This window comes from Schistocerca cancellata, chromosome 9 (assembly GCF_023864275.1).
Source record: "Schistocerca cancellata isolate TAMUIC-IGC-003103 chromosome 9, iqSchCanc2.1, whole genome shotgun sequence".
NCBI classification, from domain to species: domain Eukaryota; kingdom Metazoa; phylum Arthropoda; class Insecta; order Orthoptera; family Acrididae; genus Schistocerca; species Schistocerca cancellata.
In genome coordinates, this window is record NC_064634.1 from 378822650 (window position 1) to 379399365 (window position 576716).

Consider the following 576716-nt stretch of genomic DNA (forward strand, 5'->3'; position numbering starts at 1 on the left):
GTCAATTTTGGGAATTAATGTAGCCAGATAGGTGAACAGGCCTCAACAGTGAAAAAGGCTTGATGTAAAACACCAGCTCCTTAGTGGTTAACAAATTGCTGAAACTATTCACAATACACTATTTGTTTTGCATTGTCAATACAATGTAATTGTTGCACAGCTGTAATTTTATACAGATACAACCCCAGTTCTTTGATTATGACCTTATGTGCCGTCATATGAGAAACTTTAGCCTCTTGCAATAATCTCCTCACTGGTTTTGTTTGACTCTGCAACATGATGTCCAAAATGTTGTCAAGCTTCTGTTGTGTTAAAATTGTGGTGCATAATGAACTAAACCCTCTGTCTGGAATTTGCGAATTAAATCATGTACAGTGTAAAGAGGTGAACATCTTGAAGCAGGAAAAAGCAATCTAAATTGCCATCTCATGTGCTGAGTAAAGTTTCCTCCAGCACGGAAAACCTCTTCCACTAAAAATGCTCCCCTTGCAATAGTAAGCATTCTTATTGCATTCAGTTGACACAAGAACTAGACAATGACACAACTAACAGCTGCAAAACACATGCAACGCTACTATTCCTACCCCACCACTGCAGGTCCATGGCACATGTGCAAGGAACTTGGCAACCTTATGTACCCCATAGGGTGACACACGCAAGGCTTGCTGCTGTGGAGAGACATTGTAGATTCTTGGTATTTGCCCTGAAGCTCTACAATGAATACTTCACCTTACCATGTAGCTAACAGAAATGTTCTCTCCCTGAATCTAGATAATCGGATGAGTTGCAGGATGAGTGGTCCATGAAATATGTTTTTATTTTTTGTAGAGATTCTCATTTTCTTGCTTTATATTAGATGGAAATTTGTTGTGTACCTTTGCATCACCCTAGATAAGGAGGCAAAGTAGACACGAACACTGTTTTTGTATTCAGCTGAAGCTGATTTTTACTGTATGTTGTTTTGTATGTCACATTTCAACTGAAATTATTTTTAATCCTGGTCATACTTTATCAGGAGTAAAGGTATAGGGAAGTGAGAGCAAGAATTCAAAGCCCTCTGAAGGGATCCATGCAGAAATATGGAATTATCTACTTTACACAATATTCTTGCCCCCCTCTCCCTTCGTGAATAAATAATTCATTTGCTGCATTGCTCCAGAAGGTAATTCCATAACACTACAAGGAGCAAAAGTATCTACAATAGGATACATCCCTGGTCTCACACGTCAACAAAGCTAAGTACAAAACATGCTGACCTTTACTTCAAAATGCAAAATTCTTTGTGACATTAAAATTTATAATTCTCATTTTTTAAATACTTTGTATTATTTATTTAATCAGTCATTAATCATTGGTTGAAGTATGCAGAAGTTAGTTATCTGTATCAGAAATGGAATAGAAAAACACCAGCAACCTTCTACGCACTTTCATTTCCAGTAGTATTCTTCAAAATTTGAGAAAAACCATTTGCTTATCAATAACATATTGTCAATATGACACTATGAATATCTGAAGGAGTTTGATTTTGAAAATAATATTTACACATACAGTGACAATGTGCTTAATTCATAATACGATAAATTGTGGGCTACCTGTGTATGCTGTGATGGCAAAAGATTTTGAGTGAATCACCTTTTAAGTAATGTAGGATATTTAGCTACTATAGGAAATTCTGGGAAACTGTTCATATAATATCTGTGCAATATAAGAAGAAAAAGCATTCTCAATTAAGCTATTAGTCTTCATTCAACTGGCAACAACTTACAGTGGTGTCCAACTAGGGCTCATCTCAAGACCCTTACTTCTTCCTGTGAATGCAAATAACCTTCCATCAGTTACATTACCAGATGCTCAGCTTGTTTCATTTATAGACTGTGTGAACATTGGAGTAAATCTCGAAGCACTTATAGTTTTAGAAGGAGCTATTAACATAATTTTTGTAGACACTACTAAGCTGTTTCTAAGCAATATGTTGTCTTCAACCTTTGAAAAAACTGAGATTATGCAGTTTAAAACATGCATAAAACCTGACGACATGTTGATTCAAGAAGTTGACAGCACTAACTTTTGCAATTACAAGAATAAAATCGGTTGAGAGGAGCACGCCACAGAACTAGACAGATTATGTAATAATTGAGAAGTTTATATACATATTGTTTATTTTCACTCCATGAAGTCCTACTTGAGATAACTCATCAACCAAACTCAAAAGCTGCAAGGTAAGTAATGTGAATTATTTGTGTGTTGAACTCACTAAAATACTACTGAAACCTATTCAGTGAAAAGGGTATACTAACTATTTCTTACTGAAACTTATCATAAAGAACAGATAACTTTTTCAAACCAACAGCACAGTTAACATTAAGAATAAGAAAAATCTACATTAAGACTTGTAATTACTTACTTTGATCCTGCCCAATTCAGGAACAGCCGTTTTCAGTAACTTGCAGGGAGCAGTTTACGAGAAACACAAAGAATTTGTCAGTGGCCAAAGATTAGTGTTAAGTTAGTAAGAGGAGCATGCACAATTTATAAACTGAAACCACTTACAAAGCTCTGAACTCTGTACTTGATGCCATTTGCTCTTCCTCAGCTGTAATTTGTATCCTCTTAGAAAGTCTTTGTGATCGTACATGTTCCTTCACATCCAAATAGAAAATCACATCAGGGATGGGTTTGAGATCTTGTGGCCACTGATATACTGGATCTCCATGTGGAGGTAGCCCATCCTTACCTAATCCAGCTTCGTACATGTCTGTTGCAATTGTAAAAACTGCTGTACTATGATAGAACCTGGCAAACAAGAGTAAAATAGGTTTTTTATGTCTTAGATGATTTATTTATAGCAGCATCCCAGTATTTTTTTTTTTTTTTTAAATCAACATAAACTGTTTCAAATCTCTGCCTCAAATGCTGTTATTCTCAGAGTTATATCATATCCTATTACAACTTTGCTGGAAACAATTTATATTAAACCCCAATATCCAAGCAGTATAAACCAAAATAGGGGAGAGTGGGGCACTCTGAACCACGGGGCACAATGAATCAGGTAGCATAATTTCAGTATAAGGTGGTAAATTATTTTTTCCCTTGTGCATATGTTGTCAGTATTGCTCTATTGACTGTCATTTGTTTTCTGCCGGATCTAGTTCCCGCCATTAGTGTTGTACTGGCGATATGTTAGTTTCGTGACAGTGAAGTAATTTTTGGAGACGTAGATAGATTGAATTTTGTTCAATCTTTTGTCACCAAATTTTAGAGAAAGTAGGTCATTTTAACAATATCAATACTGTATTTTAATGATATAGATCTTAAAATATTAACAATGTTCATACATAACCTCACATGAGCTTTGTTTGAAATACACTCCTGGAAATGGAAAAAAGAACACATTGACACCGGTGTGTCAGACCCACCATACTTGCTCCGGACACTGTGAGAGGGCTGTACAAGCAATGATCACACGCACGGCACAGCGGACACACCAGGAACCGCGGTGTTGGCCGTCGAATGGCGCTAGCTGCGCAGCATTTATGCACCGCCGCCGTCAGTGTCAGCCAGTTTGCCGTGGCATACGGAGCTCCATCGCAGTCTTTAACACTGGTAGCATGCCGCGACAGCGTGGATGTGAACCGTATGTGCAGTTGACGGACTTCGAGCGAGGGCGTATAGTGGGCATGCGGGAGGCCGGGTGGATGTACCGCCGAATTGCTCAACACGTGGGGCGTGAGGTCTCCACAGTACATCGATGTTGTCGCCAGTGGTCGGCGGAAGGTGCACGTGCCCGTCGACCTGGGACTGGACCGCAGCGACGCACGGATGCACTCCAAGACCGTAGGATCCTACGCAGTGCCGTAGGGGACCGCACCGCCACTTCCCAGCAAATTAGGGACACTGTTGCTCCTGGGGTATCGGCGAGGACCATTCGCAACCGTCTCCATGAAGCTGGGCTACGGTCCCGCACACCGTTAGGCCGTCTTCCGCTCACGCCCCAACATCGTGCAGCCCGCCTCCAGTGGTGTCGCGACAGGCGTGAATGGAGGGACGAATGGAGACGTGTCGTCTTCAGCAATGAGAGTCGCTTCTGCCTTGGTGCCAATGATGGTCGTATGCGTGTTTGGCGCCGTGCCGGTGAGCGCCACAATCTGGACTGCATACGACCGAGGCACACAGGGCCAACACCCGGCATCATGGTGTGGGGAGCGATCTCCTACACTGGCCGTACACCACTGGTGATCGTCGAGGGGACACTGAATAGTGCACGGTACATCCAAACCGTCATCGAACCCATCGTTCTACCATTCCTAGACCGGCAAGGGAACTTGCTGTTCCAACAGGACAATGCACGTCCGCATGTATCCCGTGCCACCCAACGTGCTCTAGAAGGCGTAAGTCAACTACCCTGGCCAGCAAGATCTCCGGATCTGTCCCCCATTAAGAATGTTTGGTACTGGATGAAGCATCGTCTCACGCGGTCTGCACGTCCAGCACGAACGCTGGTCCAACTGAGGCGCCAGGTGGAAATGGCATGGCAAGCCGTTCCACAGGACTACATCCAGCATCTCTACGATCGTCTCCATGGGAGAATAGCAGCCTGCATTGCTGTGAAAGGTGGATATACACTGTACTAGTGCCGACATTGTGCATGCTCTGTTGCCTGTGTCTATGTGCCTGTGGTTCTGTCAGTGTGATCATGTGATGTATCTACCCCAGGAATGTGTCAATAAAGTTTCCCCTTCCTGGGACAATGAATTCACGGTGTTCTTATTTCAATTTCCAGGAGTGTATGTACTGTTGGGGCACACTCCCGGGGCACAATGAGCCATGGTTCGTTGTACCCCAGGGTGGTCCATTGTGCCCCAGGAATATTATAATTGTCCAATACAAGCACTCTGTACTTTGTTTGCTTAGCATGGGTAAATACAGAAATTACAGATGTCCAGCAGTCCTGTTTTATATTATCACGTTTGAAGATGGTTCATTTGTACTGCAGGAAGACGGACAGAGGTAAAACTGACCATGATGTTATGCAAGAAGCTGTACAGGATGTTCTTAATAAGGGTATGGCAGTTCGCCAAGCAGCTAAATCTCATTCAATACCTTACCTTACTCTTCAACGATATGTTCAAAACATTAAATGTGGTTCCAGTGAAAGATTGACACCAAACTATGAAAATCGAAAGGTATTTTCTGTGGAGCAGGAGAAAGAATTAGTGGAGTATTTGTTGCATTCTTCTAAGATATGCTTTGGTGTTGAAACTAAAACGTGCAGGTGCTTAGCAAGTGAGCTGGCTGTGAAAAATGGTCTGAAATATCCTGAGAACTGGACAGAGGGAATGGCTGGTGTAGACTGGTTCTATGGGTTCATGAAACGACATCCCCTTTTAAGTATCTGAACTCCAGAGGGCTGCAGCATATCCACATCAACATCCACTAATCGGTATACTGTTTCGAATTTCTTCAATAACTTGAAAGACCTTTACCAGAGATACCCTACTTTCACTGATGGTACAAGGGTTTTCAATCTGGATGAAGCAAGTACCTCAACTGTACCAGATAGGCTTCCAAAGGTAGTGGCACAAAAGGGAAGTAAACAGATTTCTCAAGCTACTAGTGGAGAATGTGGTGTCTTAGTGACTACCTGTTGCATAATCAGTGCAGGTGGTACTTTCCCCTGCCCCCAGCAATGATATTTCCTCGAGTACATTTTAAACAACATATGATAAGTAATACACCAACAGGCACCCTGTGTTTAGCAATAAAGAGTGGCTGGCTGAATAGCGAACTTTTTGTGGATGTCGTGAAACATTTCATCCACAAATTCAGTAGTAGCAAAGACAATCCTTCACTTCTAATTTTAGACAATCATGGAACCCATCTGTCAATTGAGGTAATAGATGTAGCAAAAGCCAATGGGGTGGTTATGCTAACTCAGGTTCAAGTCCATGGATGTTCAATAATTCCAAAATAAGTTACACGACTGTGTGCCTACAGATTTAATTATATGATTCACACATTGAATATATGTAAACATTATGTTTAAAGTACATTTACACTTACTTTGTATGCTAAATAGGTTCTTTCAATGAATGTGTTTAAAGTGGTTCATTATACACCACATGTGGGGCACAATGAACCATTTACCAAATTTTCTTCAAAGGTGTGCAGCTAAAAAACAATTAATGACAATGCAGTCATATAAGGCCATTTGATACTTGAATGATTAAACTGTAACATCTGTAGATCACAACTCTGTAATAACATTATTGCATGAGTAACACGAGGAAATATTTTTTTATGGTTCAATGTGCCCCACTCTCCCCTACTTATTTAGTAACTTGATTAGTGTATCTGCCAATTTCTCTCATTGAAACATGTTTCTATCCAGCTGCTACTGTCTAAAAGCATTCTCGAACTACTTTCAAAGTACTCGTAATTTCAATCCACAGTTCTTAAATGTGATATTACAGCCATATCAGTAATGTTCTCATCAACTCGAAGGTTAATTTGAACACCAGTGTGCTTCACTAGGCATTGTCATATTGGAGGTGGTTTTTGAACACCAGTATTTTATTAGGCACAGTCCTACGGGAGGTGGTGTGCTGTTGTCTGTCTCTGACTTCTGAACTCATTTACTCATCCAGTACAGTCTAATGTGGGCCATGAACCAAGGTGGAACTTGGCATTTTGCACATTAACAAACACTGACATATGTGAAAGAAGTTGTACATAAAAATCCTAGGACTAATCAGATATCAAGCCTCTGGACTAAGTCTGGCACTCTACAAATGAGCCACAATGGGCTATCTCACGCATAAGTATATTGCAGTAAAAATGCTCTTAATGCATGGACTGATCTACAGGTACACAATATGAAACAACCAATAATAAATAGTCCACCTACAACAGTTTACTAAGCAAATGTGCAGATAAATGGAACATACCTGTCTAGAATCACTGAACTGTATTTTAGTGTCTCTTCAATCTCTTTTGCTGCTACATAGTTTCCAAGGGAATAATACGCTCTTCGGAGAATGGGTGGATGTGTATCAAATTTGGCCCTCAGTGTCTGCAATACTGTTGGTGGTGTTTTACACCTTACTCCGTTAAGGGCTGTCGCAAGTTTCTTCGCTATCGTTGTTTTACCTACAAAATTCACTTCATTATATATCATCGACCTCTTAGTGTGTTAAAATCTACAATTTCAGTTTGGCAATGTCGTACGTACCTGATCCATCCAGACCTTCGAGTACGATAAATGTCTTGTTTTGATACGAATCTGTCTTTTTGCTTCTCTGATAACAGGTATCGAACGTTGACAACAAATCTTTCACTTCTTGGAGAGTAGCAAACTGTAAGAATATCTTTCACCTGTTAGATGTGAAACACCAATAAAAATAAGTGGAAAAAAGTTAGAACTAACCTCCTCCTTTCGCAGAACAGATAGAGTCGAATCAAGCGAACGATAAAGGTGCTTGATTTTCTTCGCATCAATTTCAGCGTTTGCCATTCTGGACTGATTAAATCCACACAACTACAAATTAATGCCTCCGATGAGGAAGAACCTAGCACACCGTCTAATTCAATCACCTGAGAACGAATTCACGTCAATGACTTTGCAACTAAGCTCTGCGTGATGAAGTAACCTAGTACTTACCCGATCAAGCCTGACAACTGACAGTCAGTTAATCGTCACAGGCTATTCAACTTCTGCCACACAAAACACGCTGTCATTGTTCTTTCGTTCCACAGCCTGCCAAATCCTTCACGTTACCTCATACTTTATTAACTAAATCGTGCTATTACTAACCTGCTTCTTAGTTACAGTTTCTGTAGAACTGTGTTTCACAATAGGGAAATAGTCGGTCCACCAGTGAAATTGAGTCATTTTTAAATGTACATAATTTTCATGGTTCCGTTCAATACATTCTCTCCTATTGTTATATTCTATAAATGTTACAAAATTTATAAACACGTATTGTTCCCTCTCGCAGCGTGTCATCTGTAATATGAGACCCTGTTGATACTGAAATTTAACCTTGACTTTAAATAAAACCTTCACTGAAGTTTTCATAATCTCATGTACGTTGTCACAGTCTTCACTCCACTACGAGTCGAAGTGTCTAGGCTGTTTACAGGACCTACAGTTTACGGTAATGGAGGACTACACAAAAAATATTCTCAATAATATACCTCGCAACTAATTCATAGGAACGTTCTCTACAACCTACGGGCAGTTTTCATGAGTCAAGTGTTCGATTTCTTGTTATGTTAACTGATCAACACTGTAAGTTTCAGACTACAGAGGACTACGCAGATAGATTGATCCCAATCGCAAGTTTATAGCCGATGGCTGCATAAACGTCATGGACACGTGTTTCCTTCATTAACCTTGAGCCGTCTTTGACCTTTAAGTAACTTCTCTCGAGAGGTTCTTATCAAGAGACACCAGTTTACGAACAGCTTTGTATATTTATGTAACATTCGTTTCAGCAGATTGAATGTGCCACTAACACGAAGGCTTCTAATTATATTTCACAATCCTGATGGTGTACAAGTATTTATTAATGTATTACACTGGAGTGGAGAATCAGAAACAGATGTTAGGCGTTGTGATGTAAGCTAGTTAGCTGGACTCTGTTACTAGAGGACGATCTATGCAATAACATTGTTTATGTAGCATTTGTCAGACCATGAAACATTTTGAAAATCGAGCGAACTGTTTCATGATGCCCTCAATTTTCATTTGCTGCTATGAAGTTTTACTTTCCTGTTTAGTTATATTTCATTTTCTCTATGTTCTATGTGTTTTTGTGCACTGCATAAATATTTTCTTTTATTTGTAATATAAATTTTGTATATGGTGTTATATAAATGTTAGTTGATAAACATTGTATTTGTGACGCAGTCTGTCCAGCCATGGCTGGTAAACGACGAAGATATAGTAATAAAGTAATAATAGTATTGAACTTTTAAATTTTCTTGCTATAGACGTTTTGGATGAAGAAATTACTAGTGAAGTGCTAATTGTGTTGCAGAAATTCATGATTATTGCTTATGAAGACTAATTTGGTACTGTACAGCAGTGTGAGTTTTTGAATAGAAACTGCCTGTGCTGTCTGATTGCCATTAATGTTTTTGTTGATAAATAATAAACAAAGGAAACGGTCCCTGCTAGTGACAATGAGTTAAAAAAGTAAAGCAAACTGTGAAAGCACATTTTTTTTATGGTGAGAACCATAACAAAGTAAGTGACAGTATGTTTCTTTGGTACAATTTGTAAACTTATAAATGTCTCAGAAGTGAGATTTTAAACTGTACATACAGCAATTGGACATTCTATATCACACTGTTCCAATAAATATACAGTATTTTTATTTAACCAGTTCGAATTTGATGAAATTTCACACAAATGAGAAGTCTAATATTTAGTATGAGAGTAGAAGATCGTTGCAGCAACATCGTTCTTTCCATAATTTTCTGGGTTGGCAAGATTAATATTCATTACGAAAATTTTGATTCTCATCCCTGTATCTTGGACAATTTACCGATATTAGCTTTCATTACTACCTTATGCCATATTCTACAGTGCACAGACTGCAACTATATTTTTCCATTTTGAAAATTAGAGCTGAAATGCAGATTAAAAAAAAAAAAAAAGAAACGGTACGGGCTGCAGACCCGTAAGACCTGTAAAACACGCACTCAGCCGAGCGCAACGGCTCACCCGACTGTTTTAAAGATTTAAGCCTAGTTTACACGGCGACAGTGGGTTGCGCCACTTGTTGCGTGGAATGAGTTGCACGCAAATGGTTTCACATTTGACTGTCGACACGGCGAAACCAGTATACACTTCAGTTTCGTCGTTTTGTGGGTTCCTGAGTCGTGTCTGAAATGAAAGTTTTGGCAGGTGCACGTCGCACGAGTTGTGATGGAGTTAAAACTGCATAAGAAAAGTGTTTCGATTAGTGACTGGATGAAGAAAAGATGGTTCAAATGGTTCCAATGACTATGGGACTTAACATCTGAGGTCATCAGTCCCCTAGGCTTAGAACTAGTTAAACCTAACTAATCTAAGGACATCACACACATCCATGCCCGAGGCAGGATTCGAAACTGCGACCGTAGCAGCAGCGCGGTTCCAGACTGAAGCGCCTAGAACCGCTCGGCCACATCGGCCGGCTGAAAAAAAGACGTCAGCTCGGTTGCTCAGCATTCTTGCTGAAATAATTTGTAATGGAAGACTCAAGAAGTTCTTTTAATTATCTTAGAATGTCACCAGAACTGTTCGTATTTCTTCTAAATAAGAGTTAATTTTGCGATAAGGAATAAAGATACTGTAATGCATGAAGCACTTCCCCAGAACTGAAATAACATATCACATTGCGTGCATTACAATCGAGAACACTCGACATGCCATAAGATACGGATTTAGTTGGCGATGACACTTTTTCATTAACACTGATAATTATTGACATTAACAGCAATAATTATTAACATTGACAGCAGTAATTATTCGAACAGGCTGCATTAAGAAGAGAATGGTTTGCAAACTACTGTCTTGAAGGTTGATTTGCACAGTGGCAATATTTCAAACTTCAAACATATGTGAATGGGGAGCACTGTTGCGACGTTTTAAATAGGTGAACATTGAATAAAGACACAGTATCTTGATTGTGTAGCCTTCCCTCCTGTCAACAATATTTCTTTAAAAAAAAAAAAAGAACAGTCGGCCAACTCGAATGATGGGTTTTTAGTCTTGTAGACGAGGGCATTTCCACAGCTAGAATTACATTTGCTTGTATTTTTCTTAATTTATTTGTATATGTGCTTCTAATTCAATAAATTTTGCCTTGCAGTTCAGATATGTTCAAACTTTCTGTGTTCATATTGCACGTGAAGGTCTCATGAGCAGCAATATATTACTTCATTTTGTAATAAACATCACTGAAATCCCACAAACACCTATGCAAAGCATAGATATCCAAAAAGCGAGCATTATTCTCCGTCCCTCACTGCATATTTCAATTTGTCTACGCTCTACGAACACACATAACCTCAAATCTCATACAGCTATATAGTGTCGCCAAAGTTCGAACACGCTGAAAGTGTTTAGTTCCACCGACGAGTTGCGCAAATGCGCGGCACGCATGCGCAGTAGCCGGTAGCGCAGCTGACTGCAACCTAGTGTCGTCGGGGATGCTTTACTGTCGCTAGAGGCAAACTGCCAACTACAGAGAACCTAGGTCGAGTAATGCCCTATGAGCAGATGGGTTGGAAGATGTGACGTCATGTGTTCCAACTCTGTAACGTTTGTCGATGTGGCCGTTCTCGACGGCCGTGGTTTCTTGAGTTCTGACGTTACGTCTTTCACTCAATCAGCTCGTAGAAAATGTTCCTGTCCGAGTTTCAAAAAATACGTTCGTTCGACTAATGATGAGAACCAGTCGTGATCATGCAAATGCGTTTGGGCAAGAGGTTATATCAGTTCCAGTCGTTCCTGACTGGACGGAAGCTATTGGAGCAATGACCAAATATAGGGGCCCACGTAAATGCGATGGGTTGGAAGATGTGACGTCATCTGTTCCAACTCTGTAACGTTTGTCGATGCGGCCGTTCTCGGCGGCCGTGAGTTCTTGAGTTCTGACGTCACGTCTTTCACTCAGTCAGCTCGTAGAAAATGTTCCTGTCCGAGTTTCAAAAAATACGTTCGTTCGACTAACGATGAGAACCAGTCGTGATCATGCGAATGCGTTCGGGCAAGAGGTTATATCAGTTCCAGTCGTTCCTGACTGGACGGAAGCTATTCGAGCAATGACCAAATATAAAGACCCACGTAAATGATCAAACATTTTGTCACACTTTACAATGCTTACCAAATATTTGACTATGTACACTGCAGTTTGGCGTGATTTTAGGCATAGCGCGCGTTTGTGAGAAATTTTGAAGAAAAGTTTGACAGGATTGCGGACGTTGTTAGTGTTGATGATTCGTTGCATATGTTTGGTGAAAAATTGTTTTATTACAATTTATCTCACTGCATAGCGAGTTTCTTCCACAACTATGAAAACTATGACCAGGGATAAAAATAAAATAGCACTTATGATTACCAAAACATTAGAGGGTTCTTATCATTCCCGTCACGCAAGAAGAGGTTATGAACAAAATCACTATTTCAAGCAGGAGTGCAATGAAATAAAACAAATAAAATTCTCTCATTCTTCCACGGTCGATGTGGTGCTACACTATGTAATCAAAAGTGTCCGGACACCCCCAAAAACATACGTTTTTCATATTAGGTGCATTGTGCTGCCACATACTGCCAGATACTCCATATCTGGGACCTCAGTAGTCACTAGACATAGTGAAAGAGCAGAATGGGACGCTCCACGGAATTCACTCACTTTGAACGTGGTCAGGTGATTGGGTGTCACTTGTCTCATACATCCGTATGCGAGAGTTCCACACTCCTAAACATCCCTAGGTTCACTGCTTCCGATATGATAGTGAAGTGGAAACGTGATGGGAAACACAGCACATAAATATACGGGCTGACCTTGTTTGTTGACTGACAGAGGCAACCAGTAGTTGAAGAGGGTCATAATGTGTAGTAGGCAGACGTCTATCCAGACCATCACGCAAGAATTCCAAACTGCATCAGGATCCACTGCAAGTACTATGACAGTTAGGCGGGAGTTGAGAAACCTTGGATTTCATGGTCGAGCAGCTGCTTATAAGCCACACATCAAGCTGGTAAATGCCAAACGACGCCTCGCTTGGTGTAAGGAATGTCAATATTAGACGATTAAACAGTGGAAAAACGTTGTATGGAATGACCAATCACGGTAAACAATGTAGCGATCCGATGGCAGTGTGTGGGTATGGTGTGGTCGTGTTTTTCATGGAGCGGCTTGCACACCTTGTTGCACTATCATAACACAGGCCTACATTGATGTTTTAAGCACCTTCTTGCTTCCCACTGTTGAAGAGCAATTCGGGGATGGCGACTGCATCTTTCAACAGGATCGAGCACCCCTTCATAATGCACGGTCTGTGGCGGAGTGGTTACAACACAATAACATCCCTGTAATGGATTGGCTTGCCTAAAGTCGTCACCTGAATCCTATTTAACACCTTTGGGATGTTTTGGAACGCCGATTTCGTGCCAGCCCTCAACGACCGACATCGATGCCGCTCCTCAGTGTAGCAGTCCGTGAAGAATGGCTGCCATTCCCCAACAAACCTTCGTGCACCTGACTGAACGTATGCCTGTGGGAGTGGAAGCTGTCATCAAGACTAAGGGTGGGCCAACACCATATTGAATTCCATCATTATAGATGGAGGGCGCCACGAACCTGTAAGTCATTTTCAGCCAGGTGTCCGGATACTTTTGATCACATGGTGTATATGTGCCTGCATTGTGGTATTTAAATAAAATGTCATTACAGGACCAAGTAGAAGAGAATAAATTTTCCCATGCATGTGTCTTCTTTCTCAATGTGAGGCGAAGTATCGTTTCACTGTCCATCTGCAGAAAGTTGATTTTATCAATAGGTTCTGAGTGTAATATTTCCATTAAAAGGTTTCCATGTCAATATTTCCCTCTCATTTTAAACAATTTCCTGGGCCAGCATCTTGTTTTCTTCTTCTTTAAACACAGTTGTTAGAAATGATTTATCTGCATCTGTAGCCATTCCCACTAGTGCCAAGAAAACAGCACTGTATTATAGTAATGCTCGTTCCATAGCTCATGAATACGATCTTTCGTAATGATGTAGGACGAGTCAGTGGTGTTATGCCATTTGCTGTACAGTAATGAATGTACATCAAAAACGTTTGCTTCAAATCTTAGAGTAAATTGACATTATTTTCTTGATACGTATACGGGCTTGTTTAACACATCTGTGGCTAGATAAGAGCAAATTTGACAGAGAGGTTTCCTTTTTTACGAGGGTCTTAATAACTTTTAAAAACTTTATTGTTCATTCGAATAAAGTTGATGTGTGTTCTGAAGCCGCATCCAAACTGAGCTTGAAACAAGTTTTCGAAACACGTCTCCGGCTACTTCATGCGGACACCGTCTGGAAATCTTTTTCGAAACACGTTCCTTAGTAGTATCGATAGACATCAAAGGAAACATTGTTTCAGGCCAGCTGCCTCATGTCGCCGCTGCAGGAATGCACTGTGTCGTATTCTGTATGGGGTCATTCCACACCAAGTGGTCTAAAACTGAAAAAAGTTCCCACCATCATGGTCTCCAATTTTCGTCAAATTTTAACTGTAGCTTTAGTCAAGTGTTGAAGTAAGTTTCCCAAGATTTCAGGCCTCTAGCTGCAATAGCTGCTGATCTAGACCCCCTTGTCTGAAGTGTACTTAGTCCGTGTGCATGCAACATAAAAAAAATGTCATATTTGGAGTCTAATAAAATCGAAACTAATTCATAAGAATGGTTAGTAAGATGCGACCCTGTACAGTTTTTTTTGCTGATTCCAACGAAATTATGTATAACATTACTCATGCAAACCCCGGTCAAATAACTCGACTCAAAGTATACTTCAAAATTTGTCGTGACACAACGCGACAAATTTTGACCAATATTAAGACTGCAATGATTTCCTTGCAGTTGAAGATATGGACTTGAACTTTTGGCCAAGCTTCATGCTTGTGCTAGACATAATGCAGCCGGATTTGCAATGATCCAGGCCATATGGTCGCCTTGCAGTATCTCTTCAAATTAGGCAGTGTCAGCACAAACGGTAAAATTTACCAAAGTTTCAAGCCAATTACTAAAAAATAGTTGGCCTGAATCTGCTTGTGAATAGTATCACCTAAAAGAGAAACTCTTGCTCTACAAGACTGACATTTGTTTTTTTTGCAACGCGACCATTAAGTACTCATTAACTCACATCAAAGTTGTTATATTTTGTATGCGCGATGCACTAATTTTTCTTCATTTCTAGGAATTTGAATCTTAATAGTCGCTTAGAATTACTGATATAATTGGATATTTCATTCGTGTTTTATTCAGTGATTGGCCAGTGAGAGATGTCAGAAGTTAATGAAGAAGAAGAATCGTTGGCCCCCTGTTCAATTGGAAAAGATGCTGCTGCATCAAAGTGCCATGTTATCTTCTATGCTAAGAAGACTGGATTCAAAGCGTTTAGTGATTTCACAGAATGTGACCAGAAATTGCTTGTTTCGCGTTCAGAAGCCAAACTTGACGAAAATTCCATCATTTGCTTCCACCATGAAGCCCTCTTCCTACATGAATATCAAGCGATGCAAAAGAAATGTTGCAATCCATTCAAGAAGAGGAATCACAATGTAAAAGCTGGACTTAGACTGCTTGATAATGAAACAGCTGCCAAACTTTGCCTGTTAAAGAAAAAAGAAGTGATTGATATAAAACCTGGTCAGAAGCTTTGCCCTCGCTGCATGTCGGCACTGAACCAAAAGCTAGAAGATTCATCATCACTATCAACCCAATCTGAACAAGATTTCACAACGGATGAAACTGAACCAGCCATCAACAAAAGTTTATCATTTATTGGTGCTTCACCATTGAAAAGAAGACAACTAAGTAAAAGAGATAAGCAAAGCTATGCAAAAAGAAAGATCTTGGATGCACAAAGTTTAATTGGGAATCAAATTGCTGCTGCTGTAGGAATCAATTACGATGAACAGCCAAGTTCAAGTAAAAGTCGCCCATGCAATAATTGTGCAGATCTTGATAATCTTATAGAAGAGTTGAAAGAAAAATGTAAAGTGTCAAATCGTAGGACAAAAGTTCAAATATTGACCTTGGTTCCAAGAAGCTGGACAATTAAAGATACGACAACAGCATTTAATGTATCAGAAAGAATGGTAAAGCAAGCGAGAAAACTGAAGAATGAGCAAGGTGTTCTAGCTTTTCCAGCAAATCGGCAAGGAAGGAAGCTTTCAGATGAAGTTGTCCAGAAAGTACATGACTTTTTTCAAGATGACGAATTCAGCAGACTTTGTCCAGGGAAGAAAGACTGTGTGCCTGTGAGAATTTCAGGAACAAAGGTGTACAAGCAAAAGCGGTTGTTGCTTTGCAATTTGAAGGAAATGTACGTGTCTTATCAGAAGCAAAATGGACCAGAAATTGGCTTCTCAAAGTTTTGCGAGCTTAGACCAAAATGGTGTGTTACAGTTGGCTCTGCTGGAATGCACTCAGTTTGTGTCTGTACAATACACCAAAATGTCAAGCTTATGCTCACTGGTGCATCAATCAATGAAGACTACAAGGAAATTCTTAGCAAAGCTGTTTGCAGCTTGGAAAACAAGGATTGTATGCTTCATCGTTGTGAAAACTGCCCTGGTCCAGAAGGTGTAGAAGCAGTTATTGCAACATATTTTGAAGATAATGACCCTGAAGAACTGATTGAGTACAAACAATGGATTCATACCGACAGGGATACTTTAGAAACAAAGCAGCTTTCAACAGAAGAGTATGTTGAAGATATTGCAGCAAAAATTTGGAACCTGTCTTGTCATCACTACATTGCCAAGCATCAAAGCCAGCACCTGAAAGCTCTCAAAACTGATTTGAAAGAAGGCGAATTCATAATACTAATGGATTTTGCTGAAAACTATTCATTTATTGTTCAAGATGCAGTGCAAGGCTTTCACTGGGAAAACAGTCAAGCAACAGTTCATCCATTTGTAGTCTACTACTGTGAAAACGAAGAGGTGCAATGTGTGAATCTTTGTGTTATTAGTGACTGCCTTCGACACGATACGATTACTGTCCATGTTTACATTGGAAAAGTAATCAATTACCTGAAGATGCAATTTTCCAAAATAAGCCACATCCACTACTTCAGTGATGGTTCAGCTGCACAATATAAGAATTTCAAGAATTTTCTCAACTTATGCTATCACAAAGAAGATTTTGAAATAACAGCAGAATGGAATTTCTTTGGAACAAGCCATGGAAAGTCGCCTTGTGATGGCATTGGAGGCACAACAAAACGGTTGGCAGCAAGAGCAAGTTTGCAACGTCCATATGAAAACCAGATTCTAACACCCAAAGATCTTTTCAACTTCTGCAATGATAATATCAATGGAATCAAATTCTTTTTCATCAGCAAAGAGGAAGTTGAAGAAGAAAAAGCTTCTCAAGAAGAAAGATTCCTGCAAGGGCACACTCTAGCTGGCACAAGAGAAAACCACCATTTTTTGCCCATTGATATGACGACAATTAAGGTCAGTAGAGTTTCTAATGATGCGACATCTTTTTTGGCCAAAATTAGTGCTGCTGAAGTAGTAGTTCAAGTCATGGATCTTCAGCCTGGGCAGTATGTTGCTTGCATTTATGAAAAGAAATGGTGGATTGGAAACATCGTTGAAATCTCAGTCGAACAGAAAGATGCTTTCATAAGCTTTATGCATCCTCATGGTCCTGCAAGTTCATTTTATTGGCCCTTAAGACGTGATACTTGCTGGATTCCAGAACAACTTATCATTGGTGTTATTCCAGCTCCATCAGTGACATCATCTGGTCGGCAATACAGTTTTCCTGAAAGCATTCTCTTGCAAATCAACGATGCTTCCAGAATGATGAAGTAACTGAGGAAGACAGGCTTGGGAACCTGCATAAAGAAACCCACAATCAGGCTTGGGATCCTGTGGTAAAGACACCCTGTAATCAGGCTTGGGAACCTGCAGTAAAGATACCCACCCGTGGCTGTTACTGCATGGCTATCGGGCGTGGCCCCTATGGCGATGGGGATGCTGGTTTTATTGTGATAACCAGTAATGGCTCAGCCATCATGGACCAACGCAGGGCACTGCGCACACAAAATATAAGATACTTTGACCTGAGTAAATAAGCACTTAATGGAAGCGTTGCAAAAGAAAAATATATCCATCTTGTAGAGCAAGAGTTTCTCTTTCAGATGATACTATTCACAATTAAATCCAGGCTGACTATTTTGTAGTAATGGGCTTTGAACTTTGGTAAATAAAGCCATTTGCGCTGACACTGCCAAATTTGAAGAGATTTTGCAAGGCGACTATAAAGCCTGGGTAGTTGGAAATCCAGCTGTATTATGTCCAGCACAAAGATAAGACTTGGTAAAAAGTTCAAGTCCATATCTTTATCTGCAAGGAAATTATTGCAGTCTGAATATTGGTCAAAATTTGTCGCATTAAGTCACGACAGAATTAGGGGTACACTTTGAGTCGACTTGTTTGACCGGATTTTGCATCAGTAATCTTATAATTAATTTCGTTTGAATCAGCACAAAAAACTGTACAGGGTCTCATCTTACTAACCATTCTTATGAATTGGTTTCAATTTTATGAGACCCCAAAAATGGCATTTTGTCTGATGTCGCGCGCATGCGAACTTACTACCCTTCAGACAAGGGGGTGTAGATCAGCAAGTATTGCAGCTAGAGGCTTGAAATCTTGAGAAACTTAATTTAGCACTTGACTAGTGCTACAGATAAAATTTGAAGAAAATTGGAGACATGATGGTGGGAAGGTTTAGACCACTTGGCATGGAATGACCCTATGGTGTAGTTAGGATTTTTGTTTTCCCTTGGTGTATGTAGTTTTTCTGGAAAAAAATGCAGTGGAAGTGGAAGTAGACTGTCGGATTGTTATTTTTGTAACAAGCTGAGGGCCACTTGTGGAATGTATGAAGCAAGCAGTAAAAGAATAGCAATAAAACAAAAGATCTTCTGCAGAGAACTGCTGCTACATTTGGTACAATACTGACCAAGACAGCGCAGAAAATAAATTAAAGTCTGTTGGATACCTGAGTAAAATGACGAAAACTAGAGCTGTCTTCCATATTCAGTTTCCCTATAAAGCAAGATTTTCCCACCAGTTCTTTTATAGTATGTTTTCGCTCACAAATGACGACGACAGAATGCAAACAAGCAAATCTATTTCATACAGCTAATCCGATATTGTCAAACAATACTAGCTAAATCAACGTAATGTCGTAGCTTTTAAAACCAATTACGAATTCCTTGAAAACGCAACTTTCTTCTGTAAAATTCCGATACACTGACAGATGGCTGTATGGTCTTTCGGCCAAAAGCCACGATAAATAAATAAAAAAGAAGAACAAACGGCGACGACGCCTTCCATCTTGTTTGCGTGAACCTTCCAGCAGCACATGTTACAGTTTCCCCGTCTCTAGACATGAAGACGGACCAGAGGCGCCAGGCGCCGACTAAAACCAAAAAATTAAGTGTCACTGAAACAAAATTCCTCGCCTCCAGTTCACCACCGGCAATGGAGGGTGAAGCTTTGACAATGCCAGCCACTCGTGCTGGCGAAACGTCAGAAAAATCATTAGATGAACGTCGGCCGAAGAACCCGAGACAGAAGCCAATAGGCAGTTTGTCAAAATTGCTTTGTTTACTTACAAGTCAATCTGAAATGGAATTCCCACATCACATTCTTAAATTCTATTACAATTATATGGAGCAACACAAGTGCTGAAGGAGAGAGGTGTATTGTGCACGCATACTTTCCCTTTTCAGTTATGACATCATATTCTTGGGCAATTCCCCTCACAGAATAACAACTTTCAAGAAACAAAAAAAGATTGTGAGGATAATGAAAAATGCAAACAGCTGAAAATCATGCAAACTACGATTGGCTGGCGACTGTCCCCTACCCCTCGAATCGCTGAAACGTCAATCACAATGTCATTTCAGTCGAAGTATAGGTCAGTAGTGGTACAAAACAAATACATAAATAAATTTGAAGAAACATACCTTAACTTTTGATGGAGAATGTACTCCTCATCAGATCTTTCCTGCATTTGAGCTTGTCACATATGGCATCAAGGTCGAGTTTCATCGATTCGTCTCTATGGGCGTTGAGAAGGGCGATGGCATTAAGACGATCCTGCCTCATTATAGAACGAAGAAACGTTTTCACCCTCTGCAGAAAACGGTCGCTCAGCGGTGCAGGACGTTACCGGAATCGTCAGCACTACACATTTCAATTTCTCTAGTGCAGGCAGTAGGTCAAACAGGTGAATTTCCCGTTTTAGGTATTTCACTATGTCATCCAATGAACTAATATTCGCAGAATCACTACTTTGGATAATCTCATAAACATGCTTTGGTGGAGAAGCAAGCGTTCTTTGTCTATATCTCATTCGTAGAAAGATAAAATATCGAATGAATGTTTGTTATCACCAAGAATTGTTCAATTTGATTTACAAACATGAATGATTGAGTTTTGAACCGTTATTCCAAGAAGCTGATGGATGTATCCATTGTTTCATAATACAATCTTCTATATTTGTCACATACTTCAGTGAATGTTTCTACAGATGTATTGATGGAGCCATCGTATTCCTTAGGGACTTTTCTTCTACGGGGTAATTTTGGCGAATCAACTTCCATATCACGACATTTTGAATTTACTTCACCCCAGAATGATTCAAAATTGTTTCTCATAAATTTAATATAAGTTTCAAGAGTGGAAATTATTGGCCTCCTCTAAGTGTAGGGATTTCCTCTGTAGTGCTATGTTTACGGTATCAATTTGACCAAACAGTTTTACCAAAAGTGATGACATGAAAAAGAATTCATATGTCGGCATATTAATCAAAACGCCATTTGCTTTGGCCCCAGTGTCTGAATTGTCGTTTCTTGAAACATTTAGAAAATATTCCTGAAGTTTTGTATAGTTGGACAAAACTGAAGACATTGCCAAGTATCTTACAGCCCAGCTTGTAGGACAGAGTGGTTTCAAATTTGTAGAGGCATCTGCCTTCAGGTGAGCAAAAAGATCTAATCGGTTAGGCAAATCTCTCACTAAATGTATTAAGTCCTTCATGACATTCAATGCATTTCGACATTCTGGAACTGTTTTCACAGTGTCTTTTAGTGTTAGATTTAAACAGTGTGCAACGCAGTGCACAAACATAGTTCTCTTCTCCATTTTCATAAACTTTGCCTGGACACCATTATATAATCCGGCCATGTTAGCTGAACTGTCAAAGCATTGGCCCATACAATTAGGTGTAGGAAAATCAATTCGTCTTAAAATGTCAATAATAATATCCAAAAGAGCCTTAGCTATGGTACTTTGTATTGAGTATAGCCCTAAAAAATATTCTTCTATCTCTAGCGAAGCATCAACAAATCTTATACAGATACTAAATTGCTCTTTGGTGGCTATGTTTGTTGTTTCGTCTGCTATTATTGCATAATACTCTGCACTCTTGATATCCTCCAATAATTTTTAAGAAGTGTATGACTTAAAATGGGCAAAATTTAGTTTTGCACATCATGGGATCTGCATTTGTAAGTTTCCCGCTGTAGCTATATTAAAAGTAGCTGGTAATCTTCACATCGAAGGCGTAATAACACAGTTCTAATATATAGAGTCGAGACACTCTCGCTGATTTTTGTTTTACACCGCGATAACAGCGCCCCAAGCGGTGCAGAAGCTATGTTGCTGAATACGGTATTTAGTAAATGTAAACAGTATCGTATATATTCATTTTTAATATGGTTTTTACGAGAGGCAGCGTATATAGCGTAATCAATTGCAGTAATAATAAGAAGAAGACACCACATTTGTCATTCTTCAGGTTCCCTAAGGACCCTGAGAGGTATGAAACATCACATTAGAGCGCTCTTTATTTACGATGTTTTTCTAAACTGTATTGAATTATTGAATTTGTTTTTCTTTTTTAGGAGCAAGAAATTGTTAATAAATAGTAGAAGACAGGACCTGCTGCAAAAAGATGTCCTTTATTGCACAATAATGTGAAGTTTTGTGCGTTACATTTCGAGTTAAACCAGTTCATGAGCGCGGAAAAGAAGGCATTGGTATGGAATGCAGCTCCTACGTTATTTGACGTGCCGAATAAGCCACAACTAAAGTGCGCATCATTAACAACGGCGGCCGAGTTAGGTTCGTTCTGCACATCTGACGTCACAAAACACAGTCAGCCAATGAACAGAGAACGACGTTGCCAGAGCTCGACTGCAGTGCAGAGCACGGACGAGTGTCTTCAGTTTTAGAAACGTTCAGTCATAAATAAAGTAATAGAACAAAAGCAATGTCTTGATAGCAGACTTTCTTTTGTAGAAAGTTTGGAAAAAGCATTCTTTATACCAATTGCTTCATATTCTATTAATTAATTAAACCAAACAAGCAATAAGCCTCCTAATTCAAGCAATAGCAAGGAAAGGTGTTTGTATCATTCTCACAAACCGCTTTTTCGCAATAAAGAACAGCGGTAATTGTTTATTTCCTATTGTACTTCGATGAAAGGTGAGCAATTCATAGTCATACCAACAGTGTCTATGGGTATTTTGCGTGATATGTCCTCCAGGAGTTCAGTTGAACGATGAGCTGAGTTAGCGTGATGGTTATGGTGTTTGACTGCCTAGCGAAAGGTTCAGTGTTCAGGCATTGTTCGGTGCTTAATATTTTCTTTATCTAAAAACAATATCAAAGTGTCTTACTTCATGAATTTTATTCATTTGAAATATCTAGTGCTTTGTCTCTTTATTATAACCATAATAAGTTTTCGGTTTTTCTAATTTTGTCCTCCAATATTTTTTTTTCACTGCAATTAAAAACAATGAAAAGGCACACATACAATATTCATGTTATCTGGTTTGTTTGTATATCTTCTCTTTCGCAGTCGCTGTTTTACTATTCGTATTGAGATATATTCTTTTGCGACGGTATTAAAAGTATTATTTAGAGCAGAATTTGAGGGTCAACAGAAGCGTCCGATCTTACCCGTCGGCTTTGACCCGTGACGTAAGCGTGTTGTGGTGTGTGACGTCATTACGGCGCGGAGTTTGATTTGCGATTGTGGCGTGTTTGTAGATGTCTTGTTTTTGTTTGTCGTGCTCTCTGGTGGTGTGTTCATGGTTTTCGTTTGTTTCGTTTGTTTCGTGTGGTGGGGTCAGTTTTCTGTTGCTCAGGTGTTGGATTTGAAGCGGAATTTCTATTAGTGAGTTAATGGTTAATTTAATGCTCATTGCTGTACGTACATGTACATGTACATGTATACGTAATATGAAGCAATTTGATGAACATATTGATCTGTAGCGTAGCCCACTTGAGGTTAGGTTGGGAGTTTTTTTTTTGGAATGCGGCCGCGGCAGCGGCCGCCTATGATTCGAAAATATTGATTTGACACTAATGAACATGTATACGTAATATGAAGCAATTTGATGAACATATTGATCTGTAGCGTAGCCCACTTGAGGTTAGGTTGGGAGTTTTCTTTTGGAATGCGGCCGCGGCAGCGGCCGCCTATGATTCGAAAATATTGATTTGACACTAATGAAGCCCGTGGGGGGATGGGGGGGCACTGCAGACTCCCCCCACCGCATAACGACACATGATGATCAAATTTTGAAAAAAAATGAAAAATTTTTTCCGTGCCTGCTAAACTGCATAAGTGCCGATGTATGTAGGTGTAAGGGAAGCTTTCGTTTGTTAGTTTTCTATTGGGGGATGTGATCGGTAGGTTCTGTTGAGCTATATAGGTTAAGGGAAGTGTCCGATTATGGATAGGAATGTGTTTTTTGGTATTTGGTCAGTTTTGTGATGTTGATTTATTTCGTTGTTTTGCGTGGTTTTGAATGGCGGTCGGTGGCTACATTTCTGTATATTTAGTTTCTCCGCACCCAAAAACCCCTAATTTCCCACGCTTGTCCCGTTGCAGTCATTAGGCTTTTTGTGAAACTTGTGTATTTCAGTGTTTACAATACGTATGCGATGTTTTTATATCCGCCATATTGGAATTGTTTATAGTCGTTTCCGCGGTATTTGTGACGTCATGGGTCAAAGCCGACGGGTAAGATCGGACGCTTCTGTATTTCCGAATTTGAAATATATTCCTCTTCTGTAACTGTAATAAGCGTCTTATTTAGACCAGACGCCTTTTTCTCTTTTGAAGCATCTTCAGTGCACAGTATTTGTCTTCTCCATTGCCAAGTCACCTTACGTAGTTTTGTGCTGCGGTAACACAGTATTCAACGTTTGTGTTGGCAGATCAGTGTTTTAGCAAATAAATGCTGTTTGTGTGTGCCACACACAAAAGTTATATTTGACCTAGCTCAGAGCACTTAACTGATACACGGTATATTCAAGTTCTAATGTTTTTGTAAGTCCACAGTTTTGTTTAATGAATTTTGTCTACTTCCTTTTGATTGATTGAAGTGCTTTAAAATAAAGCCAAACGCGCCCAGTCTAAACAAAACTTTTATTCCAGTCGCAAAAGACGGAATATTTCTCAATATTACATACGACACCTATCTGGTACTTAAATTAAATGAGATATTGTTATACAGTAAATTTTATATGAAATTTAGGTATCTTGTCCACATTTCATTCTCAACATGGTGGCAACTAAAATCGACCATACGGAAAGTATGCACTATGGACTTTTACCGCTGCAAACTCTTCAGAATTTCGTGCAATGGTTTACTACATTCAGTGCTGCCCAATAACTGCATTGAACATGGAAACAAAATTAAGTCATTTATCGGGGGAAGGTATCAGTCAAGAAGATGTGTAAAAATCAAATTTTTGGGCCAAATAGTTTTTGTGAATTCGAATGATAAGTGTGTCAAAGCAGTCGGAACACCATGTGTCTGTACAGGCGAGCAGTGCAGTGATGATAAAACCGCGCACATCGCGGAATGCGGGGCGCACTTCTCTGTAGCAGCGAAAGGGTTAATGCGGCCGTGGTGGCTTTACTTCATAAACTGCATGCTCCCCCTAAAAGTAAGTTTGCGAACTATACTATACTCTTGCGCTGCTTCTCTTGGCGCTTGCGTCGTTTGCAACTGGCAACGCAGCAATCTCCCGCGTCTGTGCGGGCATGCGCGAGCCGCCAAGATAAAAGAATTGGAACTATAGTGACGCTGAAGAGAAAATTGCCATACAAACGTGGAAGTGTTACTGCAAAAACAATAAAACTGTCTCCTGACACAGAAGAAACAGTTACCACAAGTGTTCCTAGACGAGAGACATACTACATAAAATCACTAACAACGGAATCTGCAACACAGACATGTTTTGAAGATGAAATGCTTAGATTAAGTGAAATTATTCACGTGTTGGAAAATTGTGTGAAATGTAAAAACGTGCAAATCATTAGACTTCGTACAAAATTACTACGTGACAAGGAAAGTGCCCCTCATATACAATTAAATCGTGGGATAAATAATAACATATTTCATCTTTTAATGCAGAAAGTGCAGCAGTTACCAGAAACTGATATAATTGTTAATTTGACTGTGGATGAGATTTCACTAATGGAAAATTTTATATATGATGGCTCTAGGGATCGTGTTATTGGATATGAAGGCATGGGTTTCATACATCCATCTGTGGTTGCCAATGCTGCATTAGTTATAATGATTAACGGCATCTTCTCAAATTTTAAACAGCCTTTAGTATATTATTTCTCCAAAGGAGACACGCATATTTTTTGAATTTGTCAAAAAACTCAAAGAGATTGGTTTGGTTGTAAAAACATGTGTGACTGACCAAGGCTCGAATTTTGTGAGGTGGGGGCACAGACTGGGTATCACACCAGTTAATCCATGCTTAGTACACGAAGGGTGAAAAAGATCTAACTTTTTTATGACACCCCACACTTGATAAAAAGCATACGTAATAATTTATTCAGGTATAACATTATCCACACAACAGATGAAGGATGTATTGGCACTGCTTCATGGAAGGACATTTGTCAGTTGTACTCAAGTGATTGTGAAAGGAAGTACAAGTTGGCCCCCAAGCTCACTAAAAGAGCTGTCCAACAGCCAGCATTTTCAAAAATGAAGGTAAGCACTGCAGTTCGTGTGTTGAGTCATACAGTAGCAGCAGGCATTAAGACACTTGTGGCACCATATCATCATCTGCTACTGCTACTGCAGATTTTGTAGAGTGGAGGCACAGACTGGGTATCACACCAGTTAATCCATGCTTAGTACATGAAGGGTGAAAAAATCTACTTTTTTTATGACACCCCACACTTGATAAAAAGCATACGTAATAATTTATTCAGGTATAACATTATCCACACAACAGATGAAGGATGTATTGGCACTGCTTCATGGAAGGACATTTGTCAGTTGTACTCAAGTGATTGTGAAAGGAAGTACAAGTTGGCCCCCAAGCTCACTAAAAGAGCTGTCCAACAGCCAGCATTTTCAAAAATGAAGGTAAACACTGCAGTTCGAGTGTTGAGTCATGCAGTAGCAGCAGGCATTGAGACACTTGTGGCACCATATCATCATCTGCTACTGCTACTGCAGATTTTTGCCAAAAAGTAAACGATATTTTTGACATATTTAATGCATATAGTGTTAAAGGGCCTGTGTCCTTACGGAGCTGCATTACAAGTGCCTCAAGACATTTGGAAATATTAAAGACACGAAGCCATGGATACAGTCATGGAAATTTGAAGATGTTGACGGGAAAGATTTTGCATCTAGGATTAAGTGTGTTAAAGGACTTCTGGGTAACATAAGCGCTTTGAACATGTTTGTTGATGATGTTTTGGATGGAACCAAGTTATATTTATTAACACGCAAAATTAATCAAGCTCCACTGGAAAACATTTTCTCAGTGATAAGGCCTAAGGGTGGTTTTTGTAGCAACCCATCACCACGACAGATTTGTGCTGCATTCAGTAATTGTGTTTTAAGCAAATTAATGAACACACACAGTGTAGCTACCTCCAATTGTGAGGGGATCAGTTGGGGTCAGACAATAGTGGATATGAAAGCAGCACCCAAATTACTTGTTTCACCACTGTTGGCCATCAGTGACAGGAGTTCAGTGATCAGACTACCAAATATGCAAGTCTTAACAGACCTCGGAGAGGCCAACAGCATGAGATACGTGTTTGGTTATGTACTAAAGAAATTGCTTATAATTCATGACTGTTATAAATGTAGGACAGTACTTGTAGATGGCAGCCAAGACTTAGATGCAAATAACAAAGTTTATTGTCATTTTAAAAGTTATGAAGGCAACTTTGGAAGCCTGTTTATTTGTACAGAAGATGTCAAAGAATTTTTAACTCATTGTGAGACTAAGATGACTTATACATTTGATGAATATGCTCACATATGTAATTGTGGTGCTTTTTTTGTGAACTTGTTGATGGGTATCCCCAATTTTCCACCTGGGTGCTGTGCTGAAACCAAGCTGCTTTAATAGGACTGTTTGTGAAAGTGAGACTCTTTTACATTATTAAATTCAGGAATCAAGACTTAGTCTGTACGAGGAAGAGAAGAAATAAAAAAGTGATGAAACTGGCTCATTTGGGTTTCTAAAGTGTTAGGACTGACTCATTCATTTAATTTTCGTTATATGTATCAATGGGATATAATAAAGTTTTAAAACAGTCGTGCTTTTTGTTGATATAACGTGATACTACAAAGAATAAGACGGAAATCATATTTTTGGAAGCAGGCTTCCTGCAAAGCAGAACGTAATGAAAAGTGATGTGTCGCTTCGTTTTTACACAAGCAATAGCATCTATATACTCCGCATGTGGGATATACAGTGTGTATTATCTTACTTTCAGTGGAATAAGTGCGATTGTACGCTACTTCTTAATTATTTCTTCAAGAATAGGCTATGTTGCAGCTTATGTCACTTCATTTAGTAGTTCGTGCTCTGTTTACTTATATTTCACGATCATTTATGTCTCTCGCTGTTCTCCTAACACTTGTGACGCAAAAATATAGTAACTACTTTGTAAATTACGTACAAAACGAATTAAAAACAAACATTATTTTTACGTCGCATCTGCTGTCGGAGGGAGGCGAGCTTTCTGGCCGCTAGGGGCGCTAGTGTCACTTGAACTGTCAAATGGTAGCAACTTTCATAGCAGAGAGTGTCGCGACTGTATATATTAGACTGTGGTAATAGATTGTCAAAGTTATTTGTTTCATCAGTATTCCCAACGTATTGCAAGCCCCTGCACTGCTAAATAACGGAAGCAAGACATGACTGGTCCCGGCGGAGGTTCGAGTCCTCCCTAGGAAATGGGTGTGTGTGTTTGTCCTTAGGATAATTTAGGATAAGTAGTGTGTAAGCTTAGGGACTGATGACCTTAGCACTTAAGTCCCATAAGATTTCACACACATTTGAACATTTTGAAGATATGATTTTTAGTAAACAATCTCGGTTTTCTTTCATTTGTGTCAGTTTTTCCTTGGAAATCTGGCTATATACATTGACATTAAGGATTTGAATTTCATTACAGCTTCTCTTTGGCAGCCTGATTCTTCATGAGCTTTCAACTTTTCTACTCCTTTCTTCCAGTTCGAAAAACCAGTTTCCATGAAAGTTTTTTCCATTTTGTGAGAAAACTGAAAACGATTTTCTTCAAACATTTTTCTGCAAATTTTGCAAAAAATAACATCTTTAAGGTTGTAATCGATCCATGCAAATTGCTGTTTCCATAGGGCTGATAGCACCGTTGTTTTTTTCCGGGAACAGTGTTCTTAGTCACCCCCACAGTTCCGTCAAAATCTGTCTTTGTTGTCCCTCACAGCACCACTAACACTGGGTCTAGCTTCACCATCGCTAACATTTGCCACATTGTCTCATTTCTTCCTAATTATAAACAGTCACAGTAAGACGAACTGACCACTGGCGATGCCCAGCTTCGAAATATTTACGTTCGCTGCCAACATTAGCTGCGGCCTGCGTAACAGTACTGTGCGCCTAACAAGAAGTAGGCATGTAACAATAGTGTTGATAGAGCGGCAGATTTTTGGGGGCGGCAAATCCATCGTGTAAATTAAGGAATGTGAGAATAAATTGGAAATACAAATTATTCATAAAATGAAGGGTCTTATTGAAAATTATCTATGGTACAGAAACAGTGTGCTCCGATTTACGAAAGAAACGCCAACAAAAATGGCTTAAAATGTATTGCACTGTAAACGTATCACTGACTGCTGCTTTGATCTTGAAGACATATCCACAACAAAGAGACAAATGAGTGTGATAATAAGGCGTCATTTATGAAATATATTGTGCAAACGTTGACTATGTCGAAAAAGGGGGGGGGGGGCTTGACATGTTCGCGCGGGGCGGCAAAATCCCTGGAGCTGGTACTGATTTGTGTGGTGTTGTACCTAGTGATTGTCGATAGAATTTACAAAAATGAATGAAGAGTCTTTAACGTTACCCCGTCCTAGCAGCCAAACCGCTGCGAGCTCAGGGTGAGCTTTCGTTCCCCGCATATCGTCGTACCGTAAAAGCACAGTCTAGTGTGCGAATAGTACAGATGCATGGGAAAAACCCTGTCACGACAGTTCGTCATATGCAGCGGTTGGAGTAGCAGAAAGGAATACGCAATAGCTCGTAAAATCGGTATTTTTTTCCTACATAATCATTACATACAATTATGCAAAAATGTACGTGCATGTTTTAACAAATTTCCCAGTAAAGGATGAGGAAGGGGGAGAGAGCGGTGAGAAATACATGTTTGAATATTGGGGGTGGGGGTGAGGGGGCAGGCCCCTACGTTTAACTATTGGGAAGGGGGGGGGCACAAAGAACTTTGCCCCCCCTAAGTCGGCGCCACTGAGATATACAATACAACAAATAGCGTTGCAGACGACGTGAATACTCTGAGAAATGTTTGATGCCAGTGTGGAGAAATTGAGAAAAGAAACTAAGTTGGAAAAAGATGCGAAACACTGCAGGGAACTATATTCCGACTGAACGCGGCTTGTGACTACTGTAATATTTTCTTTAGTATGTTTTCAAGGGCACAATTCCGTGGACCAGTGTCTCGTTTTCTTCACACAATACCGAAGTCACTGCCAGGACTGCCTCGTCTGCGTTTGTGATTATTCTCACTACGGTCAAAGCAGTCACGAAGACGAATAGCGTCTGCCTCAGAATGAGATTAAACTGACACACTTTGCACGTGTAAGGCTTGTTAGACAAATCCGCGGCTATAAATTTGTCAAACGGGTTTGCTCGTTTACGGGGTCCTTAAATTGGCCTTGCACTTCTGATATTTTGGAGTTCTGCGGTTACGAATGGCTTCGTTATAAATTTATGTAGCGCGAAAACAGAGAACGGCTAGGGTCTAGAGCGAGACAATAAAAATGTTTGCAAGAATATAAGAGAAATTCCGTATCGAAATGAAAATTACAAAAGTAACGAAAGATGTCTCATATGACTCATAAACATGCTCGGAATTATAATACACTAGGCAAGTCAGAGGAAAGCTCGCATCTAAAAGAATACAAAGAAGCCAAAAAAGTTCAGCGCTGAGCGAATGCGAGAGCTACGACAGCCTCGAAAAGGAAGTGGAAAACGGCTCAAAGTGATTACGTAGCCCAAATGGACACAGTGGACATTTTTTATGTTTCGTGCTTTATCCTAAAAACATTTGAGGCAAATTTTTTAAATTCGGTATCTTTGGATTCATCAGTTTTCACACTACCAGAATCATTAAAAGCAATTCTTTGTATCTTCAACATTTTGACCACCAGAAAAAAAAAGATATCTGCGATCTGTCCACATTTTCCCATGGTGGCGCAAATGTGGTCATTGACTGAAACGACATGGAGTAAAAATATGTTTCTGATATAAACAAAAAACAAAATCAAGTTTCAGAAACAAAGTTTTATTTATCCTTTGATAAATGTGAAACATTAATATTAACCTAAAGAACTTTTTTTTGCTTTTTTAAACAAATATTGTACTTTTCAAAATTGACATTAAACTGCAGCATCCTCCCGTGCCTTTGTGACCTGGTTGTTTTTTGCAGAAGGCAGGAGACAAATAACATCAGGCCTCCCCACTACTGATTCATCTGGAACAAAAGAGAATACAAATCCAGATCCTTTTTTCCGCAAATAGGAAACATACATTTCTTCTTTTCCTATGGTATTCACAACTTGTCCAACATAATATATAAAAGTCTTCTTGCTGGCAAAACAAACCAAAACAAAATCACCAGGCCTCACTTCTTTATCATCTGTCAGCATTTGTAAGGTTTGGGCTTCATCGTTGTCTCTTTACAATATCCCCCATCATCAGATTCCAGCATAGTGAGTGAAAGGGTTTCTATGGGACTTAACACCTCAAGTCATCAGTCGCCTAGAACTTAGAACTACTTAAACCTAACTAACCTAAGGACATCACACACATCCATGCCCGAGGCAGGATTCGAACCTGCGACCGCAGTAGCAGCGCGGTTCTGGACTGAAGTGCCTAGAACCGTTCGATCACAACGGCCGGCGTATGTAATTCATGTTTGTATGAGACATCATAGCATCTACCATAAATGTGATGTATGGTAAATACAACTTACTAATTACAGCAGAGACTCACTTGTCTGTTGTTCAACTCTTTGGCTAGCTTTTGAATGTGCATGTCTTCCCTTCATTCAAATTTGTGTGTGCTATCCTGTCTAGAAATAATTTTTCTGTCTAATGTATTCTTTGAGCATTGCATTATATACACTGATAATGTATCTTTTAATTTAATATATCAAAACATGAGCTGCTTGTTGCAGGTTCCACAATGAACTATGAACGGAAGACCCCAAGTATTGGGACACCATCTGTCTATTCTCATATGACAAATAGGTCCTCTGCAGGTTTAAAATCTTCTCGGTCACTTCGATCATTAAAAACACCATGGTATCAGAAACCAATATTACAAGATGCCGTTATCCTTGATTTACAAAGAGGAGCTCTTGTGGTCACTGTTTATTCACTGGTAAGCGTGTACTTTAATTGTTGGGCTCACACTTAGAATTTATGTTACTACACACGTGTTTTTCAATAATGTTGATGTGAAACTATAGTCTTTGTCACAACTTGTGAAGTACTGCATAAGGTTTACTAGTATAAGACAAATTTATTATTATTGACATCTGATTAATTTTAATTCCACAGGTTCTCAGTCTGTTTACAATCAGCACGGCTGTATTTGATATTTACTGCCTTGCAATGGCAACTCCTGGCTCGACCCATTATGGATATTACATTATCAGCTTTGAATTTGTTTATGTTGGGAGTTTGCATGGTAAGATTCAACTAGTCACACGGTAACTTCCAAAATCTTATTATTCTGCAGCTGTGATGCGTGTAAAGCTATAGGCTTCCGTAAATGAGGCAAATATTAGTAACAAAATAAGAAGACAAATAGAGAAGCTATACTCACCAATTGGAGACACTGCAATAAGACAAAACTCTAATGAAGGATGTGGTATCGTTTACATAAATTTAACTGGACCACTAGGTCCAACTTCCTTTGAAATTGATTTGGCCTCATGTTCAAATGAGTTAAACCATCTGCACTGTTGCAGTAGGTGATACTGATTGTGAGTATGTCTCACTCATGGGTGGGAACGGACTGCCAACAGTGAAATTTGTATGGTGTGTTTGTTACACAAAAAACTGACAGGAGATCATAATATTTCATTCTAGTGTGAGAAATTATGACCATAAAAAATTATGATCATTCGTTATTGAATGACGCTCTTCTGTTGCATGTATCAGTATACTTTAGGATGCTGTCGGACATGAAACATAAACAATATATGTCAGCTTGTTGCACAACAGTTAAAATTAATAATGATAAACACTATTCTGTGATATAAAAAATAATAGTTAAACTATTATTTGAACCAGTTTTGTGTATGTCTAATGCCACAATATTTCCATACTCTGATTACAGTTACTTGTTAGTTGAAACTTCATACCTCAAATCTGAGTTCCTCTGTTCAGAACTCTCAGTGTGCGCACAGTTGTCTGTGTGCCACAACAAAACATCATTTAGTTTGCTGTGTTTGAATAGTGTCGTGTACATGTTAAGTCTGCTGTTGCAGTTCCAGACTGAAGCACCTAGAACTGCTCGGTCACTGCGGCTGGTGGAGTACAAGTGTAAACTGCGGATTTCTTTTGCTTCGATTTTCATTCTCGCCTTGTGGCTTTTGGGAAAGGTCGACAATCTTCAAGAGCTGGAGTTTCAGTTAGTGCTGCTCTCGAATTGGGAGATGAAGCATCACACAAACTTGCAGGTTCCACAAGAGAACGTGTGTCACAAATTGACATAGGGGCTGCTGGCTAGTCAGTTATTTACAATGGCCTAAAATCATCTTCAGTGAATGCCAACCTATTAAGTGGCCACAATCCAGTCGCCTTGAAATGCATTATTTTTTCTGGGTTAATGAAAGTGGGAATGCTCTCCCACAAAACATAGCGATCTCTGAAGTCAGCCATTGCTATTCTTAGACATCCCTTAAATGGCCCAAACCCGATATCTAGTGGCTGCATCTTGTGGGAACAATGTGGAGGGAACGTCAGCAGAGTGATTCCAGCATCCCTTTTCAAGTTTCATATCAGAGCACACTCCGCTGTAAAGCAAAAATCTCATTCTGGAAACATCCCCCAGGCTGAGGCTAAGCCATATCATATCATTTCATTTCATTTCATTGTCTTCCTGTAAATCATTTACATGATATGGGAATTGCCACAACAAAGTTATCATACAAATACTACAAACATAATAATGGAATATCACTTTCAAGTCATTTTTAAAAGTACAAGTTTAGTTATATAAATTAAAATATTTGGCAATAACTTTACACATAATCAAAGTACTCATCTATATCATAGAAAATTTTGCTTAAAAGGTAATTTTTAAGTTCAGTCTTAAATTTTACTTCATCTATTATTTCCTTCATGTACACTGGCAGAGCATTGTAAAGTTTTATTCCAAAATAACTTACATGCTTTTGGGTTTGCATGGTCCTTACCCTTTCTACATACAAATTCTTACGACTTCTAGTATTATAATTGTGGCAGTTCTCATTTGTACGTAGATTTTTCATATGTGTTCTTGTAAACAGAATGCTTTTAAATGTATACAGTGATGGTATTGTGAATATTTGTAGTTCATGATTAGTTAGTTAGTTAATGTAGTTAATGATGAAGCCTACGTTCTTATATCAAATATTTGTAGTTGTTTGAAAAGGGGCCTACAATGAGTTCTTGGATAATTCTGTGTTATGCTTCGTATAGCTCTTTTCTGCTATTTGAAGATATCTTTTACCCCAGAACACTATGCCGCAAGACACATTGGACTGAAAGTAAGCAAAATACACTAGTCTAGTACAGTCTGTGCTGCATACACTAGATAATATCCTCAATGGAAAACATGCCGAATTGAGTCTGTGGGATAAATATTCCAGATAGTTTTTCCAGTTTAAGTTTTGATCAATGTGCATGCCCAAAAACTTTGTGGATTGCACACTCTTTATCTCCTTATCAATTAATTTTAACTGGAGGTTCATATCTTGGGTTGCTTTGCCATACTGTATATAATTTGTTTTACTTAGATTAAGTGTTAACTCATTAGCATTAAACCATTGTTGTATACATATCAGGACTATGTCAGTTGTGGTGTTTAATGACTTTTTATACCATCACTTATAATTATTTTCATGCCATCTGCAAACAACATTATTTTGGTAGAAATATTTGGATTTTTTTATGTCATTTATATAAATCAAGACTAATAAGGAACCAAGAACACTGCCCTGTGGGACACTTATTTCCAATTTCTTTGCATCTGAAACCCACTTAATTTTCTGATTTTTATGTTCTGCGATGCTTTCTACCACCTGAGTTCTATCTTGAAGGTAACATTCAAACAATGGCCTCACAACTTCCCTTACACCTATTGCCTCCATCTTGTTCAACAGAATTTGGTAATTTACTGTATCGAAAGCTTTAGAAAGATCTAAGTTAATTCACACTACACATTTTTTAGTGTCGAGATTCCTGACAATCTCTTCAGTATATGCGTGGATAGCTGATTCTGTGATGTGGCCTGAGTGAAAGCCATGTTGATTTCAGTTCAAAAGTTTGTAAGCATCTAAGTAATTTATGAGTCTGGTTTTCATTAATTTCTCTAGTATTTCGGAAAATGATTGGAGAAGGGGTATTGGTCTATAATTTTCTATCTTTTGTGGGTCACCTTTTTTAAACAGAGAACTAACCTTAGAGATTTTGAACCTGTGAGGAAACACACCTTCGCTGAAAGACAAATTGGCAGTATGTACCAGGGGCTTTATAATTTGTTAGGTAACTTTTTTTCATTATTGACACAGGCACTTCATCCACACCTGCAGACATTTTTGATTTTAGACTGTTTATCACATTTAATATTTCATTATAATTTGTGGGAGTTAACAACATGCTACTGTGTACTTTTGAGGCTGTTAATTTCTCATGTTTAGTAAAGTTTTTACTTAATGGCACATGTGCACTTAAAAAGTAATTATTTATGTAATTTTCTAGAGTTTCATCTTTTAATTCAATATTTTCACTATTTTTGAGTACTATTTCCTGATCCTTGAGGCCCTTACCTATTTCCCTTTTCACAATTTCCCAAGTAATTCTTGATTTACTACCCAATTTTCTTATTACTTTATCATTACTTAATAATTTTGCTTTTGTAATTACTCTTCTATATATATATATTTGTCGTTTGTTACATGTTCTTTAAATTTGGTTTCAGTACAACTTTTCAGTTTATAGTTAAGCATTTTCATGGTCCTGGAGGAATTTCTAATACCTGTTGTGATCCAGGAGTTGGTATGTAAATACCCGTATGAGTTTGTTTTGACAAGTTTTTTAGGAAAACACATTTCAAAATTCAACATAAACGGGGAAGAAAAAACATTATATGCAGCATTTGTGCTAGTTTGCAACAGTACTTCTGCCCATAATTGGTTAATCAGCGTATTTATGAAGTGACTGCAACTATTTGTGGAGAAGGTTCTTTTGTACATTTGATATGAACTATTTTTAGCCACAGGGGCTGTGGGAAATTTAAGGATGAGTGCATTGTGATCAGATATTCCTGGGTCAAAATTTATTACATCTGTATTTATGGCATCTATATTTGTGAAAATATTATCTATGAGACTTTTTGAAGAATTTGTTACTCTTTTAGGGTTAGTTATATGCGGATGCAAGTGGAAGCTCTGTAAAACATTCAGGAACGGATCTATGGATGCACCTTCAGTCAATAAGATGACATTAAAATCTCCACTTATAATTATTGTTGATTTTTTATCATGTAGTATATTGAGCAATGTCTCTAACTCATTTCTAAAAATTTCAGGATCGCCACATTGTGATCTGTACACTGGCATTATTAATTTACTCTTTTGCATATTCAATTGTATTGCTGCAGCCTCAAAATGTTTTTCTTCGCTCAAGGATTCAGTTACAGTCATATTTTTAACCTTTACTCCAGGTCATGCATAAATGTCTTCTTTCCTTCCTGCAGTAATGCATAACTAATTTGTATGGGGAAATGCAAATATTTTCTAGTTCATAACTCCTGCATCAATGTTCTTGAATACAAATACAATCTACACTGGCTGCAATATCAAGTTAGCTCATTATTTTTAAATTATTAAAATTAGCTTGAGAGGAGTTCATATTTATGCTTCCCAATGTTACTGACTGTTTCTTGTTGAGGCTGGATACCAAAAATCCTTAAGAATTGCCCGTTCCCTGCTCTTTGTATTTCTTACCCCTGGAGGTGCCACCATACTTGTTGTATCTGTTGTTGTAGCTGCAGTTTCAGTGGATGCTGGAGGTGTTTCTGAAGCTGATGTTTCTGTGGATGTTGGAGATGCTGCCAGTTTTGATGATGAATCTGTTTTTGTAACTGATGTTCCAAATGATACTGTAACTTTTGCTGAGATTGTAGTTTCATTTAAAACTGGAACTACGGCTGGCACGGACATTACTGTGGATGTTGAAGCTGCGTATGGAGTTGATAAATGATGCTTTGATGGTGTGGATTTTTCTTCTGTTGATGATGTCTGAGTGGCATTTTGTACCACTGGTCTTGCTACTGTTCTTCTGATTGCTTGACTAGTCACAGATGCTGTGCTTGATTTTGAACCTGCTGGAGAAGGTGGTACATCTGCTGCTGTACTGGACGACAATTCAGATTGTTTTACTTCTTCTAACGTCAAAGAATTTTCTGTTGTTACCAATGATTGTGGGGCATCAGCTCTACCTATTTCCACTAATGTTGACACTGTAATAAGGTCGTTTTCAGACAGTGTGATAGTGTTTCGTACTCCTTTGGACTCTTTACTAGTGTTCGATATTTCTGCACTCATGGCAACTTCCCTTTCATGGATCTGTGAAGTCCATGCTCTGTAAAATGCTCTCTGCAATCACTATTTATCCAAACATATGCAAACATATGCAGCATTAGGGTAACCTCGACATATCTTGGCGAAAAGTCTGTTGGTGGTAATAATCTCAGTATTCACGCAAGAGCTTTCCATGAGATCATATCTATGAGGGATACTGACAATAAAAAATCTCACTTCAGGCATTTTACAAATTACTTGCTTTAAAACTGTTGTATCACATTTAGTTTCATTGTGGTATATATCACTGGCACCTCCAATTATTACACATGTGCTTCCATTTGTCATAGACTCTTTGCAGCTATTTAAAACTTCACACAGTGGCACTCCTGGTTTGACTATCCCTGTTACCTTGAATTTTTGTTTTTGTTTTATTAGAACTCATAATTTTGGCTACACCTCTTCCATGGCTCTCTGCTAGAATAAGGATTTCATGTCTATTTTCTAATATTTTTTTTTTGTTTTGTTTACAAATAGTAGGGCTATTTGTTTTGCTTTGTAGGTGCAATTTAGCATTGATCATTGAACTGTCCACGTGGATCATAGTATTACAATTTGATTGTTCTTTCTCCTCTGTGTTATTTTCAACCACACTAAACCTATTACTTAGTTTTAAAGTAAGTTCCGCTGTTTTTGTTTTTGGTCATTTATTTATTTATTCGTGTTCTGTAGATCCGGTATACAAAAAAATTGCATGGGTATGGAACGAGTCACAATATAAATTAACACAGTAGCCTACTTGTATGTGCTAACAAATGTAAATTGCAATTGGTGTATAAGAAACAAAGTATGTTAATAGTTACGGGCTTAAGCATTTTCTATGACAAAACAGAGGTATAAAATAATAAATTACAATTTTCCATATTACAAACTATACATTAGCAGGAATCTGATAGTGCCAATTGCCTGAACACGAATTCCCATACTGGTGTGAGATGTATTAAGTTACAAAGTGGCAATAGCAAATATTACAAGTAAAGGATTACAAAAGAATTGCATGGGTATGGAACGAGTGACAATATAAATTAACACAGTAGCCTACTTGTATATGCTAACAAATGTAAACTGCAATTGGTGTTACATTAAAGAATTGATTAAGAGAGTAAAATGCTTTTTCCAGAAGATATTCCTTCAATTTATTCTTAAATTTTGGCATTTCACTGGTAAGATTTTTTATGTCAGACTGGAGTGTATTAAACACCTTTATGCTTGAGTAGTATACTCCCTTTTGTATCAGACTCATGTGCTGCTTATTTGACTCCTATTTGAGAACTCTTGAAGGCTAGATTTTGAGGAATTTCTGACACTTCTTACCAAGTTTTCAAGTGTTTTAGTGTATTTTATAATATAATCAAGTTCGTTCCTAAGTTCATTCTGTACATTGACTTGCAAACCTGCACTGTGCTTTTCACTGGTGTTGTTCCGCCCGTTGCATTCCATACCACAGTCGCACTTATTTAGAACTTCCGATAATGAGAAACAATGTGCGTTACACCACATATGATTGAATGAACAAATTCTTAATCCATTTAACACAATTTTATGGCATATAGTACACTTCACTGATGAAATATGATCACAAATTACAGACTGATTTGAGACTACATGTATACTCGCTGCCATCTTTACTTACTACTTTACCTACTTTATATCTCCGCAAGTGCTAGTTCTGCAAGATTCACAGAAGAGCTTCTGTGAAGTTTGGAAGGCAGGAGACAAGGTACTAGCAGAATTGAATCTGTGAGAACGGGTCGTGAGTCGTACTTGGGTAGCTCAGATGGTAGAGCACTTGCCTGTGAAAGACAAAGGTCCCGAGTTTGAGTCTCACCCAGTACACAGTTTTAATCTTCCAGGAAGTTTCATATCAGTGCACACTCTGCTGCAGAGTGATAACTGATTCTGGAAACATGCCCCAGGCTGAGGCTAAGCTGTATCTCCGCAATATCCTTTCTTCCAGGAGTGCTAGTTCTGCAAGGTTCGCAGAAGAGCTTCTGTGAAGTTTGGAAGGTAGGAGACAAGTTACTGCAGAATTGAATCTGTGAGGACAGGTCATGAGTCGTGCTTGGGTAGCTCAGATGGTAGAGCTCTTGCCCGCGTTAGGCAAAGGTCCCGAGTTTGAGTCTCAGTCCGGCACACAGTTTTAATCTGCCAGGAAGTTTCATCTCTGGCCATATTGATAACATCAGTGCTGATGTGTCTTGCATGATTATCCAGAAGTTGAGTAAGTAATTGTCTTTCGAATAGCTATATGCTTCAAAACTTTGAGGAACAATTCGGTTGTCATGTATCCAGATTTGTTGGTGAATCCAGTATTACTATTTGGTGCACCATCCAGAAATTTGTCTCTCATATGGACTTGTGGAAAAAGAAACACTGGTGGTATGGCCATACCTGAGACTGAACAGGAAGCACACATGGGGACGTTTCCCCTCTTTATTGTGATGCTGCCATTTCCACTTGCTTCTTACCACATTCTGCAATAACTTTAGGAAGCTGCATTATGGCAGGAATGCCACATTCATCCAAGTTCATTATCCTGTCTGGAGTGAACTTAAATTTGTCCAATACACTCAAAAAATTGTCAAAGAAAAGGTTAACATTTACTTTGTTAAATGCTGCATTCGTTGCGAAGCTCATATTTTCAGGTGTACGTTTCAGGTGTACGAAGCGATAGCTTCTGTTGCCTATGCAAAAATCCATACAATCAGAGCTTTCCTGCCACACACCTTACATCGCAGCTCCTAGGGTAATTTCTTTTTTGCAGTTTTTTAGCATACATATAACCCAATTCACGTGTTTGGTTGTATGTCAGTCCCTAATGTAAATTCGATGCCTTCATGAAGTAATGAGCTAGTAATTTATCTTCAGGATCTGTAAAGACCTTGCAAACTCTGTATTTGTATTCTGTCATATTAAGTGTTTGGATTACTTCATTTGAATTTCCAGTCACTTCACATGGATATGAAAAAAGCAGTAGTCAGCCACAATGTAGGAATAGAAAAGGATTTTTGCAGTTACACAACTGTATCTGTTATTTGTCTAAGACAGTTGATTTACAAAGAACAATAGACTTATTATATGGTGGCATAGTCGTTTGGAAACTCACCTGGATGGATCAGAATGCTTTCTTATTTCTTATCAGTGCTGATGCATTTCTGTAGCATAGACGTCTTTAATCCGAATTTCTCTGCAGTTCATCGAATACTCCCTGTTTTGAACAAAACTTCTATTACTGCTTTCTAAACTTCTCTGCGTCAATTTTAGTGCTGTCAGTTTTCCAGATATATGCCCTCACAATCTATAATATAGATAATTTACTAAAATCATTTATAAACATAAAATTATGAAACTAAAAGTTGGCATCTGTTCTAAATCAGGACTGGGGTAACAGTGGACGCTGTCCACACATGCCCCTCTTCAAGTGTCCACACTTGCCCCAAGGGGCCATTTTTGGATATGAAATCGAAGTGTAGCAAATGTGTTGTATTTAGATGAAACATTACACAAGCAAAAGTTGGGGAAATCTTTATAAATTTATAAACGAGAAATGATAATATGTTCAGTACTAACCTTTTGGAGTAATCTTGAAATTTGTTTATGACAAAAACCAAATAGAAAGGACAGAAATTGAATTTTCACTTCTCTTGCTTGCAACAATAACCAGACTGGCACCAAATTTTGTTTGATTGTTTACTACATGCTACAGAACTACCAACGTGGCATACAAAAGTTCCAAAGATTATTTCACTGAAATAATTGTGTGTCCACTCTGGCCCTCGTACACACTAGCCCCACTCTCTCCTACTTACAGGAGCCAGCAACAGTCCAAATTTGTGATTTATCTATTCTGTAACCAATATACTACTCTGTGTAACCATTGTATTAAAGACACTGATAATTAAATTACTCAATACTACGAAACATTTTTTATGATTTTATCCGGGCGTTTTCATGAAAAATCTATGGGATGGACCCGAACTGTGCACACAGTTTATTTTTTTAATAATTTGAGACAGTGATCATGCCATGTGTGTTTTCAGTTTCTTAATGCATTTATTTTATTATTTTTTTGAAGTATGGACTTCTCATTTGAGACATGGTAGCGGCTGTTCATAAGTATAAAATTGTGAACTTCACAAAACGAGAAAATATATTCTATGACTATAATATACAAACAGATACATGGGTGTAGCACTTCATTGGGACATGAAATAAAATGACCACATAGGCTCAGTCTTTGGTACAGTAGGTGGCAGATTTGGTTTATTGGCAGAATACTCGAGAAATGCAACCAGTCTACAATGCAGTTTGCTTACAACTCACTTGTGCAACCCATTCTAGAAGATTGCTCAACTGTGTGGAATCCGTATCAAATAGGACTAACACGGGATGCTGAATGTACCAGGTGATCAGAATTTGAAAACTTAATAAACCACAGAATAATGTAGATAGAGAGGTAAAAATTAACACACATGCTTGGAATGACATGGGGTTTTATTAGAACCAAACAAAAAACAAAGTTCATAAAATGTCCGACAGATGGCACTGGACAGCAAAACGTCAGTGGCTGCGCATGACAATCATGTATAAAAGGAGCTGTAATGAGAGAGAGAAAACAGATGCGCCAGCCATCGCAGCATGTTGACGTCTGAAAAGGTGCTTTTAGTGAAGCTGTATTATCAGAATGGGGAATGTGCTAGTTCAGCATTATGATCCTATCGCCATAGGAAGGAGATTCGAACGGGTAAAGGTCCGTTGACAAATGCAGCTGTGGCGAGAATGATTTCGAAGTTCGAAGCCACGAATTGTTTAGATGATAGACCCGATAGTGGGCGTCGAGCACAAGGCGTAATGCTGCTGAGACAGTTCAGGAAGAAATGGAGACTGTATCAGGTTAGTCTATGCACAGGGAAGTCAGCACTCGTGCAGTCGCACGTTACACTGGCATTCCATACACTACTGTTTGATTGGCACTTAGGCGCACCCTCCGATGTTATCCGTACAAAATCCATTGGCATCATGAACTGTTACCTGGCGATTTAGTGAAGCGGAGGGCATTTGCGGTGTGGGCGTTTCAAAAGATGGCGGAGGATGATGATTGGTTGAGTAACGTATTGTGGACTGACAAAGCTCATTTCACGCTCCAAGGGTCTGTCAATGCCCACAACTGCAGAATTTGGGCTACCGAAAATCCTAGAACTGTCATGGAAACTCCATAACACAAAGAGAAAGTCACGGTATGGGTTGGATTTACCACGTCCACCGTTATCAGGCCGTTTTTCTTCGAGTAAATGCGTGATTTTCGTTTTGTAACTGCTACCATGACGGGTGAGAGGTACGCCGATATGTTACAGAATCACATCATCTCCAGCCTGGCTGATAAACACCTGCTGGAACGTACAATGTTTATGCAGGATGGCGCTCCGCCCCATATTGCTAGACGTGTGAAAGATCTCTTGCGCGCGTCGTTTGGTTTGGTGATGATCGTATGCTCAGCCGCCACTTTCGTCATGCTTGGCCTCCCAGGTCCCCAGACCTCAATCCGTGCGATTATTGGCTTTGGGTTTACCCGAAGTCGCAAGTGTATTGTGATCGACCGACATCTCTAGGGATGCTGAAAGACAATGTCTGACACTAATGCCTCACCATAACTCCGGACATGCTTTACAGTGCTGTTCACAACATTATTCCTCGACTACAGCTATTATTGAGGAATGATGGTGGACATATTGAGCATTTCCTGTAAAGAACATCATCTTTGCTTTGTCTTACTTTGTTATGCTAATTATTGCTATCCTGATCAGATGAAGCGCCATCTGTCGGACATTTTGTGAACTTTGTTTTTTGTTTGGTTCTAATAAAACCTCATGTCATTCCAAGCATGTGTGTCAATTTGTACCTCTCTACCTACATTATTCCGTGATTTATTCAGTTTTCAAATTTATACTGACTTTTTGATCACCCGGTTTGCTGAGAAGGGCAGCATTAGTGGGCACAGGTTTGTTTGATCCGTGAGAGAATGTCACAGAGATACTAAAGGAACTGAACTGGAACATTCTTGAATATGGATGTAAACTACCCCATGAAAGTCTATTAACAAGGTTTCAAGAGCCAGCTGTAAATGATGACTCCAGGGATGTACTGCAACCCAGAATGTATTACTCACATAGGGACTGTGAGGACAAGATCAGAATAACTACAGCATGCACAAAGGCATTCAGACACTCATTCTTTTCGCACTCGATATGTAAACAGAACGGGAAGAAATCTTAATAACTGGTACAATGGGATGTACCCTCTGCTATGTGCTTCACAGTGATTTTTGGGGTAAAGACATAAATGTAGATGTAGACCCGTACTAACAAGTCTGTCGAAATTATCAATTGCCCTTAACAATGCCCTTCTGTTCCTGTTCAGAATGTTACTGTGCGGGTCAAACCGTAGCTGGCTGTCAGTTACCCTTGATCACAACTATCCAACACAACATTAACTAGTTATTGCAACCAAATCTTATTACTACCCTCTTTGATTGAGAAATGAAGTTTAAAACATTTTCTGTGGGAGTCATATACACTGTCAGAACTCCTGGCTTGCATGTTCAGCAAGGTTAGTCATTACACACAGTCCTCAGAGTTTTTCAATGCAGAATTCACGGAAGAGTGAGATCGGGAACTTTACTCCAGTTTTTGTGTATATAGCCACTGCTCTTTTCCTCATATCACACCTACTGTAATGTGATACTACCTCATATCCATCTAGGTGCGTCTGTTAAATTTCTATGACTTTCAAGTGATGCTTTGTTATATACAGTGCATCTGTAGGAATGCTTTTAAATTTTTCAGTTTCCTGTCGTGATACGGAAGGCCTATTTTTCTTACTAACATGCTTAATATGTTTTGACAGAAACATCAAACTGTAATATGATTGTAGCCTGTGTGCTGCTCAAGAATTCATGTTCGTTTCTGCAATAGTTGTTGCAACTGTGTCTATAGTTACTTGACAGAACATTTGCCCTAAAAAAGTCTTAGTGTAAATACTGTAAAACAAAGGAATTGGACTGAGAGTGCCCAGGAAGACACTGTATGCTTCTGGCAATTTGATGCGCAAGTAGCCTCTGAATGGCAACATTCTGATTTAGAAGGCTTCAATGTTAACTAATTTTGTGGTCGAGCCCATATATTATTGCTGTATACTGCAATTTGAAATTGTGCTAACTATTATTGTGTTACTGTCAAATCATCTTCAGATTTCTATAATATTTCCTCTTCTTCCAGTACTATGTAGTGGTAGCAAAAATCACTGCATCTTCATAAATGCCCAACACCTTCCCCCTGATGATTCCGAGAGGAGTGGCTTCATGCATAAAAGTTGCAGACAAGTACCACATACTTTAGGTTAACGAATATTGTGTTGGACAGGTCTTTGTTTGCTGTACCACAATAGTGGCTTCCGAAACATGTAAGAATGTAGTCCTGACAATTTACAGACAATAGTTTTAATTAGACTATGCATGCTCAGCTGGAGAATCTTTGTTTGAATTTCTGTCAGATGGTACTGACCGAAGGCACTTATTTATATGACGAGGATGGTCAAATGCTAACAACAGAAGATACTAATCAGTGATGCATAGTAGAAGTTCCTGGATAACACATGAGATATTTAATAATGATAATAATAATAATATGTCAAATGCTTTGTGACATTATTTGTCTAAAAGCAAAAGATAAAACGCATTAGACAAACATAAGCTATTTTATTTCTTATTTTAGACAGACCATTTCACAAAACATTCGACTGTTTTTTTAATATTATTTTAAAGTTTTGCTCAGAAAGCATGAAATATGATATTTTTAAATATCAATTGGTACTGTGTTATTATTGAGAGTATATGCATCAAAAGAAAGGAGATAAACTTCAATTTAGGCTGTAATTTGATATATATATATATACATATATTTTTCAACAATTCCTATATCAATGTTACTTTTTCACACTTCATTTACATTGGCTAATAGATTATCTTCAAGCCATTAATATATATATATATTTTTAAACAACACCACACACTGGTGAAATTAATACCTCATTGTCCATTTCCCACTCATTGTTTGTCTGTAAAAATTCGAACAAAAATTCATTTGTAATTTCTAGGGAGTCTTGTTTTCGCTCTGCTCAGATGTGTGACCAAAAAAATTAGATTCACAGAAAGTGCAATATGGCTTAGCAGAAATGACGAGAGGAGAAATGCAACACTGTACAAACATGCATAATTAAGGGAAAGATAGATGCTGCCTACAGGAAAATTAGAGAAACTTTTGGAGGAAATAGAAGCAACTTCAGATATAAAGAGCTCATATGGCAGGCCACTACTAAGCAAAGAAGGGAAAGCTGAATGGTGGAAGGATCATTTACAGAGTGTCTATATAACGGAGGCAAACTTGAGTACAGTATTATAGACAGAGAAGAGAAAGTAGGTGAAGATGAGATGGGAGATACGATACTGGAGAAGAATTTGACAGAACATTGAAATAAGTAAGGGAAAACAAGGCCCCTAGAGCAGACAAAATTCCTTCCGAATTATTGAGATCCTTGGAAGGTGCATCAGTGTAATAAGTCTTGGCTGAAAAATATTGACACAAATTATCTACAGAAGACTGGAAAAACTGGTAGAGGCTGAACACTGGAAGATCACTTTGGACCTGAAGGTGTTTAGGAACACACAAGGTAATACTGACTCTACAACCTGTCTGAGAAGATACATCAAATAAAGTTTAACCTATGTTTATAACATTTGTAGATTTATAAAACAACTTTTGACAATGTTGTCAAATTTTGAAGGGCTATATCTACATGGATACTCTGCAAATCACACTTAAGTGCCTGGCAGAGGGTTCATCAAACTACCTTCACAATAATTCTCTATTATTTCAATCTCGAAAAGCATGCGGAAAAAACCAATACCTATATTTTTCTGTGCGAGCTCTGATTTCCCTTATTTTATCATGATGATCATTTCTCCCTATGTAGATTGGCATCAACAAAATATTTTTGCATTCAGAGGACAAAGTTGGCAATTGAAATTTAGTGAGAAGATTCTGCTGCAACAAAAAACACCTTTGTCTTAATGATGTTCACCCCAAAGCCTTTACTATGTCAGTGACACTCTTTCCCCTATTTCGCGATAATACAAAACATGCTGCTCTCATTTGAACTTTCTTGATGAACTCCATTAATCCTTGCTGGTAAGGATCCCACACCATGTAGCGGTACTCCAAATGAGGACGGACAAGCAAAGTGTAAGCAGTCTCTGTTACATTTGCTAAGTGTTCTGCCAATAAAATGCAATCTTTTTTTTTGCCTTACCCACAGCATTTTCTATGTGTTCTTTCCAATTTAAGTTGTTTGTAATTGTGATTTATAGGTATTTAGTTTAATTTATGATCTTTAGATTTGACTGATCTATCTTGTAACCAAAGTTTAACCGATTCCTTTAAGCACTTGTGGATGATGTCGCACGTCTCATTATTTAGGATCACTTGCCAATTTTCACATCATACAGATCTCGTTTCTAAACCATTTTGCAATTTGGTTTGATCTTCTGATGACTTTACTAGATGATAAATGACAGCATCATCTGCAAACAACTTAAAACAGCTGCTCAGAATTTCTTCTAAATCGTTTATATAGACAAGGAACAGGTGAGAGCCTATAACACTACCTTGGGTAACACCAGAAATCATTTCTGTTTTAATCGATAATTTTCCATCAATTACTACAAACTGTCACACCTCTAACAGGAACTCACAAATTCAGTCACATAACTGAGACAATATTCCATATGCACGCAATTTCACTATAAGCTGCGTGTGTGGTACAATGTCGAAAGCCTTCTGGAAATCTAGAAATACAGAGTCAATTTGAAATCACTTGTCAATAGCAGTAAACACTTTGCGTGTGTAAAGAGTTGGTTGTGTTTCACAAGAACAATGTTTTCCAAACCCGTGTTGATTGTGTATCAACAGACCGTTCTCTTCAAGGTTTTTCATAATGTTTGAACACGATATATGTTCCCAGATCCTGCTACGTATCAACATTAATGATATGGTCCTGTAATTTAGTGGATTATTCCTATTACCTTTCATGAATATTGGTGTTAACTGAGCAAGTTTCCAGTCGTTGGGTACAGATCTTTTGTTGAGTGTTGGTTGTCTATGACTGTTAAGTATGGAGCTATTGCATCAGCATACTCTGAAATAAACCTAACTGGTATACAGCCCTGGCCAGAAGAGTTGCTTTTATTAAATGATTTAGGTTTCTTCATTATTCTGAGAATATCTACTTGTAAGTTACAGGTTGGTTGGTTTGGGGTTTAAAGGGACCAAACTACAGTGTCATCAGTCCCTTTATCCGCATTCAAACAAGACTCAAGTTAAAACAATTCCCAAAAGGAGTAGGGGAAAGGAAAAGGGCGAAAAACTGACAGGGAGCCACATGGAAAGAAAAACTGAAAGAAGCTAACCAAAAGGGGAAAATGAACACTAAAAGGAAAAGTAGTGGAATGTATTAAAATAATATAGCAGGTGGCCGAGGCTGGCTGTTCACAAGAATAAAAAGAAATGAGCCAGTCACTCTGTGATACACTAAAATCTCCAGCTTAAAAGAGAAGGCAAGATGAACACGCATAGGGACAAGAAGAATAACAAGGCAAACAAACAGCAAGTAATGACATAGAACAAAAATGGCTGACTATAAAAAGAGCTACAGACATTTCAGCTAAGGAAACATTAGGTATGGAGAAAAAATCGATAAGACCCACATGGTTTGATGAAGAGTGTAAGAGTGTGACTGAAGAAAAGAACACTGCATACCAAAAGGCATTACAGGAAAACTGCACAAGAAGCTTGTTGGAGGATTATCGAGAGAAGAGGAGGATCGAAAAGATGACACATCACCAAAAGAAAAGGGAATAGACTAAGGCTGAAATAGAATGTATGGAATTGTCCAAGAAGAAGAATGAAACAAGGAAGTTCTTTATAAAAGTAAACAATGCTAGAAGACAATTTGCTCCAAAAACCAGCTTGATTAGGGATGAAGAAGGAAACATAGTAAGTGAGAGTAAACAGACTCTGGAAAGATGGAAAAGATACTTTAATGACCTGCTGAATCAAGAGATAGAGCAAGCAGAGGATATCTACGAGGGCAGTTCAATAAGTAATGCAACACATTTTTTTTCTGAAACAGGGGTTCGTCGTACTGCATCAATAACTTCTTCATCATCCGCGTAGTGCCTCCCACGGATTGCGTCCTTCATTGGGCCAAACATATGGAAATCCGACGGTGAGAGATCGGGGCTGTAGGGTGCATGAGGAAGAACAGTCCACTGAAGTTTTGTGAGCTCCTCTCAGGTGCGAAAACTTGTGTGAGGTCTTGCGTTGTCATGAAGAAGGAGAAGTTCGTTCAGATTTTTGTGCCTACGAATAAGCTGAAGTCGTTTCTTCAATTTCTGAAGAGTAGCACAATACACTTCAGAGTTGATCGTTTGACCGTGGGGAACGACATCGAACAGAATAACCCCTTCAGCGTCCCAGAAGACTGTAACCGTGACTTTACCGGCTGAGGGTATGGCTTTAAACTTTTTCTTGGTAGCGGAGTGGGTGTAGCGCCACTCCATTGATTGCCGTTTTGTTTCAGGTTCGAAGTGATGAACCCATGTTTCATCGCCTGTAACAATCTTTGACAAGAAATTGTCACCCTCAGCCACATGACGAGCAAGCAATTCCGCACAGATGGTTCTCCTTTGCTCTTTACGGTGTTCGGTTAGACAACGAGGGACCCAGCGGGAACAAACCTTTGAATATCCCAACTGGTGAACAATTGTGACAGCACTACCAACAGAGATGTCAAGTTGAGCACTGAGTTGTTTGATGGTGATCCGTCGATCATCTCGAACGAGTGTGTCCGCACGCTCCGCCATTGCAGGAGTCACAGCTGTGCACGGCCGGCCCGCACGCAGGAGATCAGACAGTCTTGCTTGACCTTGCGGCGATGATGACACACGCTTTGCCCAACGACTCACCGTGCTTTTGTCCACTGCCCGATCACCATAGACATTCTGCAGGCACCTATGAATATCTAAGATGCCCTGGTTTTCCGCCAAAAGAAACTCGATCACTGCCCGTTGTTTGCAACGCACATCCGTTACAGACGCCATTTTAACACCTCCGTACAGCGCTGCCACCTGTCGGAAGTCAATGAAACTATACGAGACAAAGCGGGAATGTTTGAAAATATTCCACAAGAAATTTCCAGTTTTTTCAACCAAAATTGGCCGAGAAAAAAAATGTGTTGCATTACTTATTGAACTGCCCTCGTATAATGACTGTGAGCAAGAATTGGATGATGAACAGCCACTGGATGGCCCAGGGTTAGAGGACGTTAAAAAAACTTTAAGTAAACAGAAGAATAACAAGGCTCCAGCACTGATAGCATTCCTGCAGAACTGCTAAAAATGTGGAGGAGCAACATTAGATAAGTCTCTGTTTGAACTTATCACTCTCATATGGGAACAGGAAAGGATACCAGATGAACGGAATGAAGGAATATTATGTCCCATACATATAAAGGGTAACCAAATGGAGTGTAGAAACCACCGTGGAATCACCCTCCTGAACCTGGGGTACAAGGTTTTATCTAATATTATTTTTGATCGGCTGCTCCCACAGGTAGATAAAGAAATTGGAATATACCAAAGTGCATTTCAACGAGGAAGGTCAACAATAGACCAGATTTTCAATGTGTGCCATATTTTGGAGAAAACCGTTGAATATAGAACTGGAACACGTCACCTCTTTATTGACTTTAAGGCTGCATATGACAGCATCAATAGAAACTAGTTGTTTCATGCCTTACAGGAGACGGGGATACATGGGAAACTCCTGAGAATGGTTAAAATGATGATGCCTTATGTAAGAAGCTGCATTCGAGTTTGAGAAAATTACTCAGACCTGTTGGAAATAAAAAATGGGCTACATCAAGGATATGTATTAGCATGTTTATTATTTAATGTAGCACTCAAGGAGGTGATTAGGGAAGCAGGCCAACAGACCAGGGGCACTATCTTTTACAAGTTAGATTTTAGCATATGCAGATGACGTAGACACCATAGCACGGATAGTACCAGCACTGAAAGAAGCTTTTACAGCTTTAAGCCAAGCAAGTAAGAATATGGGACTTATGATAAATGAAGATAAAACTAAATACATGGCCTGTGGGAAGGAATATCAACCCAATATACTGTCAACTTTGAGAGGGAATGGATACACATTTGAAAGAGTTGATAGCTTCAAGTATCTTGGTTCCACAGTCACTTACTTTAATGACATCTTAACTGAAATTAAGAGCAGGCTAATATCAGCAAATAAGGCATGTTTCACCATAAGCAATTTATTCCGGCCAAGACTCCTCAGCTACCCAACAAAATTCATTATTTATAAAACCCTTGTTAGACCAGTTCTCACTTATGCTTCGGAAACATGGCCCTTGACGGATTTGAAAGGAAAGTTTTGGGGAGAATATTTGGCCCTGTTATGAGAGAGAACAATGGAGAAAAAGGTACAATGCAGAATTTTACACTATATATGCCGATGCTCCTGTAATAGAAATCATACAATCAGGAAGGATAAGATGAGCAGGTCATGTGTCAAGAATGGAGGAGTCTGTGGTGATAAAGAAGGTTTCTCTTTGGCAATCCAGGAGGACAAAGATGGCTGGATGGAGTGGAAGAAGACCTACGGAAGCTCAGATGCAGAAACTGTAGGAGGGAATCATGTGATCGTGATGGATGGCGGAAGCTCGTTGGGAAGGCCAAGGTTCATCCTGGACTGTAGTGCCACAGAAGAAGAAGAACAAGAACAAGAACAAGAAGGTTTTCCAAACCTGTGTTGACTATGTGTCAACAGTCTGTTCGCTTTGAGGTTTCTCATAATATTTGAACACAATATATGTTCCCAGATCCTGCTACGTATCAACATTAATGATATGGTCCTGTAATTTAGTGGATTATTCCTATTACCTTTCATGAATATTGGTGTTAACTGAGCAAGTTTCCAGTCGTTGGGTACAGATCTTTTGTTGAGTGTTGGTTGTCTATGACTGTTAAGTATGGAGCTATTGCATCAGCATACTCTGAAATAAACCTAACTGGTATACAGCCCTGGCCAGAAGAGTTGCTTTTATTAAATGATTTAGGTTTCTTCATTATTCTGAGAATATCTACTTGTAAGTTACAGGTTGGTTGGTTTGGGGTTTAAAGGGACCAAACTACAGTGTCATCAGTCCCTTTATCCGCATTCAAACAAGACTCAAGTTAAAACAATTCCCAAAAGGAGTAGGGGAAAGGAAAAGGGCGAAAAACTAACAGGGAACCACATGGAAAGATGAAGCTAACCAAAAGGGGAAAACGTACATTAAAAGGAAAAGTAGTGGAAGGTATTAAAATAATATAGCAGGTGGCTGAGGATGGCTCATCACAAGAATAAAAAATGGATGAGCCAGCCACTCTGCAATGCCCTAAAATATCCAGCCTAAAAGGGAAGGCGAGATGAGCACAAATAGGGACAAGAAGAATAACAAGGCAAAGAAAGAGTAAGGAAGTGATAAAATCAAGGGAGAGTGGAGTCCTGGGAGAGAAGGCCAGGCTCCCACCCTTAGATTGAGTGATAAAAGCTCCCCTTATGAATAAAACATAAAACAACACTAAGCAATGAGGCATTGTTGTCCAACACCAGAGGCAGGATGCTGGGAAGGTCAAAAGTCCACTGCGGAGCGCTTAAAATAGGACAATTCAACAAGATGTGGACAAAAATCATATGGGAGCTACAGCGACACCGAAGTGGGTCCTCGTGATGGAGGTGACCATGTGTTAGCGAAATATGGCTGATGCGGAGCCGGCAAAGGATGAGTCCCTGCGGGTGGCTTGCTTGGATGACCACCACTCGTTCGTTGTCTCCTTGATATCACATAGTTTATTTGGTGTACTGAGGGTGTGCTATTCAGTACCCCAGATTGCGAAAACTTTGCAGTAGAAGACTGATCTTTGATCAGTCTCCAGCAGGCCAATCTCCAGATTGGTTTACTTGTAGCCTATTTGGCCAGGCGGCCAGCAAGTTCATTGCCCAGGATCCCAACATGTCCTGGGGTCCAAATGATGGTCACTGAACGTCCACTGTTGCCGAGGGCTTAGAGAGACTCCTGGATAGTCAGTACCAAAGGATGGCGAGGGAAGCACTGGTAGAGAGATGTCGAAGGACTCGCCAGTGCAGGAGCAGATATGCTCAAGAGCATGATAAATGGCTACCAACTGTGCACTGAAAACACTGCAGCCAGCCAGCAAGGAGCACTGTTTAGTATGTCCAACATGACCTGAAGCGAAACCAACAAGATTGTTGACCACTGATCCATCAGTCTAGACTATTTCTGAGCCCTGGAACTTGCCGAGAATAGAGAAAAATTGCTGGCAGAGAGCCTCAGGTGGAACTGAGCCTTTTGGGTGTTGCGATACATCCAAACAAAGTTGTGACCGAAGCATGGGCCATCGAGGTGTATGTAAGTGGACCCGCAGGTGAGGTGGTAGTGGTGTAATGTAATTAACTGTCATGAATATTTTCTTTTATGACAAATAATGGATTTGTTTGAGATTTAAATGTTGTATATTTATGTGTATTTATTTATATGTGTCTTTGGAGTCAGGAGACCAAAGAATCTGGAATGCAGGAATGTCTGCAACTTCCGGGCACATGTTGGCTTGCCCGCCACTTCTTTGTCAGTATTGGAGGGAGATGGACGTGTTTACGTGATTGTAGTGACTAAACAAAAAGTACGAATAAATATTATTTTTAGCCGAAAGTAATTCGAATCCGGTAGTGTTTATTTCAAACAAGAAGAAAACCCAGACCATGCTTGTTAGAGTAATGATTTTGCAGACAAAACTTCGAAAACCCCTAGACAAACGAGATCTGCAGTGTGTAATCTTTCAGCAGCTACTAATAAATAAGCCTTGCTGAAATTGTGCTGGAACTACTCGTATTATTCTTTATTACAAACACGTGGTGCGAATGTGGTGCTACCACAATATACCGCGTAAGATTCCACATCATTCAGTTATCAAGAAACGAGATAGGTAACAACCAGTACAATATGGTGGCGTCGTCCGGGATTATTGAAAATGTTACCGAAATAAACTACCACCGAGATTGCGAAGAAAACGACAGAATTCGTACATCCTGGCTGAAAATGTTAACGGAAGTCGTATGCTGATACCTTCAAGACAAAGGAAGTCGAATGCTGATACCTTCAAGACAACGGGATGCAGTTACTGGAGCAAGAATAACGGCGCAATAAGTCACGAAAGAAGAAAAAAGTGTAAAGTGTTGTGCAACCAAAAAAGCAATATTCATATAAGTGTAGTGTTTCAGTGTTGTGAATTACATCACGCACCAATCAACAAAGAAGACCTTATAAGAAAATAAGCAAACTGTGAGTAAAATAGTTTAGTATCCTTTAGAAAAGATAAATTTGTTGTGTTTTGTTTATTCCTGTGTAAAAAGATGACTATTGTAAAAGAGGAAGGTGTTGACGACGGTGTCGCCAACGCTAGTACAGATGTAAATTTATCATACGAAACTGAATGCAACAGTAATAGTCCGAATCCTGTAGACAAAGTTGAAACTCACACGGAAAGACAGAATGAAGTTAAAGACATGCTATCAAAAATAATGAATTATATGGAGGGAAAATTTAAGGCAATTGATGACACTAACAGACAAAACGGACAGTGGTTAGGAAATATTAAAGACAGACTCGATGCTAATGAGATTCGTTTGGATCAAATGGAGCAAAACAACGCTGCTCAGTTAGACCAGACTCTTAAGCTCATGAGTGATAAATTTGAAAAACAGTTCAAAGAATATGAAAAGAAAAATGACGATCACTTTCAAAAAGTAGAAGCAAAAATTTCTAGTTTGAGTCGTAATATGGTTAAGATCACGGGTAAGGTCAATTATGTCGGGAGAAAAGTTAAAAATGTAGATGCAAAAGTAAAAAATCTGAAAACTGAAGTTAGTACAGGTAGAGAGAAAATCCATAATGCGTTTAAAGTTGTGCATTCAGATATCAAACAAGTAGAAGAAACAGTATCAGATCGTATTTCCCTTGTAGACGATAAAATTGTTAAAGTAGAAAGCAAATTTGAACAAAAGATAGGAATTATTACTGAAAAAATAGATGTAAATAATCAGATAAACAAAAATGAAGTCAAGAGTTTAGAAAGTAGTATTAATGACATCACTAAGAAACTTGAAAGTGTTAGTAGCAATATGGTCACCAATAGTTTGCCGAACAATATTGGCACTTTGTGGTACAATATTCCAGTAAAAAACTTTTCAGATGAGAGCAGTATGCATCCGGTAGATTTCCTGCAGCATTGCAAGGATAACTTTTTTCCAAATATGAATGATAATTTGAAAATTAAATTTGTGAAAAGATTTCTAGAAGGTGAAGCATTGTCATGGACTAATCATTATTGTACTGAGGGAATGTCTTTTGCAGAGTTCGAGGAGAGGTTCTTAAGTAAATTCTGGTCAGAGACAGAACAAGCAAGAATAAAAAGCGAATTCTTGAATGGACCTGTTTATAAACATGAATTTGGTAGCATGAAGCAATTTTGCAGAATTCAGTTAAGGAAACTCACTCACCTAAGCAAACCTTTTGACGAACTCACTCAAATTGATGCACTTAAAAGGAGGCTACCGTGTGAACTACAGTGGGAGTTAGCTTATGGCCCAGATGACACAATTGATCAGTTTTTGAAATATGTTGACAAACTAGACAGAATTATTGAGAAAACAGGTAAACCACCACACCATAGTCAAAACCATTTTCAAAAGACAGGGCATACAAATTGGGGAAACACACAACATGATAAAAAGGAATCACACAGTTTTGGAAGTAGTGATTCTCATCAGAGAAATCACCAGTACAACTTCAAGGGATCACAAGGACACAATTACCATTACAAGGGTCAATATGGAAATAGTCATAATCAATTTGGTAACAGGCACTTTGGAAATAAACCAAAGGAGTGGAATAATCATAATGGTATGGGGAGAACTGAACAAGAGTTAAAAAACTGAATAGGGCTCCATTGGCGGTCCGCAAGGTAGGAGCTACTTATACACAAATAGAAAGGGCCAACCCAAACTGTCTAACTAAACAGAAAGATACCTGTGACGTAATGAGTAATTATTTTAAAGAGAAGTGTTATCCCATTAATGTAGTATCTGTTACAAATAATATGTGTCATACAAATAAACCAGAAACAAAAGGTAAGTTATTTAAAGACACTGATTGCTTAGAAAACTGTGAAGACTTAAACTTAGATTCATTCTATGAGTGGGCTGAGAGGAGCACCTTGCTGGAAAATAGTTGTTCAAATGATCAAAGTGTATTAGGAATTAGAGAACTTATGGAAGAGTCTGGTGGGCTAGGAATGAAAAGAGCACCTAGTAAGGATGATTTAAATGTGTATCTGCATACTGAAGGTAAGGGTGCAGAGGATCAAGAGAATAATTTTTGTGATGTTGATTGGGAAGAAAAGGAGATTGAGGATAGTAGTGAAGATAGATGTTTTATTGGTGTAAGTGAGGAGTTGGAAGCTTTAGGGATTACTAATATAAAAGAGGATAGTAATGAAATTAGCGAGGTACACATGAATACAGTTGACAATTTGAATGATAAGGATGCCAGAATTTCAGCCAATGAGTTATTTGATCTTGATACATGGAAGAAAAATGAGAAGGAATTGACAGCAGGTAATCTTAACAGCATTAGGGGAGTAGATGATGAAATGTCAGATAGTGAGCAATTTTTGTTTAACTTATGGGTTAACAGTAGTGCCATTAAGGATGATGAAAATTTCAGAAAGGTAACACTTGATATATGTGAAACTTTGTATCCAGACTGGTGGCATAGAATTAAGTATCACATTGCACAAATGTTAAGAGAGAAATATAAAGGAGAGACACACAATAGCACAAACGAATGTAGTTGGATTAATGAAATATTCATAAATAGTAATCAGGCCAAAGAAAATGCAATTAGGGTAATAACAGCATATAACTCTGGTAGTAATGATACAGGTAAGGATACTGGAAAGGGATATGGGTTCAGTGAAATTGAAGATGACTTATTACATGAGAATATTAACAAAAAATTTGACTTTGATGTAAGCAGTCCGTTTATTGATGTGCAGATAGGATCATGGAAAGGAAAGTGTTTAGTAGACACAGGAAGTCAAGTATCTGGGATATCAGAATCATTAAGTAAAAAACTGAAAACTAATAAGGATTATGTCGAGTTACCCGTGGTAGGAATTAAAATAAGAGGTGCTACTGGGAAGCACAGTAAATCAATAAGGAGTCAGGCTTTTATTACTTTTGAAATTGAAGGAGTATCATGGTCACATGGGTGTCTCGTCATTCCTGATCTCACAGAGGATTTTATCCTAGCCATGTCTTGGATAACAAAAGTAAGTGCAGCATTTGATTGGGCAGGGCAGAAATTAATGATGACTCTACCAAGTGGTGAAGTCATCACTACGAAACTTCTTCAATCAAATGTGTTTTGTATGAATAAGACTGTGAACAGTATTGAATTTACAAAAGAAGGTAAGTACATTGAAAGCCATGTCACAGATTTCGATACAGATGAGATAGAGTTTGAAAAGTTAGTAAATGAAAAAGTAGTCGAGGCTAGAGAACTAACTGAGAACCAAAAACAAGATTTGAAATTATTTTTGTGGGAATATAGTGATGTATTTAGCAATATACCAGGTAAAGTAATTGGATACCAATGTACTTTACAGTTGAAGCCACATGAACCTTTCTTTACAAAACTATACAGTATTCCAATCTCGAAAAGGGTAGCAGTGGAGAAAGAATTGCAAAAGATGGAAGTGTGTGAAATCATTGAGAGGAGTATAAGCCCTTATAATAATCCCTTAGTCACTGTAAATAAACCTAATGGACAAGTCAGATTAGTACTAGATTCCAGACAGTTAAACAAATGTTTATACAGAGAAACTGACCACCCAGAGAACATCGATGAGTTGTTATATAAATTTAAAAATATCCAAATTATGTCAAGCCTTGACCTAACTTCAGGTTTTCATCAAGTACCTCTTGCAATTAGTTCTAGAAAGTACACTGCTTTCTTATACAATGGGAGATGTTACCAGTATTGTGTAGTGCCTTTCGGATTAAACTCATCAGTCGCCGAATTTATAAGGGCACTAGACTATGTACTTGGCCAAGAAGTTGTGTCAGAATTAACAATTTATGTAGACGATATATTAGTTTCAAATCAAAGTTGGGAGGATCATTTGAAGTTACTGAAAAAGGTGTGTGAGAAACTCAGAAGAGGTGGTATGACATTAAAACTGGAAAAATGTAAATTTGGTGTGTCAGAACTCAAATTTTTAGGTCATGTCATTACTAAGGAAGGGATAAGTGCAGATCCTGAGAAAATAAAATCTATCGTAAACTTTCCATCTCCTAGAAACCGGAAACAATTAAAGTCTTTCTACGGACTCTGTGGATTCTATCGAAAATATATAAATGGACAATGCCTTAATGTAACATGTTTAAGCAACTTACTTAGAAAAAATACTCCATGGAATTGGTCTGAAGAGTGCCAGAAAGCATTTGATAAAATTAAGAATGAACTTTGTAAGAACAGTCTTTTACACAGACCAGATTTTAGTTTGCCATTTTGTCTTCACACTGACAGTAGTGATTATGGACTAGGAGCAGAACTATTTCAGGAGAAAATTGTGAATGAAAAAAATCTTCATTGTACAATTGCATTTGCCAGCAGAATGTTACTTAAACATGAGAGAACATACACTGTCACAGAAAAAGAATTACTCGCAGTACACTGGGCGTTTACAAAATTTAAAACATACCTGTTAGGACACAAGATAAAAGTCTATTCAGACCACAAAGCTTTAAGTTACTTGCAGGAGTGTAGACTATATCACAGTAGATTAACCAGGTGGGCAATGTTCATGCAACAGTTTGATTACGAAATTGTGTATATTAAGGGATCAGAAAATGTAGTAGCTGATGCTTTATCCAGGTTACCAGTAGGAGGAGATCAAGAAATGTTTGATCAAGAGGAAGAAAAGGAATTTAAAATAAGATACATGAAGGGAATCCAAGATGAAAAGCTCATAAAGACACTTTGCAATAACATCAGGAGGGGACAGAATAACGATCCTAATTGGAAATTGGTTAAGGACTGTTTAGGCAAAAGAGGGTATGATAAACTTGACAAGTACTATAAGGTCTTTAAGGGAACACTCTTTAGAAGAACAGATGTGGACTCTGACAATTGGAAGCTATGTTGGCCAGAGTGTGAGGCAGACAAATTAATAAGGTACACCCATGAGAGTTATGGTCACTGTGGAATACAGAAATGTGTAAAAAAGTTACAAGAAAATATCTACTTTTATAACATGGTAAAGAAGGTGAGGAACGAAATATCAACATGTGACAAATGTCAAAGAGTAAAAGTAAGCAACAGAACATGTCAGGGAGAAATGCAGAACATCATTCCAGATAAACCATTAGATTTAGTAGCTGTAGACTTTTATAGACCTTTACCTAAAAGCAAAGGTGGCCATTGTTTTATATTCGTCATGGTTGATATATTTTCCAAACTAATTAAACTTTATTCTGTGCGAAAAGCTACAAGTAAAGAGATCATTGCAAAAATTGAGAGAGATTACTTCAAGAGTGTAGGGAAACCTAAAGCTATACTATCTGATAATGGTTCACAATTTGTTTCAAAAAACCGGAAAGCATTCATGGAAAAAACTAACACAAAACATATCTTGATATCCGTGTACAACCCATCTTCAAACCCAGCAGAAAGGTACATGAGAGAAATAGGGAGACTTTGTAGGACGTATTGTAGTCACAAACATCCTAGTTGGTCCGACCATGTAAACAACTTCGAGGATATCATGAACAGCTTGCAACATAGCTCTACTGGGTTTTCACCATATGAAATTATGTTTCATCTCAGACCAGCAAATCTTATTTCTGAATTAATAGACTTTCCACAATGTAGCTTAATATCAATGAAAGAACGTGAAGAGATTGTAAAGAAAACCATGAAGAAACTAGGTGAAGCTAGGAAAAACAGACATAATAGGAAAATAAAGGCTACCACATTCAGAGTAGGTGACCATGTCTTAGTGAAATCCCACGAACGATCAAAGTTACTAACAGCAGAACTCAAGAAGTTCTTTGACATTTACATTGGGCCATTTGAGATTATTGAGAACCCCCATCCAAATGCGTACCGATTAGTATATCCCAAGTCGAGAAAGCTGTTTGGTCTTAGGAATGTTGTTTCTTTGAAGCCGTATATTGAGAAAAGAGCTAACTAAGCTTACAAACATGCCTTTATCTGGAAAGAATTTTGCTGGAAGAAAAAAGGAAAAAAAAAATGCAGTCACCACACTATGCCATGTAAAGACAAAATGATGATGTATCTAGACTGATTGTCACATAATTCTATTATAAGATTAGATTTCATGATTCCTATGTGCTTGTTTAAGTAATTGTACAGTATTTAATGAATTGCAAAATATGTAAACTTGATAAATAAGGGATTTTATTTTACTGATGATGCTAGGAGACAAGACATGTCACCCACCCTAACAGTTTGAGAATAGCAAATCTCATAAATTTTGAAATCTTGTTCATTCACTTAAATAAACCATAATGCTTTAAAAAATTGCATAGTTAATAGACTATATATTCTTGTATAAGCAAGTGTGCTTTTGTTTTACATCATGCTCACCATAACTGTTTTTATTCAGCTCTGTTTATAACACAACACAGATACTTTCTTGGCTTATTTTGTTTCTTAATTTTGATATCACATAATTTACAAGTCTCATGAGAGAATAGTGTTGTTGAATTGAAATACTTTTGCAACCTCACTGATAATATAGGTACTATGTTTGTTCTACTATGAGAAAATGTTTTAACTTTAGTATTATTTTATAGTAAATTTCTGGGCAACAAATCGACATATGTATTTATGTAATCTATGTTGTGAGACAAAGGAGGAAGTCAATGGTTGATAAAAGAATAAACAGTTTACTACAATTGTGATAAAAAGTGGTATACAAGACAATGATGCAATTTCTGTATCGGACTGACAAGTGGACCAGGGTACACTTGTAAGTCCTGGTGGGCTATTGTAATGTAATTAACTGTCATGAATATTTTCTTTTATGACAAATAATGGATTTGTTTGAGATTTAAATGTTGTATATTTATGTGTATTTATTTATATGTGTCTTTGGAGTCAGGAGACCAAAGAATCTGGAATGCAGGAATGTCTGCAACTTCCGGGCACATGTTGGCTTGCCCGCCACTTCTTTGTCAGTATTGGAGGGAGATGGACGTGTTTACGTGATTGTAGTGACTAAACAAAAAGTACGAATAAATATTATTTTTAGCCGAAAGTAATTCGAATCCGGTAGTGTTTATTTCAAACAAGAAGAAAACCCAGACCATGCTTGTTAGAGTAATGATTTTGCAGACAAAACTTCGAAAACCCCTAGACAAACGAGATCTGCAGTGTGTAATCTTTCAGCAGCTACTAATAAATAAGCCTTGCTGAAATTGTGCTGGAACTACTCGTATTATTCTTTATTACAAACACGTGGTGCGAATGTGGTGCTACCACAATATACCGCGTAAGATTCCACATCATTCAGTTATCAAGAAACGAGATAGGTAACAACCAGTACAGTGGGAAAGTGTCAAGTTCAGTGAGAAGTGGCCGGACACGAACTGCAAGGGTATGTCCTGTTCTGGGCCGCCACTGCGGGGGATGGATTGCCGTTTTAGGAAAGAGGAGATGAATTGGGGTGGTGAGCCGAACTATGAATGTGGGTGGTATAATTTGCAAGCAGTAGTTTCTGCCAGAGTGCTGCAATGGAGGAACACCGGCTTCCACGAGGAGGCTAATCACTGGGCTCGTTCGAAAAGCTCCCAAAGCAAGCCAAACTCCACAGTGGTGGATAGGGTCTAGCAGCTGCAGCACGGAGGACGATGCTGAACCATACAGTAGGCTCCCATAGTCAATATGGGACTGCACGAGAGCCTTGTACAGCTGCAGCAGTGTTGGGCAATCAGCACCCCAGGTGGTGTGGCTCAGACATCAAATACTATTAAGATGCCGCCAGCACTTTTCCTTAAGCTGACGAAGATGAGGAAAACCAAATTAACTGGGCATCGAAGACCAGTCCCAAAATGTGGTAAGTCTCCACTACAAGTAGTTGGTCATCAAAGTTCTGGATGGGGGTTGACATTACGACGATAAGAGTGCGTGACACAAGTCTTGGCAGCTGAAAACTAAAAGCCATGAGTGAAGGCTACGACTGTGCCTTTCCTATGGCTCCCTGCAACAGGCCTTCAGCCACACCAATAGAAGAGGAGCAGAAGGAAATATAAAAATAATCAGCATGTAGGAGGGAAGATACTGAGGACCCTACTGCTAGTGTAAGACCGTTAACAGCAATTAAAAAGAGTGGGTCACTCAAGACAGAGTCCTGTGGGACCCCGTTCTCTTGGATAAGGAGCAAATTGTAGGAAGCACTGAAGCAAACTCGGAAAGTGTGGAGCAACAAGAAATTCCGTATAAAAATTGAGAGCAGACCCCAGAGACCCCACTCATGCCGATTAGCGAGGATGTGGTGTCACCAAGTGGTATCATAGGCATTTGCCAGATCAGAAAGGATGACAATGCGGTGTAGTCACGGAAAAGACTGATTGAATGGCAGACTCCAGGAGGGCCAAGTTGTCAGTGATGGAGCGTCCTTGGCAAAAACTCGGACGGAGCCAGAAGGCCCCAAGACTCTAGGAGCCAACGCAACCAATGGCTCACTATACATTCAAGCAGCTTGCACAGAATGTTGGCGAGGTTGATAGGACGATAGCTATCCACATCTAGCGGGTTAGCACTGCAATGATGATTCTTTTCCACCATTGCAATGGGAATTTGCCATCACTCCAGATGAGATTGAAGACAGCAAGGGGATGGCACTGCTAATCCGCTGACAGATGCTTAATCATTTGGAATGGACATGGTCTGAGCCAGGGGATGTGTCAGGACAGTCAGCAAGAGCACTGAGAAATTCTCACTCACTGAAGGGAACATTACATGGCTCAGGCTGACATGGAGCAAATGATAAGTGTTGTCGTTCTACCTGTTGTTGAGGAGATGAAAGGGATGCCCTTTCTCAGACGCTGAGGTGCAAGCATATTGCTTGGCAAGCTCTGCGATTACGTCTGGATCAGAGGACACAGTTCCATGCGTGGAAATTCCGGGTACACATGCAGAGGTCTGATAGCGGTAAAGTCATCGGAGCTTAATCCAAACCTGGGATGGAATGGTTCATGTTCCAATGGTGGAGACATATCGTTCCCAACACTCCTGTTACCGTTGGGTGACAAGTAGGTGGACCTAGGCATGGAGCTGTTTGAAGGCAATTAAGTTCTCCAGGGACAGGTGGTGCTTGTGAAGTTGGAGGGCCCACCTATGGTCTCGAATGGCCGCAGCGATTTCCCATGACCACCAAGACACTGACATGAGGAACGAGGGATTGCTGATTCAGCTGCGGCAACAATGATAGTAGTGACGCTGTGGATCACTTTGTCAATGTTGCCATGCAACGGAGAGTCAATGGTGGTAGCAGTGGTGAAAGGAGGCCATCAGCCTTCGTAAGAGCCCATCTGCCATCTGTGCAAGCGTCCAGATGAGTGACACTGGGGGAAGGGCAGGAACAGCAGAAAGTGGTCACTACCACACAAGTCGTCGTGAGCTCTCCAGTGGATATACGGGAAAAGACCAGGACTGCAGATCAAGAGATCAATGGCCGAGTATGTGTCATGTGCCACACTGAAATGTGTGGGGCTCTTGTATAGAGGAGGCAAAGGTCAAGCTGAGATAGTAGGTCCTGGACATCTTCAGCACAGTCAGTAATGTTTGTTCCACCCCACAGTGTTACGGGCAAAAATCATCCAGAAGTAGAAAACGTAGGGGGAGTTGGGAAAGTAGTGCAGCCAATGCATGGTGCGGCGCTTCACCATCTGGAGGGAGGCAGATGTTATAGATGGTAATTTACTATGTTGTCCTCACCCCAACACCCATAGCTTCTAAAAGTGTTTGGAGGGTCACAGGTTCACTAGACAGATAAAGGACATAGATAAAAACGCCACATGAAAGTCTGTCACAGTCCGTACGGTTTTTGCAGTACCCCCGATAGCCACGAAACGCAGGGGTCCGCATTGCGGGAAACCAGGTTTCCTGAAGGGCAATGCAAAAAGCAGATGTAACACATAAAGAGTTGTGGTAACTCAGTCAGGTGGGAGAAAAAACTGCCATAATTCCATTGGAGAAAGACGCTTCCTATCGCCTGGGAAGACACGAAGTAACCAAGAAGGAATATTATGCCTCAGGGTCACTTGCCACCATCGGTTGAGTGTTCGCAGCCAGTACCATTGCATCCATGGTGTCGGCTAGATCTAGACCCTCATGGGATGCCAGAATCTCTACTTCATCCTCAGATGCAGAACTATTAGGAAGTGGTGGTGTGGGCGCCACCAGTCTCCCATTTCCTAATGGACTTCTTCTTTGCTTGTTTGCCCTCTCGCCGTTCCTTCGGGGCTTGCTGGGATGGCTTCTTGGAAGTAGCTTCAGGGACAGAGGAAGACCGTGAAGCCCTTCGAAAAGCAGCTAGTGGCTCTTTCAACCATTGGCTGGTGTCCACTTGACCACAGGAGGGGGGGGACTGTGGAAGGTAGACTCCTTCCACATGAGAGGAGCCGGAGGAGGCTCAATTCTTGATTTGAATTCTGGAATATTTACTTCAGTTTCTTTGGTGAAGGAATTTTGGAGGGTTTGGTTTAGTAACTGCTTTGGCAGCACTGTCGTCAATAGTATTTCCATTGCTATCACACAGAGAAGGCTTTGATTGTGTCTTGCCGCTAACATACTTCACATATGACCAGAATGTGTGTGGATTTTTTGCCAGGTTTCGACACAAAGTTTTGCCTTGGAAACTATTATAAGTATCTCACACTGAAATCTGTGCTAAATTTCAAGCTTCTGTGAAAGATAGCACATCTTGGAGATTTTGGTTCGTTTAAATTTGGCATACTTTTTTCGTTGTTTCTGCAACTGTGTTCTGACCCACTTTGCGTACCAAAGGAGATTAGCTCCATCGTCTGTTAATTTATTTGTTATAAATCTCTCAATTGCTGTTGATACTATTTCTTTGAATTCAAGCCACATCTGGTCTACACTTACATTACTAATTTTAAGGGAGTGAAGATTGTCTCTCAGGAACGTGTCAAGTGAATTTTTATCTAATTTTTTGTGTAGGTATATTTTTCGTGTGTCTTTGGAAGATTTGGGAGTTACAGTATTCAATCTCACTACGACTACTGTGTGTTCACTAATCCCAGTATCTGTTTTGATGCTCATTATTAGCTCAGGATTACTTGTTGCTAAGACATAGTGTGCTTTCACAACTGTTAACTATTCACATGGGCTCATGAATTAGATGCTTGAAATAATTTTCAGATAATGCATTAGCACAATTTGGAATGACGTTTTAGGAATAGCTCTGGATTTAAACCTGTAGCAGGTATAAAATAAACGGAGTGAAAGGTTATTTACAACTTGTACAGAAACCAGACCGCAGTTATGAGTATCGACAGATATACAATGGAAGCAGTAGCTGAGGAGGCAATGAGATAGTGTTGCCACTTATCCCCTATGTAATTCAATGTGTACTTTGAGCAAGCTGTAAAGGAAATGAAAGAGAAATTTGAAAAAGAGAGAAATAAAAGCTTTAAGGTCATCTGATGATACTGTAATTCTGTCAAAGATGGCAGCATGGAAGGGTAGTGGAATGGAATGGGCAGTGCCTTGAAAAGAGATTTTAAGATGAATAGCATAAAAAGTAAAATATGGGTATTGGAATACGATCATATTAAATCAGGTGATGCTGAGGGAATTGGTTTAGGGAGTGAGATACTAAAAGTAAACAATGAGTTTTGCTATTGGGGCTGAAAACTAACTGACAATGGTACATAAGAGTCGATATAAAACACAGCCTGGCAATAATAAGTCATTATTTAAAAAAAGAGGAATTTGATAAATCTAATATCAATTTAAGTGTTAGGAAGTCTTTTCTGGAGGTATTTGCTGGAGTGTAACCTTATACGGTAGAGAAACATACACAGAAAGCAGTTCAAACAAGAGGAGAATAGAAGCTTTTGAAATGTGGTACTACAGACAAACGCAGAAGATTATATTGTTAGGTTGAGATGGTGCTGTATCAAATTGGGGCAAATTGAAAATTATAGCACAACTTGACTAAAAGAAGGCATCAGTTGATAAGACATATCTTTAACAATTACTGTTATCGATCATATTCTCGCCAACACAACACAACACTGTGTCAGGCAATTCCAATGTCACAGCTTTGTGATCTCTGAAGTTGGCAGCAATCTGAAACAGAGAACAGCCAACAAAAAGTTTTCAGGATGAGTCCAACATATCGCACCTTAACTATTGCTAGTCTATTGTGGGCTCATAACATGCTAATCTGTGAAGGTTACCAAATAATAAGTTCAGTAGACAAATGGTCTGAGGTGTTGCCCCACAATGTCAGTATTGGTTTCTGAGCAAAAAAGTTTTGATGATCACTGGCATACGTACACCAAGATTTCTTTTGGTTCTACAAACCTCCAGATAGTTTTCTTAACAAATTTGGGCATTTTTTAAACATTTCTCACATGGTAGTCTGTGAGTGCACATAAGTGTTGACAGTCTGATAAAGAATGAAACTGTATGTTAAAATACCAGCCCGCTTCCCAAGTTCCAAGCATACGTGAATGTTCCAAAATATCTTCTGACCCTAATTTCTCAAAAAATTTGAACTCATTGTATCCAGTACCTCAAACTGTTCTACTAATCAGCAAGTGGTGGGAAAACTAGATTAACTGGTCAACAGCACACTGATGAAATTACTGCATTGATCAGAGGTAGATAACAGTTTTGCATGACATATGGAGTGTGGGTAGATAATCTTTGAGACTAGATATATCTGGGAGTCCCAAGTGGACAACTTGTCTTCCCAATGTGCAATGTGAAAGTGTGACCACCCATCATACTATGAATCTAAAAGAGTACAAACAGGTGATCAAACTAAACTTTTATCTATTACTGAAGGCATACAGAAATAGTTGAGCGTGTCATCCTGCCATGGTGGCACAGAGCAATGAGTGGCCAGAATACAATATTCCATCTCAATTGTTCAGGAAAAATGACTGAGAAACCATTTTCAGTTGTCAAGCATCCAAATTCAAGTTTCCCATGACTGCTGACTGTAAATATTCTTACAGTTTGATTATATAAGAACATTACTAGTAGAATTTGTACACTAATGTCAGTAATCTTAAGTTTGTCTGGAAAATGAATGTTTAAAATTTTAAACTGGTTGTTTCGTAAATTCTACTGTGCAAGTACGATGGTTTACTGCATACTGCGTGGCTTATGTGTCAGCTGGAAGAGAGAATGTCGCATCACCACATATTCCCCTGTTTGAATGCAACAGTTAATTTTCATCCTCAAGTTTACACTGCAGCTGATTTATTGCTACAGAGCACATTGTTCAGAAAACACACCACAGTAAAAAAGAAAACTTGAAATCTACTGAAACTACTTCTCTTGAAATCTCATGCTGTGTTGCATCATTCAGCTGCCATGACTACAGTTGTCTCTTGGTTATCTTAAATGCCAGTACACTCAAAACCCCAGTGAGATGATAATCAAGTCAGCTGTATTAGGGGTCGACAAACAATGAGACAGAAACTTCCTGGCTGATTAAAACTGTGTGCCGACTGAAACTCGAACTCGGGATCTTTGCCTTTTGTGGGTAAGTGCTCTATCATCTGTGCTACCCAAGCACGACCCACGTTCCATCCTCACAGCTTTACTTCCGCCAGTACCTTACCTCATTCACTTTTCATTGATTCCTAAGATTCTTTGATTAGTTCTTTAGTCTCAGATATTTCAAGTATTGAAAGGAAAACAGTTGGCATAATCACATTATACAAAACTCAAATTCATTAAAATATTTATTGTAATCTGTATAATCAAAAAATATTTAAGAAATATAATAAAAAGTTGGACGGATTTGCAAGCTCATGATATACACAAATGTGATATAACACATCAATATTTTACTGGACATGTAAACCTGTCATTGAGATACACTCTGACCAGTCATAATAATGAACTAGTTAAAAATAAGGACATAGTGGCACATAAAACACAATAAAAAGTGCAGATTCTCCAGTTAAAAAAAACATACAGATTCAAACAATGCTATACAGTTATTGTGCCAGCTACATGACTGACATGACAATTACTTTAAATGCTGCACAGCAAATAACTCCACATGACCTTTTACACACAACAATATTATTTGTTACATGTTCCATCCCCAATTATTATGAAATAACCAAGAATACTGATGATAACTAAATAGACTGTACTAAAAAACTCTGTTTTAATACTGAAATGAATCTTTTGGTACCTCACAATATAATATTTATTAAAATAGAAGGAGCACCTCATAGCAGGAAGTAAAGATTAATACTCTTCCACAACAAAAATATTTTTTTTCTTTCTTTAATACTGCCAAAGTGGATGTATTCTGTTTCACACAGCTACCTTTCCAAGTTTCTGGGCTTGCTGCCAGATTAGTTGTCACTTTTCTTCTATGATACTTCCTGACAGATGAACATTGTGTGCCAGATTCAAACTCTAATACAGAACAGTGCCTTTAGCAGGCAATGCTCTTACTGACAGCCATCCAGGTGCAACTCACAACATTACTTCTGCCAGTAAGTTGTGAGGGTGAATCACAAGTTGTGTCCGGACAGCTGTTCTGGGTTCGGGACCCAGGCTGGCACACAGTTTTCATTCAGTGGGATGTGTCAAAACAAACTGAAAGGTTTGTCCTTCCATAATATTCTGACAACCTCTCTAGTTGTTTCCATGAGGTGTCATGTGCAGAGTTCGATGCTTGCCATCTAGACTCCAACCAAACAGTGGACAGGACACATTGCACACCGCTCTAGTGATATTTACAAGCACTGCCAAAGAATAAAAATCTTACAGAATTTAATGCCAACTCAAAGGCTGCAATCGACACCTGACAAAGACATTTAGGGAGGTTGTCAAAATCTTGTTGAAGGAGAATGATAACATTAACTCTGTTGCAAAGCCAGGAACTTGGAAATCATTAATTATAGTGCAAAAGTTTAAATTCCGTAATATACCACATTTTTACTGATTGGACTGAAATTAGTATAAATGCACAAAGTCTCTGTATCAACAAATCAGTATACAAGTAGATGGCATTGCTGACCAGTATTTGACATCGTGAGGCAGTATTATATGTGCAACAAAAATGCAAATTTAAAAATAGAAACAATAATGTCTAGTTTTCAGAACTGATAGTACTTCCTCAAGAAGAAAAGAGGAGTACCTTGGATGCTGATGAGAAAGATGTGCAGGTTACACAGCCCCCAAACTGGGACATCTGTCAAAGTTACATGCTCCTCCTTCCAACCTTCCCCAAGCTACCCGTCTTTTCTCCCATAGAAAAGGACAAACAGTTCTGGCAACTAAATGTTATTTTTACTTCCTACAATCAAATTTATGTATCAGCAGTATTTGAACTTTCCCATCGTAAGTGTAAGTATTGGTCAGTCATTCTGTCTGCCTGCAATTTAACAGTTTTTTTCAAGCGACCTTTCCTTTTGGTCCAATTAATCTCAATTTTACAGTATCTATCAAAAATATACACTGTACAGCTACAGTGAAACTATAAGTGACTTATAGACAAGTCAACTCTCACTTTTAAAATCACCATTTGTATGTGAAATATATGAATAATCTGTGAACACAGTTTTTCTTATGACAATGAACTGTTTGACAGCAATAGAGAAGACAATAACATTTCTAGTATTATACTGTCAAGTGAAGACTCGCAATCATGATACATTCTTCCAAAACACGAATGAGATTCAAGAACAGGGTCTTTTTCTTTGCGAGTATATATACATTACAATGCTGTCAAATTAAGTACTTCACACAGAGGAAAAGAATTTCATGACAACTGGTGAAATACAAATAATATTCTCATGATTCTTCAACACTTAATCAGTTGAGATTTGAATTAATCCACTTGAATAAACAGAAAGAAACATTAAAGCCTGCCTTTTTTTTTAAACTGAATTCATAGACAAAATCTTTAAAGTGCATTTGTGGTTTACAGCTGCACATATTTTATGACAAGTAGTGCAAAATGCTGGCATGACACCAAAAACTGCACTTATTCTTCAAAACTGATGGGTAAATATGACCAAGTTATGTTCTAAATGCAAAAATCTTAATCTACTGACAAATGGTATCACGCAAAAAATAATATTTGTAAAAATAATATTTGTTTATTAGCAGCACTCATCATGTGTAGATTATTTTGTAGAAAAGTGGGACCATCCACACTGCTAATTTCAATGCTTTGTCATTTTATGTCAAGTCCTGTCTACATATTTCAATATCCTGTTGCAGGAGCTGTTGAGACTGTGCTATGGGGTGTTGTTGGTCGAGATCCTGCTATGGAGTGGGTAGTAGACGCATTCAAAGATGTCATTGTGCCCATCTAGAAAAAGAAAATGAAACATTTTTCAGCCATAGTACAATTACATTTGCATTTACAACAAATACCACAATAAAATTGAGGTATTATTTTTCACATTTGCACACAAAACAGTGCATAAAAACATCCATGCAGAATAGTGCAAAATTGAAGAAGAGATTAAATGCAGCTGGTTATTATTACATGCACCAACCCTTGAATTTTCAGCATACACAAAAAGCAGCATTACAGACTAAAAATGTGTACAGAATATTAAAAACAAATTTATTTTTTAGTATGACACCAGTAGGAAGTGAAACATCTGTCACAAAAATCTGCCTCAGTCCTCGGCTTAAATACCAAATACTAGATGTCACCATCAAAGCAAAACGAAGGTGTGAAAGGCCAGATAATATAATAATTTCTTAAACATTTGGAATATTCTACACTTCTGATTATACGTTATAACATCTCTGGAAATGCATCATAACAACTAGCATTTGCTTGATTGTTGTGCTGATCAACAATTATACCAAACCTTACACATTTCAAACAGACAGACTAATATTGACTTACCATTACTACTGGAGTGTAATAACTTTAAATGCATACCAAGTTAATTGCCAAAACACCAGTGGAGAACATACTGACCTAACTTGTGAACTATTTCTGATCAAATATCATGAAACTTGTGGCATACTTTAGCTACCAGATACTTCCTGCACAATGGGAAAATTTCTATATCTAAAAACAACTAATCGCACAGCTACAGAAATGTGTTTAGCTAACAGACTTACTTTTCAAGTGCCCTACAAGATAGTACCCAAAACTGTTTGAAAGCATAATAATTCCATCCATTTGTGTTCTTCTAGCTGAAAAAGCTGTAGGTAGTAGCTGTACAAAACGCATTGACAGATCATAAGGAAATACTGCACTATAAATGGACAATGAAAATTGTAGCAGAACCACATTGAAATAATCTCTATGCAACCCATCGAGAGAGCATTGCAAGTTTCATATTACTGTCTGAATAGTATTTGCACAAGATAATGTCTGTAGAAACCTGTTGTAATTTTTGTTTTGGCAGCATATATTTACAGATATTGTGAACATATTGTCACATCACACTGTGATATTGCATGAGACATTGACATATACAAGTGCATTTCAAATTGAAATTTTGATATTTTGAAAATGGTTCTCCTTCTTCGCTTTCCTTGGCTGCTCCTGTTTCTATGGAGTCAGCATTGTTATATGAGGTTTGACTAATGTTAATGACAGTTTGAAACCAGATGCCAATTCTGATGCCACCACTCCTTTGGGATGGAATTTGTGTACCGTACCTCATCTGTCTGCATTTAGGATAGATGTCATGCTGAAGTGTCAGAACATTTTCTGAATGTTTGTGTAGGGTGTATCTGAGTTGGGACACGAGTACCAGCCCGATATTTACCTAGCTGGATGCGGGAAACTACCTAAAAATCATATACAGGCTGGTCAGCTCATCAGCCCTCATTATTAATATATGAGGTTGATTCAATTGGATGCAGGTTCGCCTACCTGAATCCCAGAAGTGGTGCAATAATATGTTCGACTATGATGAGAATTTGTGTATTACGAGAATGGTTGTATTACAAAAGAAAAAAGAAAGTTGTACATGAAGTATCTATTATATCACATGTAAGGTCTCTATTTTCCTGATTTTGCAGCTGCGGCCAAAAAAAAAGGAGCAAATTAAGCGTTAACTTGGCACTTGTGATGGTATGTTTAGGAGCATAACTTCTGCTTAACCATGCAATCAAACTTGAAATTATTAGTCACTGAGCCCATAATAAAGTGCTATCGGTAATGGTACACTTTTTTGTTTTGTGGAAATAGGCTGTCTTATTGGAGATTAATTTGCCATGTGTTACCTAAAGTCAGTTTAGCAGTGATCTTTTATTTCTTTGTGTATGGTCACCCCTTGACGGTGAGAGAGTGGCCATACACTGTTCAACTGACCTGTCAAAATGCCAGGAAACTGATTTTATTGCATGCTGTAATAATTTATACCACAGGTTGGCACATCACAATAGTACAAACAGTAATTCAATTCTCAAACTTCTCTCATAATAATCATAAAATAATGAACTGGAATTTTTTAAGCACTGTTCATAAAACACACATATTAATATGGAAAAGAGAACAGACAATTGAAAATTTCTCTGTTGGTTTCTCTGGATAAACAGAACATGCATTGCAGATTTCACGTAGCCACTTAAGAATAACAAGTGCTCCCACAGTTTATGCAGTTCATTGATGAACTCTACGACACATGCCAAGCTGTATGTCTTGGTGCTGTAACTATGAAGCAGCCATGAAAAGCAGATGTGCAAAGATGGTGGCATTTTTTGATGTGAAATCAAGATATGTAGGACTTCTAAGTGACTGTCAAACAACCATAACAATATAAATAAAAAAGATTCATCCCAAGTAGAGCACATCTCCTCACTCCAAAATACACTAATCACACTTTTCTCACCAAAGGATGTAGCACTGCAAGGCCATTGGTAGACTGGTGATGAGATGTATCAGCGACATCACTCAATGGTTCAAATTATTTTGCTACAATGTGAATGCTTTCATTAATTCAACGAATACATCTTCCGTCCCGTCTTTCACAGAATTCCATTTTGTAAGTATAATGTTGACTTTGAATTTTGAAATGGCAACAGAGAGAATACAAGAAGAATAACAAATGATTAACATTTAATATCCATTGTAGCAAGCAGCAGAAATTTTGCTTGAAATGGACCACAGCTGAAATCCCAAAATATTCATTTTGAAATAAACAATCAGATGCAACTAACTGGAATGTTAGTCAAGAAGCTAAATTGTGTGGCTGTCACTAGAAGCATTCATTCACGTAAATCTTTTTTAAGTGTGGAAAGAGACAACTAGTAATATCTTTCACTACATTATCTGCATGCTGTAATAATTTATACCACAGGTTGGCACATCACAATAGTACAAACAGTAATTCAATTCTCAAACTTCTCTCATAATAATCATAAAATAATGAACTGGAATTTTTTAAGCACTGTTCATAAAACACACATATTAATATGGAAAAGAGAACAGACAATTGAAAATTTCTCTGTTGGTTTCTCTGGATAAACAGAACATGCATTGCAGATTTCACGTAGCCACTTAAGAATAACAAGTGCTCCCACAGTTTATGCAGTTCATTGATGAACTCTACGACACATGCCAAGCTGTATGTCTTGGTGCTGTAACTATGAAGCAGCCATGAAAAGCAGATGTGCAAAGATGGTGGCATTTTTTGATGTGAAATCAAGATATGTAGGACTTCTAAGTGACTGTCAAACAACCATAACAATATAAATAAAAAAGATTCATCCCAAGTAGAGCACATCTCCTCACTCCAAAATACACTAATCACACTTTTCTCACCAAAGGATGTAGCACTGCAAGGCCATTGGTAGACTGGTGATGAGATGTATCAGCGACATCACTCAATGGTTCAAATTATTTTGCTACAATGTGAATGCTTTCATTAATTCAACGAATACATCTTCCGTCCCGTCTTTCACAGAATTCCATTTTGTAAGTATAATGTTGACTTTGAATTTTGAAATGGCAACAGAGAGAATACAAGAAGAATAACAAATGATTAACATTTAATATCCATTGTAGCAAGCAGCAGAAATTTTGCTTGAAATGGACCACAGCTGAAATCCCAAAATATTCATTTTGAAATAAACAATCAGATGCAACTAACTGGAATGTTAGTCAAGAAGCTAAATTGTGTGGCTGTCACTAGAAGCATTCATTCACGTAAATCTTTTTTAAGTGTGGAAAGAGACAACTAGTAATATCTTTCACTACATTATCTGACACCACACCAACCTCATTATACTTCTGCAGTGTAATCTGGAGGCTAACACAGTGCATTGACTTTACACGAGAACAACCATTTCAGTAATTCCTCGGAACTCTAATTTGAGCAACATTCTATCTGTTACCATCTAAGAGCTGCTTTGTTAATCAGTATTTCATTTGTTGTCAGTTTTTGGTCTACCGATCTGTACTTATTCCCCCCCTTCCCAATTCTGAGCTAGCTGATCACATTTTCAGAGCTGATTATAGGTTTTCAGGTTTCTTTGATATACATGTTGCATCTCAGTGTCAACATCAACAAGTCATCCACAATACACTTTTCCACATCTATGTGGGACACTCATGGTGTCACGAGTAATTGCATATCATGTTGTAGGAAAGTCATCACCTCATTCTGTTACTCTCAGCATCCGCTTCAACCCATCAGATATCAACATTTATTGAGATTATAGGTGAATTATGCTATTTTATTGATTTGTTATTTTCCTTCCTACTCAAGTGCCATCCAATATAGATTGACTTGCAAATTGGTATTCTTTTACACATACGAAGCATCTAGTGATCTGTACCCTGTATTGTAGGGATTCTATTAACGCAAAACTGTCATCACTTTAGCTGTGGATTTGGGGATTCCAAATACATGTGGTGGCGTAAAATTTTATTGAAAAGTTAATTTTTGTGGAGATAATCATGCCCACTGTTGAACAAATAGAGGTCATTACTGAAATGTGGTTGATGCCATTCCAATTTCACAGGTGACATCGTACTCAGTTCCTCTACAGAAAGCGACAAATTGATACAGCATGTGCTTCCAATCTCCAGGAACTTGAACTTTTCAGCACTTACACATAATACACATAAATCAACTTTCCGGACCTTTCTATCCAAGTTTGCAGCCATTTTCTGGAGATATGCTTCCATTTCTCATGTTATGATATTTTCACCTGTAAAATCTATGTCTGTTAAGTGATATGTTTCATCTGGAATGCTAAAGTTAAATTTGGTCACTGTTCTTGGCATAATAATCTCCGTAGCAACAAAAACCAAGAAGCACGATAAAGAACTATAACTTTTTCCTAATAGTAAAGAAGTTACAGTTGACATATCCAGTCTTTATACAAGTACTGGAGTTGAAGTATACACATCTGATGACATCAATAATGATAACACATCTGATGACATCAATAATGATAAAGATATTTGTTATATGCTCTGGTACCGCGTGCCGTGGAATTTGAATCCCCACCAGACATCATGGACGTCAAAGACTCCTAGAGGTCTCTGCACCATCGCCCCATAAGCTGTGGTGGCGTGTGCCTCCTGGCCCGCATGTAGTGTGAGGGCGCCACAGTGGAACACGTGGTTCCGGCGGCCAATAGCGGCGCTCCTGATAAGAGTACTTAAGTGCCTGCCTCTCGTTCAGCCAGCCAGCCTAACCTTGCGTACGTCTCTGGACACATCGCCTCACCTTAGACAGCTTATTTACTTTCTTGTTGTGTGTTACAGGTGGACGTGGTTGTTAGGTTTTCTTGTAACTCCGTTGTTTTGATCTTGTTGTTTGTTCTGTCTTTCGTTGGTCGTGTCCGTCCTCTTCCATTGTGTTGTTGTTCGTGGGCCGCTCCGCGGGTCCTGCCGCATTTTCCGTCACTTCAAGCCCCCCGACCATTCTAGTCGGCGTTACAACATTTTGGCGACGAGGTAAACAGTGGTCGTTGTTGGTATGGAGGCGAAGTTGGTCTGTCTGCTGGAGCAACAGCAGCAGCTCATGCAGAAGCAGCAGCTCCAGTTAGACATCTTACAAAAGTTGCTGCAGTTGCTAACGGACAAAGTCGATGCTCGTGACACGTTACCACAACAGCTTCAGAGTCCTCGGGTGTCCGATGCTTTCCTGTGTCCGCCATCATTTCTACCCTTTAATGACGCTAAAGAGGACTGGGAAACCTACTTACATTGGCTGAAAGAACATTTCACGGCTTTTCAGGTCATGGACAACTCCTTGCAGTGGTCGTTGTTTTGTCTTGGGCCTCCCAGACACGTTCTTTGTTCTCCACAAGTTGGCACCATTGTTCAATCCTGTGGCTCTCTCTTTCCAGGAGATCTGCCTTTTGTTGACAAACTATTATTCCCAATGCTACCATGTTGTCACCTCTCGGCTGGAGTTCCAACAATACCATAAACAGCCCGGTCAATCGTATCGTTCCTGGGTCACGGACTTGCAGGGTCTCAGCCGTCGATGCAATTTTACGTGCACCAATCAGCAGTGTAAGGCTTTATATGCGGACTCCCTGATCCGGGATGTGGTGGTTCAGCTGGCTCCCGATCCTGAGGTCTGTACTGCGGCACTGAAACTCGGCAACCCCTCCTTGGAAGATATTCTTCGCATTGCCCACTCCTTTGAAATTGCTCAAGCAGCTAATGAGCTTCTTATGGCGTGAGCACACGTGGCGGCGATCGCGGCGGGTTCCACCCTCGCAGCGGCGACATGGCCCAGCCAACAGAGGCCAACGCCATCGGGACTCCTCGTTGTTCGACATCTCTATGGCATCGGCGGCTTCGGTCGCCCCTTGTCGCCGGTCCACTTCCATCTTGCCCACAGTGCTTTACTGCCCATTCGCGGGCTGACTGTCCCCACCGCTGGAAAACGTGGACTCTGGGTAACAAGGAGGGCCACATCCGATCAGTTTGTCGTAGTCTCTCTACTCGCTCTTTCCAGCCCCTCCTGGGCCTCAAGATACAGTCCATGCTCCGCAATCGGTTGTCCCACAGGATGACAGTGCGGAAGCTTTTCCTCACGCTCCGCATTTTCACTGAGGATGTCAGTTTTCAGGACAACGCAGGGGCCACCGTCTTCCTTATTAATATGGCGACATATACCCAGCCGGGCTCTCCTGCGTTTCGCCTCCCTCTTGCCGTCTGGTCACCTATGGAGATGGTTCCATTCCCCTTCGTGGGCAGTTCATCGCCCAGGCGACATACAAGCGTGTTCCCCAGCTCCTTACCCTCTTTGTCATCAACCATCCATCGGCTTCGAATATTTTTGGCCTGGATGCGTTTCAGCTGTTTGGCTTTTTCAATTTCCGATGAAGTTAAGGTCGTTTCAATGGCTGTTTCCTTTCAGGACTTGGAATACCTGTGCTCCTCTTTTGCGTCGTTGTTTGCATCGGATCTCGGATATGCTTCCAGCTTTCAGGCACACATCAGCCTACGGCCGGACGCACAGCCTCGCTTTTTCCGGGCCCGGCCCCTTCCAGTGGCCTTACGGCCAGGGGTCAAGCAGGAACCTGATCGGATCCAGGCCGCTGGCATGCTGGAGCCTGTAACTTACAGTGCGTGGGCAACACCGCTGGTGGTCATACGGAAACCCAATGGGTCCCTTTTGCTGTGTGGGGACTTGGCACTACAGTCAATGCTCAGTCCCTCGTTGACACTTACCCGAAGACCTTCTTGTGAAGCTTGCCAGGGGAGAGTATTTTTCCAAGATCGACCTGGCCGAGGCATACCACATCGCCCTTGGATGCCGAATCTCAGAACATCTTGGTTCTCAACACGTCATTCGGATTTTATAAGTAGAAGCGCCTTCCCTTTGGTGTCTCTTCGGCGCTGGCCATTTTCCAGTGATTCCTGGAGCAGCTTACACAGCCTATCCCTGCCTGTGTGAATTATCTGGATGACATCTTGGTCACCGGACGTTCCCGCCAGGAACATTTACAAAAACTCAGCGCCTTATTTCACGCTCTGCAGTCTGCTGGTTCACGCTGTTGGCTGGGCAAGTGTTGTTTTTTTCAACTGGAAGTGGAATACTTAGGCCACTGGCTTAGCAAAGATGGCATTCGCCCTTCGGGTCATAATGTCACGGTCATTGAGGCCCTTCCTCGTCCCAAGGACTTATCTGAACTCCAGGTGTTTTGGGGCAAGGTGACTTATTACTTAAAGTTCTTGCCCCAAGCTGCCTCCGTTGCTCAATCCCTCAATCACTTGCATCTCAAAGGGGTACCTTTTGATTGGACTCCTGCCTGTGACCACGCTTTTCTCTGTTTAAAGGCAATGCTGAAGTCCGCCCCTTGCCTTACTCCCTTTTCCCCAGACCGCCCCTTGGTTATGGCAGCTGATGTGTCGGCATACGGCATTGGGGCCGTCCTTGCCACCAGGACGCCGATGGCTCTGAACAGCCTATTGCTTATTCTCTTAAGACGTTGACCCCAGCACAACGGAACTATTCCCAGACTGAAAAGGAGGCTCTGGCGATCATGTTCGCTACCCAAAAATTTCACACCTATCTCTTTGGGGCAAAGTTCAGCCTTAACCCTTGGTCACACTTTTCGGACCCCACTCTCACCTTCCAGAGCGGACGGCTCAATGTCTCCAGCGCTGGGCATTGTTTCTACGTAATTATGCTTACACCATCCAGTATAAGCCCACCACCCACCATGCTAATGCGGACACTTTGTCATGTCTCCCATCAGGCCCCAATCCTGCCTTTGACCAAGAGGAGGTCCTCTTCTTTCACACTGATTCCGCCCGCCGAGATGCATTGGATGGTCTGCCTCTTATGGCTGCTCACATTGCTGCGGCTACCCGCCGCAACCCTATCTGTCGGCAAATTCTCAACTACGTGATCCACGGGTGGCCATCCTATGTTACTCATTGGATGCAGGCCGATTTCAGCCCCTGGCGCCACCTGTCCCACAGGCTCTCTGTGGTCAATGATGTCCTCCTGTTGGCCACAGAGTCAGATGCCCATTGGGTGGTTGGTTTGTTACACCGCAGGCACTGGGGTATGTCCCGTATGAAAGTTTTGGCTCGCCGGCATGTGTATTGGCCTGGCACCGATGGTGATATTGAGCGCCTGGTCCGTGGGTGCACTGTCGGTGCGCGTCACCAGGCGAGCCCCCCCTCAGTCATTTGCACCCTGGCCTTTGCCTCGCCGGCCCTGGGATCACATCCATATCGATTTTGCGGGCCCGTTTTTGGGGTCCGTGTGGTTACTCATTGTTGATGCCTCCTCCAAACACCCATATGTTGTCTGCATGGCATCCACCACCATGGAGGCTACACTCACATCCCTGGCCCAGGACCTTGCCACTGAGGGCCTGCCACACAAGTTGGTCTCCGATAATGGTCCCCAATTCACGGCCTCCTCCTTCCACGACTTCTGTCAGGCCAATAGTATCAAACATATCCGTAGCCCCCATTTTCCACCATTCATCCAATGGCGCGGTGGAGAGCACTTTTAAACACCAGCTGACTAAGGCGGTCGACACATCTCCTATCACGTCGGCCCTCACCCTGTTTTTGAGCACCTATCGCACTACACTAATTCACGGACGAAGTCCGGCAGAGCTCCTTCATGGGCAACAGCCGCGGACCCTGCTCCATTTGCTGATGCCATCCTCCTCCCACCCTCTCGCAGCAGTATGCCCCTGCCACGGCCATGTGGGCCTGCGAGTACGGGCGCAAGTTGGGTTGGACACCCGCCACGGTCGTCGTGGTCCATGTGCAGCGTGTGATGTCGATGCAGACGTCAAAAGGGTTAGAGCGCCGCCATCATAATCAGTTCCGCCCGCATGCCGCCACGGGACTCGCGCTACTGCCTCTTTCCCTACCTCCATCAGGTACGGACGTGGTCCTCGAGTCATTGTCCCTGCCCCTGATTGCCGTCTCCGCGCGGGCCTGCCGCTGGCCCTCTCCGCCTCCGGGTGGATCGGCGGCTCCTTCCCCCGCCCTGGACTCTGGATCGGTTGTCATATATACCTCAGGCATCCCTTCCTCCCCACCAATAGCGGTTGATGAGCATGGCTCCTCTTCCCACTGCCGCCCATCTCGGCACAGTCCAGGGATCTGGTACCGCGCGCCGCGGAATTTGAATCCCCGCCAGACGTCATGGACGTCAAAGACCCCTAGAGGTCTCTGAACCATCGCGCCTTTAGCTGTGGTGGCGTGTGCCTCCTGGTCCGCATTTAGTGTGAGGGCGCCACAGTGGAACACGTGGTTCCGGCGGCCAATAGCGGTACCCCCAACAGAGTACTTAAGCACCTGCCTCTCGCTCAGCCAGCCAGTCTAACCTTGCGTAAGTCTCTGGACACATCGCCTCGCCTTAGACACCTTATTTACTTTCATGTTCTGTATTAGGAGTGGACGTGTTTGTTAGGTTTTCTTGTGACTCCGTTGTTTCGATCTTGTTGTTGTTCGTTCTGCCCTTCGTTGGTCGTGTGCGTCCTCTTCCATTGTGTTGTTATTCGCGAGCTGCTCCGCGGATCCCGCCACGTTTTCCGTCACTTCAACCCCGCGACCATTCTGGTCGCTGTTACAACATATGCCATAACGTGTAACAATTGGATGCAACCCATAAACACATATTCTGCCTGTGATTCCAAGTCAAGAAAACATTAAGCCAATAATGTAAAACAATGAGTGTCATTTTCAGATGAAATATATGATTTTAGAACAGACTTCAAGTAATGGAAAAAAGAAACACAACAAATAAGGAAAAATGCAAAAGGTTGGCTGGACTTCAGTCTGCATAATAATGACAGTAAACATCAAGTATAACAAATTGAGGTTTTCATTTTCATAAATGGTGTTGTCAAATATATTGTAAATGTTCAACAACATTATGAAATAGCCGTTATTTGCAACCCATTACCAATACCCTCATTTTGTAAGCAAAATGAATGCGAAGGACAAATACTAGCAACGTATATTAAGCTAGGGGAGTGTCAACTTGCCAATTACCGAAACAGAAATGATAGTGAGCAAAGTTGTCAAATGTACATCTTTAAAAATATTCAGGGTGAACCAGAACTTCATTGGCAAAATTTCAGAATTCATTCAGGGACACATTCAGGGTATTTTGGCATAAGGGACCCACTCTCTCCAGTGTCTCGTTACAGAGAAATAATGTAATTATGATTTATTTGATTTTTTACTGTAGTCAACTTTGTTCCCATGAAAAGATATCACAACAGTGATAAAACCTGGAATACACTACATTTAGAAGGTACCAAACAAAACATAGAGTAGTGCAACATCCCCAGTAAAAATTTAATCCTATGATACATTGGCAGCAGGAATGGCTTAGTGTTGTATCATTGTTCCATTGCATTCAGTGAAGTCACATATGAAGTGCAAATCACCCAACTCAGTAAACTTATCCATACTGCTGTGTATCACTGTCAGTGCATAACTAACTGCCAGAAACAACAAACACAAAATACAACTGAGCAGTACTGAATGCAAGATTAAGGACGAAATCTAAAGTGGGCATTACTACTGTCAACAGCAAGTACAATGAATGAAACAAGTTCACTTCCAAACCAAACATACAGCGATTTACATTCTTATATGCACAGTTCTGCACTATTTGCAATACAATACAGATACAAAGCTAACTGGGGCAAGAAACCAAACAAAACACAATAACTCTGTAACAGGCCCCTCATACCACACTACTCAGAAAACGTGCCTCAACGAGTTTGTCGGTTCTGTTCTGATTCATCCTGCTCACGAATTTTCTAAATATTTTTTCATCGATTTGAAGACTGGGAATAAGAAAAAAAAAGACACGCATACATTCTTACAGAGAAGTAATTGCTGAAAGATATCTTGTGCTGTGTGTGTGTTCTCCTGCATAGTTTATATTGACTTCCCTTCCCTCAAGCATTTGAGCACATGCCCTTTCCAGCTCCTGTTTTAATCTTGAAGAAAGAATTTAAGTAAAATTTGAAAGTTTGAGACTTAACAATGCTTTTGAAATTGTGTTTCTCTCCTACTCCATTAGTACCTATTTGGGCAAATATTTTCTCACAAGTATTTATTCTTATTTGAAAGAAAAGGTACTAAATCAAATAACTTTTGTACCTTAAATAATTTCAATGGTCACTGAAAGAAAAGTAAGCCAAAATCTTGAAACACTTTCATATATCGTACTACATAAAAAGCAATTACCAAAAAATATGATCTAAATAATTTATAAATGATAAACCACAAAAACAACTGTCACTGCTAACTGCATTAACTGAGTGCAGCCAAAAGAAGTAATCAATGATATGTAATACTTGTTTATAAACTAAATGCCAAAAAATAATATATATACATACACTCACTCTGCAACAATGAATAGCACAATTGCAGAAAGCACTATTTTACTATTTACATCGTGCAAACAAGTGTAACTAGACTATGCTAACTATGGGTATAAAAGTTGCCACACATGATTTTCACACTTACTCTTAAATGTGCCAGATCTTCTAGCTTCGTCAAATCACAAAGTTCCAGGTACAGGGAATATACCAAGAGAAAGCCATACACATTAGCAGCCGAAAACATAATCCACAAAAAGCACATGGCAATATTGTACGAAAATATCATGTCATTCACAATAGATGCAAATACGAAGGCAAATAATCGGAACAGTGTAAATGCTGCAAAGCAATAAATCCATGGTACCATCTTCTTCTCATATTCCTGCAACAAACAACAGAATGACTTGTGAAACAACAGAATGATAGCCCACAATGAATGGTGTCATATCACAGATAACATTCTTCAACATGGATGTTAAAATGTGCAAACAGTTCAAAAACTGCATGTTATGTAACAAGCAATAGAAAGGTACATGTTAGATAGAAAAATAAACAGATGGATAAAAGGCAGGAGTTGAGGATGTGATAGTGACTACTACAAAACCAAAGTTGAGACAAAGTGATCATATAGCGATGATGGAAAATGGACTGACAGCAAAGAAACAAGCAGGACAAAACTGCGTGCAAAAAGCAAAAGATTATCATACATTACAAAAGTTACCAATAATTACTTTTCTTTCCAAACGATAGCATTAGCACTGACACAATGTGGTGGGGGCTACAGTTTGTGAAACAGATGTAAGAGCAACATCTTCCTCATACAGTTCACCCCCTACAAACATAATTTCTACTTTGCACCATGCATTTAACACAGTAAAAACGAGACATACACATAACATGTGCTTTAATATCTCATGAAGGTGCCTTCTCCAAGATGTACATAGTTCCCACAATAGACCAGAAATTGCATCATTATTCACTTCACACCAATAAACTAATGGACATTAGAGTTAGTAAAACATCTACAACAAATTAATATCATTTATCTTTTGTCATGTTAAACATGAAAGTGTTCAAAGAAAAATTAGTTTCATTTTAGTTAGATGCTGGCGATGATGATGGGGGTTGGGAGGAGTACTAGCGAACATTTGATTACACCAGTGGCACGTGGTCTCAGAAAGGTTCGAACCACTGTTCCAAACAGAGTTCATTATCACAGACTGTATTAACCTGCATCATTTATCCCAATATGTAAGCTTCAGGCTAGTTAAAAGTTCAAAACGCCATCCAAATAATCACATTAAATCTGTCAACAAAGGAAAATATAATAATAATTAGTCTTAGAGAACTATTAGGTGTTAGTTTTCCTTCATATAACCTAAAAAGCCACAAAACCTGAAAGACAAATTTTACAGCACTTTTGTTCATATTCCACCACATAGTATCAGCAATATACTGTTATACTGCTGAGGAATGGATTATTAATGATAAATAACCATGCCATTTTAAAAAAAATCATGTTTTCCCCTGCTGTTGTTCCTAACTTAATACCGGTACTGGCTTGTACTGTGTCAATCTTCTTGACAACAACAGAACATCTGGGATATTTTTTAGTTTTTAGAAGCTCCACAACAGCACAACCTTCGAGAACCATTCTTTTAATTCGACTATCTACTTCATATTGGTATAAACACACAATGTCACATTTCAAGGCCTAATACAACCCCAGCAAGGAAGCAAAGCAATGACAAGAAATAAATGTTGAGAAGATAAATGTTCAGTCCTACATGCAACAAGCTAAAATACCAACTCAATATATTCACTATAATTTCCTATGACTTGAATATGTATGAGTGTGCCCTATCTTTCCTTTCTATTTTAAGGTATTAAATGTCCTTTTCTCTCACTATTTATGATGTTGAGCACTTTAGCACATTTTTTTATGATCATGTTTACATTATAAAAGCATAAAATTCTCCCTTTCCATTTTCCATCATTCAACATAGCCTTATTTTTCATACCTTTCATCTAAATTACACACTGTAAATTATACTGCATATAGAAGAGTTATGATTATTAATTGTAGGGAATGAAATGAATGCAATATTGTGTAAATATGAAATAATCCAATATAATATACAATCCCCCTCATCGAGCAAAGAACAGAAATACTTCTTAAACTATTTAAACAAATAATAGCTTTTCAAGACAAGATAACAACAGAATGACAACCATATATTGCTGCTTAACATTTGAAACTTCATAATTACAAATAATAAGTTCAAGTCACCTTTCGAAGAGCAATAATAAGCATGATGCTTGTCACGAATAAAGCCATTCCTCCAATTAGTGAAAACAATGCAAACACAACAAGTGCGTTTCGAACTGGAAAAAAATCAAACAGTGATTAGAAAAATTTGGTCTCTGAAATTTTTATTCATATAAAAACATAGTATTTGCTTAAAATAAAATAAAAAAAAGAAAACCATGTGAATGAACTTAACAATTCTCAAAATGAATTAAACATTTCAAGACAACATAGTAATTAAGGAGCACAATACCATTCTAACTCCACATGTTTTACGACTGTGAGTCTTAACAAATAGTATTACTAGAAACATCATTAATTACTCTACTGAAAGTAACAATACCACGGCCTAATTACAATTACTTGGTAACTGATTTGTGCCACATGCTGTTACAATGCTGACAACAACTGTCAGCTGCACCTAGGTTAAGATATGAGAAAAGAAAGTGGGCTGCCAAAACGGGCATATCAAGTCATACCCACTATGTCACAATAGTAACTCGTACTGCTAGCAGACTTAACATGTACACAACACTATTCAAACACAGCAAACTAACTGATGCTTTGTTGTGGCACACAGACAACTGTGCACAATTTGCTCAGGACTCAGAGTTCTGAACAGAGGAACTCAGATTTGAGGTATGAAGTTTCAACTAACAAGTAACTATTATTTTTTATATCACAGAATAGTGTTTATCATTATTAATTTCAACTGTTGTGCAACAAGCTGACATATATTGTTTATGTTTCATGTTCGACAGCATCCTAAAGTATACTGATACATGCAACAGAAGAACATCATTCAATAAAGAATGATCATAATTTTTTATGGTCATAATTTCTCACACTAGAATGAAATATGATCTCCTGTCAGCTTTTTGTGTCACAAACACACCATACAAATTTCACTGTTGGCAGTCCGTTCCCACCTGTGAGAGGAGGAGGAGGAGGATATTAGTGTGTAACGTCCCGTCGACAACGAGGTCATTAGAGACGGAGCGCAAGCTCGGGTGAGGGAAAAATGAGGAAGGAAATCGGCCGTGCCCTTTCAAAGGAACCATCCCGGCATTTGCCTGAAGTGATTTAGGGAAATCACGGAACCCACCTGTGAGTGAGACATACTCACAATCAGTATCACCTACTGCAACAGTGCAGATGGTTTAACTCATTTGAACATGGGAACAAATCAATTTCAAAGGAAGTTGGACCTAGTGGTCCAGTTAAGTTTATGTAAACGATACCACATCCTTCATTAGAGTTTTGTCTTATTGCAGTGTCTCCAATTGGTGAGTATAGCTTCTCTATTTGTCTTCTTATTTTGTTACCAATATTTACCTCATTTATGGAAGCCTATAGCTTTACACGCATCACAGCTGCAGAATAATAAGATTTTGGAAGTTACCATGTGACTAGTTGAATCTTACCATGCAAACTGCCAACATAAACAAATTCAAAGCTGATGATGTAATATCCATAATGAGTCGAGCCAGGAGTTGCCATTGCAAGGCAGTAAATATCAAATACAGCCGTGCTGATTGTGAACAGACTGAGAACCTGTGGAATTAAAATTAATCAGATGTCAATAATAATAAATTTGTCTTATACTAGTAAACCTTATGCAGTACTTCACATTATTGAAAAACACGTGCATAGTAACACAAATTCTAAGTGTGAGCCCAACAATTAAAGTACATGCTTACCAGTGAATAAACAGCTACCACAAGAGCTCCTCTTTGTAAATCGAGGATAATGGCATCTTGTAATATTGGTTTCTGATACCATGGTGTTTTTAATGATCGGAGTGACCGAGAAGATTTTAAACCTGCAGAGGACCTGTTTGTCATATGAGAATAGACAGATGGTGTCCCCATACTTGGGGTCTTCCGTCCATAGTTCATTGTGGAAACTGCAACAGGCAGCTCATGTTTTGATATATTGAATTAAAAGATACATTATCAGTGTATGTAATGCAATGCTCAAAGAATATATTAGACAGAAAAATTATTTCTAGACAGGATAGCACACACAAATTTGAATGAAGGGAAGACATGCACATTCAAAAACTAGCCAAAGAGTTGAACAACAGACAAGTGAGTCTCTGCTGTAATTAGTACGTTATATGTACTATACATCACATTTATGGTAGATGCTATGATGTCTTATACAAACATGAATTACACACGCCGGCCATTGTGGTCGAGCGGTTCTAGGCACTTCAGTCCAGAACCGTGCTGCTGCTGCGGTCGCAGGTTCGAATCCTGCCTCGGGCATGGATGTATGTGATGTCTTTAGGTTAGTTAGGATTAAGTAGTTCCTAAGTCTAGGGGACTGAGAGGCAGCAGGTGAATGGACTAGGAGATAAGGATGATAGACTGAAGGAGGTAGAATTAAAAACTCTGGGAGGGAGGCAAGGGGGGGAGGACTGTCATGGAAAGAAATGGAAATGGCACTGGACAAGATTGAAAGGAGGAAAGGCACAGGTATGGGCAAAGTAAATGTCAAAATGATGAAGACAGCAGGGGAAGTTGGGAAAGAGCGGCCATATCGAGTGATGATGATGGTGTGAAGTTAGACGAAGGCACCAGAAGATTGGAAAAGGGCACAAATTGCCCCTATATTCAAACAGGGAGTAGGAAAGACTGCAGAAACTGCAGGCGAGTCACACTGGTACTGCAATGTGCCAAGATACACTGTTGTTGTTGTTGTGGTCTTCAGTCCTGAGACTGGTTTGATGCAGCTCTCCATGCTACTCTATCCTGTGCAAGCTTCTTCATCTCCCAGTATCTACTGCAACCTACATCCTTCTGAATCTGCTTAGTGTATTCATCTCTTGGTCTCCCTGTACGATTTTTACCCTCCACACTGCCCTCCAATGCTAAATTTGTGATCCCTTGATGCCTCAAAACATGTCCTACCAACCTATCCCTTCTTCTAGTCAAGTTGTGCCACAAACTTCTCTTCTCCCCAATCCTATTCAATACCTCACGACATCCAAGGAAACCGACTCCGGTCTAGGCATCCTCCACTAAAGACCGCACAGGCTCTGCACCAAACCAACTTCAAAATAAATGACCGATGGAAAGAGGAATGGGAGAGCAGAACAGTAGTAAACTGCCACAGTATGCCATGCATCTTTAGTAAACCAAAAGGATTTGATTGCCCTCGCAAAGTTTGGTCAACTCTTAATCGCATCAGAACCAACTGTGGGAGATGTGCCGACTCCTTACACAGATGGGGTAAACTTCCTTCGGCCGCTTGCGACTGTGGCGCTGAGAGACAGACGGTCAAACACATCGTGCAGGAATGCCCACTAAGGGCATACGAGGGTGACCCACAAGATTTCCTAATGGCGACCCAAGAGGCAATCGACTATTTACTATCTAAGCTGGACGTCTGCTTGTGACTGGTCTTCTGTGAGTGTAACGTTACAATTGGCGGTGTCCTTATATACAAACTGTTATTTATTGCTCTGTTTATACATATGTGATTTTTTTAATCGTGTTGTTTCTGTAATTTTTACTGTGATGTTATGAGCCATACGCTAAATAAATAAATAAATAAGTTACGTGATCTACCCACCTTATCTTCAGCATTCTTCTGTAGCACCACATTTCGAAAGCTTCTATTCTCTTCTTGTCCAAACTAGTTATCATCCATGTTTCACTTCCATACATGGCTACACTCCATACAAATACTTTCAGAAACGACTTCCTGACACTTAAATCTATACTCGATGTTAACAAATTCCTCTTCTTGAGAAACACTTTCCTTGCCATTGCCAGTCTACATTTTATATCCTCTCTACTTCGACCATCATCGGTTATTTTACTACCCAAATAGCAAAACTCCTTTACTACTTTAAGTGTCTCATTTCCTAGTCTAATTCCCTCAGCATCACCCGACTTAATTTGACTACATTCCATTATCCTCATTTTGCTTTTGTTGATGTTCATCTTATATCCTCCTTTCAAGACACTGTCCATTCCGTTCAACTGCTCTTCCAAGTCCTTTGCTGTCTCTGACAGAATTACAATGTCATCGGCGAACCTCAAAGTTTTTACTTCTTCTCCATGAATTTTAATACCTACTCCGAATTTTTCTTTTGTTTCCTTTACTGCTTGCTCAATATACACTATGTGATAAAAAGTATCCAGACACCTGGCTGAAAATGACTTACAAGTTTGTGACGCCCTCCATCGGTAATGCTGTAATTCAATATGGTGTTGGCCCTCCCTTAGCCTTGGTGACAGCTTCCACTCTTGCAGGCATACGTTCAATCAGGTGCTGGAGGGTTTCTTGGGGAATGGTAGCCCATTCTTCATGGAGTGCTGCACGGTGAAGCCTGGCACTAAGTTGGTGTTCCAAAACATCCCAAAGGTGTTCTATAGGATTCAGGTCAGGACTCCGTGCAGGCCAGTCCATTACAGGGATGTTATTGTCATGTAACCATTACGCCACAGAACAGGTGCTCGATCATGTTGAAAGATGCAATCGCCATCCCCGAATTGCTCTTCAACAGTGGGAAGCAAGAAGGCCTTAAAACATCCATGTAGGCCTGTCCTGTGATAGTGCCATGCAAAACAACATAGGGTGCAAGCCCCCTCCATGAAAAATGCAACCACACCATAACATCACCGACTCCGAACTTAACTATTGGCACTACACAAGCTGGCAGGTGATGTTCACCGGGCATTCGCCATACCCACGCCCTGTCATCGGATCACTGCGTTGTGTACCTAGATTCGTCACGCCACACAACATTTTTCCACTGTTCAACCGTCATGACATTTACGCTCCTTACACCGAGGTGTCGTTTGGCATTTACCGGCATGATGTGTGGCTTACAAGCAGCCGCTCAACCATGAAATCCAAGTTTTCTCACCTCCCACCTAACTGTCATAGTACTTGCAGTGGATCCTGATGCAGTTTGGAATTCCTGTGTGCTGGTCTGGATGGCTTATTGCACATTACGACCCCTTCAATTGTTGGCGGTCTCTGTCAGTCAACAGATGAGGTTGGCCCATACGCTTTTGTGCTGTACATGTCCCTTCATGTTTCCACTTCACAATCACATTGGAAAAAATGGACCTAGGAATGTTTGGGAGGGTGGAAATCTCGCATACAGACGAATGACACAAGTGACACCTAATCACCTGATTAAGTTCTAAGTCCGTGAGTTCCATGAAGTGTCCCATTCTGCTCTCTCACGATGTCTAATGACTACTGAGGTCACTAATATGGAGTACCTGCAGTAGGTGGCAGCACAATGCACCTAATATGAAAAACGTATGTTTTTGGGTCTGTCCAGATACTTTTGATTACATAGCATGTATGAAAAGACCCTGGAGAGCAGAAGCCAAACAAGAGCCAAGCACAACTTGAGAGAGGAACAGACCTGCAAGGTCAAATTTTGACCCCTTATTTGCAGTGAGGCAGCTCCACGAGCACCACAATGAATTGGGGAAAGAGCTTGTGATGGGCTTCCTCAATCTAGAAAAGGCTTAGGAAATGCTAGAAAAAAAGGGAGTAGAAAAAGAGACAACAAGCAAAGTGGAAGAACTGTAGTGTGGAAGGCTGAGTGTGTGAAAGTGGAAAATTGAAGGACGAATTAGTTCCAGAAACTAGCAGTGTGAAGCAGGGCATTGCAGTGTCACTCTCCTCTTCATCATGGTCGTGGTTGAGATAATGACTAAAGAGGCAGAAAAAAATGGAGAAGACAAGGTGAAAGCAATAGCGTTCGGGGACGACTTGACAATATGGGGAAACATGGAGGAGGAGATTCAGGAACAGCTGGGTGCTTGGGAAGAAACTGGGAGTAAGGAATGAAATTTAATGTAAACAAATGTGAGATCATAGTTACAACTACAAAGGAAGATAAGGACTGGAGATGAACAACTGAAAGAGGTGGAAAGTGTCAAGTGCTTGAGAAGAGTAATAAGAGGAAAATGGAAGATATCAAATTTGTTTCTTCAAATGGAACTGTGTGATTTTTTTTTCCCATAACAGTAGTTTTGATTATTTCTGCTACTCTTTTATACATTTGATGGTGACATTCTCCATACATTAGTACAATGTTAGACAATTTTTCATTTTCAAAAATCATTTTAGAGACAAAAAATCTTTTACACACATGACTACACACAAAAAACTACTTTACAATTAAACTGACTTTGACATATATCACAATTCACTTCAGCTAGTTAACTTTCATTCACTGTCCTCTTTCTCAACCACAGAGGGCCAATACACAATTAATCATGCATCTCTATCTTGGCGAAACATTTTATTGTTAAGATAGGCATAAAATAACAGGTGGTGTGTCATTCAACCCACCACAAGAAGATCATGAAAACTTAATACATTTTCATCCCCGTAATTTCTTTCAAGACCTCAAGAAGGAAAATTAAGGTTTAATGTCTTCTCAACAATGGGCCCATTACAGATGGAGCACAAGATAAGGTTTGGGGAAGTATGAGTAAGGATAGTGGCTGTGTCTTTTTCAAAGGAAACATACCAGAATTTGTGTTATGCAATTTACAGAAACAATGGAACCCCTCAATTTATATGGCTGAGCGCTGACTATTAACCGCCACGCTCATAAATGCGAGGTCCAATGTACTAAACACCTCGCCCCTTCAGTTGGTCCCAGGGCTTCAGACCTATGAAGTACTTATATTGCCTGAAGTTTAAAGAGCAGTCTTCCTATGAAAATTGAGCTGATCTAACACAGCATACTTCACTTGAAGGAATCTTTCCCTCTGCACCAGAGTCTGCACCGATTTGAAACTTTCTGCGAGATCAAACTGTACGCTGGACTGGGATTTGAACCCAGAACCTTGCCTTTCGCAGGCAATGGTGTTATCAATTGAGTTATCCAGGAACAACACATGAGTTGCCTTATAAGGTCTCCTGCATACCTTGCTGGAATAGCACCCTTGGAACAAAGAGACTGTGAAGAAATGCCTCAGCCAAAGCCAAGATGATTGTTCCCAAATTGAATACTTCATTCTGTGGTGCTCCGACATACATTTAGTCTGATAGATTTGCACATAGATGTGAACTAACACTTTACAGAAAACCTCAGCTTGCTAAAATGTGTGTTTCGGAATCATATAGTCAGCACTGGAAAAGACTCAAATTGTCTAAGTGACTGTGTTAATTACAATTTTGTAAATGGTGAGCATGCCAAGAAATCACGTGGAACAATACTAAATGCTTCATCTGAGGACAAGTTAGAACTGATACACAAAGAAAGCAGACCTTCATGGCAGATACTTCTGTTTTTGGTGATGTTTGTTTTACTGGCATTAGGCCATGATCCAAGGCATATTTCTCTGGATAATGTTTCACCTTCTTATGTTGGGGCCATAACAAGCCACAAAGCAGTTAAAATTTCAAATAAGCTCAGCAAGTTGAACTGCTCAAATGTATCCATGCAATGCTTAGCTCATGACGTCCTCAGACTGCTCCCCAAGATTGTGGAATAGCACTGACGTGTTATGGAGCTTTATTTAGTAGTAACACTCACAACTTGTCTAATTTCAATACTTCTACTTTTCTGCTAAGGTTGTTCCTGTGTTTTTGACTTTCTATCATCTCTCTGTACACCCTGGCATAGAAAAATACTCTGGCAACGAGACAAATAGGGCACTACACCCTACAATATATGTAGCTTCTAATGAAAAAGAACCAACTAAGGGGAAAGTTTTCCTCCCATCCATAAAAATGGTCACAGATTGCATCAGCAGAATACTCAGAACACATGTACTGACAAGACGTTTAACCAACAACAAAGGTATGTGAATACTTGAACAATGTAAAGGACTACACCTGTTGCTTGCCACAGCAGGATTATATAAAATCCCTTGCAGATGCAGTCAAGTGTACAGAGGAACTACAAAAATAAGCATTAACATCCATCTTGAAGAACACAATAGTAACTGTCATCTGGGCAACACATATACTGGCAGTAGCAAATCCTGCACTGGAACCAGGAAACCACTAAATTCTTTTTCTGATAACAAGGTTTTATCAAGATCTAATCAGTATCATGCTAGAATGCACAAAGAGGCCACACATTTAAAAACACAAAAACAGCTTTAACAGAAAAGTAGAAGGATTGAAATTGGGTAAGTTGTGGGCTTTAGTACTTAATAAAGCTTCATAACACATACTGTCTGCGATTTTAGGCATTGGTCTGATATCATCAGTTGTAGCAGCAATTATTGCTGACTAAAAATGTTCAACAACATCTAAATAGATACAGTGCATGGTGAGGGGTACCTTGTACCATTACTTATCATTTCGTTTCCTGTTGCACTTGCAAATAGAGCGGGGGTAAAATGACTGTCTATAAATCTCCATATTAGGAGGAGGAGATTAGTGTTGAACGTCCCGTCGACGAGGTCATTAGAGACGGAGCGCAAGCTCGGGTGACGGAAGGATGGGGAAGGAAATCGGCCGTGCCCTTTCAAAGGAGCCATCCCGGCATTTGCCTGAGAAATCTCCATATGAGCCCTAACTTTTCTTTTATTATCTCCAAGGTCCTAATGGAAATTGTACACTGGCAGCAACAGAATCTTACTGTAGACAGCTTCACATGTCCAAGCAAACTAAACTAAAGCAAGTAGAAAGACTTAAATCTTCAGTGAATCATATATAGGGGCAGGAGTGTCGCACAAGAAGAACGAGCCGAAAATGTTTTAACGCTATGCAGGAGCATGAAGAGAACAGCTATGCAAGTTGACGAAACTCTGGATACTTATGTACTTGTTAAAACAGATTAGCATTCAACATCCAGGTCATTAGAGATGGAGCACAAGATCAGAACATTTCAAGGATGAGGATGGAAATCAGTTGTACCCTTTCAAAGGAATTATTCTGACATTTGCCTGGACCAACTACGAGAAACCACTGAAAACCTAAATCTCAATGCCATTGAACTGATGCCTTCCCGAATGCAAGCCTAGTGTGCTAACCACTGTGCCATTTTCCTCCTCAGTATATCAGAACAATTCATGGAGGAAGGAACTCTAAATGGTATACAGCCACTGCAAAGAAACAGCAACTACTACACACTAGGTGTAAAATAAAGCATGTGGGTACACACAGAAAGGTACTGAATGAAACGCATTTGGTGGTTCAAAGAACAAAGCCTGGAACCTCTAACTATTACTGTGGCTGGATCGTATAAAAAAAACCCTTGCAAAATCAAAAGAAACTGAAGTCTTACGTGAACACTATCACTGACATCAAAGTGAAAGTCCAGACATTCAAATATGACAAGAGGAACCAAAATGAGGGATAACAAAGCAAATGGAGAGGAGGCAAAAGGAGGAGGAGGAGGAGGAGATTAGTGTTTAACGACCCATCAACAATGAGGTCATTAGGGATGGAGCACAAGCTCGGATTAGGGAAGGTTGGGGAAGGAAATAGGCTGTGCCCTTTAAAAGAACTGTACTGGCATTTGCCTGAAGTGATATAAGGAAATCACAGAAAACCTAAAACTGGATGGCTGGTTGTGGTTTTGAACAGTCATTCTCCCAAACGCAAATGCAGAAATGCTGAACTCAATTTTCTAATGTTCCTTTACAAAGGCTGTTGCACTATCTACATCTACATAGCTGCCATTCATCACACCAACTGGAAATTTTGTTTAAGTCATCTCATATCTTCCTACAATCACTCAACTTTGACACCTTACGGTACACCATGGCATGACCAGCAAACAACCGCAGTCTGCTGCCCTTCCTGTTCGCCAAATCATTTATGTACATAGAGAGCAACAGAGGTCCTATCACACTTTCCTGGTGCACTCCTGACAATACCCTTGTCTCTGATGAACACTCACCATCGCGGACAACATACTGGGTTCTATTATTTAAGAAGTCTTCGAGCCACCCACATATCTGTGAACTTATTGCATATGCTTGTACCTTCGTTAAAAACCTGCATGGGGCAGCGTATTCAATGCTTTCTGGAAATCTAGAAATATGGAATATGCCTTCATCCAAAGTTCTCATTATTTCAATGCTTTCTGGAAATCTAGAAATATGGAATATGCCTTCATCCAAAGTTCTCATTATATCATGTGAAAAAAGAGTAAGCCGAGTTTTGCATGAACGACGCTTTCTAAAACCATGCTGATTCGTGGACACAGGTTGCTTAGCCTCAGGAAAGTTTATTATACCAGAATGAAATTCTCACTCTGCAGCGGAGCGTGCACTGATATGAAACTTCCTGGTAGATTAAAACTGTGTGCCGGATCAAGACACGAATTCAGGACCTTTGCCTTTCAAGGGCAACAGCTCTACTGACTTGAGTTACGCAGGCACGACTCATGACCTGTCCTAACAGCTTCATTCTGCCAGTATCTCATCTCCTACCTTCCAAACTTCACAGAAGCTCTCCTGCAAACCTCGTAGAATTACTAGAAGCAAGAATATTCTGGCAGAATTGAAGCTGTGAGGATGAGTCATGAATTGTGCTCGCATAGCTCAGTCGGCAGAGGACTTGCCTGCCAAAGGCAAACGTCCCAAGCTCAAGTTACGGTCTGGCACACAGTTTTAATCTGCCACAAAGTTTCATATCAGTGCACACTCCGCTGCAGAGTGAAAATTTCATTCTGGAAACATCCCCAGGCTGTGGCTGAGCCATGTCTCCACAATATACTTTCTTCCAGGGGTGCTAGTTCCGTAAATCGCAGGAGAGCTTCTGTGAAGTTTGGAAGGAAGGAGATGAGGTATTGGCAGAATTGAAGGTGTGAGGACAGGTTTTGAGTCATGCTTGGGTAGCTCAGCCAGTAGAGCACTTGCCCGGGAAAGCCGAAGGTCCCAAGTTCGAGACTCAGTCTGGCACACAGTTTTAATCTGCCAGGAAGTTTCAAGTTTATTATATGCAAACTGAGAATGTGATCAAGGATTCTGTAGTAAAGAGAAGTTAGGGATATTGGTCTGTAATTTTGTGATTCCATTCTTTTGCCTGCACTGTTTTCCTTGGGACTTTGTGCTGGGTGAGAGATTAACAATAATTACAAGCTAGATAAGGGGCTAATGTTGTAGAGCATTCTTTGTAAAATTGAGCAGGGATTCCATCCAGACCTGGTGATTTATTTGTTTTCAAATCCTCAAGTTGCTTCTCCATGCCAGGTATGCTTACTTCTATGGTATCCACATGGGAGTCTGTCCGATGGTCAAAAAATGGTATGTTTGTATGATTCTCCAGTGTGAACAATATCTTGAATGTGAAATTTAAAACTTTGGCTTTTGTTTTGCTACCTTCAACCGGCACACCAGACTGGCCAACAAGGGACTGAAGGAAGCCTTAGATCCACTTAAGAGATTTTACATACAACCAGAATTTTCTAGGGTTCTCTGCTAGATATTTTGCTAAGGTGTGATGGTGGCAGTTTTTGTATGCTTCGTGCATAGATCTTTTCACAAATGCACGAATCTCTACTAACATTCACTTGTCATTGTTTGTGTGTCCCTTTTTGAACCTAGAGTGCAATAGCCTCTGCTTCCTCAGCATCTTACGAATTTCGTTATTAAACCATGGCGGGTCTTTTCGGTCCTTTATTCACTTACTAGGCACATAACTATCAAAACTACTATTTACAATCTGCTTAAACTTTGCCAATAATTCCTCTACATCCAACTCACTGGCACCAAGTGATGCCAATTTACTGTATAAGTAAGATGTTAACAACTGCTTATCTGCTCTACCTAGCAGAAACACTCTACTAGCCTTCTTGACTGATTTATTAATTTTTGCAATCATAGTTGCTATAATGACATCAGAGTAGTTGGTGGGGAGGCTTGCGTGCCTCAGCGATACAGATGGCCGTACCGTAGGTGCAACCACAGCGGAGGGGTATCTGTTGAGAGGCCAGACAAACGTGTGGTTCCTGAAGAGGGGCAGCAGCCTTTTCAGTAGTTGCAGGGGCAACAGTCTGGATGATTGACTGATCTGGCCTTGTAATAATAACCGAAACAGCCCTGCTGTGCTGGTACTGCGAACGGCTGAAAGCAAGGGGAAACTACAGCCGTAATTTTTCCCGAGGGCATGCAGCTTTACTGTATGGTTAAATGATGATGGCTGCCTCTTGGGTAAAATATTCCGGAGGTAAAATAGTCCCCCATTCGGATCTCCAGGCGAGGACTACTCAAGAGGATGTCGTTATCAGGAGAAATAAAACTGGCATTCTACAGATCGGAGCATGGAATGTCAGATCCCTTAATTGAGCAGGTAGGTTAGAAAATTTAAAAAGGGGAAATGGATAGGTTAAAGTTAGATATAGTGGGAATTAGTGAAGTTCGGTGGCAGGAGGAACAAGACTTTTGGTCAGGTGAATACAGGGTTATAAATACAAAATCAAATAGAGGTAATGCAGGAGTAGGTTTAATAATGAATAAAAAAATAGGCGTGCGGGTAAGCAATTAGAAACAGCTTAGTGAACGCATTATTGTGGCCAAGATAGACACGAAGCCCACGCCTACTACAGTAGTACAAGTTTATATGCCAACTAGCTCTGCAGATGATGAAGAAATTGATGAAATGTATGATGAGATAAAAGAAAGTATTCAGATAGTGAAGGGAGACGAAAATTTAATAGTCATGGGTGACTGGAATTCGAGTGTAGGAAAAGGGAGAGAAGGAAACAAGAGTAGGTGAATATGGATTGTGGGTAAGAAATGAAAGAGGAAGCCGTCTGGTAGAATTTTGCACAGAGCATAACTTAATCATAACTAACACTTGGTTCAAGAATCATAAAAGAAGGTTGTATACACGGAAGAATTCCGGAGATACTAAAAGGTACCAGATAGATTACATAATGGTAAGACAGAGATTTAGGAACCAGGTTTTAAATTGTAAGACATTTCCAGGGGCAGATGTGGACTCTGACCACAATCTATTGGTTATGAACTGCAGATTAAAATTGAAGAAACTGCAAAAAGGTGGGAATTTAAGGAGATGGGACCTGGATAAACTGAAAGAACCAGAGGTTGTAAAGAGTTTCACGGAGAGCATAAGGGAACAACTGACAGCAGTGGGGGAAAGAAGTACAGTAGAAGAAGAATGGGTAGCTTTGAGGGTTGAAGTAGTGAAGGCAGCAGAGGATCAAATAGGTAAAAAGACTAGGGCTAGTAGCAATCCTTGGGTAACAGAAGAAATATTGAATTTAATTGATGAAAGGAGAAAATATAAAAATGCAGTAAATGAAGCAGGCAAAAGGAATACAAACGTCTCAAAAATTAGATCGACAGGAAGTGCAAAATGGCTAAGCAGGGATGGCTAGAGGACAAATGTAAGGATGTAGAGGCTTATCTCACTAGGTGTAAGATAGATACTGCCTACAGGAAAATTAAAGAGACCTTTGGAGAAAAGAGAACCACTTGCATGAATATCAAGAGCTCAAATGGAAACCCAGTTCTAACCAAAGAAGGGAAAGCAGAAAGACCTTGGGAGAGCCAGTCCTGACAAAACTCTACCGTCTGGTGAGGAAGATGTATGCGACACGCAAAGTACCCTCAGACTTCAAGAAGAATATAATAATTCCAGTCCCAAAGAAAGCAGGTGTTGACAGATGTGAAAATTACCGAACTATCAGTTTAATAAGTCACAGCTGCAAAATATTAACACGAATTCTTTACAGACGAATGGAAAAACTGGTAGAAGCCGACATCGGGGAAGATCAGTTTGGATTCCGTAGAAATATTGGAACACATGAGGCAATACTGGCCTTACGACTTATCTTAGAAGAAAGATTAAGGAAAGGCAAACCTACATTTCTAGCATTTGTAGACTTAGAGAAAGCTTTTGACAATGTTGACTGGAAGACTCTCTTTCAAATTCTAAAGGTGGCAGGGGTAAATTACAGGGAGCGAAAGGCTATTTACAATTTGTACAGAAAGCAGATGGCAGTCGTAAGAGTCGAGGGACATGAAAGGGAAGCAGTGGTTGGGAAGGGAGTGAGACAGGGTTGTAGCCTCTCCCCAATGTTATTCAATCTGTATACTGAGCAAGCAGTAAAGAAAACAAAAGAAAAATTCAGAGTAGGTATTAAAATCCATGGAAAAGAAATAAAAACTTTGAGGTTCGCCGATGACATTGTAATTCTGTCTGAGACAGCAAAGGACTTGGAAGAGCAGTTGAACGGAATGGACATTGTCTTGAAAGGAGGATATAAGATGAACATCAACAAAAGCAAAACGAGGATAATGGAATGCAGTCGAATTAAGTCGGGTGATGCTGAGGGAATTAGATTAGGAAATGAGACACTTAAAGTAGTAAAGGAGTTTTGCTATTTGGGGAGCAAAATAACATGACGGTCGAAGTAGAGAGGATATAAAATGTACACTGGCAATGGGAAGGAAAGCGTTTCTGAAGAAGAGAATCGAGTATAGAGTTAAGTGTCAGGAAGTCGTTTCTGAAAATATTTGTTTGGAGTGTAGCCATGTATGGAAGTGAAACATGGACGATAAAGAGTTTGGACAGGAAGAGAATAGAAGCTTTCAAAATGTGGTGCTACAGAAGAATGCTGAAGATTAGATGGGTGGATCACATAACTAATGAGGAGGTATTGAATAGGATTGGGGAGAAGAGGAGTTTGTGGCACAACTTGACGAGAAGAAGGGACCGGTTGGTAGGACATGTTCTGAGGCATCAAGGGATCACAAATTTAGCATTGGAGGGCAGCGTGGAGAGTAAAAATCGTAGAGGGAGACCAAGAGATGAATACACTAAGCAGATTCAGAAGGATGTAGGTTGCAGTAGCTACTGGGAGATGAAGAAACTTGCACAGGATAGGGTAGCATGGAGAGCTGCATCAAACCAGTCTCAGGACTGAAGACCACAACAACAACATAATGACATCACGATCACTAAGCCCAGATTCTATACTGACATTGTAGATATGGTCGGGCCTATTTCTAGCTACAAGGTCTAAGATATTTCCATAGTGTGTGGGCTGCCGACCTAGCTGTCAAGACAATTTTCAGTAAACGTATTCAGAAATATTTTGCATGACTGTCTGTCTGTAACCCCCGCAATGAACCCATAAACATCCCAGTCTATACTCAGCAGGTTAAAGTTGCCTCCAACTAGTATTGCATGATCTGTATTTGTGCGATATTGACCACAAACTTTCTTTGAATGACTCGAACTGCCACAGCAGAATCAGGTTGTCGGTAAAAACATCCAACAATTAACTCAGCTTCATCTACATCTGTTATTCGCTACAGACAACTTCACTGTCACACTGAACAACCTCAATAGAGACAATATTTTTGTCAACTGCAATAAAAACTCCCCCTACTATGACCTCTAATCCGTCTTTCCAATATACATTCCATGACTTGCTAAATATCTTGGAGCTTTCCACTTCGGGTTTCAGCCAGTTCTCAGTCCCGTGAATAATTTGAGCACAAAGACTTTCCTGGTGGGCAATAAATTAGGGAACTTTATTACGAATACTATGATAGTTTAGTGATGAAACTGGGACAGCCATAGTGTCTTTATTCTGAATGCTGTTTGACTTCTCTTGCTGTGAATCGAGTGGCGAGTGTTCATCAGAGCATCTCTTATTACCGCATAGCCTAAAAAAACCCTCATTTGCACTCCATAAATACTCTGTTACCCAAGTGGCTGCTTCCTTTATGCAGAGCACTCCTGACCTATCAAGGGGAGTCCTACAAATCCCCACATGATAATACAGGTCAGGAAACCTGCAGCCCAGATCTCCCCAGAGTCAACAAAGCTTTTGATTGGACCCTCCACTTGACTCCAAACCAAAGCACGCTGATCAACTCTGGGAACGGTGTTAAAAATTGCGAGCTCTGCTTGCACCCCTCGAGCGAGGCCAGCATGTTTGATAGCCCCCTAGCTCCGGCAGACATACCGAGCAATCCAGCCCCAAATGCTATCTGGCTAAGGTGCTGCATAGCGCGCTTAACATTGGAACTCTCAATAACTAGTGAACTCCTCTCCCCATGTGTCTGCTTGGACCCTGCTGAAGGAGCGGCCACCTGTCTACTCACAGGATGAATGGGCAAGGCCAGGAGGCCAGTCTCCACATTGGGCCTCTGCCTCGAGTGACGCGAACGCATTACTACCCACCACTCATCCTGCTGCGGGGGCAGATCCACTGTGTCATGTACAATATGTGGTGCCTTGGAGGCAGAGCCCATAGATAAAACAAGTGACATCTGAAGTGTCCCAATCGATGTGTCAGATTCTCCACCACCGTTACACCCCGAGACAGCAGCTTGTAGGTGACTTACCACAGCCAATAGCATGTTCAGCTGTTTGCAAACTGCAGCCAGCTGCTCTTGTGTGTGCACATAGCATGCACACATCCTATCCATTTGAGCAAAACTAACTGAAGAAGTGGACTATAGAAGCAGACAATCCTCGATATGCGACTTGCTAACCTCCTGATGTGTCACCAATGGACATGATGTATTAAAGAACTATGTACTGAGCTGTTCAGTGAGTAACTGTTTCACTAAAGATTAAATGAATTTACACTTACAAAAACAAGATTAATCCTCTTAAATAGAGAAATGTGCACGAAATTTAATAAATGGACTACATGGAAAACAAAGGAAAGGATGAACACTTAACCTGTCGCTCTGTACATGCACTCGTATCACTGTCAAGAGCTGGAGCCTGACTGGCTGGCTTACTAAATGAATGGACAGTTGCTTTCAAAACGTAACAAATGAGCAACTAATGCGCTACAGACTGAATGAATTTACATTTACAAAAATGCAAGATTAACCCTCTTAGAGAAACACCAACAAAATTTAATAACTATAGTACGTGCAAAACACAGAAATGGATAAACATTTAACTTGCCACTCTGAAGACGCACTTGTATCACAGCAGAGAGTTGGAATCAGACTGGACTATGTCCAGATGTCCACGTAAAGTATTCTGCTATGAAAAATAACCAAAAGCTGGGCATTGTCAACTCTAGGAGCCTTCTATCAATACCATCTGACAACAAAATAAAGATGAAGTCTCCACAAACAATGAATGTCCACTTACATCTTGGTAAGAAAGTGCGTTTACGTAGCTTAGGATTTTCATGCTAATGAACTGTAAACTGTCAATATTATAAGCTTGGGTGTTTCCAGATCCACTATTGTGGCACAGCATTCAAACAGCTGCTTAACATAGTGTTCATTAACCTGAAGGTTCAGGAGGCTAGTATGTGACGGGACTACTCCCACCCCCTCAAATTAAAAACACTGTTGGGGGGCGACAGAGCAATTTGTAGCATAGCCAAAGGTCTGTGTTAGGTTGGAAGGTGCCAATCTGGTTGACAGTTGGAGAAGTTAGTGAATCTGAAATAAGGTTGTGGTAAGATATTAATCTGTAGTGTAGCACGATATCTACATTCATGCCATATTTACCACATTTTTCTCATTTATAAAAACTAAAACTACAAGGTAGATTTAGAAAACCTTTGTTAGATAATGGACAAGCCTCTACGTATTTTGCTGTATATTATGTACATATATCACACATAAACTACAAGAAACAGAAGATTGGGAGGGTACCATGTAACACTGTCTTTCCTTAGCATACAAAGCCAATCCACTTCTTTCCTAGTTGGTTATTAGTTGTTCTTAAATGGGCTATAACTGAGGGCACACATACGAGTGAAAATTGTCAGTTAATAGTATCAGCGGCAGTAAATGACAACAGGGATACGGCACAAAAATATGAATAATGCACAAAATTTGGATTGTAGATTAATCAACTTAATGACAACAAATAAATTATTCGAAACAAGTTTCACTCATTGCTCAGTGTTTAAACTACAACTTGTCCCATAAATACTTACGTTTATTGTTTGCAAATGAGCCTGCACTCAAACAAACGTCAATACAATGCCTAATTCAGAAAACCAAATAAACAATCCAATCCAGTAAATAATTAGCCACTGAAGAACATTTAGCCACTTTAAATCATAAAGTGAATTATCTGGTGAATGTTGCCACTGGACAAGTAAAGCGACTAAAAAAGAAAATTGCACTGCGCACTGTGTTTATTAATGACTGCGAAAATAATTGCGGTTACGAACAACAACACGCCCATAAGTCCAAAGATATGCGTTCCACAATTAAAGACATTAGCGTCTCGCTATCTCTGGAATAAAAAATAGATTCCTTCATGTTCATAGACCATAGATGTTATTTACGTTCTATGTCCATGTTCCTCCCGCAGTCTAATCTCTACAGAACGGGTAATCACTGAGCTTTACATGTGTCATATCTTCCGAAACACGAAAACTGTGTTTCGGAAACCGTTCTGTCGTGTCTATACGTGAAGGTCTGCATCAGATTTGCTAGCCCAGTTAAATATGGTGCCTGGAAACAGCTGATACAGTTTATGATTTCGTCACCACAATCGCTATTTATCTGAAATTAGACGAGGTGTAAACAGCTCCAGTGTATTATTCCTTCTTCTTATCTTTCACTGTACATAAAGGCACTCCATGTTTATTAGGTGGAAATTTTGAAAAAAAAAAAAAGAAAAACAGCAAGACAAACCTGACAGCCCAAGCACTTTTTAAAACCGGTTGTGTTTACATGGTATCGAAAATCGATAGCGGAAATGGAAAACCGACAACCAGAAGCGGGTTTCCAGAATCGATTTCAAAATGTTTTTCATGACCACCCAGAAGCGGTTTTGGGAAATCGGTTTACGAAATCCGATTTTTTTGGAGCCCTACATAAATGGGGGGTGACAGACTGTTCACGACAGACTGGGTGCGTGTCTGATTGGATAAAATTGCGTTTGATGGCGTCTCTTTCTTCTGCCAATCACGATCGCAGCGGAGTCTTCGCGTGAAGCAGCGAAGATATGTGGGTGGATTGTTGTTGAGATATGATGGCAGATTCAAATTTGTGTATACTGTGTGGCAGAAAATTTACAGCTAGAAAGAATTTGTTTGCACACTATAGAGGGGTACATAAATTACAGCCACATACGAGGGCTACGATTCGATGTCCCAAGGAAGGCTGCAGGTTTTCCTGTAACTTTTTGGCTAATTTGAGAATACATGTAGAGGAAGAGCACAATACTCTGATGGTGAAAGAAGTACTTCTGTTCGAATCACCGGAAGGTAAGTTTTCTCATGCATACACAACTTTGAATTGTAATTAGTTTGCAACCCAGTGTAGTGAAATTGTTGTGCGGAGTATTTGCAAGTTGATAGTCGTAGTCAGCTTTTTAATTTTGTTCATATTTGCCATGCTGTTGGCTGAAAGCGTTAGTAAACTTTTATAAAGTGTGTCAATGTTGAGAAAATTATGTATTGGCTTTACTGGTTTTGACAGTCTAGCCATTACCGGTAGTCTGTAAAAATCGCATGACAGATAGTTGCGTTGAAACATGCTAGGAGTCTTCATTTGATTGCGGCTCCTAATGTGTTGACGTTATGTTATTGACTGAATCATTCCCGTTCAGAGTTGTATATGTTGACGTGTGAATGGTGAACGCTTTTAGGGTAGTTGTTATCCTTCAGAACCATTTACAGTTTGATTTGCAGTAAATCTGTTATTTAGCATGCCCTTTGGTATTGATAAGGAGATATGTTAATAAGCAACCAAGTGTCATTAACTGACATGGAAACTGATCTTACTCCAACCAAAGGTAGTTACACTAACATTTGCTTTCAGAAACATTTCAGCAGACACTGGTAGAGCTGTGGGAGTTCAGTAACAGTTTGGTATCAGTAATTTGGCTATCAGATTGTACAATCCGTCTATGAATGTTGATTTCCGTGTATGAAATATGATTTACAGTGATCAAAACCATACTTACAGAGCTTAAAATAACATTAACTCTAGTCTCTTTCGAGTAAACTATAGCCTTTAATACCACCTATTGACTTTGACTAATGACATTATAAGGTATGAGAGACTCCTGTTAACCTCTTTGTGTAATGGTTGTTTCAGAGTTTCAGGAGTGGAAGGCCAAAGAAGAGAAGGAAACCAAAAGCAGCTTTGTACAACACTGTGGTGCTAAGCGTACAAAAGGTGGCACTGAAAGGATCACTTTTGTTTGTCACAGAAGTGGGAAGTTTCAGTCTTCATCCACAGGCAAAAGGTTGCTGAAATCACAAGGCAGTATCAAGTTAGGAAGCCACTGTACTGCTGCTATTGAGCTCCACAGAGAAGAAAGTGGCGATTGTACTGTTGTTTATTTCAAAACGCACTTTGGCCATGAGCAGCATATAGGCTTACTGCAGCTTAGTAGATCTGATAGGGAAGCCATTGCACGTAAGTTTTGAATTAACTTTATAAAATAGTCTGCATATAAGTGGGAAGATTGGAGTGCTCATGTGGCTGTAGACAATTTTTGTTGTTTTCGGTGTTTTTGTCGTATCGATAGTTGCAGTCTAATTATTGGGTGTTTGTTTTTATTTTGTGGTATCAACAGTTGCGGTTTACTTATGTACGTGAAGGGAAGTGACTGATTCCCTTGGATATTGTGGATGTATGTGGGAATTTTGTGTTGTTTTTATGTCATCGTTTTGTGTGGTTTGGGGTTGTGGTGTGTGTCTTTACATGTTTATATTTATTTTGTCCCCACCCAAAACCCCCCAGTTTCCCATGCTGAACCTGTTAGTTTGATTATATCTTTGGAGGGAGATCTGTTTGTTGTTTTTATATTATTTTTGTGTTTGTTGTCATGTTTATGTAATTACGTCAGAGATGCCATATTGGAGACATTGAGAATGGTCGTTTCCGCCATATTGGAGATGTCACGGGTGGAATTAGACGCTTCTGTAATCCCATGGGCCCAAGTGCATGTGCGAAAGTAATGTTTTATAAATGTTAAAATCAAAATAGTGCACAGAAATCTAGAGGTAGTTTGAAAGTTACATGTGTGCCGATCATTCACTTTTTGTTAAATCATTATTCATGTGTGCAGGCTGATGATATTTATTTCTCACTCAAAGGTAAATATGAATGGTACTGCCCCAAACTGGACTTCTGGGTGGTTGAAAAGTTAATTGGGCATAAAATACAGGGTTTTTATAAATGAATGTCGGTTTTAACACTTTATAATATTTATTATATTAAACTTACAGTTATAGATTATATGTCAAATGAAAGAGCAACTCAATTTTAACTTATAAATGTTTAATGTGAGCACCATTTGCTACGCAGCACACATAGTCTCTGTAGTTGAGTTCTTCCCAAAGGTTGATAAGTGTGTCTTCAGTGATTGTAGCAACAGCAGCTTCAATCCGGTTTCTTAATTCAGGGAGGTCTGCTTGTAGAGGAGGCATGTACACACGATCCTTGATGAAGCCCCTAAAGGAAAAAATCACATGGCGTTAGGTTGGGTGATCGTGGAGGCCATGCAAAGCAAGCCCTGTCATTGGGCCCCTTGCGGCCTATCCAGCGCTTGGGTACAGTGAAGTTCGATCACATACTTCACTATGCCAGTAAGGTGTCGCACCATCTTGCTGGAAAATGAAGTTCTCGGGCTCATCTTCTTCCAACTGAGGGAAGAGCCATTGCTCTAGTGTATCAAGGTAAGAAGTGCCAGTTACAGTAGGTTCACCAAAAAAAGAAAGGCTCATAAACTTTCAGCTGGGAATCTAGCGGATTGCGGCGGATACATTGCATGCTGCGCATGGGCACTGGTGCCAAACACAACTGTTTGAGTTTCTCATTCTTTTGACATATCATTTATAATTGTAAGTTTAATGTAATAAATATTATAAAGCATTAAAACCCCAATATTCATTTATAAACACCTGTAGTTAGACATAGATTTGATCCATGTGGGATGATTCTTGGAAACAGAGAAAAAAAAGGCACATTCCTGAACTATACTTTTCATGGCTAATATGAATTATTCCCATATAACGGACACAAATACGGCAGCAGAAGCCGTTACACCCTTGGAAAAAAGGCTTTCGAATACTCAGGACTCACATAGTGGCCTTACTTAGATCATTAATCACAAATAAATTAGATAAATGCAGGTCGGTAGACAACTACTGCGATCAAATAATAATAACAACAACTGCATTTAAGTTAAATGAAATGAAATCTCTGGTAAGTGAAGAGTAGATAGGAACTTTGCTCCTGGCTGGATTAACTGATCATTGTGAGCCTATGATCATGGCACTTGAAAACAGTGGCACACATTTCACGGGAGATTCTATGATGTTAAACTGTCGCATGGAAAGTATATGTGGTATTTTCCTAATATCACTGAAAGTTGAGTGAATTAAAAAGAATTAAGCATTAAATGTTGACCTTGATTTTTCATGTGAATTGACGGTGGAAAAATGATCGTCATGAATTACATGTTAATGTAAGGGGCCCCCAAAAGGAGGTAAATATGTAAATAGCAAAAACATTGACTTAAACTAGTTGTAATAAGAAAGAAGGTGTTGTGTAATCAAACCTATCATAGCAGAAGGAAGAACCGATGCAGTGTCAGGCAAATATTTACAACCATTAAACTGTAAGAGGTTGATCTGCAGGACCCTTGCTGACCATAAACACCAAAGTGGTGCAGCAAGGTTACAGACTGGGGACTGAGGGCCAATCAGGTGATAGAACTGGAGCAGCAGGAATATAAATGCCTTTTTCTGTGATGATGGCATCATGTTCTCTGAATTTCTTACTTACAGATACTGCTGTCCTATGACATGCAGGAGAATGGGGAAAAGGGGGAGGTTAAATATATGGGGAACTATGAAAGGATAGGAAAGTGGGGGCGGGGGGGGGGGGGGGGCTAAAGAGGAAATGGTGTGATGTGAAGTTCATGTAAGACAGGGGGTAATGTTATAACAAAGGAAAGGGAAACTTGTGCTGTTGCAGGAAAATTTTGAACTTGGTGCTGTAAGTGTTGAAAGGGAGGGGGGAATTGATTTTAATAAGGAAATAGGGTAAGAAGGAAGAGAGGGGGGATAGGCGATAATGGGGATTTCATTTTAGGAAGAAGGTAGATAACATAGTATCATAAAAAGTTTGATTTTTAGTAATCATGTGCACTCTTTGAGGTGCTTGATCTCAAAATTTAACAGAATTTTGGCACATTTAAGAAATGCTTTAGGAGAGGGAGCATTTTTTGTATCTCAAAGAAATTCTGAAATTGATCGCATGTACTCCCATAAAGAAAAGTTTAATCTTGTCGTGTATGATGCACATTTTTCTCTTGTTTATGAGCTTGACCACTCTGAACTAGACAAATTTATGAAAGCTATTACCACCCTCACACAGGAAATCATCATACCTGTTAAAGATTGGCAATTTTAAAAGATCTTCCAGCCAAAGAAAACACACTGTGCATCAGATTATGATCTAAGTTAGAGCCATAAATACCAAGGGTTTTCTCATTTGCATAAAGAATGGTCAACCTCAGCTCTATTCAGTTTGGTACTACAGTGCGATCTGCTTAACAAAGGTCTAAAACTGTTTCCAGTGATCATAGCACAGTAGTATCTGTAAGTAAGAAACTCGGAGAACATGATGCCATCATCACATAAAAAGACAACACAGCTGTTGCCGTGTATAGGGCTTGATCATATTAGCAATAGTTAACTTTTTTTATGAGAATGCCACCCACTCCATTGATCATGATCAAACACAGATTTATGTTACAGAGATACAAGCTTGCATTTGTGACTATATTAATATAATTTCCCTTGATAACCACTACAAACAAAAAGTTGTGAATCCACGAATCCCAAACTTTTGCTCCCAGATTACAACCCACAAGGAACATTTTCTAAATTATTCCATTGTTAACTGTAGAGACAGCCCTCCTGAATCTGTTGCTAATTCATATTAAAAATGTTTAAATAATTTTATATCTTTGAAACCCCCTCCTATATCCTTAACTGGAAAGTATTAGATGAGCAACTACAAGGGGATTTTTTCCCATCCTCTTCTTATTTGGCTTTCCTCGACATAATAAAATCTATTCCATTCAAGCAATGAACATCTATTTTTGACAACATGTCCAAAAATGGCAAAGTAAATCCAGATGATATTGATGAGCATATCTCTCTCTCCTCTGCCTCATTACCTCATATAGTTATTTTTCTTTCAATAGCGGCATGTGTAAACAAGTAGACAGCATTGTAATGGGCAACTGCCTCGTGAGTTGTTTAGCAGACATATTTCTTAACGCCATTGAAAACTGTTATTTTGTGCAAGTCTCCGCCTTTTGCAAGAAAAACCTTTTTTGTTGCAGATATATGGGTGACATTTTATTATAATGAATGCATCCATGGATGATGTACACCTCATAGACATCTGGGCTAACACTTGCTTTCTCCAATAGTTATGTAATGTTTGGGATTTATAGAAACCCCACAGCCATTGTCATCATCATCCACTCGACATCCTGCCTTTTTTTTTTTTTTTTTTTTTATTTTTTTCAAAATAAGCTTCTTTTCTTGTATTGTTGACTGTTTATGCACATCCCCTTAGATTCAGAAACTGTTGAACAGAGCATGCTAACCTGACACATTGCTAGAACCAGTGGATACCATTCTAGTCTGTAGACCAAACATACAATAACAAAATTTCTCCTCAGTCCGTCTATGTCTCCTTACCATCACATGAAGGTAGCTATCACAGCAAACAATTGGTGAAAGACACACATTCCAGCTCCAGGATCTACAAAATCATGTGCTACAGGGCTCAATATTGCGCATTGGCCAAACTGGAAGAGACTGACTAGAGTTCAACAACACCTTTTAACTAGGAAGAATGCCATCAAAACAGTTCAGCCACTTCCAGTCATCTCAGGAGGACCAGCCTCCTCTAGATAAGCTGCAAATTTTCCACTATACTCCCAAAGGAAGGGATAAAAAAAAAACTTTCACTTTTGGAAGAATTCGAAATTTCCAAGTTTGTAAGATAGTATGCAGAGTACTGTCTCAATCAACAAAGTACTATAGTATTTCTTTCCAAAGTGAAATCTTTCTGCCCCTGTTCCACTACCATCCCTTTCCCTCTTATCCTATTTCCTTATTAAACAAATTTCTTCCCTCTGTGTCTTTCCTTTCAACATTTATGGCACCTTTTTTCCCACTCTTTCCAGGTCAAGATATTCCTCTACCAGCACGCCAAGTTTCTCTTTATCATAACATTACCCTCTGTCTTACATGAATACCTTGTCCTATTCTTTCATATTAATGCATAAGATTCCCCATTTATTTGACCCCCCTTTTTCCTCCTCCTTCTCTGATCACCTCCTCTGCACTCCCACTGCTCCAGTGCCGCCGGCTAGCTGGCCGGCAACTCACGCAGTCCGTAACTTCGCTGCACCTGTTCTATTGTTTACAGTTGGCGAGCGCACTGCAGTTCCAGCTCTTTCATTTTAATGGTTGTAAATGCGTACCTACTACTGCACTGGCTCTTCCTTCTGCTGTGGTTCGTTTAATTATGTGACAGCTCTTTCTTATTACGTTTATATAACACCCCCCTCCCCCCACCCCCTCCCCCATACACACAACTCATTATACTTAGTGTTTTTGCTAGTTATCTTTTTAACTGTACTTAGGGTTTTCCAGTATTAACTCATAGTTAAAGACAGGTGTTTCCACCACTATTTTATATGACAGCCAGGTCCCATACTTAACTCTTTCCACTTTCAACCAAGTAAGTTTTTAAAGTTTTATTAAATTCACTTACGTTTTAGCGATATTAGATCAGCTGCTGGCTAGTTCCATGTGTTTGAGCTGTAATTGTTTCTATATTGTTACAGTATGGGGCTGCACTAACCACGTGAACTGTGTAATTTGAATTAATAAGACAATTACATAATTGCAGCAGAGACTGTGCATTCATTTAAATGATTTATCTACTGTTGCTGTATCTGTGATAATGGAATGGGATAAGTTATTTTCACTTTATCGGAAGAGTACTTATTTACAGTCATTAAGTGAGCTTTTATGTAAAATACATTCTTGTAAACAATGATTGAGAAGTGCTTAATTTATAAGGGATTGGACTGGTAAATGTGCCATGAAACCTTGTTGTAGGCACTTGATGATGAATTAATGAATGACCAGAAAGTTACTGAACTTATGATCATTAACTGCCTTCCTTGTAGGCTGCATAAATCTCTTCCATTAAGGAATTACTGGTAGTTGCAGAGTGGGCTGCGTTAGGTGGAGCTGCTTATCACACGTACACAGCATCTTGTGAGACGGGTGTCAGTAGGTCCAGTGAAATAGGATTGATCATATTTAAATCTAGAATAGTAATCTGCTATAATGCATTGTTTGTCTTAACATTGAAATACCTGAAGTTCTGTAACATTTAGGTGACCTACTTGTTTTGCAGTGGGAGCCAATTTCAGCCTCTAAGCATCTTCAGATGTTGGGAAAGCTTAGGCCGGGATGATGCATAATTTAATATCCTCAAGCTGTGAAAAGTATTCCACCCATTGATAGTGGAGACAGTAAAATAGACATTGTTGAATACATATTGACCACATGTTACACTTGACGGGCTCCTCAGTATGGTAGACAGTTGACAGCTCCAGCTGTTAAGCTTTTTTACCTAATAGCTCATCAAAAACTGCAAATAAATACTCAATTAACCAAAAATAACTCCACTCTATGAACACGAGCTCAGTGAAGTTATTTTATATATTCACATGAGAGAAGTGGACAGGATATGCTGGGGATGTACAATCTGTATGTAAACTGAAAAGCAAGCAGTACTCATGGTGGAGGAAGTTGCCTTTCCTAGAAGAATACTAAAACGGTCGTGCAATGTGACTAAATTTCCCTCTAGCCTTGTAGAATAGTGTGCAGAGATGTCATTAACTTGTATTATTAGTAACTCATATCTGTATCAGATAGATTATATAATGGTAGGACAGAGATTCAGGAACCAGGTTTTAAATTGTAAGACATTTCCAGGGGCAAATGTGGACTCTGACGACAATTTATTGGTTATGAACTGTAGATTAAAACTGAAGAAACTGCAAAAATGTGGGAATTTGAGGAGATGGGACCTGAATAAACTGAAAGAACCAGAGGTTGTAGAGAGCTTCAGGGAGAGCATTAGGGAATGATTGACAAGAATGGGGGAAGGAAATGCAGTAGGAAAAAGAATGGTCAGCTTTGATAGATGAAATAGTGAAAGTAGCAGAGGATCGAGTAGGTAAAAAGACGAGGGCTAATAGAAATCCTTGGGTAACAGAAGAGATATTGAATTTAATTTATGAAAGGAGAAAATATAAAAATGCAGTAAGTGAACCAGGCAAAAAGGAATACAAATGTATCAAAAATGAGATCGACAGGAACTGCAAAATGGCTAAACAGGGATGGCTAGAGGACAAATGTAAGGATGTAGAGGCACATATCACTAGGGGTAAGATATACTGCCTACAGGAAAAGTAAAGAGACCTTTGGAGAAAAGAGAACCACTTGCATAAATATCAAAAGTTCAGATGGAAATCCAGTTTAAGCAATGAAGGGAGAGCAGAAAGGTGGAAGGAGTGTTTTGAGGGTCTATACAAGGGCAATGTACTTGGACAATATCATGGAAAAGGAAGAGAATGTATATGAAGATGAAATGGGAGATATGATACTGCGTGAAGAGTTTGACAGAGCACTGAAAGACCTGAGTCAAAACAAGGCCCTGGGAGTAGGCAACATTCCATTAGAACTACTAATAGCCTTGGGAGAGCCAGCCCTGACAAAACTCTACCATCTGGTGAGCAAGATGTATGAAACAGGCGAAATACCCTCAGACTTCAAAAAGAATATAATAATTCCAAACCCAAAGAAAGCAGGTGTTGACAGATGTGAAAATTACCAAACTATTAGTTTAATAAGCCACGGCTGCAAAATACTCACATGAATTCTTTACAGACGAATGGAAAAACTAGTAGAAGCCGTGCTCGGGGAAGATCAGTTTGGTTTCCGTAGAAATGTTGGAACACATGAGGCAATACTGATCCTATGACTTATCTTAGAAAATAGATTAAAGAAAGGCAAACCTACATTCCTACCATTTGTAGACTTAGAGAAAGCTTTTGACAATGTTGACTGGAATACTCTCTTTCAAATTCTGAAGGTGCCCGAGTTAAAATACAGGGAGCGAAAGGCTATTCACAATTTGTACAGAAACCAGATGGCAGTTATAAGAGTTAAGGGACATGAAAGGGAGGCAGTGGTTGGGAAGGGAGTGAGAAAGGGTTGTAGCATATCCCCTATGTTATTCAATCTGTATATTGAGCAAGCAGTAAAGGAAACAAAAGAAAAATTCGGAGTAGGTATTAAAATCCATGGAGAAGAAATAAAAACTTTGAGGTTCGCCTATGACATTGTAATTCTGTCGGAGACAGCAAAGGACTTGGAAGAGCAGTTGAATGGAATGGACTGTGTCTTGAAAGGAGGAGACAAGATGAACATCAACAAAAGCAAAACGAGGATAATGGAATGTAGTCGAATTAAGTCAGGTGATGCTGAGGGAGTTAGATTAGGAAATAAGACACTTAAAGTAGTAAAGGAGTTTTGCTATAGAAGAGAAATTTGTTAACATCGAGTATAGATTGAAGTGTCAGGAGGTCGTTTCTGCGAGTATTTGTATGGAGTGTAGCCATGTATGGAAGTAAAACATGGACGATAAATAGTTTGGACAAGAAGAGAAAAGAAGCTTTCAAAATGTGGTGCTACAGAACAATGCTGAAGATTAGATGGGTAGATCACATAACTAATGAGGAAGTATTGAATAGGATTGGGGAGAAGAGAAGTTTGTGGCACAACTTGACCAGAAGAAGGGATCGGTTGGTAGGGCATATTCTGAGGCGTCAAGGGATCACCAATTTAGTATTGGAGGGCAGCGTGGAGGGTAAAAATCGTAGAGGGAGACCAAGAGTTGAATACACTAAACAGATTCAGAAGGATGTAAGTTGCAGTAGGTACCAGGAGATGAAGCAGCTTGCACAGGATAGAGTGGCATGGAGAGCTGCATCAAACCAGTCTCTGGACTGAAGACCACAACAACATCACCTGTATTCAGTGTAGTATTCATACGCTTTGTGGAAACTAAAAATTTTCACTCCCCTCCATCATGTCACAGAAGTGTCTGCACACTGCATCACCAGTGATTCATGAAACAAGCTGCTGAAGGGTAGGTATAACTTTATGAAATACCTTATAGTTGCTTTTTGTGATGTAGTGCAGAAGAGACAATGGGAACTGCTTTCTCGCTCTCAATTTTGCAGATATATAAAGGAGAGAAGTGCATGACCACTATCCAGTGATCTACCTCCCATCACACTTGTAACGTTCATCTCCAGCTTTCCTCTGTGTTCCATCCCTAGAACACAGTTTATCCCTTAACAATATTTTGAGAAGGAAGGTTGCTACTCACCATATAGTGGAGATACTGAGTCACAGATAGGCACAACAAAAAGACTTCCACAATTAACACTTTTGACCATTGCCCTTTGTCAACAATAGACACACATGTCGACAAAGGCCATTGACCGAAAGCTTTAATTGTGAAAGTCTTTTTGTTATGCCTATCTGCCACTTGGCATCTCCACTATAAGGTGAATAGCAACTTTCCTTCCCATAATATTGTTGCATTCCATCTTGGATTTTCCGTTGTTTAATTTATCCCTTAACACGGTTCTACTGCACATAGGTGTGCTAAACACGTTTGATGTTAGTTATTCTTTTGGCAATAAATATCAATTTTGTGCCATTAAGACTGTTTTACTAATCTGTGATTTTCCATCATACAGATCTAGAGAAAATATGAATAGGACCTTTTTTGTTGGACGTTTACCATAGTTTTGTTTTTACGAGGAAACATTTTCAGTAGAAGCCATGGGTTCCAAGATAGTAAAGAAAAAAGTAAAAAGTGACAGTTAAATGTCCACCAGGCAGGGTTTTTGGTATATAATTCACTACATTCCCCACTACCACCGTACACAAATTTGCTACTACACATTTTTTTTTTCCCAATTTTCCTTTGTTGAACAGTTGTTTACCTTGGAGAGAACATAAGAAAACAGCTTAAGTGCACTTAAGAGGTCAGTGGCTCGTACATTGTATGCTGGCGTTGGCAACTTGTTGAAATTGATCATATCCAGTTGTTTATAGTGTATGATAGTGGAATTTCTTTTGGCAGAAGAAATGAATTGATAACATTTATTTTTGATATAGAGTGTGCCAGAATAACTTTTACTTATCTGTTTATTATGAATTTTAAGGTTGCTTGCTGACTGTCATATTTCTTTGGTGACTGAAAAGTTAAGTATGCTGATGGACTGATCTGTGGCAAATCCTGAGGCCTGCATGCTGCACTGGCATGCAACTTCAAATTCAGCACTGCAGTTGTAAAATCACCCAGTGTTATGGTAGCATTCCCATCTCTTCCTCTAGCTGTGCAACAAGCCACCAAACTTTCGCCTCATGGCACGCAGTCACCTGCTACCCCCCCCCTGCGGGTCCGGGGATTAGAATAGGCCCGAGGTATTCCTGCCTGTCGTAAGAGGCGACTAAAAGGAGTCCATCCCCCTCACGGGGGTAGTTAGCGCCTGCGTCCGGAGACGGACGGTTCCACGACCTATAATTGTGATCTTTTTGGTTTTTCACTTCTCGTTTCTTTCTTCCTTCCTTTGGTTGGTTCCTTTCTTTGTTCTTCTCCACCTCACTGTCTTCCTTACTCTTTCCCTTGACTTCTTCTCCTTGCCTTCTCATTGCCTTCTTCTCCTTTCCTTCTTCTCCTTGCCTTCTCATTGCCTTCTCCTCCTTGCCTTCTCTGTCCTCTTTCTCACTCTCTCTCTTCTTTTTCCTCTTCTTCCTTCCTCCCTGTGCGTGCCTGAAGGCCGACCCACGCGTTCGCACGCGTAGCCGGTGACGGGGTAACGCATAATTCCCCGCCCTGGGTAGACATGTAAGGCACGCGCGTACCCCCTGGTAAAGGCCAGGCCCGGGGAGGGGTGATTGCCTGAGCTGATACCTTCTGACCATGCCGATTGGTCCCTCCGTCTGTTTCTCGGGAGGTGTGACCTGAGGTGTAAACATTCACCTAAGGCGGGAGTGCCCTCTGAGAGGGTCCCCACAAGGAAGGAGCGCGCCATCGGAGACGCTGGCAATCATGGGGGATTCCTCCACAATGGATTTCACTCCATCTCTCTCGACTTCTGCCCAAAAACGGAAATGTGACCAGCCACCAGTGACAAAAGTACTACCGCCTGCCCCACAGTTCCTCGTCGTTTCTCGATCGGAGGACGGAAAGGATTTTTCCTCTGTTAACCCTTTCGTTATCCAGAAGGGCGTAGATGCCATAGCCGGATCTGTCAAATCTTGTACCAGGTTGCGTAACGGTACCTTATTACTAGAAACTGAGGGCGCCTTTCAGGCACAAAAACTGCTTCGGGCCACACTCCTGTACACGTTCCCTGTCCGGGTGGAGGCCCACCGAACTTTGAATTCGTCTCGTGGTGTAGTCTATACTAGCTCCCTCGACGGATTGACTGACGAGGAGATTCAATCTTTCCTCGCTGAGCAGGGCGTGACGGCTGTCCATAGGGTCATGAAAAAGGTCAACAATGACCTTGTACCGACCCGGACACTTTTCTTGACCTTCGATAGTGTTAAGCTGCCATCGCGCATCAAGGCGGGCTACGAGGTTATTTCTGTTCGTCCCTATGTCCCAACACCTACGCGCTGCTACCAGTGTCAGCGTTTCAATCACACTCGACAGTCTTGTTCCAATGCGGCTAAATGTGTCACTTGTGGCAGGGATGCCCATGAGGGTGACTGTCCACCTCCGTCTCCTCGTTGTGTGAACTGTCAGGGTGACCATGCCGCATCCTCCCGCGACTGTCCTGTCTATAAGGAAGAACGCTGTATCCAAGAAATTCGGGTCAAAGAGAAAGTGTCCACCTCGGCTGCTCGCAAGCTATTGGCTAGTAGGAAGCCCACGCTGCTCCCAGCGGGGAAATACAGTACTGTCCTCGCCTCTCCTCGGACTACCCGGGAGGTGGCAACCCAGACATGCGATCTGACCTTCAGCACCACGGTCGTCCGTTCGGCCAGTGCTAAGATCGCGCGGTCGACGTCTCCTCTTCCTCCCATCACCCCACAGACACCAGCACCTTCATCAGCTTCTGCTAAGACGAAGACCCAGAAGTCCGATGCACGGGCCTTCAAGAAGGAACCATCCCGTGCAGACTTCCTACGTACCTCAACTTCCCAGCCTTCGACCGGTACTTCCACCAAACGTCCTTCCAAGAAGGCTCATAGGAAGCACAGTTCTCCTTCTCCGCCACGGCGCATTTCTTCTCCTGCGCCACCCAGCGGTTGCCGCCCCAGGCCGTCATGCGTTTCGCCTGGCCGCACCGCTGGTAGCCGAACATCTGGCCGTTCACCGGCGGAGGAAGCTCCCCCTCCCGGCCATCCTCCCAAGATGGCCGATGAACCTATAGACCCAATGGACGATGACTGTCTGCCTACTGATAGCGGCGGCAGTGCTCGCTCGAAGCCAGGCCCTCAGCGGCCTTCGAGGAGACCCCTCCTTTCATCTTCCTTTTCTTACGATGGCACTTATTCACTGGAATATTCGCAGCATTCGCTCCAACCAAGAGGACTTGAAGTTGCTGCTCCGCTTGCACCGTCCGCTCGTCGTAGCCCTCCAGGAAACGAAGCTACGCCCATGCGATCAAATTGCCTTGGCACGCTACACCTCTGTGCGTTTTGACCTACCCTCTGTGGTAGGTATCCCAGCTCATGGAGGTGTTATGTTGCTGGTCCGGGATGATATTTACTACGATCCCATCACGTTGCACACCGGCCTGCCGGCAGTTGCCATCCGCATTACTCTCCCCACTTTTACATTTTCCATTTGTACCGTTTACACTCCATCGTCATCTGCCGTTACCAGGGCAGACATGATGCAACTTATTGCTCAGCTACCTGCACCATTTTTGTTAACTGGAGACTTCAATGCCCACCATCCCCTTTGGGGCTCTCCAGCATCCTGCCCGAGGGGCTCCCTGTTAGCAGACCTTTTCAACCAGCTCAATCTTGTCTGCCTCAATACTGGCGCCCCTACTTTTCTTTCGGACACATCTCACACCTATTCCCATTTAGACCTCTCTATATGTACTCCCCAACTTGCACGCCGGTTTGAGTGGTATGCCCTTTCTGATAGATATTCGAGCGACCACTTCCCGTGTGTTATCCATCTCCTGCAGCATACCCCCTCTCCGTGCTCCTCTAGTTGGACCATCTCCAAGGCAGACTGGGGGCTCTTCTCTTCCAGGGCGACCTTTCAGGCGATCGTCAGGTCGCACACCTCACGGAAGTCATTCTCGCTGCTGCTGAATATTCCACCCCTCACCTTACTTCTTCTCCACGTCGCGTACCGGTCCCCTGGTGGACCGCAGCATGTAGAGACGCTTTACGTGCTCGTCGACGTGCTTTACGCACCTTTAAACGCCACCCTACAGTGGAGAATTGTATCAATTATAAACGATTACGTGCTCAGTGTCGTCGTATTATTAAAGAAAGCAAGAAAGCCAGCTGGGCTGCTTTCACAAGCACCTTCAACAGTCTTACTCCTTCTTCTGTTGTCTGGGGTAGCCTGCCCCGGCTATCTGGCACTAAGGTCCACTCACCAGTTTCTGGCTTGACGGTCGCGAATGACGTCCTTGTGGCCCCTGAGGATGTCTCCAATGTCTTCGGCCGCTTTTTCGCAGAGGTTTCGAGCTCCGCTCATTACCACCCTGCCTTCCTCCCACGCAAACAGGCAGAGGAGGCTAGGGCACCTAACTTCCGCTCCTCGAATCGTGAAAGTTATAATGCCCCATTCACCATGCGGGAACTCGAAAACGCACTTGGCCGATCACGGTCCTCCGCTCCAGGGCCTGATTCTATTCATATTCAGATGCTGAAGAATCTTTCTCCTGCGGGTAAAGGTTTTCTTCTTTGTACATACAATCGCATCTGGATTGAGGGACATGTTCCCGCATGCTGGCGCGAGTCTATTGTTGTCTCGATTCCTAAGCCGGGGAAGGACAAGCACTTGCCTTCCAGTTATCGACCTATCTCGCTTACCAGCTGTGTCTTTAAAGTGATGGAGCGAATGGTTAACTCTCGATTGGTTTGGCTGCTCGAGTCTCGACGCCTACTTACCAATGTACAATGTGGATTTCGTAGGCGCCGCTCTGCTGTTGACCATCTGGTTACCTTGTCGACCTTCATTATGAATAACTTCTTGCGGAAGCGCCCGACCGCGGCTGTGTTCTTTGATTTGGAAAAGGCTTACGACACCTGTTGGAGGGCGGGCATTCTCCGCACCATGTATACATGGGGCCTTCGCGGTCGCCTCCCTCTTTTTATTCGTTCCTTTTTAATGGATCGACAGTTCAGGGTACGTGTGGGTTCTGTCCTGTCAGACACCTTTCGCCAGGAGAATGGGGTGCCACAGGGCTCAGTTTTGAGCGTCGCTCTCTTCGCCATCGCGATCAATCCAATAATGGATTGCCTCCCAGCTGATGTATCAGGCTCCCTTTTCGTGGACGATTTTACCATCTATTGCAGCGCGCAGTGTACACGTGTCCTGGAGCGCTGTCTTCAGCGTTCTCTTGACCGTCTTTACTCCTGGAGTGTCGCCAATGGCTTCCGTTTTTCTGCCGAGAAGACGGTCTGTATTAACTTCTGGCGCTACAAAGAGTTTCTCCCACCGTCCTTACGACTCGGTCCCGTTGCTCTCCCAATCATGGAGACAACCAAATTTTTAGGCCTTACATTTGACAGGAAACTTAGCTGGTCTCCACATGTGTCATATTTGGCCGCCCGTTGTACCCGTTCTTTAAATGTCCTCCGTGTTCTCAGTGGTATGTCGTGGGAAGCGGATCGAACCGTCCTACTTCGTCTATATCGGTCGATCGTCCGCTCCAAGCTGGATTATGGGAGCTTCGTATACTCCTCTGCACGGCCATCCATCTTACGCCGCCTCAACTCCATACAACATCGGGGTTTACGACTTGCGATCGGAGCATTTTATACTAGTCCCGTAGAGAGTCTTCATGCTGACGCTGGCGAATTGCCACTCACCTACCGGCGTGATATACTGCTTTGTGGGTATGCCTGTTGGCTACTGTCAATGCCCGACCATCCGTCTTATCGTTCCTTTTTTGACGACTCTCTCGACCGTCAATACGGGTTGTATGTCTCTGCCCTGCTACCCCCTGGAGTTCGCTTTCGTCGCCTCCTTCAACACCTTAATTTTTCACTCCCTGCAACCTTTCGAGTGGGCGAGAGCCACACGCCACCTTGGCTCCAGGCTCAGGTCCGCGTTCACCTTGACCTCAGCTCGCTCCCAAAAGTGGTTACCCCCGGTTCGGTCTACCACTCCCGTTTTGTGGAACTTCGAAGTTCATCAATATGACTTTCATTTATACAGATGGCTCTAAGACCAATGACGGGGTCGGGTGTTCTTTTATTGTCGGGGCACAAAGTTTCAAATACCGGCTCCATGGCCATTGTTCGGTCTTCACAGCTGAGCTCTTTGCCCTCTACCAGGCTGTTCTTTACATATGCCACCACCGACATTCTGCTTATGTCATCTGCTCCGATTCCCTGAGCGCCATCCAGAGCCTCAGTGATCCGTATCCGGTTCACCCTTTCGTGCACCGGATCCAACGCTCTCTTCGGCAGCTGGTGGACGTCGGTTCTCCGGTTAGCTTTATGTGGGTCCCTGGCCATGTCGGTACCCCTGGGAACGAAGCTGCAGATGCCGCGGCCAAGGCTGCGGTCCTCCAGCCTCGGACAGCTTCTTGTTGTGTCCCTTCGTCAGATTTTAGCAGGGTTATTTGTCGGCGCATTTTATCGCTGTGGCATGCCGATTGGGCTGCCCTTACAGCCAACAAGTTTCGGGCCTTGAAACCTCTTTCCGTGGCTTGGACGTCCTCCTCACGCCCTTCTCGGCGGGAGGAGGTAGTTTTGGCCCGGTTAAGAATTGGACACTGCCGGTTCAGCCATCGCCATCTGCTGACGGCTGCGCCGGCGCCGTTCTGCCCGTGTGGGCAATTGCTGACGGTCCGCCACATTTTAATGTTCTGTCCGGATTTTAACGCAATGCGTCTCGATCTTAACCTGCCATGTACTTTAGATGCCGTTTTAGCGGATGACCCACGAGCAGCTGCTCATGATCTTCGTTTTATCAATTTGACAAACCTCACTAAGGACATTTGATGATGCTGTTTTTTAATCCTATGCCTGTTAGTCTGTCTTTTATCGTGTTTTCCCTTTTAGTTGTTGTTTTAAACTTGTGCCTCGCGGTGCATTCTTAACGTCGTCAGGGCGCTAATGACCATTGAAGTTGTGCGCCCTAAAACCACAAAAAAAAAAAAAAAAAAAAAAAAAAAAAGTCACCTGCTACACAACCGGCAGGTGGGAAAGGATAGAATGAATACTCCTTTGAAGACCGAAATCCCTCCAGCCAAACAAACATCTGAGTCTTCCTCTGCCAATTGGAAAGGCTCCAAGAAATTGAACTAAGGCAAACTGTCTTCTCCTTCACTGACTCGGAGAGCCTCTTTAACAGTCTCCATATGATACCCTCAACCGGCCAACCTCCGTGTCGTCAGCACGCACCCCGACTGTTTTTCTGCTCTGGACTCCGCAGACCAACAGATTGAGGCTGCTGATGCCTCTGTAGATCTTGTGGAGCAGGATCCTCCAGCTTCTGCACCTGGTGGCAGTGAGTCTTTGAAGGCTTGCACTTGGCAACTGCTGAGGTGACACCCGTTCATTTTTTCCTTCCTCCCCTTTCCTCGCCAAGCTCCTCTCCAATGGAACATCCGTAGCCTCCGATCCAACAAAGAGGACTTATGGCTGCTCTTGGGTTCACAGCATCCGCTTGTTCTCTATCTCCAGGAAACAAAACTGTGTTTTCACAACTGCTTTGACCTCTCTCATTTCTCTCTAGTCCGCTTTGACCTTCCCCCCCGAGGACTGCATTCCATCATGGAGGTGTCGTGGTGCTTGTTCGGGATGACACTTATAATCAAACCATATCCCTCACTACCCGGTTTCAAACTGTTGCAGTCGATATTTTCCTTCCTCACTTCATCTTTACCCTGTGTGCCGTTTACATTCCTCCATCACTCGGTGACACCAAGCCAACTCCCTCTACCCTTTTTGCTGCTCGGCGACTTTAATGCACATCAACCCCTCTGGTGCTCTCCCAGAAGCCCTCTTGGCTGACCGTCTCAATCAACTTAACCTCATTTGCCTTAATGCGGGAGCACTCACATTCCTTTTAGACTCCATGCACTCCTATTCCCATTTAGACCTCACCTTCTGCACTGCCCAGCTTGCCCATCGTCTCAAGTGGTCCATTCTCTCTGACACATACTCAGGCAACCGTTTCCCATGTGCTATCCGTTTGCTGACACCTACCTCAAGTACGTGCACACTCAAACAGCAGCTTTACTTCGACCTGGCGACCTTTGACGAACAACTTTTACACAGTTGTGATGACCAGGTACAATATCTTACAAACATTATTCTTCCTGCCACAGAACATTCCATGCCTCACCCTTGCTCTTTACTGCACAGTGTCCCGGTCCCTTGGTGGAATGAAGCGTGCCGTGACGAAATTCGCCTGCGGACACATGTTCGCTGCGTTGTTAACAATCAGCCTACGATGGCAAACTGCATTTGTTATTAACAGTTGCGTGCACAGTGTTGTCGCGTTCATAGGGATAGCAGAAAAGCTAGCTGGATTTCATTTACTATTTCTTTCAACAGTTCCATTCCCTCTTCTGTCGTGTGGGCCAACCTCTGACAGCTCTCTGGGGCTAAGGTCCATCCTCCAATTTCCAGCCTGACCATAGCAGATGATGTCATAGTGAACCCTACTGCTATCTCGCCACTATTTTGCAGAGATTTCGAGCTCCACCCATTATCACACAGCCTTCCTCCATTGCAAATGGGTGTAGGAGGCTCAGACGATACCCTTATCTTCTCAGAATCGCGAGTGCTACAATGCTGCCTTTACTATGAGGGAGCTAGATCATACTTTCACTTCATTCCGATCCTCCACCCCAGAGCTGGACAGTGCTCACATTCAGGTGTTGCAGCACCTTTCTCTTATGGGTAAGCACTTTTCCCTTCATATGTACATTCACATATGGGCAGAGGGCACGTTTCCCAGATGCTGGCGTGAAGCCCTTGTCGTACCCCTACCTAAGCCCAGTAAGAATAAAAACCATCCTTCTAGTTATCACCCCATTTCTCTCACAAGCTGTGTTTGCAAGGTGATGGAACACATGATTTGTGCCTGGCTGGTCTGTGGCTTGAGTTTCGCAATTTACTAACCTATGCACAATGTGATTTTGAGTGCGCCATTCTGCAGTTGACCATGTCACTTTGTCAACCTGTGTCATGAACGGTTTTATGCAGAAATACCAGGCTGCGGTCGTGTTTTTTGGGGGAGTGGTATCGTCCATACTCTCTACAAGTGAGGCTTTCATGGCCGCATGCCCCATTTCCGACAGGAATTTTTTAAACAGTTTTGAAGGGATGTGTGGGTTTTGCCTGTCTGACACCTTTATCCATGAAAATGGTATGCCTGAGGGTTTCATCCTGAGCATCATCCTCTTTGCTATTGCCATTAACCCTATTATGATCTGTCACCCGCCGGGTATCTCTGGCTCCTTTTTCGTTCACAATTTTGCTATCTATTGCAGTTCTCCAGCGACTTGGCTCCTTGAATGGCGTCTTCAGTGTTATCTTGATCATCTTTACTCATGGAGCATTGACAGTGGCTTTTGCTTTTCCTCTGATGAAACAGCTTGTTTGAATTTCTGGCAGTGCAGTTGGTTTCTTCCACAGCGCTTACATCTTGGCCTTTTTCTCTTCTGTTCATTGAAACTACGAAATTTCTGGGGCTCATGCTCGATAGGAAACTTTCTTGGTGCTCCCATGTGTCTTATCTGGCCGTCCACTGTACACAATTCCTCAATGTCCCAAGTATCCTCAGCAGTACTTCCTGGGAAGCAGATCAAACCACCTTCCTTCGTTTGTACCAGTCCTTGTCTGTTCAAAACTAGATTATGGGTGTTTGGTTTATGCAACTACACATCCATCCTTCTTACACTGTCTCAGTACTATCCACATCGTGGCATCCATTTGGCCACTGGTGCCTTTTCCACTAGCCCGGTTGAGAGTCTGCATGTAGAAGCTGCTGAAATACCGCTGTCATACCGCCGCGATTTTCTCGTGAGCAGAAATGCATGCCGTTTGTCTGCCATGCCTGGCCACTACTGCTTCTCCCCTTCCTAGCGCTCCCTTCAGCTTGAAGTCAGTGCTGCCACCGCTTCTTGCCCCTAGCCTAGCAACTGCTGATCAGAGGGAGAAAGGTGTGGGGAGTGGTTTGTTTGAATCTGATTCTCAGAGACTGTAAATTCAGCAACTGGAGACAGTGGTCATATGTGCATCAGTTGTCTGAGTGATTGAGTGAGTGTTTGTGTGCTCTTGTTTTCTGACAAAGAGTGGCCAAAAATTTAGATGAGAGTGTGTGATTGTCTTTTGTACTTGCCCATCTGTGGCTCAGTGACCATCATTACAGTAAGTTGCTACCTATCCTCATTATTATTGATTCTCAGAGTATTCGTACAGGCTATCTGTTGCATGGATTTATCACCGCGGTCTCATTTTATCAACATGTTGTCTGTGATTTGTGACTAGCTGGCCACATGAGTGGACTTCTGTGACGGGCCAAAACCACAGGCCATTGCTGTGGGTATCTTTTACAGATTGGGCTTGCCAATCTGAAGCCCACTGTTTCCCACTAATGTGCAGGCCCTGCTCACCGAATCTACTCTCACCAATCTGCCTGCAGGCCGAGTCTGTTTGTGTGTGGTGTAATGTGCAGATTTTCGTGATTTATCTATGGACCCAGGAATGCGGGCGATGTATTTCAGGAATTGTGACCATCTCACCACAAGTACATTGTGCAGTGCAGTGTTTTATAGACATTTGATTTGTTCTGGTAGATTTTGGCATTTTGAAGGTAGTTTATATATTAGAAAGTATGGGCAATAATAAGAAGAAATTGTGGCAGTCATTGGCAGTTTGTGCACTTTGTACTCTTATATTTCTCAAAAGAAAAACCAGAGCATATCTGTAAAATGATAGACATAACACAGTGGGTAGTAACCGACAACAACGAACATAGTAGAAACAACATTTTATTGGGGTCACCCATAATACTAGTTTATGCAACTCCTCTCTGCCTTATACACTTCTTTCAAGAGGCCTCTGGTTTTCTTAGGGCGTTGCTGAAATCAGTGAAGGCACTTTAAATCTGTCTCGCAACGCCAACGAAATGTGTGTTTTTGCCACCAGATGTTTTGTTTTATTGAAATAAAATAAAATCACTCGCAATGAAATACATATACCATTTGGCTTTCTTTCTGCATCTAAAAACAGTTCATTACAAAAGATGTTGATGTTAGTACTTAAGATTGTTGCTCACATCAGGAAGGGTCATCTGCTTGCAAGTTTGTTTATATATTACCTTGCTTGGCACTATTTCTGTAGTGTAGCTTTGAAGATGGATTTAAAATACATTCAGTTACTACAAAGCAGCTACAAGCAATATGGTCTGAAACTTCATGTCAGATTTTGTAGCTTCATTTTTATGGCAACACTGTGGCCCACAGTCAGAGTACTGTCTACAAATTTTTGAACCATCCCTTTGTAGACCCTATTTTTTACTTTCTTGTGTATGTAATGTTCATGTGTCAGTTTTCACAAACAATGTATTTCATGGTACAATTGTATGTTTTTTGTTGTGGTTGTTGGTCCAGACCCTTCATTATATTTGTTGCAATTAAAACTTGCTGTCTCTTGAAAACCACTCACTCAGAAGTGGTGAATTTTGAACAACAGTTAAATTTCTCTTGTTTCCTGTTTTTAAATTTACTTTGTTTGGCAAAACAGAATGGAATTTGCACAATGTCACCATACCAACATCCTAATGCACCTGCAGTTACAGAATCCTGAAACAGTGGTTAACAAGGAAATGTGGTCAATTCAGGTCAAAAGTTTTGAAAAATCACATTTTTTGTATAAAAAGAAACGCGTAATTTCTTATCTTGTTGCGAAGCCACGCTAATTCTCATTTCAGTGGCTATCGAATACTCTAAAAAATTACAGCATTCCATTACATAAGCCTAGATACTCGTACAATGTGGTAGGTAAGAAAATTCCACATGCTTATCATGCAGAAAAATACTAAAATATTTCTGTGCTATCATTTGCCAAAATCTCATTTCGATAACTCAGATCATTTCTGAGGCATGAGGGATGCTGTGAATACAATATTCCCGCATTCTGCAGGTATAGCCTCGAGGTCAGGCGAGCACAAACACACAGGCAGGGGCTGCAGGTATCAAGGAATCCGCTGGAAATAACCGTAGCTCGTTGGGAAAATACATTTTTTCTGTGGCAGCTTGCCTTCGAAGGTGCACTAGCTTTCCATTGTTGCAGGAGTGTTGTCAACAAACAGCTTTCTGTTCTCAGTCATGTGGCATCTCTCACCAAGTTCTGTTAGTATATCATGATGAAACCAAGCAGTGTGAAATGGTGTTAAATGGCTAAATGACATGCAGTTTGAGGGCAACAAGACCCACAAGACATCAGAATTGCAAGTGTTTTGCACAATATGCAGCAAGTCTTTTGCTCTCAGCAACATTGGAAAAATGGCTGTAATCAACCATGTAGAAGGAGCTATGCATTCAAAGGCAGTTGAAGCAGTTAAGAAGATAGTGGACATTCATCTTTTTCTTCAGTTCTCGGTAAGTGAAGTGCTGTGACTGTTAAGTGATGCATAGACATCATCTCACTGACCTTAATGGGATTTTATTTTCAGGGACTGCATTGTTTTTTTTTATCCTGCTGTTTTAGTGATGTATTAGGCGATTAAAAGTTTATACCCGTAATGTTTTAAAATGTAAGTGAGGAGAATGAGAACATCAGGCGAGCTGGAAAACTTTGCCAACAGAGTGGCGCTCAAAAGTGACTGATAGACTTTGGCCTTTTTGGCATACCCTCGTGCAGCTCAATGCAACCTATCTTTGGTGTTCATGTTTTTTCAGTTGGGGGGGGGGGGGAGGGGGGGGGCTCGGCAAGGTAAGGTGCACTTCACCACCTGGCTTTCTCAATGTTTGTTCTTCTCGCTTCCTCTTTGGACAAGCGAGTTGATTTCATTAACCCCTTCTTCAGTGTGCGTGTATTCTAAAACCAGACAATTGCTGTTCTTCTGCTGATAGTACGTACCTGAGTACCTGACTTAGGCGGAAGACTCCAGATTTTCTGCTTTTTCTCCCACCTCCCAGTTATTCCATTATTTCTCCCAATTTTTAGCTAATGATCGTAAAGCCAAAAATGGTTGTTTTGAAAACTCATCATTTTGATATTTGGCCAATTGTGAATACTTTTTTGCTTATTAGTCTTTTTAATCAATGTCCTTCTGAATTTGAAGAAATCAGGAAGTCGCATGCAACATGTTATGTACTTTTCTCTTTCCTGCGCATTTTGTAGAATATGTGCTCATATTGCTCAGTTTTGTGCTCTGTTTAGACTTGCGTTTGTGTGTTGTCACTGTGCCAGTGCTGGTAGTGGTTTTCCCACTAAACCTGATGGTTTTAAGAACCTTCTAGTGGTGAGTGAGTGGGTATTATGGTAGATTTTAAACATATGAGAGTGCTTTTATGGTAAAATAATGTGTAAAAATCACTTGATCCATTCAACGTACAGAAAATAGCACTGTTTAATTTATTTACACCTACTAGCTCTTGAATTTATACAGCCTAAACATTTATAATACAGTGTTCTGTCTTTGTTCCTGTGTTGTTATGCAGTCTAGTATTAATGAATCTGCAACTGTAATCCTTGTGCATAGCTATAGTGCCAGTGTTAGTGTGATGTTTTTTTACATCACTGGATATTGTTGTTGTGCTAAACATGGGTAAAGTAAAGGCACAATATGCCCAGAAATGTCACACTGAATAGTGAAAAATTGAAAGTACTACGAATACCTGATAAGTCTAATATCAACAGCGAAGCAATGCATTAAGCAGATTATTGTTCTATATTGTAAATGTGATCAGCCTTATTTCATCAGATATATTTACACGTACCTTTAAAAATAAACTGTTCGTGTGTGCATAGTAAGTAGAAGAGAAAGTGTGCCGACTGCCAGCGCATTAACACAGGTAACTTACGACAGGTGGTATGCCCACAATCTACGAGCAGCACTGCCACCTGAGACTTAAGTTGACGTGATTTTGCCTTATCAGGAGGTGTGTGCTGGTTGTGTCTTGTGTTTATTTTGTGAATTTGTTTAAAGTGTTGTGAGTGAACGTTGCAGAGTTGAAGGCTGCTTATTTATTAATCTATATATTTTCATCATTGGTCTCATTATTTAATTTATATGACACCTGAGGGGTAATATAATGAAAAGTACATGTGTATTTGAATCAAGTTTCAATTTATATTTTCCATGTCTGTACGGCAAATAACATCCTACAATGTGTGATGTCGGGAGCACATCCAACAAGTAATTCTACATTACTCTGGCACACAGTGACTTATATTACTGATTGCAAATAACATCATTCGCATCATTATTTCTTGAGGTTTCACTTGGGCTTTCCAAGCCTGTCCCTCATCATTGAAAATTTAATTACAAATAGTAAATAGTCAAATAACATAAGAAATTCACTAAAGTTTCATGAAAATGCATGTGAGTGTTTTTCATTATATTACCTCTGAAATGACATATAAATTAAATAATGAGACCAGTGATAAAGAAATAAAGATTAAATAGTAAGTACAAGCTGGATTCGAACTGTCGCCTCATCCATGACGACATTCCACGCGGAACACTAACCACAATTAATTCATCTGTCCAGCAACGTTGTACAGGTAACATGATATACGTAAAAGATGCATAAAATTTCTCTTGCAATTTTCTCAAATTTTTAAAGTAGTGCACCTTACTACTTTCAAATTATGATGCTTTAATGGCCTACTAAGGGTGTACAATGTCTGAAGTAAATCCGAGATGCCAACATTGTGCCCTCCCATTTTAAGTAAGAAACAGAAAATTGTAGTAGACACTAAGATAAACAAAAGATAGTTGGGTAACAATAAGGGAATATGGTACGATAATGAGTTTCTTCTGGACAGTGTGCTCTTAAAAATTAACTCACCCAAAGAACGCAGACATTACTGACTGTTGCCACTTCCTTCGGAAATACATTTACAAAATTTAGTAAAGGGTCTCAAATGCTCATATAGAATCCATACACATGCTGTGGAATCAATTCAGAATTATTTTTGTGAAGGATGAGATGAAAACGAATGCTTAGGTGTGCCGATTTTTGATGTAGTTAAGCTCCATGAAGAACTGCATTTCAATAGCACTTTGTTCAAAGTTGATGGGTCGGTCAATTTAGGGGCATATACTCCAGAACACTGTAAGAATAAACTTGTAAATCATGCTCTGGTGTTTATATTTGTACCTCTACTGCATTACTGGATCCATCCTGTTGCTGTGTATGCTACACCCAATGCAACTCTTCGTGACGTCATCTCACAGATATTAGATTCAAGTAATTATCCAGTAAGAGCAAACCGAAACAATAATTATTGGATTCACTGCTGATGATGATCAACCGAATAAAAAGGTGTGCCAGTCGTAGGAATTAAAGCATAAGAAATAAAGTTACCTGCTCTTTATAAAATCTAGCAGATTAAACAAGAAGAATTTAGGCATTTTCAGATGCTATTCGTGTAATAAAATGCGCAAGGAATAATTTTTTTGATAAATCCAAGGTACTTTTCAATGATCAGATAATCAACTACAATTTTTGTGGAAATGTTTGTAACAAGATAATACCCCAGAATTCGCAGGACAAAGTTTGCCACAAGTTAACTTTCACACACTTTGATCCGTTGCCATTTCAATGAATGAAATTATTATTAGTTCCACAGTTATTCAGTAACTCAACAGCCAATGGAATAAAATTCTTCAAGGAAATTGAAGGGGCAGGATTCAAAGGCAGTGAATCAACGGAATCATTCACTACATGTATGAACAACTTAGTGGACACACTTAACTCTGTTTCCTAAGGATGCTTTGTACAACAGCTTGGAGGCTCACAAAACATTAATGAAACTGAAAAGCATTCTCATCAATAGAATTAACAGCTTTGCTTCCAAAAGAACTCTCCAGTCTCCAAGAGCAACAATTGAAAAAATCTTACAAATATCTGAATTCTTGTGGAAAAGAGGTTTCAGCTGTGTCCTGACAGCAAAATTTAATCAGGATCCACTTGAACGTCATTTCGGTATCGTAAGATCTCCAAGTTGTAATGATCATCTGTCAGTAAAAGACTTCCTGGGCTTGCACATGTTACAGCATGTATACATTCCTGCTAAACTTTCATATCTTTTGGTGGAAACTGAACATAAATGCGAATTTTCCCTGACATCATATATAAGCCAGATGTGGACTTTAGCTAGAGAATTGCGGCAGAACAACAATTAAAAACACGCCGTGTGTTCAACATAACTTGACACAGGCTTAACGTAATCTACAACACATGCAGGAGATTCCTGGAAGCTCCTCGGCCAAAGATTGTTTAGTTTATCATTAAACATGTTATGTGGTGCATCAAGCAAGAAGATTCACAAAATGCCTGAGGTGTTTGCCTTCTAAATAAGAATATGTTTAACATGCCACTCTCTTTACTGATGTCTATTAGAGATTATGGCTCTTCTACAGGAGAGATACCCATCGAGAGGCGTCTTCAGTGTTCTTATCCAAGTGGAAAAAATCATCGCAGTAAAACTCAAAGACGACAGTTTATTTCTGTCTTAAAAATCATCCAGTGTATCAGCAACAGTGGTACGGCCTAAAAATGCAGGTGAAAAATAGTGCATTTCAACTTTTTTGTTAACTTTGTGGCAATATCCATTTGTTGCAACTCAGACATCCTGTTAAGGCTTTCATCAAATAAGATTACAAAAGGAACGTCCTCTTCAAGATATTCGAGAGTATTTTTCCTAAAGTACGGAACTAACCCATCAACATTACTGTACATTGTCTTGGCCCACCAAAGCTACATCTTACTAGCTACGCTATCGTTACGAAATGACTGGAAACAAAGCAGCCTGCAAAGTCTGTAATATTTCCACTCTTGTATCATCAGCCTGACTCAGGTACTTTGAAATACAACTGTTAGTTGATGCAGCATTAGTGGCAGTGGTGGAGGTGAGGTTGGGCTGCAATAGCTGGGATGTTGACAAACCGACCATCAACTGCAAGCTTCTGAGTTCACCAGTTACCATGGTCTTATCAAGCGTCAACAGAGCATCTCCATTATGCCCAGTTGTCTTGCCATATGACGGAGTGTGATCTGGAAGTACTAGTACCCTGAAAACAATCAAATACCTAAATAAGATGATGACATGACTGTTGTGATACTATGTACCTGTCAACTTGTAAAATCCAAACATCAGGAGATGCAGTTTTTAAAAAATCGGGAGGTACGAATGATCAAAACTCACAGCTCACAGTTCTGAAACAAATGATGTGAGCCTTTCCTTGTGATGTTAAAAAGCTACGGTATATGATGGCTATAAAAATACTGGAACTAACCAAAGCATCAATTCCATACCTGTTATTTGTAGCATATTTCAACTGTGGTACGAGGTCAGTGTAGTTAATCGGCAAATTGTAAATCAGGTAAATAATGATGTAAATAATTCTAGCACCAACATTCTAACACTTAACATTTTCTCGGTAATTCGAAAAATCTGTTTTTACACCGTGTAATACACAGATGTCACATCAGCAAAGGCAAGATATCTTTCTCGTGCGAAAAGTGGCAATTTACCCTAAATAAAGGAAAATATGAAGTCATCCACACGAGTACTAAAAGAAAGCCATCAAATTTTGGTTAGAAGATAAATTGCACGAATCTCAAGGCTGTAAATTCAGCTAAATATCTAGAATTACAATTACGAACTACTTTAATTGAAAAGACCATATAAATAATGTGTGATTGGGGGGGGGGGGGGGGGGGGAGGCAAATAAAAGACAGCACTTTGTTGGCAGAACACTTAGGAGATGCAGCAAATCCACTAGAGACTGCCTGCTGCTGCATGGTATGGGACTCTTACCAGATAGGATTGATGGAGGACATTGAAAAAGTCCAAAGAAGGCAGCTGGTTTTGTATAGATTTAGTGTTCATTTTTCCTGTGCACTATTCAAGGCCGAACGGTAAAAAAATAATCTGAAAATGGTGTCATGAATCCTCTGCCAGGCATCTAAGTGTGAATTGCATGCTAGTCATATAGATAAAAATTACAAAATGTAAACAATGGATCTTTCCTTGACATAGTAATGCACGGAAATAGTTGCAATATTGCTCCAGGGAAACAGAATGAAAATGAAACTTCCTGACAGATTAAAACTGTGTGCCGGACTGAGACTCAAACTCGGGACCTTTGCCTTTCGCGGGCAAGTGCTCTACCAACTGAGCTAGCCAAGCACAACTCATGCCCCGTCCTCACAGCTTTACTTCTGCCAGTATCTCGTCTCCTACCTTCCAAACTTTACAGAAGCTCTCCTGCGAACCTTGCAGAACTAGCACTCCTGAAAGAAAGTATATTGCGGAGATGTTTGAGATCAGCTGATTTCAAAAATCAGATTATTGCACTGGTTGAAGCACTGTAATATATTATTGTTATTTCTAAAAATTTGATCACGTTAATGGCTGTTGATATCTTGCCGCAAATTTTCTGCAAAATAGGGCCTTAGTACATGTTTTATAATTCCACTACACTTTGTTCTATGTATCTAAACTTTTCTAGCAACATCATTGTCTGAATTTACTTACATACAACTCATTTAAGTGGTCACATATGATTGCTCAATGGCAAAAAATGCAAGGGAACCTTTGGTTTGATTCACGTCTAAAGATTCTTTCATGGCTCTGAATGGTATTTTCGTTTAGGGTGCTGCAGCTATCTTGGGTTTTTCGTCCCACTATGGCTTGTAAGTTGGCATAAGATGCTTACAAAGCACTACAACAAAATCCGCAAGATGCTCTTGTGTCATTGCCAAAAATTCTTTCTAACCAGTGTGCAATTTTACTATCATGTAACACCTAGATGAGCTGCTTCTGTTGTAGAGAGAGACAGTTTAAGCATCTGGGCTTCTACAGATGTTCAGAGCGCTGAGGATAGGGTGATGCTTCTTCTTTAAAAATGAGTAACTCACATTGTGAAAAGTATTCCAGCTAATGTTGGTGGAGACAATGAAATCAACATTGTTGAATATGTATTGACAGCATGTTACACTTGTGACAGGCTCTCCATTGTGGTAGATGGTTGACAGCTCCAGCTGTTGAACTTTTTTTTATACATTAGCTCTCTTAACAACTGCAAATAAACACTCAGTTAACTGAAAATAACTCCACTATATAAACAAGAGCTCCTTGAGGTTAGTTTGTTTATTCACAGGAGAGAACTGGACAGGAAATGAAAGGAGGTATACTTGTGTGCAAAATTAAAGATGATCAGCACTTGTGGTGGGGGGAACTTCCCATTCATGGATGAACGCTACATCTGCCATAAAGGGCGACTAAAAATCAATTTCTCCTCCAGCAGTCTAGAACAGAGTGCAGAGACTTACGTAGATTTTGTTCATATGCATTTCTTGTGTTAGTATTACTAGTAACTCATGTATGCTCCATTTATTGTTAACATGCTGTTGGAATATACAGGGTGAAGAGTATTTAAACAGACAAACTCTGGGAGGTTGTAGGGGACATCAAAACTAATATTTTTCGCTAATGTCATTTTTTCCTATGAGGATTACTTAAATCAGTGGAGACTATTATGCTCTTCAGTTGTTAGAGGCCATATTACGATCTTCAGTTGTTAGATGGCGTATTACGCTCTTCAGTTGTAGGCAACTGCTGTCCACCAGTGTAGTAGTGCATTGTCTCTGTTTAGTAACACAGGGTGTTTACAACCCGGGACAACCGGGAGATCCGGGAAAAACCCGGGAATTTTTTCATCCGGGAGAAAACCGGGAAAAACCCGGAAATTCTTTTGGAATTCCAGGAATTTTTTATTGTTTTAGTTTTCAGTTAAACTTTTGGGATTTTGACTGGTAAGAACCAATACTCTAACAAAGGATAGTACTGTATTCCGCTTAGATTAGATTAGATTAGAATTCTGCAGAATAATACTGCAGGAACAAAAAATGAATGAGAGGAGAAAAAAAGAAAAAAACTTAAGTAGCAAAGGAAATGCGCTGTATACAACAAAACACAGTGATCATACAAGCCTCTGCGAACAGTAAAGTTTGTCAAAGTGTTTAGGAAGACTATGCAATGCTTCTTAACAAAAAAATTGCCTCCGATGAGCGTGACGTGACAGATGTTTACATTAGATTCGTTTTAATGCAAGATCTTTCAATGTTTCACACATACAAACATACGGCCTTCCTGCGTCATTGTAGCTGTGCAAGTGCAGTGACACCTGTTATCTGGCGCTCTCTGGCAACTGCTGAACCGATCCTATTTCTAACAGGTCACAGGAAAATATTGCGAATGGTGGTTTGAAAAGCGTTACTTCGAAAGTTAATTTCCTTTTATGCAAGATAAACTATGTGCAACAATGTACGACGAATTTCTTAAATCACAGAGCGTTCGACTCTCATTTAAAAATCAACTCTTTGGGGACGACCATCTAGAAGAATTTCTATCCCAGAAGATCAGACATTTACGTCGTTATTAAAAATTTTACTGGCACATTTATGTGATGTATCTTAAAGTGTAACACGCGGAAAAGAGATCAACATTATATGTGGAAGCTTAGCTTCTCTTGCAGCTTATTAATCTCCGAGATCAGTATTATATGTGAAAGCTTTGCTTTTCTTGTAGCAACAATATTTATATTAATTTAAACCATTAACTTTCCTTATTTGTGTGTTCGCGCTACTTAAGTGATGTTGCTATTGACTGACTACATCATGTGTCCTATGCTGTCATCAGCTGGCAAGATCACATGACGTGATCTGTGACTGGCTTACGAAAGCGCGTCGCAATCTCGATTTCAATGCTTCGGAAAGTAACATGCGGTGTTTGGTGGAATTCGAATTTATACTTTCGTAACACGAAAATATGCAGCATACATGTTGCTGCACATCAAAGATCTTTCCGAAACGTGTTTTTTCCCCCGAGTTTCATCTTCTGAAGTGCCGGATAATTCTACGTCAGTGTATAAAACCATAAACAATCAAAATATTGATAAGTTTTACAGTGCCAAGGAAAAGTATACTGTCACTTAACACTGAAAAAAGTATACTGTCACTTAACACGGAAAAAGTGTATTTTCATCCGGGAGAAAGTGTATTTTCAACTGGGAAATCTGGGAATTTTTTTCCTTGCCCATCTATACACCCTGTGATAGAGCGATACACCTGGAGTGAGTACACTGATATAGTTGGTGTGTACTACATAGTGCACCACAACGGACAAGGTGCACAGCGGGTTTATCAACAACAATATCCTAATCGCCGTATCCCGCATCATACGACCTTTGCTGCTGTGTACCAATGTCTGCGTGAGACTGGGTCATTTAGCAGATTACCTGGACAGGGATGCCGTCGCACGGTAAGAACGCTGCAATTTGAGGAAGTTGTCTTGCAGCATGTGGAGCAGGATACTTCAGTCAGCACTCGTGCAATTGCACATAACATGGGGACGAATGAGACGAATGTAAGAACAGTCCTTTGAGAGCAATTGTTATGTCCATTTCACTTATAGCATGTCCACAGATGGCCGTAACGTAGGTACAACCACAACGGAGGGGTATCTGTTGAGAGGCCAGACAAACGTGTGGTTCCTGAAGAGGGGCAGCAGCCTTTTCAGTAGTTGCAAGGGCAACAGTCTGGATGATTGACTGATCTGGCCTTGTAACAATAACCAAAACGGAATTGCTGTGCTGGTACTGCGAACGGCTGAAAGCAAGGGAAACTACGGCCGTAATTTTTCCCGAGGGCATGCAGCTTTACTGTATGATTAAATGATGATGGCGTCCTCTTGGGTAAAATGTTCCGGAGGTAAAATAGTCCCCCATTCGGATCTCCGGGCGGGGACTACTCAAGAGGATGTCATCAGAAGAAAGAAAACTGGCGTCCTACGGGATCGGAGCGTGGAATGTCAGATCCCTTAATCGGGCAGGTAGGTTAGAAAATTTAAAAAGGGAAATGGATAGGTTAAAGTGAGATATAGTGGGAATTAGTGAAGTTCGGTGGCAGGAGGAACAAGACTTCTGGTCAGGTGACTACAGGGTTATAAACACAAAGTCAAATAGGGCTAATGCAGGAATAGGTTTAATAATGAATAGGAAAATAGGAATGCTGGTAAGCTACTACAAACAGCATAGTGAACGCATTATTGTGGCCAAGATAGACACGAAGTCCACGCCTACTACAGTAGTACAAGTTTATATGCCAACTAGCTCTGCAGATGACGAAGAAATTGAAGAAATGTATGATGATATAAAAGAAATTATTCAGATAGTGAAGGGAGACGAAAATTTAATAGTCATGGGTGACTGGAATTCGAGTGTAGGAAAAGGGAGAGAAGGAAACGTAGTAGGTGAATATGGATTGGGGCTAAGAAATGAAAGAGGAAGCCGCCTGGTAGAATTTTGCACAGAGCACAACTTAATTATAGCTAACACTTGGTTTAAGAATCGTGATAGATGGTTGTATACATGGAAGAACCCTGGAGATACTAAACGGTATCAGATAGATTATATAATGGTAAGACAGAGATTTAGGAACCAGGTTTTAAATTGTAAGACATTTCCAGGGGCAGATGTGGACTCTGACCGCAATCTATTGGTTATGACCTGTAGATTAAAACTGAAGAAACTGCAAAAACGTGGGAATTTAAGGAGATGGGACCTGTATAAACTGAAAGAACCAGAGGTTGTACAGAGTTTCAGGGAGAGCATAAGGAAACAATTGACAGGAATGGGGGAAAGAAATACAGTAGAAGAAGAGTGGGTAGCTTTGAGGGATGAAGTAGTGAAGGCAGCAGAGGATCTAGTAGGTAAAAAGACGAGGGCTAGTAGAAATCCTTGGGTAACAGAAGAAATATTGAATTTAATTGATGAAAGGAGAAAATATAAAATTGCAGTTAATGAAGCAGGCAAAAAGGAATACAAACGTCTCAAAAATGAGATCGACAGGAAGTGCAAAATGGCTAAGCAGGGATGGCTAGAGGACAAATGTAAGGATGTAGAGGCTTATCTCACTAGGAGTAAGATAGATACTGCCTACAGGAAAATTAAAGAGACCTTTGGAGATAAGAGAACCACTTGTATGAACATCAAGAGCTCAGATGGAAACCCAGTTCTAAGCAAAGAAGGGAAAGCAGAAAGATGGAAGGAGTATATAGAGGGTCTATACAAGGGCGATGTATTTGTGGACAATATTATGGAAATGGAAGAGGATGTAGATGAAGATGAAATGGGAGATACGATACTGCGTGAAGAGTTTGACAGAGCACTGAAAGACCTGAGCCGAAACAAGGCCCCCGGAGTAGACAACATTCCATTGGAACTACTGACGGCCTTGGGAGAGCCAGTCCTGACAAAACTCTACCATCTGGTGAGCAAGATGTATGAAACAGGCGAAATACCCTCAGACTTCAAGAAGAATATAATAATTCCAATCCCAAAGAAAGCAGGTGTTGACAGATGTGAAAATTACCGAACAATCAGTTTAATAAGCCACAGCTGCAAAATACTAACACGAATTCTTTACAGACGAATGGAAAAACTAGTAGAAGCCGACCTCGGAGAAGATCAGTTTGGATTCCGTAGAAATACTGGAACACATGAGGCAATACTGACCTTACGACTTATCTTAGAAGAAAGATTAAGGAAAGGCAAACCTACGTTTCTAGCATTTGTAGACTTAGAGAAAGCTTTTGACAATGTTGACTGGAATACTCTCTTTCAAATTCTAAAGGTGGCAGGGGTAAAATACAGGGAGCGAAAGGCTATTTACAATTTGTACAGAAAGCAGATGGCAGTCATAAGAGTCGAGGGACATGAAAGGGAAGCAGTGGTTGGAAAGGGAGTGAGACAGGGTTGTAGCCTCTCCCCAATGTTATTCAATCTGTATACTGAGCAAGCAGTAAAGGAAACAAAAGAAAAATTCAGAGTAGGTATTAAAATCCATGGAAAAGAAATAAAAACTTTGAGGTTTGCCGATGACATTGTAATTCTGTCAGAGACAGCAAAGGACTTGGAAGAGCAGTTGAACGGAATGGACAGTGTCTTGAAAGGAGGATATAAGATGAACATCAACAAAAGCAAAACGAGGATAATGGAATGTAGTCGAATTAAGTCGGGTGATGCTGAGGGTATTAGATTAGTGATGCTGAGGGTATTAGATTAGGAAATGAGACACTTAAAGTAGTAAAGGAGTTTTGCTATTTGGGGAGCAAAATAACTGATGATGGTCGAAGTAGAGAGGATATAAAATGCAGACTGGCAATGGTAAGGAAAGCGTTTCTGAAGAAGAGAAATTTGTTAACATCGAGTATAGATTTAAGTGTCAGGAAGTCATTTCTGAAAGTATTTGTATGGAGTGTAGCCATGTATGGAAGTGAAACATGGACGGTAAATAGTTTGGACAAGAAGAGAATAGAAGCTTTCGAAATGTGGTGCTACAGAAGAATGCTGAAGATTAGATGGGTAGATCACATAACTAATGAGGAAGTATTGAATAGGATTGGGGAGAAGAGAAGTTTGTGGCACAACTTGACCAGAAGAAGGGATCGGTTGGTAGGACATGTTCTGAGGCATCAAGGGATCACCAATTTAATATTGGAGGGCAGCGTGGAGGGTAAAAATCGTAGGGGGAGACAAAGAGATGAATACACTAAGCAGATTCAGAAGGATGTAGGTTGCAGTAGGTACTGGGAGATGAAGAGGCTTGCACAGGATAGAGTAGCATGGAGAGCTGCATCAAACCAGTCTCAGGACTGAAGACCACAACAACAACAACATGTCCACAACCTGGAACCAGTTGATTATCCACCCAGAGCACAGTTTTAGCAGTGGTACCTGGAACAGTGTGAAATGCATCCTAAATTTCCATCCTCTGTGTTGTTTACCGATGAAGCAACGTTAGGACATGATGGAGTCTTCAACATGCACAATTCACATGTTTGGAGTGAGGATAACCCACATGCCACAGTTACTAGTGCTCATCAAGTGCAGTTCTTCGTTAATGTGTGGGTCGGTGGTGTTGGGGACTGTTTAATTGGGCTGTATCTGCTACCTAGGCCATTAAATGGCAGGCACTATTACAATTTTCTCACCAGAGCTTTGCCAGAATTGCTAGAAGACTTCCCTCTCCCTACAAGACAACGCATGTGGTTCCAACATGACAAGGTGCCGGCACATTTCAGTCATCGTGTTCATCGATTCCTGGACTCCCAGAAATGTGGATTGGCAGAGTTGGTCCTGTACCACGGCCTGCTTGATCCCCAGATATGTCCCCTCTGGACTTGACGTTTTTGTGTGGGGGTGAGATGCGCAACCTTGTTCACTCAACCCCTGTTGCATCAGAAGAGGATTTGGTTGCCCGGATAGTAGCAGCAGCAGCAGCAGGAACAATTCAGGATACTCCTGGGGTTTTTTCCCGTGTCAGACAGAACATGATCCGACAATGTAACCTTTGTTTATGTGTCAATGGAGGCATTTTTGAAAATCTACTGTAATTGAAATTGGGGTGTGTTAATGTGTTGTCTCTTGGTCATAAAAAATGGAAAAGTGTTTGTTGGTTTAATTAATTTGCTGCCAGAGAAATCTTCCTCTACCAGTTTAAATACTCCTACTAGGAAAAACTGACATTAGGAAAAAATATTTGTTTTGACGTCCCCTACAACCTCCCAGAGTTTGTCATTTTAAATACTTTTCACCCTGTAGACAGCTCCTTGCGTGTGTGCACGCTGCATTGCCAGTGATTCATAAGGCGTATTGGGGAGGATCTGTATAATGTATAACTTTGTGGAACATCTTGTAGTTGATTCTTGTGATGATATGGGATAGCAGGGGTGATCATCTGCTCGTCTTTCAGGTTGCAGTCCTACGAAGAAGGTGACCTAACTTTGCTAATGCTTCTACCCTCCATCCCCACCCCTCCATGCTGTTGCACCCCCAGAACACAGTAAACAATAGTTTTATACCACTGAAACATTAATTTTAATAATATGCAATTTTTCCATCCCCTGCAAAGCAGAAACTATTGGCCCTAGAGAAAAAATGAATACCGTATTTACTCGAATCTAAGCCGCACCTGTAAAATGAGACTCGAAATCAAGGAAAAAAAAAATTCCCGAATCTAAGCCGCACCTGAAATTTGAGATTCGAAATTCAAGGAGAGAGAAAAGTTTTAGGCCGCACCTCCAAATCGAAACAAAGTTGGTCCATTGTAATATGAGACACAATTTAGGTCGAATGAATGACGATACAGCTACAGTAATCTGGTTAGAGTCATACGCTTAGCAGTGCTTTACCAGGTAGCCATTGCTATGTGTCAGGCGCTCCGTCCGTATTTATACGGGTACCCTTCCTTTTTCACGTGCTTCGTCTGGGTTGAATTGATTGCTTATTTTTCTTGATCTGATAAGTGCCGTTACTTTGTTATAGGTGTTTACGTCACTCTAAGCTGAAAATGCATTATTGTACTGTGTCACGCATTGTTTGTCGCATTCTGATAATGAGTGTTTACGACATGTCGCCGCTCGCGGCATGGCTTGCTTTTGTACGCGCTACCGCTGCTTCCAATTGAAATAAATAAATAAAAATAAATCAATCAATCAATCAAATGGTCTCAGCGAAACAATGGCAAGAGACTGCAATTTGTTGTTACGTACACTGCTGCTTTCTTTGATAATGATCAACAAGAACCAAATAATAGACTGCGTGTGATAGATGATGTTGTGAAGGAGAGTTTAGCGAAAATTTTTCTCCGTTTGAGTATCTTTGCAGATGCCTCTTTAGTACATTACCTTCTGCACAGAAATTAGTCATCTTAGATTTAAAAATCTAGTCAGTTGTCGTGCTTCATTTCTGATTGTATCTCGAATCGGCGTAAGAATAATACTAATATAAACATGGCATATATGTATATTCTTCCGCGATTGCTGTTGTCTCGCTCTAGTTTCGTAGTTTATTAGGCAGACAGGGTTTAAATGAAGTAGCAGCAAACACAAAAAATACATGGCAAAATGTTTATATTCGTATTATTCTTATTATGAAGAGAATACTGCATGTGATTCACAATTCATAAAAGTTCCTATTAGCAACCATCTCTTGTCACAGGTAGGAAAAAATTCAGAACGTAGAGTTGGCCATATAGACAAACATCCCGAACAGTCTTGCAAAGGCTGCTACATTCGAAGATGAACAATACGGAATTTGTATTTACTTCGTTGGATAGTGTATGAAAATGCAGTGGTCGAAACTCGGGGCGGAGAAAAAAAGCTCGTCTTCCACCTCTTTTTCTTTTTTTTCTTTTTTTTTTTTTTTCTTTTTTTTTTTTTTTTTTTTTTTTTTTTTTTTTTACTGACGCAGAGGTTTTTGCGCCAGTATTTATCTTTGTGCCTGCAAAGCATGCCTGTGTAGCGCAACATATATTCAACGGCAAAAGTTACTTGTGGCGGCACCTACCAACATTTTACAGAACTTACGCGTACTTTGCACTCGATTCTAAGCCACAGGCGGTTTTTTGGATTTCAAAAACCGGAAAAAAAGCACGGAGGAAAGTTAATGTAGTTTAATTCTGCATTGGGAAATATTTTGCTACATGCTGTGGTTTGAGTTATTCAAGAGAAACATTGAAATAAGTGACCTTTGACCCCCCCACAAAAACACACAAAAACACACACACACACACACACACACACACACACACACACACACACACACACACTCCCACCTCCTACTCTGTAGAAAAATTTGCAACTACAGGTATTTTTTCGCCTATTCGATCTTTTTTGTCTTCAGTGACTGGACTAAACATTGCCAAACCCAAAACAAGTAGCAAATGGTGGAGAAATCCAAGAACTGAGTCAGATTGAAACTGAGACACTCTGGACAGTACTCCAGAATGCAACCACTGTGCCACCAAAATGATTTTCTGCTGTTGAACTTGGTATATTTAACATTCTGTGCAAAAATTTTGAATTTCCCTTTCTAACTATGCTGCTATAAACTAATCACATTAATTAAAAGTTGTCTCCACAAATTGTTATGAGATACACTATCTGCATTCATTTCCTATGAAGCCGAACTTCCCATAACTTACCCTTACAATCTGAAAAAATATTTTGAGCATCAGCAATGGTGAATGGCATATTCACATATTTACTTAATATCTTCATCACTTAACAACTTCTTTATTATTTACTTTTTTTAACTCATATTTTTGCAAAGCAGAAACACAGTTTTGTAATGTCGGTAGGTTGTTATCTGTATCTGACTAGATTTGTGAAATTTCGGCAGTCAAAATGACCCTAGTTCTCAACAATGTAATCAGAGATTAACATTTATACAACAGGTTTGAAAGTTTATTTTCTGTGTTAAACTAAGGTGCACTGCATAATACAATCGTTCCTAAGTATATTGCTCCAGTCTAATGTCATTTTGATATACTCCATCCAGTACAACACAGCATTATGTTTTGGCCCTGTATACCATCCCAAGCCATATGGAACTTTTCATATATTCACAGACTACCGATGTCCTGTCCTCTTCTGTTACACAAATTTAAAGTAAAAATTCAATGCAAGTAACCTAACACCCCATTCATATAGGTCAGTTCTTCAGTTGTTAGTCACTTTTAACTGTTGTTTAAAGATGTCATTCATTGTGTTTAAATTAAGCCAAATGTGTCTGTTTTCATTGTCTTTGCTTCACTGAAATTTAAGAGTCCTTACATTTAGTACCTGTGATATGCTATATTAACAGTTCAGGCCATTTCTGTCACTCAGAATAAACAGTGAAATATCACAGTAGTTTGTAATATTTCAGAGTAGAGAATATGACACACAAATTATTAAGATTTGTGATCTATTTAATTTAAAGAACAGTCAGTAAACAGAGGCCTGTGACAAGTGTTAAGTGCCACTGGTAATTCATGTGTTCAACCATTAAAAGGATAATTGAGAATCTTAAGTTTGAAAATCCTTATTTACTCCTTTCTTATTTTTGACTGTGCCTAATGGCATAAAGGTTTTAAGAACTTGATAATGGGCTTGTGTTTTTTTAAATTAATCAGATGTCTGAGCAACTAATGTCATATTCTCCATCATTATATTGTGATACAGTTGTACTAAGGCTTCACAACACATTAGTGTTTGTTTTGCATGATAGGTTTGTATTTGGATTAATAGTTAAAATTTGTTGCAGGTCAAATTGCTAAGGGCGTGCATTTCGAAAAAATTTTGGATGATGTGAAGAGCTCCATCCATTCCGGAGAACCGGAGAGGCTGCACCTTATTACTCGCCGCGACCTCCACAACATAAAGAGAGATTTTGGCATTGGTGGCACTCGGCAACAGGACATTGATGAAGTGAGTGGACAAAATGAAAAACTGGACACAAATTCTTCTCAGTTGAGGAGACTGGAGTATAAATTACAGCTTTTGAGACGCCGTATCAGCTCAGGTATGATGTCCAGAGAAACAAAGTGTAAAGTGGAGAAAGAAGTCGATCGTTTGCTTTCACTTACTCAATCAGACTTCAGCAGGGAAGTTCCGCATTCCCACAATAGTAAAAAATTGAAAGTGCTACGAATACCTGATAAGTCTAATATCAACAGCGAAGTTCCATATTCCCCCAGAAATGAAAAGTTGAAAGTGTTGCAGACACCAGATAAGCCCAACATCCATAGGAAAGTTCCACACTGCCGCAACAAAGAAAAGCTGGAAGTCCTACCAATACCTATCAAACCTAAGATCTTTCCAAGGAGCATTTTTGTGTTTCCGGCCCATAATGAGAAGCCAAATAGTGTAATTGTGAAGGGGCAACCAAATAGTGAAGTTAATGAAGGGGCAACCAAATAGTGAAGTTAAGACTGTGCATGTTGGTTTTGATCACACATACTGTCAGAGCTAGTTTGTGTGTGTGTGTGTGTGTGTGTGTGTGTGTGTGTGTGTGTTTCGTATAGTTTATTGCCTACTGGAAACATGCCATTTAAAAAAAATAGCGATGTATCTGGCTTGGTACATCTGTGGTGATATGGAAACCCAAGTGGTGTTAACCCTCTATTGCATGACTTTTTTTTTAGGGATCCAGTTTCAATGAAAACCATATCTGGGGGTAGGGTATGACACACAAAATACTGTGTAACAGGTGAAACATAGAAATTTTGATTTATTCAATATTTCATGATAGTTGCCATATGGTAACACCATGCTTATGTCAACACACTTCCCCGAAGACTCTCAACACTGTTATTTACATATATGTGTAAAATTACTTAGGAAAGATACACAAATGTGCTTCTATGTACATTCATGAATATTTTTTGGTGAAAAACTTTTACTTTTCTGTTTTCAAAAAAAATATTTTGTTATATTATTCAACAGTTTGATAACTCATTTCATCACTCAGTGTGAAATTTTAAAAAACAGTTCTTATTTGCAGTGAAATATAAATGCACCTTGCGTTTCAAACACTTCACTTTAACAATTCCATTGCAAGATGGAACTTTGTATCTTCCTTTGATATCTATAATAAGCAAAAGTCCTATGCCACCTAGTCCCATATCTATTTCAGGCAGTGCAGCTGTTGGTCCTTTCGTCATCTTCTTTGACGTGTAGGCTCTCTCAATGGAATTACTTACAGGTCTTCCTTGCTTTTTTGCCTCACTTTTTCCAGAAAACAACAAACCTCTATCTATGGCCTTCTTGAACTCTGCTAAAGTGAGTGTGCTTTTTCAATGCATTCCACTTGATAGTTCACTTCTTCTGTAAAGAAACCAAGCATTCACTACCATCAGGTCTAGAATATGAAAAAATATTCTGTGGTACCATTTTTTTGGAATGTATCTGGATCCTATACAATGCTAGAAGTGAATCCACATGATCTGATTACACTCTACTACTGCCCTGGGGCAAGGCACCTCGAGTGACTTCAACTTCTTGTCAAATCTTTCTACTTCAGTCATTGGATTTGCTCCCACAAAATTGCTGAGTGATGTCACAAATCTGTTGTCATGCCACTTCTTTGCAGCAGAATACTGCATATTTCCTATGGAACACTGCCTTCATCCGTTGCATTTCTTCCCAGTCTCTTCATTTTCTTGTCAGAGTTGAACACACATCCTTTTAGACGATTGGAACAAACAGTGCCTAGGCTGTAGATTCCTCTTTCTGCCAGTTTCACTTGCACATCTACAGATGTCAAAAAAATTTACTATTTTTGTGTTCAGGTATTACACTAGCTGGCCTTAGCACAACATTTCAGCTGGCTCCTGTATCAGGAAGATGTTCATTTTGGTTAGTTCTGCCAGTATACAGTTCAAAGTTGTATACTAAACCATTCACATCAGGTAGTACAAACATTTCGTAGCCCCATTTCTTTGGTTTTTTTTTGGATTGTACTGTTTCATTGAATGATGCCCTTTGAATAACATAATCTGCTCGTCAAGGCTGAATTTTTCCAGTTTCAGTAGCACTTTATGCCAAGAAAGAGTATGGTCAATAAGGCTCTCCTTTAGGTATTGTTCTCAAATTATTAGAAACATGTATGTCACTTTTTATTTGCTCAAAGTGAGTTATACGCATTCTGTCAGCAACAATGGGAACTCTAGTCTCAGGATTCCAGTAATCTCTAGTAGAAGGGAGTCTAATCACAGACATAGAGAACACCATTCCTATCCAAATTTCTAATTTTCGTGTGTCATGTTTCAGCCCTTTTGCAGGTTGTGTTTTTTTGGATAGTCTGTTTGACTCCTCAACAATAATGTCCAACATTTTGCTTCCAAGAAACATGAAAATATTCTTTTGTACTGCATACATGAAAGGGGATGTCAAGTGTACCAGTCCATTCTAGCATGACTAGTACTTTCCGGCATTTCTTCCAACTACACACATGTTTAGGCCTTTGTTTTTGGAGCACTATTTTCTTCTGCTGCTACAATGTCGTTTTGATGTAGCACATTGTTTTTGTCATGTTCTTCCTCTTCTTGTTCCTTTTCCTCTTACTCTTGTTCTCCTTCACTGTCATAGTCTCAGAAATGGCTATAGCCGAAGTTCCATGAGGAATATTACATCCAGCACTTTCACCCTCTGAATCATCTGCAAATACTTCTTCACTGTTGGTGTTACCCAATTTTGAATAGTCACTTTGTTCAGGAATATTCCTAATTGCCGCTGAATGTCTGCCACTGTAGAAGCATGAAGCTGGAATTGATGCCATGTCTACAAAATAAAAGTAATTAACAGCATTGTACTGAATCCGCCCATGTTGAAAAAGGTTATGTTTACATTGGCAAGATAATAGTGCTCACATATTGCAACAAACCGAAAATATTGAGTAATTATTTATCATTCAGTTAAAGAGGCATTGAAACATTATCTGTGCTACCATTAAGCATCATTTTACATACCTTAAAAATATAATTTTTTTAGGTGTGATCTAAATGGCAGAAATAACTTTCTTTTTCTGCTGTTGTAGCATGTGTTTACGTATAGTGGACCTCCAGCAACGACTATAGACCATCAGCATTTTCTGCCAATATAACACCACTAAACACAGTCTACCTTGACTCAGTCAGACTGTGTGTTGCCATAAGGCAATATACGTAAATTTATAGCTCGTTGCCATATGACAACACCGTGCAGTAGAGGGTTAATAAAGGAAACAAATTATTCCTGTTATTTTTACATATGGTGTAAGAGCTTTAATTTGATTATTTTTATATATGAATTGGAGAGTGTCCCTTGCAGCAAATGATGGAAAGTTTGTTTGGTCATAATTCCTTTAATAGAGGGAAGACCAGTATAGTTTAGTATGGGATCAGTCTTCCTAGTTTTTTATTTTTGTTTATTTTTTATTATAAAAAAACTATGTATCGTGGTTTGCCCAGGTAGTGACCAGGGGCATTTTTGTAAGGTCAGTAAAAATTTATTTGTAGCTCATTGTTTATCCTAACAATGCCAAATGGGTGTGATAAGTTCTGGTCAGCCTGTGTATAAATGTACAAAAAACTGAGTGCAAAAAGTTTTATTTCATGTATAACTGAGTTGTAAATAGGAAGAGCAGATTGTAAAACTGAATGTCAAAGTGACTGAAGTGATTAATAGTCTGTTAATGTACCCTGAGAGAAAGAAAACATGTCATAAAAATAACATGTAATTTGTAATAAAATGAATAATTTAAAAAATAAAAATGTGAAACTTTCCAGAAATATTTCACCTTTTCCTTTATCAACCTTATTTTTGCTTTACCAGGGAATAAGTAAAACCATGGTTGCTTAAATTAACATTTATTTATTGATTGTTTTCATTTGTTAATTTTTTATGTGAGATGTGAAAATGTACATTTTTGAACATTCAGTGAATAAAAAGGTATGCAGTATATCTTCATCATGCCTGCATGGAGTGCTTAGGTAACTATTGGCTTTAATTGTTATTCCATTTAACAATTTTACATTTTCCAAGATATGTAGAACTATGGACACTCTTCTTGTGAAAGCATTAAAATACACTGATCTGCCAGAACATTATGACCACCTTCATAACAGTTGGTATGTTCACTTTTGTCTCGGCTAACAGTGGTAACGCATTGTAGTATGGAAGCAGAAGCCACCCCACATCTGCACATGCAAGTCAGCTAATTCCTGTAAATTCAGGAGGGGAGGGCGGGGGGAAGGCGATGAGCTCCTGACACCATGCTCAATCCCGTCCCAGATGTGTTCGATTGGGCAAGTTGGGTGGTTGGGGGGGGGGGGGGGGAGGGCAAGCACATCGATTGGAACTCACCACTGTGTTCCTCAAACCACTCAATCACTCTCGTGGCCTTGTGACATGGTGCATTATCTTGCTGAAAATGCCACTGCCTTTAGGAAACATGATCATCATGAAGAGGTGTGTGTAGTCTGCTACCAGTGTACAATAGTCCTTGGACATCCTGGTACCTTGCACAACCTCCTCTGGATCCAGGAATGCCCATGTGAATGTTCCCCTGAGCGTAATGAAGCTACTGCCAGCTTGCATCCGTCCCACAGTACAGTTGTCAAGGAGCTGTTCCCCTGGAAGACGGATTCGTCTTACCCATCAACGTGATAAAGAAGGTATTGGGATTCATCAGACCATGCAGTGCTCAACCACTGTGCCAATGTCAACTGCTGATGGTCATGTGCCCATTTCAGTCATAGTTGCCAATGTAGTGGTGTTAACATTGGCAAATGCATGGTTCTGGCAAATGCATGGTTTGTTGGCTGTGGGGGGCCATCATTAGGAATGTTTAGTGCAGTGTTTGTTCACACATACTTTTACTCTTCCCAGCATTAAACTGGTGTTAGCCACCACAGTTTGCTGCCTGACGTGTTTTACCAGTATGCCCAGCCTAGGATGTCTGACATCTGTAATAATGGCTGACCACCCAATCCAACATCATCATCTGGACATGATTTCACCATGTGTTGAAGACACTCACTACAGCACTCCTCGAACACCTGATAAGTCATGCAGCTTCCGAAAAGCTCATGCCGAGCCTCCAGGTCATCACAGTTTGCTCTCGATCAAATTCAGATACCCACACACCTTCCCCATTCTACACATGGGCAGCATGTACACTGACAGTATATGTGCCATGTACTTATTTGACTAGCAGTCATTCCTCATCAGTTGACACTGCTGTGCCTGGACTGGTTTATATTGATACAATATCAATGGTATTAATGTTCTGGCTGATCTGTGTATGTTACTTATTTCATTCTTGTTACATTAGTTGTTGTTATTGTGAAAACTTGGATTTGAAGCTACAGAAAAATGAAATGAAATTTTAAAAAATTTAGGAGTAAAGGAGATAATTCACTAAAGTGTAGAAGCATTGAGTCTTAAACTTTGAGAACTGCTCAATTATTATAGTTATTTAATCATTAGGATGCAGAACTTGGCACTTGCATTGTGCTGTGTGCTGATACTGCAATGAAATAATGTTGCTATAGCTGTCAGTAATTATGCTTTTGGACATTTTTAAACAATCATTGGTGCCACAAATTTTCCTTTCACAGTATAAAGCGGTAGAAGTTTACTCATGTAGCACCTGCTATGGTCCGGGCCCTGTCCTGCCAAGCAGATTCACTGCCCAGTTTGTAATCTTTTTTGTGTGTTAACTGTCAGCAATTTTAATAAAAATAATAATTATGTTTAAGATTATATTGGCATGGTAGAGTACGATTTTTAAAGTACTGGCAATAAAAGATCATTGACATAAAACTGCAGGAACTTTGGAACACAGTGTAGTAGTAGCATCGCGACTGAATTCTTAAAGTCTCTTTTGGTGTTAAAAATTATGAATTTGTTACTCCACCCACTCCCTTGCACTGCTGCCCATGATCTGATTTTATGTGCATAACTAAAAATTAGTGCCACCATATTGTCAACAGAGATTTATTTGCTTTGCAGGGCGTGGTTGTGAAGTTCCACTTTTTGTTAACAAAACCTGTTGAAAATATTGTACTTTCATACCAAATGATGTAGATTACTTACATGTTTAACCGGGACACAGTAAACCAGTACTAGTTGCAGATTATGTATGTACTGCTTTCCAGGGGCAACAATAATTTGATTTTAAATAATTCGTGTAATTAAGTAAATCAAACAAATTAAAATGCCCTTATAATCTACTCATTAAGAGCTATTATCTTCAGTTAAAGGTTTGACACAGTATGGCAAGTATCACAGTCAGAAACCTTGTATTTCTTGTGGCACCTTAGCTCAAGAAACTCAAATCATCCACACTATATTAAAAAATGGAAAATCCAGGATGAAATGTAACGATATTATGAAAACGAAAATGAGAGTTGCTACTCACCATATAGCAGAGATGCCGAGTCGCAGATACACAACAAAAAGACTATCACAAATAATGCTTTTGGCCAGTAAGGCCTTTGTTATTTCCTCTTGCTTTCAACTGTTCACAGTACCAGCACAACAAGGCCATGTTTGGCTGATGTTACAAGGCCACACGGGTCAATTATCTGGATTATTGCCCCCATATAGAGTCTTGCTCTACCAAAACTATGGTTTGGTGGTTTTGGTACAGTACATAAATGATGTAGTGAGTGGTAAGATTACTGGTAGTGCTGGTGAGTTATCAGCTCCTAGTTTCTCTTTTACACGTACATTTATGTTTCTTTCCTCGCCAATCTTCTTCTTCTTCTTCTTCTCTCTCTCTCTCTCTCTCTCTCTCTCTCTCTCTCTCTCTCTCCTTTTTTTTTTTTTTTTAAGAAAACCTGAACTAAACAACAGCAGTTTCAATTTTGCTCCAAACACTGTTTATTTTTATATAGCAGACTGGAGGATAACTAACAATACGAGAGAAGGAAAGTTGCTACTCACCATATAGCAGAGATGCTGAGCCGCAATAGGCACAATAAAAAGATTCACACAATCATAGCTTTCGGCCATTAAGGCCTTTGTCAGCAGTAGACAGACACACACACACACACACACACACACACACACACACACACACACACACACACACAAAGCTCTCTGAGACTGCAGATGTGTGTGAAAGTTGCACTTTGTGTGTGTGTGTGTGTGTGTACTGCTGACAAAGGCCGTAATGGCCAAAAGCTATCATTGTGTGAATCTTTTTATTGTGCCTATCGCTGCTTAGCATCTCTGCTCTATGGTGAGTAGCAACTTTCTTTCTCTCGTATTGTTACATTCCATCCCGGATTTTCCATTGTTGGAGGACAACTGAGTTACACAGCCCTTTATATGTCCTCACTCAGTTTCTAAATTGTTCATCACTTATGGTTTCTAGGGGCTTTAGTAAGCTATTGATCGCATACATAAAGTAAGTGATCATTATGAGGTAATGCCCGATTAGTATGAAACACATCTAATGTACAGGCAATGCGAGTAGCACATGAAGTGACCAAAGCTACTAGAAAAACTACTGTAGTCTACGCTTACTTATGATAGTCTATTGTAGTTTTACAACCCTACCATTACAACTACTGAAAAGATAGCTGACTCTCTTCAGGAATCTTAGGTTAGTCTGACTTCTCCACAGATACCCCTCTAGCGTGGCCATACCTGTGTTGTGGCTATATGTAACATTGGGGCATACAAGCCATACCACTTTGTCAAGGTTCCCTGGTTTGCATAGGGTGGATCTTGCCATTATATTGGCTTAAAATGCTTGCTGCTTAATTTATGTGTAGTCTTGTGTTAGCAGTGATAGATGGTGAACATCCCACAAGTCATTTCTATGCCACTTGAGCCTAATTACACCGCACATCCCACAGCTCTAATCCAGTCTCCACTGATTTTCCTACAGGAGTACAGTCAAACATATTAAAGCATTCAGCACATCTAAAATATAACTATTTTGGTAGAGTTTTATGTTATTTCCCTCGTAGTTTGTATAAGGGGGGTTAAAAAAGAAACGAGCCGGAGGCATAATTACAGAAACCAGTACCCATATGTAAGAAGTATTGACCCTTGTCCCACTGTGACACAAGGCAGTGAATGGCTGTCTCATCAAATTCACAGGGCTGCAATGTTAACTAGTGTAGTTAAGCACGTACAGCTGGATGTCGTCGTCAGAGGTAAATCGTTTGTCCCTCGTAGCCTTTTTAAGGGGACCAAAAGTGGTGTAATCACAAGGAGAGAGGTCCGTACTGTATGGAGGGTGGTCAAGACACTCCCATTTGAATTTTTCCAGGAGTGCCATGACTGTGTTGGCCATATGAGGCTTTGTATTGTCATGGAGCAGAATAACCCCATGAGTTTGACTGCCTGGTCATTTTGAATTGATTGCTAGGTGATGGGTGGTCAAGGTTTGCGAGTAATGTTGGGCATTCACTGTTGTCCCGTGCTGCAGGAAGTGAATCACAAGGGGCCCATCTTGGTCAAAGAAGGATGTCAGCATGACATTCCCTGCACTCGTGTGGATGGCCTTGGCTATTTTTGGTGCTGGTGACCCTGGATGCTTCCACTGGAGACTCTGTTGTTTCGATTCCTAGGAACGCATTCCCTTCCTGAGCATAGTGCCGCAGATGAGCAAGACAGTGGGCCATTCGACATGCTTCCTGGTGCTGGTGTAGTTGAAGACAGTGAGGCACCCATTGGGCACACACACTTCGCGCATGTGCAGTCGTTCCTTCATGATGGTGTGAACGCTTCAGACACTCAATCAGACCACAGCGGCTGTGGCTTTCACTGTCACTCAGCGGTCCTGGGTAATGAATGCATCTACCAGCTGAACAATGTCATCGGTAATTCTTTGGTGCTCCAGACTATGCATCATCGGCTAACGACACCCGCCGTTCCCTGAAGTGCTTGTGCCACACCTTGACCCTTGGCTGTCAGAAAACGAACACCACCCATTTGCTCTTTGACGCCTACATGTCACTGTTTGCAATGTGACTGGCAGCATGCTGCTGCTAGCTGTGTATAGTCACGTGACATGCACGTATGCCCTCTAGCGACGGGCTGTGAACTTGAACGTTCTGGTTGGAACCACACATCATTACACGCACCGCGATATTACTCTCCTGTCACAGGTTTGCACATTCCAGACTCCGTCTCATTTCTTTTTGAACGCCCCTTATAGTTATACACATGCCTAGACATGACTTTGTTTCTCCTGGATATTTAACTTAAAGATGCTCAGATAGTACCTCACTGTCTACATTCATCTGTGAAACATTTTAAACACTACATTTGAAAAACCATAAATTCATTTGCATTTGCAGATTTGAGGGAACATAGAGCAAAGCTAGAAATGAGCAACAAGTTATATTATTATTACCATTCACATTAATTTTAAGAAACATTTTGTCCATTACTAAATTAAACATGTAAATTATGAAAATGAGATGTAAATCTATGTTAACATTTAGTATCCAAGATGTGCTCAAATTTATTTTACTTATTGTTAGTATTACAATTTATATTACTTTGAATGTGACAGTGTTGCTAAATTGTAATATATAAGCCTGACACGTAAGTTACATAATTTTTGTTGAGCTTTGCTATATAATTTTATTATTATTACCCTACCATATTTCGTGTCACAGTTTTGAATGTCTATGTATATTACTTGTCCTACATCTCTTGTACATAGAACAACATAAAATTCTTGGGACCAAAATAAATAAAAAATAGATATAACGTGTCCTTCATTACACTGTAATTATGAAAGACATAAAAGAGAATACCATAGCAATAAGTCTAACATGATAGGGTGCTGCACCATCCTTTTAAATACTCATTTTGTAAACTATGATGCTTTTGTTCTCTGGCGAGTCCACAAGTTCCCATACACCATTCTTCTGGAAAGACTTTATTTCATCTTTAGTTGCCATTATCCAGCCTTCTCTGTCACTATTCATCATGGCATCCTCCAGGTTCATATTATCTTCTCCAAAACAAAACAAAAAATCACTGACCAAATAGATGACATAATGCAGGTACTTCTTGGGTTTGGGTACACAGGCTGACCTCCTTACTGACTGGTTATCTTCTAGAGCACAGTGTCCATCAGAAGCTTTTCATGTTTACCACCGACTCAGCATACAGGATGCAGTCTGTGTCTTGATCTATGCCTGCACCGTCACTCATAGCACTGTTGACAACCACTACTTCCGCTGCCTTGTCCTGCATGCACTCATCCTCCAGAAATAAGATTCCTGCCTTTCAAAATTTTCTTGAGTTTTGTGAATCAATTAGTCAACAACCTTTTGTCATTTTATTGTAACCTACAAATAAGTTCCTTATCCTTGGGACCTCACTTTGTTCTATTTTGATCTGGTATATGGACAAAGCCTTAACAACCAAACACTTTAAAATGGTTTGAAAACGATACTTTAGCCTCCTGTAGCCCTTGTGGAGTCAGTGTCAGGAACATGATTATTTATATAAATGGCTGTACTGCATGCCTCTGCTCAGTACTGCTCAGGTAGACCAAATGTGCACTGTACCATCTCACAAACTGATACATTAGTCCTTTCCACTGTCATTCTGTTCTGGGCTATAGGAGACACAAATCTAATGCTCAGTGCCAGTATCTGGTCTAATAGCTTAATGTACACAGCAACTCTATTTGCTGCCCATGTTTTAAATTCCCAGAAAAAATCTAATTGTCTTTACCATTGTAACATATCCTGTTCTTAAACATGTTGTGATAATAAATTATTTAAATCCGAAATTTTCAATTTTTTGTACACTGTGTTTGCTTCGGCTTCTCTAAGAAGTACGTTGCAATTGATGTTACTATTATTGGAATTAGTAATGTCGCATTCTTAGTTTATACTTAACTGGTGTATCTGTCAAAACTTAATGTTGTCGACTTCTGATCATTGCAAGTAGCCTGAGTTGTTGTTGTTGTTGTTGTTGTTGGAATATGCCAGTATCTAACTTTCAGTTTGGGGATGGTAACTTTTTCAAAATCCAGATCACATTTTACTGCCTCCACTGCACATCAAACTGGGATTGTTGAAGCAGTGTGTGAAAGCACAGTACAATACAGGAAACTGTTTCCAGTATCTGCATAGCTGACTCCCAAAGCTGCCCCCTCCAAAATTGAAAGAAGGGATATTTGTTGGACCAGATATATGTAAGTTGATGTCTGATGAGCACTTTGCAAATACATTGACAGAAATAGAACAGCAACTTTGGAGAAGATTAAAAAATGTTGTTAATAATTCCCTTGGCCAGAATAAGCAGCCTAATTACAAGGAAATAGTGGAAGATTTGCTACAGCTATTTAAACAGTTAGGATGCAAGGTCTCTCTAAAACTACATATTTGAATGTCACACTTAAACAGTTTTCAAGAAAATTTGGCTGACACATCAGAGGAACATGGTGAATGGTTCCATCAGGAACTTAAAACTCTGAAGCATTCTTATCAAGGTCAGCAGGGAATAAACATGATGTCTGACTACTGCCACTAGTAACAAAGGAGAAGTGACACACAAAGGGACAGATATCAAGTGTTCATTCATGGGCAAATGTCAATGGAAGTAATACCTGGAAAGTGTCCACCATAATATTTGCTTCTTGTAATTCATATGACAATTTTACTGTTTTATTTTGCCTCCACTGTCCTGTAAGTGCTTTCGAGTTTCACTGGGTACATTTTTTTAACAATGAAAGTTACAGTAGTGGCGGCGAGGGGGGGGGGGGGCAAAAAACTGATGTGATGTAGAGAAGCAGGCTTCAGATTCGTGATCAACGGAGTCTATTTAGTTAGAACTTCATATTTTCATGCAAATCCTAGACAAAAAGCCAAAATTTGTCAACCTGTATTGGATTTGGCAATGTTAGTATCCACTGGATGATGGCTTCCAGACCCCAATTTCTTTCCCTCCTTTGTGGAATCGTATCCCGTAACTAAGAGGGGATTTGAGTAGCAACCCAGTATTCGCCTAATCGTAACCAAGCGAGGTGGCGCAGTGGTTATCAGACTGGACTTGCATTCGGGAGGACGATTGTTCAAACCTGTCTCTGGCCATCCTGATTTATGTTTTCCATGATTTCCTTAAATCACATCAGGCAAATTCCGGAATGGGTCTTTTAAAAAGGCATGGCAGATTTCCTTCCCAATCCTTCCCTAATTTAAGCTTGTGCTCTGTCTCTAATGACCTTGTTGTCAACGAGATGTTAAACACTAATCCCCTCCTCCTCCTCCTCCTCCTCCTACTACTACTACTACTACTACTACTACTACTACTACTACTACTATACCACCACCACCACCACTACTAGAGTCATGTGTGGAGAACTGCCTAAAACCCACATCTAGTCTCATTGTTGGACAAACAGTAAAACTCGCTTACTATATTTACTGTCATATTTCCTAATCAAATTTACTCAGCATTGCCAGATTTGACTACATTCCAATATCCTTGTTTTAATCTTATTGTTATTCATCTTATAAACTCTTTTAAGAACAGTGCATTTCATTCATCTGCATTTCCGAGTCCTTTCCATCGCTGACAGAATTACAATGACATGAGCAAACCTCAGTTTTTACTACTTATCCCTAAAATTTAGTATCTTTTCCAATATAGACTGGATAACATTGCGGATAGGCTACAAGCCTGACCCACTCCTTTCTCAGTTAGTGCTTCGTTTTCATGTACATCGGCTCCTATAATTGCAGTTTGGTTTCTGCGCAAGGTGTAGATAACCTTTCGATCTCGTTATTTTACCCGTTATACATTCAGAATTTTATATATATTATTCCAGTAAGCTTCATCAAAAGCTTTCTCTAAATCTACAAATGCTATAGATGTAAGTTTGCCTTTCTTCAGTCTAACATGTAAGGTCATTATTGCTTTGAGATTTCAGACATTTCTCCAAAACTTAAACTTATCTTCGATGTGGTCTACATGTACACCTACTTTAGGCAAACAACATTCCACACTTTTTATTTAGTACAACAAAAGATGACCATGACAGAATAATATTAACTAGGGAGTAAGATGCAGAACATATGCTGTGCACAGGTGTTTTTTTTTTATGTGTGGACATTAAACAGAAGGTGTGGAGTACTAGGGAAAGACAAGGTGTGATAACAAATAAATAGCTTCACTTGCTGTGGGTGAGGTCTTTTGTGTTTTGGTGGTGGCTCGGCCATCAAAGAGCAACCACACTCTTCAAGAATGAAAACAAAAGACAAGATGGTTTTGTGATAGATAAAATATATTGTAATCTGGAATATCATGTTGAGCCTTCGGGGTGTGTGTAGTATGAGAAGTTGTGTTCTGTTCTAATTCATGAGTCACTCTAATGGTCTCTACACCCATTCAAGGAAATATGTGTGTGTAAAAGGAAAGTGGTGGATGCGTTTTTTTTTTTTTTTTTGTGATATAAGAGAAGTTATCTTCTTTTGCTCTGATAACAGCTGCAGAATGTGAAGACGTCAATCCTTTTCCTTGGCTACATACTGGATTTCAGAGGCACTGATTAGCAGGACCTTTACTTCAAGAGAATCAACTTAGGTGACCGGATTAAAAGAAAAAGATAAATATGTCAGATATTATGTCAGGTGACACATCTCAAGAAGTGTTCTGACTCAGCTTCAACTACAAGGAGCGAGCCAGCAGCTACATAAAACCCTAAACCAAGAAGAAAAACACTTCATTTGGCGACAGCGGCAGGATGTGGAGCATTGGAGCAAAATGAAGAAAATAAAGAGCTATAAATTTACAAAATCCTGAAATTAAATGAAGAGGAACAAGGATTACAGAAAAGGAGAAACCATAAGAGTACAGACATAACTATATTGTCTGAACTCAATACCAATACGTTAAGAAGAAAGCAAAAGGAAGTATCAGAAAAAGTCACGAAATTTGAAGAAAAACGATACACATACAGTTGTGGTATAAGTATTACGGCAACTTCAATTAAGTTTATGTATGTAGACATAAAAATAAAAGATTATTTTAAATATGACAGTTTTTTCTCAGCGGGTCTGGAGAAGATTTCGAATCCTGACATCGGCTGGGATGCAGTAGTAGCTGAGCAACGCTGCAGGGTTGCTGCTGTACGACACAGTGCAGTCCACCTATTGTTATGTTCGAGAAATCAGCTGTGCCTAGCAGGGCAGATCATCGTGGTACATCACCATGTACACACAGTTGCGTTGGCTATATGACAAGAGTGTGCAGTTCATTGGAAAGGATGAGCTGTTCAGAAAATACAGAAATCCATTTTGGAAACTTTTTTGCCTAGACAGTGACACAGCATGTCAGTGTTATCACATTTTAAGAAAACTGCAGTAAACATTTATTATTGTAATACAGGTCACAAATAGAGAATATTTGTGCCCTATGGCAGTCATTAGTAGAAAAATGGTCACAGAGGCTCCAGAATTGTTTAATGGTTTATTACAACAGATGTCTGATGAAATGAATTCTAATTTTAAGAAATTATCTGACAAAGTGGATTCAACAAATAAGAAACTGTGTGATACTAGGTATGAGTTATCTGGCACTAGGAAGGAACTACCTGACAAAGTTGAGTCTAAAAGTAATGAGCTGTCTGTCACGGTAGAAAATACAAAAGAACAACTAAAATTAGAGATAACAGAAAATGTCAAACAGGAAATAGAAGTGAAATTAACTAATAGTGCAAATACTTTGACACAGTTGTTTCAGGACTTGAAGGATGAGATCAATAACCAATGCAATTTAGTTCATGAGGAAGTAAAAGAGAAATTCTAAGAATTACATGGTAATTGTAACAAAGTAGTTCAATTTACCATTAGAGAGTTGAAACAAGTTAAAGAACAAATCTGAGAGATGAAAGAGCATGTTAACTGTATTAGAATAGTGTAAAATACTTAGAGAAATAGTTAACACACATGAAATGCTATCTAATTTGGAGGAATGGTTACATGAATTTGTAAATTCTACAGTACAAAAGAAAGTGCACTCACTTAATACTAACTCTATTTCTGAAGAAACCGAAAAAGAATTAACGAGACATTTTCAAGATGTGGGTAAATCACATCATCTATTAATTGATAATCACCCATTAATTTATTAGCTACAATTTTAAGAAGTTCTTGGCTTAGAAAGTGGTGGGACATGTCAGTTTGTCCAAAAATAGTCCACAAACTAATATTTGTGAACATTTTATAAAGAAATTAGGACAATTGTGTAAAATGTGCTGTTCTAGGAGGCACACTACCTTGGCACAATTGCATATGTCAACAGGACTGGCTCCTATAGAAATTGTGAATAAAACCTGTATAGGAGAGCCCTTGTTAAAATTGCTTACGTGGCCAAATTCCCCAGAGATTGACTTGGAAAAGTTGCAAGAGAAGGTACAAGTGAATCTGATTACATAGCCACAAAAAAGTCAGAACTTTAAATGATGTGGCTGTTGTACCACTCAGCCAATCAACACACCCGTCAACTCCTATCCTTAATAAAAGTCCTCAATCTTTCCTCTCCCACATCCACACCGGTTGTTCAGAGCATCCTCCTACAGGCCAACCGCAAATTAGAACAGCATGCCACCCTCCACCTTAAAAAACTATCCAATCTCCTGGTTTCCCACCTCCGGAAAGGCAACTCACTCACCCTTCACAACCATTCCAGCAAACCTCAACCTCCTCTCATTGCACACAAACCTAGTCTCTCCCATCTACTCAATCTCCCACTTCCAGCTCCACTCCCTCCAAAACCTCAAAATTCCAATCAACACAATCTGGAACCACAACACCCCAATTCAGTAGTTAACCTCTCCTCCAAACCTCTCTCCCAATCCGAAACCTCTGTCCTATCCAAAGGCCTCACCTTCAGCCCCACTCCCAGATTTAACCAAACAGCCCTTGTCAAAGATTTACTGTCCTACACCCGTACTCTCTGCTGGAAATATCACTTTGCCACAAAGAAAAATGATCCTAATCCTACTCCTAATGATCCAACTCCCCAAGATACTATCCAAATTGAACCATGCCTGGAACAGTTCCGTCCTCCGTCACAGCGGGACCCACCTCCTCTTCCTCAAAATCACCCTCTCCTAACCTTCCAGGAATTTCTGACTTCCAGCCTTGCCTCTCAATCCTTCTTAAAAAACCTTAATCCTACTCCCAACATCACCACTGCTGAAGCCCAGGCTATCCGTGATCTGAAGGCTGACCAATCCATCGTCATTCTTCCGGCGGACAAGGGTTCCACGACTGTGGTACTTGATCGTCGGGAGTACGTGGCTGAGGGACTGCGTCAGCTTTCAGACAACACTACTTACAAAGTTTGCCATGGTAATCCCATTCCTGATGTCCAGGCGGAGCTTCAAGGAATCCTCAGGACCTTAGGCCCCCTACAAAACCTTTCACCTGACTCCATCAACCTCCTGACCCCACCAACACCCCGCACCCCTACCTTCTACCTTCTTCCCAAAATTCACAAACCCAATCATCCCGGCCGTCCCATTGTAGCTGGTTACCAAGCCCCCACAGAACGCATCTCTGCCTACGTAGATCAACACCTTCAACCCATTACATGCAGTCTCCCATCCTTCATCAAAGACACCAACCACTTTCTCGAACGCCTGGAATCCCTACCCAGTCTGTTACCCCCGGAAACCATCCTTGTAACCATTGATGCCACTTCCTTATACACAAATATTCCGCATGTCCAGGGCCTCGCTGCGATGGAGCACTTCCTTTCACGCCGATCACCTGCCGCCCTACCTAAAACCTCTTTCCTCATTACCTTAGCCAGCTTCATCCTGACCCACAACTTCTTCACTTTTGAAGGTCAGACATACCAACAATTAAAGGGAACAGCCATGGGTACCAGGATGGCCCCCTCGTACGCCCACCTATTCATGGGTCGCTTAGAGGAAGCCTTCTTGGTTACCCAGGCCTGCCAACCCAAAGTTTGGTACAGATTTATTGATGACATTTTCATGATCTGGACTCACAGTGAAGAAGAACTCCAGAATTTCCTCTCCAACCTCAACTCCTTTGGTTCCATCAGATTCACCTGCTCCTACTCTAAATCCCATGCCACTTTCCTTGACGTTGACCTCCACCTGTCCAATGGCCATCTTCACACGTCCGTCCACATCAAACCCACCAACAAGCAACAGTACCTCCATTATGACAGCTGCCACCCATTCCACATCAAACGGTCCCTTCCCTACAGCCTAGGTCTTCGTGGCAAACGAATCTGCTCCAGTCCGGAATCCTTGAATCATTACACCAACAACCTGAAAACAGCTTTTGCATCCCGTAACTACCCTCCCGACCTGGTACAGAAGCAAATAACCAGAGCCACTTCCTCATCTCCTCAAACCCGGAACCTTCCACAGAAGAACCCCAAAAGTGCCCCACTTGTGACAGGATACTTTCCGGGACTGGATCAGATTCTGAATGTGACTCTCCAGCAGGGATACGACTTCCTCAAATCCTGCCCTGAAATGAGATCCATCCTTCATGAAATCCTCCCCACTCCACCAAGAGTGTCTTTCCGCCGTCCACCTAACCTTCGTAACCTCTTAGTTCATCCCCATGAAATCCCCAAACCACCTTCCCTACCCTCTGGCTCCTACCCCTGTAACCGCCCTCGGTGTAAAACCTGTCCCATGCACCCTCCCACCACCACCTATTCCAGTCCTGTAACCCGGAAGGTGTACACGATCAAAGGCAGAGCCACGTGTGAAAGCACCCACGTGATTTACCAACTGACCTGCCTACACTGTGAAGCGTTCTATGTGGGAATGACCAGCAACAAACTGTCCATTCGCATCAATGGACACAGGCAGACAGTGTTTGTTGGTAATGAGGATCACCCTGTGGCTAAACATGCCTTGGTGCATGGCCAGCACATCTTGGCACAGTGTTACACCGTCCGGGTTATCTGGATACTTCCCACTAACACCAACCTGTCCGAACTCCGAAGATGGGAACTTGCCCTTCAGCATATCCTCTCTTCTCGCTATCCGCCAGGCCTCAATCTCCGCTAATTTCTACTTTCAATTTGCCGCCGCTCATACCTCACCTGTCTTTCAACAACATCTTTGCCTCTGTACTTCCGCCTCGACTGACATCTCTGCCCAAACTCTTTGCCTTTACAAATGTCTGCTTGTGTCTGTGTTTATGCGGATGGATATGTGTGTGTGTGCGAGTGTATACCTGTCCTTTTTTCCCCCTAAGGTAAGTCTTTCCGCTCCCGGGATTGGAATGACTCCTTACCCTCTCCCTTAAAACCCACATCCTTTTGTCTTTCCCTCTCCTTCCCTCTTTCCTGATGAAGCAACCGTTTGTTGCGAAAGCTTGAATTTTGTGTGTATGTTTGTGTTTGTTTGTGTGTCAATCGACCTGCCAGCGCTTTTGTTTGGTAAGTCTCATCATCTTTGTTTTTAGGTATATTTTCACACGGAATTTTGTAAACACCTGGTTTACATCACATAGTAACTTCTTATTCTAAATTCCAGAATTCCTTTTGTCTTTAAATATGTCTGCTTGTGTCTGTATATGTGTGGATGGATATGTGTGTGTGCGCGAGTGTATACCCGTCCTTTTTTCCCCCTAAGGTAATCTTTCCGCTCCCGGGACTGGAATGACTCCTTACCCTCTCCCTTAAAACCCACATCCTTTCGTCTTTCCCTCTCCTTCCCTCTTTCCTGATGAGGCAACAGTTTGTTGCGAAAGCTTGAATTTTGTGTGTATGTTTGTGTTCGTTTGTGTGACATTCCACGTGGGAAAAATATATCTAAAAACAAAGATGATGAGACTTACCAAACAAAAGCGCTGGCAGGTCGATAGACACACAAACATACACACAAAATTCCAGCTTTCGCAACAAACCGTTGCTTCGTCAGGAAAGAGGGAAGGAGAGGGAAAGACGAAAGGATGTGGGTTTTAAGGGAGAGGGTAAGGAGTCATTCCAATCCCGGGAGCGGAAAGTCTTACCTTAGGGGGAAAAAAGGACAGGTATACACTCGCTCGCGCGCGTGCGCGCACACACACACACACACACACACACAAGCAGACATTTTCAAAAAAATTATATATATATATATATATATATATATATATAAAACCCCAACACCTGTACGCATAGTGTCTAGTGTTTATTCAATAATAATTGCATTGGTATGTTTATGAAGACAGCCATGAGCTTAGTTAATAAACTTAACTATAAATAAATATTTTAAGGAAAATTCTGAAGATAAGAATAAGAAAAATTTTAGCTTTATTATATGGGAACGTTATAGAACTATGACACTTGTGGAGAAATCTTTAACTGACTAGGTCTTTGCATAGGCTACAAATACAGTAAGTTAAATATTCTGGAATTTAGAATAAGAAGTTACTATGTGATGTAAACCAGGTGTTTACAAAATTCCGTGTGAATGCGGCAAATCATATATAGGGCAAACAACACGAACTGTGCAGGAACGCATTGTGGAACACCAACGGCATACTCGCCTTCTCCAACCCACCAAGTCCGCAATCGCCGAACATTGTATTTCCACAGACCATTCCATGAATTACGACGACACAAAAATTTTGGCCCATACATCAAACTTTTGGAGCTCGATTATCAATGAATCTGTGGAAATAAGATTGTCTGACAACGAGACTCTCATCAATCGAGATAGCGGTTATCAGCTGAACTCTGCTTGGAATCCTGTTATAGAGAAACTTCGTAGTCGACGTAGTTATCTGCATAAAGATGGAAATCGACCTGACACCGATACGCCAGGCTTTCGCAGTGGAGGGCGCGAGGCGCAGCGCACGGAGCCGTTATGAATGCGCACGCTGAGCAGCGCATGCGCAATGTCACCTCAGAAGGCTTTAAATAGCGGAGCTCAGCGCGTACTCGCCAGTACTACTACAGTGGCATTCACCTGAAGATGGCCAGAAGACGCTGCGCCGAAATATCGTGGCAGGAAGTTACTGATTCCAGCAGTTCTCCCGTGTTTTTATGGAACAAGAAGTTACTAGTTTTGTACATTTTCAAACTTAAAAGATAGAAGAATAGACTGGTTGGAGTTACATTTGAATTTTTTCTTTAAGGGAGGTTAATCATTGGTAGTGATAGCACCACATTTATTGACAAATGGAACAACCACAGAAATTATACTGATCATAGACAATGACTTACGTGAATATGCTTACCCATTCCATTGCATTTTATACAGGTTTGTTATGATTAGCTTTCAGAGTCTCTACAATGGAGAAGCCATGACAAGCCAGTTCTGTAGGAAATGCTGAACAACAGTGCCACGGAGAAGTACCTCAGCAAATGGGGTCTCTGGGGTATGGGGTGGTAAGGAAAACCGTCTATGGGGTTCTTTTCTTCTTCGATCCTAACACACCTATCTCTCTCTTTCCTTTCTTACTTCTCCGTTGGGTGTACCAAATCTGTCTTTCCTTTGGCCACATGCTAAGTTTGTATCACAGGATCTCTTCTTTTTATATTGTATACAGTAGACTTTACAACCTACAATGGTGGGATTGCAGTGGTGAGTATTTTTTGAATGACAATGGCAATAGATAAACAGAATTTTTGTTAGGTTGGGTAAGTGAAACATATTAATCGTGCCACACACTGTAGGGGAGAAGAGTCCAGGTCGGAGATGGAAGGCAAGACAAATTGATGGCATGCTAACATGTGTAGCCAAATAAGAGGCAAGATCTTAAGAGTTAACAAGCGAATGAGAGGGTTTGCTAATTAGAATTCAACAAGGAGTAGGTCCATAAGGAATAAATTTTAATAACAAGATACAAAGAGCTAACAAGAAATACTAGGAATAAGATATTTTGTATTGTCTAAACCTAGTAATTACACACATAAAAAAAAAAGTTGTGCATCACCCCGGCTCTCAGAATTCCTGAAGATAGACACTGGCTGTGGATACTGTATCAAAGACACAGTCCCTTTGACTGTTCAGAGATTTCATTGAACCCACCCAAAGATGTAAACAACCATGCATGAGCTGTGCCTATTAGATGGAAGGAGTCTAAAAGCCAATCAGTTCCAGTCATTCCACCAGGAAGAAGGTACACGGCTTGTATTGTCTGTAGTTCAACCATGCCTAGTCGGTCAATACCGCAGTTTGATCGTGTCCGCATTGTTCCTTTGTGGCAGGAAGGACTCTCAACAAGAGAAGTGACAGGGCATCTTAGAGTGCACCAAAGCGATGTTGTTCGAACATTGGAGGAGATACAGAGAGACAGAAACTGTCAATGACATGCCTTGCTCTGGCTGCGCGAGGGCTACTACTGCAGTGGATGACTGCTACCTACGGATTATGGCTCGGAGGAACCCTGACAGCAATGCCACCATGTTGAATGCTTTTCGTGCAGCCACAGGACGTCGTGTTACGACTCAAACTGTGCACAATAGGCTGAGTGATGCACAACTTCACTCCCGACATCCACAGTGAGGTCCATCTTTGCAACCACGACACCATGCAGCGTGGTACAGGTGGGCCCAACGACATGCCGAATGAACAGCTCAGGACTGGCATCACGTTCTCTTCACCAATGAGTGTCGCATATGCTTTCAATCAGACAATCTTTGGAGACATGTTTGGAAGCAACCCGGTGAGGCTGAATGCCTTAGACACACTGTCCAGTGAGTGCAGCAAAGTGGACGTTCCCTGCTGTTTTGGGGTGGCATTATGTGGGGTCATACGTATGCCGCTGGTGGTTATGAAATGCGCTGTAATGTCTGTACGATACATGAATGCCATCCTCTGACTTATAGTGCAACCATAATGGCAGCATATTGGCAAGGCATTTGTCTTCATGGATGACAATTTGTGCACATTTTGTGACTGACTTCCTTCAGGATAATGACATTGCTGGACTAGAGTGGCCAGCATGTTCTTCAGACAGGAACCCTATTGAACATGCCTGGAATAGATTGGAAAGGGCTGTTTATGGACGACGTGACCCACCAACCACTCTGAGAGATCTACACCGAATTGCCGTTGAGGAGTTGGACAATCAGGACCAACAGTGTCTTGATAAACTTGTGGTATTTAGATAGAGAGCAATCAGGCAATGACAGCAAAAAATAATTATGGGAGAAACTTATCTTTCAGAGTGATAAAAGACGGTAAGAGGGGACTAGTAGCTGCATTTGCTGATGAAGTTAAGATGATGCATATCCAAATAGCGGATGATGTGTAGGAGATTAGACAGACCCCCAGAAGTTGTAATCTATATCATGGTCAGGTGAATCTATTGAGGGAGTGACCTGTACCATATTTTTTTTAGGGAAATAAAGGTACACCCCACATCTATCATGGTATAAAGGTTTGACACAGTGACTGCCCTTACGAGGAGTGTAATTGCAGGAATACATAAGTATGGAGCTGTATAATGACTGGTGGTCATGATATGAAAGTTTTCTCCAAACTAGTTCTATAATAGAATAGACTTATCTGATAGTAGAGACAACAATGGTTGGAGCAGAAATGTTCCACACTTATTGACTGGAGGCTGTACTAAGATTTGACTCTAGAGACTGAATAGTAGGCATATACCTGCCAAGCAATTCCTCAGATAGTAATAATGTGGGAAAGAGTAAATAGTAACTAACTATGTACATATACGAGAAGTAAACAAGAAACTTTTGAGTCTGTAGGCTTGAAAGCAATGCATCATTAAATAAATATAAAAACCACAAGTAAGTTGAAGTTTATTTAAATTGGATCACAGTGAACATATATAATAAAGTGATATCTTGCTATATAGAAATACTGCTCATTACAGGACGATGTCTTGCATCACACAGGATGTGAAGTAATAAGATGAAGATACAGAAAGTAAGACTAACACTGTTTAGCACAATTTACCTGAAATGAGACAACAAAACTGTAAAGCCTCCTTATTAAAATTAAAGTTTTATTCCTTTTTAAAGAAGGGAATCATATCAAGTGTTTTTAAGTATTTAGGTTGTTTATAATCATATTTTAATGTTTTGGGAAATTGTGAAAGGTCCCGACATTTTTCCAGCCACGCGGGGTAGCCGTGTGGTCTAGGGCACCTTGCCACAGTTCGCGCGGCTACCCCCGATGGAGGTTTGAGTCCTCCCTTGGGTGTGGGTGTGTGTGTGTTGGCTCTAACCTAAGTTAGTTTAAGTTAGATTAAGTGTTGTGTCAGCCTAGGGACTCATAACCCTAGCAGTTTGGTACCATAGTATATATGTATATACTATGTATAGCTAGTATGTATTTTCGATGTTTTTGTACACATAAATGAACTAAACAGAAAAATGCAAGACAGAAATGAAGATATTCTGAGTAATATTGATAATATTCAAGGATTTATTAATACGTTAATTTTGTGGATACAGACAATTGAAAATGGATCTTGCAAGATGTTCCCAACTGTATGGCCACTTACTGATAGTAATAAGGTGTTAATGGACTTAATTAAAGAACAATTAGTGCTCTTGCAGTAGACTTTCTAAATATGTTCTGGGAAGTGTGTTGAAGATTTTGATGTGTTCATGATCCATTCATGGATTTGAAACATCTTCCAAATAATTTAGGTTTAGTCTTACAAGAGGAACTGGTGTATTTGAAATCAGAAAAAAAACATTGAAATCTTTGGATACATTTTGGTTGTCAATAAGCAGCAAATACCCATCTATCTCAGAGATGGTAATGTGTTATTACCATTTTCAGCTACATAATTGTGTGACTGGGCTTCTTGACATTTCCTGAAATTAAAGCATCAAAGAGAGAGAGAGAGAGAGAGAGAGAGAGAGAGAGAGAGAGAGAGAGAGAGAGAGACTCTCAAATCCATCGTTGAAGAAATGAGGCTTGTTTTGTCAATGATTCTGCCACAAATCAACCGTTTGCAGCTAAACAGGCTCAGTTATCACATTAAAGGTGCAAGAGGAGTTGTTTACCTCAAAATTCATATCGGATATGTCTATTTTCTACAGTGAATTAAAATTAATAAGCTGTTAATAAAAGCATGTGTCTTACATAATGATGTAGGTAATAATTTTTAAATATATTAAGATTCACAAGATTTTTAGGGGGCAGACATTTTGGTGTGTGGTGTTGAGTCTAGGCCCATCTGGGTGTACTGAGTAATAAAAGGTTATAGAACACTGTACTGGAGCGTAAAATATAATAGTGCTATGCAGAGTGGTGGCTTAATGTAGGGGTTAAGAGACATTCCTGGCATGCAGAAGGCTGTAAAGATACATTGCCATCCTTTATATCTGGCACATTAGATAGAATAGTATTGTCATGGCTGGCTCTTTGAAAAATCTCACAATTCTGAGGGAATGTTGGCTACAGTGACTTTGTTTCATCTCAGGTGTTTGTGGTCTGTTAAATCTTCTTGCAGTATCGTGTATCCCATCTCATCAATTTCCTCTTCACTTTCTATAGTATATTTTTCAATCATATTCCCCTTCTATATATTCCTCAAACCTCTCCTATCTTTGTTTATTTCTGGCTTGCCACCACAACTCTTTACATTCATACAGCTAATTTCCTTTTCTCATAAGGTATCTTTAATTTTCCTGTAGGTGGCCTCTACCTGTCCCCCTAGTCACGCGTGCTTCAACAACCTTGTTTGCACTTTGTCAGTTTCATATTTTAGACATGTTTATTTCCTATTGCCTGCTTCATTTCACACATTTCCTCCTTTTGTCAATTCATTATCTCCCATATTATCCAAGGATCTCTACAGTGCCTTTTTTCGCCTCTTTCGTCCTCTGTTGCCTTCAATATTTCATCACCCGTAGCCATCCTTTCATCTTCTATTGTCTTCTTTCCCATTTCACAAATTGTTGCCTAATGCTTTCTGTTTGTCCAGAGTCCATTGTCATAATTTCTTATCTTTATGCAATTTCTTCAGTTTTAATCTCAGTTCATGTTGTTGTTGTGGTCTTCAGTCCTGAGACTGGTTTGACGCAGCTCTCCATGCTACTCTATCCTGTGCAAGCTTCTTCATCTCCCAGTATCTACTGCAACCTACATCCTTCTGAATCTGCTTAGTGTATTCATCTCTTGGTCTCCCTCTACGATTTTTACCCTCCACACTGCCCTCCAATGCTAAATTTGTGATCCCTTGATGCCTCAAAACATGTCCTACCAACCGATCCCTTCTTCTAGTCAAGTTGTGCCACAAACTTCTCTTCTCCCCAATCCTATTCAATACCTCCTCATTAGTTACGTGATCTACCCACCTTATCTTCAGCATTCTCAGTTCATAACCAATAAATTATGGCCAGAGTCAACATCTGCATCTGGAAACATTTTACACTTTAAAATTATGGTTTTTGAAGTCTCAGTCTCAACATAATATGATGTCTGAAATCTTGTGTCTTCAGATGTCTTCTATGTTTGCAACTGTCTTTCATGATCAAATAGCACTATCTGCAAAATTCTACGGGCAACTTCCATAGTTCTTGTGGACCTAGGTCAGCTATAGCTATGCAACTGGCATAGCATTTCTTATGTATACTGCTCCACTGACCTATTCAGCAATACAGTTTTCTACTCAATAGCAAACATGGAGAAACCTCTTTCTGAAAAATAACTCAGAATTACTTGAACGTCCATTTTAAACTCTCATCTGACACCATACCTGAGCACAATCACTGGCTTTAGGATGGAATGTGCTTCAGACCTGTGCACCATATACAGGGGAAAGGCAAAATAATATGAACACCTGTACTTACTTGGGAATGGTTTATTAATAAGGCATTGGACCCCATTTGCACAATATACAGCTGCAATTCTTCGTGGAATACTGGTATATAATGACTGTATAGTCTCCAGTGGAATGTTTTGCTATTCTTCGACCAGAACCTCTTCTAACTCCTGCAGTGACAAGGGGGGTAGAAATCTGCTCCAGGTTCTGCACTCCAATACCACCCACAATGGTCCGATAATTTTCAAGTCCTGGGACAGTGCTGGCCAGAGAAGACGCAGCAGTTCAGTTGCATGCTCCTCATACCACGATTGTACAGTCCTGGCTGTATGAATGGGTGCTTTATTGTCCTGAAATATGGCATCATTGTTGGGGAACAAAATTTGAATCATGGGGTGCACTTGATCACCTAAAATGTTCACACAATCATTGGCTGTAACACGGCCTTTGAAAGTAATGATTGGACCAGCAGAATACCATGATATGGCTGCCCACACTATCACACTTCCACCTCCATGCTTAATCATTGGACCCAAGCAATCAGGATTGTAGGCTTATTTTGGGTTTCTCCAGATGTAAATACAGCCCAATGTTGGAAATAACGAAAATGTTGACTCGTTGGACCATATGGCGCATTTCCACTGACCAGCAGTACCGGATTTGTGCTCCTGACACTATGATTTACACTTCTTTGCGTTGGTTGTCGTCACTGATGGTTTCAGTAGAGTAGCTCGTCCATGAATATTCCCTTTGTGGAGTCCTTGGTGAACAGTGCCGCCACAATCTGCCCTTTTTTGAACTCTGTTACGTCTTTCATTGAACGTTGACCTCGGCCTCTGAATGCAAATACGAAGTGTGCACTACTCGTAAACAACCTGCACTGATGCCTAGTTGCACTGAACACACACAGTCCAGTGCAACATGTGCCTTATGTACGTTGTTGACTGTCAAACACATCTATCCAAATACTACCACTTTTCACATTATTTTGCCTATCCCGTGTATGTATAAGATTAGCTACAGTAACCAACTCCACTGGCTGAAAAAGATGTGAAGCACCCAGAAGGGGAGGGGCGGGAGGTGGGGGGGGGAGGAGGAGAGAAACTATTTTGCAAGTTCAGAGGAGGTGTGATGTTATTTCAGCGATTACAAAACTGAGTCAAATTTACAAAGAACTTGGAAGTACGAGTGCGCTTATTAATATGATGTTGCACTCCTTCTTACCTCGATGTATGCACTGACTTGGTGGGGGAAGGATGTAATAGAGATGTTGCATCCTCTCCTGATCCACAAATGTTGTAACTGTCCCTTGTTACCCTGGATATTCACACTATCCCATAGCTGTATCCATCCCTCCCCCACCCCCTCTCCGTCTGACCACCTCTTCCTCTCCCATTCTCTAGGCATGTTATTATCCCCATCCCAATATGAGGTTGTTGGTTATTACCCTTACAGTATTTCTTTCCAGATAGTAAGTAATAATGTACCATGTTCGACTGAACTCAATCGATGGGTTTAGAAGCACCTTTTTACCCACAGTTTTGCCCACAAATGAACATGTTTCATGTATTTCACCTTCAGCCAGTGGCAGATACAGAAAAACCTCAAGGAGGGGGCACTAAAGATATCTTGAGCTACCTTTTATTTTACAGTAATAAAAAACAATCAAGTCACATACAAAGTTTAAGAAAGTTTTATTTAAACTGATTATACACATATACAAGGCATTACCATCTTATGATATAAAAAATTTACAATTGTGGTTCTCTTCCTTAAATGATGAATTCTACGTGCCTATACTTTCTGAAAAATTGATTAATTACATCGTTGGGTCTCACTCTTGACTAATCTTCACACTTGCACTTGCTACAACTAGGACTTTTTACTTATTCATTCTTCAGTCTTAACCCTTCTGCTTCTGAATGTAAACTAGCTTCCTGTTCATCGAATAGTCCATATATATCATGCCATGTATCGAAAGTTCTCTGTACAATAAAACAGTAGAGTATTCGAAACTTTTCTCGAACAAATGTCAGACAGAATAACATATCGAGATCACTAGAATGGTTGCGACTTTTCTAATAGGTATGTGTTAGCTAGCGATGTGTCAGACAGAAACATATAAAATACGTGTGCTACATAGGGTAGTACTACTACTTGATAACTCGATTCAGTTGAGTTGATTGACGAAAGAAACAAGCGAATCGTGTGCAGGCTGACTGGTGGGGGGCACCCCCCATATGTATCCACCAGTCCCTAGCTACTTTCACCCAGTAGTTTTGCTTGCAAGCAGCTCAATGTTTATGACATATTTCCTGAACTGTGTATCACACAATCATATATTATTGTAGGTACATACAGCAGATACATGAGCATTGTCTGCGAAATGTGCTGCAAATAGAGTTTATAGCAAAGAAGTAATAAATTTAAACATCATGCAGTTTTTCTCGCATCTCAGTGTTTATGAAGTCAATCTCCTGAACAACATGCCATACAATGATATAATTTTACTGGTACATTCAGTGATATATATGAATGCAATTTGTAATAAAGAAGTAATAAATTAAAATGTCAGGCTTCATGTAGCACTTTTACTGCATGAACATAAAAAATGGGACACACTTTCTTCCTTTCATCAATTTGTGACTGTTGTCACCAAGAAAAAATTTCATGTAGGTTTGAAATTACGTGTAAAGTTTGTTGCAAATTACTAAGTGCTCTCATTCTCAAATACTGGATGAATAAAATAATGGTATTCACGTGTCATGGGCTACATTGCTTTTTCACCCTCACCCCTCTGATAGGGTTTAGGAGGTGTGGAGCTAAAATACTTCCATTTCTATAATATGTATGGATTAATGATTGTTACCAGGGTAACCAAATTCCCATACACTATTTGTCTCATGTAATACTCAAAATACTTTCAGATCTTTAGTTGTCATGTTTTTCATGTACTAGTTTTATAGCATACTACTTGCTTCTCGGACTTTTCATTGTTAACCATGTACTCTATTTGTCTCTCACCTCCTAGTCTGCCATATAGAATGCTGTTGGAAAAAAATCTCCTTTTCCAAACTCCTATTTAATGAACTCTTAATGCTTTTATCTGACAAAACTTTCTATCCTATTCAAACGGGAGTAAAGTATATTTAATGATTCAAATGACATGTCTTTACCAGTTACAGTCTGGTCAGAACTACCTAGTGCTCTCGCTCTCTCTGACACGTACTTAAAAATAGAAACAATATAATATCATCAAGGATAACAGCCCATAGTCGGGCTTCAAGTGCACAGACAAGTTGTCAGATAACTTCAGTAAGCCTCTACATCTCTACCAGGTAATCAAATCAAATCTACATCCATACAGGCAGATATAAAATATATTCAATGTGGCACATCAAACACAAACTGCCATTTTTGCTCATCAATAGTACTGCAAATTTATGTTAATGGAATATGATTTTTACAAAGTTTGACATTTCAGTTTCCACTGAATTGGAAGAACCTTTCATCTTGAGGGACCAGCACAGTCATTAGTTTACTATGCACTCAAAATCACTTGCAAAGAACATTGGTAAGGCGGATCAGTCAGTAGCTATCCACTCCCTGGGAGATTTTTTCCAGATTTCAAAAGTGAGATAATTGCACTTTCCCTTTTTGGGGGAAAGGGGGACTCTTCCTTGCACTTGCATTTTACAGACAGATAGTGTAACACTTGATTATGTCTTCAATCAAGGCCAGGCAACACATTGTCAGTGTGCCGAGAAGTTCCTGCTCAGAAAAAAGGTGTGTTATAGACTTTCAAACATTGGGTGAAGGAACAGGTAGAAGTTGTTATGATGGATAAAAATTTCTTATTTTTCGGTCTTTCTATAAGGAAGCAGGCTCTGACTCTGACACATTCAAAGATGACAACAACATCCTTTCATGACTGACACATGTCGTTTGCCATCCTGTGGCATTTAATGATCAGTGGCATCATTTGTTCTCGTGAGTGTAAGATTTTGGTGGTTGTGTATCTGAAAGTCTTTTCAGTAGTGCCAGGGGAGCTGTACCAAGTGTTGGAGAAGTGCTCAAAATGCACCAGTCAGCTCTCTTAAGAATAGTACACAGAGGGTGGGGGTGGGGGGACGACGACGACGACGACGACCGATGTCTATATGAGTACTGGCATGGGAAGGATAAAACAACCAGGTAGTGAACCTTCCATTGAATAAAAGGGTAATAACTAGGGCTACAAATCATTAGGTTGATATCTGAAAAGGATACCTGTGCTGTAATAATGTGAGTATGGGAGACATTACTCACTATACAGAATCGAGATTAAGAACGCCTGATTCAAGAAGTTACCATGTTAAGTGGCCTTAGACTGCCCCATAAAGGGTTCTGAGCATTAGTCTCCCAGTAAAAGGAAGGGTGGAGGTTACTGGGAGGTCCACCTGATGATATCTCAAAATGTCATCTCTTCCTCAACAAGGGGAGAGATGCTGCAAAGGGCCGAATTCTCTATTTGTTTGGATGCATGCCACCATAATTTCCAATCTGGTATTTCATCACTAGACGTGGTCCTGATGACTGATGTTCACACCTCCAGACTCTTTTTGAGGTCAATTTGGTTCTTCTAATTAGCTTAATAACCAAGGAAAATGGATTAATATCGGTATGTTGTAGGGAATCAGGTTTCCTGAGGAGCTACACAAGGCAAGCCAATGAGTAAAGTGGGAGCACATACTGACCAGCAAGGTAATGAAAATACAGATTACATTTAGTCCAGTGTCAGTGCGAAAGGGAAGGAACTGAAGGGAGCAGCAGAAGGAAGGGCTAACTTACAAGAGTGTATTTAGAATTACACTGGTGTCCAAAATTAAAGCAACAAACTGCTATTTTCTCATCCTGTGTCTAAGTACCGATATAATCATACAAACTGTCAACAGATGTCCACACGATCGTGTTCCACACAGAAGATGGCATTCTGGTTAAAGGATAACCACGCCAGTGATTACGTCACGGCACCCATCAAAAGAGGTAATATTTGTCGGGTAGTCCCACATCCACACTTGCTGTGTACACAGTCACAGATGCGATATGGTACACAGAAGACACCTATCAGACACTGTGCAATGAAGAGCCAAAGGAAAAACAGATGCAGGACAGTCGCAAACTGATGTGACACGATGGCTTAGAGTGAATAATTGTTTCTTGGTTGTGACGATAGTTCATACAGACCAAAACTGTATCCCAAATTCCGGGGCAGCGCTGACCATGTGTGACATCAGGAGACCATTATTTGGCTGTAAGGGCACAACAGAACCGCCTTAGTCCTGCACAACAACTGGCATCTGACCTCACAGTATCCACTGGACATGTTGCATTGAGGCAAACGGTTTACAGACAGCTTCAGCAGAGTGGCATTTGCCGTCGGAGACTTGTTATACGTATACATACCTCTGATGCGTCTTCACACAAGGGAATGTCTAGAGTGGAGTCAACATGCCACCTACACCATGAACAGTGGGCCAGTATTCTTCTCACACAAGAGCCACAAATTGGTCTGGGGAGCTAGTCTCAACAGATTCACACGACTTCAGGACGCAAACATTGCGGAGAGAGACTGATCTCGAGGAACATCCCTAATGGTGTGGGGAGGGATTGTGCTGACCACTCGAACAGCTCTTCATGAAAATTGGCAACGTTTAATGCAGTCATGTATATTGACAGTATCTCAACACTTCATGCGCAGTTGTTGTGAGGTGCCGTCGGCCCAGACTTCATATTGAAGGACAATAATACTCACCCTCAGAATACGCATGGTTGATATTTTCTCAGAAACAGAAGATATTGCACGCATGATGAGGCTTGCTTGCTCTTCTGATTTGAATCCCACATAGCATGTCTGGGATCACTACAGAGGATGGGTTGCATTACATTAGCATCCACCAACCTCTCCTCAAGACTATCAGAACTGAAATATCAATTCCCCAAGGGGCATTCATGCAACTAAAAAACAATTTCTGAGAAAATAGAGTTTGAAGTTTTCTGCAAGTCTTTAATACATGAAAGTAAGATCCATTTTTTGACTGGCTGTGTTGCTTTGTGGTACAGTATTCGCCTTCCATGTGAGCCGCCTGATTTCAATTCCCCAGTGCAAGTATTTTGGGGGAAAGTAAGAAAAAAAGTCCATGGTAGTGGTCCAGACTGATTGCTGGTTCGAGTCTCATTTCAGTCATTTTTTCCATTTATTTCCCAGTAAGTTCGATTACCTACATCATTTAAAAATAAATTTCATCAAGCATGTGCTAATTACCTTATTATTATGAAAAATGCCTGTTGTCTTATTTGTAATTACATATCGCACAAAAAATAATTTTCATTGTGCATATAAATTCTTAGTTACCCATCTTTTATAAATGATAAGATTGTTTGAATTTTTTTAAACAAAAAATTGCAAATTAATTTTATGTATTTTACCTGTCTTGGAAATTCTGCTAGAACATGCATCTTTGTTAAAAAAATTTGCACCAATTGGGAATCTAACATTGCCCACGACAGGCGAATACCCTACCACAGAGCTGCACTGCCTGTTGAAGAAACGTCCTTACTTTAATTATTAAAGATGCTTGGAAAACTTCAAAATCAATTTTCTAGAGAATTTTTTAAAGTTGTATCAAACTGCTTTGGTTATTTGAGTTCTGAACTTCACGTAGCATAAGTATCAGAATATATAAAAATCAGATTGCTATATGGTCTCCTTGTATGCCAATTCTTTCCTTTTCTTCTGACTTCCAACAGTCTTCTTCCAGCACCTCTTAATTAGTCACACACTATAACAAAATAATCCTTTCCATCCTCTCTTCTCGGTACCCGTGTTTCAGTTCCAAAGACAAGAATATAAATACAATATGACAAAACAATTTATATAGAAGACACCGAGCGAGGTGGCGCAGTGATTAGCACACTGGACTCACATTCAGGACGACGACGGTTCAATCCCGTCTCCGGCCATCCTGATTTAGGTTTTCCGTGATTTCCCTAAAATCGCTTCAGGCAAATGCCGGGATGGTTCCTTTGCAAGGGCACGGCCAATTTCCTTCCCCATCCTTCCCTCACCCGAGCTTGCACTCCATCTCTAATGACCTCGTTGTCGACGGGACGTTAAACAGTAATATCCTCCTTCTCCTATATAGAAGACGTAACTTTCTAACAGCCCATATAGAAATTTTTGTTCTCAGCATGTGATACATTCAACAACACATCAGATAACATAATCAGACTATGCCTTACTATATTGAGGGCACATCAGATAACATAATCAGGCTATGCCTTACTATATTGAGGGTTGGCACTATCTTCTGCCGAACTCTTCACAATTTGGTTTGGGTGATTTGTCACCTACCTGAACAACTAACATAGTGGTGAAAGGGGGACAGATTCAGGGCCTTCAGATCAGCCTTCATTTTTGGTTTCTCCTTCTGAGATTTGGATTCAGTAGTATCCAGAAACACGTCTGGTGCAGATAAGGAGCGCACTGTTTTGTGACTCTTGCAGCTGCTTACTGCCATAAGGGCACAGGGATGTGGTAGTTACCGGTAACAGGATCAGGAAGAAAGACCTATTCACTTGGAGGTGGCCTTATTACGAGGGTCGTCCACAAAGTAAGTTCCATTTCTATTTCTATTCGTGGCAGCATTACGATCGCAGTTCCGAGCATGTGCGGCAGTTCCTCTGACTAGGGGAGAAGAAATATACGCCATTTTCAGATTTCTGCTGCCGACATGTGCTTTGTAGTGCTTCTTTATAATGTCTGTCGTAATTGAAAATGCCATCATGTGTGAAATCAGATCTGTGATTCATTTTCTAAATGCAAAGAAAGTTAAACCAAAGGCAATTCATTGGCAAATCTGCGAGGTTTACAGACAAAATGCTATGAGTGATTCAATGGTTAGGAGGTGGGTCACACTGTTCAATGAAGGATGAAAAGGATGACCATCTGTGGTTACTGAGGAACTGGTTCACACAACTGAAGAGAAGATTAAGCGCAACTGAACAACACAAAAAACAACAGATGGGCAGAGCACTTCAGTTTTTGACACGCTACAATGAAGAAGGTGATGGTTGTCTTTCTCGGATAGTCACGGGGGATGAAACTTGGGTATCGTACGACACCCCTGAAACAAAATGGCAATCAGTGGAATGGAGGCAAACTTCACCCACCAACGAAGGTTAAGCCTAAGCAAATCTTGACACCTCGAGAAGTCATGTGCACCCTTTTTTGGAACACAAAAGGCATTTTGCCAATTGATTTCTTAGCATGAGGTCAAACAATCAATGCACATGGTTACTGCGAGACCATTAAGAAAATGCGTCATACAGAACTAGCACCAAGGATTCCTGTCAAAAGGTTGTTTTTTCCATGATAATGCCTGACCTCACACGATGAATGTGACCAAACAACTCTTACGGTAATTTCACTAGGATGCGTTTTGATCATCCATCGCACCTTGCTCCTAGCGACTTTCATCTGTTATTACACCTAAAATCTGTCCTTGGTGGTCAACACTTCAATGATGATGACGAGCTGAAAGGACGTGTTACCAGCCACACAGGCTATGAAGAAGGCAAACAAAAACTTGTGCCATGCTATGACAAGTGTCTACAAAATTTCGGAAGCTATGTAGAAAAGTAGTTTAACAGTTGTAGATTTTTGTACAATAAATATTTTTTCTGTATCTGTACAAGTTTGTTTTATATAACCAAGCGAAACTTACTTTGTGGACATACCTCGTATATGACTGGAGGGGGCAGAGGTCATAATTGCAGATATAGTTACGGGAGGGGCGGTGAGGTGTCCTTCCATCATATGAACAGATTATGTGAGGTAGGGACCTGTGACAAGGAAGGAAAGGGAATATCCATCCTTGCCTTGTAAATGATAGAAGACTTTCTTTTTGGGAACAGCTTACCCTCTTCTGGACAGGGTAAACACTGTCATATTTGTTCCTGGGTGGCTGGCTGAACTAAGATCTTTAACTCTTGGATCTCACATTCTCTTCCTCCAATGTGGCAAGTTGGCAATTGGGGTGCAGTTGGTAGGTGGGGGTGCAAGCCTCCCTGAAATTGGTGCAGTGAGGGAGTTATACATAAAGGGTGGGCACCTTCATGTAGGAGCCCTTCCATATACTCTACAGAGATACTCATTTCTAGAAGTAGATTGTGTGTGAACAAATCTTATACATTCTATGGTGAGTGGTACAACGGACTTTATATTACACCAGTAAACCATTATTTTAACTTTTTCCAACAATAAGTCACCATGGAAATTCAAGACAAATGCTCTGGTGCCTGCTTCATCTTTAGGCCCCCGTAGAATGTAATGGATTAAAAAGGACACTACATAGTTCCAAATTTGCACATAATTTCTAGTCCATTTGAAGTACAAGGTCTACTGGAAGACTATATAACCTCAATACTATTGAAGTTCTTTGGTGATTGGGGGCAATTGTGACAGGGATGTCAAACTTTTTAACATTGAAACAATGCTTGTGACTGAGTGAGAGAAACTTTTAATACGTTGACTCCAATGTGACTGCTGGCACCCACAGCAGACCCTTATACCTGATGCCATGTGCTCGCTGGTCACCACCTATCCGCATATGTGCGGAAGGCAACATCAGTATGTTTACTGAACTGACCTAGTTATACTAGCCTTCAGTTTCCTCCACAAGAAATAACTACTTGGTATTTGAGGATTCACTGCCAGTCCTAGTAACAGATCCCAACCTGAGGCACATATTTGGGTCATATCCTTCAGCATGAAGATAAGTCACTCATACTGATGAGACGGCTGTGGCCCTACAGCTACCAGCATGGTTTTGCTTGATTCCCTGTATGACTGGTCTGCCATGTCACCACTCAGACTTGTGGCTCCCCCACAGGTGCCAACATGACTCAGAGAGAGAAAGAGAGAGAGAGAGAGAGAGAGAGAGAGAGAGAGAGAGAGTGTGTGTGTGTGTGTGTGTGTGTGTGTGTGTGTGTGTGTGTGTGTGTGTGTGTGTGCGCGCGCGCACGAGGGAGGGGGAGGGGTTGTGATATTAAAGATGAATACCGTATTTACTCGAATCTAAGCCGCACTCGAATCTAAGCCGCACCTGAAAAATGAGACTTGAAAAAAAGGAAAAAAAAAAAAAAAATCCCAAATCTAAGCCGCACCTGAAATTTGAGACTAAATTCAAGGGGAGAGAAAAGTTTTAGGCCGTACCTCCAAATCGAAACAAAGTTGATCCATTGTAATATGAGACACAATTTAGGTCGAACGAATGACGATACAGCTACAGTAGTTTGGTTCGAGTCGTAAGCTTAGCAGTTAAGCTTTACCATGTAGCCATTGCTATGCGTCAGGCGCTCCGTCCGTATTTATACGGATACCCTTCCTTTTTCACGTGCTTCGTCTGGTTTGAACCGATTGCTTATTTTGCTTTGATCTGATAAGTGCCGTTTTCTATGTTATAGGTGTTTACGTCAGTCACTCTAAGATGAAAATGCATTACTATACTGTGTCATGCATTGTTTGTCGCATTCTGATAGTGCGTGTTTACGGCCTGTCGCTGCTCGCGGCATGGCTTGCTTTTGTGCGCGCTACCGCTGCCTACAATTAAAAAAAGAGAGGAATCATCTCATTAGCGAAACAATGGCAAGAGACTGCTATTTGTTGTTACTTACACTGCTGCTTTCTTTGATAATGATCAACAAGAACCAAATAATAGACTGCGTATGATAGAACATGTTTTGAACGAGAGTTTGGCGAAAATTTTTCTCTGTTTGAAAATCTTTGCGGTCGCTTCTTTAGTACATCAAATTCTGCACAGAAATTAGTCAGATTTAAAAATCTAGTCAGTAGCTGTGCTTCATTTCTGACTATATCACTATTAGACATAAGAGTAATACGAATATAAACATGACACGATACGTATATTCTTCCGCGTTTGCTGTTGTCTCACTATAGTTTCGTACTTTATTAGGCAGACAGGATTTAAATGAGATAGAAGCAAACACGAAAGAATACATGGCAAAATGTTTATATTCGTATTATTCTTATGGTGAAGAGAATACTGCATGTGATTCACATTTCATCAGGTTCCTATTAGCAACCGTCTCTTCTCACAGGTAGGAAAAAATTCAGAACGTAGAGTTGGCCATATTGACAAAAATCCCAGTCTTGCCAGTCGGATTTTCGTAGTACATTGAAATTCTACTACATTCGAAGATGAACAATACGGAATTTGTATTTACTTCGTTGGATGATGTATGAAAATGCAGTGGTCGAAACTCGGGCGGAGAAAAATGCTCGTCTTCCAATTTTTTTTAATTTTATTTACTGACGCAGAGGTTTTGGCGCCAGTATTTATCTTTGTGACTACAAAGGATGCCCGTGTAGCGCTACATATATTCGACGGCAGAAGTTAGTTGTGGCGGCACCTACCAACATTTTTCAGAACTTCCGCTCGCTTTGCACTCAATTCTAAGCCGCAGGCGGTTTTTTGGCTTACAAAAACCGGAAAAAAAAGTGCGGCTTAGATTCGAGTAAATACGATAGGCTATGCTTTGGGACTAAATTTCACCTCCCCACTCCTCTATCAGCGTGACGACAAACCTAAAACATCTCTCTCTCTCTCTCTCTCTCTCTCTCTCTCTCTCTCTCTCTCTCTCTCAACACACACACACACACACACACACACACACACACACACACACACACACACACACACCTCCAAAAGTTTAACGAATCATCAGATTCTGCTTTTGCTAATTGACCTTTTCCTAGTCCTGTTATCTTCTGTGTGTGTAGAATTAAAAAAAAGAAAGAAAGAAGATTCAGGTATTTACCATCGAGATAGGTGATGTAAAAGTGGACTGGTTTACTTACAAGAGATCTACTTTATTATTCAAGTAGTAATACAAGACTAGAAAAGCTGTACACATTAAATGCAAGTTATTTAATGGAGGGTTTCGCAATTCAGTTAATATATTTTATATCAAAAATTAACAAATGGAAGTTTCTCTTCAATATGGGTAAAAATAAATGACACACAGGAAATGACCCTTGCTTATGCTTCAAAAGAGAATGCAAGGGTCACTCCCTACAGATTTAAAAAAATAATAAATAAAGTATTGACGACTATTTGTGTATGTGAGTTCAATATTAAATTTACAGGCAGCAATGAAGTATGAATTGAGCTATGAGCTGCACTATAATATCACTTTTGTTACACACTAATACACATTTTTTTTTTTTTTTTTTTTTTTTTTGCAAAAAAGCTTCACATGACAGCTGTGTGTACCATTTTACTTCCACAAAACATAAAAAGGGTTCTTTCTCACACAAATAATTGGTCAAAAAGTTTACAAACATGCACAAAATAAATGTTACACATGCGTGTGCACACGCGCACACACTCAGTGAATTAATAGACACTAATCACAGACGAACAACACAATAGTGCCCTATGATAGGTAAAAATAATACAAGTCTGTTTCTTCCAAAACTGGTAACAGAGCACAAAACACTAATGTGAACTATGTTACCATAACATTTGAACATTTTACTTTCTTTGATACAGTATGGACTTCCTTCAGTACAGTATGGCTTTTATGTACAAATAATATACACATAGTTGAGTGCATCACATTTAAGCTTTTTATTTAATAATGCTTAAATGTAATGCACATATTCATTAATTTTCAATTATTCTGATGAAGCTCCCCAAGTCAAGTAGTCAGGGCGTGTTGCCGCCTTGTATTCTTCAACTAGATCCTGTACAGTTTGCCGAGACAGATCTAACTCTTCCAGTGAGTCCTGGAACATTGGTTCCTTGCGAAATTGCTCCAAGAACGCTTCACGCTTGCGAAGTTTGTCATATTGCTGCAGGGCTCGTTCAAATAGCTAAAAGAATGGAACATTATTAATTCACAAATAGGTCAGACACAAGTAAAATCCAAATTATCTTTATGAATATATAATGTTAAATTCATGACGGAAAAAGATATTTGATTTTCTTTTTACAAATAGAAAGACAAAACCATCCATGTACCGCATGCAGAAATAAGAAGATCCTAAGCATACCCATCAGATGTACAAACAAGGAATAAATTAATGAAAGGGGAAATAGGCAACAATGCCAAAAACATTCACAAGTCACTGAAAATAGCAGATATGGAATTGATTCCCTCATCATCTGCTGTCCTGGATTCAAGCTCAAAAGATGATGGAATGTTCTATCCACTGAAAAAACTTCATAAATTACAGAAAAGAAATTACTTCAAACTCTGCATTCATCAGGAAATCTGCCATCTGTCAAACAAATGTTAATGTTTTTCTTTTGCACTCTATAAGTATGTAAATTAACAGTACATGGAAGTGCCACGTTACCTATGGGGGCAAAAGTGTGAATTCTGACACAGGACATGAAAAATTTCATATTGCAGATTTCAGAGTACTTGATGGCTCAACACAAAAGTTTTGTCTCAAGTGCAGATAGTGTTGAGGATCAGTGGACAAAGTTCAGCACCATCGTACAATATGCATTAGATGAGTATGTGCCAAGCAAGATCGTAAGATGCAAAAGAGCCCCCGTGGTACAACAACCGAGTTAGAAAACTGCTGCGGAAGCAAAGGGAACTTCACAGCAAACAAACATAGTCAAAGCCCTGCAGACAAACAAAAATTACGTAACGCAAAATGTAATGTGAGGAGGGCTATGCGAAAGGCGTTCAATGAATTCGAAAGTAAAGTTCTATGTACTGACTTGGCAGAAAATTCTAAGAAATTTTGGTCTTATGTCAAAGCGATAGGTGGATCAAAACAAAATATCCAGACAAAACGGTAGATATAGAAATAGATGACAGAGGGATAGGGAAACAATTAAAATCACGCAAAAGAGGAAAGGCCGCTGGACCTGATGGAATACCAGTTCGATTTTACACAGAATACGCGAAGGAACTTGCCCCCCTTCTTGTAGCGGTGTACCGTAGGTCTCTAGAAGAGTGTAGCGTTCCAAAGGATTGGAAAAGGACACAGGTTATCCCTGATTTCAAGAAGGGACGTCGAACAGATGTGCAGAACTATAGACCTATATCTTTAACGTCGATCAGGTGTAGAATTTTGGAACATGTATTACGTTCGAGTATAATGACTTTTTCTGGACACTAGAAATCAACTCTGTAGGAATCAACATGGGTTTCAAAAAAGACGATCGTGTGAAACCCAGCTCGCACTATTCGTCCACGAGACCCAGAAGGCCAGAGACACGGGTTCCCAAGTAGATGCCGTGTTTCTTGACTTCTGCAAGACATTCGATACAGTCCCCCCCAGTCGTCTAATGAACAAAGTAAGAGCATATCGACTACCAGACCAATTGTGTGATTGGATTGAAGAGTTCCTAGATAACAGAACGCAGCATGTCATTCTCAATGGAGAGAAGATTTCCGAAGTGAGAGCGATGTCAGGTGTGCCGCAGGGGAGTGTCATAGGACCGTTGCTATTCACAATATACATAAATGACCTTGTGGATAACATCGTAAGTTCACAGAGGCTTTTTGCGCATGATGCTATGGTATATCGAGAAGTTGTAACAATGGAAAATTGTACTGAAATGCAGGAGGATCTGCAACGAATTGACACATGGTGCAGGGAATGGCAATTGAATCTCAATGTAGACAAGTGTAATGTGCTGCGAATAGATAGAAAGAAAGATCCTTTATCATTTAGCTACAATATAGTAGGTCAGCAACTGGAAGCAGTTAATTCCATAAATTATCTGGGAGTAGGCATTAGGAATGATTTAAAATGGAATGATCATATAATGTTGATCATCAGTAAAGCAGATGTCACACAAATTCATTGGAAGAGTCCTAAGGAAATGCAATCTGAAAACAAAGGAAGTAGATTACAGTACACTTGTTCGCCAACTGCTTGAATATTGCTCATCAGTGTGGGATCCGTACCAGATAGGGTTGATAGAGAAGATCCAACGGAGAGCAACACACTTCGTTACAGGATTATTTGGTAATCGCGAAAGCGTTACAGAGATAATAGATAAACTCCAGTGGACGACTTTGCATGAGAGATGCTTAGTAGCTCGGTATGGGATTTTGATGAAGTTTCGAGAACATACCTTCACTGAGGAGTCAAGCAGTATATTGCTCCCTCCTACGTATATCTCGCGAAGAGACCATGAGGATAAAATCAGAGAGATTAGAGCCCACACAAAGGCATACCGACAATCTTTCTTTCCATGAACAATACGAGACTGGAATAGATGGGAGAACCGATAGAGGTACTCAAAATACCCTCCGCCACACACTGGCAGGTGGCTTGCGGAGTATGGATGTAGATGTAGATATCAAAATAAGAAACTTTGTACCTACAACGAGGGCAACTACAAAAATATGATAGCCTGTTGGAGGGCTATTTTTTTTAAAATGAACAAGTCACCTCCAGACACTAATGCCTGACTGCAGCTGTATCTGGGATGAGCAACAATCTTTGCTGGAGTGAGGGATGGGGCAGTGGAGAGATAGCAAGGGGTGGGGAGGGAATATTCATGTGCTGCCTGCGGGAAAATGCAGGGGGAGGGGTGGGGGCCTAGGGTAAAGGTAAGAGGAGAGAAGCAGAGAAGAGGATAAGACTGTGCTGATGCACTGGCAGGATTGAAGACATTTATTTGTAGGGCTCGAGTGGAAGCATGGTAAAGCAGTAGTTGAAGTTGAGCTCGTCATGTTAGGCGGTATGCTCAGCAATTGGGTGGTTGAGTTGTTTCTTGGTCACATTTTGGCAGTGGCCATTCATGCAGACAGCCAGCTTGTTAGTGGTCATGCCCATGTAGAATGCAGCACAGTAGTTGCGGACCAGCTGACAGATCACATGGCTGTGTTGACAGGTGGACCTACCTGTGACAGGAGTGTAGTAGGTGGTAGTGGTGGTGATGAGAGGATGAATAGGACAGATGTTGCATCCAGTTCTGTCGCAGGGATATGAACCATGGGGCAAGGGATTGGGAGCATGGATGGAAGAGGGACAGCGAAGGACTTGCAGAGGTTGGGTGGGGAATGGAATCTTATTGTGAGAGGGGTGGAAAATGTATTTCTCATTTCAGGGCACAAAAAGTAGTCCAAAACCTGGCAGAAAATTCAATTGCTCCACTCCTGTTGTGGACTGTACCAAAGCACAGTGGGGTTCCTTGGATGGTAGATGACTGGGAAGACAAGGCACCGGAGAAATGTTTCTGGATGTAGTGAGAAAGGTACTTTCTGTCTGTGAAATCCTCAGAAAGAACCATGGAATATCTGGAGAGAAACTGCTCATCACTATGGATGTCACAGCCACAGGTGTCTGGGCTGTGTGAAAGGGACTTCTTGGTGTGAAAAGGGTGGCAACTGTCCATGTGGAGGTATTGATGTAGCTACCTTTGTGGTGGAGGTCAACATTGAGGAAGGTTGCCTGTTGGGTTGAGTAGGACCCAAGTGAATGGAGGAGAAGCTGTTGAGGTTCTGGAGGAATGTGGATGGAATGTCCTCACTTTCAGTCCAGATCATGAAAATGACATCACTGAATATGAATGAGGTAAGAGGTTTGGGAATCTGGGTAATTAGGTGAGGCTGGCAAAAATGGTGTGATTCAGGTACCCACTGTGTGCTATGGATTCGTTTGTAGGTGATGTCTTCAAAGGAGAAATCATTGTGGGCTAGGATACAGTCAGTCAGTCAGTCAGTTATTGGGAAAGGTAGAGTTCAATGGCAGTAAGGCCATGGACATTGGGAAGTTAGTGCAAAGAGATGAGGCATCAACAGTGACGATCAGCGTGGTAAGGGAACAACAACTGTGGAGAGTCCGTAGAGAAAATGGTTAGTGTCTTTTACGAGGGTTGCTTTTTAAGTAAGGGCCGTTTCCATTTTTAAAAAAAGATACAAATACTTCTGTAAAAAAACTTATTTTCTGATTCTACACACTTTTACCCATTTTTCTACATAGTTGCCTTGTTTATTTAAGCACTTGTCATACCGTACAACTAAGTTTTTAATTCCCTCTTCAAAGAATTCGGCCGCCTGCTCCGACAACCAAGAGTTCACCGCTGCTTTCACTTCATCGTCGTCATTGAAGCGCTGCCCGCAAAGATGGTGTTACAGGTACCGGAAAAGGTGAAAATCGCTAGGAGCAAGGTTGGGGCTGTATGGTGCATGGTCCAAAACTTCCCAGCCAAAAGAATCAATCAAATCCCGAGTCTTTTGAGAGGTGTGAGGCCTAGCGTTATCGTGCAGGAGCAAAACTCCTTTTGTCAGCATGCCACGCCTTTTGTTTTGAATTGCTCTGCGGAGCTTCTTCGGAGTTGCACAGTAGGCATCTGAGTTGATTGTCGTTCCTTGTGGCATGAAGTCCACTAGCAAAACACTGCGCCAGTCCCAGAACACAGCTGCCATAATCTTGTGCTTTGACAGTGTCTGTTTAGCTTTGACCTTGAGGGGTGAGGGTGTGTCGCCATTCCATTGATTGTCGCTTGCTTTCAGGAGGGATATGGGATACCCATGTTTCATCTCCAGTGACAATTGACTCAACATGTCATCCCCTTCTTCCTCGTAACGAATCATAAAGTCCAATGAAGTGGCAAAACTCTTCCCTTTGTGGTCCTCTGTGAGGAGTCTGGGTACCCACAGAGAACACAGTTTCTTAAAGTTTAGGTTTTCAGACACAATTTTGTACAAAACCGATCTTTAAACTTGTGGAAATTCCAAAGAAAGAGTGGAAATTGTGAATCTTCTGTCCTCACGAATCTTTGTTTTGACTGCAGCCACCAAATCATCAGTGATCACAGAGGGCCGGCCTGAGCATTCTTCGTCATGGGCGTTCTGACGGCCATTTTTAAACTCTCTAACCATTGACGCACTTTACCTTCACTCATTGCATTCAAGCCATAAACTTCTGTTAACTGACAATGAATTTCTGCAGCTGATAGGCTTCTCGCGGTCAAAAAACGTATCACTGACCGTATCTCACACGCGGCGGGCGATTCAATAATCATAAACATTATAAAGTAGCACAGCGATGTGTACACGTCAGCTACAGAGCTGCAACTTGCATCAGTGTGAACAGGAAGGATGCCAGCAAGTGGCGCGGTGGCTTGTTGTGGCGTCTGCGCGAACTACAGGACTATACGCGCGAACGGCCCTTACTTAGAAAACAACCCTCGTATATCTGAGAGTACATTTTGGGTAATAGGCTGAAGTAGTTGATACATAAGGGCAGAGATTCATTCCGTGAGGCAGCAACCGGACTTGATAGGGTGTCCAGTATGGTTGTGTTAATGTAGTTTAGAAAGCATCTATAATGTAGGAGTGTAGTAAGTGGTGGGGTGAAGAGGGACATAAATTCGGGTGAGAGGTTCTACTATGGGCCTAGAGATTTGAGAAGGGACTGGCAGTCCTGCTGCATTTGTGGTATGGGCTCATTGGCAGATCTTTTAGGTGGATGCATCTGACAGATGTAGAGTTCTCTGCCAGGCAATCCTATGGTTTATAACCAGTGGTGGAACCTTTGCTTCCACCTATGCTAATCTGTGTCCTTTAACTGCCTTTCAGCTTCCTTGCTTCAACTTCAGACCAACACATGCCTTCGATCCCACCAGTGCACCTGCACAATTCCCATACTACTACTACTACCACCCTCATACTTTTGCCCTCTCCTGTCCTCCAAATACAGCCTCCTGACGTAGCAATTAGCAGCCCACTATTGAGACCCCACCCATCCCTGCACACTCCCACAGGCAGCACTGGAACCTTCCCCACTCTTACCTTCTCCTCCTCATCCTATACCTCTCCTGTACCCCCCACAACACACCCCAGCAAAGAGCATGATTCACCTCAGATGCAGGCATACCTGGGTATTAGTGCCTGGAGATAACAATAGCCGTGTGTGTGTGTGTGTGTGTGTGTGTGTGTGTGTGTTGCTGACACAGGCCTTAATGGCCGAATGCTATAATTGTGTGAATCTTCTTGTTGTGGCTATCACGACTCAGCATCTCCGCTATATAGTGATTAGCAACTTTCTTTCTCTAATGTTGTTACATTCCATCCTGGATTTTCTAATGTTTGATTTTTACATAAAAATGTATTTGAAAATAAGGGAAAAGAGAAAACCACTTCCCATTCTTACTCTTGAAAGCATCAGATATATGAAATCATCCTGTTAAGCATTTTTGGGGGAAAGACAAGATGTAGACACACATATCCAATTATTTACATCTACACCTGTTCTCTGTACACAACTGTGAAGTGCATGGCAGAGAGTATGTCTCACTGTACCAGTTATTAGGTTTTCGTCCTGTGCCATTCACAAATTGAACATGGGAAGAATGATTGAATGCCTCTGTGCATGCAGTAATTAATCTTATCCTCATGATACCTATGTGAGCAATAGGCAGATGGTTGTAGTACATTCCTAGTCATCATCTAAAGCTAGTTTTTGGAACTTTGTTAATAGATAAGACTTTCTCAGGATAGATGTAAACTATCCCCAAAAGTCTTCCAGTTGAGTTCCTTCAGTATCTCTGTGACATTCTCCCACCGATCAAACAAACCTGTGATAGTTTGTGCTGCCCTTTTCTGTATATGTTCTCTATCCCCTGTTAGTCCTATTTAGTACAGATCCGACATACTTGAGGAATATTCTAGAACTTGTTGCACAAGTGATTTGTATGCAATCTCCTTTAGACTAATTGCACACACCCCAAAATCTAGCAACTGCTTTATCCATGACTGAGCCTATGTGATAAATCCATTTCTTATCTCTACAGAGTGTTACACCCAGGTATTTAAAACTACGTATTTTTATGAAGAGCACAGTTTCACAATTCTGAACATTTAAAGCAAGTTGCCAATGTTTGCACCATTTTGAAATCTTATCAAGGTCTGACAATATTTATGCTGCTGCTTTCACACAGTACTTCATTACAGATAACTGCATTGTCTGAAAGAAGTCTTGAGGTTACTATCAATATTGTCTGTGAGTTCATTAATATACAACATGAACACTGAGAGTCCCAAAAATCTTCCCTGGGGCGCGCACCTGAACTTACTTCTACACCTGACGACGACTCTCCATCCAAGATAACATGCTGCAACCTCCGTACCAAAAGGTTCTCTACCTAGTTACAAATTTTACTTCATAGGCCCATATGATTGTACTTTTGACAAACATAGGTGTGGTACCGAGTCAGAAATCAAGAAATACTCTTGCTGTGGCGTGCACAGCCACACAAATGCAATGGTCGGCTACCGTGGCAGAGTTAAGTGGTGCCTCCAACTTAGTACCAGCACGTTCTGCCAGCTGGCGCTAGAGGCGTTCCCGCCAAACATTCAATCAGCCGCGAACTACGCACACGCACGAGCCTTTTTTCTGGCACGGATGGTCACACCATGATATTACCATCCGCCAATCAGGGATTGCCAACGACCGCCACTCATCACTCTGGAATCAGCGGAGGAAGACTGGAGCCGTCGTGTTAAATAGCCGGAAGAGAGGAAAGCAGATGTCTTTCGACCCGCCGCGGACTGCCACCCAGAAGAGACTTCAACACAGCCGGAATGTCCAGGTGCCACGTCTTCGCTATGCCGGCCAACAACCCCGCACTCTGCACCCGTCTGCATCCTCGGCATCCGCCAGAAAGCATCAAGAGAAAACCCGACAAAGGAACGTAAATTCAGTTCAGTTGCCAACATTTCAATTCAATAAGGTGTCATAATTCTTTGGCTTGTTATAAAATTTTGGCAGAAGAAGCTTTTTGTTTTTGAAGGAAGTTCATCTTTTTGTAAAATTAAGCGGTGGCCTTGCTCCACCTAATAAAAATTATTTTATTCGCAAATGTGTGTTAATCCGTGGATATAACCCACTCCATCTACCTGACTGCCATGATCCAATGCTGTGAGAAAAGTGTGAGTTCAGTTTGACACGATCAATATTTTCGCAGTCCATGCTGGTTGGGATTTAGGTGGTCATTCTGTTCAAGATACCTCATTATGTTTGAGCTCAGTATATGTTCCAAGATTTTACAACAAATTGATGTCATGGATAATAGTTCACTTCTACTATCCTTTTTGTAGATAGATGTGAGTTACGCTGTTTTCCAAGAACTGGACATGGGTTTTTGTTTGAGGGGTCTACGGTACATTATAGTCAGAGGGGGGGCTAATTCAGTTAGTATAGAAATTGACAGGAATTCCATCAGGCCCTGAAGCTTTGTTCAGTTTTAACTATTTCAGCTATTTCTCAACACCACTGACACTAACACTCATTTCATTCATCTTTTCACTGGTACACAGATTAAATTATGACAATTCTCATGGGTGGCCCTTTGTAAAGGACTTCAGCATTTCCGCTTTTGCTTTGCTATCCTCAATTTCAGTACCTGTCTCATTCACTAGGGACTGGACCCTAACTAGGTGCGAATAACAGTCTTTATATATGACCACAAGTTCTATGGGTTTTGTGAAACATCACTTGACAATTTTCTGTTACAGAAGTCACTGAATGCATCACACATTGTTCTCTTGACAGCCCAATGCGTTGCATTCAGTATCTTTCTATCTATAGCCATACACTTCATTTTACACCTATTATGCAGTAATCTTTTTCTTTACAGTGACTGTATACCATGGAGGTTTCTCTCCCATTATGAACTGTTCTACTGTGTACATGGTCAACTATTCTTTTAAACATGATATTGGTGAAAATCTGGTGTAAGAAAGTACATAAATAGAAAGTGACAAAATAATTTTTTCAGATTTTTTAGATCAAAACTATAGTCAGGGGGCCATTTTGAAATGTCTATCATTTTCTCCATCTGACGTCAGTACGAAAGGTAGGTTGAAAGTTTTTAACTACCGTAACTCCCTTATTTATAAATCAATTTTATTCAATTTGGTGTCATTAGAAAGATAAAAGGACCAACTATATCACTAAACTATAAATATGCTGCAACTGTACATATAGATATGTGCAAATCTATAATTAGTCATTTAAAAAAAAAACTTCACCATTTTAAATTTTGTCTCCAAGAATTCCTATTGTCATACATTTCAACATAAAAAAGAAGAAATCAGAAGGGAGGGTGTTCTGTTTAATCATTTAAAACACAAAGAATATAAATAATAATATACACGTTTCACTTTGTGACTCTTACCTAGTGGTCACAAATGATGATCAGTTCTCATAAAGCACATTCATAAAATTCTAAAAAGCATTCATTCTTTCAAACAAGTTTTCAATGGACAATATTATGTCTGATTCAAAAGTATATAAACTACCAGTACTTGTGCTTGCACTTGGAGCAGGCAAAGTAACTAAAATGTTTTTATAAGGTATCCAGCAAACATCAGTGTGAAGTGGCCATGAATAACTTGAGGAAGGGCCACTTGGACTCATGAACTTGACTTTTGCATCTCTGTGTTCTTCACTAACCTCTAGAATTTTTTCAGATGATGAAACACACTTTATCAGCAACTTGTTTTCGTTCAGTGGTTTGAAAAAATGATTCTCTCATCCCAGGAAGTGTAAAAAGTCTCATATCGTTTTTGTAACAAGTTTGTGATCTTTGTTATCTCCTCTGTTGCAACATAAAAGTTTCTATTCCTGGAACATGAGTTTTGGCAAATGTAAGCAGAGTTTTTGGACTTAAAACGTGACTGTCATATGGATGCTGTAAACTTGCTCTTGTTGCTAAACGTTTAATAGTACCACCAACTCCATCACATGCATTTTTGCCACGACAAAGCCAAAAAAATTCCATTCTGCAGTTGCTCCATGATCTTGCTTGTGATAGCACAAATTTAAAAAGTTCTCAAAGTTTTATATTGTGCAAACTGTCATCACTGAAATACATAACATGCTAGATGTGTGGTAATTGTTCCAGTATATGAGAGCAGTTTTCTGGAAAACATAGAATGTGTTTGTATCATGCTGCAAACAGTCACTTACACAACACAATGACATTGACTTAATGCACTGATCTGTTTTAAAGTACACCACAAAAGGATGAAGGGTGACTTTAATGTTCTGCCAGTGAATTCCTTGTGCAGCATCCTGAAGCAAACAGGTATAGTTCTCTGCAAAATCCACTATAACGACGCATGTAGTATCGGGGAGGGTTTCTTTGCTTGATCTGAAGTGGTGACTGAGATTTTGATATATAATGATGTGTTAAGTTTTGAAGTTTGTGCATGAGATACTCAACAAATTCATCGGTCGTCTTCATTAATGTCTACAGTGTAGGTCGATCAGTTTGCATCCATTGTCTGAATACAACATTTTCACAATCTTGTAGGGACTCCAGCTCCATTAAAAAACTGCGCAGTTCATATTCGTCAGGACACCAAGAATAGCGAAGCAGCATGCACTCCTTGTTTTCCAGATTGCACACAAGTTTCTGTAGAAATTCAGTGTACGGTTCTTTCACATATGTAGCATGCATTAACAGTTTTACGTTTTGGTGATACATGTATACACATACGTTACGCATTCCACGACTGTTTACAGTAACACACGCTTTTGGCCTAAGTTCACAAAATTTAGTAAAACCAATTTTATCTTCAGGGAACTTTTCTCTGAAAGCTAAGTATACATCTTTCAGATTATGTAAAATTAGTCTTTGTCTTATACACTCTTTTGCCATTTTCTGAAGGGACAGACAGTCTTTTTTTATTAGCAGAAATGAGACATATATCATCTTCACAGTAACAATTCTGGACAAGTTTTTCCACATCCTTACCTATTCTGTTTCCCACTTTATTACTCCCTTTTGACAAAATACCATCTTCTTTTAGCAATACCCTCAATTTCTTTACCATGTATTCGGTAGTGTTAAAAAACATTTGGATTTTCCTGTACTCCATGAAGCTGGTGCTAAGGTAAGTATTTGTAGCTTCTCTTTAACAGAACTTCTGCCGAATTCCTCGTTAATTTTTTGCATAAAAATATTTCAGTCTGCACATTCAGCACTGCCAATTTCTTCAGACACATTTTTCACTGGAACATGCAGTACATCTGATGCTGTTTGCTGGAATTTTAAAGCTAAGCAACGAGACTTGGATCGAATGTATTCTGGACACCTGTCTTGTGCTCTCTTGGTAACCTTAAATGGTGAAATTTCAAGTAATTCACAACTTCCATTAACTTTTTGAAGAGCTGTGGAGGGATCTGGTGAATATTCTTGATCTTCAACTTCACAATCATCCATCCCTGTAAGGTTATCCCCCATAGGAGACAAATGTCCTTACGGCATGTTATGCACAGCTTGGTACCTAGGATAAGTCCATGGGTATTATATTTCCTTGTCATGTTTAAAGAAATAGGTTTCAAAGATTTCTTAGCAGTCTTTTTACCATGCTTCTTAAAAGGGTCACAGCAAATTTTTTGTCTGTCTTCAAATGTTCCCAAATAGTGCCTTTTGTAAGAAGAACAAACTCGCTCAATATTTTCACAGGTGATATTCGATAATTCAATATCAGCTTGATTCAGGCTTGACATACTTATTAAATCAAGCTCTTCACTGCTACTACTTTTCTTCTGATACACAACTGCTGACACAAATCCTAAAGAACATTTGTTTTCCATTGTGATTTTTAATCAACTGTATATGTTGCAGAAAAGAACTGGATGGTTTGGAACTTTTTCTTGTTCTCCAATTAGTCAAGAATATACTATGAAGAATCTATAAGGGGAAATGAGAAAGAGTTAATGACCACTTTATTAAGTGATCTCCAATATTCACATTATGGAACAACTTTGTATTACAGTCGAACCCCTGAATATGTAAAACCCTTCAATATGATATTCTAAAACCCCTCAACTTGATAGTGTGACGTATTTTATGACAGTCAATCAGTTGCTACTACAGCAGAGTAGTAAGATTCATAATACATAAAACCTCCGATTGTGGAATTGAATTACGTTTATTATAATTTGTTTTATTTATTTTATTTGAATTATCGTATATAAGTAATAAATTTTACATAAATAAAGAAAATATTTTTTGTTTAAATTCTGTGAAAATATGTAAAACACTTATAACCTTAAAAATGTAGTATTGAATGTCTTAACGGCCTTTAAAATGAAATACCTAAAACTTAACTTTCAACTGTCAATAACAAAATCAATGACAAAAATAATTAATAATTATTTATTTATTACTTGGTTATATATTGTTAAAACTGAATGGATTAATGATTGGTTTGAAGGTAATATATATTTCAAGTATATAAATTACATTTAATAAATATATTTAAAAAGAAAGATGATGAGACTTACCCAACAAAAGCGCTGGCAGGTCGATAGACACACAAATAAACACAAACATACACACAAAACTCTAGCTTTCGCAACCAACGGTTGCCTCGTCAGGGCAACCGTTGGTTGCGAAAGCTAGAGTTTTGTGTGTATGTTTGTGTTTATTTGTGTGTCTATCGACCTGCCAGCGCTTTTGTTGGGTAAGTCTCATCATCTTTCTTTTTAAATATATTTTTCCCACGTGGAATGTTTCCCTCTATTATATACATTTAATAAATAAATTAATATAAAATCTCGATTTTTAAATTTATAATTAAATTGATGATATCATATAGTGAATAAATAATAATTTAAAGAGTAATAACTAATTATAAAAACCCTTCAAAATGGACATTTACGTCGTTATTAAAAATTTTACTGGCACATTTATGTGATGTATCTTAAAGTGTAACACGCGGAAAAGAGATCAACATTATATGTGGAAGCTTAGCTTCTCTTGCAGCTCTTCAGTTGTTAGAGGCCATATTACGATCTTCAGTTGTTAGATGGCGTATTACGCTCTTCAGTTGTAGGCAACTGCTGTCCACCAGTGTAGTAGTGCATTGTCTCTGTTTAGTAACACAGGGTGTTTACAACCCGGGACAACCGGGAGATCCGGGAAAAACCCGGGAATTTTTTCATCCGGGAGAAAACCGGGAAAAACCCGGAAATTCTTTTGGAATTCCAGGAATTTTTTATTGTTTTAGTTTTCAGTTAAACTTTTGGGATTTTGACTGGTAAGAACCAATACTCTAACAAAGGATAGTACTGTATTCCGCTTAGATTAGATTAGATTAGAATTCTGCAGAATAATACTGCAGGAACAAAAAATGAATGAGAGGAGAAAAAAAGAAAAAAACTTAAGTAGCAAAGGAAATGCGCTGTATACAACAAAACACAGTGATCATACAAGCCTCTGCGAACAGTAAAGTTTGTCAAAGTGTTTAGGAAGACTATGCAATGCTTCTTAACAAAAAAATTGCCTCCGATGAGCGTGACGTGACAGATGTTTACATTAGATTCGTTTTAATGCAAGATCTTTCAATGTTTCACACATACAAACATACGGCCTTCCTGCGTCATTGTAGCTGTGCAAGTGCAGTGACACCTGTTATCTGGCGCTCTCTGGCAACTGCTGAACCGATCCTATTTCTAACAGGTCACAGGAAAATATTGCGAATGGTGGTTTGAAAAGCGTTACTTCGAAAGTTAATTTCCTTTTATGCAAGATAAACTATGTGCAACAATGTACGACGAATTTCTTAAATCACAGAGCGTTCGACTCTCATTTAAAAATCAACTCTTTGGGGACGACCATCTAGAAGAATTTCTATCCCAGAAGATCAGACATTTACGTCGTTATTAAAAATTTTACTGGCACATTTATGTGATGTATCTTAAAGTGTAACACGCGGAAAAGAGATCAACATTATATGTGGAAGCTTAGCTTCTCTTGCAGCTTATTAATCTCCGAGATCAGTATTATATGTGAAAGCTTTGCTTTTCTTGTAGCAACAATATTTATATTAATTTAAACCATTAACTTTCCTTATTTGTGTGTTCGCGCTACTTAAGTGATGTTGCTATTGACTGACTACATCATGTGTCCTATGCTGTCATCAGCTGGCAAGATCACATGACGTGATCTGTGACTGGCTTACGAAAGCGCGTCGCAATCTCGATTTCAATGCTTCGGAAAGTAACATGCGGTGTTTGGTGGAATTCGAATTTATACTTTCGTAACACGAAAATATGCAGCATACATGTTGCTGCACATCAAAGATCTTTCCGAAACGTGTTTTTTCCCCCGAGTTTCATCTTCTGAAGTGCCGGATAATTCTACGTCAGTGTATAAAACCATAAACAATCAAAATATTGATAAGTTTTACAGTGCCAAGGAAAAGTATACTGTCACTTAACACTGAAAAAAGTATACTGTCACTTAACACGGAAAAAGTGTATTTTCATCCGGGAGAAAGTGTATTTTCAACTGGGAAATCTGGGAATTTTTTTCCTTGCCCATCTATACACCCTGTGATAGAGCGATACACCTGGAGTGAGTACACTGATATAGTTGGTGTGTACTACATAGTGCACCACAACGGACAAGGTGCACAGCGGGTTTATCAACAACAATATCCTAATCGCCGTATCCCGCATCATACGACCTTTGCTGCTGTGTACCAATGTCTGCGTGAGACTGGGTCATTTAGCAGATTACCTGGACAGGGATGCCGTCGCACGGTAAGAACGCTGCAATTTGAGGAAGTTGTCTTGCAGCATGTGGAGCAGGATACTTCAGTCAGCACTCGTGCAATTGCACATAACATGGGGACGAATGAGACGAATGTAAGAACAGTCCTTTGAGAGCAATTGTTATGTCCATTTCACTTATAGCATGTCCACAGATGGCCGTAACGTAGGTACAACCACAACGGAGGGGTATCTGTTGAGAGGCCAGACAAACGTGTGGTTCCTGAAGAGGGGCAGCAGCCTTTTCAGTAGTTGCAAGGGCAACAGTCTGGATGATTGACTGATCTGGCCTTGTAACAATAACCAAAACGGAATTGCTGTGCTGGTACTGCGAACGGCTGAAAGCAAGGGAAACTACGGCCGTAATTTTTCCCGAGGGCATGCAGCTTTACTGTATGATTAAATGATGATGGCGTCCTCTTGGGTAAAATGTTCCGGAGGTAAAATAGTCCCCCATTCGGATCTCCGGGCGGGGACTACTCAAGAGGATGTCATCAGAAGAAAGAAAACTGGCGTCCTACGGGATCGGAGCGTGGAATGTCAGATCCCTTAATCGGGCAGGTAGGTTAGAAAATTTAAAAAGGGAAATGGATAGGTTAAAGTGAGATATAGTGGGAATTAGTGAAGTTCGGTGGCAGGAGGAACAAGACTTCTGGTCAGGTGACTACAGGGTTATAAACACAAAGTCAAATAGGGCTAATGCAGGAATAGGTTTAATAATGAATAGGAAAATAGGAATGCTGGTAAGCTACTACAAACAGCATAGTGAACGCATTATTGTGGCCAAGATAGACACGAAGTCCACGCCTACTACAGTAGTACAAGTTTATATGCCAACTAGCTCTGCAGATGACGAAGAAATTGAAGAAATGTATGATGATATAAAAGAAATTATTCAGATAGTGAAGGGAGACGAAAATTTAATAGTCATGGGTGACTGGAATTCGAGTGTAGGAAAAGGGAGAGAAGGAAACGTAGTAGGTGAATATGGATTGGGGCTAAGAAATGAAAGAGGAAGCCGCCTGGTAGAATTTTGCACAGAGCACAACTTAATTATAGCTAACACTTGGTTTAAGAATCGTGATAGATGGTTGTATACATGGAAGAACCCTGGAGATACTAAACGGTATCAGATAGATTATATAATGGTAAGACAGAGATTTAGGAACCAGGTTTTAAATTGTAAGACATTTCCAGGGGCAGATGTGGACTCTGACCGCAATCTATTGGTTATGACCTGTAGATTAAAACTGAAGAAACTGCAAAAACGTGGGAATTTAAGGAGATGGGACCTGTATAAACTGAAAGAACCAGAGGTTGTACAGAGTTTCAGGGAGAGCATAAGGAAACAATTGACAGGAATGGGGGAAAGAAATACAGTAGAAGAAGAGTGGGTAGCTTTGAGGGATGAAGTAGTGAAGGCAGCAGAGGATCTAGTAGGTAAAAAGACGAGGGCTAGTAGAAATCCTTGGGTAACAGAAGAAATATTGAATTTAATTGATGAAAGGAGAAAATATAAAATTGCAGTTAATGAAGCAGGCAAAAAGGAATACAAACGTCTCAAAAATGAGATCGACAGGAAGTGCAAAATGGCTAAGCAGGGATGGCTAGAGGACAAATGTAAGGATGTAGAGGCTTATCTCACTAGGAGTAAGATAGATACTGCCTACAGGAAAATTAAAGAGACCTTTGGAGATAAGAGAACCACTTGTATGAACATCAAGAGCTCAGATGGAAACCCAGTTCTAAGCAAAGAAGGGAAAGCAGAAAGATGGAAGGAGTATATAGAGGGTCTATACAAGGGCGATGTATTTGTGGACAATATTATGGAAATGGAAGAGGATGTAGATGAAGATGAAATGGGAGATACGATACTGCGTGAAGAGTTTGACAGAGCACTGAAAGACCTGAGCCGAAACAAGGCCCCCGGAGTAGACAACATTCCATTGGAACTACTGACGGCCTTGGGAGAGCCAGTCCTGACAAAACTCTACCATCTGGTGAGCAAGATGTATGAAACAGGCGAAATACCCTCAGACTTCAAGAAGAATATAATAATTCCAATCCCAAAGAAAGCAGGTGTTGACAGATGTGAAAATTACCGAACAATCAGTTTAATAAGCCACAGCTGCAAAATACTAACACGAATTCTTTACAGACGAATGGAAAAACTAGTAGAAGCCGACCTCGGAGAAGATCAGTTTGGATTCCGTAGAAATACTGGAACACATGAGGCAATACTGACCTTACGACTTATCTTAGAAGAAAGATTAAGGAAAGGCAAACCTACGTTTCTAGCATTTGTAGACTTAGAGAAAGCTTTTGACAATGTTGACTGGAATACTCTCTTTCAAATTCTAAAGGTGGCAGGGGTAAAATACAGGGAGCGAAAGGCTATTTACAATTTGTACAGAAAGCAGATGGCAGTCATAAGAGTCGAGGGACATGAAAGGGAAGCAGTGGTTGGAAAGGGAGTGAGACAGGGTTGTAGCCTCTCCCCAATGTTATTCAATCTGTATACTGAGCAAGCAGTAAAGGAAACAAAAGAAAAATTCAGAGTAGGTATTAAAATCCATGGAAAAGAAATAAAAACTTTGAGGTTTGCCGATGACATTGTAATTCTGTCAGAGACAGCAAAGGACTTGGAAGAGCAGTTGAACGGAATGGACAGTGTCTTGAAAGGAGGATATAAGATGAACATCAACAAAAGCAAAACGAGGATAATGGAATGTAGTCGAATTAAGTCGGGTGATGCTGAGGGTATTAGATTAGGAAATGAGACACTTAAAGTAGTAAAGGAGTTTTGCTATTTGGGGAGCAAAATAACTGATGATGGTCGAAGTAGAGAGGATATAAAATGCAGACTGGCAATGGTAAGGAAAGCGTTTCTGAAGAAGAGAAATTTGTTAACATCGAGTATAGATTTAAGTGTCAGGAAGTCATTTCTGAAAGTATTTGTATGGAGTGTAGCCATGTATGGAAGTGAAACATGGACGGTAAATAGTTTGGACAAGAAGAGAATAGAAGCTTTCGAAATGTGGTGCTACAGAAGAATGCTGAAGATTAGATGGGTAGATCACATAACTAATGAGGAAGTATTGAATAGGATTGGGGAGAAGAGAAGTTTGTGGCACAACTTGACCAGAAGAAGGGATCGGTTGGTAGGACATGTTCTGAGGCATCAAGGGATCACCAATTTAATATTGGAGGGCAGCGTGGAGGGTAAAAATCGTAGGGGGAGACAAAGAGATGAATACACTAAGCAGATTCAGAAGGATGTAGGTTGCAGTAGGTACTGGGAGATGAAGAGGCTTGCACAGGATAGAGTAGCATGGAGAGCTGCATCAAACCAGTCTCAGGACTGAAGACCACAACAACAACAACATGTCCACAACCTGGAACCAGTTGATTATCCACCCAGAGCACAGTTTTAGCAGTGGTACCTGGAACAGTGTGAAATGCATCCTAAATTTCCATCCTCTGTGTTGTTTACCGATGAAGCAACGTTAGGACATGATGGAGTCTTCAACATGCACAATTCACATGTTTGGAGTGAGGATAACCCACATGCCACAGTTACTAGTGCTCATCAAGTGCAGTTCTTCGTTAATGTGTGGGTCGGTGGTGTTGGGGACTGTTTAATTGGGCTGTATCTGCTACCTAGGCCATTAAATGGCAGGCACTATTACAATTTTCTCACCAGAGCTTTGCCAGAATTGCTAGAAGACTTCCCTCTCCCTACAAGACAACGCATGTGGTTCCAACATGACAAGGTGCCGGCACATTTCAGTCATCGTGTTCATCGATTCCTGGACTCCCAGAAATGTGGATTGGCAGAGTTGGTCCTGTACCACGGCCTGCTTGATCCCCAGATATGTCCCCTCTGGACTTGACGTTTTTGTGTGGGGGTGAGATGCGCAACCTTGTTCACTCAACCCCTGTTGCATCAGAAGAGGATTTGGTTGCCCGGATAGTAGCAGCAGCAGCAGCAGGAACAATTCAGGATACTCCTGGGGTTTTTTCCCGTGTCAGACAGAACATGATCCGACAATGTAACCTTTGTTTATGTGTCAATGGAGGCATTTTTGAAAATCTACTGTAATTGAAATTGGGGTGTGTTAATGTGTTGTCTCTTGGTCATAAAAAATGGAAAAGTGTTTGTTGGTTTAATTAATTTGCTGCCAGAGAAATCTTCCTCTACCAGTTTAAATACTCCTACTAGGAAAAACTGACATTAGGAAAAAATATTTGTTTTGACGTCCCCTACAACCTCCCAGAGTTTGTCATTTTAAATACTTTTCACCCTGTAGACAGCTCCTTGCGTGTGTGCACGCTGCATTGCCAGTGATTCATAAGGCGTATTGGGGAGGATCTGTATAATGTATAACTTTGTGGAACATCTTGTAGTTGATTCTTGTGATGATATGGGATAGCAGGGGTGATCATCTGCTCGTCTTTCAGGTTGCAGTCCTACGAAGAAGGTGACCTAACTTTGCTAATGCTTCTACCCTCCATCCCCACCCCTCCATGCTGTTGCACCCCCAGAACACAGTAAACAATAGTTTTATACCACTGAAACATTAATTTTAATAATATGCAATTTTTCCATCCCCTGCAAAGCAGAAACTATTGGCCCTAGAGAAAAAATGAATACCGTATTTACTCGAATCTAAGCCGCACCTGTAAAATGAGACTCGAAATCAAGGAAAAAAAAAATTCCCGAATCTAAGCCGCACCTGAAATTTGAGATTCGAAATTCAAGGAGAGAGAAAAGTTTTAGGCCGCACCTCCAAATCGAAACAAAGTTGGTCCATTGTAATATGAGACACAATTTAGGTCGAATGAATGACGATACAGCTACAGTAATCTGGTTAGAGTCATACGCTTAGCAGTGCTTTACCAGGTAGCCATTGCTATGTGTCAGGCGCTCCGTCCGTATTTATACGGGTACCCTTCCTTTTTCACGTGCTTCGTCTGGGTTGAATTGATTGCTTATTTTTCTTGATCTGATAAGTGCCGTTACTTTGTTATAGGTGTTTACGTCACTCTAAGCTGAAAATGCATTATTGTACTGTGTCACGCATTGTTTGTCGCATTCTGATAATGAGTGTTTACGACATGTCGCCGCTCGCGGCATGGCTTGCTTTTGTACGCGCTACCGCTGCTTCCAATTGAAATAAATAAATAAAAATAAATCAATCAATCAATCAAATGGTCTCAGCGAAACAATGGCAAGAGACTGCAATTTGTTGTTACGTACACTGCTGCTTTCTTTGATAATGATCAACAAGAACCAAATAATAGACTGCGTGTGATAGATGATGTTGTGAAGGAGAGTTTAGCGAAAATTTTTCTCCGTTTGAGTATCTTTGCAGATGCCTCTTTAGTACATTACCTTCTGCACAGAAATTAGTCATCTTAGATTTAAAAATCTAGTCAGTTGTCGTGCTTCATTTCTGATTGTATCTCGAATCGGCGTAAGAATAATACTAATATAAACATGGCATATATGTATATTCTTCCGCGATTGCTGTTGTCTCGCTCTAGTTTCGTAGTTTATTAGGCAGACAGGGTTTAAATGAAGTAGCAGCAAACACAAAAAATACATGGCAAAATGTTTATATTCGTATTATTCTTATTATGAAGAGAATACTGCATGTGATTCACAATTCATAAAAGTTCCTATTAGCAACCATCTCTTGTCACAGGTAGGAAAAAATTCAGAACGTAGAGTTGGCCATATAGACAAACATCCCGAACAGTCTTGCGAGTCGGATTTTCGTAGTACATAGAAAGGCTGCTACATTCGAAGATGAACAATACGGAATTTGTATTTACTTCGTTGGATAGTGTATGAAAATGCAGTGGTCGAAACTCGGGGCGGAGAAAAAAAGCTCGTCTTCCACCTCTTTTTCTTTTTTTTCTTTTTTTTTTTTTTTCTTTTTTTTTTTTTTTTTTTTTTTTTTTTTTTTTACTGACGCAGAGGTTTTTGCGCCAGTATTTATCTTTGTGCCTGCAAAGCATGCCTGTGTAGCGCAACATATATTCAACGGCAAAAGTTACTTGTGGCGGCACCTACCAACATTTTACAGAACTTACGCGTACTTTGCACTCGATTCTAAGCCACAGGCGGTTTTTTGGATTTCAAAAACCGGAAAAAAAGCACGGAGGAAAGTTAATGTAGTTTAATTCTGCATTGGGAAATATTTTGCTACATGCTGTGGTTTGAGTTATTCAAGAGAAACATTGAAATAAGTGACCTTTGACCCCCCCACAAAAACACACAAAAACACACACACACACACACACACACACACACACACACACACACACACACACACTCCCACCTCCTACTCTGTAGAAAAATTTGCAACTACAGGTATTTTTTCGCCTATTCGATCTTTTTTGTCTTCAGTGACTGGACTAAACATTGCCAAACCCAAAACAAGTAGCAAATGGTGGAGAAATCCAAGAACTGAGTCAGATTGAAACTGAGACACTCTGGACAGTACTCCAGAATGCAACCACTGTGCCACCAAAATGATTTTCTGCTGTTGAACTTGGTATATTTAACATTCTGTGCAAAAATTTTGAATTTCCCTTTCTAACTATGCTGCTATAAACTAATCACATTAATTAAAAGTTGTCTCCACAAATTGTTATGAGATACACTATCTGCATTCATTTCCTATGAAGCCGAACTTCCCATAACTTACCCTTACAATCTGAAAAAATATTTTGAGCATCAGCAATGGTGAATGGCATATTCACATATTTACTTAATATCTTCATCACTTAACAACTTCTTTATTATTTACTTTTTTTAACTCATATTTTTGCAAAGCAGAAACACAGTTTTGTAATGTCGGTAGGTTGTTATCTGTATCTGACTAGATTTGTGAAATTTCGGCAGTCAAAATGACCCTAGTTCTCAACAATGTAATCAGAGATTAACATTTATACAACAGGTTTGAAAGTTTATTTTCTGTGTTAAACTAAGGTGCACTGCATAATACAATCGTTCCTAAGTATATTGCTCCAGTCTAATGTCATTTTGATATACTCCATCCAGTACAACACAGCATTATGTTTTGGCCCTGTATACCATCCCAAGCCATATGGAACTTTTCATATATTCACAGACTACCGATGTCCTGTCCTCTTCTGTTACACAAATTTAAAGTAAAAATTCAATGCAAGTAACCTAACACCCCATTCATATAGGTCAGTTCTTCAGTTGTTAGTCACTTTTAACTGTTGTTTAAAGATGTCATTCATTGTGTTTAAATTAAGCCAAATGTGTCTGTTTTCATTGTCTTTGCTTCACTGAAATTTAAGAGTCCTTACATTTAGTACCTGTGATATGCTATATTAACAGTTCAGGCCATTTCTGTCACTCAGAATAAACAGTGAAATATCACAGTAGTTTGTAATATTTCAGAGTAGAGAATATGACACACAAATTATTAAGATTTGTGATCTATTTAATTTAAAGAACAGTCAGTAAACAGAGGCCTGTGACAAGTGTTAAGTGCCACTGGTAATTCATGTGTTCAACCATTAAAAGGATAATTGAGAATCTTAAGTTTGAAAATCCTTATTTACTCCTTTCTTATTTTTGACTGTGCCTAATGGCATAAAGGTTTTAAGAACTTGATAATGGGCTTGTGTTTTTTTAAATTAATCAGATGTCTGAGCAACTAATGTCATATTCTCCATCATTATATTGTGATACAGTTGTACTAAGGCTTCACAACACATTAGTGTTTGTTTTGCATGATAGGTTTGTATTTGGATTAATAGTTAAAATTTGTTGCAGGTCAAATTGCTAAGGGCGTGCATTTCGAAAAAATTTTGGATGATGTGAAGAGCTCCATCCATTCCGGAGAACCGGAGAGGCTGCACCTTATTACTCGCCGCGACCTCCACAACATAAAGAGAGATTTTGGCATTGGTGGCACTCGGCAACAGGACATTGATGAAGTGAGTGGACAAAATGAAAAACTGGACACAAATTCTTCTCAGTTGAGGAGACTGGAGTATAAATTACAGCTTTTGAGACGCCGTATCAGCTCAGGTATGATGTCCAGAGAAACAAAGTGTAAAGTGGAGAAAGAAGTCGATCGTTTGCTTTCACTTACTCAATCAGACTTCAGCAGGGAAGTTCCGCATTCCCACAATAGTAAAAAATTGAAAGTGCTACGAATACCTGATAAGTCTAATATCAACAGCGAAGTTCCATATTCCCCCAGAAATGAAAAGTTGAAAGTGTTGCAGACACCAGATAAGCCCAACATCCATAGGAAAGTTCCACACTGCCGCAACAAAGAAAAGCTGGAAGTCCTACCAATACCTATCAAACCTAAGATCTTTCCAAGGAGCATTTTTGTGTTTCCGGCCCATAATGAGAAGCCAAATAGTGTAATTGTGAAGGGGCAACCAAATAGTGAAGTTAAGACTGTGCATGTTGGTTTTGATCACACATACTGTCAGAGCTAGTTTGTGTGTGTGTGTGTGTGTGTGTGTGTGTGTGTGTGTGTGTGTGTGTGTGTGTGTGTGTGTGTGTGTGTGTTTCGTATAGTTTATTGCCTACTGGAAACATGCCATTTAAAAAAAATAGCGATGTATCTGGCTTGGTACATCTGTGGTGATATGGAAACCCAAGTGGTGTTAACCCTCTATTGCATGACTTTTTTTTTAGGGATCCAGTTTCAATGAAAACCATATCTGGGGGTAGGGTATGACACACAAAATACTGTGTAACAGGTGAAACATAGAAATTTTGATTTATTCAATATTTCATGATAGTTGCCATATGGTAACACCATGCTTATGTCAACACACTTCCCCGAAGACTCTCAACACTGTTATTTACATATATGTGTAAAATTACTTAGGAAAGATACACAAATGTGCTTCTATGTACATTCATGAATATTTTTTGGTGAAAAACTTTTACTTTTCTGTTTTCAAAAAAAATATTTTGTTATATTATTCAACAGTTTGATAACTCATTTCATCACTCAGTGTGAAATTTTAAAAAACAGTTCTTATTTGCAGTGAAATATAAATGCACCTTGCGTTTCAAACACTTCACTTTAACAATTCCATTGCAAGATGGAACTTTGTATCTTCCTTTGATATCTATAATAAGCAAAAGTCCTATGCCACCTAGTCCCATATCTATTTCAGGCAGTGCAGCTGTTGGTCCTTTCGTCATCTTCTTTGACGTGTAGGCTCTCTCAATGGAATTACTTACAGGTCTTCCTTGCTTTTTTGCCTCACTTTTTCCAGAAAACAACAAACCTCTATCTATGGCCTTCTTGAACTCTGCTAAAGTGAGTGTGCTTTTTCAATGCATTCCACTTGATAGTTCACTTCTTCTGTAAAGAAACCAAGCATTCACTACCATCAGGTCTAGAATATGAAAAAATATTCTGTGGTACCATTTTTTTGGAATGTATCTGGATCCTATACAATGCTAGAAGTGAATCCACATGATCTGATTACACTCTACTACTGCCCTGGGGCAAGGCACCTCGAGTGACTTCAACTTCTTGTCAAATCTTTCTACTTCAGTCATTGGATTTGCTCCCACAAAATTGCTGAGTGATGTCACAAATCTGTTGTCATGCCACTTCTTTGCAGCAGAATACTGCATATTTCCTATGGAACACTGCCTTCATCCGTTGCATTTCTTCCCAGTCTCTTCATTTTCTTGTCAGAGTTGAACACACATCCTTTTAGACGATTGGAACAAACAGTGCCTAGGCTGTAGATTCCTCTTTCTGCCAGTTTCACTTGCACATCTACAGATGTCAAAAAAATTTACTATTTTTGTGTTCAGGTATTACACTAGCTGGCCTTAGCACAACATTTCAGCTGGCTCCTGTATCAGGAAGATGTTCATTTTGGTTAGTTCTGCCAGTATACAGTTCAAAGTTGTATACTAAACCATTCACATCAGGTAGTACAAACATTTCGTAGCCCCATTTCTTTGGTTTTTTTTTGGATTGTACTGTTTCATTGAATGATGCCCTTTGAATAACATAATCTGCTCGTCAAGGCTGAATTTTTCCAGTTTCAGTAGCACTTTATGCCAAGAAAGAGTATGGTCAATAAGGCTCTCCTTTAGGTATTGTTCTCAAATTATTAGAAACATGTATGTCACTTTTTATTTGCTCAAAGTGAGTTATACGCATTCTGTCAGCAACAATGGGAACTCTAGTCTCAGGATTCCAGTAATCTCTAGTAGAAGGGAGTCTAATCACAGACATAGAGAACACCATTCCTATCCAAATTTCTAATTTTCGTGTGTCATGTTTCAGCCCTTTTGCAGGTTGTGTTTTTTTGGATAGTCTGTTTGACTCCTCAACAATAATGTCCAACATTTTGCTTCCAAGAAACATGAAAATATTCTTTTGTACTGCATACATGAAAGGGGATGTCAAGTGTACCAGTCCATTCTAGCATGACTAGTACTTTCCGGCATTTCTTCCAACTACACACATGTTTAGGCCTTTGTTTTTGGAGCACTATTTTCTTCTGCTGCTACAATGTCGTTTTGATGTAGCACATTGTTTTTGTCATGTTCTTCCTCTTCTTGTTCCTTTTCCTCTTACTCTTGTTCTCCTTCACTGTCATAGTCTCAGAAATGGCTATAGCCGAAGTTCCATGAGGAATATTACATCCAGCACTTTCACCCTCTGAATCATCTGCAAATACTTCTTCACTGTTGGTGTTACCCAATTTTGAATAGTCACTTTGTTCAGGAATATTCCTAATTGCCGCTGAATGTCTGCCACTGTAGAAGCATGAAGCTGGAATTGATGCCATGTCTACAAAATAAAAGTAATTAACAGCATTGTACTGAATCCGCCCATGTTGAAAAAGGTTATGTTTACATTGGCAAGATAATAGTGCTCACATATTGCAACAAACCGAAAATATTGAGTAATTATTTATCATTCAGTTAAAGAGGCATTGAAACATTATCTGTGCTACCATTAAGCATCATTTTACATACCTTAAAAATATAATTTTTTTAGGTGTGATCTAAATGGCAGAAATAACTTTCTTTTTCTGCTGTTGTAGCATGTGTTTACGTATAGTGGACCTCCAGCAACGACTATAGACCATCAGCATTTTCTGCCAATATAACACCACTAAACACAGTCTACCTTGACTCAGTCAGACTGTGTGTTGCCATAAGGCAATATACGTAAATTTATAGCTCGTTGCCATATGACAACACCGTGCAGTAGAGGGTTAATAAAGGAAACAAATTATTCCTGTTATTTTTACATATGGTGTAAGAGCTTTAATTTGATTATTTTTATATATGAATTGGAGCGTGTCCCTTGCAGCAAATGATGGAAAGTTTGTTTGGTCATAATTCCTTTAATAGAGGGAAGACCAGTATAGTTTAGTATGGGATCAGTCTTCCTAGTTTTTTATTTTTGTTTATTTTTTATTATAAAAAAACTATGTATCGTGGTTTGCCCAGGTAGTGACCAGGGGCATTTTTGTAAGGTCAGTAAAAATTTATTTGTAGCTCATTGTTTATCCTAACAATGCCAAATGGGTGTGATAAGTTCTGGTCAGCCTGTGTATAAATGTACAAAAAACTGAGTGCAAAAAGTTTTATTTCATGTATAACTGAGTTGTAAATAGGAAGAGCAGATTGTAAAACTGAATGTCAAAGTGACTGAAGTGATTAATAGTCTGTTAATGTACCCTGAGAGAAAGAAAACATGTCATAAAAATAACATGTAATTTGTAATAAAATGAATAATTTAAAAAATAAAAATGTGAAACTTTCCAGAAATATTTCACCTTTTCCTTTATCAACCTTATTTTTGCTTTACCAGGGAATAAGTAAAACCATGGTTGCTTAAATTAACATTTATTTATTGATTGTTTTCATTTGTTAATTTTTTATGTGAGATGTGAAAATGTACATTTTTGAACATTCAGTGAATAAAAAGGTATGCAGTATATCTTCATCATGCCTGCATGGAGTGCTTAGGTAACTATTGGCTTTAATTGTTATTCCATTTAACAATTTTACATTTTCCAAGATATGTAGAACTATGGACACTCTTCTTGTGAAAGCATTAAAATACACTGATCTGCCAGAACATTATGACCACCTTCATAACAGTTGGTATGTTCACTTTTGTCTCGGCTAACAGTGGTAACGCATTGTAGTATGGAAGCAGAAGCCACCCCACATCTGCACATGCAAGTCAGCTAATTCCTGTAAATTCAGGAGGGGAGGGCGGGGGGAAGGCGATGAGCTCCTGACACCATGCTCAATCCCGTCCCAGATGTGTTCGATTGGGCAAGTTGGGTGGTTGGGGGGGGGGGGGGAGGGCAAGCACATCGATTGGAACTCACCACTGTGTTCCTCAAACCACTCAATCACTCTCGTGGCCTTGTGACATGGTGCATTATCTTGCTGAAAATGCCACTGCCTTTAGGAAACATGATCATCATGAAGAGGTGTGTGTAGTCTGCTACCAGTGTACAATAGTCCTTGGACATCCTGGTACCTTGCACAACCTCCTCTGGATCCAGGAATGCCCATGTGAATGTTCCCCTGAGCGTAATGAAGCTACTGCCAGCTTGCATCCGTCCCACAGTACAGTTGTCAAGGAGCTGTTCCCCTGGAAGACGGATTCGTCTTACCCATCAACGTGATAAAGAAGGTATTGGGATTCATCAGACCATGCAGTGCTCAACCACTGTGCCAATGTCAACTGCTGATGGTCATGTGCCCATTTCAGTCATAGTTGCCAATGTAGTGGTGTTAACATTGGCAAATGCATGGTTCTGGCAAATGCATGGTTTGTTGGCTGTGGGGGGCCATCATTAGGAATGTTTAGTGCAGTGTTTGTTCACACATACTTTTACTCTTCCCAGCATTAAACTGGTGTTAGCCACCACAGTTTGCTGCCTGACGTGTTTTACCAGTATGCCCAGCCTAGGATGTCTGACATCTGTAATAATGGCTGACCACCCAATCCAACATCATCATCTGGACATGATTTCACCATGTGTTGAAGACACTCACTACAGCACTCCTCGAACACCTGATAAGTCATGCAGCTTCCGAAAAGCTCATGCCGAGCCTCCAGGTCATCACAGTTTGCTCTCGATCAAATTCAGATACCCACACACCTTCCCCATTCTACACATGGGCAGCATGTACACTGACAGTATATGTGCCATGTACTTATTTGACTAGCAGTCATTCCTCATCAGTTGACACTGCTGTGCCTGGACTGGTTTATATTGATACAATATCAATGGTATTAATGTTCTGGCTGATCTGTGTATGTTACTTATTTCATTCTTGTTACATTAGTTGTTGTTATTGTGAAAACTTGGATTTGAAGCTACAGAAAAATGAAATGAAATTTTAAAAAATTTAGGAGTAAAGGAGATAATTCACTAAAGTGTAGAAGCATTGAGTCTTAAACTTTGAGAACTGCTCAATTATTATAGTTATTTAATCATTAGGATGCAGAACTTGGCACTTGCATTGTGCTGTGTGCTGATACTGCAATGAAATAATGTTGCTATAGCTGTCAGTAATTATGCTTTTGGACATTTTTAAACAATCATTGGTGCCACAAATTTTCCTTTCACAGTATAAAGCGGTAGAAGTTTACTCATGTAGCACCTGCTATGGTCCGGGCCCTGTCCTGCCAAGCAGATTCACTGCCCAGTTTGTAATCTTTTTTGTGTGTTAACTGTCAGCAATTTTAATAAAAATAATAATTATGTTTAAGATTATATTGGCATGGTAGAGTACGATTTTTAAAGTACTGGCAATAAAAGATCATTGACATAAAACTGCAGGAACTTTGGAACACAGTGTAGTAGTAGCATCGCGACTGAATTCTTAAAGTCTCTTTTGGTGTTAAAAATTATGAATTTGTTACTCCACCCACTCCCTTGCACTGCTGCCCATGATCTGATTTTATGTGCATAACTAAAAATTAGTGCCACCATATTGTCAACAGAGATTTATTTGCTTTGCAGGGCGTGGTTGTGAAGTTCCACTTTTTGTTAACAAAACCTGTTGAAAATATTGTACTTTCATACCAAATGATGTAGATTACTTACATGTTTAACCGGGACACAGTAAACCAGTACTAGTTGCAGATTATGTATGTACTGCTTTCCAGGGGCAACAATAATTTGATTTTAAATAATTCGTGTAATTAAGTAAATCAAACAAATTAAAATGCCCTTATAATCTACTCATTAAGAGCTATTATCTTCAGTTAAAGGTTTGACACAGTATGGCAAGTATCACAGTCAGAAACCTTGTATTTCTTGTGGCACCTTAGCTCAAGAAACTCAAATCATCCACACTATATTAAAAAATGGAAAATCCAGGATGAAATGTAACGATATTATGAAAACGAAAATGAGAGTTGCTACTCACCATATAGCAAAGATGCCGAGTCGCAGATACACAACAAAAAGACTATCACAAATAATGCTTTTGGCCAGTAAGGCCTTTGTTATTTCCTCTTGCTTTCAACTGTTCACAGTACCAGCACAACAAGGCCATGTTTGGCTGATGTTACAAGGCCACACGGGTCAATTATCTGGATTATTGCCCCCATATAGAGTCTTGCTCTACCAAAACTATGGTTTGGTGGTTTTGGTACAGTACATAAATGATGTAGTGAGTGGTAAGATTACTGGTAGTGCTGGTGAGTTATCAGCTCCTAGTTTCTCTTTTACACGTACATTTATGTTTCTTTCCTCGCCAATCTTCTTCTTCTTCTTCTTCTCTCTCTCTCTCTCTCTCTCTCTCTCTCTCTCTCTCTCTCTCTCCTTTTTTTTTTTTTTTAAGAAAACCTGAACTAAACAACAGCAGTTTCAATTTTGCTCCAAACACTGTTTATTTTTATATAGCAGACTGGAGGATAACTAACAATACGAGAGAAGGAAAGTTGCTACTCACCATATAGCAGAGATGCTGAGCCGCAATAGGCACAATAAAAAGATTCACACAATCATAGCTTTCGGCCATTAAGGCCTTTGTCAGCAGTAGACAGACACACACACACACACACACACACACACACACACACACACACACACACACAAAGCTCTCTGAGACTGCAGATGTGTGTGAAAGTTGCACTTTGTGTGTGTGTGTGTGTGTGTACTGCTGACAAAGGCCGTAATGGCCAAAAGCTATCATTGTGTGAATCTTTTTATTGTGCCTATCGCTGCTTAGCATCTCTGCTCTATGGTGAGTAGCAACTTTCTTTCTCTCGTATTGTTACATTCCATCCCGGATTTTCCATTGTTGGAGGACAACTGAGTTACACAGCCCTTTATATGTCCTCACTCAGTTTCTAAATTGTTCATCACTTATGGTTTCTAGGGGCTTTAGTAAGCTATTGATCGCATACATAAAGTAAGTGATCATTATGAGGTAATGCCCGATTAGTATGAAACACATCTAATGTACAGGCAATGCGAGTAGCACATGAAGTGACCAAAGCTACTAGAAAAACTACTGTAGTCTACGCTTACTTATGATAGTCTATTGTAGTTTTACAACCCTACCATTACAACTACTGAAAAGATAGCTGACTCTCTTCAGGAATCTTAGGTTAGTCTGACTTCTCCACAGATACCCCTCTAGCGTGGCCATACCTGTGTTGTGGCTATATGTAACATTGGGGCATACAAGCCATACCACTTTGTCAAGGTTCCCTGGTTTGCATAGGGTGGATCTTGCCATTATATTGGCTTAAAATGCTTGCTGCTTAATTTATGTGTAGTCTTGTGTTAGCAGTGATAGATGGTGAACATCCCACAAGTCATTTCTATGCCACTTGAGCCTAATTACACCGCACATCCCACAGCTCTAATCCAGTCTCCACTGATTTTCCTACAGGAGTACAGTCAAACATATTAAAGCATTCAGCACATCTAAAATATAACTATTTTGGTAGAGTTTTATGTTATTTCCCTCGTAGTTTGTATAAGGGGGGTTAAAAAAGAAACGAGCCGGAGGCATAATTACAGAAACCAGTACCCATATGTAAGAAGTATTGACCCTTGTCCCACTGTGACACAAGGCAGTGAATGGCTGTCTCATCAAATTCACAGGGCTGCAATGTTAACTAGTGTAGTTAAGCACGTACAGCTGGATGTCGTCGTCAGAGGTAAATCGTTTGTCCCTCGTAGCCTTTTTAAGGGGACCAAAAGTGGTGTAATCACAAGGAGAGAGGTCCGTACTGTATGGAGGGTGGTCAAGACACTCCCATTTGAATTTTTCCAGGAGTGCCATGACTGTGTTGGCCATATGAGGCTTTGTATTGTCATGGAGCAGAATAACCCCATGAGTTTGACTGCCTGGTCATTTTGAATTGATTGCTAGGTGATGGGTGGTCAAGGTTTGCGAGTAATGTTGGGCATTCACTGTTGTCCCGTGCTGCAGGAAGTGAATCACAAGGGGCCCATCTTGGTCAAAGAAGGATGTCAGCATGACATTCCCTGCACTCGTGTGGATGGCCTTGGCTATTTTTGGTGCTGGTGACCCTGGATGCTTCCACTGGAGACTCTGTTGTTTCGATTCCTAGGAACGCATTCCCTTCCTGAGCATAGTGCCGCAGATGAGCAAGACAGTGGGCCATTCGACATGCTTCCTGGTGCTGGTGTAGTTGAAGACAGTGAGGCACCCATTGGGCACACACACTTCGCGCATGTGCAGTCGTTCCTTCATGATGGTGTGAACGCTTCAGACACTCAATCAGACCACAGCGGCTGTGGCTTTCACTGTCACTCAGCGGTCCTGGGTAATGAATGCATCTACCAGCTGAACAATGTCATCGGTAATTCTTTGGTGCTCCAGACTATGCATCATCGGCTAACGACACCCGCCGTTCCCTGAAGTGCTTGTGCCACACCTTGACCCTTGGCTGTCAGAAAACGAACACCACCCATTTGCTCTTTGACGCCTACATGTCACTGTTTGCAATGTGACTGGCAGCATGCTGCTGCTAGCTGTGTATAGTCACGTGACATGCACGTATGCCCTCTAGCGACGGGCTGTGAACTTGAACGTTCTGGTTGGAACCACACATCATTACACGCACCGCGATATTACTCTCCTGTCACAGGTTTGCACATTCCAGACTCCGTCTCATTTCTTTTTGAACGCCCCTTATAGTTATACACATGCCTAGACATGACTTTGTTTCTCCTGGATATTTAACTTAAAGATGCTCAGATAGTACCTCACTGTCTACATTCATCTGTGAAACATTTTAAACACTACATTTGAAAAACCATAAATTCATTTGCATTTGCAGATTTGAGGGAACATAGAGCAAAGCTAGAAATGAGCAACAAGTTATATTATTATTACCATTCACATTAATTTTAAGAAACATTTTGTCCATTACTAAATTAAACATGTAAATTATGAAAATGAGATGTAAATCTATGTTAACATTTAGTATCCAAGATGTGCTCAAATTTATTTTACTTATTGTTAGTATTACAATTTATATTACTTTGAATGTGACAGTGTTGCTAAATTGTAATATATAAGCCTGACACGTAAGTTACATAATTTTTGTTGAGCTTTGCTATATAATTTTATTATTATTACCCTACCATATTTCGTGTCACAGTTTTGAATGTCTATGTATATTACTTGTCCTACATCTCTTGTACATAGAACAACATAAAATTCTTGGGACCAAAATAAATAAAAAATAGATATAACGTGTCCTTCATTACACTGTAATTATGAAAGACATAAAAGAGAATACCATAGCAATAAGTCTAACATGATAGGGTGCTGCACCATCCTTTTAAATACTCATTTTGTAAACTATGATGCTTTTGTTCTCTGGCGAGTCCACAAGTTCCCATACACCATTCTTCTGGAAAGACTTTATTTCATCTTTAGTTGCCATTATCCAGTCTTCTCTGTCACTATTCATCATGGCATCCTCCAGGTTCATATTATCTTCTCCAAAACAAAACAAAAAATCACTGACCAAATAGATGACATAATGCAGGTACTTCTTGGGTTTGGGTACACAGGCTGACCTCCTTACTGACTGGTTATCTTCTAGAGCACAGTGTCCATCAGAAGCTTTTCATGTTTACCACCGACTCAGCATACAGGATGCAGTCTGTGTCTTGATCTATGCCTGCACCGTCACTCATAGCACTGTTGACAACCACTACTTCCGCTGCCTTGTCCTGCATGCACTCATCCTCCAGAAATAAGATTCCTGCCTTTCAAAATTTTCTTGAGTTTTGTGAATCAATTAGTCAACAACCTTTTGTCATTTTATTGTAACCTACAAATAAGTTCCTTATCCTTGGGACCTCACTTTGTTCTATTTTGATCTGGTATATGGACAAAGCCTTAACAACCAAACACTTTAAAATGGTTTGAAAACGATACTTTAGCCTCCTGTAGCCCTTGTGGAGTCAGTGTCAGGAACATGATTATTTATATAAATGGCTGTACTGCATGCCTCTGCTCAGTACTGCTCAGGTAGACCAAATGTGCACTGTACCATCTCACAAACTGATACATTAGTCCTTTCCACTGTCATTCTGTTCTGGGCTATAGGAGACACAAATCTAATGCTCAGTGCCAGTATCTGGTCTAATAGCTTAATGTACACAGCAACTCTATTTGCTGCCCATGTTTTAAATTCCCAGAAAAAATCTAATTGTCTTTACCATTGTAACATATCCTGTTCTTAAACATGTTGTGATAATAAATTATTTAAATCCGAAATTTTCAATTTTTTGTACACTGTGTTTGCTTCGGCTTCTCTAAGAAGTACGTTGCAATTGATGTTACTATTATTGGAATTAGTAATGTCGCATTCTTAGTTTATACTTAACTGGTGTATCTGTCAAAACTTAATGTTGTCGACTTCTGATCATTGCAAGTAGCCTGAGTTGTTGTTGTTGTTGTTGTTGTTGGAATATGCCAGTATCTAACTTTCAGTTTGGGGATGGTAACTTTTTCAAAATCCAGATCACATTTTACTGCCTCCACTGCACATCAAACTGGGATTGTTGAAGCAGTGTGTGAAAGCACAGTACAATACAGGAAACTGTTTCCAGTATCTGCATAGCTGACTCCCAAAGCTGCCCCCTCCAAAATTGAAAGAAGGGATATTTGTTGGACCAGATATATGTAAGTTGATGTCTGATGAGCACTTTGCAAATACATTGACAGAAATAGAACAGCAACTTTGGAGAAGATTAAAAAATGTTGTTAATAATTCCCTTGGCCAGAATAAGCAGCCTAATTACAAGGAAATAGTGGAAGATTTGCTACAGCTATTTAAACAGTTAGGATGCAAGGTCTCTCTAAAACTACATATTTGAATGTCACACTTAAACAGTTTTCAAGAAAATTTGGCTGACACATCAGAGGAACATGGTGAATGGTTCCATCAGGAACTTAAAACTCTGAAGCATTCTTATCAAGGTCAGCAGGGAATAAACATGATGTCTGACTACTGCCACTAGTAACAAAGGAGAAGTGACACACAAAGGGACAGATATCAAGTGTTCATTCATGGGCAAATGTCAATGGAAGTAATACCTGGAAAGTGTCCACCATAATATTTGCTTCTTGTAATTCATATGACAATTTTACTGTTTTATTTTGCCTCCACTGTCCTGTAAGTGCTTTCGAGTTTCACTGGGTACATTTTTTTAACAATGAAAGTTACAGTAGTGGCGGCGAGGGGGGGGGGGGGGGCAAAAAACTGATGTGATGTAGAGAAGCAGGCTTCAGATTCGTGATCAACGGAGTCTATTTAGTTAGAACTTCATATTTTCATGCAAATCCTAGACAAAAAGCCAAAATTTGTCAACCTGTATTGGATTTGGCAATGTTAGTATCCACTGGATGATGGCTTCCAGACCCCAATTTCTTTCCCTCCTTTGTGGAATCGTATCCCGTAACTAAGGGGGGATTTGAGTAGCAACCCAGTATTCGCCTAATCGTAACCAAGCGAGGTGGCGCAGTGGTTATCAGACTGGACTTGCATTCGGGAGGACGATTGTTCAAACCTGTCTCTGGCCATCCTGATTTATGTTTTCCATGATTTCCTTAAATCACATCAGGCAAATTCCGGAATGGGTCTTTTAAAAAGGCATGGCAGATTTCCTTCCCAATCCTTCCCTAATTTAAGCTTGTGCTCTGTCTCTAATGACCTTGTTGTCAACGAGATGTTAAACACTAATCCCCTCCTCCTCCTCCTCCTCCTCCTCCTCCTACTACTACTACTACTACTACTATACCACCACCACCACCACTACTAGAGTCATGTGTGGAGAACTGCCTAAAACCCACATCTAGTCTCATTGTTGGACAAACAGTAAAACTCGCTTACTATATTTACTGTCATATTTCCTAATCAAATTTACTCAGCATTGCCAGATTTGACTACATTCCAATATCCTTGTTTTAATCTTATTGTTATTCATCTTATAAACTCTTTTAAGAACAGTGCATTTCATTCATCTGCATTTCCGAGTCCTTTCCATCGCTGACAGAATTACAATGACATGAGCAAACCTCAGTTTTTACTACTTATCCCTAAAATTTAGTATCTTTTCCAATATAGACTGGATAACATTGCGGATAGGCTACAAGCCTGACCCACTCCTTTCTCAGTTAGTGCTTCGTTTTCATGTACATCGGCTCCTATAATTGCAGTTTGGTTTCTGCGCAAGGTGTAGATAACCTTTCGATCTCGTTATTTTACCCGTTATACATTCAGAATTTTATATATATTATTCCAGTAAGCTTCATCAAAAGCTTTCTCTAAATCTACAAATGCTATAGATGTAAGTTTGCCTTTCTTCAGTCTAACATGTAAGGTCATTATTGCTTTGAGATTTCAGACATTTCTCCAAAACTTAAACTTATCTTCGATGTGGTCTACATGTACACCTACTTTAGGCAAACAACATTCCACACTTTTTATTTAGTACAACAAAAGATGACCATGACAGAATAATATTAACTAGGGAGTAAGATGCAGAACATATGCTGTGCACAGGTGTTTTTTTTTTATGTGTGGACATTAAACAGAAGGTGTGGAGTACTAGGGAAAGACAAGGTGTGATAACAAATAAATAGCTTCACTTGCTGTGGGTGAGGTCTTTTGTGTTTTGGTGGTGGCTCGGCCATCAAAGAGCAACCACACTCTTCAAGAATGAAAACAAAAGACAAGATGGTTTTGTGATAGATAAAATATATTGTAATCTGGAATATCATGTTGAGCCTTCGGGGTGTGTGTAGTATGAGAAGTTGTGTTCTGTTCTAATTCATGAGTCACTCTAATGGTCTCTACACCCATTCAAGGAAATATGTGTGTGTAAAAGGAAAGTGGTGGATGCGTTTTTTTTTTTTTTTTGTGATATAAGAGAAGTTATCTTCTTTTGCTCTGATAACAGCTGCAGAATGTGAAGACGTCAATCCTTTTCCTTGGCTACATACTGGATTTCAGAGGCACTGATTAGCAGGACCTTTACTTCAAGAGAATCAACTTAGGTGACCGGATTAAAAGAAAAAGATAAATATGTCAGATATTATGTCAGGTGACACATCTCAAGAAGTGTTCTGACTCAGCTTCAACTACAAGGAGCGAGCCAGCAGCTACATAAAACCCTAAACCAAGAAGAAAAACACTTCATTTGGCGACAGCGGCAGGATGTGGAGCATTGGAGCAAAATGAAGAAAATAAAGAGCTATAAATTTACAAAATCCTGAAATTAAATGAAGAGGAACAAGGATTACAGAAAAGGAGAAACCATAAGAGTACAGACATAACTATATTGTCTGAACTCAATACCAATACGTTAAGAAGAAAGCAAAAGGAAGTATCAGAAAAAGTCACGAAATTTGAAGAAAAACGATACACATACAGTTGTGGTATAAGTATTACGGCAACTTCAATTAAGTTTATGTATGTAGACATAAAAATAAAAGATTATTTTAAATATGACAGTTTTTTCTCAGCGGGTCTGGAGAAGATTTCGAATCCTGACATCGGCTGGGATGCAGTAGTAGCTGAGCAACGCTGCAGGGTTGCTGCTGTACGACACAGTGCAGTCCACCTATTGTTATGTTCGAGAAATCAGCTGTGCCTAGCAGGGCAGATCATCGTGGTACATCACCATGTACACACAGTTGCGTTGGCTATATGACAAGAGTGTGCAGTTCATTGGAAAGGATGAGCTGTTCAGAAAATACAGAAATCCATTTTGGAAACTTTTTTGCCTAGACAGTGACACAGCATGTCAGTGTTATCACATTTTAAGAAAACTGCAGTAAACATTTATTATTGTAATACAGGTCACAAATAGAGAATATTTGTGCCCTATGGCAGTCATTAGTAGAAAAATGGTCACAGAGGCTCCAGAATTGTTTAATGGTTTATTACAACAGATGTCTGATGAAATGAATTCTAATTTTAAGAAATTATCTGACAAAGTGGATTCAACAAATAAGAAACTGTGTGATACTAGGTATGAGTTATCTGGCACTAGGAAGGAACTACCTGACAAAGTTGAGTCTAAAAGTAATGAGCTGTCTGTCACGGTAGAAAATACAAAAGAACAACTAAAATTAGAGATAACAGAAAATGTCAAACAGGAAATAGAAGTGAAATTAACTAATAGTGCAAATACTTTGACACAGTTGTTTCAGGAGTTGAAGGATGAGATCAATAACCAATGCAATTTAGTTCATGAGGAAGTAAAAGAGAAATTCTAAGAATTACATGGTAATTGTAACAAAGTAGTTCAATTTACCATTAGAGAGTTGAAACAAGTTAAAGAACAAATCTGAGAGATGAAAGAGCATGTTAACTGTATTAGAATAGTGTAAAATACTTAGAGAAATAGTTAACACACATGAAATGCTATCTAATTTGGAGGAATGGTTACATGAATTTGTAAATTCTACAGTACAAAAGAAAGTGCACTCACTTAATACTAACTCTATTTCTGAAGAAACCGAAAAAGAATTAACGAGACATTTTCAAGATGTGGGTAAATCACATCATCTATTAATTGATAATCACCCATTAATTTATTAGCTACAATTTTAAGAAGTTCTTGGCTTAGAAAGTGGTGGGACATGTCAGTTTGTCCAAAAATAGTCCACAAACTAATATTTGTGAACATTTTATAAAGAAATTAGGACAATTGTGTAAAATGTGCTGTTCTAGGAGGCACACTACCTTGGCACAATTGCATATGTCAACAGGACTGGCTCCTATAGAAATTGTGAATAAAACCTGTATAGGAGAGCCCTTGTTAAAATTGCTTACGTGGCCAAATTCCCCAGAGATTGACTTGGAAAAGTTGCAAGAGAAGGTACAAGTGAATCTGATTACATAGCCACAAAAAAGTCAGAACTTTAAATGATGTGGCTGTTGTACCACTCAGCCAATCAACACACCCGTCAACTCCTATCCTTAATAAAAGTCCTCAATCTTTCCTCTCCCACATCCACACCGGTTGTTCAGAGCATCCTCCTACAGGCCAACCGCAAATTAGAACAGCATGCCACCCTCCACCTTAAAAAACTATCCAATCTCCTGGTTTCCCACCTCCGGAAAGGCAACTCACTCACCCTTCACAACCATTCCAGCAAACCTCAACCTCCTCTCATTGCACACAAACCTAGTCTCTCCCATCTACTCAATCTCCCACTTCCAGCTCCACTCCCTCCAAAACCTCAAAATTCCAATCAACACAATCTGGAACCACAACACCCCAATTCAGTAGTTAACCTCTCCTCCAAACCTCTCTCCCAATCCGAAACCTCTGTCCTATCCAAAGGCCTCACCTTCAGCCCCACTCCCAGATTTAACCAAACAGCCCTTGTCAAAGATTTACTGTCCTACACCCGTACTCTCTGCTGGAAATATCACTTTGCCACAAAGAAAAATGATCCTAATCCTACTCCTAATGATCCAACTCCCCAAGATACTATCCAAATTGAACCATGCCTGGAACAGTTCCGTCCTCCGTCACAGCGGGACCCACCTCCTCTTCCTCAAAATCACCCTCTCCTAACCTTCCAGGAATTTCTGACTTCCAGCCTTGCCTCTCAATCCTTCTTAAAAAACCTTAATCCTACTCCCAACATCACCACTGCTGAAGCCCAGGCTATCCGTGATCTGAAGGCTGACCAATCCATCGTCATTCTTCCGGCGGACAAGGGTTCCACGACTGTGGTACTTGATCGTCGGGAGTACGTGGCTGAGGGACTGCGTCAGCTTTCAGACAACACTACTTACAAAGTTTGCCATGGTAATCCCATTCCTGATGTCCAGGCGGAGCTTCAAGGAATCCTCAGGACCTTAGGCCCCCTACAAAACCTTTCACCTGACTCCATCAACCTCCTGACCCCACCAACACCCCGCACCCCTACCTTCTACCTTCTTCCCAAAATTCACAAACCCAATCATCCCGGCCGTCCCATTGTAGCTGGTTACCAAGCCCCCACAGAACGCATCTCTGCCTACGTAGATCAACACCTTCAACCCATTACATGCAGTCTCCCATCCTTCATCAAAGACACCAACCACTTTCTCGAACGCCTGGAATCCCTACCCAGTCTGTTACCCCCGGAAACCATCCTTGTAACCATTGATGCCACTTCCTTATACACAAATATTCCGCATGTCCAGGGCCTCGCTGCGATGGAGCACTTCCTTTCACGCCGATCACCTGCCGCCCTACCTAAAACCTCTTTCCTCATTACCTTAGCCAGCTTCATCCTGACCCACAACTTCTTCACTTTTGAAGGTCAGACATACCAACAATTAAAGGGAACAGCCATGGGTACCAGGATGGCCCCCTCGTACGCCCACCTATTCATGGGTCGCTTAGAGGAAGCCTTCTTGGTTACCCAGGCCTGCCAACCCAAAGTTTGGTACAGATTTATTGATGACATTTTCATGATCTGGACTCACAGTGAAGAAGAACTCCAGAATTTCCTCTCCAACCTCAACTCCTTTGGTTCCATCAGATTCACCTGCTCCTACTCTAAATCCCATGCCACTTTCCTTGACGTTGACCTCCACCTGTCCAATGGCCATCTTCACACGTCCGTCCACATCAAACCCACCAACAAGCAACAGTACCTCCATTATGACAGCTGCCACCCATTCCACATCAAACGGTCCCTTCCCTACAGCCTAGGTCTTCGTGGCAAACGAATCTGCTCCAGTCCGGAATCCTTGAATCATTACACCAACAACCTGAAAACAGCTTTTGCATCCCGTAACTACCCTCCCGACCTGGTACAGAAGCAAATAACCAGAGCCACTTCCTCATCTCCTCAAACCCGGAACCTTCCACAGAAGAACCCCAAAAGTGCCCCACTTGTGACAGGATACTTTCCGGGACTGGATCAGATTCTGAATGTGACTCTCCAGCAGGGATACGACTTCCTCAAATCCTGCCCTGAAATGAGATCCATCCTTCATGAAATCCTCCCCACTCCACCAAGAGTGTCTTTCCGCCGTCCACCTAACCTTCGTAACCTCTTAGTTCATCCCCATGAAATCCCCAAACCACCTTCCCTACCCTCTGGCTCCTACCCCTGTAACCGCCCTCGGTGTAAAACCTGTCCCATGCACCCTCCCACCACCACCTATTCCAGTCCTGTAACCCGGAAGGTGTACACGATCAAAGGCAGAGCCACGTGTGAAAGCACCCACGTGATTTACCAACTGACCTGCCTACACTGTGAAGCGTTCTATGTGGGAATGACCAGCAACAAACTGTCCATTCGCATCAATGGACACAGGCAGACAGTGTTTGTTGGTAATGAGGATCACCCTGTGGCTAAACATGCCTTGGTGCATGGCCAGCACATCTTGGCACAGTGTTACACCGTCCGGGTTATCTGGATACTTCCCACTAACACCAACCTGTCCGAACTCCGAAGATGGGAACTTGCCCTTCAGCATATCCTCTCTTCTCGCTATCCGCCAGGCCTCAATCTCCGCTAATTTCTACTTTCAATTTGCCGCCGCTCATACCTCACCTGTCTTTCAACAACATCTTTGCCTCTGTACTTCCGCCTCGACTGACATCTCTGCCCAAACTCTTTGCCTTTACAAATGTCTGCTTGTGTCTGTGTTTATGCGGATGGATATGTGTGTGTGTGCGAGTGTATACCTGTCCTTTTTTCCCCCTAAGGTAAGTCTTTCCGCTCCCGGGATTGGAATGACTCCTTACCCTCTCCCTTAAAACCCACATCCTTTTGTCTTTCCCTCTCCTTCCCTCTTTCCTGATGAAGCAACCGTTTGTTGCGAAAGCTTGAATTTTGTGTGTATGTTTGTGTTTGTTTGTGTGTCAATCGACCTGCCAGCGCTTTTGTTTGGTAAGTCTCATCATCTTTGTTTTTAGGTATATTTTCACACGGAATTTTGTAAACACCTGGTTTACATCACATAGTAACTTCTTATTCTAAATTCCAGAATTCCTTTTGTCTTTAAATATGTCTGCTTGTGTCTGTATATGTGTGGATGGATATGTGTGTGTGCGCGAGTGTATACCCGTCCTTTTTTCCCCCTAAGGTAATCTTTCCGCTCCCGGGACTGGAATGACTCCTTACCCTCTCCCTTAAAACCCACATCCTTTCGTCTTTCCCTCTCCTTCCCTCTTTCCTGATGAGGCAACAGTTTGTTGCGAAAGCTTGAATTTTGTGTGTATGTTTGTGTTCGTTTGTGTGACATTCCACGTGGGAAAAATATATCTAAAAACAAAGATGATGAGACTTACCAAACAAAAGCGCTGGCAGGTCGATAGACACACAAACATACACACAAAATTCCAGCTTTCGCAACAAACCGTTGCTTCGTCAGGAAAGAGGGAAGGAGAGGGAAAGACGAAAGGATGTGGGTTTTAAGGGAGAGGGTAAGGAGTCATTCCAATCCCGGGAGCGGAAAGTCTTACCTTAGGGGGAAAAAAGGACAGGTATACACTCGCTCGCGCGCGTGCGCGCACACACACACACACACACACACACAAGCAGACATTTTCAAAAAAATTATATATATATATATATATATATATAAAACCCCAACACCTGTACGCATAGTGTCTAGTGTTTATTCAATAATAATTGCATTGGTATGTTTATGAAGACAGCCATGAGCTTAGTTAATAAACTTAACTATAAATAAATATTTTAAGGAAAATTCTGAAGATAAGAATAAGAAAAATTTTAGCTTTATTATATGGGAACGTTATAGAACTATGACACTTGTGGAGAAATCTTTAACTGACTAGGTCTTTGCATAGGCTACAAATACAGTAAGTTAAATATTCTGGAATTTAGAATAAGAAGTTACTATGTGATGTAAACCAGGTGTTTACAAAATTCCGTGTGAATGCGGCAAATCATATATAGGGCAAACAACACGAACTGTGCAGGAACGCATTGTGGAACACCAACGGCATACTCGCCTTCTCCAACCCACCAAGTCCGCAATCGCCGAACATTGTATTTCCACAGACCATTCCATGAATTACGACGACACAAAAATTTTGGCCCATACATCAAACTTTTGGAGCTCGATTATCAATGAATCTGTGGAAATAAGATTGTCTGACAACGAGACTCTCATCAATCGAGATAGCGGTTATCAGCTGAACTCTGCTTGGAATCCTGTTATAGAGAAACTTCGTAGTCGACGTAGTTATCTGCATAAAGATGGAAATCGACCTGACACCGATACGCCAGGCTTTCGCAGTGGAGGGCGCGAGGCGCAGCGCACGGAGCCGTTATGAATGCGCACGCTGAGCAGCGCATGCGCAATGTCACCTCAGAAGGCTTTAAATAGCGGAGCTCAGCGCGTACTCGCCAGTACTACTACAGTGGCATTCACCTGAAGATGGCCAGAAGACGCTGCGCCGAAATATCGTGGCAGGAAGTTACTGATTCCAGCAGTTCTCCCGTGTTTTTATGGAACAAGAAGTTACTAGTTTTGTACATTTTCAAACTTAAAAGATAGAAGAATAGACTGGTTGGAGTTACATTTGAATTTTTTCTTTAAGGGAGGTTAATCATTGGTAGTGATAGCACCACATTTATTGACAAATGGAACAACCACAGAAATTATACTGATCATAGACAATGACTTACGTGAATATGCTTACCCATTCCATTGCATTTTATACAGGTTTGTTAGGATTAGCTTTCAGAGTCTCTACAATGGAGAAGCCATGACAAGCCAGTTCTGTAGGAAATGCTGAACAACAGTGCCACGGAGAAGTACCTCAGCAAATGGGGTCTCTGGGGTATGGGGTGGTAAGGAAAACCGTCTATGGGGTTCTTTTCTTCTTCGATCCTAACACACCTATCTCTCTCTTTCCTTTCTTACTTCTCCGTTGGGTGTACCAAATCTGTCTTTCCTTTGGCCACATGCTAAGTTTGTATCACAGGATCTCTTCTTTTTATATTGTATACAGTAGACTTTACAACCTACAATGGTGGGATTGCAGTGGTGAGTATTTTTTGAATGACAATGGCAATAGATAAACAGAATTTTTGTTAGGTTGGGTAAGTGAAACATATTAATCGTGCCACACACTGTAGGGGAGAAGAGTCCAGGTCGGAGATGGAAGGCAAGACAAATTGATGGCATGCTAACATGTGTAGCCAAATAAGAGGCAAGATCTTAAGAGTTAACAAGCGAATGAGAGGGTTTGCTAATTAGAATTCAACAAGGAGTAGGTCCATAAGGAATAAATTTTAATAACAAGATACAAAGAGCTAACAAGAAATACTAGGAATAAGATATTTTGTATTGTCTAAACCTAGTAATTACACACATAAAAAAAAAAGTTGTGCATCACCCCGGCTCTCAGAATTCCTGAAGATAGACACTGGCTGTGGATACTGTATCAAAGACACAGTCCCTTTGACTGTTCAGAGATTTCATTGAACCCACCCAAAGATGTAAACAACCATGCATGAGCTGTGCCTATTAGATGGAAGGAGTCTAAAAGCCAATCAGTTCCAGTCATTCCACCAGGAAGAAGGTACACGGCTTGTATTGTCTGTAGTTCAACCATGCCTAGTCGGTCAATACCGCAGTTTGATCGTGTCCGCATTGTTCCTTTGTGGCAGGAAGGACTCTCAACAAGAGAAGTGACAGGGCATCTTAGAGTGCACCAAAGCGATGTTGTTCGAACATTGGAGGAGATACAGAGAGACAGAAACTGTCAATGACATGCCTTGCTCTGGCTGCGCGAGGGCTACTACTGCAGTGGATGACTGCTACCTACGGATTATGGCTCGGAGGAACCCTGACAGCAATGCCACCATGTTGAATGCTTTTCGTGCAGCCACAGGACGTCGTGTTACGACTCAAACTGTGCACAATAGGCTGAGTGATGCACAACTTCACTCCCGACATCCACAGTGAGGTCCATCTTTGCAACCACGACACCATGCAGCGTGGTACAGGTGGGCCCAACGACATGCCGAATGAACAGCTCAGGACTGGCATCACGTTCTCTTCACCAATGAGTGTCGCATATGCTTTCAATCAGACAATCTTTGGAGACATGTTTGGAAGCAACCCGGTGAGGCTGAATGCCTTAGACACACTGTCCAGTGAGTGCAGCAAAGTGGACGTTCCCTGCTGTTTTGGGGTGGCATTATGTGGGGTCATACGTATGCCGCTGGTGGTTATGAAATGCGCTGTAATGTCTGTACGATACATGAATGCCATCCTCTGACTTATAGTGCAACCATAATGGCAGCATATTGGCAAGGCATTTGTCTTCATGGATGACAATTTGTGCACATTTTGTGACTGACTTCCTTCAGGATAATGACATTGCTGGACTAGAGTGGCCAGCATGTTCTTCAGACAGGAACCCTATTGAACATGCCTGGAATAGATTGGAAAGGGCTGTTTATGGACGACGTGACCCACCAACCACTCTGAGAGATCTACACCGAATTGCCGTTGAGGAGTTGGACAATCAGGACCAACAGTGTCTTGATAAACTTGTGGTATTTAGATAGAGAGCAATCAGGCAATGACAGCAAAAAATAATTATGGGAGAAACTTATCTTTCAGAGTGATAAAAGACGGTAAGAGGGGACTAGTAGCTGCATTTGCTGATGAAGTTAAGATGATGCATATCCAAATAGCGGATGATGTGTAGGAGATTAGACAGACCCCCAGAAGTTGTAATCTATATCATGGTCAGGTGAATCTATTGAGGGAGTGACCTGTACCATATTTTTTTTAGGGAAATAAAGGTACACCCCACATCTATCATGGTATAAAGGTTTGACACAGTGACTGCCCTTACGAGGAGTGTAATTGCAGGAATACATAAGTATGGAGCTGTATAATGACTGGTGGTCATGATATGAAAGTTTTCTCCAAACTAGTTCTATAATAGAATAGACTTATCTGATAGTAGAGACAACAATGGTTGGAGCAGAAATGTTCCACACTTATTGACTGGAGGCTGTACTAAGATTTGACTCTAGAGACTGAATAGTAGGCATATACCTGCCAAGCAATTCCTCAGATAGTAATAATGTGGGAAAGAGTAAATAGTAACTAACTATGTACATATACGAGAAGTAAACAAGAAACTTTTGAGTCTGTAGGCTTGAAAGCAATGCATCATTAAATAAATATAAAAACCACAAGTAAGTTGAAGTTTATTTAAATTGGATCACAGTGAACATATATAATAAAGTGATATCTTGCTATATAGAAATACTGCTCATTACAGGACGATGTCTTGCATCACACAGGATGTGAAGTAATAAGATGAAGATACAGAAAGTAAGACTAACACTGTTTAGCACAATTTACCTGAAATGAGACAACAAAACTGTAAAGCCTCCTTATTAAAATTAAAGTTTTATTCCTTTTTAAAGAAGGGAATCATATCAAGTGTTTTTAAGTATTTAGGTTGTTTATAATCATATTTTAATGTTTTGGGAAATTGTGAAAGGTCCCGACATTTTTCCAGCCACGCGGGGTAGCCGTGTGGTCTAGGGCACCTTGCCACAGTTCGCGCGGCTACCCCCGATGGAGGTTTGAGTCCTCCCTTGGGTGTGGGTGTGTGTGTGTTGGCTCTAACCTAAGTTAGTTTAAGTTAGATTAAGTGTTGTGTCAGCCTAGGGACTCATAACCCTAGCAGTTTGGTACCATAGTATATATGTATATACTATGTATAGCTAGTATGTATTTTCGATGTTTTTGTACACATAAATGAACTAAACAGAAAAATGCAAGACAGAAATGAAGATATTCTGAGTAATATTGATAATATTCAAGGATTTATTAATACGTTAATTTTGTGGATACAGACAATTGAAAATGGATCTTGCAAGATGTTCCCAACTGTATGGCCACTTACTGATAGTAATAAGGTGTTAATGGACTTAATTAAAGAACAATTAGTGCTCTTGCAGTAGACTTTCTAAATATGTTCTGGGAAGTGTGTTGAAGATTTTGATGTGTTCATGATCCATTCATGGATTTGAAACATCTTCCAAATAATTTAGGTTTAGTCTTACAAGAGGAACTGGTGTATTTGAAATCAGAAAAAAAACATTGAAATCTTTGGATACATTTTGGTTGTCAATAAGCAGCAAATACCCATCTATCTCAGAGATGGTAATGTGTTATTACCATTTTCAGCTACATAATTGTGTGACTGGGCTTCTTGACATTTCCTGAAATTAAAGCATCAAAGAGAGAGAGAGAGAGAGAGAGAGAGAGAGAGAGAGAGAGAGAGACTCTCAAATCCATCGTTGAAGAAATGAGGCTTGTTTTGTCAATGATTCTGCCACAAATCAACCGTTTGCAGCTAAACAGGCTCAGTTATCACATTAAAGGTGCAAGAGGAGTTGTTTACCTCAAAATTCATATCGGATATGTCTATTTTCTACAGTGAATTAAAATTAATAAGCTGTTAATAAAAGCATGTGTCTTACATAATGATGTAGGTAATAATTTTTAAATATATTAAGATTCACAAGATTTTTAGGGGGCAGACATTTTGGTGTGTGGTGTTGAGTCTAGGCCCATCTGGGTGTACTGAGTAATAAAAGGTTATAGAACACTGTACTGGAGCGTAAAATATAATAGTGCTATGCAGAGTGGTGGCTTAATGTAGGGGTTAAGAGACATTCCTGGCATGCAGAAGGCTGTAAAGATACATTGCCATCCTTTATATCTGGCACATTAGATAGAATAGTATTGTCATGGCTGGCTCTTTGAAAAATCTCACAATTCTGAGGGAATGTTGGCTACAGTGACTTTGTTTCATCTCAGGTGTTTGTGGTCTGTAAAATCTTCTTGCAGTATCGTGTATCCCATCTCATCAATTTCCTCTTCACTTTCTATAGTATATTTTTCAATCATATTCCCCTTCTATATATTCCTCAAACCTCTCCTATCTTTGTTTATTTCTGGCTTGCCACCACAACTCTTTACATTCATACAGCTAATTTCCTTTTCTCATAAGGTATCTTTAATTTTCCTGTAGGTGGCCTCTACCTGTCCCCCTAGTCACGCGTGCTTCAACAACCTTGTTTGCACTTTGTCAGTTTCATATTTTAGACATGTTTATTTCCTATTGCCTGCTTCATTTCACACATTTCCTCCTTTTGTCAATTCATTATCTCCCATATTATCCAAGGATCTCTACAGTGCCTTTTTTCGCCTCTTTCGTCCTCTGTTGCCTTCAATATTTCATCACCCGTAGCCATCCTTTCATCTTCTATTGTCTTCTTTCCCATTTCACAAATTGTTGCCTAATGCTTTCTGTTTGTCCAGAGTCCATTGTCATAATTTCTTATCTTTATGCAATTTCTTCAGTTTTAATCTCAGTTCATGTTGTTGTTGTGGTCTTCAGTCCTGAGACTGGTTTGACGCAGCTCTCCATGCTACTCTATCCTGTGCAAGCTTCTTCATCTCCCAGTATCTACTGCAACCTACATCCTTCTGAATCTGCTTAGTGTATTCATCTCTTGGTCTCCCTCTACGATTTTTACCCTCCACACTGCCCTCCAATGCTAAATTTGTGATCCCTTGATGCCTCAAAACATGTCCTACCAACCGATCCCTTCTTCTAGTCAAGTTGTGCCACAAACTTCTCTTCTCCCCAATCCTATTCAATACCTCCTCATTAGTTACGTGATCTACCCACCTTATCTTCAGCATTCTCAGTTCATAACCAATAAATTATGGCCAGAGTCAACATCTGCATCTGGAAACATTTTACACTTTAAAATTATGGTTTTTGAAGTCTCAGTCTCAACATAATATGATGTCTGAAATCTTGTGTCTTCAGATGTCTTCTATGTTTGCAACTGTCTTTCATGATCAAATAGCACTATCTGCAAAATTCTACGGGCAACTTCCATAGTTCTTGTGGACCTAGGTCAGCTATAGCTATGCAACTGGCATAGCATTTCTTATGTATACTGCTCCACTGACCTATTCAGCAATACAGTTTTCTACTCAATAGCAAACATGGAGAAACCTCTTTCTGAAAAATAACTCAGAATTACTTGAACGTCCATTTTAAACTCTCATCTGACACCATACCTGAGCACAATCACTGGCTTTAGGATGGAATGTGCTTCAGACCTGTGCACCATATACAGGGGAAAGGCAAAATAATATGAACACCTGTACTTACTTGGGAATGGTTTATTAATAAGGCATTGGACCCCATTTGCACAATATACAGCTGCAATTCTTCGTGGAATACTGGTATATAATGACTGTATAGTCTCCAGTGGAATGTTTTGCTATTCTTCGACCAGAACCTCTTCTAACTCCTGCAGTGACAAGGGGGGTAGAAATCTGCTCCAGGTTCTGCACTCCAATACCACCCACAATGGTCCGATAATTTTCAAGTCCTGGGACAGTGCTGGCCAGAGAAGACGCAGCAGTTCAGTTGCATGCTCCTCATACCACGATTGTACAGTCCTGGCTGTATGAATGGGTGCTTTATTGTCCTGAAATATGGCATCATTGTTGGGGAACAAAATTTGAATCATGGGGTGCACTTGATCACCTAAAATGTTCACACAATCATTGGCTGTAACACGGCCTTTGAAAGTAATGATTGGACCAGCAGAATACCATGATATGGCTGCCCACACTATCACACTTCCACCTCCATGCTTAATCATTGGACCCAAGCAATCAGGATTGTAGGCTTATTTTGGGTTTCTCCAGATGTAAATACAGCCCAATGTTGGAAATAACGAAAATGTTGACTCGTTGGACCATATGGCGCATTTCCACTGACCAGCAGTACCGGATTTGTGCTCCTGACACTATGATTTACACTTCTTTGCGTTGGTTGTCGTCACTGATGGTTTCAGTAGAGTAGCTCGTCCATGAATATTCCCTTTGTGGAGTCCTTGGTGAACAGTGCCGCCACAATCTGCCCTTTTTTGAACTCTGTTACGTCTTTCATTGAACGTTGACCTCGGCCTCTGAATGCAAATACGAAGTGTGCACTACTCGTAAACAACCTGCACTGATGCCTAGTTGCACTGAACACACACAGTCCAGTGCAACATGTGCCTTATGTACGTTGTTGACTGTCAAACACATCTATCCAAATACTACCACTTTTCACATTATTTTGCCTATCCCGTGTATGTATAAGATTAGCTACAGTAACCAACTCCACTGGCTGAAAAAGATGTGAAGCACCCAGAAGGGGAGGGGCGGGAGGTGGGGGGGGGGAGGAGGAGAGAAACTATTTTGCAAGTTCAGAGGAGGTGTGATGTTATTTCAGCGATTACAAAACTGAGTCAAATTTACAAAGAACTTGGAAGTACGAGTGCGCTTATTAATATGATGTTGCACTCCTTCTTACCTCGATGTATGCACTGACTTGGTGGGGGAAGGATGTAATAGAGATGTTGCATCCTCTCCTGATCCACAAATGTTGTAACTGTCCCTTGTTACCCTGGATATTCACACTATCCCATAGCTGTATCCATCCCTCCCCCACCCCCTCTCCGTCTGACCACCTCTTCCTCTCCCATTCTCTAGGCATGTTATTATCCCCATCCCAATATGAGGTTGTTGGTTATTACCCTTACAGTATTTCTTTCCAGATAGTAAGTAATAATGTACCATGTTCGACTGAACTCAATCGATGGGTTTAGAAGCACCTTTTTACCCACAGTTTTGCCCACAAATGAACATGTTTCATGTATTTCACCTTCAGCCAGTGGCAGATACAGAAAAACCTCAAGGAGGGGGCACTAAAGATATCTTGAGCTACCTTTTATTTTACAGTAATAAAAAACAATCAAGTCACATACAAAGTTTAAGAAAGTTTTATTTAAACTGATTATACACATATACAAGGCATTACCATCTTATGATATAAAAAATTTACAATTGTGGTTCTCTTCCTTAAATGATGAATTCTACGTGCCTATACTTTCTGGAAAATTGATTAATTACATCGTTGGGTCTCACTCTTGACTAATCTTCACACTTGCACTTGCTACAACTAGGACTTTTTACTTATTCATTCTTCAGTCTTAACCCTTCTGCTTCTGAATGTAAACTAGCTTCCTGTTCATCGAATAGTCCATATATATCATGCCATGTATCGAAAGTTCTCTGTACAATAAAACAGTAGAGTATTCGAAACTTTTCTCGAACAAATGTCAGACAGAATAACATATCGAGATCACTAGAATGGTTGCGACTTTTCTAATAGGTATGTGTTAGCTAGCGATGTGTCAGACAGAAACATATAAAATACGTGTGCTACATAGGGTAGTACTACTACTTGATAACTCGATTCAGTTGAGTTGATTGACGAAAGAAACAAGCGAATCGTGTGCAGGCTGACTGGTGGGGGGCACCCCCCATATGTATCCACCAGTCCCTAGCTACTTTCACCCAGTAGTTTTGCTTGCAAGCAGCTCAATGTTTATGACATATTTCCTGAACTGTGTATCACACAATCATATATTATTGTAGGTACATACAGCAGATACATGAGCATTGTCTGCGAAATGTGCTGCAAATAGAGTTTATAGCAAAGAAGTAATAAATTTAAACATCATGCAGTTTTTCTCGCATCTCAGTGTTTATGAAGTCAATCTCCTGAACAACATGCCATACAATGATATAATTTTACTGGTACATTCAGTGATATATATGAATGCAATTTGTAATAAAGAAGTAATAAATTAAAATGTCAGGCTTCATGTAGCACTTTTACTGCATGAACATAAAAAATGGGACACACTTTCTTCCTTTCATCAATTTGTGACTGTTGTCACCAAGAAAAAATTTCATGTAGGTTTGAAATTACGTGTAAAGTTTGTTGCAAATTACTAAGTGCTCTCATTCTCAAATACTGGATGAATAAAATAATGGTATTCACGTGTCATGGGCTACATTGCTTTTTCACCCTCACCCCTCTGATAGGGTTTAGGAGGTGTGGAGCTAAAATACTTCCATTTCTATAATATGTATGGATTAATGACTGTTACCAGGGTAACCAAATTCCCATACACTATTTGTCTCATGTAATACTCAAAATACTTTCAGATCTTTAGTTGTCATGTTTTTCATGTACTAGTTTTATAGCATACTACTTGCTTCTCGGACTTTTCATTGTTAACCATGTACTCTATTTGTCTCTCACCTCCTAGTCTGCCATATAGAATGCTGTTGGAAAAAAATCTCCTTTTCCAAACTCCTATTTAATGAACTCTTAATGCTTTTATCTGACAAAACTTTCTATCCTATTCAAACGGGAGTAAAGTATATTTAATGATTCAAATGACATGTCTTTACCAGTTACAGTCTGGTCAGAACTACCTAGTGCTCTCGCTCTCTCTGACACGTACTTAAAAATAGAAACAATATAATATCATCAAGGATAACAGCCCATAGTCGGGCTTCAAGTGCACAGACAAGTTGTCAGATAACTTCAGTAAGCCTCTACATCTCTACCAGGTAATCAAATCAAATCTACATCCATACAGGCAGATATAAAATATATTCAATGTGGCACATCAAACACAAACTGCCATTTTTGCTCATCAATAGTACTGCAAATTTATGTTAATGGAATATGATTTTTACAAAGTTTGACATTTCAGTTTCCACTGAATTGGAAGAACCTTTCATCTTGAGGGACCAGCACAGTCATTAGTTTACTATGCACTCAAAATCACTTGCAAAGAACATTGGTAAGGCGGATCAGTCAGTAGCTATCCACTCCCTGGGAGATTTTTTCCAGATTTCAAAAGTGAGATAATTGCACTTTCCCTTTTTGGGGGAAAGGGGGACTCTTCCTTGCACTTGCATTTTACAGACAGATAGTGTAACACTTGATTATGTCTTCAATCAAGGCCAGGCAACACATTGTCAGTGTGCCGAGAAGTTCCTGCTCAGAAAAAAGGTGTGTTATAGACTTTCAAACATTGGGTGAAGGAACAGGTAGAAGTTGTTATGATGGATAAAAATTTCTTATTTTTCGGTCTTTCTATAAGGAAGCAGGCTCTGACTCTGACACATTCAAAGATGACAACAACATCCTTTCATGACTGACACATGTCGTTTGCCATCCTGTGGCATTTAATGATCAGTGGCATCATTTGTTCTCGTGAGTGTAAGATTTTGGTGGTTGTGTATCTGAAAGTCTTTTCAGTAGTGCCAGGGGAGCTGTACCAAGTGTTGGAGAAGTGCTCAAAATGCACCAGTCAGCTCTCTTAAGAATAGTACACAGAGGGTGGGGGTGGGGGGACGACGACGACGACGACGACCGATGTCTATATGAGTACTGGCATGGGAAGGATAAAACAACCAGGTAGTGAACCTTCCATTGAATAAAAGGGTAATAACTAGGGCTACAAATCATTAGGTTGATATCTGAAAAGGATACCTGTGCTGTAATAATGTGAGTATGGGAGACATTACTCACTATACAGAATCGAGATTAAGAACGCCTGATTCAAGAAGTTACCATGTTAAGTGGCCTTAGACTGCCCCATAAAGGGTTCTGAGCATTAGTCTCCCAGTAAAAGGAAGGGTGGAGGTTACTGGGAGGTCCACCTGATGATATCTCAAAATGTCATCTCTTCCTCAACAAGGGGAGAGATGCTGCAAAGGGCCGAATTCTCTATTTGTTTGGATGCATGCCACCATAATTTCCAATCTGGTATTTCATCACTAGACGTGGTCCTGATGACTGATGTTCACACCTCCAGACTCTTTTTGAGGTCAATTTGGTTCTTCTAATTAGCTTAATAACCAAGGAAAATGGATTAATATCGGTATGTTGTAGGGAATCAGGTTTCCTGAGGAGCTACACAAGGCAAGCCAATGAGTAAAGTGGGAGCACATACTGACCAGCAAGGTAATGAAAATACAGATTACATTTAGTCCAGTGTCAGTGCGAAAGGGAAGGAACTGAAGGGAGCAGCAGAAGGAAGGGCTAACTTACAAGAGTGTATTTAGAATTACACTGGTGTCCAAAATTAAAGCAACAAACTGCTATTTTCTCATCCTGTGTCTAAGTACCGATATAATCATACAAACTGTCAACAGATGTCCACACGATCGTGTTCCACACAGAAGATGGCATTCTGGTTAAAGGATAACCACGCCAGTGATTACGTCACGGCACCCATCAAAAGAGGTAATATTTGTCGGGTAGTCCCACATCCACACTTGCTGTGTACACAGTCACAGATGCGATATGGTACACAGAAGACACCTATCAGACACTGTGCAATGAAGAGCCAAAGGAAAAACAGATGCAGGACAGTCGCAAACTGATGTGACACGATGGCTTAGAGTGAATAATTGTTTCTTGGTTGTGACGATAGTTCATACAGACCAAAACTGTATCCCAAATTCCGGGGCAGCGCTGACCATGTGTGACATCAGGAGACCATTATTTGGCTGTAAGGGCACAACAGAACCGCCTTAGTCCTGCACAACAACTGGCATCTGACCTCACAGTATCCACTGGACATGTTGCATTGAGGCAAACGGTTTACAGACAGCTTCAGCAGAGTGGCATTTGCCGTCGGAGACTTGTTATACGTATACATACCTCTGATGCGTCTTCACACAAGGGAATGTCTAGAGTGGAGTCAACATGCCACCTACACCATGAACAGTGGGCCAGTATTCTTCTCACACAAGAGCCACAAATTGGTCTGGGGAGCTAGTCTCAACAGATTCACACGACTTCAGGACGCAAACATTGCGGAGAGAGACTGATCTCGAGGAACATCCCTAATGGTGTGGGGAGGGATTGTGCTGACCACTCGAACAGCTCTTCATGAAAATTGGCAACGTTTAATGCAGTCATGTATATTGACAGTATCTCAACACTTCATGCGCAGTTGTTGTGAGGTGCCGTCGGCCCAGACTTCATATTGAAGGACAATAATACTCACCCTCAGAATACGCATGGTTGATATTTTCTCAGAAACAGAAGATATTGCACGCATGATGAGGCTTGCTTGCTCTTCTGATTTGAATCCCACATAGCATGTCTGGGATCACTACAGAGGATGGGTTGCATTACATTAGCATCCACCAACCTCTCCTCAAGACTATCAGAACTGAAATATCAATTCCCCAAGGGGCATTCATGCAACTAAAAAACAATTTCTGAGAAAATAGAGTTTGAAGTTTTCTGCAAGTCTTTAATACATGAAAGTAAGATCCATTTTTTGACTGGCTGTGTTGCTTTGTGGTACAGTATTCGCCTTCCATGTGAGCCGCCTGATTTCAATTCCCCAGTGCAAGTATTTTGGGGGAAAGTAAGAAAAAAAGTCCATGGTAGTGGTCCAGACTGATTGCTGGTTCGAGTCTCATTTCAGTCATTTTTTCCATTTATTTCCCAGTAAGTTCGATTACCTACATCATTTAAAAATAAATTTCATCAAGCATGTGCTAATTACCTTATTATTATGAAAAATGCCTGTTGTCTTATTTGTAATTACATATCGCACAAAAAATAATTTTCATTGTGCATATAAATTCTTAGTTACCCATCTTTTATAAATGATAAGATTGTTTGAATTTTTTTAAACAAAAAATTGCAAATTAATTTTATGTATTTTACCTGTCTTGGAAATTCTGCTAGAACATGCATCTTTGTTAAAAAAATTTGCACCAATTGGGAATCTAACATTGCCCACGACAGGCGAATACCCTACCACAGAGCTGCACTGCCTGTTGAAGAAACGTCCTTACTTTAATTATTAAAGATGCTTGGAAAACTTCAAAATCAATTTTCTAGAGAATTTTTTAAAGTTGTATCAAACTGCTTTGGTTATTTGAGTTCTGAACTTCACGTAGCATAAGTATCAGAATATATAAAAATCAGATTGCTATATGGTCTCCTTGTATGCCAATTCTTTCCTTTTCTTCTGACTTCCAACAGTCTTCTTCCAGCACCTCTTAATTAGTCACACACTATAACAAAATAATCCTTTCCATCCTCTCTTCTCGGTACCCGTGTTTCAGTTCCAAAGACAAGAATATAAATACAATATGACAAAACAATTTATATAGAAGACACCGAGCGAGGTGGCGCAGTGATTAGCACACTGGACTCACATTCAGGACGACGACGGTTCAATCCCGTCTCCGGCCATCCTGATTTAGGTTTTCCGTGATTTCCCTAAAATCGCTTCAGGCAAATGCCGGGATGGTTCCTTTGCAAGGGCACGGCCAATTTCCTTCCCCATCCTTCCCTCACCCGAGCTTGCACTCCATCTCTAATGACCTCGTTGTCGACGGGACGTTAAACAGTAATATCCTCCTTCTCCTATATAGAAGACGTAACTTTCTAACAGCCCATATAGAAATTTTTGTTCTCAGCATGTGATACATTCAACAACACATCAGATAACATAATCAGACTATGCCTTACTATATTGAGGGCACATCAGATAACATAATCAGGCTATGCCTTACTATATTGAGGGTTGGCACTATCTTCTGCCGAACTCTTCACAATTTGGTTTGGGTGATTTGTCACCTACCTGAACAACTAACATAGTGGTGAAAGGGGGACAGATTCAGGGCCTTCAGATCAGCCTTCATTTTTGGTTTCTCCTTCTGAGATTTGGATTCAGTAGTATCCAGAAACACGTCTGGTGCAGATAAGGAGCGCACTGTTTTGTGACTCTTGCAGCTGCTTACTGCCATAAGGGCACAGGGATGTGGTAGTTACCGGTAACAGGATCAGGAAGAAAGACCTATTCACTTGGAGGTGGCCTTATTACGAGGGTCGTCCACAAAGTAAGTTCCATTTCTATTTCTATTCGTGGCAGCATTACGATCGCAGTTCCGAGCATGTGCGGCAGTTCCTCTGACTAGGGGAGAAGAAATATACGCCATTTTCAGATTTCTGCTGCCGACATGTGCTTTGTAGTGCTTCTTTATAATGTCTGTCGTAATTGAAAATGCCATCATGTGTGAAATCAGATCTGTGATTCATTTTCTAAATGCAAAGAAAGTTAAACCAAAGGCAATTCATTGGCAAATCTGCGAGGTTTACAGACAAAATGCTATGAGTGATTCAATGGTTAGGAGGTGGGTCACACTGTTCAATGAAGGATGAAAAGGATGACCATCTGTGGTTACTGAGGAACTGGTTCACACAACTGAAGAGAAGATTAAGCGCAACTGAACAACACAAAAAACAACAGATGGGCAGAGCACTTCAGTTTTTGACACGCTACAATGAAGAAGGTGATGGTTGTCTTTCTCGGATAGTCACGGGGGATGAAACTTGGGTATCGTACGACACCCCTGAAACAAAATGGCAATCAGTGGAATGGAGGCAAACTTCACCCACCAACGAAGGTTAAGCCTAAGCAAATCTTGACACCTCGAGAAGTCATGTGCACCCTTTTTTGGAACACAAAAGGCATTTTGCCAATTGATTTCTTAGCATGAGGTCAAACAATCAATGCACATGGTTACTGCGAGACCATTAAGAAAATGCGTCATACAGAACTAGCACCAAGGATTCCTGTCAAAAGGTTGTTTTTTCCATGATAATGCCTGACCTCACACGATGAATGTGACCAAACAACTCTTACGGTAATTTCACTAGGATGCGTTTTGATCATCCATCGCACCTTGCTCCTAGCGACTTTCATCTGTTATTACACCTAAAATCTGTCCTTGGTGGTCAACACTTCAATGATGATGACGAGCTGAAAGGACGTGTTACCAGCCACACAGGCTATGAAGAAGGCAAACAAAAACTTGTGCCATGCTATGACAAGTGTCTACAAAATTTCGGAAGCTATGTAGAAAAGTAGTTTAACAGTTGTAGATTTTTGTACAATAAATATTTTTTCTGTATCTGTACAAGTTTGTTTTATATAACCAAGCGAAACTTACTTTGTGGACATACCTCGTATATGACTGGAGGGGGCAGAGGTCATAATTGCAGATATAGTTACGGGAGGGGCGGTGAGGTGTCCTTCCATCATATGAACAGATTATGTGAGGTAGGGACCTGTGACAAGGAAGGAAAGGGAATATCCATCCTTGCCTTGTAAATGATAGAAGACTTTCTTTTTGGGAACAGCTTACCCTCTTCTGGACAGGGTAAACACTGTCATATTTGTTCCTGGGTGGCTGGCTGAACTAAGATCTTTAACTCTTGGATCTCACATTCTCTTCCTCCAATGTGGCAAGTTGGCAATTGGGGTGCAGTTGGTAGGTGGGGGTGCAAGCCTCCCTGAAATTGGTGCAGTGAGGGAGTTATACATAAAGGGTGGGCACCTTCATGTAGGAGCCCTTCCATATACTCTACAGAGATACTCATTTCTAGAAGTAGATTGTGTGTGAACAAATCTTATACATTCTATGGTGAGTGGTACAACGGACTTTATATTACACCAGTAAACCATTATTTTAACTTTTTCCAACAATAAGTCACCATGGAAATTCAAGACAAATGCTCTGGTGCCTGCTTCATCTTTAGGCCCCCGTAGAATGTAATGGATTAAAAAGGACACTACATAGTTCCAAATTTGCACATAATTTCTAGTCCATTTGAAGTACAAGGTCTACTGGAAGACTATATAACCTCAATACTATTGAAGTTCTTTGGTGATTGGGGGCAATTGTGACAGGGATGTCAAACTTTTTAACATTGAAACAATGCTTGTGACTGAGTGAGAGAAACTTTTAATACGTTGACTCCAATGTGACTGCTGGCACCCACAGCAGACCCTTATACCTGATGCCATGTGCTCGCTGGTCACCACCTATCCGCATATGTGCGGAAGGCAACATCAGTATGTTTACTGAACTGACCTAGTTATACTAGCCTTCAGTTTCCTCCACAAGAAATAACTACTTGGTATTTGAGGATTCACTGCCAGTCCTAGTAACAGATCCCAACCTGAGGCACATATTTGGGTCATATCCTTCAGCATGAAGATAAGTCACTCATACTGATGAGACGGCTGTGGCCCTACAGCTACCAGCATGGTTTTGCTTGATTCCCTGTATGACTGGTCTGCCATGTCACCACTCAGACTTGTGGCTCCCCCACAGGTGCCAACATGACTCAGAGAGAGAAAGAGAGAGAGAGAGAGAGAGAGAGAGAGAGAGAGTGTGTGTGTGTGTGTGTGTGTGTGTGTGTGTGTGTGTGTGCGCGCGCGCACGAGGGAGGGGGAGGGGTTGTGATATTAAAGATGAATACCGTATTTACTCGAATCTAAGCCGCACTCGAATCTAAGCCGCACCTGAAAAATGAGACTTGAAAAAAAGGAAAAAAAAAAAAAAAATCCCAAATCTAAGCCGCACCTGAAATTTGAGACTAAATTCAAGGGGAGAGAAAAGTTTTAGGCCGTACCTCCAAATCGAAACAAAGTTGATCCATTGTAATATGAGACACAATTTAGGTCGAACGAATGACGATACAGCTACAGTAGTTTGGTTCGAGTCGTAAGCTTAGCAGTTAAGCTTTACCATGTAGCCATTGCTATGCGTCAGGCGCTCCGTCCGTATTTATACGGATACCCTTCCTTTTTCACGTGCTTCGTCTGGTTTGAACCGATTGCTTATTTTGCTTTGATCTGATAAGTGCCGTTTTCTATGTTATAGGTGTTTACGTCAGTCACTCTAAGATGAAAATGCATTACTATACTGTGTCATGCATTGTTTGTCGCATTCTGATAGTGCGTGTTTACGGCCTGTCGCTGCTCGCGGCATGGCTTGCTTTTGTGCGCGCTACCGCTGCCTACAATTAAAAAAAGAGAGGAATCATCTCATTAGCGAAACAATGGCAAGAGACTGCTATTTGTTGTTACTTACACTGCTGCTTTCTTTGATAATGATCAACAAGAACCAAATAATAGACTGCGTATGATAGAACATGTTTTGAACGAGAGTTTGGCGAAAATTTTTCTCTGTTTGAAAATCTTTGCGGTCGCTTCTTTAGTACATCAAATTCTGCACAGAAATTAGTCAGATTTAAAAATCTAGTCAGTAGCTGTGCTTCATTTCTGACTATATCACTATTAGACATAAGAGTAATACGAATATAAACATGACACGATACGTATATTCTTCCGCGTTTGCTGTTGTCTCACTATAGTTTCGTACTTTATTAGGCAGACAGGATTTAAATGAGATAGAAGCAAACACGAAAGAATACATGGCAAAATGTTTATATTCGTATTATTCTTATGGTGAAGAGAATACTGCATGTGATTCACATTTCATCAGGTTCCTATTAGCAACCGTCTCTTCTCACAGGTAGGAAAAAATTCAGAACGTAGAGTTGGCCATATTGACAAAAATCCCAGTCTTGCCAGTCGGATTTTCGTAGTACATTGAAATTCTACTACATTCGAAGATGAACAATACGGAATTTGTATTTACTTCGTTGGATGATGTATGAAAATGCAGTGGTCGAAACTCGGGCGGAGAAAAATGCTCGTCTTCCAATTTTTTTTAATTTTATTTACTGACGCAGAGGTTTTGGCGCCAGTATTTATCTTTGTGACTACAAAGGATGCCCGTGTAGCGCTACATATATTCGACGGCAGAAGTTAGTTGTGGCGGCACCTACCAACATTTTTCAGAACTTCCGCTCGCTTTGCACTCAATTCTAAGCCGCAGGCGGTTTTTTGGCTTACAAAAACCGGAAAAAAAAGTGCGGCATAGATTCGAGTAAATACGATAGGCTATGCTTTGGGACTAAATTTCACCTCCCCACTCCTCTATCAGCGTGACGACAAACCTAAAACATCTCTCTCTCTCTCTCTCTCTCTCTCTCTCTCTCTCTCTCTCTCAAACACACACACACACACACACACACACACACACACACACACCTCCAAAAGTTTAACGAATCATCAGATTCTGCTTTTGCTAATTGACCTTTTCCTAGTCCTGTTATCTTCTGTGTGTGTAGAATTAAAAAAAAGAAAGAAAGAAGATTCAGGTATTTACCATCGAGATAGGTGATGTAAAAGTGGACTGGTTTACTTACAAGAGATCTACTTTATTATTCAAGTAGTAATACAAGACTAGAAAAGCTGTACACATTAAATGCAAGTTATTTAATGGAGGGTTTCGCAATTCAGTTAATATATTTTATATCAAAAATTAACAAATGGAAGTTTCTCTTCAATATGGGTAAAAATAAATGACACACAGGAAATGACCCTTGCTTATGCTTCAAAAGAGAATGCAAGGGTCACTCCCTACAGATTTAAAAAAATAATAAATAAAGTATTGACGACTATTTGTGTATGTGAGTTCAATATTAAATTTACAGGCAGCAATGAAGTATGAATTGAGCTATGAGCTGCACTATAATATCACTTTTGTTACACACTAATACACAATTTTTTTTTTTTTTTTTTTTTTTTTTTGCAAAAAAGCTTCACATGACAGCTGTGTGTACCATTTTACTTCCACAAAACATAAAAAGGGTTCTTTCTCACACAAATAATTGGTCAAAAAGTTTACAAACATGCACAAAATAAATGTTACACATGCGTGTGCACACGCGCACACACTCAGTGAATTAATAGACACTAATCACAGACGAACAACACAATAGTGCCCTATGATAGGTAAAAATAATACAAGTCTGTTTCTTCCAAAACTGGTAACAGAGCACAAAACACTAATGTGAACTATGTTACCATAACATTTGAACATTTTACTTTCTTTGATACAGTATGGACTTCCTTCAGTACAGTATGGCTTTTATGTACAAATAATATACACATAGTTGAGTGCATCACATTTAAGCTTTTTATTTAATAATGCTTAAATGTAATGCACATATTCATTAATTTTCAATTATTCTGATGAAGCTCCCCAAGTCAAGTAGTCAGGGCGTGTTGCCGCCTTGTATTCTTCAACTAGATCCTGTACAGTTTGCCGAGACAGATCTAACTCTTCCAGTGAGTCCTGGAACATTGGTTCCTTGCGAAATTGCTCCAAGAACGCTTCACGCTTGCGAAGTTTGTCATATTGCTGCAGGGCTCGTTCAAATAGCTAAAAGAATGGAACATTATTAATTCACAAATAGGTCAGACACAAGTAAAATCCAAATTATCTTTATGAATATATAATGTTAAATTCATGACGGAAAAAGATATTTGATTTTCTTTTTACAAATAGAAAGACAAAACCATCCATGTACCGCATGCAGAAATAAGAAGATCCTAAGCATACCCATCAGATGTACAAACAAGGAATAAATTAATGAAAGGGGAAATAGGCAACAATGCCAAAAACATTCACAAGTCACTGAAAATAGCAGATATGGAATTGATTCCCTCATCATCTGCTGTCCTGGATTCAAGCTCAAAAGATGATGGAATGTTCTATCCACTGAAAAAACTTCATAAATTACAGAAAAGAAATTACTTCAAACTCTGCATTCATCAGGAAATCTGCCATCTGTCAAACAAATGTTAATGTTTTTCTTTTGCACTCTATAAGTATGTAAATTAACAGTACATGGAAGTGCCACGTTACCTATGGGGGCAAAAGTGTGAATTCTGACACAGGACATGAAAAATTTCATATTGCAGATTTCAGAGTACTTGATGGCTCAACACAAAAGTTTTGTCTCAAGTGCAGATAGTGTTGAGGATCAGTGGACAAAGTTCAGCACCATCGTACAATATGCATTAGATGAGTATGTGCCAAGCAAGATCGTAAGATGCAAAAGAGCCCCCGTGGTACAACAACCGAGTTAGAAAACTGCTGCGGAAGCAAAGGGAACTTCACAGCAAACAAACATAGTCAAAGCCCTGCAGACAAACAAAAATTACGTAACGCAAAATGTAATGTGAGGAGGGCTATGCGAAAGGCGTTCAATGAATTCGAAAGTAAAGTTCTATGTACTGACTTGGCAGAAAATTCTAAGAAATTTTGGTCTTATGTCAAAGCGATAGGTGGATCAAAACAAAATATCCAGACAAAACGGTAGATATAGAAATAGATGACAGAGGGATAGGGAAACAATTAAAATCACGCAAAAGAGGAAAGGCCGCTGGACCTGATGGAATACCAGTTCGATTTTACACAGAATACGCGAAGGAACTTGCCCCCCTTCTTGTAGCGGTGTACCGTAGGTCTCTAGAAGAGTGTAGCGTTCCAAAGGATTGGAAAAGGACACAGGTTATCCCTGATTTCAAGAAGGGACGTCGAACAGATGTGCAGAACTATAGACCTATATCTTTAACGTCGATCAGGTGTAGAATTTTGGAACATGTATTACGTTCGAGTATAATGACTTTTTCTGGACACTAGAAATCAACTCTGTAGGAATCAACATGGGTTTCAAAAAAGACGATCGTGTGAAACCCAGCTCGCACTATTCGTCCACGAGACCCAGAAGGCCAGAGACACGGGTTCCCAAGTAGATGCCGTGTTTCTTGACTTCTGCAAGACATTCGATACAGTCCCCCCCAGTCGTCTAATGAACAAAGTAAGAGCATATCGACTACCAGACCAATTGTGTGATTGGATTGAAGAGTTCCTAGATAACAGAACGCAGCATGTCATTCTCAATGGAGAGAAGATTTCCGAAGTGAGAGCGATGTCAGGTGTGCCGCAGGGGAGTGTCATAGGACCGTTGCTATTCACAATATACATAAATGACCTTGTGGATAACATCGTAAGTTCACAGAGGCTTTTTGCGCATGATGCTATGGTATATCGAGAAGTTGTAACAATGGAAAATTGTACTGAAATGCAGGAGGATCTGCAACGAATTGACACATGGTGCAGGGAATGGCAATTGAATCTCAATGTAGACAAGTGTAATGTGCTGCGAATAGATAGAAAGAAAGATCCTTTATCATTTAGCTACAATATAGTAGGTCAGCAACTGGAAGCAGTTAATTCCATAAATTATCTGGGAGTAGGCATTAGGAATGATTTAAAATGGAATGATCATATAATGTTGATCATCAGTAAAGCAGATGTCACACAAATTCATTGGAAGAGTCCTAAGGAAATGCAATCTGAAAACAAAGGAAGTAGATTACAGTACACTTGTTCGCCAACTGCTTGAATATTGCTCATCAGTGTGGGATCCGTACCAGATAGGGTTGATAGAGAAGATCCAACGGAGAGCAACACACTTCGTTACAGGATTATTTGGTAATCGCGAAAGCGTTACAGAGATAATAGATAAACTCCAGTGGACGACTTTGCATGAGAGATGCTTAGTAGCTCGGTATGGGATTTTGATGAAGTTTCGAGAACATACCTTCACTGAGGAGTCAAGCAGTATATTGCTCCCTCCTACGTATATCTCGCGAAGAGACCATGAGGATAAAATCAGAGAGATTAGAGCCCACACAAAGGCATACCGACAATCTTTCTTTCCATGAACAATACGAGACTGGAATAGATGGGAGAACCGATAGAGGTACTCAAAATACCCTCCGCCACACACTGGCAGGTGGCTTGCGGAGTATGGATGTAGATGTAGATATCAAAATAAGAAACTTTGTACCTACAACGAGGGCAACTACAAAAATATGATAGCCTGTTGGAGGGCTATTTTTTTTAAAATGAACAAGTCACCTCCAGACACTAATGCCTGACTGCAGCTGTATCTGGGATGAGCAACAATCTTTGCTGGAGTGAGGGATGGGGCAGTGGAGAGATAGCAAGGGGTGGGGAGGGAATATTCATGTGCTGCCTGCGGGAAAATGCAGGGGGAGGGGTGGGGGCCTAGGGTAAAGGTAAGAGGAGAGAAGCAGAGAAGAGGATAAGACTGTGCTGATGCACTGGCAGGATTGAAGACATTTATTTGTAGGGCTCGAGTGGAAGCATGGTAAAGCAGTAGTTGAAGTTGAGCTCGTCATGTTAGGCGGTATGCTCAGCAATTGGGTGGTTGAGTTGTTTCTTGGTCACATTTTGGCAGTGGCCATTCATGCAGACAGCCAGCTTGTTAGTGGTCATGCCCATGTAGAATGCAGCACAGTAGTTGCGGACCAGCTGACAGATCACATGGCTGTGTTGACAGGTGGACCTACCTGTGACAGGAGTGTAGTAGGTGGTAGTGGTGGTGATGAGAGGATGAATAGGACAGATGTTGCATCCAGTTCTGTCGCAGGGATATGAACCATGGGGCAAGGGATTGGGAGCATGGATGGAAGAGGGACAGCGAAGGACTTGCAGAGGTTGGGTGGGGAATGGAATCTTATTGTGAGAGGGGTGGAAAATGTATTTCTCATTTCAGGGCACAAAAAGTAGTCCAAAACCTGGCAGAAAATTCAATTGCTCCACTCCTGTTGTGGACTGTACCAAAGCACAGTGGGGTTCCTTGGATGGTAGATGACTGGGAAGACAAGGCACCGGAGAAATGTTTCTGGATGTAGTGAGAAAGGTACTTTCTGTCTGTGAAATCCTCAGAAAGAACCATGGAATATCTGGAGAGAAACTGCTCATCACTATGGATGTCACAGCCACAGGTGTCTGGGCTGTGTGAAAGGGACTTCTTGGTGTGAAAAGGGTGGCAACTGTCCATGTGGAGGTATTGATGTAGCTACCTTTGTGGTGGAGGTCAACATTGAGGAAGGTTGCCTGTTGGGTTGAGTAGGACCCAAGTGAATGGAGGAGAAGCTGTTGAGGTTCTGGAGGAATGTGGATGGAATGTCCTCACTTTCAGTCCAGATCATGAAAATGACATCACTGAATATGAATGAGGTAAGAGGTTTGGGAATCTGGGTAATTAGGTGAGGCTGGCAAAAATGGTGTGATTCAGGTACCCACTGTGTGCTATGGATTCGTTTGTAGGTGATGTCTTCAAAGGAGAAATCATTGTGGGCTAGGATACAGTCAGTCAGTCAGTCAGTTATTGGGAAAGGTAGAGTTCAATGGCAGTAAGGCCATGGACATTGGGAAGTTAGTGCAAAGAGATGAGGCATCAACAGTGACGATCAGCGTGGTAAGGGAACAACAACTGTGGAGAGTCCGTAGAGAAAATGGTTAGTGTCTTTTACGAGGGTTGCTTTTTAAGTAAGGGCCGTTTCCATTTTTAAAAAAAGATACAAATACTTCTGTAAAAAAACTTATTTTCTGATTCTACACACTTTTACCCATTTTTCTACATAGTTGCCTTGTTTATTTAAGCACTTGTCATACCGTACAACTAAGTTTTTAATTCCCTCTTCAAAGAATTCGGCCGCCTGCTCCGACAACCAAGAGTTCACGGCTGCTTTCACTTCATCGTCGTCATTGAAGCGCTGCCCGCAAAGATGGTGTTACAGGTACCGGAAAAGGTGAAAATCGCTAGGAGCAAGGTTGGGGCTGTATGGTGCATGGTCCAAAACTTCCCAGCCAAAAGAATCAATCAAATCCCGAGTCTTTTGAGAGGTGTGAGGCCTAGCGTTATCGTGCAGGAGCAAAACTCCTTTTGTCAGCATGCCACGCCTTTTGTTTTGAATTGCTCTGCGGAGCTTCTTCGGAGTTGCACAGTAGGCATCTGAGTTGATTGTCGTTCCTTGTGGCATGAAGTCCACTAGCAAAACACTGCGCCAGTCCCAGAACACAGCTGCCATAATCTTGTGCTTTGACAGTGTCTGTTTAGCTTTGACCTTGAGGGGTGAGGGTGTGTCGCCATTCCATTGATTGTCACTTGCTTTCAGGAGGGATATGGGATACCCATGTTTCATCTCCAGTGACAATTGACTCAACATGTCATCCCCTTCTTCCTCGTAACGAATCATAAAGTCCAATGAAGTGGCAAAACTCTTCCCTTTGTGGTCCTCTGTGAGGAGTCTGGGTACCCACAGAGAACACAGTTTCTTAAAGTTTAGGTTTTCAGACACAATTTTGTACAAAACCGATCTTTAAACTTGTGGAAATTCCAAAGAAAGAGTGGAAATTGTGAATCTTCTGTCCTCACGAATCTTTGTTTTGACTGCAGCCACCAAATCATCAGTGATCACAGAGGGCCGGCCTGAGCATTCTTCGTCATGGGCGTTCTGACGGCCATTTTTAAACTCTCTAACCATTGACGCACTTTACCTTCACTCATTGCATTCAAGCCATAAACTTCTGTTAACTGACAATGAATTTCTGCAGCTGATAGGCTTCTCGCGGTCAAAAAACGTATCACTGACCGTATCTCACACGCGGCGGGCGATTCAATAATCATAAACATTATAAAGTAGCACAGCGATGTGTACACGTCAGCTACAGAGCTGCAACTTGCATCAGTGTGAACAGGAAGGATGCCAGCAAGTGGCGCGGTGGCTTGTTGTGGCGTCTGCGCGAACTACAGGACTATACGCGCGAACGGCCCTTACTTAGAAAACAACCCTCGTATATCTGAGAGTACATTTTGGGTAATAGGCTGAAGTAGTTGATACATAAGGGCAGAGATTCATTCCGTGAGGCAGCAACCGGACTTGATAGGGTGTCCAGTATGGTTGTGTTAATGTAGTTTAGAAAGCATCTATAATGTAGGAGTGTAGTAAGTGGTGGGGTGAAGAGGGACATAAATTCGGGTGAGAGGTTCTACTATGGGCCTAGAGATTTGAGAAGGGACTGGCAGTCCTGCTGCATTTGTGGTATGGGCTCATTGGCAGATCTTTTAGGTGGATGCATCTGACAGATGTAGAGTTCTCTGCCAGGCAATCCTATGGTTTATAACCAGTGGTGGAACCTTTGCTTCCACCTATGCTAATCTGTGTCCTTTAACTGCCTTTCAGCTTCCTTGCTTCAACTTCAGACCAACACATGCCTTCGATCCCACCAGTGCACCTGCACAATTCCCATACTACTACTACTACCACCCTCATACTTTTGCCCTCTCCTGTCCTCCAAATACAGCCTCCTGACGTAGCAATTAGCAGCCCACTATTGAGACCCCACCCATCCCTGCACACTCCCACAGGCAGCACTGGAACCTTCCCCACTCTTACCTTCTCCTCCTCATCCTATACCTCTCCTGTACCCCCCACAACACACCCCAGCAAAGAGCATGATTCACCTCAGATGCAGGCATACCTGGGTATTAGTGCCTGGAGATAACAATAGCCGTGTGTGTGTGTGTGTGTGTGTGTGTTGCTGACACAGGCCTTAATGGCCGAATGCTATAATTGTGTGAATCTTCTTGTTGTGGCTATCACGACTCAGCATCTCCGCTATATAGTGATTAGCAACTTTCTTTCTCTAATGTTGTTACATTCCATCCTGGATTTTCTAATGTTTGATTTTTACATAAAAATGTATTTGAAAATAAGGGAAAAGAGAAAACCACTTCCCATTCTTACTCTTGAAAGCATCAGATATATGAAATCATCCTGTTAAGCATTTTTGGGGGAAAGACAAGATGTAGACACACATATCCAATTATTTACATCTACACCTGTTCTCTGTACACAACTGTGAAGTGCATGGCAGAGAGTATGTCTCACTGTACCAGTTATTAGGTTTTCGTCCTGTGCCATTCACAAATTGAACATGGGAAGAATGATTGAATGCCTCTGTGCATGCAGTAATTAATCTTATCCTCATGATACCTATGTGAGCAATAGGCAGATGGTTGTAGTACATTCCTAGTCATCATCTAAAGCTAGTTTTTGGAACTTTGTTAATAGATAAGACTTTCTCAGGATAGATGTAAACTATCCCCAAAAGTCTTCCAGTTGAGTTCCTTCAGTATCTCTGTGACATTCTCCCACCGATCAAACAAACCTGTGATAGTTTGTGCTGCCCTTTTCTGTATATGTTCTCTATCCCCTGTTAGTCCTATTTAGTACAGATCCGACATACTTGAGGAATATTCTAGAACTTGTTGCACAAGTGATTTGTATGCAATCTCCTTTAGACTAATTGCACACACCCCAAAATCTAGCAACTGCTTTATCCATGACTGAGCCTATGTGATAAATCCATTTCTTATCTCTACAGAGTGTTACACCCAGGTATTTAAAACTACGTATTTTTATGAAGAGCACAGTTTCACAATTCTGAACATTTAAAGCAAGTTGCCAATGTTTGCACCATTTTGAAATCTTATCAAGGTCTGACAATATTTATGCTGCTGCTTTCACACAGTACTTCATTACAGATAACTGCATTGTCTGAAAGAAGTCTTGAGGTTACTATCAATATTGTCTGTGAGTTCATTAATATACAACATGAACACTGAGAGTCCCAAAAATCTTCCCTGGGGCGCGCACCTGAACTTACTTCTACACCTGACGACGACTCTCCATCCAAGATAACATGCTGCAACCTCCGTACCAAAAGGTTCTCTACCTAGTTACAAATTTTACTTCATAGGCCCATATGATTGTACTTTTGACAAACATAGGTGTGGTACCGAGTCAGAAATCAAGAAATACTCTTGCTGTGGCGTGCACAGCCACACAAATGCAATGGTCGGCTACCGTGGCAGAGTTAAGTGGTGCCTCCAACTTAGTACCAGCACGTTCTGCCAGCTGGCGCTAGAGGCGTTCCCGCCAAACATTCAATCAGCCGCGAACTACGCACACGCACGAGCCTTTTTTCTGGCACGGATGGTCACACCATGATATTACCATCCGCCAATCAGGGATTGCCAACGACCGCCACTCATCACTCTGGAATCAGCGGAGGAAGACTGGAGCCGTCGTGTTAAATAGCCGGAAGAGAGGAAAGCAGATGTCTTTCGACCCGCCGCGGACTGCCACCCAGAAGAGACTTCAACACAGCCGGAATGTCCAGGTGCCACGTCTTCGCTATGCCGGCCAACAACCCCGCACTCTGCACCCGTCTGCATCCTCGGCATCCGCCAGAAAGCATCAAGAGAAAACCCGACAAAGGAACGTAAATTCAGTTCAGTTGCCAACATTTCAATTCAATAAGGTGTCATAATTCTTTGGCTTGTTATAAAATTTTGGCAGAAGAAGCTTTTTGTTTTTGAAGGAAGTTCATCTTTTTGTAAAATTAAGCGGTGGCCTTGCTCCACCTAATAAAAATTATTTTATTCGCAAATGTGTGTTAATCCGTGGATATAACCCACTCCATCTACCTGACTGCCATGATCCAATGCTGTGAGAAAAGTGTGAGTTCAGTTTGACACGATCAATATTTTCGCAGTCCATGCTGGTTGGGATTTAGGTGGTCATTCTGTTCAAGATACCTCATTATGTTTGAGCTCAGTATATGTTCCAAGATTTTACAACAAATTGATGTCATGGATAATAGTTCACTTCTACTATCCTTTTTGTAGATAGATGTGAGTTACGCTGTTTTCCAAGAACTGGACATGGGTTTTTGTTTGAGGGGTCTACGGTACATTATAGTCAGAGGGGGGGCTAATTCAGTTAGTATAGAAATTGACAGGAATTCCATCAGGCCCTGAAGCTTTGTTCAGTTTTAACTATTTCAGCTATTTCTCAACACCACTGACACTAACACTCATTTCATTCATCTTTTCACTGGTACACAGATTAAATTATGACAATTCTCATGGGTGGCCCTTTGTAAAGGACTTCAGCATTTCCGCTTTTGCTTTGCTATCCTCAATTTCAGTACCTGTCTCATTCACTAGGGACTGGACCCTAACTAGGTGCGAATAACAGTCTTTATATATGACCACAAGTTCTATGGGTTTTGTGAAACATCACTTGACAATTTTCTGTTACAGAAGTCACTGAATGCATCACACATTGTTCTCTTGACAGCCCAATGCGTTGCATTCAGTATCTTTCTATCTATAGCCATACACTTCATTTTACACCTATTATGCAGTAATCTTTTTCTTTACAGTGACTGTATACCATGGAGGTTTCTCTCCCATTATGAACTGTTCTACTGTGTACATGGTCAACTATTCTTTTAAACATGATATTGGTGAAAATCTGGTGTAAGAAAGTACATAAATAGAAAGTGACAAAATAATTTTTTCAGATTTTTTAGATCAAAACTATAGTCAGGGGGCCATTTTGAAATGTCTATCATTTTCTCCATCTGACGTCAGTACGAAAGGTAGGTTGAAAGTTTTTAACTACCGTAACTCCCTTATTTATAAATCAATTTTATTCAATTTGGTGTCATTAGAAAGATAAAAGGACCAACTATATCACTAAACTATAAATATGCTGCAACTGTACATATAGATATGTGCAAATCTATAATTAGTCATTTAAAAAAAAAACTTCACCATTTTAAATTTTGTCTCCAAGAATTCCTATTGTCATACATTTCAACATAAAAAAGAAGAAATCAGAAGGGAGGGTGTTCTGTTTAATCATTTAAAACACAAAGAATATAAATAATAATATACACGTTTCACTTTGTGACTCTTACCTAGTGGTCACAAATGATGATCAGTTCTCATAAAGCACATTCATAAAATTCTAAAAAGCATTCATTCTTTCAAACAAGTTTTCAATGGACAATATTATGTCTGATTCAAAAGTATATAAACTACCAGTACTTGTGCTTGCACTTGGAGCAGGCAAAGTAACTAAAATGTTTTTATAAGGTATCCAGCAAACATCAGTGTGAAGTGGCCATGAATAACTTGAGGAAGGGCCACTTGGACTCATGAACTTGACTTTTGCATCTCTGTGTTCTTCACTAACCTCTAGAATTTTTTCAGATGATGAAACACACTTTATCAGCAACTTGTTTTCGTTCAGTGGTTTGAAAAAATGATTCTCTCATCCCAGGAAGTGTAAAAAGTCTCATATCGTTTTTGTAACAAGTTTGTGATCTTTGTTATCTCCTCTGTTGCAACATAAAAGTTTCTATTCCTGGAACATGAGTTTTGGCAAATGTAAGCAGAGTTTTTGGACTTAAAACGTGACTGTCATATGGATGCTGTAAACTTGCTCTTGTTGCTAAACGTTTAATAGTACCACCAACTCCATCACATGCATTTTTGCCACGACAAAGCCAAAAAAATTCCATTCTGCAGTTGCTCCATGATCTTGCTTGTGATAGCACAAATTTAAAAAGTTCTCAAAGTTTTATATTGTGCAAACTGTCATCACTGAAATACATAACATGCTAGATGTGTGGTAATTGTTCCAGTATATGAGAGCAGTTTTCTGGAAAACATAGAATGTGTTTGTATCATGCTGCAAACAGTCACTTACACAACACAATGACATTGACTTAATGCACTGATCTGTTTTAAAGTACACCACAAAAGGATGAAGGGTGACTTTAATGTTCTGCCAGTGAATTCCTTGTGCAGCATCCTGAAGCAAACAGGTATAGTTCTCTGCAAAATCCACTATAACGACGCATGTAGTATCGGGGAGGGTTTCTTTGCTTGATCTGAAGTGGTGACTGAGATTTTGATATATAATGATGTGTTAAGTTTTGAAGTTTGTGCATGAGATACTCAACAAATTCATCGGTCGTCTTCATTAATGTCTACAGTGTAGGTCGATCAGTTTGCATCCATTGTCTGAATACAACATTTTCACAATCTTGTAGGGACTCCAGCTCCATTAAAAAACTGCGCAGTTCATATTCGTCAGGACACCAAGAATAGCGAAGCAGCATGCACTCCTTGTTTTCCAGATTGCACACAAGTTTCTGTAGAAATTCAGTGTACGGTTCTTTCACATATGTAGCATGCATTAACAGTTTTACGTTTTGGTGATACATGTATACACATACGTTACGCATTCCACGACTGTTTACAGTAACACACGCTTTTGGCCTAAGTTCACAAAATTTAGTAAAACCAATTTTATCTTCAGGGAACTTTTCTCTGAAAGCTAAGTATACATCTTTCAGATTATGTAAAATTAGTCTTTGTCTTATACACTCTTTTGCCATTTTCTGAAGGGACAGACAGTCTTTTTTTATTAGCAGAAATGAGACATATATCATCTTCACAGTAACAATTCTGGACAAGTTTTTCCACATCCTTACCTATTCTGTTTCCCACTTTATTACTCCCTTTTGACAAAATACCATCTTCTTTTAGCAATACCCTCAATTTCTTTACCATGTATTCGGTAGTGTTAAAAAACATTTGGATTTTCCTGTACTCCATGAAGCTGGTGCTAAGGTAAGTATTTGTAGCTTCTCTTTAACAGAACTTCTGCCGAATTCCTCGTTAATTTTTTGCATAAAAATATTTCAGTCTGCACATTCAGCACTGCCAATTTCTTCAGACACATTTTTCACTGGAACATGCAGTACATCTGATGCTGTTTGCTGGAATTTTAAAGCTAAGCAACGAGACTTGGATCGAATGTATTCTGGACACCTGTCTTGTGCTCTCTTGGTAACCTTAAATGGTGAAATTTCAAGTAATTCACAACTTCCATTAACTTTTTGAAGAGCTGTGGAGGGATCTGGTGAATATTCTTGATCTTCAACTTCACAATCATCCATCCCTGTAAGGTTATCCCCCATAGGAGACAAATGTCCTTACAGCATGTTATGCACAGCTTGGTACCTAGGATAAGTCCATGGGTATTATATTTCCTTGTCATGTTTAAAGAAATAGGTTTCAAAGATTTCTTAGCAGTCTTTTTACCATGCTTCTTAAAAGGGTCACAGCAAATTTTTTGTCTGTCTTCAAATGTTCCCAAATAGTGCCTTTTGTAAGAAGAACAAACTCGCTCAATATTTTCACAGGTGATATTCGATAATTCAATATCAGCTTGATTCAGGCTTGACATACTTATTAAATCAAGCTCTTCACTGCTACTACTTTTCTTCTGATACACAACTGCTGACACAAATCCTAAAGAACATTTGTTTTCCATTGTGATTTTTAATCAACTGTATATGTTGCAGAAAAGAACTGGATGGTTTGGAACTTTTTCTTGTTCTCCAATTAGTCAAGAATATACTATGAAGAATCTATAAGGGGAAATGAGAAAGAGTTAATGACCACTTTATTAAGTGATCTCCAATATTCACATTATGGAACAACTTTGTATTACAGTCGAACCCCTGAATATGTAAAACCCTTCAATATGATATTCTAAAACCCCTCAACTTGATAGTGTGACGTATTTTATGACAGTCAATCAGTTGCTACTACAGCAGAGTAGTAAGATTCATAATACATAAAACCTCCGATTGTGGAATTGAATTACGTTTATTATAATTTGTTTTATTTATTTTATTTGAATTATCGTATATAAGTAATAAATTTTACATAAATAAAGAAAATATTTTTTGTTTAAATTCTGTGAAAATATGTAAAACACTTATAACCTTAAAAATGTAGTATTGAATGTCTTAACGGCCTTTAAAATGAAATACCTAAAACTTAACTTTCAACTGTCAATAACAAAATCAATGACAAAAATAATTAATAATTATTTATTTATTACTTGGTTATATATTGTTAAAACTGAATGGATTAATGATTGGTTTGAAGGTAATATATATTTCAAGTATATAAATTACATTTAATAAATATATTTAAAAAGAAAGATGATGAGACTTACCCAACAAAAGCGCTGGCAGGTCGATAGACACACAAATAAACACAAACATACACACAAAACTCTAGCTTTCGCAACCAACGGTTGCCTCGTCAGGGCAACCGTTGGTTGCGAAAGCTAGAGTTTTGTGTGTATGTTTGTGTTTATTTGTGTGTCTATCGACCTGCCAGCGCTTTTGTTGGGTAAGTCTCATCATCTTTCTTTTTAAATATATTTTTCCCACGTGGAATGTTTCCCTCTATTATATACATTTAATAAATAAATTAATATAAAATCTCGATTTTTAAATTTATAATTAAATTGATGATATCATATAGTGAATAAATAATAATTTAAAGAGTAATAACTAATTATAAAAACCCTTCAAAATGGAGTTATAAATGTGACTAAATTTTAATTTAATGTATTTTTAAATGAATTATCATCAATCATAATATAATTTTGTATGAAACAAATTTATTTATTATTAATAAATAATAATAATATTTATATGAATATATCATTATTTCTAATGATAATTGATTAAAAAAACCACGTGAAGAAAACAACATTAAATAAAATACATGATCTTTTTTCACTCATTATAATATTTGAATTCACTAAAACATCTGATAACAAGCCACAGTTAAACAAAGCATATACTGCAACAACTGTTTGCAGATTATAATATCTTCAGGTGGTCTAGCATCGCTTCATAAAAATTATACATCAGAGGGCACTGTAATATGTTGAAAAAATGCAACCCATTGCACTTATGGAAGTTAAATTAAGTCCCCCTGGTTATACATTACTGCGCAACTATGCATGGATTACATGACTTCTTTCCCTTTTTAATTTCAATAGTTCCTTTTCACTATCTCATATTGAGGGGCTACCCAAACGTTTTCATATTGAGGGATTTAACTGTACTTTCAACTAACTTACCAGACAGAATGGCTGCTTATGTAAGAAGCACAAAATCAAGACAAAAAAGTCCTTCAGATATATAAAGTGCACAAACACACAAAAACATAACACACACAGCCTGTGTTGCATGTGAGTTGCTGTTAGACTGAATTCTTCATTGTTGTTTCATGTATTGTTGATTAAGTATCTCAAGCAATTAATTATTCCAGCATTATTGAAAAGTATAAGTTCTAACAATAGAGGACAAACACCCTTCTGATTTTTTTTATGTTGAAAAATATGGCAGTAGGATTTGAAACAAAAATTCAGATGGTGAAACTTGTGATTCTTCTGGAAAAAAACCTGACGTTTGCAAAAAAATAATAAAAAAATGGTGAGAAATTGCATTAATTACAAATTTTCAAACATTTGTTGCTTAGACACAGCACTTTTAATAATTTGTATATTATAGTTCTAGTCTTTTACTTTTCAATGACACCAAATTGAATAAAATTGATTCATAAATAAATAAGTTATAGTGGTTACAAACTTACGAGGCACTTCGTTTCTCAACACCAGTTGGTAGAAGGGGCCCACATTTTAAAATGTGTCTCCTAATTAAAATTCTGGTCAAAAAATTCCAGATAAAATATTTTAACCCTAACTCATTACGTACATTCTTACACAAAATTTTCAGAAAAATCTGTGACATAAGGGCAACAGCCACTGGGTGACTTCGCATGAAATTACCCTTTCCCATCTGCCTATCCCTTCAATTACACTTAAATTTTCCCCAAAAATCTCAGTTATAAATTTCAGGTTTCAAAACACTTGTTCTGCAATCAATGGTAACTCCACTCTGGCATTCAGCACAGAAAGGTCAGGGAACATTTTGATCAATTCACTTTTGTTTAAGATGCTTTGAGAGAACAGAACCCAAGAGAAGATTCTACTGAAGTTTTGGAATTAGCTGATCACTTATCAGAACACCATTTTATGGAGTACATCCCTGCCATGCAAGGTGGATAGTGAAAACTATTTATTGCTTGAAAATCTTGCGATGAACTTAAGAAGACTGCAATTAGTATTCACCTCATCACTGAATTTCAGAACATGGGTTTGTGGCTGTACCAGAGCTAAAACCCCATATTTGAATTTCATTAATCTTTCAAAGCTTTATAAAAACTGGGTGAATTCTCTTCAATGGTTCATAAGAACTGGAAAATTGTTTACAGAAACTGTTTCTTATCCTCTCACCTTTCATCCTAATTAATCCTCCAAATTGAAGATGGTCAACACATTGAGCCATGAGGCAGAACAATCAGACCATAATATAATAAGGATTCAACTAAGAATCTGTTAAATTACACAAATGGGAGTATTACCAGATTTGATTTGAAGTTGCTTATAACAGATTCTTCACAATGACATGCAAATGAAGATTTTGTCAAAGTTTTTCACATAGTTATTAAAACTGAAAGTTTAAAATAAGAAATATGTCGAACCCACTGACAGCACAATACATAATTTACAAATACGAGAAAAAGGCGCATTATGTACTCCATGTTGCATCAGCATATCATGTTAAGTTTCCAGGGCATTACAATTATACTATCACAGATTAATAATATATATAATAGAGGGAAACATTCCACGTGGGAATATCGACCTGCCAGCGCTTTTGTTTGGTAAGTCTCATCATCTTTCTTTTTAAATATATATATATTTATGTGATTTATTGTTCTACTTTTTGCAAATTTAGGGGCCCAGTGCACTCAAATTATAGCTCATTTTCTGTGTAACGGAAGCAAAGTAGTAATTTCAAACACTCTACAGTATTATTGTGCTGTGTGGCTTGCTCAATCACTGTTCATATACTACTGATGTTCACTTGTGGCTTCCAGCATTTGACCACGTTAACCATTACTACACATTACTACAAAATGGGGTAGGTGCCATGAATAAGTTAAACAAATGGATGCAACAACAAATGTTTTTAAATAACTTGCAACAGTTCCCACACTGAAGAAGAAGAAGCAGAAGAAGAAGAAGAAGAACTTAAAAATGAAAGAAGTAATGCATCTGAACTACGTAACAAAGCATGCAATAACTAAAACTTTTACCTTACTCACGTTTCAACTAGTGAAGAAACAACAACATACTTACTGATGAAATATTTGTGTGGTTGGCTAACATGAGACCAGATACACGATGTGCACTTTGAATATAAGGAGACTTCCTGGAAAGAGCGACCTGTATACTCGCAGGGCCCCATGGAATGAAATTTGCCAACTTTCGCTCTCTGATACGTTGTAGTGACTTATGTACTTGGGTTGGATCAACTTCTCCCTGAAAATAATTACACTTTTCAATTGCTATGAAAATAACTACTGGAAAGCAGATTCTGTACATGTTTAACAATACATTCATAAATATGGAAAGAATGTTCTTGGTGGAACAGAAATAACTGAAGGAGTACAGCAGTTTGTGTGTATCAACAACTGAGAGGATAGCTCTTTTGAATGAATCGTTCTACAGGTCAGGTCAGGACAACAACCAAGAACAAAGGACACAAGGCAATCACATGGTAAATATGATAAATGAAAGCTTCCATCCACAAGGTAAGCAACTTTCGAATGTAGTATTCAAAGAACTGTGACTGACGCCCGAACAACACGAATATCACATGCATCAACATTAGAAAATAGTACATTGATAGCGGCTAGGCACTAGACGAAATCTGGATTTGTGCAATAATTTATAAATCACATAACAGTCACTGAGTGCACCCACTTTCCTAATGGAAGGTAACCCAATGAACATTCTAAAATCTTGCTTACAGATGACTCAATGCCGTAACTATACACCAAGTTGTTACCTTCGTGCCTTCTATTATTTATATTCACGTTCTATTTTAAAATATCTATTGAAATAAAAGAGAGACAGAAAAACTGGTCACTACTAATTTCACAAGCAACAAGTACCCATACGGGCCATAATAACATTAACACACACCAAGTGATTGGCAGCACGCTGAAAAGGAGAGGCAGATTGTTTCAGCTGTAAGTTAAGATGGATAATAATTGGAAACAAGACACTAAGCAAAGATTAAGGAATAGTACTGGGAACTGCACCTTCTAAAGGTAAGTACTTGCTAATCTCTCTGTGTCCACATAATTTTAATGTTTTTCTCAATCTCAATTTTTTATTTTACATAATTAGACTACAGTGTTACACCAATTGCTCAAAATAAAGACTCTTGATAACTATGTTATGATACACGTCTTTAAAATTTTCTAATGCTACTGTCATAGCCAATGGGTCTCTTCCACAGTACTTATGATATTTCTTAAGCCCAAGATTAAAGTATACTAACTGTAAGAAACTGCCGGGAAAACAGAAACAGAGGAAGAAAAGCCCTGATTATTTTTGAATTGTTGGATATCACAATTTTTTGTTTTCCCATTGCTGGGAATTAGACTGACATGTACATTACTAACCAACTACTCATCTTTTCTTTGTACTATGACAATTCTACCTATACGCTACAACTCTGTCAATAAGCTCTACAACAGCTTGGTGGATGAAGGGGATAAATGTAAGACATGCATTTAGACCACAAGACTGGGAGCCACACTTGTCATTTGCGTGAAGTAAGCAGATGGAAGCTTGTTTAAAAATTTCTACAATATACAGGGTAACAAAAACAGTGGGAAGTCGAAGATGGAATAACAACAGTGTAGGAAGGATAGACTTACCATTTAGAGGTGGTATCAGTGGCCATGTGTGTGAGAGTTGTGCTTGTGTTAACATATGCGAGTTTTTCTACTTCTGACAAAGGACTTAGTCCGAAAGCTGAATATTTCTAGCATTCTTTTTCACTGTGCCTTTCTACAACTCAGTGCCACCTCTATGTAGTGAGTAGCAATCCATCATTTCCATATTGTTTTATCAAAAATGTCTCGTAATTCAGAACAGATTATGCCAACTCTGTTTCAGTGTTAAGAATGTGCATGGCCTGCTCCTTGATAGCATCGTTACAGAGAAGGTGACTGTAAGAAGAAATAGCACAAAGGGGGAACTGAAGGAATTGAAATAAGAAAGGGAAATCATGTAATAGTATAGCTGAGATGGGAGACTTCATACGGAGAATTAATGACAGTCATTCTTTCTGTGCACCATTTATAACGGAACACAGCGGGACACAATAATAATGCAGCATGAAATACTTTCCACCAAACACTGTAAGGAGGCTCACTGAAGTGCAGATGTAGAGTTCAATGCGTGCTTCAATATCTGTGTCGTCCAACTCCCAATCCTTGCCCAGTATCAGCTATTTCAGAAATGGAAAGGTGGGACACCTCTCCCATAGCCTCAATAACCACTAATAAGTAGCCTCAGTAACCACAAATCAGTTTCTTCCACCCCTTCACCTGTTACTAGTCCATACTGCCCTCTTGCACCCAGGCCAGCTTCACATTTTTCCTGTTGCAACTTCGCCTTAGTTCATCTGTATTTTCTTCCTCCCTTTCTCTTTTATCTTCCACCTTCCCATATACTATTTTTCACAACATTCCTAATAAACTCCTACCCTATCCCAAATTATCCTGTATAGCTGCCACCTATGTCTTCTGTATGTGTTTACACACAGCACTACACCTCTTCCATATCTCCACCACCTACTCTGATCGAGATCAATATTTTTCTCACTTGAGTGCCACAGTTAGGAGGCAACACTGGGTGTGTTGGCACATCATCACATCTTTTATGGACCTGTCTACTGTGCAGTAGTGCCTCTTCTACTTTCTAACCCCCACACACCCGATTATATTACATCCTCGATTCCTTTTAAGTTTCAATCAAGTTAATGGGTGATATTTGTGTAAGATCACACAACTCAAGAAAGGAATAGTTCTATAAAACCTTATCCTGCCTTTAGCTTGCAAAAATTTAAGAAAAGAACAGACAACATAAATCAGGATTTCTTTGGTATATAATATTTTCATCGCTTAACGAGACATACCTCATATTCCACACACAGCTTTTGAAATCTAATCTTTCTATCTTGATTACACTTCTGCTTTCATTAACATTCCAGATCTCAAGAATTATCAAAATGTTCAAAACCAAACCCTTTTAATACCTCTTGCCCAATAATTCACTGCAAATTTTTATTTGGATGTGCTAAATTTAACACCCTTTAACATTTTAATAAATGCAATATTAACTCATTTCTCTGTTGGTGTGACACACAGCAGAGAATAATTATTTAAACAAAAAGTAAGCTTTAATACACCATCTTTTTAAATCAGACTAAGAGGTAGAAAATTTCTCCTCACTCCATACAGGTAATCCTGAAAATTTGTGCTTGTGAATTTTCAGTAGCTTTCAAAATATTTGTACGATTTGAAGTGAAAAACATGGGGTACATGCAATACATAAATAATCTCGTGATGACTGGGTGTTGCGTGTCTTTCATGATCATTTCATCCCCATCGACACGCAAGTCGCCGAAGTGGCGACAACTCTAAAGACTTGCACCAGGTGAATGGTCTGCCCGACGGGAGGCCCTAGCCACACGGCATTTCCATTATTTATGAATGAATAATTCACCTCCTTACTATTATCCATTTCATGTGCCCCAAATCTTTTGGCATATATCTTACAAGTATTTCAACATCTACAAAAAATCCAGTCACACTTTTTCAGGACTATATGTATGAAGTTAGGAATTTGTATTGGACTAGAAGAAATTATACAGTTTTTATTCCCCATTTAAAAATGTGGTCTATTACAAATTGACACTATAAAAAGAATAGATTGCTACTTACCACATAGTGGCAATGCTGAGTCACAGGCAGGTATAGCAAAAAGACTGCTAAATAACAACCACTAACTCTGGCCAGCAAGGCCGGAGTGCGAGAAACTGTGCATGATAGACAATCAATCTGGTTGATGGGGTAAGAAGGAGACCGTGGTGTTGTGCAGGTGGAAACTCTACCTGCAATATATCCTACATTCCCGTAACCCCCTGACTTAAACCTTTGTAACTGTCCACCCACCTATCCCCTACACAGCCTTATATTCTACAAAAGCACCCACAGTCTCTTTATTTCTCTCCTTTGCCACATCCTTAACCCCCCTCCCCCCTCCTCTCCCCTGCCCTACCCTGTCCCCACCACATCTCAGTATGCTGCCACAAGCAGTAATTTATTGTACCCCACCCCCACTCTGCTATGCCTCTCCCTGCCCAAGCCTCCTCCTTACTCCCATCACTCAGATTGTTTCTCCCAACACGGGCAGTTGCTTGCAGTCCAGCCTCAGCAGACAGAGACATTGGTCATGTGTTTGTGAGTTGTACTTGCATGAATGTGTGTGTGTGTGTGTGTGTGTGTGTGTGTGTGTACTTTAGAAGAAGGCCTTTTGGTCAAAAGCTCACTGTTAAGCAGTCTTTGCGTTGTGCCTGTCTGTGGCTCAACATCTCAATTATATGGTGAGTAGCAACGTCCCCTCCTCGTGATATCGTCATTATTGCACTTTGGATTTTCCATTGTATATTACAAACTGATTTTTATTTAAATAGTTAATCTCTTTTCACCTAAAGTCACCTGACTGTGTCAAAAAACTTCTTTTGGAATGCAATTATGTTACCTGCAACACATGTTAAAATCACCTGCATGCGAATGCAGTCCCCCTGTCCTCTCTGCCCAGTCAGACTTCAGCATGAGAGGAAATGATGCACCTGTATGTGTACTTTGAAATAAATAAAAGTTTGAAGGTACAACTAAAGTTATCTGTACCTTTTTTGTGTGTGTATCTGTTTTTCTACATGTAAGTTGTTGTTCTTCCTTACATATCAGTCTTTTCTCTGGATGTAACACATGTAAATATATCAAAATCAACCTTCATGGAACTCTCTGACAATGTGGAGTCTCACTGTTAATTTTGAAAAGAACAAAGTACTTCCCAAAGTTAAACAATTAGACACATTATGTAAAAAATTACATTAATAAACAAGGAGCCACAGCAGCCAAATACCAACCTGTATGATATTCAGTATAGAGATGTAGCAATGTGCTGAAGTACGGTCATGGACAGTTGATACCATCATGTTTTTTGGTTGAAGAAGACGCCTCATAACATCTAATACAGTAGTTTTCCTAACAGATGCTGCCTAAAACCAATTGATGACTCATTATTATTAAAATACTAGAATACTTTATTTCAATGATTTTACAATGGAAATTATTACAAACAAACACACAAACACACACACGCACACACACACACACACACACACACACACACACACACACACACACACACACACACACTTTCAGAGCAGCTGCCGATTTCAAATAATGTATGCCTTGCTGCCACCAAATTTTTGTCAGCAGCTACTCCTTACAAACATGGAGGGTCGGTGTTAAAATATTACCACAGGATGCATTGAAAAAGGGACTACAACTAGGTCATTGCTCTATATTTTAATCCTGTTTTCCCAATCAGAATATTGATACAGTCACACCAACTGCATATATATTTAAGTTTCCATGCAATTATAACAAGCACCAACATACAGTAAAACTTCATTTATACTTTTTCAATGGATTACAGGTGGGAGAGGGCGGGGCGGGAGGGGGGCGGCATAAGTGTGAAAAACGTATATATGAAAAATAGCACCATACTATCAAATTAATTGGTAAAGACAATTGAAAAATCCAGTAAATAAAAAGTTACATTCTCCAAACGTTACATAGGCTTACTAGGTACCATACTTAACAAAGGTATAAAGAAAAATGTAAACCCCGGTTATTACCAGGGGGCGACTTCTGAGGTAGTGCCACTGTGCCATGGCACCACTTGTATAAAAGAGAAATTCATGTGAACTGCGCATAAAACATTGTTTTGGAGTATGTATTTTCTGATTTGAAGAGGTGTTTTACCGCGCACGCTCTTGCAGTAGTTTTCTGAAGCTGGGAGCCAACTGCACATTGGCACCATCTGCCCTCATAAGGGCTGTGTGAAAGGCTCAGCTGTTTGTTTCTGCACACTTCTTACAACGGGAGGTAGTGCCACAGCTAGTATGGCTCGAAGCTTCATGCTCTTTCCGCCAGAGAGCAGTAAAGTGTAGGACCTGTAAAAGCACAATCTGCCATCTAGCGACCATGTTAGAATACATCGGGACGCAGATTTCTTGTAATCCAGTTTTACAATCTTTATGCTAGTTAATGCTAATGCATTCCTAAATGCTAATTAATGCTTAATAAATTCGAATACAGAAATGATGCACTTAAATATCATTATAAATAGCTATATGTAATTTGAATATAATTATGCCCTTAGATTTTGAAACTAAGAGCCATTATTTCAATATTGGTATATTTCACAACAGCTGGGCTACTGCTAAAAAAAAAAAAAAAAACCACCCCACCATATATTCACCACCAGTTGAGCATTTCTTTTCCAAACAAAGGTGTAGTATTTCTGTTTATACTCGTTACGTTTGTGTATTATAGTTCTGTACAAACACATTGTAGTTATTGCAAGGTCAGGTAACTGACCATATATAGCTGCCTGCACTGCACAGTGTTATCTGTAAGGGGAAATTCAGTTGACTGTGAAAATAGCAAACATGAACAAAGTAAATGAGCTATTATAAATGCCATTTAGTGACAGGACTCTCAGATAAAAAACACTAGGTAGGCCACTCCCAAATCTGAATCTCTATCAGCAAACAAAAATTCGATGCCCTAAGTTCAATCCAGAAATTTACCAAAAGAAGAAATGGATTTGTGGTTGCGAAGAAAGCAACGCTGTTTTTTGTTTTCCTTGTGTGTTATTTGGGGAGGGGGGGAGGAGATATTAATTGGTGTAAGAACAGAATAACTGATATTGGGCTTATATGGTCTAAAATGAAAGTTCATGAAATGAAATGTGAAAGCGACACATGAATAATGTGCTTAGTCTCTCATTTCTAGAGAAAACCAACATTCAGCAGAAATCAGATTCACAATATAGACAAACAACTGACAGCCACAACAAATGTGTAGAAAAGAATATACATATATTCGGTTCTGTGGTCCTTTGGAACTGGCTATCAGGGGCACGCTGAATCTGATGCCTCTCAAAGTAAGGTGGTTTTTTGAGGTAATTCAGTTCAGTGCGGAACTGCATTAACATCTTCAAGTTTCTCTCATTCAAGCATCAGTGTTCAAAGACATTTCTAAGACTGTTCAGAACAAACTACTGCAATGCACGTTGCAAGCACACCGTGATGAAGTTCGTAAAGAAATAAAATGTGACGATTATGTTGCAATAATCACGGATGAAAGCACAGCTGTGTCTTGTGAATTTCAATTGGTTATTGTTCTGCATTATGTTGTTGAGGAAACTTTGTTGTTGGAACTTTGTTAATCCAGAAAGTCAGCATGCTCATTCTACAGCTGAGAGTATTCTGAAAGAAATTGAACCATTAATTGGCAACGATCGAGCATAACTAATAGCTCAGAGTTACAATGGTGAAAACATTATGAGTGGCAAGTCAAATGGGGTTCAGAAATTAAAGATAAATAACCAAATGCAAACTACATCCATTGTTATGCGCATCAGTTCAACTTTATGTCTACGGCAGCCTCTGTTAATCACAAAGCTCGTGTCTTTTATGCATGCCTTTCAGATAATTATTTTCTTTTATAACTCGCCACAGAAATCAAAAGTTTTGCATGGCATTATTCAAAAAAGCTTGTCCCATTTGTGTGACAAGATAGAATTACCATTCGCAAGTAGTAAAAGATGTTTTAGGAAACAGAGAAAAATTGTATTACTGTTATGAAGCCACTGAATCAAGTGAGAGTATAAAACTCTCTCCTACTATTGAAAAAGCTGGTTCATACAAAAAAAAGAAAGACTGCAAGATAATGAAGTCATTTTCTGCCTATAGTTTTTCTATAAGATAATGCATCATGCAGATTTATTTTTTAATCAGGTTCAGAAGAAGGTAACTGACCTGACCACAGCAACGTAAGACACCAGAATACTGAAGCGGTAATGCAAAACATCAGAGATGACATTGGCTCCACCCTTAACAAGATTAGTTTCAAAAACGATGAAATGATGCTTGCCAAGAATCCACGGATTCTTGATGGGCATTAAAAAAATAAAAGAGAGATGCTTTGCAAGTGTGCGTGCCATCCTTTCTGAAATAAAATTACGTTTTCAGTTCACTGGACACCATTGCAGCCAACTTATTTGATGTAAATCAATCCTAGATTTTCCTTTATAAATACATTGAAATTAAAGACACATACATTTCTGGAAAAAAGAAAGCTAGGCCTGAGCTGAGAGCAGTTGCATTTCTTTCACTGATTCTAGAGGATGAACTTTGTGACACATTCGATGACGAGACAGTGTTTTGAAACTGCTAATCACGATGCCTATCTCGACATCAGAAGCTAAGCGGTGCTTATCAATACTCAAGAAAATTAAAAGGTTCCTACAGAACACCATGAAAGAAGAATGAGTGCCTTACGGATACTATCCTGTGAAAAGTCATTCGTGTGTAAAATTGAACATTTCAATCTGAGATGACAGATTTATTGCCAACAAGGAGGAGCGACGAACCTATTTACTGTACCATTCCTACTAATTATTTTGAAGCTGCCTTCCCAAAGTCATTGAAGTTTCGGCTTTTGGCGAGTACAATGCTTTTAGTTTTAAATGTTGGTAATTTGATTAAATTTGCTTCACAAAATCTAGATTATAAGTTTGAATAATTTATACAGGCTCTATTATTTCTCGTACTGGCACTCATGTTGTAGTGGACACTTTTCTGGTACTCGGCATGAACATAAACTAACGAGGAGTTCTGGCTGTCGAGGGGAGACAAGCTGCACCACCCTCTCGCAAGGCTGGCAGCCTACATCCGTGTTCTGTGCTCCTGGGTAGGCAGAACCAATGTAATAATGTACATATAGATCACCGATTCCATCTGATGTTGAGAGAATCATATTCTAACCCTGTGACAAAGCAAAATTGCTCTCTGCACTCATTTCAGTATAAGAAAAGGAAACAATCAGCAAGCACAACTCAAAGCAAAGCGGAACACACAAATCATTTGGTAACAGCTAGAGCGCAATTGTTAGCTGAGGTGGGTGGTGTCGTTATGTGGTAGTTCAGGCTCAATATCCACTGGTACCTTAAACAAGTATAAATCAAAACACACCCTGCTTACGACTGCCATGTTAAAGTGACAGAATATACCCTGTGAAGAGTGAAGATATGTGTATTTGTGTATGCGAGAGAGAGTGTTTGGAGTTAGTATTATTTTTTATATCTCATGCAGCCATGCGAAAAAGATAGCTAAAGCAACTTCTCTCTCTCTCTCTCTCTCTCTCTCTCTCTCTCTCTCTCTCTCTCATACAAACACTTGCTATCATAAGAAGGGCACTATTTTAAAAAGTGTTTATTTCCGTTTCTCTATATTTTTGTTTGATATAAATTCCGCAATACGTACGATGCTACCAACAAAGTTTTTTTTGGCACCGCCAATGTAATGCCTCAGCAGCCGCCACTGGGTATTACACTGTTATCAAATATTTCACCAAAGTTCCTTCATAATGGCCGACAATGACTTAATACTATTCTCTGCAGTTCAATTTTACTTACGGCAACAGCGGTGTAATGAGCTGATGTTGGCAACACCATCTTCATATAATGCAAATGTTTTGTTATGAAATGTTCATTTTACGAGTATAACTAATTTACTGAGCGGACAAGGGTACATACAAGAATCTGTCAACCACAGAGCAAGAACAGATTTAATTATTTACTTCGTGGTGAAAATGAATTCCCAGCAACGAATGGTTGTTGCCAACATCAACACACTATGCCACTGATGTTGTAAGTAAAATTATACCTGGTCTGCAGTAACGTGCACTGCAATTGCATTTGCAAGAGAAACAGAAGAAAAGGAAACACGCTTGGGTGGAGCCGTGAACTTTACAGTGAGATGTGAAACATAAAACAAAATTTGCTATGATAGCTTCAAGTCAAGGACGTAAAGTCGCATTAAAATCCCTTTGGGAATGGACAAGAGTACATTTCAATATGTGCTCAAGAAAAGGGCTCCTCATATTATGAATCTGAACACATTCCTCACAAATACTACATCCACAAAAGACAGACTTATCGTAATACTGTCATTTCTAGCTACTCTGGTTTGCAGTATTGGTATGGCTTTCTAATGCTGCAGTGCACATTGATGAAAATAATACCAGAAACATTTGAAGCACTGAAGGAGGAATATGTGAAGGCAAATAAATTTAATACGTACTGCAGTCATGAAAAATTTTTATTTCTTCAGAAGCTATAAATTTTCTCCTTTATATTCTTGGGGGTATATCCTGGCCATACTTCATGGCTAATAGCATCTTCAACTTTTTTTTTTTTTAATAGCTCTCACTTTTTATTCTGTTTTTGTATTAGGGATGTCGTAAGCTACACAGTGCTTCATCTGTCTCAAATATTTCTACCAATTTCGTTATATACGCGATGCACCATGTCAATTTGGAAGTCATACTGATAACACTGTTTAACAGACAGCTGCAGCAATGCTAGTGCTCCAAGCGGTTGCTTTCTCCATGCAGTAAACATAAGATGAACGCTTCCTTCCATCAAATCTAAGGCTAGGTGCTGGATTTGATCAAAGAAAATTTGACCAATGCCTAACTTTGACAAATTTCCTTATTACACTATCAAATTTTGTTATAGTCTAATGTTGTCCTTACCAATCCACTTCCCGGCAACCCACTCTGAAGCACTGCATCGTAACTTGTGCACACTGGATATTTCGCCGGGGCACAAAAAACGTAAAAGTCAGAAAAATGTATAAATGAAGTTTAACGGTATTTATTTCTTGAATGCCATAAATTCTAGAAACTGCCTGAAATACTAAGTTCATATAATCAACTCGTGCACAATGAGTAAGTATATATTCAATGAAAAAACTCATTAGAACTCTGAAGAGAATTTGCATGACAGCATTTGTTAACTCCGAAACTTCAAGGTTATTTCAGAGTCATTACATTCAAATTATTGATGATTCAAATTATAACACACAGAATCAACACTTTGGCTACAATGCATGTTGTTGTTACATGCTGTGCTGATCGCTGACTTGTTATTTTCTCGAATCCTTTGCTGAGCGTCTTGTGTTGTTAACCTTGGTGCCTGCACCATCCAAAACTGAATATTTCTAAAGAGCTGCAGTGACATTTTCTATAACCAAATCACAGTATTTATTTTATGTCAGTTGTGGAAAAACTTGGTTACTCGTGTATTTAAATTTCCTGAATTTCAAACTTTTTTACAGATGGATTACCGTATTTACTCGAATCTAAGTCGCACTTTTTTCCGGTTTTTGTAATCCAAAAAACCGCCTGCGGCTTAGAATCGCGTGCAAAGTACACGGAAGTTCTGAAAAATGTTGGTAGGTGCCGCCACAACTAACTTCTGCCATCGAATATATGTAGCGCTACAACAGGCATGTTTTGCAGGCACAAAGATAAATACTGGCGCCAAAACCTCTTCGTCAGTAAATAAATTTTAAAAAAAGGTGGAAAACGAGCTTTTTTCTCCGCCCCGAGTTTCGACCACTGCACTTTCATACATTATCCAACGAAGTAAATAGAAATATCGTATTTTTCATCTTCTAGCAGCATTTCAATGTACTACGAAAATCCGACTGGCAAGACTGTTTGGGATGTTTGTCAATATGGGAAACTCTACGTCCTGAATTTTTTCCTACCTGTGAGAAGGAACTTTTATGAATTATGAATCACATGCAGTATTCTCTTCACAATAAGAATAATACGAATATAAACATTTTGCCATGTATTCTTTCGTGTTTGCTGCTGTCTCATTTAAATCCTGTCTGCCTAATAAACTACGAAACTACAGCGAGACAACAGCAAACGCGGAAGAATACACATATCATGTCATGTTCGTCATATTCGTATTATTCTTATGCCTAATAGTGATACAGTCAGAAATGAAGCACGGCAATTGACTAGATTTTTAAATCTAAGATGATTCTAATTTCTGTGCAGAATATAATGTACTAAAGAGGCGTCTGCAAAGATTTTCAAATGGTGAAAAATGTTCGCTAAACTCTCGTTCAGAACATCTTCCATCATATGCAGTCTATTATTTGGTTCTTGTTGACCATTATCAAATAAAGCAGCAGTGTAAGTAACCTCGCACAAGAGCAAGCCACGCCGCGAGCGGCGACAGGCCGTAAACACTCATTATCAGAATGCGACAAACAATGCAAGACACAGTACAGTAATGCATTTTCAGCTTAGAGTGACGTAAACACATAACGGCACTTATCAGATCAAAGAAAAATAAGCAATCAATTCAAACCAGACGAAGCACGTAAAAAAGGAAGGGTACCCGTATAAATACGGACGGAGCGCCTGATGCATAGCAATGGCTACCTGGTAAAGCTTAACTGCTAAGCTTACGACTCTAACCAAACTACTGTAGCTGTATCGTCATTCACTCGACCTAAATTGTGTCTCGTATTATAATGAACCAACATTGTTTCAATTTGGAGGTGCAGCCTAAAACTTTTCTCTCCCCTTGAATTTCGAGTCTCAAATTTCAGGTGCGGCTTAGATTCGGGAATTTTTTTTCCTTTATTTCGAGTCTCATTTTTAAGGTGCGGCTTAGATTCGAGTAAATACGGTACTGCCAAATACACAGATCGTACAAGTGCTTGTTGGTGTTTCAGAATTACACAGTTCCAGAAGTCTGACATCATGATAGGTGTGTGTCCACAACTAATATCATGTGGGTCTTCAGGTTCACATCAGCAGTTTCAAATGTAGCAAAGTGGGGTATTTGTACCTGTTTCGATATCTTTCATGGAATAAATAAATTTGCAAATTATTTTTCAACACCACTTTACTGGCTATGTTTTCTAAATTCTTCTACTGATTTCTATGGTGCAGTTAGTTTCGTTGACCCCCTCCCCCCTTTTTTTTCTAGAACAAATTGATGTTTAAGATTCTGAAGTACCATGTTCCCTAAAAATTTTGATCCTGTAAATAAACTAAACTTTTGCTGAAACATTGGCTTAGTATACTGGTTTAACCCTCCTAGTACCACTGAGGTCAATATAACCCATAAGCACACTGAAAATATGTACCTCCCTTGATTCCAAAACTATTATTTTCACAATTATGACTTATTTATTCAAATGTATCAATGATGCTTTGTTCATTTTTATGTTAAAAACATATTAAAATTTATTCATGGTTTTAGGGCTAACTAGGTGAAGTGGGACAGGCTGACTTTTAGAAATCTATGTGATACAGTAGTTTAAGGTCCCAGTTATCACACCCTGGTGGGTCCTCGTTTGCAAGTAATTGACAAAATGAAATTTCGGAATTTAACATAATTCTCTACAACTTTAAAAAGGAAAAATTACACAGACCAGTCAGGTAGCATCATGGCTATATTACCAACTGCTTATGCAAAAGGTTGTGGGTTTAAATCTCATCAATACTGAAATTACTGATCAATTTCTGTCACTGTATTAACGTTTTCGGTTGCTCTCTTTTTTTCTTCCTATATTTATTTTTTCAGTTCGAATCTTTGTGCTTGTGAACTTAATTATTTTTATTTATCATAATATTTAAACATTTGAAAAATGTTAATCTGTTGGTTAAAAACAAAATATGAAATAGTCTCTTTATATTGACTGTGCAATGGTGCAATAAATGTAATTTTTGCTACAAGACTTTCATTTCTTTGGTTGGTAACTGTCATATAAACATTCAAAACAGACTCATACTGCACTATGGACAAAATAAGAAAGATGAAATTTTAAACAAAAGAGATGATGAAACTGAAGAAATTAAACTGATGTTAGTACATGGAAATCACATGCACAAAGAGTTTGTGGCAAAGGAATTATAGGAAGAAAAAATGATAGCACCTGAAAATGTTAATAAAGTGATTAAAACAATTTGACAAAGAAATAGAAATTTAAAAATGTATTTAAATCAATTAATTGAATAAAAATAATGATCAAAGTCATTTCAATAAAGATTTAAAAATTTCAAAGGACTTTTCAGGAGATTCAAACCCATGACCCCTTGCACATGAGACTTGTACTATGACCATTACGCTTCGCAACAAGTCTACATAAAGCTTCTTTTTTAAAGTTGTAGAGCAGCACATCAAATTTTGAAACATTTTTCTTCATCGATTACTCACAAATGGGAGTGGGGCCTACCACAGTAAAATGGCTTCAGGGTGTCTAACTGGGACCTTCACCTGCACCACGATGTACATGGTTTCAATAGTTTGATCCCACTCCTGGGGACCTCTTCTTGTGAATACCATTTGTGCCTGTATGACCCCAATTTAAACTGTTTGTTTGTATCTTGACTGAAACGTTTATGAAAATAGAATGATAACTGTTATGGTGAACAGCTGATATATGAAACACCTCCAACATAAAAATATTACATCCTGCTTATTTTTGAACCTTTTTCAGGGTTTCTTGCCACAGATGATGTCTTACTGGTCCTACCACCACTGGGTTTGATATGATCCCAATGTAAATTCCTTTTTATTTCTTGAATGTAACAAAATAGAATGACAACTGTTGCAGTGAACAACTGTTATGTATATTTTGTGCTAGTTCACTAAAATACTGCCAATAAAATGCAGGCTAGTCAGAAATTTGACTAGCCTACATTTTATATTTCCTTTAGAAGAGGAAGTATTTACAACTAAGAATCAACATCAACTCCACATTGGAAAAAGGGAACTTGGCTGCCCATCAATCACATGGCAGGAAGTTGGGCAAAGAAGAGATCTCTGCAATCTCGCATCTAATATGTTACGAGTTGAATTAAAGTATATGAATATATTCCTATCCATTTTACACAGTTTTCCTGAGAAAAATGTAATAAAAAGTTTGAAGAAAGAAATAATGGAGTGCCACTTGTACTTAGGTGTACATGCAAAAAGTGTGTGTGTGTGTGTTTCTTAATATTACAAATCCAAGATATTGTTTTATAGTTACCTCTTGGTCTGTTGTAAGTGGTGTATAGCCTGTCATCAGAAAATGAAGACGTGGTGTTGGAATTAACGGAGCTATGAGGCCAATAAGATCGTTGTTCATGTAGGATGGATACCTGAACAAAAAAGATGCAGCAGTTTTAAATTCTTCATTCACAAACCAATTATGTATACTGAACAATGCAAAGTTATATAATAAAATTATTAGTACTATCCTTTACACTCACCAAATCATATTCTAAAACCAATTTTGTCCTCAGCAGTGTGGTGAACCAAAACTTGTGATTACTTAGCACTCATCTCTGATTCCATTTGGTGTTACCACTAATTAACATGACTTAAGTTGGGCTTTCATTTATTTTATTATGCAGGTTGCTTTTAGTTTTGTCTTTAGTGCTCAATTTAAGAGTTGCTGGAATTTATGAACTTATGTACAGCATAATTCTCAATATTTTCAGGCTCTAAACTATCTGGCATCAATACATACTAAGTCACAGCAGCTGTTGGCCTCAGAAGAAATCTTGCTGTTAGAGAAAACAACTGCTGTGAAGGCGCGTAAGCCTATATTAGGATTAAGGACCACCAGATACTATGGCAATCCAACATTTATTTTTAAGCTCTCCCCTACTTTCATAGCTGTTGACATGATTGTAGATTTCAATCTCTCCCAAATATAAAACAGTGTTTTAATTATTGTCTTGAGTCAGAAGTTGTGTGTGATTATTAGATCAACTAGAGGAAATCAGTTTATTCTTTTCACATCCTGCTGTGGCTTCATCAAGTTGACTATTTGCTTGTCACAAGTGAATGACTTGTGTTCTGTGAATGTTAAACTGTTTCAATACTGTGTGTATGATGTACCAAAAGGAACTAACCTGTAGTATTCTTAAATGGATGTTGAAAAGTAGCACCTGAAAATCACACACAGGTTAGATGTTGGTCCTTAGCATTATATATTTGACTGGCAGTAGACTAAGGGAAAGTCTGACACTTCTTAAGTTCAGAAACAAATATGTACGGTAACCTGCCACTTGGGCACATCTCTGAAGTTCCTTACCACCACTCCTCCCTTATCCAAAGCTTTTACTTCCACTGTCCATGTTCTTCCAAACCATCCTCTTTTTTCCAATATCAGCTTTTCAGCCTCATATTGCTACTATCACTGAGAGCCAGCTGCATCCCATTCTTATGTCCCCAGTAGCTTCCCACACACATCACTAACCCCGGCCCCTCCTGTTGTCATACCACCTCTCTTCTCTCACTCATGTTGGTCTGAGTAATCAGAACCGGTGTCACCATAGCAGCAGGGGGATATATCCATTCATCAAACTGCTATAGGTAGTGGCAGCCTTTCCTCTTTATTCATTTGTACCGCTAGCAAAAAAGTACTTACCAAAACAATACGTGAACAAAAGGGTGCTATTTGTGAAAAATGTTTAGCTACCTGGATCTGCATCGTTGTCTTCAGGTTACAAACATAAAAATGGACATAGGTAAACACAAGCACTATTAACAACTTATTATGCAACACAACTTCTAGGTTCTATTCAAGACACTTACAACTGAAGAGAACAGTTCCAACAATCAAACATAACAATTCACACAAACTACTCTATCAATTATCTTGGATTCCTTCATATTCCTTTCTTCAAGTGAATCAGGTTGCTTCCAGGTCCTTCCATGTCAAGTGGCCCGAAACAAGGTGCCCACTCGACTGTCTCCGATTTTGACAAAACTTTTTCCAAGATCTACATATAGCTCTTACGTAAAAGCACGCCAAATTACAGCTTGATAAGTACTCTGGTATACTCACTAGCCATGCTTATGTGAAAACCACTTTTTCCATATCACAATGGATATGAATAAATCACAAAGTTAGCTTTACCGTTGCTGCTGATCTACGGGGACTCCAATGCTGGAACTCTGTAACTCTGCTCAACGTTTTTGGTACAACAGTCTAGTTGTTGGACATGTACCCCGTGTACAGCAGATTTATCACAATTTGCTGTCAAAGTAGCTTATAAATCTTACTTTGACAAATTTGGGTCATGTTTCGACTACTTGTTCAGTAAGATAGACTGGCTTTCTATGCTGTTTTTCTTTCCTCATTTGCAACCAGCCAGCACGTCATAAGACCGTGAAAGTGGCACCTTGATTACTCAAATAATTACTGAGCTATCAAAAAATTCCTTCACCTATTTTTGTCTGATTTTCGAAAGGCTGTATGTCAAAACAGTCATCTCGAATTCGATTTTTCTTTGCACCACAGAAAAAGGCTAATTTTGTTTGAGCAGGAAAAGTTTGTTTCATTTTTGAGGCAAACAGCTCAGAGATGAAGTGATCGAATGGCATTACTGGCCAGGAGACCCAAACTGGGCTGTTCGGCCATCTTTGTGCAAGTCTTTTTACTTGATATCTATCACTTCGGCAACATGTATGTTGTTGCTGTTGTTGATGATGATGACAACCTAGAAGTTGTGTTGCATAATAAGTTGTTAGTAGTGCTTGTGTTTACCTATGTCCATCTTTATGTTTGTAACCTGAAGACAACGATGCAGATCCAGGTAGCTAAACATTTTTCACAAATAGCACTCTCTTGTTCACGTATTGCTTTGGTAAGTACTTTTTTTGCTAGCAGTACAAATGAATAATGAGGAAATTATTTTAGTTTGTCTTTGTGCTATTTAGGAATTCACAACAGCACTTTTCACAGTCTATGAATAGGCAATTTTTTTCAGGTGAAAATATTCAGCATACACTCTTTGGATTCTAAATTACACACTGCTTTAGCAATTAAACTTTTGTAATCTTCTTTAATTGGACTGATTGTGAACGTCTATGTTACATTTTGGTGAATAGTGCAGAAACAGGCTGAATGTGTTCCCACAATTCCCACTGCAATGCACTATTTTGGTCTAAAGTCACGGAATGTAGAAAATCCAATTTCCTATTCATTTTGAAGTATATAAGCAGCAATTATTTCTCTCAAACAACAAATACTTCAGCACTGAAACTTACTTTCCATCTACTCTAATAAACAGAAAGTCTTTTTTCCTGCAAACAGCCTCTGGAATCTTTTTTGTCATATTTATTCTTTGGTAGTACTTGCACATAGTTTTCAGCCTTTAACTTGCTAGAAGCTTTCATTGTTTCTGAAACACCAAGCTCTCCCATCACTTCTTTTATTGTCTAACTTTGAGGTGATAATGTCAAAATCTGCAATTTTACTGTCTGCTCCGACAATCACAAACTTTCTTCTGTATTAGACGTTTGAAAACTTTTTCGACCCAAGCAGCAGAATGTTTTGTGCAATCTTTTCACTTGCCTTCTTTTTCCATAACCTCTGTCAGTCCTGTTGAAATTTCAGAGCAGAGCTCCCAATAGCAGTTAGGCTTGCATCAAGTTATTCCGATGCATGTACTTCCTCTGCTTCATCTTCTGGCTGCGACGAATATGACTTTTGTTGTAACGGTTATTTGGGTGCAAACTATTATCAATGTGTTGAACATATTTTCTGATGTGGTTTAACATTGCTCTTTTTGTGGCTTTCAACTGATCAGCTGTTTCCAAAATAACAACCCAAAGCCCTTTTTCGCAGAAAGATTATTTAAAACAAAGGGATAAGAACATAAATTCTGTAGAAGTTCATACCTATCCAGAAGTAACACTTTATGATAAAAGCAAATTTGGGAATTTTGCAATAAGACTTAATTCACTTCTTCAATTAAGTAATTGTTGCTGTTGTGTTGAAAACTCTGTTGCTTTGAAAACTTTTTGAGATGCAAATGCCGTCGTAGGTGGCATGCAGAATTACTGGCAAAACAAATATTATACTGTTGTCTTGAACATTCATCAAGCTACAGTTTGTCTCTAGTTTCCACTTGAATGTTTTCAACTATTAAATGTAAAAACATTGGATATTTTGAGCTGAATAAAACGTATGTTCATAGATGGTGAAAAGTGTTACGGTAAATCCTGAAATAGCACAGAAACAACCTAAATGAACAAATAAATAGAAAAAGTCAAGTGCTGAGCAAATTAATTTTTATCAGAAGAAAAACAAAGTCAAGTAATAAAAGCTTTAAAATATATTACATCTGTTACAAAACACACACACACAAAACACCACACATTCTTCACTCGTAATAGTCAAAACATGTTTTTGAAATACTTTATTATCTTTGAACTATTTTGTCTAAAAATGAAACTTTTCCTCACCAAACACAATGAGCTTTTGAGATGCAGCCCTTTGAAACTCAGACAAAAATTGATGAAGATATATTTTGAATCAACTTTAAATCTTGGATAGCTTGATTTGCTTATCAAGGTGCCACTTGCAGCACAGCTTTATGGCATGCTGGCCAGTTGCAAATGAGAAAAAACAACAGCATTAGAAAGCCATTCTCTCAATATACAAATAGTCAAAACACAGTCCAAATATGTCAACAAGATTTATGAGGTACTCTGATCACAAATTGTGATAAACCTGCCATACACTGGGTACATGTTCAGCAACTAGGCTGTTGTACCTAAGAAATTGAGCAGAATCACTAAGTTTCAGCATGGGAGTTCCCTTAGACCAGGAGCTACAGTAGAGCAAACTTTGTGATTTATTCATATCTGACAGGAAAACTGGATTTTACAAGAGCATGGCTAGTGAGGCCACAATACTAATTATAAAGCTGGTAATTTGGCATGCCTTCACATAAGAGCTATATGCACACCTTGTAAAAATTTCATCAAAACTGGAGTGTGTTTACTACAGAGGCCACTTGATATGGAATGACCCTTCCCACAGCTCTCTACCTACCTTTGCCTTTGATCCTATTATCAACATTTTTACTGGCATTATTTTTTGTCTAAAATGGTTTCTTCTCTTTTCTTTTTTACCTGGTGTGATGTTTCTTTTATCTCATCTCTTCCTCCATTTTAATATCTGCTTCCTGATCTCTCCTCCCCCCCCCCCCCCCAAACATTTCTCCACATGCACAAGACAGTTCTGACATAATGGAGTCCACTGCCTATGCAAAAAAAAGAAAGTGTTGTGACTCGCCGATTATTCAAAGTGCCGCCGCGCAATTACGCACGTCCTCTACGTGCGGCGCTGGCTGCCAGCCAGGCAGCAGCTGCGCCACCTAAGCGGCCAGCCGAGCAGCGGCCGCTAGACTGAGACTCAGGTCAACTTACTCAGTGACTTATATGTGTTGTTGTGTTGTCTGAATTGTGTGTTAAATTTGAAGATATAAAAGAAAGTAATATGTTCCTCTTCATATTTTTATCTAAAGATATTGTTCCAACACTTTCTCCTCTCCATTGCTTTCTCTTTCTTGCTAACAATGAAGTTACACCTACTTTTACAAAACATTCTACCAAGTCTGTGTGTTACCAATATCATCTTTACTTATAAACAAGTAAGCTAATCAGCCATTTTACTTACTTTACTGCAGTGTGACCATAAATTAAATTACTAGCCCATAATTTTGAAGCATTATTCAAAAACCAATATGGCACTGAAACAATGTATATTAAGTGAAATATACACGATACTCGTGTGTTGGGTCACTGCACTGTGTCCAGCAGTTTTTTCTTTGACTAAATCACACACTTAAGAGTAATTATTTAAGGCCTGCAAAATACCTATATAGCATTTCAATAATTCAGTTTTGCTAGTGATAAAGCTGCTCCTTCGGCAGGTGGCAAGTATATTGTCCACATGGTAAAATAAGATCACATTTGTGGCTTTTCTCATACTTTTTCCACCCAGTTGGTTGAGGAAACTTCCATATTATTTGCCTGTTACTGATAGTCTATTTGCAAAATAATCAATAAAAAGAATATCTTTTGCAACTCAGAAAACAGTAGCCATAACTTTTCTAGCTGGTGTGACTAGATTCGCAATTTTTGCTCCAGGACCATTGGTTTAAAGTCTCCAAGTGATTGGTTTGAAGTGCTGGATTCACGTCTTAACTAAGGCAACATATCAGTGGACAAATACAGTTATATTATTTTTAAAACAACTGAATTATTGCCACCCCCACCTCCAAAACTTGAATTTGGCCAGCATTTGGCAAATATGGTATTCATACAATATTATCCTACAGTTGACTCTTCACATGGAACGTAGTGTACTTGTACTCTTCTGGTATGCCGTTGGCATCAGCTATTTAATGCAAATTTAATCACAGAATGTCCAGTACTATAGTGTGCACTTTCTCAGTGTTTTGATCATTGGTTGCAGGTTTGGGACACTCTTCAGATGGACCATCTTTAAATGTAATGGGTGCCCAGAGTGCCCATTTCTTAATTTTTGTAAATGAACGTGCATACTCCATAGATACATTCTTCAACATTGGTTTCACTATCAATGGTCGAGAAAAAGAACATAAAAATAACAAAATGCCCAACTTTACCTGTTTGAATTAAAAACACAACAAACTTATTTTGAAAAGTCTTATGAGCAAAACTCTCTTGAAGTTTAATTGACTTATGTTAGTGTGCAATATGTACCAATGTAATATTAACAAAACATCATTGATATCAACACAATTACTGTGCCATCCAGAGACATTCTGTTCTTTCACTCATAATCTGATCTGCAATATAAGATACTGACCTGAGTGTTGTAGTAGAAACAGACATGATGGTTGAAACGAGTGTGTTAATCTGTGCAAATGAGGGATTCTGTATATGCAATCTGTCAGTAGCAATGCGGTTAAGAGCTGTGTTGTCCAACACAACAACACAGTCTGCATTCTGAGTCAGTCTTTTCAGTGTCAACAGCGAGTTGTACGGCTGAACCACCACATCACTGCAACAGCAGAACATCACTATGCAAGAGCACTGCAACAGAAAAAAAGTCTGTCACCATGCACAATAAATGGTTTGTATTTCTTTACTTTTTTGGTCTCTTTTTTCACAGCTGCACATATAGGTTAATTGCCATCTTTAGCAACTATAATAAGAGTCTTATTCAGACCAGACCAGACGCATTTTGCTTTATTGTCTTCAGTGGTCAAACTTTTTGTTGTTTATCCCACTGCACTTAACACATTTACAAGTCTGTGCACTATCCTCTCGTCATTTTGCGTATTGCAGTGAAAGTGCTGTGTGCAAACACAAATATTGTACACATACTTTAGGAAATGAAGAATAATGGAATATACAACAAAAATCCTGACGACTGACGATGCTTTACAATAAAGTGAAACACGTCTGGTCTGGTCTGAATAAGACTATTATTACAGTTGCTATAGACGGTAATTGACCTATACAACTTTGGTTTGCATTTTCCCTAAAAATTTTAGCATAGATGTGAAAATTTGATTCTAAAAATCAAAATAGTAAATGTAATTTTATTTTTAGTTACAAAAAGAAACCTTGAGAATAACCACACAAAACTGTATTAATATAGTTTAGGCTGCGAGAAAAAAGATATACAACACTAAATTAGACAAATGGCTGGAATGACTAACACTGTAACAGCTTTTAATCATGGCAACAGCTAATTCTGCATGAAATAAAAACTATGGAACGAGCAGTACAATCATTTATGTAAGATGCACACCAGTAAATGATAAGTTCTGTTTGGCCATGACAAGAAGACTCTTTGTGCAGTGGCTGTCCAGAATGGCAGGAGGCTTGCCTTGCCTCTGCACCAGGACTTCCGCGTGAGTGGAGCAGTGCCAACTCCTCAGTACATGCAACATTCCCCACGTTTTTGCTTATACAGAAGCAGATGTGACATACAACAAAATATTGTCAACTTAAATGGTTTGTGTATCAAAACAGAAATCACCTTTTCTGTTGGCTTGTCAAAGAAAGATACTTTTTCCTATAAGCTGCGAGTTATTTATTTACGAGAAAGAATGAGAAAAAGTAGATGGAGGTAAAACATGCAACATTGTGAATTGAAGGTCGAAGACTGATTTTTGGAATTTGTTGAAATGTCGGATTTATTCCACAAAGCACAGCAGTAATGATTGAAATGAATAATTAAGTATGACAAAGAATGCTTACAATTGATCACTCAAGATCACTGCTGTCATCGACCATCATCGTCATCATCACCCAAGGTCATGGTACTGATGGCCATTGACAATACTCCATCTCACTTCCAGTACCAGTGCACTAGCTGATGTATTTTCCTACAGCAACCTTCCAGTCCTGTGCAGTAACAGAAGAAAGCAGAATGAGCAGGATTCTGCAGTATTTCCTTTGACATGCCACCTGTGACATTGTGCTCACTGAAATTTATTTTAGCCCATGCCAATTCTATAGGGGTTCAGATCACAATTAAACAGTGGTTAATGGCCTATTTTGTGGTCACTGCAGTCACCAATTTTGTCCACAACATACATCATCTCTGCTAGTTTGCTAGAGTACAGTTCATCCTTCAATGAATAGTCAAGAGTCTATTCTCTCGCTTCACAATCACTTTTAACATTGTTATCTTTAGGTAACACATAGTAGACATTCTGTTGACCTGCCTGCTGTGGTATGGTGCATTTTCATTACAATACAGAATCTAGTGGAACAGTTGGAAGTACCATATCTGAAAATCACTTCACAAAATTTGTCGAGTTAATGTGTCTGTGGTAATCACCCTCGGCTGACATCACTTCCTTGACAAATCCATTCTTGCACCTTATGCTTACAACAATTAATCTCTCTGAAGTGCTACCGCAAACACCCATTACCATCACCTGCTTCTCAGCATTTACCGAACATCGTGTTGCCATTACACCACTTTTCCAAATTAAGTCACCTTCCCTGACGGTCTTCATCTAGACAAAGAGCAAATACACCGCGATACACAGACAGGATACTCCGGCAATACAGTTATTTTATTGTGTGCTCGTCACAAAATAAAAACTACTATTTTAAAACTTTTGCCAGAGAGGTACATCCCCATCTCCATGCAGTCTTCTCCCTGTAAAGCTGGCTAAGGCTTCCAGAAACTGGGAGCAATTATTAACAATGTAGAGCTCATCTACAGTGTTGGGAATGGCCTATCCATTTTAGGCAAGGTATCACTGTGTCTCATCCTATGTAAAAGAAAAAAGATATTTATCAGATTGCTGGATAGTATTTCGAAAGTAAAGATTTAATGGAGCTAACCACACACTGCACTTTGACACTTTGTGTGAAGAATTCGGAGTGTGTATGAATAGGGGGACTCCTGTACATTCATTCTGGACACCACACATTGCGCCAAAACACTGCACATATAGCAATCCTCAGCACATGTAACTGAGCAACACAAAATGGTTGAGCAGTAATTTAATACACACATTAATGATAATACATGATTAATACATAGTTCTTACTAATTTCGGCCTAATAAGCACACATTTGAAGATACTGACGAAATGGCAAAATGACGAAAAACTGAAATTACATCCTTTTCTTTCAAGATATACTAGGCGAATCACCTAACTGAGGTCTGTAAACATCCTCAGCCTTTTGAAACTCTTAGACACTCTTTCCTGTGTATGTGGCAGCTCTTAATTTAGGCTGTGTAAGAGGAATGAGTGGGCTCTTCCTATTGTTTTTCTTCGTTGCAGTGATCTAATGTATTTCCCAACATTTGCCAGTGAATTAAAAAGTATTTCTTCAGTTTTGGAGTTGAAGGAAAACCAGAAGGTCCCCTTGATGTACCAGAGACAACATTTAGACTCATTTTATGATATAATACTGGTGAATAAAACACAAAGTCACACAAACACAACACAGCATAGCAAGAAAATGTTGCAATTCTGTCAAAAGAATGTGTTCATTAGTTAACTTTGGCAGTGCTCAGAGACGAATGAATATCTTCCAACTAGTGTCAATCTTCTTGGCTACTGGCAACACTTGTAATAAAGATCTTCCTATCACGGGCAAACAGTAATTATCATTAACTAAGTTAAATTACCCTGAAAGTGCGAGGAAAAAGTTTATCCACATAAAATTTACATGCTAGAAAGAAAGGACAACATGGGGAGATGTGTTACAGTGAACAAATATTTTCCCCATACACATACATGACACACACCAGCCACAGATTCCACCTCTACGAACACACTAAAACCAATTTAACTTTTACTGTGTTGTGTCTATTATAATTATCTGGGCTGTTATGCCGTGGTCGGTTGATGAATTTTGTCTCAATTCCCAACGTTTCGTCTCCGACTGTGGGACACATCTTCAAGGGGGTCCGTAGGTCGATGGAAGGTCCGACACACCCACTGGCTCGCTACTGACATAATGGACATGATATTTCCGCCCATGAAAGTCTACATTTTACTGGGTTGCATATGATACACAGTGGAATCTCGTTAGCACATTCCTCATTATCGTGTTTTCCTGCGTAGTATGTCCATTTTTAGAAGTCCTAATTCAAACTGCATGAAATGCACGTTAACACAAATCATTTGCATTTTCTCCTCCCGCCTTAGTGCGCTCAAACTTGGCAGCAATTTTCAGTGCCGGCAACTGTGCACGTCATAAAAAAATGACCAATTTGACACACAAAAGTACAGTACAGTACTGTAGTTTGTATAGGTTGGCTGAAGCTCAGATGACTTGTGACCAATCAACAAGTGCCGATCTGGGGCAAGATTGATGTTGTAAAGGTCAGACATAAATGATAAAGTATGTGTTACTCAACTGCTGGTCTTTCTTTGTCTGTGTACAGTATAGTGTTGACTTCTGCATTTAACTCACAGGGTGTGATTTAATTTCTGGGTCAAAACATGTACCGAAACTCCATGGATAATAATATAGTGCTGGAAGTGTGAATATTGAAACTGATGAGTCGTGGAAAACTCTTCCATCCATCATTGAGAGGTATAGTCCCAATGATTTTTAATGCAGATGAAACTGGTCTATTTATTCACTTTCCGCTTGACAGAATCCTTGAGTTCAGAGGAGAGAAAAGCCACAGCAGAAAATTCAGCAAAGAGAGGCAGATATGTTACGTTAAGTTGCAATGCAAGTGGAACAGAAAAGTTGGTGCCCCTAGTAATTGGCAAGGCAAAAAGTCCACGATGTTTCACTTTCCCCTTGCACATATACATTTAATATGAAAGCATGGGTTATGACAAGTATATTTAAAGAATATTTGTGTGCTTGGGATGTGAGGTTGGGTGTCAAACACGAAAATCATCCTCTTTATTGTCCTAGGTGCAGCACATCCTCAAGATACATTGTACCTTCTTAACATAAATGTAGTGTTTTATCCTGCCAATTGTAAAAGCTACCTTCAGCCACTCTACCAAGGCAATATAAAATATCTGAAACAAGAATACAGAAAAATTCTTGCACAGAAGAGGCTGTGCCTGTCTTCATAGTACAAGAAGAAAAGTGATGATCTTAGATGCTATGCATTTTATGAGAAACGTGTGGGATTCTTTGCAAGAAAGCATAACATCAAACTGTTTTCAGAAGGCTGGATTTAATCGGATTCTGCCACTTACTGAAAAGACCACGTCAGAAAAGATGAAATTGCAGAAGATACCACGTCACAAAACAATGAAATTGCAGCTGAACAATGCCAACCAATAATGGGGCAAGATGAAAATACCACAAGCCTTAGCCTGATAATTATGTTGAGTATGATGAAGGTGATGCTGTCTTGTCAGACCATGACAACTGATGAAGTGTTGTAGGAGCAGGTGGCAGAGAAAAAATAAAATGAAGACTAGGGTGAAACAGAACCTTCGCCAGTTCCTGCAATAATGAGAGCTACTGAAGCCATGGACACAAATGTTGTGTGTTAAGTTTTGAAGTTTATCAAAGAAGTAACAACTGACATGTTCTTTAAATGTCAGAGAAGACAGGACTATGCAGTGTAATGTAGTGTAGTTCGATTAATACCTATAGTATATCATTAGTTTTAGCAATGACAGTATATATTAACAATAGTAGTGATTCACTTATGGAAAATAAGGAAAATGAACGATGTTCATTTCTATTAAGAGCATCTGTGTAAACTCTGCCTCGCTTTGTGAATAAATACACATCAAATGCCAGGTTTGTGCTGATTTTTTATTTATTCAAATTCTTTTGGGTGATGATATCTCTCTATTAAACCGTGATTGTGTTTTCACCTTTCAAAAGCTCTCAGCTTCTGCCTTGCAAAAATGACATTCAACGACTTTGCACAGTAATGGTATTGTAAGAAGTGTTTAACTAGAAAGAGGGGAAGGGGGGGGGGGGGGGGGGGAGAGGACAGAACAGAATCTTGAAACTAATGTGATGCTATGTTTTTACGTATTTTTATAGAAGAGGCAACATTCATCACATGCAGTCTGAGAATAAGCCATGGTAGTATGACAGATTAGGAAAAAACCAAAGTTTCATCCACAAACTTCTTTTAATTGAACAATACAGAACAATAATAAAACTAATTGTGCATGCCATTTCCTGACTTCTCCACTTTAACTGCTAAATACAAATCACAAATAGGTCGAAACTCTTTGTGCGTGCAGTGTGGGCAGGGGTCTGTGCACGTACGTAGGAAAATTCTCTCAAGAAACCTATAAAAGAAGACAGAATTACTGCCCATCATTTACCTTCAGAATAAATGTCAATGCTGTTGACAAACGTATAAAAGTACATGTACTATCTTAATGCTTGGAACTAATAGTACCTTCCTCAGAGATAGGAGAGGGATAGATTGGGAAAGGTAAAAAGGGAAAGGAAGTGTTACCCACACATTGTGTGGATGAGAGGAGGCAAAAATGAAAGAGAGAGTGAGTGGTGGCGGGGGGTGGGGGTGGGGGGGGGGGTGGGGGGGTGGGTGTGTATGAAAGATAGTAGTTGGTCCAAAATAGTTCACTGTAAGCACTGTGCCAGTTTCAGTATAGAGATGACAAGTAGTAGAAACTGGAGTAAGAGGAAGAGAACTGAATAATGCAATAAAAAATTAGAGAAAAAGGTGTATCAGCAGAACTGACATATGTACTGAAAGTAACTAGTGGGGAGCAATTTTTTCATAGTTTTTTTCTAACAAACTTTCCTTTTGATGTATATACAATGAAGAAATGCTGTTTTTAAAAATCTGGTTTTAGAGTACTGAAGTGATTCAAACAATAAAATGTTTGTGTAAATTACCTGATTTCATCTTGGTTTGGAAACACACTGTATGTTTGTATAAGTTTCTTTGGGTAACGATCTGTTAATTTTTCCAGCAGATTGGAGCCCATTCCAGAGCCAGTTCCTCCAGCTATGGAATGACACAAGACAAAACCCTGTAACAAAAATTAATGAACTATTTCTTAACAAAAATGATACGTAAAAAAATTCACATTTTGAAGTTAAAATGTACAAAAATGTGCACAGGCAACCAAACATCTGCAAATAACTGGTGGCAGCAAATAAACAACACTTGAAGGCTGAATAAGCTCATCAATTTCTGAGCTTCCATCTTTCTAGTTTTAGCACTCAGGTCCTCATGTGCAGACTTAATTTAGTAAAGAAGCTGTAATAGAGAAACTCAATACAGCAATGATGAATATGCTGTAAACAGCTACATTAAACCCCTGTCCTTTCCACCCGCTCTCTCTAGTCTGTATCCGGAAGGTCAAAGAAATGCCCAGAAAAACAGCTGCCACAACTTCATGAGAGTTTTCTAGCTACTAATTATTTTATATACAGAATATGTCAGAACATCAAAGCTCTTAATCAAGATGGATGTCCCAACAACTCATATATCAAATTCTTCAGGTTTCCCATTTCTTGTAGCACTTTTGTGTACTATGCATCGACCTGATGGAATGTAATTCTCCCCCCTCCCCCCCTTTTGCACTCAATATCTCTTAGGCATTTTTATCCAGTTGGTCCCGAAGATCTAAGTAGTATTTGACAGTTACTGTAATATCTCATATTATTATTGTTCCAGTTTTTCTACAATACATTGTTTGTTTCATTTTAGAGGTCTTCCACATCAATTTTTTTTTTCTATTTCCCCATGTATTTAGCTTTAAATTGAGAGGAAGGGCAACTGGGACACATTTAGTAATGCAGAAAATAGAAAGGGTGAAGTTAGTAACAACTAATTCTCTTCCCCCACGAACTAAAAATTAATTCTGTTAAAAAAAAAAAAAAGTTCTCTTGATAAACATAAATAAAACTGCTCGCATGCAGAGAAAACAATTACTCTTACCTCCAAACTGTCACTTCCATCAGCTTCTCTGTCAATTATATCAAATATTTCCTCCTGTAATTTGTCTCCTTGACTGTACCCTGATGCCCAGTTATTGCCTGCACCTCCTCCATGCTTTGATAAGTAAATGTTCTCTGGATTGTATAACTGAAAGACGAAAATTACATCTGCTACCAAATATGATGGAATTACAATATTAACACTGTGCACTAAGCAATTAAATTAATCCAACAAACATTATTAATTGTACAGCTCACATTTTCACCCTCAGCATTGACTCTGATGCACCAGTCACTAGTGTTGAAACAAAAATCTATTACCTGTAAGTGACTACAACAATCTATAAAAGCAGATGAAAGACCTTTATTCACATACAGCAATTAAAAAAATGAGTGCACTGCCAAAAAGAATGAGAACCTTGGATTACTGAAAATGAGAATCAGATATCAGGATAAAAAAAGGATTTGTATGAAAGATGTAACCAAAAGTGGGAAAAAGGTCACACCTTACATGGGGACAAAAACAGATGAACAGGATATGTTGGAAGGGAGCAAAACAACTTCTTATATTCTTCTAGATTGCAGATTTTCATATTTTTCCAGAAATGAAGTTGCTTTCTTTGGCCTTCATAACTGAACTTTCATTTCTCGGCTTTGTAACATAAACTTTAACAGAAAAATTCACAGCACACATTTATGAAACACTAAACAACACTAAAGATAGTTAATTTACAAAAACAGACTGATTGTTCTGTACCATCTAACTTGCTTATTAGAATGCGGATGTCACAAACCATCACGCTAATTTTTCCAAAAAGTACACACCTTTGCATATGGAGAATTCATTATTGTATGAATGACCCTTGGCTCCAAATCCAGTAACACTGCACGTGGAATGTAATGCTCATCATCGGCCTGAACAAAATTTGGAGAAAGAAGTTAATTTTGTTGAGTGTGCTTCATATAAAAAGGAAGAAAAAAAACATCCTTGATAAAAGAAACAAGCATGGCAAAACAATGACACACCATTAACTATAACGTAGGTATAACAAAAACTTTTGATTGTTACAAGCTACTTCAAATGATAATGCTCAATACTATGTGGGATATAATGAAGAAGAGGAACGCCATCTGGGAAACATTTCATGTTTATTCAGATTACAAGATTTAACCATAGTTACAGGTCATGATCAGATTCAGATCTAATAGAAGAGGAGAAAATGGTATGGTAGGTGATCATAATGTGACATGAAAATAAAGGTTAGTTATAAAGCCCATGAATTTTTTTTTTTTTTACAATCAGTACATGTAAATTGCTAAAAATAATGTAGCAAATGATATATCATGTGAAAGATTGAGAGACAAACCCACAAAATTTTGAATGTGACGTTGCCATGCTCATTTTGAAAACTGTTCACAGGGGAGCCATCAAGTGTAGTGGCTGGAAATGGCAGCAAAGCAAGCCAAGACAGCCATATGATATGCAGTTACTTGATTGGTAGTGCTAGATGTGGTCCAAAGGAAGTATTAGTATCACAGTGCAATCAACTAATGGTTAAAAAGCCTGGCTGTCACTCGAACCTGAGTTTGGTTATGGCATTTGGCAAAATTTTTTTATGTTCCTTCACAGTAGGTGCCAACAGCCTTTCAGTGGTAGCTTCTCTTGTCTTGAGTACAACAATGATGCATGTTATTTGTTGTCTTTACGAGAACTATTGAAGTACAAGTCAAACACAAATGTATCAAAAAATCCACAAAAATTTTAAACAACACTGATCTAAATTATTTTAAAATCATTTGTTTTGTAAGGGAGAGGGAACATTATTATGCTGAAAGTAAGTGATTTTAGATCAAAATTTTATCCTTTATGAAACTTAGATTTCAAATGTAGAAGAGAGAAACTAACTGAAAATTACTCAATTCTTTGGTGCAAACGAAACTGGTGATGAGACACTGGTAATCATAAACCCTTTTTTTCCAAATTAACCACTGAAACGAAGTACCAAGCTCAACAACAATTCCTATGTCCTTCTATTTGGGAACCCTAAAATTCACTATTACTTGCAATTTCAGAAACAATCAGGTCCAAATTAACTTGCCGAAGTGAAGTTTGGCTGTACGCATAAAACTAGTCATAGAAGTAGCAGTCAAAATGGGAAAGCAGATGTGGCAATCATTAAGATGCAATTTAGTAATAGAAATAAATGTTTAACGAGTTCATAAACATTAGTCTCTAAGTAAAATTACAAATATGTTGAGAAAAATAAGTTCAAATATTCCATTTAATGGGTCTGGATAAAATGTTGAAATTGTGTCAGGCATTATTTATTAAAATTCAGCTGGATGATTTTTTTTTGTGGTTTTAGGGCGCACAACTTCAATGGTCATTAGCGCCCTGACTACTCTAAAAATGCACCGCGAGGCACAAGTTGACAACAACAACTAAAAGGGAAAACACGCTAAAAGGGACTGACAGGCATAGGATTAAAAAACAACATCAAATGTCCTTAGCGAGGTTTGTCAAATTGATAAAACAAAGAACACGAGCAGCTGCTCGTGGGTCATCCGCTAAAATGGCATCGAAAGTATTAGGCAGGTTAAGATCGAGGCGCAGTTGGTTAAGATCGGGACAGGACATTAAAATGTGTCTAACCGTCAGCAAGTGCCCACATGGGCAGAACGGCGCCGGCGCAGCCGTCAGCAGATGGCGATGGCTGAACCGGCAGTGTCCAATCCTTAACCTTGCTAAAACGACCTCCTCCCGCCGAGAAGGGCGTGAGGAGGACGTCCAAGCCACGGGAAGAGGTTTTAAGGCCCGAAGCTTGTTGTCGGTAAGTGCAGCCCAATCGGCATGCCACAGCGACACAACGCGCCGACAAATGACCCTGCTAAAATCGGACGAAGGGACACAACAAGAAGCTGTCCGAGGCTGGAGGACCGCAGCCTTGGCCGCGGCATCTGCAGCTTCGTTCCCAGGGATACCGACATGGCCAGGAACCCACATAAAGCTAACTGGCGGACCGACGTCCACCAGCCGCTGAAGAGAGCGTTGGATCCGGTGTACGAAAGGGTGAACCGGGTACGGATCACTGAGGCTCTGGATGGCGCTCAGGGAATCTGAGCAGATGACATAAGCAGAATGTCGGTGGCGGCAGATGTAAAGAACAGCCTGGTAGAGGGCAAAGAGCTCAGCTGTGAAGACCGAACAATGGTCATGGAGCCGGTATTGGAAACTTTGTGCCCCGACTATAAAGGAACACCCGACCCCGTCATTGGTCTTAGAGCCATCTGTATAAATGAAAGTCATGTTGATGAACTTCGAACGAAGTTCCAAAAAACGGGAGTGGTAGACCGAACTGGGGGTGACCTCTTTTGGGAGCGAGCTGAGGTCAAGGTGAACGCGGACCTGAGCCTGGAGCCAAGGTGGCGTGTGGCTCTCGCCCACTCGAAAGGTTGCAGGGAGTGAAAAATTAAGGTGTTGAAGGAGGCGACGATAGCGAACTCCAGGGGGTAGCAGGGCAGAGACATACAACCCGTATTGACGGTCGAGAGAGTCGTCAAAAAAGGAACGATAAGACGGATGGTCGGGCATTGACAGTAGCCGACAGGCATACCGACAAAGCAGTATATCGCGCCGGTAAGTGAGTGGTAATTCGCCAGCGTCAGCATGAAGACTCTCTACGGGACTGGTATAAAATGCTCCGATCGCAAGTCGTAAACCCCGATGTTGGATGGAGTTGAGGCGGCGTAAGATGGATGGCCGTGCAGAGGAGTATACGAAGCTCCCATAATCCAGCTTGGAGCGGACGATCGACCGATATAGACGAAGTAGGACGGTTCGATCCGCTCCCCACGACATACCACTGAGAACACGGAGGACATTTAAAGAACGGGTACAACGGGCGGCCAAATATGACATGTGGAGACCAGCTAAGTTTCCTGTCAAAGGTAAGGCCTAAAAATTTGGTTGTCTCCACGATTGGGAGAGCAACGGGACCAAGTCGTAAGGACGGTGGGAGAAACTCTTTGTAGCGCCAGAAGTTAATACAGACCGTCTTCTCGGCAGAAAAACGGAAGCCATTGGCGACACTCCAGGAGTAAAGACGGTCAAGAGAACGCTGAAGACAGCGCTCCAGGACACGTGTACGCTGCGCGCTGCAATAGATGGTAAAATCGTCCACAAAAAGGGAGCCGGATACATCAGCTGGGAGGCAATCCATTATTGGATTGATCGCGATGGCGAACAGAGTGACGCTCAAAACTGAGCCCTGTGGCACCCCATTCTCCTGGCGAAAGGTGTCGGACAGGACAGAACCCACACGTACCCTGAACTGTCGATCCATTAAAAAGGAATGAATAAAAAGAGGGAGGCGACCGCGAAGGCCCCATGTATGCATGGTGCGGAGAATGCCCGCCCTCCAACAGGTGTCGTAAGCCTTCTCCAAATCAAAGAACACAGCCGCGGTCGGGCGCTTCCGCAAGAAGTTATTCATAATGAAGGTCGACAAGGTAACCAGATGGTCAACAGCAGAGCGGCGCCTACGAAATCCACATTGGACATTGGTAAGTAGGCGTCGAGACTCAAGCAGCCAAACCAATCGAGAGTTAACCATTCGCTCCATCACTTTACAGACACAGCTGGTAAGTGAGATAGGTCGATAACTGGAAGGCAAGTGCTTGTCCTTCCCCGGCTTAGGAATCGGGACAACAATAGACTTGCGCCAGCATGCGGGAACATGTCCCTCAATCCAGATGCGATTGTATGTACGAAGAAGAAAACCTTTACCCGCAGGAGAAAGGTTCTTCAGCATCTGAATATGAATAGAATCAGGCCCTGGAGCGGAGGACCGTGATCGGCCAAGTGCGGTTTCGAGTTCCCGCATGGTGAATGGGGCATTATAACTTTCACAATTCGAGGAGCAAAAGTCAGGTGGCCTAGCCTCCTCTGCCTGTTTGCGGGGGAGGAAGGCAGGGTGGTAATGAGCGGAGCTCGAAACCTCGGCGAAAAAGCGGCCGAAGGCATTGGAGACAGCCTCAGGGGCCACAAGGACTTCATTCGCGACCTTCAAGCCAGAAACTGGGGAGTGGACCTTAGTGCCAGATAGCCGGCGCAGGCTACCCCAGACAACAGAAGAAGGAGTAAAACTGTTGAAGGTGCTTGTGAAAGCAGCCCAGCTGGCTTTCTTGCTTTCGTTAATAATACGACGACACTGAGCACGTAATCGTTTATAATTAATACAATTCGCCACTGTAGGGTGGCGTTTAAAGGTGCGTAAAGCACGTCGACGAGCACGTAAAGCGTCTCTACATGCTGCGGTCCACCAGGGGACCGGTACGCGACGTGGAGAAGAAGTAGGGTGAGGGATGGAATATTCAGCAGCAGCGAGAATGACTTCCGTGAGGTGTGCGACCTGACGATCGCAGCTTGGGAAGGTTTGATCCTGAAAGGTCGCCCTGGAAGAGAAGAGCCCCCAGTCTGCCTTGGAGATGGTCCAACTAGAGGAGCTGCAGGAGATGGATAACACACGGGAAGTGGTCGCTCGAATATGTATCAGCAAGTGCATACCACTCAAACCGGCGTGCAAGTTGGGGAGTACATATAGAGAGGTCTAAATGGGAATAGGTATGAGATGTGTCCGAAAGAAAAGTAGGGGCGCCAGTATTAAGGAAGACAAGATTGAGCTGGTTGAAAAGGTCTGCTAACAAGGAGCCCCTCGGGCAGGAGGCTGGAGAACCCCAAAGGGGATGGTGGGCATTGAAGTCTCCAGTTAACAAAAACGGTGCAGGTAGCTGAGCAATAAGTTGCATCATGTCTGCCCTGGTAACGGCAGATGACGAGGGAGTGTAAACGGTACAAAAGGAAAACGTAAAAGTGGGGAGAGTAATGCGGATGGCGACTGCCTGCAGGCCGGTGTGCAACGTGATGGGATCGTAGTAAATATCATCCCGGACCAGCAACATAACCCCTCCATGAGCTGGGATTCCTACCATAGGGGGTAGGTCAAAACGCACAGAGGTGTAGTGTGCCAAGGCAATGTGATCGCATGGGCGTAGCTTCGTTTCCTGGAGGGCTACGACGAGCGGACGATGCAAGCGGAGCAGCAACTTCAAGTCCTCTCGGTTGGAGCGAATGCTGCGAATATTCCAGTGAATAAGTGCCATCGTAAGAAAAGGAAGATGAGAGAAGGGGTCACCTCGAAGGCCGCTTAGGGCCTGGCTTCGAGCGAGCACTGCCGCCGCTATCAGTAGGCGGACAGTCATCATCCATGGGGTCTATAGGGTCATCGGCCATCTCGGGAGGATGGCCGGGAGGGGGAGCTTCCTCCGCCGGTGAACGGCCAGATGTACGGCTACCGGCCAGGCGAAACGGATGACGGCCTGGGGCGGCAACCGCTGGGTGGCGCAGGAGAAGAGATGCGCCGTGGCGGAGAAGGAGAACTGTGCTTCCTATGCGCCTTTTTGGAAGGACGTTTGGTGGAAGTACCGGTCGAAGGCTGGGAGGTCGAGGGACGGAGGAAGTCTGCACGGGATGGTTCCTTCTTGAAGGACCGTGCATCTGACTTCGGGGTCTTCGACTTAGCAGAAGCTGAGGAAGTGGCTGGTGTCTGTGGTGTGATGGGAGGAAGAGGAGACGTCGACCGCGCGATCTTAGCACTTGCCGAACGGACGACCGTGGTGCTGAAGGTCAGATCGCATGTCTGGGTTGCGACCTCCCGGGTAGTGCGAGGAGAGGCGAGGACAGTACTATATTTCCCCGCTGGGAGCAGCGTGGGCTTCCTACTAGCCAATAGCTTGCGAGCAGCCGAGGTGGACACTTTCTCTTTGACACGAATTTCTTGGATGCAACGTTCGTCCTTATAGACAGGACAGTCGCGGGAGGATGCGGCATGGTCACCCTGACAGTTCACACAATGAGGAGACGGAGGTGGACAGTCACCCTCATGGGCATCCCTGCCACAAGTGACACATTTAGCCGCATTGGAACAAGACTGTCGAGTGTGATTGAAACGCTGACACTGGTAGCAGCGCGTAGGTGTCAGGACATAGGGGCGAACAGAAATAACCTCGTAGCCCGCCTTGATGCGCGATGGCAGCTTAACACTATCGAAGGTCAAGAAGAGTGTCCGGGTCGGTACAAGGTCGTTGTTGACCTTTTTCATGACCCGATGGACAGCCGTCACGCCCTGCTCAGCGAGGAAAGATTGAAGCTCCTTGTCAGTCAATCCGTCGAGGGAGCTAGTATACACTACACCACGAGACGAATTCAAAGTTCGGTGGGCCTCCACCCGGACAGGGAACGTGTACAGGAGGGTGGCCCGAAGCAGTTTTTGTGCCTGAAAGGCACTCTCAGTTTCTAGTAATAAGGTGCCATTACGCAACCTGGTACAAGATTTGACAGATCCGGCTATGGCATCAACGCCCTTCTGAATAACAAAAGGGTTGACAGAGGAAAAATCCTTTCCGTCCTCAGTGCGAGAAACTACGAGGAACTGTGGGGCAGGCGGTAGTACTTTTGTCACTGTTGGCTGGTCACGTTTCCGTTTTTGGGTCGAAGTCGAAAGCGATGGAGTAGAATCCATTGCGGAGGAATCCCCCATGATTGCCAGCGTCTCCGATGGCGCGCTCCTTCCTTGTGGGGACCCTCTCAGAGGGCACTCCCGCCTTAGGTGAATGTTTACACCTCAGGTCACACCTCCCGAGAAACAGACGGAGGGACCAATCGGCATGGTCAGAAGGTATCAGCTCAGGCAATCACCCCTCCCCGGGCCTGGCCTTTACCAGGGGGTACGCGCGTGCCTTACATGTCTACCCAGGGCGGGGACTTACGCGTTACCCCGTCACCGGCTACGCGTGCGAACGCGTGGGTCGGCCTTCAGACACGCACAGGGAGGAAGGAAGAAGAGGAAAAAGAAGAGAGAGAGGGAGAAAGAGGACAGACTGTCTCAAACGCCGAGGCGGAGACCAGAGAAGGCAAGGAGAAGAAGGCAATGAGAAGGCAAGGAGAAAAAGGCAATGAGAAGGCAAGGAGAAAAAAGCAATGAGAAGGCAAGGAGAAAAAGGCAATGAGAAGGCAAGGAGAAAAGGGCAATGAGAAGGCAAGGAGAAAAGGGCAATGAGAAGGCAAGGAGAAAAGGGCAATGAGAAGGCAAGGAGAAAAAGGCAATGAGAAGGCAAGGAGAAAAAGGCAATGAGAAGGCAAGGAGAAAAAGGCAATGAGAAGGCAAGGAGAAAAAGGCAATGAGAAGGCAAGGAGAAAAAGGCAATGAGAAGGCAAGGAGAAGTCAAGGGAAAGAGTAAGGAAGACAGTGAGGTGGAGAAGAGCAAAGAAAGGGACCAACAAAAGGAAGGAAGAAACGAGAAGAGAAAAACCAAAAAGACCACGATTATAGGTCGTGAAACCGTCCGTCTCCGGACGCAGGCGCTAACTACCCCCGTGAGGGGGATGGACTCCTTTTAGTCGCCTCTTACGACAGGCAGGAATACCTCGGGCCTATTCTAATCCCCGGACCCGCAGGGGGGTCAGCTGGATGAGTACAATGATCCAAGAGAGAGAAGCAGACATGAAACCAATGACCTTCTAATTCACAGGATAAGCATAGAATACGGTTTTCTAACACAAAAGTATGGCTTTTTTCCATAATTTAAGGAAAATAAAACTCAATAATGTCAGTCAGTTGTGGGTTCGTAACGACAGATGCCAGATGATGGTAATCATCTCTCACTGCCTTACTGCAATTAGAATTTAACTGAAGAAAAGGATTATTTTAGAAGTGTTGGATTTCACGTTTTTTGAGTGTATGCACTCTTACCTTGCACTCTTATACCTTAAGTCTAGTACCTGTTGCAACAATATGCATATTATTATATTCTTTACAACATATTCTTCCATGTGCTAAAACGAATTTTCCTTCAAACAGAACAACGGAACTATTAGGCTAGGTTTCTAGCGTGTGATGACACATTCCTGGATATCCACGGATGTCGTAATACTTGACAGGATCAAATATTAGGATACAGCATCTCATATAACTTATGACAACTTCAGTTTGCCACCGTTTTAGATGGATTCAGACTTATTTTTAATAAGTGGTTTGACAGTTTTGTCAATTTTTGTGACAGGCATCATATCACATTTTTGTGACTGATGAAGCAAGAGAAAACTGTATCTACATCATCTGTTTATCACCCCATCCCATGCATAAAATGCAGCATCTTATGGGGAATTCATGGCACTACTTAAAATGCACCATTCCCCAGAAGTTTAAAAAGCATTATCTCCAAGAAATAAAAACCTGGTGGGCAGTAACCCTGTCAAGTAGCAACTTCATTTTTGATTACAAGGTTATTTGATAACAGTAGCATTGAAAACAGCTAAAAACATTCTCTGGAAAACAGGTCTCTTCCAACGTAACAGGCATGTACTTAGAGACAATGACTTTGCAATACAGCAGTTCAGCATACAAGATGCAAACAATGGAGTAAATGTGCGTCCAAATGATATCTAGCCAGCAACCAAAATTAGCAAGCAACATCAACAGCCACCAGAGCTCTGGTATAAACAGCAGGTTCCAAATCTGTTAATTAGCAAACTGTCTCTATGCGGGGAATGTTTGAAACAATTCAAACAGAAGAAAGCCGCATCAGAATCATAGGACATACAAGAGAATGTTTTGCTGTTGAAAATGAAAAACAGAAAAGCTGAGGAAACACAATCTTCCAGTCATTCGGAGTCTGATATAGATTTGATTGAGGACAATGCTTCTAAGATGTAATCTGAAGAAGGTGAATGCATGTTCTGCAGTGGTTCTTTCTCTGAAGAGATATCATAGAGAAATTGGCACAGTGCAAGGAACAATATCCTTGGTGCATGCCCTGACTGCAATTCTTTTGAATAGATTTGTTTGTGCTCTAGTTTTCAAATTTACATGTACTAAGTGTTACATAGCACACATTCAATAAATAGAATTTAATGGTCAATTATTTCAGATAGATGTCCAATTAACAAACATACAGTTATATCAAAAGCTGTGGAGGAATGTGAAGTAAGGAAAGTTTCGCATCAGCTATAAGGCTAGTATGAGGACCACCCATCATGCCATCAATTATCTGCCTCATTTGTTGAAGCATGGAAGCAGTCACCATCTGGAAATAATCTCACTATCTGGAGACACACTCCCATGTATCCAACAGGCCAGATGATCAGGTCGATGTCAGCCTGTTACAAAAACTATTGCTCAGTGATTTGACTTGTGAGAATCAGTTAAGTGGTCCTGCTGGAACTGGATCACTCCACTGGGTTACTGCATCATCACACTCAGCTCAACTGTGTGTTTTATGATGCACACATACTGATTTGAGGTGAAGTGACCATAATTTCAATGAAGTATCCGTATTCCATCCAATGACATCCGCCCCCAGCATGAGACTGATGTGACCAACAAGTGAATGTTGCACCACATACTGTAGCTCAAAATGTGCTTCCTGTGGCTTTCAGACCATCACCAGGGCCTCATTCGCTGAGCTAAATACCGAGTCATCAGAAAAGATGATGTGCCAGTCACAGTCTACATTAAATTTAGCGAAAGCAAGTCTATAAAGTACGTGATCATTAGATATGACCTCTTTATTAGCAGCCACATGGGCTATAAGCCCAGCTGCCCGTAAGCTGTTGCGAACAGTTTGTGAGCGTATAGGAAAGTTGGTCTCAGAATGAGTTGAAATGATGCTTAAAATTGGGTGTTCCATACATGTGTCAACTAACACATTGTCTTGTTCAGGTGTCAACACTGTTCCTGAGCCCAACTCTCAAAGCTGGCAAATTGCCCATCTCGTGCCAACACTATCCCCTTCCGGGCGTAGCAAGGCTGAAGGCTGCACTTGGCTGCTACTTCACACATGCTGAAACCATCATACTGGATGAATGCCAACACACTATCTCTTGTTGTTGTTGTTGTTGTTGTTGTTGTTGTTGTTGTCTTCAGTCCTGAGATTGGTTTGATGCAGCTCTCCATGCTACTCTATCCTGTGCAAGCCTCTTCATCTCCCAGTACCTACTGCAGCCTACATCCTTCTGAATCTGCTTAGTGTATTCATCCCTTGGTCTCCCTCTATGATTTTTACCCTCCACGCTGCCCTCCAATACTAAATTGGTAATCCCTTGATGCCTCAGAACATGTCCTACCAACCGATCCCTTCTTCTGGTCAAGTTGTGCCACAAACTTCTCTTCTCCCCAATCCTATTCAATACTTCCTCATTAGTTATGTGATCTACCCACCTTATCTTCAGCATTCTTCTGTAGCACCACATTTCAAAAGCTTCTATTCTCTTCTTGTCTAAACTGTTTATTGTCCATGTTTCACTTCCATACATGGCTACACTCCATACAAATACTTTCAGAAATGACTTCCTGACACTTAAATCTATATTCGATGTTAACAAATTTCTCTTCTTCAGAAACGCTTTACTTGCCATTGCCAGTCTACATTTTATATCCTCTCTACTTCGACCATCATCAGTTATTTTGCTCCCCAAATAGCAAAACTCCTTTACTACTTTAAGTGTCCCATTTCCTAATCTAATTCCCTCAGCATCACCCGACTTAATTCGACTACATTCCATTATCCTCGTTTTGCTTTTGTTGATGTTCATCTTTATACCCTCCTTTCAAGACACTATCCATTACATTCAACTGCTCTTCCAAGTCCTTTGCTGTTTCTGACAGAATTACAATGTCATCAGCAAACCTCAAAGTTTTTATTACTTCTCCATGGATACCTCCTCCGAATTTTTCTTTTGTTCCTTTCACTGCTTGCTCAATATAAAGATTGAATAACACCAGGGAAAGGCTACAACCCTGTCTCACTCCCTTCCCAACCACTGATTCCCTTTCATGCCCCTCAACTCTTATAACTGCCATCGGGTTTCTGTACAAATCGTAAATAGCCTTTCACTCCCTGTATTTTACCCCTGCCACAGTCAGAATTTGAAAGAGAGTATTCCAGTCAACACTGTCAAAAGCTTTCTCTTAAGTCTACAAATGCTAGAAACGTAGGTTTGCCTTTCCTTAATCAAGCTTCTAAGCTAAGTTGTAGGGTCAGTATTGCCTCATGTTTTCCAATATTTCTACGGAATCCAAACTGATCTTCCCCAAGGTCGGCTTCTACTAGTTTTTCCATTCATCTGTAAAGAATTGGCATTAGTATTTTGCAGCTGTGGCTAATTAAACTGATTGTTCGGTAATTTTCACATCTGTCAACACCTTCTTTCTTTGGGATTGAAATTATTATATTCTTCTTGAAGTCTGAGGGTATTTCGCCTGTCTCATACATCTTGCTCACCAGATGATAAGTGTTTTGTCAGGACTGGCTCTCCCAAGGCTGTCAGTAGTTCTAATGGAATGTTGTCTACTCCCGGGACGTTGTTTCGACTCAGATCTTTCAGTGCTCTGTCAAATTCTTCACACAGTATCATATCTCCCATTTCATCTTCATCTACATCCTCTTCCATTTCTGTAATATTGTCCTCAAGAACATCGCCCTTGTATAGACCCTCTATATACTCCTTCCACCTTTCTGCTTTCCCTTCTTTGCTTAGAACTGGGTTTCCATCAAAGCTCTTGATATTCATGCAAGTGGTCCTCCTTTCTCTAAAGGTCTCTTTAATTTTCCTGTAGGCGGTATCTATCTTACCCCTAGTGAGATAAGCCTCTACATCCTTACATTTGTCCTCTAGCCATCCCTGCTTAGCCATTTTGCACTTCCTGTCAATCTCATTTTTGAGACGTTTGTATTCCTTTTTGCTTGCTTCATTTACTGCATTTTTATATTTTCTCCTTCCATCAATTAAATTCAATATTTCTTCTGTTACCCAAGCAGTTCTACTAGCCCTCGTCTTTTTACCTGCTGCCTTCATTACTTCAACCCTCAAAGCTACCCATTCTCTCTCATAACCTGCATATGCTGAGGCAACCTGACTGCAAATGGCCGTTTGTCATATACCCATCTGTGTCGCAGTACGCTGCCATGTTCGGCATATCTCGACTACACACTTATTACTCTTCTAACATATAGAAGAGAATTTTAAACAGACAAAAATCAAGTGTTATAGACTTTATAGTGTGTATATATGCAGTATTCATATGCTATCACAAAAACTCTAAAAGATCTACAGGTAATCATTACCATAAGAAGGGAACAAATACACTGCTAAAAGTTACACGTGGTACTGGCTGCCACCACTGCCCGTGTGTGTTGCGTTCCCAATGGTGCAAGCTGTACACAGCCAAAGTTAATTGAGGATATCAAGACATGTAGGCAGTTTTGTTTTGCCGAATGTACCTACTGATCTAGTGGAGAACTGAACATCCCTTAGTCAACAATTTGGAAAATCCTTCGTTAGCGATTAAGATTGAAGCCACACAAATCACAGCTCCTGCAAGCCATAAGCCATGACAGCAAATCATACCACCTACGCTGATATGTAGAACTATATTGCAAATGACAACTTTGCAAGCAAATTAATCCACAAAGGCATTTTTTTTGTTTTTTTCATGTTTCGGGAAATGTCAACTGGCAACACACACACACACACACACACACACACACACACACACACACACACACACACAAGCACAGAAAATCCACATGCAACTGTGTAACACATCTGGGATTCCAAGGAAGTTAACATGCCCTGCACCGTGTCCAAGAAGACAGTCTATGGACCCCCCCTCCTTCACTGAGAACTGTAAATACTATCCCCTATCTCAACATGCTGCAATTGTGGCTCAGGCCACAACATGAAACTGAGGAGGGGGGGGGGGGGGGGCACATTTCAACTTTCAGCATGCTCCTCCACATCTCCACAATTGTGTATGATATAACCTGAATGCTGTAGACAGGTAGTGTTGCGACCACTGACTTGGAGTTACTCGAGTTGCCACCACAATCACCAGACTTGATGCCTTTCTTGGGGGGTTACATCAAGGACAGTGTGTATGTTCCACCTCTACCCCAGAACCTCAAAGACGTGCAACACTGAATCACAGCAGTTTTGACAAAGTATCAATGCACAGAACATTAATAAACACTTTCAGAGTTTGTCTGTCACATACTGTTACATTTATTGTGCTTTTCTGGCCATCTGTCTACACTGCTTCTTTTAAATGTTTCATGGACTTTATAACAATACTATGAACGGAAAGTTGCTAATCACCATACAGTGGAGATGCTGAGTTGCAGATAGGCACAACAAAAAGACTGTCACAAATAGGCTTTCAGCCAGCAAAGCCTTCGTCGAAAGTCTCACGCAACTGAAGCCACACTGTTGTTACATTCCATCCTGGATTGTTTGAGCATGGACTTCATAATTACATTATACATACAATGGCAGTATTGAATAAAAAAGTTTACAGAACAAGTGCAGTAACACAACTGTCTTTACTTATTCTTCTTTAAATCTTACATCTGTTATACCTACCACTATTTAAAGCTGTTATTTATCTCGTAGCTAGAGAAGGAGCAAAATAAAATTAAATGGTGGTGTGCTCCCTAAGGAGTGAAACCAAAATTTAATACTAAATTAATAGTGAGCTACCATGTGAGTATATTCTATTGCGGACATATACAAACCGTTAAATTTTAAGTAAAAAAGAGATAGTCTAGACTGCAAGATCCTGACAAGGGAACCTCCTTATCGCACCCCCCTCAGATTTAGTTATAAGTTGGCACAGTGGATAGGCCTTGAAAAACTGAACACAGATCAATCGAGAAAACAGGAAGAAGTTGTGTGGAACTATGAAAAAAATAAGCAAAATATACAAACTGAGTAGTCCATGTGCAAGATATGCAACATCAAGGACACATGTGAGCTCAGGAGCGCCGTGGTCCCGTGGTTAGCGTCAGGAGCTGCGGAGTGAGAGGTCCTTGGTTCAAGCCTTCCCTCGAGCAACAAGTTTAATTTTTTTTATTTTCAGACAATTATCAAAGTTAAGGCACTCACACATAATCAACTTCGGTCTCCAAAATTCCAGGACATGTTCAGATTTGCTTGGACATTTGCAGGATTTGACGGTCTACACAAGGAAAAATTAGAAAACGTTAAAAACATATGCTTTGACAGAGCACAGGGAAAACTATGCGACTGTGAAACTGTTGCATTCATTTGTTGCAGTTTATGTGACACACACTTATGTTTTCATCCCTTTTTTGGGAGTGATTATCACATAGACAAGGAAACCTAAATCAGGCAAAGTAAAACCCATTTGCCAAGTGTACAAGTTAGGTGGGTCGACAACATATTCCTGTCATGTGACACACATGCCGTTACCAGTGTCGTATAGAATGTATCAGACGTGTTTTCCTGTGGAGGAATCGGTTGACCTATGACCTTGCGATCAAATGTTTTCGATTCCCATTGGAGAGGCACGTCCTTTAGTGTACTAATCGCACGGTTTTGCGGTGCGGTCGCAAAACACAGACACTAAACTTATTACAGAGAACAGAAACGTCAATGAACGAACGGACAGATCATAACTTTGCGAAAATAAATTTTCCAGTTCCGCAGCTGCTCACGCTAACCATGGGACCACGGCACTCCTGAGGTCAGAGTATCCTTAATGTTGCGTATCTTGCGCAACGATTACTCAGTTTGTATATTTTGCTTATTTTTTTCGTAGTTCCACACAACTTCTTCCTGTTCTCTCGATTGATCTGTGTTCAGTTTTTCAAGGCCTATCCACTGTGCCAACTCATAACTAAATCTGAGGGGGGTGTGATGGGGAGGTTCCCTTGTGAGAGGTTGTTACCAACTTCACATTATATCAGAGAATACAGAAATGACATTCATTTTCAGGTTCCAGAGTTAAACATTACCATAGAAATTTAATGCTGTTTGCATTATCAATTATTCACAGAAAAACAAGACAAAGTTAATCACTATGAAAGCAAAGTTACTGTTTGTTATGAGAATATCATCACAAAACCACACATCATAAATCAATAACGCAAGTTCTAATACAAAAAGTTAGAGCCCTCGAATCACATTATGTTACCATTCACAACATAATGACGAATGGCTGAAGAAAATATCATTATCAGTGCTTCAAGCACTGATACCTAACAAGTGTTTTACAGAAGTTGGAAGGATGCCGCAACAACATTTTCGAACTGTAATACCTAGAAGGATACATGTCTAAAAGAATTCCATGCAATACTTTTAATACATAACAATAAAAAGATTAATATTATAGAACTGTAATGACCTCTTGATTCCAAAACCTAACAGCAGCATAATATGGCACAAATTACTATTAGAAAACCACAACATCAAGATATTATTTTTTCCTGAATAATAATGACACTGCAGTTAGATCAAATTACTTTCCAGCAATTAAATCATACTGCTTCCTTTTATGTTACCAATAGCTTCAAATAAACTGTTTTGCCATAGCTATTCTATTTGGTGTGGACAAGTATAATAAAAATGCTGCCCACATTTAAATCATGAGAACTATGGAAGTGGATCGCACTGGGGCCAGCTGCGGGTGGTTACATCAGGGGCTACTTACTGACCTAGGAAGTAACGTCTCTGCAATTTTGGGGCAGTTAGCACATATCCCGGCCCAGTAGGAAGATCAGAGTCTTAATACCAGCAACTCAGCAGAAACGCACAGCCGCTGTGGCTCTAGTGACGTGGTTGCTACACAAAGAAGCTGTGGCTCTGTTGTGGCTTACATGACACCAATTGATGCCTCGGCAAAACAGGGATGAGCCAAGCCCATATAAACACTACTTATCTGTAGACAGATGTATGCAGTCTGATAGCTGCCAGCTTTGAGTAGAGATCTACACCAGTCTTCGAGTCAGCATGAGTCAAGTTGCCACCACTGGACTTCCAGTGGGCTCACTTCTAGTCACTACCAGTCTCCTACCCTAGTGGGTTACAGTTCGAGCCCAGGCTACACAACTGCTCAGACACCTTCGCCTGTGCACCAATCTGTTTTCTGCTTCCGTCTGAATGAGTGGGCACTGCTGCTGTGAACCGTCCTATCCACACTGTGTCCTTGGTGCGATTCCGTGGGCTTTGGCATACCCTGCCCTGAGCTGTGTGGCCGCGCCTAGTCTGTATGGATGCAGGCATGAGCCACTGTATGATCTTCGAGTCAGCAGTCTTAGCGACTCACTGACTTGATTGGTTCCCTGGCCGCGCAACACTGGACACTTTTGGTGGCAACAGACCACTTGCCTACCTAAGCACCTCTTCGCTAGCTGAGTACAGCTCATGCTTTGCAGACGTTGGCTCTTCTGACCACCATCACAACTGTTGGAGTTTGCTAAGCAATAAAATGGATGTTTAACAATGCTGCTTTCAGGACAAATCATCAGATAACAAAGACAAACCTACCTGCCACTCCACTGCACCCCTGTCCAGGTTAGTGAGTTACTGGCTTCCTGACCACTGGCAACCCAGTTCCACCACTAACTGGATAGTTCATCTATTCCCAGCCTCTACAAAATGAACAATCTTAAGGGGCTAGTACATGAGTAACTGTCAAAAAATCGAGTTTCTAATTTTTGTTCTCTGTAGTTTTCTGAACAAAGAAAGTTAACTACTGCATACAGAACTGGATACCAAAACTTGTTCTGGTAGCACCAAATGCTTGAAAATAGGTGTGATGGATGCTCTGCTATGTTCCAATGATGGAGCAGTGTCAAGGTTTAAGGTTATGGAATTGATGGAAGTGCCTGCTGGACTAATACACACAGATCTTTGTCATCAACTGCAGAGACTTCTCAGAAGAGAAATCAGTGTTGGAACCCTGTAGTGCCTCGAGAGTTCAGGGTAAGTTCTAGAGACACTCTTAATTCCACACATCGAACACACGTTATTTTAGGGATAAGTGTGGTAAAGCAGAACTATGTCTACTGTCCCACAATTATGAGTATACAGGACGGACACGTATCTGACGTACGATGGCGTGAACAGGTAGTCACCGAGGCTGCCTAAGAAGTTACACATCCCGCCCATGGAGTAAATTCATCGTATTCTGTGAGATATAAAACATTATTGGTGCAAACATTTGAAGGTTGTTGAAAGAAAAGAAGAGACTTATTCATTCACTCTCTCATTTACTGCTGTAAAGTCAGGACATTTGTCTTGTAGATGACTGTAATAGGTTCTGTCAGACCGGAAGGTGTCGAGCTTATGGGAAATGTTTTGTGTATGAAAACTGTTGCATGTTATGAAATATAGCGAGATTGAATTCAAAGTACTCTCGAGTGTAAGAGTTATTTAAGAATATATTCCTTCAGTGTAGCATCTATTCTTCAGAGAAGAAGCTGGGTAGAATATCTCAGCCGACTATCCTGAAAGAAGATCGGCGAAGTAACTCCAAGTAAGTTCGACAGCCAAGGGGGAGTGTGAGTCTTGCACACCAATACCACACTGCCACAATTAATCACCGGAAACTGCCAGAATCCACCAAAGGGGCAAGAAAAAGAAGTAATACTAGAAAAAGGAAAAATGAAACATCAGAAACAAGGAATACGGACCTAGGATGCAGTAGTGTAACTCAGGGTAAGTAGAAAAACAAGCATTATATTCAACTGAAACAGGTATTGTGCTTTATTTCACTTGCAATACAAAATACAATTCAGAAAAAAAGTGATAGACCAAAATCTGTGGTTCATACATCAAACTGTTCTGAAAGGCTCTGCTAAAAGATGGTGAGCAATACATGAGCTTACGACTCTTATTCTTTGAGCTACACTATGTAAAAAACTGACAATTTTTTCAAAATTTCCCCTTGTGTTAACACACTAGTCCCCAGCTTGCCATCACTATGTTGATCTACTAGTTGCGATAAAATGGACAAGTTGCACAACTACTAGCTCCGAATTATATGCTGCCTTTTACAATACTGAAATACTTTGGTCACCAAAATTATTTACCTAAAATTATTATTAGAAATGTTAATATCCAAATTCAGTGTTAAATTACGAAAGAGGCGCCACAGAAACCACTATGATATGTCTTTTTATAGTGAATGAATAACCCATTTGTGCATTAACTTGCACTTTTGCTGTTTCATGCCACTACATCAACTGCAACATATGTCTATGCTCCAAGCCCATATTTGGCACAGCAGTTGTGCAGTTTACCTTGGAAAGCTGCAGTATATTTGTAGAACTGATAGTTCAAAATTTCTGGGTATGCATATTGATCAGAGCTTGAATTGGTAATCAATAATCACATGTTATAAATCCCTGCAAAGTTTGATGGTGGGATGGTCATTTGGGGTACGAGATGAAACAGTGAGGTCATTAGTCCCTCTGGCAAGGATTCATTCATCTGGAGATAGCAATGTCCACCAGGAATGTGCTAAGATGAGAAAAGTATGTGAGTGTGATAAAAATATGGCAGCGAAGGAAATATTGATGCAAGAGCTGAAAAACAATGTATGTATAAGAACATGGATTAGATAGGTACATAGGTTAGAGCAGACATGTGGTATCCCAGAGCTCAGCTGTGTCAAGAAAGACCCCTCTCGCACCTAACACCTGCCAATGCGCCTAAGGGCAAAGACAGCTGCAAAACAAAGGATGCCTTCTAATCTAAAAACCCAGAACACTCAAAGGGAAAAGGCTGAAAATGTAACTGACATCAGTTGGGCTGTCAATAATACAACAAGATGAGAGAAATAGTTAAGGGAGCACATGGGCATCCGCCAGGACTCTGCATGCGAAGGGGGCAGGACCCCTAAAGCTTTACTGATACGACCAATTAGAGGCACAGTATTAAAGACGAGCATAGCACCAATTAATTAACAGAGAGCAACTCCTAAAACAGGAAAAAGGGTGTAACAGAAAAAAAGAGGCAGACCTCCTAAAAGCAATTAAAACAGAGGAAAAGAGGGATGACACAGGCAACAGGCAAAAGAGGCAGTGTTGAGAGTCCCCCAACCGATCACGCAGCAGGAAAGGCTCCTATCCCAATTATCCTGCCCCGAAGGTAGGTTAAAACGTTATGTTTGAAAATAAAGGTCACTTTCACTGAGAGAACTGTAAAATTGTCCGTGAGTCATCTGGCAACATGAGAGGCAAAGAATTTGATGACCACACTTAGCATGGAAAGCCAGAAGGAGCAGGCATTCCGTCAGGATAAGAGCAACTGTCAGTAAGGCTCAACAAACACAATGTGGGAGTGGCTCAGTACCATAAATTTCAACCATAGGTCAGTCTGATATGACCAACACAAACACAGTATACAACAGTGGATTCTTTCTGGGAGGAGTGACAGCAGTAGTCTCCTTGATACTGTGGAGGTTATTAGATGGGGCTGTAGCCCACCATGTTGTTCCATCTACAAGTGAACAGACACCTGCAAAGGATGAAAGCTCATATGGGGTGAGTAATCATTTCGTTAGCCAAATGGCCTGCCATCTATTGCCTGAGATACCCACATGAATTTGGAACCAGAGAAATACAACAGAGCATACAGTATGATTAGGCCCAGAGAGAAGGCCATGAATGGTAGGTAGTACAGGGTGACAGGAGTAACATGGATGAATGGTCTGAAGACAATTCACTGTCTCATTACACACTGAAATGCAGTCAAGCGTGGCACACTTAATAAAACAGAGGGTTCTATTAATGACAATCAGCTCCACCACAAAATACTACAGGTTCCCTGCAATGAATGGTGTTCCTCATCTGTGGAAGTTTTAAAAGCATAACCAGGGTAAAAGGCGGTAGCACACTGACAAGTGCTGAACAACAAAGGTACAGATGACAATGGTTCATGGGGGCAACTGTGACTTTAGGCCCTTGAAATATACCAGACCTAATTCGTAGCCAGGTAGCAACTCCAGGGTGTACGCAAGAAAACAGGGAGAGTGTCCGATTATCAGGTAACTGTCAAATGGCGACTGCATAGGTGAGCATTAGTTGGTACCCTCTGAACTGAAGATGATGATCCCCACTTTGGCAAGAGGGCTGTCTTCCTGACTAGTCCAGAAGGTACCAGTGGCCAGTCAAACTCCACAATTATGAACCAAGTCTGACAATTTCAAAGCTGAAAGCACTGCCGAGTTATAAACCTAACAATGGTAGTGGAAGTGGGATTGGACAAGAGCCCAGTAGATAGAGAGAGTACTCCGAATTGCACCCAAAGAAGTGTGGACAAGGAAGCAGGGAGCACTAAGCTTTCACATTAAGCTAGTCATAAATATCAAATATGGAGCCACCAAGTCTGCTTTTTGTCAAAGAGGAGTCCCAAAATGCAGGATTGTGCAAAAACGTACAAACTCTGTGTACTCAAATACAGCTGCAGTTGGGATGGTCCGTATTGGAGAAGATGGGAACCAATGGGAACGTGTCCAAAGCAGAGGCCTGTCACATGACACTTAAGAGCTGGCATTCAGTCAAGGTTACGGAGTGGAAATGCATTAAATGTGGAAGTCACTGACGTATAGTGCAGAGATGGCCAGTGGCCCGAGGGAGTCCCCTAGCCCATTGATGGCAATGACGAAGAGTGCGACTTTCAGCACAGAGCTCTGCACGGCACCCTTTTCTATGTGTTATGGAGAGCTGAGTGAAGTACCAACTCGAACCTGGAACAAGCAGTAGGATAAAAACTGGTGAACAAAAATTGGTAGAGAAACTCGACAGTACCAGTCATGGTGAATAAGTAAAATGTGACAGTCCCAGGCGGTGCCATATTCATTATGCCAAAACAGACCAATAAGGTGTTGGCATTGAGAAAAAGCCTGTTGGATTGCTGTTTCCAATCTAAACACATGGTTGGTTGGGGACAGTCCCTTCTGGAAAATACACTGATAGGAGGTCAAATGTCCTAAGATTCAGGAACCCAGCATAATCGGTAGGCAACCATCCTTTCAAGCACTATGCAGAGCATGTCGGCAAGGCTAATCGGCTGATAACTGTCGATGGACTTCGGTTTTTGCCTAGCTCCAGGTTCAGAATTATGATGCTGTCTTCCCACTGCTAAAGGAAGACAAGATTGAGCCAAATACAGTTAAAGCTTCTGAGTAGAAGCTGTCTTTGAGCAACATTAAAATGTAGCATCATCTCGATGTGAATGGAATCAGGCCCGAGGGCTGTATTGTGGGAGGATGCAAGAGCTTGAAGCAGTTTCAAGTCAGTGAAAGGTTTGTTATATAATTCAATATGCCAAGGGGTGAAGGTGAGAGGGATGCCATCAATGTCACTTCAGCGTCCAGAAGCAGTCATGTAAGAAGAGGACGCTATAAAGTAGGTTGCAATGTGCTCAGCTAGAGCTGACACATCAGTACAGAGGCCATCATGAAGGAAGTACAGTTACGGAACTTTGGCAGTCTGGAAGACTATGAATCTTGGCCCACACCTGGGAGAAGATGTAGCACTCCTAACATTCCTTCTTACTGTGTTTAATTAGACAGTGAACCTTAGCATAAAGTTGCTCAAAAGTGATAACTTTGGTCTGCGAAGGATGTTGCCTGAAACGCTGCACAGTTCTTCTGTTATCCTGAACAGCTACTGCACTGTCTTTGGTCCACCATGGCACTGGCTGGTGATGGGAGAACCTGTAAAAAGAGGAATACATGTTCCAGTGGGTGCTCACGTTGGAGACTTCTTGCATAGCCGTATGTATGCAATATGACTAACCGGGGGTGAAGGTAAAAGCAGAAGCATACAGCTGCCAGTTGCCTCTGGTAGTCTACCCTTGTGGCAGTGGCAAGGAAGAAACAGGAGCACTAGCAAGTAGTCACTGACACAAAGATTGGCACAAAGTGACCTATGTAGTGAAGCCACAGTATTGAGGAAGAGCTCATTAAGTTGATAGCTGACAACGTGCTGTGGGTGGCATTGAAGAGGGTAGGAGTACCATTAGTGAGCGGACACAGATCAGGGCCAGTAAGAAGCTGGTCAAGTGCAAGGTTCCTACCAGATGAAGTGGTGTCGTCCCCCCCCCCCCCCCCCCCTCCTTTCCACTTCGGGCGCTGTGCAGTGCAATCCCCATGTATGACAAAAATGGGGAGGGGCTGTTTGAGTGAAGTGGTCACCTCACTGTCAAGTGGCCTGTCTGTAGGTAAATAAATTTTGCCAATGGCAATTGCTGCTGTTTCAACCCAGACCAGCATGGTAGGAAAGGGAATCTACTCACTGATAAGATCTGTGTGAACCAATGTACAGACCCCTCTAGATGACCTCTCAGGGCCGGAAGTAGTCATTAGTGGAGTGCATTTCTTATAGAGCAAAGTTAGTTCCAGAAGAGGAAGAAATAAGGTATTTTAGTTCCAGCAGGTGATAATATATCCATTATGTTTCCACTGAATGATCAGGTTACGGACATCTCCATCGAATGGTCATGTTGCAGGACTGCAGGTTATGCGTGAAGGGGCCAAGAGGACCGGCCACACACCTGGATCACTTCATACCTCCAGTGGGGAAGGAAACACATCGATGAGCATAGAGTCAGAATCTGACAGTGTGGGGGGATCTGGCACCTTCTGGGTCAACAGATTAGCCTTGTCTGGATTCTCCTCCTTGTCCTTGACAGCCTCTGGTGGCCGGGATTCTTGCAAGAGCCTACTTACAATGAGGTAGACAGCCCTCGGACCCACAGGCCAGCCACAGTCCTTTCAGCTATTGGCATCAGGCCTCTGATCTGTAAGTCACTACGGAAAGGGTTCCAGAGAAATGGAGGGGGAGAAAGAGAGAAAGAGAAAGAGAGAGAGAGAGAGAGAGAGAGAGAGAGAAGTGTCATGTTAGATGCTGGAAGATGAAGCTGCTGCTCCAACTAGGTGCACTAAGTGAGGACAATGGCACAGAAACCACCACAAGGGGGGCAGTGTCAATTTTTTTTTTCCCCCCTCAGAAAATGACGGCTGGGGAATAGATTTAATTTCAGTATTTTCTTTTCCTTCTTGAAGAATGGGCAAACTGGCGAAGGTGGAGGGTGGATTTCAGTGCAACCGACACACAAGGCGGTTGTTCACAAAGATTATATTCACAGAGTGATCGTCCACAGTTGCCACATTCTGGGTCCACTGCGCAGCAGGATGACATATAACCAAAGCATAAACATTGGAAGCACTTCACGGGTGATAGGACGTAAGCATTCACAACATACCTCTATGCCATGACTAACTTTTTCTGAGAGGACATTCCCTTCAAAGTATAATATAAAGGCACCTTCACCTGTTCAATTAAATAGAGGCCTTATTCAACAAGTTGAAAAAATAAATATATAAAATAATATATTAGGCCTATAGACTAATTTCGAAGATATAATCAGCTACACTTCATCTACTCCAACGCAAGACATTATCGATGTTCAAATACAATTATTCTTCTTCAATTACATATCAGTCTTGTGAAGTGCCAATTACGGCAGGCTTTACTGCTAGTGTCATGTATAAATGCCAATAAATTCATGGGAGGGAATTTAAACTGTTGCAATTGCCCAACAGAAACAAGACCCAATATGACTAACACATCAAAAATAAAAAGCCTCAAAACATAAAATAAAAATGACAATATAAATGTATATAAACAATCATCTGAACTGCACACCAGGTATTCATCAACGCTGTAGACAGGTGTGTGAAATGCACGAAAATACTTTTAAACAGTTGGACATGGATGACGACACAGGTGTCACGTCGGCAATGATTAAACTTGCAGCCGTACTAAAGAAATTTGTATTTCATATCAGTTAGAATCAATATTACTTATCACAGTAAAATATGAAATTTGCACCTAACGTGCCAAACTATAGGCAAAAGATTTCATTTACCAATACAGATGATTATTTCAGAAGTCAGACAAAACTGTTCTCACAGAACACCACCAAAAAGTAACTGACTCACAAATTGATCTCTTGCCTTACACGATACAACGTGTTTACGTAGAGAGAGTGCGTGAACTGAGCCTTCAAGTGCTTACCTGGTAGAAGAAAACATCTTTCCTATCGTTTCCTTCAGTAGCAAAGGGTTCCAGAATTCCTTCGGGGCTAATACCATGTTCAGCACAAAGGCGTTTCCAGAATTCAAAACCAACTAGAACACACGCATACAACACTAAATTTCAGACTCTACAATAGTTTGCATAAAACTGCAGAAATAATTTAAACGTACAATTACTTTACGTATTTTAACACACACTAGTATACCTTTAACATACATACATGCAACCTCCGTAAGAATCAATTTTCACGATTTACTGACAAGTAGTAGCGTCTGTTTTCTTTTTTTTTTCTTTTTAATAGTAACTTCACTGACACTTTAGCACAGCACACAATAGAAGAAACACGCTTATTACTTACTTTGATTTCCACATTGTCCCAATTGCAATGTGATCATTTCAGAAGGCATTTTGGCACAATTAATTCTTTTTCCACGCTTACAATATAAACTATTACTTCAATACTATCCGCCCATTTCCCTCCAGTTTGATGACAGCAGTGTTACCACACGCAGAAATGTATATTGGATGCATTCCCTTGGTATCACGGTTCTGCCAAAACGAAATCGCGAAACGAAAAGTTAGGCATTTGGCTTTTATTAAGTATTCCAGCCATTTTGTGCAATGCATGAGTGTCAGTAGACTTCCCGACTTGAATAGTTGACGAGAAACATTAAAGGACACATAAACACATCGGCTGTATTGTAATTTTGAGACTGGTGCGATTTCGCGAACAAAACGCCGGCGAGCTCAGAAGACTCCACAGTATTTCATCCTTGGCATTCTGAAATTCATAAATGTTGCACAAAGAAACACCTCATAAAAACGGCTGCACAACCAATATTTCCATGGAAGGCGCATAACATAGCAAATTTGGAAGGTATACCAATGCTTCATTAAAATGAAGAAACAGCTGTAGCATTACAAAATTATAAGGATACTGGTAATCTTTTAACCAAAACTGAAAAAAAAAGGAGTAAGTCAGCAGAAATAAGTGCGAATCGTCATTCAGCCTTCGGCTTCTCTGATTCAGACTTAGGTATCAAAGTCAGTGACACTAGATTAGATGTTGTAACAACAACAAGACCGTAGCATTTATGGTGATAGATTCATCAGTTACTGAAGTGGTGTGTATATTTTGCAGTTTTAGAATGCACAAACCTCTAAAACTATACATTTATTTTCTGGGGTGGGCAATGTGCATTTGAAAAGGTTTGCCCCATGTAACGTAGCATGAAACCAAAACATAGATGGGTCAAACTGGACCAACCGTAGGTAAGTGAATGATGTGGTTTACTAGTTATTTTTATTCCGGAGACGTGATAAATTTAATGGTGGATGAAATGACTATGCATTTAATTCTGAGATAATTTAGAATCTAAACTTTGACTGAGTATATAGGTATCTTTGGTGTTGCTATGGACACTGTTATTATTTATTCTGTGGACTGCATAATACATAAATATTACTGTATCAATAAAATACCGTCAGCAAACTACTGTGCCAACAGGTTATACGCCCAGTCTATACAATTCAGCGTAATATAAAAAAAAATCACTGGATACGGGAAATTAGCAGCAGCGCGCGGCGATTTGGAACCATGTAATAGCTAATACAATGAGATCTGTAAATACAAAGACACTGTTTACGATTAAGAAATTGATGGAAAGAGGAACTATAGCATGTGCTATTTCTGTATGCGAACGTTTCTAGAATACAAACACTAGAGTTTGCACAGCGAGGGCCAAAATTATACTTTCCGTTCATTCGTCAATATATGTTCATTTGCAAGAGACGACCACAGCTAAGAAAGCGTGGGGCAAGGTAAAGCAAGTCTACAAAGATTCTGGTCTCTTCCTACGAATAGGTTTACTAAAGACACTGTTGACAACCAGACTAAAAAACTGTTCGTTAGTCGAAGAATAGGCGTCAAAGATAATTTCCACGTTATAAAAATTAAATGAGCTTTGAATTTTAAAATGTACTGAGTGTATTCTGCTTGCAGGGTTACCGGACGAATATACAGCTATAAGTTTAGAAAATTCAAACTTGCAAATCATAGGAAACTACATAAAAATTAACTACTGCAAGAAATATACGATACCTGTAATAAACCATCGTCAAGGACGCTGTCAGCAAGAAAAAGAGTAATGCTACGTTGCAAAAAGGTCGAAGGTTCTACAACTAACACAAATATGGGCATCTGGCGAAAAACTGTCGCAGCAAGAGCTAAAACGAATGAAAAACTTTGGTCAAGACAGTGAGCTACCAGACGTTCTTTTCAAACGCAGCTCCACCTAAAGATGCACGGACAGATTGGTATGTAGACTGCGGCGAGTCAACGCACATGTGTAAAAATCCATGTGACGAAAATAAATGTAAAACAGCGATAGGCTTGCAAGTTGTAATAGCAAATAATGATAATTTACCTGTAAAAGGAATAGGAAAAAAATGACATGTTCCACATCCACGAGGATCTCCTCAGCACGGATCTATGGAACGAAAAACTAATCTAATGTAATCTAATCTAGGCTCATTTGTGTATATTCTCACAGACAAAAAGAATGGCAGGATTAAAGCAGAGGAAATACTGTATGTGCCTCAGCTGAGCACACATCAACTACCTGTTAGTAAAACACTAGAAAAAGGTCATTTTATTTTATTTAACAAACAATGTTAACGTATCTACGACACATCCAAAAATGTGATTGATAGAGCGTCATTGGCAAACGGTATGTACCGACTAGGCCAACCAAATGATCTAATTTATGAATCAAAATCACTACTACAGTCAAATAGTGTAGACTTGTGAGTTAAAAGACTAAGTCATTTGCATTTTGAAACTATGTATGCACTTCGAAAATGCCTGGCTACTGGAATTTCATTTGAGAGAGCAGTTAGTACTTCTTGTGCTATCTGCTTAAAGGGCAAACAAACAAGACTCCCTTTTTCACGATTGCGCTCAAGAACCAACCAAATTCTAGAGCTAGTTCACTCAGATCGTGTATGCTGATGCAAAATTTGTCATTTGGAGTAGTCAAATACTTCCTTACTTAATAGATGACTATCCCAAGAGACTATTTGTATATACTGTAAGGGTCTAAGGGCTGCACACAGCCGTACAGTACGTAACACGCACTAGCCAGCCGACCTGTCTGGAATGCTGACAATTTTCTTTACACATGTGTGCGCCCGTAGTGCGACGCAGGAGTAAGCCACTGGCCGCCGTCCATAGCAAAGATGTCTCTTTTTCTTAGCTCACCATGGAGCCTTTCGATACGACCGTAATTAGGATGACAGACACAGTGATGATGGGTGCATGTAGTTTGCTAGTTTTATAATCAGCGTTTGTTAATAAAACTGTTTAAACTTATTTCTCGGTTTTCGCATATTGCCGTACCTCAAGGACCCACAGCTTACAGATTCTGACAAATATTTCGTCTAGTTATCATCTGGGGCAACAACACAAACAACCTCCTTATAATACTTTCAGACATAAAAATCATGTACCACAGCTGATTGGCGACTTTAAAAATCTAGTTGAAAGGCACACTGGAACAAGGATCTGCTCTCTATGGCACAAAATATGTGAATGATAAACTGATAAATTTTTTCAGTCAAGTAGGGATCTGACATCAGACCACAGCACCATGTACACAAGAACAAAACGCAGTAGCTGAGCATTATATTCATACAATAGTAGAAAAAGCAAGTCGCCTTTTCTTCGAAGCAAATTTGCCAAATAAATTCTGGGTAGAAGCAGTCTCCACTGCTGTCTATTTAATTAATAGTTCTCCACCTAAGACACTAAGAAGGAAGACTGAAGAAGAAGCTTGGACAAACAAGCAGCCAGATCTTCGATATCTCGGAATATTTGGAAGCAAGGCCTATGTTCACATTTCGAAAGCCAACCGATGAAAATGGAACAGAAAAAGATTCAGTGTATCTTGGTAGGATAACATGAAGAATCAAAAGCTTACAGGCTTTTTGAACCTAACTGCCAGAGACTTACACAAACGAGCGACTTTATTTTTGATGAAAGTACTACTAAACACTATAAAGAAGAAACTGAGTTGCAGCAACCAGATCGATTGTTCCTCCCATTGATGGAACAGAAGCAAAGTGAAATAATGACTGAAGTCGAAGCATCTGAACCCAAATGTGAGACTATCACATTAAGTAATAGTAGGAACCAAACCCAGATAATGCAAATAATAATGAAGAGCAACTGCAGCAAGCTGAGTCAGTACGAAAGTCATCCAGATTTCTGAAGCCAAAGAGACTACATGTCTTTGTATCTTATCGGTCTAAACAGTCATCCAATTCCAATCCTTTGTCACTGGAAGAAGCGATGATGTCAGGCAATGCTGAAAACTGGCTGAAGGCAATACAAGAAGAGTTACAATCACACAGAGAGAACCACACATCGGAGTCTGCTGTTTCACCTTCTGATAAGAAATCAATAAATGTGAAATAGAGGTTTAAAAGAAAGAAAGATAATAAGGGCCACATTGTAGACTGTAAAGCATGGCCAAGAATAAAAGCTTGTGCTGAAAAGCAAGGCCTGCATTATAATGAAGCATATGCACAAGTTATGAGATATAAGAGTAACTCATTAAGCTATTTATTTGTTATTGCTTCTAAACATGATCTTCACGTTGATCATCTACATGTTGTCACGGTTTTGTTACAACATAACTGACATGAAGAGCTTTACATGAAAATTCCAGAAGTAGATCCTGGTTTTAAAAGTTTAAAAAAAGGCAGTATATGAATTAAAGGAAGGTGTTTGATGCTGAAACTTTTCATTAGACAGCATACTGTCAAATCTAAACTTCAAGGGATCAGCAATGACCCTTGTGTCTATTACAAAAAATCAGGGTTCAGACATTTTAATAGTTGCTGTTTGTGTAGATTATATGCTACAACAGAAAGAAGGATTTAAAAACAGTTTTAAGAGAAAAATTTAACCTGAAAGGTCTTGGTGAATCGATAAATTATGTCGGTATCCGAAATACTAGGAAGCGCAATGAAGGTTATCTATCGATAGACCAGACACACTATGTTGAACAGATTCTCAACAGATTTAATATGAAAGAGCGTAACCTAATATCCACGCCACTGGACAGTAACCAGATGCTCACTCATGACGTGAGTCTCAGAACAGAACAGGAACAAGGAGCTATATAGAACATATCCTATCGTGAAGCAGGAGGAAGTTTAATGTATGCTCAGTTTAGGAACAAGGCCAGACCTACGCTATTCGGTCGGAATTGTCAGTCGTTTTTGTAACAATACAGGCATGCAACACTGGCAAACAGTCAAAAGAATCTTTGATTTCTAAAAGAGACCAAGGATATTGTTTTGTAAAGCAGAGGAATGTAGCATAATGGGTTATTATGATGCAGACTGGGATGGAGATTCCGGAGATGGAAAGTCAACAACTAGATATCTCTTTAAATCTTAAGGGACAGTAACATCCTAGCAGAGTAAAAATGTCCAACTGTAGCCTTATCCACAACTGAGGCCGAATATATATCCCTGACCTCAGCATGTCAGAAGGCACTGTGGCTTCAAAAGTCAGACAATGAAATATCTCCAGATCCCAAGAAGGAGCCTATCAAATTATTATGTGAAAACAAAGTAGCAGCCGACTTATCTAAGCCTAGTGGCTACAAGGGTGGAACCAAACATACAGACGCAAGACACCACTTTATAAGAGAAAAATTGAGTCACCCAACTCACACCGAGCGAGGTGGCGCAGTGGTTAGCACACTGGACTCGCATTCGGGAGGACGACGGTTCAATCCCGTCTCCGGCCATCCTGATTTAGGTTTTCCGTGATTTCCCTAAGTCGTTTCAGGCAAATGCCGGGATGGTTCCTTTGAAAGGGCACGGCCGATTTCCTTCCCAATCCTTCCCTAACCCGAGCTTGCGCTCCGTCTCTAATGACCTCGTTGTCGACGGGACGTTAAACACTAACCACCACCACCACCCAACTCACTGTGGAGCACATGTCTTCAGACCAATTGCTGGCATACATGATGGGATAACTTGTGTCAAAGTCCCACCATCATATGTTGCTAGAAGAATTTGGACTGAAAATGTGATTTTTTTGTAGGCGTGATTCTAGTAGAGGTGTGAGAATTAGTAATCTATGCCTAGACTGCATATATATATATCTTTTGCTTTGCCATGGACACTATCATTCTTTGCCGGACAGTGTGGCCGTGTGGTTCTAGGCGCTTCAGTTTGGACCCACGTGACCGCTACGGTCGCAGGTTCGAATACTGCCTCGGACTTCGAATACTGCCCCGGGCATGGATGTGTGTGATGTCCTTAGGTTAGTTAGGTTGAAGTAGTTCTAAGTTCTAGGGGACTGATCACCTCAGAAGTTAAGTCCCATAGTGCTCAGAGCCATTTGAACCATTTGAACTATCATTCTTTCTCCTGTCGAGTGTATAATACAATAGTTTGTGTAACTGTGTTTGATGTGTTAATGTGTGCAATAAATCTTACAGTTTCAATAAGATACTGCCAGCAAATTACTCTGTTGACGAATTCACATTAGAGTGTTTGTTGATGACACAAGTATAAAAATATAAATTAACCATTTCAAAGCGTCTTTTTTAAAAAGTACTTTCATAGAAGAAAACTTACTCGTTATCATGCAACTGAAACGATGCCATCAACATTAGCACTAGTAGGAAAACAGTGTAATTTGTAGTTATCACACACAGCAAATATTAAAAAGCCCAGATTGGAACCAATTTTTATGCTAACAGTCTGAATAAAAGTGCAGTCGACAAAACCAATGACAGAAATTGAAGTGAGTGAGAACACTCAGCCATGAAACTTCCTGGCAGATTAAAACTGTGTTCCCAACCGAGACTCGAACTCGGGACCTTTGCCTTTAGCGGGCAAGTGCTCTACCATCTGAGCTACCGAAGCACGACTCACGCCCAGTACTCACAGCTTTACTTCTGCGAGTATCTCGTCTCCTACCTTCCAAACTTTACAGAGGCTCTCCTGCGAACCTTGCAGAGCTAGCACTCCTGAAACAAAGGATATTGCGGAGACATGGCTTAGCCACAGCTTGGGGGATGTTTCCAGAATGAGATTTTCACTCTGCAGCGGAGTGTGCGCTGATATGAAACTTCCTGGCAAATTAAAACTGTGTGCCCGACCGAGACTCGAACTCGGGACCTTTGCCTTTCATGGGCAAGTGCTCTACCATCGGAGCTACCAAAGCATGACTCATGCCCGGTACTCACAGCTTTACTTCAGCCTTAGTAAGGGTGCAATACGTTGCCTGCCCCCATCCAAGTAGTGGCTTTTAGAAGCTGGAATTCTTTGAAACACTTCCTTTCACCTGTCTCAGGTTGCTGCCATCTGAAGCTGAAATTCTTTGAAAGACTTCCTTTCACCTGTCTCAGGTTGTTGCCACCTTCAGCGACACCAAAGTTATGACAATGTAATTGCCTGATGAAGTGTTATTGTGTTACCTCTATGAGTGGATGATTAATTGTTTAGTAATACTAATTGTACTTACATTTAAATCCATTAAATCTATTATGTAATATGGGATAGGATCACAAATGTTTACTAAATGTTGGAATTTCATTTTCCTTCTGCTCATTGCTTTGTATTAAAACATCTTAATTTAATTTGATATTCCTTGTTACAAATATGCATGGAATTTGAAGATGACCATCTCTATAATGTACATTTATGAACCTGTCTTACTTACGATTGAAATTTGTACCATGGTAGCTGATTGCTATGAGGCACACATGCCCCTGATTTGTGAGCACTGGAAGGAGAACAAGAAAACATTCTCCCTATCATGTCCTCTCAACTGCAATGACAAATCTCCAAATCTCTCTGCCACTGCACCCAGATTCACTCTAAGTGGCAAAGTCTGTTTAACACAGCATCAAAAATACAGTCTTAAGAACCTCTTAAAGCTAACATTTTTTGATTCTGCTGTTAGTCCCTAGATACACATTATCATAAAACACAGCTGAGAACTGCAGGCCACATGAATATTTGATTCAGGCCGCATGCAGGCTGCAGTTTGACGACCGTTGTGCTAGATTAATTAATGTCAGACTTAAAGTACTATGGCCAAATGGCATAAAAGAAGGTAGGATCCTACTGCCTTATACAGATGCAGCTCCACACATATTGTAATAGGAGAAATCATTTACTGTATTTCATCCAAACATAGGGCATGTTGTATGTACATTGCAACAAGTGATAGAGACAGTTAGACATCAGTTCTCATAAGTAAATACACCGATATCAGCAATGAGGATTGTTTTCATGGAATGTCCTTATGTGTGCAACGCTACAAGGAGCAGCTACCTGATGTTCTTCTGCCTGCAGAGCCAATGAGAACAAGGTGGGCGTATATTTCTATGGTAAGCACTTTAAACTGTGATGTCAGCGATGGAGAACTTTTCTTCTGATCCTGGAGTGCCTGTGGGTAAATCCTTGTCAGCTTTCGAGAGTTATAAAGCGCTCAGTTTAGTTTCATATACACTCCTGGAAATTGAAATAAGAACACCGTGAATTCATTGTCCCAGGAAGGGGAAACTTTATTGACACATTCCTGGGGTCAGATACATCACATGATCACACTGACAGAACCACAGGCACATAGACACAGGCAACAGAGCATGCACAATGTCGGCACTAGTACAGTGTATATCCACCTTTCGTAGCAATGCAGGCTGCTATTCTCCCATGGAGACGATTGTAGAGATGCTGGATGTAGTCCTGTGGAACGGCTTGCCATGCCATTTCCACCTGGCGCCTCAGTTGGACCAGCGTTGGTGCTGGACGTGCAGACCGCGTGAGACGACGCTTCATCCAGTCCCAAACATGCTCAATGGGGGACAGATCCGGAGATCTTGCTGGCCAGGGTACTTGACTTACACCTTCTAGAGCACGTTGGGTGGCACGGGATACATGCGGACGTGCATTGTCCTGTTGGAACAGCAAGTTCCCTTGCCTGTCTAGGAATGGTAGAACGATGGGTTCGATGACGGTTTGGATGTACCGTGCACTATTCAGTGTCCTCTCGACGATCACCAGTGGTGTACGGCCAGTGTAGGAGATCGCTCCCCACACCATGATGCCGGGTGTTGGCCCTGTGTGCCTCGGTCGTATGCAGTCCTGATTGTGGCGCTCACCTGCACGGCGCCAAACACGCATACGACCATCATTGGCACCAAGGCAGAAGCGACTCTCATCGCTGAAGACGACACGTCTCCATTCGTCCCTCCATTCACGCCTGTTGCGACACCACTGAAGGCGGGCTGCACGATGTTGGGACGTGAGCGGAAGACGGCCTAACGGTGTGCGGGACTGTAGCCCAGCTTCATGGAGACGGTTGCGAATGGTCCTCGCCGATACCCCAGGAGCAACAGTGTCCCTAATTTGCTGGGAAGTGGCGGTGCGGTCCCCTACGGCACTGCGTAGGATCCTACGGTCTTGGCGTGCATCCGTACGTCGCTGCGGTCCGGTCCCAGGTCGACGGGCACGTGCACCTTCCGCCGACCACTGGCGACAACATCGATGTACTGTGGAGACCTCACGCCCCACGTGTTGAGCAATTCGGCGGTACGTCCACCCGGCCTCCCGCATGCCCACTATACGCCCTCGCTCAAAGTCCGTCAACTGCACATACGGTTCACGTCCACGCTGTCGCGGCATGCTACCAGTGTTAAAGACTGCGATGGAGCTCCGTATGCCACGGCAAACTGGCTGACACTGACGGCGGCGGTGCACAAATGCTGCGCAGCTAGCGCCATTCGACGGCCAACACCGCGGTTCCTGGTGTGTCCGCTGTGCCGTGCGTGTGATCATTGCTTGTACAGCCCTCTCGCAGTGTCCGGAGCAAGTATGGTGGGTCTGACACACCAGTGTCAATGTGTTCTTTTTTCCATTTCCCGGAGTGTATATCAAGTCGCTTCCCAACAGTATCAAGACTGGAGACTTCAAGTATGCCTCTCCAAGAGGCTGTAGGAATAATGTCAGAGGCAGTTTGGAAGGTTAGTGTTGTATCAGGTGAAGTGGGCGGTATAGTTTCCAGTAAACTGCAATCTATACTGAATAAGAACCCTGTATATTCGAAGCTTGTTATTTTGTCTATCTTATTTAATGGTGAAATTGTAGAAGCCCCTGAGAATATTATTCCTAGCACAATCCCTTTGCATAAATCAGCACCATAGGTCTCTTGTGAAGTGAGCAATCTTCCTCAGTCCATAAAAACATATTGTGAGACAGAAGACTGTGCACAGCAACTGAACATTTGGAAAAATGTATTATAATTAATTGTGCATTCTGTTCAAGTCTGACTTAAGTGCTTCAGTTGGAGACACTTGCACTTCCATACTCTGTAGCAGAAGTGAACTGATTAAGAATTAGTAAAGATATTTGACTAGCCTACCTGTGAACTTATTTTTCTAGGAAAAAAAGAAAAATTTCGGATTTTATATGTAACTGCTTCATAACACATTTATTTAAATATTTCACCTATTTTGGTTACATGTTTGTGCCGATATTTCTTAATTAGATACTGTATAAAGTTCGGACTCTAGCAGCAACACAGTCCTACCTTGCCACACTGTGCACTCGAAGTTCATCCATGCATATTCGACCTGTTAACATTATCGGCTCTCACGTGCTATATAGTCATTCATACTCGGCAATCCCTTTTATGTGACCTGATAACGCTTTGCAGTAACACAACACGACTCTGGTAGAGGTTGGTACACCAGCAAATAAACAACAAGCTAATCTTGTAAAAACATGGTATATTGTTGACGTCCTATATCCTCCAGTTCCTTTGGTGTACATTAGTTTCAACAAATATGCAAAGCTACACTTGGCACTCATCAGACTCCACAGAGCCTATTTGACCTATGATAATTGAGAGAGACAGGACACTTTCCTGTTACCTTCACCCTTTTACCTTTACCTTCAGTTTCGTACAATCTGTATTGCAGTTTTCATTTGTATCTTTTGAACAGTGAGTGATCATTCGTCTCAGTCTAGTCAAGTTCCAGATGCCTCCTGCATCACATCAGCACAGAAGCAAGTTACATATTTAACTTTTACTGTGTTTTCTCATAGTTTAATTCTTAAATTCCTTATGTGTGTTTGTATTTAAGAGTATAATGTCGCATTTAAGTAACTGTAAAGTGTAGTTTCGCGCAGTCTGTAGTGCAGTCGTCATGTGTTTGTTTTGAATGCCCAGTGACCATTCGTCTCAGCCTAGTCAGGTTCCAGCTGCCTCCTGTATCACCCCAACACAGCAGAAAGTTATATATTTAGCTTTTTCTGTGTTTTTTCCATAGATTAATTCTAAAATTCCTTGTATTTTGTCTATTTAAGAGGTCTAATCTCCCGTTTTAGTAACTGTAAAGTGTAGATTTGTGCAGTCTGTTGCACTGTTGTCAGTTCTTTTGGATGGCCAGTTGCACAACCTGGTAAGGTTTCAGTCTCCATAGGTGACATATCAGGACTGCAGCAAGTTACATAGTTAGCTTCCTCTGTGTATTTTTATAGGTAATTTTTAAGTTAGTAATGGTTAGAACTTGTGTTGCTACATGCTGATGCAGGAGGGGCTGGCTGCCGTTCGTAAACAGCTGAAGACATTTTTGACCATGGGCAGCCATCTTCAGGGTGATACCTCGAGGAACAGCAGTGGTGGAGATTCTCACACTTTGCATGGGACACTTCAGGTGTCACATGTTTCCCCCACAGGCTTTGCTGCCAAGCTACCTCACAGTGTTCTGGATGTGCTGCATCCAGCCTCACCACAAGGTGAATGGTGGATGTAAAGCATTTGCATTCGAATTGCTCATGGTGGAGAGCCAATGTGGAGACTTCCCCTCTGGCCTCACCCATGTACCCTGTGAGTGAACAGTAGGTTGCTCATTCAGCAGGGTTTGGACAACTACACAAGAGGAAGAGTGTGTGAGTTATCAGGATCTCCAACATTAGGCATATTATGGAACACTTCAGAGAAATAGTCACCACGGCATAAAGAAATCCAATATGCATTTGGTGTGACTATTGGGGACCTCATCCAATATATGAAGGAGTCCCTGTTGTGACTATCAAGCATACAGGATGCAATCATCTGTAATTTGTGCCTAAAGACAGCGCCAATGGCATCTGTCAAATGGATGCTGGAGCCATCCTCAGTTCTTACAGTTGGCTGCGGAAGTGGTGAAGACTGCTGGACTCATGCGCATGGTAAAAGTAGAGTTCACCATTTGCAGCGTCGTTTCCAGAACTGATCAAGGCTCTTTAATTTGGTGCCAAGTGTAGGGTCTCAATCAAAGGCTCCACCACTTCTGTGACAGTCTGCAGTTTTCTGGACCGACGCTATTAGGTGGAGAATTATAGGCCTCACCTTGACAAATCAGGGGTGCACTACACAAAGGAAGCAGCTAATCATGTACCACAGTATTTGTGGAGTGCACATGGACATTTTTATGTTAGGTGGTAGCTTAAGGCTCTCTGATGAACACTCATCAGTTGATACAGAGAGAGCGAAATCAGAGAGCGAACTCAGACCATGTACAAAGTAAGGACATTTTGACAGTCAATTGTTAACAATAAGTTGTGGAAATATTTGTAAAAAAGTCCTGAATTTACTGCCCTCAAGGAAAGCTGTCATGCACAAAATATACCCGTAAATGAGAGCTGGGCAAAACACTATGTAAGAAGCTCTGAAATATTTAGCGAGGGGTGGAATGTATAGTGAAAAGACAGAATAGACGCCATAAGATGGGAGTCTTCAATGTAGTTCACAAATGTATTGTTTTTATAGAGGTTGAAGTTGAGTCTGAATATGAAGTTAGCTGGATATGTGTAACAGGTCTAGGAGAAATCAAGTTAATTATCGAATGTTTTTGCGGGCCAATTCCGCCATGACATTTTTAGACTCATTCAAGGAAAGTAGTAGTCTATAAACACCCAGAACATGCATTAGTAGTTGGAGGTGAACTTTACCTACCGAGTATAGATTGTATTCGTTGTAGGTGGTATGGACAGGTAGTCCTGCGAAGTACTTTCGAGCACATTTTCCGAAAACTGTCTTGAGCAGCTAGTTTGAATGCTCACAAACAATGGAAATGTTTTAGACCTTGTAGCTACAAACTGGCCCGACCTTATCGACAGTGTCAGTTTAGATATAGCGATTACTGAACAAGATGTCATGTGCTGTTGCGATGTGCTGGGGTGGAGAAGAGTTTGCACCTTTTTAATTCAGACGAATTTTGCATGAAAACGAGACATGCACTCGACTCCCTCCTTATCTACCAACTAATTAATTATGCTCACAACGGTAACAGAAGGAAATGACGGTGGACCCTGCTAGTTGGTAAAATAAGGAGTGCAAACTCACAATAATTTAATAAAAATCTTAATCTACTCAAAAAAGAGAACTTTATCATAATAAACAACAGGAAATGGTATTCTGCCTATATCTGCAAAATGATATGCGATTAAATATTACAATGAGATTTATTATACAGGGTGTCTTAAAAGACTTTCCCTGATTACATAAATTGATAACTCAGGCTAGAAGAAAGATACAAATATGAAACTTGTGTCGAATTGTTTACAACTATCAAAGCTTTTTTCTCTTTTAGGTTCGCAGTACATAAGAAGTGGATGAGGTGTAGTGCCCAAGAAGCCATGTTAACAAATCAGGAGAAGGCACAGTTTGTCTAATGGTACCATGAAACACGATCACCAACCACAATGCAGAGACACTTCCAGACAACATTTTGAAGGAATACACCTGATGTCAAGAGCATTAAAGCCTGGTATGAGAAGTTCAAGAAAACAGGATCAGTTGCTGACCTTCCGAGGTCTGGTCGACCAAGAACCTCAGCAGACAGGGTGGAAGCTGTAAGGCAGTCTTTTCTGCGAAGACCGAAAAAATCGGTGCGCAGGGCCTCACGTGAATTACAGATGCCACAAAGCTCTCTCCATGACATTTTACACAAACGTTTATTGTTTCGTGCATACAAACTGCAAATCGTTCAGGCCTTGTTGCCCAATGACAGTACACGTCGATATGACTTTGCGGTCGAAATGCTATCACGTATTGAGGACGATGATGGTTATCTCAGACGAATTGCCTTTTCCGACGAAGCGATCTTTTTTTGTCAGTGGAGTAGTGAATCGCCATAATGTGCGCATTTGGGGTTCACAACCCCCTGGCGAGATCATGGAGTGCACCAGAGACAGTCCAAAGGTGAATGTTTGGTACACGCTATTGCACGATCGAATTATCTACATCTACATCTACATGATTACTCTGCAATTCACATTTAAGTGCTTGGCAGAGGTTTCATCGAACCACAATCATACTATCTCTCTACCATTCCACTCCCGAACATCGTGCAGGGAAAACGAACACCTAAACCTTTCTGTTCGAGCTCTGATTTCTCTTATTTTATTTTGATGATCATTCATACCTATGTAGGTTGGGCTCAACAAAATATTTTCGCATTTGGAAGAGAAAGTTGGTGACTGAAATTTCGTAAATAGATCTCGCCGCGACGAAAAACGTCTTTGCTTTAATGACTTCCATCCCAACTCGCGTATCATATCTGCCACACTCTCTCCCCTATTACGTGATAATACAAAACGAGCTGCCCTTTTTTGTACCCTTTCGATGTCCTCTGTCAATCCATCCTGGTAAGGATCCCACACCACGCAGCAATATTTTAACAGAGGACGAACGAGTGCAGTGTAAGCTGTCTCTTTAGTGGACTTGTTGCTCGCCTTCCCCACAATATTTTCTATGTGGTCTTTCCAACTGAAGTTGTTTGTAATTTTAACACCCAGGTACTTAGTTGAATTGACAGCCTTGAGAATTGTACTATTTATCGAGTAATCGAATTCCAACGGATTTCTTTTGGAACTCATGTGGATCACCTCACACTTTTCGTTATTTAGCGTCAACTGCCACCTGCCACACCATACAGCAATCTTTTATAAATCGCTTTGCAAATGATACTGGTCTTCGGATGACCTTACTAGATGGTAAATTAGAGCATCATCTGCAAGCCACCTAAGAGAACTGCTCAGATTGTCACCCAGGTCATTTATATAGATCAGGAACAGCAGAGGTCCCAGGACGCTTCCTTGGGGAACACCTGATATCACTTCAGTTTTACTCGATGATTTGCCATCTATTACTACTAACTGCGACCTTCCTGACAATAAATCTGACAGTAAATCACGAATCCAATCGCTCAACTGAGACAATACCCCATAGGCCCGCAGTCTGAAAGAACAAACACTAAACATACGATAGTAGCCCAATTTCATGTTTACCCAGGTTTTTGAGTGATCTTAGCTTAAACTGGTAATTGTCATTTTAATAATTTACCCAAAAATGGGGTCTCCCCTCTCCCACCACTATTGTGCTTCTATTAGCCCTTCCCCCATCTCCATCCCCACAGCCCCTTAGTGTCCCCCGTATCCTGAAACTGCAATTCTTAATATGTACCTCAATTCAATAACACCATGAAGCATTAGAGATCATTCACCAACCCCGAGGAGGATAAAAAGAAGAAGTCTGTTTCATTCCTTCACTGTTTCTCGTTATTCTTACTATTGTCATTTACTAATAATTTCTTTGTCTTACAGTGCAGAGAACGCCTGATGGTAACGCAGTCAACTAGCATGATATATATAAACCAAATCTCAACAATCATTGTACTGGAATGTTCTGTAGCTGTATATATACTGTATGTGTTCTGGCCAGAGGCAGTTCGCTTCGCACTCTTATTTGTCCAACTGCTGAATAACCCTTCATTAAGTGAAGTTAGTATTCGTCATTCATCTAATTACACCTTCTTCTACGTGACATTATTCTGGTGGAGACGCTGGGTATTGGAACTTGTGATAGTGCACACTATCGACGACACAGTGGCTCCCATCAGGCCACGACAGAGCCGCCGTTTACGTGGTGAGAAACCCGAGTTCGAGCCATGTTCAACAGATCGCAGTCTACCGGAGACAGAAGAAGAAGAGGACGCTACGATGACAGCAACTGTGTGCCACCACGAGACATCCTTCTCTGGTGACGATGGCCAAGATCCAAACAAGTGGCTGAAGGTATATGATCGTATAGCCAAAACAAGTGGCTAAAGGTATATGATCGTATAGCCAAATTTAATAAACGGGACAACACTGTGTATTTGGCTAACGTTTTTTTCTACATGGAGCGCACTGCCAACCAATGGTATGAGAACAACGAGAAGTTCACAAGCTGGGAAGTATTCCAGGCGGAACTGTGCAAGTATTTCGGCGACACACAACGACAGAAGTGCAACGCTGAAGATAAATTAAAGTGCAGGGCACAGCGTCCAGGAGAAACTACAGCATCCAAGACGTCTTGGAGATGTGTAAAATAGTGTATCCTAGAATGAAGGAGGAAGATAAGATTGCACATCTAATGATGGGTGTTGCTGAGGACATGTATCAAGCCCTACTCCTGAAGGAGGTTTCGACAGCAGACGAGTTCAGAAAATGGTGCAATATATCAAGACAATGCATCAAAAAAGAGTTATATGCAAGAAGTTCTAATGGCTTCCAAACGTCGTATCGATGTCTGTGATGGAGGAAGCAACTGATTTCACAAGTGTTCTTCGTCAGATAGTGAGAAAGGAAGTTCAGAAAGCATTTGGATTGCACGGCGAGCAAAAAACCGAGACGCTTCAAGAGGTCATATGGGAGGAAGTGGAACAGACATTGAACCTAATCTCTCGTCCTTCATTTCCCTTTAAAACGGTGAAAAAGTCGAGACCCAGGCGGAGTTATGTTCCTACAATGCCGCATGAGGAACCTGTTTGGGCACCAAGGAAGACTGACGTCTGGAGGACTTGGGATAACCTAGCAGTGTGTTTCCACTGCTGACGACCGGGACATGTGGTGCGCTATTGTCGAGAAAGGCGGCGGATATTTGATGACGCCCGCGCCAGAAGACAGCAGACCGATCTTAGCCGACGTTCACTCCGGGACGACGAAGATGAACAAGAAGATGTGGGTGCAGGACGACTTAGGTCACCATCGTCGCAAGCTAGCCGCTGGAGAGGACGCTCCCCAATACGCCGATCAAGGTCTCCATCGCGGTTTAGAAGCTCCAGCCGATCACCTAGCCGCCACAACACGGAAAACTAAAGGGTGCGACCTTCCTTCGAGGTGAGGCTGCCGAAGAGAAAAATCCTCCGCCGTCAATCACTACAAAAATGATAGGAAACTACGTCGATATTCTCATGGATGGCCGGCCAGCCGAAGCTCTTGTGGACTGTGGAGCACCATATTCACTCATTTCGGAGAAGTACCGTCACCAGTTGCAGAAAACCGTATTCGTCGACAGCAAAACATCTCTGCTGAAGATAGCTAATAGGAAATATGTAAAACCTACAGGAAGATGTACCATTCGTGTGGGTATAAGTGGCCATACACAGCGCTTAGAATTCATCGTCTTACAAGACTGTAGTCATGACTTCATTCTCTGATGGGACTTTCTGTAAGCTTCTCAGGCAATTATAGATTGTGGTCGCTCGAAGATTATGCTAGACGAGATGAGATACTGTGGACAGGAAGATGTGCATCCGAATGTGTGGAGACTATGTGTGCTGGATGAAGTGATCATTCCTGCAGTCAGCGCTAGAAAGGTAACTGTCATGTGTCATGCCACGCATCATCCCATGGATGTTTTAGTGGAATGTAAGAGAAGCATACCAATGAAGAACAACTTGGTCATCCCAGCCTCTGTCGTGTCGTTTAAGAACGGATACGGTGAACTGCGCATAAGTTCAGTGTCACTGAGAACCGTAGATTCTTCAAAGACGCATGTGCATAGCAAACGCTGAGCCGTTAATTGAAGAGCAGCTGTGCACCATAGAAACTTCCCATGCCGAGTCCGTGGGCGTAATTAGCGCTACCACAACGAGACAAGATCTTCTAGCTCGACTATCACCAGATCTCACTAAGGAACAACAGAAGAAGCTACTTGCCATTCTTCAAGAATTCTCTGAATGCTTCAATCCACAGGTGAAGAGCAAATTAGACAAATCGATGGTGAAGCACCAGATTAGCACTGGAGACCATCAGCCAATAAGCCAGAGAGCATACCGTGTGTCAGAAACGGAACGTCGAATAATTCGCAACGAGCTAGAGAAAATGATGAAGAATGACATCATTCAGCCTTCGCAGAGCCCATGGTCGTCATCAGTGGTCCTCATCAGGAAAAAGGATGGAAGTTGGCGCTTTTGTGTTGATTACAGGAAGCTTAATAAGATAACTAAAAAGGGCGTTTACCCTCTTCCACGAATTGACGATACACTAGATTGTCTGAAGGGGGCTAAGTTTTTCTCAACCATGGACATGTACGTGGGATACAGGCAAATCGAAGTAGATGAGACTGATCGTGAGAAAACTGCATTCATCACCCCTGACGGCCTCTATGAGTTTAACGTAATGCCGTTTGGTTTGTGCAATGCACCAGCAACTTTTGAACGGATGATGGATAATCTTCTAAGGCACCTCAAGTGGACAGTGTGTCTTTGTTATTTAGCTGACATTATAGTGTTCTCAGAGACATTTGATGAACATGTAAAATGACTGAGGGCTGTTTTTAAGTGTCTCCAACAAGGCAGACTGAAACTTGGTCCAAGAAAGTGTCTCTTTAGAGCAAAAGAAATCAGAATACTTGGACACCTCGTGTCAAACGAAGGTGTGCGGCCAGACCCAGAAAAGGTGAGATCTATAACGGAATTTCCTATTCCTAAAAGTATTAGAGATGTGAGAAGCTTCCCCATATTATGTTCTTATTACCATCGTTTTATCAAAGACTTTTGTATCAAAGCCAGGATACTCCAAGAGTTGTTAAAAGCTGATGCTAAATTTATCTCGTGTGGTGCTCAACATGATTCTTTCGATGTGCTGCGAAAAGCTCTGACGACTGACCATGTACTTTGTCTCTATGATGAGAGAGCACCTACAGAACTACACAAAGATGCCATTGGGTATAGGATAGGTGCTGTTCTGGTGTAAATTTCGGATGGAAAAGAGAATATTACAGCCTATGCTTCTAGGACACTTACAAAACCGGAGAGAAACTACTCAACTACAGAAAGAGTATGTCTTTTTGTGATCTGGGCCATGTGCAAATTTCGACAGTATAGAAGTTCCATGACACAACTGAGGCTGGACATTTAGGATTTATTAAGACATTCGATAGAATCCGCAAAAGATTTTTCTGGCCAGGTTTATTTAGGAGTGTCCGTCCCTATGTGTCGCACTGTCGAGAGTGCCAGAGAAGAAAGACAGTTCCTCAGAAACCACCTGGCCAACTCAAACCAATTCCACCAGCCGAAATGGCTTTCCAGCGCGTTGAGATTGATCTCCTCGGACGATTTCCAACGTCTGCTAGTGCCAATAGATGGATTATTGTGTGCACTGATTATCTGACATGATATGCCATTACAAAAGTCGCGAAAACAGCCGAAGCATTCGAGGTAGCCAAATTCATCGTGGAAGAGATTGTATTAAAACACGGTGCCACAAGATCGTTAATTAAGATTGAGGGAAAGTTTTTCAATCGAATCTTGTCACAGAGATGACGAGTGCCTACCACATCCGCAAACTAATGGGCTTACTGAACGCCTTAATAAGACCTTGGCCGACATGCTATCAATGTTCATCAATGTTGAGCAGAGCAACTAGGGTGAGGTGCTACCATTCGTGACGTTTGTCTACAACACCACCAAACAAGACACCACAGTACGACTCACGCCCCGTCCTCACAGCTTTACTTCTGCCAGTACCTAGTCTCTTACCTTCCAAACTTTACAGAAGTTCTCCTGCGAACCTTGCAGAACTAGCACTCCTGGAAGAAAGGATATTGTGGAGACATGGCATAACCACAGCCTGGGGGTGTTTCCAGAATGAGATTTTCACTCTGCAGCGGAGTGTGTGCTGATATGAAACTTCCTGGCAGATTAAAACTGTGTGCCGGACCGAGACTCGAACTGGGGACCTTTGCCTTTCGCGGGCAAGTGTTCTACCAACTGAGATACCCAAGCACGACTCAGATCCCGTCCTCACAGCTTTACTTCTGCCAGTACCTCATCTCCTAGCTTGGGTAGCTCAGTTGGTACAGCACTTGCCCGTGAAAGGCAAAGGTCCCGAGTTCAGGTCTCCATCCGGCACACAGTTTTAATCTGCCATGAAGTTTCATATCAGCACACACTCTTCTGCAGAGTGAAAAATCTCATTCTGAAAAGACACCGCAGACTTTACGCCATTTTTCCTGGTGCATGGACGTGAGGCGACTACGACGATGGACACTGTGTTTCCGTTACATCCTGATGACGTGGACGATGGCTACATAGGCCAGGTGTTAACCAGAGCTGAGGAAGCTCGTCAGTTAGCTCGACTCCGCACGCTACAGTCTCAAGAAAACGATGGCCGAAGGTTGTCTACCAGCCTGGTGACCTCGTCTGGGTCTTTACTCCTGTTCAGAAGGTTGGTCTCTCTGAGAAGCTCCTCAGGCGCTACTTTGGACCTTATAAGTTTGTAAGACAGTTGTCTGATGTTACTTATGAAGTTGAAGATTTCGACCCCAACACAAGACGACGAAAGATCAGAGATACGGTCCACATCCTTCGAATGAAGCCCTATAAGGTCCTGCAACCCAGCGAGAGGCAACAAGCGGAAAGCTTACGAAGAGCTTAGCGGCAAAAGAAGTTCTAAGAAGATCACCGCCAGGGCGAGAATCAGTTATCAGGAGTCGCAGTAAGCAGGACCGATGACTCGTTACCGGACTAGGAAGTCGTAACACCGAGACGCTGTTTTCTTAAGGAGGAAGCAATGTCGCAGCAGAAGCTCAGTAGCACCGTGGTGTAGTTGTCATGATACGAAACTGTAGCATGGAGTGTCATGAGTTCAAAACTTACGTGGACTGTACTATTTTAATGTCTATATTCGGTTCGAGTACATTCTAGAAGTATCCATAAATGTCAAGAATCATTGTACTGGAATGTTGTGTAGCTGTATATATACTGTATGTGTTCTGTCCGGAGGCAGTTTGCTCTGCATTCTTGTATGTGCAAGTGCTGAATAGACCTTCGGTAAGTGAAGTTAATGTTCGTCATTCCTCCAATTACACATTCTTCCACATGACAGTATAAGTGTACAAATAATTGTATTTTCTTTTATAGATTTAAGAATCTTGGGGGCATTTCTGTTTTATGTAAGGAGTAAGTTGGTGAACATAAGATGTATGTGGTCAACTAAGGAAGCACAATTTAGTGCAAGAAGGGGGTATATACAGACCACACAACACTTGGTGCGCAGAGGTCGGCAGAACATAATTAATTTCTTAATTTATGAGAGAGTGAAATATAAATCATACTGTGCATTAAGATTTGGGGACAAATTTCAAGGGGTTAAATGTGTTACTTGTAGCATTTTGGATGGGTTTCTTGTGTGATATGTGAAGTTTATTTGTAATCGTTGTTCGCACAAAATTTGGTGCATTGGGTCGTCAGATCTCATTAAAATTTTAATTGCTTCTGAGAATAAAACATCTAGTTACATGTTAAGTATGAACTTAGTTCCGTGGGTATATTACATTGTTTAATTCTATGATTTGTGTTATTTTGGAAGGGTTTTGAATAGATTTGGTGTAAAATTTTGGGGACAACTTCCTATTACGTTTGAGAGAATTATTCTAGAGATAAGTGTTTTGTTATGCAAACAGGATATTGGTGGATTTAGAATGCAGTTATCTGCTAAATTGAAAAGAAAGTTAAATGGGTGATTTCTGCGTAAGGTAGTATTAGTTTTAAAGTTTTCACTTAGTTGCGGTAAAATTTTAGAGAACTGACAAAATGTTAATTAATTTCATAGCACCAGAGATGCGTTTCTTAGTGCGAACATAAACATACCATTTAAAATGTCGAGCTGAATCAAGTGTTTTGCCTATGATATAAAATCAGTTTTTCTTTGCTATTGTTTTTGTGAATCTATCGATTTCACTGAGAAGGGCGTTGAGTGCCTGATCTATAGGTATTCAGGAAGTTATATGATTACTGGTAACTCCACCATAGTCATATTTCGACAGCTATCGTCCTTCAGCACTGGCGGTGACTGCGAATTGACGCATGTTCGGTGCAGTACATGGCCTAGGCGATCATGGAATTTTGCAGAGGTGGCTGGCATGTTAGCGATATGAACTTCGATGGCAGAACACTGATTGTGAGCAGTGTTTGTCTTAGTGAAGTACTACAAAAAGTTCTCAAAGCATAATGTGATTTCAAATGAGCAAAACTCGAGTTGTCTCGAATTTTTCTATAAATTTATGTGATTTATGTTTAGTTGGGCATTTAATTAACATGCCATAATTTTTATAATTTGTGTTAGATTTAGTAAATTAATGCTCTTAATAGATGTTATGACATATCCTAGGACATAATTGCTGTTGCATACACCACCAAAAGGGACTTACATTGTTGTTCTGACACTCAAGTAGGGTATTCTATTTATTATGTGTCTGTTTATTATGTTACGTAAGTATGTCAAATTTGGTGTGACGTAATGTGCCAAGTTAACGAGCTAATGTGCCACATTAAGTAGAGGTGAGTAACGTTATGTGTATGTAAGTGAGCGATTTGGCCTCCTGGAGGTGGTATGAGTGGAGCTGATATTGTTGTACAGCTAAATGCTAACAAGCCCAGGGCTCAGGGAGGACCGTGACAGGTCTGCCTAAGTGACCAGTGCAGTTGAGTCCAGGTACAAAGACGAGCACTATCATTGGAAATGGGCAAATCCCAAAGCTGAAAATTTGGACAGCTGTTGCCCTCATGGTCATTGTGCAGAAGATGCACCAAAAATGGCGGAGTGTCAGACGACCTGAAAGATGGCTTTGCAGAGCTCTTTGAGATCTATAGTAATCTAAAGTCAAGTATTAAAGCAAATCTGAATACATTTGCGACCACAGAAAAATGGGGTGCATCCATTGACACAATAATTTGTTGTATCTTTATAACTACAGAAGTTAATATTTCACTGGGAGCAAACATTTTCACAATGAACCTCTGAATTAAGAACTTTTAAACACTTCATGGGATTTCAACAAACGATATCTCAGACCACAGCATTGCACAATAGCTATCAACTCTGGAAGCCACTTACCTGTATCTCTTCTATTTGTTGACTTATAACGTCTTTTCTATCTTTTTATTGGGCAAATGCTTGTCAGAACATCGCATTCTCCAGTTATACAGCAAAGGAATAAAGCATGAATACCATACATATTTTAATGCTTGTGCAGTTATTTAATGAACAGTAACTTTATTTAAATGTTGATTGCATGCATTATCAAACGACTGTAATAATTTAAAAGCGGTCAATCGGATGTGTTAGCAGACACCACAATTGAATAAAGAACTAAAAGACGCTTCTGTCAAAAAGGCATACATAACTGTTTAAACAATATTTAACGACAGTTCATTGACATTTGATATGAGTGCACTTGTATAAAAACACTATCTTATTTATTTATGAACAAAGGTTTATTTGTAATTATTGTGAATGATCTGAGTGTGCCCAAACTTCTATAACATTTCTTTATTTAAATATTGTTGTAAGATATTAGTTTAGTTTGGGAAGTGATCAAGTTGAGTAAAATCTTGTCTGTACAACTTAAGAATGCTGAAGTTTTTAGGGGACGTCCAACAGACAATGGAAAAGCAGTCAGTAGTGGAACACTACGGGAGCCAAGAGGAGACTGGGACTTGTCGGGTGAAGAGCTCATTGTAAGCGATTCTGGACACATGTATGTTCGTTCTGGAAGAAGGCAGACCTGCCAGTGGTAATCTGTGATATTCGGATGTGTCGGTGATAGACTCTGGGTGTTGATTCTACAATACTAACATTTAAAGGGGGTTTTACATTTCAGGAGGTTTGAACGTGCTCCAGCATATGACCCTAACTTTGTCGCTTGATTTATGGAACTGAGGATAGGCAGAGTATGCACTGGGATTGAGAAAGTTTGTGACCTGGTACCTGTCACGTAATTTTTCCTGCGAAATCTGGCCCACACCTCTTCCATGGGTAAACTCCAGCAACACAACTTTGCTCTTACTTTGTTCCTTTTCTTAAATAGTTGGTTTCCTAATGAAAGTGTGTTGGGTATTCACTACAACTATGTTTACTTGGGCCTCTTCCTTACTGAACTGAGGTAGCATGACAAATCTATTTTTGTGTCAGATACTGCTCTCTCTTAGTGGCCCTGTTCCCTGCTACCACTTCCTAATTGTATTCGCCTTTCTCTCCTTTTAAACTCATCAGCTCCTCTGTAGTATTATTCAGTTTAGCCTTAAGGGTTCTAATCTTCCTTTCCTGTTCATCTATTTTCATGACCCTTGAACATACTTTGCAATACCTTGGAAGAGTCTCATAAATTTCCACAATTTCCACACCACTACATTATCCCAATGAACCATCTGTCAAAACAGCTCCATAGAATCCCTGAATTGACATTCCTCCTGCAGCTGAAACACTTCATGCTCATAGTTCTTTACAAATTTATTTAAGAAACTTAGCTAAATTATAACGATATAAATATGAAGGAAAGAAAACCTGTAGTGCTCTGATCAATCGTGAAGCAAAGGTTTCAATGTATAGTTTCCTTAAAAGAAATAATACTACAGCACATTTCTTTTCATATTTTAACATAAATTTTCATTTTATTTTGGTTTAGCATCAACATATAAACCTATTTCAATGATCCTTTTAGAATTGTTCTAATAATTTAGCACTTATTAAAAGACATCTTCAATACACCATGAGCTGCAGTAGAGTTGTTTTATTTGCCAAAACCGGTTTTCAGGTTTGTAACTCAGAATCAGTGGCATATTATGCACTTCTACCGCAATGACGTACTTGTCAATTAGTGCAACAGGACCTGAAATATGCCTTGTAACAAAGTACACAGTTTGTTGTATCCCTTCTTGCTGTCAAATTTTAGACAATTACAATTCTTGATAATGGCTGACATAACAAATATGAACAACGACCTTTTTTCGAGAATTGTCACTGCCTAAAATTGACACTAATAATGTACATGACAAACTGTGTACTGTGTTACAGGACATATTTCAGAGCCTGTCGTATTAACTGACAAGCATGTCATTGTCACAGAAGTGCACAATATGCCACTGATGGTGGGTTATAAATCTAACAACAGGTTTTAGCCAATAAAATAATTCTGGTGCATCTCATGGTGTATCTCTTAATAAATGTCTGAAAGCTGCACAGCACCAAGCATTCAAGCTATTTATATAATTTAGCATTATTTTGGTACTTCATTCCATATACTTCTATTCGTTCATTACAGTGGTCACATATAACTTTGTAATTACTTAATGTCAGTCTATGCTCACATTACAGCATGTATCGTTTTATAAAGGATTTTTCCTTTCTCCATAAAAATATTTCTACATCTCTCACTGTGCATAATGATGTTTGCTCCATTTTAAGTAAAATACCTCATTATTACATGTGTTACTTCAGTTGAATATATCTTTCTGTCCAAAAACGTTGTTCAGAGCGATTCTGTTGTATATAAACTTTCTCACTAACAAATTAATTCTTGAGATTCATTGACATAATATGTGCATTTAAATGAGCTGAAGGAAGGCGACCTATTATAATAAAGGCAACAATTTGTTTACTATCATAAAATAACAATATAGTTCTGGTGTTAATATGAAGTAGTCTTACAATACACAATAATAATGAAATAAAAATAAATATTTTTGGCAACCTGCTTACAAATGTCTACAAAGAAGAATGCAAACATATATGTATGATATGTCAGTCCATTTGACACTTGCATGTACTTCTTACATGAAAAGTTCACTACTGGCCACTACACAATTTGGGTGCATACATCCTGAGAAATCAGTACCCAGAACAACCACCTCTGGCCGTAATAAAGGCCTTGATACGCCTGGGCATTGAGTCAAACAGAGTTTGGATGGCGTGTACAGGTACAGCTGCCCATGCAGCTTCAACACAATACCACAGTTCATCATTATTACTCGCGTATTGTTACAAGGCAATTGCTCGGCCACCATTGACGAGACGTTTTCAATTGGTGAGAGATCTGGAGAATGTGCTGGCCAGGGCAGCAGTCGAACATTTTCTGTATCCAGAAAGGCCCGTACAGGACCTGAAACATGCGGTCTTGCGTTATCCTGCTGAAACGTAGGGTTTCGTAGGGATCGTAACACATCTGAAATGTAACGTCCACTGTTCAAAATGCCGTCAATGCGAACAAGAGGTGACAGACACGCGTAACCAATGGCACCCCATGCCATCACGACGGGCGATACGCCAGCATGGCGATGACGGATACATGCTTCCAATGTGCATTCACCGCGATGCCGCCAAACACGGATGCGACCATCATGATGCTGTAAACAGAACCTGGATTCATCCGAAAAAATGACGTTTTGCCATTCGTGTACCCAGGTTCGTCGTTGAGTACACCATCGCAGGAGCTCCTGTCTGTGATGCAGCGTCAAGGGTAACCACAGCCATGGCCTCCGAGCTGATAGTCCATGCTGCTGCAAACGTCATTGAACTGTTCGTGGAGATGGTTGTTGTCTTGCAAACATCCCCATCTGTTGACTCAGGGATCGAGACGTGGCTGCACGATCCGTTACAGCCATGCGGATAAGATGCCTGTCATCTCGACTGCTAGTGATGCGAGGCCGTTGGGATCCAGCACGGCGTTCCATATTTCCCTCCTGAACCCACCGATTCCATATTCTGCTAACAGTCATTGGATCTCAACCAACGCGAGCAGCAATGTCGCTATATGATAAACCGCAATCGCGATAGGCTACAATCCGACGTCGGAAATGTGATGGTACGCATTTCTCCTCCTTACACGAGGCATCACAACAACGTTGCACCAGGCAACGCTGTTTGTGTATGAGAAATCGGATGGAAACTTTCCTCATGTCAGCACGTTGTAGGTGTCGCCACCGGCGCCAACCCTCTGTGAATGCTCTGACAAGCTAATCATTTGCATATCACAGCATCTTCCTCCTGTCGGTTAAATTTCGCGTCTGTAGCACGTCATCTTGGTGGTGTAGCAATTTTAATGGCCAGTAGTGTAGAATGAGACATTCACTTTGTTTCAGCAGGGCGTGCGCTATATTTAGGATGTATTCTGTTTCACAAGTGTTTCTTTATGATAAAGGTTTGCACTATGTCATTTGATTCATTAATTATTTATATTAGGACCAGATATGTCTCTTTATATTTAACTGATGCTTTGGAGGGTAAGATATATTCTTTCGTAAATTACATGTGGTACAAGGTATGACTTGGAAACCATTGGCATATACAATAATGAAAGTCATTCTAGGATTCTGGTATCAACAAACATCCTTCAGGAAAATGTCTTCAAGACGATAAGCAGTCGGTTGAAGTGGTGATGATGAAAGAGAGATGGTGATGGTGATCATGATGGCCAAAACAACAGTAATTGTCCCTCTGTGACAGCCAAATATTCTGGAGCCATGGAATCATGAATCATTTCTGGCCTTATGATGCCACCATCGCTCAGTGACCATAATTATCATAATGCAATTCTTATGTGATGTAGGTGACTTTCTGCATGTCAGAGGATTCTAAGACAAACGTTGGCATAGATTAAAATCAAGTGTGATTTGCCTAATGAAGCCACAAATGCCTATTGTTCCTCTACTGGGAATCCAATTAGCGATAGTGATGGCTCCCCAACTGTGTGGCGAACCATATACACATTACCCTTTAACACTAATAGTGGTACATTACCTTGTCCTCAGCAGCTCTGAGCATGCAAAACTCTAACATGTATGTTTTTGAATGAGGCATGGATGTTCAAAACCTAGTTGAAAACCATTGGTTGAACATTAATCATCAAGCTGATCTTACTTAATTGCAAGAATTTGTGGAGGTGACAAACATGAGTATCCGTCCATCACACTATCATGTCCTGTGCAATATGGTATTATATCTCATCACATGACACAGAGACGGCGACAGTACAGATCGTTTGTAAGTGCAGCATCACGTGGAGAATACCCAGTTGTTGCTTATCTGTGTGGCCAAATTACCACAATTTTTTGGAATGGTACATACTCATGTGTTGCAGTCTCGTTTGAAATAATTAATCACTGTATATTATACTGCTCAATTATCAGATTATGAGAGCCGTTCTCGCGCTTATTGCCACTATTTTTTGGATAATTCAATTAGAAGAGTTGAAGTTTTGCTTGTTCCCCACACCCAGTATCTCCATTTAGCTTAGCTGCTAATTTAATCGTCAGAAAAAAAGCAGAATATCTTCTCACAAAATATCAATCACCAGCTTTTTCCTCTGAATGCGAGAAAATTTTGTTGGAGCCGACCTTTATAGGCAGAAACGATCATCATAATAAAATAAGGGAAATCAGAGCTCCCACAGAACGGTACGGGTATCGTTTTTTCCGCACGCTGTTCGAGATTGGTATAACAGTGTTTTATTCTGAAGGTGATTCGATGAACACTCTGGCAGGCACTTAAGTGTGATTTGCAGATTATCCATGTAAATGTAGATGCAGAAATAGATCGAACTTTATCATGTCCTCTTGTTTCATTCTATTGCGAGATTAAATCTTTGTGAGACATGCAACATATTTTTTATGCGTGACTGGGCGACCCTAGAGAGCCTCCATATAGAGACAGAGCTTCCAATGTACGTTAGACCACAGATAATATGCACAGTGCGTCGCTATTTCTCTGCCGGGACTGGCGCGGAAATCTGTCGTTTGTTGACTGTCACAAAGCATGGATTTGACACTCGCATCACAGGGGAAATTCTGGCTTACTATTTAGTGTATCGGTAGAGTAAATTAAGGTCTGACATCATGCAGTGAATTAGTCATTTATTCAGTGTCCCAGAAAAAGTGGGAATCTACCAGGAAAAAACTGACTTTCATCTGAGTTATTTCGCATATCCTGAAACCATTTCAGAGTGTCATGCTTGGATATTCATTGTTGTTGTTAGTAGGTTTGAGCATAATGTAATATTTTTCGTTCGCAGTATAACACATATATTTTAGATGAGACCTTGTGGATCCAGTGACTGTGTACTTTACCGGAAAATTCCAGAAAATATCCTTCTGTAATGATGTTTGGAAAGGCTAGATAATGAAAGCACAGTGGAGCAATTCCGTAGTTGCTGTTTTATTGGGAATACTCGCATTTTCATACAGTTCGTAATTAAACATAAAAGGCTATGATCCAGGATTTATTAATTGACATTTCAGTTCGACTTATGCAATTCAAATAAAAGTAAAAAAAAAATATGATAAAGATAATCTTGAAAGCTACTCACAAAGCTATGTTCGACATTACCAATTATGAATGGAATTTTTATATTCAATACTGCTCTGAAATTTTCGAACTCAGTTTTTTCTTCCTCAGACAAGAAATGTGTAGATATGGCCTGTTAGCTTGGGTTTCTAGGAAAAACGTTCCTGTATTTACAGAGGATGTAATATGCAAAAAATGTTCCTATCACCATTGGTCACAGATCTTGTATCTTCAGAGCTGTGGCCTGCATGTTTACAAGGAACGTATCTGGCACACTGAGCACTCTGGCGCGAGACAACTGTGGAGACAGCGAACGTATTAGACATTTTTGCATCATAACGTTTTTGCATTTATATCAAGCACGCACCCAACACAAAGACATGGTGAATTCCACAGCATGCTACAGAATGTGGGTAAATTATTTCCATCTGGTGTATCTGTAACGTTCTTGTAGTGAATTTTTTGTTGTAACACAGCGTAATAATACTGTAATTTGTTTCCGATTTCGTTACTGGACGTGCAGCTCTCAATATAAACCTACTATTCAACACAGGAGATGGCAGATGTTCTTTTCTGTTATGGTCAAGCAGATGGAAGCAGGCTACAGGCATGTAACCTGTATGCTGCACAATAACCACAATGGCGTATACCATCTGCAACGATGGTTAGTAGCCTGCTCCAGAGACTTTTGGAAATGAGATCCCATACACTACGAACCTGGAATAGTGGCAGACCTTGAATAACTCTCACACCTGATGTGGAGCAATGGATATTAGAACATAGGGAGGACAACCCTGGAACGACTGTCATAAAGAGTAGCTACAGAGGAAAGTGTTGCTAAGTGTGTTATTTGGACAGTCTTCCACAAACATTCGCTCTATCCCTAACATGTGCAGCAAAGTCAAAGTTCTACTGCCAAACGATTGTAGTTCTGGCACTGGTTTCTCCAAATGTGCGCTCATGATCTGTAGTTCATGGCGAAGGTGTCGCTTTCTGATGAGGTGGGCTGCAAGGCAGACGTTATTGTTAATTACCATAATATGCACATATGGGCAAATTCCAATCTGCATGTACTATAAGAGAGACCAGAGCAGCACACATTCAGTGTCAAATCTGGGCTGGTATCCATGATGAGAGATTGCTAGGTTCCTACATTCCACACAACACAGTGAATGGTGCTAGGTATTGTCACTTCCTTCAGAACCAGTTACCTGTGTTGCCAGAGAATGTACCATTACATGAATGACTGAAAATGCTCTACGTTCATGATGAGGCACAAGCCCATTTGCAGCTTTGGATGAGGTGATATCTAACACGAGATGTTTCAGGGTTCATGGAATGGTCACTGAGGGCCTATACTGGGTCTGCACGTTCTCCTGACCTTAGCCCCATGGACTTTTGGCTTTGGGACATATAAAGACTTTGGTGTATATCCCCAAGAATGATGTGGATGCACTACAAGAATGCATATTTAATACCTGTTAAGCTATCTGGCCACTACCTGTAATGTTCCAATGATACAGGGTGTTTCAAAAATGACCGGTATATTTGAAACGGCAATAAAAACTAAACGAGCAGCGATAGAAATACACCGTTTGTTGCAATATGCTTGGGACAACAGTACATTTTCAGGCGGACAAACTTTCGAAATTACAGTAGTTACAATTTTCAACAACAGATGGCGCTGCAAGTGATGCGAAAGATATAGAAGACAATGCAGTCTGTGGGTGCGCCATTCTGTACGTCGTCTTTCTGCTGTAAGCGTGTGCTGTTCACAACGTGCAAGTGTGCTTTAGACAACATGATTTATTCCTTAGAACAGAGGATTTTTCTGGTGTTGGAATTTCACCACCTAGAACACAGTGTTGTTGCAACAAGACGAAGTTTTCAACGGAGGTTTAATGTAACCAAAGGACCGAAAAGCGATACAATAAAGGATCTGTTTGAAAAATTTCAACGGACTGGGAACGTGACGGATGAACGTGCTGGAAAGGTAGGGCGACCGCGTACGCCAACCACAGAGGGCAACACGCAGCTAGTGCAGCAGGTGATCCAACAGCGGCCTCGGGTTTCCGTTCGCCGTGTTGCAGCTGCGGTCCAAATGACGCCAACGTCCACATATCGTCTCATGCGCCAGAGTTTACACCTCTATCCATACAAAATTCAAACGCGGCAACCCCTCAGCGCCGCTACCATTGCTGCACGAGAGACATTCGCTAATGATATAGTGCACAGGATTGATGACGGCGATATGCTTGTGGGCAGCATTTGGTTTACTGACGAAGCTTATTTTTACCTGGATGGCTTCGTCAATAAACAGAACTGGCGCATATGGGGAACCGAAAAGCCCCATGTTGCAGTCCCATCGTCCCTGCATCCTCAAAAAGTACTGGTCTGGGCCGCCATTTCTTCCAAAGGAATCATTGGCCCATTTTTCAGATCCGAAACGATTACTGCATCACGCTATCTGGACATTCTTCGTGAAATTGTGGTGGTACAAACTGCCTTAGACGACACTGCGAACACCTCGTGGTTTATGCAAGATGGTGCCCGGCCACATCGCACGGCCGACGTCTTTAATTTCCTGAATGAATATTTCGATGATCGTGTGATTGCTTTGGGCTATCCGAAACATACAGGAGGCGGCGTGGATTGGCCTCCCTATTCGCCAGACATGAACCCCTGTGACTTCTTTCTGTGGGGACACTTGAAAGACCAGGTGTACCGCCAGAATCCAGAAACAATTGAACAGCTGAAGCAATACATCTCATCTGCATGTGAAGCCATTCCGCCAGACACGTTGTCAATGGTTTCGGGTAATTTCATTCAGAGACTACGCCATATTATTGCTACGCTTGGTGGATATGTGGAAAATATCGTACTATAGAGTTTCCCAGACCGCAGCGCCATCTGTTGTTGAAAATTGTAACTACTGTAATTTCGAAAGTTTGTCTGCCTGAAAATGTACTGTTGTCCCAAGCATATTGCAACAAACGGTGTATTTCTATCGCTGCTCGTTTAGTTTTTATTGCCGTTTCAAATATACCGGTCATTTTTGAAACATCCTGTACATGATTGCATGAGACATAGATGGAAGATGGCACTGCAGTGGCTGTTAGTCACATCGAACACATGTTGAGTAAAGTAGCACAGAGACATGGTGATTGTAGACAGTAGTGGCAGTAGACCATAGCTCCAAAGATATGAGCTTTATAGCCTATGTTTGTTCCTTTGTTGTGTACTGTGTCCTTAGTAAATACTGGAACCTTTTTTTCTGGACGCTGTAGACTGAAATCGTTTGCCAAAATGATTTGTTCAGCAAATGAATATTTATTTACAATAAATACTACAGAGGCATTAAACAAGAAATGCTAAAAACAAGTGCTGACAACTTGCCACAGATCTACTGTGTAATGCACTAAAATACGTCACTCACTTCCTCTTGACTGGGCATTTCAGAAATCAGCAAGGAGGGGAAAATTTTCAACATGAGTCCCATTGACAAATTTATGTTGAGTGTAGTAGAAATTATGGCCATATACTCTCTTTGCCACATAATATGAAACTTCAAATTGAAAGCATAAGTGAAGAATTGCATGAATCAACGAACTACGCAGTGTATAGCTTCTAGGTAGCTTGGAGTTTTGACATACTGTTTTCTTCATTGCCACGCTATGTAGTTATCTAACCACATGGTGGCCTTCATTAACAGTATTGAATTATATGCATTGGCTCATAGACCCACAGTATGAGAAAAAATGCACATGATGAGTGATTGCTGCTCAACCGACACAGACTAGTTTTCGAGGCGGTAAGCACAACACTGTGCGGACGTTGAGAAATCATAAAACTTCAGAGAGCAGCCGACCTAATATGTTTGACAACTTCTCTTCGAACCAATGGCTGCAGCAAAACGTAACACAGTTCATTTAGGCAGTGATTGGTTTAGTAGATAGAGAGAATAATGACCATTAACCACTGTAGATATATTAAAAATTTGAATTTATAATTATTTGTGAAATCGATTAAAAATTCTGAAAACTGAATTTGACATTGTATTGTAATAATACTAACCACCACATAAAATTTTACTTGTTCGTCTTGAATATCTAAAGCATACTGTGGGATAACATAAGAGTGTGTGTTTCACCCTCCTTAAGACAACTAGTCAAATCTGCTTCCTGCATTCAGCAGGAGATATGAGTTTTAATGCCAGACTGGCACTAAGTTTCCTTAATCGAGACACCTTAATTTTAAGAACACTGAACAAAAAATAGTCTCTACTCGTAGACACCGCGTTAATACCCTCTAACAACACCTCTAAACTTGATAATGACCTGAATTCTGTGGAAAGGAGTCCATATGCTTCTCCTCGTATGCTGTATTCAGCTGAAGCCACTCACTGATGATGAGGTCCCACAGCACTACCAAACTACAGAGCCACACTGATTTGTTGCATTGCCCCACTGTTCGAAACAGTCATAGGTATTCCCCAGAGAATTAAGACAGAGTGATATAGTGAGTCGATCGAGGTGTGTGCTACGGTGCCAGGATATTTGTCAACCTAGGAACAAAAACTTGCTTCCCTGTGAACATGGTTGCGGCCATCTTCGTGGATGGAAATGTGGAAGGAAGACCAACACTTGGTTCCCAGAGAATATTTGAATAAACATCATGGTTCATGTTCCCAGTAACCTGAATGAATGTACCCAACTCATGATAAGAAAAACACATCCAAAACATTAGAGAATGAAGTGTGGTCTGCACTTCACCCAACACACACAGTGGGCCAGTACTGCATTTATTCGAAATGAGGAAAGCTTGCCACTCCTGGGACGAGACTACAAGATCCAGTTCGTTTTCTGGGTTATTTGGCACATAGCAGCCATGCAGCTTCATGTGGTGCTGTGAGAAATGGCCCTTTGTTTGTTACGCGACTTCACATGTGCATTGGATGTAGTTCCTTCGCGTTGCTATGATGAACCTGCATTCACTGACAGAACGAATTACTGCTGGGCAGGAAACTGACCGTTGTTGACAAGGAGTCATAGCCATCCCAGAAAGCCACGCACATTACCACACCACAAACTGGATTTGAATGGGGTGGGGGGCAACCCAGGTTTGCAACCGCATGAAGGATTAACGACGATGAACAGAATTCGGACCTAAGGGGATGTGGGTTTCAGATCTTTGCCACATCCGACTAGGTGAAGACCCGCCTGATACCCATGTCCTGCATTAGGCACATGTTTTGCAAACATCACCACACTTTCATACGAATAACACTGGATGCAGTCACGTGGGGCACACACTATTTATCGGATAGTACAGGAAAGATATCCAGACACACATCTTACGCCACTAACGTTGCCATATCCCTGTTAATATTCCAACCGCTTGAAGGTAGAGGATCAAGGCCAGGAAAAGAACAAGGCTGACAATGAGTCTCACAGGTTTCCAGAGCCATTTGGGAAGGATTTTTTACCAACACCGTGTTAAATATCAGCGAGGAATGCATCATTTATTCTAGGCACAATTGACAATCGCATTGATACACCGACAAATCGGGCAACTTCATTCACGGCGCAGTCGCAGCAACGACCTTATGGATAGCCGGTCTCGGTCGTTCTGTCACGTCTCGTGCTTCCACCTCCACACGTCTTACAACGCTAATCCCGTACATACACGCCACTTCACTCAGATTACTTACAGCAACGGTTGACCATGAGACGACCGCCTGGTACCTGTTCGATATGAAACACCTATTTTCGGGCCAGTATCAGTTAGCATGTCTGAATTTGAAATTTACTACGAAAATGTTTGTAGTGGAGCGACTCTCCTGTCCATCATCTATCATCCTTGTTATCTAGCCCCTAAGTATGCTGAATGTGGTTTCTTTCACAGGTAATAAAATATGCGTATGGTTACACATGATCTAAATATTTTTTGTGTTAGACTGCGATTCGACTCCAACGCACAATCAAACACTACAAATCGAATTTTCTCACCAGCAATGATATGTTTGAACCAGGAGTGACGAGACGAAATTTTTGCGTTACTGGTATTTAAATACAGCACACACCACCCCTGTTTCCTAATGAGTGGCCGTGAAATATTTGTTTCTTTCACCAGCAGTGATACGTCGCACGTTTTAACAAAAAATAATGTGACGAAATTTTCAGTGAAGATTGGGATGTTAACTACACGAATGAGAAGTTAACCATCGAATGCTTTTTCACCAGTAGCTAGAAGTGGCATGTCCAATTTGAAAAGATGTGATGAAAAGTTCTGTGTCTCCTACATTGTTGACGACACACTCAGATATTTTATTTTTCACCGGTATATTGTGTGTGCATGCTAGAGCTTGAAAATAACGCAATGAAAATTTTTGTACTAGTCCAGGATGAGAACTTCAGCCCGCACCTTCCCTGGACACCATGATGAGTTCGTAACCTTGGGGAAACAATGAACTGACGACCCCTCTGAAGCGATGAAATCCTGTGAAAGGGGAGATTTGAATTCGGTTCAATACTCGCTAGCTGCCTCTTCTGTCAGTGTGCACCTTCAACTTGACTTTGTAATCATTGAAATAAAATCACGTAATGGCCAATTGCAGAATTGCCAACAATGCAAAACGCGGAAGTTTCAACATTAGTGGAGTGTCTGCATTTGACAGTGCCTATAAATTTCGATGAATGTAGCCGACTCTGGAGACGCTTTATAGCCTTATTGAATAATGAACTGTATTCTGAAATTTCGAACATGATACCACCACAGCTATAATATTTACTGGAAACAAACGGAAATTTATGCCAGATGGGCACTTAGCGCTTTACGTGAGCGGTCACCATTTTTTCATGTTGCCGTAAGAAAGCAGAGCAGTTACCTTCAGGCTGGTACAGATAGGATGGGTAAGAGTCTAAATCCGAGACTTGGCCACGATGCTTCCCTCTTCTTGAATCTGAACCATCTCATCTTACTTTCTTTCCTTCAACTCCCAATCTGGAATTTAATGGTAACACAAAATTTTTCTGTAGTAGAGAAGACATTGTAAATGATTTCGATAATACAAATCACAATAATATGAAATAAAAAGCAAGCACACTTACTTCGAGCATCCGTCTTCCAGCAGAGGGGCGAACTCAAAACATCCAATAACAAATAAGAAAATGCAAATTGTTACTGTTGCAGTGTCTGTACAGCCACCCCACAATCGAAGGAAATCAAAATAATGATGTAAACATATCCTCCACACCATCCCATCCATGCTTCCCATCTGGCAGCAAGTTGATATCCAGCTCGCCTCATGTCAACGTCCACTGCGGGGATCGTCGTCCAATGCCCAGTACACCCCAGCTGTGAGGGTGGTTTACAAAAACACTACAAAAATAATTTCTGAAGGCTTGCTGACAACGAGGAGCTCGCTCAAGTGAGCTATATTTGTCTTCGAGACGTTGCCAATAGTTAAGAACCATCTTGCCATCATCACGGAATAAGTTGTAATTGCACATGGCTTTAAAGTACTCGGGAGCAGAGTCTTCATGATCAGGAAGGACGTAACATCCGAGCGTAGGAGAAGCTGGGATTAGTCGTGCAAGATGGAACGTGAAGGTAGCAGATCTTCTGTACTAATATTCATATGTCGGACACCAATCCACATGTTAAACGGTGTCTATCAGTGTATGGGAGATGGCACTGTGGGCAGAGGGGAGAATCTGTCAGTCTGATAGTGTGCAACCTGTGTCTCGTTGTATCTTTCCAGTTAACAATATGGTACCACACTGCTTGTATCCGTGTAGGGAGGAAGGGCCGCTGCTGTACGCTACAGGCCATATTGTTACCGGGCTTATACACTCAATCACTTAGCAAGTGATGATTCTCAGCCATAAGTGATGAATGTCTCTCGCCTTCAGAGCTCGAGTGGTGGGGAAATTCGGCTACACATATCTTTATTTGATTATAAATACCGAGATGTGGGTAAAGAGGGAGTGATGTGAGTGATCGAAACAGGTGGCAGGATGAAAGCTGGCATCAGTTCTCTAACATACAGCCAGTAAGCGAATTATGTTGACAGGTCCACAGTTTCTCCATTGTGCACAAAGGTACGACTGCAGCCCTCATACACACATTAATAATTCCCAGTCCACCGTCACATGGAGTGAGGTTGAGGGTGTCATAGCGGAATTTAAATAGGAAACCAGCAGTAAGGTAATATTCAAATGCCATGTGCAGTCTGCATGCTGTTGCTGCTGGTAGAGGGAGAACCTGACCATGTGTATCAACTCAGCCGCGACGTGAAGATTTAAGTACCCAGCACAATGTAGTAGAGCCATGTGCCAAGGTAGTTTCTGGCAAACTTCTGTGCGTATCGCTTGCAGTAGTCATCTATAGTTCATGGTAGCTGGATGACACACGTCCTGTGTAAATGCAATGCCCAAATATCTGATCACATCCACCTGTAGGAGAGGCGCCACGCGTTCCTCCTGGAGGCCCTTTCCAGTATGCATTGCTGCAGTATTGGTTATATTCATGTGACTCCTCGGCGGCCGGCCGCGGTGGTCTAGCGATTCTGGCGCTGTAGTCCGGAACCGCGGGACTGCTACGGTCGCAGGTTCGAATCCTGCCTCGGGCATGGGTATGTGTGATGTCCTTAGGTTAGTTTGGTTTAAGTAGTTCTAAGTTCTAGGGGACTTATGACCTAAGATGTTGAGTCCCATAGTGCTCAGAGCCATTTTTTTGACTCCTCGGCACTAACTGATATCACTTGAACCATTCAAGCATGAAGCGCACCTCGCCACCTGATTTGGCGAGCAGTTAAATGTCATCAGCTTTCTTTCTGCTATGGAAGGTGTGGGCCCTCGATGTAGTACCGGAGAATCTGCATTTCAGCTCTCACATGAGCGGTTCCCGTGAGATCGCGTAAAAAATTATGGAGCGTGGACGTTTTTGTCAAAACAAATGCCACATTGGCAAAGAACACGCTGTACGTTCATTTACTAGTAAATGGAATGATGCTCCGCATAAGAGGCGTAAAACGTAGTCGAGGAAGTTAGGCGGAATGCCCTTTCGGGCCAGATCTGAAGTCACGAACATGTGGTGCACTCTGTCGAAAGCGTGGTCGACGTCAGTTGAGATCATAGCAGCTCGAAGGCGCCAGGATGAGGGGAGAGCTATGGAATCATTCGCAAGTGGCTGTTTGCACATTGGTCTCTCCTTCCTTTGTCGTTTGGTCTAGTTAAATGATTACTGGAAGGGCCTTCCTTATATACACCACCAAAAGCCAGGTGAAGATCTCATAATCCAAATTTAATACTGTAATCGGATGGTTGTCCTCGATCGTCCAACCTCTTGAACGCTTGTGTATCAGGATGATCAGTCGATCACCGAAGCTAAAACCGGAAGATGTCAGCTCTTGGTACATGATGATACAACGTGGCATCGTTAGAGTGTGGTAAGTCCGGCAGAATTCGAACAGCAGTCCATCTGGCCTGGGCGACTTGTTATGCATACTCTTGTCTATCGCATCCTCAACGCCGTCCTGCGAAATCTCCGCTAAAAGCGACGATCGTGCTGTGTCCTCGAGCGTGAGCTACACGTGCTGCAAAATGTCCTTATCATCCTCCTCGTCTACATTTTCCTGCTGGTAAAGTCGTCTATAATGGTCTCAAAAGCGTCCACAATGGCTGCCTATGTTGTTAAAGATCAACAATCCGGCAAAAGGAGGTCCGCGATTGGCTGTCGTTGAGATCGATAGATACCAAACGCGATGTGGCGCATAGATGGGATTTTGCTGCTCGTTCTGTCTTGATGCTGTGACCACACAACGGCTCCTTCCGGTTTTCGCAGCGTAAGAGGAAATATTCTGTCTTTAATTCAGTGGCTTCTTTTGGTCTGACAGTGGTTGACATGCGAGTTCATTTAGCACTGTGTAATAAAAGCCCCAGCTATGACGATTGCATGCAGCGACGTCCTTTCCATATTGTATTAGCAACCAACAGAAGGCCGGTTTTGCACATTCCATTCACCATTCCAATATCGAAAGGTATCGTGAAAGACGTCATTCACAGTTCACCCAAGCGCCTGCGACAAACTGAAGGCATTCTGGGTCATGGTGGTGTGCTTCATTCACCACACAGATCCTACAGCTGTCCTTTACGTGTTGTGGCTAGACTGTGACTATGCATGTGAAGGTGCTGTGGTGTCCGAGAAGCCAAGCGGCCATTGTTCACCATCCAACACGCCCAACACAAGTTCATAAGAAAGGTAGGTGCTATCAAGACGCCTGACCGATATTGATTGCCCATAAGATCCAAACACACACACACAAAGACGGCTGGCAAAGTGACTGGTAAAAATATGTGTGTCCAGGGTAGTCACCGATCGGAAGCAGGTCTCGCATTACCATTTGAAGTTCTTGCCAAGGTAAAAAACGTGGAACCAGGTCTTCAGTGTGGATTACATAGCTGAAATAGTCGCCATTGTTACATTGATCGTATCGACCAAGAAAGAGGAGAGCAATTTTCTCTGAGAAAATCTGTGATCTTTCGCGGCACTTAGCGGTTTTTTTATGAGTATAAACGTTAATAATACTTACACTTGGCACCGTGATCGTCAGCCCCCCGGCTGACGGGAGGTAAGTCGCATTCTCGATTTGAATAGCGTCATGCACTAGTATCGCCATACCGTTGCCAATCTCATCGTCCAGTACATATGTCACATAACAACAGAAGTCGGGATGGGATGCTAAGTATATTTCTTGCAAAAAACAGAGTCAATATCTGACACACGAAGCATCTCTCGCAGCAGATGGATCTTCGGAATTGTTTCAATCCTATTAGGATTAATTGTAGCAAGACAATAAGCCTGCCATTGAACTATAGGACCAAGCTATTCATTAGGTCGGAAACGACTAATGAGTATCAAGCTGTAGCCAACACAAACGCCTTGGTTGGAACCGTTCTTGAAGTGTCGGCGCCAACGCCGCATGTCCTGCCGGTGCAACTTGCGCGACGTCATCATCCCTCCCCCCATCCCGAGCCATTGAAACCGGCCACGGAATGGGAATGGGTGCCCGCATTCCTACAAAAGGGGGAGGGGGGTGATACCCTTCTCTCGTATTGATGTCTGATCACTCAGATGCGAACACATACAAAACTTGCTTAGTCCCTTTCCACTTTCCTTCACTGGAGCCGGCGGTGGCTGTCTCTGTGGGTGCACTGCCCTGGCGGCTTAAGTCATCCTGTGGCTATTTATGAAGTTTGCCCTGTACCTCAGCTTCCAGCACACAGGGGATCGACGCTTTCAGGCGTGCCTTTCTGCGTCAGATGAGGGCAGTAACTCACGACGATTTGTCACAAAGGCCGCAGTCTGGAAACTCATCATCTGTCGATAGGGACGGCGTTGTTTGTGTGAAGTCCACGACATATGCAACGTGCGTTTCATCTTCCCACCGCATCAGAGGATGCCATGATGGGTTATCACAGAGCGTCCGATGTCATGATGAATTGGTAGCAGTCGTGAGGACGGCAAAGTAAGTCACGGGAAGTAGTGTCGGCTGCAACGGTGGCTCCATATCCACCAGCGGTAATGTGTGATTCGGCATTGGATGCATTCTGATTGGAGGTGCATCTCGTTCCCACATTCAGAACTAGTGTTTAGTTGTCAGTCGTCAGTGACGATGGTACGGTAGCTGCTGATATAGAGATATGACGGAACACGCCTTTAGTTCGATTCTGACCTGTCACACTCCATTCATGACATGCTATGTTCGGCATTAAGTCATTCTTTCCGCGATATGACTATGAATCATGCCATAGAGATGAAGTGCCGACTCGATGTCTTCTGCTGGGAGTTCAAATGGCAGTTCCAGCAGCCTCACTGTGCAGAGTCCCAAACCAGCATGGTCGATGTCTAGAGTACCTATATTGTCATCAGCGTGGCAGAAGCAGAGGTCTTGTTTCGTCTCCCAAATGGTCGGTTTCATTTTGGGTCGTTGATGATCTTTGCATAGACTATACTGCTGACGATGGATAAATGTTTGCCGATGACGTCAACCACCGGGTTTCTTACCTCTTCCCGTAAAAATAGTACTATTTTGAGTGCTTCTGGTCGAGAAAATTCGTTCCAGGATTTAAATTTCAGCGTCGATTTTTTTCTACTGGTTACCCTTGCTGATTTATATGCTTAGGCCGGCTCGAGCGAAACGGCTGATTACTGAGTACACAAAATGAGCGCTCACTCTGCGGCGAGGACATAAAAAGCACATCTGAACCTCAGCATCGTCAAAGGCACTTCGGCTATCAGAGCATGTTTCTCAAACAGACCCGAAATTCCGCATGTCCCAGAGCATAGTTTTCATGGTGCGCGCACAATTACGAGATTCCCACACAGAGAGAGACATGTTTCGTTTTCTCATCAAGTCGCCCTGGCCTTCACTTGAAATACGTTAAGTGTTGTCTGTATTTGATAGTGTCTTTAAAGTTCTATGCAATGATACTTCAAACATAGATGCATGTCCAAAGGAAGAGACTATGCTGACTATTAATGGCTGAACTAAATCATGAAATGTACTTTAAATTGTGGATACAGTAGCATCACAGTTATATATCTTACTGGAAACAGGTGAACATATATGTCAGATTGGAACTCGAGCCCAGAGTTCCTGCTTCATGTGAACGATCTCCGTAACCATTCGGCTATTCAAGTATGCTTCACTATTAGACCTAAACTTCCATATGTCGCAGTTTATACTTCCCATATTGTCAGCTCTAATATCTGAGTCTGACACAGGCTTACTTAGTTTTCTCGACAAGGTGCCTTGGCTTTGGCATGAAATACATTAGTTCAGTGTCGGTACTTGAACATGTCTGTAAAGTTTGATGAAGTGTTCCTTCAGGCATGCATGTACGACGGAAGCAACAGACTCTGCTGACAATTTATAGTGGTATAAAATCATGACATGCACTTGCAAATAGGAATGTGGTACTGCCGTAGCTATAAAACTTAGTGAAAAGAAATGTAAACATGTGCCGGGTCTGAATACGAACCTCGATTTCCCGCTTTACGCGACAGGTTGAGGTGACCACTCGGGAGAGCTGGAAATCCCAGTTCGAGTTGATCTGTGGTGGTCACTGGACGGCTGACATCGCCGTTTGTTCTCTGTTGGGGAGTGCCTTAGAGCAGCACATTCTCTTTGTCTTTGGTTCTCCTGTCTCTTGAATTTGAATTGAATTTATTGAAAGCATTCAGGTTTCAAACTCTCAGTGGGCAACCTCGCAGGCTTCGAAGACGCCGTTATTTCTTGGGCACGTTTTGTTGATCGATATTCATCTCTGGGGTTGTCGCCAATTGTTGAGCATAAAAGATGGAGGCTTCAAATTCGAAATCTGTTACTGATAAATTTCTGGGTACCGTACTGGAACACGAACGACGCTTGCTTACCGTTTCGAAGGGAGTACGAATATTGGATACTTATATTTTGGCAATGGGTATTACACTGAAGAGCCAAATGAACTAAGGAACTGGTGCACCTGCGTAATATCGTGTAGGACCCCCGCGAGCACGCAGAAGAGCCGCAACACGACGTGACATGGATTCGACTAATGTCTGAAGTAGTGCTGGAGGGAACTGACTACATGAATCCTGCAAGACTGTCCATAAATCCGTAAGAGTACGAGGGGTTATAGATCTCTTCTGAACAGCACATTGCAAGGCGTCCTAGATGTGCTCAATAATGTTCATGTCTGGAGAATCTGGTGGCCAGAGGAAGTGTTTAAACTCAGAAGAGTGTTCCTGGACCCATTCTGTAGCAATTTTGGATGTGTGGGGTGTCACATTGACCTGCTGGAATGTGTCAAGTCCGTCGGAATGCACAATGGACATGAATGGATGTAGGTGATCAGACAGGATGCTTATGTACGTATCACCTCTCATATCTAGCCGTATCAAGGGTTCCATATGACTCCATCCCACACCATTACAGAGCCTCCACCAGCTTGAGCAGTCCCCTGCTGACATGCAGGGTCCATGGGTTCATGCTGTTGTCTCCATACCCGTAGACGTCCACCTGCTTGATACAATTTGAAACGAGACTCGTCCGACCAGGCAATATTTCCAGTCATCAACAGTCCAGTGTCGGTGTTGACGGGTCTAGGCGAGGAGTAAAGCTTTGTGTAGTACATTAATCAAGGGTACACGAGTGGGCCTTCGGCCCGAAAGCCTATATCGATGATGTTTCGTTACATGGTTGTTGATGACCCAGCATTGAAATCTGCAGCAATTTGCGGATGTTTGCACTTCTGTCACGCTGAACGTTTCCCTCCAGTAGTAGTTAGTCCCGTTCTTGCAGGATCTTTTTCCGGCCGCTGCGATTTCGGAGGTTTGATGTTTTACCGTATTCTACATCTACATTTACATACATACTCCGCAATCCACCACACGGTGCGTGGCGGAGTGTACCTCGTACCACAACTAGCATCTTTTCTCCCTGTTCCACTCCCAAACAGAACGAGGGAAAAATGACTGCCTATATGCCTCTGTACGAGCCCTAATCTCTCCTATCTTATCTTTGTGCTCTTTCCGCGAAATGTAAGTTGGCGGCAGCAAAATTATACTGTAGTCAGCTTCAAATGCTGGTTCTCTAAATCTCCTCAGTAGCGATTCACGAAAAGAACGCCTCCTTTCCTCTAAAGACTCCCACCCGAGTTCCTGAAGCATTTCCGTAACAATCGCGTGATGATCAAACCTACCAGTAACAAATCTAGCAGCCCGCCTCTGAATTGCTTCTATGTCCTCCCTCAATCCGACCTGATAGGGATGTCAAACGCTCGAGAAGTACTCAAGAATAGGTCGTATTAGTGTTTTATAAGCGGTCTCCTTTACAGATGAACCACATCTTCCCAAAATTCTACCAATGAACCGAAGACGACTATCCGCCTTCCCCACAACTGCCATTACATGCTTGTCCCACTTCATATCGCTCTGCCATGTCACGCCCAAATATTTAATCGACGTGACGGTATCAAGCGCTACACTACTAATGGAGTATTGAAACATTACAGGATTCTTTTTCCTACTCATCTGCATTAATTTACATGTATCTATATTTAGAGTTAGCTGCCATTCTTTACACCTGTCACAAATCCTATCCAAGTCACCTTGTATCCTCCTACAGTCACTCAACGACGACACCTTCCCATACACCATAGCATCATCAGCAAACAGCCGCACATTGCTATCCACCCTATCCAAAAGATCATTTATGTAGATAGAAAACAACAGCGGACCTACCACACTTCCCTGGGGCACTCCAGATGATACCCTCACCTCCGATGAACACTCACCATCGAGGACAAAGTACTGGGTTCTATTACTTAAGAAGTCTTCGAGCCACTCACATACTTGGGAACCAATCCCATATTCTCGTACCTTAGTTAGGAGTCTGCAGTGGGGCACCGAGTCAAACGCTTTCCGGAAGTCAAGGAATATGGCATCCGTCTGATACCCTTCATCCATGGTTCGCAAGATATCATGCGGAAAAAGGGCGAGTTGCGTTTCCTGATAGTCACGGTACATTCATGAAATGGTCGCACGGGAAAATCTGCTCTTGATCGCTACGTTGGAGATACTATGTCCCGTCGCTGGAGCGCCGACTACAACACCGCGTTCAAACTCACTTAAATCGTGATAACCTGCCATTGTAGCAGCAGTAACCGATCTAATAACTGCGCGAGCCACTTGTATTATATAGGCGTTCCGAACGCAGCGTCGTATTCTGCCTGTTTACATATCACTGTATTTGAATAGGCGTGCCTATACCAATTTCTTGGGCGCTTCAGTGTATAAGGGGTGATCAAATAATTCCGTTTGAGAGTCGTTCCATTTGAGCGTTTATGGAATGTAGCGAGATCCCAGTGCAGGTATATAAGCACCAACATATAGGCAAGGGATTGGTGTGGTATTCGTGCTTTTTCGAAGTGCATGCGTTAAATGCAAAACGAGAATTATGGCGACGTTATTACCAAATGCATGCAAACAGAATCAATGTGCCGGAGGTAAAACTAGTAGATATCCTTCGGAGAATGAACAACTTTTCATCCATCGTCCCTTCGTCCCAAGAAGTTCTAGAGTCAGTCATTTGCTGTTCTTTGAGTACCAAGGCTCGTTGCTTAATGGTTTTACGGAAACTGTTGTCTCAATCATTGGGTAACGGTAGGAGTCAACACTAGAGAAATTACGGCGTGCAATTAAGGCGAAACGTTCTGGAAAACTACGGAAAGGAGTGCTGTTGCTTAGTGATAACACGCATTCCAACACAGCAAATGTCAAAAGGTAGAATTTACGTCGGCTCAAGTGGGAGACACATGAACACTCGCCCCATACGATTATCACGCCTCCAGTCTCATAAAAAAGGCCTCGAAGGGTCGAGGATTTCTGTCGGACGAGGATGTGCAGTAGTCAGTTACGGACTTTATCACGCAGCAGTATACGGTGTTTACCAAACGAGTATCCTCATCCCGGTGTGTCGGTGAGATGATTGCATCAATGCTCATGGCGATTTTGACTAATCAGTATACCGATTCTGGGCTGTACAGGCTTCGAAAGGCAACTTTTTGATCGCTTCTTATACTGTTCACCCCTCATTTTTCTTTCTGAACTCTTTTATGAAACCTAATTTCATATGTTGTAGCTTAGTTTTCGATACACTTTGGCCCACAGTTAGACTGCCATCTAGATTGTTTCAGTCATCTCTTCACACACTCTGCTGCTTACTGTCCTGCCCATGTAACGTTCATAGGTTAATTTTCACAAAGAAGGTCTTTCATCTTGCAGTTGTTTAAGTTTTACGATGCAGCTATTGGTTTACTCCTCTACCATACTTGAAGCAACTAAAACTTTCTGTCACCGAAAGCCATGAGAGACCGCACAGACTTCCTGAATATGGCCCATCGCGAAAACCCACTCGTGGCGGTATCGCCGCGTTTGAGAACTGCAAATAAGATCTTGAAGGTCTTGTCCACACTAACATACATGTGGGTTTTCCAGAATTGATTGCAAATTCCTTGACCCGTCTCTAAAATACATTCGTGTGTGGCCCAGTTGGCGGCAGATTTTTCAAAGTTTTTGGCTAAGAAAGCAGTCTCGTGTGCGTGGAGACACGTCAGCAATTATTTATGAAATTTGGCCTAGATAGTAATGCCTTATTTTTGTATATTTGTGTGTATAAATTATTTTTTTTTCTGTGCAGCCACAGGTCACGGCAAAACTGTTTTATCATGAGAAATTTCGTGGTAGGTCTACTTTCTTCCCAATTAAGTGAGTGTGCTTCGTAGTGTGTGGTCCTAAATGCTGCATGTTTGTGTGTGGTGAGTTGGCATAACGAGTTGTCTATTTTTGCTGTTTGTTGATGATTTTAATAGCAATGAAGTTTATGCTTTTGTCGTCCTCATCTTAAACGATGAATATCTTGTTTTTAAGAAATTTTTATTATGTAAGAAACTCTTCCGTCTCGTCTCTTGTGCCGTCGTGCAGTAACAATTTATCATCAAAATACCTCAAGTAATAGGCTGTTTTACAATGGAGCTTGTTTACACCTTCAAACATTATTTTCTAAATGACTCAGAAATATATCTGCCAGGAAGGTTGATATACTAGCGCACATGGCAAGACCCTCTTTCTGCTAGTAACAACCCCATTAAAAGTAAGCTAATTATGCAACAATATTACTTGCATAATGTCGGTAACTTCTCATATTTCTTTTTATGTCTTACTCAGCTTTAGAAAAAGATAGTGTTTTTCCGTTTTTATTACGTACGTTTCTCCAGATGTGCCTACTATTGTTGGAGTTGGTATATTTTCAATTCTAGCGTTTAGATCTTCCATTAGGAAAATCGACTTTTATTCAAGCTGTTTAAAATCACTCGTAAATGTTTGTAAATGACCTTGAAGTCAATTTTGCCTTGATGTGGGGCATTAGTTGCTATTATTCTTTGGATTCCTCTTGTACCATTAGTTCTTATCAGTACAATGCGTTTGTTTGCGTTTCATAGTCCAATATTTTATCTTACTATTTTCTAGGAATGTTCCTGTTTCACTCCTCTGTAGATTACAGTGTAGTCATCTACATATTAAATTCCACATATTTTATTCTTTGTTTCTATAATTTCTGAGGAATCTATTTCCTTATCTTTCAAATGTTTAGATAATACGACTTCCTTAAGATCAATTCCTCTATCGTACTAATTGGAAATTTTCCAAGTTTCATTAAACCATTCTCTCTTGTTCCTATTTCTTAACCATATAATATCCCAGTAATCGTCTTGTTCCCGAGACTAGACTGAATACTGCAAGTACGTTTATTGACTCCCTGAATGGGGTACTGGCCCATCGCAGTAAGACTGGGAAGGGATTGCCATCTCTGCCACAATTCGTAACTACCAATAGTGAGTATGGTACAGCATTTCCTCTGTACCGGATGTTATGGTTACACCGCCAATGCTCAGTCGTCAGAGGCTCGCCTTCTTAGCAGGATGCACCAACACTTTAAACATTTTCTATGTTGTTTCATGAGTTGATGTATTTTTAAATATTTTACTCACATCAATAGAAACAAAATTAGCACCTACAGAAATTTCAACATCTGTAATTTTAGTATCATAATCATTTGTGGTCTTAATTGAGAATGACTTAAGTCTATTATTGCTTCAGAATTTCATTCAGTAATTGTGGAATTATGAAGATATCTGCATTTTGGGATTTAAAGGTAGGATTAATTGGATAATGAGGTATATGGATTTTCGCCTGAACTCTCACATTTGAGTCAGTGGGGTCCATTATAATACATGTTCTTGCTTTTTGTTCTTTCGACAGGAAATTACATTTATCAGTCTTCTTCCTGGTTTTCCTCTGGAATTCTACTGTTGGATTTTATTCAAGTGAGTTATGTGGATTTCAATCTAGGAAGTGAATGTGCAAGTGATATATTCATCCATGATCATAACTGCTCAATAATTACTTACTCATGCCACCACTGTAGCCGAATGGTGACCTTTGTTACCTATGAAGCAAAAAAACAGGGTTGGTTTCCAGGTACTCCTCAGGTGTTTTCTGATGTTGGAAGAGGTGTCACGTGATGCCAGACTAGTATCTGGCAATACCAGGATTAGCTACTGAAAACAACGACAGAAGGGATTGGCGATATACTGATCACATGTTACATGAACATAGATCGCTGTTTGTTCTGACCTATAGGCATCATTCGACTAGACGGAACACGCCTTAGGCCTAAACTCTAAGTCTTAGGCCTAACCTCCAAGTAGTGTTTACGTTTTACGTTTCCTTAGTCAGCTGTCGCAATCATGCAATTATTCAGTTTCATGATTACGCTTTGTAGAAGTTTCCTCTCTTGAGAGTCAACTTTATGGTTTCCTTTAGAGTTATGTGTGTCCTTATGAATGATTTTATTTACATTCTTGGTAAGACAATCTATTCAGAGCTATTTACGTCTACTGAGTTAGCTAACTTCTTAGTATGATGAAGTTAGGTAGGTTACTATAGCTTAATCTGGGTCTTACAGTGTGCTTTAGCCACTTCCCGAGTAATACATGTCCTTTTCACTAAAAGATTTTGCTAGACTTTATTATCCTAGTAATTTTTAAGAAATATATCAAATTTAGTTCATTACATGTGTAACATTGTTTTATAACGTTAAAACATAGAAGAAGCTTCATCTATAGTCGTCTTGAATTATATTACGAGGCTGGTTTGAAAAGTTCTTAGAACAGAATAGAAAAAAGGTACTTACATCACTGAAACTTTTTTTAATTTTTCAATGTAGTCTCCTTTTAGATTAATACACTTGGTCCAACAGTGTTCCAATGCCTTGGTTCCATCTCGAAAATGAGTTTCCTCCAGGCCTGCAAAATAGTTGTCAACTCCAGTTATCAATTCTTCGTTTGAAGTGAATCTTCGTCCAACAAGAACAATTTTCAGTTTTGGGAAGAGACTGAAGTCTGATGGAGCCATATCAGGTGAATAAGGTGGATGTAGCAACAGTTCATACCTTAGTTCGTGTAATTCTGCCATGGCGACGGCACGCCGTTTTTGATCCATCATCAAGGCTTGCGGCGTCCAGCTTGCAGATAATTTTTTCATTTCTAATTCTTCAATTAAAATGTGTTATACCCTTTCAGATGACATCTGGCAAGTGTGAGGAATTTCACACACTTTAAATTGGCCACTCTGCATGACCATTCTGTGCACTTTTGCAATGATTTCTGGAGTACAGACACATCTTGGCTGACCACTGCGCAGACAATCATCTAAGCTCTCAAGACCAAATTTAAATGCATTTATCTACTTGACAACAGTTGAATATGAAGGAGCAGAGTCTCCAAGAGTATTCTGGTAATGGGAATTAATGTCCTTCACTTTCATACCTGCTCGAATCTCGATTTTTTCCATCTTCGCAAATCACTACGCGGGAACAACAACAAAGCCATGTCACTGCCACAGCTCCCTTCCAAGAGCACTGACGTGGCACATGTTTACAGGCAACAGTCCAATGAATATCATATAAACAACTCGTTGCGCTAGTGCTGACCTCTAGTGGTGATTCCGAGAACTTTTCAAACCACTCTCTTGTATCTGTGAAGTGATTTGAAGTGTACAAACATGAGTGCTTCTTGACTGATGTGATGTGCAATTGTGACATGAATTAATCGAGATTTTCTGGCATTGGCTCTTTTTGCAAGTATTTCACTGTTTTGCATCCCATTTTCCGTCGTTCGATCCACGAACTTTGGAATTTAACACCTAACTTTCTCACAACATGAACGTAAATTTTGCGTCACTTCGCTCAAGGGCAAACGTAAATGATGTGTTAGGCGATTTCCACCCAGATAATGGACTAACAGGAACCTAAATATATTGTGTGACTTTTAAAGCAGAAAATTTTCTGTTGCTCAAGGTGTTAATACTTACTTTGAGACGTATTAGTACATCGACAAATGGTATGAAATAAATGATAGGTAAATGTGAGCTAGATTTGGGTCTGAATACCATCTGACATTTGTATATAAAAATGTAGACCTTGAATAACACAAAATGTTTTAATAATGATTGAAAAAGAATAATGTTTAAGGTCATCGAGATACCACTGAAGGTAAAGAAGAAGCAGGAAGTAAAGTAGGTGAAAAAGTTTTGTGAAGTTACTGTACCATATTTAAAATTAATTGTAATTTACTTTCTAATAAAGTAATATGTAATTCGTGTAACAATGTACTGTGTGATACTTAAAAATCATGAAAGAAATTTGTGGATGTGGAATAGACGAGGAGATGCAGAAGGGATTCAAATAGATAAATAACAGTAAGACATACCTTTCGATACTTTTAGATACTAAAACATTTCCATGGGCAGATGGGGACCATGACCACAGTTTATTGGTTATGAACTGTAGATTAAAACTGAAAAAAACTGTAGACATACAGGATATTAACGAGATGGGACATTAATCAGTTGAAAGATGCAGAGGTTGTTGAGAGATTCAAGGAGAGCATCAGATAACGAATGACTGCAACAGGGGCAAAGAACGCTATAAAAGACGAATTAGTAATCTTGAGAGACGTACTAGTGAAGGCAGAAAATAATCAAATAGACAAAAAGACAAACCCAGTAAAAAACTATGTGTAATACACGAAATATTGAATCTAATTGACGCAATGAGAAAATGTAAAACTGGAGCAAATAAAGCAAGCACATGGAAACTGAGATATCAAACAAAATGAGTTTGGTAGAAAGTGCTAATTAATGTAGATGCAGGATTGGCTTTAAGAGTAATGCAAGAGTCTAGGAGCATGCATAAGTAGGAGAAATACAAATGTGATTAAACACACTGAGTGCAACGCTGTCTACAAGCTGTACAGAAACAAGACAGCAATGGAAGGACATGAAAGGGAAATGGTGATTGAATAAGGAATGAGGCAGTTTTGTAGCCTATCCCCATACCTTATTCATTCCGTGTGCTGACTAGCCAATAAAAAAAAACTAGGAGAAATTTGAAAAAGGAATTTAAGTTTAGGGAGAAGAATAGTTTTGCCAGTGGCATTTTAATTCTGTCACAGACAGTTGAAGACACAGAAGAGCACTTGATGGAATGAATTGTGTCTTGGAAAGAGGTTGGAAGAAGAAAAAAATTCAATTACAGATGGTGGAACATAATCGGTTTAAATCATGTGAGATTGAAGCAAGAAGAAGAGCAAATGAGATACTAAAAGGAACAGATGCGTTTTGCAGTTTGGGAAGCAAAAAACTGATTATTGCTGAAGTGTGAGAATTTAATATGAAAACTGGCGATAGCACGAAAAGACATTCTGAAAAAGATAAAACTGTTAACATGTAATATAGATTTAATTTTTACGAACTATTTTGTGAAACTATTCGTCTGGAATAGAAACATGGACGAAAAGCATTTCAAACATGAAAAGAATAGAACCTTTTGAAATATGGTACTATTGCACAATTTCAATAAAGAAGCATGCAGTCGATATGACACATCGTGAGGCATGAAGAAATCAACAAGTTAGTAATAGAAGGATGCGTGGAGTGCAAACATTGTAGAGAGAGACCACTTTTTGAATACAGTAAGAAGGTTCAAATGGATGTACGTCACAGCAGTTTCTCACAGATGAGGAGGTTTGCACAGCATAGAATAATATGGAGAGCTGCATCACACCAGGTTTCCGACTAAAGACCACAAAAACGCCTATGATGACAATGAAGTTTTCTGACTGGCGAAACACTATAATAACACACAATTCATTCTGCTTATGATCGGTCTGACTTTCTATCTTTTTAAACTAATGGCCTGTACGTATGTTAGACAAACTGACTCTGAAATCATCCTGGTCATTATGATGCGTCTGATTTTGTCAAAATTCAGTCCTATGCACCACATTATATTGACTAATAATTGTTTTCTTTGACTAATAAGTTTGGCATAGTTTTGATCAACACACTAAACATAAACCACAATGAACCACTTAACTAGTTGAAATCCATGTATCATAATTTTCAAAAGAGCAACCAAAAAGGACTGTGTGTGACATGCTTTCTCATAGTATTATTGACTATAAAGTGCATATTTGATTGAAGAAATAGCCTACGAATCTGTCCCTGTTGCCTATTCCCATTTAGCTATGGGTCCGAAATTGTTATATCAATTTTGGCAGCGTAATGAAATTAATTTTGTTGCCAGATGCCCTTCCTGTCATCGTTACTCAACCTGGGAAGACACCTGTGTACTCCATCTGTCTGAGTCTAGTGCAGACCTTATATTCAAGTATGCTGACATTTCCAAAGTGTTTGCGTAGCATGTAAATGTGATGAGATGTGGGTACTAGCCCAGTCTTTACATTGCCGGATGTGGAAAACACCTAAAACCCAAATCCCAGCTGCTGACTCACCAGTTCTCGTCATTAATCCGTGAAGCTATCAGAGGCTGACACGCCTCGCTATATCTCAGAAGCTGATGTTTTATTGCTCTCAGCTATCCTGGCAGGTAAAGACTTATTACCAATGTTAATTTTTACGAAATGCTTGGAATCACATTTTACCTATTAACAATGAGAATAAGGTCTTATTCTCTGGTTGTTTTGTACCCTTACGCAAAAGAAAAGCAACTTAGGTATCATTTAAAATGACAATGATTCAGAAAGGTAATTTCACTCAAGACTTGCATTACAGTGTTCCTATGTTGGCACTAAACTGTGTGAAAGATGCTGGAACAGCTCTATGAGAGTCGAATGCAAAAAAAACTATAAGCTCTATGAGAGTCGAACGCAAAAAAACTATCAGCAGCCAACGAATAACACCTGAATCACATTTTACCTCATCAGTTTTTTCCTCTATGTCGCTTTTGTTTATCACCAGGTTTCCTAGTGGCTATCAGCGAGTAAGGCCTGTACGACGTCTTATATCATTAATCTCTTCCACTGCATCGCTTTCGCTCACCACCAAGTTTTGAAGCCTGCCACCGCACAACACCTGAGCCACGTCGTACCTCGTCCGACTCCTTACCTTTATATCCATCTTCTTCACGCTCCTCCTCCTCTGCCACCACTTCCAGCAGTCGGCGTTCACAGGGCGCTATGTCTCCTTTTCCCTCCTGTAGCGGCTGTTGCTCGAAACCCGCACCTGTAAAAGAATAAATGTGCCAGTTGAAGACATGATATTTGCACTACTTAAGAATCACATGTTATAAGCTACGCTTCTAATATTTAGAGTTTTAGGCATCTAAGTATATGCACATCTTATTGGTCTGGTAACCCGAGCAGATACGAAGGATATGCGCGAGATACTTTCTAAACTGATCCGCTATCCTCTGTATCGCTCTGTCCACTACTACGTTACTTCACAGAGTCATTTGCACAATGTCTTAAACCAATCCGTTTCTGCCACTATGACGCTGACATACCGCTTATACAGGGTGTCCACAATGAGACTCCAACATTTTAATATCCTATATCTTTCTCATTTCAGATGGTGGACCTGTGAATCCTGAAAGGGCAGACATAGCAACTCAACAAGTTTGTGGTGTGCAAATTTGATACGCAAGGTGGCCGTAGTGGAACTGCAATCAATTGTTTTAACAAAATAAGGGATATGAAGGAGCGTGCACAAGTAGTCTCGTGGTATGCAGAGACAAAATCGGCGACCCAAGTGCAAAGAAACTTTCGTCGAGTTTACAACAAAGTGTCCCCGTCGTTCAAGACTATAAAGAAGTGGTGTGATCAGTTTTTGGCTACTGGGAGTGTTGCGAAAGGGCATGGTGATGGTAAGCCTGGGATCAGCGAACATCATGTGGAACAAGTACGGCGGTCATTCGAACAAGTCCACAGAAGTCAGTGCGACAGGCAGCACGAGAACTTCGTATGAAGCGTTCAACAATGCACAAAGTGCTTCATCAGCGATTACGTTTGTACGCATATAAAGTGCAGGTTGTGCAAGAAATCAAGCCTGATGATCGACCAAAGCGAGAAGAATTTGCATGTGTCATGTTAGATCGCATTGCCGCCGTCGGGACATTTTTATCACGCGTAATGTTTACTGACGAGGCAACCTTTCACGTGTCAGGGCTTGTCAATCGTCACAATGTGCGCATCTGGGGGTCCGAAAATCCACATGCACCTAGGGAACACATGCGCGACAGTCCGACAGTTAATGTGTGGTGTGGTTTGATGATAACTCGCATTGTTGGGCCGTTTTTCTTTCAGGAGGCGACTGTGGATGGAGCCATCTACCTGGATATGTTGGAACAATTTGCCGTGCCACAGATAACAGACCTGCAGCCAAATGTGATGTTTCAACAGGACGGTGTACCACCCCATTGGAGCCTTGATGTCCGAAAATTTTTAAATGACACATTCCCGCAACGATGGACTGGCCATGCATGTCCAATTCCTTGGCCGCCACGTTCGCCCGACAGAACTCCCCTCGATTTTTTCTTGTGGGGTTATGTGACAGACCGGGTATACGCTACACCAGTAAAGGACCTGCAAGACTTGAAACAGCGCATAAGAATTGTCATCAACTCTGCCACAGAACAGATGCTCCGCAACACATGGCACGAAATCGATTATAGACTTGATATTCTTCGCGCTACCCGTGGCGCCCATGTTCAAGTGTACTGAACCGTCAACCTGTGTATGAAAATTTGATGAGCTACTGTATGATTTCCCTGTATTTGTTCGTCAATAAATTGTGTTTCCTCTCAGCTTTTATGAGTTCAAATGTTGGAGTCTCACTGTGGACACCCTGTACATCACTCTCACTTACTTTTTCTCACACAGTGTATGTCATATACTATATCTTCCTCAAACACAAGAACAAAATTTACACAGATACATGACAATTTATTTCTCTTTGAATTATAGATACTTGTGATATAGTTAACTAGATCAGTTCTACCAAAGTGTTAATATCCGTTTTCATGTCAGTCGTCTCATTACAGTATCACATGACAAGTACCTTGGTGCCAATTAGCCCTTTATCTGGTATATCGCTAACGATAGGCCTGTTTTGTAGTTGTCTGATGTCAGTATGCAAATTAATGACCATGTATAGCTGCTACCATTTCGGTTCTAACCATTTAACTCACATTAAACAACATATGTAATCCATTAACGAAGAAATGAAGGAATAGTGGTATTAGTGTTATCCTGAGAATGGAGACAGAGAAACAAAACATTGGGATACACCACAATTACGAACAGCAGCTTCCCGGTCTTGTTCGAAAACTCGTTATTGTCCCTCCTTCAAAATCCTCTAGGTTGTATAGAGACAATGTCCCTCCACAAGTTTCGTTATGGCATCACTCACTTCCACAACTCAAAAATGTCTATAATACGTCACAATTTGAGCTTGCTGTTCACACTGACACAAAGAAATTCTAAAATCTTCATGATGCACGAAATATTAGATAATTTTCTGCCGTCTAAAATTATTTAGTGCCACTAGAATTCATTATACGATAAAGTTGTACTCCTGTCGAGCTGCGGGTACTTACAGTAATATTCTGGCAAAGCTGACCAGTCGCCATCCCATGGATTCTCGTTCTTTTCCACAGGATACGTGACTCCATTGGAGCAGTGAGTTGAGCTTAGAAATCCCTCCAGATCATCCCTGGAGTAAGAGTGTATCAGTGGTACAGAGCGACATTCCTCTGGGCCTCCTCCTGTTTACAAACATTAAAATAATATGTCAGATTCAAAACAATAAGTTGTTTATAAGCAAACTTCAGTGGCGTGTGTAAAACCATAAGATTATATCTAGGACTAGACATATTCTCCTGAAGCATTATTTCTAATGCGAATGCACGCAGAACATTACTCAGACGACAACCCAGACAAAGATGAATGAATGTTAAAGACGACACTCACACTTTCAAGCTGATTATATGCATAGTTTCGAAGATTGTAAACTTGGAACTAACAATCCAGCAACTGTCATATCTGTGTACAGGTCACTGTAACGTGAATCAAAAAATCGTAATTTTGCCAAACACTGTTACCGAAAGTGTAGAAAATAAAAAAAACACCTCAATTGAATCAAGAATAGTCGGAAACGCAAGAAATAAAGGATGTGAACATGGATAGACAGGCAATAGATGGACCTAAAGAAAGGCAGAGAGGTACAATGTGGGTGCGAAATTCATATGCTACATATATACATTTATGTTCACTCATATTTCTCTGCATGACTTTAGATGCGTAACGACGCAATTGCTCACCGAAGACCTCCCTATATGTGTTGCAATTCATATCCAGTGCAGCTATTCTAATAAACTAACAGTCTTCATGAGCGTTCACGTCCATGTAAATACAAGGTAATATCTTCGTAACAGAACTAACTGAAAATATCTACCTCTCATTAAATTGTTATCGGCGTTGTTACTTTGCTTCATGAGACGCAAATGTAGATCACTAGCATCTTCCTTTTAGGTGCCACAGACTCACGTAAATGAAGTACAACAACGACATCACATGCAACTAGTGCCAAATAAAAAAAAGGTGATGAATCGCTGTATGTCTCTGGGATAAGTGTAATGATGATAAGCGAAAAATGTGCGCCGTACTGTGTCTGGATCTGCTAAACGCTAAGCAGCTGCTGGACACCTGCTCTAGCGATGTTGTCTTGCTATTCGCGACTGTATCAAATGTCGTACTCACATAACTCGACGTACAGACATAAGTAGCTATTATGCACATAATTCTGAGCTCAAATGGATATTTGGCTTACCTTAGAGTACTTGCTCCAGCGGAAGATGTACTTCTCCAGCGTTCGGAGTGGAAGCGCACTCGGATCGAACGATATCGCATTGGCCATCATGAACCAACTGACAGAGATCGTTTCCTCGGAAATGAACTTACCGATCGCCAACTGTCTTCCACTGTTGCGTGCACCGTGTCATTACGTGGGTACTATGTGCATCTGATTCAACGAGAACACACGCCATGCGAGTACTGGTTTGGTATCTGCTAGTACAATGTTCTGATGTGGAACGTTAACAAGAGGTAGTTATTTCACTGAATTGTTGGTGTGATCAGTAATTATGTAATTTTTGAGGATTCGCAGAGTTTTGCTCTTAAGCCAGCATCTGGTTCAGCCACATTACTTTGAAACCTTATTAGAATAAGTGAGAGGTTATAAGACGCTGTATTTTAGTTATATGGAGAAACTTATCCAGCGAATATAGTGATTCGGGATACAAATACAATGGCACTGACCGTCGAGTGCGGTATCGCAATGAAACTTCCTGATTTTATTGTTCGTAATAAATAATTCACATAATTTCCAAAGCTATTTTGACATAGTTGGCTCTTAGATATGAAAAAGAAACCATAGTGATGCTGTGTATATCGAACAGCCTTTAACTCCTAATTGCTATGCAAAACAGTGAAAATATTAAACTACTCGTAATATGCCTGCATCAACTGTTCACCTGTACACCGACGTATGACCCACTAGCATCAAGCGAAAATACAGACAAATGCTCTAGAAATTATTTAAGGAATCTGCGTAAATAATTCCAAGTTTATCTTACTTCAGATGGTAATACAGGTCAAACATAGACTCTCCATTTATTCGTCGAAAAGTTTTAATTATTACATATAGACACTTAGGCTGCAGCCGTCAACATTGAAGACCACTGGTCTCATAAACAGCATCTAGCAGTGAGGGAAATAGTTAGGACACTAAGTTGGGACGGTTGTCGCTCCATGTTCGAGCTGAGAACTGGGAAGACTACTCCCCAGCTAATGAAAAATTCTGCATGCACTTATAGCAGGCACTGACACACTTGAGAATTCTTTGAACCATATGTTGTATGCGGCATCTACATCTACATGAGGAATTTGGTGATGGGGCGTTTGCGGGAAGGCACAGGTTCTCAGTATCAGTGGACAGACTAACATACATGGAAGAGGACACCAGAGAAATTCGAGACTTGTGGCTGAGTTCATGAAGGGTCCCGGAGTAAAACAGTTAGTGCGATATAAGGCACGTCCATGAGCCAATGCGAGCCAGGAGTTGTCTAGCAAAAGTGCCCGGAAGGCAGAATTGCGTCGAACCTGAGACATTTACCCGGTAGCGATTGTTTACGTGATTTATCTTACGGCTTTATCATGGCGTTGAAAGTTTGACAGGATGAACGTTTAGACAATTTAGCTTTTAAAAGGCCGTACCAGTTTGTTGATTCAGTAACGATAACAGTATCATTGTGTTGTAATTAACCTTTGCAGTTAGCGTCAGCCGTTATCCTCACGTCATTATTCCCTTTGATAGGATCTTGTATCTATTTCGCGTTTTAACCGACTGTCATTGGATTAATTACATAATCCAGTTGGTATCATAAAACGAATCCACTAAATTACAGGGCTATTACAAATGATTGAAGCGATTTCATAAATTCACTGTAGCTCCATTCATTGACATATGGTCACGACACACTACAGATACGTAGAAAAACTCATAAAGTTTTGTTCGGCTGAAGCCGCACTTCAGGTTTCTGCCGTCAGAGCGCTCGAGAGCGCAGTGAGACAAAATGGCGACAGGAGCCGAGAAAGCGTATGTCGTGCTTGAAATGCACTCACATCAGTCAGTCATAACAGTGCAACGACACTTCAGGACGAAGTTCAACAAAGATCCACCAACTGCTAACTCCATTCGGCGATGGTATGCGTGCGGGCAAGTTTCACGCGTAGCCCGCAGAAAATTGGCTCATGCCACAACTGGAGACCGACTGCGCCGACTTCATCTTTCAACAGGATGGTGCTCCACCGCACTTCCATCATGATGTTTGGCATTTCTTAAACAGGAGATTGGAAAACCTATGGATTGGTCGTGGTGGAGATCATGATCAGCAATTCATGTCATGGCCTCCACGCTCTCCCGACTTAACCCCATGCGATTTCTTTCTGTGGGGTTATGTGAAAGATTCAGTGTTTAAACCTCCTCTACCAAGAAACTTGCCAGAACTGCGAGCTCGCATCAACAATGCTTTCGAACTCATTCATGGGGACATGCTGCGCCGAGTGTGGAAGGAACTTGATTATCGGCTTGATGTCTGCCGAATCACAAAAGGGGCACATATCGAACATTTGAGAATGCCTAAAAAAACTTTTTGAGTTTTTGTATGTGTGTGCAAAGCATTTTGAAAATATCTCAAATAATAAAGTTATTGTAGAGCTGTGAAATCGCTTCAATCATTTGTAATAACCCTGTAGTTTGTAGTAAACAGTAATTTAAACTTAATTTTCACGCACATTATAGTCTCGGCAGTTAAGGTAGCACCTACAGCATATTTTAGAATTTGCACTATCTGTTCAGTGATTCCCATTATCACAAGACAGCTCTAACAGACAAGCTGAGTGACGGTGCGATGGTATGATTTCCGATAAGAAGCGTAATGGTGAGACAGACAAGGCCACGTGTCTGTGCTTCTATTGCCTGCAGATTGTAACAATAGCATCTATCATAAGTACCTGCATCTTGTTAGTCTAGCTGAGAATACCTGGGTAACCGACGTCTGACATTTGGTGTTATGTTCTCGGATAACAGTACCGTATCCCTTCCCAGCTGCAACCTGCGGATGCCTTAGCCATCGGAATAGTGACGTCACAGTTCACTGTGCTCAGACTGTTTAATTGTTGTGACATATGTGGTCGGAGTTCAGCAGCGTGTGTTCGCCATTTACAAACTGGATGAGGCGCTCGGAGCGGCCACCGAGGCATGTACAAGTAGAGTGGAAATCTGATGAGGGAACTGTTCGTTACGCACAGGACTTCCGTCGTAGCAGGTGTTGTATCAAGAATGGACTCGACTAGGTTTTGACACATGGACAGCTGTTAAGTCTTCATACAGTACACGGTCTGCAAGTTAATTAATATATTTTCCAGTTATTATTGATGAACATCTCTAATAGTGTCTGAGTCATCATCTGGGTCTCCCTGCCTAATCGCAAAGGACATAGCGAGTGTTTTTCTTATGAGGTGATCTGATACTCGGAGTTTCCATTATGTGCTGATTATAAGATCGTGACGGAATTACCGCCTGCGAAGCTCTCATTAAACTCCAATGACTTGTCAGTTTTCGATGAGATCATCGTCCTTCCATACTTGAGTCTGGTATTTGTGGCTGATAAAATACTCTCCCTATGTAATCCAAAGACGGTATTCTTGTAATGCAAATTTTGGGAGATAGCCTGCATAAATTTTATTTCTTCCTTTCTGAAGGAATGAATAGGACATGTATGCTTTTCGTGAAATGAGTAATGTTTCTAAATGAAAGAAATGTACTATTTGCAAGTATCATTAGCACAGATCTATGGGTGTAAGGTATGAACTTTTAATGCGAAAACCGTCATAAAACTGAAGTACGAACACTAAGTAACGAAGAGGTGCATGTAGGGGTTTAATAGCAATGACACGAAAAGTAACAAATGTATCAGAGAGCATATTGTACAGGTGTGGAGGATGTACTTAACATGCACACGAACTATGAATCGGGATTGCTGGAGCTAACGTTTCGAGGTGACCTGTATTAAGCAGTGAATTTTAAATGGCTGATAATGATCTGAAGCAATTGTTTGTAATCAACGTAGCAAATATTGCTGAAATCACGATTCGTATCATGTTGAGTGTACGACATCTCGAATCATCAGGCATTCCTGTTATGTCGAGGAATGTTTGATGTGTAAGGACACAAATCGATTAATCTCACCGACTGACCTGCATGGATTCATGCTTCAGAGGTTTTCCGCAGCTTTCGAGTGGAAATGTTACTGGGTAAACCAGTTGACTGTCCGATCTAGTCAGCTGATTTTAAATAACTTTATGGTATCATTAATAACGTTATCCTACTATAAGGTAGGTTTTATTCTTGTTTTAATTGAACTTCTTGTCCTCATTGACTACCCAGTCGTTGGTGATACATCAGTCTTCATTGTCCTCTCTTCGGTTTGTTTCCACCTCAATTGGAGACAACTGACTATCGTGGGTGTTACAGGATAATAAAAAATCCCGCTGCGAAGATAAGTTGTGTCCGACGCCGTAATTCGCACTTATGTCGGTGTTTGGGGACATGGTGCTGTGGATACCGTCTCAAAGCAGAAACGATCACAACGTTCGAGAAGTCTCCCGAGAGGTTAAGGGAGTGTTGTAGAATTATTCGCTGAAACCGAAGCAAAGTATTTCTCTTCACTTTCATATCGTTGCAGAAGAGCTTCCACAGTTATACTAATTCATTTACATTATTTCTTTTGTTTACATCTAAAATAATGATCAAAGCCATTTCAATAAAGACATAAAAATAAAAGAAATTTACTGCATATAACATGATTCGAAACCACTACCCTCTCCATTAGACCACGCAGCTAGACTAGGTAGCTCATATCTTTTAAAATTATTGAGCATTACACAAAATTCCGTACTTTTTTCATCAAATATTCGCAAATTATGATCCACCAGGGTGAATGGAGGCAGCTTGCGATACCTGGGTTCTTAACATACATCACTGTATATTTGATTTCAAAAAGTCGATCTCATCGCTGGAGGCCTCTCCTTGTAAGTGAAAAAGTCAGCTCAATTGAAGGAGAATAATACAGTTCTTTATAATGTTATTTGGTGCTTTGGGAAACAAATTAACTGATCAGGTGAACAGGCCCTAAGTATCTTCTTGTGGGAAGTCATGTATCATATTTTATCTATATCAAAAGCTTTTCAGTTATTTAACAAATAACATTTATTTATAAGGTAAAAGCAAAACGTGACTCATAAATTGTAAACAATGTAACCATGCCTGTTGTGCCAAATATACCTTTGTACAGTTAGTAATGTGTTCTCTCACACATTGTGGCGAAGTGGATTAGTGATGTCGCCACATCAATCCCCTTCTTTTGAAACAAGGTTCCCTCCACTATATGGGGGAACTTGAACTTGATTTGTCAAGTGTTGCTTCTGTCATGCAGCTGTTACTTTGGTGTCTTCGTTTGGTGCCAAGGGTTCAGCGAAACTGTCGCAGAAACAGCTTCCATGTTCGATATTGTGGGATAAATAAGGAGTGCACCCTCATTGGTGTATATGGGTTTCAGCTGCTCTATTGAGACTGTATCTTGTTTGCTGCTCTGTTCAGTTCTGAAATTATGACTTCGTCTTTCGATTGCCTTGTAGGGTCCAAAGTTCGGCAAAACGAGGGCGCACTGTATCATCCCTGAGCCACATGTGGGACGTTTTCTGACAGGACGTTTTCTGACAAGGATAGTAGGCTCAGTGTTCCTCATCTGATTCTGACCTGTTGCACAAACTGTGTACATAGCTCAGGGATAACTGACTGTGTGGGTGCTGACATGATTAATTTTCTTGGATTCCTCAGCTACTCACAGTAGCCCAATTATGTGAGAGAGCATTGTGTGATCTCCTTCACTGTTGTTCTTATTCCGAGTAGGACTAGGGGCAGTGCTTGGGACACCGATGTTGAGCTGCATATTAGGTCAGTTTCTAGCATGTGGTGAAACCATTCTACCATTTTGCTGATAGCTAGATGGTAGCTTGTAATGTGGAGATGGTTGCAGCTGTGCAGTAGTAAAATATAGTTCTCAGATTTCCTCCCCTATCTGTAGTTATGTATTGTGAAACACCAGACTTGGACAACCATGCATGCAGTAGCAGTCTCAGGACAGATTCAATAGATATAATTTGTACTGTGATGACTTCTGGAGCCAGTAAAACGACCAATAATCGTGAACAAATAACATTGTTTGTTGGAGTACTGTAATAGCCCTATGATGTCCACATGTATGTGCAAAACCTTGCCAGTGGCGTCGGGAAGCGAGACATAGGTATGAAGACATGCCTTATTATTACTGTCTTATTATGCTGGCATATCAAGCACCCGCATGCCAATGCGCTAGAATCTTTTTGCAGTCTCGGCCACAGAACTGTGGTGGAGACTAATTGGGCTGTTCTTCAGATCCCTGGGTGTGCTCGTTATGCAGTGTGTTGTAAACTGCATGAAGAAATTGCTCTGGTATGTAGGGTCGCTGCTTTCCTATCACCATGTCACATCAAATTACGTCCAGCACATTGATGTCTGCAACATATCTGAGCTGCGTTGCCTTTCAGTGCTCTTGTAAGGGACAACACAAGAGGAATCTTCTTGTTGCTTCTATGGTAACTTGCCCCATGAATGGAGTTTAAACTGGCACAGTTCCAAGATAGGCAATCCGTGACGATGTTGTCTTTTCCTACAATATGATGCACACCACTGTGAATGGTGTAATGGACTCCACCTTCCTGCACTGACATGGTGCATGAGGTCTGTTTCGTTGAAAGATAGCTACTAGTGACTTACCGCCATAAAAACTGCAAAGTGTTTGCCATCAATAGATGAGTGGAAATACTTGTTAGATAAGGGAATAACAAGCCACTTGTGGTCAATAGCACTTTGCTGTTACTGCTGTTGAGTCAAGTTCTCAGAGCAAAATGCGAATGACTGCCATTCCCGTCAACGTTTTATTGCGGAGCTGATCCCACTGCTGTTTATCTGGCATCTGTCATTAACGCCAAAGGGGCGCTCAGTTCATGGTTGTTTCAGCAGCATCGCCAGAGATAGATGCTCCTTTAGATCATGGAAGCTGCTTTGTCATCTGGAGTCCACAGTATTTTACGATTTCCTATAGTACTTTTGCCAGCAAGCAATGCTGTGAGTGGCTCTTGGATGGCAGCTAGTATAGGAAAGTGATGCTGGTAATAGTTCATCATATCTAGGACAACGTGAAGCCTATTGTAAGTTGTGCAAAGGGGCATATGTTGCATTGCTTTGACTCATTAGAGAAAAGGTGACAAGACTGCCGGGAAGGCCAAATATATCAGGAACCTTATGTTTTTCCAATATGCACTTTGTTTCGTTAATAATTATTATACAGTACTCTCGTAGGCAATAGTAAAGCTGCTGCAGGTGTTCAACATGCTGTTCTAATGAAGTAGAGAATACTAGAATCTCATCCATATAGCAAGATGTGAATGGTAATTCTCGAAGCATCTCATGCATGAACGTTGCCAAGTTTGAATGGCATTACCAAGGCCAAATGGCATATAATTGTACTCAGGCAAGCTGAATGGTGTGACCACTACTATTTCTGTTATGTCAGATGGAACTATGGAAATTTGGGAAAACGCCTTGGTGCAGCCAATCACTCTGAATATTTTGGCATTGCTAATCACACTGTAAAAATCATTCATGTCAGGTGCAAGGCAGCATCCTGGAATTGTGGATGCATTGAGTGCCTTATAGTCTCTACATACTCTCCAATAATTATCTAATATTCTTAAAAACCATGTAGACTGGGGAGGCCCATGGGCTATCAGATCTGGTCACAATACCTGCATTCAGAAGTTAGTCAAACTCTTTTTCTGCAGGGAGCAGCTTCATGGCCTCAATGCGACGGACTGACTCTGTGTCATATGGATGTGCTGGTGACTACTGTGTGAGCATTTTATGGTGTTGGTGAGTGCTGGAAAGTTTTGAAGCAGATTACGAAAAACTGACTCCTCAGGTAGTGCTACAACATTTCCTACAGCACACGAATAATTACGACTCATGGGGCTCTTCTTGCCTGTTGCAGATGTGTGCACCCTGCATGGTCACAGGTACAGAATCATATCAATATACAATGCTTTAGAGGTGCTGGTAATTTTCGTGTGAAAAGCCATAGGACATCACACTGCACTGGACCTGATTCAGAAGATGTGGTAGGCAATGTCTTCTGGCTACTGGTACCAATCGTCAGTTGACCAGGTCGGGCAAAAGTGGATTGTTATGTAAAAAGTTTGCTCCAATTATAACACCAGGTATGTCTGCAAGAACAAAGGTCCATGTGGTATGAAAGTTTGAACCCAGGAATTCTGGAGTTGTTGGCCACAGTAAGTACATGTTGCAGTGTTGCTGTCACTGAATCACTGGTTCTTCTTGGATAGACACTGATTTCTAAACCCATGTTAATAAAAAAACTCTTGGACTGATGACTGGCCCTGCAAGATCAATCAGTGTGTTTGCTTAATTGCAGATAGCGTGGCATTTGGATGCTCTGATCAGAGCATCTGTACTGTTGCTGACAGACATCAGCACTCTTTAACTCTGGTCTTCGAAATTATGGGTAGTTGCAGGGCTGGGTGTATTGATGAGCAGAGTTACTGATATTCTTATGGCTCCAGCACCATTGTTCTGGTGAGTTTCGTGGGATGCCATTTTTCTGTTTTTTCCAACTGTGACTTTGAAGCTGTTGTTTGTGTGTAGCCGCTTGCACGCTGAGTTTTGCCACTTGTGCCACTAGTTGCTCCGTGGTGTGTTCGGTCGATCCATGTTGCTGGTGCGAAGTATTTATGTATGTTCCAGGATCAGTGACGTCAGTTTACAGAACTAAGCACGTTTTAGGATCTCTGTCTTGGCTCTTGTTGATTCTTGCCCATGAGGAAACTTCTCTTAAGCTGTTTGCAATGTTGTCTGCCTTCTTTGCTAAGTATGTTTTACGTTTGTGCTGCAGTGATGGCGCTGATGTTGAATGGAGGTTTATGAAATGTTAATATACATAAGGGTTATTCAGTTAGAGTTTCAGGGCCTGCTAATGTACCAAGAGCTTTGAGTAATTGTGGCAGAGTCTTACCACCAATATATTCACCTGCGAAAAATTTTTGTAATCACAGTTCTGGCAACAATTTGTAACACTGTATGAAAGTTTCCTTTAGCCCAGCGTAACTTTGTTGTGACACCTTTATTTTATTTTTTCTGTCATTCCTAAATCAAGATGCGAAACCATGATATTAAGTCTATCAATTTTTGGGATCTGTCGCTATTAAAATATGTGTTCAGCATGTGTGCACCAAAGCTTCGGCCAGAACACAGGAAGACTACGCTGTGTGTATGTACTCCCATCATATACATTTTCATCTACCCTTCCGTTTTGCAGCGGATGAATAATTGTGGGTCGTGATCCTAGATCGAGCAGTAAGTATTGTTCCCTCTTGCTTTCAGTTTGGGGTGATTGTGTCGACGAATCCATTCCTCACAATGATTTGTTCACACAGTTACCCTTTATTTCTCTCTCTCAGGGTCATCACTGTGGGAACTCGTATATTATATTTTATCCATATAAAATAACTGTTCAGTTATTTAACAAATAACATTTATTTGTAGACACATAAGGTAAACAGGAACGTGGATAAACAACTTTTGTTTGTTTGTTCATATGCAACATGCTCCACAAAACCTTTTTGTATGCATTATTATGTGTAGTGTACTGTTTGTGTTGTCTTATGATAATGAAAGAAGGGAAAGGGTGAAATCTCACGCTGGCACATAGCACCAGAGGGGCCACCAAGCTTAACGTAGATCAGAAATGGAGAAAGGAGGAGTTGCCACATTCATCAGGAACTGTCATAAATTTAAGAACATAGACATTCATAAATTTTGCCTAGAACAGCATATGGAAGCATGTGCAACAGAATTAGATTTTCACAAAAAATCTTTCATAATATTAAGTGTATATCGAGCACCTGCAGGTAACTTTAATCTCTTTGTAAACCACCTTGAAGCTGTACTGGCCCATTTAACAACCAAAAACAAAGAAATAGTGGTTGCTGGTGATTTCAATGTAGATTTCCTTAAAGACTCTCCGAATAAGAACTTATTTGAGTTAGTAACACTATCATTCAACTTAATTCCCACAGTAAAGTTCCCCACTAGGATAGCCACTTGCTCACAAACAGCCATTGATAATATCTTTATAGAAAAGTCCAATGAACAAAATTATATTACAAAACCAATAGTCAATGGCCTCTCAGACCATGACATGCAGTTCCTTCTGTTAAATGTTAATACTGCACAGGATATAAAATCTGTTAAATCTGAGCTCAAGAGGGTAATCAGTAAGCCAAAAATTGATTATTTTAGGACACTCCTCAGAGACATTCACTGGACTGATGTTTACAGTGCTCATGGCATGAATGAAAAATATAACATTTTTGCTAATAAAGTGCTTACCTTATTTGAACACTGCTTTCCCCCAAAACTTACCAAGGTTAGAGGAAAATCTACAAAGAAGCCATGGATTACTCGAGGAATAGGGGTATCTTGTAAAACAAAAAGAAAACTGTATCTGTCAATCCGAAACATTTCTAATGTTGATGCTATAGCACATTATAAGAAATACTGCAAAATATTAAAGACTGTAATACGGATGTCAAAGCAAATATATTACAAGGAAAAGATAGTCATATCAGATAACAAAATAAAGACAATATGGGATATAGTGAAGGAGGAGACCGGTAGAACCAGACATGAAGAGGAACAAATAGCATTAAGAGTAAATGATACATTGGTGACAGATGTGTATAGTGTTGCAGAACTTTTTAACAAACATTTTATAACTGTTACTGAAAAGATGGGGTTGTCAGGTTCGGTAGATGCTGCTATGGATTACCTTAGACCAGACATTTCAAGTAACTTCCATAATATGAATTTGACCCTCACTACCCCAACAGAAATAATGTCCATCATAAAATCTTTAAAATCAAAAACATCCAGTGGGTATGATGAAATATCAACAAAGTTAATTAAAGAATGTGAGTCTGAGCTAAGTAACATATTAAGCTATCTGTGTAACCAGTCGTTTATCAGTGGAATATTTCCTGAATGGCTAAAATATGCTGAAGTTAAGCCACTGTTTAAGAAGGGAGATAAAGAAATAGCATCAAATTTCCGTCCAATTTCACTGTTACCAGCATTCTCAAAAATTTTCGAAAAAGTAATGTACAGTCGTCTTTATAACCATCTTATCTCAAATAACATACTGTCAAAGTCACAGTTTGGATTTCTAAAAGGTTCTGATATTGAGAAGGCTATCTTCACTTACAGTGAAAATGTGCTTAATTCATTAGACAAAAAATTGCAGGCAACTGGTATATTTTGTGATCTGTCAAAGGCATTTGACTGTGTAAATCACAATATCCTTTTAAGTAAACTAGAATATTATAGTGTAACAGGAAATGCTGCAAAATGGTTCAAATCTTATATCTCTGGCAGGAAACAAAGGGTGTTATTAGGAAAGAGACATGTATCAAGCTATCAGGCATCATCCAACTGGGAACTAATTACATGTGGGGTCCCACAAGGTTCCATTTTGGGGCCCTTACTTTTTCTTGTGTATATCAATGACCTTTCATCAGTAACATTACCAGATGCCAAGTTTGTTTTGTTTGCTGATGATACAAACATTGCAATAAATAGCAAATCAAGTGTAGTCTTAGAAAGATCAGCCAATAAAATATTTGTGGACATTAATCACTGGTTCCTAGCCAATTCTTTGTCACTAAACTTTAAAAAACACACTACATGCAGTTCAGAACTTGTAAGTGGTGTCCCAAGAGTATATGTCTAACATACGATGACAAGAAGATAGAAGAAGTGGACAGTGCTAAATTCTTGGGATTACAGCTTGATAATAAATTCAATTGGGAGGAGCACACCACAGAACTGCTGAAGCGTCTTAACAAATCTCTGTTTGCAACGCGAATTTTGTCAGACGTAGGGGATATAAAAATGAAAAAGCTGGCATACTATGCTTACTTTCATTCCATAATGTCATATGGGATTATTTTTTGGGGTAATTCATCAAGCCAAGCTAAAGTTTTCCGGGCACAAAAACGTGCAGTAAGAATTATATGTAGTGTGAACTCAAGAACATCCTGCAGAAGCCTGTTTAGGGAACTAGGGATACTAACTACAGCTTCCCAATATATTTATTCCTTAATGAAATTTGTCATTAAAAATATATCATTTTTTCAAACCAACAGCTCAATTCATGGAATCAATACTAGAAATAAGAATAATCTTCACAAGGATTTAAAGTCACTTAGTCTTGTACAAAAAGGTGTGCATTATTCAGGAACACACATTTTCAATAACTTGCCAGCAGCCATAAAAAGCTTAACAACCAATGAAATTCAGTTTAAGAGAAGCCTAAAGGATTTATTGGTGGCCAACTCCTTCTACTCCATTGATGAATGTCTTAGTAAAACCAACTGATTTGTATATAAGTACAACATAACTTCTGCACAATTTCAGTGCAGTAATGTGTTCACCACTGAAAATGTGTGTGTGTGTGTGTGTGTGTGTGTGTGTGTGTGTGTGTGTGTGTGTGTGTGTGTGTGAGTATAATCTAACTTCTGCACCATTTCAGTGCAGTAATGTGTTCATTGTAAATAAGTATTACAGTAGTTGTATTACATGTTTATTACCTTATAAATAAATAAAAAACTTTTTTATTTTAAATTCAGTGGATTAGTATTTGTAAAATGACTCTTAGTGTTCATTAAAAAATGACGATCATTCCACTTGGGACCTGTGGAATGGTACATTAGCTTATTTGTTTTAGTTGTAAATATTTGTCATGTATTGTTGTTTTTCTGACATGTTCCACATCCAGGAGGACCTCCTCACTACGGATCAATTGGAATGAAAGTAAATCTAATCTAATCTAATCTAACCAACAGTCGATTTGGCGTCAACAGTGTCACTGCACTCACTTTATGAGACAATGCGGAGAGGTTTGGTATTAAAAAGAGGTCATTGATGCAAAGTCTGGTGGTTATGAACTTTATGCTGTTACCTCTCCTCCTTTTGCCGACCAAATACTGGCAGTAAAAATTTTTCCACCACCAGGATACGAGGCTTATCCCGGGGTCGAACGCCATCACACAAGCGTGAAGCGTGCGTGAGCGATCTCGGCGAAGGAAGCAGGTGACAAAAACCCACTGGTAATAATTAAGCGCCGACTGCGGCAAAGATACGCCTGTATAGTCCGTGTTGAGTTCACTCACTTATTGTGACGAAGAGACTTAATGATGTCACCACGTCGTTTATAAAAGGGAAAGCAAACGTATTTAAGCTCGGTTTTTGTTTGAAGTTAACCCAGAATTCGGTTCACATAGTTTTTTTCTTGTAATGTAGCTTGTCACCATCTTCTGTTGATCGATACGAGCGTTAGTCGAACATCTTTCTGTGTTCTTTGATGTACGTCACATTTGGTGTCAATTTTGAATGTGTTTACTGGTCGTTTCATGTTAAGAGGTTTATTGTTTGCGTGAGACGAAAATGGATAAATGTCAACACATGAAGGCATTTGTGTCTAATGCAATTCACTATCTTAGGTTTCAAAATGACGGGAAAATAAGTTTACTTCAAAGACACTTACAGGTAAGGCGATCTGCTTGTCATGAACTGTTATGCCTCTACTCCTATTGTATAGTATTTGAGATATTTGCCAATCTTTGTCGATAACATCACATTCAGGCCTTAGCTGTTGGTAACTCGTATCCTAATTTTTTTGTGTACCTAAGCGAATTTCGCGCTTGGATGATTTTAGCTATGAATGAAAACACCATATTGAACAGGTGTTTACTGGTCTACATCTACATCCATACTCCGCAAGCCACCTGACGGTGTGTGGCGGAGGGTACCTTGAGTACCTTTATCGGTTCTCCCTTCTATTCCAGTCTCGTATTGTTCGTGGAAAGAAGGATTGTCGGTATGCCTCTGTGTGGGCTCTAATCTCTCTGATTTTATCCTCATGATCTCTTCGCGAGATATACGTAGGAGGGAGCAATATACTGCTCGACTCTTCGGTGAAGGTATGTTCTCGAAACTTTGACAAAAGCCCGTACCGAGCTACTGAGCGTCTCTCCTGCAGAGTCTTCCACTGGAGTTTATCTATCATCTCCGTAACGCTTTCGCGATTACTAAATGATCCTGTAACGAAGCGCGCTGCTCTCCGTTGGATCTTCTCTATGTCTTGTATCAACCCTATCTGGTACGGATCCCACACTGCTGAGCAGTATTCAAGCAGTGGGCGAACAAGCGTACTGTAACCTACTTTCTTTGTTTTCGGATTGCATTTCCTTAGGATTCTTCCAATGAATCTGAGTCTGGCATCTGCTTTACCGACAATCAACATTATATGATCATTCCATTTTAAATCACTCCTAATGCGTACTCCCAGATAATTTATGGTATTAACTGCTTCCAGTTGCTGACCTGCTATTTTGTAGCTAAATGATAAAGGATCTATCTTTCTGTGTATTCGCAGCACATTGCACTTGTCTACATTGAGATTCAATTGCCATTTCCAGCACCATGCGTCAATTCGCTGCAGATCCTCCTGCATTTCGGTACAATTTTCCATTGTACACCACAGCATCATCTGCAAAAAGCCTCAGTGAACTTCCGATGTCATCCACCAGGTCATTTATGTATATTGTGAATAGCAACGGTCCTATGACACTCTCCTGCGGCACACCTGAAATCACTCTTCGGAAGACTTCTCTCCATTGAGAATGACATGCTGCGTCCTGTTATCTAGGAACTCCTCAATCCAATCACACAATTGGTCTGATAGTCCATATGCTCTTGAACCCGCGTCTATGGCCCTCTGAGTCTCGTGGACGAATAGCGCGAGCTGGGTTTCACATGACCGTCTTTTTCGAAACCCATGCTGATTCCTACAGAGTAGATTTCTGGTCTCCAGAAAAGTCATTATACTCGAACACAATATGTGTTCCAAAATTCTACAACTGATCGATGTTAGAGATATAGGTCTATAGTTTTGCACATCTGTTCGACGTCCCTTCTTGAAAACGGGGATGACCTGTGCCCTTTTCCAATCCTTTGGAACGCTACGCTCTTCTAGAGACCTACGGTACACCGCTGCAAGAAGGGGGGCAAGTTCCTTCGCGTACTCTGTGTAAAATTGAACTGGTATCCCATCAGGTCCAGAGGCCTTTCCTCTTTTGAGTGATTTTAATTGTTTCTCTATCCCTCTGTCGTCTATTTCGATATCTACCATTTTGTCATCTGTGCGACAATCTAGAGAAGGAACTACAGTGCAATCTTCCTCTGTGAAACAACTTTGGAAAAAGACATTTAGTATTTCGGCCTTTAGTCTGTCATCCTCTGTTTCAGTACCATTTTGGTCACAGAGTGTCTGGACATTTTGTAAAATGAAGTATCAGCTATTCCGATCTTGTTTGTGATCGCAAGAGGGAAAATGGTCTGTATGGAAGTATTCTCTTCTCGATATAATAGTTGTAGAACTTCGAAGAAAATTCGTAATCCGTCATTAAGTAAAGGCCTACGTTTAATGGAAGCTAAGAAATGATCCAAGTCACAATCAAACTCAGATTGATGGTGTTTGTTGAAAATGCCATCAGGCTCAAACTGTATTGAATTTAGTCAAGAGACATTGAGAGACGACAACCAGTCTTGAATATATTTGTGAAATAACTGGAATCGATTGAAGTCAGAAAAATGTAATGTGTTGCTTAATGAGCTCCGCCGGATCTGATTATCGTATTGAAATGTAGGCCAAAGTTCAAGAAACAAGAACGTGTTAGCACTTATTTAATCTTGGTAACAACCAACTTATTGTGGTGATTGACTTCAGAATAATGCAACAGCAAGTAGCGGCTGTGAAGACATAGGTAAAAGAGCAGTTACGATGTACCAGGCTCTTCCATTTCGTGTTGCAGTTGAACTTTACGAAGTTACCGTTGTTCATGGTCCAGCATCGCTAAAAATTCTGATTAAACATTAACTGTCAACATGTGAGAGCGGCTATATTATACTGACTTTGCTGCAACCAATTCGCATCTTTCTGTTTGAACATTAGGTCTTATTATAAATGAACTGCCCAACCTCGTGAGCGGTCACCACTAGAGTGTGATTTATGTTAGCTTGACTACCAAGCTACAGAAAATGCAATGTAGCTCAAAATGGTCAATTTCAAGAGCTGTTTTACTATCACTGTTACTTTTTGTGCTACCTTGTTATCTCCCAACTTTACCACACCACTAGGTTATCTTAAATGTGTGTATTCCCCACAACAAATCCTTCAGTCTTGCCACAATCTTGCATAGACTCTACCCTCCATATGTCCCAGTCTCCAGCTAGTGTCATTATCATCACATCATCCGTGCCCCATTGCAAAGTTCTGTCAATTTAATATATTATTAATAACATTTTTTTGTTCCCTGTTCAAATTGTGGCATCCTTAACTCTTTCTGCAGTCTGTCATCTTAGCAGTCAAAAGGCTGCTACGCATCTTCCTCTCCTTTCCCTACGCTTCCCTCCAATGAACAAACTAAATAAATTGTCTCAGCACTGAAGACAATAGAACCCAAACACTCGTTTGCTTCTTCACACTGGCTTCTTCCGTTGGCTGGCACAACCACCTCATATTGCACTTATTGGGAAATGATGATTGGCTTTCTGACACTTATTGCATCGTCCTGAGGTATGAGGGAGTGTGTTATAGCATACTTGCAAAGCTTCTAACAAAAAACCTCAAGCCACTCATTACTTCATCAGTTAAAACAATTGTGCCCTTGTTATTTTGTATAAATATTTCTAGTTTTTCCAGTGAGTCCAATTTCTTTCCTTGTTGTAGTGTATGTAATACAGATCTTGAGCCATTTCAGAAAGTGGAGGTCAAGGAATATGGACACGGGTGGTTATCGATCTGTCAAAATTGTTCACTTCAGAAGAATCTTTGTAATCATTACATCTTATTTTAAAACCCATCTCTGTCTGTACTATATATTTAGCTTCAAATTCCATTTCTCATGTATTGTGTATGGTTACATCATTAGGAAGACATTTATTTTATTTATTTATTTATTGTCTTTTTTTGCATAGGCCTCATCAACATTTTCTACATTATAAAAAGATAATTAACTATGTCATCAGTAGCCACACTTCTTTCTACATATCACAATTGCCTCCAGCAGTAACAGCTTCACTGTAACTACCCTCAGGCATACTAAAAATGAGTATATCAGTAGCTCATTAACAACATTACTTAAATGAGCAGCAGTATCATAAAAATTATTTTCTTCTCGTGAAATTGTAGACCTTTGGTCTGTGTCAACATGCAACTTGGCCACCGTTACTTTAAGTATTTCACATCCATCTGCATTTTGTAATAACTGCAAATACTCGCCTACTTTTCCTATGTCACATTTTTATTGTGCTTTCTCCTTTGATTATAATAAAAGTTATGTCAAATCTTTCCGTTCTTGCAAAATGTTATCCACGAAGAACATTTCTTCATTTCAGGACTGGCTCTTACCTGTTTTCACATTTCTCATTGTCCATCCTATATTCATAGCCTTAGTCATTCAAACCTAGACCCACAGTGGGATGACTACTTGCTTCTTCTCTTATATGATTTGCATGGTGCCCCTCTTGTAGCTCGCTGTTGCATTTGTCTGTTGGCATAGTCCATATCAATTTAGGCAGGCTAGGAGAAAATCTTACCCTCACAGTCTCGGATGTTATTGAATTTAGCATATTTTAAAATGAAGTTCTAAGGAAGGAACATGTATTTTTTTTTGTTTTCTCCAAAAAAATTTCTGCTCCAAGATACAGGCCTCCAAAGATGACACTGCGCATACCATTTTTAAGATGTGAATTTTGGAAAAAAATTTTAAAACAGGTCTAGATTTTTTATTTGAAAGATAATCTCTTTGTGATTACAAAGAAATCCTCCATTTGGACTTATTTGTCAAATTCTTTTACTATAACATTCCCCCTGCGGGTTTGGGGGTTAGAATAGACCTGTGGTATTCCTGCCTACCTTAAGAGGTGACTAAAAGGAGTCTCACATGTTTTGGCCTTAATGTGATGGTCCCCTGTCGGGTTTGACCTCCATCTTTCTAAATTTTCCTGAAGAGTGAGCCAACTGGGGAAGGGCGCCTTACATGGTGCATTGTGTCTATCGTGCATTGAGGTGTTTAGCCCACTTTCGTGTCATCACTTTGCAGTCCTGCTCATTCTCCATCTCTTGGGCAAGGACACCTTCCTGGGTGCGTTTTCCACCATGCATTATGCAATGTCGTGTTTTGCGCAGACGATGACCATGGACTTCTTAGCACCTCATATCCAGCACAGTAGCCAGTCTGTTGTGGTGGGGCCACCATGTACCCTGTTGGTTGTAGCCCCCTGACAACACAGGCATCACTGTGCTGATACCTGCTCCGTTAACTCACCACGTATGCCATGGAGTAGATGACCATCTCCGTGGGGCATCGGGATTCCCGGCAATGGCCATTCTGCCAGGTGGCCCTTGCTGAGGCTAGGTGGCGCGCGTGGGGAGGGCCATTGGTCAGAGTGGGTGGCATCAGGGCAGATGACACGCCATGAAGCAGAGTACGTCATCTCTTGCTGGTGGTTCGCTGCCAGCAGCCTCTAAGCGTGCAAAGTCTTAACTTCAATGCTGAGAAATATGACCCCAAATCGTCCATCTCCCTGGCCACACCATGGGAGAAACGCCAGGCTAAGGATAGCAGTGAAGCTTATTCGCCCCAGTACCTCATATGTACGAGAGTTGATGGGGAATCTTTCATGTCCATGAAGCCTCAGTTTTCTATGGAACATGTAGAGGACAAGCTTTCGGAAGGTGGAGGGCTTTTCCAAAATGCGCTCTGGGTGAGTCTTGATAAAAACAGCATCCAATGCCCAGTCATGGGCATTACTCGCTTGTGACAAGTTGGGGGATGTTTCTGTTACCATCACACCCCATAAGAGCTTAAATACGGTCCAGGGTATTATATTCCACATGGACCTTCTTTTGCAATCTGGCGACGTGCTGCGCACCAGTTTAGAGCGGCGAGGTGTTCATTTAATCAGGCGCATCCATCGGGGTCCGAGGGATAATCAGGTAGCCACCGGTGCCTTCATCTTGACCTTCGAGGGTGACACATTGCCTGAGAAGGTCAATTTGATGGTCTACCGCTGTGATGTCAAGCCATATATACCTCCCCTGATGTGATGCTATAAGTGCTGGAAGTTCGGCCTTATGTCTTCCTGCTGTACTTCAAGTGTCACAAGTCATAATTGTGGACATCCATCACATCCCAATACTCCATGTTCCCTGCCTCCCATCTGTGTCAACTGCAGAGAGCATCATTCAACTTGCTTGCCAGACTGCAGGATTTTACAGAAAGAGAGGAAAATCCTGTAATAAAAGACCCTGGACTGACTGACCTACACTGAGGCTAAGAGGAAATTTGAATGCCTACATCCTGTGGCTATGACCTCCTTTTATGCCACTGCTACGAGAACAGTTGTTGCCCCATCAGTTCCTCGCATTCCTGTTGCTGCCTCTAACAACCGAAGACTACACCCGCCCCCTTGACGGTGGGGGGGCACTTCCCTCTTTGTTGCTCCCACATCTCCTACATCGGGAGCAACGGCCTCCAACCATCGGGGCTATCAGTCCCCACTTCTGAGCCAGAGAAGTGTAAGTCTTCTTTCGCTTCTCTCTCTAGGAAAAGGTCCCTTGGGTCACTCCCTTTCCAGGTTTCTGCTAGTGGGAAAGATGACACCCACCAGTGCCTGAAGATAGCAAAAGCAGCTGGTCGTAGGGCTTCACACTCATTCTCAGTCATGGGAGCTGAATCAGTGAAGTCCTCCCAGCCAGGGAGACCCAAGGAGCAGTGAGAGAAATCCAAAAAGAAGGTTCCCAAGACCAAGGGAATTGCAGTGGCACCCACACCCCCACTACCTACAAGCTCTGAGGATGTGGAGATTCTGGCATTCGCTGAGGACCTAGATCTCGCCGGATCCTCAGACACAATGGATATAGATTGCTCGGGCAAAAAGTCGGTGGCAGCAGGTGACCCTGAGGCATAAACTGCGTCATTGAATGTTCCATGCCTTCCCAGTCTCACGATGACATCATCCTCCAGTGGGCTTGAGGCGGTTGTTTCCACTGTGTGGCTGAGCTATGGCAACCGTTAAGCTTTACGCCTGCTTTCTGCATTGCCCTCCAGGAGACCTGGTTCCCAGCAGTGCGAACCCCTGCCCTCCGCAGCTATAAGTGATACTGCAGGAACCGTAGCAACTATAATCGATTGTCAGATGGAGTTTACGTTTATGTCCTAAACTCAGTTTGTAGTGGACCTTGTACCCCTTCAAACACCTCTTGAAGCTATGGCTGTCAGAATAAGGACGATGCAGGAAATAACTGTCTGTAATGTATATCTTTCTCCAGATGATGCAGTGCTCCTGAACATATTGGCTGCACTGACTGATCAACTCCCTAAACCTTTCCTACTTTTGGGAGATTTTAAAGCCCATAACGCCTTGTTGGGTGGCACCGTGCTTCCTGGACGAGGCAAAGATGTTGAAACTTTGCTCTCTCAGTTCGACCTCTGCCTCTTAAATACTGGGGCTGCCACACATTTCAGTGTGGCTCATGGTAGTTACTCGGCCATTGATTTATCAGTTTGCAGCCCAAAACTTCTCCCATCTATTCACTGGAGAGCACATGATGACCCGTGTGGTAGCAACCACTTCCCCATCTTCTTGTCACTGCCCCAGCATCAGGCTCACGGATGCCAGCCCAGATGGGCCTTAAACAAGGTGGACTAGGAAACTTTCATCTCTACTGTCACCATTGATCTCCCCCACACAGTAACATTGATGTGATGGTTGAGCAGGTGACTACAGCAATCATTTCTGTGGCAGAAAACACGATCCCTCACTCTTTAGGGTGCGCCTGGTGAAAGGCAGTCGCTTGTTGGTCGCTGGAAGTCCCTGATGCGATTAAGGATCATCGGCGAGCTCTACAGCAGCATCCTTCCCTGGAGCACCTCATAGCCTGTAAACGTCTCTGTGCCTGCGTTCACCAACTTATCAAATGACGGAAACAGGTGTGTTGCTTGAGATATATCTTGAGCCTTGGGTACCATACGTCATCTTCCAAAGTTTAAACAAAGATCAAATGTGTTTTCGGTTACCAGACGCCAACAGGTGTTCCCAGTGTTAAAATAAATGACGTGTTATCTACTGACAAAAACGCGATTGCCGAGCACTTTGCTGAGCACTGAGATTGTGCCTCTGCGTCGGAGAATTACCCCCCCCCCCCCCCCCCCCCCCCCCAGCCGTTCGTGTTCTCAAACGGTGGCTGGAAGGGAAAGTCCTCTTATTCACTATATGCCACAGTGAATCCTATAACGCCCCATTTACAGAGTGGGAGCTCCTCAGTGCCCCTGCACATTGCCGTGACGCAGCTCCTGGGCCAGACTGGATCCACTGTCGGATGATTAAGCATCTATCATCTGACTACAAGCGACATCTCCTCGTCATCTTCAACCGGATCTGGTGTGATGGCGTCTTTCCATTGCAGTGGCAGGAGAGCACCATCATTCTGTTGCTCAAACCTGGTAAAAACCTGCTTGATGTGGATAGCTATTGGCCCATCAGCCTCACTAATGTTCTTTGTAAGCTGCTGAAACGTATAGTGTGTCAGCGGTTGGGTTGGGTCCTGGAGTCACGTGGCCTACTGGCCCCATGTCAGGGCAGCTTCCGCCAGGACCACTCTACCACTGATAATCTTGTGTCCCTCGAGTCTGCCATCTGAACAGCCTTTTCCAGATGCCAACACCTGGTTGCCGTCTTTTTTGATTTACGAGAAGCGTATGACATGACCTGGTGACATCATATCCTTGCCACATTATACGATTTGGGTCTTCAAGGCTTGCTCCAGATTTTTATCCAAAATTTCCTGTCGCTTCATACTTTCCATGTCCAAGTTGGTGCCTCTCATCTCTCATAGTACCCCCCCCCCCCCCCCCCCCCCCATATCTAGGAGAATGGGGTCCCACAGGGCTCTGTATTGAGTGTGTCTGCATTTTTAGTGGCCTTTAATGGTCTAGCAGCAGCTGTAGGTCCGTCCGTCTTACCTTCTCTGTATGCAGACGACTTGTGCACTTCGTACTGCTCCACCAGCACTGGTGTTGCTGAGTGGCGCCTACAGGTAGCCATCCAAAAGGCGCAGTCATGGACTCTAGCCTTCAGTTTCCAGTTGTCGGCTGCAAAGTCTTGTGTCATTCACTTGTCGGTGTCGTATTGTTCATCCAGAACCAGAACTTTACCTTGATGATGATCCACTCATTGTAGTGGAGACATATCGATTCTTAGGACTGGTTTTCGATGCCCGATTGACTTGGGTTCCTCACCTTTGTCAGCTTAAGTGGAAGTGCTGGCAGCATCTTGATGCCCTCCACTGCCTGAGCAGCACCAATTGGGGTGCAGATCGCTCTAAGCTGCTACATCTCTACAGAGCCCTTGTTCAATCCTGCCTTGACTATGGGAGTCTGGTTTATGGTTTGGCGATGCCCTCAGAATTGCGTTTATTCGACCGAGTGCATCACTGTGGCGTTTGACTAGCAACAGGAGCTCTTAGGACGAGTCTGGTGACCAGTATCCTAGTGGAGACCAGAGTCCCTTCATTACAGGTTAGGTGTGCACAACTGCTTGTCAGTTACATTGCACACATTCGTAATTCTCCTGCACATCCGAATCACAGGCTCCTTTTCCCACCCATGGTGGTTCATCTCCTGCTTCGGCGGCCCACATCAGGGCTTCCAATTGCAGTTTGGTTCCAATCCCTTCTTTTCGAAATGGAGTCCTTGCTTTTACCACCTATACTTGAGGTCCATTCACATACACCTCCATGATGTACACCTAGGCCACAGCTTCTCCTGGACCTTTCACATGGCCATAAGGACTCAGTTCACCCGGCGACTCTCTGCTGCCACTTTCTCTTGATGCTTGACATGTACTGAGGCCACAAAGTGACTTACACCGATGACTCAATGGCTGATGGTTACATTGGCTTCGCGTATGTCCGTGGAGGACATATTGAACAGCATTCCTTGCCCGATGGCTGCAGTGTTTTCACTGGCGAGCTGTGGTGGCTGTATCTCGTGTTCTTGAGCACATCTGTTCATGCCATGGAGAGTCGTTTCTTCTGTGTACTGACTCCTTGAGCAACCTACAAGCTATTCACAAGTGCTACCCTTGTCATCCTTTGGTAGCTACCATCCAGGAGTCCATATATGTCCTGGAAACGTCCCTGGAACCGTCCGGTCGTCCAGTGGTGTTTGTCTGGACCCCAGGTCACATCGGAATCCCAGGTAACGAACTTGCCGACAGGCTGCCCAAACAGGCTATGTGGAAACCACTTATGGAAATCGGCTTCTCTGCAACTGATCTTGGTTCAGTACTACGCTGGAAGGTTTTGCGGCTTTGGGAGACAAAATGGCATAACCTCAGCACGCAAAACAAACTGCATGCCATTAAGGAGACTACGACTGTGTGGCCTCTCACAGGGACTCTGTGGTTCTCTGCTGGCTCCGTATTGGCCCTGCTTGGGTGACACACTGCTACCTCCTGCTCCATGATGGCTCACCTCACCTCAGTGTCAGTCCGGCGACAGTGGCCCTTATCTTGGTGAGCGGTCCTTCTGTGGCTGCCGTGTGACAGACTCTTCAGTTGTCTGACTCATTGCCATTAATTTTTGGCCGACAACGCCTCATCAGCTAATTTAGTTTTACATTTTACACGTGATGGTGGGTTTTATCATTCTATGTTAAGTTATAGTGCATGTCCTTTGTTCCTTTGTGTTCTCCACTCTGATGCTTTTAGGGTGGATGTTTTGTGGTCGGCCAGCCACGGTCATCTGCTCTCTTGGTTTTACCCCTTCTACCTGTTTCTTGCTTCTCTCTCTGGTTCTCTTTTCCTGTTTTGTCCATAGTAGTTTTGGTTGTCCTGTCGTTCTTCTGGTTCTTCCTTTTTCATGTTACTGTGCTGTAGGTCTCCTTTCTTTTCTTCTTTCCCTTGTGTAATTATTTTACCAGGAACAAAGGACCAATGACCATGCAGTTTGGTCCGCCCTCTACCTTTTTTAAACCAACCCACCAACTATAGCATTCTGAACTTTTTTTTATAATTTATGAGAAAATATTTTTTTCAAAAATGCCAATCCATAAAATTTTGTTTTCAGTTGATTAGTACCATATAGTTCTACATTCTCTGAAAAGGGGAGTTTCGACTTCTAGGTTTTATAAACAGTTGCCATGCATACAACTTGTTTTATTACCACATTATTACATAATAGGCTCATAAAAATCAAAACGTAGCCTTACATAATTTTAGTTTTGAAAGATGAGTAACAGACTCATTTTACAAGCATTTTAAATGGTTCCAGAATGTATGTGAAAGGTCCAAAGACTTAAGAGTTTCAATTTAGACATTTTCTGTGCACTCTGTTTTGTACTGAAATTAGCCAGTCAAAAAATGTGTTCCACTGCTTCAGTATCTTCCTTTGATATAGAGTGATGCCTTCCTGTTGAACCAATAGGACCTGGAGCACTTACGATCTCCAAAAACATTGTGGACAGGAAGTGAGCACTGATAGTGTTGTTGCTGTCCTTCAGCTGGAAACCTATATCCAGCAGCTGGTCCATCATATGGTAGCATAAAGTTCATTACAATTTCGTTTAACTCATAACTGGTGTCTATAATCTCTGCAATCCACCAGTCAGTCATATACACACGCCACAAACATCCCCCTTCTCAGGTTGTGAATCTGAATATTATCATGCTGTTTCTGAGATGTTGGCTGAACAAACGAAATTTCTTCTTTCTTGCTCTTTTACAGTGGGTGCAATGTGAGTTCGCCCATCACTTTGAGTCCAAAAATGTGTCTTCTGAATTTCTTTCAAAGGAGTAGTTTGTTTGGACCATTCTTCTTTTTTCTGCTCACAGAATTCTTTGATTTCCTCTTTGGACAAAAGAATGAGGGCTGTGGATGTGCAAGATTTCATGACTCTTGTAAAATCCTCAGCATTCTGAATCACAGCCACATTTGGTCTTAAAAGACCGTGCATTGTAGCGTGGTGCTTCAGCAGGCCTCCTACATGATCACAAGGTCCCTTCCTGTGACCAGTAGCACTGTATACCCAGTCAGTTGGCACAAGCGACGTAATTCAAACAGCTGGTAACAATTTTTAAAATGACTAGGAGCACCATCAGACATGATGATGATCTTATCTGCCTCTGTTTGCAGTTGAAGAATTTTGTGTACTGCTAGCAAAGCATGTGCTGAGTCATGTCCTGTGTCACCACTTATAACTGCAACACTTGTGGTGTTGCTTTGAAAATATGTCACTGCTGTAAAAATTGAAACTTGGTCGTTACTCCAATAATACCCTTGTATTTCTTGTGGGAGAATGACAGACCAGTTCTCAGCAAAATCACAGTGAAGCACTAGACATAGTTCTTCAGCCTGTACACACCCTTTCACTTCTGCAATGTATGTTGTTGCAATTTCTTCAGATGATGGTGTGTTACTGCTTTCACTGACCATTTACCAAGTTCATCAATGAAACTGTCAAAGGCAACAGTTTTCTTAATTACTTTACTTCCCATGTTGCATATGTAATTTCTGCAGAGTGATCTGCTACATCTTCCATGCAAAGTGTCTGTAAAGACAGTCCTCACTTTACAGGGCAGTCACCACATTCTTGAAACAAAAAAGGTCTCTCACTTTTCGTTACAGACTACTAATGACTTCACACGCCCAACCATGGTGTCGTATGTCACGTGCTCCAATAAGTCCTTCAAAGTTACCACACATAGTTCAAAATTTGCGCAGTACACACACAAACAAACAGACATCTCTAGGTGGGTATGGAACTACCCACTTAGGTTATAGTGCATAAAATTTTGATCTTCCAATATGTGAAGTTGTATAGTCGCTCTTATAAATTACAAAAGTTTCTTTAATATTGCGAGTCGTGTACCTCTTCACTTTCACAACTTTTTGATCTTTAACTGTTACAGTTGGTGTCTTTTTTGTTGGCATTCTGGCAAGAACAGTCTCATTTATCTTCCAGATAAAATGACTGCACTATTTGAACTTGAGCTGCTTCTACAGGATGACCGTAATAGGGATCTGGCCTTCCAAAGACTCCTTTTACAGACCTCACATTTCTTTGAAAATGTCTCTGGAATAATACTTAAAATTTGCACCATTTCACTGTAGGATGCACAATATTCAACAGCTGAATTGATATTTGTGAAAAGTTCCTGGTAAGAGGTGCAAGAGTGCTTTGGTTCATTTTCTTTTGAAGATGAGATTTCTACTTTGAAGAGTGTGGTCAGTTTTGCTGTAGTGCATTCATCCACAGCTAAGGTAATTTCTCTGCGTTTTCGTGATGCATAGAGCTTATGACTCGACTTCACTGACTACGGTTTCTTAACAGCATTAACACCTACCTCTGTAGCTGACTGATTCAGGCTATTTAATTCTTCCTCTATTGATGCAAAATCTGCATAATCTGCACTACTGGAGGCTTCACCTTGTTCAGATACATCCCAGCTCCTTAATCCACTTCCCTATCAATTGTTTGTTGGAAGAGAAAGGGTTTAAAACATGTCCAATCATAACATGCGGAGACCTTTTTAAAACACGAGTGTATGAAAATGTACCACTAAGATTATTCTTTTTGGAGGACTTTAGATCCTTAAAGGAAGAAGAGGTGAGACACTGTAATTAACACTGGAAATCCACTCAAATATTCCTTGGAAGGTACAAATGATACAGTATTTTAAACTGTGAAGTGCAGGAGCTGAAAGTGAAATCCTTGTGAATAGGAATGTGAAGAATGTCAATTTATTATTGCATTTATCCGATTCCATTTCCTGCACTCATGTATATCATATCCCCAGGTGATATCACGACACACCTCCCATTTTCTTGCTATCGTGGGTACTGGAAAGTACCAAAGCCAAGGCCTACCCCACGATGTGTGTGGGTTGCTACTCTTGCTACCTCATACTACATCTCCATGGAGTTGAACATTTCTTCTTGCTTCTTGACAATTTCATTTCCTTCTGTGCCTGAAGAGCCAGAGTTTCCTTGTGCTGTATCTTTGATCCCCATCAGCTTCTTAAACTTGGCTGTCATTTTGCCATCTTGGTCTTGGGCAAATGTAGTTCCTTCCCATTTATTGGTAGATGTTTGTGTTGTTGACGAACCTGATTTTGCAGTAGAAGTTGTTGCCTTGTTGCCCCATAAGAGAAACCTCTTCTGCATTTGCTCAGCATAACGTGCAGGATTCATTGCAGCTGGATTGTAATATTTTGGAAATTCTATTCCAGTAGTAGACTTAATCTGTCGAGCCTGCTCTTTTGCTGAACGCTGAAGAAGTTGCTGTGGTGTTACAGGTTGTGCCGTAGGATCATTTGCTGCTTTTATTTCAATTCCAAGACGTTCCAAAATTGTTAGCTTGTTTGGTTTTTTTCGTATGGCCGACGATATGTTGGAGAACGTGACCTTCGGTCTCTCTCTCTCTCTCTCTCTCTCTCTCTCTCTCTCTCATTCTCTCTCATGATCTCCACCCCTATGAGACCTAGAGGATGGACTGTGGGACCTCTTTTTATGATCTGCTGATCTTGACCTTCTCCTGCGTTCTGATGGACTGTGTGATGATCGTTTTCGGTCACCTCTGCTTCTCTGGGAAGGAGATTGCTTCCGGCACTCTGAACTTCTTGACGATTCTCCCCGCCTGCGACGGTCACGAGATTGTGACCTTGAACGCCTTTTTGCATTTCCACGGGAATGACTCTAGTCTCTATCAGAATTATGAGAGTTTCACCGACGAGTGTTTGGTGAATGGGAATGCTTTTGGCGGTCAGGGCTATGTGAACGCTTCTTGTCTTCTGAACTATGTACATGCTTCTTAGCATCATTTGGATTTTGAAGGCTATTACTGCACTTATCTGCAGTTATATCAGAGCCAACTTCAGGCTGCCGTGTATCCTTCTCACTTTGCGATGTGGCCGTAACGTCTGATGCTTCATGTGACGTGGCGATAGGAGTTTCAGCAGTAGTTGCTTTAGGGCTCTGGCACTTTCTCTCGTCACCACTGCTGAATGTACGTGAGCTACTGGATGATGAGTGTTTGTCACTATCACTATCACTTTCACTGTCACTACTTGAGCTGCTAGTGCTACTGCTGCTACCACTGGTGTGGTTGTTGTTGGATTCCTCACTCATATCTATTTGTACGTTATCGTAATTGACATCGTCTTCTTGCTTGTTTTCTCTGTCGGAGCCTCCTACAATAGGTTCCTTTAAAGGCATTAATTTCTTCACCATTTTGTCTGGTAAACTAGAGTTCCTTAGTAACATTCCTTTTATTCTGATAGTGGCCTGTGTCAGATCACAACTAAGCTTCTGGTGTGTGTCATCATCTAATAAATGTAGCATCTTTAGGTAGTAGTCCTCACTGTTCAGGTCCGTGGTGGCATTTCCTTTGTTGGCAACCAAATCCTTGTTCTCATGTAATAAGTGGAAGCCACGTCATTCCTCTGGCTAATATTAGATTTCAGTGGCTTAGCTTTCGCTATATTTTGCTGGTAGCTAACGTGACATCCTCAGCTGTGGTGTGTGAGGGATACTGAATGCACTACTTTGCTCCACTAACAATATCGAATATTGCCAGACATCTGGCTGGAGAAAAATTAAGGCCTTCAGTTAGCACTGTTATGGAGCTATCATCCAATTCTAGGTAGGAGAGAATAACTGTTCTGTGGCCTTATCATAAGGTAAGTGGTCAGATTTGTTACATTGTTTAGATGTCTCATACAAACTTACAGCTAGCTGTTGAGAGCTTGTGTGTGTGTGTGTGTGTGTGTGTGTGTGTGTGTGTGTGTGTGTGTGTGTGTGTGTGTGTGTGTGTGTGTGTTTTTAAATGATGCGGCCTGAAAATCAAAGATTTTTTTTCCAGGCTCGCTGTCATGAGTGACTGAGAACAATCCTTCCATTACCTATACTTTCTCATGCCTCTGTTCCTTGTTCCCTGAGTCATAGCTTGTGCTGCTTCATATCCTTTCCTTATTCCTCTTGTGTCTTTCATTTCCAGAAACATTTATATTTCTGTGTAAAAATGTGGCATTTGTGATGAGATGTAAAAATAACAATCATGTCGTTCATAATACTTGTATTCACACATCTGCATTACATTGTTTATACATGATGCCAAAGGAACAACAATGCAAAGAAAGTCTGTTGCAGCAGAGATGAAATACGATGCCAGATTACCAACAGAACATCAATACCACTTGCTCTGTTAACAGTTTTGACTAATAAATAAGATGCATGTGTTGCTCCCTAGCAAGTGATTCAGTTAATACATCGGTAGGCATTTCCTTTTACTGCAAGTACTTAACACCAATCTCACTTCTCTTCACACATTGTCTGATAAACTACAAACATGTTTTGATCTGAAATGCAGCACAGGATTTTGTGAGGGTCTAATAGAACTTTGGTTGTCATGAAAAATTATTATATGATTTTGATGTTCGTTATTTAACAATTCTCCTGTCAGTTGTCTCCTATGCACTGTTTTCTCTGGCTGCAAAATTTAAAGCTGTGTGTTCAGATACATTTCAACATTATTCATTTTCTTGTAGTCCCATAAAATTATATTTTCTGCAACAAAAAATATTGTAGCAACCCAGTTTTTAAATCACCTACAAAATTTTAGTCAACAAAATCAGTTGCAAACATATTCAAAATCCCTTTTGTTAAACACAATGCCATAGTTCATAGTTCTCTTGGGATAACAAACGACTGTTTTTACTACCCTCCAATGCTCACTAGTAAACTTACAATTATGCACCAAACATCCCACATTGGTGTTTGTATGGGAATACATTCGAACATATTACAGTGTTTCACCACATCTGCAGTGTAACTTTCCTGGTCAAGTTTCAAATTTTCTTCCTCCCAGTTTCTAGTTATTCACATGCTTGGACAGAACTTTGCTTCTCCTAAATTGCAAAGTACTGGGGTACAACTTATCTTTCATCAACTGTTATTACAAAACACATCAAAATCAACAACTTATAAAGCAACAATTGTGTGATTTTTACCAGACTTTTTAATGTACATGCAGTTTTCATCAATATTCACAACTGTACCAAGTTCAAAAGGTACACTTTTTGCTGTTTCATCCCACTGTGTACCTGATTTTTTTTAAACATAAATGGCCTTGAGTACTTTATTGACTTTACTCTCATCACATTTTGATACAAAACAGTCTGATTGCTATATGAAAATTGTTTCCTACAAGCCCCTATGTAGAGAAGCTGTTTTAATGTCAAGATGATTAATCTTAAGATCAAGATTTACAGATAACTTGTATCAAATTTTTGACCAAATCCCTTAGCAACAAATCCAGCATGATAATGTGCTGCATCTTCTGCATTCTGTTTCAACTTAAATACTGATTTTTAACCTATCAATGAAAATAATCAATTTTTGGAAACATTATGTAATTGGATGGATAGAAAATCTACTCGTCAAGCGGTGGCAGGAAAACACACATGTAAAAAAGGTATTATGTATGCAAGCTTTTGGAGCTTGTTTTTCCTTCTTCTGCCAGAAAGATTTCTTTCCTTCTCATCCCATCTGGTCTCCCTTGACCTAGGGTTCTGGGTGACTTTTGCGAACTCTACCACTTTTCCTAAACTTTACCATTCCTTTTCCTTGACCCCTCTTCCCACCCCTTCAGCCCTTCTGTCATAAGAAGGAGCCACTGGCCTCAAAAGCTTGCATATGTAATACCTTTCTGTTATGTGTGTTCTCCTGCCGTCACTTGGTTGAGTAGATTTTTTACCTATCCAATTAATTTGTAACATATGATACTTTCACTCTTGGGTGGGTCCACAAGTTCCCAAACACCATTCTTCTGCAAACACTTTAGACTATTTCCTTTTTCATCACCTTTATCCAATCTTCTTTGTCACCCCTTGACATGGCATCCTCCAGGTTCATAGGATCTTTTCCAAAATTGGAAAAATCACATATCAAGTAGGTGACATAATCTGTGTACTCCTTGGGTTTGGGTACACAGGCTGACTTTCTGACTGTTGATTGTCTTCTGGTGAATCAGTATCCATCAACAGATTCTCAGTCTCCTATGTCTACCATTGACTGCGCATCTGGGGCATAGTTCAGATTTTTGTCAATGTTGGCACTTTCACTAACAGTACTGCTGACTCTCATTACTTCCTCTGCCTTGCCCCGTGCAACAGTGTTCTCTTGGCCAGAACACACAGTAATCTTCACTTACAGCTGGTGCCCTGCTATCATTAGTCCTGCACATGTTCATCCTCCAGAATGCAACATTCATGCCTTTCACAATTTTCTTGGGGTTCTGTGGATCAGTAACTTTGCAAGCTTTTGGCATTTTATTGTAACCTGCAAAAATAAATTCCTTAGCCTTAGCATCCCATTTTTTCTCTTCTGTTCTGGTGTTTGAAGGAGGGCTTGGCAGCCAAGCACTTTCAATGGTTCAAAGAAGTTATTTTACCCTTCCACGACTCCTGTGGATTCTTGCCCTAAGCACTCTTTGGGGAACACTGTCCTTTATGTATACCGTTTTATTGCATGCCTCTGCCCAATATTGCTTAGGTAGACCAGAATCAAATAATATGCGGTTGCAAACTCACAAATTAGTTTTTTTCCACATCATCATTCTGTTATAGACTGAGGGCACACTTAGCTGATGCTCAATCCTATTCTCTCCAAGAGGTGACTCAATTTTGTGCCATTGTCTGATCTAATAGCTTTGATGTTTGCACCCAGACTGTTTTATGCCCACATTTTAAACTAGCAGAAGAATCAAATGCTTGATCTTTACAATTGAGAAAAGAACTGCATGACTCCCTGAAATAATCATCTGCAAGTACATTCATGTTCGTAGCCATACCATGTGACATTTTCTTTGTAGGGCCACATAAATGCACATGCATCAAGTGGAGCATCTCAGATGTGTGCTCTCCTCCAGTCTTAGTAAATGGAAACTTAGACATTTTACCAAACCCACATGATTTACACTTGTCAGCAGGTTCAGAGTCACACCCTCCAACATTATGCCTCCACTTTATAAACTTGATTTTAAGTCCATTGTCAACTCTTAACATGACAGAGCCTATGACATCATATATCTTCCATATTACCAATTTTACTAACAGCTAGAACATGCTCAGCTGACACAGGTTCAAAGCTTTTAGTTTGTAAATGCCATTTACCTTTGTCCAGAACAAAGTAGCCCACTCCTTTTGAACATTGTCTTTCTGTCTTTATCAAAAAGCAGAAATCAACAACAAATTAGTGGCTAAGCCAGGAACAAAATTGAAGAGATACAGATGAATTGACAATAATCATTCCTTTACTTTCACTTAGTAATTCAACATTATCGGCACACTTGACAATTTTTTTGTTTGCAGTTTTCACCTCATGTGAGGTGATGCTCTGGAATTAATGGTCTATGTGTTCTGGTTCAAATCTGATATACCAAGTGCACAAAACAATGACTTGTCTGCTGACTTGGAATCCTTTGACAGTTCTTGCCATTGAGGAAGCTGAATATCATAAACTGGTTTGTCCATGCTCTACTATTTGTTGGTCACATCCAGAATATGGGTTTTGTAATTCTGAAAATTTCCTTCAAATTTGGGTAATGTGGTGTCCAACAGAGCACCCCAGAGAATATTCACCTATTTTTATTCTTACGAGCAAGCAGGTCTTCCAGGATATCCCAAGCATCCTTTGTCTTTGTTGTATCTTCATTGTGAACTTCACATGTTTATCCACATGCAAAAAGTACAAGTATTCATGCATGTGTATCCTTCTCTGCATTTGCAGCAGCACATGCACACTTGGTATAGTCTCATAATTTTCCATTCATTATAATTAGTTTCATCTCAAACTTCAATATATTGTTATAACCCTTGCTCTTCAGTCTGTCTACCTCTGGAGTGGTGGTTTTCATCAAAACTGAATTTGAAGACTTATGGAAATCAAAATTCTCAGGCCCTAAATGACATAGCTGATTTCTTAAGAAAAGAAAAAAGTTCAAATGCTAATAAGTTTGCCAAAACATATAAAATGTGTCAGAAACAGAAATATCAGTCCTTTGCAAAGGCCTCACCTTTTGCACCACTCCCAAATTCAGTCATGCAAGACTTGTTAAAGACCTTCTCTCCTTCTCCCAGTCCATACAGAGGAAACACTTTTTCGCCACCAACTCTACCAATCAGACTCAACCGAAGATGAATGTTGCACCCTGCCTAACTCAGTTCACACCTCCATCGAACCACTATCCACCCCCACTGCCCCGAAAATAACATCCTGTTAACTTTCCAGAATTTTGTAACCTCGAACCTTGCCTCCTCGTCATTCTCCAAATCCCTCAAAGTGCAAAGTAACCTTACGTCCGCAGAAAGAATTGCAGTCCACTACCTAAAAACTGATCCCAATCTTATAATCCTACCTGCGGACAAAGGCTTCACCGCTGTTGTTTTGAACTGCAAGAATTACCTGGCAGAAGGACTCCGCCAGCTGTCAGATACATCCACCTACAAATCTTACCATAGTGACCTCAGTCACCTCAGTCCAGAAATCTAGTAGGATCTCCAGTCACTCCTCGAATCCTTAGGCCCATCCCAGAACCTCTCCCCATAGTCCACGTCTCTGCTCACACCTACCATTCCCCGCACTCAGACCTTCTACGTGCTTCTCAAAGTCCATAAATCCAAACACCCTGAACGCTCCAATGTCACCTGTTACTGTGCCCCAACTGGGAGAATCTCTGGTGACAACCTTAAACCTATTACTCAGAACCTACCCTCCTAAATAAAATATATACCAATCATTTCCTCCACTGACACTTATAGTTCCTGTCACTTTACTACACATTGCCTTGCTTGTCACTATTGATGCCACATCCCTTTCACTAATATCCTTAATGCCCATGGCCTTTCCGCTATTGAACACTACCTTTCCCATCGCCCGATGTATTACAAACCAACAACCTCCTTCCTAGTCGCTATGACCTACTATATGCTCACTCACAATTACATCTCCTTTGAAGGTATAGCTATGGGCACCCACATGGCACCATCCTATGCCAACCTATTCATGAGCCTTCCTAAGCAATCAGAATCCTAAATCCCTCACCCAGTTCTGATTCAGTGATGGCATCTTTGCGATCTGGATCAAGGAAGAGGACACCCAATCCACATTCCTCCAGAACCTCAACAGCTTCTCCCATATTTGCTTCACTTGGTCATACTCAACCCAACAAGCCACCTTCCTAGATGTTGACCTCCACCTCGAAGATGACTATATCAATATCTCTGTCCATATCAAACCTACTAACCAACAGAAACACTTCTACTTCGACAGCTGCCATGCGTTCCATACCACGAAGTCCCTTTCATACAGTCTAGCCACCTGTGGTTCTTGCATCTGCAGTGACAGGCGGTCCCTCTCAAAATATACCGAGTATCTCACTAAAACCTTGACAGACCATAATTATCCTCCCCACTGTGTACAAAAACAAATATCCTGTGCCTTATCTTCCCAGTTTCCCACCACCTCCCAAAGTCTCACGATCTGGCCACAGAGGAGCATTCCCCTTGTAACTCAGTATCACTAGGACTGGAGCAACTGGCTCGTATCCCTGCAATAGACCTAGACGCAAGACCTGTCCCATACATCCTCCCACCACCACCTACTCCAGTCCAGTCACAAACATCACCTATCCCATTAAAGAAGGCAGGGCTACTTGTGAAACCAGTCATGTGATCTACAAGCTAAGCTGCAACCACTGTGCTGCATTCTATGTGAGGATGACAACCAACAAGCTGTCTGTCCTCATAATGGCCACCGGCAAACTGTGGCCAAGAAATAAGTGGACCACCCTGTTGCTGAGCACGCTGCCTAACATGACATCCATCGCTTCAACCACTGATTCACAGACTGTGCCATGTGGATCCTCCCCACCAGAATTAGCTTTTCTGAATTGCATGGGTGAGAAGTTTCTCTACAATATATCCCATGTTACTGTAACCCTCCTGGCCTCGACCTTAGTCAGTCATTGTCCTCACCCATCCAGCTGCTTACCTGTTCCTATTCCAGCACTAGACAGCCCTCATTCACCATTGCACCCAGTCTTTTTACTTCTCTCCTTTTCCGCTATCTACCCCCCCCCCCCCCTCCCCCCACCCTCCTTCCCAACCTTTCCCCTGCCCTCCATCTAACCTCCCAATTGCACATAGCTACCCTATCCTACCTCCACCTTGTCCCTGTGTGCTCCCCAGCAGCACTTCACTGTCCTCCACACCCTATCCTACTATCCTTCCCCCTCCCTGCCCCCTCCTTACCCCCACCTAGTTGCCACTCTCATCATGCACTGGTGCTGCTGCTGCTGCTCACAGTGTTGTCAGAGACTGCAGTGTGTGTGTGTGTGTGGGGGGGGGGGGGGGAGGGGAGGGGGTTCTATTTTTGACAAAGGCCTTACTGACTGAAAGCTTGTTTATGACAGTCATTTCGTTGTGCCTCAGCATCTTCGCTGTACGTGATAGCACCTTTCCTTTTCATAAATAGTGTCATTCCATGTCAAAGAGACCAATATTAAAAAGTTTCTATACTCGACCATCTCCGTATCTAATGAAATTTGATGTGAAGGTTCTGCATGGTCTGTGATGGTTGTATACCAAATTTCAGTCCAGTATCTTCAGTGGTTGAATTTTTAGCAGGTTTTAAAGAGATTCTACTCATCTTCGCATCACATATGAAGGTGCAAATGTGCCAAGTTTGCTAGACTGTTGTAGAAGTTCTAGAAACATTTGGTCATTTGCATTGATATACATATACACCTTTTTATACTGAGGCACACCATGGCGAAAATTAGGGATTTAGCAGCACCTAAATATAGATACGTGCCTCTAAAGTGGCTAAAAAACTCGTTGTGCTATTCTGAGAGCCAAGGTTTGACCGATCGCCACTTTTCATATGAACCAATCACACTAAAACTTCAAAGGGTTATTCCTACCTACGATGTCTTTATGTGGATCAAATTTAATTAACACTGGATGCCTAGATGAAAAGAAATGCATCTGCAAAGTTGGCCGAAATTTTCTACGTGCAAGTTTTAGTGTATTTTTGGAGAGAAGTACCTAACTGTGTCTTGGTTGATCATTTATTTCTCGCCACAGCAGGAAAGAGCATGCTTTAAGCTTTCAGAGCTGTATTGTTTAATTTCTGGATCTTTGTGTTGATAAGGAAGAATGCCTATCAAAAGTAGGGAAAATGGATTATTGAGAATTACAAAAAATTAATAGAATTTGAAGCTGTAAATCAAAATATGTGTAATTTTAGTGCTTTTTAATTGTATAATTGTGATTTAAGGAATAAAACTATGCTAATAAGAATTGTTTTTCCATTATTTTACAGTGTAGAATTTAAATATAATAAAACCTCATAAAATGCTCTTAAGATTATGAAATCACGATGATCATAATGGAATATTACGTTACTTTAGAGTACTCTAACCCTACAGTGCATGGTGGTGCATATATGCACTGTCACTCGGTTTCCATCAGCATTATAAAGCAGCAGTAATTATTTAAAGCTCTATCATCACAGCAATGTACATTGCTGAATCACCACTTTCAATTGTTGCTTTTATTATTGGCAGTATTTACAGTGTCAGTCTTCTGTACCACTGATCTTTGGTGCTGATATTGTACAAACTTAGTGTTGAGTACTGAGTGTTTGAATAATCAATAATCATGGTTTTAGCTAAAGGTAAGCACTAAAACAATATGTTTTGATACACTAATTTGTATATAAAATATACAAACAAATCTGAGTCTCCTATGCTTCAAACTAGGATATTCATGAGTTTTCAAAATTGCTTGTTATAGGTTAACAAACGATTGTATAAAATGAACCAAGAGGCCCTTTCATCCTGCTACTTTGGTGAATCAGATGAAGCTGTTTGTCATAAGTCATCCGCATTGTCTTATGATAGAAATCAACTACAATCAGTTGATGAAATGTCACCAGTGGACAAAGAGCTTCTACAGTGTAGGTCTGGGCTTTATTTTACTGAAGATGTCCAAATTTGTTCATACCATAATGCTTTGTTGATGACAAAATTCCAATTCCTGCAGAAGACTTGCTGCAGTCCATTTGGTAAAGAAAAAAATTTATCAAGAAGCCTTTAACACCAGTAAACATTGCAGTGTCTGATAGGTTGAAGTTATTGACTAATGAAGTTTTTATACCTGATCAGAAAATTTGTATCAAATGTAGGCATGAAATGGCTGAAAAAGAATCATCCCACTAGGATAAGCAAGAATCACCATACACTGAAGACATGGATGTTGTTTATGCTTTCTTTATTGCTAATACTTATCACCACTTGAAGAGTCACCATTGAATCTTCATCGGATCAGCAAAAGGAATTCAATGGGATACATAAAGTACAAAGTTCTGAAAGCCCAAGGCGGCATTACTAAGATAATAAAATTGCCACAGCTGTTGGTGTGATCCAAGCAGATATTGCTCAAATACAAATGGAAGTGTGCCAAAAATGTAAACATATGGACAGCTCATGGTCTTGCGGTAGCATTCTCGATTCTTGCGCACGGGGTGCCGAGTTCAGTTCCCGGCGGGGTTAGGGATTTTTCCTGCCTCGAGATGACTGGATGTTGTGTCATCTTCATCATTGTCATTCATCCTTATTAAGTTCGGAGAAAGGCAATGGCAAACCACCTCCACTAAGACCTTGCCTAGTACGGTGGTGCGGGTTTCCTGTATCGTTCCATACGCTCCTCAGAGTATGGGATCTTATCATCATGGACATCTTAATTGAAGAATGTAAGGTTAAGGTTGAAACTTCAAGCAATTGCAGTAAAGTTCAAATTTTGACCCGGGCCCCAAATAGCTGGACGATTGGGGGGGGGGGACTAAAGACTTTGCTGTTTCAACTAAAATGGTGAAGAAGGCTAGGAAACTGAAGATGAAAGATGAGATTTTGGCGACACCTGCAATCCGAAAAAGGAAAAGCTCAATGATGAAGTAAAACAAAATGTTCTCACTTTTGTTGAAGATGACGAGTTTTCTTGTTTGTCCCAGCAAAAAGGATTGTGTTGCAGTAAGAATAAATGGGGAAGAGGTTCACAAACAGAAATGCTTATTCCTTTGTAACATGGAAGAAATAGTCATTGCTTATTGTAAGCAATATGGAAATCAACTGTGCTGCTTAAAACTTTGCAAGCTCGGGCCAAAATGGTGTACTATAGTTGGTGCTTCTGGATCACGTTCGATATGTGTAGGCTATGTGCAATTCACTGAAGTGTCAGCTTAATGTTGGCTTCACTAACATATCTCCAATATGACTACAAGGATTTGATGAGAAAAACTCTATGCAGTTTGGAACCAAAATATTGCATGCTGCAACATTGTGAGGAAAGTGCAGGAAAAATGCAACTGGAGTCTTTTCTTGAAGATGCTTTTAAAGACTATGACCCTGAAGAAACAATGGAATACAAGCAATGGGTCCATACTGACAGACACACATTAGTGACATGTCAGAGAACTGTTGAAGATTTCAAGGAGGCACTGATTTTGAAAATTACTGGTTTATGAAGCCATCACTTTGTGTCAAAACACCAAAGTTTATACCTTAAGCAACTAACAAAATCTTGCAGAAGATAAATTAATTACATTGATTGATTTTGCTGAGAATTATTCATCTGTTGTTCAAGATGCTGTTCAAGGATTTCATTGGGGGAATAGTCAGGCCACATTACATCCATTTGTTGTCTATTTTGGTGGCAAAGAATGTGAGAGTATTAGAATTTGTATGATTAGCAACTGTCTCCATCATGATAAAACTACCGTCAATGCCTTTTAAATAAAGTTAACAGCATATTTAAAGACAATGACTGAAAACATTAAGAACATTTATTACTTTGGTGGTTCAGCTGTTCAATATAAGAATTTCAAATATTTCCTTGATTTATGTCTACATGAAAAGAATTTTGTCATCACTGCCGAATGGAAGTCTTTTGGAACAAGCCTCGGTAAATCACTTTGTGATGGCATTGGGGGAACAGCAAAAAGATTAGCAGTCTGTGCTAGTCTGCAAAAGCCCGTAGATAACCAAATATTGACTCCATGTGATTTGTTCAAATTCTGAAATGATAGTATTCCAGGGATAAAGTTCTTTTTTAGTACCAAAAGAAGAAATTGAAAAAAAAAAAAAAAAATCGGCCTGATAAAGAAACACGGTTTGCCATGGGACATCCAATATCTGGATTAAGAGAAAATCATCAGTTTAAGCCAATTAATTGTAATCAACTGAGAGTAAGCAGAGTTTCCAATGGTGCTACAACATTCACATTTAATGCCTTCGAAGCAGATGAAGAAATGTCAGCAATCTCAGTTTCAAGTGTGTGAAGTTTCACGTGAAAACATGTCCTCATCAGCATTAAGCACCATCACGGTTCTGCTCGTTCCTTCCACTGGCCAGCTGCTAAAGACACCTGCTAATTTCCTGAGCAACACATTTTCATGACTTTAGAAGCACCAGCATCATCATCATCATCAGAGAGACACTACAGTTATCCACGATATGTCCTTGACAAAATTGTAGAACTGTTTGACCAGAAATGGAACTGACTCTTGAGATTTTTATTTTGCAGACTTGCTGTGTTGTGTATTCTATTTATTATTTTTATGGCATGTGTTAAATTAATCTTTGAAACTGATATATATACTGGAATAAAGAAAAATTGATTATGGAACTTAATGAGCTAAACATTTCACTTTTCAATCTTCTCAAAGTGCTAAAATAAAAACTTTGAAACATATTCTTAATCGTCAAAGTGCAAGACCCAGAAATTTAACAATATAGCTTTGGAAGCTTAAAGCACGCTCTTTCCATCTGTGGCAAGAAAAAAGGATCGATCAGCACACAGTTGATATATTGTTCCCTAAAAATATGCTAAAATTTGCACGTAGAAAATTTTGGCCAACATTGCTGATGCATATATTTTCATCTAGGCATCCAGTGTTAATTAAATTTGAGCCATAAATAGACATCACAGGTAGGAATAACACTGTGAAGTTTTTGTGCAATTGGTTCATATGAAAAGTGGCAGTGGTCGGTGAAACATTGGCTCTCAGAAGAGCATGACAGATTTTTTGCCACTTTAGAGATGTGAATCTATATTTAGGTGCCACTAAATCCCTAATTTTCATCACAGTGTGATTCAGTCTAAAAAGGCATATATGTATGTAAAAGCAAATGACCAAATGTTTTCACTGAGCGAGGTGGCGCAGTGGTTAGCACACTGGACTCGCATTCGGGAGGACGACGGTTCAATCCCGTCTCCAGCCATCCTGATTTAGGTTTTCCGTGATTTCCCTAAATCGTTTCAGGCAAATGCCGGGATGGTTCCTTTGAAAGGGCACGGCCGATTTCCTTCCCTATCCTTCCCTAACCCGAGCTTGCGCTCCGTCTCTAATGACCTCGTTGTCGACGGGACGTTAAACACTAACCTCCTCCTCCTCCTACCAAATGTTTTCTAGAACTTTTAAAAAAGCCTAACAAACTAGGCACATTTGTACCTTTGTATGTGATGTGAAGATGAGTAGCATCTCTTTAACAGCCCCTAAAAATTCAACCATTGAAGATACTGGACTTAAATTTGGTATATAACCATCAATGATCCCTTTATACCAAATTTCATTAGATTTGTAGGTGACAGAATAGGGACCCCTGGTTCCCTTGACGTGGAACGACTCAATATGGTTACAATCCATCCTGGATTTTCCAGTGTTTGATTTTATTCAATATCTGGTGTGTACTGGAATCGATGGAGATAGTTTTACAGCAGTGAACCATTATTTTTCTTGGAAGAAACAAGACAAGTTTGGAGAAGTGGATTCATTAGAAACATTGAGCAGTGGAATTGTGTTGATTAAAGCCACCTCTGCTTCAAACACATGAAATACTGGCTGACATACCAGTGACTGTTCTCAACATAAAACTTCAAATATAGTACAGGAAGGTACAGAGTGCAGCAGAACCGACTAAGCAGTTTTAAGAAGCAATAAAAAGTAAATATGGATGTATAGAGAAAAAATGTTTCTATTTTCTAAGTTAGTAAAATATACCATTTTACATTTACTTAGTTTTGAAAATAATGTCCTCAAGATGGTAACCATTAGCATCAATACATTGTTCTAGACAATCCTTGAAGTTTTGAGCAGCTCTTGCACACACATCGTGGGGTATAGCATTCACTTCATCAATAATCTGCTCTTTTAACTCTGGTAGGGTGTGAGGGCGACTTTTGAAAACCCTTTCCGTCAGATGCTCCAAAGAAAGTAGTCACAAATGCTCAAATCTGATGACCACGCAGGCCACCTGACATCAGCCCTCAGAGGCGAGGCATCCCGGAATTATTTCTCTCATAACATCAGGTGAAATTCAAGCTGTGTGAGCAGTAGGTCCATCCTGTTGGAACCACAAGATCCCCGCCCATGTTCTTCAACAATCTTGTCCATTCGGGGTTGCAGCAGAAAATTTTGCAGCATTGAAACATAACATGTGGAATTCACTGTCACAGTCACTCCTTCCTCCTCAAAAATGTAAGGGCCTACCACGCCAAATTGTGATAGGGCACACCACATTGTCACTTTAGGAGAATGTTGTGGTCTTTCATGAATAATTCAAGGATTATTTTCAGCCCAGTAACGAAAGTTTTGCTTATTCACGCTCCCACTTAGGTGAAAATGTGCCTCGTCACTGCTGAAGAAAGCTGCATTCGTAGGGATCTGAGCGAGCATTTGCTCGCATAGATTTTTGACAGTTGGCGTAGTCTGCTGGGCATAATTCTTGAGCGATCATTATTTTGAAAGGGTAGAACTTCAAATCACATTGCAGAATCCTTCTCAAACAGCAGTCTGAAATCCCCAATGCAACAGCATGTCGTAGAGCAGAATGTTGCAGCGATTGTTGAACTGCTGTTCTCACCTGCTGCACATTTTCTGGCATTCTGATGGATCTGCATCGGCCATGTGTATCTATTCTTAGTGTGCTACCAGTTTCCTCCAACTGCTGAACTCAGGACCAAATTGTGTTTGCATTAGAAACGGCATTGTTGTGTGAAATGCTCACTGTCGCCAAAAAGCTCGTTGTGTAGCGATCACAGATCTGTTGTCTTCATAATTAATGCGAACAGCAAAACCATGATGTGCACCGGCCCAGACCATGTTGGTCAACGACTGGACAAAGGCAGACCAAGTGCAACTGCCTATCCCCACCACAGCCCCAGCGGTAATCGATAGAAACTGCTTAGTCAGTTCTGCCACACCCTGTACCTTTCTCAGAGACATTACACTCCAAACAGGTTATGAGCTATGAGCTAATTTAGAATGGTGAAGTGTACATTTTGTCTGTCACATGCAAAAAAAAGTCCAAAAGTTAACTGAATAAATACAGGCACTTGCATCTTAGCTTTTGAAGGAAATGTCTTCCCAGAAAAAGTTAAATTTATGGTCTACAGATATGATGTGAAACCCACTGCCCTTGAGATGTTTCCAATCCTTACAATAGAGACATCTATCATAATGCTGCATGGCAGACCCAAAATGTGGTAACTGCAGAAGATCACTTCATGAAGGTTGTTTTTGCAAACAATTGTCTTTGCACATAAAGTGTATAACATACCATACTCCATGTTCACCAGCTTGCCCAATATTTAAAAAAGAAAAGAAAATACAAGGATATAAATCAGTTGATCACCTCCCACGTACTGAGGCAAGGAAAGAATGTGAACACCACCACCCTCCCCTCTTGTGGTTCCTGCAGATCCATCTTTGGGAACCCCTTTACCCAGTCAACTGGAAAATCATCTCCCTCCTTTGGCATCTACTGGTCGCAGGGCTTCCTCTCTGGGTCCCTTTCCCCGGAAATTCACATATTGAGTCCTGATACAAACCAGTGGCTGTAGTAGCCACAGATTGTGGGTCCAAGTGTTTCCAACTCTTTATCTGTTCCTACACTCACAGCAGACAAGCCTCCTGAAGAACATCGACCACCAAAAATGAAAGAGTGTGCCACTCTGGCGACCCCAGAGGCACCACATCTCCCCACGCTCTTAGATTATGAACCAAAGTTTTTTGATGTGGGTCCATCCCTACTAGTGATAGACTGTGATCCTGGAACATGACTGGTCCTCCTGGCCCTTCACACCTAATCAGGACATCCTCATCATGGTGCTCCAATCGAAATTTGATGGTGTGGCATCTGGAAGAGCCTGTACATTGGTTCACACAGATGGCGTTAGTGATACTACTACATTCAAGTGATGAGTGATATAAGTGCAAATGACCAGTGATAATTATTTGCTACATTTATTTAGCTGCATGCAGGTCACTTATTTGCTTTGAGATATCCACCATAATCCAACAGTGCTCCCCCTTTTTCTCTTATTTCAGGATATCAATGCATACCACACTCTCTGGGGAAGTAACATTTCCTCTGGTAGGGGCCTTCCGATTGGCCATCTTCTTTCCAGTGTCAGTCTGTGCCTCCTCAATGCCAATACTCCTACCCACTTCAGTGCTTATCACAGCATCTTTTCAGCTATTGCCCTTACAATATCTTTCTCCAATGTTATCGCTTTGCTACAGTGATTGCTACATGACAATCTTAGTGACAGTGACCACTTTCCAAGTATCCTGTCACTTCCTTGCCACTATCCAAAGGAGCAATTACCATGCTGTGTGCTGTGAAGAGCCAACAGATGGTTAAACTTTAGTTACACAAAAAAAAATTAATGAGACTGTTGTGGCACAGCTCTCCTGCTTGTACGTCATGTGCAAGTCTGTTCATCGCTGCCTGACTGCTGCAACCATCCACTTGAACCTGCTTGCTGTAGATGATCCTTGGTCTACTTCTATAATGTTTACCCTCATACTTACCTCCATTACAGAATTAACTGTTGCTTGATGACTCAAAACGTGTCGTGTTGGCCTTCCATTATTTACTCATAAAAATTTTAAATGTGGCTGGTTCTGATATGTTTTACTTATTAAGACAGATGGTTTGAAGTAGCATAACCTTTAACATTTTGGCGCGCATGAGTATGTATCCCGGGTTTTAATGTACCGAATGTCTCGCGCATACCACAAGTGCCCCCTCTGGGTGAAACTGTCTGCCCTAGTGTTTCCACACCCTCTTGCACTAGTTCATAGGCTAAGTACTGATAGTGTGCCGTGTTCGCATCGACCATCTCTTCATAAATATGTTGTACTGATGGAGGTGATATTTTAATTTTAACTATTGACGACACCTTTGGCATGATTGTTTTATGCACCTCCACTGCAGGATGTGATTTTAGTAAGTGGCTAAAAGTTTCTGTGCTTGTAATACTTCGGTAATTTTCATGGTATTTGAAGCTATAGTAGTGTTTGTTTCTTCTTTTATTTCAGCTGTGTTGCTAAGTTTTTTGCTAATGAAGATATCTCCCTATTCAGGTGTATTTTTGCTTCTGTTGAAGGTATATTTAGATATACTGAAACCATGGTCAAGGATTTCAATAAATCTTTATTCTGCAACTGTTTGGCTGTTATCATTTACCATGAATTTTTTACTTATGTTGTGCCTCAGAGCTTTCCCTCCCCCTGCCCCCCCCCCCCCCCCTGGTGGCTCCTTCTTCAGGCAGAAGGATTGAAGGAGAAGAAAGAGGGGTGAAGGAAAAGGACTAGAGAGGTCTAGGAAAAGGGGTAGATTTCGGGAAAGTCACCCAAAACGGCAGGTTAGGGAAGACTTACCATAAGGGATGAGAAGGAAAGACAGATTGTTGGGGACTGCATCGGACGAGATTTGAGAATCCAAGAGCTTAAAGGTGGAAGACAAGGTAATAGGCAGACAGAGATTACTGCTTAAACATCATGCATAGTTAATAAGAGTGAAAAGCTGAGTGCATTGTATGTAACAGAGGTGGGAGGGGGCAGTGAATAATAGATGGGAAAGACAATGAAAGATGTAGGAAACTAAAACGGAGTGAAACAAAGAGTAGTTACAGTGAAGAAATGCTGAGACGGAAGAAATTAACGTAAATTAAGGCCAGGTATGTGATGAGAACCAAGTACATGTGCTAGTTCCCACCTGCGGAGTTCTGAGAAACTGGTGTCTGAGGAAAGAATTCAGACGGTGCATGTGGTGAAACAGGCATTGAGGTCACGAATGTCATGTTGTAGAGCATGCTCTGCTACAGGATATTGAGTTGCCAGTATACCCCCTCTGCCTATGCCCATTCATCCTCTGTTACGTATGATGCACTTAGCTTTTAACCCTTATTAACTCTTGAATGATGTTTAAGTGGTAATCTCTGTCTGCATATTACCTTGTCTTCCACCTTTAAGCTCTCAGGTTTTCAAATCTCATCCGATGCAGTCCCCAACAGTTTTCCCTTCTCATCACATACGGTAAGTCTTCCAGGACCTGCGGTTCTGGGTGACTTTCTTGAAATCTACCCCTTTTCCTAGACCTCTCTACTCCTTTTCCTGCACCCCTCTTCCTTTCCCTTTAACCCTTCTGCCTGGAGGAGGAGCCACTGGCTCCGAAAGCTTGTCAATTGCAACCGTCTTTTATGCGTGTGTCCTCCTAATGCTTGGTGAGTGGATTTTTGTAGCTATCCAAATAAATAATTTTGTAAATAATTGATTGTTTTAATTGTTACACTCTGGTATTCATAAAAGTTGACATTCTACTTAAGTTGTTATTTTTGCAGTTGACAGTAGTCGCTCTTCTTATGTGTTTCTTGCTCCATCTTTTAGAAGATGGTCTTATCAGTAATGCTCGTATTAGGAACCTGTAGCATATTGCAGATATACTTTTTGGTTTGGAAAGCAAGAAGTTGCCTAATTTGTGATTTATTGAAATTGTTATTGATGTTATTTTGTTACTGGCTGCTATTTTTTAATGCTGTATTGCTTTAGTTGACATTTGTACCAGTTTTATGTTTTAACTTTACCATAAAATGTAGTTATTGCACTGGAAATTTCTGTATCACTGTCGCTGCTGCAATTATCATGTTACTTTGCAGTTTTGAAAATGCCTTAACATAATTGTTGGAAGGCTAGTTTTTTTACAGAGAGATGTTGCTTATATCTGTCCTCTTGTTATAGGTGCTGAGTGTCACAACTGATATCACAGTATTTGAGCCCAACAATGGAATATCAGTAGAGTTTTATACATGTTTGCATGAATTGATGACTAGTTTGGAACCTAGTTGTCCGCTAGTATGGTCAGCTGTTACAGTTCTGCAACAGGCTTGCAAGAACAAATCGGCAAGAGCTGCCCTGACAAATACTTTTAAATTTGTTCCTGTTTTAGCCAAGATTTTGGGAAACAATCTTACTCGCGAAAAGAAAGTAAATGTACTGAAGCTGTTGCAGGTATGTATGTTTCAAACAGTCTGTGATATAGTACACAAAAGAAAGGGAAATATTGTGTTGTTTGTAAACATAGTCAAAAGTACATGGCTCATGAAGGAATGGGTGAGTTATCAACTACATCCTAGTTTGGTCTACACATGATGTGTGAACTTGTTGATTATTGTATGTTAAAATCTACTAAAACTCTAAAACAAACAATATCGCACTCACGCACTATGAAAATAGATGATGAATGCTACTAATGACAACAGTGACATTTGCTCACAGAAACAAAATGATGTTGGATCAAAGAACTACTACTATCCACTGCTGCCAGATTTAAGTAACATAAAAAATGCAAGAGATGATATCACAGTTTGGCAGTTTTACACCTGCTTTTATGGAATAGGATGAATATGGTGACAGATTCCTGCCGTCCATTAAAATTAAATATGCAAGGTGTTATTTCTAGAATATTTACCCATGTCTCTTTTTTTTTTCTTTCTTTTCTTTTCTTTCTTTCTTTCTTTCTTTCTTTCTTTCTCTTTTTTTTTTTTTTTTTTTTTTTTTTTTTTTTTTTTTTTTTTTTTTTTTTTTTTTTGCTGCTTGTAAAAGATGTACAAAAAGTGGTGATAACGAGTACAAGAGAGAGAGACAGTGAGCCATTCGCTACAGATGTGCATGGAGTATCGTCTTAGTTGTGTGACTGGTTTCATGATTTCCTCACTGAAACTGATGGAAGGTCATAGAGTAAAACAGAAGTGATATCTGGCTTTCTCCAAGGAAGTGTCTTAGGCACTCTGTTGTTCCTAAAACATCTGAAAATCCAAGATGTAATAGTTACAGTATTATGAAAAGGATAGATTGCTACTCACCATATAGTGAGGATGTTGATTCACAGACAGGCACAACAAGAAGACTGCTAAGCAAGTAAGCTTTCAGCCAAAAGACCTTCTTGTGAATTAGACAACATACACGTACACATTCTTGCAAACACAACTCACACACACGACAACTTTCTCTGGCTCTTGAGGCCAGACTGTGAGCTACAGCACATGATGGAAACAGCAGTCTGGACGGTGGGCATAAGGAGGCAGGGGGGAGAGAAGACAGTAAAATGCTGCTTGCGGGAGCATACAGGGACAAGGCAAGGAGAGGGTAGGGCAGCTAGGTACAATCGGAAGGCTAACTGGGGAGGAGGTGGGGGGTGATGCAGAAAAGGAGAGACATAAAAAGACTGTGGGGTGTGTTTGAATAGGAGGCTGTGTAGTGCTGAGTGGGAAGAGTGAAGGGAAGGATAGGTGGATGAAGGACAGTGACTAGCAATGACGTTCGGGGCCAGGAGGGTTATGGAAATATGGGATATATTGCAGAGAGACTTCCCAGCTGTGCAATTCAGAAAAATTGGCTTAGTGGAAAGGATCCAGATGGCACAGGCTGTGAAGCAGTCATTGAAATGATGGGCGTTGTGTTGGGCAATATGCTCAGCGATTGTTTGGTCCAGCTGTTACGTGGCCACAGTTTGTTGGTGGTCACTCGTGCGGACAGACTATACGGTGCGTGGCAATCTGCCCTTTCCATATTATTGTCATTAATCTATAGAAAAGATTTAGGAGACAATCTGATGTCCTCTGGGGCTGAGCATTTGTTTGCTGGATACGGGCTTGGAAACGCTGGGGTTTGTGCGTTCATGAGCTGGAGGCTGGTAAACACAGCTATTCCTGTCACCGTATGCTGTGGTCATGCTTGAGCGACCAATGTTGGGCATGGTGATGGAATGTTGTTTGTTGCAGAGAATGGGGATCTTCACTTAACTGCCCAAATCGCAAGAATGGTAAACCTCTATAAAGAAAAACCTCAGTCTCGAGGTGTGCTGTACGCTGACGAGCTGCGTGGCTGTTGAGGTGGAACAGTCATTAATGGACAACTACTGTGGAACGTGCTGTGCCTCAGTTGTATAACGCTTACTCAGGCAGAAGTGGCTCTGTCTGGGTGAATCCTTATTTCCCCTGCTACTGGCCAGAATGTTTTTGATTGTGAAATGGAAAGAGGGCAGTTTTGACAAAGTTTTCAGTTTTTATGTTCAAAAAGGTTTGGAAGTCATCGCAGGTACACTGAAATCTGTTAAACAATTGTGTAATGGCACACTGTTCGTTGAAACTGCTAGTTCCCAAGATACAAATCTCTGAAAAGCTAAATCCCTTTTAGAATATTCTATAGAGACAGAGCTCCACAACATCGTAGTTGTTGTGTCATGTTTAAATCTGATAGACTTTCTGAAGGAGGATTTGAAAGATGAGTGGGCTCAATAAGGGGTTGCTGATGTGCAAAATATGTTGAAAAGGGTGCTTGGGGATCTAGTAAAATCTGACTCCTTCATCCCTACCTTCAGTAGCACAAAACTCACAGAGAATATCAAGGCATGTTTCCTTCATTTAAGTGTATGGCTCTGTCACCAACGCCAAGCACCGTTTTAAATGCCAGCACTTTGGGAACATCACCTTAGGTGGGTGTAAGGTTGAAGCCACTTGTGACAAATGTGGCAAGACTGCTGTGACTGAATTGGTTTCTCTTTACCTCTGAAGTTTGTAAATTGTACTGAGGATCACCCTGTCTGAAGTAGAGATTGCAATGTCTTCCTTGAAGAAAGGAAGGTAAAGGAAGTTAAAACATTGAAACACATCCTGTTTGATGAGGGCAATAACATCTCTAAGACCATGCAGCCTCCCACATTCACTACATCTATTGCTTCGGCCCTTAAGAAGCCTATTCCATGCAAATGGAGGTTGCCAGTGTCAGCGTTAGTACATGTGTTCGTCAAGCAGCAATTGTTTCAGAGCCCATAGTCCCCCCCTCCTCCTCCCCTGATAACAGAGAAAGACAGGTGCCAGCATTGTGAGGTCCCAGTACATCCAAAGGCAGAGTCTTGTAAAAAATGCAACACTGCTTCTGCTGCAGCTGCAGTAATTCTTTCAAAGCCTGTCCAGGCCAAGAAAGCAAATGGGAAGCTTCCACCACAGGCGAAAACAGGCAGAAGACCATCTGACCCTGTTGATGTCATTCAACATGACAGTTCTGCTGCTTCTGCTTCAGAGCGAACCAATGGAATTCAAAGTCATCCCAGGGCAACCATCTTGCTTCAAGGCTGACCTTCCACCCATTGTGGTCTCCCCAACCCAGTGGAAAGACAGAGTGAAAGTGCAACTGCTGTGATAAATGGCTCCCATACTAGAGTGGTCCATAAATAGGTTTGGGACTCTTGTAGGGGAACTGAAACACATCACACAGCCACAACTCCTGTCCTTTTGTTTTATGTGAGTCAAAAGATCACTGTTTATCCCCTGTATTTACCTCTGCAGGATGCGATAGACTTTGAGGCTCTTGTAAGCCTTATTGCACAACCCCCGTGCCTGTTTCTCCTGCTGGGTTTTTCAATGTCCATAATGTATAATGGGGCTCAAACTGTACTTGTTCCAGGGGTCAAGTGTTGGAGAGCCTCAAGATGTCTCAGGAGCCGTGGGTCCTCAACACAGGCAGTCCCACTCGTTTCTTGGCTCCTACTGGGTCATCCTCAGCCATTGACTTCTCTTTCTGCTCTCTAGCCTTTGCAGACTCAGCACAGTGGGAAGCAATTGATGTCCATTATTCCAGTGACCACTTTACATCATGAAAATGGAGCATTGCTTGAGCAGAAGCTACCAAAATAAATGATCAGTAGAGCTACCTGGGTGCTGTTCAACCAGATGGCTGTGTTTGAACACCACAACAGTGTCCAGGAATGGGTGGACCACATCACATGTGTAATCCTTCCTGTCACTGACCTGTCGATCCCTAAGTCCTCACGCCATTGTGGTAGGCGAACTGTACCTTCTTGGAAAGATGAGTGCCGTTCAGCAATCTGGGAGAGATGTTTGGCCCTCCAACAGTTTAAATGTCATCTGACGGGAGACAACTCCACAATCTTTAGAGTCTCAAGAACCAAGGCTTGACACCGCATTAAGGAGAGCAAGAAAAGGTCATTAAGCATTCCTGGACTCTATCAGTCATTCCACTTGTTCTACAAAAGTATGGGAAGCCATCTGGAGGATCCCCAGTAAACACAGTCATTTACCAATAGTAGCAATATTGAAACGGTAGTGTCTCCAAACAACACCCAGAGACATCTCACAGACGATGGTAGAGCATTTTGCAGCAATTACAGCCAATGCCAGGTGTTTCCCTGCTGCCGTGCAGCTGCAGAGAGGGGAAGTTGGGCTTCAGATACCACAATTCTGAGTCTTAAAAGTACTCTTTCTCCATGTAGGAGCTTGAATTGGCACTGCCTGTGACTCATGATACTGCACGCAGTCATGACCAAACCTGTTACTGTATGCACTGACATTTGCCAGCAGATTCAAAGGAAACCTTACATGACTGTCCCACAAGTGGAGAGAGAATTCTGATACCACTCCTCAAACCAGGAAAGGGCTGCACGTGTCTCAGCGGCTACCGGAGCCTTAATGCGCTGTGTAGGGAAGACACAGGAGTGCGTGGTCAACCATCGCCTGATCTGGTTGTTAGAGACCAGACAACTCCTTAGGCACTCTGTGTTGATTCTGGAGATTTCGGCCCACTGTTGAGAATCTGAACTTACTAGAGGCAGCTATTCAGCAGGCTCCCCTATGTAAACATCACTGTCTCCGTTTATTCTTTGATATCAGTAGAGCTTATGACACTACTTAGAGACACAATGTTCTTGTGCAACTCCATCAATGGGGCTTTCGTGACCAGCTCCCTGATTTCACACAGTCCTTCCTGTTCAAGAGCTTTTCTAAGTTTTGGCTTGGTAACATGCTATCAGATTGTTTTGAAGAGGAGAATGGTGTTCTTCAGGGCAATGTTTTAAATGTTACTCTTCGTGCTATAGCTATAATCAGTACCACGTCTACGGTAAGGCGTCCTTTACAGTGTGTCTTATTTGTGGATGATTTTGCTGTCCAAACTGTAACGGTTACCTCACTTGAGAAACATGAGTCAGATCCCAGAAGGCACTGAATATCATGAAGTGCCCTAGCCACAGGTCTTGAATAGCAGACAGGGTGCATCTGTTCCAGTTTTATAGGGCTTTCTTGCATTCGAGGCTAGACTGGAATGCACTGTGTATGGGTCAGCATGGCCTTCTTACCTTCAGATTATTGACACTATCCACCCTGTGAGTAGCCTGGCCACAGGTGTTAACGGGACTAGTCCCATACTCAGTTTACTCATTTTCTATGCTGACCATCACTCGTCATATGGTGGTAGCTCCAACTTCCCCTGCATAACATACTGCTGCTTGTCTGCCTCTGGAATGCCTTTCCTCCAATCTTTTATAAGCAACAATGCAGTTTGGAATCTGCATCCAGCATGTGCTGGAGGTATTTGATGTGGAGCATGTACAACTCCAAATCCAGGGTTTCAACTGCCTGTCACCATGGTTCCTGCAGAGGCCAAGTGAAATTTTCAATTTGATGCAGTACAGAAGAGATTACACTTCTGCTTCTGATTTTAATCCAATATTTTCTGACATTTTAAATGAGCACCACAACAATGTAGTTGTCTTTACGGATGGCTCTAAATGGGGGGAGGGAATCCGTTGGTTGCTCTGTTTTTTTCTCGGGTCCTGTCCTCAAGGCCTGACTGTCTCGAGACTTTGACTGATGACCTGGTTGTTTGGTCCCCTCTCCCAAACAAACAAACCAGCCAACCAACTTCGAGACTTTACTGTCTTCGATTCGTAGTTATATGCAGTCTTACTGGCACTGGAGCACTTGAGACGTTCTTGGAGTGCTAAATTCCTTGTCTTTTCTGATTCTCTTGAGTGTTCTCCACTCTCTACAATCTATGTACTCACCAGATAAAGTAGTCTGAAATATCCAGGATGCCCTTCTTCAACTACAGTGGCTGTGGAAGGAGGCATATTTCTTCTGGTTACCAGGTTACATGGGTATGATGGAGAATGAAAGGGCAGATTTGGCAGCCAAGGAGGCATGTCGTGATCCTCAGTTATTTCAGTGCACCAACCCTCTGCGTGCTATAGCCTCACTATTTAAGTACAGAGCCTTGCGTCAATGGGAGGATGAGTAGCTGGAACTGACAGACAATAAGATCTATCTAGTAAAGCCCACAACCTGGCTGTGGCGTACCTCCTTCCAGCCACGTCAGTGGGTTGAGGTCCTCCACTCGTCTTTGCATAGGACACAGCCCTATGATGCACGGCTTCATGCTCCTGCATGACAGCCCGCCAATGTGTGGTGTTCAGATCACTATGCACCACATTTTACTAGATTGTGTTTTATTTTGGATCCAGAGGACAGTGACATTCTTGCACTCTATTTTAAGTGACATGGAAATGGATAGGGTGAGAGTTTTAAGGATTTGTTATCTGCCCAACCTATTTCCTCAAAATTTAGGTAGATGGTCTTAATGTGTTAACAGGGTGACTGGCTCATCCACATTTTTTGTGAGGTGTCAGCCAGTCACAGTTCCCTCTGCCTCTTTTAGCTCTTTGTGACTTTTACTCCGATGTATAGCCCCTATCACCCTTCTCCATTGTATTACGGCCTTGAAGATACAGTGATTGTGTGGGTTAATGCAAGTGAGGTGGGAGTGAGTGAATTAATGCCATTTTATAAGTTTCCTCCTCACTGTGTGCTAGCAATTTGTCATTTTACCCAAATTTCTTTCTCTTAATATGGGTAAGGCTACTGGTAACCTCGATGTTGAGCACCCATGAGCTGCAAACACCCACACACAACAGCCATCTTAGACTATTCGCATATGATGCTGTCATGTACCATCTAGGAAGTCATCAGAAGATCAAGGCCCATTGCAAAATGATTTAGACAATATGTCTGTGTGGTGCAGAAAGTTTCATTTGACTCCAAACAGTAAAAAATGTGACTTCATCCGCATGAGTGCTAAAAGGAATTTAAATTTCTGTTCCCCAGAAAATCATACAAATCTAAAGACTGTCCTTTCAAGTAAATACATAGGGATTATAATTACAAACAGCTTAAACTGGAACAGGCACATAGAAAAATGTTGTGGGGAACTGGGTTTTATTGCCAGAACACTTATGAGATGGAACAGAGCTACTAAAGAGGTTACCTTTATTATATATCTCCATCCTGTTCTGGAGTATTCCTGTCCAATATGGAATCCTTACAAGATGCGATTGACTGAGGACATCAGAAAAGTTCAGAGAATGACGGCTTGTTTTGTATTATCACGCAATAGGGAAGAATGTGTCATGGAAATGATGTGCGAGTTGGGGATGATAATCATTGAAACAGACATTTTCATTGTAGCTAGATCTTTTCACGAAATTTCAATCAACAATATTTTGTTGATGCCCAACCTATATAGAGAGAGATGATCGTTATAATAAAGTAAGAGAAATTGGAGCTCATGCAGAAAGATTTAAGTGTTCATTTTTGCTGCACGCTTTAGAGTGTGGGAGGATAGAAAAATAGTCTGAAGGTGGTTTGATAAACCCTCTGCCAAGCACTTAAGTGTGAATTGCAGAGTAGTTATGTAGACGTAGACATGATTTCTAACAATAACACAGCAACAGCTATAATTAGCGTAATTTAATTACACTAGCATTTTAATGGAATAAGGTACTAATATTCTGTTACCAGCCCTTCTCTAAAGCATCCCTATGGTTTGGTACAAGGGTAATAATTGAATGACAGCTGAAATGATCATTTTAGCTAGACTGTGAATTTAAATCAAAACCTTAAGTTGTTTGCAAACTGCAGCATTTGACCCAAGAAAAATTAAACACACACTAGTTCTCTGTAGTATTTCTTGTTACTGCATATATTGTCCATTGATAAAATGCTATGTATAAGGTAATGTGATTGTGTCAACATGGTATTATGTACCAAGGCTGTGCAGTAATAATTTGAAATGTTTATATTTTACAGGATGTGACTTATGGAGCAGTAATCCCATGGCAAGAAGCACATTTAACAAAACTAGTGTCAATACTATCGTCATGGATAATAAATGAGAAAAATACAGTTGGTACTCTTTCACTTGGAGTGCTTGTGAACTTATGCTATAAGAATGTCCCAGCCATTTACACACTTCTACGTTGTGTAGATCACAAAAGTTTCCTAAAGACATTGCTTGAACTCAAAACAGAAAATATCTACACAACAGTGCAGGTTTGTGATTTCATTCTTTCTCTTTGTACAATATGTTTTACAAAGCTCTTGAATATGATTAGGCAGACCAATTTCATTCCCTGTCACACATGTCGAATATCCTATTTTTATGAGTGTTGTCTGTCACACTCATTCATATTGTCCTCTAGATTTCAAATTCGAGTACCACTTTGTCTTTTCTTTGTTTCCCTAATGGAAAAGTTTTCCTGATATTCCTCATTTTATGTGACAATGGGCTAATGCACCTCAAACAACATGTTTATTCTGTGTATATGATTAATTACATAGTTGCAGATTGTCATGATTCACTTTGTATGCAAGTTCTTTTCCAGAATGTTTTATAGTTATTATCCAGATAGTTTTTTTCATTTAGGCAACATACGATAAATAGCTTCAGAATCCTATTTATTTGTGTCACTATACAGGGTGTCCCAGGAGGAATCGTCAATATTCAGAGATATGACAAGAACAATCATTTGAAGCAAAAGAGTCGAGTAAACAGGGTCTCTAAGATGGATACCTTAAGAGTTACAGGCACTTCTTCATCTTTGACACTGTGAAACAAATATCTTCTACTACAAGCTCTTTGTTTTCCATGTTTCTAAGGAGATAGTATGGACCAAAGGGAGAAAAAATTGTCAATTAAACATGGGCTCTTATATTCTGAGTAACACATCACTTTACTAAAAGTGCTATGTTACACCACAATCTCTATCTCTGAAATATCTTTGTTGCCACTGGACTTCTTGATATTTCGGACTCTTGTCACATTCCATGTCAAACCAACACTCGTTAAATAAAGATTTTACTTCCCCATTTTAAATTTTGCTAAAATTTTGTGTACTCGTAGTGGGTGTTGAGACTAAGAAAAATATCTAATTTCAATTTTTTATGTCAATATGGCTATGTAAAATTTTCAAAAACTAGCCAAAAATTGCTCTACCAGCCTCCCAATAGAGCTAGAGATATGGAAAAGGTATCATATTTTGCATTATTTTATGTCTTCTTTCCAGTGATATACAACACAACATAGGTTCTAATCAAGATTTTTTTTTTTTTTTTTTTTTTTTTTTTTTTTTTTTTTTTGCGAAATAAAAACTGAAATTGTGATTTTTTTTCTATGAAGTACATAATCTGAAAATTTCATATTTCCATAAATACATAGTACTGTTGTAAATCACACATCAAACTATGGGATGATGATGGGTTCATTGTTAAAAATACATTATTCCTGACTCTTTTTTTTTTTTTTTTTTTTTTTTCACTAATAGCCCCATTTTAACCAAACCTATCTTTAACAAGTAGGGATTTAATTAAGATACACAGAAAGGTAACTAAAAGTCTCAGAAATATCAAATATCACTTTTTTAAAACAAAATCAATCAAAATGTCATCTTATCAAAACAAAACCAATCAGTATATTATATAATTAAATTCAGTTGATTGCTTACTTTCATTAATACAATTCCATCTATTAGCCTGTTAATTGCTTAAACAAAAATATTGAATATAGGACCTATAACAACAAATTTAAATAAGGCTTGAAAAAGTATTGATGTAACAGCTTGGATCCAAACACATTAATCCAAATGTACATTCAATTTCCACAGACTTAAGACTTTGTATGCAGGCTGAACACTGAGAAAGTTGGTAGCTTTCTATGCATGTAGGCTGTGAACAAGCTGAAATAAGCTGTCTGCCTCCAGTCATGCAATCGCTGTCTGTACAATCATTAAGTGATCAGCGATTTTGCTGAGAGGAGGTGTTGTCTGTTGTTTCCTTCTGAGTTGGATAATACAACTTCCTAGATTAGTATTCCTATGCCAGTATAAGGCACCATGTTGTTGTTGTTGTCGTTGTTGTTGTCTTCAGTCCTGAGACTGGTTTGATGCAGCTCTCCCTGCTACTCTATCCTGTGCAAGCTGCTTCATCTCCCAGTACTTACTGCAACCTACATCCTTCTGAATCTGCTTAGTGTATTCATCTCTTGGTCTCCCTCTACGATTTTTACTCTCCACGCTGCCCTCCAATGCTAAATTTGTGATCAAGATGCCTCGGAACATAACCTACCAACCGGTCCCTTCTTCTTGTCAAGTTGTGTCACAAACTCCTCTTCTCCCCAATTCTGTTCAATACCTCCTCATTAGTTATGTGATCTACCCATCTAATCTTTAGCATTCTTCTGTAGCACCACATTTCAAAAGCTCCTATTCTCTTCTTGTCCAAACTATTTATCGTCTATGTTTCACTTCCATACATGGCTACACTCCATACAAATACTTTCAGAAACGACTTCCTGTCATTTAAATCTGTACTCGATGTTAACAAATTTCTCTTCTTCAGAAAGGCTTTCCTTCTCATTCCCAGTCTACATTTTATATCTTCTCTACTTCGACCATCATCAGTTATTTTGCTCCCCAAATAGCAAAACTCCTTTACTACTTTAAGTGTCTCATTTCCTAATCTAATTCCCTCAGCATCACCTGATTTAATTCGACTACATTCCATTATACTCATTTTGCTTTTGTTGATGTTCATCTTATATCCTCCTTTCAAGACACTGTCCATTCCGTTCAACTGCTCTTTCAAGTCCTTTGCTGTCTCTGACAGAATTACAATGTCATCGGCGAACCTCAAAGTTTATATTTCTTCTCCATGGATTTTAATACCTACTCTGAATTTTTCTTTTGTTTCCTTTACTGCTTGCTCAATATACAGATTGAATAACATCGGGAAGAGGCTACAACCTTGTCTCACTCCCTTCCCAACCACTGCTTCCCTTTCATGCACCTTGACTCATATAACTGCCATCTGGTTTCTGTACAAATTGTAAATAGCCTTTTGCTCCCTGTATTTTACCCCTGCCACCTTTAGAATTTGAAATAGAGTATTCCAGTCAGCATTGTCAAAAGCTTTCTCTAAGTCTACAAATGCTAGAAATGTAGGTTTGCTTTTCCGTAATCTATTTTCTAAGATAAGTTATAGGGTCAGTATTGCCTCACCTGTTCCAAGATTTCTACGGAATCCAAACTGATCTTCCCCGAGGTCTGATTTTACCAGTTTTTCCATTTGTCTGTAAAGAATTCGTGTTAGTATTTTGCAGCTGTGACTTATTAAACTGATAGTTCGGTAATTTTCACATCTGCCAACACTTGCTTTCGTTGGGATTGGAATTATTATATTCTTCTTGAAGTCTGAAGGTATTTCGCCTGTCTCATACATCTTGCTCACCAGATGGTAGAGTTTTGTCAGGACTGAATCTCCCAAGGCCGTCAGTAGTTCTAATGGAATGTTGTCTACTTCCGGGGCCTTTTTTCAACTCAGGTCTTTCAGTGCTCTGTCAAACTCTTCACGCAGTATCGTATCTCCCATTTCATCTTGATCTACATCCTCTTCCATTTCCATAATATTGTCCTCAAGTACATCACCCGTGTATAGACCCTCTATCTACTCCTTCCACCTTTCTTCTTTCCCTTCTTTGCTTATGACTGGATTTCCATCTGAGCTCTTGATATTCATATAAGTGGTTCTCTTTTCTCCAAATGCCTCTTTAATTTTCCTGTAGGCAGTATCTATCTTACCCCTAGTGAGATAAGCCTCTACATCCTTAAATTTGTCCTCTAGCCATCCCTGCTTAGCCATTTTGCACTTCCTGTCAATCTCATTTTTGAGATGTTTGTATTCCTTTTTGCCTGCTTCATTTACTGCATTTTTCTGTTTTCTCCTTTCATAAATTAAATTCAATATTTCTTCTGTTACCCAAGGATTTCTAAGAGCCCTGGTCTTTTTACCTACTTGATCCTCTGCTGCCTTCAATACTTCATTCCTCAGAGCTACCCATTCTTCTTCTACTTTATTTCTTTGCCCCATTCGTGACAATTGTTCCCTCATGCTCTCCCGGAAACTCTCTACAACCTCTGGTTTAGTCAGTTTATTCAGGTCCCATCTCCTTAAATTCTCACCTTTTTGCAGTTTCTTCAGTTTTAATCTACAGTTCATAGCAAATATATTGTGGTCAGAGTCCACATCTGCCCCTGGAAATGTCTTACAGTTTGAAACCTGGTTCCTAAATCTCTGTCTTACCATTATATAATCTATCTGATACCTTCTAGTATCTTCAGGATTCTTCCATTTATACAACCTTCTTTCATGATTATTGAACCGAGTGTTAGCTATGATTATGTTATGCTCTGTGCAAAACTCTCCTCTTTCATTTTTTAGCCCCAATCCATATTCACCTACTATGTTTCCTTCTCTCCCTTTTCCTACTCTCGAATTCCAGTCACCCATGAATATTAAATTTTCGTCTCCCTTCACTACCTAAATAATTTCTTTTATCTCATCATACATTTCATCAATTTCTTCATCATCTGCAGAGCTAGGTGGCATATAAACTTGTACTACTGTAGTAGGTGTGGGCTTCGTGTCTATCTTGGCCACAATAATGCGTTCACTATGCTGTTTGTAGTAGCTTACCTGCACTCCTATTTTTTTTATTCATTATTAAACCTACTCCTGCATTACCCCTATTTGATTTTGTATTTATAACCCTGTATTAACCTGACCAAAAGTCTTGTTCCTCCTGCCACCGAACTTCACTAATTCCTACTGTATCTAACTTTAACCTATCCATTTCCCTTTTTAAATTTTCTAATCTACCTGCCCGGTTAAGGGATCTGACATTCCACGCTCCGATCCATAGAACGGCAGTTTTCTTTTTCCTGATAATGACGTCCTCTTGAGTAGTCCCTGCCTGGAGATCCGAATGGGGGACTATTTTACCTCCGGAATATTTTACGCAAGAGGACGCCATCATCATTTAACCATACAGTAAAGCTGCATGACCTCGCGAAAAAGGCACCATGGTATTAGTATAAAGCAATTATCACTTCTATATTGAACAACTTTTTGTCAAATTTGTTTAGTGGAACTTGGTATTTTTTTGATAGTTCATTTACAAGTAAAACCATAAATCAAAGGAGTGTTTTGAACTGATTTTTTGTATCAATTTTGTATCAATCAACCAGAGGTTGTACAGAGTTTCAGGGAGAGCGTAAGGGAACAATTGACAAGAATGGGGGAAAGAAAGAAGAAGAATGGGTAGCTTTGAGAGACGTAATAGTGAGGGTAGCAGAAGATCAAGTAGGTAATAAGACCAGGGGTAATAGAAATCCTTGGGTAGCAGAAGAGATATTGAATTTAATTGACAAAAGGATAAAATAAAAAAACGCAGTAAATGAAGCAGGCTAGAAAGAATACAAATGTCTCAAAAATGAGATCGACAGGAAGTGCAAAATGGCTAAGCAGGGATGGCTAGAGGACAAATGTAAGGATGTAGAGGCTTATCTCACTAGGGGTAAGATAGATACTGCTTACAGGAAAATTAGAGAGACCTTTGGAGAAAAGAGAACGACTTGCATGAATATCAAGAGCTCAGATGGAAATCCAGTCATAAGCAAAGAAGGGAAAGCAGAAAGGTGGAAGGAGTAGATAGAGGGTCTATACACGGGCGATGTTCTTGAGGACAATATTATAGAAATGGAAGAGAATGTAGATGAAGATGAAATAGGAGATATGATATTGTGTGAAGAGTTTGACAGAGCACTGAAAGACCTGAGTCGAAAAAAGGCCCCGGGAGTAGACAACATCCCATTAGAACTAATGACAGCCTTGGAAGAGCCAGGCCTAACAAAACTCTACCATCTAGTGAGCAAGATGTATGAGACAGGTGAAATACCCTCACACTTAAAGAGGAATAGAATAATTTCAATCTCAAAGAAAGCAGGTGTTGACAGATGTGAAAATTACCGAACTATCAGTTTAATAAGCCACGGCTGCAAAATACTAACACGAATTCTTTACAGACAAATGGAAAAACTGGTAGAATCGGACCTCGGGAAAGATCAGTTTGGATTCTGCAGAAATGTTGGAACACGTGAGGCAATACTGACCCTATGACTTATCTTAGAAAATAGATTAAGGAAAGGCAAACATACGTTTCTAGCATTTGTAGACTTAGAGAAAGCTTTTGACAATGTTGACTGGAATACTCTCTTTCAAATTCTATAGGTGGCAGGGGTAAAATACAGGGAGTGATAGGCTATTTACAATTTGTACAGAAACCAGATAGCAGTTATGAGTCGAGGGACATGAAAGGGAAGCAGTGGTTGGGAAGGGAGTAAGACAGGGTTGTAGCCTCTCCACGATGTTATTCAATCTGTATATTGAGCAAGCAGTAAAGGAAACAAAAGAAAAATTCGGAGTAGATATTAAAATCCATGGAGAAGAAATAAAAACTTTGAGGTTCGCTGATGACGTTGTAATTCTGTCAGAGAGAGCAAAGGACCTGGAAGAGCAGCTGAACGGAAATGAACAGTGTCTTGAAAGGAGGATATAAGATGAACATCAACAAAAGCAAAATGAGTATAATGGAATGTAGTCGAATTAAGTCGGGTGATGCTGAGGGAATTAGATTAGGAAATGAGACACTTAAAGTAGTAAATGAGTTTTGCTATTTGGGGAGCAAAAAACTGATGATGGTCAAAGTAGAGGGGATGTAAAATGTAGACTGGCAATGGCAATGAATGCGTTTCTGAAAAAGAGAAATTTGTTAACATCGAGTACAGATTTAAATGTCAGGAAGTAGTTTCTGAAAGTATTTGTATGGGGTGTAGCCACGTATGTAAGTGAAACGTGGACGATAAATAGTTTGGACAAGAAGAGAATAGAAGCTTTCGAAATGTGGTGCTACAGAAGAATGCTGAAGATTAGATGGGTAGATCACATAACTAATGAGGAAGTATTGAATAGGATTGGGGAGAAGAGAAGTTTGTGGCACAACTTGACCAGAAGAAGGGATCGGTTGGTAGGACATGCTCTGAGGCATCAAGGGATCACCAATTTAGTATTGGAGGGCAGCATGGGGGGTAAAAAATCATAGAGGGAGACCAAGAGAGGAATACACTAAACAGATTGAGAAGGATGTAAGTTCCAGTTGGTACTGGGAGATGAAGAAGCTTGCACAGGATAGAGTAGCATGGAGAGCTGCATCAAACCAGTTTCTGGACTGAAGACCACAACAACAACAACAACAACAACATATGGAACCTAGTAAGAAGTGAATTGCTGTAAGTGTGCAGTTTTGTAATCCATTGAAGAAATCAAATCATTTTATTCATCATCATCATTATCATAAGTCATTGCGCCCATTGCTGAACGTCATGACCCTATAAACCAAGCGTCTTCATCCCCGACGGTTGCCAGCTTCTTGTAGTGCCTGCCGATGAGGTAGACCGGAGATCTTCTGGATTTGATCTATCCATCTGCTTGCTGCTCTTCCTCTTGGTCTCGTGCTTTGATCTTTCATTGCAAGATTATTTGGTTTCAAAATCTGTCACCAGGTGATATCCAAGTGTACAGTCGTGTTGGGTGATGTTGGAACATTGTGTTACAGATGGGCATGTCGTAACTCACACAGAAATCCAGTAAATTCCTGCCTCGTTCATTTCTCTCATCAAGACCATAAAGTCCAATGCCGGATTGTAAATGCGAGTCTTGGGTAGTATCTCCAACTTTAACATTGAAGTCGACTTGGATTATTGTCCGTTTTTGATAGGGATCTTACTAAGGACTTGCTCCAGTTGGTCAAAGAACTTCTCCATCTCCTCATCTGACGCTGTAGCTGTAGGAACATGGATCTGAATTATGTTGAGTCTGCATGGGGAAGCATTCATTTTGATAGAGATGATCCTGTCATTAATTGGTTCGTAACCTACTACACAGTTGGCCAGATTTCTGAGAACAACTATCGCAACATATCGCAACACTGTTCTTACTTTGGCTATTACTCCCTGAAAAGTACACAGTGCTCCTTCCTTGAGTCATGAAATGGCCACTTCCTCTCCAGTGAGTCTCACTAAGCTGAAGAATATTTGGGCCATGCAGTTCTATTTCTCTTTCTACTATAGCAAGTTTTCCTGTCTGAATTAGCCTACGCACATTTCATGTTGCAATCTTTCTTACAGTGCGCAGGGATAATTTGCACTGTGATGTTGGTCTAGTGACTTCTCTCAGTCCACTACTTTTTGCGCACCTTCTTTAGATTTTTAGTTTTAAGCTCCATGTTCAGTATTTTTGTTTTACCAATGAATAGACTGTTAGTTCAAATTGTATAAAATTCAAGTAAGCAATTGACTTAATTTAGTTATAGAATATGCTGATTAGTTTTGTTTTAACACTTTGATGGCCAGCAGCATTTTGGTGAATTTTCATTTTGGCCTTGACTTCTTTCCTTCATATTATTGTAAAAAATTGAAGCTGGTATATACCGTTAAAAAAAAAATTGTTTTTATCGTGATAAATATGGTGTGGTCAGACATGATGCACATGGCCAGTTTTAAACTTAAGATGCAACTAGAAGCTTTATGTGGAGATGTGCATAATTCTTGATGCAGACCCATATATCTGAGGAAGACATTATTATTGATAAATAAAAAATTCCAACTAGCTTTTATGTAATTGCTTTATCAAAATAAAAAACTTAAATTTTTATACATTTATACCTTGCAAAGAAGAAGAAGAAGAAGAAGAAGAAGAAGAAAAGTCCATGCACATGAAACTCTGAGGACAAATTTAACATTTCAATGACACTTTCTTGCTATGTTTGAAAGCATGCTTTCGCCCGCTTGCTTTGGAGAGTTTCTGGTAACAGGTTACAACATCGCCTCACTGCAGTGTCAACCAATTTGTGATTCCCCATTCATTGGTGTCTCCTGAACGTCGCAGCCCTGAGTAACTCATTTGCCGTAGCCTTGCGAAAAGCAGTGACACCTATTTTTGTTTTGTAATTTGAACACACAAAGTATGTGCATTTACAATAGTAGTACTGAATAGTAATTCAAAGGCTTCTTTGCAGTTCCACTTCACTCATTTCCTCAAGTGCGAGTGACAGGTTTTCTTTTGATCTGAAAGATCAATGAAGGGTTTGGATGCATTGTAATCCACAGTTGCATTTGGTTTCTTCACTTCATCTCTTCTTGTTCTCACTGCCACAAGCTCAGGTTCGTGTTTGGTTCTCAAAAAAGAGATCTCCCTCTTATCACACCACAGTCCGACAACCGCCATTTCCCCCTCCTTCAATGCTTTTGTGATAATAGTTTATGGATTTCTCTTTCTTTTTCATGGAGTTAGAAGAACATATGCCAAGTTCATAAAAGTGTAGAAGTCATCTACAAAGAGTGTCTTTTCAGAATTAAAAATTGATTTCATTAACTCCAAAACAGTTGTTGTTGTTGTTACATCCATGATACACTGCAACATTCCAAGTATATCCGTCTTCAGACTTTTGTATAATTTCAAACAGTTTTACCTGGAGTGAAAGCTTCATGGAATTTTGTGTTCAGATGATTCACAAGCTTGCTAATTTTGAAAACCTTGTGATGTTCATCTTTGTTTTTGTTGTTGTAAAAAATACATGCAACAAAGAAATGAATCAAACATGTTTCGAGACATAATAGAAGACACCTGGTTTTTGTAAAGCAGATTCCGGCTCCAATAAACCTCCATTCTTGGGTTATAATCAAGCTCCATCCACAACATAAGTTCCATAAATTTCCTCAAATCATCAATGCTGATATCAATTCATAAATCAGTCCTGATGGTGGTAATAATGTCTCTGCAGTTATTCCACTAATAATCTGTTGTTCAGAGTAACGGTTTGTTTCCTTCGTTATGAAATTGCACATTTCTCTCTCACGAAAAAAATTGTAAATATCAATGGGACGAATATTTGCAGGTAGACTGTCCAAAAGTGTGTTGTGTACTGAACAGTTATCAGAAAAAAACAAAATTGTTTACATTTCCCTGCACATCAGACCACATTATTCATTCAGTTGGGAGCCCATCAATACAAGATACCCCTTCAGGTGACAGCTCACTTTCACTGTCTTCATCAATGGAAGATGAAAGTTCATTTGTCCCATTTGCGGATGTATCAACTTGCATGTGTACCTTTTCTTTCTTCAGTGGAATTACTTTATTCTCACTACTAGTCTTGTTTGGAGGAGCAGCATGATAGTCTGGCTTGGAATTACTGCCACTTTTGAACAGTGATTCATCAGATAAACTCCATTCCTCCAACCATTTTCAGATTCTCTCCCCTTGTGAATCCATTTTTCATCAAACAGCCACAAAGTCTTATTGAAATAAGCACTACGCAACGCTACGTTTGTAAACAAAGAACACGTACCGATGCAGGTAAATACTGTCTGTCATCCAGTGCTGTCACTACAAAACCAACATTACAGAACTTTTGGCACTGGCCAGTAGAATGTGGTGACCCTTTGTTTTCAATGCAGCTGTGATCGTATATGTGCCACAGGCAAATACAACTCCTTGTGTGATCAAATATGATGCACACAGTGCAAACAGAAAAACTGATGTACATCACATATAATGCACATGGCAGTGAAAGTGCCAAGATGATGATATTGTGATATTTCAGATTTTTTTAGTTATGTTTCTGTATATTTTAATTAAATTCCTATTTGTTAAAGGTAAGTTTGGTCAAAATGGGACTGTAGTAGAGAAACAAGTCAGGAATAATTTTTTAACACTGAACATTTCATGATCCCATATTTATATTTTGCCATGTGATTTAAAACAGTGCTAAGTATTTGTGGAAATATTTTAAAGATTATAAATTGTGTAATTTTTGGAAAAAAATTAAATCAAAATTTCAGTTTATATTTTGCAAAAAATTTCTTAATTAAAACCTGTCTTGTGTTGTATATCACCAGAAAGAGCATGGAATTGCAAAAAACATTTCCTTTTTTTCTGTGAAGCAGAGATATGAGGGCATTTTGAAAAGTTATGGCTCCGAATTTTTTATGTGAAAACTCTTGAAGCTGTTTAAATAAAACACACTTCATTAACATTCTATATCTTTGTCCCTCATGTCTGCATACTTATTTCTCAACATAGTTACCCTGGTGGTGAACACATTTTTCCCAAGAGACCAGTTTGTTACTGTCACTGTAGACTGTTTGACATTGTTGATGGAGCCACAAACTCACCCTTGCTCACACCTCTTCATTGGTATCAGTCTAAAGTCATCGAGGCGTTCTTTAAGATTTAGGAACAGATGAAAATTTGATGGGGCCAAGTCAGTACTGTATGGAGGACGGTCGATGTTGGTGAACAAAAGGTGTCAGATAGTTGCATATGTCTGAGTGATCTGACATGGTCATGCTGAAGGAGAGGGTGCTCCATGTGTGGACGAACTCTTTGAATTTGAAACTCGATTTCAGTATGCTGTTTCTCACGTAGCAAAATTCATGCTTTTAGTTTTGTCATACACCAACATAGTTTCATTACACACCACCATTCTGAGCCCTCTAGGGGCAGGGGGTTGCAACTTGCATAAACAAAATGGAAAGGTCAATAGAGTGATTTATCTCCCACTTTCTACTCTCTCTTTCTCATGCAACATAATATGAATCTGGCACACTCAAAATTATCCTGAGTCAAAGAAAATCATTCGCAAGTAATCAACAGGAGTCATACCACACAATATCCACCAGTGCATCGATGCAATACAGCTACATCCAAACGTATATATACAACTACAGAAATCTGTAATTATTGATACATGTTCAATTACCCGAAAGTTCCTAAATGCAATGTAACATATACCGTACAAATAAAAGGAAGTCACGCTTGATCAAGGTCCGCGTCACTTTCCATTTTTAACCAGACATAACGTCTGAGAAAGGAAAGAAATAATAATAATAATTATTATAATAAACCCCGTGGAGGCCCGGGAAAAGAATAGGCCTCCGGTATGTTCTGCCAGTCATAAAAGGCGACGAAAAGAACAAACCACTAATAGGGCTAACCCCCTTTTAATGTGATCAGTTGGTTCAGGACAGAACTAATGAAGCCTCGGACAAGTGCTGTCATGGTCGGGGACTACGCTTGAACCCTATGCCTGTCCACAATGGTAACAACACTGCTAGTCACATGGGAAATGATTTAAATCCAAATAGAGGTGTTTTGCAGGATATGCTTCCTGCAACCACCCTAGAAGGAAAACAAAGACAGAGGATGAGATGGTCAGATGAAGTTAACTGACACTTCGTATTCTGTTATTACCAAGCAACAAACTTAGGAACCATCACAACTGGATACAGATCACAAGTATACACAACATTTATTACCAGATACCCAGAATTAAAATTTTTAACAGAACAACGACTGGCTGATCAGATCCGTGTAATAATCAAAAATAACAGGATACCCCAGTCAGAATTAGAAAACATCAAACAACAAGTACAACAAATACTGGAGCAAAATAATATGCATTCAGAAGAAGAAAATACAGTAATGGACTCAAACATCCCAGAGCAAACAAACAAAGACCAACACACATCAATTAAACAATCAGAGGAAAACGAAATCTTAAGACAGGTAAGGTTAGGTAAAATCTCACAACAAGAAGTGATAGAGCAATTAGATGAAAAGAAGCAGAAATTACAAGCATTAGCCAAACGACTTAGAAGATACAAAAAAAGTGAAAATAGAAGGAAACAAAACCAAACATTCAACACAAACCAAAAGAAAATTTACCAGACAATAGATAACACACACATTAAAATAGACAATCTACCAAACATAACAGACATGGAACACTTCTGGAGCAACATATGGTCAAACCCAGTACAACATAACAGGCATGCACAGTGGATACAAGCAGAAACAGAAACATACAAGATGATACCACAAATGCCTGAAGTGATAATTTTGTGACATGAAGTCACCAGAGCAATTAATTCTACTCACAATTGGAAAGCCCCTGGAAAAGATAAAATAGCAAATTTCTGGCTAAAGTAGTTCACCTCAACACATTCACATCTAACTAAATTATTTAACAGTTATATTGCAGCACCATACACATTCCCTGATACTTACACATGGAATAACTTATCTGAAACCTAAAGATCAAGCAGACACAGCAATCCCAGCTAAATATCGCCCCATAACATGCCTACCAACAATATACAAATTATTAACTGCAGTCATTACACAGAAGTTAATGACACATACAACCCAGAACAAAATTATAAATGAAGAACAAAAAGGCTGTTGCAAAGGAGCACAAGGATGTAAAGAGCAACTGATAATAGATGCAGAGGTGACATATCAAGCTAAAACTAAACAAAGGTCGCCACACTATGCATACATTGATTACCAAAAAGCTTTTGATAGTGTACCCCACTCATGGTTACTACAAATATTGGAAATATACAAAGTAGATCCTAAATTGATACAGTTCCTAAACATAGTAATGAAAAATTGGAAAACCACACTTAATATCCAAACAGATTCAAATAATATCACATCACAGCCAATACAGATTAAGCGTGGAATATACCAAGGAGACTCATTAAGTCCTTTCTGGTTCTGCCTTGCTCTGGATCCGCTATCCAACATGCTAAATAATACAAATTATGGATATAATATTACTGGAACATACCAACACAAAATCACACATTTGCTGTACATGGATGATCTAAAACTACTGGCAGCACAAATCAACAACTCACCCAATTACTAAAGATAACAGAAGTATTCAGCAATGATATAAATATGGCTTTTGGAACAGACAAATGTAAGAAAAATAGCATAGTCAAGGGAAAATACACTAAACAAGAAGATTACATATTGGATAACCACAGCGACTGCATAGAAGCGATGGAAAAAACAGATGCCTACAAATATCTAGGATACATACAAAAAATAGGAATAGATTATACAAATATTAATGAAGAACTAAAAGGAAATATAGACAAAGACTAACAAAAATACTGAAAACAGAATTGACAGCAAGAAACAAGACAAAAGCTATAAATACTTATGCTATACCAATATTGACCTACTCATTTGGAGTAGTGAAATGGAGTAATACAGACCTAGAAGCACTCAATATACTTCCACGATCACAATGCCACAAATATAGAATACATCACATACATTCAGCAACAGAAAGATTCACATTAAGCAGAAAGGGAGGAGGAAGGGGATTTATCGACAAAAAAAAACCTACATTATGGACAGGTAGACAATTTAAGAAAATTCTTTATAGAATGAGCAGAAACTAGCAAAATACACGAAGCAATCACTCATATAAATACATCAGCTACACCATTGCAATTTCATAACCACTTCTACAACCCTTTAGATCACAACATCAACAGATACGAAGAAAGTAAACTGGAAAAAGAAAACACTACATGGCAAGCACCCGTATCATCTAACACAGCCACACATCGATCAAGACGCATCAAACACATGGCTAAGAAAAGGCAATATATACAGTGAGATGGAAGGATTCATGATTGCAATACAGGATCAAACAATAAACATCAGATATTACAGCAAGCATATTATTAAAGATCCCAATACCACAACAGATAAATGCAGACTTTGCAAACAACAAATAGAAACAGTAGATCACATCCCAAGCAGATGTACAATACTAGCAAATACAGAATACCCCAGAAGACATGACAATGTAGCAAAAATAATACAACAACAACTTGCCATACAACATAAACTAATAAAACAACACGTTTCCACATACAAGTATGCACCACAAAATGTACTGGAGAATGATGAATACAAATTATACTGGAACAGAACCATAAAACACCACCACATAACAAACCTGACATCATACTCACCAATAAAAAGAAGAAATTAACACAACTAATCGAAATATCCATACCCAATACAACAAATAAACAGAAGAAAACAGGAGAAAAAATTGAAAAATACATCCCACTGGCTGAGGAAGTCAAGGACATATGGCATCAGGATACAGCTGACATTATACCAATTATACTATTGACTACAGGAGTCATACCAAACAATATTCACCAGTACATCAACGCAATACAGCTACAGCCAAACGATACATACAACTACAGAAATCTGTAATTATTGATACGTGTTCAACTACCTGAAAGTTCCTAAATGCAATGTAACATATACCGTACAGTTAAAAGGATGTCACGCTTGATCAAGGTCCGCATCACTTTCCATTTTTAACCAGACATAACGTCTGAGAAAGGAAAGAGTAATAATAATAATAATAATAATAATAATAATAATAATAATAGACAAAGACTAACAAAAATACTGAAAACAGAATTGACAGCAAGAAACAAGTCAAAAGCTATAAATACTTATGCTATACCAGTATTGACCTACTCATTTGGAGTAGTGAAATGGAGTGACACAGACCTAGAAGCACTCAATACACTTACACGATCACAATGCCACAAATATAGAATACATCACATACATTCAGCAACAGAAAGATTCACATTAAGCAGAAAGGAAGGTGGAAGGGGATTTATAGATATAAAAAACCTACATTATGGACAGGTAGACAATTTAAGAAAATTCTTTCTAGAACGAGCAGAAACTAGCAAAATACACAAAGCAATCACTCATATAAATACATCAGCTACACCATTGCAATTTCATAACCACTTCTACAACCCTTTAGATCACATAACATCAACAGATACAAAGAAAGTAAATTGGAAAAAGAAAACGCTACACGGCAAGCACCCGTATCATCTAACACAGCCACACATAGATCAAGACGCATCCAACACATGGCTAAGAAACGGCAATATATACAGTGAGACGGAAGGATTCATGATCGCAATACAGGATCAAACAATAAACACCAGATATTACAGCAAGCATATTATTAAAGATCCCAATACCACAACAGATAAATGCAGACTTTGCAAACAACAAATAGAAACAGTAGATCACATCACAAGCGGATGTACAATACTAGCAAATACAGAATACCCCAGAAGACATGACAATGTAGCAAAAATAATACATCAACAACTTGCCATAAAACATAAACTAATAAAACAACACGTTCCCACATACAAGTACACACCACAAAATGTACTGGAAAATGATGAATACAAATTATACTGGAACAGAACGATTATAAAAGATAAAACAACACCACATAACAAGCCTGACATCATACTCACCAATAAAAAGAAGAAATTAACACAACTAATTGAAATATCCATACCCAACACAACAAATATACAGAAGAAAACAGGAGAAAAAATTGAAAAATACATCCAACTGGCTGAGGAAGTCAAGGACATGTGGCATCAGGATAAAGTTGACATTATCCCAATTATACTATCAACTACAGGAGTCATACCTCACAATATCCACCAGTACATCAATGCAATACAGCTACATCCAAACATATATATACAACTACAAAAATCTGTAATTATTGATACATGTTCAATTACCCGAAAGTTCCTACATGCAATATAACATATACCATACAGTTACAAGGAAGTCACGCTTGACCGAGGTCCGCGTCACGTTCCATTTTTAACCAGACTTAAGTCTGAGAAAAAAAAAGTCAAAAAGATAATAATAATAATAATAATAATAATAATAATAATAATAATAATAATAATTATTATTATTATTATTATTATTATTATTATTATTATTTAAAATTATTATTATCATTATTTAATATTAATATTATTCAACGAATGCTAATAGAACAATGTGTTGTCATGAACTTTTACAGAAATAGTAAAGCTACAAGTTTTATCACTATCTCTTTCCTTATGGGCACAGGTACTGAAGCTGCTAACAGAATGTGACAGTGTATCAGGAGGAATACCTGATGGAGATATACTTTATTTTGTGACAGTGGCATTCATGAGTATAAAAGAAGTTCTCAGAACCAGAGACACATTTCTACTGAGACTGATATTAGATTTCTTCGCTGATGTTAACTCCATTACCCACACACGGCAAGTTCTTCTTTCATATACAAGGTGATTTTATTGGTTTTCTTTGAGTTGTATATTTGACAGTGGCAAAGATTGCATGAATAAATTATCAGTTAATCTTCTTTGTACCTGTCTAAATGAGTATGAAAATAATTTGTTTTATCAGTGAAAATAAAAATATCTACTCACTAAGCTGCAGCAAGAGAAATCGTGTATTAAGGTTTAGCAAATGTGCAAGTGTTCAGAGGCTCCTTATTCTATCCCTCCACTTATACCACATACAATGCACGTAGCTTTCCGCTCTTATTAACTCTTGCTCTTGTTTTGTCTCTTTTATGGTAGCTGGATTGAGGACACTAGGTTATTGTTGTACTTAGTTGGTTTGGGGTGATATCCACCTACTAATCAACAATTGCATATTTTATTGTAGTCATCTATAACTAAACTGAAACTATACATGAATGCATCATACAAGTAGATATACATATTTAACCATCATCATCAAATGTAACTTAATATTGATGTCTGTATCTTTGAAAAATTACCAGTAATATAAATCCTTATAGCATTGATGGATGTCAGCAACGGAAAATTCAGCTGGTTCAACTTTTCATATAATTTTGTTTGCCATGTCTGGTATTTAGTTCGTACTAAAATGACATGATTTAACACAGTTTCATCTTCACTGTCTTGACTGCACATTGGGGAATCAACAGCTTTGTTATAAAGGTGATTGGAGTAACATCCATGTCTTAATCAGTTTCTTATAATGGAGCTTGAGTCCCATTTGCTCATTCTGGCTCTGTTAAATGACAGTTTTCTTGACAGTTCGTGTTGAACATGAACAAAAAATCTCCTTATGTTCCTTTGGGTAACTATCCAGTCCTTGCCAAATTTTTCCTGTGCTTGGTGGTGTTTTTTCCATACAAAATAACTAAGGGATATGGAACATGAAGTGTTGAATATGGAAACATGCTGTTTGACGTTAGCATGAGAGGTTAAGTTAAATGTGGCTCATCTAATGTGCTTCTGATGATGAATGTGTGATTAAAAGACAGAGAATGTCAGCCAAGTGTGTGTAGTGTAAGGCTGATCTCCGTTCGGCTGAAAATAAGATATTGGAATACTTAAAGCAGTTTTTTTATATAAATTCTACACTTTTGCATTACTTCTCTGTATAATTATAATGCAGATTTAAGCATTTATCATACATCATATCAAGTTGACCTGTTCACTCTGCATAAAATTGTGCCATCTGAAATTCTAGCCAGTTTGTGACAGTATCTTGAAATTTTTTCATGTCCATTATGAGGTCAAAATCGCTTGAAGCCAAGACTGGACTGTAGGGCGAATGTTAAAAACTGGGAATTTTGAACTGATACAACCAATTTTTGTGTTTGCTGGGCAGATTGAGGTCAAGTGCATGTTGTGCAGAAACATGACTTTAGTAGTGAAGATGGCATATTGTAATGGTAGGCAATGAAAACCTTGTCACTCCATTTGTCTGTGAAAATTATATGATTCTAGTTACCAGTGACTCCATTATGAAAGAGGGACATGGAAATGCATGGATTTCTCTACTCTGTCAATAACTAGGCTTCTGCTATATAGTTACAGAGGTTGAAACATTATAGTATCACTTTATATATAGTTTATAAGAAACTATTTTTATTTCTCCTGTAAAATTTAACAAAATGCAGTCATGGGGTTTTCATAGCCTACCATCGATTGCTTGTTTTGAATGGCTCTTTCCAGTTTTTGTTAATTTCTCACAGTAGGTTTCAAAATAGATTGTCCTTCCACATTCCATAAAATCTGCAAACAGTATTCTCTTAGTATTCCAAAAAATAACGTTCATAACATATTTGGCTGAGAGACCTTGGTGTGCTTTATTTTTGGTTTCTTGGCCAAGGTAGTTGATCTTATACATTGAGTGCTGTTTCGTTACTTTGTTACCGTAAGAAACCAATGTTTTGAACAGGAAACAATTATGTTAATGTGCCTTCTCCTTCCACTTCCTAATGAAAAGAAAAATCCAAAGAAAGTCATATGTAGCTTTTTGTAGTTCTCATAAGAGTTTCGGAACACAACAAGCAGAGAACTTGTGGTATCATAATTTTATAATCATGATCTCACCATAAAGACCCTGATAACTCTGTGGAAACTTGTCTGACAGTTGAGATATTGTGAAATGCCTGTTTTCACAATTTTTTGTTAATTTTGTGTACCAGTTCATCGCTGCCTATGGATGGGTTGCCGTTGCTGTCATTATAAAGAACATTTATCTTTTCACTCTTAAAACATCAACCACTGATGCACAGTACCACCACTCATCACATTTGCAGACATGTCAGGTAATATGATTTGTCCATAGTTATAATGATTTCTGGACTAAAATTACGGTGGTAAGATAACCCTTGCCAAAATTACGGAATTTGCTATTTAATTTATTTTAGTAGTTTGACATCACCATGTTTTTCGTTGCATCATTTTGTGAACCCAGAAAGTGCAGTTTTTATTGCTGTGAAAATTCCTTTCACTGTGCTTACCAATTGTACAATGTTTTTAACTGTTTTGTATTTTGAAAAACGTAACTTCGAGACGTAATTTTTAAACAGCGAGTACTCTTTCTTGTCTTTCTTACTAGGGAGTTAAAGGCCTAACAGTTATTTACTGATAACTCCTATTACTCAAAGTATGTGCAGATTTGGGCTCATTTATGTACAATCTCCCAAGAATGTGTTCATAGTTGAAATCAAAAGTAATTAAAATTTCACCTGAATTAGTAGCTGAGAGGATTAACAAACCACATTTGTAAACACACTAAATGACACCATACAATACATATTACCTCTAACTCCTTTCGTTGTGAGCCTCAAAAAGCTGCTGTTGCGATAAATAACTGTTGTAAGCCAAAATTATTCCATCAAAATTTTTGTTTATGATAAGTTTTACCCACAGCTTTACACATTGCATGAAGTAGGAAGAAAACTATAACATGTATACTGTTTCAGCTTTAAGGATGGCGTGGAGAAGCTGTTAGATCAGCACTGCCAGTCAGATCCACATGAAGAGCTTGGCATGCTGCTGGAATTCTTGCAGACTTTAATCTTAATCCGTATAGAAGACCTCATGCCACTGTATAGCCGCATTTTACAGTTGGCGCTGTGCTCTATTCCATGTTCTGCTGTTGCAGCCCCGGCACTCTCACTTGCTCAAGCTATACTCAGTACCAGCACCAATACCTCCGGAGAGAGTGGAAGTTTAATAGGACAATTCAGTGGGAGTCTTTCTGTAAGTTTGATTTCCCCCTGTAAAAAATTGTAGAGTTTTGGAAAAAGGGGCAGATGAAAGCATATCTAGTATGGAGGAAGTTGTCATAAAATGTGTCAGAGAGAGAATGAATATGAATATATGGAAAGAATTGTCACAGAAACTGCTGTATAACAAGTAGGTTACCATTCAAACAATGGAAAATCAAGGATGGAATAATGAGAAGCAACACTTCACCATCCAGTACCCATGCCCTGCTATCCTTCTCCCTCACCACCCCAACCTCCTCCTTACCCTCCCCCCCCCCCCTTTCAAAAAAAAAAAAAAAAAAAAAAACACCAGATGGATTCTCCCATCATGCACTGCTGCTCACAATTTGGCCTTGGCAGTCAGAGACTTTCGTGTTGTGTGTTAGTTCTCTAATTCTGATTAAGGCCTTTCTGACCGAAACCTTGCTTGTTCGACAGTCTTTTTGTATTGCCTATCTGCAACTCAGCATCTCCGCTATATGGTGAGTAGAAATCTATCTTTTTCACAATATTGTCAGGTAAGTTAGTAATAACAAATTCATTCACACTGTTTCTGAAATGATGGAATATGTTGCAGTTTATTGTTAAATCTCATAAAAGTGATACTGCCAACATTAATGTGCTAAGTAAACAATCACAAAACTTTTTACCATATTTGCTTTGGGACGTTAGAGTACATAGCAGGAATTAAATTACAAATTGTTGCTTATTTAATTTCTGTAAAATATTCGTCCTACTTTTTCATCATTTTGTTTCAAAGTAACTGCTGTTTGAGTCTTATTTCCAGAATTAAGGTTTTAGTTGATGTTCAGTGCAGGTTGTTTAGTGGAGAATGATCTGATTACAGCAGGTTGTATTTGTTGATGAAAACATGCTACAGAACTCGGACAAATTGTAAAATACCCACAAAACTCTAAAGGTTTTTTGCTATGTTATTACAAAAGCTCAGTCTTCACCACCAGCTGACCAGACTACATGTACACAATAATATATCACTTAATATAAGATTTTTTCATTGATAGAAGTCACTGCTGCTGTTACTCTGTTTTCAGTTCATTTACATCATGAGTTGTACATACCCTCACAAAGAAATCAGATGTGGTCATGTCTGAAGATCTTGGATGCCATGAATGTAGGGCAGTGTCTGTGTCCCATGTGCCATATTCAGTGCTGAGGCAGTTTTTCAGTGAGAAATTTTCATGAATAGTCTAGCCAGTGGGGTGGAGTTCCATCCTGTTGGAATAAGAAATTGTTGCAACCTTTCAGAAAAAATAGTGTCATCTGCTGTATTTCAGGATAACTCATTCCTGGCACTGTGTTATTCCCAGAAAAGTATGCTTCATAAACAGTTTTGTAGGAAGCGGAGCAGAGCACATCATTTTTAATAAAAATTAAGAGCATGTACACATTTATTTAAAAATGGTGACCAGTTTCCATGTACTCTAGATCATCATCAAACCATACTTGGTCCCTGCTTGCCACCTTGGAGTGTGGTCTGATGATGGTCTAAAATAGAGTAAAACTGATCACCATTTTAATATAAATGTGTATTTGTGATCAAGACTGCTTTTTAACATTTACCAAATATTGTTTGAAGATTGCCACTATTTCCAATGACGATTACAAAAATAATGAAAATACAATCGCATTAGGCAAATATCATTCCTGCTCAATGATTTTCTGAGTGTTCTGGTTCTCCCTACACACGTTATACCTGTTAACTTTAGCACTGACACGAAAATTAATTGTAATAAAAATACGTCTTATATTTTATCTAAGCGAGTATTATTAATGTCAACACATTTCCTTTTGTCATCAAACCCAAAAGCTTGCAAAAATTTTACTCACTAGTCCATAGGTCACCTTAACACTTGCCTGTCATATAGGAGATTAAAAGATGTCTGGTTGCATTGTGAGTAGGCTTCTGTGGGCTCTGGTCAAAAGTTAGCAAAATGCTCTTCACTCTTAGATCAGAAGTATGACGTTGACATGCTCCTTATCTTTGCACAGATATTCTATCTTTTTATATTGAAAAAATTGTTTTTCACCATTAGCAAAAAAAGAAAATACACCCAAAGCACCAACACTTTTGTACATAACACGAATTAAAGTACAAAATGTTGTAAATGTAATTGCCATAAAATAGCTGTCATACTTTTACATCATTTTGGGACCACAGTTACTAGCTTACACTACTTCAGCTGTTGCCAGATGCCACTGTGCTTCAAACTAAAGATCAGCAATGGAAAGACTGGCATCTAGCAGCATTTCTCTGAAACCGTGTCACACCTATTCTATCAACACACATTTCATTCCCATAATACATCATAATATAAAATGTTTTGTAATTGCACCTTAGAGCAATAGTTAATAACATAGCAAAAAAATTTAATGTTTTATATGTGTTTTACATTCTGTCCCTGTTTAATAGCAGGTGCTTATCAATGAACATAAATTGCTAAAAATTAGATCATCCCTGTTTTGTAGCACGTGCCTACCAATAAATATAAATTGTTAAATTCTTTTTGAAATATGCTATATTTTTGTAATAATATAATACCCATAACATGTCACAAGTAATATCAGCTGTCTTTATGTACTTCATAGAAGTTAATAAAAAATCAGAAATCATATTTCAAATAAATTTTTTTAAGAAAAGTTCACACACACACACACACACACACACACACACACACACACACACACACACACACACACACACACACACACTCTATCTGCATGACAGAAAAAGCAAAACTGAAACAGCATGGGTTGAGAGGGTTTGTGTCGTTATTTCAGTGATAACAAAATTGAATCAAATTCACAGCCCAGTTGTCAGTATGACGTTGCACCACCTCTGGCCTGGATGCGTGCACTGGTAAGAAGGGTGTCAGAAAGCTATGTTTTCCTGAGGCAATCTGACCTACAGCTGTTGTAACTGTTTCTTGATGTCTTGGATACTAGCACTGGGACATAATTGTTGGCTGAGTTGGTTCCACACGTTCTGTCGGGGACAGAACTGGGAGTTTTGTCTGGCCATAGGAGTACCTCAACATTACACAGGCAGTTAATAGAGGTCCATGTCATGTTTGGACAAACAATATCCTGTTGAGAAATTGCATCACAATACTTAGCGTCGGATGTAACACGGGAGGATACAGGATGCCTGACATGTTGTCGTCACATCATAATTCCCTCAATCACACTAGCCGACTCCTGAAGTCATACCTTCCCTTACATTCCCATGCAGTCCAACAACAGGCCACTGTCACATCCAAATGTGCTACAAATCTGGATACTGTGCAACTCAACCAGCAAAGTGAATGGAGACCCAGTGTTGAAATTCAGGTGCTGATAATGCTGTCTCATGTGGGAGTACAGTAATTTCATGCCCCCACAGTGATCACTCAACATCTGGTGCAGTTCCCACCCTTTGTACCAGGTCTGGTAACAATTCTAAACACAAGTAACGCTAATGTACTGGGATAGCTGTTCTACGTGTCACAGTGAATTGCAAATATAATTATTTATACATACCCACTAATGATGTGTACATGTACAAAATTACATTGACATCTGACAGTGTTTGGGGTGCTTGACTTTTTTTTGTCAGGCATTGTATATTTAAGCCATTTTCTAGTGGATGTAAAACTGACATTTCAAGTGTCAGTTATAATGGATATTTAAATACTTTATGCAAAAAGACAAGAAACCTGAATTTATTCATGTATTGTGTAAGTACAGAAAAAGAACGAGAAAAATGTAGCTTACATTGTGGTTTGGTGAAGCAACATTAAATGACTATGGAAATGAAGCAGAGCATACTAATAATACCAGTTTGTTGGACGTATGCTGCTCTGTTATTGAGAGCTTCATTTAAAAGCGCCTCACAATTTCGTAGCTACGTTCAGATGTTAGTAAACATGTTCTTATAAGCAGTCCTCATTGCATTCAAGACACACTAGTGATCTCTACATTCCCTGTGTTTCAGCTTTTGCACACACACACACACACACACACACACACACACACACACACACACACACACTAGAAAATGTAACATTCAGCTTGACCTTGATGCACCATACACTGCAACTATTTTAAAATTTTATTTAATCTAAACTACTTCTTTTAGTTTTTCATTGGTAAAGCATGAAATTTAAAATTTGAATATTTCAAAATATAACTCCTTTTATAGTAAAGCATATCAACAATTTTAATGCACGATTTCTTACGAAGAAAACACACCCATTTTCGTACAATAATCCTGGGGAATTTACTTTTATATATATCTGACTTTTGTGATCATTTAACATTGCTTTGCCACAGAACAGTGTAGGGACAAAAAGGGGCAAAATTTTAGCTGTAAATATTGCCAGTAAATATATTCTGAGCTCTGCATCCAGATGTCTTCTAAATGTGTTTCATCGAAGTGGAGGAGATGTTGAACAGCAGACAGGCATGTATAAAAGGAGACAGTTTTTTTATTTTTTTTAACATCAGATAAACACACAAATACTCTCTCTCTCTCTCTCTCTCTCTCTCTCTCTCTCTCTCTCTCTCTCACACACACACACACACACACACACACACACACACACACACACACACACACACACGGTCACAATCACGGCCTCTATTTCCAACCAATAGCTCAATTCAATACATATTATCAATATTAGGAATAAGAACAATCTACATAGACCTAAAATCACTTACCTTGGTCCAAAAACGTGTCAGATATTCAGAAACGCGCATTTGCAGTAAATTGCCTGCAACCATTAAAAACTTGGTTCCAGATAAGGCAAAGTTTAATCATGGTTTCAGACACTTTTCAATAGGCAACTCCTGCTTCATAGACGAAAATCTTAACAGGGACTGTTAGACCGGCTTACGTAAAAATGTCTATTAGATTTCAGTTTTGACAGCACTCTGTCGTGACAGTCAAGATCGGTGTGTGATAAATTTATTAAAAATGCATAACTATTTTTCAAAAAATAGAAAATCCAGGACGGAATGTAACAATATTGTGAGAGGGAAAGTTGCTACTCATATAGTGGAGATTCTGGGTCACAGATAGACACAGCAAAAAGATTTTCACACTTAAAGCTTTCAGCCAATGGCCTATGTCAACAATAGACACACACATGCGTGCACGCGCATGCGCGCGACACACACACACACACACACACACACACACACACACACACACACACACACACCACCAACAACAACAACAACAAATGCAACTCACACACACGACTGCAATCTCAGGCAACTGAAACCACACTGCGAACAGCAGCACCAGTGCATGATGGGAGTGGTGACTGGGTGGGGGAAAGGAGGCGACTGGAGCAGAGAGGGGGAGGGATGATAGGTAGGGATGGCAGGCAGTGAAGTGCTGCAGGTTGGGTGGCAGGCAAGAGTGGGGATGGGGAGGGGGGGGGGGGGGAAGTAGTGGAAAAGGAAAGAAATAAATAAAAAGTAAAATAAAAAATACTGGATGTGGTGGTTGAATGACAGTTGTGTAGTGCTGGAGTGGGAGCAGGGAAGGGGCTGGATGGGTGAGGACAACTACTATCGAAGGTTGAGGCCTGGAGGGTCACGGGAACGTAGGCTGTATTGCAGGGAAAGTTCCCACCTATGCAGATCATAAAAGCTGGTGTTGTTGGGAAGGATCCACATGGCACAGGCTGTGAAGCAGTCATTGAAATGAAGGATGTCATGTTTGGCAGCGTGTTCGGCAACATGGTGGTCCACTTGTTTCCTGGCCACAGTTTGTCGGTGGCCATTCATGTTGACAGACAGCTTGTTGGGTGTCATGCTTACATAGAATGCACCACAGTGGCTGCAGCTTAGCTTGTAGACCACATACTGGTTTCACAGGTAGCCCTGCCTTTGATGGGACAGGTGATATTAGTGACTGGACTGGACTTGAGTATGTGGTGGTGGGAGGATGTATGGGATGGGCCTTGCATCTAGGTCCATTACAGAGGTATGAGCCATGAGGTAAGGGATTGGGAGCAGGGGTTGTGTAAGGATGGATGAGTATTTTGTGTAAGTTCGGTGGACAGTGCAATACCACTGTGGGAGGGGTGGCAAGGATAAGGGCAGGACATTTCTCATTTCAGGGTACAACGAGAGATAATCAAAACCCTGGTGGAGAAAGTGATTCAGTTGCTGCAGTCCTGGGTGGTACTGAGTTACGAGGGGAATGCTCCTCTGTGGCAGAACGGTGGCTCTTTGGGATGTGGTGGAACACTGGGAAGATAAGACATGGGAGATTTGTTTTTGTACAAGGTTGGGAGGATAATTGTTGTCAGTGAAGGCTTCAGGGAGATCCTCGGTATATTTAGAGAGGGGCTGCTCGTCACTGCAGATGTGATGACCAGGCTAGGCTGGATGACGGCTAGGCTGTACGGAAGGGACTTCTTGGTATGGAATGGGTGGCAGCTGTCGAAGTGGAGGTATTGCTGGTGGTTAGTAGGGTTGATATTGACAGAAGTACTGATGTAGCCATCTTCAAGGTGGAGGTCAACATCTGGGAAGGTGGCTTGTTGGGTTGAGTAGGACCAGGTGAAACAAACGGGGGAGAAGTTGTTGAGATTCTGGAGGAATGTTGATAGCAAAGATGTCATCAGTGAATCTGAACCGGGTGAGGGGTTTAGTATTCTCGGTGTTTAGGAAGGATTCCTCTAGATGGCCCATGAATACGTTGGCATAGGATGGTGCCATGCGGGTGCCCATAGCCGTACCCCGGATTTATCTGTAGGTGATGCCTTCAAAGCAGAAGTAATTGTGGGTGAGGATATAGTTGGTCATGGAGACTAGGAAGGAGGTTATTTGTTTGGAATCTATCAGGTGTTGTGAAAGGTAGTGTTCAATAGCATCAAGGCCATAGACATTAGGGATGTTAGTGTAAAGGGAGGTGGCATCAATAGTGATGAGCAGGGCACCATGTGGTAAAGGGACAGGAACTGTGGAGAGTCGGTGGAGGAAATGGTTGGTATCTTTTATATAGGAGGGTAGGTTCCGGGTAATACGTTGAAGGTGTTGGTCTACAAGAGCAGAGATTCTCTCAGTGGGGGCACAGTAACCAGCCACAATGGGACATTCTGGTTGGTTAGGTGTATGGACGTAAGAAGCATGTAGAAGGTTGGAGTGCGGGGAGTGGTAGGGGAGAGTAGAGAGATGGACTCCGGGGATAGTTTCTGGGATGGGCCTAAGGATTTGAGTAGTGACTGGAGATCCTGTTGGATTACTGGAATGGGGTCACTGTGGCAAGGTTTGTAGGTGGAAGTATCCGCCAGCTGGCAGAGTCCTTCCGCCGTGTAATCCTTGCAGTTCAGAATGACAGTGGTGGAGCCTTTGCCTGCAGGTAGTATTATAATGTTGGGAACAGTTTTCAGATCAGATGGTGGTCTGCAGTTCTTTCTGCAGATTTAAGGTTGTTCTACATGTTGAGGGATTTTGGGAATGATGGTGAGGCAAGGTTTGAGGTTAAGAAATTCTGGAATGTTAACAGGGGGTGGCTTGGGGGCAGTGGGGGTGGATCACAGTTGGATGGAGGAGTAAACTGAGTTGGACAAGGTTCAGTATTGGTCTTTGGTTGAGTCTGAGTGGTAGGGTTGGTGACAAAAGTGTTTCCACTGTATGGACTGGGAGGAGGAGAGGTGGTGTCAATATTTTTTTGGAATAAATATCGCTATTTTATTAACAGCCCTAGTGTGGAGGTTGAGAGATAGAGGTGCAGGGATGGGGAAGATGATGTAGTGCTGCCTGTGGTAGAGTGGAAGTGTGCAGGGACATGTCATAGATAGGATGATGGGCTGTTAGGTACAGAATCTGGAGAAATGTGGTTTTTGTGTGTGCGTGAGTGGGGGGGGGGGGGGGTAGAGATATGGCTAGGACCATGCAGGATGCAGGTGAGCTGTGGTGACAGAAGGCATGTGTGAGGCTGCAAAAGGACTACAGAAGGGGATAAAAACAGGGGGATGATGGGGACTTGTGAAGGTTGAGGCCAGGGGGGTAACGGATGTTTGCATAGTTTAAGTATATTTTAAGTTGAAGTCGAAATAAAATATTGAAACTTTAGAATAATTCATAAGTGACAAATAAATGATCAGAAACTGATATAAGTGTTTGCTGTGAGTGTAAACAGCATCAAGTTTTGAAATGCATTGTATATTAAGAAAAAAACCATTTTATGACAGAAGGCATATTTTATTTAGTGTGGAATCATCTCCCAGAAAATTCCATTATGGATAAGATAAAATAATTCCTACATGATCACTTTTTGCTTCTTCTGCGCAGGTTTCCTGCATTTGTGATATATTTCTTGCATATTTTACAGACCCTGTTAACAGTTTTTTGTGATGAAAATGGAACACCAGATGTACAACAGCAATTATGTGAACTCATGAGGGATATGTGTGATGTGGCTCAACTAAGAGAAAAACTGCTTCAGGTTCTTGATGTTGAGCTGGTAAGTCAATAATTTAGCAGTCAGAATTTTGTCATGGTCGAATACATGTAGTTGTGGCACTTCAGCTTGTTTTTATTCTGCATCATGGCTACAGCATACCAAATGGGCAGAAAACTGATATGTTGACCATGGCATCTGGTGAAGATGGATCGTTTAGAGCAATACATTGTAGGAACAATAAGGAGGCATTTGATAGGTATTTTTAGGTTTTCTAAGGACCATGGAAGGTTACCAGTTTTAAGAAATCTCTTACAAAACAATAGTAAAAAAGTCATAAGAAATTCATTCGCCACATACAGCAGAAAATTGTATTAGTTCTAGGAGAAATAAAACTGCAGCTGTTTGATTAACCATGGTGTGTGATGTGGTCTTCAATCCAAAGACTGGTTTGATGCAGCACTCCATGCTACTCTATACTGTGCAAGCCTCTTCATCTCTGAGTAACTACATCCTTCTGATTCTGCTTACTGTATTTCTCTCGTGGTCTCCCTCTATGATTTTTACCTCCCACACTTCCCTCCAGTACTAAATTAATAATCCCTTGGTGTCTCAGAATGTGTCCTACCAACTGATCCCTTCTCCTAGTCAGGTTGTGCCACAAATTTCTTTTCTTCCCAATTCTATTCAGTACCACCTCATTAATTATGTGATCTATCCATCTAATCTTTAGCACTGCATTTCAAAAGCTTCTATTCTCTTCTTGTCTAACACTTAAATCAATATTCGACGTTAAGAAAATTTCTCTTCTTCGGAAATGTTTTTCTTTCCATTGCCAGTCTACATTTTATATTCTCTCGGTTTTAACCATCATCAATTATTTTGCTGCTTAAATAGCAAAACCCATCTACTACTTTAAGTGTTTCATTTCCTAATCTAATTCCCTCAGCATCATCTGATTTAATTCAAATACATTCCGTTATTCTTGTTTTGCTTTTGTTGATGTTCACCTTATATCCTCCTTTCAGGACACTGTCCATTCCATTCAACTGCTTTTCAAAGTCTTTTGCTCTCTGACAGAATTACAATGTCATCGGCAAACCTCAAAGTTTTTATTTCTTCTGGCTGAACTTTAATACCTACTCCAAATTTTTCTTTTTGTTTCCTTTACTCCTTAGCCAATACACAGATTTGAACAACATGGGCTACAACCTTGTTTCACTCCCTTCTGTCACTGCTTCCCTTTCATGTCCCTCAACTCTTATAACTCCTATCTGGTTTCTGTACAAGTTGTAAATAGCCTTTTGCTCCGTATATTTTACCCCTGCTACTTTCAGAATTTGAAAGAGAGTGTTCCAGTTAACATTGCCAAAAGCTTTCTCTAAGTCAACAAATATTATAAACATAGGTTTGCTTTTCCTTAATCTATCTTTAAGATTAGTAGTTGGGTCAGTATTTCCTCATGTGTTCCTACATTTCTCTGGAATCCCAACTGATCTTCCCTGAAGTCAGCTTCCACCAGTTTTCCATTCTTTTGTAAAGAATTTGTGTTAGCATTTTGCAACCATGACTTATTAAGCTGATAGTTTGGTAATTTTCACATCTGTTGGCATTTACTTTCTTTGGAATCGGAAATATTATATTCTTTTTGAAGTCTGTGAGTATTTCGCATGTCTTACACATTTTGCTCACCAGGTGGAAGAGTTTTGTAATGGCCAGCTCTCCAAAGGCTGTCAGTAGTTCTAATGGAAGGTTGTCTACTCCCAGGGCCTTGTTTCGACTTAGATCTTTCAGTGCTCTGTCAAATTCTTCACACAGTATTATATCTCCCATCTCATCTTCATCTATGACCTCTTCCATTTCCATAATTGCCTTCAAGTACATCTGCCTTGTGTAGACCCTCCATACACTCCTCCCACCTTTCTGCTTTTCCTTCTTTGCTGAGGACTGGTTTCCCATCTGAGTTCTTGATAGTCATACAGGTGGTTCCCTTTCTTCCAAAGGTCTCTTTAATTTTTGTGTAGATGGCAGCTATCTTTACCCTGGTGACATATGCTTTTAAATCCTTACATTTGTCCTCTAGCCATCCCTGCTTAGCCATTTTTAAGTTCCCGTCAATCTCCCTTTCGCTTGCTTCATTAACTGCATTTTTATATTCTCTCCTTTCATCAGTTAAATTCAATACCTCTTGTGTTACCCAAGGATTTCTACTACCCCTCATCTTTTTACATACTTGATCCTGTGCTGCCTTCACTTTTATCTCTCAAAGCTACCCATTGCGCTACTACTGTATTCCTTTCCCCTGGTCTTGTTAATTGTTTCACAAGCCGCAACATGTTTACATGTTTGCAAATTGAACAGTGACCCGAAAATAGGATGAATTTCCTTTTCTTCAGTCCATGATCACAATTTTTTGTGTCATCAGGCTATTAGTTTCGGTCTGTAATGACGATCTTCAGGGCTGCAGCAAAATATGGAAAAAAACACAAATACAACTAGCAGATTCTCTACAGCTTAAAACAATAAAGTAGACCACGATGAAAAGTATTACTGAAATGCATGTGCATTTGTGCACTTTAAATATGATGAGACATACTTGTTTTATAAAAACATGTCCTAATGTACTGGAGCCACAGTGCCATCGTCAAAAGCTAAACACAAAATCAGCGTCAGCATTGTTAGACATATATAAATAATGGCACACACGAGAGTCATCTTGTCAGCAGCACTACTGTTCAAAACAAACTGCCATACAGTAGCCACAAATGTTTGTATTGTAAGTTCGCCAAATGTTGTTACTGTAGATGTACATATATTCTTGATCGTTGTAAAATAAAGGCAGGTACAATCAGTAAAGTCTGTGATGCACTTATAAAGTGTAAAAGGCAGTACAGTAACAAGGCCATGCTCTTAATTTGTTGGAAGAGTTTGAAATTTATAAAGCAAAAATACAAAAGCCAACAAAAGTGCTTAATTGGCAGAACAATTTCGTGCCTAATGCCTACTTTACTCTGTTTGACAATGTTCTACTTTAATCTCTGAACTCCTCCGTTTTATATATCTTACTCATAGTTTCACCTAGTATAGAGTGCCTTACATATTTTCTTCATTTTCTTATGTTGTGCGCATAACTCTAGTGTTTCCTTGCTCCTTCTCTGTTTATATAATATACTTCATTAACTAGATAATCTTGCTCATGCAGTGCTACGGGGTTTATCATTCTTTCCTTGGAACGGCATGCCACAGGGTATGAGGGCCCCTCTGGCAGTCACATTCCTCTAGTCACTTCTCACGTATGCAGTGTGCAGTATGCAGGGTGCAGATTACGTGTGGTAGTCTGTTTTCATTTGGCTTTTTTAGCTATTTCTTTGTAACTTTTATATTATTCTGTGTACTCAGAAAGCTGTTTATTATTTATATCATTATCTAAAATATTGCCACTTGAGCATGTCAGTTACTGTCTCTTAACTTTTTCCTTTTTAACGTTCTAACTTTTCTCATGTTTTGTTTCATTGCTTTTACATTACTGTAGCACCATTTACACCTTATAAGCCCATTAGAGACTTTTCTGATCGTATCCTCCTCTATTTTAAATCATTGAGGAACATATGTACACCTACAGTAGCAACATTTGGCAAACTTGCAAAACAAACATTTTGTGACTACTGTACAGCAGTTTGTTTCGAACAGTAGTGCTGCTGACAAGATGACTCTTCTGTATACCATTATTTATACGAGGGCCGTTCAGAAAGTAACCTCCGGTTGATTTAAAAAAATACACCAAGTTAAATAAAAATATTTTAATATATACATCTTACAACTACATCTTTGCACTATTTTTCTACATAGTCTCCATAGCGATTGAGGCACTTATCGTATCTCTTCACAAGCTTTGAAATTCCTTCTGCATAAAAATCACCCGCTTGTGCCTGGAGCCAGCCTGTGACCGCATCTTTGAGCTCTTCGTCGTCATCAAACCACTGTGACCCGAGCCATTTCTTCAAATGCATGAAGAGGTGATAATCACTTGGCGCCAGGTCTGGGCTGTAAGGTGGATGGTTGATAACGTCCCACTTGAAGGACTCAAGAAGGGCCGTTGTTCTGCGAGCAGAGTGAGGACGGGCGTTATCGTGCAAAAAAACGATACCGGAAGTCAGCATACCACGGTGTTTGTTCTGTATAGCCCGTCGTAACTTTTTTATTGTTTCACAGTACACGTCTTGATTAATGGTCGTACCACGTTCCATGAATTCAACCGACAACACCCCTTTGGCATCCCAAAACACCGTGCCATCAGTTTTCTGGCAGAAAAATCTTGTGAGGCTTTTCTTGGTTTGGTAGGCGAATTTGAATGTGCCCACATCTTTGATTGTTCTTTTGTCTCAGGGTTCACGTACTTAATCCAGGTTTCATCACCGGTCACGATTCTGTTTAACAATGGTTCTCCTTTGTCCTCATAACGTGACAGAAAGTCTAATGCAGAGGCCATTCTTTGAGTTTTGTGGTGGTCAGTAAGAATTTTGGGCACCCATCGTGCACAGAACTTACGGTAACCCAATCTTGCTGTCACTATCTCGTACAAGAGAGTCTTAGAAATCTTTGGAAAACCAGTAGACAACTCCGACATTGAGAAACGTCGATTTTCACGAACTTTTGCATCAACTGTCTGAACGAGTTCGTCAGTCACCAATGATGGTCTACCACTCCTCTCTTCATCATGAACGTTTTCTCGTCCACTTTTAAATAAACGTACCCATTCACGGACAACTCCTTCACTCATAACTCTTGGTCCGTACACGGCACAAAGCTCACGATGAATAGCTGCTGCAGAATGTCCTTTGGCTGTAAAAAACCTTATGACAGCACGCACTTCACGTTTGGCGGGGTTTTCTATTGCAGCACACATTTCAAACTGCCACAAAAACTAAACTAGCGCAGGTACGACGTTCACTCGACCACGGCTTGATGCCAATTGACCTGTTGAGTGCGTGAACACACAGATGGCGTCGCTACTCCCCCCACAACCCGCACTGTGACCGATCGGTGGTTACTTTCTGAACCGCCCTCGTATATGCCTGACAATGCTGGTGCTGATTTTGTGTTTAGCTTTTGACGATGCCACTGTGGCTCCAGACATGAGGACATGTTTTTATAAAACAAGTGTGTCTCATCATATTTAAAGTGCACAAAAGCACATGTATGTCAGTAATACTTTTCATCGTGGTCTACTTTATTGTTTAAAGCTGTAGACAATCTGCTAGTTGTATTTGTGTTTTTCCCATATTTTGCTGCAGCTCTGAAGATTGTCATTATAGACAAAAACACATAGCCTGATGACAAAAGTTTGTGACCATAGACATGAAGTAAAGAAAATTTACTTGTTAATTTGTTCCCTAAACCCTCTGAAACTCTCTACTATCTCTAATTCTTACAGTTTATCCAAGTTCCATTTCCTTATATTCCTACCTTTTTGCAGTTTCTTAAGTTTTTAATCTACAGTTCATAACCAATAAATTGCGGTCAGAGTCCACATCTGCCCCTGGAAATGTCGTACAATTTAAAATATGGTTCTGAAATATCTGTCTTACCATTATATAATCAATCTAAAACCTTATGGCATTTCCAGGTCTCCTCCTCCTGTACAACCTTCTTTCATTGTTCTTAAACAAGGTGTTGGCTATGATTAAATTATGCTCTGTGCAGGATTCTAACAGGCGACTTCCCCATTCATTCCTTTCCCCCAGTCCATATTCATCTACTATTTTTCCTTCCTTCCTTTTTCTACTGTCCCCCATAACTATTAAATTTTCATCTCCCTTAACCATCTAAATATTTTCTTTTATCTCATCATACATTTCTTCAATCTATTAATCATCTGCAGAGCTAGTTGGCATATAAACTTGTACCGCTATGGTGGGTGTGGACTTTGTATCTATCTTGGCTACAATAATGCTTTCACTATGCTGTTAATAATAGCTTATCTTGTTCCTATTTTTGTATTGATTATTAAACCTTCTCCTGCGTTATACCTATTTCATTTTGTATTTACAGTCCTGTATTCACCTGACCAGAAGTATTGTTCCTGTTGCCACTGAACTTCACTAACTCTCACTATATCTAACATTAACCTGTCCATTTTCCCTTTTAAATTTTCTAACGTACCTGCCCAATTAAGGGATCTGACATTTCACACTCCAGTCCGTAGAACGCCAATTTTGTTTCTCCTGATAACGACATCATCCTGACTCGACCCCACCCAGACGTCCAACTGTGAGACTATTTTACCTCCATGGTACAAAACCTGTTAATCAGCTTCTTGAATAGCAAATAATTCTGTAACATATTTATAAAATATACTTCTTTCTCTCTGTATGAAATATTTTGCAAGTTATAGGTGTGATCTTATTTTTGTGGTGCCACCTCCTTCCAGCCCCTGAATAAAATGAGTTCTTACTTGTATTTTTCTTTTTGTATTACATTATTTTATCACTGTGATCACATCTTGCCATGTGTGCCTGTATTCACTTTATGCTCACCTTTTTTGACACTTTGTGTGTGTGTGTGTGTGTGTGTGTGTGTGTGTGTTTTTTGTTTGTTTTGTGCGTGCGTGGGGGGGGGGGGGGGGGGGGGGGCACATGCTCGCACCCAAAAGGTATTTTCAGCATATTTTACTCCATGTTAACAGCTTGTTTGCTTTTATTAATCTATTCAGTTACTCCGTGTGCTACATGTTTGGTATAGGTTTTGTCCTAGCGATTTAATTTTTGCCGTTGTGTTGTCTGGAGAGTTCTTCAGTTACAGCTTGAACATCCTTGACGTAATATGTGCATTTCAGTGAATAGTAATGTAAAGTAGTCAGTGTATTACAATAAAATTTGCACAAAATTTATACTATTAATTGGAAGTGCCTCATACCGCATATAACAAAAGTAAAGATGGGAATCATATTTTTGTTAACCTGTATCCTAATGATTACCAAACACTATTAAATTACAAATGGTATGTCTTCCCTTTTCCATGCGGAATTACATATTAGTGCTTCTTAGACCTGCTTTTTTACCACTGGTGCTATTGTTGTTCCAGCTGGTGAACAGTGACAGCTTTCATAGAAGTGAGTATCGCAATCATGGTTTCACTTTCTCATCATCAATTTCCTTTAAACGACTGAACTGATTTTCTGCTTTCATATGTTCTGATTTTTGGAAGCCATTGCCCGTGAAATGTTAATGTACAGTGAAATGTTTCTGCTCACAAGTAAGACAAAAACTATTTGTAAATTTAAATTCATAAATTGCAGTCTCCTTGTTAATTTACAGAGTTTTGTGCAAAAGAAAAAAAATCAGATGGGAAATAGTTTGTTGCTGTCTTAATATTTAGCTTGTTGAATTGGGGGTGTTTGTGGCTGGTGATTGAGTTGACAAATTAATAATATTCTTTCCTGCAGAAAGCTCTAGGATGACTTTTGAAAAAATGTTGCATTCTTACATACTTAGAAATAAACTTCTCACAACCCAAATTTTTCAGCACTCTTCATTTATTGATTGATTCTTCAGTTCTCACTTTTTCTTTCAACAAATAAGTAACTGAATGTGACAACGCACTCACAGTGGCAGCTGTGATCGCTTATATGATCTTTAACAATCAGAGAGGTGTTTACTTCTTTGTTATGACTTGTAATATAATTACAATTTCATAATCCAAATGGTTTTGCTACAAGATTAAAGTTAAAATTTTCTTGACATTTTAAGTTGTCATTGTAATTCTAACAATTTATCAGCAGTTTCCTTTTTTGATGAAATCACACATCCTTCCTCACTTAATCTTTCGCTTCTCTTAATACAGCAGTCTTCCTTACTTACTTCGGCTTGAACATTTGCCCACATAAATTAGAATAATTATTAGTGTGAACATTCTTCCAATAACTAACTTTTTCAAAACTAGTGTCTTTTTTGAAAATTACATGAATTATGTAATGTTAACTGTTCAGTGTCTTATTCATCCCTATTATTGATTCATCTGGCCAGTTAATGCATTGGTAGTACAGTGAATTCAAAGAAAAGAAAAATCATAAGCAGATGAATATAATTGAATAGCCCTAATGTAATACCATGATGTAACGTAAATGAAATATACAAATGTATAGTGGTATGTAGTAGTCATTCGTATTGTATTCTTTACTTGGTGAACCTTGGTCTATTACAAATAGCCTATCAAAATAATCTCTCTATAAGGACTGAAAAGGTTTAAAACATCAAGAAGTTTATCATCATGAGCAACAAGCAAAAATTACTCCAAATTTTTATTTTTTCCTATGGATTTGAAGCGGAAAGAAATTCATGTCATAGTTGTTTTTTGTACGACAATGGGAAAGCAGACACACTGGGAGAAAATGGATAACAACACGAGTGTAATTATCATTCAAGCACACTATTATTTTATTGGGATATTTCAATACAAAAACTGTAAAGAAGGAAAACTATAGGACAATAGTTGATACACATCCTGCACCCTTATGTTCCAACATAAATGAGGAAAGACTAGTAATTATATGTTAACAACAACATAGACCTAAAATCCACATGCTTTGAGAGAAAACTCAAGAAACTATTGACACGGACGCACCAAACTCAATATGTGGTAAACGACATCTAAACCACAAAGCAATAAGTCGAAAGTCATCAAAAGAAATAATGAATTTTAAAAGTCCACAAATATTGAGTCAGGCTTGTTAAGCCTGAAACAGACTACAGGTTCCTTCAAACACCTGCCTGTTTTGTGTAAACATGTTTTATGGCAATAGTTGCATTTTATTTTGTACACACCAAATTTGTTATATTTGTCTTTGAGTTAATTGTAATTCAATATGCAAATTAAATGTCTCCAAAATTATGTTCTTTTTGTGCCATATTTGTTAGTATTTGACTTGAATCTAGTGTCAAGCTACACTTAAGTGTGAGTGAATACTCAAGTGTGTGTGTGTGTGTGTGTGTGTGTGTGTGTGTGTGTGTGTGTGTGTGTAAAAGTTAGTTCACCAGAAAGAACTTGACTGCCAGTGCGTTCACAACTCTTTTGTGAGTATGTACTAGGCTACCAAGAGACCTCAACCTCTGCAGCATTACTTCCCTTTCTGTGCTGCAATCCTGTACTTACATTATCCCTTTCTCCCCTCTACTTTTCCATCGGATGCTCTTTCTGGTGCAGACCCCACTTGGATCTGGTACATGATTTAGAACCTTTGTTTTCCATTTCATTTACGGTGCTCTCTATCTCTTTTCATTAACAAATGCGTGGTCCCCATTGCTGGGTTCAGTAAGGTAGTATGCTCAAAACCCAACATGATAGCCATCCCATTGGGGTGGGGGGGTCGTCAAGTACCTGCTTGGTAGTAGTTCCCTGACCACACAGGGATTGCAATGTTGGGGCCTGAGCTGAAACAGCTCCCCCATGTGTGCTAAGGACTGTGTGCTCATTGTGACTGGTCACAGGGACTTCAAGCAATGGATTACTGGCCAGATAGCAATTGCTGGGACTGGGTGGTACCCATGGGAAGAGCCCCCTTTTGGGAGGGGTGGCAGTATCGTGGATGAGTTGCATAAGGACAAAGCTTCCTCCCACTGGTGGCCATGGCCAGACAAGTCTCTTCAGTAGGAAAGAACTCGTTCAGTGCAGATAGATATAACCCCAGAATGTTTCCTTACCTGGCTACGCCATGGGAGAAACATAGGGCTGACTGAAAAACAGAGAAATACTCTCTACAATACCTGGTTTGTACAAAGACAGATGGGAAATCTTTTTTGGCCACAAAGCCTTTAGTCTTTGGGTTAGATAGACTTTGCCGAGACTACAGAGGATAAGTTTGGGAAAGTTGCAGTCATCTCCAAAATAAATAGTGGACCAATTTAGATTAAAACAGCATCCCCTACCCAGTCACAGTAATTTGTTGCTTTTGACAAGCTGAGTGACTGTCACTCCACATAATAGTTTAAACATTGTTCAAGGCGTCATGTTCCATCGTGACCTCTTGCTGTTGGAATGTCGGATATGAAACTGCATGTTGCCGCCATTCCCCACCACCCCTGTGTTTCTCCAACCCTATGTGCTGCTTCAGATGTATGAAATTCAGACACATCTCATTGCAATACCAGCACGGTCTGTAAGGGTTTTGGATGACCATTACACAAATGTTTGTTGTGCTCTTTGAATCCCAGTTCCTAGCTTATACAGCAACAGGAATGTGCTACCAATCCTTTGCGCCCTACAAGGTGAGACACACAGGGCTCACTGCCACAGACTGACTTCGCCTATGCAGTGTTTGTGTGTTGATGGCATCACCTCTCAACTGGTGGCAGTAGGTGATCCTGGGACATAACCTGCCACCTTGGTCCCATCAGTCTCTCACAGTATACCAGCAGCACAACCCTCCAGTGGAAGTATAGTGGTTTTTTCCACTACCTCGTTGAGCAGTGGCATACCTTGTGATCCTCCCCTGCTTTCTGCCCTACCCTTCAGGAAACTTGGTTTCCAGCAACGCGGAACCCTGCCCTTCATGGCTCCTGGGATTATTTATTATTTTAAGAATCATCCCTATTATGATAGGATATCAGGTGCACATATGTTCTGGACTCTATATATAGCGAACTTGTGCCTGTTGATACAATTTTTGAGACACTGGCTGCTCAGGTAAGGGCATTTCAGGATTTAACAAGCTGTAATGTTTATCTCCCTCCTGGTGGTGGAGTGCCGCGGAACATATTGTCTACATTCATCAGCTCCCCCTCCTTTCCTAATCTTGGGCAACTTCAATGACCCTAACCTTTGGTGTGGTGGAACCACTGGCTGCAATAAAGATATTGAAACTCATTGGCAAATCTAGACCTTTCTCTTTTCAATACTGGTGCCTCCACACACTTCATTGTGGCACATGGAACTTATTCAGCTCTTGATCTTCCTATTTGCAGCCCTTGTCTTCTCCCGTCCACCCACTGGAGGGTCCATGATGACTGTGTGGCGGTGACCACTCCCTGATCTTCCTGTCCTACCCTCAGCGCCACTTCCCTGGGCGCCTACCCAGATGGATTCTCCACAATGCCGACTGGGGTGCTTTCACCTCCGCTGTGTTCTGAGCTCCCCACTACATGAAGGCACTGATGGAGCTGTCCAGAGTGAAGCAGCAGCCGCCATTCTATTAGCAGCCAACTTTGTGATCCCCCATTATTCGGGATCCTCACATCAGAAGATAGTACCTTGGTGGTCCTCAGAAATCCCTGAGGCCATTGAAGATTGCGTCAGACTTTCCAACACTAAGTGATATCCATCATTCAAGCACTTCATTGCCTTTAAACAGCTCTGTGCCCGGGCTCACCACTTAATAAAATGACAGCAGCAAGAATATTGGGATTGGTATGTTTCAATGACTGGACCACATACACCTCCTTCAAAGGTTTGGATGAAGATCAGACACCTGTATGGATACAAGTCCTCTGCAGGTGTACTTGGTATTTCCTTGAATGGTACGTCTCCCATCACATACCATGCTCCGGGGACCTACAACTGCATTCTAGGCAGAGTGTGTCTCCCACCTTACCCCATTTCACTCCCCTCCCACTTTTCCTTGATTTTATCTCTGTTTTATTGTATCTAGCTTCCAATCAGGTTTTGCCAGATTTGCCTTTTGCATACTTCTCTGGGGCTTATTCCTGGTTCGATAAATGTAGGATGAAGGAGGCTCATGACCTCCAACAACCGGCTGAAGAACTTGAGAATCCAAATACTACTATGTTGCAACAAGGATTGATGAAAGACAATTGTAAGGTTACACCAATGGCAAGATACAACCAATACCTTCACTATGCATTGGCAATGGCAATGTTACTGACAATCATGCCACTAAAGCAGAGTTATTAAAGACAGTTCTCCATAATTTTTTGATCAAAGAAAATGCAGTAAATATTCCTGAACTCAAATGATGAACAGCTACCAACATAATTTGGAAGCAGGTCTCCACGTTTATCAAGGCGCCTAATGTCAGTTACTGAAAGTAAGTCTTCCAGTTCAGGGTCTATACCAGATAGGTGCCTTTCAATTCATGCCGATGATTTTAGCTCCTTTTTTAGAAATCATAAATGAGATGCAACAATAAAGTAATGAACAGATTATTTATATGCTTCTGGTGGCACCCCTGCATCTTGTTACCACAGGCATTGTGTGACTGTGATACTTCCCCACCACAAACAAAAGTTGTGTGCACCTACAGCATGTCAGTTAGGAGTAGCCGGTTGAAGAGTGAAGTCCTGTGTTTTCTCCTGGTCACAACAGCATGACCTCGAAATAGTGCACAGTGGTGTACCATCTCTTTCCGTGTGAAACAGGTGAGCTTCAGCAGGATTTTGGAAACGTTTTATCAAGGGCACACTTGTTTTGTTGGCACAAAATGTTTTCTGAAGGCTGAATTAATGTAGAACATGAACACTAGTGGACGACCATCGACGACAGGAACGGATAACAATGCAGGCAAGTTGAGTGAACCTGTGCGAGCCGATTCAAGATTAACACTGAAAATGGTGCAGATGAACTGAACATTTACTAGGAAACAGTGTGCCTGATATTGACTGAGGATCTGGGAATGAGAATAATTTTTGCCGAAATGGTTCCCGAAAATCTCGGACAGTGACAAAAAGATCAGTGGAGGACTACAGCTGCTGAAGTGTTGGAACAAGTGGAACTGAACCCAGAATTACTGAACTGAGCTGTCACTGGTGATCAAAGTTTGTTTTCAGAGTGTGATCCAAAGACAAAATGTCAAAGTTTGGAACGGGGTACAAAGGAGTTGCCAAGACCAAAGAAAGCACACACGTTGAATTCAAAGGCAAAATGCACACATTGTTAACAATTGGGTGGTGCGTCACAATAACACAATATCCCGTACTGCATTGCCTGTTGGGCAGTTTTGGTGTTGAAGAGCATTGCAGCATTACCACAACCTCCTTATTCACTCGACACAACCCCGTTTGATCTATACAACAAGCTCAGAAAAGATCATTCTTTTGAAACATGACCAGCCCTTTATTCATGTGAACTAATGAGTGCTCTCAACAAGAGATCTCATTTTGATAACATATTAGTAGATTTCACCATTGACACCATTCTTCACAAATGGCTTTCAATCAGACTGCATGCCTATAGGGTGTTGTCTCAGCTGTCCAGCTGGTGATTTCCTGTCAGAAAAGTCACAATTTGTAGTAATTAATGGGAAGTCAACTAGTGAAACCAAAGTTATATGTTGGGTTCCCCAAGGAAGGGTTATAGGCCCTCTGCTGTTCCATAATAATGCTACTTGATAGGGATCCATACCAGAGAGGACTGACAGAGGACATCAAAAATGTTAAAGGAACAACAGTATTTGTGTAATCACAAAACGGGGGAGAGTGTATCACATATGTGATAAGCAAAATGGGATGGCAATCATTGAAACAAAGATGTCCCTCATTGTGGCTAGAACTTTTCATGAAATTACAGTCACCAGCTTTATCCTCCTAATGCCAAAATATGTTGCAGAGACCCACCTACATAGGGAGAAATGACAATTATTATAAAATACGAGAAATTAGAGCTTTCACAGAAAGATTTAGGGATCCATTTTTTCCATGTACTAGTCATGAGAGAAATACTAGTGAAACAGTGTGAAAGTGATTCTCTGAACCCTCTGCCAAATCCTTAAGTGTGAATTGCAGTGTGAAGATGTAAGTGTATATATAGACAGCATGAAAATCAGAGCCACCAAACAGAAATTTTAAAACACAAGTCTGCGGTAGATAGTAACTTTTTTAATTCATTTGACTACAAACACACTACAAATACCAGGAACGGGACAGCAGCAATGTGCCATAAAATTCTGCATTGCTACTGTCATGGGATTATAAGCACAAAGAGTTTAGTCACCTGAGCTTTTGCTTAGGCTCCTGAAGTCCATGTGAGGAATATTCATAGTTGAATAATTCTTGAAACAGTAGTGGATAAAAATATAACGAGACTGGTTTTGTGAAAAAGGAAATGGCAAGTCTAAAACAGTGTTACCGTTAAAAAAGCTATATATTGTGATTCATTTTTAAAACTGTATGACATTACCCACCAGATATAACCCCGGTTGCCTTATTCGGTAAATTTGCTCCGCAGACATGCCATTTGTTCAGAGTTCCTATGTGCAGTATGCAGCTGTTTTTATAGGTGTCAGTGTTTCATTCTTTCTGTAATATTTCATAAATATAGTTTTTGTATGATGGTAAAAAGCTTTTGTATCACATCATTAAATTTTATTTTGAGACTGCCTGAATTATAAGAATAATATTCTGCTGTTTCTAATTCTTGAGTGTGTCAATATAGACATAACATAATGACTGTTCTTTGTTTCCAGATTAAAAAGTAGGCACGGTTTTGTGCATTATCTCTATGCAGCTTCAACTACGTTTTTTACTATGGCTTGAGATCCTTTCTGTATAGAGCTCCCATTAAATATTTTACATTAAGTCTTTATATACTATGCAATAACTCATCCCTTCCAGTCAAGAAGTAAAACAAAAACTGATGCAGGCACCGGACTTTTCGGTGTAGGTAATTTTCGCTCCACGAACGAGATGTTTTATTTCAATTTTCTAACCATAATCTTATCTATTTGCTTTATTTGAAAAATGATTTTCAGCTAATTGGTCAGTTTGGATATGTATTAAACAGCTGTCTAATGTACCAAGATATTTTGAAACTATGATGCACATCTTTAATTATATCAGTGTGAGTTTAATAATAATGTTTATAAATGATACTAGGCCATTGCTGAAGGTTGATGAGTGTTAATGTTGTTTTCTACTTCAGTGTGCAGCATCAGATGTGTGTATGGTAATGACATGCATGAAATAATATTGTATAATATAGTCAGTAATGACTTCTTGCTTCCTACAGTATGTTGTCAGTATTGCCTTATGTCTTCATGGAAGTTCAGTCTTCTTTTTGTGTGTGCTCCAGTGCACATAATAATCACACAATTTTAATATTTAGTTCCCTCCTTTTGCTTTGTTTCGTTTTGTCAATTTTTGTTTTTTCAGGTGCAGCAGCAGATTCGTCCCTTAGTCACCCCTGAAGATCGTCCTCACTATTATTATGATGAACGTGTGACAAAAACTGTTCTGTCTGTGCTCGAGCTTACAGTAAGATTGGCACAGTTTGATGGCAGGTGGCTCACTGCTGCTTCGGGTATGCTGGAGCCCACATCTGTACATATGATATTGGCACTGGCTCTTTCCTCTGCATCCGAAGATATTCGTCGGAGAATTTTCAACCTTGTTGCTTCACCTGCATTTACGAGAGACTGGTTGGTGACTGTCTTTATCCTTTATGCAGTTGCTTTCTTTTCATTAAATTTTCCTCGAATTTTGATTATTTGTTTCAGTTCTAACTGCAGAAATGAAATTTGTTTGGTTTCTATTTTTACTCCTGCAAAATGAAATTGCTGTATGTTCTTTATCATCGTACTATTTTTAATTTCGTATCAATATACAGCTAAAATGTTGGATGGTAAGGTACCAAATACAGGGACTACATAAAGTCCTGGAACACTTTCAATTATTTATTGCACAAGAAGAGAAACTCTGACAGCTCTTTTTTCAAACAAACATTCGATATGCAAACCGTGAGTGACCCAGCAGACGTCAATACGGTAATTGAATTCTTGCCGTACCCGTCCCAGCGTGGCATCGTCGACTGTGGCAGTGGCTTCCCGTATTCTCTCCTGGAGCTCTGCCACATCACTTGATAGAGGCGGTACATACACCAGATCTTTGATGTGTATCCCCCTCCCCACAGAAAAGTCGCATGGAGTGATATCTGGTGATCAGGAAGTCCATTCCCTGAAACAGCTGTCTCCTTCTGTAGCATGGCTGATTCATCGATGCGATCCACAAACTTCGTGTTGAAAATGGGGTGGAGCCCCATCCTGCTGTAAGATGAACAGAGTCCGATTGCATTTGTGGCATCAACCATTGCTGCAAAATGTCCAAGTACGACTATCCAGTGACAATGCTTTCGACAAAGAAGAGTGGCCCGTAAAGTTTTCGACGTGACAGGGCACAAGAAAACTTTTGGGGAATCCTGCTCAAGTTCAATGAATTTGTGTGGATCCTTTGTACCCCAGATTCAACAATTATGCCTGTTCACTTTGCCATTAGTGTGAAAAGTGGCTTCGTCACTAAAAATTAAGCAATCAACAATGCCACTCCCATTCTCATTCAATTGTTGCAACTGTGAACAAAACTCAAAACGCTTGTCTTTGTCGTCATCGCTGAGCGTCTACATTAGCTCCAAATTGAATGGTTTCGTAGACAGCTTCTGTCGCAGGACTTTCCACACTACCGTCATTGGAGCCATTTCGAGTTCACAGTATGCGTGACACACCAATTTCTTTGGACTCCTTCTGAATGTCTCTCGTACACGCCCCACATTCACTTCACTCACACTGGGACGTCCATTAAGCAACCAGTCATTATGAATTTGTTGTGCCAGTGGTAAATGATCTTCCTTGTTGGTGTCTTCTTACCATACTTGGTTCTAAACATCCGTTGAACAGCTGTAGCACGCTTGTTTTTGTCAAATCCCTACACACAGAAAGCTCGCTTCACACCTGAACTCACCATGTTTGCGACTAGCGCTGACTGTTGGCAAATTACCAAACTACGCTGTGATGGTATACATGAAAAAAAAAAAAAACTTTCAGGGTTTCTCTTCAAGATGACATATTTATGATATCTGTACAATATTTGGTTCTTGTGCAATAAAGAAGGCATGTAACTAGCCATGTTGAGGGGCAATGAGGATTGTGCGTATTCATCATGGGATGGCGATAGCAGCATCTTTGAGAGGGAATACCTGCTTGGATGCAAATATAGAAGCTCCTGCGATCGCTGGCCCTTGAAGATCTGCCGAATTGTTAATATCATATAAATATGAACAATCAATCAACAAATAAGCTATGAGAAACAAATGATGTCTTCTTTTGACTTTAATTCCGTGGTTGATCTTGAGCATTGTTGGAAGGTCTCCTTGTAATTTAGCCTAATGTATACCACAAAGACCCCCCCCCCCCCCATGAACCATGGACCTTGCCGTTGGTGGGGAGGCTTGCGTGCCTCAGCGATACAGATGGCCGTACCGTAGGTACAACCACAACGGAGGGGTATCTGTTGAGAGGCCAGACAAACGTGTGGTTCCTGAAGAGGGGCAGCAACCTTTTCAGTAGTTGCAAGGGCAACAGTCTGGATGATTGACTGATCTGGCCTTGTAACAATAACCAAAATGGCCTTGCTGTGCTGGTACTGCGAACGGCTGAAAGCAAGGGGGAAACTACGGCCATAATTTTTCCCGAGGGCATGCAGCTTTACTGTATGATTAAATGATGATGGCGTCCTCTTGGGTAAAATATTCCAGAGGTAAAATAGTCCCCCATTCGGATCTCCGGGCGGGGACTACTCAAGAGGATGTCATTATCAGGAGAAAGAAAACTGGCGTTCTATGGATCGGAGCGTGGAATGTCAGATCCCTTAATCGGGCAGGTAGGTTAGAAAATTTAAAAAGGGAAATGGATAGGTTAAAGTTAGATATAGTGGGAATTAGTGTAGTTTGGTGGCAGGAGGAACAAGACTTCTGGTCAGGTGACTACAGGGTTGTAAACACAAAATCAAATAGGGGTAATGCAGGAGTAAGTTCAATAATGAATAAAAAAAATAGGGAGTGCACGTAAGCTACTACAAACAGCATAGTGAATGCATTATTGTGGCCAAGATAGATACGAAGCCAACACCTACTACAGTAGTACAAGTTTATATGCCTACTAGCTCTGCAGACGACGAAGAAATTGAAGAAATGTGTGATGAAATAAAAGAAATTATTCAGATAGTGAAGGGAGACGAAAATTTAATAGTCATGGGTGACTGGAATTCGAGTGTAGGAAAAGGGAGAGAAGGAAACGTAGTAGGTGAATACGAATTGGGGCTAAGAAATGAAAGAGGAAGCCGCCTCATAGAATTTTGCACAGAGCACAACTTAATCATAGCTAACACTTGGTTTAAGAATCATGAAAGAAGGTTGTATACATGGAAGAACCCTGGAGATACTAAACGGTATCAGATAGATTATATAATGGTAAGACAGTGATTTAGGAACCAGGTTTTAAATTGTAAGACATTTCCAGGGGCAGGTGTGGACTCTGACCACAATCTATTGGTTATGACCTGTAGATTAAAACTGAAGAAACTGCAAAAAGGTGGGAATTTAAGGAGATGGGACCTGGATAAACTGAAAGAACCAGAGGTTGTACAGAGTTTCAGGGAGAGCATAAGGGAACAATTGACAGGAATGGGGGAAAGAAATACAGTAGAAGAAGAATGGGTAGCTTTGAGGGATGAAGCAGTGAAGGCAGCAGAGGATCTAGTAGGTAAAAAGACTAGGGCTAGTAGAAATCCTTGGGTAACAGAAGAAATATTGAATTTAATTGATGAAAGGAGAAAATATAAAAATGCAGTAAATGAAGCAGGCAAAAAGGAATACAAACGTCTAAAAAATGAGATTGACAGGAAGTGCAAAATGGCTAAGCAGGGATGGCTAAAGCACAAATGTAAGGATGTAGAGGCTTATCTCACTAGGGGTAAGATAGATACTGCCTACAGGAAAATTAAAGAGACCTTTGAAGATAAGAGATCGACTTGCATGAATATCAAGAGCTCAGACGGAAATCCAGCCATAAGCAAAGAAGGGAAAGCAGAAAGGTGGAAGGAGTAGATAGAGGGTCTATACACGGGCGATGTTCTTGAGGACAATATTATAGAAATGGAAGAGAATGTAGATGAAGATGAAATAGGAGATATGATATTGTGTGAAGAGTTTGACAGAGCACTGAAAGACCTGAGTCGAAACAAGGCCCCCGGAGTAGACAACATTCCATTGGAACTACTGACGGCCTTGGGAGAGCCTGTCCTGACTAAACTCTACCATCTGGTGAGCAAGATGTATGAAACAGGCGAAATACCCTCAGACTTCAAGAAGAATATAATATTCCAGTCCCAAAGAAAGCAGGTGTTGACAGATGTGAAAATTACCGAACAATCAGTTTAATAAGCCACAGCTGCAAAATACTAACATGAATTCTTTACAGACAAATGGAAAAACTAGTAGAAGCCGACCTCGGGGAAGATCACTTTGGATTCCATAGAAATACTGGAACACGTGAGGCAATACTGACCTTACGACTTACCTTAGAAGAAAGATTAAGGAAAGGCAAACCTACGTTTCTAGCATTTGTAGACTTAGAGAAAGCTTTTGACAATGTTGACTGGAATACTCTCTTTCAAATTCTAAAGGTGGCAGGGGTAAAATACAGGGAGCGAAAGGCTATTTACAATTTGTACAGAAACCAGATAGCAGTTATGAGTCGAGGGACATGAAAGGGAAGCAGTGGTTGGGAAGGGAGTAAGACAGGGTTGTAGCCTCTCCCCGATGTTATTCAATCTGTATATTGAGCAAGCAGTAAAGGAAACAAAAGAAAAATTCGGAGTAGATATTAAAATCCATGGAGAAGAAATAAAAACTTTGAGGTTCGCCGATGACATTGTAATTCTGTCAGAGACAGCAAAGGACTTAGAAGAGCAGTTGAATGGAATGGACAGTGTCTTGAAAGGAGGATATAAGATGAACATCAACAAAAGCAAAATGAGGATAATGGAATGTAGTCGAATTAAGTCGGGTGATACTGAGGGTATTAGATTAGCAAATGAGACACTTAAAGTAGTAAAGGAGTTTTGTTATTTGGGGAGCAAAATAACTGATGATGGTCGAAGTAGAGAGGATATAAAATGTAGACTGGCAATGGCAAGGAAAGCGTTTCTGAAGAAGAGAAATTTGTTAACATCGAGTATAGATTTAAGTGTCAGGAAGTCGTTTCTGAGAGTATTTGCATGGAGTGTAGCCATGTATGGAAGTGAAACATGGACGATAAATAGTTTGGACAAGAAGAGAATAGAAGCTTTCGAAATGTGGTGCTACAGAAGAATGCTGAAGATTAGATGGGTAGATCACATAACTAATGAGGAAGTATTGAATAGGATTGGGGAGAAGAGAAGTTTGTGGCACAACTTGACCAGAAGAAGGGATCAGTTGGTAGGACATGCTCTGAGGCATCAAGGGATCACCAATTTAGTATTGGAGGGCAGCGTGGAGGGTAAAAATCGTAGAGGGAGACCAAGAGATGAATACACTAAGCAGATTCAGAAGGATGTAGGTTGCAGTAGGCACTGGGAGATGAAGCAGCTTGCACAGGATAGAGTAGCATGGAGAGCTGTGTCAAACTAGTCTCAGGACTGAAGACAACAACAACAACAACAACATACCACAAAGAGTGACAATAGCAAGACATATTAAACAAAACATGATAAGAAAGTGTATAAGGGGAATAACCTATTTTATATGAAGAATTTCTGTGAAATAATGTCCTTCGCCCAGGAAGCCAGACAAAAAGTCATTCAATAAAGGAAGGGCACATGTTAATCTATGCACTAAAAAGCAGTCATTACAAATAATTTTATTACTGATGATGACTTGCAATTAAAAGTCACAACATTGTATTCAATAAAATAAATTTTGTTAAGATGAAGAAATGGAAGATCGGTGGCTGATGCCAGTCAGTGACTAATTGCAGTGGATGTCCAGTAACTATGAGAGATTGCATTGTGAGAGGTAGTTGCGCAACTACTTCACAGCATCATTAAACCTGCGTGGTGAAGTCCACATTATGACCCAATGTGTTGTATAGCAAGGCAAGGTGAGCTGTATTTACTCAAAAACAGTTTTAATTTCTTCTGTGATACTGCATGTTGAGAGAGAATTGAGTTGATTTTAAGTAAGTCCCAAAGCATGTGTTGGTAACTGTTATTAATTAGGGAAGTGATGTTTAAGCATTAGTATTTAAACTGTATGCCAATACTGACAACTAAAATGGATTAAATTTTAAAGACCGTGCCTAAGGTGTTAAGTTTGAAAAAGGTCTTGCTGAGATGAAAGCTACTGCAGGACAGCTAACTGCTGAACTAATTGCCGGATTAGATACAACTGATGGTAACATAGACCAACAAGCCAATAAGTTAGAGGAACATATTGCTGGCTCACACCAGGAAAAGGCTTAATTAAATAAAAAAGATACAACAATTAAAATCCACTATACTAAATTTAAAAGGAGAGTTATTACCTGAGATAGTTAAGCAATATGATTTGGTTAAGTATGAGATAAATGAACAGTCTAACAAAGTGAGGTGTTCTGTTGGATGTTGTACACCTTAATGCAGTTTTTCATTACCTTTTTATATTTGTGGAAGGCTGTGCCGGACTTCTTCCCTGACTTTGTGGTTGTTAATAAACTCAATACCATAGTTCTAACTACCTTTATAGAGAAAATCAGAATTCCATTCGTATAATAAACCAGATATTGATATTAAACGTGCGAATCATTGAACTTATCAGTGGTTTCTGTCAACTATAATGTTCTAACACAGATTCTCAGTGTAGAATAAAAATTAAAAGAATATTTCATTTGTCTCCTTACATTCACCAAATGAAAATAAATTAACAGTTCTGCACAATATCTGTACTCATACGTATGATACCTTATTTTATAGTTTTCATTCACAAGTATCATTCATTGGTAAAAAGACAAAGGGATCAGTCTGGAGTAATATATATCATCATAGAAGTAAATATGGATATAAAACAGATTGAAGAATTTAGGAAAATGTAGATTGCTACTTACCGTAAAAATGACACGTTAAGTTGCAGACAGGCGCAATTGAAAGGTACTTGCATAAAGCTTTTGGCCACAACCGTCATCAGAAAAAGAGAAACACATACCATATATTCACACAAGCTAGCACACATGACCACCAACTCTGGCAGCATGGATATTTTATAGACTGTGTGGGCAGTGGAACACCACTTTGGGATGGTTGCGAAGGGGTTGTTGATACGTATTTATGGTGTGTGTGTGTGTGTGTGTGTGTGTGTGTGTGTGTGTGTGTGTGTACACTTGCTTGTGTGAATGAATGGTGTGTGTTTCTCTTTTTCTGATAGAGGCTGTGGCTGGAAGCTTTGTGTAAGAGTCTTTTAATTGTGCAAGTCTGCAACTTAACTTGTCATCTTTACGGAAAGTAGCAATCTGTGTTTTCCTACACTGTTGATATTCCCACCTGGAGTGTCCATTTTTTTTAGACTGAATAAGTTATTGAGTAAGAATTGTCAGAAGTACAAAAGCAATTCTCTGTCACTAGCGTAAGACTAAATTGTCTCAAGGGTTCAGAAATGTAGTCTGCAGATTGAGTGAGTGCTTCGTGTTTGTTTATTCATTACTGACTCTGGCCATGGACATGAAATACCAGAACATGTAACTACTATGTGGAGATATTCAATGCGATCATTTTGGCAAGAACCAGTAAGAAGCAAATTGCGTCTGATAGGCCAGGAGTAATATACTGTAAAGGAGATGACTGGTGGCAGAACTTTACGCTGTATGTTTGGAGATGTGTAACTTGCTGGAATCTTTCATTTGGAGTATGCTGCAAGTGTCGTTCAAGCTAAAAAGAGTGTGCTGAAAGTTGATACTAGAAATCTAGTGATACTCTGTTGGAAAGAGCAAATACTACAGGAACAACACTTTCTGGTTGAGAATGTTCTGTAAAGATTTACTCATTGAAATCGTTTTCCCATGACAGAAATTAGTAGTCACAGATAGAATAAATGACATTCTGGTGAAACAGTGAGTGCTCAAATATAGTAGAGAGGTGAAGGTGTCTCAACAGACCAAAAAAGCTTTGGAAATTATTTACTGTGTCAAAGAGAGAACTCAAGACAAAGATACTGCTAATGAAACCTAAGAAAAAGTATTGAATTTCTTGCTGTAACTATCTTCTTTGCAATGATTCACTGTTGTGACCATTCAGCATTGTTTGAATTTTATATATTGCCAATAATTAGCAAATTTTTATTCCATTCAGTATTATTTGCGACACAATTTATTCTTTATTAGGTACAGCAAAAATCGATATATACGAAGAAACATGGTTTAACATTCATCTAAATTTTCTCAAGTGGTAATTGCAGAGTGCTTTGTGGTTCTGAACACTGTCTTTGTGTAAACATGCTGCTATTCATGACATCAGTAGTGTCTACAGTCTGAGTAAAACAACTTGGTCTATTGTGTTTGCCACTTCAACTACCAGCTTCCTTTTCTTTGAGACTCTGGCAACAGGAGGCAGGCTGCCAGTCCCAGCAGAACACATTTTTGTATGATTTGGCCAACATCAATTAAATGGGCTGCCAGCAAGGCTTGATACTGGATTAAGTGTGTGCTCCACACTTATCGGCAACTGTAAATAAGTATATACTTTGTTGTGGAGCGTTCGCAGCAGTGATACGTTTGCATGTGAAATTATCTCTTCTGTCACTCAGTGACCATAATGGTCCCAAAATTGAAGATGTCAGAGAGGAGACTGAAATAATGAATTCAGTAATCTGAAATTGTTTCATTGTGGAAGATCATAATATGGTTTCTCCTTTCAACCATCAAACAAACACTAAAATGTCAGATATTGAGATGAGTTGTAGAGGAGTAGAAAATCAGCTAAACTGCTTGATAGACATTTTGAACAGGTGAGACATTTCTGAGATTGTACAGAGATTATGCAAAAGAACTTGCTCCCCTTCTAGCAGTAGATGATTCGAAAACAATGACGGGCATAGATTGATTGATTGGGAAAATTCTGTTGTGAAGAAGGATCATCAATCCGATGTATGTAATTATAGGCCTATATTGCTGATGTCACTCCGTTGTAGAATTAGGGATCCTGTTCTGTGCTCACACATATGATATTTCTGTAGAAAAAAAGTTGATTCTGTAGAATCTAACACATATTCCATAAACAGAGATTTTGAAAAAAAAAACACAGATCAGTCAATTTGTTCATTAAATCCAGAGCACTGTAGACAAAGGTGCCCACTCTTGGCTTCCAGAAGGCATTCGATAAAGCTCCACACTGCCATTTAGTGAACAGAATGTGAGCTAACCAAGTGTTGGAGCAGATTAGTGACTGAATACAGAACTTTCTGAGAGAGAGGACTCAATACATTATTTTTAATGGGATGGAATGAACTGACATAGAGGTAATTTCTGGAGGTGCCCCAAGGGAGTTATAAGACCATTATCATTTACAATTTGTGTAAATGATCTGATGGATAATGTTGGAAGCTGAATGAAGTTTTTTGTAGACAATGCTGTTGTCTATTGAAAGAGTGTAGCAAATGTAGAATGACCTGCAGAGTATCGAAGATTAGTGCTGGGACTGACAGTTGACCCTGACTGTAGAAAAATATAACATACTCCACATAAATAGGTGAAGAGATCCATTAATGTTTTATTACGCTATTGGTAAAAAGCCACTGCAAATAATAACTGTAAAATACGCTGGAGGAACCACTCTAAAATGGAATAACTGTATAAAACAAATTGTAGCAAAAGCAGATGCTAGGCTGAGGGTTATTAGAGGAATTTTAAGGATTCATCCATGAAAGAAATGGCTTATGAACACCTGTTTAACTAATTTTTGAGTACTGTTCACCAGTCTGGGACACTTACGAACTCCCATAACAGAAGAGGTAGAGAAGAGCCATTGAAGAATGGCACTTTCGTCACAGAATTGTTTAGTAAGTGTGAGAGATAAGGTGTTCAATAAACTCCAATAGCCACTACTACAAGAGAGGTACTGAGTATCACAGAGAAGGTTACTGTTAAATTCTAAGATGTACATTCAAAGAGGCATTGGACAACGTATTACTTCCTCTAGAACTGCTGTACAGAGCACCCGTCCTACTCAACATATTGCTGTGACTCCAGATCTCACATTGTTTACCATTGTCCTCAGAAGATAGATTTTTAATGAAAGCCTGAACACTATCTTAATTCGATTTCTCTTGATGATCCACCTTATCCTGACCGTATTTAACCTTAGACTGGTGAGGATACAGCCTTGCTGCTCTTCTTGTTGAGTACTTTTCTGGATGGTGAAATGAGTTTGAAAGTACTTATTGCCACTTTCTCTTTATGCTTCTCATAGGTGGATAAATTCTTGGGGCAGGTTCTTGACACCTTATACAGCTATCGCTTCGTGACTAGAACTCCCAGAACTGGGTACTTTATGATGTTCATTTTTACATTATTTAGCGTACGCTACAGTTTTGATCCAAAATTTCTACCATTTTTCATGCGGTACAATATGTAACTCCATCAGTACTGGCTGAAAAAGGAGCCTGCGCCTTTTCTCTGCTCTTAATACTGAATTGTAATTCTTGTAAAATTATTACTCCTTTAACAGTCATACAATGTAACTTTTGAAGTACTGCTTGTTGATTCCTCGTTGCTGATTGGCAGCAAGTGTGGATCAGACTTACCTTCATTATTCACACATGAGCTAACTTAATTTTTTTGTAACAATAAGTATCTTGATCATATTGGCAGTTCACCACCGGCAATGGAGGGTGAAGCTTTGACAATGCCAGCCACTCATGCTGGTGAAAAATCAGTAAAATCATCAGAAGAACATTGGCCGAAGAACCCGAGACAGAAGCAGATAGGCAGTTTGTCATATTTACAGTGTTTGCATGGATAGCTTACTTTCATCCCTAGTACATTTTGAAGAGAGATCCATTGTTTATGCAGTTTTAAACTGATGGTATTACGGAGATGTGACAACACATTCTTATTGTAGCCTCATGATGAGAATAATTTGGTGACATTATCAGAATCTCTACTCTTCTTTATGATGATTTATTCAACTGTGCAATCGAACAAGAACAGATCTGTTAGTTTGGTGACAGGATATTCATGGACTATGAGTGTCCATAGAACTTGTGTTACTTGGCATACATTGTGTTCGATGCAAACAGCCTCTAGAATGTGCTTGTACGCTTCAAATTTGCTTGCAATAAAAATGGATCTTTACCACATCAGAACAAGAAATCTCTGCAAATATAATTACAAGGTCAAACACAGGAACAAGATGGAAATGTTACCTAGTCAACTGCTTTTTTTTCTTGTATAGGAAGTGTGTCCTCATGGTCAAATCAAGTGAGATTGGATCTGCCCACTGTCTAAATGTATAAATTGACAGTACTGGGATTTTGTCTCTTGAATGTTAGAAATGGCCAGTTATTATCTGTCTTTGTAATCTTATAGCCAGCCGAAGTGGCCGTGCGGTTCTAGGTGCTGCAGTTTGGAACCGCGTGACCGCTAAGGTCGCAGGTTCAAATCCTGCCTCGGACGTGGATGTGTGTGATGTCCTTAGGTTAGTTAAGTTTAACTAGTTCTAAGTTCTAGGGGACTAATGGCCTCAGAAGTTAAGTCCCATAGTGCTCAGAGCCATTTGAACCATTTGTAATCTTATAGTTTCCTCATGTGAATTTTCCTTTTGATACAAACGGGTAAATATGACATTCATTTTATAACATAACAGACCCCCCCTCTGTAACAAGTAAAACAAACGGCACGCATATAGTCAGTGTTACAATTTGACATGAGTTTAAAGTTTTGAGGGATATTTGGATCCATTATTTTGATAAGTGTCATTATTCTTTATCTCCTCTCCATCATCATCATCCCCCCCCCCCCCCCCCCCCCCACCCATCTCCTACCCATTCCACAGCTCATAAGTTTATCCTAAGAGGAGATTGTTTTATTCACAGAAACTTGTTACCTACATTGTGCACTTAGTGTTTAAAACATTGTAAAATATGTTATATCTATTCTGAATATGCCTTTCTACTATTATTATTATTATTATTATTATTATTTTACAGTTTGTCACAACTGGCAAAGTCCCTTTGCAGAATCCAACCTGTTACCAGTGGTCTCTCATTGGGAGGTAGTGGTCTGAATGGAGGAGGGGATGTGTATAATATCTCAGCAAACACCTTCTTTAATACCTTGCCTCCATACAATCTTGAAAGGCAGGCACGTTTGGATGATCTTATGAACAAGCTGGAAGCTGCTGCAGCGAGGAAAGAGGTGTAGTACACAAATGCAGCATATTAAGTAGTACTAATTGTGACATATAAAATAAATTTCAGTGAACTATTCAATTTGAGCCCATGTCTAATGGATAAATGAATGAGGAGGAGGTGAGGAGAAAGGAGGGGAGAAGTGAAGGGGCAGTGAGATCTAGGTCAGTAAGGGACAAGAAGAGCACTTGCTGTCATACAGGTAGGGTTAGAAATGTTTTGCACTTGGGGTGAAAAGGATGGCAGCAGGATAGAATAGAGGAAGAGGAAGAGAGAACAGTGGATAAAGAGTCACAGGTTCATACACCTGTAAATCAGACTAATATGAGGAGTCGAGCAGAGGAATGACAGGAAGAAGCTGATACTGGTGAGGGAGGAAGGTAGTGGAAATGGGGGTTGTGATGCATGTAGAGAATGAAGTTAAGGCAGTGGTCATCAAACTTTCTTGCTCAAGAGCCAACACTGTCATTGTGGGGCAGCTCCTCAGGCCATGTGTGTACCAGTCTTATTATTAATTGGTAAACTACATAAATTAGTATGTTACGAGCCCCAATTACTATGATAAGTTAGCTGCTGGCCCTCAAGTTCTGATTGTTAAAAGTTGGCCCATTCAGAATATGTCGTGTCAAGTTTTCTCTGTTTCAGATTGCTGCCACCCTCATTAACAACAAAGTTGTGACACTTTAATTGCCTGTTGATGTGTTATTCTGTTAGCATATGACTAACTGATAAACAACAGTAATTGTACTTGTACTTATACTTAAATGCAGTATCAGGCACAATCACAAATATTTAAAAATTGTTTTAAATGTAATTTTTCTTCTACTCATTGTGCTGTATTACAAGAGCCTTAATTTAATTTCATATTCCTTGCTGCAAGTACATACCACATTTGGAGAGGACCGTCTCTATAATATGCATTCATGAATCAATATTAAATTGACAAAATTTGTGCCATGGCAGCTGTTCAGTGCGAGTCATACATGCCCATCAGTTGTCAGTTCTGGAAGACAAACAATGAAATATGCTGCCCCCCTCGATCTCCTAATCACTCAGTGGCCCCTGTTATAAGCAGCCAACTTTGCTTAGCTCACAACTGATTTCACCTGTGCTCATTTAAAATTGAGCACATTTTAGTATATGACTGTCTCGGTAAGTATTTTTATTTGTTACTGAACAGAAAACTAGACTCTTAAGAAGCTGTTATTGTTAGTTGACGTTACTGGATCCGGCGGCTAGTTGCTAGATGCATATTATTATAAAATATGTCTGAGAAACATGGACTGCATGAATACTAGGCTCAGGTTGTATATAGTCAAAGTGTTGTAATTTGACAACCTCTGAGTTAAGGGAATTAAGGATCTAAATGATAAACCCTATAAATCATTCTGAACTGAGCCAGAGTAGAGCAATGAGGCTTAAGAAGCTGATGAGGATGGGAATAAGGGTTAGAGACATAGGGAGATCATGTGACCAGAGGATGTGTTAAAAGGACAGTTTTCATCAACTTGATTCAGAAAAGCTGTTGTTGGGATCAATGATTCTGGTGACATGGGTTATGAATCACCCATTGATGTAGACTGTGTCGTGATCAGTGAGACAGTGTGTCACTGGGTGATTAAACTATTCCCTGGCCACTTGGCAGCCTCTTACATAAGGGTTGACAGCTGGTTACTGGTCATGCCCACAAGAAAGTCTGTACAGCAGAGTTGGTGGACAATGTTCATAAAGTACATTACATGTATGAGAACATTGAAATTCAGAATGTGAAGTTTTTGTTGCACTGTGAACCAACATTTAGATGATAACTTAGCAAGGGCAAGGAAAATGGAGGTTACTTTTCAATTTATAATTTATATAAATTCAAAACTGTAGTAATAGAACACCATCATTAGAATAGAATGCCTTTTGTTAAATACAGCCAAACAGTTGGGTGAAATAGAAAAGCAGCAAAATAATCAGAAATGTCTTGGGACTAAAATATTACAATGGGAACTGAAAATTAAGAAACAGTAGATCATGAAAAAATAGAAGGAAAGCTAGACACAATAAGGAAGAGATGAGATATATTTTATGGACACCTCAAAAGCTAGGTGATGTGGCTCAAAGAAATTAAAGCAAACCTGAGAGAAATGGAAGTAGCAGAGGAATAAACTGGAGAAAGAGAGAGGTTCTGAGGAAAAGTAAAAAGTCTCAAAGGCTTTCAAGAGCAAACAAAGAAAAAGACAGACGCAGTATGGGCAGAAGAAAGAAAAGAAAGGCGTAGGAAAAGAAAACTACTGGATAGAAAGAAAGGAGAAAAGAAAGAATACATAAATTATTTCATGTGGTCCTGAGTAGATCAAACCATTTAAAAGAAATCAGTTGTCACTTAAAAATAGTATTTGCAGAAAGATTCATCATTAAACTAAGATTACTCTGTTTTATGCTTGTATTTTTCATATTGACAGTGTAGTTGTGTTACAGTATTTGAATCATTCTTATATCTGGAAAAAAACTATCGAAGAATTCTAGTGTAAAATTGTACTCTACAATGTATGATGTTTGGGCCTTTATCGAAGTAGTGAACAATAAATGATACAGGAGATAGCTAGGGAAGAGTTTAAAAGTAGTTGAGGAGATACTGTTTCAGTTTACGTTTTGGGAATAATAGGGATTAGTTACAGTGGTGTATAGCAGAGCAGTCAGGAATATGTTGTAGTGTGAATACTTAAAATAAGAAAGGGAAATAAGAAAGAGTATCAATAAAACTGAGGTGTGATCAAAAATTAATGGGGCTTGTTACATCCAATTTTTAATTTATTTTAAATTTTTTTTTTAAATCCTGTTGTTACTGCTCCTGATGTATGTTTGCATTTTCAGCTGTTTTGAATGTGTAGTTTACTGTTGACAATCGAAAAGATTGTAATGTTTTCAAACGCTCAGCGAATTTTTACTTTTGAAAAAGGTGGCTCAAAGAATTTGTAATAAATTTTGCTTGAAAAACGGAAGAAACTACAGCACAACATTTGAAATTTTGACTGTGGCTTTTGGTGAATCTACTATGAGTAAGAGCTCACAAGTGGTAGAAATGTTTCAAAGAGGTTTGAGAAGACATTGAAGATTATGGCCACCGTGGATGCCCTATGACTGCCCTAGACACCCTAGCAAGTCATTTACTGATGACATTGTGGAAGAAGTAAAGAAAATGGTTCTGGAAAATTGCCAGATCACCATTGTAGAGGTTGCTGATGATGTTGGGACATCCATTGACTCATGCCAAGCAATTTTTTTTTTGATGTTTCGAGTGTGGAATGTGTAGCAGCAAAGTTTGTTCTGAAACTGTTCAATTTTAACCAAACGGGATGTTGTGTAGATGTCGCTCAGGAACTGCTGAATGAAGTCAACAATGATGCAAAACTTCCAAAGAAGGTTAGAACAGGTGACAAAACATGGATATACAAGTATGGTGTCAAAATATGGGTATGACATCGAAACCAAGGTCCAGTCAGCTCAACAGACACTGCCTAAAGAGCCGAGACCGAAAAAAATTCAGCAAATTTGATCGCACATGAATGTTCTTCTCACTGTTTTCTACAATTACAATGGGACAGTGCATCATAGGTTCCTTCCTTATGGTTGTACAGTCAATATACTACCTGAAGTTATGCACCATTTGTGTCAAGCAATCAGAAGAAAACAGAGTTGTGGCAAAACCACTCATGCTAATTGTATCACAATAATGCTGCTGCACACACCTCAATGCTTGTGCATAATTTTTTGGCAAAAGACAAAACTATTATGTGGTTTCAGCCATCATATTCACTGGACCTGGCCCCCTGCAACTTCTTTCTTTTCTGAAGGCTGAAGAGAACCATGAAAGGACGTCGTTTTGTCACCATCGATGAGGTAAATCTGAATTGGTGAAGGAACTTACCACCATAGTGAAAAGTGAGTTCCAGAAAATGCTTTCAAGACTGGAAAAAATGCTGGCACAAGTATATTATATCTGAGGGGGGATTACTTTGAAGGGGACAAAGTTGATGTTCATGGATAGATAAAGATTCTTCAAGGGAAAAACAAACTCCCATTATTGTTTGACCACACCTCATATAGTATGGTGAGGCTTTACGAATAATTACTGGAAGGAAAAAGTAACCAACATGTTATTGGTATCAACAAGAAAAATGACGCCCATGTGATATCTATACGATTTTGTTGTTCTTCATGATGTGTACACTGAAGTTGGATATAATTGATCTGTCTGAATGGCCCCATGGCAAAGAAATATGCCAAGACCTGGGATGGGACAGGCAGGGAGTGGTCTTTGTCGAGTCATATTTGTTTTCTGATTAATAGTTGCAAGAAAATGTGGGTGGGTGACTCAGTTCAGTTCCTTAAAGATCCTGGAATTTGTTTAGGGATACCCAGAGTGTTGCACACATTTGAGCATCAACTTCTACCTTTGAATTTAATGCTAAACATAATGATCTCCTGAAAACAGATGGGTAGGATAATTTATAAGCCAGAGACAGTCTTGTTACATCCAACAGAAACATACTCCTTAATGCCTGATTAATTGCCACCGCCCCCCTCCCCTCCCCTCCCCCTTTCTCTCTCAAACCAGTCCGTGAATTTGATTATTTAACGTTCTTATTTGTTGGAGTGACACACTGTCCTTTGGTGGCAAGATCAAATGGAAAAGTGAAAAATTACAACAGAGCAAAGAACTGAAGAGTGCCTCAGATTTTGATCACACATATGCAGAAAACAGGAAAGGCACAACTTTTATTCTTCCATGGCCACACTTTGACATGACACATGTTGGTTGTTGATGTATCACATTATCTACTGTATACTTCCTACTTGTTATCTTATTATAATATTCTAATTTTCTGATGTACTCAGGTTGGCAACATGACAACAGCAGTAATGGAGCTATATGGGCACAAAGTGGCAATGCTTGCACAGTCAGAACGAACCCTCCAAATGAGTCTTACAGCAGCCTCTTCACATTGCACTCAGCTTCAACACCAGGTTATGCAAGTGAGTATAAACAGTTATTAGAAGAGAATGCTAGAAATTAATGCCTCCACTTTTTTTATTTGAAAACTCTTAAAATGTTTTAAATAAAACAAATATTATTAACATTCTCTGTCTTTATTCTTCATGTCTACATAATTGCAACCATCTGCTGCGAAAGGGCTCTGAATTGTAGCATGTAGCGTGGCAGTTTGTACTGTAACGATGTTGCTGCGTGAGAAACAGCATACTGAAATCAAGTTTCGAATTTGAAGAGTTAGTCCGCACATGGAGCACCCTCTCCTTCAGCATGAAAATTCCAAACTACACACAAGCTCTACGACATCTGCAACAATTTGACACGTTGAGTTCACTGTTGTCGATCATCCTCCGTACAGTCCCAACTTGGACCCATCCAATTTGCATCTGTTCCCAAAACTTAAAGAAAACTTCGAGGACTTCACTTTGATCATGATGAAGCAGTGTAAGCAGAGGTGAGGTTGTTCCTCTGTCAATAAAGTCAAACCTTCTACAGTGACAGCATCAACAAACTGGAATCTTATTGAGAGAAATGTGTTTGTTACCAGGGTGACTGTTGAGAAATTAATATGTAGATATGAAGAATAAAGAAGTTTATTTAAAAGTTTTAAGAGTTCATATAAAAAATTTTGAGGCATTATTTTTCAGCATGCTCTTGTATGTAGAGCTTCCACAATGAGCTATTTTATTAATAACTTTTTCCCTCTCTTTTGTGATCTTGGTTGAGGTTTCTGTTGTTCTTACACCTCTCCAAATGAGCTGATTTTAAACTAAGTATTGTATGTAGAAATTTATGTAACTAGCATGTGAACATGTGGACTCTTCACTGGAAAACCTGCATACCAAGAATCTCGCATCAATAGTGTGCTACTGCTGTATACACATAACTTATTTATTTATTGTTAAAAAAGCATGCAAATTCGTCATTGCGTGAATGAATGTATGACATTTGGCGTCTGACAAACAGCACTCACTTTGCTCCTTACTCTTCCATGTATAAATGATGATAATCTTAACTCAGGATTTTCAGGTACCTATTAAAGCCAATGAAAGTTATATAGGCTACACGGTTGTCAATTTGTTTGGAAAATCAAAAGTCCTCAGGGAAATTGATTTTGTTGAAATATTTCAGGGAAATCAATAATACCCAAGAAAAACCAATAGACTTGATGTGAATTTGATCCCACTATGCACTCTCACATTAGAGTATGTGAAGACAATGTGCTTTGAGTTGTCACAGTTGTTATTGTTCAGTGACATCAATCTCCAACCTGAGTAGTGTGAATTAATGTCCATAGGTTCTCAGATTGCCGTGTCTTTTTTCCATTGTTTGACTGCAAGTGTCCTTAGCAAATGAGAATTTTTTAATGTGACTGTGTTTATGAATACCATGGCATTCTGTGTATTTATCTCTGTTAACTTTGGTTAAAACTTAACATAGTGTGAATACTAAAATAAAACAGATTGTATATCTAATTTAAGTTTTAACTGTGCTACAAAGGCTTACAATTGAACATTATTTAAAGTTTTGTGTGTATCTTATTGTCTATCTTAGTTGAACTCCAGATAGTTGTTGATAAGAGATGGTAGAACTCAACAAAATTTATGTTCAATCATAAGCACTAGTGAAATAAAATGTGTTCACATGCAACAAAGAATGGATTGGGGAACTTTTAAACTTTGAGTGGAACAGTGGAGAGTTCACAATGGAATAAAAACAATATGAAACAGATAGATCAGTACTCACCATATAGAGGCGACATTGGGTTACCAACACACACAATGAAAAAACTGCTATACATTTATGCTTTTCGAAAAAAATGTCCTCCTTTCAAAATAGAAAACACACACACACACACACACACGACTACTGCTTCTGGGCACTGGGGCTGGGCTGCAGCTGCATCTGACATGAGCAGTAATCTACTGGTGTTGGTGGTGGGGGTAAGGAGGTAGCATAGGATGGGGAGAGGGAGGGATAGAAGGGTAGGCGTTGGGCAATATGCTGTGCTGCCTGTGGAAGCATGCAGACTGAGGTGGGGACAGGATAGACTGCTAGATGTACTTGAGAAGCTGTTGTGGGGGGATGAAAAGTGGAAAAGAGTGGGACAGAAGGTGTGTGTAGTGCTGGAATGGAAACAAGAAAGGCGATAGACAGGTGGAGGATAGTGATTAATGAAGTTGAGGTCAGTGGGGTTACGGGAACGAAGGATATGTTGTAGCAGGGTGTATACGACACGGGACAACTGGGAGATCCGGGAAAAACCCGGGAATTTTTTCATCCAGGAGAAAACAGGGAAAAACCCGAGAATTTTTTGTTGTTTTAGTTTTCAGACAAATTTTTGTAATTTTGACTGGTAAGAACTGATACTGTAACAAAGGATATTACTGTATCCTGCAACTGCAGAATAATACTGCAGCATTAAAACATGAACGAGAGGAAAAAAATGAAAATAAAACGTAAATTGCAGAGGGCCACATAAAATGACACAGTGCATGTACAAGCAAAATGTGTCAAAGGCTTTAGGAAGACTATGCAATGCTTCATAACAACAAATTGCCTCCATTGAGCGTGATGTCACAACTGTTTACATTAAATTCATTTAAGCAGTTATGAGCGTGCTCATGCACATGCGCAGTCGAGTCGCGTATCAGTAATACCTTCTCCCACTGCTGGCTACAGAAATGTCACTGTTGGCTGTGTAAGCACCAGTAGCAGCAACCAGCCACGTGGGGAACCCGGAAAAATTTTACTGGCACGCTCAAGCTGCCAGATTCATGCATGCGCAACAGGCCTGGATCTGGGAGGGGCAAACCGGGGTATCTGAACCAAGCGGAAAATTTCGGGGGGGAGGGGGAAACTTCATATTCTTGAGGGTAAAAAGAAAACCTTGTTTCACAAAGCACCTAGTATCCAGCGCACATCAGTCTATCGATTATTCACATGATTTGGAAACGCACCCCTGCTGGTTTTTGGACATTTTTGAACACATTCTAAGTTGATTTCTGAATGAATTATAAGTTGATTTTTGAATGCGTGCATAGTGTACGTGATGTCTCTGCCAGGGGAATCCTCGTTGCATCTAGAAATGAACTTTCCTGCAGACAAAACGGGATGGGGACTATACGAGCTGAGCGGAATAAAGCCGAACCGATGAATACCAACTGCTGCTTGTTTATGTGGTTGATTCGGTTTGCAAATGTTCAGCGTTGTTATAATTACTAGCGAAAGCTGTAGATTCAGACTACCAGAGTGGAAATAAACGACTAATAGGAATAATAGGTAAGAAAGATCATGTATTATCTTCTTAGTGTATCCAAGAAAGTGAAATTCTGACAGAAAATTTTTGGCCAGATTGCTACACTAGACAGGGCCAGTTGTAGTCCCCAGGTAGCAGCTGCTTAAGTTCCATTTTGGGAGTAGCATGGAAAATGCTTTGTATGAACATGTAATAACGCCTAATCAGAGAATAATTGCTAGATAATTAAACTGGTGATTGTGGCAGGGTTAGTAAAGTTACTGAAGAATGAGTTTTCACAGTGGTAGGAATAGTTACAGAATTAGTGATAAGATTGTTTATTAGAATGAGGAAGGAGAAAAAACGGGGACATCACACAAATTATGGAAGAATATGAGGATTCCAAATCTATACAAAAATTTCGTTCTACTACTTATCGGTCTCATGCATGAGAAACTGGAGCATATGAATGAGATGTGAAACTATTTCCTAACATAAAGCTTTTTGACTGTAGTAGGCCAAAGAGGTATTTCGTATTGGCACTTCGTGAATTATAGTGTCATACTATAAAAATGGTCGTTATTGCCAAAACAGTCTTGCTTATTTGGTGTGTTAAAATTGCTGCAATATTAGAAAGGCCTCTTTTGTTTTATCCAGCACACAGTGGCAAAATAGACGTAATCAGATTGAGAAACCACACCAGTCTTGGGTTCTATTTGTATTAACAGCTTTTTCAGTATTAGACAATGACATTTCGATTTTTCATGTAGCGAAGCGTTTGACGAACTTTGATGAGGTAATAGTTCTTTCCCAGAAAGGAAAGCACGCCATGTAAAGCTGTAGCAAGATTAGAGAGGAAAAATCACTAGGACCCAAGGATTGAAGAAATGTGTACTGTCTTGCCTGTCTCTTGTCTTGCCTGGTTTTAGGTATCCTATATTTAATTTTATGTCACACAGAAAAGCAAGTTATTAGCTAATAGGCAAAAAAAAAAAAGAGTCCAGATTTTCTGACTAGTTCTTGTTCTGCCGGTTACAAATAATCCCATCCAGTATTAATTGCATTAAAAAAAGGGGGGGGGGGAGGTAGGCTGTAAAATCAGCCTACTGGAAACAGGAGAGGCACTACAGGACATTTTAATTTCCACTGTCCTGAAATAGTTTGATGGCATCTATTACAAAATATACACTTTTGAGTTCCACAGAGTGAAATACTGTGACATGCAGTGTAAGAAAGTTCTTTGTGGAGGCGGAGCACGGCACTTCGACACACTTAAGACCAAATAACATGTCTTACATTTCCTCGAAGATAGTTTTATGTATCAGACTCGTCAGAAAGATGTGTGCTACAAAATGAACTTATTTTTGAAAAGTCTTATTTTTGACATTCTGATGCGCAGAGCAGTTTGAGTTATAGTGGGGTGGGGGTGGTGTAGTCTCCACATGACCCATGTTTACATTTAGAGATATTTTTTGTTTCCTCTTTATTTACTGCTCTCACATCAAATGAAAACAAGACGGATTTCTGTGGCTGGGAGCTATGTAGTGAATTAAAATACATTCACATAATTATGGAAGGCTAAAATACTTTAGTAGTTCCAGATTTTATTTTATTTCCACCTTTCTGACAGTCAAGCATTAATCACGTTGCAGAACAATAAAGTTATTTTTGTTGGTTTGCTAAAAAAGTTTGGCTTTTATTAAGCTTTCCTGCTGAGGCAGTAAATTGATTTGAAACGAAGTGTTTAATTCCACACTATTGGCTAGTTTCAACTGTTTGCTGCATTTCAAGTGCACATTTTCATCTTCTAGCACGTATGGCATTCTGCCATAATAAAGAACCAAACATTAGATAATACGGTACTGGTACTTGAAGAAAATTTACGTCCCGAAAACCACACCAAAAAGCTTAATATCATGTCGAGGCCTACGTCATTGGAAATCTGGACATAAGAATGTGTGCTTTAAGGCGAACTATGCATTTTATTATGGTTTACAAAATTCCGTTGCTCATGGAGTATCCTCTGATGTCTTGTTTCTTTTATGACATAATGTAAGAAAGACCTTTTAATGTTTTATATGTACGAACATAGGGCTTACTACGTCACCGTAGTTGCACAAGCGCAGTGATGCCTCTTATCTGGCGCTCTCTGGCAACTGCTGATATGAATCTATTTCTAACAGATTGTGGGAAAATATCGAATTGTGGTTTGAAAAGAATTATTTTAAGAGTAAATTTCCTTTTACGCAAGATGAACTATGTGCGGGAATGTAAGATGAATTTCTTAAATCACAGAGCAGTTGCTCTCATTTAAAAATTAACACTTTGATGATGAGCCATTTACAAGAATTTCGAGCTCAGAAGGTCAGAGATTTATGTTGGTATTAAAAATTTTACTGGTACCGGTATATTTGTGTGATGTATCTTAAAGTGTAACATGTGCTAAACAGATCAACATTATATGTGAAAGCTTGGCTTCTCTTGTAGCTTATTAATCTTAGAGACAAATGTGTGAAAGCTTTTCTTTTCTTGTAGCAACACAATGTATATTAACTTAAACCATTAACTCTTCCTGTTGGTGGATTTCAAATTTATACTTTCTTAATACAAAAATATGGAGCGAACATGTTGCTGCACATCAAAGATATTTCCAAAACCTGTTTTTTTCCCCCTTGAGTTTCGTTTTCTAGTGCCGAGAAATTCTACGCTGCTGAGTAAAACCATATCCATTCAAAGGGTTGATGTGTTTAACATTTTAGACAGAAAGTATATTGACACTAAACACGAAAAAAGTGTATTTTCACCTGGGGGAACATGTATTTTTAATCGGGAGATCTGAAAAAAACCTGATAACTTTTTTTCCTCGGCCGTGTATACACCCTGTGTAGAAAGAGTTCTCACTAGTGCAGTAAAAAAAAAAAAAAAAAAAAAAAAAAAAGTGTTTGGTAGGAAGAATCCATATGGCACAGGCTGTGAAGCACATCGTATTGTGCAGAATGTTCTGCAAGTGGGTGTTAAGCTGTCTCTTGACCACCATTTGTCCATGGCCATTCATCTCATCAGGAAGCTGGTTAGATGTCATGCCCATGTATAAAGTGGCACAGTGACTGCAGTTTGGTATGTAGATCACATAGTTGCTTGCACAGCTCTGCCTTCGATGGTGTAAGAGATTCCCATCACAGGACTGGAGTAAGTGGCAGTGGGAGGATGTATGGGACAGGTCTTGCATCTTGGCCTATTGCAGGGATATGAGCTGTGAGGCAAGGAGTTGGGAGCAGGGATGGTGTAGGGAGGGACAAGGATAATGTCTAAGTTTTGTGGTATATCTCCTCTATGTGGTGAGTAGCAATCCATCCTTTTCATATTGTTGTTTTGGTTTAGAGATGTCAAGTTGGAAATCCCAAGGAAATCTTCTGATAGAATTAAATTGACACCTTGACCAAACATCAGACTTGTAAAACATGAATGTAAATAGCCATACTTGTCTGTCTTACTGACTGAAATGAAACCACTCTAAAGTTTGAATCGCATTCAAAAGTTGCAAAAAGAAAAAAGAAAAAGAAAATCGTTTTAATATACTCAGAAAGTCATGGTAACCTGTGTGTATTTCATGTTGCATTTGACGTACATAATTTTAATCTACATCTATGTCTATACTCTACAAATCACTGTGAAGAACATGGCAGAGGGTACATCTCACTGTACTGGTTATTGGGGCTTTTTTCCCATTCAGTTCAAATGGAACATAGGAAAAATGATAATTTAAACACCTCTGTGCATGGTGTAATTAATCTAATCTTATCCTCAATACCCCCTTGAAAGCCATATGCAAGAGTTGTATATTCCTACAGTCATCATTTGAAGTCACTTTTTAAAACTTTGTTAGCAGACTTTCTCAGGATAGCTTCCATCTATCTTTGAGTTTGTGCCAGTTCCGTTCTTTCGACATCTCAGTGATACTCTCGCACAGATCAAACAAACCAGTGACCATTCAAATTGCCGTTTTCTGTTCAATATCCCCCATTAGTCCCAATTGGTGCAGGTCCCACACCCTTGAGCAAAATTATAGGTTGGGTCACATGAATGATTTGCAAGCAATCTCCCTTGTATATTGTTTGCATTTCTCTAGTGTGCTCCCATTAAACTGGTGTCTGCTACCTGTTTTACCCGTGACAGAGCCTTTATGAATGTTCCCCTTCGTGTCTCTACTAAGTGTGACACCCGAGAATTTCTGGGAGTTAACAGGTTCCAACTGTGACGTACTAAGATCATATTTATAGGATACAATGTTTCTTCGTTTTAAGAAGTGCACAGTTTTGTATTTTTGAACATTTAAAGCAAGCTATCAGTCATTGCACCACTTTGAAATCTTATCAAGGTTAACTGAATTTTTGTTCAGACTGTATTTGTTGTAGATAATTGCATCTGCAAAAAGTCTGCAAGACCATTAATATACAACATGAACAGTAAGGGATCCAATGCTACTTTCCTGAGGTAGACCCGAAGTTATTTCTACATCTGTCACTCTCCAGCCAAAATAATGTGCTGCATCCTCCCTACAAAGAAATTCTCAATCCATTTACATATTTCGTCTGATACCCCACATGATCGTGCTTTTGATGATAGGCTTAAGTGTGGTATTGAGTCAAATACTTTTCAGAAACCGAGAAACACTGCTTCTACCTGACTGCCTTGATGCATGTGAGAAAAGTGCGAGTTACGATTCACATGGTCTGTGTTTACGAAATCCACACTGGTTGACATGGAGGAGATCGTTCTGTTAAAGATATTTCATTATGATGAGCTCAGAATATGTTCTAAGATTCTACAACAAATGGATGTCAAGAATATTGGACACCAGTTTTGGGGGTCACTTCTGCTGCTCTTCTTTAAACAGATGTGAGCTGTGCTTTCTTCCAACTGCTTGGGACTGGCTTATGTTCCATGAATCTACTATATTTTATAGTTACCAGAGAGGCTAACTCAGCCACAAATTGGGTATAGAATCTGGTATGGATTCCATCTGGCCCTGGGGCTTTGTTCAATTTTAGCGATTCATCTGTTCTCAGTGCCACTGACATTGATATATATTTCACACATGTTTTTGGTGGTATAAGAAGTAAGTTAGGACAATGCTCCTATGTTTTAATCATGGGAGGTTCCAAAGAAACACTGCATTCATTTATTCATCAACCCTCGGGCGAGTACATGATAAGAGTTTTGATAAAATCTTAATTAAGAATTAGACCTTAAATTTATATTTAGGATACCACACTATCGTAGAACTCTTCTACCTCATCAATGCAGTCTGTACATGACTCTCAAAGTGTGTGTATGGTAGTTCTCTCACTGCAAGGGATGGTTTAGTATAAATCTTTAGGCTAGCATACTTGAAACTATTTTGAGTCTTACTATAGTGTAGTCTGTCTGTATTACTTGTTTCTTTTTCCATAACTGTGGATAGAACTTCTGTAAGTTAAAGTCTCTGGTTGCTGTCTTTATGAGAAGAGCTAGGCTTTAATATAAAGGGAAGATAGTCAATATTGTTTGTTCTTTGAAATGTGGCTGGTGTAATGCTCTGTTTGGAATGCTTGTAATTGTTCTCCACATAAACACTGTTTTTGCACCAGAAGAATTGCCCCATATGTTATTTCCACAAGTTAAATGAGAGTGGAAGAAAGCATAATAGATTGACTGAAGCTGTTCATTACTAGGACCTGGATTTTAATTACCTAAAAAACAGTGAAATATGCAAGCATTTATGACCTGAAACTTACATAAATATGACCTTAAAAAATAAAATATGACTTAATAGAAGTTTATTGAAAGCATTCTTGTTTGTTTGTTTAATTTTTTATTCACCATAGAGTAATACAAAATTCACTTTTCAAAATATTGTAAGTATAGTTCTTTCTTTCTGTAGGGTTTGTGGCTAATTTGCACCTATTTTTTGAATGTCTGAATGTTTTATTTTCTGGACATAAAGTACAGTGAAAAGATCATCTATTGAAACTGTAAAACAATGTTTTTATTTCTACATAGTATTTAAAGTGTTTCGCATTATTTAAAACCATATGTCAAACTTCAGTATCTGCAAAGTTGCACTGGATCACAAAGTGCATTTTCAGATTTTCCATTGTCAAAGATCTTCGGTTGTCGCTGAGGATAGTTTTGTACCTGGAAAAGCTCCTCTCCACTTCACAAGACGTCACTGGAGTGTATTTGAAGGCAGCCAGGTCACCGAGTTCAGCTTTGTTTCAGTATCTTCAAATGTTGTGTAATTCCCTGAAAGACTGTCCCTAATTTTGCACGGTGTAGAATATCCAGGATTCCATTGGGGAACACTTTGCCATTTGGTTTTCACTTTGTCAGCCACATGACCATGACCACGACGAGCTCGACCCAACTCACTCTGCACATGTTGCACAATACTCAGGGCCTCACATAGCTGCGTGCCAACAGCTTCCAGTCATTTGATGGCTTTTGATACCACTGAAAAATTGATGTTGATGTATGCCAAGTTTTGAGACAATGTATCTGTAAAAACTTCTTTCACATTTTTGATAGCACTTGATTCATCGCTATCAAGCTCACAGACAATTGTCTTTATTTGGGTGTAGTTGGTGCAGTAATACTCAGCAGCATTAAGCCAAGAACCGCATTGTATAAGAACAGGTTTAGGTGGGTGGCGCGTTGAAGGTGCTTGTTCCTTGAATTTCTGCACCCGTAGTGGAGCCTTCACATAGATTTTCTTGCCACAGGAAATTAATTTGTCAACATCAGGGTAATTTGATCGCACCTCTTCGGCAACTCTGAGCAACGCATGCGCAAGGCAAGTGGCGTACACCATACTGGGGTAGAGAATCTGAAGCCCTTTGGCTGCTTTAGCCATATATGAAGCACCATGTGTTACAAGCAGCAAAACATTGTCTCTTTTCACACCATCTGGCACAGTAGCTTCAGAGAGTTGTCAAACAAAATAGCAATCGTCAAATTGTTTACTCTATCGAGAGTTTTGCACGTTAGAAAGGAACGTATCTCCAGGGCCATCAACTTTTAGAACACCAACAACAACATCATTTGCAATATATCACCCACTAATATCCATAGTTTCATCTATCAACAGCCAGATCTTTTGCTCAGCAATAGTAATTCTTATTTTGTTGATCACATCATTGTAGCATACGGATAAATAGTTCTTTGTCAGTGTAGATCATCTGGAACAGGATGTGTTGTGTACTTCTCCAAGAACCGTCTGAAGCGTAGATTCTTCAGCTTTTCCAATGGGATGTTGCAGGCCACTATCATCTCACACAAATCCTTGCAGAATGATTGCACAGTTGACTATTGACCTGTCTGTTCAAATAACAGAGTTTGCCTGCTGTTATTTTCAGCACTTCATTTCACACAGCTGCTGTGGTTAGCGGCATTACAGTGTTGTTGCACATTAAAGTGCTTTTCTGCACTAACTTTAACTTCACACAGTTTACAAAATAATATTTCCCCATCAGTACTATAGAACTTCTCTCCAAATCCTCGAACATATCCTCGCAACTTCACGCTGTCGGAGCACTTTGTTTAGGCATGTTCAACAAGGCAAAGGCTGTATTCAAACTGGTTACTGAGTACACCTGTGCGACTGCAATGATTATTACGGCAGAAGCCGCATTTGTTGGCTCTGAGAGCGTATTGTCGACTGTGCGTAACAATGTTTTATGTTTGCGAAACAACTGTTGTGGTACATCAATTTTCTGCTACAGTCTTGAGAAATAAATCTGTGTACTAATTTATCTGTTTATCGTTCACAAATACACGTTAAATATAGTCTCGTGAGCAATATATTCGTTTTCTTACTTGTGTGTCCCGTAAGATAAGAGAAAAACGGTATATGCATTTTTGGCAGAAGTTGACGGAAATATGACCTATATTAAAAGTTAGCCGTAATATGACCTATTGCTAATATTTGTTGAAATATGACTCTATATGCACAACCAAAATACATTTTTCAACACTAAAAAGCCTAGATTTGTGTATAAATTGTTCTAAAATTCACCCTATAGTTCAGAAAAAAATATGACTTGTCATTAAAATCCGGGCTCTATTCATTACTGAGACAGGGTTTTAATTTGCATAATAATTAAATCACATGTGATAATTCTATGCACAATTGGCCTGTGTGCGCTTCTCATTTTAGTTGTAGGTCCAAAAGTGTTCCTAGTAGTCTGGCAGATTCACACTCATTTACCATTTAATTTAATTTGTGGAGATAACATTTTATTATTTCACTTTTGCTTTTATTTAGTATTAGTTCAATTTTTGTAGCCATTGCCTAGAGATACCCAACATTATCATTGTTTGATTTTCATTTCATCTATTTAAGGAATGGTCATTATGACAGTTGAATTATCAGCATATATTACTGTCATGTAGGACAAAGAACTGTGTAGGTCATTCATGTAGATTAGAAACAGAAAATGTCCCAGGACAGAATCTTGTGGCACTCCTTTAGCAACAGGTAGGGCATTTGATCCACAGTTATTTACATTGACAACTATTAGATATCACATGATACAGTTTCAGATGCTTTGCTCAGGTCAAGGAGCATAGAACGAACAAAAGAATGGCTTTCAAAACATTCAGAAACATCAGAAATGCGAGTTTTTACAGCTTCAGTGGTAGATATACCTAGCCTAAAGCCATACCACAAAGAAGAGATTAGCTTACTGTTTTCAAAGTAGCTGCAGAGTTGCTCTTTCACACGATGTTCTATGACCTTTGATATCAAATAATGGAAAATTCGAGATGGAATAATGACAACATTGTAAAAAGGATAGATTGCTACTCACCGTATAGTACATATGTTGAGTCATAGACAGGCATAACAAAAAGACTGCTAAACAAGTAAATTTTTCAGCTAAAAGCTGCCTTCTGAATGATTTCCCCCCCCCCCCCCCCCACACACACACACACACATACATACATACATACATACATTTACACATGTGCCTACAATTGCTATATTCCCAGACCTCTGAAAAGTATTTTCACTTCATTGTTGCAGTGTTCACGTTGATGCTTCCCATCAGTTAGGAAACAGTCGTGCTCCCATTCGTAGTTGGAGACAGTCATTATAACATGACAGTCATTATAACATGATTAGTTGCCATGTACTTTTGTGAAAGTAAGCATCCATTTATGGGGTGGTGAAAAGTCTGTGGTGAACAGAGCGTGTACTTCCTTTAAGGCTGAAAAACAACAGGGCATGAGCAGATCAACATGACAGCCAGTAAAGAGAACTTCTGAATGCTAGTTTCAAGGAATGTGGAGAAACTTCATATCTTGTATCACCAGAAAAGAATTGTAGCAGGTGAGAGAAGTTTGCATTAGACAAGTTTACACAGAGAGTCATAAGAAGGAAAATACATGCTTTCTATGTGGAAAGTCAGTTTATAACAATAGCAGCCATATTGGAAAAGTTGAATACTGGGAGGTGGGAGACTTTCATAATTTGAGTGAAAAAACCCTTCAATGCATTGTTTGAAAATTAGGCTACACAGACAAAAAGTTCAACAAAAAACCTGTGCAGATGGGAAAAAAAAACATAATAGCAAGAAAAAGACTGTTTCATGCAGAAACACTAATGAGAGTTGATGTAGTGCAAATCATTCCAGAAAGCCTGTATGTTATGAGAAGAAAATGTTTTCTGCATCAGAAAATGTACATGATTATCATGACAAGAGTGGAATGTCTGGAAAGGAAGAACCTAAACACTGACCAGTTCTAGAAAAAGGATTAAAATCTGCTTCATTGGGAATGAAGATGGGTTCTTGCAAGATGGTGCTTTATGTTTTATTGCATAAAAATGATGTGCAAATTATAATTCTGAGATGAATGCCAAACACTAAGCAAAGCGGCTGAGGAACATTCTTGACAAAATTACCAGACAGATTTGTATTTGTTTTAGGTCAGGCTACCTATCACATAATGATAAATCCAATAGCCATCTTCAAAATGAAGAAAGTATTCTACCGTTGCATGGGTGGAGAGCAACAATACAGAGCTTCCATCTAATGCCGCATCATATGAGGAATTTACTAGAAGCCCACTGGTACACACATGACCACACTTCAGGTGACAAGAATACTTTTTGAAAGTGTATTCTGCTCAGTGGACAAGGATATAAAACGCCTGTGATGGCCTGTGGTGCACTGCAATTTCAATGCCATTGGATGTATTTGGGCCTTTGTCAAGGACAAGGTAAAAAAGGAGGACAAGCATTTTAAGACATGATACTTGTGTCGCACCACTGTGGGAAGTGTTCCCCAAAGTTTCTAGAGGAATTCAGTGAGTCATGTACACAAACTTGAAAGTTGTTATGCACACAGAGTTCAGTGACTTGAATAACAAGACCATTGCTGACCGGAGGGAGAGAACTGCAATAGCACCAGTGAGACCTCAGCTAACAAGGAAAGTGATTAAGTTAAGTTTTATTTCATTCATCGTTCTTTCCTGCAAAATTTATTTGAGCTAATCAATTTTTCATTTATATTAAAATGTACAATACATATCATGGTTCATGAATTGAGAGCTGCTTGTATGTCGAGTGTTCACTTGCAATTTCCCATATTGTTGTACATATATTGTAGCTACTAATGCATTTGCTTTGCAAATTCTTAGCTGACAAACATGAGGAGTGTTAATTACTAATGACATACAATGTAACCAACAAAAGTTCAAGCGTTACACTTGTGCTTTCTGTGCCACTTTAGCTTCAACAGTAAGCTCAATCACAGCATCTTGCTTTTGGTGTTATAGCAATGAAACAACTAGTCAGGAAATAACAAAAACCTTCCTGCAAATATAACAAGTTTTTATCTTTAAACTATGCAAAGGAAATTTTTCTCTTAAACACAGTTTGTTGTCTTCTGTCTCTCACCAAAAAATGTTTCAAAAAGCGTTTTCTTTTAAATACTATCACATATGTTGGCTGCATTTCAATTAAAATGTAATCACTAAATAAAAGTAGACATTTCCTGATTCCGGCAAGGTACAGCTCATTGGTGTTTGTCATGCAATGTAACCGGAATATAAGCTCAAAATCCGAAGTCAGTCATTATGAAATGGATAATAGGAGTAGTAAGAGTTTCTTGCACCTACAATACTTCCGTCTGCCTCATGGCATGCTCTTCCTTTTCCACCTGTCCACTACCATTCTCCCTCTGCCACCTGCCTCCTACGCATCCCCCTGCCCTCATCTTTTCTTTCTTTGACGATCTCCTCCTCACCACTCTCTCAGTCCATCTCTCTTCCACCCCCTCTCTCTCTCCGTCTACCACTTACCCCCACAGTACTTCTTCCCAGTAGTGTGTGTACCAAAGTAGGCTGAAATTGAGCCAGCAATTCAGGAGGATGTGTAGGGGACACACACACACACACACACACACACACACACACACACACACACACACACAATATGGTACAGACTCAGCCATGTGATATGATCATATGTCCCACCAAAACCTGTTGATAAAATTATCGGCCCACTTCAGTGCTTATCCTTGTGACCTTGTTAAAACACTGAATAGCACAAATAAGAGGGAAACAGCATTACATACTTCTAAAGCAGCAGTCGGCAACTGGCAGACCGCGGTCCAGATCTGGATGGTGGGAGGTCAAAAACTGACCTGCCAAAAATGTTTTGAAATTATAAATTACATACTCACATTATTTTTAAAAAAATATTTTTCTGTAGATAACAGTTCATTTGATTTCCACCCTTATAACTTTTTCTAGTTGTGTGTGATTAACTGCTAAGTAATTAGAATTCTTAACGGTTAGTTGTAAATGTATTAAATACATAATTGTTTTGCTGTGCAGCGCAGGAGAGTGCGGTGAAGAGTGGGGGTGGAAGGGAACAAGCTGTCGCAGCATGTTATGTCGATCCACATAAAAGCTCTGGACACATGAATACAACCCAAAAATTTTATTTAATGAACAAGGAAATTTTATAAATTGATTTCAGACTCTGGCAACCTCTGAAAACTCAATTAAATCGGAGAAAGCATATACATTTAAACAATATCTTTTTGTGCTCGTAACTCAAACAGTATCTTATATCTATTTTATGAAACTTCAGCCGAGTTCATTCGCCAGCGATGATTGACAATGAAGCACCTCCTTTGCGCTGCAGCTCCTTTGGTGTACAGCAGCAATCACTTTGACACAGAAGTAGCTCCTTTTGCAGTGGATGGATATGGCAGGTCTTGTGTCTGAGTCTTCCACAAGGGTATCATCCTTGTGGCTGGGGACTGGGGATGGGAGTGATATAGAGATCGACTAAGATGATGTGAAGGATGGGTGGTCAGCAGAACACTGCTTTAGGAGGGGAAGGAAGTATCTTGGGTAGGATGTCCCTCATTTCAGAGCATGATGACAGATAATCAAAACACTGATGAAGGATGTGGTTCACTCGTTCGTCACAGGTGGTTTTGGATGACAAATGGGACACTTCTTTATGGTTCATTCATGGGATGGACGTGAGAGTCAGATGTGTGTGGGGACATGGCACAGGAGAGTTGTTTGTGTATTTGGTATGGAAGATTTTGCCTGTTGGCAAAGGCCTTTCTCAGGCCTTCAACATACTGAGCGAGGGAGTTCTCATCTCTGCAGATGTATTTGTCAAGGGTAGCCATGCTGTATGGGAGGGATTTTTTGGTGTGGAAGGGGTGGCAGCTGTCAAAGTGCAGGTACTGTTGGTGATTGATGGGTTTGATGTGGACTGAGATCTGGATGGAGCCATCTGTGAGGAGGAGATTGACATCTAGGAAGGTGGCACGGCACAATAGGTGTAGTACCAGGTGAAGTGGATGGGGGAGAACGTGTTGAGATTATGGAGGAAGGATAATAGAGTATCCTGGCCTTGGGTCCAGATTATAAAGATATCATCAATAAACCTGGGAAGCTAGGAACATTTCCTTTAAGTGGCACATGAAGAGGTTGACATAGGAGGGTCCACGCAGATGCCCATGGTTGTGCCACTAATTTGTTTGTATACCTTCCTTCCAAAGGTGAAGTAGTTAAGGGTTAGGATGTGGTTGGTTAGGTATATGAGGAATGAAGTGGTGGGTTTGGAATCTACAGGGTGTAGGGGGAGAGGTAGTGTTCAGTTACTGCAAGGCCATAGACATGAGGTATGTTGGTGTGTAACAACGTTGCATCTACAGTGACGAGTAGGGACCCAGGAGGTAACAGTGTGGGAATGGTGCAGAGCTGGTGCAGGAAGTGGTTGGTATCTTTGATGTGGGAGGCTAGGTTGAGGACAATTGGTTGCATGTGTTGGTCAACAAGGGCTGAAATTCTTACGGTGGGAGCACTGTAACCAGCAACAATGGGGTGCTCAGGATTTGTTAGGTTTGTGGATTTCAGGCAGCACATAGAATGTTGCATTGCGGGCTGCTGTTGGAGTGAGCAGGGAAATTGATTCAGGGGAGAGGTTCTAGAAATGGCCTAAGGACTTCAGCAGGAATTGGAAGTTATATTGGACTTCTGGGTTGGGGTCACTTTGGCAGAGCTTGCATGTAGAGGTGTAGGACATCAGGTGGAGGTCCTCTGTCAATTAGTCACTCCAGTTTGTCACAACAGTGGTGGAACTTTTGTCTGCTGGAGCATGATCAGGTCAGGATCCATTTTTAGGTTGTGCCAGTCAGTCCTTTCTTTTGCTGAATGGTTGCTGTTTTTAGGGAGGGACCTGGGGAAGGATAGCGAGTCCGAGTTGGAAGTTAGGTATTCCTGGAAGGTGACACAGGGATGTTTAGGTGGAAGTGTGGGAGGGTTACAGTTGGATGGTGGTACAAATTGGGGCAGACAGTGTTCGATGTTAGGATTGCATTGGTTTTGGTTGGGGGAGTTGGTGGCAAAGAAGTGTTTCCACTGTAGGGAGCAGGAGAAGAAGAGGAGATCTTTCAAAAGTCAACATGGTTAAACCTAGGAATAGAGCTGAATGTGAGGCCTTTGGATGGGACTGAAACTTCTGTAGGTCGGAGGATTTTGGTGGAGAGGTTAACAACATTGTTTTGGTATTGTATCAGTTCTGGATTGCATGCAGTGCTGGTAGGGGGTTTTGGGATTTTACGCTGGGTGGGGGTTGGATAGCAGTGCCCCAAGGATTTCAGCAGGCTGGATAACTTGTGGAGATGGTGTTTGAAATGTTCTTCCTAAATTGATATCATGACCATCCAACACCCAGAACAACATTCCAAACACCTCCTCTGCAAGTTATCCAGCCCGCTGAAATCCTATTCCCACCTTGGGCCACTACTATCCAACCCCACCCAACTCCCAATGTTCCTCCTCATCAACCCCTCATAGCACCAGAACCTGCGTAACTGACATTTTCAACTTACCACATCCTCCAAAACCCCCTACCAACAAACCACTAAATCCAGAACCGAAATAATACCAGAGCACTGTTGCTAATCTCTCCACCAAAATCCTCAGCCCCACAGAAGTTTCAGTCCTATCCAAAGGCCTCACATTCAGACCTACTCCCAGGTTTAACTTTGTTGGACTTGTGAAATAAATACTTTCCTTATCTCACTCCCTACAGTGGAAACGCTTCGTTGCCACCAACCCCTCCAACTAAATCCAGTCCAATCCTAACAATGAACATTGCATGTCCCAGTTTGTACCATTCAATTGTGACCCTCCCATACTTCTGCTTAACCTTCCCCTAGCCACCTACCAGGATTTCCTAACTTCCAACCTGGGCACGCTATCCTTCCCTAAGAACAACAACCTTTCAGTAGAAGAAAGATCTCCCCTACACAACCTAAAAACGGATCCTGACCTGATCAAACTCCTGGCAGACATAGGTTTCACCACTTTTGTGACGAAATGGAGTGAATCCGTTTCCTTGCTCACCCCAACAGCAGCCTGTGCTGCCTGAAATCCAAAAACCTAACAAATCCCGGGCCCCTTAATTATCACTGGTTACAGTGCTCCCATCGAAAGAATTTCAGCCCTTGTTGACCAACACATGCAACCAATTGTCCTCAACCTAGCCTCCCACATCAAAGATACCAACCACTTCCTGCACTAGCTCTGCACCATTCCCACACTGTTACCTCCTGGGTCCCTACTCATCACTGTAGATGCAACCTTGTTATACACCAACATACCTCATGCCCACGGCCTTGCCGTAACTGAACACTACCTCTCCCCCTACACCCTGTAGATTCCAAACCCACCACTTCATTCCTCATACACCTTACCAACCACATCCTAACCCTTAACTACTTCACCTTTGGAAGGAAGGTATACAAACAAATTAGTGGCACAACTATGGGCATCTGTGTGGCACCCTCTTATGTCAGCCTCTTCATGGGCCACCTAAAGGAAATGTTCCTAGCTTCCCAGGTTTATTGATGATATCTTTATAATCTGGACCCAAGGCCAGGATACTCTATTATCCTTCCTCCATAATCTCAACGCGTTCTCCCCCATCCACTTCACCTGGTACTCCACCTATTGTGCCGTGCCACCTTCCTAGATGTCGATCTCCTCCTCACAGATGGCTCCATCCACATCTCAGTCCACATCAAACCCATCAATCACCAACAGTACTTGCACTTTGACAGCTGCCACCCCTTCCACACAAAAAATTCCTTACCATACAGCCTGGCTACCAATGACAGACACATCTGCAGTGATAAGAACTCCCTGACTCAGTATGCTGGAGGCTTCACATAGACCTTCGCAGACAAACAATATTTTCCATACCTAATTCACAAACAATCCTCCCGTGCCATGTCCCCACACACATCTGACTCTCATGTCCATCCCATGAATGAACCAGAAAGAAGTGCCCCCTTTGTCACCCAAAACCACCTGTGACTGGAACACTTTGATTATCGGTCATCATGCTCTGAAATGAGGGTCATCCTACTCAAGAGACTTCCATCCCCTCGCAAAGCAGTGTTCCACCACCCACCCAACCTTCACAACATGTTATTCAATCTGTATGTCAGTCCCACGCCCAGTCCCCTGCCAGGGGGATGATACTCTTGTGAGAGATCCAGATGCAAGTCCTGCCATATCCATCCACCCAGCACTTCTTACTCCCATCCCATCACAGGCTTATCCTGCCCCATGAGACACTGGGCCACCTGTGAAAGCAGCCATATTATGTACCAGCTCTGCTGCAACCACTGCACAGTTTTTTACATAGATATGACAACCATCCAGCTGTCAACCAGAATCAATGGCCACCATCAAACTGTCGCCAAAAACAAGGCCGACCACCCAGTGGCACAACAGTCAGCAGAGTGCGACATGAGAGATTTCAGTGGCTTCTTCATAACCTGTACCATTTGAATCCTCCCCACCACCACCAGCTTTTCTGAGCTGCACAGATGGGAGCTATCTGTACAGCACATCCTTCATTTCTGTAACCTTCCTGGCCTAAACCTGAGGCAAATCGCTTTCCCCCTAGCCCCCATCCACTAGTGTGTGTAAGGGTTGGGGGAGGGGGGGAGGGGCTGTTGCTTGCGTGTGTGCACACCACCAGTTTCCCATCACCCCCACCCAAATATGTGTCAGCTACTTCTGTCCTGCCATCTAACGCCATAATCTGTGATATCGTGCACTCAGCTATCTGCCACCTGCCTTCTCTATTTGCACTCTTACTTGCCCATGGATGTGTCTCCCCTCCCTGCCATGAGTCGCTAGACACCTCCCCCCAACCCTGTCCCTGCCTCCCACCTCTCTTCATACCCCACCCCACCCCAACCCACGCCACCCTGCACCCCTACCTCACCCCAGTACACTCACCATGGGCCAGGAAAGAACTGGCAGTTCAATGAGCACAATGTAAGGAGACGTGCGTGCGTGCGTGCGTGCGTGTGTGCGTGTGTGTGTGTGTGTGTGTGTGTGTGTGTTGCATTTCCTAATTCGTTATTCTCAACCAGAACTTTCCGTGCATTATTATTGCTTGATTTTATATTTTTGAGTGAAAATTAAAATAAAGATAGCACTGAATATAGATGTTTTCTTGATTTTTCAGTACAAACAGGCCTATCTGTTGTATTTCATATTTTTGTGAGTGAAAATAAAATAAAAAATAGTGAAACATATAATTTCTTTTCTGGGTTTTTAATACGGATATGCCTATCTATTGTATTTGATATTAGTCTGAGAATGAAAATTAAAATAAAAAATTAGTAAGGAATATGAGGTTTTTCTTCAGGACATCGATACAGATTCTTAAAAGTATCAGATCCTAAAATTGCTTGCCGATTCCTGTTTTAAAGTAATCTACATTAACAAAATACCAGCAGGTGATTGTAGAACATTTTTATGTTGTTGTTGTGGTCTTCAGTCCTGAGACTGGTTTGATGCAGCTCTCCATGCTACTCTATCCTGTGCAAGCTTTTTCATCTCCCAATACTTAATGTAACCTACATCCTTCTGAATCTGCTTAGTGTATTCATCTCTTGGTCTCCCTCTACGATTTTTACCCTCCTCACCAGATGGTAGAGTTTTGTCAGGACTGGCTCTCCTAAGGCGGTCAGTAGTTCTAATGGAATGTTGTCTGCTCCTGGGGCCTTGTTTCGACTTAGGTTTTTCAGTGCTCTGTCAAACTCTTCACGCAGTATCGTATCTCCCATTTCATCTTCATCTACACCATCTTCCATTTCCATAATATTGTCCTCAAGTACATTGCCCTTGTATAGACCCTCTGTATACTCTTTCCACCTTTCTGCTTTCCCTTCTTTGCTTAGAACTGGGTTTCCATCTGAGCGCTTGATGTTCATACAAGTGGTTCTCTTTTCTCCAAAGGTCTCTTTAATTTTCCTGTAGGCAGTATCTATCTTACCACTAGTGAGATAAGCCTCTACATCCTTACATTTGTCCTCTAGTCATCCCTGCTTAGCCATTTTGCGCTTCCTGTCGATCTCATTTTTGCGACATTTGTATTCCTTTTTGCCTCCTTCATTTACTACATTTTAATATTTTCTCCTTTCATAAATTAAATTCAATATTTCTTCTGTTACCCAAGGATTTCTAAGAGCCCTGGTCTTTTTACCTACTTGATCCTCTGCTGCCTTCAATACTTCATTCCTCAGAGCTACCCATTCTTCTTCTACTTTATTTCTTTGCCCCATTCGTGACAATTGTTCCCTCATGCTCTCCCGGAAACTCTCTACAACCTCTGGTTTAGTCAGTTTATTCAGGTCCCATCTCCTTAAATTCCCATCTTTTTGCAGTTTCTTCAGTTATAATCTACAGTTCATAACCAAAAGATTGTGGTCAGAGTCCACATCTGCCCCTGGAAATGTCTTACAGTTTAATACCTGGTTCCTAAATCTCTGTCTTACCATTATATAATCTATCTGATACCTTCTAGTATCTCCAGGGTTCTTCCATGTGTACAACCTTCTTTTATGATTCTTGAACCAAGTGTTAGCTATGATTAAGTTGTGCTCTGTGCAAAATTCTACTAGACGGCTTCCTGTTTCATTTCTTACCCCCAATTCGTATTCACCTACTATGTTTCCTTCTCTCCCTTTTCCTACTCTCGAATTCCAGTTGCCCATGACTATTAAATTTTCGTCTCCCTTCACTGCCTGAATAATTTCTTTTATCTCATCATACATTTCATCAATTTCTTCATCTGCAGAGTTAGTTGGCATATAAACTTGTACTATTGTAGTAGGCGTGGGCTTCGTGTCTATCTTGGCCACAATAATGCGTTCACTATGCTGTTTGTAGTAGCTTACGTGCACTCCCTATTTTTTTTATTCATTATTAAACCTACTCCTGCGTTACCCCTACTTGATTTTGTATTTATAACCCTGTATTCACCTCACCAAAAGTCTTGTACCTCCTGCCACCGAACTTCACTAATTCCCACTATATCTAACTTTCACCTGTCCATTTCCCTTTTTAAATTTTCTAACCTACCTGCCCGATTAAGGGATCTGACATTCCACGCTCCGATCCGTAGAACGCCAGTTTTCTTTCCCCTGATAATGACGTCCTTTTGAGTAGTCCCCGCCCGGAGATCCGAATGGGAGACTATTTTACCTCCGGAATATTTTACCCAAGAGGACACCATCATCATTTAACCATACAGTAAAGCTGCATGCCCTTGGGAAAAATTACGGCTGTAGTTTCCCCCTTGCTTTCAGCCATTCGCAGTACCAGCACAGCAAGGCCATTTTGGTTAGTGTTACAAGGCCAGCCAGCTCAGTCAATCATCCAGACTGTTGCCCGTGCAACTACTGAAAAGGCTGCTGCCCCTCTTCAGGAACCACATGTTTGTCTGGCCTCTCAACAGATACTCCTCCGTTGTGGTTGCACCTACGGTACGCCCATCTGTATCGCTGAGGCACGCAAACCTCCCCACCAATGGCAAGGTCCGTCGTTCATGGTGGGGCATTTTTATGGATCAAGCCCTTAACATCCCCATTGCTTGGTCTAGCAGTACACTTATACAAATAATGAGTCATGTACGTACTAAATTTGGGTTGAAATTGGTGCAGGCATCCGTGTCAGTAATGCTTTTATATCAACCCTCAGCCATTGCGGTACTAGTGCTACTGTCACAGGTTGTTGTTTCCTCCACCCCCCCTCTCCCCCCCCCACCCTCCACCCCCACCCCCAATTGATCCAATTGTAAAGTTTGATGGAAATTGCTTTGGGTATTACAGAAAGGGGCTGATATGCTGGTGTCAGTGTCTTTGCCTCCCCCTGCCTCTTCCCCCACCTCAAGCCTAGCAACCCCAGAGACTATAGATTTGATACTAATATTAGTGGTTATCAACGTCACAGGAGCATATTACCCTCACAGTATTTTTATACAAATAATGAGTGATGCGTACACAAAATTTGGTAAAAATTACTCCAGATATTCCTGTGTTAAACTTCTCTCTCCCCGTTTTCCCCCACTACATCCCCATCCCTGTGGAAGGTAGGTATTGTTTACTCATACAGTGCTTGTTTCCATATTTTAAATTGTGAAGGTTGAAACTTTAATAGTGGCAACTGTTTATTTACAGCTCGTACAAAATAGGTACATGTTTCAAAGTTTTACTGACCTTCAAAGTAGTCACCAGCATTGTGTATAACCCGTTGCCAATGATGTGGAAGTCGTAGGATACTCTTAGCAGTGTCAGTTGTGTTGACAGTTCGAGCAGTGTGGTCTATTGCCCGATGAATTTGTAGCAGTTCTGAGGTGAATGCCATGAAGTGTTTCCTTCAGTTTAGAAACAGAGTTGAACTTACGACGACTTAAGTCAGGGGAGTGCAGTAGGTGGTATATCATGGGAGTGCAGTAGATGGTATGTCACTTAGCAGCCCCATCAGTCAAACAAATCAGTAACAGCTTGCACTGTACATGCTTGAGTGTTGTCCTGCAAAATGATGGTCAAGTCCTGCTGTTCATTTTTGGAACACAACCTACAACCAGCTTAGAGACAGAAGTGATGACACTTCCTGCAGGATCTGACCATCATTTTGCAGGACAATGCTCAAGCACGTACAGTGCAAGCTGTTACTGATTTGTTTGACTGATGGGGCTGCTAAGTGCTATACCACCTACTGCACACCCCTGACTTAAGCCCTCGTGAATTCAACTCGATTTCTAAATTGAAGGAAACACTTCACGGCATTCGCTTCAGAACTGCTACAAATTCGTCGGGCAATACTAAACTGTAAATAAATAGCTGCCCAACCCTCGTATATGAGTAGCACATATGACTGATACCAATCCAGTGGTTTAAGAGGAGATGTGGTACATATACACTTACATCCATTTTTAAAATGTATATAGATATAGATTAACTCAATGAAGTTTTTGTGTTGCATATTAAATCTGTTTGAATGCACATTAACGTGGTACCTACCATACTTATGCCACTATCCTTTCCACAGACCTGACTGTTGTTTAATTGAATGTTAATGTTGCACAATGGCTTCCTTTGTTAATACGTAATACACTTTTGGAATTAGCCAAATGAGTTGGTCCCCTATGAAACCTATTTATCCTTGTGCCCTTTAGTTGTTGATCCTCATTCAAAATAGATGAATTGAACTGATTTACCATTTGAAGGATGATTTCTTACAATACTACTAAAATTAGGTTTGGACAGATTGTATGGTGTCAGCAGAACCATTAGTGTTCTCCTGTTATCATAAATATGTCTTACGTATAAAGAAAGAAATAGAATGCACTTGCTATAGATTTTCTTTAGGGTCGCAGAGTTTGTAGTTAGATGTTGTGATCGACTTTGCTTTCACAATCCATATAGCATCTTTCTATGTCTCATTCCAGACACCAAGTAGAAGTGATACATATGAGTAAATTTACCTCTTTTTGTAGACTTTCAAAAACCATGATCAAATTCTTTAGTTTGTCTTAAAAATGCTATTGGAACTGATGTGAGTAAGCAAGCATCATGCATTTTACTTAAATAATCTAAATAATGTTATGTTGTCATTTTTTCATTGTGTGTTGCATATATCAAGAATTTTTGTTTTGATTTATATAGGCTCGGGCAGAGGCATCTTGCTTGCACCAACTTCTTTACAGCAGCCAGCAGTGCTGTGAAGGGCTTGAACAAGAAAAGAGGTTACTGGCACAAAAGCTTGAGGAAGAAAAGTCTACTGCTGCATCTGCACATGCTCAACATGTACAGGTTAGTAGATATAGTCTTAGTGATGTTACTGGGCTAGCTCAGTGGTCTAGTGGTTAGCCTCGTAGGTGGCTGTAGGCAAGGAAGCCATGGGTAGATTACTGGTAACCATCTTCATATGTGGATAGGTCTGCTATAGAACTCACTCAGCTTTGTGGGCCAAATAAGAAGTTGCTCGATTAAATAAGAAATCAAAGTTACTTATAAGCTGTTAATGTGGCATTACACTGAAAGGCTTGCAGCAGGTTGGGTGCCACATGACATTTTGATGACTCTGCTATGTAAGGCTTCTCATTCTCAGTTTTACATGATCATTAACTTAATCTTTCTCATTTCACGCCTTTATCCATTATCTTTGTGTGTTTGTAGGTAGTCTTCAGCATCATTTTCTTTCATGTAAAGAAGTGTTGCCATCATTCAGTTAGAGCTCTAGTTTGGTTTTGCTGATTTGTGTTTGAGTGTCCCTTACCTAATCATGATATATTTTCATATATTGGTGTACATATTGATATGGCACACAAATATCAGAGTCAGTTCATGATTGAATATAAGTACCTCTCACTCTCATGTTGATAAGCACTGGATTCATTCTTCAGTTTTTATTCCACATAATCTATTGACTTACAAATTAAATTTCAGTGATGCTTAATTGCAAGACAATAATATTATATACATCAAAAATGAAACTCTCTACAAGAAAATTGAAAAACTTTCAGATACTATGCAAAAAAGGAGGATAAATTTTTATGGTTATCTTCTCAGTATGAATTCTAACAGATTAACCAAACAAATCTTTGACTTTTTATGTAACTGCAAAACGAAACCCAACTGGTTTAAGGAAACTGAGAAGGACCTAGTAGAATTAAAGATTTCAGATTTTTCAATCGAACAGCTAAATTAATTCCTAAAGATGGAAACATAAGGTTCCAAGACAAATCTACACAAAAGTCAAACCCTTTATCTCGGAAGAAGAGAGGAAAAGATCAGAAAGAATGAAGAAATACTAGGCCCTAAGAAAAGAACAATGCACAAAGAAATGCTTGATCCAGATACTCCAAAGAGGGTGAAATGATAAAAGAAGAAGAAGAAGAAGAAGATTCACTGTCAAATAAATCTTTCATACCTGAAATAAGTGAGATGTAAAACAAGGTGGAAAGACTTTTGTAGGTGGTTAATAAACAATGAATACTCTTAACTCAGAAATGACTGTAGATAATGTGGTGAGCCAGCCATTCTGACTTATGAAAAGTGTGTGGCTTAGTAAAACCTGGAGCCCTTTAAAGTTCCAGCTGAGGAAGTTATTGTCTCTCGTGTGATGACCTTTGTGACAGAGCTGTTGCTAAAGTTTATAAGTATAATAAAATGCTTTTGTCCTGCCTTTGTAATTGCTGGTAATGTAAAGTCTTTGGCAGTGGCTTGTCATCTGCTACATGGTAAGTCAAAAGAAACAACTGATGAACAGTGGATTTCACAGTTGACATGTAGAACTGGCAAGTTTATGTGAACACCTCAGCTTATTTAGCTTCACCAGGAGGAGGTTACAAGTAAGTTGAAAAAATCTAACCAAAATCTAACATCCTACTACAACAGGCAATGAAGCAGAAACCCTCTCCAGTTGCCACATATGCTTACATTGCTAACACTTGATTTAAGTATCATGAAAGCTGGTTGTATATGTGGAAGAAACCTGGGAACACTGGGAGATTTCAGATTCGTTATGTAATGGTAAGACAGACATTTTTGAACCAAATTCTGAAATGTTAAGACATTACCAGGGGCAGTTGTGTGCTCTGTCCACAATTTATTGGCTTTGAACTGTAGATTAAAACTGAAGAAATGGCGAAAAAGTAGGCAGTTATGGAGATGGGACCCCGGTAAGTTGAAAGCATGAGAGTTGAAGAAAAAAGACCACATCTAGTAAAAATCTTTAGCTATCAAAATAGATGTGGAATTTAACTGATGAAAGGAGAACATCTAAAAATGCAGCAATTGAAGCAGGTGAAAGGGAATACAAACATCTAAAAAATGAGATTGGCAAGAAATGCAGAATAGCTAAGCAGGAATGGCTAGAGGACAAATGTAAGGATTCAGAAGCATATTTTATGAGGGGAAAGGTAGACAAACTGCCCACAGGATAATTAAAGAAGCCTTTGGAGGAAAGAGAAGCAGCTGTATATCAAGAGCTCAGGTGGAAAACCAGTCCTAAGCAAAGAAGTGAAAGCAGAAAGGTGGAAGGACTATATAGAGGGTCTATACAAGCGAGACATACTTGAGGGTAGTATTATGGAAATGGAAGAGGTTGCAGGTGGAGATGAGATGGGTGATATGATACTACGAGAAGAGTTTGACAGAACACTGAAAGACCTAAGTTAAAACAAGATGACAAGACAACTAGATAACACTCCATCACTTACTTTAGTTCAAAAAGGGGTCCACTACTCAGGAACACTCATCTTCAATAATTTGCCAGCAAACATAAAAAATTTAGTTAAAAATAAAGATCAGTTTAAAAGGAGCCTGATAGACAAACTAGTGGCCAACTCCTTCTACTCCATCGACAATTTTTTTAATAGAAACAAATTATGTATTGTATATATTCATACTATTAATATTGTTATTTCAGCTTAAAAGAAGAAGAAGATTGACATGTTCTACACCCACGAGGATCTCCTCAGCACAGATCTATGGAACGAAAAACTAATCTAATCTAGAACTAATAATAGCCTCGGGAGAGCCAGCCATGAGAATACTATTGTGTCTTGTGTGCAAGATGTATGACACAGGCAAAATACCCTAAGACTTCAAGAATAATATAATAATTTCAGTTCCAAAGACTGCATGTGCTGACAGGTGTGAATGTTACTAAAATATCTGTTTAATAAGTCATAGGTGGCAAATACTAACCTGAATTCCTTACAGAAGAATAGAAAAACTGGTAGATGCCAATGTCGAGGAAGATCAGTTTGGATACTGAAGAAATGTAGAAACTTGTGAAGTAATACTACCCAATGACTTCTCTTAAAAGATAGGTTAAGGAAAAGCAAACTTATGTATATAACATTTGTAAACTTAGAGAATGTTTTTGACTGGAATGCAGTCTTTGAAATTATGAAGATAGCAGGGGAAAATACCAGGAGCAAAAGGCTTTTACAACTTGTACAAAAACCAGATGGCAGTTCTAGGAGTCAAGGGACAATGAAGGGAATCAGTGATTGAGAAGAAAGTGAGATAGGGTTGTAGTCTATTGCTGATGTTATTCAGTCTGAATATTGAGGAAGCAGTAAAGGAAACCAAAGAATAATTTAGTGTAGGAATTAAAGTTCAGAGAGAAGAAATAAAAACTTTGAGGTTTAGCAGTGACATTGTAATTCTGTCAGAGATAGCAAAGGAGCTGGAAGAACAGTTGAACAGAATAGACAGTATCTTGAAAGGAGAATATAAGATGAATTTCAGCAAAAGCAAAGCATGGATAATGAAATGTAGTCAAATTAAATTAAATAATGCTAAGGGAATTACATTAGGAAATGACACACTTAAAGTAGTAGATGAGTTTTGCTATTTGAACTACAAAATAACTGAAAATGGCTCAAGTAGAAAAAAAAAAATGTAGACAGGCAGTGGCAAAAAATGCACTTCTGAACAAGAGAAATTTGGTAACATTGGATTTAGATTTAAGTGTTAGGAAGTCTTTTTTTATGGTGTTTGTATGGAGTGTAGCTATGTATAAAAGTGAAACATGGACAATAAACAGTTTAGACAAGAAGAGAATAGAAGCTTTTGAGATGTGGGGCTTCAGAAGAATGCTGAAGATTAGATGGGTAGATCGTGTAATTAATGAGTAGTACTGAATAGATTTGAGGAGACAAGAAATTTTTGGCACAACTTGACTAAAAGAAGGGCTCAATTAATAGGGCACATTCTGAAAAGTCAAGGGATCACCAATTTAGTATTGGAGGGAAATGTGTGGGTTGAGGGGGGGAGGGTTAAAACTCATAGAGGGAGACCAAGTGATGAATACAGTAAGCAGATTCAGAAGGATGTAGGTTGCAGTAGATGGCGAGGCTTGCACAGGATAGAGTAGCTGGAGAGATGCATCTAACCAGTTTTGGACTGAAGACGACAACAACAACAGTCTTACATGAATGATTCGTTAATTGAATTGACAGAAAGTTATCTACACACAGTAAATACTTACCTGAAAAGAAATAAAAACATAAAAGATACATGTGAATCTTACAAAACAATGTCACAGAACATCAAACAAGAAAAAGACAGTGCATTTATTAGCTTGGAAGCAACTTAGGCAGTAAATATTTCCAAAAATTTACATTCTGAGTTAAAGCTATGAAGATCAGTGATCTAACCTCAAGAAACCAAAATAAAGAGAGTAGCACAGGGGAAGCCTCGAACAGTAACCTTTAATTGTCTCCATAAAGTTTCTAAACAACATAAATTCATATTTTTTATTATCGGTATCATGGATATGTAGCTTCAGACAACTGCTGCTGTTACATAAATTAAGTCACAACTTAAAAACATAAAATAAATGAGGAAGACGGAAAGGTAATTTGAAAACATGAAACGTCAACCATAAGATCATTTGATACAGTCTACATTGTGTACTAGTGTTTAAGCTGTATTGATGTTCAGTTAAGTACTTTATATACACAGTATGTAAAGAAAAATGGATTTTTTAAATGTAGCCATGTAATCCCAGTGATATACTCCAAATTTATAATTGTATCATGTCAGACTTCATGATTAAAAATTAATTTTTGTGTTAAACCTTGGTTCAGTATTTCTTTTTGAAAATTATGTTGTTTTACAATAAGTAAAAGCCATAGCAGAGAATATTTTGCAAAAAGTGAAGTAATATATAGTGACTTGAGTGGTAATGCAGCATGTAATAGCTGATTGGCAAATGATGATTACCAGGTTGCAGTTAAATACTCTTTTATTTATAGCACAGAGTTCACAGTGAAGTTCGGTTCTGGATAACAACTGAAAGATCATCCTTCATCACATAAGAGTAACAGAAACAAAGTCCACTGTAGTAACACCAATCCTGTTCTGAAATTCCATGCTAGGTGGCTGTGGAAGCAATGCTCGTAGTGCAGTGCAGTGTATTGTGTTGTGTTGTGAAGCAAATGCAGTGAATTGTATTGTGTTATGACATCACAGCACAGAGATGGCACAGCGGTGTAGATGCGAGCCTCTGGGCTGGTATCTGCGAAGCTCTGACTGATGGGCTGCAAGGTGCAGATGGTTGAGTCACAACTTGAATGGCCTGCAGATGAAATGTGATCCCTCAATAGCAGCACCGCTGTTGCAAATGTGCCGGCAGATTGTGAGTTTGGCTGGCACCCCTGATGGCACTTATCTGATCGGTGTATCAACAGATTGTTTAGACTTGCTACAATGTCCACAACACACAGTGCCCTTGTGATGTTTGTAAATAATCTCCAAAGGAGGAATGCAAACAGTCCAAGGATAGGCAAACCTAGAGGATGAGGATGTGCTGGAAGTGCAGTGTAGTTGGTGTACGACCGATACATGATCTGACAATGCTGCATGAAGTGCAGATGAGTCATAAGTATAGCATGTTTAATTATACCTGGTTAAAATTCTAGTGTTCCTTCAAATTCCTGTTGACATTAGAATACTGTATTCTTCGGCCAGCTTGCTCTTAAAACTTGATTATATTAAATTAATTATTAAGATCCCATTTGACCAGTGAGAGAATGAATCACTCCATAGTATATGGTCCCAAAGAGAAGTTACGCAGAAGAAGAATGGGTTAGAAGTGGATTTTTACTATATTGGGTATATTTTATGGCAAAGCAATCAAGAGAAGTCAGGACAGGCCATGAAATTTTAGGAGTGAGTTATGGATGTAGTCCAATGAGGATGTGGGTCAAATTATAGTTTCATAAAACTCCATTTATGAGTGTGTGAGAAGCTATTAACAAGATTATACTGAGATTAGCTTTTGATGGGATTACATAATATTCCACCGAGCTGTGATGTTTTTAGATTGAGTAATTGATAAACTGACAAAATAAATGAGTTAATTATGTATTGTCAGATGACTCCATCACATGATCTAATAATATACCTAGTGACGTTAAATAGCTGGTAGGTATGTCCCATTTATTGAGTTGATTACTTTCCACTTTGGCAAAAACCAACATTCATTATTTTCCTCTTGTCCTGTCATGTTGTATCTTCCTTAGCCCGAGGTCCTTTTCTCCCCCCCCTCCCCCCCCCCCCCCCTCCCTCTCCCTACAACTTTTCCTTCCGGCCAGTTAAGCAGCACATCTGGTACTGAGACCTAACATTCACACTTCTGTCAGTAGCAATAGTATCTATTTTTATTTATCTTTGAGGATGCTTCTTCTTATAGATGTTTAGTCAGACAACTTTGATATCTATTGTTTTAGGACTTTAAAGAGAAGCAGAGAGTAATCTTAGGTTTGACAAACAATGTGGAAGAACTTAAAGCAAAATTGTCAATGAAGGAAAAAGATCTTGAAGCAAGCAAGCAGAAGATCGATGAACAACTTAAGAAAATAAATAATCTTAATAAGGAAATAGCAGACAAGATAGCAGAGATGAAAAATTTGGAAAAGGAGGCAACAGCTAAAAATGCAGGTAGGTTTGAACAAGCTAGTATGTTAGCCATTTCTACCTCTGTTGTGCAGTTAAAATTATTGCTGTACCACTTTAATGCTATTCTGTGTGCATGGATAGCTAGCTGTTCCTGCTGATTAAGAAAGTACGTTAACAAAGGTAGCAATTTTTTAAAAGACAGTAACAGCAAGAAGTTATTTGTGAAGCTAATGAAAAGCTCTCTGATTTCCAGCCGGGTGTCAGTATTATAAAAAAACTGCGACATTTTAACAGATGACATAGTTATTATCTTCTGGCGAAGTGTTGCCATTTTGCGGAGGCTGTCCTACTTATATCTGTGGTGTGCCCACCTCCTCCTGGCTCCGGCAGGCTGGAATACAGAAAGGCTGGCAGATGGGCTGCAGGTGAAGTCGTGGAGGTGGGGTAGGTGGCACACAATTCGAATCTGTGTCGGGCATTCCAGCCATCTTGTAAGGAGAACAGTGGTGGGTGCACCCTTGATGAATTGCCACTAAAACTGGATTCCATGCTGCACTCGGTTGGTATCCTTTGTCTCTGTTTGCAAGATTCATGCGAATACGAATCTCGATGGACTCTTTTATGATGCTGTCGTGATAGTCGGGGGCTTGGCAGAGCACCTTGGTGTTTCCGAAGTAAAAAAATGTGGTCTTCCTTGATGCTGCACGTATAAGTAGGATGGCTTCTGCAATATCTCGACACTACTGCAATCCAGCTGGAAACCCAAGAGTTTTCAATCAACTGTATGCACTGGGAAAGTTTACGTTCATATGTTGGTGAAGCTACTGGCTTGCTTTTCAGTAGAGTGAGTTTGTTTGCAGTGAAACAGTACTCACAAATTAATAACAGTATGGTGTTTATCTTTTAGATAAGAATGAATAGTAATCATATTTTACAGGATACGTAGTGCATTCTGTCAGCACATTTAGGTTACTTTTATATTTATGCTATGTACAAGTGCAGGACTGTGATTTTGCACTTAAATTTGTGTCTCCTATGCTTTATGTATGTCCATTTGCCCTTGTATAAGCACAAGATGAACCACAATATAAGTTTTCAATCAACTGCACTTTATGATTTTGTGTTTCATTGCTAGAAAACGGTATGTATCTCACAACAAAATATTTGTAGTTAAGAAACAATTATCTGTTTTTATTTTTTTGTTGACGCCATATGATGCTTACACAATTAGGAGAAACAAAACTGTAACAAAAATTCAGGGGCAAAAGATAAGTAATATTTATTCTTATCTGCAAGATAAACTTAACTGAAGTAACAAATGAGGTGAATGGTTGCGAATATTGAGTATATAAAACAATATGTTCATACTTTGCCGGAATATAATTATGAAATATGTCTTCAAATAATTTAAATTAAGTTTATGTTTGTTGTCATTATGATCTTTTAATGTAGAACATTATAATTAGAATGGAGATTGAAGAAAGAAACATTATTATTTTTAGACTATGCACAAACACTCACCAAAATGGAAAATCGGATAGAGAAGAGAGACAGAGTAATTCATGAACTTCAGGGAGAAAATGAAAAGAAGAACAAGAAGATCGAAGCTTTACAGTTGGTAAGTAGAGAGAGAGAGAGTGAGTGAGTGAGTGAGTGAGTGAGTGAGTGAGTGTCATCCATTAGCAGTGTGGGAGATCTCCTCCTATTGTACATCATGTATGACTTCTTCTATATGCCATTATTATTATATGTTTCTATTGTCAGAACTCCTTACAGCTGTGCCAAATACAAAACATAATGTCATCTTTTGCCCCCGCACCCTGCGGATCTTGTGGTTAGAATAGGCCCAAGGTGTTCCTTCCTGTTGTAAGAGGCGACTAAAAGGAGTCTCACACGTTTCAGCCTTTATGTGATGGTCCCCTGTCAGGTTTGATCTCCATCTTTCTAAATTTTTCTGAACAGCGAGTAAATTGGGGAAGGGTGCCTTACATGGTGCATAGTGTCCATCTTGCATTGAGACCTTCAGCCCACTTTCTCATCGTCGCATTGCAGTCCCGATCATTCTCCATCTCTTTGGCGAGGACACCTTCCTGGATGCGTTTTCTACTATTCACTATGCAGTTTCACTTTCTCCAGCGACGATGACCATGGACTTCTTAGCACCTCATATCCAGCACAGTAGCCAGTCTGTTGTCTTGGGGCCGCCATGTACCCTGTTGGTTGTAGCCCCCTGACAACACAGGCATCGCTCTGCTGATACCTGCACTGTTAACTCACCATGTATGCTATGGAGTAGATGCCCATCTCCCTGGGGCATCGGGATTCCCGGCAATGGCCATTCTGCCACGTGGCCCTTGCTGAGGCTGGGTGGCGCCTATGGGGAGGGCCCTTGATCTACATCTACATATATACTCCACTAGTCACCAAGTGGTGTGTGGCAGAGGGCACAATTCGTGCCAAAGTCATATCCCCCCCCCTCTGTTCCACTCGCGGATCCCGTGAGTGACTGAAACGTACTCAATTGAAACATCGCTACTCCTTATATACCCGATTCACATCTTATTAACATTGCAAAACAATTCAAGGTTAGGCGCTTTCCCACCAACGACCCCCAGCCACCCGCCGACCCTCGGCCCTGACGTCACGGCCGCCACATAGTGCTACTTCGTGCCTTCTGTTTAGCGCGTCGTCTATCTGCAAGTGTGTCCCACTTCAAACTTTCTATGAGATTTGTAACGCTCTCGCGATGGCTAAATGTACCAGTCACGAATCTTGCCGCTCTTCTTTGGACCTTCTCAATCTCTTGAATCAGACCCGACTGGTAATGGTCTCATACAGACGAACAATACTCTAAGACTGCACGAACTAACATATTGTGAGCTATTTCCTTTGTTGAAGGACTGCATCGCTTCAGGATTCTACCAACAAACCGCAATCTAGAGTTCGCCTTACTCGTTACTTGTGTAATCTGATCATTCCATTTGAGATCATTTCGAATAGTCACACCCAGATATTTGGCTGATGTTGCTGCTTCCAAAGACTGATCATTTATTTTTTACTCATACATTAATGGAGATTTTCGCCTTGTTATACACAGTAGGTTACACTTACTAATATTGAGAGCTAACTGCCAGTCATTACACCACGCATTTATTTTCTGCAAATCCTCATTGATTTGTTCACAACTTTCGTGTGATACTACTTTCCTGTAGACTACGGCATCATCGGAAAACAGTCTAAGGCCGCTGTCAATACCATCAACCAGATCGTTTATGTAAATTGTAAAAAGCAGAGGACCTATTATGGTGCCCTGGGCACTCCTGAAGTTACTCTTGTTTCTGTTGAAGTTACCCCTTTCAGGATGACATACTGCTTCCTGTCTGTTAGAAAACTTTCTATCCAACCGCATATGTCATTGGATAGACTGTAAGCACGCACTTTCTGTAGCAAGCGACAGTGCGGAACTGAGTCTAGAAAGGTCATTATGTCTGAACACAAAATATGTTCCATGATTCTACAACAAATCGATGTCAGTGAAATTGGCCGGTAATTATGTGCATCCGATTTTCTACCCTTTTTATAGATTGCTATGACCTGGGCCTTCTTCCAGTCCCGTGGAACTTTCTGCTGTTCCAATGACCTCTGATAGATGACTGATAAGAATGGTGCTATATTTGTAGCGTAGTTAACATAAAATCTTACAGGGATACCCTCTGGACCAGATGCCTTTCTGGCGTCTAAGGATCTTAACTGTTTTACAATCCCTGATACACTAAACACTACGTCAGACATCCTTTCATTTGTTCGATAATTGAAAGGGGGAATGGTGCTGCAGTCCTCTATCGTAAACAAGTTTTTGAAAGCTAGGTTTAGAATTTCGGCCTTCTGTTTATCATCATCCAATACATTACCCGTACTGTCAGCAAGAGAAGGTGTTGAATTATTTGTAGCGTTCATAGATTTTACATACGACCAAAATTTTTTGGGGTTATTTTTAGAATCTGCAGATAAAATATTGCTTTCAAATTCGTTAAAAGTGTGTCTCATTGCCCATCTCGAGTTGGTTTTCTAACCAATTGTTCAAGGTTGTATGTTGAGAGCACTCCTAGAATAACTTCGCACGAATCTTTGCTTCTGCCCCCTGTGATAAACGTGTAATTTTCCCAGTCAGTGGATGTTAGATTGAAGTCTCCACCTATAACTAATGGATAATTTTTATATTTACTTCCTATGTACTCAAGACTTTCCCTGAAACGTTCTGCGGCATTTGTTGCGGATGCTGGTGGTCTATAAAAACATCCTAATACAATGGTCAATGCTTGTCTGATTGACAGCTTTATCCAGATTATTTGACAATCCGATGCAGTATCGATCTCAACTGCATTTAAACAACTTTTAACTGCAATTAACACACCACCTCCCATAGCATCAGTCCTATCCTTCCTAAACATTGTCCAATCAGAGTTCAAAATTTCACTGCTTTTTATGTCTAGTTTCAACCAGCTCTCAGTACCTAATACAATATTGGCATTGCTACTGTTTATTTCGAAGATTAACTCGGGGATCTCACTACAGACACTTCAACAATTTACTAACATGAGATTAAGCATATTTAAATCCTTTGGAATGACCTGTTTAGGCGAACTAACAATTTTTACACTTGGCACACCCACATCAGTGTCATGAACTGGTAATTTTTTGGGCCAGCGGTTTGTTTCCCATGGGGAGGAACCTAATCCAAAAAAACCCCATGTGCATGCCACAAATACTGTGCTACCCATGTAGCTGCTTCCTGTGTGTCATGCACCCCTGATCTATCGAGGGGCGTCCTACAACCTTCCACCCCGTAGTGTAGGTCGAGGAATCTGCAACCATTTTCATCACAGAGTCAACTTAGCCTCTGGTTTAGATTCTCCACTCAACTCCAAACCAGAGGATCCCGGTCCACCCTGGGTACGATGCAGAAGATCGTCAGCTTGGCTTCCACTACTCGAGAGATGGAGGCCGCCTTCACCAATTTGGTCAGCCATCGGAAGGACCCAAGGATTTCCTTGGAACCCCAATGACAGGCATCGTTGGTGCTGCCCCCCCGGCAAACACACTGAGTGAACGTTGGACTTCTTCCCCGCCCAAGTCGCTATGTTGCTGAGGGGCTCTGTGACCTGCCTAACATTGGAGCTCCCATTAACTAACAAACCCCTACCCCCACGTGCCTGTCTGGACCTTGCTGAAGGAGCAGCCACTATCCTTCCTGGCAAAGGTGCAGTCTGATCCAGCTCAGCCCCCCCCCCCCCTCCCCCCACTCCCCAGCATCAGATAGCACACTGGATCTATTAGCAAAGTGCGTGGGTTTTGGCAGGAGCCTGCTTCCCCCATTCAGCCTTCGCCTTGAGGCTTGAGACCTCAACACAGTATACCACCCACACTGAGGTGAGAGTGGGCCAGCCGGCTCAGTTGCACCTGAGGTCAGCTCAGTGACAGAGAGCTGTGACATCCTCCCCTTCACATCTAGTACAGCAGTGGCTGCCCCCACCGCACCTCAAGGTGGCACTCTGGAGCTTGTTGACTGTGGCCAACAAAGCTTCCAGCTGCGTTTGTACTTTGGCCAACTCCTCCTGCATCTGCACACAACAGACACAGTCCCTAGCCATCTAGCTAATAACTGATTTACTATAAAAAACTTAAGGAAACCTACTGTCACACGAGGTTAACAGCTACACTCTAGTTGGCAGAAAGGACACTCAGTGATGAAAATAAAAATTTATGGTAGAAGCAAGGTCTGGTGCTTATTTTCTTGCTAGGGGCTATTTAGTGAATACTAAAAAATAATACAGTGACCTACAGTAAACTGCTAGGGGCTATCTAGTGAATATTATAAACGAATTAAACAGTGATCTACAGTAAGCTGCACCTACTGATTATCCCTCGTATTTGTAATTTAAACAAGCATTTACGTACATGCGAAAGTGACCTAATAAAACTATAAAAACTGCTACCTTAAATGTACGGAGTCTAAATGACACTAATAAACGTAAACACTGGGTATTGTACACCGACAGATGCAGGTACAAAACAAAACCTTTAGCTAACAATAAGAGTTCAGAATGTGAAGCACAAATACAAATTCTACTTAATAGGAACCGATGGGCTTACAGTACACGATTACTAAAGCCCACAACAAACTAAGGAATTTAAGCAGATGGCGAGGTGAGTTTTAGCTTTCTGCTAACTAAACCATATGTAATAAGGGCTCAGAAGTTGTATTGTCTCACCGATTTACTCAGATATTGTAGTGTAATTTACCATGTATTATACATTTAACTATTAACGGTCGCAGGTTGCGCTAGTATACAATTGAGGTTAGAAATCACTGTCAGTACCACTATTCCTAAAAAAAACGTATAAAAACTGCTACCGTCAATGTATCGAGGTTAAATGACACTAATAATCACAAATACTAAGTATTGTGCACTGAATTAATTGATAATCCTGCATATTCAACGTCAGTTAAGAATGTAAACAAACGTTTGTGTACACCTGGAACTGTCCTAAATAGAAACTTCACTTACCTTATTCAGATGAAAATAAAACTGAAACCTTTAATTTATCACATGTATCTGACTCTAATGCACGTAAATACTATAGAATAGACAGCAAAAATGATTAAGTACTAGCTAAATTACTTATCTTGTAACACAGCAAGCGAAAAGCGCTCATAGCCGGTGTCAGGGCTCTGGAGTGGGTGGCATCAGGGCAGACAACGCGCCATGAAGCATAGTACGTCATCCCTTGCTGGTGGTCTGCTGCCAGCAGTCCCGAAGTGGGAAAAGTTTAACTTCAATGCTGAGAGATATGACCCCCAAATCGTTCCCGTCCCTTGTGGCACCATGGGAGGAACACCAGGCTAAGGATGGCAGTGAAGCTTATTTGCCCCAGTACTTCATATGTATGAGAGTTGATGGGGAATCTTTCATGTCCATGAAACCTCAGTTATTTGTGGAGCATTTGGAGGACAAGTTTGGGGAGGTGGATCAGTCTTGATAAAAACAGCATCCTCTGCCCAGTCATGGGCATTACACACTTGTGGTAAGTTGGGGGATGTTTCTGTTACCATCACACCCCATAAGAGCCTAAATATGGTCCAGGGTATTATATTCCACAGGGACCTTCTTTTACAGTCTGACGACGAGTTGCGCACCAATTTAGAGTGCCAAGGTGTTCGTTTCGTCCATCGGAATCCGAGGGATAAAGCGATGCCTTCATCTTGGCCTTCGGTGGTGACACGTTGCTCGAGAAGGTCAAGGTGATGATCTACCGATGTGATGTCAAGTCATATATCCCTCCCCCGATGCTGTGCTTTAGGTTCTGGAAGTTCGGCCATATGTCTTCCCACTGTACTTCCAGCGTCACACGTGCATCACATCCCAATACTCCATGTGTTCCACCTCCCATCTGTGTCAACTGCAGAGAGTATCATTCACCTTGCTTGCCAGACTCCAGAATTTTACAGGAAGAGAGGAAAATCATGTAATATAAGACCATGGACCGACTGACCTACACCAAGGCTAAGAGGAAATTTGAGCACATACATCCTGTGGCTATGACCTCCTCTTAAGCCATTGCAACGAGAACAGTTGTTGCCCCATCAGTTCCTCGCATTCCTGTTGCCTCTCAGAACCAGAAGACTACACCTTCCCCCTTGACGGTGGGGGACACTTCCCTCTCTGTTGCTCCCGCGCCACCTACTTAGGGAGCAACACCCTCCCAACCATCATGGATATCATTCCCCACTTCTGAGCCAGAGAAGCATAAGTCTTCTTCAGCTCCTCTCACTAGGAAGGGGTCCCGTAGGTCACTCCCTCCCTAGGCTTCTGCTAGTGGGAAAGATGACACCTGCCAGTGGCTGAAGAGCCCAAAAGTAGCTGGACGTAGGGCTTCACGCTCATCCTCAGTCCTGGAGACTGAATCAGTGAAATCCTCCCAGCCAGGGAAACCTAAGGAGCAGCAAGAGAAATCCAAAAAGAAGGTTCCCAAGACCAAGGGGATTGCGGTGGCACCCACACCACCACTACCTACGAGCTCTGCTGATGAGGTGGAGATTCAGGCGTCCACTGAGGACCTAGATGTCGCCAGACCCTCAGACATAATGGATATAGACTGCTCAGGCAAAACGTTGGTGGCAGCAGGTGACCCTGAGGCGTAAACTGCCTCATTGAATGTTCCATGCCTTCCCAGTCTCACGATGACGTAATCCACCAGTGGCATTGCAGCAGTTTTTCCTACCGCCTGGCTGAGCTACGGCAACTGTTATGCTTTACACCTGCTTTCTGCATTGCCCTCCAGGAAACCTGGTTCCCGGCAGTGCGGACCTCTGTCCTCCACGGCCATAAGGGATACTACAGGAACCGTAGTGACTATAATCGAGTGTCAGGTAAAGTTTGCGTTTATGTTCTAAACTCAGTCTGTAGTGAACCTGTGCCCCTGCAAAACCCCTCTTGAAGCTGTGGCTGTCAGAATAACGATGACGCAGGAAATAACTGTCTGCGATGTATATCTTCCTCCAGTACCCCTGAACGTATTGGCTGCACTGATTGATCAACTCCCTAAATCTTTTCTACTTTTGGGGGATTCAAACGCCCATAACCCCTTGTGCGGTGGCACCATGTTTACTGGCCAAGGCAAACATGTCGAAACTTTACTGTCTCAGTTCGACCTCTGCCTCTTAAATATTGGGGGCGCCACACATCCCAGTGTGGCTCATGGTAGTTAATAGGCCATTGATTTATCAGTTTCAAACCCAGGACTTCTCCCAACTATCCACTGGAGAGCACATGACAACCTATGTGGTAGTGATCACTTCCCAATCTTCCTGTCGCTGTGCCGGCATCAGGCCCACAGATGCCTGCCCAGATGGGCTTTAAACAAGGTGGACTGGGAAACTTTCACCTCAGCTGTTACCATTGAATCTCCCCCACATGGTAACATCGATGTGATGGTTGAGCAGGTGACAACAACAATCGTTTTTGTGTCACAAAACATGATCCCACACTCTTTAGGATGCCCCTGGCGAAAGGCAGTTCCTTGGTGGTCGCCAGAAGTTGCTGAAGCAATTAAAGAGTGTCGGCGAGCTCTACAGCGGCATAAGCGGCTCCATACTTGCCTTTGCCAACTTATCAAACAATGCAAGCAGGAGTGTTGGGAGAGATATGTCTTGACCATTGGGCGCCATACGTCACCTTCCGAAGTCTGGACAAGAAATAAATGTGTTTTCAGGTACCAGACCCCAACTGGTGTTCCCGGTGTTAAAATGAATGACATGTTATCTACCAATGCAAGTGCGACTGCCAAGCACTTTGCTGAGCACTATGCTCGAGCCTCTGTGTTGGAGAATTACCCCCCAACCTTTCGCACCCTCAAACTGTGGTTGGAAGGGAAAATCCTCTCGTTCACTACATGCCACAGTGAATCATATAACGCCCCATTTACAGAGAGGAAGCTCCTCAGTACCCTTGCACATTGCCCAACCCTGCTCCTGGGCCAGATTGGATCCACCGTCTGATGATTAAACATCTCTCATCTGACTACAGGCAAAATCTCCTCGTTATCTTCAACCGGATCTGGTAAGATGGCGTCTTTCCATCACAATGGCAGGAGAACACCATCATTCTGGTACTCAAACCTGGTAAAAACCTGCTTGATGTGTGTAGCTATCAGTCCGTCAGCGTCACCAACGTTCTTTGTAAGCTGCTGGAACGTATGGTGTGTCGATGGTTGGGTTGGGTCCTGGAGTCACGTGGCCTACTGGCTTCATGTCAGGGCGGCTTCCGCCAGGGCCCCTCTACCATTGATAATCTTGTATCCCTCGACTCTGCCATCCGAACAGCCTTTTCCCGATGCCAACACATGGTTGCCATCTTTATTTTATTTACGAAAAGTGTATGACATGACCTGGTGATATCATATCCTTGCCACATTATACAAGTGGGGTCTCCGAGGCCCATGCCCAATTTTTATCCAAAATTTCCTGTCCCTTCGTACTCTCCGTCGTATCCAAGTTGGTGTCTCTCATAGTTCCCCATGTCCCGTCCCCCCCCCCCCCCCCCCCCCCCCCCCCCCCCATATCCAGGAGAATGGGGTCCTGTAGGGCTCTGTATTGAGTGTCTCTGTATTTTTAGTGGCATTAATGGTGTAGCAGCAGCTGTAGGGCCATCCGTCTCACCTTCTCTGTATGGAGACGAATTCTGCACATTTCGTACTGCTCCACTTGTACTGGTGCTGCTGAGCAGTGCCTACAGAGAGCCATCCACAAGGTGCAGTCATGAGCTCTAGCCCAAAACTTCCAGTTTTTGGCCTAAAGTCATGTGTTATGCACTTCTGCCAGCATCGTACTGTTCATCCGGAACCAGAACTTTACCTTAATGACGATCCACTCACTGTAGTGGAGATATATCGATTTTTACGACTGGTTGTCAATGCCCGATTGACTTGGTCTCCTCACCTTCATCAGCTTAAGTGGAAGTGTTGGCAGCACCTCAATGCCCTCCGCAACTGGGGTGCAGATTGCTCTATTCTGCTGCAGCTCTACAGAGCCCATGTTCAATCCTGCCTTGACTATGGGAGTCTGGTTTATGGTTCCACGATGCCCTCAGCATTGCATTTACTCGACCCAGTGCACCACTGTGATATTCGCTTAGTGACAGGAGCTTTTAGGACGAGTCCGGTAACCAGTGTCCTAGTGGAGGTTGGAGTCCCTCCATTGCAGGTTAGGCATGCACAACTGCTCGCCAGTTACATTGCACACATTCGTAGTTCTCTTGCGCATCCAAATCACCGTCTACTTTTCCCACCCACGACAGTTCATTTCCCACATCAGCAGCCCACACCAGGGCTTCCAGTTGCAGTTCACATCTGATCCCTTCTTTCCGAACTGGAGTCCTTGCCTTTACCAACTATACTTTAGGTCCATTCACGTACACCTAGGCTGCGGCTTTGCCTGGGCCTTTCACATAGCCCTAAGGACTCCGTGTTGTGTACATAGTTCCGCGTAGTCAGCACGTACATAACTTTCTCACTAGAGCACGCCCCGCTAAGCACAACAGCACAGGCGCAGCACTCGTCCATCTCAACACTACGAGATGGCGCTGCCATAGAGACGGACCAAATTCTGCTTCCGCTGATCCGCGTATTAATATGTAACGCAGCCAATGAGGATTGCTGCTGACGTAGAACCTTTTCTCCTTGTGGATCACACTCGCGCAGTGATACATGAACGCGCGAGGTATTATAACGAGTGTACAGACCTCCGATTAGTCTGCACCAGTCTGCAGCAGTCTGTACCAGTCTACATTTGTCTGTACCAGTCTATAGTCAAGTTTCAGTCTGCGCCTAAGAAGATTACCGTATTCCTGTACATAGCCATGAAGATATATGTATAGACACTTTTGTCAAGTATCAGAGATATATGAGAGAACAATATTAACGTACCAGTACCAAAGGATCTTCAGATTGTCAATTGTAAATAGCATCCATAACCGAGTTACCGTATTTACTCGAATCTAAGCCGCACTTTTTTTCCGGTTTTTGTAATCCAAAAAACCCCCTGCGGCTTAGAATCGAGTGCAAAGTAAGCGGAATTTCTTAAAAACGTTGGTAGGTGCCGACACAAATAACTTTCGCCATCGAATATATGTAGCGCTACACAGGCATGCTTTGCAGGCACAAAGATAAATACTGGCGCCAAAACCTCTGTGTCAGTAAATAAATTTAAAAAAAAGTGGAAGACGAGCTTTTTTCGCTGCCCCGAGTTTCGACCACTGCATTTTCATACATTATCCAACGAAGTAAATACAATTCCGTATTGTTCATCTTTGAATGTAGCAGCATTTCAATGTACTACGAAAATCCGACTGGCAAGACTATTTGCGATGTTTGTCAATATGGCCAATTCTACGTTCTGAATTTTTTCCTACCTGTGAGAAGAGATGGTTGCTAATAGGAACTTTTATGAATTGTGATTCACATGCAGTATTCTCTTCACCATAAGAATAATGCAAATATAAACATTTTGCCATGTATTCTTTCGTGTTTGCTGCTATCTCATTTAAATCCTGTCTGCCTAATAACCTACGAACCTAGTGTGAAACAGCAGCAAACGCGGAAGAATATACATATCATGTCATGTTTATATTCGTATTATTCTTATGCCTAATAGTGATACAATCAGAAATGAAGCACGGCAATTGATTAGATTTTTAAATCTAAGATGACTCTAATTTCTGTGCAGAATGTAATGTACACAAGAGGCGTCTGCAAAGATTTTCAAACGGAGAATAATTTTAGCTAAACTCTCGTTCAGCACATCTATCATACGCAGTCTATTATTTGGTTCTTGTTGATCATTATCAAAGAAAGCAGCAGTGTAAGCAACAACAAATACCAGTCTCTTGCCATTGTTTCGCTAATGAGACAATTCCTCTCCTTTTTTATTGTAAGCGGCGGTAGTGCGCACAAAAGCAAGCCATGCCGTGAGTGGCGACAGGTCGTAAACACTCATTATCAGAATGCATCAAACAATGCATGCCACAGTACAATAATGCATTTTCAGCTTAGAGTGACGTAAACACCTATAACAAAGAGAACGGCACTTATCAGATCAAAGAAAAAAAGGCAACCGATTCAAACCAGACGAAGCACCTGAAAAAGGAAGGGTATCCGTATAAATACGGACGGAGCGCCTGACGCATAGCAATGGCTACCCGGTAAAGCTTAACTGCTAAGCTTACGACTCCAACCAAACTGTAGCTGTATCGTCATTCATTCGACCTAAATTGTGCCTCATATTACAATAGACCAACTTTGTTTCGATTTGGAGGTGCGGCCTAAAACTTTTCTCTCCCCTTGAATTTCGAGTCTCAGATTTCAGGTGTGGCTTAGATTCGGGAAATTTTTTTTTCCTGGATTTCGGGTCTCATTTTTCAGGTGCGGCTTAGATTCGAGTGCGGCTTAGATTCAAGTAAATACAGTAAGTAATTTTTATGCTTGTTATTATTTTAATAAATGTATATGAAAATTAATCAATTTCTGTTTAAAGTTGGTCACCGTCAATCTGCTACTCTAAGCGTGCAAGTGGCATTTGTATTGTATGACCTAACGGCAGAAGATAAACACGCCATGATAAGACCACGAGACATATTGCTGACACTCGCCTACTTCTTGAAAATCTTTTCGGGTTTGCTGCCGGATCCTAAAATCAACTTGACTCGATATTTCGGCGATCCAACTGTTCGCCATCTTCAGGAATGCTGCTTCTGCTGATGAGTCCCGCTGAGAACTGACGCAAGATTGCAATTCAACGTCCTATATAGGCCACCGTTCAGTACACGGCGCGTGCGCCGCCCATCACGGTTTCTACCTTTCAAAACAGGGAGGTGGCGCCGCCCTTGGTGAAACATTGCTGGCAGCGATATATCGCAATCCATGCCGAACCGAAGAACGTTCAGTTTTGATGCGAGATAATACGGGATTCCACGTTTTGCTGAGAGGAAACCCATTGTCTCTGTTGATTAAATTATCAGCTAACCTAATTTCAATCGCCTCTTTATATACACTATCCCAAAATCCGGAAATGTTGGCAATCACAACAGTTTCCTCAAATTTCATTTTGTGTCCCTCATTTAGGCAGTGTTCTGCTACGGCCGATTTTTCCGGCTGTTGTAGCCTCGTGTGACGGTGATGTTCCACACACCTGTCATGCACTGTGCGAATAGAACGGCCAACGTAAGCTTTCCCACATTGACACGGGATTTTATACACTCCGCGTTTCCTAAGTCCCAAATCATCCTTCACAGAGCCGAGAAGAGCCCTAATCTTAGAAGGTGGACGAAACACACTCTTAATGTTAAAATTCCTTAAAATTCGTCCAATCTTAAACGATAAGCCTCCAGCATAAGGAAGAAAGGCCACAGACCTATGTTCCTCTTCGTACGCCTCCGGAGATGGTCCAAATTCCATAGCCCGACGAATCTGTTTCTCTGTATATCCATTTTCCTTAAAAACAGTCATCAAATGCTCAAGTTCTTGGGTTAAGCTGTCTGTGTCGGAAATGGCATAGGCTCTCCGTACCAAAGTCCTAAGGACGCCACTACGTTGGTGTGGTGGATGAAAACTCTTAGGGTGCAGATACCAATCTGTATGTGTCGGCTTTCGGTGAACACTGTGTCCCAAAGTTCCATCTGGTTTTTTATAAACCATTACGTCTAAAAATGGAAGCATCCCATCATTTTCAACCTCCATAGTAAATTTGATATGGGGATGAAGACAATTGAAGTGGTCCAAAAATCTGTTAAGAGCATCACGTCCATGCGGCCAGACGAAGAACGTATCGTCCACATATCTCCAAAAGCACGTTGGTTGCAAAGCTGAAGTCCTCAGTGCCATGGCCTCGAAGTCCTCCATAAATAAATTGGCGACTATGGGTGACAAAGGACTACCCATAGCCACTCCGTCATTCTGTTCAAAAATGTTACCGTTAAATAAAAAATACGTGGAGGTCAGCACATGACGACAAAGCTTCACCAGCTCTTCATCCAGTCTTTCACTGATCAAGCTAAGGGACTCTTCCAGAGGAACTCGTGTAAATAGAGAGACCACATCGAAACTCACTAACAGATCTGAAGGACTCAACTTCAAAGATCCCAATCGTCGAATAAAATCCACGGAACTAGATATATGGTGCTCACACTTGCCAACAAATGGACTGAGGACAGATGATAAGTACTTTGCGAGGTTATAAGTTGGTGCACCCAAATTACTAACAATAGGGCGTAGAGGAACCCCTTCCTTATGCAACTTAGGCAGGCCATACAACCTAGGTGGAACGGCAGCACCAGGATGAAGTTTTTTACGTAAATCATCTGACAACGAACTCTTTTTCAGCAGTGAAAGTGTCTTACGTTTGATCCTTTCTGTGGGGTCATTAGATAGTCTTCTGTACGCCGTGTCGTTGAGAAGTGAATCCATTTTTAGGACATAATCATCCCGCGTCATTACGACTGTGGCATTCCCCTTGTCAGCTGGTAAAACTACTACTTCGTCATCATTCTTAAGGGAACGAATGGCTGCCCTCTCTGCGGAAGAGATGTTATCCCGCGGTGGTCGAGCCCGACGTAATGTATGCGACACTTCTTGCCTTATTTCCTCTGCTTGATCTTCGGGTAGGCTGTGTATCTCGCATCAAAACTGAACGTTCTTCGGTTCGGCATGGATTGCGATATATCGCTGCCAGCAATGTTTCACCAAGGGCGGCGCCACCTCCCTGTTTTGAAAGGTAGAAACCGTGATGGGCGGCGCACGCGCCGTGTACTGAACGGTGGCCTATATAGGACGTTGAATTGCAATCTTGCGTCAGTTCTCAGCGGGACTCATCAGCAGAAGCAGCATTCCTGAAGATGGCGAACAGTTGGATCGCCGAAATATCGAGTCAAGTTGATTTTAGGATCCGGCAGCAAACCCGAAAAGATTTTCAAGACTTATTACGCCGGGAAAGCTTACGTAATCACACTCGCCTACTTCGTTAGAGCGACAAGTCAAATAATCTGATGGTGTGTGTACTGAAGGTCTTACAGTACGCACACCACACTCAGTTAACCCCGCGGCTCTCCGCTGTCACTTCCTCTCGATTCTTGACATGTACCAAGCCACGAAGTGGTTTACACCGATGGCTTGATGACTGATAGTTACATTGGCTTTGCTTATGTTCATGGTGGACAGTGTTTTCACTGCAGAGCTGGCGGCCATATCTCATGCTCTTGAGCACACCCGCTCATGTCCAGGCAAGCCATTTCTCCTGTGTACTGACTCCTTCGGCAGCCTACAAGCTATCAACCAGTGCTACCCTCATCATCCTTTGTTAGTGACCATCCAGGAGTCCATATGTGCCCTGGAACAGTCCAATTGGTCAGTGATGTTTGTCTGGAACCCAGATCACGTCGGAATCCCAGGCAACAAACTTGCTGACAGGCTAGCCAAACAGACTACGCAGAAACCGCTTATGGAGATCGGCTTGCAACTGACCTGTGTTCAGTGCTACGTCACAAGGTTTTGCGGCTTTGGAAGATGAAATGGCATAACCTCAGCACGCGCAACAAACTGCGTGCCATTAAGGAGACTTTGAATGTGTGGCAGTCCTCCACGTGGGCCTCTCGCAGGGACTCTGTGGTTCTTTGCCGGATCCGCATTGGCCACACTTGGGTGACACACGGCTACCTCCTGCGCCGTGATGACCACCTCAGTGTCGGTGTGGCGCCCGGCTGACAGTGGCCCATATCTCGGTGAGCTGTCCTTCTCTGCCTGCCTTTGTGGTGGACACTTCAGTTTCTGGACTCGTTGCCATTAATATTAGCTGATAATGCCTCATCTGCTAATTTAGTTTTACATTTTATACGTGACAGTGGGTTTTATCATTCAGTATAAGTTTTAGCACATGTTCTTTGTCCACTCTAACGCTAATAAGGTGTATGTTTCGATGTGTCGCAGAGTGGCTGGCTTTTCCTTTTTATACTCGTGGCCAGCCAGCCACAGTCATCTGCTTTCTTGTTTTTACCCCTTCTATCTGTTTCTTGCTTATCTCTGTGGTTCTCTTTTCCTGTTATGTCCATAGTAGTGTTGGTTGTCCTTCTGTCGTTCTTCTGGTTCTTTCTGTTATTGTGCTCTACGTCTCCTTTTTTTCTTCTTTCCTGTGGTTAATTATTTTACCGGGAACAAGGGACTGATGACCTCGCAGTTTTGTGTCCCCCCCCCCCAACCTCCTTTTAAACCAACCAACTATCTTTGCGCCATTCATTTTGGCAAATAGCTGGTTCTGATATCACACTAAAGATCTGATTTGTATTCCTTTACCCATTTGTTTAGCGAAGTTTACTTCTGAATAGAAGGTGAACATAAAATGAACATACTCTCAAAACAGTGTGCTCTGAAGCATGATTTGTTGACATGGGGTGTTGTAAAATGGATGCCATTCATATTGGTGCCTTACCTCTCAAACAGAAATGTCCCAAATGCTATAGTTTTGATTCATGTGCTATGACCGCTGCTGTCACCTCGTGATGAGGTGGTCCACGAGCTTAAGTATGTGAATCAGGCCCACAAGTCACCAAAGGTTACCCATGACTAATTTAATTCATTATACTTTGGTGAATTCTTACCTGTGTTTGTTTAGTTTGTAAATTGTGATATGTGACTAACCAAAAGCATCAAGTCTACTCTGAGTTATATTGTGTTGTAATCAATTTATATTATTGCTCTTGATAGATTCTGTCTTCAGTTACAGCTATTTTCAAAACTTTCATTTTGTACTTTCTGAGGCTATTTTGTAGTTTGTATGCAGATTGTTGTAAATCATCTTAGTTTTCAGTCATTTATTTCTGGCTGTGTGTAAATAATAATGTTTGCGGAAATGTATTTGTCACCAGCTGGGTTTGTTTGTTTCTGTTGCTGGATTGTTTGGTACATGTATGTGACAAATAAGTTGTGATTAACTGCACTCTTGTCTGAGAAGATAATAAATTTATATGGTATCTGTGTATTTTCCAAGGGCAATTTTTTGTTGGTGTAAGTTGTTATTAATTTTTTATTGCACTCCCTAAATTAGTTATAACTTAATAATTTGCTTAAATTTTGAAAATGATAAATGAATAATCTATCTTTACCTGTCTGTGGTCATCTTCAGACTAAATGCACATGCCGCAAGCAGTGAAGTAGCATTCCTGTCGCATTGTTAACAGTACACAATTGAAGATAACACAGTGGGGATGTTATAAAATTGTGTGCAGCATGTGCTTCAATCTGAGGATGATGATCACTGGCTTGTCAAGAACGATTATGGCAGTGTGAAATTCTGACTGTGTTGTATAAAATACACACTGATGAGCCGAAACATTATGATCACCTGCGCATTGATCCACTGTGGGACACAGAGTACAACAGCAACTCTGCTTGACATTAATTGAACAAGTCCTTGATAGATATCCGGAGGCATGTGGCACCAAATGTCTATGCATGTGTCATAAAATTTATGTAAATTATGTACTGTTGGTTTGTGGATCCAGCGCTGGTTTCCGATAATGCCCCAGATATGTTCCATTGGATTCAGATCACGTGAATTTGGAGGTCAAGACATCAATTTCAGTTCACTGCCATGTCCTCAAACCACTGTAACACAATTCTGGCCTTATGATACAGTTATCCTGCTGGAAAATGCCAGTGCCATTGGTGAAGGCATTAAGCATGAAGGTATCCAAGTGGTCCACAATAATGTTCACGTAGTTCACATAATTCAAATCTGTCAATGCCTTCGATTATGACCAAAGGTCATATGGAAATCCAGAGGTGGTGTTTTGAGCAGTCGTTTTCCTGGATGACAGCATATCCAGATATGCCCAATTACCTCGCAAGAAACTTGATTGATCCAGCCAGGCAACACAATTCCGCTGATCCACTGTCCATTTGACAATGTCATAGGATCGACTTGAAAACATGCAGAGGTCATCTGATGTGCCTCGACACACTTACATGTTTGCACCAGAATTGTATTCTGTAATTCGAATTGCCACAGAACATGACCTATCCTAATTTACAGAGCAGACAAATCTCAGACCACCATGTTCCATGATGAGATGTAAATGTCCGACACTTTGTCACATACTTGGTTCACCATCCTTCAAGCACTTTCCATAGGAGTTCAAGGCAGTAGCATGCAAACATCTGACCAGCTTTGCCATTTATGAGGTGCTCATTCCAGGCACCAAGCCAGAAAAATATGCCCTTTGTTAAAGTCACTTATGTTGGTGGCTTTCCCTGTTTTTGTTCCGTAACCTTTCTATAATGGTTCTCTATTCATCTCTACTCTGCTTATGTACTTTCCTTACTGTATCATTTGTCTGCAACATTAAAGGCAGTATTCAATCTTGTGGTCTGCAGTGGTCATAATCTTTTTGGTTATCATGCTTTAGCCCACTGCTGCAGAATAAATCTGCAGCAATATACATAAATAAGAGAACAATGCCAAAATAGAACTGTAAGTTCCAAAGATGATGCAATCTTTAAAACAGCAAAACATGTTGCACACGGAAGCATCTGCTGACAGCAAAATGTGCCAAAGAATATGCTGTACTTTATAACAACAAATTGCTTTCAGTGAGCATCACATTAAGACTGTTTTCATTTCTAAAAGGTCTCAGGAAAATATTGTATATGATGCTGTGAGAAGCATTACTTTCCACATAAATTTCCTTTTACACAAGATGAATTATGTTTCTTGTGAGGCTGCAATGAATTTCTTAAATCAGATCATTTGACTCTCATTCAAACTTAACATTTTGAGAACCAGCCACTTAGAAGCATTTCAGGCCCAGAAGACTGGACATTTATGCCCTTATTTAAAATTTTACTGGTGCATTTGTGTGTAATATATCTTAAAGAGTAACATGCTAAGAAATACCAAACTTCAAAGTTAGTTTTTCGTATTTATTTTAGTTCTTTCATATATTACAAATTATGCAGTAATGACATCAAAATGTATAATTATCTTCCAAAAAAAGTGAGAGATGAGTTCTTGAGCAGTTTGGGAAAATGTCAAAGTGTTTGAAATGACATGTATTTGGCCAGGTAAGCCACAAAATGTTCAATGCACAGCAGTGAAATGTATAATCTTGCTTGTCAGAAATATTCAGCTGCTGTGATTTAAGCTGTGGTTTTAAGATCCTGCTTAACCGCACGCTCAAGAAGAAAGGTAAAAAAATTTTGACAGACAATATTATATCTAAAAGCTTTGCCTTTCTTGTAGTTAGAGTATGTGTATATTAATTTCAACCATTAACTTTTCCTATTTGTGTGTTTGTGCTACTTAAGTGATGTTGCTATTGGCTGACTACGTATCATGACCTATGCTTTGAATATCTGCTGTCATAGCCTAGTGGAATCACTTAAGCAGAGCCATGATTGGTTGACAGGACTGCATCATATGCTTCGGAAGCTACTTAGGTGTGTTTTGTGCAATTCATATGTATACATTTGTAATACGAAAATATTCAGTGTACATGTTGCTGCACATCAAAGACCTTTCCAGAGCACATTGTTTTTTGCTGGGTTTTGTTTCCTAAAGTGCCAAGAAGTTCTACGCTGATGTATAAAACCTTTACCATTTAAACGATTGATAAGCTTTACAGCAGTTAACATGGAAAAAATGTACTTTCACTCTCAGTGTAGTGTATTTTCATGCAGGAAAAAGTGTATTTTTAACAGGTAAATCTCCCCTCCCCCTTCCTGTGTTCACAACCTCCAGCTACTTGTTGCATGACATACAGGAGGTGCCGAGTCACAGCTAGGCACAGTGAAAAAGAATACTAGAAATGTTCAGCTCTCGGACTACGTCCTTCATCAGAAGTTGAAAACAAACACACACACATATTCATGTGCACATGGCCACTGTCATCTCCTATACCGTTAGTGTTATAAAGGTTATTTCTTATTTGGGTTTAAGGTTTAATTATTTTTGATTATCTTTAAAATAATCAATTTTTGACAATATAATGTTATTGGAAGGATCAAAAATCTACTTGCCAAAAGGTGGCTGGAGCACACACATTTAAAAAAAAAGTTTCATGCATGGAAGCTTTCAGAGTCAGTGGCTCCTTCTTCTGTCAGGTGGTTTGAAGGGGAAGGAAGAGTGGTGAAGGAAAAGGATTAGAGAGGTTTAGGAAAAGGGGCAGAGTTCAGAAAGTCACCCAGAGCCCCCAGGTCAGGGGAAACTTACTAGACGGAATGAGAAAGAAAGAAAAACCAATGAAGCTGTATGTAGAGGTATCGGGCAGTTGGCACAGACCTTTACTAACATACCCATGTTGGTCAAGTATCACAGTAGTAGATCCTTCATCTGCTGGAAGGTTGATGACGGAGTCTTCAGCTTTTAGAGAACGCTGAGCCTGGACATCTACAGAGGACAGGTTAAGGTCATATTTTAGAGACCAGAGGAAGGATTGTGGAGCTGTGCTAGATGTGAGGGATTCTTGGAAGGATTTTGAGGTAGTGGTGATGGATCATGTTGAAATAGTGGTCAGAACTGTTCAATGTCAGGTTTGCTGTTAGAGAGGTTTTAGGATTGGGTTGCAAAGTGTTATTTCCTGTTAACATTACATGTGAAGGAAAGTATGTTCTTCGCCAAAGCAGCATGATTAAATGCAGAGACACTTAGATAATGCAACTGATTCAGGTGGGAAGAGAGGTTTAAACAAGTGGCTGCGAACACTGTACTTTTCTGATTGGTTCATGTGATTGAGTTGTTATCGGTCTGTGAGGCAGTGGTAAAGGGGATGTTGAGGAGGTTGGCCAAGCTCAATTTGTAGGAGAGAAATGATTGTTGATGGTGTGGCTGTTTAGGTGGCTGCAGAGAGACAGAAAAGGAAACAACCACTGTTCAGGTAGTTTAGGAGAAGGTGTGGGATAGCTTTTCAAGGTGAAATCTGGCATGTTGTTGCAGTTAACAGTTGGCTTGCTGGATAACACCATCCCAGGAAACATAAGGGGCAGATAACCGCAGGATTTTGTAGAAGAAAAGTCTTGTGGATTGGAAATTGGCTGATGAGGCATATAGGTCACAAATTAGCCTGGTACGAGCAAGAGATTGCTGTTTTTGAAATGAACCTCATGTAGAGTACGGTTGCATCCAGAAACCGGGTTGTTCAATGTTAGGCCTTTGGGAGTAACTCTAAGGGACAAGTAGGTTTCAAAAGACAGAATATGGGGCCTTAGTTTTGATAGTGCCATAGCATGTTTTCAAAAAGAGCGACTGTAATATGTGATGGGATACATTGCAGTAAGAGAGAATGGTTGGGAGTGTTAGAAATGGTAGGGGTGGGAAAAGACAGAGAACAGAGAATTATTAACAAGAGGTAATGAGTGGGCGAGAATTTCTTACTAGAATGGTGGCCTACATCATACAAAGAAAGATTGGAAAAAAAATCAATAGTGAGTCATGAAAAAGACAAACTTTTAAAAATTGGACAAACAGAAAGTTAAAGTCATCAGTGAAAATGTAAACTATTTTTCTTGGCAAATAAGATAGTGTATGAGGCGGCAGTAAAAGTCGATCAAAGAGGTTTGGCAAAAAACAAATGCAAAAAAGCATTAAACTACTGCATATAAACGAGGTAAGTGGTGATTGGGAAAGAAATTAGATGTCAAATTTGCAAATAGATCGGTGTAAGACAGTCAAGAGGACCCTGCAGTGTAATGAACTGTAAACAAACTATTATAGTCAAATTTGTAAATAACAATGGGTCCATCACGTGCATGGAAATCAGCACTAGAAAAGACGCAGGGCCAAAGTGTTGATTAATCTGCATGGTAAGATAAATAAACGAATGGGTAGCACATAAGGTAGAAAGCAGATAACTTTGTTCTACCCCTTTTCCTAAACTTTTTCCTTCACCTCTCTTCCTTCCCCTTCAGCCAGAAGGAGCCATTGTCCCCGAAAGCTTGCATGCATAAAATCTTTTTTTTATATGTGTATTCTGCTGTCACTGCTTGGTGAGTGGATATTTTTACCTATCCAATTATGTTTTAATCCTGTACAATGGTATTTGATGTTGGCTTCATTTCAAATCTAAGAATGAACATTACTCAAAATAAGTAACTCTTGTCACCCCACTTCTTACCATACTCCCTGATGAATAAGCACAATAATGGCATTAAATGTTGTGGTAAGTTGTTTTTACAACTTTATTTATTTGTTTGATAAAGAAAGTTTTGAGGATCTTGTCCCAAATTGTGAAATGAAGTAAACAGAATGTGTGATAATGTTGCTGTATGGGTGCTAATAAGTACTTACTATACCATCAACAAAATACTTTTATTCAACAAAAAACTCAATCACAAGATTTTAGAAATGTTTGCATTTTCATTATGTGTTGCAGGAATCTCAAAACTTGGAGGAGGTGTGCAGGGCACAAGAGAAGACACTCCAACAGAAGGATGCGGAAATGGAAGTTCTGCAGAGACAGTTAACTGAACTGCAGAGGATAAGGGATATGATATATAATATTTCTGCAGGCAATATGAGACCAGAAGTTTGATTGCCACGAAAAATTCACGCTTACTTCTGGGCAGAATTGAAAGAGAAATATGATAAGAAATATCATGCTAATGGGAAATGCTTTGTTGTTCTGTTTTTAAAATATTGTATAAGAGCAACAATTATTTTTACTTCATTTTGCCAGTGCTACTTTTGTAGTTATTTTAAAGAGTCAAGATAAGTGTTTACTTCATAATGTGAAACATAATGTTGTTTCTCTTACTTGCCTTATATGTGTGTGAGCACAATAGGTGTTCAAATATGCCTGTGAGACTGAATGATACTTCTTGCCACTCTTTGTGCCTTGAGAAAAAGTATCTCCACGGATATTTTTATTGGGGTGTCTTTGACTTCAAACATCACTGTCAACAATTTTCCAATTCCTTCTATCCATTGTGTTTGCATGATGTTGAATCCTGAATATTTTGTACAGTTGGTAATAACAGTATTAAAGTGTTATTTATTTTGTATAATTATATTTTTTTTTGTCTCCACATGATTTCAGTGTTTCAGTTAATACCTTGACAATCAAAATACAGGTCTGTAGTATAATAGTTACATATAAAAACTTCTGAGAATAATAGCATTATATAGCAAGGAAGAGGAGTGCCTATTTGTGAAACACTCAAATGGTAAAGATCAAAGTAGTGCTCATGGTCACACAAACCAAAGAGAAATGTTGACATATCTTCAGGTTTCAGAAATATGCAGTTAGTCACTTTCTAGACATAGTCTCATTACTCAGTCCCATCCCTGAACTTTACCTGTAGAAAGACAGTAGTGTTTTAAATACACTGCAGTCAAGAACAGATTTTACTGTTGTGCATTAACCAGTATACCATATTGAATTGTATCATAACATGCTTGCGTACATTCCTATTGCCTACTAAATTTAACAGCTTCTTGACATCAGTGATGTTAAAAATGTGTGTGCTATGCATAAAAATACAAAAAATGTCGCTTCAAGTTACAAAATAAAAGTCAGCTGCTGGATTCGAAATGCAGTCAACAAAACCATTGTAGTTGTAGAAATATAAATTTACTACACCAACTGAAGATGGATGAAAGTCTGAAACATAAATTATGAATCCGTATAAAAGTGGCTGGTTGCTGCACCAGTTAGGGTGGCAAGCACCAAACTTGCACAAATTACTCCTGTAGCAATTCTTACTTCTTTAGTCTGGAGTACTTCAGTAAATTACTTCTGTAGTGACTACTCTTTTAGTAAATGTTGGAAAGCTCAATTTTTATTTACTTCTTTAGTTGTAACTAACGCAGTAATGCCGTTTTACCAAAGAAGTATGCCATTTCTGCACGCTGCTGGTACAAGCATTACGTTACTTATCGGAAAATATTGATTGTCAACAGACATTATTGCATCACCTTTCACATAATTTATGTTAATTGCTATAATTTTAGAAGCTAGAAAGGATTATTAAGTTGCATTATTAAAATTGGAAAATCTAAATGCTGTTGTACTAATTAATGATAAGATCTGTGTATTATGAAAAAGAAACATGGTATTAATGGATGAATCTATTGTTGACCGCGCCATCTACAGCTATCAATGTCCGTTGGTTGGTTTTTTGTTTATTTATTTTCATTTACACGTCAAGTTCTGTAGGATGGAATTGAGGAGCAAATCGTGTATGAACCCAAAAAAGTCAAGCCATAAGTTTAAGTAAACACAATCAACAATATAGCATAAGAATCAGCTTAATTTTTCAAGGAAATCCTCAACAGAATAGAAATAATGACCCTTTGAGTAAACTCTTCAGTTTTGATTCGAAAACTCGTGGATTACTGGTAAGATTTTTGAATATGGATGTACCTGTATACTGCACACCTTTCTGCACAAGAGTTAAAGAAGTCCGATCTAAATGCAGGTTGTATTTCTGCTGAGTATTAACTGAGTGAAAGCTGCTTATTCTTGAGAATAAGCTGTTATTGTTAACGAGAAACAACAGGAAGGATAAGATGGGCAGTTCATGTGGCAAGAATGTAGGAATCTGAGGTAATCCAGAAGGACAAAGAGGATGATGTCAACCTCAAGTAAGATGGCTGGATGGAGTCGAAGAAGACCTACAGAAGCTCGGATTTAGAAACTGGAAGAGGATAGCATGTGACCGTGATGGATGGCAGAAGCTCTTTGGGAAGGCAAAGGTTCATCCTGGACTGCAGCACCACAGAAAAAGACATAATTGTTCCACCAAATTAAATTGCAGCAAATTTCAAAGAACCATGCAAGGCAGGAACCAAGTGAACAGACACTGACCTTTTCACATGAAATACTGTCCAGTCCAAACACACAAATTCTCAGTCAGTGAACAGATGGCCCAATCCACAATTACGGTAATCCAATACTATTGGAGGTGACTCCCAAGACCAATAATGGTGACAATTCCTCCAAGTCACACACTATCTCTCTTGGCACACAGGGCTTGTTTTTCAAACAGCTGGCCGCAGTAAGGTAGCATTGTACTCCAGGAGTAAGCTCTTACTAACTCCTGGCAGGCACGGAGGACTTATTTTTCACACTGTCAGGGCAACAATAAGTCCAGGAAGACTAACTACAATCACACTGCCTATAAAGATGTCAGCAAATCAGACAAATAAGCAAGCCAAAGATTTCACTCAAGCCAGCATGGCTCAATTAGATTTTAGGAACCTTTCTGTAAGTCTACAGCTGGATAATTAGTATATGGTCATTTCCTTTTTTGATTCAGAAGGAGAGACTGATATGAAGACTGAAGTTCAAATTGCCGTTTTGCTAACTTGATTTAAATATGTATCATTAGAAGCTCACATGCATGGCAAAGGTCATCTGATACAAAGTTTAGAATAGGAAGTAGAGGCTAAGTGTTACAAGAGTAATTCATTAACAATGAGTTAAAACTGAGAACTTAGAGGGTTGTCATGTGAACTTGTTACTGTGTTTCATGAAAAATGTGGAATTACCCAGCAATAAGAATGTAAATTAAAAATAATGAATCCAGGCCCATTTTCTAAACTACCATTCCTCTACTGATCACTCTTAGGGAATCACCTGTAGTAGTAATTGCAAAGATCATCAATCAAGGTATCATTGAACAGTAACAAAGTGTGTCTAATACACTGTTTTGGTAGTGGGGAAAGCTAGGGGTGGGGTGCACTTAGTTCTCATTGCTAGAGAACTAAACCAGGTTACAGAAATGGAAAGAGATTGTCCCATTCTGATGAATAATCATATTTGAAGAGGTAAAGAACATAAGCCGTATGGATCAAATAGGAAGATGCTGGCAAGTACATTTACACCCAGACTCTTCCTCTTTGAAGGAAGGTCTTAACAGTTCAGAGTGCTATTCTTTGGACTGAACATTTCAGTTGACATTTTTACCGGTGTGTTAAATTTAGCTCTTGGGGACCAACTTCTACAAAAACAAATCCTTTATGTAAATGAGGTTCCCATAATAAATTGAACTTGGACAGAATGCATTTTGATGTTAAGGGAGATCTTACAGAAGCTAAAAGAAAAAGTAATCACAATAATCTTCCTTTGGAAAGTAGGAAATAAAATTTCTATAACACATTATACATAACGAGAGAGCTAAGCCTGATCCTCCAACTTTGAAACAATTTCTGTGTCCTAGTCTAAAAGCAATTAGTCATTCCTCAGAGTGGTAGGGTTCTCCCAGAGATACTCATCAAGAACTAATTTGACCAATTCCAAACTATTTCATTTATGAAAACTAAAATCTGTGTGGTGCTGGAGACAGGAGGAAGAAATATTTTTATTAATGTAAAAAGGGATTAATTAAATGCATCTATTTTATTTCATCATAATATCACTTGCTTCAGATCATAGCATTGCTTGTAAAACTTCCAAGGTGAGCTGCGTAATAAGGAACAGTTACACCATGCTATTGCTTTGCCCAAGCTGTGTTTTAAATAAGCATAAGAAGCATTATTATGTGACAGAGAAAGAAGCCCTTATGATAGTGCGGGGTTTCCTGCAGTTTTGATGTTTATTAAGAGACATCATCAAGCTTTAACCTTTTTTTTATGAACAGCAGGTAATTACACCATAGACTCATGCTCTTTCTTCAGGAGTTTGAATTTGAAATACAATACATAAAATGTTCACAAAGCTTTACTTCCAATGCATTGTAATGCTACAAGTGGGAATGAATGATTTGGAAACAACTATGGGACCAGGTGCTAAATATCAATTTTATTTGTTAAATGTTGGTGCACTCAGTAAGAAGGTTAGCAACCTCCAGTCAGCTAAAGTGAGCCAGACATTGAAGGGTGGGAAGGTCTTAAACACTCAACTAAAAACAATGGATAATATATGAAGATGTGCTTTATTGGAAAAACTCTAGTTGAGAAAGATTTTGGAAAATTTGCATACTGGATTCGGTAACCACAAAACTGTTTGAACATATGCTTGAATGGTACAGCGATTTTTTTTTTTTTTTTTTTTTGTACAAAAATGCCTTAAACACCTGATGAAACTTCATTTTTAAAAATATGCTAGAACAGTGAGATCAGTGTTAGTTATGTTAGATGTGCCAAAGGATAAAAGATTTTACCCCACATGCTAAGTACAAATTGTACCCTATAACACCGAAAGGGTTGTGGGTCTTATTCATGGTACATTTACTCAGTCCACAACTGCAGAAAGAAAGTGGAGTTACTTACATATTTGTTTTTATAGTGTATGTGCAAGTGCTGAATTAACCTTCGTTAAGTGAAGTTAGTGTTCATCATTCATCTGATTACACCTCCTTCTGCGTGACAATATAATACTACTTTCTCATTAAATACTTTGTCAAAATTTTGTCCAACACTCACTGTGACAGCTGGAATGCCCCTAGTGGGCATTAGAAACCAGACTGACCATGCGTGATTTAGTGCAGACTTAAGGATACACAATAAACTTTGATAATTCTGTGTGCATTTGCTCAGACTAATATATATTTGTTATGCAGACACATGTAATTTCAGTGGTTTGCAAAGTTTGCTAATTTCTTTATTACTGTGATTATTGTAATCGACAGAGCAAGGGGTGGGTTAGAAACTACAACTCGGCAGATGATTGTGAATTTGTGTTCTACAGCAGACCAAACTGTTTGTATGTTTCTGGGTTAACGCATCAGTCCAGTTTTTGAGCAGGTACCTTACTTTAGCATTTTTGGGAAATAGTGCTACGAAAGATTTAGTTGAAGGATTTGAGGCAGGTGCGCCCTAATCTAAGCTAAATCAGAAAAGGGAAGTTGTACGGTCTTATGAACTGCCTTAATGTCAGTAAGGAATTCCTAAGAGAACTAAAAAGCAAACATAAAGTTGAGGGTAATCCAGAGGATCTTATGCTTTTGGACTTAAGGACATGTCGCCTATATACAGTACATGGTGCCTTTCAGACAGTTTTGTTAGCACTGTAGTGAATCTTGCTCAGTCTCTGAGAACTGTGTGTAATTTAGCCAAGGACTTTCCCTCCCACTGAGCTGATTTCATTAATATTACAGACACCTCTGCTTTTCTGCATAAGTTTTGTGCTGTTAAGTTGGTGCAAAATAAAAACTGTGGCAGTCAGTGCTCAGCAAATATTAACAGCTGCTGAAAAGCACTTGATGACAGTAGAGGGGGTAAAAAAAGGTGCAAAAGGAGGTAAAAGCAAAACATAAGATCTCTATTGGAACTTTTTTGACTCAGAAATTGAACTGCAGGTACAGAACCTAAAAATTTCTAAGTCAGTGTGATGTATCAAAGATATCTTGGCATTCTGGACTGAATGTCTTGCATTTACAATTCACAAAAACAGTTACACTGGCCTTGTAAAAAGACACTTAAGACATAGCATTGACACATCTCACTCTCATAAATCCCTTTGGTGGTAATTGTCTGAGTTGCTAAATATTTTAGAAATCAAGGCAGTAAAAGAAATCCCTGAAGAACTTGATGGGGATCATGATTGCAGTGACCATTCCTGGATGATGGTCATGGGGTTTTGAGTGGACATGAAAATTTGGAGAGATTTATCAAGTTTGCTTACATTTACTTCCACACAGTGCCAGCCTTGAAAGAGTTGTCACTAACCACTCTTCTATTCTGGTTGAAAATTTGATGGCAGTATCTCTCTTAGCCCTTCATACCGTTCATGATGTGGTCAGGTTACTGGGAGTGTTTAGTCTGTACTCATCATGAAGCAGTTAACACACAACTTTCAAAATGTGTGTAGTAGGTATAGTGAACTAGTAGTAGAGAAAAGGGCAGTTGAGAAGTCCTCAAAAGAAAATGTAAAAAAGAGGAAAAAGGGTAGCAAAAAGCTAATAGTGCTATAAAGTAAGAAAACAAAACTCTTGGAAAGTGCTGAGGAAGAAGTTTCTCAGATTGAAGAAGTAGTTGTATGACTAAAAATACCTGCTTGTGACTTCACTTAATGCCTGTGTCCTTGAGAGTAGTCATTTTGTTGATATTTGTTGTGTACACCATTACACTCAACTTGTAATATTAATTGTATGACATATACAACATGTAAAACTTTTACCTGAAAGAAGCATTGGGACTTACGTAAATACTAACATGTGAAGCATACAACTGACAAGGAAGTGTATTACAGCTATCAATGGGGAAGTCAAAGTATGTAGTTGCCAGAAGAGAAAACTATATGTGTAATTTTTATTTATGTCCATGGAACACTGCAATGCGAGAAAATAATGTTTTGGAATGAGATTGCATGTTTCACATTTTCGTAGATGGCGAAACTTACCTCTCCAAAATCACAAAGTAGTTTATTTCCCCTTTATATAATTAGGGTCATGGGCTAAAACACTGCAAGGAATAATGTTCAGGAGCACAGTTAAATTACTTCTCCTTTCATTGTCAGCAAAAATTAGAACTGAACTTGCGCTGCACTCATTTCCTGGTTTCATTTCATAATAACTTCACGAAAATCACTTTTTTGTTATTGTATGTGATTTTGTTGCATAATTTATTTTCTTGATTTGAAACTTTATATTATATGTACATATCCTTTGGCATTTCTATGTAGAGATTCATATTTACTATTCAATACATGGGCTATTGTTCTTTCATATCTTTTATTGTGTTCCAAAGGTAGTGTCAATTACAGCATTTTTAATGAACAATGTTCTTACATAAACAGTTGTGTTGCAGACAGGCATAACAAAAAGACTGTTACACACTGAGCTTTTGGCCAAAGCCTTCTTTAGGAAAGAAAGGAAAACACACACACACATTAATACGAGCAGGCACAAGCCAGAGCAGCCGGCGATAGTAGTCGCGTGTGTGTGTAAGGTGTGCCACCTTGTGTTAATGTTTGTGTGTTTTCCTTTCCTTCCTGAAGAAGGCTTCAGTCAAAAGCTAGTGTGTAACAGTTTTTTTGTTATGCCTGTCTGGAACACAATGTGTCATAATCATGGTGAGTAGCAATCTATCATTTTCATAATTGTTGATATTTCAATCAGGACTTTCCATTGTTTATTCTTAAATCTATAATTTTAGACGTAGTATTCAAGGGAGAGCAGTGATTGATTATTATAACTGACCTTGCAATAATCAAAACCATTATTTATTTGTCTTTTATAAACCCTATATTAATAAAAAAAAAGGGTTATTTAGTTAAGTTTACGGAATGACAGTGATTATACATTTCCATTAAAAGTGAAAATCACCTGGTGAGGGAGCTACTCAATTTGCAATTCATGTAACGTAAAAACAACCAAAATGGTTGGAGCAGGAGTTTTATTAAACTGAACTAAGAGCAGAGAGTTTGTAACTACTGTTCTACAGTTTGTTCCTAGTTTCTTCTTGATATTCTGAAAGGTGTGAATATTATTACTGGAATTATTGAGATGTTACAGTAATCACACACTGCTAGCTAAAGCAGTGCTCCTTTTCTGCTGAATATGACTTCATCAGTGGCACAAAAAATGTTCTCAAGTTCTGCATTGTTGGGCGCTCTGGATTCCTATTCTGCATGAAGGCAGCTTGACTTCAGTGGAATTTAATTAAAGTTTTATCTCATGTCTTGTTATCATTGCTTCCTTCTAGCCAGTAAACATCAGGCCAGGCTCGTCCTCTTTCTGGTGCTAAAACTTAACTATGAATTGTGATCTGCTGTAAGAATCTTCAAGTGGAAAAAAAGGCTATGCAAGAAATTTTTGAAAATCAAAAAATTATTGAAAGTTATTGTTATTGCAACCAAAAGCTGCTCCAGTCAAGTCATTGCTTAGTATAACTGTACAGCTGACAAAGATCACTGCCTGTGGATATACGGTGTGTTATTTCATGTCATGAGAGAGGAGAACTCATTAATCTATGAATGGTTCATGTTATGAATGGCTCGTAATTTCTTTTTCTGTATTGAGAATTTTGTTAGAAACTCACATTAATTTGAGAATGTTTTCTGTTTCTTGAGACTGAAAATCCAGTTGTCACTCTTTCACATCTGTAACAATTCTAGCAACTTGCAACCTACCACTGGGGGCACTTGCTCCATTATATCTGTGAATAAGGGCATAGTTTCTGCATAGTACAAGAATATGTAAACTCTGTTCAGAGCCTCTTTCTTCTTTTACATCACAACAACCACCATAGCATTCCTTGATCAGCCAGCATAATACACATCCTGGAAGCTCTGTCTGATGTGCATCGCACCACTTGTTAAGAGCAACAGTGTTAAAAGAGCAGAGGCTATGCTTGATTTATTACACAAGTAATTTATAGCTGTATTTTGATTACCCATTCAGGGATCCTCAGCATTTGTTGTCTCTATCTTTGTGACCTAGTCATGTTTGCGAATAATTCTAGCCAGTTTTTAGTGATGCAGAACTTTGCCATTGTGCTTAGCCACTGAAGTATCCAGGCATGAATTATGATCAATTCATTGACAGTTCTAATTCTGCTGGTATTTCTTTCCTACTTCTCTAAAGGTCTCCTGCATACCTTGCTGTACAAGTGCCCCTGAAAGAAAGCATCGCGTGTTAGTAAGAGGAGTGCCAATGAAAGGCAGGTTTCCAGGTTTGAGTCTTGGTCCATCCAGCATACAATCTGAAGTTTAAAAACAGTGGGCACTAGACTCTGAAATAATACTTCTCGACTCAGTTTGATCCATTACTGTGTGGAACTAAAGAATGTATCTATTGGATTTCTTTGTGTGTCTGCTCTAATCTCCACATTACCTTGGTCATTCTGAAATGCTACTTGTACATGCTGGAAGACCATGTGTAAACACAGCTTGTTTGAAGACAAAAGTCCCTACTGCATGTTTCAGTTACATTTCTTTCATTACAGTTACACAAAAATTTTGATAATAAAGGTAGATTTAATCAAGCTGTACGCTGCATGAGCAATTGTCTCACAGCTAACATTGCCTTACCACCAATGAAATTTTCTGACATTGGTGCACCATTTTAAACTGGTAACTTTTAAAGGAAAACAGTCTTTGACAAATTTTATTTGAATACTTATTATACGATTTCCAGTCATCTTCATAATTCATTTCATCGAGTTCAAAAGCAGTTAGCCTCGCTCTGTTTATATAAAATGTGCACTGCATTCACTTGTTACAACAAACAGTCATCATTAGAAGTTAAAAATGACTCGGCTGTTAACAGCGTGGACAGTAAGAAAAAATTGAAGAATTTACTGATGCCAAAAGATCTCTTACCTTTTTCTCAAGGCCACTTCACTGCAATGAAATTAAGGTAACTGAACTGTTACAGTCTTCTTCAAATAACAGTTCTCTAAATTTATCCATTATGGTTTTGTAAGAACAACACTGCCTTTCTTCCAAAAATTAGCATTTAAATTCCCTTTGCATTTTCCTGTGTTAATGCAAAATGTGGAGTGGAAGGAAGTCTGTAGGAGTCAGAGAACAGATTGCTGGATGTAATTTTAAGTGAACTTAAGAACGTATATGTCGAAATGGGTAAGAATGGAAAAACTGGTACTTAGTCGCTGCTATTATGGTTGCTACAGAACTTAAAGAAGTTTCCTTTTTGACCTGAGAACAACATAAATGAAGTGCATTTTCCTGCAAGCTGAAATGCTATAGGTGTGGGCGTATGAGCCACATTAGGAAGCAGTGCCAACAACCTCAGTGGTATGAACGTGGGGTAGTGGGGCAGCAGACATGAGACTGTTTGGGTAAGACGCAGAATGGATAGCATTGGAACAAGTGTCCATTAAAGACTAAAAGGAATTCCTCAACTGTGGTGTTCCTAGTAAAACTGAGTACTGCAAATACATATGCAGATGTGCGATGCTGGTTGTCGGGCATAATAAATGGACACATGGACTCGTGTTTGTAGTTAGTCTGGACCTCTTAAGCAGGAAGAGCCTGAAGCCTCCATGATGTAGGTTACATGAAGTAGGAAACAATGATGAAGTGTCATTGGGGTCAACACTCATTAGTTTCAGTGTTGGAGCAAGAAATTTTCAGCAGCATACCGAAGTGGTGCCTCATGTCTGTAAGGAGTACTGTGCAATCCTGGGCTTGACTTTCTGGATAAACATCACACAAAAACTGGCCTATCACAACGTACTATTGAATTCAGTGGGACATTGTTTCAGCTCACAACTACCACTGCAAGAGTTACATCATCGCAAGGTTCACCAATCACGGGGGTGGTACCAAATAACAAGATTGCTTTTGTGTAATTAACTGTCATTAGGACACTGTTAATTAAAAGTTACAGATAACTGAATTTAGCACAAAAGTTCACTACATATAGAAACCCAGGAGCTAAACTTCTAATTGGAGAAAGTGACGTACACCACTTGAAAGTTAAGCATCCTGACTTCCCTGTAAAGTATTTTAAACTACCTAAAACTAATTATCTTCCACAATAATTAAACTTGGAGGTTCTGTACCACTACCTTTTTCATCACAGATTTTTTCACACTCAATGTTGGATTCTGGCTACATACTTTTGTTGTCTTAATTGTTCTGTATAGTTTGACATACAGTATTCATTGATTAACTTACTAATTTCATATAATTCACATTGATTTACGATATGACATCTATTCATGTAAATGAAGGAAATCACAATGCAGAAGAAAAATAGCTTCCATATATTTTTGAGTTCGTAAATGGTAACATTTTCTGTAATCCGAAATTTTATTGATACTTCATCAAAAACTGTAAATTCAAACTTAGCCATATTTCAAAGCATTACATAGTTTTCAAAACAACAATTTGTTCTTATGCTGGTCTATAACTGTCACCCAAAATAGTCAGTTCACAGTTTGAAAATGAACAGTTAACATCTCCATTTGAAAACCTCTTGTTGTTTGACCCAAATCACAAATCTGTATACTTTGCACACAAGAGTACACACTCCTTTCACTGCAAAACTCAATACCTTTTATGTTTAATTACTTACAGGTGATCCTTGTGACCTAATTAATGAACGTCCTAACTGAACTGTGATGTGATCAACAGGTACTGAGGACTGTCATTGTTATCAGACGGATATTATTGGATTCAATGATTTGTATATGGAACTGTTTTAAATGAACCACCACAGTGTATTCATTTTTTACAAATTAATAATGGACTGTGATAAATTTGAACTGGTCATTTTTTGGATAAATGTGAACAGTTAATCTTGTGCCAAAACAGAACAAGTTGCTTCCCACAGTAATTGCTCATGCTGGCCTACAGACTTGTGCTAATTAATTTTCATTGTGAAAAATTGGTCACTATAATTAATAAGTGAACTTCACAAGGAATAAACTGCATGTTAATGCCAGCTAAATTGTTGGTGTTGTGTACATTTTTGAATGCTACCATTCCATACTTACATGTACTTTCAGCTTCATGATAATATGGAGCAAGTGCTCTACAGAGAAGAGTCTATGAATTACACGGCAGTTCCATCACAATACCTTGAAAAGGTTGAAAAAATGGGCTCTGAAATTAAGTGAATTTGATTATGAACTGATGCACAAACCAGGCAAGAAGTGCAGTGATGCCAATAGCTTCAGTAGGATGGTTGGGATCTTGCAAGCACTGGGTAGTGCACTGCTGAGTGATAAGAAGCACAGACTGCTGGCACCAACTGCCAAGTGTTTAGGGCCAGCCACAGTTTACAACACATGAGGGCTTGTTTTGTAGAATGACGAAGTGCAGACCATGTGTGTTGGTACCTGCAGCATTTAAGGATGAGGTGTCACAGCAAGCACATGACAATGTTTCAGCGGGTCATGGAGTCGGAGAACAACTGATTGATGGGCAGCCTCATCCATCTATGGGTACTATTACAGCCAGAAGCATCCAAACCGTTTGAAATGGTGAGAATAGTTATTCTAGGGCCGTTAAACCAAACACCAGCAGTTAACCATTACATGAACATGGTAAATCATTTTTCACATTTTGTCACACTAGCAGCAATCCTGGATCAACAAGTGACTACAGTGCCTCAGGCCATGGTAGGCAACTGGCTGCTGAAGTTTGGCATCCCCAACATGGTAATCACAAACCAAGGCACTAATTTTATGTTTGATCTGGTAAAACAGTTATGCCATTTGCTACACTTTCAGAAGCTTAGGATTAGTCCTTTTATCCTCCACTGAATGGAAGAACAGAATGCATTCACTGCACGACTGTCAAAATTTTGAGTTATTAAGTAAACAGACATCACAATGATTCTGTATGTCTAAAGTACACAGTAGTGTTAGGTTCTCACAATACAAGGCAGTATATGGTAGAAAGATGCCTTCACCTTTTGTGGTAGTTAGCCCAAAACTTGGGAAAAACAGGGAAACACTAAAGAAATTTGTGAAAATACTAAGGGGTGTGTAGCAGCAACTGAAAAATGCAAACACAAAAGTGCTCAAGGGACAGGAACAAACGGAATGGCTTATTGGTAAGTGACATCAGTAAAGAGTTGGGCAAAGGGTTTTGATGATGAATCCCTATACACCTAAGGGTAAAACATAAACGTTTGTGACTTGATGCCAAGAACTGTATCAAATCATATAGATGATGTCACCTGCCAATGTCAAGTTGCAATTGCCAACGAAACTTCCATCGCATTTGTGGGATGCGTTAAGTTATTTAGAGGGGCAAGAGACACTTTGCTGCAGGTACCAGTGTCATCACCATTATGAGATGTTGAAAGCAGCAGAAAAAGGAAGAGAGCAGAAGATGATGACTGAGGTATACATGAAGTGCCTTATGTGCTCAGATCACATTGGTAAACAGTTTTATAAAACGGTTTACCGATTATCTTAGGATGTGTTGGTAGTTTTTCACTATTTTTGTATACTCAGGGTATGTTAAAGAGTTTGCTTTTGCTATTCAATATTGTTGCTTTTTGGGATTTTCTCTATTATATCGGATACTGTCAAAAAATATGACTGCATTAATAACTTGTGTATGCATACTTTCTGAAAGGGGGAGGGAAAGTGATGTAAATTCCTTTCTCCCAGGGGGCATACCTCCATAAGCACCCAGAACCCAGAATAACTTCTGTAATTCTGCTGCTCCTACTCTTCTTCAGGTGAGAAGTAGTGGACGCACTCTTAAATCAGCCATTTGAAGCAGGACTGTTGTTTTAGACAAACACATGCTGTAGTTACCAGATGATGTTAGGGTTGGTTAGTTGGTTGGTTTGGGACACGGGATCAAACAGCAAGGTCATCTGTCCCATTGGATGAGGGAAGGAAGTCGGCCTTGCCCTTCCGAAGGAACTATCCTAGCATTTGCCTGAAGCGATATAGGGAAATCAAAGAAAACCTAAATCATGATAGCCAGATGCAAGTTTGAACTGCCGTCCTCCCGAATGCCAGTCCAGTGCGCTAACCACAGCACCACCTCACTTGGTGATGTTAAGGTTGACCTGTGATATGTGATAATAGAACTGCAAGGTGAATTTAAAGGTTTGCGATTTCGTAACAAAAAGTACTTAAACTAGTGGACTTGACACCACAAATGCTGCTGTGGAAGAAAAAGAGATGGTTTAGCTTTTGCGCAGCATGTGTAGTACAACTGTTTCCGCATAAGATGGAAGAAGCTGAATATCAAAGGAACATGCTGCCCCCATACCGTTATTTCCAGAAAGTGAGCATGCATTGGGTCTACTCAGTATTTTCTTCAAAAGCAGTGACAGTAAATTGTTACTTACAATGAAAACCTCAACTGGACCCACAGCTAGGGAATACCAGGCAGGATTTAGAAAAGGACGAGCTTGTACTGAACAGATACCGAACCTGAAGTCAGTGCTATGACAAGTAAAAATGGCTGTTTAGTAGTATGTCATCATCTTTGTTGATTTCAACAAGGCATATGACTCAGTTGGTCGACCTACTCTCATGAAGATCCTGCAAGAACTAGGGTTGGATGAGAAGACCCACAGCCTTATCCAACAGACTTTAAACAACACCAGGTCATGAGTAAAGTTCAGAGGAACCCTCTCAGAAACTTTTGAAATCAAATCAGGAGTAAGACAGAGATATGGTCCGTCCCCTCTCTTCTCCAACTGTGCCCTGGAAAAAGTAATAAGATAGTGGCAGAAGGAGTTATCTCGAGAGGGGATTCCAAATGGTATCTCTCTGGGACATAAGTGCAGTGGGCTCATTGTTGATTTCCTGACATTTGCCGATGACCTAGCACTTCTATCACATTCAATAGAAACTTCAGTGAAACAGCTCAATTTTGTCAGACAGCAAGTGGCAAAGCTTGGGCTTTTTTTTATTTTTTTTATTAGAGTGCAAAACTGCTACGGTCATTAGCACCCGGTCTGTGGCTTAGGAAAACGTAAAAAAACCAAATTGGAAATGAGCAGCAATGCGAGCAAAACTCAAAAAAGTGGAGAAACCAAAAAACAGAAGGAAAGCTTAGAAAACCACTATAGAAGGGGGGGGGGGGGGGTTGTTTGTCCCCAAAAAGAGCTTCAAATGACTGACGTCATCTCACGGACACTAATAAACTCGAGAACACTGAGCACATGTCATCTGCTAAAATGGAAGATATATCAGACGACAGCTGTAGACGGGCGCGTAACAGAGTAAAATAGGGGCACTCAAGTAAAAGGTGTCTCACCGTCCACAGCTGAGAGCAATGGGGACAAAGCGGGGCAGGATCGCCACTTAAAAGATGTCGATGGTTACAAAGACAGTGCCCTACCTGGAGTCTAGTTAAAATCACCTCCACCCGACGACGAGTTCGGGAGGAAGAGGTCCAAGCACAGGGAAGAGCTTTCACATCCCACAATTTATTATTGGGAAGTGTAGACCAATGTGTGTGCCATAAAAGAGCAACATGACGACATAAAACACTCTGCAGATCAGCAAAGGGAACCATGCGAACAGCAGGCTGAAGAAGAGAGACTGCAGTCTTGGCCGCTATATCGGCCGCCTCATTTCCATGGATACCAATGTGCCTGGGATCCCGAGGAACACCACAGAGACGCCCCCCAAGTGGAGGCAGTCCTGAATCCGGTAGACCAGAGGGTGGACAGGGTAGAGAGCTAGGAGACTGAGAAGAGAGCTGAGCGAATTCGAGATATAATATACTGTACCTTGTGATGGCGACGGATGTATTGGACAGCCTGGAGAGCAGCGTAAAGCTCCGCAGTAAAAACCGAACGCTGGTTGGGAAGCCGAAGTCAATTAGGGGTGTTACCAACAATATAGGCACTCCCAACACCAAATGATGTTTTTGAGCCGTCAGTGTAAATAAATGTGGCATCCTTCATTTGCGCGCATAGAGCAGCAAATGCTCAACGATAAACGAGAGAGAGGGTACCATCCTCGGGAAAGTGACAAAGGTCATGGAGCAGGCAGGTCCGGGGGCAGAGCCATGGCGGTGCTGTACCCCAAGTTGTCAAGAAAGTTTTAGGACAGTGGAAGGAAAGAGAACATAGTAGTTTATGTAAGCAGACTCCCGGTGGTAGTAGGGCATCCTGCATACCCTAAATCCAAGGAGGCGTCGAAAAAAAGGTCATGGGTCGGGTTAACAGGCATGGAAGACAGATGACTAGTACAGTGACTCAGAAAGACAGCTCGCTGATTGGACAGTGGAGGTTCAGCAGTCTCAGCTTAAAAGCTTTCCACAGGGCTGGTGTAAAAAGCTCCAGATGCTAAACACAATCCACGGTGGTGGACAGAGTTGAGACGCTGAAGAATAGACGGCCGAGCAGAGGAGTAAACTATGCTTCCATAGTCCAATTTCGAGCGCACTAAGGCGCGATAGAGGCGGAGAAGGACCACTCGGTCTGCTCCCCAGTAGGTACCATTCAGGACACAGACAGTGTTGAGGGATCACAGACAGTGAGCCGAAAGATAGGAAATTTGGGAGGACCAGCACAGTTTTCTGTCAAACATAAGACCCAAGAATTTAGCGACGTCTGCGAACAGTAGGTTGACAGGGCCTAGATGTAGGGAAGGCGGAAGAAACTCTGTACGACGCCAAAAATTGACACGAACGGTCTTACTGGGAGAAAAGCAGAAGCCAGTTTCGATACTCCAAGAGTGGAGGTGATCGAGACATTCTTGAAGACGTCGTTCAAGAAGGCTATTCCATTGAGAGCTGTAGTAAATCACAACATCGTCCACAGAGAGGGAGCCCGAGACATTGGGAAGGAGAGAATCCATAATTGGATTTATGGCAATGGCAAACAGTTGGTTGGTTGGTTTGTGGGATTGAAGGGACCAGACTGCTAGGGCCATCGGTCCCTTTTTCCAAAACCTTCAAACACCCACAAAGAATAAAAACAAACAATGGAGACAACAAGAGACGTCACAGGACAAGAAAGACTCAAACAGAGACCAGACAAAAGGAATTATTATCACACAGAGTGTGACAGTGGTTGGCTGACCAGAGAGACAAAAAAGGGAAAGCCAACCACCAAGAAACACACTAAAAAACTCAGTCTAAAATCGTAGGCCAAAGGCCAACCTCAACACAAAATAAAGACAAACACTTAAATCAAGTATTAAAAGCCCCCTGCACGAATAAAATGCAAAACTAAGCCTGCCATGGCAGTGTCATCTGTTAAAAGTGCAGGGAGTGTATCAGGCAGCACAAACATCTGCCTGAGTACAGTTAAAAAGGAGCAGGCCAACAAAATGTGGACCACCATCAAAGGGGATCTGCAGCAACATAGAGGTGGGTCCTCATGGCGCAATAAGTGGCCGTGCGTCATCTGGGTGTGTCAAATGCGTAGCCTGCAGAGGACAACAGACTCCTTTCGAGAGACCCGCAAGGAGGAGCGCCATGCACCGGTAGCCTCCTTGATGACCTGAAGTTTGTTGGGTGAAGGCAGGGAGCGCCATTCTTCACCCCAGGTGCGAAGTAACTTCTGCCACAAAATGGATCTGAGGTCATTCTCCAAAAGGCCAATCGATAAGGCTGATGCACCGACAGCCTGTTTGGCCAGCATGTCAACATGTTCATTTCCTGGGATGCCGACATGACCCGGTGTCCACACAAAGACAACGGAACGGTCGCAAAGGGCAAGAGTATGGAGGGACTCCTTGATAGCTATCACCAGACAAGAGTGAGGGAAACACTGGTTGATAGCTTGTAAACCACTCAGGGACTTGCTACAGATAACAAAGGACTCACCTGAGCAGGAGCGGATAGACTCTAGGGCACGAAAGATGGCTACCGGCTCAGTAGTGAAAACGCTGCAGCCAGCCGGCAATGAGTATTGTTCGTAATGATCCCCTAGAGTAAGAGCATAACCGACACGACCAGCAACCATCGAACTGTCAGTGTAGACAACGCCAGAGCCCTGATACGTGGCAAGGATGGAAAGAAAGTGGCGGCGGAAGGCCTCAGGAGGGACTGAGTCCTTTGGGCCCTGTGCCAATTAGAGCCGAAGGCAAGAGCGGGGCACACACTGCGGGGGTGCAGGCAGAGGGGCCCGGAAAGGAGGTGGAAGAGGGAAAACTCCAAGGCCGACCGGGGCCGACGATCTGGGAGATGGACGACCGACTGAGGGAACAGGAGATGATAATTAGGATGCCCGGGCAAGCTACAAACGTGTGTGGCATAAGCGGGCAGTAAACGTTGGTGCCATAACCGCAGTGGAGGGACACCTGCTTCCACAAGTATGCTGTTCACAGGGCTGGTCTGGAAAGCTCCAGTGGCAAGTCGGATCCCGCTGTGAAGGATGAAGTCCAGCACCCACAACACAGAAGGGAATGCTGAACAATATAGCCAGGCTCCCATAATCCAGACGGGTCTGAATTAATGCCCGGTAGAGCTGTAAGAGGGGTAGATCGGTTGGCTCCCCATCTGGTGTGGCTCAAGCATCGCAGAGCATTAAGATGCTGCCAACACATCTGTTTAAGCTGCTGAATATGAGGGAGCCAAGTCAATGGGGCATCAAAAACCACACCCAAAAACTGATGTGTCTCCAGCACAGCAAGAGGTTCATCATCAAGATAAAGCCGTGGCTCAGGGTGAACAGTGTGTCGCTGGCAGAAATGCATAATGCAGGTCTTGGCAGCCGAAAACTGGAAGCCATGCACTACAGCCCAAGACTGCGCCTTGCGGATAGCATCCTGCAGCTGACGTTCAGCAGCTGCAATGCCAATGGAGATATAGTAGAGGCAGAAGTCGTCAGCATACAAGGATGCTTAGACAAACGTTTCCACCGCCACAGCGAGCCCATTAATTGCAATTAAAAACAGGCAGACACTTAAGACAGATCCCTGCGGTACCCCGTTCTCCTGAACTTGGGGGAACTATGGGAGGCCATAACTTGCACGCAGAAGGTACGATACAATAGAAAATTTCGTATGAAAATCTGCAGCGGACCCCGAAGACCCCAACCATGAAGCATAGAGAGGATGTGATGTCACCATGTCGTATCATATGCCTTCTGCATGTCAAAAAAAGACAGTAACGAGATGCTGACAGCGGGCAAAGGCCGTACAGATGGCAGACTCCAAGCTCACCAGATTATCGACGGCAGAGTGGCCCTTACAGAACCCACCCTGAGACGGAGCCAGAAGGCCCCAAGACTCGAGTACCCAACTCAACTGCCAGCTCACCATGCGTTCGAGCAACTCCAATGGGTTCTTGCCAGGTTTCAAAATGGGGATTACGGTGCTTTCACGCCATTGCAACGGGAACTCACCCCTAACCCAGATACGGTTGTAAAGGTCTAGGAGGCCTCGCCGGCAGTCTGCCGAGAGCTGTTTGAGCATCTGACAGTGTATGATCTGGCCCAGGAGCTGTATCAGGGCAAGCTGCTAGGGCACTTTGGAATTTCCACTCACTGAATGGAACATTGTAGGATTCAGGGTGGTGCGTGTGAAATGAAAGGCTCCGACATTCCAACCGCTCTTTAATGGAGCGGAAGGCCAGTGGGTAATTCACAGAAGCGGAACTCTGAGCAAAATGCTCTGCTAAGCGGTTGGCAATTGTGTCGGGGTCAGTACAAACTGCTCTATTCAGTGAAAGCGCAGGGACACTGACAGGAGTCCGATAGCCATAGAGGCACCTAATCTTGGCCCAAACTTGCAATGGAGAGGTACAAAGGCCAATGCTGGAGACATACCGTTCCCAGCAAACCCACTTGTGTTGGCAAAGGAGGCGGCATGCCCACGCACTGAGCCGTTTAAAAGCGATGAGGTGTTCTAATGAGGGATGCTGCTCTATAGTGGCAAAGGAGGAGAACAAGTTCCAGTCAGCCTTATTCATAGTCCATCTGCAGGGGCGCCTAGAAGAGTGACGCTGTGGCAGTGACAGAAAGTTCGGAAAGTGGTCACTACCACTCAAGTCATCGTGCACACTCCATTCGATAGACGGTAAGAGGCTAGGGCTGCAGATCGAAAGGTCGATTGCTGAGTACGTGCCATGCGCCACACTGAAATGTGTGAAGGCACCATCATTTAAAGGGGAAAGGTCGAGCTGTGCCAATACATGCTCAATGGTGGCGCCTCGGCCTGTTGCCACTGATCCACCCCACAGAGGGTTATAGGCGTTGAAGTCGCCCAGTAACAGAAAAGGGGCGGCAATTGGGCTATCAGCGCAGCCAGGAAATGCTGTGGGACATCACAATCTGGTGGAAGATATAGACTGCAGACAGTAACAGCCTGTGGCGTCCTGCACCCGAACAGCGACAGCCTCTAAAGGTGTTTGTAGATGGACAGACTTGCTGTGAGGGGAGTGAAGGATGTACGTCTACGTCTACGTCTACGTCCATACTCCGCAAGCCACCTGACGGTGTGTGGCGGAGGGTACCTTCAGTACCTCTATCGGTTCTCCCTTCTATTCCAGTCTCGTATTGTTCGTGGAAAGAAGGATTGTCGGAATGCTTCTGTGTGGGCTCTAATCTCTCTGATTTTATCCTCATGGTCTCTTCGCGAGATATACGTAGGAGGGAGCAATATACTGCTTGACTCTTCGGTGAAGGTATGTTCTCGAAACTTCAATAAAAGCCCGTACCGAGCTACTGAGCGTCTCTCCTGCAGAGTCTTCCACTGGAGTTTATCTATCATCTCCGTAACGCTTTCGCGATTACTAAATGATCCTGTAACGAAGCGCGCTGCTCTCCGTTGGATCTTCTCTATCTCTTCTATCAACCCTATCTGGTACGGATCCCACACTGCTGAGCAGTATTCAAGCAGTGGGCGAACAAGCGTACTGTAACCTACTTCCTTTGTTTTCGGATTGCATTTCCTTAGGATTCTTCCAATGAATCTCAGTCTGGCATCTGCTTTACCGACGATCAACATTATATGATCATTCCATTTTAAATCACTCCTAATGCGTACTCCCAGATAATTTATGGTATTAACTGCTTCCAGTTGCTGACCTGCTATTTTGTAGCTAAATGATAAAGGATCTATCTTTCTGTATATTCGCAGCACATTACACTTGTCTACATTGAGATTCAATTGTCATTCCCTGCACCATGCGTCAATTCGCTGCAGATCCTCCTGCATTTCAGTACAATTTTCCATTGTTACAACCTCTCGGTACACCACAGCATCATCTGCAAAAAGCCTCAGTGGACTTCCGATGTCATCCACCAGGTCATTTATGTATATTTTGAATAGCAACGGTCCTATGACACTCCCCTGCGGCACACCTGAAATCACTCTTACTTCGGAAGACTTCTCTCCATTGAGAATAACATGCTGCGTTCTGTTATCTAGGAAATCCTCAATCCAATCACACAATCGGTCTGGTAGTCCATATGCTCTTACTTTGTTCATTAAACGACTGTGGGGAACTGTATCGAACGCCTTGCGGAAGTCAAGAAACACGGCATCTACCTGTGAACCCGTGTCTATGGCCCTCTGAGTCTCGTGGACGAATAGCGCGAGCTGGGTTTCACATGACCGTCTTTTTCGAAACGCATGCTGATTCCTACAGAGTAGATTTCTAGTCTCCAGAAAAGTCATTATACTCGAACACAATACGTGTTCCAAAATTCTGCAACTGATCGACGTTAGAGATATAGGTCTATAGTTCTGCACATCTGTTCGACGTCCCTTCTTGAAAACGGGGATGACCTGTGCCCTTTTCCAATCCTTTGGAACGCTACGCTCTTCTAGAGACCTACGGTACATCGCTGCAAGAAGGGGGGCAAGTTCCTTCGCGTACTCGCATACGCCTCCAGATATCCTTTCATAAGCTGCCCGGTTCCTATAATAACCCCGATAGCCATGGAGGGCGGGGGTTCGCATTGCCAGAAACCAAGTTTGTTGAAGAGCAATGCAGAAGAAAGGGTGAAGGCTGAGAAGTTGTCGGAGCTCAGCAAGATGGTGGAAGAAACTGCTGCAGTTCCACTGGAGGATGATATTGTCCATGGCTGAGAAAGGCGTGAAGGGACTGGGGAGGCAGATTACGTCACTGAGTCACCTGCTGCCACTGATTGAGCACCTGTGCAAGTGCTATCCATTGTGTCTGAGGGACCAGCGAGATTGAGGTCCTCTGCGAACACCAGGATCTCCTCCTCAGACGTAGAGCTTGAAGGTTGTGGTGGGGTGGGTGCCACCACAAGTTCCATGGCCTTAGAGGTCTTCCTCTTGGACTTCTCTCACTGCTCCTCGAGTTTCACCAGCTGGGAGGGCTTCACCGATTCAGTCTCCAGGATGGAGGAGGATCACGAAGCCCTACGACCAGCTGCCTGTGGGCACTTATGCCACTGTCGGGCGTCATCCTTCCCGTCTGTGGAAACCTGGGAAGGGAGGGACCCAAGGGCCCCTTGCAAGCGAGAGTAGCCGAAGAAGTTGGATGCTTCTCCGGCTTAGAAGCGGGGACAGACGTCCCCGATGGCGGGTAGGGGGTGGGGGGGGGGGGGGGGGGGGGGTGTTGCTCCCGAGGTAGGTGGTGCAGGAGCAACAGGGTGGGTAGTGCCCCCTATGGGCAAGGGGGCATGTGAAGTTGTACGGCTCAGCGATCTGGCTGGAATTCGCTGAACTGGTGCGGCTAGCACGGTTGTTGTAGCAACGGCATATGAAGATGTCATTCTCACAGGATACAGTCAGTCATATTTCCTCTTAGCCTCAGTACAGGTCAGTCAGTCCAGGGTCTCATATTCCATGATTTTTCGCTCTTTCTGTAAGATCCTGCAGTCTGGCGAGCAAGGTGCTGTGCTCTCCACAGTTGACACAGATGGGTGGCGGGGCACATGGAGTATTGGGATGTGATGGGCGTCCGCAATCTCGACATATGAGGCTGGAAGTACAGCAGGAAGACATATGGCTGAACTTCCAGCACTTAAAGCACTGTATCGGGGGAGGGATATAGAGCTTGACATCACATCGGTAGGCCATCACCTTGACCTTCTCCGGTAATGTATCACCCTCAAAGGCCAAGATGAAGGCACAGGTAGCAACATGATTATCCTTCGGACCCCAATGAATGCGCCGGACGAAATGAACACCTCAACGCTCTAAATTGGCTCGCAGCTCGTCATCAGACTGCAAAAGTAGATCCCTATAGAAAATAACACCCTGGACCATATTTAAACTCTTATGGGGTGTGACGGTAATGGGAACATCCCCCAACTTGTCACAAGCAAGTAACCGTCGGGACTGGGCAGAGGACGCCATTTTTATCAAGACTGACCCAGAGCGCATTTTGGACAAGCCCTCCACCTCCCCAAACTTGTCCTCTAAATGCTCTACAAAGAACTGAGGCTTTGTGGACATGAATGACTCCCCATCAGCACTTGTACAAACTAGGAACCGGGGCGAATAACTATCACTGCCATCCTGAGACTTACGCTCCTCCCACGGTGTGGCCAGGGAGGGGAACATTTTGGGATCATATTTCTGAGTGTTAAATTGAGCCCGAGAACGCTTAGAGACTGCTGGCGGCTGGTCACCAGCGAGAAATGATGTACCATGCTTCATTGTGGGTCATCCGCCCTGATGCCACCCACTCCGACCAAGGGCCCTCCCCACGGGTGCCATGCAGCCTCAGCAAGGGCCCCATGGGAGGATGGCCATTGCCGGGAGTCCCGATGATCCAAGGAGATAGGCATCTACTCCTTGGCACACATGGGGAGTTGATGGCACAGGCATCAGCAGAGCGATCCCTGTGTTGTCAGGGGGTTACAACCAACATGGCACATGGCGGCCCCACCACAATGGACTGGCTACCGTGCTGGATATTAGGTGACAAGTAGTCCATAATCGTAGTCAGTGCAGAAAGCAGCAATGCACACTGCTTGGCGCAAAATGCACGCAGGAATATATCTATGCCCAAGCGATGAAGAGCGGGCAGGACTGCAATGCAACAACGTATAAGTTGGCGAAAGATCTCAATGCAAGATGAACACAATGCACCAATTAAGGCGCCCTTCCCCAATCGGCTCACTCTTCGGAAGAATTTTGAGATATGGTGGTCAAACCCAACAGGGGACCATCACATAAAGGCCGATGTGGAAAAGGGGGGAGGGGGGGGGGGGGGGGGAAGGATGTGGAAAAGGAAGGTATGCAGCCCAGAAAGGAAAGAGGGCCGCACTAATTCGGGTCCCGTGCTCGCCACACACGTATCCACAAAAGAGTTGTGGACCCCCTAGGGGGGAAAGGTGAGCTTCATATATCACTTGAGAAAATGCAATCTCCTAGTACACTGCATCTAGACCAGGGAGAGATCAAGAAAACCAACAGGTTTAAGTACTTGGGAGATTGGCTGGAACCTAATCTATCTGAAGGAACAGCACTATCAACTCGAGTCAACAAGCTAGAGCTGGCAAACCAGCTGACCAAGAATACTTGCAAAAAAATTTCTCCCCCGTAACACTAAACTGAAGCACTTCCAGACAGTCATCCATCCTGAAGCCTTACATGCTCCAGAATGTTTAATACTCATTAGGAAAGGACTTACTGAAAAGCTCGAAATCCAGAAGAGAAAGATAATGAGGAAGATACTGGGGCCAGTCAAGGAAGGGTGACAATTATAAAAGGCGATCCAACCAAAGCTCTACAAGTACTATGAAAGAATCACAGATGTAGCTAAGAAATGACGTCTAGCATTTTATGGACATGTTTACAGAATGCATCGTGACAGATTGACAAACCAGCTTCTCTGTTACTGGCAAAAGAGGAAGACCAAGTCACCATGGTTGATGAAAGTGGAGAAAAATCTTCAGGAACTGGGAATAGCAGCAGGAAACTTGACGGGTCGGACAATGCTCAGGAAGACGCTTACACAAAAGAGGTTCCAGGACAGACTACCAAGAAAGAAGACTGGTGCCCCATTGACACAGGAGAGGAAGGAACAATACAGCCAGAAGATGCATAACTACTGTGCAAACATCAAAGACCACTCCAAATGCAATAGTTGAATGTCGTGATCCTTAGTTGGCCTATAAGAAGAAGAAAGCCGAAGGGCATAGTGAGGTTGGAATTGTGGGATAGCAGAACGTTAATCAGTGATACAATCTGTGGCACAGTAGGCACAACATTCCATCTCCCAGCTACTGTCAGAGGAACAAGTATCATAAATCTGACACAACACACATTGTTACGGTATGTTGGTACAAGGGCTATCCACAAAGTACATTACGTTTTGGAATTAAAAATAAATAAAGTATTGGAATTTTTTTTTTATTATATACAGATGAAAGCCACACTTCAATACTACTTTTCTACATAGTTGCCATTTAAATTAAGGCACTTATTGTAGCGATGGACGAGCTTGGAGATTCCTTCGTTGTAAAATTCAGCCGCCTGCGCCTTCAACCACGTGGTTACCTCTTCTTGAAGCTGTGCGTCGTCATCAAAATGCTACATAGCCAACCACTTCTTCATTGCTGGGAATAAGTGGAAGTCCCTCGGTGCCAGGTCGGGACTGTACAGTGGATGAGGAAACAGCTCCCACTTAAAAGATTCGAGAACTTCACGAGTGGCATTTGCCGTGTGGGCCCGGGCGTTGTCGTGAATCAGCAAGGTCTTTGAGCCCAACTTTCCCCTGTGCTTGTTTTGTATTGCTCTTCTGAGGTTGTGCAGAGTTTGGCAATACCTTTGAGAGTTTATTGTAGTGCCTCTTTCCAGGAAATCCAGCAACGGCCTTGCCGCAGTGGATACACCGGTTCCCGTCAGATCACCGAAGTTAAGCACTGTCGGGCGTGGATGGGTGACCAACTGGCCGCCATGCGTTGTTGCCATTTTTCGGGGTGCACTCAGCCTCGTGATGCCAATTGAGGAGCTACTCGACCAAATAGTAGCGGCTCCGGTCAAAGAAAATCATCATAACGACCGGGAGAGCGGTGTGTTGACCACACGCCCCTCCTATCCGCATCCTCAGTTGAGGATGACACGGCGATTGGATGGTCCTGGTGGGCCACTTGTGGCCTAAAGACGGAGTGCTTTTCCAGGAAATCCACAAAAATCACACCTTTTCTGTCCCAAAAGACAGTCGCCATCACCTTCCTTGCCGACATTGTCTGCATGCATTTCTTGGGTTTTGGGGGGGAATTTGTGTGCCCCCACTCCATTGACTGCAATTTTGTCTCGCAGTTCACATGCTTAACCCATGTTTCGTCACCAGTAACGATGCGATCGAGTAATGAGTCGCCACCTTTCTCGTAAGCGTCCAAAAACGTTAACGCTGCAGCCATTCGCTGATTTTTGTGAATCTCAGTCAAGATTTTTGGTATCCATCTTGCACAAAACTTGTGGTAACCAAGCTTTTCGGTAATGATTTCGTGCAACAAACTTCATGAAATTTGTGGAAAACTCAGAGTGTTCCGTTATTGTGAAATTACGGTTTTCACGGACCGCGGCATCGACTTTTTCGACAAGTTCAGCGCTCACTATGCTGGGTCTTCCACTTCGCTCTTCGTCGTGAACATTAGTTCGGCCATTTTTAAATTTTATGACCCATTGACGCATTCCACCTTCAGTGCTTATGTTGTCCCCATACACTTCACAAAGACGCCGATAGATTTCTATCGGTGTACAGTTTTTTGCAGTCAGAAACCTTATTACAGCATGCACTTCACACTTCACGGCATTTTCAATTAATGCTGACATTTCAAACTGTCACAGTAACTCAACGGAGTACAGCACAAACCTCTCACTAGCACGGTAGGATGCCGACTGAATGGTGGAATGCCATGACACCAAGTTAGCCGCACTAGCCCCGCCCCTAATGGACACAAATGAAAACGTAATGTACTTTGTGGATAGCCCTCATAATAATCACTTAGTGACTGTATAATCACAACTGAATAAAACACAATTTTTGTACCATATGAGTTTCACCTTTATTCTTTGCAAGGCATCTTCAGGGGCCTGGAAAATGTACACACTTTTTATACTATTTAGTTTATATTTAAAATGTTATATACAAGTATAGGGTATAAAAAGTTCTGGCGCTTTTGGCTTTTCTATGACTTAGTAATAATTTAAAGTTCTACTTACAGTTTTTGTGGATGTTGACCTACATGTTGTGTTCTAGTTCCTTTGTTATAGCTACTCTCCTTCTGATAACTGCCATTTGAAATTTCGTTTCCACACCTAACAGCGCTGGGACTTGAACACACATTCTCTCTCTCTGCCTGTGTGTGTGTGTGTGGGGGGGGGGGGGGGGTGGGACTTGAACACACATTCTCTCTCTCTGCCTGTGTGTGTGTGTGGGGGGGGGTGGGGGGTGAGAGAGAGAGAGAGAGAGAGAGAGAGAGAGAGAGCACGTACTATGTTTTAATATGGCTACATGTGCAAATGGAATGTTTTACATCTTATCATTTGTTTTATTAAGTTTGAATATAATAGAGGGAAACATTACACGTGGGAAAAAATATATCTAAAAACAAAGATTATGTGACTTACCAAATGAAAGCGCTGACACGTCGATAGACACACAAACAAACACAAACATACACACAAAATTCTAGCTTTCGCAACCAACGGTTGCCTCGTCAGGAAAGAGGGAAGGAGAGGGAAAGATGAAAGGATTTGGGTTTTAAGGGAGAGGGTAAGGAGTCATTCCAATCCCGGGAGTGGAAAGGCTTACCTTAGGGGGAAAAAAGGACGGGTATATATCTGTGGATGGATATGTGTGTGTGTGCGCGAGTGTATACCCGTCCTTTTTTCCCCCTAAGGTAAGTCTTTCCGCTCCCGGGATTGGAATGACTCCTTACCCTCTCCCTTAAAACCCAAATCCTTTCGTCTTTCCCTCTCCTTCCCCCTTTCCTGACGAGGCAACCGTTGGTTGCGAAAGCTAGAATTTTGTGTGTATGTTTGTGTTTGTTTGTGTGTCTATCGATGTGCCAGCGCTTTTGTTTGGTAAGTCAAATCATCTTTGTTTTTAGATATAAGTTTTATTAAGTTTAGTGGATAGTCTGTATTGTTGCATTTCTTTTATTAAGTTTATTTAGTAGAGAGCCTGTAGTGATGTGTTTCTGATTGTTTATCATGTATTTTCTCAGCAATGGCTTCCTGAATGGGGTATGTTTCCTGCTTAGAGAAAATACTTGTATGTTCCTTGAGAATGCGAATTCAGTGGTCTGAATGGAGAAAAAAATGTTTTTGGATTAAGGGCATCACTGATGAGCCATGTGGGTCAGGTGGCAGTAGAGATAGGAAGAAGTGATGAGCTCTGTGTATAATTGTTGATTTGTGTGTGTGTGTGTGTGTGTGTGTGTGTGTGTGTGTGTGTGTGTGTGGGTGCGTGCATGCCTCAAGACTTTTCAAGAGATGAAGAGATGCATCCAACAAAATCTGAAGCAGATTTTTTGTAGGAGAGGGAGGTGTTGAATCATGAAATAATGTATTTGGTGCTGCCAAATAAAACTTCAGGCACCTTCCTTGGCAATGCAAGAAGGATAGGGAAGTGGGTCAAGCCATAACAGCGGAGTGGACTTTCAACAAGGGGAGATTGCTGATATCACAGTATTACAGGTTCACCACAAGACGATTACCTCATGCCACAACTGAACTGGGTAGCCCAAAGTGCCAAACTAAGGACACAGCAAAACAACATAGCAGCTACAACTTCAATGGCCTGATTTCATGATCTCCCAGTTGCACCATTGTTATGAGTTGGGATGAAGAAACCAATATGGTAGCATAACAAGAACAGGCGAGTCTCAAAAATACTGCTCATTTTTTGGAGGTCTGTAGAAGACCAGCCTGAAAGAGGGACCTATGCCGGTCCACAATCTGTTTCTCTAGCTATCTGCACACCACTATGGCCAAATCTGGGGACTCAGATGCTGTTTGCTGCAGTGCCTCCATCCATGCTGAGTCTGATGGGAAAGATATAGTCAGCTGTGAACAGCAGGCCACAAGTCTCGGCTGCCCACCTCCTGCTCCTATGGGTGGATTCCACTGCAACTGGCAACTCTGCTGTTGAGAGGCTGCAGTGTGACTAAGCACTCATTGCATTGCATGCACAGCTCCCAGTGGTTGCATAGCTCACATTCATATCAGTCTTGTTACCTCAGCAGCCTTATGCTGAACCTGCCATCACAACAGCATCCAGACAAGTCACACACTGGTATCAGCATTTTCATGGTAGGGCACACATTACTCCTGCCTTGCTGCTGCGTGCAACTGCATCATCTACGTATTGTTGAACAACAAATGTTTGGTTCTTTCATACTATTTTACTAGTGCCTAATGGGTGTTAAGACACGTATCTACTGTAACGCCACTTCCTTTGGACACAAAGATGAAAATAAAAAAATAGCACCCAAAACCCAATACAATCCCCAAACCCAAGATCCAAATTTCATAAAAAAAAAAAAAAAACAAAGTCCCACTGTGACAGCATCACTTGAATAGTAGCAAGTATACTGAAGAGAAACAAAGTAAAAAGAAATAGAAAAAAAATCCAGTATAAAGAAAATTAGTATTTTTGCAAAAGAAAGTAAAACAGAATCCCTTTTGTATCGAATTAAAGTAAAAGTAGATCGCAAAGTAGTGTACTTATAGATCACAGAGTAGGACAAGTGACCGCAAAGAATACTCACATACTCCTTACGAGTACTCTCTGAGGACACTGCGAAATACAGAAGATAAAGTTATAAATTGTTAATGTGCTTCTAACACTTGGTTGATCATGTCGTAACTTAACGTGTGCTCTTGTATGTAGGCGATACGAGATTATTTTTACATTTTGGAGATTTGCAATCTGTTAAAAATCATTAAGCTTGAAATAGGTAGATCAGCAACTTTGAGTATATCATTACGTAAAGTCAAGATAGGAAAAGAACCAAAATTGTCTTAAATTGATTATTATCAAAGGAAGACTGAACTTTGTCCCAAAGTGACAGACTGTTAGTAATTTAACAAAAAAGGAATTGAATATTAGTATCGAATCATGGGAAAATACTTAGATTTTGTTAAAGCAACTGGTGAAAATTGGATCTTATTGCAAACTCTTTGACTGAAATTTACGTAACTAATTTCACCCAGCTTAGGGAAGGGTTCCTGCTTTAAGACAATGATAGGATGTGCTTAGACTATAATAAACCAGCATAACGTGAATTTACCGTGCTTGACATTTATTTCAAACCAAATAATGTTTAGTGCTTACGAAACATTTTACCAGTGCAACGATACAGATTAATAACAGAGTGCTGCATATAAATATATATTCTTTGCCGCTTTAAAAAAGTTATCGTACTGACACAGACTATTTAGCTTACGTAAACTGAAAATTTTAGTGGAGAAACTATTGTATATAGACTGTAACCATGATTAGAGCAATAATAGCAGTTTGTATGCATCTACGTGTAGCTGTGCTCGTACACGTCTGGAAGCATATGGTTATTTGAGCTGGCTGGTAGAATTAATATGCACTCGGCGTGAATATAGTGCAGCAGGGCAGACTTCTTTTGTAACATTCCTCATCAGACAGTATACAGACATTCTACCGCTAGCTGGTCGGAGCACAAACGTCATCAACGAACATTTTCAACAGAAGGAGCAGTTACAAAGAAAAGCAGCCCAACATGGGGGCCGATTCTATTGAAAACCTAGGATACCATGCTTAGGACACAAGTTACAAAACTAGTGCTCTTAAAGCAGGGCCAGATTTCATTAGGACTTCAAGTAGGCGCCACCACACACACACACACACACACACACACACACACACACACACACACACACACACACACCTACACAGAGCTTCGAGTCGATGCTGGGGGACGCAGTGCTGACAGAGCTACGATGGCACGCCAACTTCGTCAACATGGAGGCCATCTACTGCTGAGAGTGACGACTTCTGATGCTGTGAAGATTGGGGCGCGCTGTTGCTGCCAAAGCTGACTGCACATCCACCGCCTCAACTTAACAAAACACTAGTAAGTAATAAACTGAACAACTCAGGTTAGTGAGTTCTAGTTAAATTGTCTTCATCGTGGTCGAACATCGAAATCCTTTTACCATTATTTGTGTATATGTAGAACATTGTGTGTACAACCAGAAAGACAACTTCATACTGTGTGTGCAGAGAGATTTATTAAATTGTTAATTGGTATAACACTTAAAAATGTCAAAGAGGACAAGAAAGGGTAAATTAGAATACGAAAAAGATGAATCTGAAATCAGAGAAGAATCAGTAGAGGAAATAATAAACTGTAGAGAACATTCTTTCTCTTGACACAGATAATGAGCCAGGAGAAAGAATGGATGACCCAAAAGCGTTCGCGACTTCCGAAGATGAGATAGAAAAAATTCTGGATGTCGTGGTGGCTCAAGTGACAGTAATTAATGATCAAAAAGAAACCTCTGGGTTGACGAATGTTTCTTCCATGCAACACTTTGATATGAGCGTGTTGTTCAATTTTGTGTCCCATATGGAAGAACGTAATTCACGTCAAGCAGAATAAGATAAGGGATTTAGACTTTAAATGGTGAAATGTGATAAAGAAGGAGAAGAATGTCTGGCACAGAAAGTCAGAAAGAGAGCAATATTTTAGAAAGAGGGAAGAGGAAAATAGGAAATTTAAACAGGAAATGTTAGAATTACAGAAGGCTTGTGATCTTAGATATAGTCAGAAAATTGAAAAAGTACAGACTGAGATCAATGACATCTCTGGTGCTGTACAAACACTAGAAGAAAATTTCGCTGTAGTAAAATCAACTCAAAATGCTGTAGTTCAGCAGGTTTTGGAATTGTCTGACAAAATGAATCAACTCGAGTTAAACACTAAACAAAATTTGATTTGTTTCTACTTGATAAATCTAATCAATGAGAAAAGGAAATGTCTGTATGGATAGCTTAAAATCAAAGGAGATAAAGAAGCAAGTAAACGACACTGTTGAACTTACATTAAACTCAACTAGTGAGACAAAATTAAACATAGCCAATACAGAAGATATTGAACAACTGAAAGAGGAATTTTGCATGATTAAAAACAAAGTAAACAGCAAAATACCTAAGGATACGGAGAATTCAAGTCGTTTTGGCTGCATTCCGAATGATTGCATCAAGGATCATAACCAAGATGTAGGGGAATTTTCTGTCAGAAATCAACATCGTGACACTAGTCTAGAGAAGAAAAGACATCATGAGTACAGAACTGTTGGAATTGATAGTGATGAACACTCTTTATCTGAGTCTGAACCATTCACTCAGAAAACTTTTTTGTCATCCATTGAAATTGAAAACAGCATATTTAAAAGTAGACAGTTTCCAGTATTCTCATCCGAAAAGAACACAACCCACCCCAAAATTTTCATTAACAGTTTCAAACGAATATTTCCAAAGGTATGAACCGAGTATGATAAAATTCAATTTATAGTTTCAAAGGCTGTTAGCAAGGCATCGCTCTGGGCGAGTGAAGTTAGTGAAACATGTAGGACACGTCATGAGTTTTAGAAATTATTTTTTGCTAAGTACTGGTCCACGAGCAAACAAGAGCGTTTAAGAAAGTAGCTGTACAATCCCGAGTTTTATAACACGAAGAAAAGAACCTTATGGTCTTACTTTGAAAACTACATTAATAAAACTCGATATTAGACCGAACCTATATCCCACCACTAAGTTATTCAGATCCTTAAAACCAGGCTTCAGATTAACCTTTGTGAAATGCTTGTTCATGTCCCCAGCAATGATTTTGAGCAATTTCGGCCCATGATTGTTTCGATAGATATCATTCAAGAGAATTTCCGTCAGTTAAACGGCAGAAATGTGCATTACAACAACGGCAACAGACATAATAATAGTAATAACCACTCTCCGTCTAACAGCAGCAATCATCAGCAATCGAATAACAGAGATTCACAAAGTAGACAGAACCTAAATTACAACAATCAAAACAACTGAAATGCATACAACTAGGAACGGCTTCACCGTATGTAAATAAGACACATTTTGGCAAGGCTAATATTCAAAATCTAAAGAGAAAATTCAATGGCACAAGTCAATATTCTAACCCGGAACAAAACAATCCAGAGAATCGAAATCAGTCATTTCAGTGGGTTCCAACAAATTCTCATTGGAACAACCAGATGAACCAAACCAATATAATGAACTTTCTGCGTCAAAACACTTCTGCAGTGATTCCATTAGGAAACGGTGCAGCTGATGTTCAGAATACAATGTACAACCCACAGAGTCACAATGTCCATGTCATGGATATAGTAGAGGAGCCATGTCATGAACCAAATAATGCAACAAACTAGGACCAGCCAGTCCTAGACTTCTGGGAGTGGCTGGTGGGCATAAGGGAGGTCAACGTAATCAATCTGTGTGTTTACTAAGGTACAATTCTGTTGTGGAAATTATAGACGAATTACTGAATGAGGCAACTTCACACCAATCTGAATCCAAAGAATATGTGCAAGCTGTAATAGCTGGAGATATAAATGGTATACCTGTACACATCCTTATAGACACAGCAGCTACCACTAATGTGATGTCGTTTGACCTGTTTAAATGTATTAGTAAAATAGAAAAAGTACTTACTTTGCCTGTAATAGGGTGTACTGTTTCCGGAGCTTTCGGCACAGGTATTCAACCCATTAAAGCTCAAGTGCTGGTGGAATTAATCATACAGGAGGAAAAACTTAAGGGAACCTACCTGGTAGTCAAGAATTTTTCCGACAGTGGAAGTTTCGCATTCCCTTAGATTATTTGTAAATTTATGTGGCATACACATATCTCTTGGGGACATGCAAGTGGGTATACATGCGTTAAACTCATAACGGCATACGCACATTATCCAAATTTGAAACATATTGCACAAAGCATTTTAAAAACTTGTGTAATTTTCCAAAAAGCTAAACCAATCAATTACTCGAGGAAAACAGAATTGCAACCTGTTGTGGACTGGCAAGACAGCCAATCCACAGTGACGGGTAGCCGAAAGGCACGCGTTAAGCTCACGCAGACTAGCGTGAGGTCTGGAACAGTTAAAGGTGTTGAGTCTAATAAATAAAGTACGAAGCTCTTTGAATACTTAACTTTAATCCACAATTGGTGAACATCTCTCGTTACTGTACAGGCTTCACAATAATAATTATCAAATGCTATGGCGCCTTGCTATGTCGTAGCAAATGACGTAGCTGAAGGCTATGCTAACTATCGTCTCAGCAAATGAGAGCGTATTTGTCAATGTAGCATCGCTAGCAAAGTCTGCTGTACAACTGAGACAAGTGCTAGGATGTCTCTCTAGACCTGCTGTGTGGTGGCACTCGGTCTGAAATCACTGACAGTGGCGACATGCAGGTCCGTCATATACTAGCGGACCACGGCCGATTTAAAAGCTACCACCTAGCAAGTGTGGTGTCTGGCGGTGACACCACACAACCTATTGTAGTCGATAAAGTTCTTGATCCAGTTTCGTATGACATAATGGATCCTTCACCAGCATTAAAGGGTAATTTTAAATATGTGCTTGCATTTTACGATCTGTTTAGGAAATATGTAAAAGTGTATCCATTAAAATCAGTAAGGTAAAGCCGATGTTGAAGATTCTTACAGAGAAATACATAGTTCAAGTGGGAAAACGAGAGCCTTGTTGACAGACAATGCTTCGTACTTTTCGTATAGATCTTGGAAAAAGTGTGTGTGTGAAAGAGGCATTTGTCACACCCAGATTTCTCATTTCAACCCAAAAAGTAGTCCAATTGTGCGCATTTTCAGAGAATTAAATCGATTCATGAGAACGTACGTGTCCAGTCAGCACTATCGCTGGATAGAGTTTCTGCAGAAATTTGAGGAAGTGTATAATCAATCGCCTCATTCATCTACCGGTTTTACTCCTTACTACACTCACACTCATAAATTAAGGATAATTGCAGAATGTGGTCCCACACAATGTGCCACTACACAAAACTGGTGCTAATAGCAGAGACACACAGGGAACACACGACACAGATCCGTAAGTCCACAGTATTGGTGATAAGTTGAGAAAACCGTCCCAAAACACACATGCTACAAAACACCACTGTTTCCTGCACATGTACCCCGACATCAATATGGGATATGATCACCAAGCACACATACACAGACCGCACAACGGGTTGGCATACTCTGGATCAGGTGGTCGAGCAGCTGCTGGGGTATACCCTCCCATTCTTGCACCAGTGCCTGTCAGAGTTCCTGAAGTGTCGTAGGGGTTTGAAGATGTGCAGCGATATGTTGACCGAGAGCATCCCAGATGTGCTCAATGCGGTTTAGGTCTGGAAAACAGGCAGGCCACTCCATTTGCCTAATATCTTCTGTTTCAAGGTACTCCTCCACAATAGCAGCTTGGTGGGGCCATGGGTTATCATCCATCGGGAGGAAGGTGGGACCCACTGCACCCCTGAAAAGGCGGACATACTGGTGCAAAATGACGTCCCAATACACCTGACCTTTTACAGTTCCTCTGTCAAAAACATGCAGGGGTGTATGTGCACCAATCATAATCCCACCCCACACCATCAAACCACAACCTCCACACAGGCCCGTTCAAGGACATTAAAGGGTTGGTATCTGGTTCCTGGTTCACGCCGGACGGAAACTCAGTGAGAATCAATGTTCAGACTATACCTGAACTCGTCCATGAAGATAATCTGGGACCACTGTTCCAATGACCATGTACTGTGTTCTTGACACCAGGCTATACGGGCTCTCCTGTGATCAGGGGTCAGTGGAATGCACCTTGCAGGTCTCCAGATGAATAAACCATGTCTGTTCAGTTGTCTGTAGACTATGTGTCTGGAGACACTGTTCCAGTGGCTGCAGTACGGTCCCAAGCAAGGCTACCTCCAGTACTCCATAGCTGTCTGCGGACACTGACGGTGAGATATCGGTCTTCTTGTGGTGTTGTACACTGTGGACGTCCCGTACTGTAGTGCCCAGACACGTTGCCTGTCTCTTGGAATCTTTGAGATCACATGTTGTGGCACACAGAGGGCCCAAGCTATAACCTGCTGTTTGACCAGCCTCCAGTCGCCCTGGTATTCTACCCCTCATAACGTCATCAATATGTGTTCTTTGAGCCATTTTCAACACACAGTCACCATTAGCACGTCTGAAAACATCCGAACACTTACTTGCTGCACCGTACTCTGACATGCACCAACACACCTCTGCATATGTGGACTGCTGCCAGCGCCACCATACGATGACCGCAGGTCAAATGCACCGCATGGTTATACCCTGAGGTGATTTAAACCAGCAAACCACCCATCAGAGTATTGTTTCACCATGTATCAGCATTATCTTTAATTTATGAGCATGAGTGTATATCTTGTCTGGTATTAGTCAAATGAACAAATGGAATGAAAACCTACCAAAATTTCATTAACCCATTACCTGCAGATAAATCTGTCCTATTTAACCAAGTGCGTGCTGCGCTTCAGCATCACGCAAACTTGAGAAAAACTTATTACCATAAACATCTAATTAGACCTGTTACTTACAAAGTTGGAGAACATATCCTATTACGATCTCATCCTAAATCCTCCACCATAAAGAAGTTAAATAAGAAATGGCAATTAAAATATGAAGGTCCATGCAAAATAGTTAGAATACCGCATCCCGGAAACTATATTTTATCGAATTGCAAAGGAAAGAACAAGAATCTACAGTCACCAGGATTTAAAACGATTTTGGCAGTAGATTTAAGCTTTATTTAAAAGGAGAAGAAATATTTGTAATTTTAATTTATTATTTTGTCCTGTGAACTGAACTGACGATGTGTAAGTAAGTAATTTTAACTGGGGACTTGTCTGTCGGAAAGAAACTACGGTGAAGAAGATCTTCTGATCACCCTCTCCCCAAGGGGAGTGGCGGGTTCAGCGGCATTCGCGGCGCACGAGGCGGAGGGTCAATGTGGAGGCTGGCCGTGTGGCATC

At 40.4% G+C, this 576716-nt stretch overlaps 5 protein-coding genes across 7 annotated transcripts in view; 2 read left to right on the top strand and 3 right to left on the bottom strand.

Annotated features, from left to right (window-relative positions):
• The window catches only part of LOC126100540 (UMP-CMP kinase 2, mitochondrial-like), a 19440-nt gene extending 10842 nt beyond the window's left edge, over window positions 1–8598 (bottom strand). The window contains exons 1-4 of the mRNA XM_049911158.1: window positions 7424–8598; window positions 7229–7352; window positions 6945–7146; window positions 2551–2793 (exon numbers count right to left, since the gene is read on the bottom strand). Coding sequence (XP_049767115.1) covers window positions 2551–2793; window positions 6945–7146; window positions 7229–7352; window positions 7424–7510 — 656 coding nt within the window. The 5' untranslated portion in view covers window positions 7511–8598. The remainder of the gene's footprint in view (window positions 1–2550; window positions 2794–6944; window positions 7147–7228; window positions 7353–7423) is intronic.
• A 58899-nt stretch (window positions 8599–67497) lies between these two features.
• On the bottom strand, window positions 67498–102501 carry LOC126100541 (uncharacterized). The gene is made up of 6 exons (XM_049911159.1): window positions 102229–102501; window positions 86078–86283; window positions 85802–85931; window positions 84360–84454; window positions 82215–82451; window positions 67498–70112 (listed from the first exon to the last, which is right to left on the bottom strand). Exons 2-6 carry the CDS (start codon window positions 86273–86275, stop codon window positions 70005–70007), a joined length of 768 nt encoding a protein of 255 aa, XP_049767116.1. The 5' UTR covers window positions 86276–86283; window positions 102229–102501; the 3' UTR covers window positions 67498–70004.
• A 406-nt stretch (window positions 102502–102907) lies between these two features.
• On the top strand, window positions 102908–205412 carry LOC126100538 (uncharacterized). Its single transcript, XM_049911157.1, has 3 exons — window positions 102908–103512; window positions 104348–104671; window positions 204335–205412. Exons 1-3 carry the CDS (start codon window positions 103275–103277, stop codon window positions 205012–205014), a joined length of 1242 nt encoding a protein of 413 aa, XP_049767114.1. The 5' UTR covers window positions 102908–103274; the 3' UTR covers window positions 205015–205412.
• LOC126100537 (tubulin gamma-1 chain) lies at window positions 180811–313310 on the bottom strand. 3 transcript variants are annotated; one of them, XM_049911155.1, is made up of 10 exons: window positions 312990–313310; window positions 312611–312723; window positions 288491–288580; window positions 287667–287813; window positions 286616–286752; window positions 280134–280328; window positions 273525–273636; window positions 263466–263597; window positions 258590–258772; window positions 180811–181836 (listed from the first exon to the last, which is right to left on the bottom strand). In XM_049911155.1, the coding sequence occupies exons 1-10, from the start codon at window positions 313036–313038 to the stop codon at window positions 181639–181641; spliced, it is 1356 nt and encodes a 451-aa protein (XP_049767112.1). In that variant the 5' UTR covers window positions 313039–313310; the 3' UTR covers window positions 180811–181638. The 3 variants fall into 3 exon arrangements, with proteins under 3 accessions (XP_049767112.1, XP_049767111.1, XP_049767113.1); XM_049911154.1 differs by lacking the exon at window positions 180811–181836 and adding an exon at window positions 242116–243143 and having other exon boundaries at window positions 312990–313308; XM_049911156.1 differs by lacking the exons at window positions 180811–181836; window positions 312990–313310 and adding exons at window positions 242116–243143; window positions 312837–312951.
• Window positions 313311–383228: 69918 nt separating this feature from the next.
• On the top strand, window positions 383229–540421 carry LOC126100817 (uncharacterized). Its single transcript, XM_049911448.1, has 13 exons — window positions 383229–383401; window positions 416124–416393; window positions 424322–424564; window positions 441269–441471; window positions 444441–444720; window positions 453082–453213; window positions 468246–468511; window positions 480076–480283; window positions 485164–485301; window positions 510104–510250; window positions 516688–516898; window positions 518359–518474; window positions 539824–540421. Exons 1-13 carry the CDS (start codon window positions 383300–383302, stop codon window positions 539980–539982), a joined length of 2475 nt encoding a protein of 824 aa, XP_049767405.1. The 5' UTR covers window positions 383229–383299; the 3' UTR covers window positions 539983–540421.
• The last annotated feature ends 36295 nt before the right edge of the window (window positions 540422–576716 follow it).

Coding starts and splice junctions, on each gene's coding strand:
- LOC126100537 (XM_049911155.1), bottom strand. CDS start 313,038: ATGCCTTCTGAAATGATCACATTGCAATTGGGACAATGTGGAAATCAA. Junction 312,724..312,989: donor GGGACAATGTGGAAATCAAA/GTAAGTAATAAG, acceptor CGTGTGTTCTAG/TTGGTTTTGAATTCTGGAAA. Junction 287,814..288,490: donor TGAATTCTCCATATGCAAAG/GTGTGTACTTTT, acceptor TTCGTCTTTCAG/TTATACAATCCAGAGAACAT.
- LOC126100538 (XM_049911157.1), top strand. CDS start 103,275: ATGATGGCAGATTCAAATTTGTGTATACTGTGTGGCAGAAAATTTACA. Junction 103,513..104,347: donor TCTGTTCGAATCACCGGAAG/GTAAGTTTTCTC, acceptor TGGTTGTTTCAG/AGTTTCAGGAGTGGAAGGCC. Junction 104,672..204,334: donor TGATAGGGAAGCCATTGCAC/GTAAGTTTTGAA, acceptor AATTTGTTGCAG/GTCAAATTGCTAAGGGCGTG.
- LOC126100817 (XM_049911448.1), top strand. CDS start 383,300: ATGGATAAATGTCAACACATGAAGGCATTTGTGTCTAATGCAATTCAC. Junction 444,721..453,081: donor AATTCAGTGGGAGTCTTTCT/GTAAGTTTGATT, acceptor CATATTTTACAG/ACCCTGTTAACAGTTTTTTG. Junction 485,302..510,103: donor TTCAACACCAGGTTATGCAA/GTGAGTATAAAC, acceptor TGATTTATATAG/GCTCGGGCAGAGGCATCTTG.
- LOC126100541 (XM_049911159.1), bottom strand. CDS start 86,275: ATGAACTATGGACGGAAGACCCCAAGTATGGGGACACCATCTGTCTAT. Junction 85,932..86,077: donor TGGTAGCTGTTTATTCACTG/GTAAGCATGTAC, acceptor TTAATTCCACAG/GTTCTCAGTCTGTTCACAAT. Junction 82,452..84,359: donor TTATTATTGCTCTTCGAAAG/GTGACTTGAACT, acceptor TGTTTGTTGCAG/GAATATGAGAAGAAGATGGT.